We start from the raw sequence: 427,366 nt of genomic DNA, 5'->3' as shown, positions 1-427,366 counted from the left end.
TAACAGATGTTTGGTGAGGATACAGAGAAAAGGGAATTCTTATACACTGTTGGTGGGAATATAAACTAGTACAGCCACTGTAGAAAACAGTATAGAATTTTCTCAGAAAACCAAAATAGAATTACCATTAGACCCAGCCATCCCACTCTTGGAATCTACCCAAATGAAAAGAACTCACTATATCTAAGGGATACCTGCACTTGCACGTTTATTGCAGCACTATTCACAATAGCAAAACTATGGAATTAATGTAAGTGTCCATCAAAAAAAGAATGAGTAAAGAAAGTATGGTGTGTGTGTATATATATATATACATATATATATACACATATATATACACATATATATGCATATATACATATATATGCATATATATGTATGTATATATGTATGTGTGTATATATACATATACACACACAATGGAATATTGTTTAGCCATAATAAAGAATGAAATCATGTCATGTGCAGCAGGATAGATGGAACTGGGGGTTATTATGTTACGTGAAATAAGCCAGGCACAAAAAGACAGATAAGACATTTTTTCACTCCTATGTAGGAGCTAAAAAATTTGATCACATGGAGGTAGGGAGTGAAAAGATAGACAACAGAGACCAGGAAGGGTGATTTGGCAGGGGGGTGAAGAGAAGTGGGTTAAAGGGTACAAACATATAGTAAAGTAGAAAGAATAAATTCAGTGTTTGATAGCACAGCAGGATGACTATAGCTAACAAAAATATATTGCACTTGGGTGATGGACATCCTTGATACTCTGACTTGATCAGTATGCATTATATACATGTAACAAAATTTCACATGTATCCCATAAGTTTGTACCAAGAAAAACACTGAATTGCCACTGTATTAATAGATCAGCATAGAAAGAAAGAAATAGTGTTGGGACAATTGGATACCCACATAGAGAAACCTAAAGTTAGGTCTCTCTTTACACCATACACAAACACCATGTCTAAGTGGAGTTAAGACTTAAATATGAAAGGCAAAGATATAATACTTTTAGAAGATAAATTAGGACAATATATTTATGATATTCTAATGTAAAGAAGGAATTCTTTAAGCAAGATATAAAAACCTAAACCATAAAATAAAAATGGGAAAATCTAATTCTGTTAGATGTCTGCTATTGAAAGACATTATCTAGAGAATAAAAAGAGAAATCAAAAAGATGAAGACAATATTTCAACAGATATACAAACAACTAGTATCCAGAGTATATTAAAAATTCCTATAATTCTATAAGAAAAAACATGCATTCCAATAGAAAAATGATCAAAAGTAGGCATTTAATGAAAGAGGGTTCAACTTCATTAGTGCTCATCTTTTCTAGTAATCAGGGAAATACATAGTAAAATTATAATTTCATGCCTACTGAATAGGCAAAAATTTAATTATGAGAAATCCAAATGTTAGCAAGGATGTGGAGTAATGAGATCTCTAACTCATTGTTAGCGGGAATATAATCTGGTGTAAGCATTTTCAAAAACACTTTGGCATTACCTAGTAAAATTAATACATGCCTATCTGAAATCCATCCCTTATCCCTCCAAGTATGTAGCTTAAAGAAATCGCATATGTGTGTTAAAAATCATGTATAAGAATGCTCTAGCAGTATTATGCATAACAGCTATGATTGGTAACTCTTCAAATGTCCATGAAAAGTAGAATAGGTAAATTTGGTATATTTATATAATGGAATATTACACAGCAGAAAAAAGGTACAAATGACTACAACATGTATCAACATGGATGACTCTCAAAAACATGGATGAATGATGATCAACAGAAATAAACTACTAAAACTCAGGCAGTATGCTTTCATTTATATTAAGAACAAAAACTAGCCAAACTAAGTATTAAATTCTAAGAGATACAGGCATACTTAGTAAACTGTAAAGAAAAGCAGGGGTATGATTAATACAAAATTCAGATGCTGTTTCTCTTGCAGGGAGGAGAGGGCACTATAATTTGAGAGAGGTACACAGAGGTCTTTAAGGTACTGGTAATGTTCTGTTTCTTATCCTGGGTAATTGCTGCACATTTCATTATTTTTTTTAATACTCTCCAGATAACATTTATTCATTTTTATATATGATATATTCCCCCAATTAAATGAAAAGTCAGCTTTGTAATATTGTGGCCAAGACTGAATGACACAAGACATATAAAGTGCCAAGCATCTAAGAAGTGCTCAATATGAAGTGTCTAAATTTAAAAAATAGAATAAAATAATGTTTACCTCAGACCAGTACTAGAGTTGGGACAGGAGGGCACAGAGGGGTGGGCTGGAGACACCAAGACATATTCTCATGGGGCCCCACATGGGATACAGAGACTCAGACATTGGCTGGAGTTCATCCAACTCTTGAGGAATCTGCCAAGTGAAGCAAGCAGATGCATTCCAGAGGATGGCATGTTTACAACCTCTTGGCCTGACACCGCTGCCATAAAGGCAGCCAGCCCAAATCCCTTTCTTCTTAGGTACTAATGAGCCCGAGGACATTATATTCTTCATGGGAGAAAATACTGTTTTTTAAAAGAAGATGAACTGCTTCACTGTGTCCCCTCCCCATCCATCAGCCCTGCAGAAACTTAGCAGGAAGTGATGCGGCCACTAGGCATAGCTCATTCACCTCACCCCTGCCCACGGGTCTCAAACACACTGGCTGAAAGCCATGCCTCACTGGTGGCTCTCAAGGTCTCTTAACAAACCTTAACTGAGCACCTGATAAGTGCAGGACATTTTGCTAGACACATGACGTTATGGGTTGAATTGTGTCCCCCCAAAAGTTGTTGAGGTCCTAATCCCCAGTACCTGTGAATGTGACCGTATTTGGAAAGATCTTTGCAGATGACCACAGTAAGACGAGGTCGTTAGGGTGAGCCCTAATATAAATGGTGTACCTATAAAAATGGAAAGTTTGGACACAGAGACAAGCACATGGGGAGAATGCCACAGGAAGATTAGAGGTATGGTGCCACAAGTCAAAGAACTTGCAGAAGGTAAGAGACAGCCTGCTACAGATGGAATGTTTGTATCACCACAAAATTCATATGCTGAAATCCTAACTCCCAATGTGATGGTATTAGGAGGTGGGGCCTTTGGGAGGTATTAGATCATGAGGGCAAAGCCATCACAAATGGGATCTGAGCCCTTATAAAAGGGATCTCAGAGAGCTCCCTCACCCCTTTTGCCATGTAAGGACACAGGAAGAAAATGAGCATCTGTGAAACAGAAAGTGAGCCCTCACTGGCCACCAAATTTGTGAGCACCTTGGTCTTAGATTTCCCTGCCTCCAAAACTGTGAGAAACACATTTCTGCTGTTCATAAACCACTCAGCCTATAGCATTTTGTTATAGCAGCCTGAGTGGACTAAGACAGAAACCTGAGACAGATCCTCCCATCATACCTTCAGAGGGAGTGTGGCCCTGCTCACACCTTGATCTGAGACTTCCTGAACTGAGAGACCATAAATTTCTGTTGCTTAAGACACCCAGTTTGTGGCACTTTATTTTGGCAACCCTCAGAAACTGATACAAATGGGCAAAGACACAGAAAAAATACGACTTCCTGCCCCCAAGGAGCTTACTGTTTCCTAAGGCCTGGAAAGAAACAGCTGTATGTCAAACAGAATGAAATAAGTAAAATAACAAAAAGTAAAGGAAGCACTCTGGCTGTGCAGGCTAGAGAATTCATAATTCTCACTATAGAGTATAATATGACACTTTACAATTATTGATTTTTCTTTCACATATTCATTTATTCACAGGGGACTGTAGAATGTATTGGTTAAGTGGTTAAGAATACATTGGCTTTGAAGTCAAATAAATCCAAGTTCAAATTTTAGCTCAGTTGGTTTCTAGTCATGTGATACCAGGAATGTTATATATTTTCATTAGGGCTCATTTTCTCCATTTATAAGATGAGGATAATCATTCCTATCTTGCGGAATCATTATATGCATTAAGTAACATAATGTGTTGGAATATATAGTCATATATATACATATATAGCTTAATACAGTTCATAACACATAATAAGTATTCCATAAATGGAGCTGCTGCTGCCAGGAGCAGCAGCATCACTATTCATCCAATACAAGGTGATTGTGTCTGCCTTTGAGCCAGATGCCGTGCTCAGGATACAAAAACAAGGCAATGGGCCAGGTTCAATGGCTCACACCTGTAATCCCAGGAGTTTGGGAGGCCGAGGTGTGCAGATCACTTGAGGTCAGGAGTTGGAGACCAGCCTGGCCAACATGGCAAAACCCATCTCTACTAAGAATATAAAATATTAGCTGGACATGGTGGCACACGCCTGTAATCCCAGCTACTCAGGAGGCTGAGGCAGGAGAATCTCTTGAACCCGGGAGGTGGAGGTTGCAGTGAGCTGAGATCATGCCACTGCACTCCAGGCTGGGTGACAGAGTGAGACTCCATCTCAAAACAAAATAAAAAACAAACAAACCATCAAAAAAACAAGGCAATGGTTTTTGCCTCCACAGAGCTTACAGTCTAGTTCCTTCCTGTACTGAAGACAGATGTGGAAGCTAACCATTATTTTAAAAATAGAATACATACAGAGAGAAGTGTCAACCTAGTTGGAGGTTTCACATCTTGAGTGAAGGATTAGGGTAGATGCAGAGAAGAGGTGATGCTTGAGATGAGTTTTGAAGGCTGAGTAAGAGTTTGTTGAGGAAAGGGCCATTCCAAGGAGCAGGAAGGAGTATGAACAAGGGAACAGAAGCCAGAGAGTGTGGGCAACACTTGCAGAGGGCAAATAATTTGGTGCAGCAGAAGCACAGGATCGTGAGAGAGGAGAGGATCCTGGAAAGATGGGCCAGGGTCACATTGTAAGAAGCTTTATATGCCAATTTGAGTAAGTTTGACTTCATCTATTGGCAATGAAGAGCTTTTAAGGGACTTTTGTTTTACAATAATGTGTGGTAAGGAAGGGAGTGACATGGTAAGATTTGCTTTTGGACATACTGCTCTAGCATTGGTGTGGAGGGGAGAAAAGAGGCAGAGGAACCAGATAGGAGGTGGTCACCACATTAGTCAAGATGACAAACTATAAAGACTAGAACTGAGTCAGTGGTGGGGGCATGGGTGGACTTGGTAAATAGAAGATAGTGTCAGTTGACATCTGTGATGCTTTGTAACTGCTGGGTATTTCTTGAACACCCTTTCTATCATTAGGGAATTTCCCAATTACAGTCCGTCCTCCTCAAGGAAGAAGTGAGAAACTCATTTTCTCACCCCTGGCAGGAGGGTGCAAGTGTGTGACCTGAGCTCTGCCCATCAGACACCATCAGGACTTTGATTTGGAAGAGAAGGATGTGAAGAAGATATTGCATGGAATTCATTCTGAACAAGGATGGTAGTGAGACACTACCATCCTTGTGAGTGTGAGTTTTGAGGCACAATAGTCTTAGCAGTCACTTTTCACCCCAGAGTTGGCATGCAGTCTGTGGCAGCAGCAGGATTTCTGCTGGATAGCCTGGCAGGGTGACTTCGGCATTGTTCCTCTCTGGAAAGTATCCAAGTCAGGCCCTTGGACTTTCCTGAAGATTCTACATGCTACCTAATAAATTAATACATTTCTTTTTTTTTCTTAAGTTAGCTAGAATGACTTTTGTTTTCTGCAACTTAGAACATGATCTGATACAAGTAGAAATGATGGCATTTGGAGATAAACTGGGAGTAAGGAAGAGGGTGAAATTTAGAACATCCATATCTTTCTCAGGTACCTAGGTGCATGATAGCGCTGCTAAGTAAGCTTGGGAATGAGTGGGAAAGAGCAGCTTAGGAGAGAGAATGGGAGCAGCTTAGGGGAGAGCGTGGGAAAACTCAGTTTTCGAAATACTGAGTTTGAATTTCTTTGGGAACATATGAGTCAAAGGTGGTGAAAAATACGAACCTTGATATCTGCAAGGAGGGCTAAAATCAGATTTTGGACTTGTCAGAATATATTTACCTATTAATTAACATTAATTGAGTACTTATAATGGTCCAGACACTGAGGAAACAACAGTAAGACAAGATCCCTGCTTACATAAAACTTACGATCTAATGGGATAAATCAGAAATAAGTAAACAATTTAAAAGAATGATCTGGAGAGTGATAAGTGCTACCAAACAAACAAGCGGAGCCGAATAAAGAGATAAAGGGTGATGGTTAAAACAGCTGTTTTAGAAAGAGTGTCCATGGGAATCCCTCTCTGAGGAGGTGACATTTAAACAGAATTAGGGAGTGAGCCCTGCCAAGTTTTGAGGACATGGGAAAACATTCTAAGCAAAGGGAACAGCAAATGCAAAGAGAAAAATAAGCTGAGGGTGTTTAAGGAAGAGCAAGAAGGCTAATGTGGCCAGAGTGGAGTAAGAGGATAGTGGTAGAAGATAATCTTGGAGAAGTGGGCAGGGACCGGATGACACAGAGTCTATATAGTTGATTAGCATGAGAAATTTTCATTTCATTCTAAGTGTCGTAAGAAGCCATAAGGGGGCTCTGAGCAGGAACAGAAATGAGGTGACTTATTCTTTTAACTCTCACAGCTGCCTTGTGGTGTCTTTGGGGGTCGCAAGAGTGGAAGAAGGTAGATCAGTCAGGAAGCTAGTACCTTAATCTGGGCAGAAGATGATGGTGGCTTAGACTCAGAAGGTGATGAAAACAGTGGTGTGGTGAGAAATCATTGAATGCCAAATATCTTTAGAAGGTGCAACCAACAGGATTGCCAATGGAATTACTGTGAGTGTTAGAAAGAGAGAAATCTAGGATGACTCCCAAGTTTTGGCCTAAGAACTAGGTGACCAGTGGTGTGATTTAATGAGGTGGGTGAGGGCAGGACTGGGGCTTGGTAGTGGAAATCAAATATTTTGGCTTGAATATTAATTGAAAATGACTATGAGACACCAAAATTGAAAAGCTAGGACTAGAGTTATCAATTTGGAAATCATTAATTCAGAAACAGTATTCAGACACAGAACCAGGTGAGGTCACTGGAGGACAGGATGGGAACACCTGTCCACAGGACTGGATGAAGTCTCCAGACAGTAAATGTGGATAGAGAAGAAGACTTAGGACTGAGACTTTTGGTCATGCCCATGGGTAGCATTTGAATAGATGAGAGGGAACTAATTTCTATTAATGAATAAAAGAATACCAAGTCTCCTGGTATTCTTTTACTCATTGATAAAAACTAGCTCTTTCTGTGGAGACTGTGGTGTTTCACGAGTCAAAAAAAAAAAGTAGTTTCAAAACAGAAGGAGTAACCAATCATTTCTTTTTTTTTTTTGAGGCGGAATCTCACTCTGTCACCCAGGCTGGAGTGCAGTGGTGCGATCTCAGCTCACTGCAACCTCTACCCTCCGAGTTCAAGCGATTCTCCTGCCTCAGCCTCCCAAGTAGCTGGATTACAGGTGCCTGCCACTGCACCAGGTTAATTTTTTGTATTTTTAGTAGAGATGGGGTTTTACCATCTTGGCCAGGCTGATCTTGAACTCCTGACCTCGTGATCCACCTGCCTCGGCCTGCCAAAGTGCTAGGAGTACAGGCATGAGCCACCGCGCCCAGCCAGGAGTAACCAATCATTTCTTATCTTGCTAAGAGATTGAGTAAAGAAAGATTCTAAGAACTGACCACTGGAACGTGGAGGTTGCTGCTGGGACCTTGACAAGTGCAGTTTAGATGGCGTGGTAGGGATGACAGACTAATTAGAGTGGTTTCAAGAATGAGTAGAGCCGGGTGTGGTGGCTCGCTCCTGTAATCCCAGCACTTTGGGAGGCCAAGGCGGGTGGATCACGAGGTCAGGAGTTCAAGACCAGCCTGGCCAACATGGTGAAACCCCATCTCTACTCAAAATACAAAAATTAGCCAGGTGTGGTCGTGGGCACCTGTAATCCCAGCTACTCGGGAGGCTGAACCAAGACAGTGGCTTGAACCCGGGAAGTGGAGGTTGCAGTGAGCTGAGATCATGCCACTGCACTCCAGCCTGGGCAACGGAGCGAGACTCCATCTCAAAAAAAAAAGTGAGTAGAAAGTATAAGAGTGGGGTTGGTGAGAACAGAGCTTTAACAAGAGGCAGTGCAATGGGTGGAGACAAATGGTGAAGGCAGTATCTGAAATAGGGAGCACAGTTGAGATTGCCCAGAGAAAATGTGTAGATTGCAATGAGAAGAGAGTTGGAGATAGAACCTTAGGAAACATCAAGAAATGGAGACAATTTCCTCAGAAGATAGATTGAGATAGGAGAAGCAGGAAAGTACCACGGCCCAGAAACCAAGAGAGGAGAGGTTGTAAGGAGGAGGTGGTGAGCAAAGTCATACGTTGCAGGTAGCCCAGATAAAAAGGACTTCTGGAGTTAGCTGTTAAGAAGTTCTTGGTGATCTTAACAGAGGTAATTTCAATGGTGGCAAAGGTAGAGGCCAGGGTGTGTTCTATGGGGAAGGAACAGAGGTGAGGAAAGGAAAGAATAAACTCAGGCCACTATTTGAGAAGGAAGAAGAGAAAACTGCTATAAGGAGCCACAGTTGAGGTAAATTTTATTTTTCAGGAAGAGGTATTTCAGCATAAACATATGTGAGAGGAAGGAGCAGATGGAAGTGCAGGAGTAAAGGGTGATGGTGGATGGAAGAGGGAGGGTTTAGAGCACAGGCTGGAGGACTCACCCTGAAGGAGGGACAACCCTTTCAAGGTAAGAGGAAGGAGGCAAAGGTGGAAAGAGATGCACATAATGGTCCAAGAGGCAGGAAGTGCTTACTTGATGGCCTCTATGTTCTCCCTGAAGTAGGAGGCAAGATTCAGTGATGGTGGTGGGTGCTGGGGTGGGGGATGGCAGTGGGGATGGGGTGGGGGTAATAAGAAGGATGTGGAAAAGAGAGCTGCAAGGGTGCTACCTCAGTGTGTTCACAAATACCATTATCTACCTAACGTTTTGGTGTTTGTCTCTCTGTCCCAGCAAACCTCCCAATTCCGTCTCCCTCCCTTTTCCTTCCCCCATAAATCCCTTCTCAAATCCCACCTGCAGCTGTGGGGAAGCTTCCTGTCATGGGTGAGTTATGGAAGAAACCTTTATCTTTCCTCTCTGGCACAAGTTTTTCCCCAGGAGGCCTGTACTGAGCCCATCACAAGCAAAACTTAGAAAATAGAAAAAGCAGAAAACCAAGGCAAGACATTTTAAAGACAAGTACATTGCAATGAATTATAAATTTAAAAATTATAAGTTGAATGGTTGCTGAGCATTGTGGCACACACCTGTAATCCCAGCTATTCAGGAGGCTGAGGCACGAGAATCGCTTGAACCCGGGAGGTGAAGGTTGCAGTGAGCCGAGATTGTGCCACTGCACTCCAGCCTGGGCAACAGGGCGAGACTCTGTCTCAAAAATGAAATAAAATAAAAATGATAAGTTGAATGAGTACTTAATAGATATGTGCTACCTATTTTAGTATTGAAACTTCTGTGAGGCAGCAGTTGTTTTCGTTTTGTGTCTCCTTAGAAGGTAGTTTAGAGAAGTGACCTTGGAACTCCACTTCTTGGGCCCAGATTAGAGATAAGTAATCTTGGGCTAGCTACTAAATCTCTCAGTGCCTTAGTGTCCTCATCTGTGAAATGGGAATTGTAACAGCACTGCCCTCTTAGGACTATTGTGGAGATTAAATGACTGAATGTGTGTAAAGCCCTTAGAATGGTGCTTGTGTTGAAAGCAGTCAATAACTGATAGCTGTTAGAGTTACAAGTTCTGTAAGAGTGCAGGCACATTTTGGACCCCACAAAGGAAATGCTCAAGAGACTAAAATACTCTTTTAAAATGTTGTAGGGAGAGTAGAATATCGTATTGTGGTGAAAGTGGGGTGCTGGATCTAGCACCTAATCTTGGATTCTTTTTTTATTCTATGAAAAAGTCCCTCTGCTGCATGGGAGTGCAACGTGTTGACCTAAGGACAAAGTGTGAGGCTGGTGAACAGGGAACTTCTCAGTTCCCATTCAGTGCCATCTCTTTTCTTGAGAGGTTTATTCTTGTTGCAGATGCCCCGTGTTCTGCTATGCTTCCTGCTATCTGAGTTCCCTCTGCCCCTCCACTCCTATTTGGAGAAGTCCTTATGCCACATAACACACACCTCCCCGTCAACTTGAAAAATAACCTATCCTGATTCCCAATTCTTCAGGTGAGAGTCTCCATCAGCTAGCTGACTAGGAGGACTAATCTAGCATACTTCTTTCCAGGCAACATTTGCTTTTAACAGAGGCCACTATGAAGAGGTAGCAGGGCTCAGTGGTTATGGGCACACTAAGCAAGAGGGGACTGCCGCCCACACTGTAGAGAGCAGTGGGATTTGGACAGTTACAGGTCCCCATGGCCCATCCTGCTTGGAGTCCTTTGGAGGGTTCTTCTAGAAGGGATTATGTCTATCTAGACTCTAAACCCTAGAAAATAGGAAATGACATTTGTCCACCTCACAGGAGTGCATCATGCTTGTTGATAGCGTTGGACTCTAATTTCTCTGGAGAGATGGAATCAACTCTTTAAGTCTGGGAATAAGAATAGCAAAACATCTTTGAAGCTATTTTTGAATGTTGTGCTGTTATTCTGCGGTAGGCCTCATATCCCTAGTGGTCAATGTGTGTGATTTGCAAAAAAAAAAACATATCATAGAGCCTAGCCATCATAGAGCCTCTCAGCACTTCACAGTGTCATCTCCAGGTGCTTCCTTCCACTCTCTCTCTGTCCTTCATTTACTGAGACTGTGAGGAGGGTGGTCCTTTTCTAAGTGTAACTGGGAGGAGGGGTTCTCACAAGGGGAAATCTGCACACTCTTCCTGGGTCTTTGTATAAGTAAGAGAGCAGCCAATAAAAAGTTCACGTCCTCTGCCTAAAGAGACGTGACAGCCAAATACAACACACCATTCCTGCCTGGATCCTGAATGGGGAGGAAAGAAAAGAATTGTAGGAGATATTTTGAGACAATTGAAGAAAGTTGAATATGGATTGTATATTACATCAGTGCTACCTGGAGTGTGCGTTGTGGCCCAGCAGTGGTGGCAGTGTCACCTGGGAGCTTGTTGGAACTGAAGAATTTCAGTCCCATCCAAGTGATTTATCCGCACATTGAAGATTGAGAAATATTATATCAGACAATATTACTGTGTCGATGTTACATTTCTGGTATGTGAGAATGGTATGGCAGGAGAATGTCCTTGTGTGATGAATGGGTGTGTGTGTGTGTGTATACACATACGCCTTCCAAGTGGGAGAATTCAGTCTGCAATCCACACCACCCTGAAGGTGAGGCCTTCAAGGGAACTGGATTCAAGACTCTTGGGTAGCACCATGGATTGTCCTGTGGAAACCATTAGAATCTTCTAGGCTGGATATACCAGGATGGAGATGTGTACTACGTTAGGAAGAAGAAAAATGCTGGAGGTAGACAAACCCCCAAGGGATGAGGCCCTTGAGTCCTGAAGGTATCTAGGGATTCATTCCCACTATGGGACAGCAAGTCAACAGGTTAGGAGTTCGGGTGTGTTCCCTAAACTCGGTGGGGATTTTTTTCCCCCTTGTTGGATGACACAGTTTAAAATTCCTTTCTTCATATGCTATAATTCCCTTTGGTTCTCTCCAGCCCTTTATCAAGGTCAGACACACCCCTACAACTTTGTGTGTTGTTGACAAGAGAAAAGTGAGACCTGCCCTGTGTTCACAGCCCTCTGTGGAGCCCTTTGCAGGGGTAGCAGCATCACTCCAAGGGGTGGAGGTCACTGGGCTGCAGGCTGCATTTGCCAGGAGTTGAGTTATTGCCAGCTCCTGCCCCTTTAAGTGTCTCTGTCTCCTGGGCAGATATGAGCACTGTATTCAGAATTACTAATCTTTTCTGGGACCTTTTCTCTAAATTCCAAATCACATAAGGGGAAGTGGTGAGGATGAACCTTCCCCAAACCCCACATTTCTGTAGCTCTAGAGGATATTGACTCATGGTGGAGCATTTATTTCAAATAGAAAACAGCACAAACCAAAAGACTTGAGGAAGTACCTCCTCCCACTCTTGTTTCCAAATTCCATTCAGGTTTGGAACTTTTTGAACAATTTTTATTTTGAAACATGAAAAGGTGGAAGAATCCAGCCTCTTTCTGCTAAGAGTAGACATAAAGATAAGCATCTCTCCTCAAAGGTACAGGATTATGTTACCCTTCTGGAATCCTGGTAGCCAATTCAAGTTGTTTTTGAAGCACAATGCTACCCATGAGGCCCAAACCAAAAGAACCAGACATTCCAGATTGACTCAAATAATTCCATTTTTTAAATGTAATGTTCTGGCACCTCTGTGATGACCATATTTGTTCCAGTTTTCATCACACCCTGTGATATTGAATGGCAAGACCAAGAACAAAATGCTTCTTTGAATAACTCCGCTGCCTTCCTACCTTGAGGCTGTCAGGTATGGGATACAGTTTGTTGGGAATTAAAGGAAAACAAAATTTCCACTCAAGAATTGAATTCTTTCAACAAATATAAAGAGAGGAAAAATTGTTTTGTGGTTTATTGTGGGGAAGAGAACTCTTAGAAAAAACAATAGGAGGAAATTCTCAATAGAAACTATGGATCTTTGATGAACTTTTCATTTCTGCATGATTAGAGAATTATTAACAGCCAAAACAAAACCTATTTTCTTCTTACTGTGTCTTATCCAAGTATTTAGTAGGGAGAAAAATGACATTAGCGACTATTGAGCCATTTGATTCCCAAACACATAGTAACTTGGCTTTGAAGGCAAGTCACAATGCTTCTAGGAAACCCCAAGATGGGAAGATTAAACTCTTTTCATTCTCTTTGAACTATTTGGAAACATTCACAGCTTGGAGCTGGGATGTCCATTCTATTGTCCACGGAGTTAGCTGTGTTGTCTCTGACTCCACAAAACACGAGTTTCTAACTGAACTGGGAGAGAGTTCTCCTGTACTGTGTCTAGTCTGTGTAGGCCAGACTTTATCAGTTTTTGGTACTCTGTGATAATTACCCTTGCCAAACACACTTGTCAGAATTATTCCCTAAAACACACTTGATTAATGGGCTTATCAATACCATTATATCTTGAATAATGCATATTAGTCCCAGATGACTATCTTTTCAGTTAAAAAATGAATTTAAACAAAGTGTAAATGTAAACATATTTCCAACTCAGAGTTCCATTTCAACCACTGAAGCACATCCTAGCACTAAGTCCTTTATTATTTTTGACGTTTATGACTTTGTGTTTGTTGGAAACAAGTTTTCAGGTGGCTATATCTGTTTTTTTATATTTATGACTCTTTTGTACTTATTGGAAATAAACAAGTTCTCAGTCTTCTATCTGTAAAATAAAACAAGAACTGCTTCACAAGAATCTTAGGATAATTAAATAAGATGATAGACATAAAGTAGTGGTCATATAGTAAGTGTTCTATAAATATTATGACTTAATTCCTTTAGCTCTATGGTAGACATACAGAGATTTGGGGAGATGATTTAAGTATATTAATTTTTATCTTTTTTTTTTGAGATAGAAGTTTTCTCTTGTTGCCCAGGCTGGAGTGCAGTGGTGTGATCTCGACTCACTGCAACCTCTGCCTCCCAGATTCAAGCGATTCTCCTGCCTAAGTCTCCCTAGTAGCTGGGATTACAGGCATGCTCCACCACACCTGACTAATTTTTTTGTATTTTTAGTAGAGACGGGGTTTCACCATGTTGGCCAGGCTGGTCTCGAACTCCTGACCTCAGGTGATCCACCTGCCTCAGCCTCCCAAAGTGCTGGGATTACAGGCGTGAGCCACCGCACCCGGCCTCTATTTTGTAATTAATATATTTACTTTTCATTGTAAAACAAGGGATTTCTATAGCAATTCAGAGCTTAATTTTTGTCTGTTAGCTAACTTACAAAATTTAAGCCTTTCGCGATTTGCTTTCAAGGCCCTCTGCCCTTTGGGTCCTATTGTACACAACCCTTTTCATGCTCCCAATTCATCAGTCCCTGTCCTGTCCTTTCACACATTCCACAGTTTCTTGTATCATGTTTCCCCTATCTAAAAAACTTCTTTTCCATTTCCCTTTATTATAATCTCATTCTTCCTTTAAGGTCCAGTTCAATCATTCTTTTCTTCTACAAAGACACTTCTGATTTCCTTGGTCCAAAAATAATGTCTCCCTCATAGTCATTCTTATGAAATTGAGTATTTTTAAACAATTTCAAATTTAGAAGAGGGCAACATTTACAGAAAACTTGCAAAGATTGCACAGAGATTTCCCACGTACTCCTCAACAAGTTTCCCCCAATGTTCACATCTTATATTACTATGGTCTATTTGTCCCAACTAAGAATCTAATATTGGTATACACACTGAACGCTTGTAACTTACGTTGTAGCTGACTATTAACTGTAAAATCCTTGAAATCAGGCTGTGTGGCCCTTAGTTTACTCATTCTGTAATATGTACAAAGTCTTTGCTTACCATTGAGCACCAAGTGGGAACTAAAACAATGTTTGTTGAATGAAAGAACAATCACTCCCATTGCTTTAACTGTCTACCTCAACATAATCTCTGTTTAAGTGTTTTGTGTAAGTGGAACATAAATACAGAAAAATGTGACTATAAATGTAAAGCTCAGTGATTTTTCACAATCTGAACATACTCATGTAATTATCACCTGGATTTCAAATAGAACATTTCCTGCATCACAGAAGCCCCTCCATGTGCTCCTTCCAGTAACAACCACCCTCCATCTTGACTTCTTATGTTGCCTTTAGTTTTATTTCAGTAATGGGACACAGTGTCATGGTTCATGCTTATAATGTGACCCAGTTTTATACTGTTATCATGTCTGTGCAAAGTGGCTTGAATCTATTAAAAAATTCATGGCTTGATTAAAGGAAGTATAACGCAGTAGATTTTCCAATAGCCAAACAATGTCCATTGTCTTTGTAGTTTATATAGTTTCTGCATTAAAGCCTAGCTTACGGTTGGGTGTACCCACTTTGGACCGAAAGACAATTCCATTTCTGACAACATCATTGAGCCCAGTGTAGGAAGTAGGACATAAACCATTTTCATTTCTGTTCCCTTAGAAACACATGGAACAAAATAAAGTTTGCCAAATGGAAATATACAAAACCACTGGGGAAATAAATGTTATTTTTAACCTTCTAAGAGACTATCACAAATAACTGGGAGGAGAGTGGAAAGAATTCAAAAAGCAGATGACCTTTTAACAGGCAGAACATAGCAGGGTCAGCAAGTGTCTAGAGAATGTTGTGACTTGGAGAAGGGATGCTGGGAGCCCAAGCCTGGAGGAACTGATCTCACCGGTTATGATGAGAATGGAGCTAGCTTCTTCCCAATCCTATGTGAACTGGATGGCTAGAAGGGAACCTTCCTCCAGTAATGGAAACAGTGAGAATCCTTGGGTACTAAACAAAGGAGTAGATTTGGAGATCTAGGAGCTAGTGGGTTTGTGGCTGGCAGCCAGGTCTGGAGTGTTGCTTTCAGGATGCCGGGTTTTCTCTACTCTTTGAGCAAATCTCACCCTATGGAGACACAGTCACCTGCATTCTAGGTGGAGACCACAGAGGTGAGGAAGTGGGTTAGAGGGAGGATGACAGCCATACCGTCAGTAGAGGGAGCTGTTCTGGGAAGGAGACAGGGAGACAGGAACCTCTTCCGCCTTAAGAGGGAAAAGAAAGCCACCACAGCCATTCTCACCCTTTTGAAGTTAAATCACTGCTTCACTGCCAGTTCTCAGGTGGCTCAAGAATGGACGGCTACTTTGCAAAGCACGTGCCAATTACACAAAATTGCCTACTTTGTCATGCGAATTTAAACCAAGCAGAGAATGCCTCTTGATCAATCTGGCTTTTCTTACAGATACTCAGCATGGAGAAAACTGGCTTGGTTGGAGACAGAGTTTGTGTCACACTTTTTCTCATAAAGGGAAAGTTGCTCCAGACCAAGCAACAAGGGAGATGTCAAAAGCTGGCTGTTCCAGCTTCTCCCTTGAGTTACAGATCGTCACACAACTCTGAGCACAGGAAGGACCTACAGTGTTCTTAGAAGCAGTAGAGTTGCATGCCCTTTACTAACCAGGCTAACCAATGCAAGAGTGTGTAAGACCTTCTAGGCAAAAGGCCCTGGGAGGCTGAGTTTATTCTCAAACCACCAGCCTTTCTCCCACCATCACGTTCAGTTACCAAAACATACTTACTTTTTTTTTCCTGTAACCTCATTTTAGAAGTGAACAGCTTTCAGTTAAAGTGATTTGCAGGGGATAAATAGAAGTAGGCTCATGCCAGACCTCACAGAGAAGTTCTAGATGGGCCCAGCATGGTGGCTCATGCCTGTAATCCCGGCACTTTTGGAGGTTGAGGCGGGCAGCTTGCCTGGGGTCAGCAGGAGTTCAAGACCAGCCTGGGCAACATGGTGAAACCCCATCTCTACAAGAAGCATAAAAAAATTAGCCGGGCGTGGTGGTGTGTGCCTGTAGTCCAAGGTACTTGGGGGCTGAGGCGGGAGGATTTCTTGAGCATAGGAGGTCAAGGCTACAGTGAGCCCAGATCGCCACTGCATTCCAGCCTGGGTGACAGAGCAAGACCCCATCTTAAAAAAGAGAGAGGGAGAAGATCTGGATGGTTCATGTCCTCTGCTTATCCTGGATATCTAGAATCTTACGGAAACCTTATATTACCCTTTCATGAAGTGGGAAAAGGACTTTAGAGAAGGGGGACAGATTAGAAGGCAGAAAATGCACTAAATAGTGTGACTCTCTCTTCATTTAGGCCCAGTTCTTTCTCCTGTACTTCTCTAGTTTTTTAGTAAAAGAAACAAGGAGACTGGAGCTTGGACTAACAGAATTAGCATGTTCAACATCAGTGTTCCAAAAATCATCAGCCATTTATCTTCATGGGGAGTTTTTCCTTTAGGCGCCAGCTGACTTTCTTTTCTTTGGCCCCTCTTTCTCATTCTGCCTTCTGCCACCAGCCTCCATCTCCACTGCAAAACTCTCCACGTCCCATTCAGGTCAGGGCCTTCCTTCACAGGCACAAAAGCTCATCCTGCAAATAATCAGCTTCTGCCCAGGTTCTCTATCATTAGCAATATAGAAAAGAGCAGAAGCTTTCAAGTTTTGCTCACAATTTGACATATATTTGATCAAATTTTTAGTTTGGGCTTGTATGCTCCACCAACCATCAAACCCTGGCAAATGTAAGTAAGGGTGAAGGGATGGTCTACCTCATACACTAGTAAAAACTGAGAACATCTTAGATGCTCATAAACGGAAATAGTGTTTAAGTACTTGATGATACCTCTACTAAAGGAGTAGATCTTTATGATCTTTAAAGCAATGTTTGAAAAAAGCACAAAAAAGTTTCTGCCACAATATAAGTGAAAAAGGTAGGCTACAAAATGATATAACATGACTAAATGACGTTAAAAACCTGAAGATCTGCTGCAAAGAAAGGGGGTTGTGGGGGGAGACAGGAAGGAAATGCATCAACGTTAACAGAGGTTGAGTCTAGAGGGTGGGGCTTTGGGTGATTACTTTTTTCTTCGTAATTTTCCACCCTTTAAAAGAGCATGTCCTACTTTTATAATTACGGAAAAAAGAAAGAAAACCTTGAGCTTTTGCATTTAACCAGTCCGCAAAAGCAATAAACAAGACGCGCTGTGGCCAGGGAACCCAGCGTTCGAGGGGCCGGCAGCGCGATCTGGCTGTCGCCTGTGGGCGGGGCGCAGTCCCCGGGACAGCCTCCCGGACCCGGGCCCCCAGGCTGCCCGCAACCCTCAAAAAGGAGCCTGTTTTATCTCTGAGCAGAGATGACGTCACCCTAAGGAAACCAGAAAGTGCTGATTAATCATGAAGTCAGAACTAATCCCTGAAAAGAAGTCGGGTAGGGGCGAGGCGCGAGAGTGCCCCAGACGAGATTGCAACCTCAGACGCCGCGACCGGGCTGGGGTCTCGCCCGTCACGCCCAGCCGGGACGCCGGTGCGCCCCGCCCCCACCTCGCGTCTCCCCGCTTCCCGCTTCCAGCTTCCCCCGCGTACTCCCAGCCTCCCGCCTCCCGCCGCCACTAGGTTTCTCCGGCCAGCGGCCTGGGTGGCGCATGCGCAGCGGCGGGATGGCCGGGCCCGCTCCAGACCCTGGCAGTCCACAAGCTCCCAGTCGCCTGCCGTGGTCCCTCCCCGACAGGTTCTTATTGTACCGCGCAGTGGTCGCGCACCGACTAGCTGTGCTTTTAAAGATGATTATCACTATGGCGGTGAGACAGTAGTTTGGCCGAGACCTGTTCCAGTACCCGAGCCAAAAAGGGTGAAGTAGATCCAGGACCGTCACTGGAAGCCACTTCGAGAGAGAGGCCATGCTTCTTAAAGTATGGGTTTCACAGCCGCCAGTTTTTTGGAGGTCTATAGTCACATGTTATTCACAATCTTATTTTTATTACAGTCGGTTAAAAAGGATTTCATCCATTGCTAGAACACTGCAATCCTCAGCTTCGGGGGTAACCAGAAGGCTCTCTGCGCCCGCTGCTGGGAGGTGGCGGGGCCCCGGGTCCAGAGCCAGGCTGGAGGCGGGCGCGCCCCACCGCCCCTGTGATGAGAGACAGCAGGAAAACTGGGCGTCCGGCAGCCCTGGGGCAGAACAGGTTGCTTGTCCCTGGGGAGCCCTCTAAGGGATAAAGGACCTTGGATGCGATCAGTCTTTCTTTGCGGAAAGCCCTCACACCTGTCCTGAGAGATAATTTGCATAAAAGCTGTTTGTGCCCTGGAGGAGAAAAGAAAGTGATTAAAAGAAGGTGGGGAGAGGGGTGGTCTGAGATGTCAGTAAGGATATTGGGCTGTGAAATACGTTGGTCTTATAAGTGGCTCTGCAATATCTTCTAAGAAGAATCCTCTGTGAGGCCAGCCTCTTGTTTTTAGGCTGGTCAAGCAGAAAAGAAGAATGGAAGCCCATTCACTGAGAAGCCACTGGGCCCCCAGGGACACCTCCATCTTGCCTTCACAGCATTTGCTCTTGCAACAGGTTCTTAGATTAATTTGGCCTCGTGGTCAGTCTTGAAGCAGCTCCCACATGTGCCCTGGCAGCTCAGCGCCCAGCTGTCCCGTCCTGTGTTTGTCTAGTTGATTAGGCAAGTGTTAACCAGTGAACCACAGAGGCCCATGGTCCAGTGGGCAGGGTGTAAGAAAGTACCTGGAACACAGAGATGGACGGAGATAGAGCTGGAGTTTGGGCCAGGTGGGCAGCACCGGCACCTCTCAACAATACCTACAAACATATTGCTCTGCTCATTTGTTTTAATCACATCAAGGCTTGTCACAATCTTTCTGTTTTCTTTTCCCTTAGAAAACAAACGTCTCACTAGGGTTGCTTCATGAAGTTCACCAGTACAGTAAGTGCTACAGCACGTTAGATTGCCTTGGCAGGGAGAAGGGCCTTTTATCTGCTTTGGATCACTGTTGGAGTCTCAGGCCTTTAAATCTTTTGAACTCACATCCATTGTTCCACACTAGCTGCTACTGATTCTACAACCCCTGTTCTCGCTTGATTATATTTCTTTGGATGAAATATGATATCTTTAATGTTTTTTGGGATCAAGGGTCTGAGTGTGGGGAGAAGAGGCTCCTAAGCCACAATCAGCAGCTTGATTCCCTATCACCTGTTTGGAGCTCATGGTAACCAGAGTCAACAACTAACAGGATTTAGGAGAAACAGCAGCAGGTTTATGTAGCTCAGAAAGATAGTCCAGTTCCAAGACATGGGAGGAATAGATAGGGATATTTGGTAGCTGCTCAAATCAGAGCTTCTCAAACTGGCATTCATCATCAGAATTACCCAGGAAACTTTAAAAAATATCGAGTCCCAGAGTTGGGAGTGGGACAGACATCTGTGTTTTTCGAAGTTTTTGAGTGATTCTAACATCAGCCAGAGCAGGGCCTCTGGCTTATGGCTTGGACCACCTCAAATCAGCAGCAGCACCCAGCTTAGGTGACGCAGCATACGTGGGGTTGGGGTTGCTTTTAGAACTGTAGAAGACTGATCCCTGGGGAGCCCTCTGAGGGATCAAGCTAAGAGCTTCCCAGGTTTCAGAGATACGTTTGGCCCAGTCTTCTAAAATTCTAGCCCTGCTATTGGAGATAGCCTTAATACCGGGGACTCAGAGCAGAAGGGATCTGGGAAGAGGACAGAAGCATCTAACCTCCTGAGTAACCAGTAGGAAAAAGCTTAGCAGGTACCTAAAACACAGAGAGAGGGTTTTGGGCTCTGGTCCAAGAACCACCAGTGGCGAGAGTAACAGGAGGATCCAAGATGGCTGCACAGCTCTGCTGAGCATATATCCATTTGGTTACCTGCTCAGCCAGCAAAGACGAGATGTAAGGTAAAGCTTATAGGAGTCTGGAACCCAATATTAGACAAGGATTCTATACTACTCAAGCTTTGGCTGAAGGAGGAAATAATATTAATAATAGACATTACTAAACTAATGCTGTCGTGGTTAGCATTTATTGATCATTGTGCTAATCATTTTATACTTTAAACTCAGAAAGTTTAGGTATATCCTCTAAGGACTCCCAGCTAGTTGGTGGCAGGGACAGAACTTGAACAAAAGGTTAGAGTGTGAGCTCTTTTGATGTCTGATTTCCCATTTCACAGGCCTGTTTACTTCCAGAAGGGAGTTGAACACAAGTTGAAGAGTTGGAGTGGTGGCGGTGAGAGCAGCTCAGGGAGTAAATGATAGTAATGCTAAAAAATGCAAAGTGCAATTAATTTTAAAACTCACATCTTACATATTTACATTGTTGTTTCAATGTAGTTGCTCATAGTCTGAGATCTTAATAGGTCCATGCCATCTTAATGTCAACCTGAGGATTAGGTAGGAACATAGCAAACAAGGCAGTGGACCTAGGGGTTGATTAGGTTCTAAATCATATTTTAATAAACAACTGTTCATACTTTTCCAGAATCATTTAAAGGGAAACCAGAGTAATCTTGTTAGTACAACCCTCACATTTTAGCAATGTCCTTAAAGTGCTCACCAACTCAGTTTGAGGAGATTGGCAATGACTTGGAAATCATGTCATCCTTGTAATACAGACTTGAGAGTCCAGTGAGGAAAGAGTGAAGGAAATGACAAAGCACCCTTTGGAGGATGACGACAGAAATGTACGCATGAAAATAATCACACCTCAGGGATCTCCGAGGGCCTGCACGCACTACCGATTACTCACCCGTTGTAAGGTCTCCCAGCATTAATCCATCTTGGCAGTAGGAAGAACATTACCAAATGACTACATTGCCTGCTGGCTTCTTCCAGTCTCCTGGCTGGAAAAGCAAATGAGTGAATATTCACTCTGGAAGATGGAATTGTTTCCTGTATAGAGTCTACTTCATGGAGGTTCTTCAGGCAAGTAAACCAGGATATGAAATATTTTTTGTGCACCACATTCTAACAACTTCTGGAGCATCTAAATCCTGTCTTGGAAGCAGTTTCCTTAGGGTTTAACCAGGCATTAAACCAAGGTCAATGACAACCAAGGCCAATGACAACCAAGGCCATTTTCTAGTTGTACAGTAATTCTAGGGGAAAAACTACTTGGTTTTTGAAGGTGCTTTAATGTTTTTAGGTCAATATTTACTTCACTTCCTGCATATAAGGTGGTTGAAGAAAAAGTGCACTTATAAAAAAACAAAATAAAAACAAACCCCCCTCCCCTCCCCATAAGTTTTACTTACCAACAGTAAGAAAAATAGAGGATTAAAGACAAAAAGAGCTGGCATTCATATGTTGGAAGACTTTTTTGAGTGTCACAGATTTTTAAATAGCTGTCTTTTTTTTAGGTGGTTCTTGATGGGATTGTCTGGAGGGAAAAAAGGCCCTGTTATTAAACAAGGCTCAGGAGACATCGAGTGTTTTGGATAGTTAAAGGGAGTAGGGGGTGAGCTACCATGCGCAAGAGAGGTGAGTGTACCATTCCAGCACACTACTAACCCTTGTTAGCATAGAGATTTTCTTTGGAGAAAGACGCTAAATACATTACCCACATTATGCATGAAGAGAGGGTTTACCCAGGAGCTTAAGGCAGGTCATGGACCATATTAGAATGTCATCCAGGAACCCAATGATGCCACAGCCCCGTAAGTCATGAAGACCTCATTCTACAACCTGGAACCATTACCAACCTATAGAAGAGACACTAGCTACTCGTCTAGCCCACAGGGCTGGGAAGAATGTCTGTTCCTCATTTTACTGGGTGGCCGTTGGATTGCAGGATTGGTGAAGAACCATCTTCCCCACAGTGCTTCAGAAAGTTGGGAGCCAGAAGCAGAGGGCTGTAGTTCAGCGATTGTGTGACCAGGGGGTCCTTGCTCCCAGAGCTCCCAAGATGGTGGCGGGCTGCTTGCAAAATGGCCACGGGCCGCTTCCAAACTGGCCGCAGGCCGCTTCCAAGATGGTGGCAAGCCTTGTGTTCTCTGACCTGGGGTTCTTGGGCTCACGGATTCCAAGGAATGGAATCTCGGGCCATGCGGTGAGTATTACAGCTCTATTAGAAGCCATGGGTCACGGAAGAGAACTGTGGAACCAAGTGACTAGTGTTCAGCTCCATTAGGGCGAACCCAGGCACTTAGCTGTGCAGGAATAAGGGCAAGCCTTTAGCCTGATCAGGAGCGGCAATGGGTACCTCACTGGATCAGGAGCACAGCGGACTCCCTGCTGGATCTGGACGGATGGAAGTCAGTGGCGGGTCTGCAGTGGCCGGAAACGGCAGTGGTGGATGGCGAGCGAAAGCTCAGCTCCAGCCCTAACAAACACGGACTGGAAGAGAGTGCAGTTGCAAGATTTAATAGAGTGAAAGCAGAGCTCCCATACAAAGGGAGGGACCCAAAGAGGGTAGCCGTTGCTGGCTCGAATGCCTGGGTTTATATCCTGATCATTGTCCCTCCTGCTGTGCTCTCAGGCAACAGATGATTGGCTATTTCTTTACCTCCTGTTTTTGCCTAATTAGCTTTTTAGTGAGCTCTCCTTACTACCTGATTGGTCGGGTGTGAGCTAAGTTGCAAGCCCCGTGTTTAAAGGTGGATGTGGTCACCTTCCCAGCTAGGCTTAGGGATTCTTAGTTGGCCTAGAAAATCCAGCTAGCCCTGTCTCTCAATTGCAGTGAGGACTCTTTAGTTCCTATGGAGTCTGACTTCTAGGTCTTTTTTAGGAACAAGCCATGGGCCTCTGCAGATGACATGGAACAACATATGGCTCAAGTCACAGATTATGTCACTAAGTCTGGAGGGCTGTGCCCTAAGTTTTTACAGGAAGGCAAGTATTTGACTGGAATCTTCACTGTGGGAAACAGTTAAGTGGTACAAGTTAAGGCATGTGGAAAAGACAGCATCTGAAGCTTCCACTATGCTAAACCTGTTAGCTATGAGGACCATTTTATCTCAGGGAGGACTGACCAGATTCCTCAGAACTGAAGTCTAAGAATGGAGTCCACAGAAAACAGGTGCAGGACAAGAATTGCTGGTAGGAAAGGGAGGAAGAGAATCAGGATTAAGAGAAGGCAAATAATTCCAAGAAGGTAGACTTGGATTTGGCAGGAAGAACAGCATGAGTGGTTTTCGTGAGAGCCGTTTAACAGAATTTCAGTACGAGTCTAAGGAGCATTTGGGCTGGCTAGCAAATGCAGAAGACTGACAGTGAAGGCGGAGGGAGGAAGAGCTGTACAGGTAAGCACTGCATAAGGGTGCCATGTCTAAAAAACATAATTCACATCACAAACAACATAGCTTTGATATTTAGTATGACGATTTTTTTCTTGCAGATTTAGTAGTGTTTCTTTTTAACAAAGTAAGTATATTATCACAATTTTCTGACATATGGAAGTAAAATGCCTTGGGGACCGGCTACCGTTTTCCAATTCATGCAAAGACAGCCTACGGACTAGCAATACTCCTGATGCGAAAAAGCTCAAAAGCCTCAAAAGGCATTCTATGATTCTACTAAAGTAGTAGAATCAATGAAATTTGTGAAAGAAGAATCTTCTGTTTATTTCTTACCCTGATCAATATAATGGTTCAGATGAGATATTGAAGGTTAATATTTTTATGTGGGGGATAAGAAAGAGATCAGTGGAAGTGAATCTTTCTGTTTTAACCTGTATCAGAACACAGGTACTGATGTTGTATATGTTCTGAAAATTCCTAAGGGTTTTCTTTTGCAATCCTATCTGGTCCTAACTCCCTCCCACTAGGCATGAGACCATTTCCTGTGGTTGCTAGATGTGATTTGAAGGTAGCAGGAGAATGGATAAGTGGGAAAGAATTACTACTCAAGTCAAAACCACTTGGCTTACATATAAAATTCTTGATGTGTTTCAAAAGCATCATTCAAAGCAAGTTGATAAATTAGACTTTTAATTGTGACATCGTAGGTAATGAAGAGTCTCTAGTAAAATTCTCCAAATTTCTTATTTTCTTTCCTATATCTTTGGGAAAAAGAAGTTTAGGAAAATGAGTCAGGTTTAAGGCAAATGGAACTATAGTACCAGAAAAAAATCCACTAATCTTTCTTGTAGGTATAGTTTGTGCTGCCAAAAAAGAAGCAGTTATATGATTATAGATAGAGAACAAATACTCTAATCTTGATGCTTTGATAGGGGACATTTCACTGATTAGCTTTTCGAATAACTAGTTGCTGTCTACTAAGTTTGAGATCTTTACTATAAAATAATTGCTATTGGAAGGCTATATTTAAATACCTGGAGAAATCACTCATTGTTTCAGTGATGTGAAATTTTTTTATTTTCTGTCTTATAAATAAGTGACTGACTTAAACTTGGAGCACTAGAAAGACTTACCAAGATCATTAATTGCATTTTCCCATCATGTAAACATTATGTTCAGGAAGGGGTGTAGTAGGAAGTTCTGGGAATTGGGAACAGACAAGCTGTCCTACTTGTCTTCTTGGCTTCTCTGATTGTATAGGTGTATTTGATGTTATGCAGTTTCTGTGAAAAATTTTGCATATCAAAGAATATGGTAAATTTACATAGGGGCTCATTATATAAAGAAATACCTAAGAGAATATGAGTCTTTGATTAAAAAAAAAAGCCTATTTTGCCATTTAAGATTCTCATGTCCATTTGATGTTTTTCATTCTTTCAGTTTTCTGCTCTAGGGCAGTGTCTAAGTCTGATTTCTGATTTTCAGAAAATAGGCATCAGAATTAGTTGAGTAAGCTTATTCAAAAAGAAACAAACGCAACAGATTCCTGGACCCCTACCCAGATCAACGGACTTGTCATTTCTGAGGCCTGGGAAACTCATTTTGACAAGATTCCTGCCCCTCCACTTCCTGCAGGGTGATTCTGAAGCACATTAATACATTTACGATTTCACATTCTGTGTTGTCGGGAGCAGGATGGAGATAGATTCTCAGTGCAGTACCAATCCATGAACAAAGAGAGATTAGTCTCTATTGAAGGTTCTTTCTCTGTTGAAATAAACAAAGGAGTAGTTTGAGAAAATCTGGGTGTATTTATAAAGGGCACACAACTGGCTGTGTGGGCTGATAGGCCTGGGGCTAAAAATATTTGAAACTGCAAAATTGCAAAACCGTCAAGTGTATGGATATTGAGAATTTTAAAAAATAAGATGGAGTATACTCTATCATGTAACTATTACAGTTTAAATCCTAATAAAGTGGAATTTGTGACTACAAGATCAACTTGATTCTTATCAAATACGATATTTGGAATTTTAAAAAGTTCTGTGAAATATCTAAACCAAGACTTGTACCTTCTAAAGTTTCATAAATTAGAGATTTAAAAAGTATCATAAATTCTTGAATTCAGCCTTTTATTCCTGCCTGTTAATAGGCTTCTCTAATGCTAATCTGTCAGGTAACAGGTGGTGTGCAATTTCTCATAATCTCATTTTATCTAATTTACTTATACATCTTAGTTTTTTAAGACTTTACATCTTAGTTTTTAAGACTTTTCACTGAAATTGTTTCTACCTGATAATCCTAATCTAGCATTCTTGATCACTTCATGAAACTGGGCTTAAAGGGAATTCAATTTAGGTAGCATTAAAATAATTAAGGAACCTGAATATGAGGGTTGTGTTGTGGTCTCTGAGTTCCCTCTGGCTGTAGGCCTGGCTGTAGCCCTTGGATGTGAGGCTGTGGGGAGGGGTCCTTTGGTTCATTACTGTGATGAGGCTGACAGCGGCTGCTTTCCCAGGCCTCAGAGTTTCCAGCCTTGGGGTGATGTGCAGTTTCACTCCCTTGTCTAGCCCATCATGACTTCCTGTTCTTTTTCTGTAATGTTTTTCAGATCTGCTTCTTCCTGTTGCCTTCCCAGGCCTGGGTCTGGTCCAGGCTTTAATTACCTCACACACACACCTGCACTCTTCTAATATCCTTTTTCCTGTCTACAACTTTTCCTTTCAGCATTTTTTCCCCCTCTTTACACAGAATTATCTTCCTTAAGCATCATTTCCATCACCCTCCTCTTCCAGCAGCTACCAATTTCATCAAATCCAATCTCCAGGTCCTCTCCTCCAAATCCCGCCTCTCTGCTTGGGCCTTCTATCTCCTCTACAGCTGGACTCTGCTTCAGCCAAGCAAACGGCCTGACACTATGTCTATACAATGCTATAACATCTGGTTAATCCAGTCAATTCTGTCAAATCTTCAGTTAATCATCTGGATGTTTTGTCTACAAGATGCCAAACATCTGGATTGACTGAAGAAATTCACTGCATTGATGAAAGTTTTTTTTTTTTTTTAAACTGAATTGACCAGATGTTTTGGCATCATGTAGACACATTGCTGTCTCCGACATTTGTCTTAATAACTTGTCTGCACAACCTTCTCCCCACCTGGAACATGACCTGTCTCCTCAATGCCATGTTTTCCCTTTCTTTCAAATTATGTTCAGAATTCTGTCTGCCACAAAGCAGTTCTAGATTAATCCCACTAAACCCATCTCTTGCTTCATTCTGGCATTCACTTAGTTTCTACATGTATAATACTTTTCAACTGAAATCGCTATGTTTTGTCTTTTTATTCTTGGGCATTGTCCTCCTCCTCAACCCCATTAGATCCTGAACTCCAGAGGTGAATCCAAGGTATATAATGAAAACAGTTGGGCTTGTGTAGTGAGAGGCTCTGCAGTCCAGTGACAAAGGGCAGAAACTCTGGAAGTTAGTCTTGTTTTGTACATCAGCTCCTCTGCTTACCATGTGACTTGGACAAATTATTTAACTTCTGTAAGCCTCAAGTCTCTTCCTCATTTGTGATATGGAAACGGTAATAGAGCCTACTTCATAGAGTTGTTTATAGGGATTAAATGAGTTGATAAAGTGCTTAGACAAGAGTCTGGCATCAAGTAAATATCCATTAAACGTTAGCACTTACCACTACAGGGGCTTTACCTTTGTAAAAGCTTGGTTTTCTTGTCTATTCTTTCTTTTGACTGTAACAACACCTTGACAGGTAGGTAAGGCAGCTGTGACTGTTCCCATCTGAGACAGGAGGAAACAGATGTCAAGAGGTTGTATCATTTGCCTATTAAATCAGTTGCAGGTCTGAAGCCTTACAGCCTTGCTTTCTATACGTCACATGCTGGCCCTCAATTCTTTGTAATCTCAGGACTTACAGCCCATCTGTGACAAAGTGTCTTATGTTAAATGAGAAAAAGACTGTGGTGGTATTTCCCTAAAGTTACATTTATTCAATTGTTAGAGCAGTCCCTGAAGTGAGGTTGTATCCTTCCTTCATTTTTAGTGTAAACGTGTCCTATCATTATGAAATGATGGTGACATTAAACTATAATATATGTAATAACCCTACATTGGATCCTGAGGGGTTTAGTCATTAATCCAACAAATATTTATTAAGTGTCTACTATTTGCTAGGCAGGGTTCTGGGCACTGGAACAACAGTGAACAAAACTGACAGAAATCCTTTCCTTCATGGAGGTCATTCTAGGGCAGGAGAGGGATGATAAAGAATAAATTAACCTCTTTAAGGCTCAGTTTCCTCATCTATACAATTGATAGCAAGAGTCCCTACTTCATGGGGTTGTTTGTAAGAATTAAGCAAATAAGGCAAAGTACGTGGGAGTTAATAGCCCTATTGAATACAACTAAACAGGGAGATTGAGAGACTGAGCGTGTGGGAGGGGTGGCTGGAATTTTAAAGTAGAGTGATTATTGTAGGCCTCATTGAGAAGGTGCCATTTGAGTAAAGACTTGAAGGAACTGAGGGAGTTGGCCATGTGGACATCCTAGGGGCAGTATTCTGGGTGGAGGGAACAGCCATTGCAGAGGCCCTGAGATGGAACACACCTAGCTTACTTGATGAACAGCAGGAAGGATAGTGTGGCTGGTGCAGAATAAGTGATGGAGAAGGTAGTAAGAGAGAAAGTCAGAGAGACTGAGAGGAAGAGGTGGTAACTGCAAAGAGCCTTAGGCCTTTGTAAGGACCTAGGCTTTTACTGTGAATTAAATGGGGAATCATTGAAGGGTTTTGAACAGATAAGTATAACAACATGACTTGTTTTATAAAGTGTAACTGGCTTCTATGTTAATAATAAATTATAGGAAAAAAAGGGTGAAAGTTTATTATAGCAGTCCACATGACAGTTGATGGTCCCTTTGACTAGGGTGGTAGCAGTGGGAAGTAGCAAATAATGGTAAAATTCTGGAAATATTTTGAAGGTGGAGTCAACAGAATATCATAACAGACTGAATGTGTGAGATAAAGACTGGAATCCAAGCTATTTGGCCTGAGTAACTGGAAATTGCATTATGGGCAATGCAATTATCACGTTGCCCATAATGGAGATGGGAAAATTACAGAGGAAGCAGGTTTGGTGGAGGCAGGGCTGGGAAGTGTAGATGACAGTTACATTTTGGACATGGTAGGTTTGATGGACATTATGGAATTTCACTCTGAAATGGATCTAGTCCTCACATAATATCATGTATAACTTTTCCAGATTAATTTAAAAATCACTTGTTGAATTCTTTTGTTCCTTGGGAAATAGTATCCCATTCTTAATTAGTCTATTCACTTACGCCAATAATATGGTATTGTTACAAAGTTTTGTAATAGAAATAAAATGGTCATATTCCTCTTATTCTAAATAAAATATTTCCTTAAAATTGCAAATTAAAAAATAATACACACCACACAAAAAGAAGGAAACCTTCTAATTGTAAGTTTACTCACAGCTGTTGAGAATGAACCATACAACATATACTTTAGTCATTTATTTTCCATACATGGTATGCTTCATTTCAAATATATTCTTTTTTTTTTTTTTTTTGAGACGGAGTCTTGCTCTGTCGCCCAGGCTGGAGTGCAGTGGCGCGATCTCGGCTCACTGCAAGCTCCACCTCCCGGGTTCACACCATTCTCCTGCCTCAGTCTCCCGAGTAACTGGGACTACAGGTGCCTGCCACCATGCCCGGCTAATTTTTTGTATTTTTAGTAGAGATGGGGCTTCACTGCGTTAGCCAGGATGGTCTGGATCTCCTGACCTCGTGATCCGCCCGCCTCGGCCTCCCAAAGTGCTGGGATTACAGGCATGAGCCACTGTGCCTGGCCTTTTTAATTAATTAAATAATTAATTTATTTATTTTTATTTTTTTTGAAACAGATTCTCGCTCTGTTGCCCAGGCTGGAGTGCAGTGGCATGATCTTGGCTCGCGGCAACCTCCGCCTCCCATGTTCAAGGGATTCTCCTGCCTCAGCCTCCTGAGTACCTAGGACTACAGGTGCGTGCCACCAGGCCCGGCTCCTTTTTTTTTTTTTTTTTTTTGAGACAAGAGTTTCGTTCTTGTTGCCCAGGCTGGAGTGCAATGGCATGATCTCAGCTCACCACAACCTCTGCCTCCTGGGTTCAAGCCATTCTCCTGCCTCAGCCTCCCGAATAGTTGAGATTACAGGCATGTGCCACCACGCCCGGCTAATTTTATATTTTTAGTAGAGATGGGGTCTCTCCATGTTGGCCAGGCTGTTCTCGAACTCCTGACCTCAGGTGATCCACCCATCTTGGCCTCCCAAAGTGCTGGGATTACAGATGTGAGCCACTGCACCTGGCTCATTTTTGTATTTTTAGTAGAGAGAGGGTTTCACCATGTTGGCCAGGCTGGTCTCGAACTCCTGACCTCAGGTGATCCTTCTGCCTCAGTCTCCCAAAGTGTTGGGATTACAGGCATGAGCCACCGCTTCTGGCCTCAAATATATTCTTATTAAAGTGTTTGAATATCATAATAAATCTCTAGAGTAAATTCAGAAAATAAATAGGAAAGTCACTTGAGTGTCCTGCTTTTAAAATTATCCTGATTACTTTTAAAAAGTGCCATAACTTTAGCAATGACTATCATTTTTGGCATCATGAGAATGAGAAAATAATAATTTCCTAAAAGACCAAGAACAGCTTCTTTCTGACTGGTGCTGTGAAGAAAGCCTCCAGAAGATGTTTAACATGAATTAGCACCATGATCTAATCTTAAGGAAATAATTCCCAGCAGATGTGGAAAAGAGAGGGACCAGACTCCTGTCTGCATTTCATTTAGAAGCCAGTCATCTTTCCTTTTCAGGTAGGATTTCTCACCCCCAACCCAAAATACAGTTTAAAATAAATTAAATAATGAATTTATACATTATTACTTACCTGGAATAATTCAAAGAACTATAATTACATTTCTTTCCTTTCCCCACCCAACGCTGTTTTTCCCCCCTGTAAGATTTGGTTGCATCTTGAATTGGACATATGACTAATTGGGGCAAAAAACACAAGAAGCAGGGGAAAAATAAATGTGAGGCAAGTGGTTTTGGAAAACTCCATCAAGAGAGAATCTAAAGATATAAACTGCCATAAAAATGTGGGGTACAGGTATTGCTAGAACTTAGAGGACGGTGTGAAGTAATTACATAAAATAGAAATATGCATGAAGACTGTGATCCTGGCAAAGGGTTCAAACCTTTGTGTAAGTTCTTTAGGGCCAATGCAAGAGTCACTGTATAAGCTTTTAGCTAGAATAAAACAGAATGGGAAAAATAACCAGTTTACTGGAGCTACTTTTGGTGGCTTGAAATCAGCCACGGTGAGAGGACTTATGTTGTGGAAATCAGTAAATGCTGCAAATGAGGGCTCTTCTTTCTTTTATTAAGGAAAGCTGGTTTACCAGCCTACCAATGAAAACAACTTTCACAGGGATTTCCACAGGGAATAATGAAACTCTTAGCACCTGTGACAAAGATCATCCCCTACGGCTTTGGTAGTGGTGGTAGTGATTTTAGGGAATGAGTAAATGTTTATTTCTACAAACACAGGACTTCTAAAGCCCATCCTAGTAAGATTTGGTGTTTCATTATTTCTCTCAGAATTCAAATTTCATCAAGGCTTTATTAGAAAGGATTTCTCTACAGTATGGTTCCTGTTTCACTTGTCTTCAGTAAAAGCTAAAAGAAGAAAGGAGATAAAATATACTTGGGACAGTTAAACTTCCTGCTTTCTAGTAAGCAGAAATGATACCACCTGATAAACTGTTCAGAGTTATTGGAACAGAGACAAAGCCATAGAGAACCTAGACCTGCTTTTGTGTGTGTGTGTGTGAGAATGACAGTGTTAAAGAATGTAACCTCTCTTAACTTCTCTACACCCATTACAGACAAATTGCTTATACTGATACAACCCTCAATGGTAACTCACTTCACACCTCCATTTTCTTTCTTGTTATCACCAAGATTAAACAGCATGTTTGGGCATTATTTTGCATGTATCTAACCTTTTCCATACAGGCCACAGTGCTACAACAGAACAGGTTTATGTACCTCACACGTCAGATCTTATCAAGGAACTTGGTAGTGACAGCTTGATAAGGACATCATAGCTGATTGAACTTGTGCTAAAAACAGCAGCAAACCACTCATCTCCTCACACTTTTTAATGACCTTGTTCTGTGGTAGCCCCATTTTTAGATGCAGCAGATGCATTACTGTGTGGCCTCAGAGGATACAGAGTGCTGAGGGCATGTGTATTGTTACACCATTTAGTATTCACCTATGGCTTTGATGGTGGTGGTAGTGATTTTGGGGAATAAATGAATAAATGTTTCTTTCTACAAACCCAGGACTTCTAATAGTAAGATTTGGTGTTTCATTATTTCCCTTGGAATTCAAATTTCATCAAGCCTTGCATTTTGTATTATATCATTAAAAATTCTAGAGAGATCTGCATTTGCCTCAATTACCTACTGAGAATGGAGAGGTCTAGGGTTAAACTTTCACCTTGCCAATGACTTCGACCATGAGAAAAACTGATTTGTCATAAAATGAGAAAAAAATTTGCTGGGAGTTGCTTTTCTCTTTGCTCTCCAGAACGTGCAGCATTGTCACAGACAATGAATAAGAATGCTAACTCATATAGCAAGGGAGAAATGTAAAAAACAAAACAAACAAACAAAAAACCAATGCTAACATACTTCCTTGTCTTAGGATAACATCCCTAGGGTAAGACACATAAAATAAAAATCCCAAATATGAAATTAAAATTAAAAGACTAATTTTCTAACATGTTTTTTGAATTTTTTTTTTTGTTTTGGGAATTCATTTGGCTTCCACACATTCCTGTGACATTTGCAAAAGGTTTACTGTGAACACATTTCATACAATATTGAACAGGTAATTCAACTACATTTTTAAGCTTTTTAAAAATTGTTATTGCTCTTATTCAGTTAAGTTTATGGTGAATTTTATTATCATGTTGAAGTTCTTCTGATAAAATTCTAATCTCTGTAGAATTTCAGATCTTTCTGCTCCTTGTGGTTAAAACAGGATGAGAAACATTCAACCAAACTGGTTTTAATTTTGTCATTCAGTTATCTTTTTAAACCTGCAAATAGTATTCTCTAATGTGTGCCCTGGAGGTCTGTGGTTTCCTCTGTTCCAGGATAACACTGCACTGGTTAAGGTGGACACAATCCAGGAGGAATGGTAGAGAAACCACAGGGTACTTCAACACAGACAGATTTAGTGGTAATATGTTTCAGAATAACCAACAGAGACTTTGTGAGTTTGGAAGATGAAATTCTGTTTTATCTGAAATAAAACCAATATTATAACCTTTATGGTGAGGGGAAGATGGGACACACTTCCAAGCACTGGCTTATTTTGGGGTGGCTTTGAGTCTGACCACTCTGCATTTGAGTGGGTTGACATTTTCTCAGAACACCTCAATCATAGCCCTCTCCTCCTCTTTGAAGCTCTCTCCTTCTTCCTGAAGCAAATAGAAAGGGTTCTTGTTAGTACTGGGGGTTCTTCTGTCTTCTCACCTCAGGTTCCAGATATAATCATAAAAAAATTGTGAAATATTTCAGATATTCCAAAATGTACAGAAAATGAGAACTGAGTATCTACCATCCAGCACTTAAAAAATAAAACATTACAAACACAAGTGAGCTCCCTGTGAATTCCTTCTCAGAGGCAAACACTATTTCCACATGTGTTTTTAAACTTTTCTACATATGTGTACATTCATAAACAATATATCATAATGAATTGTGTCTTAATTTTTATATAGGCGGTTTCCTTTTTTTCCACATTATTTTAAAGATCTGCTACTACATATAGCTCTGGTTTACTGATTTTCACCTCTGTAAAGTATTCCATAGTATGACTATTCAACAACTTATTTATCCATTCTTTGATTGATGCTTTAGTTTATAACTTAGTACTCCTTTCCTTGAGCAATATGTGAGAATTTCTTTAGGATTCCTAGGACCTAGAATTAGAATTTTTGGGTTATTGGATATACACATTTTTAACTTCACTAGATATTGCCAATATCAAAAGAGGTGGAACCACCAGGAGTGAGGCCCATCCATCTGTTTAACGAGCCCTCAGGGTTCAAAGTTTCAGATTCAGTAGTCTGAAAGAGAGGTGGTAGTGGTGGGTGGCATGGCCGAGAAGTTACATTTCTGACATGTTCTGAAGTGATGCTACTGCTGTAGTGTTGCATCTGGGATTACATTTTGAGAACCAGTGCTCTATGCTCTAGAGAAAGCCTATCAGATTACATTCTGAAAGAGAGAGCTGATGAGACATGATCTGAAAAGAAGTAGCTGGTGAGATTTTATCAGGTTAGTGGAATTAGCCCGTGATATAATTTTAGCATTCAGACTGTAATATATAATATAGATAATATACAGTAAATAACCAGTATGGGCCAGTCGCAATGGCTCATGCCTGTAATCCCAGCACTTTGGGAGGCAGAGGCAGGTGGATCACCTGAGGCTGGGAGTTTGAGACCAGCCTGGCCAACATGGAGAAACCCCGCCTTTACTAAAAATACAAAATTAGCCGGGCATGGTGGCACATGCCTGTAATCCCAGCTACTTGGGAGGCTGAGGCAGAAGAATTGCTTGAACCCAGGAGGCGGAGGTTGTGGTAAGCTGAGATTGTGCCATTGCACTCCAGCCTGGGCAACAAAAGCGAAACTCTGTCTCAAAAAAAAAAAAAAACAAAAAACAAAAAACAAGTATGAATGATTGTCATCAAAAGCTAAATTCTTAATGAGTTTTTATTGTCAGAATGAGACCTCTGCATGTGCTCTTGGTATCGCTGTGCTGAGAAGGGCAGAGGAGTGGGCAGGGGGCCAGATGTCAGGCTGGGCATGCAGTGAGCCTGGCTGATGTTACTTAGAGTGTTAAAGTATCTTGACTGTGCCCATAAAACCCAGGCACTGGCCTGCATGGAGGTGTGAATGTTCACTTGGGGGTTCCTCAAGACTGAAGGCATGAGGATATTGAGTTGTGCTGGCTTGGATATTTTGAAATATTTATATGCAAAAAACCCCATCCATATTTATATTCTATATTTTATTTATAATATTTTATTATATTCTGAAGTTAGTGAAAGGGAGGTTTCCCACAAATATTCTTTCTGTAGGAACTTCTTATAAAAAAATCTTGAAAAGGAAGCCTTCATATATTTTAGGGTAAAAGGACACAAACAGGCTTGCAGTCTGCAATGGTTAACATGTAATGTGGAAGGAAAGTTATTTTATTTCAGATTTAGCAATATAAAAGGTCAGCTAGGAAAAAACACATGTACCAGTAACCAAAAGCATTTGCTTACATCATTCCACAATTTGCAAAACAAGATAATTGTTTTTCAAAACCAGACAACAGGTTCAAAAATACTTCTTTTCACACCCCTAAGTGATGCTGTTGGGAACAATGGCTGTTACAAGGCCATTGTAGGCACATTTCCAGCAAGTTCTGGTTATCATTATTCTCATTTTATCTTCTTTCTTTTTTCTCTCTCATCAGCTTTTTGCTTTCTTCCCTCCTTCTTTTATTCACTGGATTCCGAGGATCATAGATTTCAAATGTATCTGAGTCTTGCATGCTTGCATCTTTCACTTTTCTGCTTTTATCCTCAAACTGAAGTACATGTGACATCCTAAATAGGGAGAGAGATGGTTCAGTGATTTCTTGCATGGGAACTTACAGTAGAAATTCTATACTCTACTATCATCGACATAATGAAACATAAGCATACAGAACACCAAGATGGGTTTGTTGTTTACTGGTGCTTACACCACATGGAAACCAACTTCTCAGAAAACCCTTAAATTTGAAAAACATGTCTGGAGTTTGTTCTGCTGGTTTGTATTTCTAGTAGAGAGTCTCTTTGCCTCAGTCTTCACTTGAGGTTTCTCCCCTGTTGGGAGGTTAAAAGAGTTCTATACAGAAGTGTTCCTCAAAGTAAACTCAGAGGACACTGTCTGCTTCCTTTAAAGAACACATTCCTTTAGCCAGAGTGAGTCAGGTTGCAGAGCAAAACTCAAGACAATAAGCCAGCCCTATCTGATTTTTAAAAATTTCAACAGTTACATGGGTCAAGAGTTGGGAATACATTAAGGTAATTTAAAAATGATGTTCAAATGGTGTTATGACTCTCTTTCCTGGGGAATTTGCTGGTTTAAAAAATATTTTCTTCATACAAAAGGAAACTAAACTTTTGACATAACTCTATGGACTAATTTCCTTCTACTGTTGATTACAACGAATCTAACGAATCCTGCTTTCTTACTTCATCAAAAGCTTACTGGTCTTAAGGTATCAGCATATGCTGGAATCCTGAGAAGTCATAAGCTAGCTATCTTTAGGATCAGCGAAATATGTTGGTAATTAGCTGTGCCCCATATGAGGTGCCAGGAATAAACAGGGAAGTCCAAAGAGCAGACTTCAGAACAGTTGAATGAATTTAGAAAGAGAAAAGTTCAATTTTTTTTTTTGAGATGGAGTCTCACTCTGTTGCCCAGGCTGGAGTGCAGTGGCGCGATCTCGGCTCACTGCAACCTTCACCTCCCGGGTTCAAGCGATTCTCCTGCCTCGGCCTCCCAAGTAGCTGGGACTACAGAGATTTGCCACCACGCCTGGCTAATTTTTTGTATTTTTAGCAGAGACGGGGTTTCACCATGCTGGCCAGGCTGGTCTCAAACTTCTGACCTCGTGATCTGCCCGCCTCGGCCTCCCAAAGTGCTGGGATTACAGGTGTGAGCCACCGTGCCCGGCGAAAAGTTCAATTTTCATACAAATAAAACTCTTAAGTCTTTTCCTACCAGTTATATCCTATACACACTTTTCTTCATCACAGCAGATAGGGTTAAACTGTAGGATTAATACTTCTTATATGCCTGTTGTAACTTTCAGATGAAACCCAAATATGATGCTAATATCTTTTCCCCCATATAAGCAGAGATCTGGGTAGTAGGTAGGCAGTAGTGAAGATCCCTCACTCTTTTCTCTCTACAGCAGCACAAATGATGAGTGAAATTTACTTGTGTGGCAAACTCACATGGGTATACCTAGATTTTGAAGAATCCTAAAAAGATTTTAGGAGGGAAATAAAATGTCACAATTTTAGTGATACCATCATTACTAAGGGTTCAGTAGCTGCTGCTCACCAGGGCTGGCGAGTTGAGACTTATGTACCGTTTCTACCTTCTTTTGTCCCACCTGAGAAAGCTTACTGGAAAGCAATAAGTAGAAATGATATATATGGATGATCTAGAATCTACTTTAATTTACTGAATAAGTCACATTCACATTTTTATACTTCATTATTATTATTATTATTATTTTTGAGATGAGATCTTGCTATGTTGCCCCAGATGGTCTCGAACTCCTGGGATCAAGTGAACACCTTGCCTCAGCCTCCCAAGGAGCTGAGATTACAAGCGCATGCCACCATGCTTAGAACTATATTATTAATGATACATAATTTGTATCAAATTTCATAACTGATCTTAATACCTGAATATGCTATTTCACATGTGGAGTTGCTGACTTTTTACACTTCCATTCCTTTAGTAGACACCCTTAATTAGAAAATGTATTGTACAATAGTTGCAAAATCTAATTTTCTTGTGCGTTCAATTTCCTACAGCGTTTAGGTATTAGCTTCTGAAAGTAAGACAATCTCTAACTCCCAGAAAAAGGCTGACTGTTCGACAGCCATGGTATTAAGTAAACCACTAGAACCAGTTGGAAGAATAATTAAACCAGATTTATGCAGTTAATGATATCTCACCAAGGTCTAAATAATCAGTGACAACTCACTTCAGTAAATACACCTCTGAAAGCCAATTAACCAGTGATAGCCACATGCTTTTGAAAGTTGGCCTGTCGGCTGCAGACTGGCTCCAGTGAATATGCTTCTGAAAGCCAGCCAGTCAACAATAGTTTCTTTCAAATAATGGGGCTTCTGAGGGTGATAGCTGCCCCTAAACAATTCCTGACCCCAAAACACTATGTAAGATTTGCAGCCTGCTTTGCTTGGAGACACTGTGCCTAAAAGCACAGCTCCTCTTTACTTAAGTAATAAATTAAGCCTTTTTTTCTCCAGTCATTGAGAGGTAGCCTTTTTCTTCAACACTTCTTACAATCTTTGCTGCATCCCCCACAAAATGCACCCTTTAAAATTGTAATATTACCACTGATGAGAAGTAAGTGCAGAAGAATGGTAGGACTGTCCTGTTAAAGGTACTTTACCACACATCGGGGGCATCTAGACCCCTCTACTGCACTTCAGTACATGCTTAGCAGCAGCGTTCCAAGTGCTTACGGGCTGGCTGTGTTGATGTCTAAGCCAACACCAGTGTAGCTGGAATCATACGCCCTTTAAAACACTTTCATCAATACTCCTGGATTGATATGAGAAAACAAACTTACTGTCTTATTAATACCTCTTCATATACATATTCTTCTATTTAAAAAATTATCCTTTTCTCTGCCCAGAAATACAGATGGTTTTCTGTAATATCCATTTCTAGTAGGGATTCTCCATGTTTCAAAAATGACTTGATCAGAATTTGTCAATTAAGAATATAAAAAGGCACCTTTTTCCTTTCTATGCCATGAGAGAATCTTGCAACTATTGGATTTAGTCGGCTCTGGTATAAAAAATGAACTCTAGACACATGAATAACAGCATAAAGTCCACAAGAAGAAACAGATTTCCTTACAAATTTGAAAAAAAGCAGAGAGCCGTGAGTTAAAGGAGCTGTCTTTTTCAACTGTTTGTTTCATACACCACTGCACTAAGCAAGTCCAACATTTTGATTAATAACAAACCTAAACCCAGAGGAAAGAAAGGGCTATCAGCTTACAAACTACTTCAGCTTTAATATCATAATACTTAGCATGGCTAGTTACTTGGCAATAATATTTAACCTTTAATAGAAATACAAGCATAATCAAAATGCTTCATCCATTTATCTTTCAACATGCTTTGGTCACTTCATTGTGAAAAGCAAAACAAAACAGTTATTATGATTTTCAGCATAATAAATTCCTGACCTACTTGCCTCTATAAATCACAGACTGTACGAATTGAAAGCATGCCCGCACTTTACAGTCTCCTATGAGGATACACAATAAGATTTAGAATACGGACTCAATTTGAGTACAGGGGGTCTGATAGTTTACAATCATGTATGTCCCAATAACTCAATACTATCCACTCTGCGGCTCTTTATGGAATTGGCCCAAAAAAAGTAGTGAATTTTTTTGGAATTAATTACACACTGATCATTTACATATGAAAATTGTAGAGCTTGTTCACTTGAAGGCAAAGACAAAAATTTAGGTTTGATTAATAAAAAATTTCACATAGGCTCAGATTCTCAAATAACATTGACTTTATAGTGTGTTACAATATTATATATAGTGTATATATAAAATCTATGGTTATATATAATATATAGCTATATATTATACATATGGTATATAGTATATATAGTATATATACAGTATATACACTATATATAACTGATCTCTATGGTATATATTATATATATCATATATAATATGTAATCTATTATATATTGTAGTATATAGTATATATTATATATATAGTATGTTAAAATATGGAAGTTTACTATTTTCAGAGAGGTTGTGTTTGACAGGAAAGTGGTTTTTTTGTTATTGTTTTTGGTGTTTTTTTGGTATGGGGCTGTGTAAAATTACAAACAGAAGTAAACAACTGATTTTTCAAAAAGGACTAGACCTTGACTGACTTCACTAACTTCTTATCCAGTTTTTAAAGTTCTCCCACAATTGTGAAATAGACTAAGATACAATAGCTATTTGTATCAATGGGAAATATCAAGAGAGGAACTGATTCTCAGACACACAATAAGTAGTCTAATATAGAATTCCAACATTAGCAATTCATTTCCGATTTAAATGAATTTAAATTACTTATATAATATAAACAGCTATCTTTTTCATTGGGAAGTCTACAAACCTCTTCTTCCCACATCCAAGCCACCCTAACTTAGGAACTTATCACCCAACCCTACGATTGTTGCAGGTGTCCTAATTGTTGTACATCTGTACTATTTCCTTCCCAGATCCAAAGCTTAAAAAATAATATTTCTTCCACATTTCTTTTATAGCATTCTTTTGATCAGAAACTACTGGTTATCATATTAGACTGAAATAAATACCTCAGTCTACCCTTAAAAGTCCTCCAACAACTGGTGCTTCCTATCTCACCAACCTTATTTCATTTCTTTCATCAATTCTCCCCATTTTGTAATTGCCTGTTTACTTGATTGTGAACAGACTCAGTTGTTTGAGACAGTTTGAGTCTTGTTCACTGTTGCATTCCCGGTGCCAAACATGGTGATTTGTGTTGGGAATAAGGCCTTCAGACCCTTTGTACTGGTCAGGCCTGTTGGCTGGTACTAGAAGGCTTGCTAAGCTAAGAGTCAACTTCCTTTTGTGGGTAGAGACTGTCTTATATTTTGATGATAAACTCCCTAAAACATCTACCAGATTCTGCAGAAAGTCTCAGGCTCAGCATAAGTCTCTTTTCATTTCTCACAGCTCACCAAATACTGATAGTTGCTTTTCCACTCACTCATACTAGTGATTGCTAGTTTTTATTTCCTCAAAAGACTGCAGTGGGAACATGCCTTATGTTCTTATCCATCTCATATAGCACCTGATGTAGAACTAGAGAGAAGGGCCCCTTTTTTTATTTTTTATTTGTTTAAAGCAATGTTTCTCAAAGCATATTTCTAGAGCCCCTGCATCCGATGCAGGTTGCATGTTAAAATCACCAAGTAGCTTTAAAAACTATCAGTGCCAGGCTTCCAACTCCAAAGGTATTGATTTAATTGTTCTGGGATGGGGTCCCAGCATCAGTAACTTAAAAAAAATGTTCCTAGTTATTTTTAAATGCAGTCAAAGTAAAGGGCACAGAAATAAAGCTTAAGAGCTTTTATGCTTTCAGATTGATTGATTTCATTAGCCCTTTGTCCTTGCCCCTTCAGAGATGGAGAACAGCTGGTTCCTAATGACAAACTACTCAAAGAAACTCAAGTAGCCTCTGAGTCTATTATTTGAACTGAATAATCTCAAGTGCATTATTTATTTCTGATATATGTGATTTGAGGAAAAGGCAATGAGCTAGACTCAATTATTCATTCAAAAAACATCTGGGGGCTTTTAATGCATGCTGCCAACGCTGGACACTGGTAAAACAAAGCCAAATATGACCCAGGCCCTACTTCCATGAAGTAAACAATCTGTAAGAACATACAGACAGACACCACGATGTGGTAAACGCAGAGTTTGGAATTGCCTGCAAACTGTGAGACAACAAAAATAGCACTCGCTGATGCAGCACTCTACAAAAAGCTTTCCCATGTTGTCTGGTAGCATCTTTACAATAACTGAATGTGGTGGGGGGCAGGAAAAATATTATTATCACCCCTGTTTCATAGGCAGTCTCTGAGACTGAGGGTCGAGAAACTTGTAGCTGATAACTTCTTGACCAGATACTTTCTTCTATGTCTTCAGAGGTAACAAAACTTTCATCCTGTAAAGATGGATTTAACTTTGGGAATACATCAAAAGTCAATTCAGTGCTAGGTCTAGTAAGGAAGATAAGAAATCAGATAGAGTAGTGCTTATTTTGGAGTACAAAATTTAAAAAATGCAACCATAAAAAGACATGAATCCAGGTTGGACATTAAAGAAATTTCAAAAGAGAAATTCCAGAAATGTCTTGAGCAATGTGGGAGCATCTTTGGGAAAAGGCACAACTCTTTTAGGTGAATGCTTACTTACAAAAAAGAAAAAGCATTAATTCCCCCTATAAATTTTTATCTCCTTATTGCCTTTAATCAGTGCTATCTGAAATCTCAGTTCCAGTTTCTTCTAGTTCTTCCTAAAATAGGGATGCTAAGCAGGGACACCTCATTCAGCTGGAAGTCCAAAAGGAGCAGAACCAAGGGCCCACAGCCTGCCTCTGCAAGGGTGGATATCTGGCAATCTCCTCTCAGCCATCGAATTACTAAGGACTACCTTGTGGTCCATAATACTCAGGTCTTTTATATTTTTCAAAAATGCAAATGTAGCCATGAAAACTCTTCTGTTTTAAATGCTTTGGTGGCTCTCCATTGTCTACACAAGGAAACCCAAAATTCCCAATGTGGCTTCTATAATCTGGCTTTTGCTTCCCTCTCCAGCCTGTTACATCTCCTTCTCCCATCACATCTATGCTCCAGACATCCCAGTTCTTTGAAGTTTCCTGAACAAACGCCTGCACTCTCCTTCTTCCTCGCTGCCTCTATATACACTATACACTTCTGTCTCTCAGTTAGCTGAGTGTTATCTCCATCTTAGAAATGGTTCCTGATTCCTTTCCTGATCTGACCTGCTGTTTCTCCCCCAGGGTTAAGACCCTCTTCTGGTCTTGCAGAGAATCTTGAATATCTCTCTGGTTTAGTCTTCCTCATACTACAGTGTAACTGCTGTCTCCCTTACTAGGCTGCAGGTGCTCTTGAAGGTGGCGGCTCTGCTTTTTTGTTGAGATGGGGTTTTGCTATGTTGCCCAGGCTGGAATGCAGTGGCTATTCAAGTAATCATAGCACACTATAGCCCTGAACTGCTGGGCTCAAGTGATCCTCCTGCCTCTGCCTCCCAAGCAGCTGGGACTATAGACATGTGCCACCACACCTGGCTCTATGGTGGCTCTGTTATTCGCCTTTGTACCAATTGGCCTTTGTACTAGCCAGCAATGCTTGCCAAGAAGAATGCCCTCAATAAATGTGTGCTGAATAAATAAATGTTTCTGAGTAGCCAGCCACCTCCAAAACCTTTGACTAGAGTTCTGGTTTTGTTCACCTTGCTCCTTGATAGTATTAATACATAATTCCAAATCATTGAGCAATTATGTTTATAAACTCTTACATGATAATGCCAGAGAAAAGGGTAATAAGTTACTCGAACAGCTGAAACAAGGTATTTCTACTACTACTAACTTTATGATATGAAAATCCAACACTTATCTTTCTCAAATGGACCAGTTAAACTGCTTGAAGATTGACATCTGTCTAGTGTATGATTAGCCTTTGAGGTGGGAGAAAGTACATATATTGTCCTCGGACAGCCTTCCCCATGTGGGTTAAAAGACCTTGCCATTCTTTATGAAATTTTGCCATACACAAAATTTGTCTCTGTACTGTGTTAGTGTACTGTGTTGACAGCTTCTAATTTCTCTGTTAAGTTAGAATTCTAAGAAACCTAACAAAATAGCTCCTAGTTATTACTAAGATTGTCATTCTATGGGACTGTGGATTACAAACTTTAATGAATCTGATTTAAGTTTTTTAGGGGTAGGGTTGAAAGGAGACTTGTATTTAAAAAGCAAAACCAGCCTTTTTATTTTTAAAGAAAAATCTCAGCAAGACCAAACAATTTTCAAGTTTTGCCCACATCTGATCCTTTGAAAGGACCTGCTCTGTATCATAGGTGGGCTGCAGCATACTTTTGTCCACATCACTTCTCTGGGACGCCCTTCCGCCTCCTTCCCACTGGTGTATGTCCCTGTTTTTTTCAAAGCCCAGTTTAATTCCCATTTCCTCCTAAAATTCTTTTCTGACTGCCCTGGGCCTCAGGATTTGTTCCTGCCTTTGAATTTCTTTAACACCTTCTATGAAACCTCTGTGGTATGCACTCAGAAGCCCTGAGTTTGATTTGAGTTACATTCAGTCACTATTACTGGAGAAAGTCACATTGCTTCTCAGGCCTCTGTTTCCTCACCTGTGGAGAGGGGTGGTAATGTGCAACCTATTTACCTCACGTGGCCTGAGGATCAAACATCATGGATTTGAAAGGGCTCTGCAAATGGCAAAGTGCAATCCAAACATTTATTATCATTTTAACTTATTTTGTACTTTGTGTCTTAGTTAGCTTGGGCTGCCATAACAAAATACCATGGCCTGAGTGGCTTAAACAATAGCAATTTATTTTCTCACAGACAGAAGTCCCAGATCAAGGTGCCATCAGTCAGTGTCTGGTGAGGGCTCTCTCCTTGGATTGCAAATGCCTGCCTTCTCACTGTGTCCTTACATGAGCTTTCCTCAGTATGTGCCAGAGAGAGAGAGTTTTAGTTTCTTCCTTCCTTATGAGGACACTAATCACAACACAGGGATGCAGGGAGAGCGGGGGCACCCTCATGACCTCATTTAAACCTAAGCATTTCCTTCCAAAGGCCCCACCTCCAAATACCATCATATTGGCAGTTAGAGCTTCAACATATGAGTTTTAGGGAGATACAATTCAGTCCATAATAGTGTGTCTATGTGTTGCATATAAACTGTGCTTATTTGAATATTTACATTTTTATAATACTCTATTATACTGCTACTGTGGTTTGAATATGGTTTCTTTGGCTCTGCCAAGTCTCATGTTGAAGTTTGATACCCAGTGTTGGAAGTGGGGCCTGGTGAGAAGTGTTTGGGTCATGGGGGTGGATCCCTCATGAATGATTTGGTGCTGATCTTGTGGTAATGAATGAGCTCTCACTCTATTAGTTGCTATGACAGTTTCCTTGAGTACTGGTTGTTAAAAAGAACCTGGCACCTTCCCTTTCACTCTCACTCCCCTGTCATGATGTGATCTGCCCATGCCACCTCCCCTTTGCCTTCTACCATGAGTGGAAGCAGCCTGAGGCCCTCACCAGAAGCAGATCCTGGTGCCATCCTTCTTGTATAGCCTGCAGAGCTGTGAGCCAAATAAGCCTCATTTTTTTTTTAAATAAATTACCCAGCATCAGGCATTCCTTTATGGAAATATAAATGGGCATAGACAACTACATACCCCTTTCAAAGTGTTTTGTGTACATCATCATACACATATAACTTATTTGATCCCAACTCACTTTGGAGGTTTATACGTATATTTCTAAATATGTCCTATCTACACTAGACTTAAGCCATTTGGAGGGCAGACACTATTTATAGAATCAAAGAATTATAGAAATGTTATTTTATTTTTATAACTTTCATAGCTTCAGCAATATACATTCACTGTTTTTGTTTTTCTTTTTGCAAAGTAGGACAATCCTAAGAGGCAAGAAGAAAAAGTAAACAAAAATTACCATAACTCATCAAGAACTACTGTAATACATAGGCACATCACTTCCTACATTGAGACCATGTAAATATCCACCTATATTTTCTTCTAGCACTTTCTTCTTTTTTCATTTGTTAATCTTTAATCAGTTCAGAAGTTTGTTTTAGTATAGTGGGTCGGATAAAGTTCTAATTTAATTATTTTCCCCAAATGGCTACCTCACTGTCCCAACTTCATTTCTTAAATAATCCACCCTGTACGGTACACTGCTGCTTTAATTATTGTAACTCTGTTGTATACTTAGGCATCTATCTGACTGGGAAAGATCATGATCCTGTTACTCATTTTTAAACATATGTCTCAAAATTTGTGTATTTTTTAATAGACTATTTTTAGAACAGTTCAGATTTACACAAAATTGAGCAAATAGTACAGAGAGTTCTTGTACCCTCAAACTACTCTGGTGTATTACTAACATCTTACATTAGTATGGTACACTTGTTATATTCAATGAAGCAATACTGATAGGTTGTTATTAAGTAAAGTCCAAAATTTATTTAGATTTCTTTAGTGTTATGGACCAAATTGTGTTCCTGCAAAATTCATACATTGAATACATTCATACATATACATACAAATATACTATGTGACCATATTTGAAGATAGGGCCTTTAAGCAGGCAATTAAGATTAAATAAGGTCATAAGGGTGGGACAGCAATCCAATAGGACTTGTATCTTTATAAGAAAATGATGAGGCTGGGCACGGTGGCTCACGCCTGTAATCCCAGCACTTTGGGAGGCCGAGGCGGGCGGATCACGAGGTCAGGAGATTGAGACCATCCTGGCTAACACGGTGAAACCCCGTCCCTACTAAAAATACAAAAAAATTATCCGGGCATGGTGGCTGGCGCCTGTAGTCCCAGCTACATGGGAGGCTGAGGCAGGAGAATGGCGTGAATCCGGGAGGCGAAGCTTGCAGTGAGGGGAGATTGTGCCACTGCACTCCAGCCTGGGGGACAGAGCGAGACTCCATCTCAAAAAAAAAAAAAAAAAAAGAAAATGATGAGACATGAGGAGCACATGAGCACAGAAGAAAGACCATGTGAGGATACAGCAAGAAGATGGCTGTCTGCAAGCCTGGAAAAGAGACCTCACCAGAAACCAATCCTGCTAGCATCTTGATCTTGGACTTCCAACCAACAGAACTGTGAGAAAATAAATGTTGTTTAAGCTACCCAGTCTGTGAGATCTTGTTTATAGCAACCCAAGTAGAGCAATATCCTTAGCTTTTACTTGATATCCTTTTTCTGTTCCTGAATCCCATTCAGGATACCATATTACATTTAGTTGTCATGCCTCCTTAGCCTACTCTTGGCTGTGGCAAGTTTTCAGAATTTCTCTGTTTTTGATCACCTTGACAGTTTTGAGGAATACTGGTCAGATGTCACAGGGCTGCAATTCAACATTTTTCTCATGATAAGACTGGGCTTATGGGTTATTGGGAGAAAGGCCTTAGATGTAAAATGCCATTAGCATCACATCGTTTCAAGGGTACATACTAGCAACATGATTTATGACTGTTAATGTTGACCTTGATCACTTCACTGAGGTAGTGCTTGTCAGGTTTCTACACTGCAAAATTACTCCTTTCTTTCTTTTCTTTCTTTCTTTCTTTCTTTCTTTCTTTCTTTCTTTCTTTCTTTCTTTCTTTCTTTCTTTCTGTCTTTTTAAATAAACGTGTATTTTAGGTTTGGGGGTATATGTGAAGGTTTGTAACATAGGTAACGTGTCATGGGGGTTTATTGTACATGTTATTTCATCATCCATGTATTAAGCCCAATACCTAACAGTTATCTTTTCTGCTTGAAGTTACTCTTTTATTTCTTGCTTTCCATGATGTACACTTTGAAAGGAAGTCACCATGCGTAATCCATACCTAAGGAGTGAGAAATTATGTTTCCCTACTCTTTTTATTAGAACATTTTGTGGCTATATTTGTTTGCATGTTTCTCTCCCTCCTTCTACTGGTATTTTTATTTGAATTATATTAGGTTTATAAAATAATTTTTAGGTAATTTGGTTTTTGTCAAAAATTAAGTATTCTAGAAACATAGTATATCAATGTACTCCTTTAATAGGTTGCAGTTTTCTTAATTTTACATAAAGATTTTAATAAATCTTTATAAAGGCTATTGCCAGGTAATTTATATTTGGTGAGTTAGAATCTTAAAAATTATGTTTTCATAATTTCAAAAATTATGTGGTTGTTTCAGAGCAACTATGACTTTTTGTGTACTTATTTTGTATCTGGTCACAATACTGACCTCTCAGAACTTTTGGTAGATAGCCTTGGATTCTTTAAATATGCAAGTAACTTAGCTTCCTGTATTCCATTTTACAAATGTGCAACTAAAGGTCTCAGAATTAGTTGCCAAGCTGAAGCCAGATTCCTAGTTCACTGGAAAACTTGGAAGCCTAAATATGACTAATACTTTTACAGGTACTTTTGCAGCTATTGAAAAACAAAGAACAAAATAGTGTCTGGATAATTGTTGACTATGCTAACAAACATTTGGCACTTATTATAATGTTAAGAAATCACAAGCAACACAAAAATCACAAAGCTTTAGATTCATTTCAAATGAGTTAATTAAAACAAGCTATATAAAGAATGATGACATTACTAACACTAAATATCAAAACCAGTTTTTCTCCTATGACTCTCGGTTTGCTTTGGCTACTGTTTAAAATATAAATGGCTGTTTTGTTTTAAATTTTTGATATTTTCCTAGGATTTCTAGAGTATGTTTTAAAATATTACTTGGATGCTTTTATTTCTATATTTTATAACTATCAAATGTAATTTTTAGGAAAAGCCTTATGAATATTTAATTTTAGGGCTTTTCTCTATTACTGATTACAAGTAACTTAGGGTTCTCTTTTCATAATTGTTCACAGATTCTTTAGGAATTAAGAAACTACAGGGTTTAGAGAGGTTTACTTCACCCACTACCAGTGCTAGTGTGTGTTGTCCAGGGAAGAGGGGATCAGACTGCCTCATCTACTGCTGTTAGTGCCTATACTTGTTGTCTGGGGGCCTGAGGACAGGCCTGCCCCATCTGTCACCACCAGTGGTATCTGCACACATTATCTGGGGTCTGGGGACTGACCTGCCCTGCCCATTGCTATGGGCACTCATATGTACCATCCAGGGGCCTGAGGTTAAGCATGCTGTGTCTGCCATTGCCAATGCCCACAGGTGTCATGTGGGACCTGAGGACAAGTCTGCCCTGCTACTGCCACAGGTGTATGTGCATGAGCATGCCATCCTGGGGCCCAGGGATCAACCTTCCTCACTGCCACCGTCAGTGCCTGCAAGTACCATCTGGAGGTGTGGGGATTAATCTGCCCCACCCATAGCCACTGCCATGGGTGCCTAAATGTGCCATCTGGGAGCCTGGGTACCATTTTGCCACTCCTGCTGCTTCTGGTGCTGGTGCATGCCAGCTAGGAACTTGAGGACAGGCCTGCCCTGCCTGCTACTGCCAGTACTGGTACCCATGGATCAACCCACCTGGTGTGCCTATACCCAAAGAAGCCTCACCACAGCCTACACTAACAAGTGCGGCCTAATCACTGAGGAACTCAACAGACAACACTGAAGCTGACTAGCTGATTACAGGCTAAGAAGTCTATACTACTGCACCCACCCAGAAGCAAAGCTGAAGCACCCTACCCAACCAACAGTGTGTGTGTGTGTGTGTGTGTGTGTATGTATATATATATATATATATATATATATATATATATATATATATATGAAAAAGTCTTTCCCTCTGAAGGCCAATCCATAAAAATGAAAGAAGCAATTGGTAGACCAGCTGTGCACATATAAAAGTAAGGACACAAGAAACATGAAAAAGCAAGAAACACAACATCCTCAAAGGAACACAATAATTCTCCAGTAACAGATAACAAATAAAGGAAAAATTGTGACATGACTAAAAGAATTTAAAATAAAGATATTTAACAAACTAAGTGAGATACAAGAGAACAGAGATAAACAATACAAAGAAATCAGAAAACAAATTCATGATCTGAATGAAAAATTCAACGAGATAGATATCATATAAAAGTATCAAACAGAAAGTCTAAAACTGAAGAATTCAATCAATGAAACAAAAAAACTGAGAGCTTCAACAATAGACTAGATTTAGCAGAAGAAAGAATTTCTGAATTTGAAAACATGGCTTTTGAATACCAAATCAGACCACCCCCCCACCAAAAAAAAAAAAAAAAAAAAGCCTATACAACATATGGGACACCATGAGGTGCCCAAATACTAGAATTCTGGGAATTTCAGAAGAAGAAGAGATGGGCAAAAGCATAGAAAACATATTTAACAAGTAATAGCTGAGCAGAAAAACTCATAAGTCTTACAAGAGGCATAGGAAGGAAGGAAGGAAGCTCAAGGAGTGCGACATACATTCAACCCTAAAAGCCACATTATAATCAAACTGTCAAAAGTGAAAGACAAGGCCAGGCATGTTGGCTCATGCCTGAAATCCCGGCACTTTGGGAGGCCGAGGCAGGCAGATCACTTGAGACCAGGAATTCAAGACCAGCCTGGCCAACATGGTAAAACCTTGTCACTACTAAAAATACAAAAATTAGCTGAGTGTGGTGGTGGGTGCCTGTAACCCCAGCTACTTGGGAGGCTGAAGTACGAGAATCGCTTGAGCTGGGGAGGCAGTGGTTGCAGTGAGCCAAGATCATGCCACTGCATTCCAGCCTGGGCAACAGAGTGAGATTCTGTCTCCAAAAAAAAAAAAAAAGTCAAATAAAAATAGAGAACTTTATAAACACCAAGAGCAAAGCATCAAGTCACATATAAGAAAATACATATCAGACTATCAGCAGATTTCTCAGCAGCAACGTTACAGGCAGGGAAAGACTGGGATGATACAGTCAAAATGCTAAAAGAAAACAGATACTGCTAGTCAAGAATAGTGTACCCAGCAAGGCTATATTTCAAAAATGAAGAAGAAATAAAGTCTTTTCCAGACAAACAAAAATTGAGGGATTTCCCCACTAGACCACAACTGCAAGAAATGCTTAAGGGACTCGTATACCTGAAAACAAAAGGACAATATCTACCATCATGAAAACATATGAAAGTATAAAACTCATTGTAGAGAAGATGCACAAATGAGAAAGAGAAAGGAGTCTAACATTACCACTACAGAAGATCATAAAACTGCAACAAAAAATAGGAGAAGAAGAAAGGGAAGGGAAATGGCAATAATAAAAAACGAAGAGAGGAGGAAAGGATATACAAAACAACTATAAAACAATGAACAAATGACAGGAATAAATCCTAACCTATCAATAATAATCTCAAATGTAAACACATTAAATTCGCTGCTTAAAAGGCAAAGCCAGACTGAATAGATTTAAAAATGACCCAGCAATATGCTGCCTATAACGAACTCACTTCACCTGTAAAGACACGTATAGACTGAAAATGAAGGGATGGAAAAAGATTTTTCACACAAACAGAAACCAAACAGTGAGCAGAAATAGCTATACTTATCTCAGATAAAACAGATTCCAAGTCAAAAATTGTAAGAGACAACAAAGGTCATTATAGAAAGATAATGGGATCAAATCAGCAAGAGGATATAACGTTCTAAACATATTTGTACCCAACATTCGAGCACCCAGACATATAAAGCAAGTATTATTAGATCTAAAGGGAAAGATAGACTCCAGTAAAATAATAGTTGGAGACTTCAACAACCCACTGTTAGCATTGGAGAGATCATCTAGACAGAAAATGAATACGGAATCATTGCATTTAAACTGCACCTTAGGCCAAATGAACCCAGCAGACATTTACAGCACATTTCATCCAACAGCTGAAGATACACATTCTCCTCATCAGCACATGGAATCTTCTCCAGAATAGACCATAGTTGAAGCCACAAAACAAGCCTCAATAAATTAAAAAAAAATCAAAATCATATCACCTATCTTCTTAGACCATAATGGAATAAAACTAGAAATCAATAACAAAAGAAACATTGGAAACTGTACAAATGCATGGAAATTAAACAACATGCTCCCAAATGACCACTGAATCAATGAAGAAATTAAGGAGAAAATAAACTTGTTTAAACAAATGAAAATGGAAATACAACAAACCCAAACTTATGGAATACAGGAAAAGCAGTGCTAGGAAGGAAGCTTATAGCAATAATCACCAACATCAAAAAAGTAGAACGATTTATGCACCTCAAGGAATTAAAAAGCAAAAACAAACCAAACCCTAAATTAGTAGAAAAAAGGAATTAATAAAGATTAGACAGAATTAAACACAACAGAGACTACAAACAATACAAGTAATCTTCAAAATGAAAAGTTGGTTTTTTTGAAAAGATAAACAAAATAGATAAATTGTTAGCAAGACTAACAAAGAAAAACAGAAAAATGCCCAAAATAAATAAAATGAGAAAGAAGGAGACATTATAATTAATACAGCAGAAATAGAAAGGATCTTTAGAGGCTACTGTGAACTATATGCTAGCAAATTGGAAACCTACAGAAAATATGAATAAATTCTTAGACACATACAACCTCTGGAGATTGAACTAGGAATAAACAGAAAACCTGAGCAGACCAGTAAAAAGCAATGGAATTGAATCAGTAATAAGAAATTTCCCAACAAAGAAAAGCTCAAGCTTTACTGCTGAATTCTACCAAAATTATAAAGAACACACACTATTTTTTTTTTTGTCAAGCTATTCCAAAAAATTGAAGATAAAAGAATTCTTCCTAATTCATTCTATGAGACCATCACTACCCGGTAACCAAAACCAGACAAGGACATAACAAGAAAAAGAAAACTACAGGCCACTATCAGTGATGAACATAGATACAAAAATTCATAACAAAATACTAGCAAAGCATATCCAACAACGCATCAAAAAGATAATACACACCATGATCAAGTGGGATTCATCCCAGGGATGCAGTTATGGTTCAACATACACAAATCAATAAATGTAATACATCACATTAACAGAATGAAGAACCAAAATTGTATGATTGTCTTGATCGATGCAAGAAAAGCACTGCTAAAATTAAACACATTTTTATGATTAAAAACTCTCAAAAAATTAGGCACGGAAGGAGCATACCTCAATATAATAAAGGCCATTTGTGACAAGCTCACAGCTGACATCATACTGAATGGGGAAAAGGTGAAAGCCTTTCCTCTAAGAACTGGAACAAGACAAGGATGCCCACTTTTACCACTCTTATTCAACATGGTACTGGAAGTCCTAGTCAGAGCAATCAGGCAAGATAAAGAAATACAATGCATCCAAATCAGAAAAGAAGTCAAATTGTCTCTCTTTGCAGATGACATCAACTTATATGTAGAAAAACCTGAAGACTCCACAAAACACTTTTAGAGCTGGAAAGCGAATTGAGTAAAATTGCAGGACAAAAGCCCAACATACAAAAATCAGTAGTGTTTCTGTAGAGCAATGACAAACTATCTGAAAAAGAAATCAAGAAAGTAATCTCATTCACAGTAGCGACACACACACACACACCAAACTAGGAATAAATTTAACCAAGGTGGACCTCTACAAAGAAAACTACAAAACACTGATGAAAGAAACTGAAGAGAATACAAACAAATGAAAAGACATCCTCTGCTTATGGATCAAAAGAATTAATGTTGTTAATATGACCATACTATTCAAAACAATCTACAGAGTCAATGCAATCCCTATTAAAATACCAATGACATTCTTCATACAAATAGAAAAAAAATCCTACAATTTGTATGGAATTACAAAAGACACCAAATAGCCATAGCAATACCGAGCACAAAGAACAAAGCTGGAGGTATCACACTCTCCGACTTCCAAATATACTACAAAGTTATAGTGACCAAAAGAGCATGGTGTTGTTATAAAAATAGACACACAGACCAATGGAACAGAATAGAGAACCCAGAAATAAATGCACATATGTACAGCCAACTGACTTTCAACAAAGGTGCCAAGAACATACTTTGGGAAAAAGACACCCTCTTCAATAAATGATGCTGAGAAAACTGGATATCCATATACAGAAGAATAAAACTAGACCTCCATCTCTCATCATATACAAAAATCAACTCAAAATGAATTAAAGACTTAAATATAAGACCTGAAACTATAAAACTATAAAAAGAGAACACATGGGAAACATTTCAGGGCATTGGTCCAGGCAAAAATTTTATGGTTAACACCTCAGGCAATGAAACAAAAACAGACAAATGAGACTTAATTAAATTAAAAAGCTTCTGCCTAGCAAATGAAATGACCAACAGAGTAAAGAGACAACCTGTTGAATGTAGAAAATATTTATGAACTATTCACCCAGCAAGGTACTGATATCCAGAATATAAAAGGAGCTTACACAGCTTAAAAGCAAAAAACCAAAATCCTGTTAAAAAGTAGGCAAAGGATCTGAATAGACATCTCTGAAAGGAAGATATACAAATGGCCAACAGGTATGTAGAAAAATGTTCACTATCCCTAATCATTAGGGACCTGCGAATCAAAGCCACAGTGAGATCTCATCTCACCCCAATTAGAATGGTCATTATGAAAGAGACAGCAAATAACGAATGCTGGTGAGGATGCAGAGAAAGGTAACTCTTATACACTGTTGGTGTGAACGTAAATTAGTATAGCCACCATGGAAAACAGTATGGAGGTTTCTCAGAAAGGTAAAAATAGAGCTACCATATGACCCAGCATTTCCACTACTGAGTATCTATCCAAAGGAAAGAAATCATTATATCGAAAGGACTTCTGCACCCACATGTTCATTGCAGCACTATTTACAATAGCTAAGAAACAAAATCAACTTAAGTGTCCATCAGTGGATGAATGGATAAAGAAAACGTGGTACATATACACAATGGAATACCATTTGGCCATAAAAAAAGAATGAAATCCTGTCATTTTTAGCAACACAGATAGAACTAAGGCCATGATGTTAAGTGAAATAAGCCAGGCAGAGAAGGATGAAATACTGCATATTCTCACTCACATGTGGGAGCTAGAAATGTTGATCTCATGGAAGTATACAGTAGAATGATGGTTACCAGGGGCTGGGAAGGGTGGTGTGGAGAGGATAAAGAGAGGTTGGTTAATGGATACAAACATACCGTTAGAAGAGTAAGTTCTAGTGTTTGATAGCACAGTAGGGTGACTATGGTTAAAAATTTATTGTATATTTTAAAATAGCTAGAAGAGTTCAAAAGTTCCCAACATAAAGGAATGATAAATGTTTGAGGTGATCATTACACATTGTATCCACCTATCAAAATATCACATGTACACCACAAATATGTGCAATTATTATTTATCAACAAAAAAGGGAGGGGGAGAAATAAATTAAAAAGTGTTTATGTACAAGCATATCTGAAAAAATAAGTCTGAATCTTTTTTCAACATGAAGTAGATAGTAGAGATCACAGTAACTCATATGAAGAGACACAGACAGACAAAATGTGAATGAGCTCAGAGATCAAACTATGTAAAAAAAAAAAGTTCTGGAAAATAAGGCCACTGGAACTCTTCATGTTTAGCAGAGCAGGGATGACTTTGAGTAATAGAAAAGGCCAAAGGAGAGAAAGAGATCAATGGAGAAAAGCAAAAGATGAAAGAAGATTCAGAATAGGAAACAGAAATAGTTAAAGGAAGCAGAGAAAAATGCAGATACAAATGGTAAAAAAACAAAAAACTCAAAAGAGAAATTAAAAATCAACAGTAAGAGAAAAATAAGAACAAAAAATTTTAAAATACTTGAACAAAAAAATAAGAATAGAAAAATAGAGCATTAGGAAAATCAAGCAAAAAGGAAAATGGAAACTGACTTTTGAAAAAAGAAAACGAAGATGAAAACCAGTGGCTTTTCTTTCACTGTTCACCACTATCATGGAAAAATCTCCTGTTTCTGAACTTTAAAGGAATGTTATATTGCCCCCTCAGTTTGGAGTTTTGAAAGGCTAACTCTAAAACACGTCTTTTGTATCCCTTAGTTAAAAAAGAAATCCTCATAGTGTCTTCTGTAAATATTTAGTATTGTTGGAGTAAATATGAAAGACGTAGGTTTCAAAATATCTTTAGCAACAGGGGAATGCACAGTTTCTCAGCTTTCTTGCCTATCTAACATTGTGCTTAACACTCAGCAGGACACAGGTGGAAAGATTTAAGAGCCTTTCCAGAACAAATCTGTAATATGCATTCTTACACCTGCCCTGGGGTTTCAGCAACTGCTCAGCCAATAACATTTAACCTACAGCCAGTAGACTAACAGAACAACTGTCTTCCATAGGGAAGATGAGATTCCCTATCAAAAAGGCCTGGTAAGCAGCTGGGGTACATGGCTGTCTCCCTATCTCTCTCAAAACAGATCCACAAACAAAGCAAACTTCCCCAACATGACAGAAACTTATTTCAGGGCAAACCATATGAAAGCGCAGGGTTAAGACAGAAGAGCTGTCTTCATCCTGAAGAAAAAGGAAGAAAAAGAGGTGACTTCAGGAACTGGACAGGGAGTTTAGAATTCAAATAATCATAATTCCAGGGTCAGCAACTCTGACAACGACCTATTTATAAAGGACCACGTTGGTCTTTTGCAGCATTATTTATAGTTCTGTATAAAATGAACACTAACCAGAGAACCTGGTCTATAATCATATTCCTTCTTGCTTCATTTTATCACAACCTTAGAACTTGGCTAAGAGAGAGGAATGGAATAAAAATATTTACATTACACTGAGCTTATAATTCTATGTTCTCCAAAGTGATGATATCCTTTTGCTTTATATTTAAATTCTATTTACAATGAATGTTCCTTTATCTGTGTCCCCTCCCCTACTTTTTCTTAGTACTAGCCTCAAGGAAAAAGCCTACAGTTCATTAATGAGGCATTATTGTCCACTGAAAAAATATCAAAACTCAAAAATTTTTTTATCTCAGAATGGTAAGAATTATGATAGAAACCAACCTTAAGTTAATCACTGAGAGTTATTATGAGTTAATTTAAGAAAAGGTCATAAAACAGTCAAATATTATAGAAATGGTATATATTGTAATCATCTGATCTTGATAGATCTACTGACAGTGGTCAAATATAGATAAATTAATTCTTAAAAATAATAATGACTACACTGAAGATGAAAACAAGAACACATTTATTGAGCACGGATTGTTCCAGACACCATACTAAACCCTTTAAAAATAGTATTTCATTTAATCCACAAACTGACCTACCAAAAAGGTACTATTATTATCCCCAGTTTACACTTTAGGGCACAGAGTTAGAAAGGTTATGTAATTTGCCCAAGATCCCACAGCTAGTAAGTTTCCAAGTTGGGATTCAAATTCAGGTCTGACTCCAAATCCCATATTCATAACCACTCTACTATTTATATTCCTATGAAAAATTAGGGGTAAATGTGGCAGGAACTTCTTGTTCAAGTTAAACAAACTTTTAAATAACTTTCTGAATTTTAATTCTTCAAATAATACAGAGGATATAATATTAGGGATATAAATTTGACATTTTCTACAATTTAAAGGGGACTTAGACAGTTTTTGACTAAGCGTGAATTAAGTCCTGAAGTCATTTGTTTGGCCTTATTACTACAGTTTAAAACAACAACAACACCAACAATCACATTGCCTTATCTGAAAATAGGAAAAATAAGTAGCCTAGCTAACTTAGAGAAACTGTTACTTAGGTGGGAGAACCTCTGAAAGCGACGATTTCTATGTAGAATGCCATAAAAATACTGATGCACTATGTTTCCCCATATAAACTAGGAATGATTTTTTTTCTAGCAGAAAATGTGATATTACATATAAGCAATACAAAATCACAAACAAGAGAGAATGTCTTCAAAAACAAATGGAATCAAACTATTGAGCCAAGCATGATTGGCTATGTCTGAACACTATCACTTCTAGTTATGACATCTTGACCAAATTACTTAACCTTTCTGTGCCTTAGACTTTTCCCCAGTATAATTTGGGCACTAGACTTTTCCCCAGTATAATTTGGGCACAACAACACTTTCTAGCTTATAGGTTTAAAGGAGATTGGTGCTTTGTAAATGCTCAGTAAGAGTTTCTTACTTTAACTTTTATTTCTACTAAAAAAACCTCAGCTCAACGTTTTACTTATTGTGATCAATTGCATTATCTGTACGCAAATAATAAAACATTACTATTACATTTAACTTGATTACCTGAATGAATACCAGAAAGTAGAAGGGATATTCATAAATCAAAATGGCAGGTATTTGAAAGATTATTAACATATGTTTTTGGAGGGGGATTTTGCGAGTTGCATTTATATGTGGGTATCCTAGATGTCCTGGGGATACATACCAGGTAAAAGAGAAGAAAGTAAGATGGTATACCTTCTGCAACTTTGTCAATTCTTTGTGCTTTTGCTCAGTGTACCAGGGAGATGGAAAAAATTCTAATCAAATGTCTCATAAAAACATTTATATGCCCATACCAGAAAATGGCAATCAAGCATGCTAGATTTCACTCCTTTTTATTCCTCATGCTATTTATTTTCCACATGTGATCTTTTCCATTACTTTGAAGGGTTTGTCTAAAAACTAATTATTTCCTTCTTGGCACTGGGGCTGCAATTCAGGTAGCGGCCACCTGTTAAATAATTAGGCCTTTTTATTGACTCCATAGCTATAGTCTAAGCTTTTTCCAGGTGTGGTAACTAAAAGAAAATAAGAATGTAGCACATCATCTACCACTTAAACTTTCAAAGTAAAAATATAAGTGTAGAACAGTAAAGGTTCAACCTGCCTTAAAAGATACTAAACAGTATTACATTGCTACAACAATTAAGCAGTGAGGTACTGGCACAAGAATAGACAAAGAAATCAATGTAAAATAATAAAACTCACTCAAAATATACATAAGGCCTTACTCTGATAAAGAACACATTTAATATCCATGGGGAAACACGGTATTATTCAGTTGTGGTGGCTAACAATTTAGAAAAAAAAACATGATAACAATGACCTAATATAATAAAGCAAATCAATTCCAGGTGGATTTTTGATGTAAATTAAAAATAAAAAGCATGAAAATACTACTGAAAGATATAACTAGGTATTTATATAATCTTGGGATTATGAAGATCTTAAGAATGACACCAGGTAGAAATCGTGAAGGAAAAGATCAGCAAATTTAGCAATGCAAATATTTAAAACTCCATGTTAACAAAACAAAGTCACCATAAACAAATTGTAAGGCAATGACAAACTGGTAAAAATATTTTAAACAAAAAATAATATTCTTCATAGGCCAGGCGCCGTGGCTCATACCTGTAATCCTAGCACTTTGGGAGGCTGACGTGGGCGGATCGCTCGAGGCCAGGAGTTTGAGACCAGCCTGGCCAACATGGTGAAACCCTGTCTCTACTAAAAATACAAAAATTAGCTGGGTGTGGTGGTGCTCGCCTGTAGTCCCAACTACTCGGGAGGCTGAGGCAGGAGAATTGCTTGAAACTGGCAGTAAACTCTGGGTGACAGAGTGAGACTCTGTCTCAAAAAAAAAAAAAAAAAATTTCAGAGCTTTTGTAAATAAAAAAGATATACACATAAGAGTAGACAATTAACAACCGTGACCACAACCATGAAATATAAATGGCCAGTTAGCACACTGAAAAAGTTCAACTACCAGCAAACAAATAAATAGAAATTAATACAAGGTAGAAATTGGCAATGATTACTATATATCTGTTATTTATGACACATTATAGTATGTACACACATAATTCTAGGGTAAGGAGAAACTAGCAATTTCATACATTGCTGGTACAGGTATAAATGATTCAACTTCATACAGTGCAACCTAGTAATAATTTTATCAAAGTCATTCCTGAGCTGATAGAAATCAGAAAGTGGTTGTGGGGAGGGGACTAGCTAGAAAGGGGAATGGGGGGAATGTTCTGGGGTGATGTAAATGTTTTACACATTGTTTTGATGGTGTTTATATTGGTGTATAAAATTGTCAAAAATTCATCAAAGTGAACAGATAACAACTGTGTGCTGTCTTATATGTAAATTATGTCTCAATTTTAAAAAAGTTTTTTTAAAAGCCTACCTGATGCAGGAAATAACAATGAATTTACAAAATATCAACTAAAAATTTATTCACTGATGAAAGGCTTATAATTAAAAATGGGATGAATTTCTTCACAAAGATCCATGTTAAATTATGCAATATCCTCTTGATAGAATATTATATAACCATCAAAAGAGATGTTACAAAAGAATATTTAATAATGTGAAAAATGTTGACAGTATACTGAAAAGAGAAAGGGAGAAAAAGGAGGTATGGCATGATTCTGTTCTTGGGAAAAGCATCTATATATTAATGTATGAGAGGGTAGACAAAAACAATGATGATAATCTGACTACCAGTGATTTTTTCTTTCTTTAAAATGTTTTATATGTTGAACAATACATATAAACACAAATTAGGTATTTGAAAAATTCACTATGATAATTATTATTAATTTCATTTAATAACTTCTTAAAAGAAAATGACATTGTTTAAAACTACCTTTAAAGAAATACAGACAACTATGTAGAAATTATGCATCTTCTTTCACAAAGCTTCACCTGAAATCCTACTACTGGGGTTTTTGTATCCTGCTTTTCAGATATGGTTACAGTATCAGAATGCTTATTTGTAGTTTCTTGGTTGCCAGTGTATAAGGGCAACTGTCTTTGCACTGGCTTCGTTGCCATATGTAACAACTATGGTGAATTGGCTTTTTAACTACATTATGCTAATCCCAAGGAACTTTGCTCCTTAAACTTTCTTTCCAATAGAAATAAATAACTTATGAATGCATAGCTTTTCTCTGTTCCAAGATGCTCTTGTCAGCTTAAAAAAAAAAAGAAATAAAAAGATTCTGGAGAGAGTCCAGAATCCATGACTATATATTCCCAACATAGAAAAGGTAATCTTGTCCACTCTCCTCCTCTTTCTCTATGAATGCTAAATTTATAGTAGCTAAGTCTGCCAGCCTCCGCATTTTGTAATCTGGATTCAGCTAAAGAACTTCTTTTTTTTTAAACAGGGCTACACTTTTCTCCTTTTCTTAACAGCTTATAAAACAGAACCTTCTAGTACCACTAGCAAATTTATTGAATATGTCTACATTCCTTCTAGGTCATAGATAACATAACTGAAGTAAATTAACATTTGCCTTTTTTTCAAATATTACTTAGAGGTTATTAGATCAAGAGAACTGTATAACTAATGTTTTGACAATTTAATTTAGAATGCTTAGTTTGTGCTGCTTGAGTAACATGTCAAGCCTTACCAATACTACCCTAGTACCATGCACCCCCACTTCCCTCTCTCACACCTACTATTTCCTGAGCACTCTCTAAGGGTCAGGCACTATACTGAGTGCTTTCCATGAATTATCTCATTTAATTCTAATAATAACTCTGAGGTAGATATTGTTATTTCTACTCTACAGGTGAAGAAATTGAGGCTTAGAAGTTAGGCTGCTTGCTTAGGTCACTGAGCAGGGATTTGAACCCAGGCATTCTGATTAGACAGCCCACTGTATAATTAGGTAATAATTCAATGTGTGGAATTACAGAGTAGGTTTTGGTTTCAGAACTCTCAGTGGAGCAAAAGAATGATTATTTTCGAGTAATTGTACCTCCATGGAATGTACCTCCATGATGGTACACTTCTTTAAAAAAGTGTAGAAAGTGGCAGGGTGCAGTGGCTCACGCCTGTAATCCCAGCACTTTGGGAGGCTGAGGCAGGTGGATCATGAGGTCAGGAGATCGAGACCATCCTGGCTAATATGGTGAAACCCTGTCTCTATTAAAAAAAAAAAAAAAATTAGCCAGGCGTGGTGGCGGGCGCCTGTAGTCCCAGCTACGTGGGAGGCTGAGGCAGAAGAATGGCGTGAACCCAGGAGGCGGAGCTTGCAGTGAACCGAGATAGCGCCACTGCACTGCAGCCTGGGCAACAGAGCGATACTCTGTCTCAAGAAAAAAAAAAAAAGTGTAGAAAGTATTCCAAAGATGAGAATGGGTGATATATGCTGTAACTAGCTCCAGAAGATGAATATTGTTATTTAGAATCAAAGGCCTCTGAAAGTCAAGTTAATTTTTTTCTTCCTTGTCCTAGTGATTAGTACTTCGGGTTAGAATCACTGCTGGTAGAAGCTGGTATTCTGGAAACAGCATAGGCTCACTGGTGTGACAAACAATCTCACCATTTATTGCCATAGGATCTTGGGCAGATAACCTAATTTTTTTGAACTACAGAGTTCCTCATTTATCACATGGAAATAGTGCTAATTATCTGAAGGATCTGTGAGAAACAAATCTGCGACAGCTAGTCCCTAAGTTATGAGCCCTATGAGGCTCTTTTGAAGGTAAAATGAGATGAGGTAGGATAAAGGTCCTAGCAGTGTCTGAAATATAGCACATACAAATATTTGCTTAAAAAATGACTTGGTGGGATCTAGAGTCACCTTCATCTCCTACTACCCGTAGAAGAGTTAGAGTGAAAAAGCACGAAAAGGATATATACTTACTTTAGTCAAGCATAAGTGGTTCCTAGTATGTCGGTTATTCTGTATAATTTTATTAACTAATCTGACTAACTGATAATTGGCCCAAATACCCTTAACAAGTGGTTTTAAAATAAATGAAGGGACCTCACATTAAGGTAATTCTTCGGAAATGCCAAAATAAAAAAACTTATGAAATATAAATACAATTTGGGGCAGAGCAAATTTGTTCATTTAAAACCTTTAATTGGTTTCCGTTGGTTTTTATTTTGTTTTAAGTATTATTTATTGTTTTTTAGAGACAGGGTCTCTGTTGCCCAGCCTAGAGTGCAGTGGCATGATCATAGCTCACTGTAACCTCAAACTCCTGGGCTCAAGTGATCCTCCGACCTCAGCTTCCTGAGTAGCTAGGATTATAGATGCACACCACCACACCTAGCTAATTTTAAATCTGTTTTGTAGAGATGGTGTGTTGCTATGTTGCCCAGGCTGGTTTCAAACTCCTGGGCTCAAGTGGTCCTCCCATCTCAGCCTCTCAAAGTGCTGGGATTACAGGCGTGAGCCACAGCTCCCAGCCTCCATTTGTTTTAATGTAGTGAATTGACCTAAAGACTCCAACTTGAGTTAAACAAACAATAGCAGAATTCAGAAACCTCTTTTTGGTCAGGTAAATATCTAACATGTATTGAAGGGACATTGGAGAGTACTATCCCCAAAAGCCCTGCATTCCTATCTCTGGCAGGTTACTACCCACTACCTCCTGTGGTATTTGAACCTGAAGTTTCCTCTTAGGTAACAAAAGGATAACAATCCCAAGTTACACAGGAAGGATTAAACCACATCAGCAGAGTTGAGAATCCTAAGTGAATGCAAGGTTTCTTGCCAATGACTGTGAAAGCAGTTCATAATTTACGCCCAATATCTGTTTCTAAGCAGAAACCTTCTTCCTTACAATGATATCTTATCTCACTTGGGATATTATACTGTAATAAATCAATGGGAATGAGTGTCATGTCTAACTTTACTCCACATCCCACACCTCACACATTATTTCCATTAAAAACATTTATTAAATAAATAAGGAATAGTTTTCAAAATATGCAAACTGAGTTAATCTGACCTATATGAATAAACTGAGCCCATAAATACTGTGCTATAGCATTAATGCCATTGAAAGATTTTAATATCACTAGATAAGTATTCATAGAAAGCTTAAGGATTAATAATTACTTGCCATGGGCTCTACATGTTTAAATGACATCTTAGGGAAAAAGAAGCATGTTGTCTAGAGTTATTAATTGATAAAGTAGGGTAAGGGTTGTATGACAGCAGCAGTTTAATGAGTACAAAAGGCTCAGTATCTGGACTGTAAGAAAACAGATAATACAATTTCCTATACTGGAAATTAGAGAAAAGTTTCTGAATTAAGGATGACATCTAAACAAATAAAAACTCGGCCGGGCGCGGTGGCTCACGCCTGTAATCCCAGCACTTTGGGAGGCCGAGGCGGGCAGATCACGAGGTCAGGAGATCGAGACCATCCCGGCTAAAACGGTGAAACCCCGTCTCTACTAAAAATACAAAAAAATTAGCCGGGCGTAGTGGCGGGCGCCTGTAGTCCCAGCTACTTGGGAGGCTGAGGAAGGAGAATGGCGTGAACCCGGGAGGCGGAGCTTGCAGTGAGCCGAGATCCCGCCACTGCACTCCAGCCTGGGTGATAGAGCGAGACTCCGTCTCAAAAAAAAAAAAAAAACAAAAAAAAAAAAAACAAAAAAAAAACAAATAAAAACTCTAGAGCTCTGATAAAGGCTACATAAAGCATAATGACAGTAACTAGTGAAAATATTACTCTCCAAAAGTTGATGAATGAATATTTGTCTTGCAGTTGATCATTCAGTTGAAATTCTTGGCAAGAAGAACAAGAGGGAGTACTTTATAACTAGTGAATAGAAAACAGATAGACTTCCTTAGAGATTATTTAGCAACAAGCTTTTAGAGTAAAATACACTCTCCTTTTGACTCCATGAACTACCAGTATTGCTTTTTTTTTTTCTCAGATTAACTGAGCCAAATACCTTTTATTAGCTTGATTTAAGCATCAGGTACTAGCCTATTATGCACCATCTGTCAGCTGGGGATCTCTGTACCCCTCCACACCCCACAGAAATCTAAATCTCTCCAAAGAATTTCTGCTAATTGTCAGCATGTCTCATGATCATCAGGCCTCCTTTGCCTCTTGTGCTCTAGCTTCCTCTGGCCTACACCATGCAAAAATAATTTGAATCTCTGCCATCCTGAGTCTCCAACCAAACAGCACCCACAAGAGCACAACTTTACTGAAGGCTGTTAAGAGATCCTGGAGATAGGTCATGTCAACCACTGCACCTCTCAATACCAATCCCTCCCTTTCTTCTTATCTCAAGATAGCAGTTTGGTGATCACCTTTTGTGATTTGAGGATGTTCCTAAGGTACTGTTTTTCAACTTCTCTCTGGTGAACCATATCAAGGCACAGTGCTTTTCCCAAGAAATACATTATTCTCTCTAATAGCAATTCATTGCCAACTATTAAGAAATCTTTTTTTAAAGAAAAAAATTTGCTCATGCTGAGAATTATTCAGTACCATCTAAATGTTTGTTTTTTAAAAAAGGATCTTAACAGAACCTGAAAGAAATGAGATAGCCTACTACATGAGACAATTTGGCATAAGCCAGTTTGAGACAACTCACTAGTTATACAGAAATCTTAAAAGAGGAAAAGCAGAACAGTACATATGTGAGAATCTCCAAAGGGGTTTGGAAAAATGGTAGTATTGATAAACAACTCTGAGAAGCTGTGGCCCCAAGAGAATGGGATAAAACCCTGCTGCTTTTCCCCCTTTCTTTTCTATCCCAGCATGGCTCTGAATGAGGGCACAGTTGCAAAAAGTGCATGGTAGAACAGTGTAACTAAAGATCCAACGTTCTGGCTGGAGGAAGAAAAGGGGAGGCCCACGACAATAGAAGGTATTGAGGAGACTGTAAAGGGAAAAGGGAATCCATAAAGTCAGTGCATGTGTCAATCCAATGCTAAACTGCATATCAAAGACTCTGAGAACTTAACTAAAAGATAGTCTAGGCTTGGCGTGGTGGTTCATGCCTGTAATCTCAGCACTTTGGAAGGATGAGGTGGGTGGATCATCTGAGGTACGGAGTTCGAGACCAGCCTGACCAACATGGAGAAACCCCGTCTCTACTAAAAAATACAAAATTAGCCACATGCGGTGGCGCATGCCTATAATTCCAGCTACTCAGGAGCCTGAGGCAAGAGAGTCTCTTGAACCCGGGAGGTGGGGGTTGCAGTGAGCCAAGATTGCACCATTGCACTACAGCCTGGGCAACAAGAGTAAAACCCCGTCTCAAAAAAAAAAAAAAAAAATAGTCTAACAGCCAGGTCCCACGCTGGACAGCGGGTGGCGTATACATGGGACAGATACAAATAGCAATGCAAATGCATTGAGAACAAGACTAAGATTGAAACCAAATCCCACAGAAGGGTGATCAGAACTTGTGGCCTGAACCCAAATGGGTTGTCTGCTATAACATAACATTTTTCATAGGATTTAAATAAGACCCAGAGACTCATAATATTCAAAATGTTTAGGATACAATAAAAAAAAATTACTTGGCATAAGAGAATCATACAAATCTTAACTTGCACGGGAAAAGACAATCAACAGATGCTAATACTGAGATAACAGGCACTGGAATTATTTGACACAGACTTTTAAACAGTTATTGTAAAAAAGCTGAAAGAAGGGCAAACACTGTTGAAATAAATGAGAAGACAGAAAGCTTCAACATAAAAATAAATACAAATAAAAGTTTTAGAACTGAAAAATACAATAATCAAAATTTAAAACCCACTGCAAGGGCTCAGTAGCAGAATGGAGGTGACAGAGAACACCAAAGGTCTAAAATTCATGTCACTAGAGTCCTAGAATAGAGAAGAAGGAATGTGTTGAGGATAAAATAATTTAAGAAATAATGTCTAAAAACCTCCCAAATTTGGTGAAAGACACAAACCTACAGATTCAAGAAGCATAGCCAACATCACACATAGTAAACCCAAAGGAATCTATACCTACTCATGCAAATCAAACTTGCAAGAACAAAAGATGAAAAAATCGTAGAGAAAAATAATGCATTATTTATAAGGAAACAACAATTTGAATAAGTAAAGATTTTCCAAAAGAAACCATGCAGAACAGAATTTGGTGGAACAAACATCTTTAAAGTGATGCAAGAAATGAACTGTTGACCCATAATTCTGTATTCAGTGAAAATATCCCTCAGAAATGCAGGTTAAATAATGACATTCTAAAGTGAAGGAAAACTAAAATAATCTGTGGCCAGTAGATCTGCTCTAAAATCATCATTCAAGGAAGTTCTTTAGCTAGAAGAGAAATAATACCAGAAGGAAACCTGAAATATCATGAATAAAGAAAGAGTAACATGAATGGTAAATATCTGGGTAAATATAACAGAGTCTTCTCCTGTTGAGTTCCTTAAAATGTGTTTGACAGCTGAGAGCAAAAATTATTAACATTTTTCTGAGGGGATTCTCAATATATGTAGATGTAATACACAAATTGGCTAGAATACAAAGGGAAGAGGTAAAAGGACCTACATACATGTAAGAATTCTATATTCGTCTTGAAATGATAAAATATTAACTCTAAATAAACTATGAAAAGTTTAAAAAGTATATTGTAATTCCTATATCAATCAGTGAAACAAAACACTATTCAGATACTGTCAAAAACACAATAGATAAATTAAATGGAAATGCTAAAAAATGCTCAAATAATCCAAAATAATGCAAAAAAGAGGAAACTGATATGTAACTAACCTGCACATTGTGCACCTGTACCCTAAAACTTAAAGTATAATAATAAAAAAATAAAAAATAAAAATAAACAAAACAAAACAAAACAAAACAGAGGAAACTGAAGAATAAAAAAGGGAGGGCACTTCTGGTTTCACTTCTAACATGTAAAGAGCTTGAAAGTCATCAATTCATCCTTGCAACAAGAAAAAAGCTAAACAAACTGGAAAAAAATGATTTTTTTTAGATGTATTACAGAGTTGAGGTCATAGGGTAAAGTGCCATCCCCAAATCTGGAAATACAGGCAACTACAGAGAATCATTTTCCAGATCAGCTTACCTGGAACAAATGCTACTGGAGCCATAAACTGGTAGGAATGCTTAAGTGGTAATTTTAATGAACTGCAGGAAGCTGAGTGTGGATTAGCATGACAGTAAGAAACTCCTGGGGGCCCAGTCCGGGGGGGGCTCTGATAAAACAAAAAGCATCAGGTCTAGATGGGTTCACTGATGAATTTTACTGAACATTTAAGAAAGAAATTATACCAGTTCTTTGCAATCTCTTCTAGAAGACAGAAGCAAAGGGAACACTTTCTAACTTGCTCTATGAAGTCAGCATTATCCTAATACAAAAACCAAACAAAGGGATTAGAAGAAGAGAAAACCACAAACCAATATCTTTCAAGAGCATAGATTCAAATATCCTCAACAAAATATCAGAAAATCAAATTCAACAATGTATAAAAAGAATTATATACCATGACCAAGTGGGATTTATCCCAGGTACACAAAGCTGGTTCAACACACTGGTAAGGATGTGAAATAATAGAAGTTCTTATTTGTTGCTGGTGGGAATGTAAAATGGTAGAGACACTTTGGAAGACAGTTTGGCAGTTTCTTACAAAACTAAATGTATCCTTACAATCCAGTGTTTGCTTTTTGATATCTACTCAAATGAGTTGAAAACTTATGTTTTCATGTTCCACATGGCTGGGGAGGCCTCAGGAAACTTACAATCATGTTGGAAGGGGAGGCAAACACGTCCTTCTTTATTGTGGTGGCAGGAGAGAGAAATGCAAGCAGAAGAAATGTCAGCCACTTATAAAACCATCAGATCTCCTGAGACTCACTCATTATCATGAGAACAGCATGGGGGAAACCATCCCAATGATCCAATCACCTCCACCTGGTCCTGCCCTTGATTATGGGGATTACAATTCAAGGTGAGATTTGGGTGGGAACACAGAGCCAAACCATACACTGGTAAAAGACATCTATGAAAAGCCCATACTTAATGGTGAAAGACTGAAGGCTTTTCCCCAAAGACTGGGAACAAAGGAAGAATGTCTACTCACGCCACTCCTATTTGTCTTCATACTGGAAGTCTTAGCCAGAGCAGTAGAGCAAAAATAAATAAATGAATAAATACATGTCATACAGAGTAGAAAGAAAGAAATAAAACTGCCTGTATATAAAACAAAAAGCAACAAAAAAATCCAAAAACCTAGAACTAGTAAGTGAGTTTCACAATGTTGCAGGTACCAGGCCAACAAACAAAAACCAATCATATTTCTGTATAACAATGACAAACAATTGCAAACCAAAATAAAAAAATACTATTTATAACAGCTCCACAAACAAGGAAATGGTTTTAAATCCAAAAACACATGTGTAGGGTACTGCTAACAACTATAAAATGCTGATGAAACAAATCAAAGGAGACCTAAATAAATGGAGAGACATAATCATGTTTATGGATTGGAAAACTCAACATAGTAAAGATGTCAATTCTCCTCAGACTGATCAATAAACGTAATGAAATTCAAATAAAAATCTCAGCAGAATTTTTTTGTAGAAATAGACAAACTGATTCTAAAACTTTTATGGAAAGGGCAAAAGAACTAGAATAGCCAAAGCAATTTTGAAAAAAACAAGAAGAGAGTTGGAAGAATCATTTCAAAATTTACCATAAATCTGTTGTAATCAAGAAAATGTGGTAATGGTGAAAGGATAAAGACACAGATTGATGCAACAGAATAGAGAGTCCAAGAAAAGACCCATATTAATATAGCCAACTGTGTTTGACAAAATTGCAAAGTCAGTTCAAAGTCTTTTTAACAAATGGTACTGGAATAATTGGACATCCATATGAAGAAAATGAACCTTAACCTAAACTTCATACCTTATACAAAAATTTATTCAAAATGGATAATAGATCTAATTGTAAAATGTAAAACTATAAAATGTTTAAAAGAAAACTTAGGAAAAAATCTGTGTGACTTTAGGTTGGGCAAAGAATTCTTAGACATAACACTAAAAGCATAACCTGTAAAAGGAAATAAATCAATCAACTGGACTTAATCAATATTAAATATTTTTACTCCGTGAAAAATATTATTGGAGAAAAATCACATATCTGATAAAAAACTTGCAAATAACATATCCCAAAAAAGACTTGGATGTAGATTATACAGAGAACTCTTGAAACTCAACAGTAAGAAAACAAATCCAATTCCCAAATAGGCAAAAGACTTGAACAGACATTTCATCCAAAAGAAAATACAGAAGGCAAGCAAGTACGGGACAGATTAAAAATTACTACTGGATTGCTCATTGTAACAAGTGAAATGATTGAAAGACATTTAAAGAAGTTAATTATACCTTCTTTCCATGCCCATTTGTACCTGTTATCCTCCCACCTGCATCTCCAGCTAACCAGTGGTAACAGTATGGTACATAGCCAACCATTGTTTTCCATGGGACAGATCTTGATGCACATAACATCAACAAATATTTTTTGAAAGCCCATTATGAACCAGGCACTGGATACGGTACTATGAGGACCAAAAAGCAGATAAATTATTTAACTTCACTGTGCCTCAGTTCTTTCATGTGTAAATAAAGATAATAAATAATACCTACCCCATAGAGTCAAGTGCATGTGAAGCACTTAGAATCAGTAGGACATTATTTTGTGAATTGAAGAGGCTAGGCACAAATATAAGAATGAAAACAACTAAAGGCCAGGTGTGGTAGCTCATGCCTGTAATCCCAGCACTTTGGGAGGCTGAGGCGGGCAGATCACCTCAGGTCAGGAGTTCGAGACCAGTCTGACCAACATGGTGAAACCCCATCTCTACTAAAAATACAAAAAATTAGCCGGGCGTGGTGGTGCGCACCTGTGGTCCCAGCTACTCGGGAGGCTGAGGCACAAGAATCACTTGAACCTGGGGAGGCACAGGTTGCAGTGAGCCAAGATCTTGTCAGTGGACTCCAGCCTGGGCAACAAGAGCAAAACTCTGTAACAACAACAACAACAACAAAAGTAAAAGAATATATTTAAATACTACTTTGTGTGAGAAAAAATTTAGAAAAGTAAACAAGAACATAAAACCAAATGCCATGTCACAGACCACTTCAAAACAGTTAAGGACCAGAAAAGGGTTGATGAGGAAACAATTAGTACTCTGTTGTACCAGGCCTAGGCCAGTGACAACGGGTACATTTATTTCAGAAAGTACCATGTTGCTTCTACTTGAGAACAAGGATCACAAACTGGGACCTGGAAAAAAGCTTCCCAGGACCTATAGATTGGGTCATAATCTGTGATTAAAAAAGGACCATCATTACACACTCAATGACCAGAGATGACTTGTCCCAGCGGTTCTCAAAGTGTGACTCGGGGACCCCTGTGTGTCTGCAAGGTCAAATTTCTTTTTGTATGAATACTAAGACACTTGTTTGTCTATTTCATTCTTATCCCCTCATGAGTGTACAGTGGAATTTTTCAGAGAATACATGAAGTGTGAGATAAAACAGAGTAAAGCAGATATGCTCCTATCATGCCAGATTTCAGAGATTTACAAAAAAATGTAAAACAATGCCACTCATATCACTAAATTTTTTGTTTTGCAGGCATAATTTTTTTAAATTAAAGTATGTTGTTTATAACATATTATTAATAGATATATTCCATATAAACAAAAGCTCTTTGGAGTTCTCAGGAATTTTTAGCAGTGTAAAGCAGTGGCCCCCAACCTTTTTTGGCACCAGGAACCAGTTTTGTGGAAGACAGTCTTTCCATGAATGGGAGTGAGGGGCTGTTGATTTCAGGATGAAACTGTTCTGTTTCAGACCATCAGTCATTAGAGTCTCATAATGAGCATGCAACCTAGATCCCTCGCAGGTGTAGTTCACAACAGGGTTTGCGCTCCTATGAGAATCTAATGCCGCCGTTGATGTGACAGGAGGTGGAGCTCAGGCAGTAAAGCTCGCTTGCCTGCTGCTTACTGCCTGCTGGGCGGCTCAGTTCCTAACAGGCCATGGACCAGTACCAGTCTGCAGTCTGGGGGTTGGGGACCCCTGGTGTAAAGGGCCCAGAGACAATAATTTGAGTTCCACTGCCTAATACTAAAGGGTGAAGTTGGCTAAGTTCATTTAGCTAACTTGGGCCTTCATTATTTTCACAGTCTCCACCCTTAGAGCTGTATTTGTGTTCATCTATACTAAACTGTGCTTGACAATGTCCTGTTGGAATGAAGGGGAAAATAATTGAAACACTCTCCCAACACTTTGGGAGGCCGAAGCGGGAAGATCATTTGAGGCCAGGAGTTCGAGATCAGCCTGGGCAACATAGTGAGATGCTATCTTAAAAAAAAAAAAAATTAGCCGAGTATGGTGGTGTATGCCTGTGGTCTTAGCTACTTGGGAGGCTGAGGTGGAGGATCACTTGAGCCTGGAACTTTGAGGCTGGAGTGAGCTTTGACTGCACCAGTGCACTCCAGCCCGGGCAACAGAGTGAGACTCTGTCTCAAAAAAACAAAAATTCATTTGTTGTCATTTCACCCTTCATTCAATACATGATTAAACTATATACACAAATTACAGTATGTATTACATATAAAAGGTATTGAAAGCTTTGCTAGTATAAGCAATGAGATGAAGCTATGTTCTTTCATGGTATCTTATAATGAGGTCTGACTGGGTCTAAAAGTCAATAATCTCTTTTTTACATCTGTATTATTAAGATTTCACTGTTTTGGATACAGACAGCTGGTAGTTGTTGCTTCTGCACTATGCTAACTCCAAAGGAAAGCTTTAAAACTTCTTTAAGCCAAACCTTGGTTCTCAGAACTTCAATCTCTAGCAGATGCAAACTGTCTGACTGATGGCTAAAATTGACTTTTAACATTAGCCAAAGTGCAATAATAAAACTGAAAAAAATCCATATCCAGAAGTTTTAACCCATAGGGTTATCGTAGAAGGAGAATTTTTCAGAACCAAGAACAAGACTACTTGGAGATAAGGCTCCTAAGAAGAGGAGCTAAGTTGAAACTTGTATAGTTTTATGAAAAACAGAAGCAAACCACACTGTTTTTATTTTTAAAAAATTTAAGAAGGCAAAGCATTTCTTCTAAAACATTAATCTCTTTCACTAAAGCTCTTTAAGGATTCTTAATTAATTCTTGAGATTCTAATAGCCCTAAAGACAAGTATTTACTTTGGAGTACAAATTAGAATGACATTTTGTGAAAGCCATTTGAAAATATTTAGCAGAAGTCAACATGTGTACTTACTGAGAAAGCAATTCTAGTTTTAGAAATTTATCCTAAGAAAATGGGCAATGACATAGAAACAAGGATGTTACAGCATTGTTTAAATATCCAACAACATGGTCAAATAAATTTGTGGTTCATCATATAGTGGAATATGATGGTCATAATACAAAAGATAAAAATTACATCATAAAATTATACATGATAAGGAAAAGTAGTCACTGCATATTGCTGAGAAAAAAAGCAAGTTATAAAGCTGTAGTACTATATGATCTAATTTCTGTTTAAAATATGTATGTGCATAGAAATACCTGGACAGATATAAATTAACATGTATAAAAATATACTTTTACATATTTGATGTAAATAGCATAAATATATAAATTGATATGTATAAATTAACAGTATTTATCTTTGAGTTTGGGATCATAGGTAATTCTCATTTACCTTTTTTGAGTGTGTCTGCATTCTGATTTTTCCACAGTGAACATTTTTTTGTTTTTTTTTGAGACGGAGTTTTGCTCTGTCAACCAGGTTGGAGTGCAGTGGCATGAGCTCGGCTCACTGCAACCTCCACCTTTCAGGTTCAAGCGATTCTCGTGCCTCAGCCTCCTGAGTAGCTGGGACCACAGGCACCCGCCACCATGCTCGGCAAATTTTTGTACTTTTAGTAGAGATGGGGTTTCGCCATGTTGGCCAGGCTGGTCTCAAACTCTTGACCTCAAGTGATCCACCTGCCTTGGCCTCCCAAAGTGCTGAGATTACAGGCATAAGCCAGCATGCCTGGCCACAATGAACATCTTTTAGTTATATAATAATCAGTAAAATATTTACTTGAGGCAACCATGCAATTGTTGGTATTTTTTCAAATTTTTATAATACTAAATACCGTATGTACTATGGAAGAAAGTGACGGAGGGGAGAGAAAGAAGAAGAGAAAGAGGAAGAAGGCAGACAGACCATTATACTGTTTATTATTTTATCTTGTATATGTGCTGTAATGTTTCAAGTTAATCTTAGAATTAACAATCTGGAAAGAAATTTTCAATGAAACATAGTAGTGAAGAGTTAATGTGCATAAGATCGAAGCCTATTCACATAGATTTAATCTTTCTCCTCTCCTTAGAAATGCCAATTTTGTTGTGTAAGGAGCAGGTGGCTATCTTTCTTGTAACTTTTTTGGGAGCTCACCAAGCTTCATCTAACCAAACCCAATTTGGCATATGGACTTCATCCATATGGTCATATGAATCCCTGGGCAAATTCCTCCTGCCATGTGTCTAATCGGTTTCATAAAATCCATGCTCAAAGAAGGGTCTACAGCTATATGAGTCTGTATACTGTGGGACTAAGGAATATAGTGACAAAGAGACCACTCTACCTGCTAAACTGGAATCTGGTACCATCACTATCACTAAATATTGGCAGTGTATATCTGAACAAAGGAGGAATCCTAGTAATTCTGAGTGAAAAATTTCTATCATGCATTTCAGTTTAGATCTACTAATAACACTTCTTTAAATGCCTTGTTAGTGAAATCTGGGAATAATTTTCAAACACCATACGCACTGTTTACAATTGAATCATATTTCTTTTCTTTCTCTCCCTCTCTCTTTTTTTTTTTTTTTTTTTTACATAAAAAGTATAATGCTGCTGAATGGTACCCAAATGTCTGTTGTATACCATGCCAATACAGCAGCTCAGCCAAAAATGCGAATAGAATAATTTGCCAAGTAAAAGAAAACATAACAAATTGGTAATGGTTTCTATCTTGACAGAAAATGAAAATGATCCCTCAATGTGTGGCCACTCATGTGGACACATAAAAATGTCTTAGAAGCAATCATTTTACCTCAGATAACAGACCCTGACAGTGTAGTACAGCACAATGGCTGACTTTCACTTCTTAGAAAAGCGGCAACCGTGACCTACAAAATAGTCTGGGAACCATGTAATTTATGCATAACACACATGCACATGCCATGCACTCATAATATTTGTTATAAATCATTCTGAATATAAGATTCCTTTCCTGAGAAGAATATACTTTATGAGAGAGGATCTAAATCACCAGAGACTTGAGAAAGCTATACTGAACAGAAATGATGTTGTTGCTTATCAGGTTACAAAATCCAAGGTCTAAATTGCAATAAAAAGGCATTACATAAGGGCCCTATATATGCTATCTGATTCTGCATAGTGCCTTGAACATGGAAGGTATTTTTGTTAGATGTTAGATAAAACAAATACCAAAAACATTCTGGAGGTTCATAGTGTACAGCTCTGACTTTCTCCTTAGAAGACTGCAATTGAAAGCAGATATGAACGCCCTGAAGACCTGCTAATGGTTCCTTTAACTTGTTCCCCACTTCTTCACCATTTATTTTTTTCTCCCAATGGAGAATTAGCCAACATCATTGGCCAGTGATTTTTTTCCCCATGTCCAGTGAAGTTTCCCCGTTTTAAACTTTCTAATGAGAATGTTAGACAGAAAATTGATTGTATAATCAAATAACATGAAAAACAGGAATGGCACTTTTAAAAATACATCATTGGTATCTGAAGCTAATGAGGAATTCAAAATGAGAGAATACTGAACCAAGGGGCTAGGAAGAACCTTGGAAGTTAAATGGTCTTGCCAAGTTGAAAGTAAATTTGAATCCTGTGGGTTATGAGCTTCAAATAAAACTTCTGGGGTTTGAATTTGTTGGTGACTTTCCTGTTCAATAAAAAAGGACTTAAATGGCTTATAAAAAGGTTAAAAAAACTTATTGGGCATCAAACTGCTCTTACAAAACACCATCTTGATGAGTTAAGTGTAAATGAATCAGAAACACACGGGTCATATTTCCTTCAAAAATGCATATGGATTCAAAAATAAAGGGAAGAGGACTTGGCAAAACATTTTTTGTGTGGTGGCTGAACCCAAAACATTTGAAAGAGATTTTGAGACATTCAAGGAATCCCCCCCACCGCCAAAAAAAAAAAAAAAACCCAAAAACCCAAAACAAAACTAAACTAAACCTGTCCAGTCATATAAAACAAAAAGTTCTATACAATGTGCATTTAACTATGGGTCAATCAACATTCACTGAGCCTTCGCCTTTGGCACCAAACTATGGAAGGAGACAGCTTCTGCCTTCAAGCAACTTATTTGTATAAACAAATCTATATAAGTAATAGAAACCTATTAAAAGATATCTAGGATCTTACAAAAACTGGCATCGTAACCCACATCATATGAAAACTATAAATTAATTGAGAAATAGACAAGTGCTTTCAGGGTCCTAGGTTAGGTAGGATTCATTCCATTCAAATCATCATGCCCTCAGCCCTTTTGATTAAAGTTATATACAGTTGCAGAGTCTTACGTGTTTGAATGTTTTCTTAATAAGTGTTTTTATGTCTTTTTAAATGTGTTTTCCAGCCCTCCTTCCTCCACCCTCTAGATTTGTGAGTGCTCAACAAATCTTGCTGACTGGTTTCCTGAAGGATGGGAGTGTTGAACAGAGTTTTGAAACAGGGGAGATGCTGTTTGGCAGAGAGAACCGAGGCTATGATTCTGGGTTGGGGTAATGGCACATGTGATGGTTCAGAGGCTCCAGAGGGTGAGTCATGTGTAGGGGGTGATACATTGGCTTGCTTGCAGCAATGTGGCTGAGCCAGGGTGTAGTGGGAGGTGGAGGCAGTTAGGTGTGGGGAGGCTTAATACACTGCATGTGAAGTCAACTTGAGGACAGAGGGGTGTGATAAAGAAAAACACAATTTTTATTCCTTTTTTTTTTTGCCAGTATAGGATAAAGTTCTAAGCAAAGGATATGTATATGTCATTACTTTATTTATCAGTCTCTTAAAAAGCTGAAAAATATCCAAAGATAAAAATAAAATTAACTATGTATGAGTTGCTAGGATCCTGTAGATCATAACTTTGAAGAGGAAGTTAGTCGGATTATGAAATAGATTACTGAGTTCTAAAAGGTTTGTGGGAAAATGTGAGAAATTATTGATTTATTATCTTCTAAGGTTGTTTTCGAGTTGTTTAATGTGAGTCTCATCTTTTCCACAATATTAGAAAGTTACTTAGAACTGGGATAGTGTCATATATTTCTTGTGCATTTTTTACTGACTAGCACAATGCCGGACACATCAAGTGCTCAATAAATGCTTGTTTCTTCAGTGCTTGGTGTGTTTATTTATTTTACTTTATATTGAACTGAAATAAAGTCAAAAGTTGCCGAGGTCCTATAATGGTGATGGTAAACTCTGAAAACAAAAGGATGATATAGTGGAAATGCCCCAGTAGTGTCTCTGCTCTGAGACTATTTGTTCATGGTTAATATACAGAAATCAAAGCCCTTACCATCCTTCATCATCTTCTACTTCTGTTTCAGGAATGTCATTTTCAGGCGTTTCAGCAATTGCTTGAGTGAGTTTAGATTTAAACTGGTTCAGCAGTGCAAGGGTCTGAAATAACAATTAGACTGCTAAGTTTTCTGATAAAGATAAATATAATTTTAAAAGAGATGCTTAAGTTTGGTAGAAAAGGAAATATCCTACTTGGATGTAAAACAAAATGTTTGATTTTGAACAAAAAGAACAAAACTACCTTTAGGCTGCAATAATGACATTAATAAACCTTGACATCATTCTGTTTGGATTTGCACTGACATTTCCCCTCAGAGATAGGTGACTATTTTCTGATTTGGGAAACAAAAGTTTGCTTACATAGAAGACAGAAGACCCAACTTTTGAAAATACATGTTTGGCCTGGTGCATTGGTTCATGTCCCAGCACTCTGGGAGGCCAAAGTGGGAGGATCTTTTGAGCCCAAGAGTTCAAGACCTCAAGACCAGCAGGGGTAATGTAGTGAGACTCTATCACTACAAAAAGAAAAGAAAAAAAGTCAGATGTGGTGGTGTGCATCTGTAGTCCCAGCTACTATGAAGCCTGAGGCAGGAGGATCCCTTGAGCCTAGGAGTTTTAGGCTGTAGTGACCTATGATTGTGCCACTGCACTCCAGCATGGGTAACAGAGTGAGACTGTCTCTAAATAAATAAATAAATAAAATAAAATAAAATAAAAAATGTATGCTCATTTATAGTTGAGTTTAGTGTCTATAAGAAAGAAAGGTAATTCACTAAGTTATGTGAAATCAAAAATAAAAAAATAGTATTGTTTATTTCACAAATTTCCAAAAATATAAAAATATCAATATAGGGAAGGTAGAATGAACATATTAACTGTTGGAAAATGAGTAAATTGGAATGTCTTTAGAAAGCTGTTGATACATACTGGTAACTTTAAGATGATCATTCCCCCTGACTGAGTAATTCCTATCCTGGGACGATAGAAAAATAAGGTGAAACAGAGAAAATGGCTTACGCACAAGATGTGCACTGCAGCATTACTCATACAAATGGAAAAATGAAAACCTGTTAAATGTCTATCAATAAGAAACTAGATAAATTTAGTAAAAAGCAATAAATATGCTATTTAAAAATTTTATTTTTATTTTTTATTTTTATTTTTTTGAGACAGAGTCTCGCTGTGAGGCCCAGGCTGGAGTGCAATGGCGCGATCTTGGCTCACTGCAACCTCCGCCTCCCAGGTTCAAGCGATTCTCCTGCCCCAGACTCCTGAGTAGCTGGGACCACAGGCACGTGCCACCATGCCCAGCTAATTTTTTTTGTATTTTTAGCAGAGATGGGGTTTCATTATATTGGCCAGGCCGGTCTCCAATTCCTGACCTCAAGTGTTCCACACGCCTTGGCCTCCCAAAGTGTTGGGATTACAGGTGTGAGCCACCATGCCTGGCCTAAATATGCTATTGTTATTAAAAATTATATACATGAAACATTGCATTCTATTGTTAAGTGAAAGATGAATACAAATATTGTGTTAAGTATATATTTTTTAAAAGTGTGTGTGTGTAGGGGGAACATGACTGTGAATTCTTGTTTGGCTCCTATGCTCTCTGTGGGCAGGAAGAAGCAAGTGGCTATAATTTTGTAATCACACCATCTCCTAGGTCTTAACAGTCTACTCCAGAATTTGAGCAGACAACAGAAGCTAGAAAAAGGTTTTTCTATTCAACATATTTACAGAGTCCATCATTATGAAATGGGATAAAATACTACCTGTCCGAGAAATCAAGGGCCTAATCAAGATTTTGGTATGTTGAATTCAATACTGAAATCCTCACATTTCATAAGGAAAAAGATGTGTGACAGTTCAACATGTGAATAACTGGTATATTAGAGAGTCACAATACATTCCTAAGCTCCAGAATTTATCTAGAGAGTATCAATAAGATCACAGTTCATGAAAAAGTTAAGTAGGTCTGGGCAATCTAGAACTCAAGCTTAATAAAGACAAATGGTGTCAAAATAACTGCAAGAAAAAGGTGGTTGGTTATTGCTTTAAAAATGATAGTAAAAAGCATCTTCTACTTTTCTGCAAAATTTAATGCCCACATATTCAACAGCTAAAAATACACACATTATCATAGCTACTGAATGAGATGAGTTTTGGGGAAAATTTATAAGTTCCTATAGAATGTCATCATAGGCATTCTGAGGGCTGCAGAGTATGTTAGCATTTAGCTGTTTTATCTGTTTTTAGAGTAGAGGTTATAGAATTAAGCTATTCAAACAATGTTAACAGATAAAGTATCCCTTGTTTTTAAACCTTACTCATTAAAAATAGTCCATTGTTTATTCATTCTTATTGTATTTGCTTATTAATAAGAAAACAGATTACTGTAAAAATATTGAAAAATAGAAGTAAAATAACTATTATCCTACCACTCAGAATAACCGCTGTTAATATTTTGGTAAATATACTTCCAGGTAGTATGTGTGTGTGTATGTATGTGTTTATATATCTGTATCTATATCTATCTATATCTACTATTGCATAAATATATCTCTCCACATGCTTATCTCCATATCTATCTATTTAATCTATATGATATGGTCTGGCTGTGTCCCTACCCAAATCTCAACTTGAATTGTATCTCCCAGAATTCCCATGTGTTATGGGAGGGACCCAGTGGGAGGTAATTGAATCATGGGGGCTGGTCTTTACCATGCTATTCTCGTGATAGCGAATAAGTCTCACAAGATCTGATGGGTTTATCAGGGGTTTCCACTTTTTCTTCTTCCTCATTCTCTCTTGCCACCACCATGTAAGAACTGCCTTTCACCCTCTGCCATGATTGTGAGACCTCCTCAGCCAGGTGGAACTATAAGTCAAATTAAACCTCCTTTTTTTCCCCAGTTTTGGGTATGTTTTTATCAGCAGTGTGAAAATGGACTAATACACTATAGCTTAAAAGTAAACCCTATCATTTTTTTTTTTAAGAGATAGAGTCTCACTCTGTCACCCAGGCTGGAGTGCAATGGTACAATCATGGCTCACTACAGCGTCGACCTACTGGGCTCAAGCGATCCTCATGCCTTAGCCTCCCAAGTAGCTGGGACCACAGATGCACACCACCTTGCCAAACTATTTTTTTTTTTTTTTCTGTAGAGATGGGGGTCTCCCTAGGCTGCCTAGGCTGGTTTCAAACTCCTGGGCTCAAGAGATCCTCCCATCTTGGCCTCCCAAAGTCCTGGGATTACAAGAGTGACTCACCATGCCTGGCCCTAACTAATTTTTAATGATGGATGTTTGCATACTTGGAAATGTCTTTTTTAAAAGCACAAAGAAAAATGAAAACAAAAAAGACTTCTAAATGGAATGAAATTTTAAAATTTCCTAGAAAATTATACTAGACCTGGATCTTTCTCCCTGAGTTACAAGTGGCAAGGCAGTTTGTTTTTAAGCCAATTAATGAGCTACTGGCATTTGCTCAAAGAGGGGAGACTGTGGCAAACAAAAAACATCCTCTTGGCTATTTTTAGCTTCTTCTATATTTAAGATTAGACTTTCTCCTGCTTTATTATAAAGGCTAGAGAAGACACTGGGCAGAAAAAAATCACAAAAATAATGGGACACATTTGTTATAGTGTGAAGAAGATAGGATCTGCATGGAGGCATTTTGATTGGCATCTGCAGGGGAATTATTCAGTTATGGCTTTTCCTGAAAGAACGAATGGCCAACTACTTCCAGGAATGCTCTTTCAGCACAGCGAGAGCCTTCCCAGAATGTAGAAGCTATGCTGAAGGAGCCCAATCTTGGCATACTCTGTTTATGCATATCTAACACAAGAGTCTCCCAACTGGGCCCTGTGCCTCTGGTCCTGTCCTGTATCCAGTCTAATCTCCATATTGCAGCCCAGTTAGAGAGATCTTCCTAAAATGAAAGTGAGATCATATCACTTCCTTCTGTCAATGGTTCCCCATGGCCTTTAGGATAAATTCTAAACTCCTTAACATGGTTTAAAAATACCTTGTACGAACTTACTTTTGCTTACCTCTTCAGCCTCATCTTTCTCCTTCTCTTAGTTTATGTTACAATCATATTTAATATCTTTTAGTTCTTTGCAAAGAGGTTGAAGACTTTTCATGTACGCACTGTTCCTTTTGTCTAGCCATGCTCTGCCTCTACCTGGCTGTCTCCTACACAACCTTTGAAGTTCAGCTGACAAATCATTTCCTTAGGAAGGCCTTCCCAGATTCTTAAGCCATGTAAGGCCCCTCTGTTATTCATCTACATGGCTTCCTGTACCTACCCTTTCATAATGCTCACCCCCTTTCACTGGTATTACTTGTTTAGCTCTTTTCCCTGATAGATCAGAGAGAGCAGGGATGTGTTCATGTGTTGACTGCCAAATACAGTGATTAGTACATGGCAGGTTCTTAATAATTATTTGCTACAAGGGAATGGGGGGAGGGGGAAGGAATGAATGAATGAGTCATCCTTAGTATCTCTGGTAGTATAGTCACTATGGTTGCTATTTAGAAGACTTTGTGATTTCATGAAAACAAGTTAATAATGTACTTTTTCTTAATGAAATTAAGAAATTATCCAGACAGGTTTGGGCTTTTTAATTTACTTTTACTTTGCCCGTTTTATTTATACAACTAAAATGGTGTGTCCATATATATATATATAAGGCAGTTTGTTTATATCCATATATATTAATATATATGTCTATCTATATAAACATATATATGGCAGCACCAAAAATAAATGATTTCAGTCTGCCCTCTAACTTTTCAACATGAAGGGCTGCTTAAGAGATTTGTTTTATCAAGTGTCAAGTACTGCATGGCACATAGTGCTGACTCCCAAATTGTTGAGCTAGCTTCCTATCTCTTTTCATTCTTGATTTCTGACAACTAACTTCTTAATATTACTACCTAAAGATTCAGGAATTACTTGTACTAATGAATAGAAGTCAGCTAGCAGACCAAATGACTTATTTCCAGACAGTGTACAATTTCAAGCTAGGCTGGCTAGTCAGCATGCGAGATGTCGGGCTGGAAGAGACTCTCTCATCATTTATAATCACCACTTCTTCATTTCATAATATTCACTACACAGAGGTTCCACCTGGGTTTCTGAGGATACATGGCTTTATGAGGTTCCTGTGCTTACTATGGGAGTACCAGGTTGAAACGTGGAAGTTCCAGGCTTTTTCACCACCAATGTCTGGAAAGAACTCCAGAGTTTGAATCTTTATGTGAGTGGCCAATGTCCACCCTATATAAATATATTCTTTTTTATTTTTAAGAGGTAGTGCTTCTCCTGATATATAATCAAATTAGGCTCCATTTAGAAACACTTAAAAACAATAAAAAGACAATAAGTTCTGTATGGATTTGGGTTTTTGAAGTTACCTGATCTTCCCGGGAAGTTCCCTTCTTTGACTGTTGCTTCCTCAAAGCTTCATACTTTTGCTTTTCTCTTCTGTATTCGGCAACAGCACCATCTGGAGGGGCTTCTTCCTCTAAAGAATAGTAGAATATTTTTAGAATAAGCAGTAAAATAGCTCTGTGGATTCATAGCAATGTTTATGCTCCTGTTGCTGAAGAGGAGGTTGGCACTTGGGCTTGCTTTTTCACCATTTAATTTCAAAAGAAAACCTGTAAGCCCCACCAGCTCTGTAACTACTTCCTAAATTAGAATGTGACTGATGCTAATTTATGAGTTGATATACATATATTTACTATACACTGCACTATTGTAATTGTTCTTCTCACATGTCCTTATTTAAGTTGATTATAAAATCATCTATCTCACTTCTAAAATAATTAAGGTTTTCCTAAAATTCAGCAATACCATTTTACATTTTTTCCTTGCCTTAGAAGATATAACCTTCCAAATATTGGTTGATATTCCAATTACCTGCCACTTTTGTTCCCCAGTTATAACAATAACAACCTTCAATTTAATGGCATCATAGAAAATAAATATGTCTAACAAATAAGTCAAAACAGTTAGCAAAAGCAGACAAAAATAATCTTTACTGAATTAGAAATTAGAAAACAAATCTATAGGTTTGAACCTGCAATAATTCTATGTGAAGATTAGTTAACATCTTGGTTCATAAAACACAGTTTTGCCTCAAAAACAAACAAGCCAACAAACCCAACTAGTAACATTTTATAATACCTCACATGTGTAAATATCAATGAAATTTGTGACTAAAACACACACACACACACACACACACACACACACACACACACACTCCCTCTCTCTCTCTCTCTTCTCTTTGGCTGGAAGACAAACGATAAGCCAGATGTAATCAAGAATGCTAGTAATCTGTCTACCAAAGCTTTAGTCTGTTAGTTGTCTCTTTGTTATCTAGCTTGAGGAACATCATGAATATGCAATCTATTAACAATCAGCCATTTTGTTCAAGAGATTTTCTGGTCAAAAAAAAAATTTGAACTAAGAAACAAGTTATCTTTTTGTGGTTACCTAATATGATTTTGGTAGAACTTGGAAGGAGAGTCCTGGTTTCAAAACTGACAGCTGCAAACATTAAAAACTGAGCACATTAAGGAAAAATGAACCATTAAATACAGAAATAATATCTAAGGCACACATGCCTAGTAAAGACTAGTATAAAGAGTATGCCATCACGACTGGTATACATGAAGTGATTCTTATAGTAGGTTTAAAAATTACTTTCGGCCGGGCGTGGTGGCTCACGCCTGTAATCCCAGCACTTTCGGAGGCCGAGGTGGGCGGATCACGAGGTCAGAAGATCGAGACCATCCTGGCTAGCACGGTGAAACCCCATCTCTACTAAAAATACAAAAAATTAGCCGGGCGTGGTGGCGGGCGCCTGTAGTCCCAGCTACTGGAGAGGCTGAGGCAGGAGAATGGCGTGAACCCGGGAGGCGGAGCTTGCAGTGAGCCGAGATCGCGCCACTGCACTCCAGCCTGGGCGACAGAGCGAGACTCTGTCTCAAAAAAAAAAAAAAAAAAATTACTTTCATATTTTTCTACTGAATTACATCTTTGAATACCTCTCTTCTTCTTATCCTACAGTAGTTAGATTTGCATTGTCCTGGGATAAAGAGCAAGCACTTTAAGATGACTTAGGATCCCTACATGAGGCAGTTAATGCTTTGCTTTCCAGTTACGTCTCTCAAGAGACAACTCCTTTGCCGTATCCACCTTCATGTGCTTTCACTTGGCTGATAACTAGTATTCTTAAACCCTGCTCTCTTGACCAACCATCCGCCTTTGCACATGCTTTTCTTCCTTCAGGGATACTGCAAATACTTCATCTCTCCGTTCTTGTTAATTCTCCTTGCTTAATTCCGGCTCCTCCTTTAGGTCTCAGCTTGGTTGGCACTTCAGTGAGCCTTTTCTGATTCCGTTCTTGAAGTCTGGTTTAGATGTCTCTCCTTTGAGCTTCCAAAGCACCCTTTAGCACTTATCACACTTTATGGCGATTTCCTGTTTACTCTTCTTTAAACTCACTAGACATTAACTCCTTGAGGACAAATCATATTTGTCCTCATTTTTTTTTCTTATTTCATTTCATGTCCTCATTTCATTTTCTTAAGTGTATCTTTCAAAGATACACTTAGGACAGTGCTTGGCAAGTGATTCAATAAATAGTCAAATAAATGAAGTAATAATGTAATTGAAGAAGGGGAAAATAAGAAGGTGTAGGGTAATTTGCCCTCTTCCCCTCGCCAGCCTCAGTTATAGTTAGCATTTGCCATGCACCTGGAATCTCCTGTTCCATTGCATTTAGGGAGTCAATAATTATTTTCTGCCATTTCCTAGGGCAGAAGTTTGTAAAATTCTAAGGAAAATTGTGATGGGTATCAGTAGAACTGTTTAATGTTTTTATGGTTAAAAAAATGCAAAAGAGAAAGGACAAGTTCTTTGCTTACATTTTCAGCTAAAAAAGATTGAAAACCTTTATGTGTGGTAAGAATTTTGCAATAAATGGAAAAGATATAGATGAATTCTGCTATCTCATGTCATAGGTAAGTTAAGCTTACAACTTTCAAAACAGATTCAGCATTGCTTATTTTAATGTTTCACACGCATCTTCTTGAACACGGTCCCTTTTAGCAAGGACCAACCACTTAATTTCACTTATTAGGAATGTGAAGGAAGTAGGAAAATGTTTAAAAAGTGCTATAAAGAAGCCTTACAAATCAATTTTAAAAAGTCAAGGATAGGTACATTTAAGTATATAATAAAGCATGGAAATTCTGTAGCTATGTTGTTTATAATACTAAATGGCCTTTTAATAACTTAGAAATAGCAGTCACCTCATTAAGGAAACTAAATGCATGAAATGATAGAATTTTTAAAAACAGCTGTATTGAGGTAGGCATTACATATAGTAAAACTCACTAATTTTGTATATAAAATGTGATGACTTTTGGTATTGTATAGAGCATATAACTTCCACTGCAATCAAGATCTAGAAAAGTTCCACATACCCTACAAAGTGTCCAAATGTCTGTTACAGTCAGTTTTCTTTTTCTGGCAATGAGGCATCAGCGATCTGCTTTCTGGCACCACATTTTTGCCATTACTAGAAACTCATACAAATGGGATCATACAGTATGTAGTTTTTTATGTCTGGCTTATTTTGGTGAGCAACTATTGTTGAGATTCATCCATGTTCCTTTGCATAACTGAATAGTATTTCATAGCATGGATATACTCTAACTTGTTTATTCTGAGTTGCTTACCGTTTTTGGCTACTACAAATAATGCCTCTTTAAACATTTACACACACAAGTTTGTTTGCAAACATATATTTTCATTTCTTGGGGGTAAATACCTAGGAGTGGGATTGCTGAGTCAAGTGATAAGTGTATGTTTAATTTTATATGATACTGCCATACTGTTTTACAAATGGTCGCACCATTTTGGCTGCATCATTCCACTCGCAATATAGGAGAGGTTGAGTTGCTCCATATCTCCAAATATATCGGTATTGTCATTTAACTGAATATTTTAGAGAGCGTGAAATAGTATTTTGTGGTTTCTAGTGTTACTTTTCTGATGACAAGTGATATTACATTTTTTATGTGCTTGTTGGCCATTTATGTATCTTCTTTTCAAATCTTTTGTCTATTAATTTTTTTTGTCTTATTAATGAGTTGTAATAGTTTTCTTATATATTCTGGATACAAGTCCTTTGTCAAATATATATTTTGTAAATGATTTATCTCAGTCTGATTTCCCTTTTCATTTTCTTAAGTATATCTTTCAAAGAGCAAAAGTTAAAATTCGATGAACAGCATTTTATCAATATTTAAATTTCATATCACACTTTTTGTGTCTTATCTAAAAAATCCTTATTTTCCTCATGGTCTCAAAAGTTTTTTTCTAATGCTTTCTCTTAGTAATATAAAATTTTAGCTTTTCTGTTAAGATATATAATTTATTTCAAGTTGATTTTTATATATGGCGTAAGGTAAGGGTTGAGATTTTTTTTCTATACAGACATCAAGTGTTCCAATATTATATGTTAAAAAGGCTTTCTTACCTCCAGTGAATGACCTTGGCACCTTTCTTGAAAATCAATTGACCACATATGTATATCTATTTCTATACACTCTCTTCTGTTCCATTAATCTATGTCTCTGCTTGTGCCAGTAGTATACTGTCTTGATTACTGCAGGTTTATAGTAAGTCTTGAATCAGTTAGTGTAAGCCCTCTAACTTTGTCTTCTTTTTCACAACTATTTTGGTGATTTTTGTTCCTTTGCCTTTCCATATAAATTTTAAAATCAGCTTGACAATTTCTTCAAATAAGTCAGGTAGGATTTTGACAGTAGCTGCATTGAATGTATAAATTAATTTGGGGAGAACTGCAATCTTAACAATAGTGAATCTATCAAAGTTTTACTGACTTAACCTGCCATGTTGAGGTCTATAATACATCCTTTTGGTTCCAACCATCATGTACAGTCATGGTGCTGGTGTGAGATAGGAGTGAGGAGTGGCTATTTACTATCATCTTTGTGACTATCTCAGGATTAGTATTTCAGAAACAGGAATGTTTTGAAACAAATATGGGTAATTGTAAAAATGACTGGCTGATATACTAGAAGCAATAACATGAAATAGCAAATAGAAATAAGCAGTTTTCATAGAATGGAGAGCAAAAAGCAGTACCTCTCTTCCACCAAAATGTCATGGGAATGTAAAAAAAAAGAAGATATGTGCAATGTAATTAATTCTCACATCAAGACTCACTGAACAAACCAATGAACAACTTCCAATCCAGAAAGGTTAGTTGGACAAAAAGTATTTTTAAAACAAACAAAAATTTTTATTATGGAAAAATTTCAACACAAATATAGAGAGAATGGTATAATGAAGCCTCTTTAGTCATCACCTATTATCAATAGCATCAACTTATGGACAATCTTATTTAACTCACAAGATATTCTTAAGACATTAAAACTAGCACTCAGACAGTAACCTAAAGCACATGCATTTCCTCTAGTAGGTAAAAAAGAAAGAATATGTGCTCTCAGTTTCCAGTATAGGAGATGCCAGTGAGCATGGCATCTTTAGAGCATAGACTTTGGGTGAGACTGATCTGAATCCTGGTTCCACAATTTACTATATGAGTGAGATAGGGATACACTATGTCATCTTTTTGTGCCTCAGTTTCTTCAGCTATAAACTGGGGATGATAATATCTACCTCACTTGCTGTTGTGAGGATTAAATAAAATACTGTCTGACATGTGGCAAACACCTAACAAACTATTATTACTATCTCATTCAGATTAAATTATGAAAGTATCAAAATATACACTCACACTGACTGTACAATTATGTGCTAACTCTATATGTTTTTCTTTGTTTTAAGTGATAAGCTTTCAAAGGATATCACAGACTCTTGCACAAGTCAAGCTTGTTTTTCTTTCTCTTTCCCTCTCCATACAAATACATTTCTTTCATATAAGGGAATTTCTTACATTGATGGAGGGAAAAGGGAAACTATTTTTTTTTTTGCTAGATTATGAAGCTATACACATTCTAAAAGTGGTTATAAGGATTTTCCAGTTGAGATGCTCTTAGACATGTTAGCATTTTTATTTTACTTCCTCCTGCATTTCTCACATTTTAACCTATATTGAAAAGCTAATTAAGACAACTTTAATGTATGTATCAATTTATTTCATTAGTATTTATGAAACCAAACACTCTTTTTATATTTTCTAGCCATGATAATGAAAACACAGGCACGTAGTTCAAATCCTCCTGAATGTATTTGCCCTGATAATATCTTAATATTGTAGCATTAGTCATTCTTCTTAATGTATAGTCATAACCAGCTTCATAAATGTTTTGTATAAGGCAATTAGTGGTAGTGATGGCAAGCATCTAAAGAATGAATAAAATTCACCCGTAAATTGTAGGATCTGTTTGAAAATATCTGTTTGGTGATAGGATCTACATTTAAAATGACAAAGAAAAGACTTAATATTCTCTAACTGAAGTAAAAAATCGATTGCAAAACCAGTTTTGCTTTGAAAAATGCTAAGGAAATAGTTGGGTAAAATTTTATGGCTTTTCATTATGATTTAAATGATCCCAGATCAAATAAGTAAGGTAACTCTTGTTTCACAAGGCTTCAAACATATTTCAATACTATTTCCATCTACCCCTGTTTATTATATTCCATTCTTAATGAAGCTCCAGTTAAACAATTTTCAGCAGATGGACTGAGAATGAAACCAAACTCTAGAATGTTGTCTATGCCTCAATTGCTAACTCAACTGTCATCTGACAAAGTCTTGGACTGTAATCTTATCCTTACTGCAGCTTTTGGTTTCCAAAGGGGGAAAGTGTATAAAAACTTGACTTTTTGTCCTCTGATTATGGGTGAGACCTTTTTGACTTCAACACAGCCAACTGTGTTGGATTTTGTAATAGAAGTTAAGAACTCAAAAACTTGGTGCTTCAGGGCAGAATGGGTAAATCACAGGGTGTTCCCTATCATTATACAGCTGTAAATGCTCCCATACTGCTTTAAATAAAGAATGCTCTAAAGAGAGCGACAGCTTCTAAAGTTGTTGAGAAGTTATGTTTTTTATTTATTTATTTTTTGAGACAGAGTTTTGCTTTTGTTGCCCAGGCTGGAGTGCAATGGCGCGATCTTGGCTCACTGCAACCTCCACTTCCCGGGTTCAAGTGATTCAGGAGTTGTTTTTTATCTGCAACTATCTTTGAGTTTTACTACTTGGATGTATTTTGAAGCTTTTAATTTGATTGTGGTTGTTAATCATTTAATACCAATTTGATTTTTTTTAAAGATATACTCAACAGAGCTAAGAAAAAATTCCACTGACTACCAACTATAGGTGGACTAACAAGAGTTGAGAAACAATTGAATTACACAAATTTGATATTAGGTCAGGGTAGATAGTTGGGCAACAAATATTATTTTAAGGGTTGTCTATTAATCTGCCTAATTCAGTGGTACACGATCTTACCACTGAAACATGTAGTATTTTAGCTTGGGCTAATTTTACCTTGTGATAATTTTCTCACAAACAGCTATAAAATTAAAGCAGATGTTCCCTAAAGTGCTGATGAAGGGCAACTTAATGCTTCTTTGTGTCTGTATGCCTGCATGTAGAATTAGTTGATCTGATAAAACTTCAAATTAAAATTCCATGTACTACTAAATTATTTTCTTTCAATGAAATAAAAGGGACAGACTGTATCTCATGGAAATGACATTTCATTCTAAAATTTTAAGATTTTCTAAAGTTAAATTCCATAAAATTAACTTAAAAATCTCAAGTAATAGAATACTTAGAATTTCCCAAAAGCAATTTCCCTGTCTAAATAAATACTCAAAACTGCCTCAGGGTAAATGGGATTTCCTCTCAGACATATCATTTTGCTAATGAATTCCATCAATTCCATCCATAAGATAAAATGCCAAGATATGGCTGAAGGTGTTCACATAAATTCCAGGTGGAAAAGATTGATTTGGTAATTTTTTCTGTCCATCTACCAATGACAATTAAGAACTTAAAAAAGTAAATCACCTTTGCATCACAAATTACAATAATAAAATTGAGCTCAGAAAGACTGATCCAATCCAGCCAACTGTTTGAGGTCAGAAAAGCTGGCCACTAATAGGTTTATAATGTAGACATATTACAGTCATTTATCAAAATGGAAAACATGTCAGGTAAATATAGAAACCCAGTCAAATTCATAGTGTTGTCAATTTTTTTTCCAGAAAGTCATAAATCTAAATAATCAAGTTCAGAAAAGACAAGGCAGTCATACCACCTCCTGTTATACCCACTGGCTGCTCCAGTTCTTGGTCTTTGGAGATTTTTAATTACCTGACTTAAGGATATCTTTCCCCTCCTCATGTTTTCATTTCTAGCCCAAACAAATAGGCAGACAGTTTGAGAATAGCTGTGACGTCTGCTGATGTTTCATTATATTCATCTGTGATACCATGATTAAGCCTGTTAAGATTCCACCTGGACTGCATGGAAACTGTAACTCAAACACTTTACAGGGTACACACAGCCAAATGCAATGACATTTGCCACAAAAACCCAACTATTTGAAAAAACTGGTCTTCTATTTCCTAACTTGGTGTATCATATTAGTATAAAGTACTTCTATTTACAGTATGATCAACTATGAATGGTCATAGTACGTTCATGTTTCATAATTTAATCATCAGCATACTCTGAGTAATTTCCTTAGCTCTGTATTTCAGTTCACTAATTCTCTGTTCAGTTGTATCTAATCAATATTTAAGCCATAAACTGGGTCATTGAATTTAATAACTATATTTTCTATTTCTAAATATTCCATATGGCTCTTTTACAAATCACCTACTCTTTTTTATTGCCTTAATTTTTTATTATGATTTTTATTTCTTTAAAAAAATCTCTTTACTGGCCAGGCATGGTGGCTCATGCCTGTAATCTGAGCACTTTGGGAGGCGGAGGCGGGCTGATTGTCTGAGCTCAGGAGTTTGAAACCAGCCTGGGCAACATGGCAAAACCTTATCTCTACTAAAAATACAAAAAAAAATTAGCTGGGTGTGGTGGTGGCGGGCGCCTGTAATCCCAGCTACTCAGGAGGCTGAGGCAGGAGAATTGCTTGAACTCAGGAGGTGGAGGCTGTAGTGAGCCAAGACTGTGCCTGCACTCCAGCCTGGGCAACAGAGAGAGACTCTGTCTCACAAAATAGAAACTCTTTATTTAAAACAAAGTTATTATGTTCTATCACTCAGATTGTTCTTGGGGATTGTTCTGTTCTGTCTTCTGACCCTCTCTCTAGGGTGGTCATTTATTTATGTGTTTTCTAATCTTTTATTGTGAGTTTATTTTCAGCTAGGACTGCATCTCCATCACACTCCATAGGAATCCTAGGCACCAAGATTGTTCAAGTATTCCTATAGAGAGGTTTTGCATTGGTTTCTACCAGACAATCAAGGGGTTCCATTGGTCCAGAGCCATTTTTTCCCATTATTTTCTTGACTTAGGAATCCTATACCATATAAATAGCATACATTCAGACTTTATATTTATGCCTGGTAGAGGTTTAGAGTTTTGGCTTTTTCATAAGAGTCTTTCATTTTTTCTGCCACATAGAGTTCTGAAAAATGGCAAGCTTCTTTGTGGCATTCCTGACCAGGTAGACAGATTTTTAGTTCCTACCTCTCTAACCCAAGGCCATATCTTCCATCCAAATGTGAGATTAAAACCCTATCTTCTAGATATTAGAGCCTCCATTTGGGTCCAAAATCCACTTGGGCCACTGTAGTGTTGGCTTACTCAATGTCTGGTTATGCCTTCCTTTTGTTTCTGGTACTTATGATTTTCCTTTTCTTTCTTTCTTACCTTCTTTTCTCTCTTCCTCAAGCCTAGCTAAGTATTTAAATTGGGCTGGATCATATTTTATCCAGCATTTCTATAGATTTGTAGGAGAAGAAAGTTTTGTGTTAGCTCAGTCCATGTTGCCAGAACAGGAAGTAGCACATCTATTTCTCATGTGCTTGAATCCTCCTGAATAAACAAAAATTCAATAAGTGACTAGATGATTTTAGTGAAGTAAAACTGGCTAATAAAATACACAAGACATTTAAAATAATTCTGTTTTTCTAATACAGAGTGCTCTACTTTTACTTTTCTTATAAATCTCAATGTACACTGGATGATTCATAAACAATAATGATGCATTATAATGACTATTCATCATTACCTGAAATTTCTATGAAATACATGCTAAACAGATAGTAATGAAGGATGGAATTAAAAAAGAATATCTACTAAGAACTTATTATATGTCAAGCACTATGCTAGGGTGTTTTGATTATCTATGAGGAAAGTATCAATAAACCTATTTTACAAGTGAGGAAACAGGATATGACCAAAATTAGAATATAGTAAAGCTTGGATATGAGCTGAGGTATGTATGATACAAAGGTCCACACTGTGTCCTACTGTCTTCAATTAAAACTTCAATTCATAATTACACAGTGTCTTCTGTGTGCCTCTTATGCTAAGAGATGCTTTGAAAGAAATGTAAAACATATGATACAGGCTTTTCATTCCAGAAATTAAAGGGTAAAATGAACTTAACATACATGAAAAATATCACTTACAATGTAAGTATCAAAATGTGGATTCACGGATATAATACAAGCATCTTGGGGACTTAAAGATTACCTATGCTATGGCGTTAAAATAAAATTAAAAAAATATATTAGTTATGTATGAGATAAAAATAGGAGATATATATATATATATGAAAGGGCTTGGGAAGGAAATGTCCAACATCACTATAACCATCAGTTTACTAGAGCACAAGAGCTAGGAAGTAGCTTGAGGATCTTCTAATCTAACTTCCTGTTGATAGATGAAGCAACTAAGGACCAGGTAAGTGACATTACTTAGCTAGTGTCTCATGTGAGTTATCAGCAGAGCCTGGGCTAAAACTTGTATTCCAACTCTTAGTTTGTAAGACTGCAAGTTAAGTACTGCACATTTGTTCCTGCATGTTATAAAGTATGTCCCTTATCCTTTCCCTAGGAGCTAGTCAGAAACTTAATCTTCAATCCACTTGAGTCTCTTCATTGGCTACCTACCTAATGAACCAATGTTATCTATCCACAGCTTTCACTGTATAGATTAAAAGAGCTTATACTTATACCCTCTGTTGTCTCAGGACCAGAGTCAAGGAGCTATCAGCTCTAAGTAGCTGCAAATTCATTCATTTAAAAAAAAAAAACAGTGTATTGAGCTGGGTGTAGTGGTGCAGGCGTGTAGTCACAGCTACTCAGGAGGCTGAGGTGGGAGGATCACTTGGGCCTAGGAGTTCAAAGCCAGCCTGAACAACATAGCGAGACAATCTCTTAAAAAAAAAGAAGTGTACTGAGTGGCTATTCTGTGACAGCAACTGTTAATAAGCCTGCTTATAAATGATTTTAAATGTCTCTGGATTTACTATTTCAAGAAAATTTTTGCTAACTAAATAAAGGTGATGTGGTAATAACAGTAAACATCATTTGATTAACAAAATAGACTTGATGGATATAAAAAATGTTAATGCTACTAATGTCTAGTTGTACCTCATACTTTCTGGAAAATACAAAGTCAATTTGTATTTTTTTTTAATATACCAGATCTTAAATTAATTCAAGGAAAAGTATCAGACTTGAAAATAGCTAACACGATGGCTAACATTTAACATTTCAATTACTTACTATATGCCAGACACTGGTAACTGAGTTACTTGTTTAATCTTCTAACTAACAATTCTGTCAGGAAAATATGTTATGAACTTCATTTTGCCAATGAGAAAACGAAAGCAGGAAAAGGTTAAATAATTTATCACATGGATTATAAGCCTGGGGATATAAACCTATGTAGTCTGGCTCTAAAGTACAAGCGCTTAACCAGTTTGGTTGTTTCTTCTTCATGTTTGAGAAAAAAAAAAAAATCCCTAGGAAAACAATTCCAATCTGACACAAAAATGCATCAGGTAACCAACTGGGTATATCCCGATGAAATAAAATCCTTCAAAAAAAGGCCCTAAACTCCCCCAGACCATAATATATGGTTTAATGGATAATGAGGGGAAAAAAAAGACCAAACAGTGGGTTTACTCAGTTAAGTTCTACCTAGGAAGAATCCCTTATGGCTTTTTCTCGATTCTCCTTAATTAATCAAATTTTCCCCTCATTTGAACCTTCAAAACACTTCGTGGCTCCCAAGCACACCGTATCATAACTGCTTCTTTGTTTATATTGCCCTCCAGGCTGTAAACTCACATGGCAAGAACTGTGGCCTAGCATATGCCTTGCATATAGTATGTGCTAAATAAATAGTAGCTGAATGGACAAATAAACAGATAGATCATTTTTAGGTCCTGAATTACAACAGTGTCTACAGTCACCTTACTGCTTTTACTGAATGGAAAAGTTCCTGGAGGGACTTGTAGGGCCTTAGGGCCCTTAGCATACAAATACTTTTTCAATAGATGGTTGCCTAATTAAGTTGAGGTATAAGGGATTAGATAATTCCTGACACTTGTTAAATAAAGGTGAGAGGAGTTCATGAAGTCAGCTTTAAGGCAGTTACCCCTGATTAGGGCCACTGGGCACTAAGCTTTCTGGGTAAGAGTTGCAGCCATTCATTGTGGTTTTACCATCTCTCCTGAGGAGCTACTGGTGATAAACTACATATTCTCCCTCTCCCAGTCAGAATGCCTTTTCTTTTGCTTTATTAAGAAAATCCATCGTGGAAATTATAATGGGAATATTCTGTGACAATAAAATGAGAGCCTATAGGCAATATATTCTATACTATCATTTTTTCATTATTACAACCCATAATATTTATTTAGTGACCAGAGACTAAAGCCTTACTAACTTTGTTTTAAAGATACTTGAAAGTTGTTAAGGTGATATATTCAAATAGTGAATAAGAAGAAAACTTGTCCAATGGAGCTGCCAAAATAAAAACCTATTCATAATAAAAAATAATTTAATGGGGGGGTCTCTATACATGTGTATTTTACAGAAACTAGACAGAAGGATGCTAAAGTTTATTTTTTCTATACTATGGACTACAATAAAAAAACTACCATTTATTCATTCTGTTTCACCAGTTTTCATTTTCAGCATATTTTTATGCTACAAATTGAACAATACTGGCTCCATCTGGTGGTCAATAAGCCTCCTAAAGGTTCATGAAAATTAGTTAAAAGTGGTTAAATAATTTAGGGGTTATCTGAAATATACTTGAACATTAAAGTATGCCTCAACACTGAACACTGATTATGTGTAATTCAGTCTAATTTACATGGAAGTGTTATTTTTTTCTTCTATAGTTTATCCTAGCTTCATTGCTTCATGTTATGAGGGGCTTAAAATAATTCTCAAAATAAAATAATACAGAACGTTTTCCTCTGTGTTTTTCCATTAGAGAATTTGAGAAATGTGCAGGTTACAAATTGTCTCATGGAATAAATAATACAGTTAAAATTTATGCAGTTTTTCAGATTGGATTCTGTTTTAAAATATAAACTTGAAAATACTCACTGATTTTCGACTGTATTTTCCATTAGAGAAGGGTAGCTTGTGAATATATGAGTTCATATCTAGGAGTTTTATATATTTACATGCTACTGAATGCTTAATCTTGATTTTTAAATTCTGCATAAAAGGAATATGTCTAGAATCACAACATAAAATTTGAGTACTGTGAAGTTCTTAGGTATCAGCAACCTGCTCATTTTACAGATAAAAAAACTGAGGTTTGGAGAAGTTCAATGATTGTGCTAAACTGGGAGTATGAGAAAACAGGTTTTACGAGAAGCCAGTGTCTCGTTTCTACACACACTACCATATACACTTTCTCTTTGTAGCACGTTCTCACTGCACATATGCTTCATAACAAACTAGTAATCACATTGGGGTTATATACATTTACAGCATAGTGTGACATTTATAAAATGGAATGTATCCTTAATATAGTTTTAACTCTCTAAATTAGGAATTTTTAAAATTTTTACTTTTGCTATTTTCCCTTAAGATGTCGGAAATTAAAAAAAAAACCTGTTTTAAAGCCCTACTCCTATCAAAATACAAAATTTTATCTTGTCTTTTCAGGAGTAAAGGGCTTTGTTGAGTTTATAATTCAAATAGCAGTTATGTTGGTAATAAATTATAGTCATGACAGCATATAATTTAGGATACCACAAAGTATTATACTAAAAATCAATTCAAATAAATTTAAGTAATCTTACCTAACATGTTAAGGGATAGAGAGAACTTAGATCAGTAAAGACAGGTTCTGAACACAAAACATTAAAACTGGTCTTAATTGTCTTATTTTTACTAATAATTTTTCTTATACTGCTCCTTGAGGAGCAGGGTTAACCCATGGGCAGTGTGCCCAGAGTCTCCCTAATAACGTTTTTTATTAAACAGTGGGTCTACTACATAAACTTATCAGGGAGCCTGTCAGATAGACTACTTGATAAGCAGCTTTTTACAGATGTTTCTGTATTCTTAGTAATGATCACAAGACACAACTGCAATATATAAATGATTATTGAGAATTGTTGAGGGGCATATGTGCTTTTCTTTTGGGGGCTCCAGCTTTCTACCTATCAGCTGTAGTTTGTTGTTCCTGTTTAAATTTGCTCATTCTCCCTCACGCAAACCTCTGGACTAGCACACAGGTTGATTGATGTTGCCCCCCAGGTACCTCAAGAGAGCACACTTTGTGCTTCTGCAGATGGTGTGATCCGCAATTCTTGTAGCTCGATGGCCATTTTGAAAACATTTCCATGTTGCCCTGCCATTCTGGATGTGGAAACTACAAATTATGTACCCCGTGTTGTAGCAGTAAGAAAAAAAAAATTCTTCAAGATAAAAAGAATTTATGAAGCCAATGAGAAAGGAGACTCAAGAAGTACTACCTAAAATTGCCCAAGGCGAATTAAGCATTGCAGAATATCTGTGTTTCTAACAGTACTTAAAGGAGGGTTCTATTGTTTTGTAACATAAGGTAATTTTCTCCAAGTAGTTATAAGAATTTACAAATCTGTTCAAAACAGTCCTTAAAATACTTGCATGTGTGGTATTGCAGAGTATTCTTTAGATTTCCTATGTGATTGAGGAAACTGAAGCAATAAAGTAGCTTCTAAAATATAAGTATGACCACTTCTGCCAGCACCATCACCATTTTTTTAGGATCTAGCATGTCTAAGACACAATGTTAAGATACTGTGCATGCTTTATTACTTAATTCTGTAACAACAGAAGGGGTATTATTATCCCTATTTCATGCATGAGGAAACAGAGGTTTAGATAGGTTATCTCTTACCCCAGTTTATATGGCTAATAAATGATGAAGCAAGGATTTGAATCCAAGGCTGTCAGACTTCAAAGCTCATCCTTTTTCTACTCTATTTAGTGCAAACAGTTATGGTGGTAGGTGGTACTATTATGCGTAGGAGTGAGGGAAACCAATGACAGTTTTCCAGGTTAGGAGCTTATATACTGGACAAAGGGTAAGACATACACTATTACTGTGTAGTGGTACAAATAACATGAGAGGTTCTGATATTTAGGAAATTCATGCAGAGAAGGGAGAGGGAAAGCTGGGTAGAGGAAGTGGCAGCATAAGTGGGCATTAAAGGAGAAATAAGATTTGGCAATAGCAGGTAAACGAGAAATAATAACCAAGACATAACAACCAAAGGAAATACAGGGCAGGATGCACAGGAGGCAGAGAAAAATTATTCTTTGAAAATGAAGAATGTATAAATAAGATGGGGAATAAAGAAAATAAGACAAAACTCTGATCATGAAAGTCTCTGAATGCCAAATAAAGAAATTTGAACTTTATTTTGGTAAGCAATGAGCAGCCACATTTTATATCTTGTTGGTCCTATACTGCCAAAAATAATTCATAGGTGTTTGTGAGCCTCTTATAAAAATTTTTATTTCTAATATTCCTATACCTAATTATTGATTATTTGTGAGCCTTTTATAAAGTTAAATGTGTTGAACCATTCTAGATTGTTATGTTGTTTGGACTCGTGTCTAAGAATTTTTTAAGGGTTATTTTCTATCATAGTACTAGCTTTAGTTAGTTGATAAAATGGCAGTAAAATTTCAAGTTTCCTGATGCCCACACACCTCTTATCAGTGAACAAAGCATTCCTTAGTAGTTTAGTGACTGCAAGTGCAAAGGTGAGACAGGGAGAGAGAGGGACTGACTCCCCAAGATCTTGGGATTTTTTTTCCTAATAATTTTAATAAGGAACTTTGGAAAATATCCTGGTAAAATTATTTTTCTGTATCTATGAGAATATTTTAATTGAAATATGAAAATATGTACAACTATTTGAAAGCACCATATCCAGTTGTTTCTGACTGTGTTTCACTCTTGACTTTTTTTTTCATTTTTATTTTTTACCTGCCTAGACCAACCAGACCAGATTAATGTCAGATTAATGACATCTCTGACAAATTAAGTTTTGAGATGGAGTGAAGGTAGGGGAAAAGCTCATCCAACTATGCTCCATTTGAAGTCTACTTGTGTCCAAATGGGCTTTCTGGAACCTGAGGTCGGATGGTGAGTTGAATGGGGGTCGCCCTGCTCAATTTTAGTGGTAATGCTGTGAATTGTAGGCTAGCAATCAGACTGCTGATTCTGGCATACAGCTAACAGGTCATATTGCTTGTGGCTTGTTTTATTTTTTGAGGAAACAGCACTTTGCAGTTTTACAGTGGAAAAAATATTGGATAAAATCTCAAATCTACCATTTAAGTTAGGGTGAGTACTAAATATCTTTAATACTTTGGTTTCTTCATTTGCAAAGTAGAAACTATAATATTTGTTTAATCTACTTCTCAGGACTGTTACAGAACTAAATGTAATGAAGCATGTGACATGACTTTGTAAAGTGTTGATGTTATATAAATGAGGTATTATTATTATTTGGCAGTGAATACAAGGCACTATATTTTATGTCTGTAAGGTACTTTATAGTTATGACTGCCTTCAGCTGATTAAGTATCATTTGAAGAAGCAGGGAGTAGATATCATATTTTTCATTTTATTAACATAGATTGTTTGAATAAGAAATATTTCTCTATATTAAATCCTATTTCCAAAGTACCAATAAAACTCATAATTGAGAGAAACATAGAAAATTATTTTGTGAATTATCAAAACTTAGTTTATATTTTCTATAAATTTGGATGTTCAAATGTAGCACTGCTTATCATGGGGCTTACCTATAATTCTGAATTTGATTAAAGAATAAACAGTATTTGTTGGCCTAATGATGGAAAATGCTTTGCTACTCCTATCTTCTACCTATAACTAACATACATACATATATATATATATATGCATATAGAAAGCACTATATATATAGTGCTTGTGGCTTGTGGTTTGTGGCTTGTGGCTATATATTTAGTGCTTTCTATATGCATATATATATATGTTATAGGTAGAAGCACTATATATATATATATAGTGCTTTCTATATGCCAGGCAGCCTGCTAAGTGCTTTAGGCAATAATTCACTTAAATATAATAGGGGGCTGTGCACGGTGGCTCATTCCTGTAATCCCAGAATTTGGGGAGGCTAAGGTGGGAGGCTCCTTTGAGCCCAGGAGTTCCGAGTCCAGGCTGGGCAACATAGCGAGATCCCATGTCTTTAAAAAAATTTTAGCCTGGCATAGTGGCATATACCTGTAGTCCTAGCTACTTGGGAGGATGAGTCGGGAGGATCGCCTGAGCCCAGGAGTACCAGGCTGCAGTGAGCCATGATTGTGCTACTGCACTCTAGCCTGGGTGACAGAGCAAGACCCTGTCTCAAAAAACAAACAAAGGAACAATAAATCAGGGAAGTAGTTGTCACTGGAAAGACCAGGATATTACACTTGGAGACCTATGCTTTTGGTAAAAGCTGAAAACTGTAGAAAATGATGTGATCACTAGATGTCTGTGAACTCTGACTGAGAAGGGCACCGAAGTTAGACACAGGAATGTGAATTCCTCGAAGGCAGAGACTTTTCTGTCTTATTTACTATTTTATGTCCAGAGCCTAGAATAGTGCCTACACTATCTCACATTTGATAAATATCATTTAAATGAAAGATTAACTTTTGTTTTAAAAAAAAAGGAAAGGAATTTTTTAGTGGAAAATGTATTCCTTGAGAAAATAACTGAAAGAGTGAGTGGGAAGATGGCAAGGACAAAGCAGAGTTGGCTGAGTAACTGGCTTTCCTTGTCCCAAGCCTTGAAAAACTGTGATCATCAAGTGCCATGTTAGGCTTAATGTCTGTGAGCATTTCTAATGAGATCTAGAAAGCCAAAGGAATGATCAAGAAACAACAGAAATATAATGCTCATCAAGGCAACTTGTTAAATAAAAGTCCCTGAACTCTGTATTACAAAAACACATTTGCTGGGGGAAAGAAAAAAAATAAACACTTAAAAAGTGCCTTTGTTTTGAAATGGCATTAATTAATCCTTTATTGTAGAAGGATTATTTGGGTTTGTCTGATTAAGTTCCATAAAGTGAATTAGTCACTAAAGCAATCTTACACTTTCTTCTCGGTGAGGTGAAAAATTTCTCACCCTCTTATTTTGGATTAGAACATAATTACAGACACGTTCTCACTGATTAAATTTTTTCTTTGGCTTAGTCACTAAACAAAGCCAACATATTGAGTGAACTGGGTTCAGTATTCTGAGTTAGTAGCTTCACATTCTATTCCAAGCTCTGTCACTCACTCGGGTGAAGGTTTGAGTCTGTCTCAAATGCTTTGTCTCTACTTTCTGATATAGAAAACACACTGTTAACTACTATGGCCTTCAAGGTATGTAGTGAATTAGTGTAATATACTGTTAAATTGGCCAGAATAATAACAGTGTGAATAAGAGAAAAACAAGCAAGCCAACATTGAGAAATATTTCTGAGAAACTTAAGGTTACTGGATTCTTTCTTAATAGTCTGCCAAGCATTTTCACAAGATACATACCACAGACTGGCAAAATCTTCAGCAATAATATAGTAAATGTTGCAACACTCTTCTATTCAACCATAACCAAATGGGTGAGAATAAACATAATTATTCTTCTATAAATGCCTCACATGGCAACTTGGCAAAGCATGGAATAAAGTACAAGGGACTTCTCCATGGGTTTTGTAGAATGGAAAGTACAAAAAACGTATTTTTGATGTTGTTTTCTATAGCAGACTAAAGTCAGTCTCCTGAAGTCTCAAATAATAATGCAACTAAGATGTTCAGAAATAAGCTAGAAGAGTGGACAAAAATAAAATTAATACTGCTAATTCTTGGTTGAGACTATCTGAAAGGAGCACAAACTGTAAGCTTGCTTCTAAAGGGAAAGTGTAGTAATAGAGTGTCTAGTATCCACTGCCAAATAGTATTAACAAAACCATAGGCTTAAATAGTATAAAAATTTTTTATTTAATATTATTTCTCAGGCATTCCAAGAGTATATAGATGTTGTCAATAAACCTTAAATTACTATAGTGAGGGAGAGGATAAAAATGACGGGATGAAAGATTCCATACCCCTCTCCAGGTTCTAGACACACAATTTGCAAGATAAGAAAAGGCCCCATGCTTTCTCTTAAATCTGTGCTTTTGTTCATGTTGTATACTATCTAGAACACCTTCATTCACCTAACTTACTTGTCTGAACCAGTAACCTCAAAAATTTGTATATGTAAAGGGTTTCTAGTGCACAAAATGGCCCACTAAGAAGTGAAAAGAAAATGTCAGAATGCTATTTATATTTTACTGTATCTTTTAAACTACAGTTGGCCCTCTGTATCCATGGACTCTGTATCCATAGATTCAACCAACTGTAGATCAAAATTATTTGGAAAAAAATGTTTCTGTATTAAACATGTGCAGACTTTTTTCTTGTCATTATTTCCTAAATAATACAGTATAACAACTATTTACATATCATTTACATTACATTAGGTATTATAAAGTAATCTAGAGTTGATTTAAAGTATATGGAAGGATGCACTTGGGTTATATGCAAATACTCTGCCATTTTATATCAAGGACTGGAGCATCTTAGGATTTTGTGTCTGCAGGAGGTCCTGGAACCAATCCTCCATGGATACTGAGGGACAACTGTATTCTTTTTTTTGGTATATGTTATATATAGTACACAACATATTCATTCAGTAGTACCTACATATGAGTCATAAATACATTTTATAAACACATATTTGGAAGTGCATCAACTGAAAAATTAATAAGATGTGATATAGACATAAAATGGAATGTCATTTGGGCATAAAAAGGAACAAAGTATTTGATACATTCTACAACATGGATGGACCTTGGAAACATTGTGCTAAGTGAAAAGATGTCAGTTGCAAAAGATTACATATTATATGATCCATTTATATGCAATGTCCAGAACAGAGAAATCTATATATGAAGAAAGTAGATTAGTGGTTGCACAGGGGAAGTGGGGGCTGAGGCTGTAACAGGTGATAGCTAAAGGGTAAGGGTTTCTTTTTGAGATCATGAAAATGTTCTCCAATAAAACAGACTGTGCAGATATCTATGAATAAACTAAAAACCATTGAACTGTATACTTTCAATAGGCACATGAATGGCACATGAACTTTGAAAACTGTTTTCAAAACATTTATCTGATAAAGGACTTGTAGCTAGAATATATAATCTAGAATATATTCCTCTTTCAAGGAAATAAGACAACAAACAATCCAATTAAAATAATATGATTAAAATAACAAAAGACAACCTGATTTAAGCACATGAAAAGATGTTCAACATCATTGATCATTAGGGAAATGCATATTAAAACCACATTGAAATACCATTATACATTCCTTAGAATGGCTGAAATTAAACACCGATAATACCATTAATTGACAAGGATTTGATGCAACTAGAACTCTTCTACATTGCCAGAGGGAGTGCAAAGTGATATAGCCACTTTGGAAGACAGGTTGGCAGTTTCTTATGAACTACCATATGACCCAGAAATCACACTGTTAGGTATTTATCCAAAATAAATTAGTGCTATAACAGCTTTATTCATAATACTTAAAAAAACAAAAGTAACATAAGTATTCATCAACTGATGGATGGATAAACATATTATGGTATACACATACAGTGGAATACAACTCATCAACAAATAAGGAAAAAAACCTGATACAATAGATGAATTTCAAGAGCATTATGCTAAGTAAAAGAAGCCAGACACACATTGTATGACACCATTCACATGAAATTCTGAAAATAGGAAAACTATAGTGTGAGAAAGCAGATTAATGGTTGCCAGGGCTGGGTCTATGACTAGAGGGGATTAACTGCAAAGGGATTTATGGGAACTTTTGAGGGACAATAGAAATGTCCTATGTCCTGATTGTGCTGGTGGTTATATAACTGTACACTTTTGTCAAATCTCATTGAATTGCCTACTTAAAATTGGTGAACTTTATTGTATGTAAAGTATACCTCAATAAAGCTGATTTTAAAAGATACCACACCTTGCCTTATTCTCCATAATGTAAAATAGCAAAATAATTCAAATGGTTATAATGGTATTGGTTTTAATCTCTTATTCCTCTGAAATCCGTATTTGGTAACTTTTCAATTTTACATAGTTATTTTGGTTTTTATTTTCCTTGCCTTCCTTGTAGAGTATTTTACGTATAACAAGCATCAAATGTTTCCTGAATTAACAACTTAATGAATTAATACTTCATGATAAAATTCTAGTATAATAAAATTTATGTTAAGTTTAGTTTTTCAATGAGGCAGAAAAGGATTGGAAAAAAAACACTTATATGTGTACATTAGACAGATACCATATATTACTATTAGTTACAATTTATATAATAGTTTAGTATCATTGTGATTTGTTCTGGACCAGCAATATCCAACACAAATATAATGTAAGGCATAAGTAGAATTTTAAATTTCTAGTAGTTACATTAAAAACCTAAAAGAAAACAAATGAAATTAATTATAAGTTTAAAATTTAATTCAACATATAAAGATATTATTTCACTATGTAATCAATATAAAGTTATTACTAAACTAGTTTATATTTTTTGGTATTGTCTTCAAGATCTGGTATTCATTTATAGCACAACTCAGTTTAAACTGGTCACATTTCAATTCAGCTAAGAATTACCTGGGGAGCTTCAAAAAGTACCGATGCCTGGGTTTCAGCCCCTGGGCTTTGGAATTTTTAGGTGATTCTAATGTGCAGAAAAGTTTGAGAAACACTGGTCCAATGATGAAAGAGTATCAGGACAGGAATCTTAGAGAAATGATCTTAAACAACTACTTGAATATTGAGGTAATATTCATTAGATAGAAAAGGCATTCCAGGAAAAGGGAGCCATGACAGTAAAAGCCAAGGTGTGAAATAAATTTGTATGTAGAAAAATCTAGTCTTCATGGAACATGGGATCCATAGTGAAAGATGAGCTTAGTGTGGCAGGCAAATTATAGCCCATATAGGGCCTTGCATACCACGCAAAGGACTTTACGCTACAGGAAATGAGATGCCATTAAAGAACTTTATGAAGGGGATTGACACATGATCGTGTTTGTGTTTCAGAAAAGCCACACACAGAATGTATTGGCAGGATTTGAGATTAGCAACAGAGATTGTTGGCAGCATGTTAGCAGGTTGTTAAAATAGCCCAACAAAAAAACTGTGACTAAAATGGTCATGGTAGGACATTAAAGCTCAGACTAGAAACTTGTAGGGAGAGGGATGGAGTTTGCAAGAGAAATATACAAAGAACAGATTTGTTTTGAGGATATTTCAGTATTTTGCTATCTAAATCTAATTCATTTCACTTTGAAAAATACACAAACACTAAGCTCCCATTAACACATGATAAATGTTGTTTGTCTCTAAAAATACCTCTAGATATTTTTATTTGCAAAGTAAAATAACAATTTCCCTGAGGTAATAATTTCTCCATTTCCCAAGGTTCCTAAAAAAAAAATCATATCTAAAAAGTCTAAATAAAGTTAAAGCTCTTCCATAAAGTACCTTAAGCTCTTAAGTGAGATTTAAAAAGTCTTCCCAAACAGTATGCCCTTAGACACATCTACATTTAAGTCAGTGGTTTTCAAAGTTAAACTATTTTCTGATCCTATTTCATCAAAATTATCTACTATTCATGATTTCTGCTTCTACTATGGAATCAAGGTTCTGTAGACTATTATTAAACTCATGTTACAGAGATGAAGCATGAATATTCTATCCTCTCCCCTCTAGTCACACTCATTTCTACATTTTACCTCCCTCAATGAGGAAGAGTCTCTTGATGATACTAGTTCTCACTACTCTGAATGTCTCTGAATCTTACAGTTCATCTGCACACTCAATTTTAGCATTTGAAACACAAATGCTGCCTGTTAACTATGAATACTGCTAAATTATGATTATTAATTATTAACACTGTTTGACTATTAATTACAAAATATTTGTTTCTCATGAATGAGTCCTGTTCTACCAAGTAGAAACTAGCTCTTTTAGATCTAGAGGTAAGTGTCTAATGGATTTCTTCTTGGTCTAGCATGGTGCAATATATTAGACATTTATTGTAACCCAATGGCTTTTGAACTGTTGACTGGAAATATGTAGAAAAAATTTTTTTCATCTAAGCTCTACATATATATACGGTTAGTACATCTACTAGATAAAACTGTATATATAAGGTTGAGCCATAAAAAATTGATGATATTATATTGGCTTTTACCTACAAAAATGGCAATTTCATATTGTTAACCAAATACAAAAAAATTTGAAATATCATAAAACAATATTTAAAACCATTATTACATGTGATATACTCTGATTTTTTCTAGTCGATGCCATCCCATTAAATAAAAAGTGCTGACTGAGATACACTATTGATTTCATAACCCACCAGTGAATTACTACCTACAATTTGAAAAACCCTGTTCTAAACTCTAACCTAGAGACTAGACCTGCCTCTAGCTTAAGCCTTAAACAGGATAAAAGATTTTTAATGGCTCACAAATGGTCCAGGGCAGCAGGATAAAGATGAAGCAAGTAATCAAGATGATATAAGTGTCTGGAAATTCTCTGTGCATACCTGAGCACTTAGCAGAACTGACAAGGACCATAATAAATGCAGGGAATTAAAAGATTGGAGCTTTTGATTAAATCTTTTCTGATTTGACACAACTAAACTGATCACATAACACAGAAGGTGATTCAGTGTGGTTGACTGATAATGCCCAAAATGAACATCTATCCTTTGGAACAAAATGATATATAAGGCTCTCCCTAAAGTCCTTTCTTATATTCCCTGCTCCCCAAAAACATGTAATGCCAGATTTCTTTCTACAAAGAGGGGAGGCCCATAGGAAATATTTCTGTCTGATACTTCTTTTCTCTCTTTCTAGAAGATCACCATTATGCTGAATGAGCTGAAATTAAGCATGCCATATAACATTTTGTAAAAGTGAAGCTTATCCAATTCTGTTAATAACTAGTGAAATGGTACAGATAATAACAGATTGTGGACATACTGCTTATATTCTGATTAGACTTTTAGCTTATTAAAATGATGTTTACATAAAGATCTTATACAGAAGCTTAATTATTAACCATTTTGTCAATGAAAACCAGAAAACATACACTCTCATCCAAAGGACTCAACTATTATCAGACAGATGCTGATATATGCATGGGCAAGTATCACCACCAGCACTAAGGTACAGCCAAGTTAGACTAGACTGCAGGCAGGCTAACACAGGAGCAATAAGAATGCTATTAGCCTGCTCATTGGTGCTTGAATAGTGTGTATGCATACCAGCCCCCTCATCTTTTATGTTAGTAACAGCTTTATCTGATGGAACAGTGTTGACAGAACTTGAACTGGTGCCAACCCTACTGATGAGAAACAAGGTGGAACAGTTGCTGGCTGGAGGGAATGTTTCCTTTTTAGGAAGCAGCAGTAAGACGATACATGGAAATATGGTTGGAATAGACTATAGCAGGTTGCTGATACAAGAAATGTTTTAGTTTTCAAAAAACAAAGGATCAAAGAAAGCCAAATAAATGGCCAATAGATACAAGAAGGTGCTCAGAGACAGATGAGAAATGCAAGTCTAAAGGAAATAATAACTGGTCACATAGACCTATGTACTAGGCTGAGCTGAGCTCTGGTTGGTGTTAAGATGCTGTTTGGCTCTTTTTCATCAGGCAGATTAACCATTAGAAGAACAGTAATGACAAAAATGTTAAGTCCTCATCAGCTGCAAGGATTGACTACTTACCTTGCCAATCAAAAATCACCTTTAACCTAGGATGCCAATATAAAAAGCACATGGAAAAGAAATTGTCTAATTACAGGAAAGAAGTAAAACTTGACAGGTAATTTTCTATAACTGGAAAAGCTAATACGGGTAAATGGAAACAGTAGTTTCATTAATAAACATCTCAACATAGATGTATTCATTCTTAAGGCCCAGATGAATAACTCATCTGCCTTCATCTGCTCCATCTTCTAGTTCCATTTAGAACATGAAGGTAGCCAGTCTTTTTGTCACTGAACAGTGAATCTGAATGCCCATCACACTATTCTCCAAGTTTTGTGAATATGCACATCTATTTTATCCACAATGCAATGATAAGTGATGTCCCTGGTATCTACCAAAGGTGCCACAAAATCTAGAAATGCATTTTGAAATGTCAAAGAGAATAAATTGCATTCAATATAGTTTTAGTGCTAGATATATTATTTGCTATATGCATTACATAATGTGTACACATTTGTGGTATATGTCTCTGTATATGTACATAGCTAATATACTAGCATCTTAGCTCACCTGGCTACTTTAAAGAATTCCTTCTAGGTAAAAGAGTTTACAAATATCTTTTTCTATCACCTAACAAAATGCTAACAATCATGCCTCCTCACTTTACTCAATTGATTAAAAATTACAAATCTAATTAGCATTTTGAGTAATTTGACTGCTTTTGGCTTAAACAGTTGCTGGAGGAGATAACTTCTGGTTGGGAAAAGATGGGAATGATGTGGGCAAAATGTGGAGAAATCTGATAGCAAAGCAACATATTCTCTATTCTGCTCTATTAAAAGAATATACTGGCAGTAAATAAGATATCAATAACAAACTTATCAATTATTATGAAAGTTGGTTGATTCAAGATATAGAAAAAACCCAGAATCTTAAATATGCAGCAAGTTTCTTTTTCATTCAAATGACAGGTTAAAAAACCCCACTAACGTCAATTCATAATCACTTTTCTGAAGGTAGGTTTCGTCTCTAAGCTCACATGAAGGATTATACAGTATTCTACAAAATATCATACTTCATATTGACTGTTACCATTATGGAAAGAGGACTACAGTTGCTGTCAGGCAATCTAGGTCCTATCAGCTCTGTTAGTGCTCTTGGGGAAACATCAATTACTTCTCTGAGTCACAACTTCTTTGTGCAAAATACCTGTTATCCTACCTTTCTCATGGGCTCTTGTCAGAGAGAAATGAGAGGAAAAGGCAGGGGAAAAAATAAGTTTTTCACAAGTATGAACTTAGACACAGTAGACTGCCCAAGTAATAATTCTTCTATCTTCTTTTTTGTTAACAAAAGGAGAAGTGGTTTAGGCAACTTAATGCTCAGTATCAAAGGATGTATTATAAATGTTTTAAGCCTTTTAGAGTTCATCTTTCATTGGTTCACTTATTCAGCCTCCAATTTTATTTTGGAGAATGTCAAACACTGTTATAGGTGTTAGGAAAGCAACAATAAAGAAAACGGACAAAAATTTTACTGGGGAAGGCAGAAAACAAACAACAAATTAATAAGACATATAGTATATTACAAGGTAGTAACACAAGGAACAAAGTGGAGAAGAACAATTTGGGAGTGTCAGGTAGAAGTGGTCAAAGAAAGTCTCATTGAGAAGGTGACATTTGGGAAAATACCTGAGAGGTAAGGGAATGAGCCATGTGAACATCTGGAGGAACCACAGTCCAGAAAAGGTAACAGCATGAGCAATGGCCCTGAGGCAGGGAACATGCCAAATGTGTACTCAGATAAGCAAAGGGGCTACTGTGCCTAGAACAGCATGAATGAGAGAGAAGTATAAGGAGATGAGATCAGAGAGGTAAACAGAAGGGGAGAGAGTACAGATTTTATAGAGTCTACTAGACAAACATAGAGGCTTTAACTTTTAAGAAATCCATTGGTGGGTTTAAAAAAAAGAGTGACAAGATCTGCCATATTTTTAAGGGACCATCCTGGATACTATGTTGAGAATAGACTTTCAGAGGTCACTTGTAGAAACAAAGAGATCAATTATGAAACGACTGCACTAATCTACACGGGAGATGATTGTGGCTGACCAGGTACTACCAGTGGAAATTGTTGGCCTACAGATCCTGGATTTGCTGATCAATTTGATGGGGTAGAAAAGAAAGGGGAACAAAAAACGATTCCAAAATTAACTGAGACAGGGATGATTTCAGGAGGAGCAGGTTTGAAATATAAGATCAATAGCTTAATCTGGGACATGTTAAGTTTCAGATGCATGTTAAACACTTTGGAAATTATTAGCAATAGATGATATGTAAATCCATGAGATTTAAAGATGTTTTCAAATAAATTTAGTATAAGAGAGAAAAAACTAGAGGCCAAGTAAACAATAATTCAAGGAGGAGGGAGTGACCAACAGTGTAAAATCTGGTAATAGGTCACTTAAGAGGGCTAAGCAGTTGTGTGTGAACGGAAGTCTAACTGGAGTAAATTTAAGAGTAAACAGGAAAAGGGGAATTGGAGATGACAAGCATGTATATTTCTTTAAGGAGTTTTTTTCTAGAAAAGGAAGCAGAGCTAAAGGACAGTAGTTAGAGGGGGATGTGGAGACAAGATATACTTTTTTTTTTTAATGAAGAAATTACTGCATGCTTTCATAATGATGAAAGAGCATGAAAATCCAGTAAGAACAGAAATTTGATAATACAGGACAGAAAGAAAAGAACTGTTGGAGTAATGTCCGCAAGTAGGTGATGGGGGCGTGCGGCAGGATCCAAGGCACAAGTGGAGGAGTTGACCTAAGACTACAAACAGCTCATCCTTAGTTATAGGTGGGCAGGCAAGCACATGGCACAGATGCAGGTGAGTTGGTAGTTATGGTAACGGTTTTCTTCTTGTTGCTCAGACTTAAGAAATTCCACTCTTTGCCAGCCAGTGTTTGGTCCAGATCACATGTTTGAGGGTTCTGGGAAAGATTTTCTTTCCTATGAAAAGAAAGGCCCAAAAGGAGAAAGCCCTTTTGCTTCTAATTTTTCCTTCCTGTTTTGGATGCTTTTCTATGAAGATGTGATGCTTAGAATTGGTGCAGACATCTTATGACCATGAGAAGAAATCTACGATGTGCTAGGAACTTTGCAATATAGGTAGAATGTAAGGTTCATGGGGCAGAGGTATTTATATTCTTACCTGATGTATCCAAAATGTCCAAAAGTGTGCCTGGCACATAGTAGACATTGAATAAGTATTTGTAGAATAAATGAACTACCACCAAGATGTGCCATGTTTGTCAGAAACTCATAGTGGTATATACCAGCATGTAAATAGATTATTATACTTTCATGTTGTAAATGGCAAGATAAGGGTAGTACAGAACGCTAAGGGGCTGAGGCAGATTTAGCTACCCTTGCCTTTGAAATGCAAGGAACTTCACTGCATACTGTATAAAAAGCAGCATGCCATTGTTGGAATGTTTTTAAAATGCTTTGTTCCCTTTTAGTATTTTCTGATAATTTCTTTAATTCCTTCATAAAAATAAATGGAAAACAAATATATGTTATAAATCCTTATATCTTTCCTTAGTAACACACACAGGGCCGTGATCTGAAATAACATTTGTTTTATTCGTTAACTTCATTTTTTCCCTTGTCTCCATCTTTTTTTTCACCTAGGAGTATAATCATACTGATGAAACATTTTACCACTGCTATCACCAGTTTTTATTGAAAAGCATACCTGATGCCCTGTTTTAAACATTTAAGACTTTCAATGTCTGCTTTTTTCTTTAGGAGAGTTATATTTCTATGTTCCATGCCAGCATTCTCCCCTCTCCCCATTCATTTTAGCAGATATCATTATCTTTTTCTTCTGGAATCATTTTTGTATACCTGAGTACAATGAGCCTCTTCACCACACAACAGAAGATAAAGTATTTACAATTTTATTATACAGGCACACATGTGGCATTATATGCACAGGCATAAAATTAAAGCTGAAGTGTCTAAAGTCCGGAGTAAAGCCATATTTATGCTGCTCAAGGCAAGAAAAATTATTTAGTCTACAGTAACGAGTAAGTAGCAGCAGAACAAATATTTGGTTGACTGTGGAAAGCCAATGTTTTCCTTACTCGTTACAAGCAAAAAAGCTAAAAACAGGCTGACCAAGCACATTCTGACAGAAAATAACACATGTATTCATCAATCTTTTGGTGCGTATAAAACTGTGATTCCTAATTTATGGATTTATATGCAGAGGGGGTACATCCAGGTTTGCCTTAAATATATTATACATATATATGTGTGTTTTCATATTGGCCATTTATTTTAAAGAGATCTATTGCAATGTTTTTCTTTTATCTTTTTTTTTTTTTTTTTTTTTTAAAGAGATAGGGTCTTGCTCTGTCACCCACGCTTGAGTGCAGTGGCATGATTATAATCATAATTCCCTGTAGCCTTGAACTCCTGGGTTCAAGTGATGCTCTCACCTCAGCCTCCTGAGTAGCTACAACTACAGGTGCATACCACCATGCCCGGCTATTTTGTTATTTTTATTTTTGTAGAGACGGGGGTCTTACTATGTTGCCTGGGCTGGTCTCGAACTCCTGACCTCAAGCATACTCCTGTCTCAGCCTCCTAAAATATTGGGATTATAGGCATGAACCATTGCACCCAGGCAATATTTTTCTTTATTAGTATAAAATAAAGCACTTCCTGCACTCAAAAATGCTTTAATCTCATATAATATATTCAACATGTAACATTTATTAACAAATTATTTATCTACTCATGTAAATAACTGCTTTGATAATCTGCAAAATAGTTATAATTTGCTGACTGCCTGTCATGCCAAGAAGTCTATAATTGGTGATTTTTGTACATTATTTAATATAATAAATTTATTTATTTATTATTACTCTCATCTTACAGATAAGGAAACTGAGGCTCAGAAATGACCTGCCCAAGATTTCTCAGCCTCCAAATTGGAGCAAGTAATGAAGCCCATATCTATCTGATATAGCAGGATTCTCTGAAATCATACTCCTGATAGTGTGGCAGAGGGGCAAAAACACCTCACAAGTGTAAGATTTTACATTTAGCAATTTAACGTCCAATCTCATTTAAAAAATGAAAGTGTAAAAAATATGATTTCTATACTTCTATACACATATGTTCAGAAAATAAAAAGGAATGGAAGTATATTCTGTGGTGGCTATTGTTAGGTGAGAATAAAGGTGATTTTATTTTCTTCTTTTTGTTTTATGATAAATTTTTTCTGTAATAAATGTTTTATATTTTCTGTAATAAATGTTTTATATTTCTGTAATAAATATGTTTCTGTAATAAATATGTAGATAAATTTTTAAATAATATATTTGCCTGAATAAAAAAAGTAGCAAAGAAGCAAGTATTCTCACTATTGGAGAACAAAGTTAAATATGGAAAGGGGCAAAGACTAAAATGTGCCCTGCAGTATGGTACTGTACTTAGACTACCAGTATATCTTTTAGCTGTTTACTGAGAGAGCCTAGAAGCAATAGGATTGAGCAATCTAGCACCCAGATCTTGATTTTCTAAATATGATTTTCCTCTTAAAGAAACCAGAGCTCCTTAGGAAAAAGGGTGATTTCTGGGCTTGGGAAATAAACTATAATATAAACCTAGAACAGCTTGTTAAATCAGAAAACAAGGAAGTGCTCAAATAATAGGAACATATCAAAATAACATGGGCCAGATCACTTGAGGTCAAGAGTTCAAGACCAGCCTGGCCAACATGGTGAAACCCCATCTCTACAAAAATACAAAAATTAGCCAGGCATGGTGGCACATGCCTGTAGTCCCAGCTACTTGGGAGGCTGAGGCAGGAGAATCGCTTGAACTCAGGAGGCAGAGGGTGCAGTGAGCCAAGATCGTGCCATTCCACTCCAGCCGGGGCGACAAAGTAAGACTGTCTCAAAAAAAAAAAAAAAAAAAAAAAAGAAAGAAAGAAAGAAAAAGCCAGCTTCAAGGAGCTCCCACTGGCCAAGTAAAAATGAAATAAAATAATTTATTTTGAGCATCAAAAGAAATAATGGTAAAAGCAGACTGTGACTCATAAAATAAGATTCCAAGAGTTTATATTGACATAATAAATAAATGGAGAACAAAGGAAAGCCCTTTTTTAGAGTGGAATGCAAAACTATAAATATAAAAGAAATGATGGAAGTAGAAAATCACTGGTGAATACTAAAACTAAGGTGCAGGTGGTAGCTGGCAAGATGGCTGAATAGGAACAGCTCTGGTCTGCAGCTCCCAGCAAGATCAATGCAGAAGGCGGGTGATTTCTGCATTTCCAACTGAGGTAACTGGTTCATCTCATTGGGACTGGTTAGACAGTGGGTGCAGCCCACGGAGGGTGAGCCGAAACAGGGTGGGGCGCTGCCTCACCGGGAAGTGCAAGGAGTCAGAGAACTCCCTCCCCCAGCCAAGGGAAGCCCTGAGGGACTGTGCCGTGAGGAACGGTGCCCTCCAGCCCAGATACTAAGCTTTTCCCACAGTCTTCGCAACCCAAAGACCAGGGGATTCCCTCTGGAGCCTACACCACCAGGGCCCTGGGTTTCAAGCACAAGACTGGGTAGCTGTTTGGGCAGACACAGAGCTGCAGGAGGTTTTTTTTCATACCCCAGTGGCACCTGGAATGCCAGTGAGACAGAACTGTTCACATGCCTGGAAAAGGGGCTGAAGTCAGGGAGATAAGTGGTCTAGCTCAGTGGATCCCACCCCCACAGAGCCCAGCAAGCTACGATTTACCGGCTTGAAATTCTCGCTGCCAGCACAGTAGTCTGAAGTTGACCTGGGACACCCCAGCTTGGTGGGGGAAGGGACGTGTACCATTACTGAGGCTTGAGTAGGCGGTTTTCCCCTCACAGTGTAAACAAAGCCGACCAGAAGTTAGTACTGGGCGGAGCCCAGTGCAGCTTGGCAAAGCCGCTGTAGCCAGACTGCCTCTCCAGATTCCTCCTCTCTGGGCAAGGCATCTCTGAAAGAAAGGCAGCGGTCCCATTCAGGGGATTATAGATAAAACTCCCATCTCCCTGGGACAGAGCACCTGAGGGAAAAAGCGGCTGTGGGTGCTGCTTCAGCAGACTTAAATGTTTCTGCCTGCTGGCTCTAAAGAGAGCAGCGATCTCCCAGCACAGCACTCGAGCTCTGCTAAGGGACAGACTGCCTCCTCAAGTGGGTCCCTAACACCTGTGCCTCCTGACTTGAAGGCACCTCCCAGCAGGGGTCATCAGAAACCTCATACAGGAGAGCTCCAGCTGGCATCTGGCGGGTTCCCCTCTGGGATGAAGCTTCCAGAAGAAGGAACAGGCAGCAATCTTTGCTGTTCTGCAGCCTCCACTGGTAATAACTAGGCAAACAGGATCTGGAGTGGACCTCCAACAAATTCGTGCAGACCTGCAGCAGAGGGGCCTAACTGTCAGAAGGAAAACTAACAAACAGAAAGGAATAGCATCAATATCAATATTAACAAAAAGGACGCCGACAAGACAACCCCATCTGAAGGTCACCAACATCAAAGACCAAAGGTAGGTAAATCCAGGAAGATGAGGAAAAACCAGCACAAAAAGGTTGAAAATTCCAAAAATCAGAACACCTCTTCTCCTCCAAAGGATCACAACTTCTCGCCAGCAAGGGAACAAAACTGGATGGAGAATGAGTTTGATGAATTGACAGAAGTAGGCTTCAGAAGGCGGGTAATAACAAACTCCTTTGAGCTAAAGGAGCATGTTCTAAACCAATGCAAGGAAGCTAAGAACTTCACAAAAAGGTTAGAAGAATTGCTAACTAGAATAAACAGTGTAGAGAAGACATTAAATGACCTGATGGAGCTGAAAAACACATCACGAGAACTTCATGAAGCATACACAAGTATCAATAGCAGAACCGATCAAGCGTAAGAAAGGATATCAGAGATTAAAAATCAACTTAATGAAATAAAGCGTGAAGACAAGATTAGAGAAAAAAGAATGCAAAGGAACGAACAAAGCCTCCAAGAAATATGGGACTATGTGAAAAGATCAAACCTATGTTTGACTGGTGTACCTGAAAGTGATGGGGAGAATGGAACCAAGCTGGAAAACACTCTTCAGGATATTATCCAGGAGAACTTCCCCAACCTAGCAAGGCAGGCCAACATTCAAATTCAGGAAATACAGAGAACACCACAAAGATACTCCTTGAGAAGAACAACCCCAAGACATATAATTGTCAGATTCACCAAGGATGAAATGAAGGAAAAAATGTTAAGGGCAGCCAGGGAGAAAGGTCAGGTTACCCACAATGGGAAGCCCATCAGACTAACAGTGGATTTCTCTGCAGAAACCCTACAAGCCAGAAGAGAGTGGGGGCCAATATTCAACATTCTTAAGGAAAAGAATTTTCAACCCAGAATTTCATATCCAGCCAAACTAAGCTTCATAAGTGAAGGAGAAAGAAAATGCTTTACAGACAAGCAAATGCTGAGAGATTCTGTCACCAACAGGCCTGCCTTACAAGAGCTCCTGAAGGAAGCACTAAACATGGAAAGGAAAAACCGGTATCAGCCACTGCAAAAACATGCCAAATTATAAAGACCATCGACACTATGAAGATACCGCATCAACTAATGGGCAAAATAACCAGCTAGCATCATAATGACAGGATCAAATTCACACATAACAATATTAACCTTAAATGTAAATGGGCTAAATGCCCCAATTAAAAGACACAGATGGGCAAATTGGATAAAGAGTCAAGACCCATTGGTGTGCTGTATTCAGGAGACCCATCTCATGTGCAAAGACACACATAGGCTCAAAATAAAGGGATGGAGGAATATTTACAAAGCAAATGGAAAGCAAAAAAAAAAAAAAAAAAAGCAGAGATTGCAATCCCAGTCTCTGATAAAACAGACTTTAAACTAACAAAGATCAAAAAAGACAAAGAAGGGCATTATATAATGGTAAAGGGATCAATGCAATAAGAACAGCTAACTATCCTAAATATACATGCAACCAATACAGGAGCACCCAGATTTGTAAAGCAAGTTCTTAGAGACCTACAAAGAGATTTAGACTCCCACATAATAATAGTGGAAGACTTTAACACCTCACTGTCAATATTAGACAGATCAACAAGATAGAAAATTAACAAGGATATTCAGGATTTGAACTCAGCTCTGGACCAAGCAGACCTAATAGAAATCTACAGAATCCTCCACCCCAAATCAACAGAATATACATTCTTCTCAGCACCACATCACACTTATTCTAAAATTTACCATATAACTGGAACTAAAATGCTCCTCAGCAAATGCAAAAGAACAGGAATCATAACAGTCTCTCAGAGCACAGTGCAATCAAATTAGAACTCCAGATTAAGAAAGTCACTCAAAACCACACAACTACATGGAAACTGAACAATCTGCTCCTGAATGACTACTGGGTAAATAACAAAATTAAGGTGGAAATAAATAAGTTCTTTGAAACCAATGAAAACAAAGACACAATGAACCAGAATCTCTGGGACACAGCTAAAGCAGTGTTTAGAGGGAAATTTATAGCAGTAAATACCCACAGGAGAAAGCTGGAAAGATCTAAAATCGACACCATAACATTACAATAAAAGAACTAGAGAAGCAAGAGCAAACAAATTCAAAAGCTAGCAGAAGACAAGAAATAACTAAGATCAGAGTAGAACTGAAAGAGATAGAGACACAAAAAACCCTTCAAAAAATCAATGAATCCAGGAGCTGGATTTTTTTGAAAATATCAACAAAATAGACCACTAGCCAGACTAATAAAGAAGAAAAAAGAGAAGAATCAAATAGACACAATAAAAAATGATAAAGGGGATATCGTTACTGGTTGCACAGAAATACAAACTACCATCAGAGAATAATATAAATACCTCTATGCAAATAAACTAGAAAATCTAGAAGAAATAGATAAATTCCTGGACACATACACCCTCCAAAGACTAAACCAGAAAGAAGTCAAATCCCTGAATAGACCAATAACAAGTTCTGAATTTAAGGCAGTAATTAATAGCGTACCAACCAAAAAAAGGCCAGGACCAGAAGGATTCACAGCCGAATTCTACCAGAGCTACAAAGACGAGGTGGTACCATTCCTTCTGAAACTATTCCACAAAATAGAAAAAGAAGGACTCCTCCCTAACTCATTTTATCAGGCCAGCATCATCCTGATACCAAAACCTGCAGAGACACAACAGAAAAAGAAAATTTCAGGCCAATATCCCTGATGAACATTGATGTGAAAATCCTCAATAAGATACTGGCAAACCAAATCCAGCAGCACATCAAAAAGCTTATCCACCACGATCAAGTCAGCTAAATCCCTGGGATGCATGGCTGGTTCAACATAGGCGAATCAATAAACGTAATCCATCACATAAACAGAACCAATGACAAAAACCACATGATTATCTCAATAGATGCAGAAAAGGCCTTCGATAAAATTCAATAGCCCTTCATGCTAAAAACTCTCAGTAGACTAGGTATTGATGGAACGTATCTCAAAATAATAACAGCTACTTACAACAAACACACAGCTAATATCATACTGACTGGGCAAAAGCTGGAAGCATTCCCTTTGAAAACCAGCACAAGACAAGGATGCCCTCTCTCATCATTCCTATTCAACATAATATTGGAAGTTCTGGCCAGGGCAATCAGGCAAGAGAAATAAATAAAGGGTATTCAAATAGGAAGAGAGGAAGTCAAATTGTCCCTGTTTGTAGATGACATGATTGTATATTTAGAAAACCACATCATCTCAGCCCAAAATCTCCTTAAGCTGATAAGCAACTTCAGGAAAGTCTCAGGATACAAAATAAATGTGCAAAAATCACAAGTATTACTATACATCAATAATAGACAAACAGAGAGCCAAATCATGAGTGAACTCCCATTCACAATTGCTACAAAGAGAATAAAATACCTAGGAATACAACTCACAAGGGATGTGAAGGACCTCTTGAAGGAGGACTATAAGCCACTGCTCAAGGAAGTAAGAGAGGACACAAACGCAAAAACATTCCATGCTCATGGATAGGAAGAATCAGTATCATGAAAATGGCCATACTGCCCAAAGTAATTTATAGATTCAATGCTATCCCCATCAAGCTACCATTGATTTGCTTCACAGAAATAGAAAAAACTACCTTAAATTTCATATGGGACCAAAGAAGAGGCTGTATAGCCAAGACAATCCTAAGCAAAAAGAACAAAGCTGGAGCCATCATGCTACCTGACTTCAAACTATACTACAAGGCTACAGTAACCAACACAGCATGGTACTGGTACCAAAACAGACATACAGACCAATGGAATAGGACAGAGGCCTCAGAAATAATGTCACACATCTACAACCATCTGATTTTTGATAAACCTGATGAAAACAAGCAATGGGGAAAGGATTCCCTATTTAATAAATGGTGTTGGGAAAACTGGCTAGCCATAAGCAGGAAACTGAAACTGGACCCCTTCCTTACATCTTACACAAGAATTAACTCAAGATGGATTAAAGACTTAAACGTAAAACCTAGGACCATAAAACCCTAGAAGAAAACCTAGGCATTACCATTCAGGACATAGGCATGGGCAAAGACTTCATGACTAAAACATGAAAAGCAATGGCAACGAAAGCCAAAATTGACAAATCAGATCTAATTAAACTAAAGAGCTTCTGCACAGCAAAAGAAACTACCATCAGAGTGAACAGGCAACCTACAGAATGGGAGAGAATTTTTGCAATCTATCCATTTGACAATGGGCTAATATCCAGAATCTACAAGGAACTTAAATAAATCTACAAGAAAAAACCAAATGACCTCATCAAAAAGTGGGAAAAGGATATGAACAGATACTTCTCAAAAGAAGACATTTATGCAGACAACAAACATATGAAAAAAAGCTCATCATCACTGGTCATTAGAGAAATGCAAATCAAAACCACAGTGAGACACTATCTCACGCCAGTTAGAATGGTGATGATTAAAAAGTCAGGAAACAACAGATGCTGGAGAGGATGTGGAGAATTACGAATGCTTTTACACTGTTGGTGGGAGTGTAGATTAGTTCAACCATTGTGGAAGACAGTGTGGTGATTCCTGAAGGATCTAGAACCAGAAATACCATTTGACCCAGCAATCCCATTACTGGGTATATACCCAACAGATTATAAATCATTCTACTATAAAGACATATGCACACCTATGTTTACTGCAGCACTATTCACAATAGCAAAGACTTGGAACCAACCCAAACGCTCATCAATGATAGACTGGATAAAGAAAATGTGGCACATATACACCATGGAATACTATGCAGCCATAGAAAAGGATGAACTCATGTCCTTTGCAGGGACATGGATGAAGCTGGAAACCATAATTCTCAGCAAACTAACACAGGAACAGAAAACCAAACACCACATGTTCTCACTCATAAGTGGGAGTTGAACAATGAGAACACATGGACACAGGGAAGGGAACATCACACACCAGGGTCTGTTGGGAAGTGGGGTTCTAGGGGAGAAATAGCATTAGGAGAAATGCCTAATGTAGACGATGGGTTGATAGGTGCAGCAAACGATGGTGGCACATGTATACCTATGTAACAAACCTGCACGTTCTGCACATGTATCCCAGAACTTAAAGTATAATACAAACAAAACAAAACAAAACAAAAAAACTAAGGGTGAAAGCTTGATAAGGAATGATATATTTACATAATCTCAAAACATCTCTCTATAACTATACTTTCTGCATTATCTTGGATTGAATCCTGGAATGGGAAAAAATAACAGCTATGAAGGACATTATTAGAATAAAAGACAAAATTTGGACTTTGTAAATTACTTAACAGTGTCAATCAATGTTTATATAAGAGAAAGTCCTTCTTTAGGAAATATACACATAGGTATTTAGGGTAAAGACCTGGTATCACTAAGGTACCTTCAAATAGTTCAAGAGAAAAATGTATGCATGTGGCTAGGCGTGGTGGCTCACGCCTGTAATCCCAGCACTTTGGGAGGCAGAGGTGGGTGGATTATGAGGTCAGGAGTTTGAGACCAGCCTGGCCAATATGGTGAAACCCCATCTGTACTAAAAATACAAAAATTAGCCAGGCATGGTGGTGCATGCCTGTAGTCCCAGCTACTCAGGAGGCTGAGGCAGAAGAATAGCTTGAACCTGGGAGGTGGAGGTTGCAGCGAGCCGAGATCGCGCCACTGTACTCCAGCCTGGGTGACAGCGAGACTCCGTCTCAAAAAAAAAAAAAAAAAGAGAAAGAAAAATGTATGTACATATGTATACAAACATACAGAGAGCAATGCAATGTGCAAATATTAAAAAATGTAAATGACTGGCAAATCGAGGTAAAAGATATATGAGTTCATTGTACTGTTTTCTGCAAGTTTAAAACTTTTTTCAAAACTAAAAGTAACTATCTCTTCTGGATTGAATAGTGTGGAAAGTCAGTTTCTCTAAACCTTAAGAAATGGGATTTAATTCTATTAAATATATATCATGATCAGCTAATTTATAAGACCCTATGCCAGCTCCTACAGATCAACTAGAGCAGCAATTCTCAGAGTGTGTTACCCAGACTGGATCTGCAGTATCAGCACCATCTGAAAATGTAAGAGTTGAAAAATCTTCCATTTTACCCAAGATCTATCTGTGTTCCACTGATAGAATACAGGCAGTAATAGAGGATAAGATGGTCAACAACTTGAAAGCAAGATTATGGAGAAAAATCATAGATGATTAGATAATTTTACACTTAATTTAATATACAATAAGACAGTTCTAAAGGTTTGTGAAAAGAGGAATAATAAAATAACTATATTAAGAAGATCACTTAAGTAGCAGTGTATAGATGAATCACTTCTGGGAGATTTCAGAGAAAAAGATCAGTTTAGGTTTTTTATTATACTGTCAAAAAAGGATGTGATACAAACCTGGAACTAGAATAGGACAGATGAGAGATTCTACAATGGGTGAGTAAATAAGACTTGCCAATTGGCTGAATATAGCAATACTGACAGAGTAAAGAATTGGGAATGGCAGATTGGGGAAGAGGTGAAGAAGAGACAAGAACAATGAAAGGTTATAAAGCCTGGATGGTTGATTGAACTGTTTGGATCCAGAGGAATTCATGAAAACCTCCTATAGCTGGGCATTTTAAAGACCAAGGATCCCAGCCCTATAATCCTGTAAAAGCATGTTCTTCTAAACAATGTCAAGTAAGGAAGTGGTGATTTCAGCCTTATGATTCTATAAACCATGTTCCTCTAAACAGTGCCATGTAAGGAAGTGGTTTTCAGACTTTTAGATTTTAGAGGTCTGTAAACATCCCAAACAAAATTTAATGGATGAGTTGCTTTTTAATTTTACAAGTTAAGAATTAAAAAAAAAAAGTCCTATTGGCCATTGAGATTATAAATTGGTAATAACCACTTTGGAAAACAAAATGGCAATATCTGGAGGAGTTGAAGGTGTGCATACACTCTACAGGTTTGTTACATCTGTTGAATCAGGGCTCTGACATTTTCTACCTGTGGGATTTTGGACAAATTATTTAACCACCCTAAGAACAAGAATAATCTCAGTTTCTTCAACAGTAAAATGTTAATAATAATAGTGTTTACTTATTGTTTTAAAGATTAAATAAATTAATACATATAAATCACTTAGGAGAGTTAGTAAACATTATGTATCATAATCACGATAACTACCCACACCCAGCTATTCCAGTTAAAGACGTACCCTAAAGAAACTCTTGTTTGTGTACACAGAAGTGTACAAGGATGCTTTCTGCAAAATGTTTAAAATAGGAAATATATAAAAGGAACCTAATGTCCATGAACAGGAGAAAAGCTGGAATATGCATTCAATGACTACTATAAATCATTTAAAATAAATATGTACTACACATAAAAACATTGACAAATGTCAAAAGCATAATGATAAAAAAACAAGGTGTAATTGGATACATACCATTTGATACCACTTTTATAGAGTGGCATAGTAGCAATATTATTATTTTTAGTGGCTATATACACATGCAATAAAGGATTAAAAACATGTACAGGAAGGAAACATACTTCTGAGTCGTGAGTAGTTTTGGGAAGGGGGAGAAATAAAATTGGAAAGTATACAGGGGACTTAAGCTATATTTGTAAAGTTTAGATTTACTTTAAAAAATGTAAAAAAAATTAAGATTAGTTGGGTAAAAAAATGGGTTAAGTCCCTTTACCTTTCTGTATGTTTAAAATATTTTATAAGATAAAAAAGAAAAATGTAAAAAAAAGAGTTTATCAATTTAAATAAGTTTTAAAAACTAATTTTAATATTTCTATTTTGAAATAATTTTAAACTTACAGAAAAGTTAAAGAATAATATTAAAAACTCATATCTTTCTACCTAAATTCACCAGTTCTTAACATTTTGCCACATGTTTTATTATTCTCTCTCCCAGTGCATAAATATATATTAATTTTTTTCTCAATCATTTGAGACTAGGTTGCATATATTATGGCCCTTTACTCCTTAATACTTTAGTTTGTGTTTCATAAGAACAAGAATAATCTCTTAAGTAACTATAGTATTTCAAATTCAGGTATATCAAGTTCAGAAAATTTCATAGTGATGCAATACTTTACTACACCATCCATATTTCATTGTGTCAAGTTCCCCAACCATGTCCTTTTTAGTATTATTTTTTCCTTTGTTCCAGGATCCAGTCCAGGAGCATGTATTGCCATTTAGTTTTGATGTCTCTGTAGACTCCTAAGCCTTTCTTTTTATTTCACAACATGGACATTATTGAAGAATACAAGACAGTTGTTTTTCTAATAAAATATTCCTTAATTTGGTTTGTCTCATGCTGTCTCATGATTAGAGTCAGGTTATGCAGCCCTAGGCAGAACACACAAGTGATTGTATGTTCTTCTCAGGGTACTGTTAAGAGACATATGGTGTCCATACGCTTCTCATTGTGGATGTTAATTCTGATCAGTCAGTCAAGGTGTTTTACGGTTTCTCTATTACAGATCAGTGTGCAACTAATAAGCAATTAGTGGGGAGACAGTTTGTGATCATGCCAATATACTGTTCTTCATCCAGCATTCCCTCTAGATTTAGTATCTATTGATCATTTTTGCCCAAACTAATCTTTACTATGACAATGGTGATTTTCCAATTCCACCACTCTCTTCACATTTATTGTTTGTTATCTTACTGTAAGGAGACTTTCCTTCTCTTCTAAGTATTCATTCATTCATTCAGATCCTCATGGATTCATGAATTCCTATTTTTCTACCCAATAGTTCAAATTTTTTTTATTGGTTTCAATGATTGTTTTTTGCACTTTTTATCAAGATAAAATTCACGTAACATGAAACTCACCATTTTAAAGGGTGTAATTCAATGATTTTTAGTATAATCACAATGTTGTAAAACCGTCACCACTATAATTCCAGAAAATTTCCACCACCCCTTAAAAAAAAACACTACCTGTTAGCAAAAATACCATTAGCAATCAGTCCCACTTCTCATTTTTCTGCATTCCCTGGCAAATACTTACTTTCCTTCTTTCTCTACAAATTTGGATCTGCCTATTTTGGACATTCCATATAAATGGAATCATATAATTCATGGTCTTTTGTATTCTGGCTTCTTTCATGTAGAGTAATGTTTTTAAGCTTCATCCATGTTGTAGCATGAATCAGTACTTTATTCCTTTTCATGGCTGAATAATATTTCACTGTACGAATACATCACAGTTTGTTTAGGCTGTTTTGTCTGGGTTGTTTCCCTTTTTTGTTTATTGTGAATAATGCTGCTGTGAATATTTGTGTACAAGTTTTTTTTTTTTTAAACACTTGCTTTCAATTCTCTTGGTATATATCTAGGAGTGTAACTGCTGGGTCATATGATAATTTTATGTTGAAGTTTTTGAGGAACTGTTAAACTTTTTTTCCAAAGCAGTTGTACCATTTTACAATACCATCAGTAATGTATGAGCTTTCCAATTTCTCCACGTCCTTGCCCATACTTGTTGGTTCCTCCGTTACCTTAAAAAAAAATTATAGTCATCCTACTGGGTGTGAAATAATATCTCATTATGGTTTTGATTCGCATTTCCCTGATCGCTAATGATGCTGAGCATTTTTCATGTGCTTATTGTCCATTTGCATATCTTTTTCAGAGAAATGTCTATTCAAATGCTTTGCCAATTTAAAAATTGCATTATCTTTTTATTCTTGAGTTGTGTGTTCTCAATTATCTGAAACCCAAGTAATTCCAGATTTAACAGTGGAGGAGAGGCCCTTTCAAGATGGCTTCTAGGTTGTCTTGATGTGCCACCATCATTTTCAGGAGCACTCTTCCGCCCTCTCCCCACCCCCCTTTCTTTTTTTGTAGAACAGGTGGTCTGGTCTTGGGAATCAGTCATTTCTTCAAATTACCCTGGTTCCTTTCAGAGGGAAATGGTGTTAGAAACCAAGATCTGGGTGCTAAATGTACTCATTGCCACTGATTCTTTGCTTTTAAGTCCCTTCAGCAGTCAGAGGTAGGATATGCCTAAGAAATCATTAAGTTCATTCAAACCCAATCCATCCACATATACCAATCCATTCCCAAAAGTTTTTCCTCATCTTCCCTCATTCCACATTTTTATCTCCTTTCTTCTATAATGAGAACCTTGGCTCCCTACAACATCAACACATGTATTATTAACTAACTAAACTTTACCATATACATAAAATAGTTTTATAATTAGTATGTCTATAGTACTACAAAAAAAAAAAAGACAAAGCCTACTGAGAAAAGTTCAAGATTTGTTTACTGTTCTTTCCACATCCCTTGTGGAATAACATAATCAAATTTTTTCTTTTACCTCCCAGCAGTGTAACATTACTTATTTGAAACAAACTTGGATTTATTTGTTTCTACTTACATTCAGTTTTAGTTTCTCTTTCCTTTCCATGCTTGTTAATTTCTAAAATATTTAGAACAGGAATACATTTTTAAAAGACAAAACTACAAAAAAAGATAAACTCAGGTATCATTGCCTCCCTATCACTTCTACCTCTTCTCTATGCTGCTATTCCTTATAAAAATAAGCAACTTAATTATTTTCTGGCTTATCATTCCCATGGTTTTTCTGCAAACGTGTGTGTGTGTGTGTGTGTCACACTTTGTTGTGCACTTGGCTTTTTTCCCACTTACTTACAAAGAATAAAAAAATTAAGATCCTGAAAAGGCATTTTCTCAGATCACTAAGGAAGTGGTTAAATTATGACTTTTCCCCTAAGTTTATTTGAAGTCTTTAGCCTGCAACACAGAGATTGCTAAAAGAAGAAGAAAACTTTTTGACAATTAAAACCAAGCAGACTTGTCATTATCTAACATTATATTGTATACTTAAGTGAGTTTTCAACTGTTTATTTCTGCTATTGAAGAGTAAAAAAATGTATTTCAGAGAAGCAACTGAGATCCCTACATTGTAAGCTTAAAGAGTCAATGGTGATAAGAAAAAGAATCAAGTTCCTTAAGGGAATATGCAGACTGAGGAAACACAGTGAATGTGGGTGACTGTTGACTTTTTTTTTTTTTTTGAGAAGGAGTTTCACTCTTATCACCCAGGCTGAAGTGCAATGGCGCGATCTCAGCTCACTGCAACCTTGGCCTCCCGTGTTCAACTGATTATCCTGCTTCAGCCTCCCAAGTAGCTGGAATTACAGGTGCCTGCCACCATGCCTGGCTAAATTTTGTATTTTTAGTAAAAATGGGGTTTTACCATGTTGTCCAGGCTGGTCTCGAACTCCTGACCTCAGGTGATCCACCTGCCTCCGCCTCCCAAAGTGCTGGGATTACAGGCATGAGCCACCGTGCCCGGCTGACTGCTGACTTTTAAAAGAACAATTTCATTAAGGTTGAGAAGTTAATAATCTAGAAATCCAAAGAAATGATTAGGAGTTGTGGACAATGATTTGGGACTACTCTTCAGCAGTAGGTTTAATAGTGGAAGGCAGAGTTTGCAAGGGAGCACACAGACACAAGGATAAAAAAATTCTTTGAGGTCAGGGAAGAAATGAGCAGGGGTGAGGCAGAGGGGAAAAAGCAAGAGGATACAGACAGACTTTTGCAAAAGAAGGAGAAGGGAAAGTTCCTGAAGATGTGGAAAGTGGGGTGGGTGATTAGCCTTAAGAAGAACTAGGCACCCTGCCCTGAGACAAAAGACAGGCTGGAGAAATGTGTGGGGAAACAGAAGTTTGGTGGTAGAGAAGAGTAAAGCTGAAGAAGCTCATGTTATATGGCCTTTTCAGAAAAGTAAGGATGAGGCAATCTGTGAAGAAGAGGGGCAGGAGGCAGGGCTGGCACTGGAGAAGTAAGGCATGGAAAATGCCTGGCACAGAGAGGCCATCTGGAGAATGAACAATATAAACGTCACCATCTATAGTGGAATTTATTCAGCTTTGAGAGTTTAGTAATGTAATGTATACTTATCTAAGTTAAAATTGGTGATGTAAATAATAGTAAACTCTTGATTTTTCCCTATTTTAGTAGAATACTTGCCAGATTTACTAAATGATGTAACTGTTCTGAAACTGTTGGAATCCTATTATTGAACTAAAATTTTTCAGCTTTCCCATAAAGTCACAAATAATAATACATCAACCTCAACTAAAACCTGAATTTTAAAAAAATATAGCACATGGTAAATCTGGATTAGAAATATGTACATTTGTGATGATATATACACATTCTATTAAATGCATTATTTTAAACTAGTGATGATAATAACTATTTAAAGAATTCTATTCACTTTTGCAACCACCTAATAGAACAAACTGAATTGAAGTTTAATTTTCCATAAATATTGCTATTACATAGTAAAACTCACCATTGTTTAGGAACAGTTTTTAGGAATGCTTCTTGATTTTCAGGGCAAACTAAAGGAACCCACCTGCTCATAGTAGGAAAGTTAAAGAAGCTGAAATAGCACTGTCTGGGAAGAAAGTAGTATTTTTTTTTCTCTTTATTTGAAGTCTGCCCCAATAATGTGTTTTCCAACACTAATCTTACAACACAGAGATTTTAAAAACACATAAACCAACAAACATACATTCTGGCAACTAAAAACTAGAATTGCCATTATTTAACATTACATTTTTTATTTACGTCTTCATTGACTGAATTCATTCCAAGCCTGCTGGAAGGAGAATAGATACTTTCTCGTGCCTTGAAAAATGCGTAGAATATAATATAGTAAGCATTCAATAAATATGGATTAATTAACAGAAAGTCAAATACAAAATCCTAATGTACAGCAAGCAAGCCTGGGCAAAATAGGTCTTACTGATATGACTGAAATCTGTATTGTGGATTACTGAAAATTGGCTATATGTTTGGCTTACTAGATCAGTATTAAATATCTAAGATATATGAGAGTCAAGAATTTATAAAATTCCTTATTAAAGTAAGGTTAAAATTTTGTCTTGAGTAAAATATAGGGGTTTAAAATTTCATAAATAATGTGTATTTAGTTGAAATTAGGTTTAATTCAATGAAATACTTATTGTGAGCCTTCAGAGTTTATGATACAGATTGATGCAGAAGATTAATACAAGGCAGAATGTGGTAAGTAGCAAAGAAAGTTCACTGGGATAGCCAGAAAAATGTCTTTTAAAATGTATGTCTGATGCTGGGAGCTAGAACTGAAGATTGGTGAATCATCTTTCAAAAGAATCAGCAACCATATCTTTTGTGGGATTTTGGATAGGATCTAAGGTAGTTTAAGAAAGATTCATGAGGTGAAGGTGTTTGAGATGGTACATGAAGGACAAAAATCCCATAAGCAAAAATAGTAGAAGGTGCTCAGGCCAATGGAATCACAAAAGCAACATGACACACATAAGAAAGGGTGGGAGTATAGTCAAGGACCCATCAGAATAGATTGGGGAGAATATGGAATCTGTCTGGGGAAGTAATGGAGGAAAAGACTTGAAATACAGATTTTACTGCAGAACTTGAGGACTTTGTATACATGTAAAAACTGATTTAATCCTTCTGAAAATCATGTAAAGTTGGTATTACCATTGTGATGAACACACCTCTCCCTTTATCCCTAATTCCACGTGACTCTAGTCGTGCTGCCTCTATCTTTGGCTTGATAAATGGCACGTGACTCAGCACTGGCCAATAAGAGCCTTTAATTTCCCAGCTATAGTAATTGATTCAGAAATAGGCACATGATAGAATAATCAACAATGAGATGCTAAGAGATTTTTGTTGAGACCTCTAGGACTAAGGCGAACATTCTTCTCTACTGGATTAGAATCTGGGAAGACATGAGGAGTTGCTTTGACTATTCAAACCCATGAAAGGGAAAGCATGACTCAGAATGGAACAAATAAGGCTGGGTATGTGGAGGTTTGGGTGAAGATGTGTAAAAGCAGAATCAAGTGATGCAGACAAAAAGAGGAAATTCAGGTCTACTTGACATCATTTTAGCCTCTGACAAAGGTGTGCCTGAAATCAGTTCTACCTGTAGCCCCAGTGTAATCTTTTCAGCATAAGCCTGATTAGCCATTTGAAACTGTAAGATTCTTAACTGACAGAATATCATTCCCATTTACAAATAAAGAAACTAAAGGTTAGGAAAAATATAATTTGTCCAAGATCACATATGTTTTAAATAACAGATTTATTGCTTTAACTCATATTAGATGACTTCAAGCCCATGTTGCTAACTACACATTTCTTTATTTTGTGAATTTTCGTGTGTGTGTGTGTGTGTGTGTGTGTGTGTGTCTAAGAAAGACAGAGAGGGAAAGAGTACATCAAAATAACTTTGGTTAGTTTCTTTCGGTATATAAAAATAATAACTACCACTCATTAGCACTATGCTAAATGCTTTACATAAAATTTCTATATATGCCAATCATTAACAGCTTGTCCATACTCACTTCTAATGGAATCTTTCTTGTCCATAACTGCTGTTCCCTCTATTAGCCTCAGAAGCTGGCCAAGGGTGGCACATGAGCCATGTGTGCTCACCAGGGACTATAACGTGGTAGCCAGTCAAAATATGAGCTAGGCCAATTGGATTCCTTTCTTGGAAATATGAACTAGTTGGTGGTAGCAAAAGGATGTGCACATTTAGATTTGGGGTGATAATTTGACACCAGGAGCTACACAGAATTCTATAGGAGGATAAAAGAAGACTGCCGTTAGAAGGAAGAGGCTGCTGCAGATATACAGAAAGAATCAGAGATGCAAACAGAGACGTAGATTACATAGCTTTGCAAGGAGTTCAGTCTCAGATTCTGATCACATTTTATATTTCTACTCTTTGGTTTCTGTCTTTTGGTATTCATGAGATTCCAATGCATGCTTAGAAGAATCTCCCCTTTACATAAGCTAGCTTGAAGGGTTCTTGCACCATGAAATCAATAAAGTACAGACTAGAACAATATATCATTTTAGTGAAATATGATAGCAACCCATGAGGTAGTTATTTTCAAGATAAAGAAATAGGTTCAGAGAGTTCAAGTAAATATCCCAAGGAAACAACTAGAATGAGATGAAGCTGGGAGTAAAACCTAGGTTGATGTATCTTAACTCCACATGTATAAGACTAACTGGAATAGGGATATACCAGAGACAAGGAAACCAATTAGGAATTAATTACAGTATTTTAGGAAGAGATGGTGAGTGATGCAGTTAGAGCAATGGATGAGTTAACAGAAGTGAAGAAGTGGGTAAAAAGTGTATAAGATTGTCTATAAGGGTAGGGATGAGGGATAGCAAAAAAGTGAAAGAAGCCAAAGATGACACTAAAAAAATTTAATTTGGCTGATTGGAAAAAGAGTGGTACAACTAGTAATAGTAGTAGGGATTCAGGTCTGGGAATTATTATTATGAAGAAGAAAATACAGTTAATTTGGGTCGCTACTGGTTTTAAGGAAACTTTAAAAAGAGAGCTGAAAATGTTAGCTTGAAGCTAGAGTTAGAAAAATGAAATTGGGAAATATTTGTAAAGAAGTGACCTCACGGAAGTCTTTTCAAAACTCAGTAAATCAATATATAGCATGAATACAGATTTTAAAAAATTCAGATGTCAACTGGGAGAAATAGAACAAAGACGGCCGACTAGATACAGCCAGGAAAAACCTCTCCCATTGAGACAGACCAGAATATTGAGTAAACTAGCATAGTCCACACAGACCCTCTGACAGATGCACCGAGAGAGGTTAGAGAGATGACTCAGACACCAGGACTGAAGAGGGAGGAAGCTGGAAACCCCACATGAGGTTGCTGAGTGCTGAGATGCATCTCAAGCCCTTAATGGCTCCTAAGGAAGGGGTGGCTGTGATCTGTGTAAGCTGTTGGACCTGGAGGGAGCCCGACTGTCTTTCCCAGTCCTGCTGAGACAGGTCTGATCTGTACATCCTGTTGTCCAGTGGCCCCTCTCAGAGTCTGGTCTTGGCCATGTCTGAATGCAGCACAGCCTCAGATATCCTGCCAGAGTGCTTTCGCCAGTGACTACCACAATAGTGCTTTTACTGGAGTCCCCCACTGCCCCACCTCAGCACTTTTGCTGACAGCGTCCTGCTGGAAAGTGTTCACCTCTGACCTGCCACTGCCCCTTTGAAGTACATTTGCACCCCTGCTGCAGCACCTCCTACCTGTGGCACCTCCATCAGAGCACTTATGCACACAGCACCCTCAACAGAGTACTGTTGCCAGCAGCCTGAGAACATCTGGCACCAACAGCCCAACTGGGGCTTAACCTTGAGAGATGAGAGGGCAAAGCCATGGACCCAGTCCCAGCCACCCAGGGTTAGAGCACGCAGCCCAGGAGTGTGAAGCTGAGCCCGCGCCCTCCAAAAGCATCCAGAAACGAAGTCATTTAACTTTCCTAACTTGCACCACAGTCAAACCCTCAAGGACAATGAAGATCATAAAAATAAAAAGCTCTATCCAAAGGAAAACAACTTCAAAGGATAAAGGAACATCAGCCCCCACAGATGAGAAAGAACCAGTGCAAGAACTCTGGGAACTCTAACAGTCAGAGTGTTTTCTTATCTCCAAACAATCACACTAGCTCCCCAGCAATGGTTTTGAACCAGATTGAAATGGCTGAAATGTCAGACAGAATTAAGAATCTGAATGGCAAGGAAGCTCATTGAGACACAAGAGAAGATTGAAACCCAATCCAAGGAAAACAGTAAACTGATACGAGAGTTGAAAGATGAAATAACCATTTAAAGAAAGAACCAAACTGAACTTCTGGATATGAAAAATTCACTACAGGAATTTCAAAATACAACAGAAGCATTAACAAAATAGACCAAGCTGAGGAAAGAATCTCAGAGGTTGAAGACTGCTCCTTTGAAGCCACACAGGCAGACAAAAATAAAGAAAAAAGAATGTAAAAAATGAACAAAACCTCTGATAAATATGGGATTATGTAAAAACACCAAACCTATAATTCATTGACATTCCTGAAAGAGAATAAGAGAGGGTAAGTAATATGGAAAACATATTTGAGGATATAGTCCATGAAAATGTTTCCAATCTCACTAGAGAGATTGACATTCAAATTCAAGAAATTCAGAGAACCCCAGTGAGAAGCTATGTAAGACACAGTCATGAGATTCTCTAACTCAATGTGAAAGAAAAAATCTTAAAGACAATTAGAAAGAGCAGGTCACTTACAAAGGAAACCTCATCAGGCTAACACCTTTCAGCAGAAACCTTACAGGCCAGAAGTGACTGGGGGCCTATTTTCAACATCATAAAATAAAAGAAGTTCCAACCAAGAATTTCATATTCTGCCAAACTAAGCTTCATAAGCGAAGGAGAAATGAAATCCTTTTCAGACAAGCAAATGCTAAGGGACTTTGTTACCATTAGACCTGCCTTACAAGAGGTCCCAAAGGGAGTGCTACATATGGAAACAAAAGAATTCTACTTGCCACCACAAAAACACACTTAGGCATGTAACCCACTGACACTATAAAGCAACTATACAATCAAGTCTACATAACACACAGGTAACAACATGATGAGAGGATCAAATCCTCAAATATCAATATTGACCCTGAATGTAAATGGTCTAAATGCCTCACTCAAAAGGCACAGATTGGCAAGATGGATAAAGAAGCAAGACCCAACTGTCTGCTGCCTTCAAGAGACCTATCTCAAGTAGGATTACCCATAAGCTCAAAGTAAAAAGAGAAGGATCTACCAGGCAAATGGAAGACAAAAAAGAGAAGGGGTTATTCTGTACTTAAACTCGACGCTTAACCAACTGGTCTTAATAGAGATCTACAGAACACTCCACCCAACAAGACCAGAATATACATTCTTCTCATCTGCACATGGGAGCTACACTAAGACTGACCGCAAGCTAGGCCATGAAGCAAGTCTCAACAAATTAAAAAAAAATCAAAACCATACTAACTACACTCTCAGATCACAGAGCAATAAAAAAGAAATAGATACCAAGATGTATCAAAACCATACACTTACATGGAAATTAAACAACTTGCTCTTGACTGACTTTTGGGTAAAGAATAAGACTGAGGCAGAAATAAAAAATTATTTGAAACTAATGAAAATAGAGACACAACATACCAGAATCTCTGGAACACAGAGCAGTGTAGGGAGGAAATGTATAGCACTAAACAGCTACAACAAGAAGTTAGAAAGATCTCAAATTCATAACGTAACATTGTACCTAGAGAAACAAGAGCAAACCAACCCCAAAGCCTAGCAGAAGAATAACCAAAATCAGAGCTGAATTGAATAAAATCAAGGTGCAAAAATCCATAAAAAAGATCAATAAAATTAAAAGTTGGTTCTTCAAAAGATTAAACAAAATTGATAGACCCCTAGGTAGATTAACAAAGAAAAAAAAGAGAGAAGATCCAAATAAACACAATCATATATGACAAAAATGACATTAAAACTGACCCCACAGAAATACAAAAAATCCTTGGAAACTATTAGAGACACCTCTATGGACACAAACTGGAAATCTTAGAAGAAATGGATAAATTCCTGAAAACACACAGCCTTCTCAGATTGATCAGGAAAAAACTAAAAGCTTGAATGGATCAATAACAATTTCTGAAACTGAATTAGTAAAACAAGCCTACCAACCAAAAAATCCCTGGTCTAGATGGATTCACAGCTGAATTCTACCAGACCTAAAAGAAGAGCTAGTACCTTTTCCAAAAATTGAGGGACGGGGATTCCTCCCTAACTCATTCTATGAAGCCAGCATCATTCGGATACCAAAGCCTAGCAGAGACACAATGAAAAGAGAAAACTTCAGGACAATATCCCTGATAAACATGGATGTAAAAATCCTCAACAAAATACTAGCAAACCAAATCCAGCAGCACATCAAAAAGTTAATTCACCACAATCAAGTAGGCTTTATCCCTGGAATGTAAGGTTGGTTCAATATACGTAAGCCAATAAATGACGGGTGGGTGTGGTGGCTCACACCTGTAATCCCAGCACTTTGGGAGGCCGTGGCAGAAGGATTACCTGAGGTCAGGAGTTTGAGACCAGCCTGGCCAACATGGTGAAACCCTGTCTCTACAAAAAAAAGTACAAAAATTAGCTGGGCATGATGGCGGGTGCCTGTAATCCCAGCTACTCGGAAGGCTGAGGTGGAAGAATCACTTGAACCTGAGAGAAGAAAAGGGAATGCATAGAATACTGTTGATGGGAATATAAATTAGTTCGGCCACTGTGGAAAGCATTGTGGAGATTTCTCAAAGAACTTAAAACAGAACTACAATTTGACCCAGCAATCCCACTATTGGGTAAATATCCAAAAGAAAATCAATGTGTCTACCAAAAAGACAAATGCACATTCAGGATACAAAACAAACACACAAAAATCAGTAGCATTTCTATACATTGATAACAACCAAGCTCAGAGCCAAAGCAAGAACAGACAAGGACATGGAATCAACCAAGGTGCCCATTAATGGTGGACTGTATTTAGAAAGTGTGGTACATAGACACCAAAGAATACTATGCAGCCATAAAAAGAATGAGATCATGTCCTTTGCAGCAACATGGATGGCACTGGAGACTATTATCCTAAGGTAACTAACACAGCAACAGAAAACCATATACTGCATGTTCCCACTTATAAGTGGAAGATAGACACTGAATACACATGGCCACAAAGACGAGAACAATAGATACTGGAGACTGCTGGAGGTGGGGAGTAGGATGAGGGTGTAGGTTGGAAGGCTACCTATAGGGTACTATGCTCACTACCTTGGGATGGGATCATGTGTACACCAAGCCTCAATGACACCCAATTTACCCATGTAACAAACCTGCACTTGCACCCTCTGAACCTAAAATAAAAGTAGAAAAGAAAAAAATTTCAGTAATACACAAGTACAAAGTTAAGAAGTAAACACTATGTCTAATACTAAAAGAAACTGCTTTAGATTTCTAATTTTTCTCTGGCCAGTATTTATGGTGACAAATTTACTGGGCCCAAATGACAAAACGAAGCAACAAAATTATTTATTAATTTTATATAGGCAGCATATACGTGTGTACACATACATATAGAAACACAAAGAAAGCATTTATATCTTTAGAGATTATAATGTTTTAAATTGTACAGCAAAAATATATGGAAATCACATAATAAAAAATGACTTGTATTTATGCCCTGCATTTCTCCATGGAACTTAAAATTATTTAACAGACATTATCTCATTGTTTTAAGAACTGCTATGAAACAACATGACATTTATATAACACCATTCATTTTCAATAATCTTGAAGGGTTTTATAAACTCCGGAAGAATGGCTTTGCTCATGTTCAATGTGGAATCACTGAGGGATGGACGTGGAGGTGGGTGGGTAGAGAATTGGACAGGACTCTGGTAGATGTTCCATAGAACATAGCAGTAACATACAACCATTTAAGAAAGTGAGAGATACTATTATATTAAACAGAAAAAATGAAGAAAAAAGAGCAGAGAAGATCCAAGCTAAGATTGCATTACATTTGTTAAAACTGAGAAAAACAGTAAAGACCAACTGGTCTTATTTTAATTTTTGTATCTTAGAATAATATAGATACTTTCTAGATTAAAAAGAATTTAAGCATCATCTGCTAAATTAAGAACTCCATTTTCTTTTTTTCCCTTTTTGAATATATATACAACAGTTGTATATATTTTGGTGTACAACATCATGTTTTGAAATATATATTGGATGGCTGAATCAAGCTAATTAACACATACATTACCTCACATACCTGACACAGTTTTTTTTTATTTGTGGCAAGAATACTTAAAACCTACTCTCAGCAATATTCGAGGATATAATACATTGTTATTAACCATAGTCACCATTTTGTATAATAGAGCTCTTCAACTTACTCCTCTCTAACTGAAATTTTGAATCCTTTGACCACATCTTCCCAATCTGCCTTCCTGCCTAGCCCTTGGTAACCACAATTCTACTCTCTGAAGAACTCCATTTCCTACAGTGCTTTTTGTATGGGTAGTGGTCTATACTCCAACCATCAATAACATCTTGGATCTAAATTATTATTGATTTAATATATTTTTGGGGGGTGTCTATATTTTTTGAAGACACTTCCTCTCTTTCCTTCCCTGTTTGGACTGAAACTCAGATGCTAAAAAACAAATATTCACCTGAAAAATTTTTTTTTCAAGTTTTGTTTTGTTTTGAATTTATCGGGTATATTAATCAGGATTCTCCAGATATACAACCAATGTGTGTGTGTGTGTATGTTTGTGTGTGTGTGTGTATGTATCTCTCTCTATATATAAAAGAGGTTAATGGAGCCCGAGAAGTTTCAAGGTCTGCAGTCAGCAAGCTGGAGACCAGGAGCGCCAGTGATGTAGTTCCAGTTTGAGTTCAAAGGCCTGAGACCCAGGAGAGCTGATAGTGTAAGTTCCAGTCTGAAAGCCAGCAGGCTTCAGACCCAACAAGAGTCAATATTTTGGTTGAGTCTGAGAAGGAAGAAACAAATGTCCCAGTTCAAAGAAGATAGGCAGATGGAGTTCCTCCTTATTTGCAGGAGGATCAGCCTTTTTGTTCTATTCAGGCCCTCAATTGATTGGATGAGGGCCACCCACATTAGGAAGGGTAATCTGCTCTACTCAGTCTACCAATTCAAATGCCAATTTTATCACCAAACACCTTCACAGACACACAGAGAATAATGTCTTACCAAATACCTGGGCACCCCATCGCCCAGTGAAGCTGACATATAGAATTAACCAACACATCAGACAAAAGGGCCTCTGTTCCTTCCTTGGAAAAACTAACATAATTCAATTTTCCTGAAGCAGTTGAGAGCAATGGAATAATATATAAAAAGAAGATACTGCCAGATTCCCTACTTGGACAAGGAAATATGCCAACTAATGCCAGAGGCTCTAGTGCCTCACTTTGTCTCCACTAGTCACAATATGTATGCAGAGGCCTACCGAAGATGGATGGCACCTTGGATAAGAACACGTGTAGAAGTAGTGAAAATGCAGGGGAAGAGCTGGACATCACAAAATACTGCAAAATTAATCTCCCAGCCCATCATATAGTTATTAGAGAACACAGTCAGTTTTGTAGAGGAATGAGAACACAAGCCTTATAGGTACATGGGGACTTTGACTATCTCTTTAGCCAGCTCAGGGTAAAAAGGGTGACAACATCCCTATTAATCCTTCAAAAATACCACCTGAGGTCCTGAACCCAAAGATCACCTTGCAACAAAGAGCTACTAGTCAGTACAAGTCGTCTACTACCACTGCTACTACTACTACTACTACTACTACTACTACTACTACTACTACTAATACTACTACTGCCACCAAAAGTTACCACATATTTCAGAGGTTACATACTTTACATACTGTAACCTCGCAATAAACAAATGAACATGCCAATTTTACAGATGAAGAAAGTGAGGCTAAGAGAGGCCAAGTGTTATAGGTATGTTTTTGTTTGCCAAGTGTGTTTTTGACTCCTTCTTCTGATAACAGGTTCTGCCCCTGATGACAGAGTGACCCATGATCAATCAGCAATTAATATCTGTCTCTGGGGAGCTGGGTGTTCAAACAGGCTGGAAAGAAGCTAAGTGAGCTGTCTGATGATAGAACCCAGAACTAGTAGAAGAGTTTCTGCACTGAAGGCTCTGTGGTTGCCCCTGGTCTTTCGGCCCCTCCTAAAGTGTAACTATTTAGTGCTTAGTTCCATTTTGTGTGTTACCTAAGTATCCCATCCTATGGCTTAAATTGTACTTCATTATGGCCACGAAACATGAATACCTAGATACATTGTATAATTTATCCAAGATCACATAGGCCTAAATTGGAAAAGTTGACTCAAACCTAGGTTTTTCTGACTTTAAAGGCTGTACTCTTGACCATGATACTCCATTGGCTTTTGAAAACTGGTATTCTGTAATGCTACCTGCCACCAAAAGAAAGTAAAACATTCTCTTGATTTTATATCTTGGATTCTTTTGCAAAATTTTGGAAGATAGTTAAGCAAATATGGAAAATCTTGTAAAATTAGTCTATAAAATGTAATTTCATTGTTGAACGGGAAAATCTTTAGTGGGCATATTAAACTTGGGTTATTTGGATGTTGTATAAAAGGAACAGCCAAAGGTATAAGAAAATGGTACTTGAGCTTTGCTCTTTCTCAATCAGTGAGATGAAATGAGAACAAAACCTTTAAAAACCTTCCAGAGTAGCAGATGAACAAAGTGAAAAGAGCACAGGCTTTCTGTTACAGGTAAATACAATAGAAAGAACAAAACATTCAGATTCTTCCAGCTCCACAATTATATTACATAATCAAATCACTCTCTCCATGATACAGGTTTTCTTATTTGTAAAATGGAAAAATAGTATGTATTTTTATAGGGTTTTTGGGTAAGAATTAAAGTAAATAATACGTGTAAAGCTTCTACTATAAAGCTTGGCATATAGTAAGCATTTATGAAATGGTAGTTGCTATTTTTGGAGCTGTCATTAAACTGAGTCATGTGATGATGCTTACAGGGCCAACCAGAGAAGGCTGCTGAGAGGACCCTGGGAGTAAGACATAGTTGGGAACCAAAAGGATAAAAGTATCTAATGCATAAGAATGTTTAGTTATTTATTAGCATCTCTTGCCTGTCTGTGTGTGTTTAATCTTGTATGCATTGCTGAAATGTAACAGAGATACTGGAAAGTACACAAGTTAAAAAAGTATAGCTCAATGATTTGTCACAAAGTGAACACTCAGATCAGGCAAATCTGTTGTTTGCCAACTTTGCAGAAGCATCCCTGTTGCATGTCCCATTTGTTAACCTCTCTCTTCCCTATAAAAGTAACCATTATCTTTCCCTACGGGATAATCACAAACATTATTTTCTATATAATTTTATCACTTAAGCATGTGCTACTAAACAGCACTACCTAATTTTTGCTACTGTAAATATACAAGCCCATACTACCACTTCCAAAAAGTATTTGAACACCAAGTCAGTGAGTTCTTGAACAAACAAGGAGGGGATAGAGGAAAAAAACAAACTTTCTTCTGAAAACAAAAACAAACTACATTAATGTTTTTCAGATATGTGCCTAGTAATACTAAATAAACAAACACAAAACCCAAACCCAAAACACACTACTACTTAATTTTGTTTGTTTTCTTGTGCATATTATATAAAATGAAATCACATCATTTATATTCTTTGGTGTCTAGCTGCTTTTGCTCAACTTTATGTTTGTAAGATTTATCTACATTGTTGTGTGCAGCTATAGTTCTTTCATTTTCACTTGTATATAGTATCCCACTGGATGAATATACCACAATTTTTACCACTCTGTTGATGATAGATATTTGTGCTATTTCTTGTTTCTCACTATTAAAAATAATAATACTGAACACTCCTGTACATGTGCACATATGTCTGATAACTAGGTATGTAACGGTAGAATCAGTGAATCATGGACTGTGTGTATTTTTAACTGTGGCAGAAAATGTCTACTGTTTTCTAAAGTGGTTGCATCAATTTACACTCCCGACACCAGAGGATAAGAGTTCCAATGCTCCACATTCTCAGTAACAATTGCTACTGTTAATCTTTTTAGCTATTCTGAAGAATGTGTGGTTTGGCTCTAATTTGCATTTTCCTGAATACTCATGAAGTTGGACAAATTTTCTTATGATTAGTGGACACTAGATATTTTCCTTTGTGAAGCGCCTCGTGAAGTCTCTTGCCCGTTTTTCTTTGGGTTATTTATTTCTCTTATGATTAATAATCACTCTTTAGATATCCTGGCTATGCTGTATATTTCCTTTCCCATTTTGTGGCTTGCCTCTTCACTTATGTCAGGTATCTTGCTGAACAGAGGTTCTTAATTTTAATAGAGTAAAAGTTCAGCAAATGTTTCCTTTACGATTACTTCTTCTTATATCTTAATCCTTCAATCGCTACATGAAGGTCATAATGACATTCTCCTAAAATATTTTCTAGAAGTTTTATTGCTTTGTCATTCACATGTAGATCAACAGTCTATCTGGAATTAGTTTTTATGTCTGGTGTGAGTTAAAAGTCAAGTATTTTTCTTTCCTCAAATTAATTATCCTCTAATTCCAGCACCATCATGGAAAACATTCTCCTTTTTCCTTGCTTTTCAGCACTATCTTTTATGTGTGTGGGTCTGTTTCAGGCTCTCTATTCTATATCACGTGTCTATTTGTCAGTCATCATATCAATCCCACACTGTCTTATAACAAGTCTTGATATTAGATAGATAAAATAGTCTATCTCATTTTTGACTTTTGTTTTTTCCTCAATCTTGACTGTCTTTGCTGCTTACATTTCCCTATAAACTTTACAATAAGCTTATCAGGTTCTATAGAACCTGTTAGATTTTGATTGAAATTGCATTTAAAATATAGAACAGTTTAGGGGAAATATCTTTACAGTACTGAATCTACCCAATCCATAAACATGATATGTCCCTCCATTTTATAGATAATCTTTAATATTATTCAATAAGGCTTAAAAGTGTTCTGTGTCTTGTATGTCTGTATATTAATTCCATGGTATTTGACATTTTTATGGTACTGTAGATAGAATTTCTTTCAAAATTTCATTTTCTAAATCTTTGTTATTTCCATATAGAAAATACAACTGAATTATGTATACTGAATTTATACTCAGCTATCAGGTATACTCACATTAATTTTATAATTTTTCTGTAGATTCTTTTGGATTTTGTATGTACATAATTGTACCTGAGCAAGAAAACAGTTTCTTCCTTTTCAAATCTTTTGTTTCTAATTCTTGCCTTATTACACTGGCTGGGATCTCCAGTAAATCATTATGAATATAATAATGTTGAATAAAAGAGGTTATAGTGTGTGTTATTTGATAGTTCCTACCACACCATTAAGTATAATACTTGCTGTAGGTTTTTTGTAGGGCATACTACTGTCCTATTTCTAGTGTGCTAGAACATTTTATTAAAATCATGAATGCATACTGAATTTTGTTAAATGTTTTCTCTCCTATCAAAATGATGAAATGATTTTTCCTTTGGTTCTATTAATGTGATAAATTACATTGATCTATTTTGATTGCTAAGCCAAAACTGCATTCCTAGAATAAATTCAAATTTGTCAGGATGTATGATGTATTATTAAAATATTGCCTCATTTAATATGAAAGTATTTTGCTTTTAATTTAAGGAGGGCAGTCTATAATTTTCTCATATATCTTTACCAGGTTTTATTATCAAGATTATGTTGGCTTCATAAACCGAATAACAAATTGCTCTTCTGCTCTTTTCCTATTCTCTGGATGAGTTTCTGTAAGACTGGTGTTATTTGGGAGTTTTAAATTATGAATTTGAGCTCTCCAACAGCAAAATTCAGAATCCTATTTCTTCTTAGATTAGTCTTGGTAAATGAAGTACTTCTAAGGAGCAGAAGGTTGTTTATAATAGCATTTTGAGAGCATTTTTATGTTGGTGGGTCCTGTAATTAAATCCTTTTTAAAACTCATGATGATTATCTGCACATTGTTTTTTCTTACTCAAACTCATTAAGAGTTTATCAATATGATTAGTCCTTAAAAGAACCAGTTTTTGGCTTGGTCTTTCCTACACTACATGCATTTTTTTTTCTACTGCACTAAGTTTTGTTTTTATTATTTATTAGTTCCTTCTTTCTTTAGGTTTAACTTCCTGTTCTGTATAAAAAAAATTTCTTAAAAGGTCTACTCAATCTTGCCTTTGAACACCTTGTAAAAAGTAAGCATATTTATTTTAAAGTCTGTTTCTGATAATGTCAATATCTGGAGTCCCTTTAGGACTCTTTCTATTTGTTGTTTCTGCTGGGTTTTGGTCAACTAATTTTGTCCCTTTGTGCACCTGGCTATTTTTTATTGTGTGTTGGGCCCACATTTGCCAAAGTGCAGAAAAAGTGATGCTTAGGATATTATTTTCTCCCAGGGAGGATTTTCACATGGCTTCTACCAGTGCCTAAAGGCACTGGCAATCCAGAACCACCTTAATTCAATTTCAGGTACTGAGATTATTTGAAGCTATATACCTATACAGGTCTGTCTACTTTCTTTCTTTCTTTCTTTTTTTTTTTTTTTTTTGAGACAGAGTCTCGCTCTGTTGCCTAGGTTGGAGTGCAGTGGCACGATCTCGGCTCACTGCAAGATCTGCCTCCTGGGTTCACGCCATTCTCCTGCCTCAGCCTCCCAAGTAGCTGGGACTGCAGGTGCCCGCCATCACGGTTGGCTAATTTTTTGTATTTTTAGTAGAGATGGGGTTTCACCATGTTAGCCAGGATGGTCTCCATCTCCTGACCTTGTGATCCGCCCACCTCGGCCTCCCAAAGTGCTGGGATTACAGGCTTGAGCCACCGTGCCCAGCCGGTCTGTCTACTTTCAGTTAACCTTTACTACTAGAGAAAAGCCTTGAGATAGCCAGACCCAAAGTGAGATATATTTACAAACATCCCCTTAGCAGACCCTGGACTTCAGTCCCTATTCCCTCTTCTCAACAAGAGACTGTTAAAAACACCACAGTACCTTTTAGACTCACCACTATACCCTCTAAATTCAGCAGATTTTCCCAGGGAAAGGGTTGCCCCAAACTCTGATCCTCCATTCTCCACTGGCCCTTAGCCTTGAAATTCTTCACTTTTCTTATCAGTTCTCTAAAGTCTTATAGAGATTTATTTTTTAAAGGATTTTAAATATTTATCCAGCTCTTCTAGTTATTGAGTCCAAATTATGTGGTCTGCCTTTCCTGAAAGCACAAGACTCCTCACACTGCCTCAGCCTTTCATGATTAAACCATATGCCTTAGTTAATCCTCCACTCTATACTAATATTTCTATTTATTTGTAAAATAGTAAAATATTTTACTCTGTGACTACAGGTTAGAGGTGCTATGGGTGCACTGGACAGCAATCTACAGTCCAAGCAGGTCAAATGAGAAAACTGAAGAACAAGAGAGAGATAAAATGGAATGATTGTTAACACGGAGGGAGGAAAGGGCAGGCAGCTGAGAATCAATCCTCAAGTTTGCAGATCAGAGAGACGTCCAAAGTGTTAACAGAATTTCAGTGCTGTCTGTTCCAAGATGGCCGAATAGGAACAGCTCTGGTCTGCATCTCCCAGCATGATCGATGCAGAAGACGGGTGATTTCTGCATTTCCAACTGAGGTATGTGGTTCATCTCACTGGGACTGGTTGGACAATGGGTGCAGCCCACGGAGGGCAAGCTGAAGCAGGGTGGGCCATTGTCTCACCTGGGAAGCACAAAGGGTAGGGGGATTTCCTTTTCTTAGTTAAGGGAAGCTGTGACAGACTGTACCTGGAAAAATGGGACACTCCTGCCCAAATACTGCACTTTTCCAAAGGTCTTAGCAAATGGCACACCAGGAGATTATATCCTGTGCCTGGCTCGGCTGGTCCCATGCCCACAGAGCCTTGCTCACTGCTAGTGCGGCAGTCTGAGACTGACCTGCGAGGCAGCAGCCTGGCAGGGGTAGGAGTGTCCACCATTGCTAAGGCTTGAGTAGGTAAACAAAGCAGCTGGAGAAGCTTGAACTGGGTGGAGCCCACCGCAGCTCAGCAAGGCCTGCTGCCTCTGTAGACTCCACCTCTGGGGGCAGGGCATAGATGAACTAAAGGCAGCAGAAACTTCTGCAGTCTTAAACATCCCTGTCTGACAGCTCTGAAGAGAGCAGTGGTTGTCCCAGCATGGTGTTTGAGCTCTGAGAATGGACAGACTGCCTCCTTAAGTGGGTCCCTGACCTCTGTGTAGCCTAACTGAGAGACACCTCCCAGTAGGGGCCGACTGACACCTCATACAGGCAGGTGCCCCTCTGGGACGAAGCTTCCAGAGGAAGGATCAGGCAGCAATATTTGCTGTGCTGCAATATTTGCTGTTCTGCAGCCTCCGCTGGTGATACCCAGGCAAACAGGGTCTGGAGTGGACCTCCAGCAAACTCCAACAGACCTGCAGCTGAGGGACCTGACTCTTAGAAGGAAAACTAACAAACAGAAAGGAATAGCATCAACGTCAATAAAAAGGACATCCACACCAAAATCCCATCTGTAGGTCACCAACATCAAAGATCAAAGGTAGATAAAACCACAAAGATGGGAAAAACCAGAGCAGAAAAGCTGAAAATTCTAAAAACCAGAGTGCCTCTTATCCTCCAAAGGATCACAGCTCCTTGCCAGCAATGGAACAAAGCTGGATGGAGAATGATTTTGATGAGCTGACAGAAGTAGGCTTCAGAAGGTCGGTAATAACAAACTTCTCTGAGCTAAAGCAGGATGGTCGAACCCATTGCAAGGAAGCTAAAAACCTTGAAAAAAGATTGGATGAATGGCTAACTAGAATAAACAGCACAGAGAAGACCTTAAATGCCCTGAAGGAGCTGGCACGAGAACTACGTGACACATGCACAAACCTCAATTGCCAATTCGATCAAGTGGAAGAAAGGTTATCAGTGACTGAAGATCAAATTAATGAAATAAAGTGAGAAGACAAGATTACAGAAAAAAAAGTAAAAAGAAACGAACAAAGCCTCCAAGAAATATGGGACTATGTGAAAAGACCATGCTGTACGTTTGATTGGTGTACCTGAAAGTGACGGGAGAATGGATCCAAGTTGGAAAACACTCTTCAGCATATTATTCAGGAGAACTTCCCCAATCTAGCAAGGCAGGCCAACATTCAAATTCAGGAAATACAGAGAACACCACAAAGATACTCCTTGAGAAGAACAACCCCAAGACACATAATCGTCAGATTCACCAAGGTTGAAATGAAGGAAAAAATGTTAAGGGCAGCCAGAGAGAAAGGTTGGGTTACCTACAAAGGGAAGCCCATCAGACTGACAGTGGAAACTGTCAGTCTCAGTTTCCACTGAAACCTCTCAGCAGAGGTTTCCACTGAAATCTCTCAGCAGAAACGCTACAAGCCAGAAGAGTGGGGGCCAATATTCAATATTCTTAAAGAAAAGAATTTTCAAAACAGAATTTCATATCCAGCCAAACTAAACTTCATAAGTGAAGGAGAAATAAAATCCTTTATAGACAAGCAAATGCTGAGAGATTTTGTCACCACCAGGCCTGCCCTACAAGAGTTCCTGAAGGAAGCACTAAATATGGAAAGGAACAACCGGTACCAGCCACTGCAAAAACATGCCAAATTGTAAAGACCATCGATGCTAGAAAGAAACTGCATCAACTAATGGGCAAAATAATGAGCTAACATCATAAGGACAGGATGAAATTCACACATAACAATATTAACCTTAAATGTAAATGGGCTAAATGCCCCAATTAAAAGACACAGACTGGCAAATTGGATAAAGAGTCAAGACCCATCAGTGTGCTCTATTTAGGAGACCCATCTCACGTGCAGAGACGCACATAGGCTCAAAATAAAGGGATGGAGGAAGATCTACCAAGCAAATGGAAAACAAAAAAAAGCAGGGGTTGCAATCCTGGTCTCTGATAAAACAGACTTTAAACCAACAAAGATCAAAAGAGACAAAGAAGGCCATTACATAGTGGTAAAGGGATCAATTCAATAAGAGGAGCTAACTATCCTAAATATATATGCAGCCAAAACAGGAGGACCCAGATTCATAAAGCAAGTCCTTAGAAACCTACAAAGAGACTTAGACTCCCACACAATAATAATGGGAGACTAACAACCCACTGTCAATATTAGACAGATCAACGAGACAGAAGGTTAACAATGCTATCCAGGACTTGAACTCAGCTCTGCACCAAGTGGACCTAATAGATATCTACAGAACTCTTCAGCCCAATTCAACAGAATATACATTCTTCTCAACATTACGTTGCACTTATTCCAAAATTGACCACATAGTTGGAAGTAAAGCACTCCTCAGCAAATGTAAAAGAACAGAAATCACAACAAACTGTCTCTCAGACCACAGTGCAATCAAATTAGAACTCAGGATTAAGAAACTCACTCAAAACCACACAACTACATGGAAACTAAACAACCTGCTCCTGAGTGAATCCTGGGTAAATAACGAAATGAAGGCAGAAATAAAGATGTTCTTTGAAACCAATGAGAACAAAGACGCAATGTACCAGAATCTCTGGGACATATTTAAAGCATGTGTAGAGGGAAATTTATAGCACTAAATGCCCACAAGAGAAAGCAGGAAAGATCTAAAATCGACACCTTAACATCACAATTAAAAGAACTAGAGAAGCAAGAGCAAACAAATTCAAAAGCTAGCAGAAGACAAGAAATAATTAAGATCAGAGCAGAACTGAAGGAGATGGAGACACAAAAAACCCTTCAAAAAATCAATGAATCCAGGAGCTGGGACATATTTCAAAATAATAAGAGCTATCTATGACAAACCCACAGCCAGTATACTGAATGGGCAAAAACTGGAAGCATTCCCTTTGAAAACTGGCACAAGATAGGGATGCCCTCTCTCACCACTCCTATTTAACATAGTGTTGGAAGTTCTGGCCAGGGCAATCAGGCAGGAGAAAGAAATAAAGGGTATTCAATTAGGAAAAGAGGAAGTCAAAATGACTCTCTTTGCAGATGACATGATTGTGTATTTGGAAAACCCCAGTGTCTCAGCCCACAATCTCCTTAAGCTGATAAGCAACTTCAGCAAAGTCTCAGGATACAAAGTCAATGTGCAAAAATCACAAGCATTCCTATATGCCAATAACAGACAGAGAGCCAAATCATGAGTGAACTCCCATTCACAATTGTTACAAAGAGAATAAAATACACAGGAATCCAACTTACAAGGGATGTGAAGGACCTCTTCAAGGAGAACTATAAACCGCTGCTCAATGAAATAAAAGAGGATACAAACAAATGGAAGAACATTCCATGCTCATGAATAGGAAGAATCAATATCGTGAAAATGGCCATACTGCCCAAGGTAATTTATAGATTCAATGCCATCCCCATCAAGCTACCAATGACTTTCTTCAAAGAATTGGAAAAAACTACTTTAAAGTTCATATGGGACCAAAAAAGAGCCCGCATCGCCAAGTCAATCCTAAGCCAAAAGAACAAAGCTGGAGCCATCATGCTACCTTACTTCAAACTATACTACAAGGCTACAGTAACCAAAACAGCATGGTACTGGTACCAAAACAGATATACAGAACAATAGAACAGAACACAGGCCTCAGAAATAACACCACACATCTACAACCATCTGATCTTTGACAAACCTGACAAAAACACAAAATGGGGAAAGGATTCCCTATTTAATAAATGGCGCTGGGAAAACTGGCTGAATATAGAAAGCTGAAACTGGATCTCTTCCTTACACCTTATACAAAAATTAATTCAAGATGAATTAAAGACTTAAATGTTAGACCTAAAACCATAAAAACCCTAGAAGAAAACCTAGGCAATACCATTCAGGACATAGGCGTGGGTAATGACTTCATGACTAAAACACCAAAAGCAATGGCAACAAAAGCCAAAATAGACAAATGAGATCTAATTAAACTAAAGAGCTTCTGCACAGCAAAAGAAACTACTATCAGAGTGAATACGCAACCTACAGAATGGGAGAAAATTTTTGCAATCTATCCATTTGACAAAGGGCTAATATCCAGAATCTACAAAGAACTTAAACAAATTTGCAAGAGAAAAACAAACAACTCCATCAAAAAGTGGGCAAAGGATATGAACAGACACTTCTCAAAAGAAGACATTTGTGCAGCCAACAGACACGTGAAAAAATGTTCATCATCACTGGTCATCAGAGAAATGCAAATCAAAACTGCCAAGAGATACCATCTCACAGCAGTTAGAATGGCAATCGTTAAAAGGTCAGGAAAAAACAGATATTGGAAAGGATGTGGAGAAATAGGAATACTTTTACACTGTTGGTGGGAGTTCAACCATTGTGGAAGACAATGTGGCTATTCCTCAAGGATCTAGAACTAGAAATACCATTTGACCCACTGATTCCATTACTGGGCATATACCCATAGGATTATAAATCATGCTACTATAAAGACACATGCACACGTATGTTTATTGCAGCACTACTCATAATAACAAAGACTTCGAACCCACCTAAATGTCTATCAATGATAGACTGGATTAAGAAAATGTGGCACATATACAACATGGAATACTACGCAGCCATAAAAAAAGGATGAGTTCATGTCCTTTGCAGGGACATGGATGAAGCTGGAAACCATCATTCTTAGCAAACTATCACAAGGACAGAAAACCAAACACCGCATGTTCTCACTCATAGGTGGGAATTGAACAATGAGAACACTTGGACACAGGGCGGGGAACATCACACACCGGGGCCTGTCATGGGGTGGGAGACAGGGGGAGGCACAGCATTAGGAGAAATATCTAACATAAATGACAAGTTAATGGGTGCAGCAAACCAACATGGCACATATATACCTATGTAAGAAACCTGCATGTTGTGCACATGTACCCTAGAACTTAAAGTGTAATAATAATATAAAGAATTTCAGTGCTACATCTAGACCAATGTTCTTTAGACTTTTCATCATGTATCTTAATTTGTAAAAAAATTTTGAGCATTCACCCTCAAAAATTTGTATATTTATTCAAATTTACATAAATTATGGGCATTACTAGTCTTTATTTCTTTTGTTCTTTTCATTCAGTCTTTTATTTTCAGATTAAAAGATAAACAGAAATAGAAGTTCAGACGCTTTCTCCCTTTACTGTAATGGGTCATCTCTGTGCCATTTTGGAGACCACTGTTCTAAAAGACAGAAAGTAAAGAAACTGGCCCTGCATGGACCAGAAGCCAGAAAAGTGGGGCAGGAGGAGGTTGAAAGACTTGATCTAATGGTAAGTAACATGTTCCTATTAAGGGCATCTTAGCTTGAGTGTGGAGAAGGTAGTAATCATGAAGCCTGGCCAGGAAAGAAAAGATATGCATTCATTAGGTGTTTTTTTTTTTTTTTTTTTTTTTTGAGATGTAGTGTGGCTCTGTCGCCCAGGCTGGAGTGCAGTGGTGCAATCTCGGCTCACTGCAACCTCTGCATCACAGGTTCAAGCAATTATCCTGCCTCAGCCTCCTGAGTAGCTGGGACTACAGGCATGCACCACCATGCCCGGCTAACTTTTGTATTTTTAGTAGAGATGGGGTTTCACCATGTTGGCCAGGCTGGCCTCAAACTCCTGACCTCAGGTGATCCACCTGCCTTGGCCTCCCAAAGTGCTGGGATTACAGGCATGAGCCACTGTGCCTGGCCCATATTTATTAGCAGTTTAAAGGGCATACAGAGCTGTTCTAGTATCTCGAGGTTGCATATAGGTAGGTCTTACAATTAAATTCCTATGAGCTGAAAGATATCTTAGGAAGTCATCTATTCCAATCCTTATCTGAGTCATGGTTGCATTCAGTGTGTTTATCAGTCCGTTTTGGAACTCTGGGTTGCTATCTGTGGTAGTTAAAGTATGTCTACAGTTTCTTTGAAGGGATTCAAAAGATGAAGACTAACTCTCCTTCCCTTGAATGTGGGCTAGACTTAGTGACATGTGTCACTTTACAGAATAGTTAATAGCAGGCATTGTAGCTTTCTCATGCCTCTTCTCCCCACCATACCAAAGGAATCACTTGTTCTGGGGAACCCAGATACCATATCATAAGGATATGAAAGCAGCACTATGGAGAGGTGCATATGGTAAGGAACCGAGGCTTCCTGTCAGCCATGAGAATGAGTCATCTTAGTAGATTCTCTACTTAAATCAAGTCTTCAGATTTATATAGCCTTGGTCAACATTTTGCCTACAGCCTCATAAGTTGCAAAACTTCTCAGCTAAGTTGTTCCGAATTCCTGATCCATAGAAACTATGAAAAACTTAATGTTTTTTTAAGCCTGTTAATTTTGGAGTCACTTGTTATGCAGCAATAGGTAACTAATACAGAATTTTGGTATCCAGGTGTGGGGTGCTGACCTAAAGAAAAACCTAAAATATGTAAATGGTTTGAAACCTTGTAGTGGGCAGAAGCTGGAAGGATTTGGAAGAATTTGTTAATGAAAACTTGGAGAGTCTTAAACTGTTTGTAGAAGCATGGTGGTCTTTGAGGAGACTGCTCATGAAGGCTTAAAGCAAAGTGAATGCACAAGGATGTTCACTGTATAGCATTATTCATAATAGCCAAGAGGTGGAAAAAACTCACATGTCCTTCAAGTGATGAAGTAGATAAACAAAATGTGTTATATGCATACAATGGAATATTATTTGGTGATAAAGGAACTAAGTGCTGATACTTGATACAATGTGGATAAACTCTGAAAACATTAAGGCAGGTAAAAGAAGTCAGTCACAAAAAAATTAATGCACGATATTAATAATGGGTGAAACTGTGAGGGGCGTCAGAAAGGACGGTATGTGGGAACTCTATGCTTAATTTTTCTATAGGTCTAAACTCCTCTAAAAGTCTATCAATTTCTTTTTTTATTTTTATTTTTTATTTTATTTTAAGTTCTAGGGTACATGTGCAGAACATGCAGGTTTGTTACATAGATATACATGTGGCCATTGTGGTTTCCTGCACCTATCAATACATCATCTAGGTTTTAAGCCCCGTATGCATTAGGTAGTTGTCCTAATGCTCTCCCTCCCCTTGCCCCGATCCCCCAACAGGCCCCTGTGTGTGATGTTCCCCTCCCTGTGTCCATGTGTTCTCATTGTTCAACTCCCACTTATGAGTGAGAACATGTAGCGTTTGGTTTTCTGTTCCTGTGTTAGTTTGCTGAGAATGATGGTTTCCAGCTTCATCCATGTCCTTGCAAAGGACATGAACTGATTATTTTTTTATGGCTGCATAGTATTCCATGGTGTATATGTGCCACATTTACTTTATCCAGTGTGTCACTGATGGGCATTTGGGTTGGTTGCAAGTCTTTGCTATTGTAAATAGTGCTGCAATAAACATACGTGTGCATGTGTCTTTATAGTAGAATGATTTATAATCCTTTGGGTATATACCCCGTAATGGGATTGCTGGGTCAAATGGTATTTCCGGTTCTAGATCCTTGAGGAATTGCCACACTGTCTTTCACAATGGCTGAACTAATTTACACTCCCACCAACAGTGTAAAAGTGTTCCTATTTCTCCACATCCTCACCATCATTTGTTGTTTCCTGACTAAGTCTATCAATTACGAAAGACAATACCATTTATGGTAGCATAAAAATGTAAAATACTTATGAAGAAATCTGACAAATATATACAAGACCTCTACATTGAAAACTACAAAACAGTGCTCAGGGAAATTAAAGATGACCTTAATAAATGGAAAGATGTAACACACTCATGGGTGGTACTACCCAATAGTAGTAAGATGTCAATTTTCTTCAAATTGATTTATATATTCAATGCAATCCCAATCAAAATTCTAGCAGGCTTTTTTTTCGTAGAAATTGATTAGTTGATCCTAAAATTCACATGGACATGCATATGACGTAGAACAGACAAAACAACTTTGAAAAATGTGGGAGGACTTACACTTGACTTCAAGACTTATAAAACCATAGTGATCAAGATACTAGTATTCCTGTAAACATAGATAAATAGATGAATGGGACAGAATAGACCCATATATAATATATAGAATAAACCCATGTATATATGGGCAATTCATTTTCAACAAAAGTTGAAGGGCAATTCAGTAGGGAAAGGATTGTCTTTTCAACAAATGGTCTAGAACAAACAGCCATCAATATGGAAATATGTGTACTTCGATCCATACTTTGCACTACAGTCATGCCCTATTTAACAATGTTTCAGTAACTAATGGACTGCAAACACAAAGGTGGTGTCATAAGATTAATTATAATGGAGCTGAAAAATTCCTATCACCTGGTGACACTGTAGCCATGATAATTTCGTAGAGCAACACATTACTCATGCATTTGTAGTTATGCTGGTGTAAACAAATCTACACTGCCAGTTTTATAAAAGTATAGCACATACAATTATGTACAGTACATAATACTTGATAATAACAATAAATGACTATATGTTTATTATCCTATATTTTTATTGTTATTTTAGAGTGTACTCCTACCTATAAAAAGAAAATTTTAATTGTAAAATAGCCTCAGACAGGTCCGTATGGAGGTATTCCAGAAGAAGGCATTGTTATCATAGGAGATGACAGCTTCATACATGTTATTGCCCCTGAAGACCCATCAGTGGAACAAGATGTGGAAGTGGAAGACAGTTATATTGATGATCTTGACCCTGTGTTGGCTTAGGCTTTTGTGTGATTTTGTCTTCTTTTTAAGTAAAAAACTTCAAAAGGAAAAAGAAGAATTTAAAAGTAGAAAAAAGCTTATAGAATAAAGATATAAAGAAAATATTTTTGAATATTTTTGTACAGTTGTATAATGTATTTGTGTTTTAAGCTACGTGTGATTACAAAACAGTCAAGTTAAAAATTAAAAAGTTCATAAAGTAAAAAAGTTACAGTAAGCCGAAGTTGTTATTAAAGAGAGAAAAAAATTTAAATACATTCAGTGCAGCCTAAATGCACAGTATTTATAAATCCTACAGCAGTGTAATGTCCTAGGCCTTCATATTAACTCACCACTCACTCCCTGACTCACTTAGAGTGACTTCCAGTCCTGTGAGCTCCATTCATGATAAGTGCCTATACAGGTATACCACTTTTTATCTTTTATACCTTTTTTTTTTTTTTTTGAGATGGAGTCTCGCTCTGTCACCCAGGCTGGAGTGTAGTGGTGCCATCTCGGCTCACTGCAAGTTCCACCTCCCGGGTTCACGCCATTCTGCCTCAGCTTCCCAAGTAGCTGGGACTACAGGCACCTGCCACCACACCCGGCTAATTTTTTGTATTTTTAGTAGAGACGGGGTTTCACTGTGTTAGCCAGGATGGTCTCCATCTCTTTTATACCGTATTTTTACTGTACCTTTTCTATGTTTAGATATGTTTAAATACACAAATACTTACCTGTGTATTACAATCGCCTGCAATGTTCAGTACAGTAATATGCTATACAGGATTATAGCCTAGGAACAATAGCCTATACCAGGGGTATCCAATCTTTTGGCTTCCCTGGGTCACGCTGGAAGAATTGTCTTGGGCCATACATAAAATATGCTAACACTAATGATAGCTGATGAGCTAAAAAAAAAAAATCACAAAAAAGTCTCATAATGTTTTAAGAAGGTTTATGAATTTGTGTTGGGGCACATTCAGAGCTGTCCTGGGCCACATGTGGCCCACTGGCCACAGATTGGACAAGCTTGGGCCACACCATATAGCCTAGGTGTATAGTAAACTATACTATCTAGTTTTGAGTAAGCTTTGTGTAAGAACACTCACATGGTGTTTACACAACGATAAAATCACCTAGCAACACATTTCGCAGACTGTATCCCCATTGTTAAGGGATATGTGACTGTATATATAAACATTAAGTCAAAGTGAATCAAATCTTAATGTAAAATCTTAAAACTACAAAATTTCTAAAAAAAAAACACATAGAAGATCTTTTTGAGTTTGAGTCAGGCAAAGATTTCTTAGAACCAATAACTAGATTCAAAAATGAACAAAGTTAATAAGTTAGACTTTCCCAAAATTTAAGTTTTGTTTTTTGAAAGACACCATTAAGAGGACAAAAAATATAAGCCACCGTTTGAGAGAAATATTTACAAATCATATATCTGATAAAGGATTTGTATCCAAAGAATATAAAGAAGTCTAAAAATTCAATAGTAAATAACAAACAACACAATAAAAAATGGATAAAAAGAGTTGAATATATACTGCACCAAAGAATATATACGGATGACAAATAAGCACATGAAACAATGCTCAACATCATTATTAATTAAATGTAAATCAAAACCACAAAGTAACACTGCAAACTATTAGAATGGCTAAAATTAGAAAGTGACCACACGAAGTGTTAACAAGGATATGGAGTTAACAGGATAGTTTATGCACTACTTGTAGGATGTACAATGGCACAACCAGTTTGGAAAACAGTTTGGCAGTTTTCAAAAAGTTGAACATACACCTATCACATGACTTAGCCATTCCACTTCCAGACATTTGCTCAAGCAAAATAATAGCATATGGTTATAAAATACTTGTGGTATATCTATATAATGGAATACTACTTAGCAATAAAAGGAACAAACTACTGATATATACAACATGGATAAATCTGAAAATGCATATGTTGATTGAAAGAAGTCAGACAAAAAAGTACATAGAGAATATGATTTCATTTAAATAAGATTTAGAAAATACAACTATTTTATAGTGATAGAAGACTTTAGTGGTTGCCAGGGGATCAGAGAGGGGGTTAACAAGGGGCATGAGAACATGTTGGGCCTTGAAGGACATGTTCATTATCTAGATTGTGGTGATGTTTTCACAGGTATAGACATACGTCAAAACATGTCAAACAGTTCACTTTAAATTATTCTTCAATAAAGCTATTACAAATGTTTTCGTTTCTGTTCAAAAGTTTTGTTTGTGGATTCTGTCTTTTGACTGGGCCCTTTCTGGTACATACCACCAAATTACATTGTCCTGTTTCATAATATGTTCATAGCTCTTATCTGAAACTTTGCCCATTATTTAAATGTGCATCTGTGCTCTTCGTGTTGTCATAGATTCATACTCAAAAAATTGTCTTTTTCATTGTTATTCTTTTTTTCCTTAGTTTACAAATAATGTGATTATTCACTTAAGCAAAAGCCAGTTTCATTCATTACTTCAGCAAATGTTTGTTGAATGCTTATTATTTTGCCCATTACTATGCAAAGTATTAGGCATATAGAGATGAATCTATGGCTCCTGCTCTGCCAGGCACCTTTCCAACTACTGTTATACTTATTGCCCTTCATTTTGCAGTGGAATTTTATTCATCTCTCAAAACATAGCTCAGATACTTGGTCAAGCTTTTCCTGACCCAATGGACTACCGCCTATTTGGTTCTTCCTAGGATTTTGTTCATATTATATAACAGAATCTAGTAATTTTCTCCCTGAATTCAGTCATCCCTTTTACCTTTTAGTAAAGGAATCAACCCCATATATCTCCCATCCTTGATATTTAGTTAGCCAGCCACTTGGACACTCAACTGGAGACTTTATTTCTCAGCCTTTTTTACAGCTAGGTATGGCCATGTGATTTCAGTATAATATGATAAGAGTGAAAGTGCTTTTGTGCAACTTTTGGGTCATCTCCTCAAAGATGAAGTCACCAGTCTGGTACTTGCTCTTTCCTCTTCCCCGTTGCTGGAATATAGGCATGGAGGTGGGTCGGGTTGAATCATGCAGACAATGATAACACCTCAGAAGATGCCAAAAAGACAAAAATGAAAAAAACTTGGGTCCTTAAATACCTGCTGGTCCTGAAGTGCTCACCCTGAATTGTTCTGCATGAGAGAAATAATCCTCAATCTTATTTAAACATGGCATTTTTTGAGTCTTTATCCATCTGCTTGCCTCTCTCTCCCTCTTTCTTTTTTAACAGCAACTTCTTTTGTAGCTAATAAAACTAGCACTATCAATAGAAATTTCACTAATGACACTCCTTGTACGTAGCAACTAGATCTTGCTTTCTCTGCATTAGAAGGACATCTGGGAAAAAACAAGTGACAAATGTCTGATACAACAAAGTCAAATCAATTTTCTGGCTATCTACTATGTGCAAGTTTTAAGAAGTTATACTTCTGGTCATTTTAACTATTGTAACCCAGTTCTAAAAACTGTTTTCTATTTTACTGATTTCTGCTCTTTATTCCTTTCTTCCTTCTACTTCATTGGGCTAATTTTGCCTGCGTTTTGTATTTTTTTTTTAAGGCTTCTTTACGTGGGGAACTTCTATAGTAATTTCCTGAAATACTAGCATCTAATGCAATAACTGCTTATAAGTACTGCTATGGCTGCATTAACATACTTGGAAATCAGTAACTCTAATTCCTAACAACTGCATTGTGTCAGAAGATGTAGTCTGAAAACAATCCTCTGAAAATTTTCTTTCTTTATGGTCCATTATGTGGCCACTTTCTATAAATGTTTCAAGAGAGCTAGAAAATAATATGTATTCTGAAGCAATATTCCCTTTTGTACATTATATCAAACTTGTTAATTGTGTGGTTCAAATGTTCTACATTCTTATTAAATTTTTACATGTTTGTTTAATCAGTTACTGAGAGAATGTATTAAAATCTCTCACTATAATGGAATTGCTTACTTATTCTAGGTCTATCAGTTTTTGCTTCATAGATTTTGAGTTTATGTTATTAGGTCTATGCAAGTTAGGGATTATTACATTTTCCTGGTAAACTGAAGTTTCTGTGTTATGTGGAGATTCTAGGCCTAGTAATACATTTTGCCTTAACGATTTGATTGTCCAATTTTTTTTATTATTATACTTTAAGTTCTAGGGTACATGTGCACAATGTGCAGGTTTGTTACATAGGTAACAAACTATGTATGTGCCATGTTGGTTTGCTGCACCCATCAACTTGTCATTTACATTAGGTATTTCTCCTAATGCTATCCCTCCCCTTATCCCCCATCTCTGACCGACCCTGGTGTGTGATGTTCCCTGTTCTCTGCCCTGTGTCCATGTGTTCTCATTGTCCAACTCCCACCTATGAGTGAGAACATGCGGTGTTTGGTTTTCTGTCCTTGTGACAGTTTGCTAAGAATGATGGTTTCCAGCTTCATCCATGTCCCTGCAAAGGACATGAACTCATCCTTTTTTATAGCTGCATAGTATTCCATGGTGTATATGTGCCACATTTTCTTAATCCATTCTATCATTGACGGACATTTGGGTAGGTTCCAAGTCTTTGCTATTGTGAGTAGTGCTGCAATAAACATACGTGTGCATGTGTCTTTATAGTAGCATGATTTATAATCTTTCGGGTATATGCCCAGTAATGGGATCAGTGGGTCAAATGGTATTTCTACTTCTAGATTCTCACTCTGTCACCTAGGCTGGAGCAATCTTGGCTCATTGCAACCTCTGCCTCCCGGGTTCTAGCAATTCTCCTCAGCTTCCCCAGTAGCTAGGATTACAGGTGCACACTGCCACACCTGGCTAATTTTTTTGTATTTTAGTAGAAATGAGTTATCACTGTGTTTCCGAGGCTGGTATTGAACTCCTGAGCTGAGGCAATCCACCCACCTCAGCCTCCCAAAGTGCTAGGATTACAGGTATGAGCCACCGTGCGCGGCTTGATTGTCCAATATTTTGAAGATGTTTCTCACATAAGTTGCATTGAATTTCTTTTTTGGCCCAGTTTGACAAACGTAGTTTTTTAGGCGAAGTATTAGACTTTTTGTGTTATTTCAATACAACTATTGATACAGCTGCATTTTATTTCTCCTATCTCTCATGCCATCTTTTTTCTTTTTTTTAAAAAATATCCTGCCAGTCCATGTTTATTTTTCTTTCCTTTCTTATCCCCTTTGGGTTGATTTTTTTTTTTCCTAATTCCATCTTTTTCTCTACTGGTTTGGAAGTTAAGACCCTTCCTTATCCTGTTAGTAGTTTCCCTAAAAATTTTAAAATGTATAATTAATGTCTTAAAAACCACAGTTTATCTTGTGTCTTTACCTTCTTCCCAAACAATAAAAGGGCCGTAGAATGCTTTTCCGAGCACCCTTTACCTGCTCACCAAAGTTATATACTATGTTGTTATGTATTTTTAATTTTACCTTTATTATTCAACATAAGACATTATCATTGTTTTATTCCTTCAATATTTATTTAGATTTATTCATATATTTACCACTTTCCATGTTCCTAACTCTTTGTATTATAGGTCTTACATCTGGGCTCACCTAACTTTTGCCATAAGTATATCCTTTAGAATTTCCTTTGGTGAAGGTCCACAGGTAGCAATGTTTTTCAGCTTTTGTTTGTCTGAAGGACACTTCCCTCAGTCCATTGAAAATAAGATTCTGCCTTATGTCCTCACCTGTTGCTGTTGAGAAATCAGCTCTTGCTTTTTTAATGGTAATATCTTTTCCGACTGCTTTTAAGATCTCTTTGTGTTGAATGCTCTGATGTATTATCATAATGCATCTAGGACTGAATTTATTTTTCTTTATCCTCTTTTAGTTTTGGGGAGACTTCATTCTGTAAAATCGATCTTTTCATTAGTTATATAAAACACTCAGTATCATCTCTCTAAATATTGCCTCTATTTGCCCTTTGGTCTCCTCCTAGAATTTGATTAAACATTTATTAGATCTTCCAGGTTTCCAATCTGTTTTTGGGCTGAGTTCTACATGATTTTTTAATGCTATCTTTCAAGTCACTAATGTTCATTTTAGCTGTGGCAAATTGCTATAAAATATATCAAGTTTTTAATGTTAACTATTATATTTTTCATTTCTATATCTTCTTTGTTTTTAAATCACGTGTTCTTTATATTTTCAAGCCTATCATTTCTTGAAATATATTACACACACTTACTTAACATTTAGTGTCTGAATAAAATCTGAACTTTTTGTGGATCTCATTCTGTTGTCTGATGTTTCTACTAGCTTTTGGTCAGGATGTCTGAATTCAGTGCATATGTGTCTTCTGAGCTGTTCTTTTTCTTTTTATACTTTCCTTGAGGACTGGGATGAAAGTAGGATTCTCCAGGAAAAATTTATGTTTGTTTGTATCAGGCTTCTACAGGCACTTAAGATCAAGGGCCATTTCCAACTAAATTCTTTTATTGTTTGTTATTCCACACAAAATTGTTCATAATTGTCAAAACTTGAAAGTGACCATGATGTCCCTCAAATTTTTTCTTATATGAATTTTCTGTGTTCTGGTCCTTTTTTTTTTTCTGTTAGGTTGTTGGTCTTTTATTACAGATTTAAAGCAGTTTTTCACATATCATATGCTATAGATGCTGTTCATATTTTTCTCTGATGCATAAGGAGACTGTTACATTGTATAGGGTGTTCACATATTATCTGTGAACACATATTGCTCATATTTTTCTCCAAGACTATCATTGCAACTAAATTCTTGGCTGGAAGATTTGGAGACCACTCAGGCAGTGTGAATTTAGACTCCTAACTGATGGGAGGGCTGCCTTGTTGCTAGAGTTCCCAAGAGATGCTCTTGCTCCCAAATATTTTGTGCCATGATTCAAGATAGGTAATTTCCCTTGTAGCCCACTGATGGAAATGAGGTGACCCTGCTTATTTCTAATTATTCCTGCCACTAAGGATGTGTTCCTTTGGGCCCTCAACTACACAGAATAGTCTTGTTAGACCCTCGCTACCTTGGGAAAACCTTAAGTTTTACATAATCTTCCATGAACTTTGTGAGATTTCAAAAAGCAATGTTCCAGTTCACTCAATTTAACAAATGTCCTTAGGGTTAAAGCCTGACCTAGTGCTCCACTAACTTATCTTAGTTCATACCTTTACTTATTCCCTGGTTTAAGTATTCCTTGCATTTTTGCAAGTCATAGGAACATATCAAAAGATATTTTTGTATTATATCCAACATTTTTCGTTGTTTTTAGTGAGGGGATCAGTTTGGACTCCTAGGCTGCCATAGTGACAGAAATTGATGTGTTCCATTACATAATAATCTTTTGTCATTCATTCCCAAATCACATGTGTAATCTTTAAAAAGGTGTAGATTTATGATAATAATGTGCTCTCCAAAAGACTCTAAGTTTGCCTAGGGGGGTTTTAGAAACAATTAGTCTAGCCAAAACCAAAGTAGATTTTAATAAATACCAATTAAAACTTTATATAGACTACATCCACTCAAGGTTGGATCACATTGAAAAACAAGTAGTATAAAGGGCACTGGACACAAATCTAAGGGTCCTGAGTTCTAGTTCTATTACTTTGCTCTGTAATATTGGGTAAGCACCTTAACTGGCAAGCTCTAGGTTTCCTTTATATATAAAATGGAGGGGCCAGGCGCGGTGGCTCACATCTATAATCCCAGCACTTTGGGAGGCTAAGGCGGGTGGATCACGAGGTCTGGAGTTCGAGACCAGCCTGGTCAACATGGTGAAACCCCGTCTCTACTAAAAATACAAAAAATAGCTGGGTATGGTGGCGGGCTCCTGTAATTCCAGCTACTCGGGAGGCTGAGGTAGGAGAATCGTTTGAACCTGGGAGGAGGAAGTTGCAGTGAGTGGAGATCGTGCCACTGCACTCAAGCCTCAGCAACAGGGCGAGATTCCATCTAGGAAAAAAAAAAAAAAAAGGAGGGATTGGCCCAGATGATCCCTTCAGGACTGTGATTATTGCACAGAAGTAACAAATATAAATAGAGCACACGCAAGATCAGAGTTTCTAATGAGTAAGACGTTCGTTAAGGCTAGCTTACTTTCACATTTTAACATACTGCAGCATAATGTTTTAAACAAACTTACATTCTGGCGTGGCCATAGTCTTCTTTAAAAAACCTAAAATATTTTTGTATATCAAAATAGGTTCTCAATGATTTCTCAGTATTTGGGCATCTTGTTAGTTTTCTGAGAACTTCAGTATTCCTTTTGTTCTTTCTGGCATTGTTTAATGTAGCTATTAATATAATTTAGGGATTATCTGAGTTTTGTGTGAAAAAATACTAATACTCAAAAGCTGCAACTGTACCATCTGCCTGGAGTTTATGTGCAGAATTTGAAAATATAATCATTAAAAACTATCAGCTATTGCATTAATCATTTTTTAAAAATCAACCTGATACCATGCAGATTAAACTGTACAAAGTAAGGTTTAATGCAACATATTCACAGGTTTACACTATAAAGTTGTGAAAAGAATATCTTTCCCAAATTTGATTAAGTGCTGCAAGATGTTGAAGAAACTCAGCACTCGAATGAATTATATGTTTGATGTCATTTTTGGCAAAACCTCAGAAAATGTCACATAAAAGGAAAACATCTTACTTAAAATAAGGTCTTGACAGCAGTCTGGAAAAGTTAACAACTCCATTCCCAAATGGGAACACTGGTTATAATCAAACTTTTAATGATGATATTAGTTCCTCTCTGGAGACAATCTAAATATCCAAACAAAACAAAACAATAAAACACGTGTGTGTGCGCATGCACACGTGCATATGTGCGCACACACATACACATACCCTTCACCTCTTCTACTTTCCAAGAGTGGACAAATTTGTAATTATTTCAATGTAGGCTCCAAATACCTAACCTGAATGTAATCTTTCCTTGCAGAATTTTTAGTGGCCAGCTGAGAAAGAGGTAACAGACTACAACATGAGCTCAGGATTTATTTTAATGACTTTTTAAATGATTTTTTTTTTTTTTAAAGAACGAGAGATAAAGAATTCTCATCAGCAATGGAAATGTAGTCCCTGGCTATCATTGCTCCCACATAGTCTAAACCCCAGAGCTGAAATAGTGGGAATTTTTCATGTCTCAACTGCATTTGTACGGTCTTTACATCCATCATCCTCTATATCTCACGTTGTGTGATGTAAGATAATTAAGAAGACATACTCCTAAAGCAAGTTGCCCCCTTAAGAATTCTTGGTCAATTTCAATATAAACATTCTTTTAAAAAGGAATATTATAAACAAAATTATAACAAAATGACATTATGGGGAAAAAAACACGTGTGTTTATAGCATGAAAAGAAACAAATCCAGAAAAAATAAATATCACAAAGTTAACTGGTTATCTTTGGCGAAGTATTATGGGGTAATCTTTCTTTTTAACCTTTATGCCTTTCTACATTTCTGATATTTTTGCAAAGAATAAATGTTACTTTTATAATGTAAGAAATACAGCTTTTTTTTTTAAATAAAGAGACAGTAATGACCCCCAACTAATATTTACCTGTATGAATTAAGCAATCTATTTTTACTGGGTCAGGAATGACACAGATATTAGTAATAGGAGGACAAATTGCAGTTACTAAAAATATAGCTAAAGGCTCTTGTCAAATTCTCAACATTGAAATTACAACCACCAGGCCAGAAAGAAAGGTTATTAGAAAACTGTGTTAAGACAGCAAAGGGATGCAGAGAGATATCCTAAATACATTGGTTCTTAATAAGAGTAGCAACAGAGCTGGGAGTGGTGGCTCATGCCTGTAATCCCAGCACTTCGGGAGGCTGAGGCAGCCGGATCACCTAAGGTCAGGAGTTCAACACCAGCCTGGCCAACAGGGCAAAACCCCGTCTCTACTAAAAATAAAAAAGTCAGCCAGGTGTGGCGGTGCGTGCCTGTAATTCCAGCTACTCAGGAGGCTGAGGCAAGAGAATTGCTTGAACCCGGGAGGTGGAGGTTGCAGTGAGCTGAGATCGCACCACTGCACTCCAACCTGGGAGACAGAGAGAGACTCTGTAACAACAACAACAACAACAACAACAACAACAACAACAACAACAAAGTATCCCAAGCAACACTAGGAGGTCTGCAAGATGACCCAGAATTTAAGACATAAAAATATGTGAATTGGTTAGAATTTATTTTTTATTGCTCATAAAAATTAAATATGCCTATAATGTAGGGTTCACAAAGTAAAGCTCAACAAGATTCGCTAATTATGACTTGGAAGAAAGTTTGAGATAGATTGTCTAAAAAAGAAGAAAGTACTTTATGGACTCTTAAAGATGATCATCTCTTACTTTACCAAAAGATTAAATTCTTCATGTAATTGTGAGGGTATGTACATCTTCATATTTGCTACAGACCTTTAAAAATCTTTACTATTTAAGAAATTATATTATTGAAAGATATCTTGTTTAAAATATTGCATGGTTTCTAGCACTTAAAGGTAGTAAGGGGTTCAAGAAAATTTCAGTTGAGAGGCCGACTGCCCTAGCTACAGAATAAAGCTCTATTTTTCCAGGACTTTCAGGAAATGAGGTATTCCACACAACTGAATAGTCTAGATAAGAGAACTTTATCTTTAATTGATTAAAATGATTAATTTTTTTAACTAATTAGGTTGGAATCATTGCCCATTCTCTATCTTATTAAAGAATAATAAATACAATTTAAACTTCTCTTAATGAATCAGGCCCATTACAATAGGTAGGGATAACTTTATCTTTTAAAGATATACACATTCAGAGTAAAGTATGTTTAACAAGTATTTCCATAATATTTGACTCTTATGTTCTTGTGTTTCCTGACCTAGTGTCAGCTGGTTGGCGATCACCTCTTGCTGCTACCAAAATGAATGAATGTCTCTAGCCATGCTTTTCTCTCACACTTAAAAAAAATTTGTTGTTAGCCCAATAAAATACTGGGCTAGAAAGGTCCACAGGTCAGTGCCTTTTCTGGCTTCTCTTTTGCTTGTTTATTTATTTATTAAATTATTGAGATATACTTCACTTTCCATAAAATTCACCCTTTTAGAGTATACGCTCCCTCACTTTTATACTTTAATTGGTTTTTAGCTTAGAAAACCAGATAATCAATTTATTAGTGGCTATGCCCAAAGTAAGAAGAACTAGAAAATGATGGCTGGCCTGAGATGCATCCAATGAGTCAAGTGCAAATATACTTTCACTTTATGTAAATAAAGTAAAAATTAGCACATAGATTAAGAGTAGACTACGAAGAAAAATAGGTCTGATACTTCTGGGTTCCAAGAAAAAAAAAATAACTCAACAGTACCTAAAGAAAGTTAACTGCTTTGGAAAAGAGAACCAGTTTGCTCAATAAGAAAATTTTACATGGTATTAAGTAGAACACAGAGCTAACACTCAAAGAGGGTTTTTGTTTCTTATACCAACTAAGACCAAGCTAGTTTAATACTATATATTACCCAGATGAAAAGTACTCAAAAACTATATACTTTCACAACCTATCAAGCCTGAGGGACTCTAGTCTGATTTGATCCAGTATTAAAAAGATAGTCTGAAGAAATGTGAAATAACCCAGTGCAACTTGAGAGGTACTAGGCACCTCAGGGATATGTTTCATGAAAAGGCTTTAAAATTTTTTCTTGATTTACAAGCTCAGCCTGACCCTTCTCCTCTAATTTCTGGCACCAGTCATAGAGCAGGAATTGTCTGCTTAGAACTTTGAAAGAGGACCTAACACCTTATCTCTTTAAAGCTGATTAGAGAATATGTCCAAACCTGTCATCTCTATGTGACTATGTTCAGTTTGGTACTGGTTTTGATATGAAACTTAAAGAAATCTGGAAAAGACTTAGAGACATGATTTAATGAAAAGGATTATATAGTTTATTAAAGAACCTGACAGAGCCAAGACAGGAAACCAACTCTATCTCCAATTAACCATCAATCTTATTCAAAATTTATTATCCTCCCACCCCCCACAACAACCTTATGCACAGGCCTTGATGATTTACAATGGGACTAAAGACACTCCAAGGCTGTAAACAGGATTGTCCTGCAGTACATCTCTTTTGACATTGCTGGTATCTATAGTAAAACACCACATTTTTTGTTTACCTAAATTAGGGTGTTAGAGCCTACTGCAAATTCTATATTCAATCCCAAAGTGCTGGGATTACAGGCGTGAGCCACCGCGCCCGGCCTCAATTTGCTTTTATGATTGTTAACCATGTGAAAATATTTTTATGCCATAATTAGAAAGAGAATTATATTAGTAAGTATTTTTCTGTTAACTTTCCTTATATCATATAGAAATAACTGGATTTTCTCTAAATCCAAATGACTGTTAAAATTAGCTTCACCCAAAATTGGGTCATTTGATTGATATTGTATTTTCTCATCTCAAAATGTGCCATTTTATTTATTTACTTTTCGTTGTTTTATTTTGAAATTATTTTAGACTTACACAGAAGTTGCAAAAATAATACAGTTACCATATAACTTTAATGTTAAGGCCTTCCGTGACCATAGATTAGTGATCAAAACCATGCCAATAATGTTGGAACAATACTATTAACTAACTATAGACCTTATCAGAATTTCACCATTTTCCACACTAATATCCTTTTTTTTTGTTCTATGATTCTATCTAGGATTGAACTGCATTTATTTGCCATGTCTCCTTAGTCTCTTTTGATCTATGACAATTCATCAATCATTCCTTGTCTTTCATGACCTTGACACTTTGAAGAGTTTTGGTTAGATACTTTGTAGAATGTCTCTCAATTTGAGTTTGATGTTTTCTAATTGAATTATGATTATTTATTTTTGGGAAGATTACCACAGAAGTAGTATTCCTTCTCAGTGCATTATATCAGGAGTAACACAATGTCTTCTGTCTTATTGTTGGTGATATTACCTCGATCCCTTGGTTAAAATGGTGTCTGCTGAGTTGCTGTACTATAAAGTTACTCTTTTTACCTTTGAGTTTTATAAATATTTAGGGGAAAATACTTTGACACTATACAAATATTCTGTTTCTCTTCAAGTTTCTCTCTACTAACTTTAGCATCTATTGGTAGATGGTAGATCTTGCTTATTGGCAACAGTTATTTACTGTGGTGTTCTAATAGTGCCTTTCTAGTTCTCTGATTTCTATTTTAATTACTTGGAATTCTGTAAGAAAGAACTTTCTCTTCTGTTATTTACATCCTTACTTCAGTATGAGCTGTGAATATTTATATTATTTATAAATTATTTATAAGTATGCCAATATATTTATAAATATATTTTATATAATATGTTGACATGTATGTTATAATAATAAATAATAATATATGCTATTTGTATATTTATATTTAAATGTAAATTATATAGTGTTATAATCCCAAAATATACATTATTTATATATGTTGACATTTATAAAGTTATAATAATAAATAATATATGTTATTTATATATTTATATATAAACAAATTATTTATATACTTTATATTATTTATTATACTATATATAGTTAATTATATTAACTATATTATATATAATTATATTAACTATATTATATATTTAGTTAATTATATGAAACTATTATTATTTATTTTTTTCAAATTTTTCCAGCTTTGGCCATTGGTAGCTCTTTCAGGTTAGCTTGTGTGCCCTTTTAGCTTGTCCCCATCCTTTGAGCACTTTCTTACTTTCTGGTACCACAAGATACTTCCGGCTGATCTTGTATTTTCAGTTCTCCAGACCTGCAATCAACCACTTCTTTGAGGAGCTGTGGTTACTCTAATCGGAGTACTGTTTTTAGAAAGCAAGAGCTGGGCACTAAGTAGACCATTTGATTTTGATTCTAATATTGTTAGAGTGCTATTAGGAGCAATATTTTATTATGTTTTATTATCAGTATTTTGTTAGAGTGCTTAGCAAAATTCTTTCTTAGAACCATCTATGATGTACATTATGGATTACCTTTTTCTTAGAATTGTATTTCCTTTAAAGTTACTGTGATCTTTTAAAATTGGCAAGTATTGCTGTTATAATGGTAGAAAATTGACTATGAATTTATTATGAAAAATGTGTGATTTTAGTAAATACCACATTATATTTGAAATTCTTCTTTCCTCATGATTAAAAATGATACCATGAGCTTTCTCACTACATAGCATTATGGAAACATAGTAAAATTTTAGGAATCCTTGAATGTGTGTCAGAACATTCTGACACTGCTGAGGCAGGCAGATCACCTGAGGTCAGGAGTTCGAGACCAGCCTGATCAACATGGTGAAACCCTGTCTCTACTAAAAATACAAAAAATCAGACAGGTGTGGTGGTGCATGCTTGCAGTTTCAGCTACTTGGGAGGCTGAGGTACGAGAATCACTTGAACCCGAAGGCGGGGGTTGCAGTGAGCCAAGATCGCGCCACCACACTCCAGCCTGGGTGACAGAGTGAGACTCCATCTCAAAAAATAAGTAAATAAATAAATAAATAAAAGCAGATTGAAATGAGCTCTGTTAAGAATCTTCTCTTTTGCATTAAGAAATCAGTCTTTAAGACTAATGTCTTTACCTACCTATTTATTATTTCAAAGGGAGACAAATAAATAAACTTAGCACTGCTTATGTCTAATATAGGCCTTACCTGTATGGCACTATTATAGTATACCTATTGCATTTCTTTCACTCCTACTAGATCGTAACTATAAGTCACAGTGTTACACTCCTAATCCAGCATAGTGTTTAAGACATGAGGGTACTAATAATTATTAGCTCAAAAGCAAATAAAATATTTAAGTTTTATATTTTATTCTTTCTAGTTGAAAGATCTTTCTAGTTGAAATTATTTTCATATATTTAAAATACTTTTAATTATAAGAAACAGTCTTCTAAGAAAATTACTTATAAACCTAAAAATAAAATAATCCTGACTGTACCTGTTTCAAATCTCATTAATGCTAAGATACTGTTTCTATTCTGGGTTACATTTTGCCTTCATGATCTAGTCACAAATAAGTTTATCCCTTCTTCTAAATTGTTTATTATTTGTGCCATTATACTTCAGTTAATTTTTAAATAATGTTTCATTCAAATATATACTTCAATGACTTTCAAATCTTCATGAAGTATGTATAATATCTGCCTTTATGAAAATAGTCATTGGGGATTTTGTACAAATAATCTTAGAATTGAGAACTACGCCCTTTAAATAGTTATCTGGTATTACTCATGCTACTTAAAATAAACAATAATAATACCTATGGCCAAACATTGTGCCACTGTATTAGAATGTGTAGTCTTTAAGGCTAGATGCTACATCTTATTTGTTAATATACTTCCAGTGACTGTTAATAGAATCTAGTAGGTAAAACACTTCAAGCTTTCAAAAGCATAAAAATATAGAATATATATGTACAAGCAAATGTGTACATGTATGTACTTAGTATCAAATGTATCAAACTTAGTATACATTATAAGAGGCAATTGAATAAAATTTCTGATCATATTCACTGAATGGACAATACAATTTATCACTGTAAAAAGAAAACAGATGTGGGTTCCAAGCTGTTATTTTAGAAACTGAACATTACATGCTTTATAGCTGAAACAATTTTAAACTAAATTAAAGATCATCAATGAAAAAGCTTTTTTTTTGAAGCTTAATAAAAATCGTAGTGAAACAAAGAAGCTAGTTAACCTGTATAAACAGCAAGATGTTATTTTGATCAGCTTTATCAATACTTTAGACTTTCTATGTCTTAACATAAGAGTAAAAACAAAAAACAAACAAAAAACAAAATTAGGTATTTAATACTATTCAAACCAACACACAAATGTTTACCTAAGTCCCAACCACAGGGCTCAAACACTTTTTAAAAATGTTTTAAAGAATATGCAATATATATATAAACATTCCACCCTTGTGCACTTTTAATCTAGTTAGATGCTATGGCAACCTTTAAGTTTTGCTAGATTTCAAGTATTCTGTTAGTTTTCATGAAGGTTACTTAAGAACAATAGTTACAATCCCATTTGCACTGAATTTACTTCTTAGACAAATTTCCTGGGTGGAAATTTATTTTCCTGGCTAACTGTTCAAAGAAAGTATTAAAAACACACACACACACACACACACACACACACACACACACACCCTAACTCAAGAGGGAGGGAAAGAAAGAGGGAAGAAAAAATGAGAAGGAAAGGAGAAGGGAAGGGATGAATACGGGAGCGGGCAGGGAGGAGCTAAGAAAACAGAGAAGGAGGAGTATCAAGTGAAAAAATAAGCGTGATAAATGCCCTTACCTTCACTTCTTTTTTCTGCTTGTTTTGCTGCATTTTCTACTTTTTTTTGTTTTGCTGCTAAGAGTTCCCGTTTTAATTGTCTTGCTTCTTTTCTGAGCTCTTCACTATAAAGCAAAAAGAGTTATATAAGTATATAATATATTGAGAGTAAAAGTTGTTTAGCAAAAACAGAATCATTGGTATACTACATCTAAGAAAAATAAAGTGAATAATGTAATTCATTCATTTTGTTTCTGTGTATGTATACTTGTGCTATAGAAATACACTTAAAGGATTTTAAGAGTTCTAATTTTTTCATAATAACAATACGAATTACTATAAAATATACCCCCTATCAAATATGTGATAAATGACCCATTATCTTCCTAATTCACTAACAAATTTAACATTCTAGTTTCAGTTTAATAATTTACGGAGATACTGGATCAAAACAAAATTTTTAATATAAATATTACTCATTAAGCATGGACATACACAAAAAATTTGGCTTCAAAAATGGTTGAATTCCTGAACTGGTACCAGTGACTACCATTTATTAAGTAATTATTACACGGTAGGTGTCACGCTACAAACTTTTAACTCATTTGATTTTTAAACCCAAGTTTTTAACTCATTTAATACTACAGTTTGGCATATACATTTCCTTTTAATTTCCTGGTAGTTAAATCTACCAGGGTGAGGTCTGATGATTAATATAATCATGTGTTAAAGACAAACTTAGAAGTAAATGTTGACTTCACTACAAAGCACTAGCTAAGTGACTTGCTTCTCCATGCCAGTTTTAGGGCAGGAGATTCAAATTCATGCCTTGCAAAGAATTATTAACTACTCATTATCATAAACCCTTAGGGTTACTTGTAACTGGTCAAGACTGTGCATATATTATCTATGAAAGTCAAGTACCCACGGTATTTTCAACAAAATCTAGAGTGAATCATGGAAATTCAAAGGCTATAAACCCAAGTAGGCACTCCACTCTGAAAATGTTTATCAAAGATATTAAAGCCAAGGTTTAGTGGAATCTGAAGTCTAGATAATTACATATGTGATTGAACCTTTAGTGCTTCTTTCCTTATCCCAAATCCTATACCTTTTTACCACTGCCATGTATTAGTTACCAAACTGCTGGGTCTTACGATGTGTGTAACTCAGTTCTTTTTATCTTTTTTTCCACACCAGACACACACAGCCACATTTTGCATCTGCCTGGCCTCCAAGATCCTGAATTCTGAAAGTTCCCTCAGTGATCAAAATCCACTACCTTTTTAACTTTTTCAGCCTTTCATTTCTACTAAGCTTGCACATATTCCCATAATAATGAAAGCCAATTCCTTAACTGTAGTTCATGGTCCATCAGCCCCATTCTAGCCCTAATTGGCTATCTATTCAAACTGGATGCTATGACCAGTCATTTCACTGATGACCTCATCAGCACTCATAAGTTCCTTGTTTGTCCTGTGGATACATCATAATCACCTGGAAGAACTTGCTAGCAACATGTTGGGGGAGACAAACCTCCAGGGAATATAATAACTTTAGATGTGGAATGTTGCCTGGAAATTTGCCCTTGTAACGAGATCCCCAGATGATTCCAGTATGTACTCAGGTTTGGGATACAATGCTCTAGGATCTTATTATAGAAATTATCTTCTCTCTTTTACAATTTCAAACACTCCCACCTCACTGATCCTTTTATTCAGCAAACAAAAATGCTCAAATTTCTCTGGACTTGGCTCAAATCAAGTGATTATTATCTTCACAAATGGACTCCATTCTTGAAAGAATAGTTTACCTATACAGTCTGCTTTATTAACCTCTAACTTCTTAATCTCTTGCAATCTATCCCTCTTACAGTCTACTGAAACTGCTTCTATATCAACCAAATTCAATGGCCTTTTCTCATTTCTCCTCTTCCTTTTTGGCCTCTATCATTCAATGATGTTAATTATTCCTTCCTTCTCCTTTCTTCTTAGAATTCTATCCCAGTCAGGCTTATATACCATTTTAGCATTTTGAATCTCCAATTCTTCTCCTGGTTACTCTTTTTCTTCCCATATTATAATTGTTGACATTTTTCTCATCTCTATACTTTGTACACTGGCATTTTAATCTAATCTCATAACATCAACTATCACTCCTATATAGGTTATTTCCAAATGTAGATGTTTTGCCTTAATGGTCCTGCATTTGTACCTATCTTCTACAAATTTCTGCGTAGATTAACTCAGAAATTTAATACTGATATGGTATGGCTGTATCCCCACCCAAATCTCATTTTGAATTGTAGTTCCCATAATCCCCATGTGTTGTGGGAGGGACCTCATGGAAAGTGATTGGATCATGGTGGCAGTTTCTCCCATGCTATTCTCATGATAGTGAGTGAGTTCTCATGAGATCTGATGGTTTTATAAGCATTTGGTATTTCCACTGCTGGCACTCATTCTCTCTCCTGTCACCCTGTGAAGAGATGTCTTCCACCATGATTGTAAGTTTCCTGAGGCCTCCCCAGTCATGCAGAACTGTGAGTCAATTAAACCTCTTTTCTTTATAAATTACCCCAGTCTTGGGTATGTCTTTATTAGCAGCATGAGAACAGACTAATACACATACAATTTTAAGTTTCCTAGTAGACAGATTTAAAAACTAAAAGGAGCCGGGTGTGGTGGCTCACGCCTGTAATCCCAGCACTTTGGGAGGCCAAGGCAGGTGGATCACGAGGTCAGGAGATCGAGACCATCCTGGCTAACATGGTGAAACTCCGTCTCTACTAAAAAAAATACAAAACATTGGCCAGGCGGGGTGGCGGGCACCTGTACTCCCAGCTATTCGGGAGGCTGAGGCAGGAAAATGGTGCAAACCCGAGAGGCGGAGCCTGCAGTGAGCCAAGATCGCACCACTGCACTCCAGCCTGGGCGACAGAGCGAGACTCCGTCTCAAAACAACAACAACAACAACAACAACTAAAAGGAAACATTAATTTTTACATACTTAATATATCCAAAATATTACCAATTTAACATAAAACCAATATAGAGAATATTAATGTGATATTCAACACTCTCTTTTGTACTAAGTCTTCAAAATACAGTGTGCATTTTACACTTATAGCAAATCTCAATTGAGACTAGCCTCATTTCAAGGACTCAACTCTAGAGAAACAGCAGGCTGGACATCTCAACATAATTACAAATTCTTTATGTCCAAACCTGAAATCGTCTCCTTCTTGCCCAAATTTGTTCCTTCTCCTGAAGTCTCTATTTGATCATGGAACCATAATCTTTTGAATGACCAGACTTTAAATTTCCCTTGGACTCTTCTCCCTTTCCTTTCATTGAATCAGTGTTGAAGTACATCATTTTCTAATCTCTCTCACATATAACAGCTCCTCTTGACTTTAACCATCAATGCCTAGTTTAGGCTGTCATTATGTGTTCTCAGGTAAGTACAATTATTTCCTATTTCTTAAAGCTATATGAACACAACTGTAGATATCCCATATTTACTTGGCATGACATAAAAATGGAACTGGGTAGCCGCTGCACAGGGAACAGCAAACACATCTTCCATTTACTCCATCAAACATTCCTATCTTTTTATTATGCTACTTTGTATAGCTTTCAATTTGGTAAGTAATTCAGTCATTTAGATGATGTTTTCCGAACACTAAGGTCTTTGAGGTAGAGATTATTTTGAGAGTTGAAGAGGAAATGGTGCATTTCTAGGGTAGACAAACTAGTTATGAGAATAATTTGAAGTACACAAAGAATGAGGCAAAGAAAGTATAGACTGTTTACGATACTATTGTAGAGGGAGTAGAACATAGCTATTATAAGACTTAACTTTGGATTCAGAAAGTATTGATTTAAAAGCCAACTCTATCACTTATTAGCCAGGTGACCTGAGAATAGTTACTTAACTTCTCTGAGACTCAGTTTATTCAACTATAAATTAGGGGTAAGTTATGTAAAATATTGAGCACACAAGACATGTTCAACAAACAGTAGCTATTATGATTTAGGTCCTCTATTTAAAATAGCACCACTGTTAAGAGCTGTCTGTCATATGGGCATAGTTCTTTATTATTTATTATAAATGAATGTTATTTCTACTATATACAGCAAACAACTCTGTTCATCATTTTAAGAGGGCAATGAATGCACAATGCTTGCTTCTAAAAATCTATCCTTAAATAGTCAAAGATTTAGACACACTATATTAATGTAGTCATATCATATACAAACTGAGCAATGATGAATAAAAACTCAAAAATGACAAGGTGAGACAGAGAAGGGTAGGTCTATACAGATTATTAAAAATTGCTTCATTATGCTAAATGTTTCAAGTGATTGAAGATTTACAATGTTGTCAAAATCTTTGAGACCATTCAAGCAACACCATTTGTTAGTACTGTGGAATCCATAACTCTTGAAACGAAGTGCAAGTTTTTAAACCAATTTTTAGATCACAGTCTAAATTTAGGATTCCCAATCTTACATTCTTTGGAATATCATCCTATCCACTGGCATCAGAATATATTTAAATATGTTCAAATGAGAATTAAAATTGTAAGCTTGGAGTATATGTCACCATATACTGCCAAACTATGGGCTTACTTTAGAGTCCAGAAAGCATTGTCTTGGCCTCCTCAAAGCCTAGTCTCTGCTTAAATGGTAAAAAAAAAAAAAAAAAAAATGGCTTTTATAAACTGTTACTAACTCTAAGCCACTTATTGTTTTCCTCACAGTTATATTTCATTTGAATTTTAATATGCTTTGTATGACATCAGCATTTATCCACCAGATATTTCTGTATTGAATATATTTTTTATCTAGTAAATCTGCAATAAGTTACTCCCTAATGGAAAAAAGAATTTCTTAAAAAAAAACCCAATAAAATATCAGCAGCCTAGAAATTACAGTAGCTTTATACATTTAGTATTGGCAAAGAAATTACTAATTCATTTAGCAATTTCTGGAGCACTTAATATTTATATGGTAACATTCTGGGTACTGGCACAGAAATCAAAATGATTAAGGAAGGGAACCTCACTTTGCTAGGTTCTGTAAATCAGTTACCTCCTCTATCCCTCAATAATCTTTTTAATGAGCTGTGATATAGGCATTTTATAGGTAAAAAGGCTGACGTTTATGAAGATAAAATAAACACCTTTTTAGAAGTCACATAGTGAGTAAGTGACAGAGCTAGAAATTAAAAATGTGACTATCTGAACTCCAGGTCTATGCTCTTTCCATGTTGTTTCATGGACACCTTGAGAAAATGTTCAAGGAGCCTAAATTCCAAGGAGGGATATAAGCCATGTACATCAATAATAAAAACAGTACATAATAAAAAGCAGCAACTTCCATGACAAATAAATGATTGAAGCATTTTGAAATTCAGTGAAGAAAAGAGTACTGCAGGACAAATAAGAGATGGCCTCACAGAGGAAGCATGTGAACTGTGATGTGAAAGATAAGTGATAAGTAGGAATTAGCTATTTACAGACAGAATGAAGACGCATCCAAGCAGTGTGTCTAAACCAAGAAAGAGAGGTGGAAAAACAGGGTACATGCTAAAACATGAAGGTATTTGGCTATTGTATAAAATAATTTAAAGTGGGGCAAGGTAACTAGTAATGAAAGATAGAGCTGAGAAAAGGATCTGGGGTAAAGTATAAATGCCAAGCATTTGTGAGTAAAGTGACAATATTTTCCCTCAATTTTTTCACACCTTTGGCTTTTCCATTTTTTTTTTTTGCAACCGATTTCTCAACTGTTCTTAGTGTCTTCATTTAACCCACTATCCACCCATTTTAATACCTGACTTGTAATCCACACACTCCTTAAATGGCTCTCTCAAAAGTAACTTATGACCCCCTAATCACAAATTTCAATGGCTTCTGGTTAGATTGTAACTTAGACCTTGAAAAGAATCCAACTTTGTTGAACATCTTACCCCACTTTGCCCCTCTGCTATTTCAGAAATAGTGTCATGAGTGTCTTAGGACACTTAGGATCTTATCCTACCTCTTTGATATTCTTTCTCTGCTTCCACTGGTTCTACTTTTCTACCTTCTGCTCCTCAAAATTAGATGCTTCTCAACCTTCTTTTCCTCTCTATAAATTTCATCAACACTCAGGACTGCAATTCTCTCTGTCTTAATGCACCCAACATATAAAATCAAGATTATTAGCCTATCTTTTACCTATTTCCACTTTCAAGATTAAATTGACATTTCTAACTGCCAGATGAAAAATTCCACTAGACATACCACAAATGCATCAAATTTACCATTTTAAAAGTGAGATTGATAATGTTAGCTCCTCAACGAACACCAACTAATTCCTCTCTTTTCTATTTCTGATAAAGCTACCACAATGCTGGTTGTCAAGCCCACCTTCTAGTTATCACTCGCTTACTTACTACATCTTTCCTTTTTCCTTTATAAAGTCTTTTCCTTTCTATGGTTAGTGACAGCAATCTAGTTTGGGCCATCAGGACTTCACTTGGTTAACAGTCTCCTACTTGGTCTACGTGCCTCCAGTCTGACCTTTCTTCCATTCATTTTATAACACATACCCCAAATCCTACAGTTCTACTCCCCTGATCTTCACAGCTCCTTAAATCCTATTGAATTATGCACTAATTTCTTTCTTAAGTAATTAAGTCTCTCTCATGACCTAACTTCAAACTACTTTTTTTCAACTTTATCCCCCACATATCCTCTACAGTTACTCTAAATTTCAGTCAAAACATACTAGTCATAATTACCATGGCAAACTTTGAGATTCAGTACACATACTCCTTTGTTCATGCCATTTCCACTACTTAAAATGGTGTTTTTCCCCTATTTCTGTCTACTAAAATCTTCCACATCTTTTAAGCCTTCATGGAAAAAGTGGCACTTGAGTATAGCTTTGGAAAATTGTCAACCTCATTGATCCTCAGTTTTCTCATCTATACATTGTGTCTATATTCAACATATATAATATGCAAAACTGATGCAAAGATTTAGGATTAATATGAGTAGGCACACTAACAGGTGCTTTTTTTTTTTTTTTTTTTTTTTTTTTTTTAATCTGTAACCCAGGACAGTGCTGACTACCTGGTGCTTAGAAGGCATTTATTTTTATATTCAAAATATACTACAACCAACTCATGACTGTTAAATTACATTAGCAATTTAAAGAATTAAAACTGTGAAAATTAATGATAAAATGACACTAATTATTAATGCTAAAGATATCTACTCTAATGCCAGTGATGAGTTGTTTTCTTCATTTAAAACTAATGTCAACTTATAGCATTCCAAATGATTAGACAAAGTATTTGGGTGGGGGTCTTGGGAAGAAATGTGTTTACCAAAAGACCTAGACTAAACAGCATTATTTGGCCATGAAAAGGCAATTAATTCTCCTTCTTTGCCTCAGTTTCATCATCACAGAAAAATAGTTTAAGTAAGGCAAAAAATAATGTTTCTAAAATGCATAATCAAAATTATAAGTGTAAAAAGTTATACCACGCAGATCATTTTAATTCCTTTTGATTTGGCATTTTAAAGCACATTTTGAATTAAAATTATTTCCTTGGTTTTCATTCACATCACTAAGGAAGCAGCGAGATGCTGAGTGTTGACGTCTTCATCCTAGACACAAAAAAGCTGAAGTATAGAGATGGCAAGAGATTTTTCAAAATTATCCAAGAAAATAATAGAATTATCAACATGACACTGACATCTTAATTCTTCATGCAGTTTTCACTCAACCTGCTAACCACCTAATAAGTGAAAAGTACTTTTAGACTCATACCTTACCTTTAAACTGAATATTTTATTTATTTACAATTTTTATTGATTTCTAATATGTGTACATTTTTATGGGCTACATGTGGTATTTTGTTACAGCTATAGAATACGTAATGGTAAAGTCAGGATATTAAGGGTATCTATCACCTCAAGCACTTAACATTTCTGTGTTGTGTAAATTTCAAGTCCTCCCTTCTAGCTGTTTTGAAGTATACAATCCATTATTGTTAACTATGTCAACCTACTCTGCTATTGAGGATGGAGCTTATTCTTTCTATTCAACTGTTTATACTCATTACCCAATCTCTCTTCATCCCCCCCAACACACAAACCCAGATGCCTCTGGTATCTATCATTCTGCATTCTACCTCCATGAGATCAAGGTTTTTAGCTCCTACATATGACTGAGAATATACGATATTTGTCTTTCTATGCTTGGCTTATTTCACTTAACACAGTGACCTCTTGTTCCTTCCACGTTGCTGCAAATGATAGGATTTCATCCTTTTATGGCCAAGTAATATTCCATTGTGTATGTACACCACAGTTTCTTTTTCCATTCATCCAATGATGGACTCTAAGGTCGACTCCACATCTTGGCTATTGTGAATAGTGCTGCAATAAACATGGGGGTATAGGTATCCCTTTGATATAACAATTTCCTTTTCTTTAAATAATATCCAGTAGAGGGATTTAAGCTGAATATCTTCTATACAACAGGAGATACTATAAATAAATAACTACATAAGAAAATTTTTATTACTACAATGTCAACATATTTACAATTTTTATAAGATCATTCGTTATTACTTGATTGAAGTAGTTTTTTAAAATCCTGCAATTATTTTTTAACTGTGCAGCTTTTGAACATGCGATTGAGGATTTAAAATGGAAATGTCAAGTATCTTGCATAACTGTCAGTCTAGTTTTTATTTTTTCCCAGATGCTTTTTTCATTTTCTCCAGTTTCTAGGAATGTGCCTTAGGAAAACTTCTAGTTATATCTATTATTTTTTCTTATGTCACGAGAAATATTATTTTAATATAAGGGTGATGAAGTCAAGCACTGATCTTCTCTAATATTCACATTTAAAAAATTGATGAAGATTATCAAGACCTGAGTGACATGCTGTTGGAGAGATCTTAAATCTACATAAATGGAATATGTGTTAGTTTCTTATATATGATGGTAAATGAACTTGCTTAGAGGCCTTGTTAAACAAGCTGATGGCTAAACACATGCCCATTACAGACTATTGTTTCTTGGACCACGGATGTAGCACTTGCAGTTAGTTTAAGCCTGCTATTTCCCAACATCTGATAAGAATTCATAACACATGGAAATGATTGAAAACCAAACAGTATACCCTTCATGGTCTTTAGCCTGCTGCTTTAATCACAAAGATATCCAATCTGTTTGTAGTGAAACAGCAGCTTGGCTGTTGATAAAATCATAAAATAGCTGTAATAAAAGCCCATCATATGTATTAAAATTATAGATGTTTCATACAATTTTTAGACTTACAGTATCATCAGCTGTAGCAGAGATGTAGGTTCACCATATTTCAAAAAGTGCCAAAATGTACTGTAGTTTATACACACATTTTGAAAATGTATACTTATATCATGCAAATATCTAACAAAAGTTAGTCAATAAAACTCCACTCTGTGTTCGAAGCTCTGTTCTACCTATTACTAGCAGTACCGCATTGGACAACTAAGTTAACCAATGTAAGCCTCAGTTCACTCACCTAGAAATGAAAAGAATAGTAAGGTTGTTGTAAGAAAGAACTAAGATTCTATGGAAATTATTTAGCATACTTAGCATAGTACTTGGCCCAAGATAGTACTAAACAGAAATTTGCTTCTCTTATTATTATTGCTTTCACCTCCACCACTACCACTATTCCTATTCTTGCTATTTACAGAATCTATTAATGACAAAATGAGATCTCAGTCTAACAAAAGAGATTAAAAAGGCAAGTTTTTCCATTGTTTCCATGGAGATACAGATTTCAAAAGCACAGTGATTAGTTTTTGTGTTTGGGGCACTGCTTAGATTAAATATATGCTATGCAAGTGAGAAATGTAACAGTTTTAAAAAAACTAAAAATTACAAAATTCCCATATCCTAACTCTGGTCACTAAATGCTTCAAAGTGAATTGCTTATTTTCTTTCATTATAACCTAGCTGAAAAGGTAAGGAATAAGCGAGTCAACAAAGAAATGCATACATACTTAGAAATTCTATGAGGGAGGCTAACAGAGAACCTACCTTATTTTAGTCTAAGTGATCCTGAAAGGTATCTATCAAAAGATAACATTTAATCTGAGAGCTAATGTTCTATGTGCCCTTTATAATCTGCTACACCATTACTTACGAATAAAAAGACTATATCCATATCTTTAAATATATTGTAATTTAGAAAGAAAAGGAGAAATCTAAACACACTTGTATATAGCCTTTAAACTTACAATCTTACTCCTTCCATATGAAAGATCATATGTATTTTTAATGAAAAGATTAGAAGTCTAATGTAGATGACCCCTAATCTTTGTAAGATCTCTTTCAAATCTTAGAAAATTTTATTCTTTTTTTCAAAACACACTAAACAGTGTATCTTAAACAAAATCATAAAGTGCCAATAATATCAGTAGGTGATATTGCTATTCTGTCTAAGCACCAAGTAAAAATCTCAGAATCAAATATGTTATTTCATAACAAAAACTTGGCTTAGCCAAGATTTCACAGAAGTGGAGTACATTTGCTGTGGCAGAAACCCAGTCTTTAGCCAAATGTCTATTTCACAATCCAACTTTACAAATGATATTAATTCAACATGAAAAACAAATTTGACTTCCATTTCTAGTAAGGCAGTATACTAGATAACCTGAAAACTCTCTTGTGACTCAACACATAGAAGTGCTGAATAGAGTACATTTTTAAAAACACCTTTAAATACATATGTTTAGCTCACTAGAAATCAAGGGCAATATCCAGGGTTTGGAAAATGAGGAGGGGGACTGAAAACCAGAGCAATAAGCATTGGAACTGATAGTTGAACACTCTGAGTTACTGGTCTCAGGAACCTAGAAATAGAGATTTTAACAATCACAGGCATGGTGGTGCGTGTCTGTAACTCCAGCTACTCAGGAGGCTGAGGCAGAAGAATCGCTTCAACTTGGGAGGTGAAGGTTGCAATGAACCAGGATTGTGCCACTGCACTCCATCCTGGGTGACAGGGCAAGACTGTCTAAAAAACAAACAAAAAAAAGCATCGGCTGGGCACGGTGGCTCATGCCTGTAATCCCAGCACTTTGGGAGGCTGAGGCAGGAGGATCACGAACGAGGTCAGGAGTTCGAGACCAGCCTGTCCAACATGGTGAAGCCCCATCTCTACTAAAAATACAAAAATTAGCCAGGCATGGTGGCACATGCCTGTAATCCCAGCCACTCAGGACACTGAGGCAGGAGAATAACTTGAACCCAGGAGGCAGAGGTTGCAGTGAGCTGAGATTGTGCCACTGCACTCCAGCCTGGGCAATAGAGCAAGACTCTGTCTCAAAAAAAAAAAAAAAAAAAAAAAAAGCATCAACAATAGACTAGATCAAGCAGAAGAAAGAATCTCAGAACTTGAATACAGATCTTTTGAAATAACCTGGTCAGACAAATATCAAGGAAAAAGAATTTTTAAATGAGCAAAGCCTTCATGACACTTGAGACACCATAAATTGACAAAACATGTGAATTATCACACATATTTACAGTCAACTGATTTTCAACAAAAGCACCAAGAACATACACTGGGACAAGAATACCCTCTTCCAGAAATAGTGCTGAGAAAACATGCAGAAGAATAAAACTAGACCCCTATCTCTAACCATATACAAAGATCAACTCAAGATGGATTAAAGACTTAAACATAAGACCTAAAACTATAAAACTACTAAAAGAAAACATAGAGAAAACACCTCAGGACATTGGTTTAGGGCAAAGATTTTTACATCTAAGACCTCAAAAGCACAGAACAACTAAAACAAAAATAGACAAATGGGACTATATTAAACTAAAAAGCTTCTGCAAAGCAAAGGAAATAACTAGGTGAACAGACAACCTGTTGAATGGGAGAAAATATTTGCATACTACTCACCTGACAAGGAGCTAATATCCAGAAAATACAAAGAATTCAAACAACAATAAAAAAACCCAATAATCCTATTTGAAAATGGGCAAAGGATAGGAATAGACATTTCTTAAAAGAAGATATACACTACCTTAATTTAAGAGAGAAGGGTCTATTGCTATAATACTTTGAATTTTGGTTTAGAAAAGGAACTACTATTTATCACAGAGAAGACCTATTTATATTTAATATTTTTATTAGAAGGAATGTTGTTTTGTTACTTAATTGATGTATTTTAAAAATTGAAATACTATTGTTCAATTTATTAATATGCTATATTACATTAATAGACTTCCTTTAATTGACTGACCTTTACTGTCCTTGGAAAAAAGCTTTCTTTCTTTGGCTATTTTTAAAATAATGCTTCTAAGTGAACGAAACAAAACAAAACGAAAAGCTTATGCATTCCTTTTGTACACCTTCCGTGTTCACAGAATATTTTTAGGTGTGTTGTTATTTTGGGTTTCTATTTTCTTTTCTTTCTGCTCTATTGCCTTAATTTTTTATACTGAGTAGGCATCATTTTCATGAAAAACTGAAGTCATTAGGAAAAATATTAATGAACCACATTTATCACAGTATCCAACACTGTGACTCAGTATGTTGTTGGTGCTAAATAAATATAGGCATACACTAAGGGAGAAAGAGTACAGAATACTAATCTGGGACCCATCAGAGGGAAATGTGGGGGTTTGGGAAGAGGAGAAATTTTGTTGTGAAGACAGACGTCTAAAATATAGCACACAGAATAAAAATCACTGAGATAAGAGCATCAGATAGAATGATGTCGATCAGGATTTAAAGAGGATGAGGTCATTTTTGTGAAAGCCATACTTGGTAACAGATAAGCATTATGTAAATTCTTTAAGATTTCCCATTTCCTATAGTGTTCTTGCCTTGTTAAATTTGCTTTACCGACATCAAAACACTTTCAACATTATGTAAAAAAATGAATATATGGACAAATGATTTAAATATAGTACATGGTATAGATTAAATAAGAAAAAAATGAGGTGGAAGTTTCTCTGGCATTCATCTAGACTTTCATCGGCATGTATCAAAATTATATAAAATGGCTTCTAGGATATCATAAAGCTTTACAAAGCGTTTCACAAATGAAGCTGCATATAAGTGATCCTCTTGAATTACTGAAGCTTTTCACGTTTAGGAACTTTTGGCCCTGCCTCTCTCATACAGTGCAGGTACAGACATTGAAGTGCCTCCTTCCCATGCAAGCCCATTCCACCTGGGTCCTGAACCAGTTATGCATGAGAGATCTATCATGAGCATCTATTCAAGAATAAGGCATAAAATGAGTCATTCTGTTTGAGTCACATCTATTCCTCCTAAAGCACTCCTCTCTCTTCCACTTCCCTTCTCCTCATAACTCAAAGTCATCCTTCAGATCTCAGCTTCCATGCCATATTCTCTGCAAAGACTTTTCTGAACTCTCAATACTGATGCACAAGCTCCCTATATTTATCCTTACCTTAGGTCTATAATCAAGTATACCTAAATGTGGCCTTCCTGATAATAACAACACAGTATGATGTTGATGATGATACTATTGTTATGATGCATTTTTCAAATTCTAAATCCAGGCTCTTTCCTCACTGCATGGGTTGAAGTTTCCAAGTCTCCCAGGAAGTATTTTGCTTGCTTTTTCAAGACAGAAGAGCAATTAGATAAACAGTGCTTTTGCTCACCTGACCTTAAAATTTGCCTTTTCTTACTGCCTTGTCTAACTGATAGGCTTGGACTCTTTTGGTACAGATGCCTGCCCAAATCAAGTGTATCACATCTTTTTGGCCTTGGGGCTCTGTGATTTGCTTGCCTGGAAGTCCCTGCCCAAACTAGAGCCAGAACAATATTTTAAACAATATTTAAAGTGATGAGAAATTTGATCTCATCACTTCAATGCTACAGTGACCCTTAATTCTCAAAGTCCAAACTCCTTAAGACTGCAAGGTTCTTCATGGTCTCAGCTCTGCTTCATTCTCCATCTTTATCTCTTGCCTCACTTTTTGCATGCATTCCCACATCCTAAAATCCTGTTAGTTCTCAGAATGTATAATATAATCTTTAACATCTATTCCTCATGACCTAAAACACTCCTCTCTCTTCCACTTCCCTTCTGCTCATAACTCATAGTCATCCTTCAGATCATAGCTTCCATGCCATGTTCTCCATAAAGACTTTACTGGACTCTCAATACTGATGCACAAGCTCCCTATATTATCCTTACCATCAAGCTTATCATATTGTATTTTAGCAGGCTGTTTATTTTCTTTGTAATCTCCAGTAGTCCAATAAAACTGTATTCATTTCACTTTTGCAACTCCAATAATTAGCACCAAATCTGACATAAAATCAGCATTCAATACTCAATAAATACATTAAACCAAACTAAATTGTTGGTAGTGCTAATCATTCTTTGAGATTGCCTAAAGCTGCAATTTTTTGTTATTATAATATCATGGGATTTTTTTTAAAGGTATGAAAAACAATTCAGTTCTCTCAAGCACTGGCAAAATGTATCATTGCTAAATGTGTGTACCCTTCCACTCAGCAATTCTATATACTTATCATAAGAATCCCAAAGTGCTCAAGCTCCTTGTCAAGCACAAAAGAAGAATGTAATGGGTGTTCATGACAACACTGTTTATAAATATAATAAAAGCAAATAATTATTCAGTTTATATAAAATTGTATGTTTGTGAATATATGTGTACATGCCACCAAACAAAAACAAAGATTTGCAAGGTGGTTTACCAAAATGAAAACAATGGCTAGCTCTGTAGAATGCAATATCACATGACTTAATGATTTAATAAACTATTAATTCTGGTTATAAAGAAAAATTTATTTCTGTTTAGAAAAAAAGAAGTTTCTTTTTTGAGGGGAATATTTCAAATAATTTTCCTTGAACAAATTTGGTAGACATTATGATTCATCATTCTTTCTGTGCTCATTTCTAAAATTAAAAGAAATCATCATTGTAAAGTTAAATTTAATCAAATAAAAATACTCCAGTGTTCAAGACACTTAATGGATCATGTATTTTTTTTTTTTTTTTTAACCAATTTAAGAATCCACTTGTTAAAACATTTTGATTTCTACCATGATCTCATGCAAAATCTCAAATATTTTGGAGTGACTATATTACGTTAAGAACAAAAAGTGTGACATATTTGAATGCTTATGCAACACAGATTTTTTATTTTTGCAGAATAAATTTTACCACAGGGTGTATTTCAATTTGTACTAAGTAACACATCTATAACTACAATGACAGCATTGAGACTTTTAAAAAGGTTTCTTAATATTTCCATGGCAATTTTATTAACCATGATGAGGAATAAACTGGCTGTATGAATTTAATAAAACTGCAAGTCCAAATCACTCAAAAACATTTTGCTCAAATTTGATATCACCTCCCAAAATTCAACATTTTGGGAACTACACTGATATATGCTTCTGTTCTGGGAATTATTCAGCTCTTGCATATGGCCACTATGCCACTACAAGGGTGTTTTTGGGGAATTAATACCTTTTCACTCTCATTTTTTAGTTTTTTTTCCCCATCCTAAGAGCCATGGGGGCAGGGGATAGGCAGAGGCAAGGAATCAGTAAGGAGAGAAAAGGGAAGTTTTTGTATTTTTCCAACTGTAACAAGAAAGCTCCTACTTTAAGGGGAAAAAAAAATCCCAAACTGAGTTTTCTTTCCTCTCTAGCCATCTAGACACATAAAACACATAATATGGTATAAAAGCTTTTTGGATACAATAGACACAAAGCCACAGCAGGGGTCATCATCTGTGTTTCTTGACTTTTGTAAAAACTCTCACCTATTATAGTGGCTTAAAGATTTGCTCTACATGAATCTGCACATTCTCTGCCTCTGAAACCCTAATTGGCATTTAGCTGAAAATAAGCTTTATCCTCAGAGTCACTAGTGACTGGATGCAAGAGCTGACTCATTCCTAGGTCACTGCTGTAGAAAAGGTCAGTTTTTCTTTTCCATAAGGCTTCATAGACTTAACTTCTCTGTGGGTTTCCTACTCTGTTACCACCTGGCAGACAAACAGGACCAGAAAACTTGCTTGAACTGTGCTAGACCGACCCTTCAAGAAAATAAGGACAAGATGTGAGCCAGGAAAAGCACTTTGGAAACTGCTTGCACCTAATAAAAACATATTTTTAATTTAGCTAATATAAAATCCAAAGTAGTTCAGCCCAAATAGAAAAGATGCTTTATTTATATTTATGTGGGTTCTTAACTTAGGTTTGATTCATGCTTCATGCATGAAAACTACCATTTTATAGAATACGGTGAACAGCTGGCCTACATATACCTCTACTGTTCTTCATTAAACCAAAATGAGATACATGGCAAGTTTCAGTATTTGCCCTTAATTTTATGAATAAACCAAAATTTTCTTTTATGAAGTAAATTTATTAAAAATTGTAATTGATAAAGTAATTAATTAGAATTTCACATGGCTTTCTTTTCCTCTATTCCAAAAATGTTCCAAGTCCTGTTCCAAGTATGTGTACATACACATATACCTTCTCATTGAATCCTCACATCAAATTCTAAAGGGATGTTATTTTTACAAGTGGGAAATTGAAGAGAGGCAATGGTGTGGAAATTTGACAGAGGGAAGGGTATATGCAAAGATGATAAGGTAAGAAACAGCAAGGCAATGAGGCAACGCTTCAGCTTACGTGAAACATGCTATACGACAACTAGAACTACAAAAAATACACCTGAGGAAACAAAAATTGATATATTTCACACTCAATACAAAAAAAAAGTTTTATTGGCTATATGAACTTGAAGACCACTTAAGAAAATAGGGTCAGGTTGAAAGCAGTTTCAATGGAATATAGTTTAAGCAGTAATTCCAAAACGTTAGCTGATATCAGAATCACCTGAAGGCTTGTTAAAACACAGATTGCTGGTCTTTACTCCCAGAGTTTCTGATTCTGTGGGTTTGGGGTGGGGCCTACACCTTGAGAAACAGAATGCTGCTTTGGGGACAACACTCTGAGAACCAATAGAACAAGAACAATGTTACGTATGTAAGTCTGAGACTTTATTAATATTTTCTTAGCTTTGAAAACAAACTTAGGAGATAAACAGAATTAGTTACTTTACATTTGATCAAACTTCAATATTTATCATTGGAAACACTAAAAACTTAAGAGGCGACTAGGAAATACTTAAGAAAGTTTTGCTTTCAGGTAAATTCAATAATAAACAAACTCAGGTATTTTCCAGGGGCCAGAGGAACACAGGTGCCCCTTTATAAGCTAAATGTTCTTTCATTGTTGCAGTTAGCATAGAGTTTTCAGAACGACTTTTCTTATATGTGGGTTAGATGGGGATGGTATATTCTGGGTGAAGAATGTAGTCTTCTAGAATCTTGGCAATTTCTTGATGAATTTTCAATGTATTGCTATTAGCTTTGTGGCTGATACTCCACTCTGATTTTACATTTATTCAGAATCTGCAGCACAATACTATTGTAGTTCAAAAGGAAATAAATCTGGTATGTGATATGTCAGTATCTAAAGCTAATATAAACAACAACAACAACAACAACAGCCCCCCCCCCAAACACAACAAAGATTGACAACAAATGGGTTCTGGATTTATCTCTTGAAGTTGTATTCCCCTTCTTCCTTTGAGGAGCCTTCCTAGCTCTGGGAAAGAAGATGTTAGTGTTAGAGATAAGCCCTAATGTTGTGAATTAAAAGTAACCTCCAACCCTCACTATGCTTAGGTACCCTAGGTGGGGTCTGCTATGTCTTTCAGTGGACTATGGCTCAGACTTCACACATGAGGTCAGGTCTTCTTAAAAAGTGCTGGAATATCATGGCTGATATTACTTTCTCATGTTCCATCAATTTGCAAGGCAATTCCTTATAACTCACAGGAGGCTTGTCCTAATGCCTAACAAGGCTTTCTTTGCCAGGACCTCTGACTTACTCTACAAACTTAGACTCACTGCAGTCTTACCGCATGGTTCAGATTCTGATTGGCTCCGTTATGCTAGTTGTTAGGAATAAGTTAACAAAGAAGCACTGACGGCTTTATTAGGAGATCTCAACATCTACTTGAAAAGTGTGTCGATAAAATAGAAACTTATTCTTGTTAAAGTAAAAATTCACACTGTAATATCTATCATAAAACTTTACAATATATCAATATACAGTAAAACCAACAATAATATAATAATACCAAAAGCAAGCATCAGTTATATCCTCCTATTTCTAAGTCCTGCAAGGGAAGATCATAAGCTTTGCAACCAGAATATGGGTTAAAGTCCTGGCTCAACACCGCACTAGCTGTGTGACATTGGAAAAATTTATACAAAACTTCCTGAGGTTGCTTTCTTATATGTGAAAAGGAGGAATATCCACAATGGTGTTGGGAGTTTGAACAAATCTTGATTCTCTTTTCTTTTGAACATTCTTAAAACTAACCCAAATTGCTTCCCTTTTTGCTAGGAGCTGCTAAATTATATATATCCATAATCCTCAGGTGTGTGAAATGTTTATACATATTCACGTAGAAAATGTCAAAGCAAAAGTGTCATACATTTTTCCTACATTCCTCCTCATACCTTGTAGTGAGTGATCAAAGGTGTGGGCTCTAATCTATAGAACACTTTATCTGATGAGAACAGAATATACATTCTTCTCAAATGCATATGAAACGGTCTCAAGATTGACAATATTCTAACACATAAAATGGGCCTCAATATATTTAAAGCATTGAAATCATATGATGTTCTCCAACCACATGGAATGAAATTAGAAGTCAATAATAGAGAGAAATTTGGGAAATTCACAAATACGTGGAAATTAACAACATATTCCTAAACAACCAATGGATCAAAGAAGAACTCACGGGGAAATCAAGGTACTCTGAGTTGAATGAAATGACAGCCCAACATACTAAAACTTACAGGATGCAGCTAAAACATACTTAGAGGGAAATTTATACCTGTAAGTAAATGCCTATGTTAAAAAAGAAGAAGGATTTTAAATCAATAACATAACCTTCTACCCTAAAAAACTAGAGAAGTACAGTGTACTGCTTTGTCACATCTTAAGCCTTAGGTAAAACATAAGTCATCAATACAGTTATTCTTATAGCCTAGTACTTTCCTGGTATTTTTTTCCTGCTAGGTACTATATGCCATATTTAGAAAAGAATCAACCAGTGATCTCTCTTGTCAATTACCAATTGGGAACTGTACTTCTGGGAGTCCTACAAGTTAATGTGATGATTTGGGGAGAAAAATCACCAGCTTTGGTTTCTGAATCATACGTTCAAATCATATCAGCAAAGTATGTGTACACATATAATCTAACTGGAGTCTCAGAGAGTGGGCAGGTCATGGGCTTATCATCTGCTTTATAGATATGAAAACCAAGCCTCTAATTAAAAAATCTCCTTGACAGACGGGTTCTCAAGTTCCAGTGACTTGTAAAATCTCTGTTATGTACATTTGTAATTATTTTAACTAAGGCTTTCTAATATGCTTTGGTTAAAATGACTTATTCTGAGTTCTAAACATTTTAAAACCAGATTCATTTTCTTGTAAGGCACACCATATGACAGATGTGGCTGGAAGACTTCAAAATAAGCAGAGCCATTAAAAGATGATTCAAGATGTACTGTTATTTTAACATTAATATTTCAAGAAGATAATGTTTATATATATGACTAGACAGATTCATCACATCCTGAAAAATATGCCCAACGTGACTCTTCTTTGCTCATTTGTTGGCTGTTAGAGCCCAGAATAATTACCAGTAATGCGTAGCTTTATGAATAAAACTTTAACATTATAAAGTAAAAAATCGAGAGATTTAGCCCTTAAACCAAAAATTAAACCATCTTCCCTCTAAAAATAAGGCAAATTTACTCTCAAGTTTATCCCAATAACAAAATTAACCAATGATTCAATCATTTAAATTCCCCTATTTGACATCACCGTTTCCAATCACATCCATTCCCAAAGTCCTACTTTATGTCATACCAATCTATATAAATTAGGCAAAATTATGTCAAATCCTATGCTATATCATGAATATCCTTTCTTTCCCTTTATATATTTATACCACAGAACACTTATAGGTGAATACTAACTAACTTCTACTATGGAACTTCAAAATAATTCTTCCAAAACTGAACACACAATTCTTAGAAAAAGACTGAGAAGTGGGCCATTTGGGCTCACTCCACTAGTTATTTGTGTGAGTTTGATGAAATCACAGTCTTTCTGAGGTTATTTATTCCCTGAATATTTAACAACCAAGGGCCACATCCTGTCTCACTGTAAATGTTAATGTAGTCTATTCAGCCAAACAAAGTAATACTTTTCTATGTTTGCTGTTACCCCAAGTTTTTTTTTTTTTAATGCCCTTAGCATGTTGCACTGTATTTTGTACCAGATACACAGTTGATGCATAATAAATATTTGTGGAATAACTATTTCAAAAATAATCTTAAACATTTTTCTCTTTGATCAACATTTCAATTATATAGGAGGCATACATTTTTGAGATCTACTGCACAACATGATGACCATGGTTAATAATAATGCATTGTATATGTCAAAATTGCTGAGAGTAAATTTCAAATGTTCTCACCATAAAACAAGGATATGAGGTGATGGATATGTTAATTAGCTTGATTTAATCATACCACAATATATACATATATTAAAACCTCACATTGTACCCCATAAGTATACACAATTATTATTTGTCACTTAAAATTTTTCTAAAAATGTATTTCTTAGTGACGAAATGCATTGTGAACCAAGGATTAGGATTAATCCACAATACCTGAGACCTACTAAAAACAACTTAAGTAAAAATACTACTTATCCTAATTCGGAAATTTATAACAAATAACACTAATTATGCCATAAAACATATTAACATATGGGTAGGTGACATCTGGGAAATTAACTTTTCAGGCTCTAAAGGAAGATATTAGAAAATATAAATTCAGAGGCTCTAATACTGTAGTGGGAGCATTTGTTGTTTGGGCCAAGCAGCACCCAAATAGCCTCTGTATTTTAAAAGAATCCCAAGGTAGTTTGAAGGCAAAACTGCCACCCACTTCAGAAACCCATGACCTGGAAAGATCTTATCTTATTCACTTGCCAGCCAGGGCATGCATAGATGACCTTGGCAGAGCCAAGGAGGTGCTCTTGCCCAGGACTCTAAATCTTGAAATATTGGAAAAGTAAAAGAGGCCGAAGTTGAGATGATTTGACTTTCAAAAAGAATAATGGCTATCATTTATGTAATCATATTGAAAATATAAAAATCCACGAGGCATAAATAATACTCATAAAAGATAAAGCCAGATATACAAATAAGAAAACCTCATTTGCCACCCTTAGAGGTGACTATCGCAATTGTTATTATAAAAAATTGGTAATAAAAAAATAAGAATTATGCAGGCTTTTCTACAGGAAGCATATCTCAAAATAATCAAAGCCTCAGTTGATGAGTGAAAGCTTTTCTTTATAGATGAATGCAAGATAATAAATATAAATGGAACGACAGAAAATAATTATTTTGCAACTCCTACTGAAGTAACTGATTCAGGACAAGAATCACCAATGGATGGCAAAATTTTTACATAAAGGATTGATGGGAAACTATATATTCATGTGATATCAAAGTATTACTTCATAGAATATCTGCTAAGAAAAGCATAACTCTAAATTAGAGAAGGGCTGAATGCAGTGTCTCATGCCTGTAACCCCAGCACTCTTGGAGGCCAAAGTGGGAGGATCACTTGAAGCCAGGAGTTTGAGACCAGCCTGGGCAACATAGTGAGGAGTGGCAAAAAATTTAAAAAGTAGCAAGGCATGATGGTGCGTTCCCATAGTCATAGCTACTCGGGAGGCTGACGTGGAAGGATCACTTGAGCCCAGGAGTTCAAGAATCCAGTGAGCTATGATCACACCACTGCATTCCGGCTTGGGAAACAGAGTGATATCCTGTTGTAAAGAAGAACAAGAGGAGGGGAGAGGAGGAGAGGGGATGGGAAGAGCACAGGGAAAGGGAGGGTGTAGGGGAGAGGAAAGGTGGGGAGGGCAGAGTAGGGGAGAACAGAGGAGGAGAGAAAAGAAACAAAATACCTGAATGTATTTTATTAGTCTTGAGTAAAAGAGAGGTAAGTAGACATCATACAAACCCTTAATTTAACACTGTAAGCAGTGTCGCCCATCACAGTATCACCCATCCCAAGAATGTTTAATCTGAACCAAGCTTTTAAATCTAACTTATAGGTAGCAGAAAATACAGATGATAGAGGAACAAGTTACATGATGCTACATAGAAAAAAATCTAACAAGTCCAGAACGTGAGTCATTCTATACAGGACAACTAGCCCAACTTTATCAAGTCAAAGGTATGAGAAAAATTAAAAGGGTAGGAGATACTGAATATTTTTGTCCTTCCCATATTCATATGTTGAAACTTAATTCCCAGTGTGATGGTATTTGGAGGTGGGGACTTTGGAAGGTGAGTAGGTCCTGAGGGTGAAGCCCTCACAAATGGGTTTAATGCTCTTATAAAAAATCCCAGAAAGGTTTCTTATCCTGTCCACCACATGAGGACACAATGAGAAGATGGCCATCTATGAACCAGGAAATAGGCCCTCACGAGACACCAAATCTGCTAATGCCTTGATCTTGGACTTCTCAGCCTCAAGAACTGAGAGAAAGAAATTTCTCTTTTCTTGTTTATAAGCCACCCAGTTGATGGTATTTTGTTAAAGTAGCTTGAATGGTCTAAAGCAAAACTCAAGAGACTAAAAAAAATTCAACATGTAAACCTTGACTGGATCTGGACATATACAGACAAGCTATAAAAAACATTTTGCAAACACCTGGGAAAATTTGAATATGGGCTGGGTATTAGATGATTATTAGGGAATTATTAATTCATTACATATATGAATTTTAGTATGGTTATATAAGTTTTTCCATTTTAAGGTATTCATATTCATATTTTTAGTGGTAAAACATGACTTCTGTAATTTATTTCTGTGTTGAAGTATTTTAATGCAAATACAGCAAACTATCAATCATTGTTTAATCCAAGTGATAAGTATATGAGTGTTTTCTTCTAGGGTTTTGTTTGTTTTTGAGGAAGGGTATATTATATTTACTTCCTGATATGCCTAAATTATTTTTAATAAGATAAAAGATTATTTGCGCTGGCCATAGTAGCATGGAGTCCATAAATATGCAGTGTGGCTGTGTCAGCAACTGCAGAGGCAGATTCCTAGTAGTTACATTGTCAGGTAGGCAGTGCCTTGCATCCTGACTCAGCCTGGCTCTTTGGCCTTCCCGTACATTCCGTGGGTTTGCTGATATCATTTTGATATATTCATTTGTGACTTAAATTAGCAGAAAGGATTCTGTTATATGGCACCAACAACATGAAGCAATATACTATTTACATAAACCTACTTGATATCTAGCGCTCTGTGCTCTGCACACAAAACTTTCCCCTAAAATGGATTTTTAAATCCTCATACCAAGATGCACAGGATAAATACATGTATCTATGTAACATTAGAAGAATGACATTGTATTAAAATCGTTATCATATTTAGTCTTTAAATAGCATGATATTGAACATTTCTTTGGAAAGTAATGAGAATGATAGTTTAGTAACCTATATTCCTATAGCAATGCAACTATTACATGGAAGTATAATGTAAGGCAGCACAATGGCAGTTGAGACCTGGTATTATGTTGCTGTTAATGGAAGCACATAGAAGGACCTCAGTTCTAGGATATCCATTAGAAACAGTACTTACTCAAGTCTCTTCATTGTTTTAACTTTATTCATATATTAAAGGTTAATGTGGCAAAATGTAACAATTCACATAAATAGAAAAAGCATATATAAAAATGTCCTTGATTTTTAAATCAATCACTAAGTACAGAGTACCTGATATGAACACAGAAGTGTGCTAAGCATGTTTAGTCAACTGTTTTGGTACATTGGTGGTTTCCAGTGAACCATCACTTACACATAAGTATAAGTGTACAAGTGATTCATACCCTTGTATAGTCTCTTCCCACATTGACTCTAGGCCTGACCATGAGATACCTGCTAAGAAAAAACATAACTCTATAATAGAGAAGATTGGTTTTATATATATATATATCTGATTTGGCCACACAAAAAAATTCTGATGCAAGAAGAGGCTTGATCCTTATTAGTATGGTGGTGAGTGAAAAAAAAAAATAAGAAGAGGCTTGATAACTGCTAGGACATTAGAGTTGATACTTTAGGAATATGTCTTCTTAGAAACCGAGACCACCATGTTGTGAAAAAACCAAAGGTAGCACATGGAAAAGCCACACATGGAGAACTAAGCATTTGGTCCAACAGGCAGAGTCAAGGCTTGAGACATATGACCCTACGGGTTGAAACATCCACGGAGTATTCTAGGCAGCTCCTAACCATTTGAGGAGCCCCAACTAAGGTCCCAGATATTGCAGAACATTATGAACCATCCAATTTGTACCTTATCCAAATCTCTGACCTAAAAAAATTATGAGCTGCTTGTTTTAGTTACTGAGTTTGAGGTCATTTTTACACAGCAATAGATAACTGAAACGGGATTATACTATAATGTATAGTTATTTGTATGATGATAACATACCAAGAGCACTCACAGTTTATCAACTAATTATATATTTTGATGAAATTCATTAATATTTCAAACTCTGCAGATAAAGAGTTGGACCAAAGTACTTAAAGTTATGAAGAAATACAAGTGTTTACAGTATAACTTTAAAACACAGTTATATATGCAAAATACTCATTCAAAAATTTTATAAGAAATTTTAAGCCAGAAAGACTGATGTTATATCAACAGCATTAAAAAGTAGAGCTGATCCTAATGAGTTACTTATGTTGACTAGGTACCCATCATAAAACATGGTCAAAACAGCCAAAAGTAAAACTGAAAATCTAACCAGAAAATCTGGAGTCTGACCTGGCATTTCAGCTTTATCCTGATATCTATCACACAATGGTGGTATGATTAGAAATCAAACCAAGGGCAGTTCATAGGGTAACACAGGCACTTAGCCCCAACAGTCGGGGTAGACAAAAGCTTTGTTTAGACAGATAGAGATGTTTTGTGTTTTGTTTACTATAAATGCTAATAATTTTTGCATTTTATTCATATTGAGGTTTTCAATATATTTAAAAATCTAGTATCATATTAAATATTGTAATTCTTCCATTAATTTTAATTCATTTAAATATCAGCAAATAAATAACATTATTAAATTGTAAGGACTTGTTAAGGTTAAGAATGTAATGGTGGGTAAGAATGGCATAGCAGTTAAATGCATGGTTATCTGAAGTGAAACTCCAGGGCTGGAATTTTGGCTCTGGCACTTTTTAGCTTGTGACTGTGACTCCTCAATTTAAAAATGGGCCTAACCATAGTAACTACCTTGTAGGGTTGTTGTGAAGGTTTAGAGTTAACATATTAGAGTGTATACAAGGATGGGCCAAATAAACACTTGTTACTATTGTTATATTTTAACTTTGTCAACAATAAAATGTTGATACTACTATTTCAAAAGAGCAATCACATTTTAAACTTTCATGTTCTCTGGAAATGGTCTAAGAATGAAAAAAATGAACATACAGGATTCAGTACAGCCCCTGAGACATAATAAGCACTCATAATAATAGAATCCTAATAGGAAAGAATAGGAGAGGATCTTAAGAAATCATCTGATTCTGCTTCTAGAATGCTGCTGCACACACAGTACCTTCCTTAGACAAACCTTGATATAAATGATCTCTTTAGTTTTTAGTAATATGCTGAAAACACTCTACCATTCCTGATATATCTACTTTTATCACTATAGTCATACTTGCCATTCTACTATCAATTCTTATACTGTGTTTGCCTAGCTTTGGTATCAGGGTAATACTTGCCTTACAGATTGAATTTAGAAGTGTTTCTTCTTCTCCAATATTTTGGAATTCTAATCAGGTTTTGCTGCTTTGAAACATTTTTAAAACTTTTTTTCCTTTGAGATATAATTTATAGTGTAATCAGCTGTATCTCGAGTGTATATAGTTCAACAAGATTTGACAGATGGATACACCTGTCTAACCCAACCTCCTAGAATGTTTTTTTGTCATCTCATAAAGTTCCTTTGTACCACTTTCCACATAATCTCTAACATCCCTCCTCCCTGCCACTGCCACCACCCCCTCCCACAACCACTGTTCTGCTTTCTATCATCATAGATTAGTTGCTACTTCTAACAATTCAAATAAATAGAATCATGCACTATGTTCTTTTTAATGTCAGGCTTCTTCACTCAACACAAAGTATTTTTGAGATTCACAGAAATTACTGTAGTGTCAGTAGTTTGTATCTTTTTATTACTAACTAGTACTCCATAAACATTTCCAATACATTCCATAAACATTTCCAATAATTGTTTACTTATTATCCTATTAAAGTAAATTTGGGTTGCTTCCAGTGTTTGGCTATTATGAACTGCTATGATGCACATGTGCAGATCTTTTTGTGAACAAATGTTTTCATATCTTCGATAAAAACTTGGGTATCATAAATATCTGGGCATGATGGGTCATAAAGAATATGTATGTGTTTAACTTTATAAAGACTGTCAAATTGCTTGTCACATTTTCACTCCAACCAGTGACTTGTGTTTGACAGTCCTGGTTCCCTACATCCTTGCTAACATCTGGTTTTTTCATTTTTTTTTTAAATGTCAATCTAGTGAGTGTTATCTCATAGTGGTTTAATTTGTATTGCCCTGAATATGATTTGAATATTTTCTCTGTGTTTATTGGCCCCAATTTGTCTTCTCATGAATGTCTGGTCAAGTATTTTGTTCACTTAAAACATTGTCTTATTTTTGAATGGTAAGATTCTAGATACAAATCTTTTATCAAATATATGTGTTGTCAATATTTTCTCTGAATCTGTGGCTTCCTATTATTATTATTATTATTATTATTATTATTATTTTGAGATGGAGTCTCACTCTGTCACCCAGGCTGGAGTGCAGTGGGGCGATCTTGGCTCACTGCAAGCTCCGCCTCCCGGGTTCATGCCATTCTCCTGCCTCAGCCTCCCGAGTAGCTGGGACTACAGGCGTCCGCCACCACGCCCTGCTAATTTTTTTTTGTATTTTTAGTAGAGACGGGGTTTCACCGTGTTAGCCAGGATGGTCTCGATCTCCTGACCTCGTGATCCGCCCGCCTCGGCCCCACAAAGTGCTGGGATTACAGGCATGAGCCACCACGCCCGGCCGGCTTCCTATTCATTTTTTTTTTTTTTTTTTTTTTTTTTTGAGACGGAGTCTCGCTCTGTCGCCCAGGCTGGAGTGCAGTGGCGCGATCTCGGCTCACTGCAAGCTCCGCCTCCCGGGTTCACGCCATTCTCCTGCCTCAGCCTCCCGAGTAGCTGGGACTACAGGCGCCCGCTACCACGCCCGGCTAATTTTTTTGTATTTTTAGTAGAGACGGGGTTTCACCGTGTTAGCCAGGATGGTCTCGATCTCCTGACCTCGTGATCCGCCCGCCTCGGCCTCCCAAAGTGCTGGGATTACAAGCGTGAGCCACCGCGCCCGGCCCCTATTCATTTTTAAAAGTGTCTTTTAATACACAGAAATTTTAAACTTTGTTGAAGTTCCTGCTATTCCCTTAAAGTGCAACTGATACTGAAATAATATAAAACACAATCACAATTCTAATAACCATTTATTAAATCCAGAAGAAAACATGAGGCCAACGATGAGTTTTTAACAGGAGACTTGGATCTGTCCCTGACTTCTGATCTGATCTTCCACTATTCTGATATATATGACCTGACTAAATGGCTTTCCATTTTTAGGTTGCTTTTTCCTGGCCTCTTGTAGTTTAATAAGGCTACCTTATTTATACAAATATATTGAGTATAATCTTGAACTCTTTTTTCAGTGTCAACAAATTAGACATTATGTTGAATAGGTGCCTACTCGATATGCCCTCCAGGTTACCAAAAACTACAAACAGGATCTTTGAGGGTGTGATTCTTGAATTACTTAACAGCAGATCTTTTTCAGGAGTCCACTTTTTTATGCTTTGTATTGCTAAATTTGTTAAACCTGGTAGACATCACACAGCTATCCTGACTGAGCATCTTCTGCCTGCACAGAGACATCTGTCTTTGTCTTCTTTTAGACAGTGATAGAACATCAGTCAGTGAGTAAAACTGGTGAAAAAGGAAGTAGGGTCTTTATTAGGCAGTGATGAATAAATTGAATACTGAAATTTAAACTAATAATAAATGGTGCTGCCTAGACTTTATTCTTTAAAACAACATATTGCCCAGCTGTTAACTTATTCAAACCTTAAATCAAGCATGAGCTTATAACATCTCCAATATGGTACCTTTTCAGGGAGAATGGGCTAGAAGATGCAGTAAACCTACACGTTTCTCTTTGTTACTAAAATACTACTATTCTTTATTGCTTTTATACATTTAAAGATTTTCAACAGCATAACTTATATTTTCACCTGGGTTAATTACATAAGCTAGCAACATCTGGTCCATCACAAAGTGTTACTGTATGAAGATCATTTACCGAAATAGTAAAATTTAATGCAGAATTGATTTTCAGAGTTATAAAAAAATGGAATTTATTATAGAAATGGCTGTGTGTAGACAACTAAGTTAGTCAATTTCTACTGCTTCCAAATATTCTTCCAAATGCTTACCTTTAACTTAATTTCAACCTCTTTAAACTGCCACCTACTTAATATAATCTTTTCTTCCAATAAACATGGTATCCCTGAATGATCCAAGTCCCTAAATTATTTGTGAAATTATGTTTACAAAGAGAGCAATAAGTCACAAATTTCTTATTCCAAAATGTCACCACTAAAAAATAAAAACAAAAAAACTTGTTGAAAGGCTAAACTATTATAAGTTTAGATTAAAATTTGGGAACTACACACATACACACACACACACACACATACACACACACATACACTAAGTTTCTTAAAGACAAATACAGAAGTGGAATAACAACTCTCAAAATATAAATACAGAAAATTGTTTTCAGGGAATTTAATAAAACTGACTCCATCAGTTTTACAGTAAATTACAGTATAATATTTCTCCTAACTAGGGAAACTATTCACATTTGAAATATAGTCTACTAAAGCTTCAATTAAAATATAAGTGTATTACCATTTAAAAAAAGTATTTTAAAAAACAATTGTCCATAAGTATTGATATTGATATTAGGTGCTAGTGATAAAATTGGCCCATGAAAAGACATCTATTTGCTTTTTCAAAAGAAAATGAGTTATCTGCTTTAAAATATAATTAATATTGGAGTTTGTAGTCATCTTAAAAACTCCACAAAATCTGCATCCAAAAAGAATGATCTGTAAGCTTTTGGACTAATGAGGATGGATGGTGATGCTAATAACACTCCCCTTAAGCCAATCTTCTTCCTGATAGCTGAATTTATGTTTGACTTGTTCATATTATGGATTTCTTATGAACAGCCATTTTCTTTCTCTGTTTATCTCTTGGAGGCCTAAAACAGGAAAGAATTTCTTTCTCTAAAAGCAAGTATGAGGGGAAATGTCCAAATAAAAAAGGTTATTCCCATGTATTTGATCTGGTAGTTATTCATACCTCCACACCCTCAACTGTCTTTTTTTCTTTTAAATAAAAAAAGGAGAACCTGAAGAGTTTTTCTGTAGAAATTTTCTTGTACTCAACAAAACGTTATTGTGAAATGGTCATGATGGGCATTATTTAAGTAGGAATAGTATTACCAGATTATCCCCAACTCCTCTTTGTGTAGGCTTGCTTGGGTAGTTATTCAACAAACATTTACTTCTGTAAGTTTAAAAGACGTTCTACTTGTTCCTCATGGCACTTAGTTTTGATTCATAGGTAAAGGACAACTATACCTTACACATTTCTTATATTGCTCTCAAAGAAGCAATAAATTAACTGAAATCTCTTTATTTTAAACATAGAACTCACTGAATCTTGCTCTACATCAACATTATCTATATAATGGGAAGTAGCTACAAAGCACCTGGCTGTTTATTATGCTGACATGTTCAGAGAAAGACATGTTTTCTAGTTGCAAACACTAGTCTCTGAGAATGCTGATTTCACTCACTGCAAATAAAATACTACTGAAAACACTCTTCTGAATAATTACTTGGAGATGAAAACTTCCTGCTCTTTTCTTATTTATTCCCAAATCACTTTTTTTTCAAATATGACAACAACATCTCTTTTTCAACAGGTCTAGAATTGCTAATTGTTAGACCATTAATATTGAGGTTACCAAGCATTTATTAAAGATAGCAAAAGTTTAAACATGACCACATTCACTGTAAACTTGGCTCTCAGCACCAGTGATCTCATATCAGCCTGTAGGCATTGCAGGGGAGGAAGCAAAAAGAGAAAAAGTAAACAACACAATTCTAGACATACTAAACTAGATTTTTTTTTGACGATAAATCTTTCAAAAAAGAACTTCAAAACCCTTAATTCCAGGGTATACTAAATAGTCTTCTTACAGAGGAATTAGCATGTCTATCTTTCCCAAGTGTTATTAAAAAAAAATTCCTAGAATCAAGGAGAGAAGCAGATTACTAAAGCCATGATGGCTTATGACCCTAAGCTAGGACAGTGATGGGTATTTATGAGAATAACACATAAAAATCAACATCCATGCTGAAAACTGAAATATAGTAACAGCCGTAAGAAGAGCTATTTCTAAGATGTGTCTTTATTTCATCCTGAAGCACAGAACATAGACTGTATTAATAATCTCTATCCAAGATCAACTTTATAAAGCAAACATTATGAAAACCAAAAGTTTCAGTCCATCTCAATCATAAGCTTTTATTCAGTAGCTGTTATGTATAGTTTTTTGCACAGGGCACTGAAGTCAGAATTATGTCAATATTTCTCACACCTCTTAAAATGGTCACTATTTTAAAAAGCAGAAATAACAAGTGGTGGTAAGGATGTAGAGAAATTGGAACCCTTATGCATTGATGGTGGGAATGCAAAACGATGCAGTTGCTATGAAAAACAGTATAGCACTTCCTCAAAATATTTAAAGCAGAATGGCCACATGGCCCAGCAATCCCAAGTCTAGGTATATATTCAAAAGAATTGAAGATTTTTGCACACACACGTTGATAGCAGCATTATCCACAACAGCCAAGAGGTGGAAGCAACCTAAATGTCCATCAGCGGATGAAGGAATAAAGAAAATTTGGTATATACATAAAACGGAATGTTATCCAGCCTTAAAAAGGAAACTGATACATAGTATGACCTGCATAAACTTTGAGAAGATTACGCTAAGTAAAATAAGCCAGTCACAGAAAAGACTGCATGATTCCACTTACATGAAGTGTCTAGAGTAACTGAATTAATAGAAACAGAAAGTAGAATGGTGGCTGTCAGAGGCTGAGGGCACAGGGAAATGAGGCGTTATTTAATAGGTACAGAGTTTCAGTTTTGCCAGAGGAAAAAGTTTCGGAGTTTGGTTGCACAACAATGTGAATATACCTAACATGACTTAACTTAAAAACCGTTGATATAGTTTGGATGTTTGTCTCCTCCAACTCTCATGTTGAAATGTCATCCCCAGTTTTGAAGGTTGGCCCTGGTGGGAGGTGTTTGGGTCATGGGGGCAGATCCTTCCTGAATGGTTTGTTGCTGTCCTCCTGACAATGAGTGAGTTCTCACGAGATCTGGTTGTTTAAAACATGCTGGCTCCCCATCACCTTCCACCATAATTGTAAGCTTCCTGAGGACTTCACCCGAAGCCAAGCAGATGTTGATATCATGCTTACAGCCTACAGAACTGTAAGCAAATTAAACCTCTTTTCCTTAGACATTACTTACCCTCAAATATTTCTTTATAGCAACATAAGAATGGACTAATATAATGGTTAAGATGGTAAATTTTATGTTATATGTATATTACCATAATTAAAAATAAAAATTTCAAAAAATTTGCATTCTATGAAGGGGGGACAAGAAGATTATGTCAATGCTTTGCATATGATAGTGCTCAATAAATATGAAGAGAATTAAATTCTTGGTCATCTGTTGAAATAGGGTCGAGAAGTTTTGCAATGCTCCCTCAGGCAGAAACAGAGGTTCATGATTCAAGTCAAAAGAAGCAATAAAGTTAATTTATTATATACCCACAAATAAAACTGTCCATGTTTCAGCTTTCTGATATCACAGATTTATTCCATTTTGGACCTGGTCTACCTGTTAGAAAGTTTTTCCATATTGTTGAGCCCAAATCTGCCGCCTAGTCACTTTGACTCACCAATCCTGATTCTGTCCTTAGGAACCCTAGAGAGAATAGAAATAACCAAGTCCTTCTTTCATGTGAATACTTTTCAATGTAAGGAGTTAGGGGAGAATGCCATAATACCATAGTCTGTAGTTTCTTTGTCAGCAAGTTCATTGAATCAATGCCCTAAAGGATAGGGAATGGGACCCATACAATTCTAAGTCATTTTCTCTTAAAAGAATTCAAAATGTTGTAATTAGAAGTTTTCAAAGGAACAGTAATTTATTTCAAATTATTTATGTTTGGGTTTGCTTTTATTTGAAAATGAAAATATGAAAAGCCCTTAATTTAATTAAAAAAAAAAAAAGGTGGCCGGGAGCAGTGGCTCACGCCTGTAATTCCAGCACTTTGGGAGGCCGAGGCAAACAGATCACCTGAGGTCAGGAGTTCAAGACCAACCTGACCAACATGGTGAAACCCTATCTCTCCTAAAGATACAAAAATTAGCTGGGGCATGGTGGCAGGTGCCTGTAATCCCAGCTACTCCAGAGGCTAAGGCAGGAGAATCACTTGAACTTGGGAGGTGGAGGTTGCAGTGTGCCGAGATCACGCCGCTGCACTCCAGCCTCTGCAACAGAGACAGACTGTCTCAAAAAAAAAAAAAGGTTTTCGTCCTTTAAGCATCTGACTCTGAAAACACTGTTTGGCTCTTTTGTCCCTCCCTGAAGTAGATCTTAGATATCTAATAAATGCTGTCAGCAAAAATGCTTTGGGCTGAAGAATATGATAGAGGCATACTATTTTATTAGTAGCCATTTATTTCATTTTCATTTATGCTGGAGATTTTAGCCATTCAGTATGTATACAACCTAAAGTTATTAAAACATTTTTAGTCACTGTGATCTTTTGGTTTATTTGTGCACATAAAAACATGACCAAATACGAGGCATTAGTTAGTAGCAGATACAAAATTACTGAAGCACTCTAACCAGTTACTTATGTTTCCCTCTCTAAGAACATTTCTGTGTTTTAATACTAGTAGAAGATTATTATCTACTAGTAGTAGAAAGAGAAGTAATTCAGGTAACAATATCATGCTCTCCAAATTATACTGAAAGGCTATGTCATACACTGAAATAGTTGTTTATAAACTTTTCTGAAAATCTGGTTTCAAGAACTTAATTGAAACTGTTATTAGTTTCTAAAAGAGTTAGAATTCTCACCTTTAAAAGACAAAAGAAAACGAGTGAGATAAATTCAATATAGTTAACTTTCCAACAAAGTATCAAATAAATGAGCATTCTGCATACTTCCTTGCACTTAGTAAGTATTCAATACATCTTGAATTAAAATGAGTAAAGATTTTTACTTGGTATTGCTTAGCTAGCATCTAAATTAAATCATATAGCTAAGTTTGATGCCTTTCAAACATTTTCTAGTATTTTTTAAAATTGTAAATTGATAATTTATAATTGTATAAATTTTTGGAGTACAAAGTGATGTTATGATTTATGAATACAATGTGGAAAAATTAAATCAAGCTAGTTAACATCCATCACTTCAAATACTTAACATACTTCTGTGGTGAGAACATTAGATACTCATTTTCTTAGCCATTTTGAGATGTATAATACTCCATTGTTAACTACATTAACGATGCTGTGCAATAGAACTAAAAAACAAACCAACAACATATCACTCCTGTATGATTTTGAACCCTGTGAGCATCGTCTCCCTATTCCTCCCACCCCTCCAGCTTCTCTTACCACCATTCTACTGTGCTTCTATGAGTTTAACTGTTTGAGTCCACATATAAGTGAGAACACAGGGTATTTGTCTTTCTGTGCCTGGCTTACTTCACTTAGCATAATGTTCTCCAGTTCCATCGATGTTGCCAGTGACAGAATTTCCTTCTTTTGCAAAGCTGAAAAGTATTCCGTTGTGCATACACAATACACCACATTTTCCTTACATATTCATTTGTTTATGGACACTTAAGTTGAGTCCGTAACTTGGCGACTGTGAATAGTGCTGCAATGAACATGTAGTGTAGACATCTCTTCAACAAATGAATTTCAAATCGTTTAGGTGAATATCTAAAAGTGGTATTTCTGATTCATATAATGCTAATGTTAGATTTTTGAGGAATCATCATACAGTTTTCATAATGGCTGTACTAATTTACATTCCCACCAACAGTGTACAAGGGTTCCCTTTTCTCCACATCCTTGCCAACACTTTACTTTTTTTTGATAGCCATTCTGACAGGTGTGAGGTGATATCTCATCATGGTTTTAATTTGCATTTACCTAATCATTAGTGATGTTGAACATTTTTTCATGTATCTGTTGGCCATTTGTGTCTTTTTTTGAGAAATGTCTTTTCAGGTCCCGTCCCCAGGTTTTAATTTTTTTGTTTTGTTTTCTTGCTATTAAGTTGTTTGAGCTCCTTATATATTTTAGACATTAACCCTTTATTAGACGTCTGGCTTGCAAATATTTTTTTCCCGATTGTAGTTTGACTCTGCACACTGTTAATTGTTTCCTTTGCTGTGTGGAAGCTTTTCAGTGGATGTAATCCCACTTATCTATTTTTGCGTTTGTTACCTCTTGTCAAATCCAAAATATCATTAACTGTACTAATATGTCATTTTCCCCCTATGTTTTCTTCTGTCAGATTTACAGTTTCTGGTCTTAAGATTAAGCCTACTTATTTAGTGTTGATTTTTGTATATGGGCCCAATATCATTATTCTCCATGTGGATATCCAGTTTTCCCAAAACCACTTATTGATGAGACTATCCTTTTCCCAATGCAGGTTTTTGGCCCTTTGTCAAAAATCAATTGATCATACATGCATGGGTTTGTTTCTGAGTTTTCTATTATGCCCTTCAATTGGTTGACGGGTCTTTTTTTTTGGCCAGTACCAAGCTGTTTTAATTACTACAACTTTGTAGTATAGGTAGTATAGTTTAAAATCAGGTAGTATGATACCTCCAGCTTAGCTCTCTCTGCTCATAATTGCCTTGGCTATTTAAGGGATTTTTGTGTGTGTGTTTGTATGTAGTTTCATATGAATTTTAAGATTATTTTTTCTATTTCTAAGAAAAGTAACATTGGACTTTTCATAGTGATTGCATTAAATCCATAGATCACCATATTGGTCCATTCTCACACTGCTATAAAGAACTACCTGAGACTGAGTTATTTTATAAAGAAAAGAGGTTTAATTGACTCACAGTTCCAGATGGCTGGGAAGGCCTCAGGAAACTGACAATCATGGCAGAAGGCAAAGGAAAAGGAAGCACCTTCTTCACCAGGTGACAGGAGAGAGAGAGAGAGAGAACTGCCACACACTTTTAAACTATCAGATCTCATGAGAACTCACTATCACGAGAACAGCATGGGCAAAACCTCCCCCATGATCCTATCACCCCCCCACCAGGTCCCTCCCTTGACATGGGGGAATTACAATTTGAGACGAGATTTGGGTGGGGACATGCAGCCAAACCATATCAATGACTTTGGGTAGTGTATTAGTGTGTTCTCCCATTGGAGGTGCTGCATACTTTTAAACAACTAGATCTTGTGAGAACTCTTTCACGAGAACAGCACTAGAGGGATGGTGCTAACCCATTCATGAGAAACCACCCCCATGATCTAATCACCTCCCACCAGGTCCCAACTCCAATACTGAGGATTACAATTCAACATGAGATTTGAACAGGGACACAGATCCAAACCATATCAATTAGTATGTACATTTTAACAACATTAATTCTTCCAATACAAGAACATGTGATATCTTTCCATTTCTTTGTCTTCTTTAATTTCTTTTTACAGTTTTCAGTGTACAGGTCTTTCACCTTCATAGTTAAATTTATTCCTAATTTCTTATCTTTTTTTTTTTTTTGGTAGCTATTGGAAATAGGAGTGTTCTTTTGATTTCTTTTTCAGATAGTTCATTGTTAGTGTACAGAAGTGCTACTGCTCTTTGTGTTGATTTTGTATCCTGCAACTTTATTAGTTCAAATAGCTCTTTGGTGGAGTCTGTAGAGTTTTCTACATATAACATTGTGTTGTCAGCAAACATTCACAATGTTACTTCTTCCTTTCCTATTTGTGTGCCTTTTATTTCTTTCTCTTGGCTGTCTGCTCTGGAAAGGAATTCTAGTGCTATCTGAATAGAAGTGGTGAGAATGGGCATCCTTACCTTGTTTCAGATTTTAAGAGAAAAAGCTTTCAGCTTTTTCACCATTGAGTATATTATTAGCTGTAGGCTTCTCTTACATGGTTTTTATTGTGTTGAGGCACATTCCTTCTATACCTAATTTGGTGACTTTTTATAATAAAAGAATGTTGAATTTTATCAAATGCTTTTCCTGCATCTAGTGACATGATCACATGGTTTTTATACTTCATTTTGTTAATGTGATGTACCACATTTATTGATTTGTGTATGTTGAGTCTTTTGTGTATCTCAGGGATAAATCCCATTTGATCATGGTAGAGAATCCTTTTAATGTATAATTGAATTTGGTTTTCCAGTATTTTCTTGAGGATTTTTGCATCTATGCTCATCACGAATATTGACTTGTAATTTGCTTTTCTGGTAACATCACTGTCTGGCTTTGGTATCACAGCAATGCTGGACTCATAAAAAGGGTTTGAAAGTATTCCCTCCTCTTTGGTTTTCTGGAAGAGTTTGAGAAGGATTGATATCAGTTCTTTAAATGTTTACTATAATTCAGCTGTGAAACTACCATGGCTGTGCTTTCCTTTGGTGGGAGATCTTAAGAATTACTAATTCAATCTGCTTACTCATTATTGGTCTGTTCAGCTTCTTGGTAGGTGGTATATGTCTAGGAATTTATCCATTTCTCCTAGGTTGTCCTATATGTTGGTGCATAATTGTTTATAATAGTCTCTTATGATCTTTGGTATTTCCATGGTATCAGTTCTACTGTCTTCTCTTTTAATTTCTGATTTTATTTATTTTACCCTTCTCTCCTTTTCTCTTAAGTTAGCTAAAATCTGTCAATTTTATTTTTTCAAAAATCAACCCTTAATTTTGTTAATGTTTTGTATTATTTTTCTAGTCTCTATTTCTTTATCCCTGCTCTGATCTTTATTGTATTTTTTCTCTCCTAGCTTTAGGCTTAGTTTGTTCTTTTTCCTATTTCCTTGAGTTGTAACATTAAGTTGTTTGAGATCTTTCTCTCTTTTTTGATATTTTTTTTTTGCTATAAACATTCCTCATAGAACTGCTTTTGCTGTATCCCGTAAGTCTTAGTATGTTGTATTTACATTTTCATTTTTCCCAATATATTTTTAAATTTCCCATTTAATTTCTTCATTGACCCATTTGTTTTTAGAAACATGTTGTGCAATTTCCATGTATTTTTAAATTTTTCCAAAATTCTTCCTGTTATTGATTTCTACCTTCATATCATTGTGGTCAGAAAATATACTTAATATAATTTGAATCATCTTAAATTTGCTGGGGCTTATTTTGTTATCTAAGCTGAAGAATGTTCTGTGTGTCCTCAAGGAAAATTTGTATTCTGTTGCTGTTGAACGGAATGTTTTAATATATGTCTGTGAGGTCCCTTTGGTCAAAAGTATTGTTACAGTCCAGTGTTTCCTTATTAATTTTCTGGATTGCTAATCTGTCCATTTTTGAAAGTGAGGTATAGAAGTCCCCTGTTGTTATTGTGCTGCAATCTATTTCTCCCTTCAGATCTTTTTATCTTTGTTTTATATATTTAGATGCTCCAATGTTAGATGCAAACATATTTATAATTGTTGTATCCTTTTGGTAAATTGACCCCTTCATCATTGTGTAATGTCCTTTGTCTCATTTTATGGGTTTTGACTTAAAATCAACTTTGTCTTATGTATGTATAGCTACCCCTACTCTCTTTTGGTTTGAATTTGCATGGAATATCTATCTATCCCTTCAGCTTCCATCTATGTGTATCCTTAAAAGTGAGATGTATCTTTGTATACAGTATATAGCTAAGTCTTGTTTTTTAATCCATTCAGTAACTGTCTTTTTATTAGAGCATTTAATCCATTTATAAGCAAGGTAATTATTGATATGTAGGATGTACTATTGCCATTTCCTTTTTCTTTTTTTTTTTTTTTTTTGAGATGGAGTCTTATTCTGTCACCCAGACTGGAGTGCAGTGGTGTGATCCTGGCTCACTGCAACCTCCACCTCCTGGATTCAAGCGATTCTCCTGTCTCAGCCTACCGAGTAGCTGGGATTACAGGTGCATGCCACCACGCTCAGCTAATTTTTGTATTTTTAGTAGAGATAGGGTCTCACCATATTGGCCAGGCTGGTCTCAAACTCCTGACCTCAAGTGATCCGCCTGCCTCGGCCTCCCAAAGTGCTGGGATTACAAGCATGAGCCACTGTGCCCGGCCTATTGCCATTTTCTTAGTTTTTTTCTGGATGTTTGGTAAATAATTTTTTTTGTCTTCCTCCCTTGCTGTCTTCCTTTGTGATTTGATGGTTTTCTATAGTGGTATGCTTTGAATCCTTTCTATTTTTGCTTTATATTTCCACTAAAGATTTTTGCTTTGTGATTACCATGAGGTTTACACAGAACATCTTATAAACAATCAAGTATAAACTGATAACAGCTTATAAACAATCAAGTATAAGCTGATAACAACTTAACTTTGCATACAACAATTAACTTTGCATACAACAATTCTATACTTTTTCATACCCCCTCAACATTATGTTTTTAATGGCAGAATTTACATCATTTTTAATGTGTATACCTTGATAATTTATTTTAGCTATAGCTGCTATTAATATTTTTGTTTTTTGACTCATGTACTAGGGATGAAATTGCCTTATGCACCATTATTACAGTCCTACAGTTTTCTGAATATGGCACTATTTTACATATACCATTGAGTTTTGCAATTCATATGTTTCATGAAACTGAGGGAGAAAGTATTATTTCCTTCTCAATTATGAAAGATAGCTTTGCTGGGTTAAGTATTCTTGATTGGTAGTTTTTGTGTTTGTTTTCCTCCGGCATTTCAATTATATTATGCCACTCTCTCCTGGCCTACTGGGTTTCTGCTGGGAAATCTGCTGATAGTCATATTGTCTCCTTTGTATGTGATGTGTTTATTATCTCTTGCTGTTCTCAAAATGTTTTGTCTTTGATTTTTGACAGCTAGATTATTGTATGCCTTGGTGTACTCCTCTGTGTGTTGAATTTGATTGAAATTTCTGTGCTTCTTGTACCTGGATATTCACATCTATTCCCAGATTAGGGGATTTTTCAGTCATTCTTTCCTTAAATAGGCTTTGTGACCCTTTTTCTCTTTCTTCTTTTGCAAATCCTAGTATGCAAAGGTTTGAACTCTTGATGGTGTCTCATAAGTCCCATAAGCTTTCTTCATTCTTTTTCACTCTTTTGTCTTTCTGGTCCTCTAACTGGATAATATCAAATGCTGTCTTCCAGCTCATTGATTCTTTCTTCTGCTCTATCAAATCCACCAATGATGCTTTCTATTGAATTTTTCAGTTCAGTCATTGTATTCCTCAACTCTAGAATTTATATGTGTTTCTTTTATATTGTTTCTATTTCTGTCAAACTTGTTATTTTTGTTAGGTATCAGTTTCCAAATTTTATTACATTTTCTATCCATATATTCTTGTACATCACTGAACATCTTTATGAGTAGTATTCTAAATTCTTCCTCAGTCATTCCAAATATCTCCGTTTCTTTGGGGTCCATTACTGAAGCTTTATTAGTTTCTTTTGGGATTTCTTTTGTTCTTTGTAGTTCTTGTGTCCTTGTGTTATTGTCTATGCATTTGAGGAGAAAGCCCCCTCTTCTAGCCTTTACAATAGGTGTTCTTTGGCATGGATAGAGGTTCACTATTTAGTTTAGCCTGGGAAGGGCCAGCTGGTGATGATCCCAGGGAGTCAGAGCTTGTTGGGAGTTCTCTAATTTGCTGGGCAGATGCCTTTCCTCTGATGTTACATGGGGCTGCTGGATAGACTCCACTGTCTGGTGAGATCAGTGGCTGGGCTCTGCTATTAGGCAGAGTTAATGGCTAGAAACTGTGATGGCTTCTCATCAGGCCAGTTGCAAGTTGTATTCCCTGGATGGGCAATTCTGCTATTTGAGATCTGCAGTTGGGCCGGGCTGTAGGCTGGGCTCCAAGGTTAGGCAGAGTAATTTCCTGGGAGAGGAGAAATACCAGAAGCTGTACCCCTTAGAAATGCACAATTGAGGATTACCTCCCTATCAGGGTAGAGCCATGGGATTGCTTTGTGGCAGAGTTGAGTGGCTGTTTGACTGCCTGGGTCAAACAGGTCTAGGCTCTATGCTTCTCTAAGATGCGTGAAAGTGGAAATCTCCCTGCCTATGCAAAGTCACTGGAATGGCTTATTGGCTGAATGGAGCCACTGCTTGAGCACCCATGTCAAGTCAGTCTAGACCATTTAATTCTCTGAAATTCATAAAGGTGGAGAGTCTCTCTGCCTGGGTGGGGTTGTAAAGCAGGTTTTTTGGCTGAGGGTGAGGGGAGCTGCTGCTTGACTTCTCAAGTCAAACTGGTATAGACCCTTCACTTCTCCAAAATGGGAGGAAGTGGGCATCCCCCTGCATATGCAGGTCACAGAGGTGGGCTCTGAGGCTGGGTGGGAAACTAGCAGCCTAAGGACTCAAGCTAGGATGAACTTCCCATCTTCCTTCTCAAGGCAACTAGCTTAGCTTTGGGGGTCAACTATGAGGTTGGCTGGTATCTGTGACCAGGCATCACAGCTGTCAGGAACACAGAGGTACTGTCAAGATCCATGCACTGGTCAATATGACCTCTGCCTCCTTTATTTCTACCCGACTCCAGGCAGTCTAGCCATGCTGATTGCTTCGGAGTGGGTTTCATAAGAAGCATATCAGAATGCTAGGTATGCTGGATGACTGCATCCAATTCCCTTCCCCCCTGTTGAAATTCTGGGTTCAGGGAAAAAAATCTCCATCTGGTGTTGTGCTTGACTTAAGGGAAGGGGAGGGGCAGCACTGTTGGAATAAGACCGTTCTTACACTTCTAATTCAGGTTTTATTCAGTTATGAAAATCATGCAGGTATCTCAGGCTTGTTTCCAAGTGTAGCAGTTTTCAAAAGGATGCTCTAGTCTAGTCTAGCTGAACTTTGTGGGTCGGGGCTGCGGGGTGGCGGAGGGGCAGCAGTGGGAGGCAGGGCATGGAAGTGGAGCTTGAGACTTCCTCTTCTGTTATTTTGCTGATGTCACTAGGCACCAGACCCTGTACATTTTAAAAAATCATGTAGGTATTTAAATGACTATAACTATACTTCCATTTTGATTTTCCAGCACTATAAAAAATTCTGTTAATGTTTAGAAAAAGATAAGCAAGTAATTTTTAAGTGCCTGTGAACTTCTCCAGATTAAAATCTACCAATTCATTTCACTTGTTTGCCTAGAAAATAAGGTTTTTCTCTTCTGTTATAATTCTTCCTACTAGATATAGATATGTCAAAACATTTACATAATATTATATTTTAATTGGGTGGAGGATAAAAAGTGGACTGATTTCTGGATACTGCTAATCTCTCCTGGGAGTTATGTCATTAGTGGAATTTGTTTGAGACTAAACCTACAAATAAAATGCATTAACACTTCAAAAAACTGTCTCAATGTGAGTTAATTAGAATTGAGATGTTAATATCAATACTCCCACATATGTGCAGCAAATCCTTGATTCTATTCTCTCTTTCCGAGAAAGTGGCTATCTTTAACTTTTTCTATTGTTGTGAATCTGGAAGTCAAAGAAAGGCTCTCTTGAGTTTCCTGATAACATATGGTAGTGGGCTTTTCAGAGTCACAAAATAAATGAAAACAGTAGAGGTATTAAAATCTTAGAAAATCTCAGAGTTCTTGCTGAACAAATAAAGCTAATGTCTGGCAAAAATACTTACTATCTTCCTTTGTACTGAGATATACAACTGACAACCAGTGGACTGAGGCTTTTCAAGAAATATCATTTTAGAAAAACACAGATAAATCAAAAAATCCTTACACAAAACCTTGAAAGAGTAAACCTTGTAACATTAACATTAATGGAGATTGATTATTCTTACATAAATGATTCCTTTTAAGGTGAAACATTACAAAGGACTTGAAGACTGAGATTTAGGGTTTATTGGCAAAAGAATCTTGAGAAACAATTAGAACTTGAAAAAGGCCGGGTAGGGTGGCTCACGCCTGTAATCCCAGCACTTTGAGAGGGTGAGGGTGGGCGGATTGCTTGAGTCAGGAGTTTGAGACCAGCTTGGGCAACATGGCGAAACCCCATCTCCACCTAAAATACAAAAAATAAGCCGGGCATGGTGGTGTGCACCTGCAGTCCCTGCTACTTAGGAGGCTGAAGTGGGAGGAATTGCTTGAGCCTGGGAAGCGGAGGCTGCAGTGGGTCAAGATCATGCCACTGCACTCCAGCCTGGGTGACAGGGCAAGATCCTATCTAATTAAAAAAAAAAATAGGCTGGGAGCAGTGGCTCACGCCTGTAATCTCAGCACTTTAGGAGGCTGAGGAGAGTGGATCACGAGGTCAGGAGATCGAGACCATCCTGGCTAACATGGTGAAATCTCGTCTCTACTAAAAATACAAAAAATTAGCCAGCATGGTGGCGGGTGCCTGCAGTCTCAGCTACTCAGGAGGCTGAGGCAGGAGAATCGCTTGAACCCAGGAGGCAGAGGTTGTAGTGAGCTGAGACCACGCCACTGCACTCCAGCCTGGGTGACAGAGTGAGACTCTGTCTCATAAATAAATAAAAATAAAATAAAACATCAATGTAGGAAAGGCCAGATTGAAGCCTACAAGTAGGGAATTCAGTTATATTACACTATTGTAAACCAGGGGTAAGCAAACTTTCTGTATAGGACCCGATAGTACTAAATAAATATTTTAGGGTTTGTAGGCCACATGGTCTCAATCACAACTACTCAAATCTGTCATCGTAGCATAAAAGCAGCAATAGACAAAATGTAAAAGAATGGCTATATTCTATTAAAACATTTCAAAAATAGATGGCAGGCTGTATTAGGTCTGTAGTCTGCAGTTTGTCAACTACTATTTTAAGTCAAAAGTAAATACCTAAACTTGGCTGGGCGTGGTGGCTCATGCCTGTAATCCCAGCACTTTGGGAGGCCAAGGTGAGCGGATAACCTGAGGTTGGGAGTTCGAGACCAGCCTGACCAACATGGAGAAACCCCATCTCTACTAAAAAAGAATACAAAAATTAGCTGGGCATGGTGGCACAGGTCTGTAATCCCAGCTACTCAGGAGGCTGAGGCAGGAGAATCGCCTGAATCCAGGAGGCGGAGGTTGCAGTGAGCCGCGATTGTGCCATTGCACTCTAGCCTGGGCAACAAGAGCAAAACTCCACCTCAAAAAACAAAAACAAAAACACAAAACAAAGAAAACCTAAACTTGGCAAATACAGAGGTAACAAAGATATAAAAAAAGACTCTTAAATATTTATGTGGAAGATCTGATAGGTTTTGGTGACTGACTAGATGTAGTGATAGATATTACAGAAATAAGACTTCAGGATGACTTTCAAATTTCTAGCTTGGTAACTAGGTGGGTAAGGGTATATTCACTGAGAGAGGGAATCTAGAACAGTGCTATGTTTTAAATGTCCCCTCCAAAACTCATGTTGAAATTCAAGTGCCATTGTGATGGTATTAAGTGGTGGGATCTTTACGAGGTGATTAGGCCATGAGCAATCTGCCCTCATGAGTAGATTAATGCCATTATCATGTGAATAGGTTCATCATTATGGGTGTGAGCTCCTGAAACAAGATGTTTGGACTTATTTCCTCCCTCTGTCTTGCACCCTCACTTGTCTTTCAGTCTTCCATCTTCCTCCTCCTACCATGGGCTAACAAAGCACAAAGGCTCTCGTCAGATGCCAGCACCATGGTCTTGGACTTCCCAGCCTCCAGAGCTATAAAGCCAAACAAACTTCTGTTGCTTATAATGACCCATTCTTTCATATTCTGTTATAGCAGCAGAAAATGGACAAAGATAGACAGGGTATAAATTTGGTAAGAATGATTACAATTTCTGTGTTGGAAATGTTGAATTTGAAGTCCCTGTGGGACACCTAATTGAGATAGCTATAGCATGCTTTTCTACCTTCACAATGTGTCAGTCCCCACATCCTGTCAATTCTCCCTTACAAAGCTCTCAAATTTCTTTGGTATCCAGTCCCCTTACCCCTGGCCTAGCCATTCCCAATGCCTTGATTAGCCCCTTATGATCCGGCCTCAAAACTGATTTCCAGACTTCAAGCCTCAGGGCCTTCTAATCCACTGTTCATATTTAGGCCAAAGAAACCATTCTAAAATATGAATCTGATCATGCCCCTTCCATGCTGAAAATTCTTCAGTAGCTCCCCAACAAAATACAAGTTCTTTTATGATTTGACTACTGTCTACTTACTGTAAACTAACAGTAACAAACAATAGCATTAATAGCTATCTTTTGCATTTATGTGGTACATACTGTTACCTTCAGCTGAAAAAAACCTGCCTCATAGAAAGACTTGTAAAATTATGCCAAAATATTAAGAGTTCTATGCAGATAGAAAAAAAGTTTTTTTTCCATTTTTACCTGCCTCTGTTTTCTAAAATGTCCTTAATAAGTATATATATATATATATATATATATATATATATATATTTTTTTTTTTTTTTTTTTTTTTTTTTTTTTTTAATGAAAAAGGATAAAAACACACAAAGGCCAACAACAATCAACCCTCTTTTCTGCCAACTCCTTCTGCTCAGTCCTTGGGAAAGTTTCATCTTCCCATCCCTTGAGGACATTGCTTGGGTGCAGCAGTAATTCCTCTACTGTCTGGCTCCTGCTGTTGGTCTTCGTCATCTCAGCTTCTGCAGTGCTCACTTCTCTACTTGGCACACTAAGCCACTTTTTCCCACCACACTGACTACTTGGCTCCTAATTCCCAGCCACAGACTCAGAGATTTAGCTCTGGAGAGGGCAAGCCTGAAGGGCTATGTCCCTGGCAGGGAGCCTATATGCACTAGTTTCCTCCAAAGAGAGCCCCTAGAGACTAGATCTAAGGGGGTTTATAATTTACAGTCTTCTGGCCACATATGACCCTGAAGTTACAATGTCCCTTTATAGGATGTGTCAGGAGTCCTCTTTGGCTGCTTCCTCTTTGGTCACTCAATCAGTTCCCATGTCAAGTTGCCACTTCTTTTTTCACAACCAACTTTTCCCCATCTTTTCTGTGTTTTTTTCAAGAGCTTTAATCTCCCCCTTAGATAAGTGCCACAGATTCCTAACTGATCTTTTTGCTTCTAGTCTTCCCCCACTGTAATCTATCTCATTAAGATAGTACTCAAAAATATTAAATAGATCCCAAAAGAAAGCCGAAATAGTCTGCTTCAAGATCTCTACATTCCAGCCCAACACTTCTATTCCCAGTATTTTCCTGTGGAGATAGTTAGGCCTTTTACAGTGCCCTGCCCTCATCAGGCCCTGTGCTTTCTCGTTTCCAAGTACTTTCTCAAGTCCCCTCCAAAAATAAATTACTTCCTACCTGCTTCATCCTGCTACATTTATGGCCTAGCTTAAATGCTACCTATTCCATTAAGCTTTCCTTGTTCACAAAAGTCAACTATTCTTGCCTTAAATTCCTTAACACTGCTTGTATCATATATAACTACTCACAAGCTTCTAACCCTGCACCCATTACATACTTCTGTATACTATAGCCTTTCAAACTCTCATCTTCTTCATTCTTGAATGCTTCACACGGCCATCACAATTCAAAATCCAGTAGATGAATACTGAATGAATGTTTCTTCTCAACAAATATTTTAAGAGTCAAGACTTTGTCCTCATATATCTAAATTCTGTGCACCTCACACATTTAAAGCCCTCAATGAATACAAGTACTTCACTTATTTACTCATTCAATAAACATTTCCTGAGCACCTAGTATATGCCAGACAGAAGTTAGGAATTCACAAAAAGGATTCCATTAAAGTTCTGAAAATGGCCCCACCTTCCATTGTTTTTTGAAAGATATTCTTTTCTCATCAAAAAGAGATAGACCAAACAGCTTCTCACTTCCTGTTAGGTCAAATTTTTATAGTATGACTGATTATTTTCATAGTATGACTGATTATTTTTCATAAATCCCCTAAGCAGATATGACAGATATGGCTACATTCAAACCTGAGTATAAAAATCATTCTAAATCCAAACATAAGTGATTTTACAAATTTGGTGAATTTTGTTTGCCATACTTCTCTGTCCTTTTCTCTAACATAAAATAATCAAGAGCTTACTGGGTTACTCTAAAATTCAAAGTTATAAATTTCAGCTTTAATACCTATGGGGAAATGGGCTTTCCGGAGCACTTGTAAGTTTGTGGCAGAGAACACCTGGGTATTAGCTCTGCTTTCTCCCTCTGGATGAGAACATGTCCTTGCTGACACTGAGTTCACTTCAACAACCAGGAAACTCTGGTAATTATAAACATTCCCTTAAAAGGAAGCCCACAGATTATTAGTTCATGTTCCCTGGAATAGTGATGAAAATGCAATAGCCCACAGATTGTTAGCTCTTATAGAATAGTGACTTAAAAAGGGCAGTGACATAGTAAGAAATGAACTTTCCTGGTTCAGGAACCCTATCTGTATATTGTATATACATAATCTATATGTATATTGTTATTAGCAGCTGTTTATCTCTATTGAGGGCCTTTGTGATGAAGAGAAATTATGCTGATATATTGCATCTGTTTCAACTCTGACTTTACTTCTAAAAACATCGGATCTTTGGTTAACTAAATTGGAAACATAAAGCTAAAAGCACACATGTGAATGTACATATGTATGTGTATATGTTCTCCTCCTGTCAATCCATAACCTACCCAAAATGCTGTACAAGATTTAGAGGAAAACTAAGATAGTAAAAGCAATCTAATGACTTTGATCAAATAAGTAATGCTAATTCCTAAGGAATAAATCAACTATATGACCAACACTAATTGTAGAGAATGCTTATTTGATTAGTTGAAAAGTCACTAAGGAGCTGAACTTCTGCACAGGATAAATGTAGACATCTAAAAATCTCTAGGAAAAATGTAGTATTAACTAAGGTGCTTTTTGAGGGACACTTCAACTTTTTAGGTATGACATCCAAAAGACTGAAAAGGTTAAAACGTCTTCTGAAGGAAATACTATGAAAAGTTTTCAACTTCAAAAATACTTTGAAAGTAAAGAGGTTTCTATGATCGGCGACAACTATTTCATATTTTGTAGTTTGAAAATGTTCAGCAAAATTACATAGCTTAACTAAGTTGTAAACCTCTAAATAAGAGAGACCCCCGTGAGGTGAGGTTTGGCTTTTTTTTTAATGTCAAAATGGAAAATACAGTGGTAAAATGGTAAAATGAATTTCTTTAACCCTGAACTTGCTTCATATTCTTGCTAAGACAAAGTCATTTTGCTATTTAAAAGAGATAAGACTAATGCTAGATATTAAACCCAGTAACTTTATTGAAATATTTTCTGGTTTCTTCACAAAAAAAAAAAGAGAATGAGTTTTGAATCTTCTCATGAGTTTTGGAACCAAATTTGACACTTTAGTAGCCAAAGTAAGCAATGGAGTCACATTAAAAACTTAACTGTCTACAAAAGGTCTGCTTATTTAAAAGTTAATTAAAACTATGCAGGCTATTGAAGAGCTTAACATCTTCAACTCCTAATCTCAACAACCAAAAATGTAGTTACATATGATAAAGATTACAAGAATGCCATTTTACACCAAAGGTGTTAGAACTCCTTCTTGAAACAAAAGACCCTCTGATATATCTACTTTTGTGCAAAAAAATAAATTCTTAAACCTAATAGCTGAACTCATTCCAAAAATGCAGAGAGAGCCTCATTTTCTGAGGGTTTCTCATTTGTACCTGGAAAAGACTTGAGCTTGAATGACTTGTGAACCGCAATTACGCACACCCACAAATGTCTTACTGCAGACATGAGTATTTGTTTGTAACATTTGGTGGGTATGAAGTGGCAAGCACGAAAGCCATCCTTTTGAAACTTTTCCTGGTGTATGGAAAATCTTAGTTTCTCATTTATGTAAACCAGTCCTGTAACTCAGATAAATACAACTCTTTGGAACAGAAATATTACCACGTCCTTGCTTTCCTCAGCTAAACTTAGAGCACTCAATGATGGGCACATTTTCTGGGTTCCACCTTCTGCAAACAAATTTAAAAGTACTGAAAAGTAACCAAGGCTTTACATCACAGAGTAACAGATTTGGGAAAGAAGGCTGGAGAAATGTTACAAACAGTACTGTTACTCTGTTGGGTGATTTAAACAGTAAGATTTATTGTCTCCTTCCAGTCTAAATTCTAAACCATGGATTTTGTCAAAGGTTCATACTAACTCACATCAAATTAGGCTTGATGTGAATGAGCCAACTCATTCCTAACCACATACTAAAAGTAGGAAAATGATTTGCCTTTTTGTTTTGTTTTGTTTTGTTTTAAGGTCACATGCCTGGGACTTCTGCAAACAGTAGTATTATTAAAGGGAAATCTCCATGCAGTTCCAAGAATGATAAAAACATCTCCACAGAGGAGATATTTCTGATTAACAATTGAATGAAAGTAAAAACAGTAAAGTGAAATTTAAAAATAGAACATACCACATAATGCTTTGCAAAGTAACAGGCAATCAGTGCTATTTGTGCCTGACTGCCTTGAGATTAACTTTTCTCTTTCCTGTCCATTGTCTTCTAGAGCCACAAATGAACATTAGGTTACCTCAAAGGTGTAACATTTCTAAGCACTTTGAGGAAAAAGAGGGGCTTCAGCAATATTTAAATTTAATTGTAAACTATTTGCTTAAGGTTCACTAAATTATACCATTATTATCTATAAATGTGAAAAGAATATACTCTCATCTGAGTGGGTGGCTTAAATGTAACTTTACTTATTTGAATATAATATTCAAATACTTGCTAAACTGATAGTGGGATATAATTTATAAACTACTTTATTGCTTCATTAAATATTTTCTTCTTGGGTTAGGTAATTTAATGTCTAATCATTTTATCACCAAAATTAAACTTATAGTTTTTAAATCTTTGTTTCAGTTTGATTGCTCACATTTCAGCAGTCCCAAGGATTATGATAGGCTCACAAAGAAACAAGAGATATAGAAGCAACACATATCATGACAAGACTCAAGTCCTTTTCCTTAGGCAAAAATACAGTGGTTTTCTTCATAAAAAATATAAAACATGAAGATATAAAACAAAAGTCATCAGAAAAGTCTAATCAATTTTGCTAGAGCCTATAATGACTTAGATGTTCAGGAGAAAAAAATACATTGTTAAAAGAGACTGAGGTTCCACACAATGAACAAATATCAAAATGATATTTAAGTTATACCAAAAACTTGACCATCAGTTCGTGGCAAATTATTCCTTCTAATAGAAATGAATCTACATTACCTATATTTAGCAAGATCACATCATAGAGAAATATAGAGCTATTTCCACTGCTAATTTACATAATGGAAAGTGGAAAAGTTTGCTGTTTCCACATGCCAAGCCAAAATATATAATTATCTTTGCCAAACATTCAGCAATCTACAGGGTTTGCATGCATAAGACATCCATAGCCAGGATTACATTTGCTTTATGGACATCCATGTAAAGGGAAATAGGAACACTGACTTAGTCTATAATCCTTTATAAAATGTGATTTGGACTTTTACTTTACACAGAAATATTTATTTATTCAGTAAATTTTTGAAAACTAAAATTTCTAATTCTGATATTAGAACAACTCTCTAAAGACATTATGTTAATGCACAGTGAATAATTTTTGTGGAAATCATCTATTGTTAGAAAACTTTCTTCAGTCTATTATGTGCCTGAAATGATAGCTTTTTATTCACAAAAATAAATAAAATTACCCTTATAAATGTAAAACCCGTAAGAAAAAATATTTTTTATAAAATTATCCATTTCTGTTTTGTTAATTTGGATTTTAAAAGATGTGTTTCTATACTACCAAGAGGTTTCTATACTATGTAAGAGGTTTCTATACTATGCAATCTCCAGAAACCTTCAGTTGTTTTGGCGGTAGGACCCAGGGACACTCCCAGAATTGCAAACTCTTTTCCTGTTCTACAACTGAATCCAAGGACAATCTTTAGAAACAATTCTTGCTTCACCAAATATAAAGCTTGCTTTTGGAGATGGCTCAGGGGAAAGGATTAAGAGCTTAGGTGTACACAGCCTGAAGAAACAGGATAGTATAAGCATTTGAATGGGAAACTTTTGGATCCTAGGTATAGAATACACATGTGTCCTTGGAGTTTACAAAGAAACACTCTAGTTTCAACAGAAACAAACAGCAGAAAGACAAGGAAGGGCAGATATCAGTAAAAATACAGTTAAGATAAATGCTTGGAAATCGCTCCACTTTCTTTTTGAATGTGTCACTGTACTGAGCATTACCTTTTGGCCAAACTAACAAGAGTGATTATCATCTACTTTAACTTAGAGTGAAAGGTGTTTCATAGGACTCCAAAAACTAAATTATAAACATGAGGTTAAAACAAAATATGAGGTTATTCCAGATCTCTTGGAGGGACCTAGAAAATTACATCAAAGTTCCCTTAGTTTAAAAAAGAAAGAAAAAGTTATCTTTGTGTTTATGATACATAAAAGAATACTAAGGTAGTATGAGGAGACTTAATATCAGAGCTTTACAGAGGAGTTCACTGAAAGTTCAAATCAGAAAAGAGCAGAGTTATGCAGCTGGTTACAAAAATCACAGAAAAAAGTTGTACTTGTTACCTTATTACGCAAACAGATATGATTCAATAAAGCCTGAAAGTTTTTTTTCTTAATTTGGTTTTACTTTCTTTAGAATGTATTTGAATATTCATGATATAATGTGATTTCTTTAAAAAAAAAAAGCGAGGGGCATGACAACTTTTGAGATTGCTTCCATAAAACAATTCACAGCTGATTTTTCCTCCATCTCATGTTTAGTGATACTATACATATTATTTTTGGTAATTCTCATTTACTATTCTAACAGAACAATTTCATCCAGTGTTATTAATGATCAATATAATAAAGTTTCCTGTTGGCCCCAAAAGTATGGTTAGGTACTTTTACTTTCAATCAGAAGTTCCGGCAAATGTTCAAGAAAGACAGGAGCAATTAAGAGCTTATATGTTCTGAATAAATGATGGGTCTAACTTAAGGAAAGAATAATTTTGATTATATTCAGACACTCAACATTCTCCTACATTGTGTGGCAAAAATGGTAACTAGCTTCAGCACAAAGTTCTGGGTGAAGGTCACAGGAAAAAGAAAATCAAAACTATTTGAGTATGTCCCTGAGTTACCAACTTCCAAATAAATCTAGGTTGCAAAGAATACATAAACTGAAAATAAAAGCCTACATAGAACAATACAAGTGGTTGTTTAACTTCTAAGATTAACCAAGTTGTGCCATCACTTAACACTGAAGTGCAAAACAATCTAACAACCTCTTTATACCACACCAAATACCTCTCAAGGACATTTAAATTGCTGAAGGAATAATCTCAAAAGCATGCATTGGTCAATAAGAGAATCCAGTTATATACAGATGGTGGCATTTATTCCTCCATCGCTGATATCAAAGAAATTCAAAGTGGGTGCTTTACAACCTAAAATAGTATAAACAAAATACAGAAAGAACTGTATCTGAGGATCTTTAGAACTAAACTATGTGTCATTTATCTGTTCTGGTTTAAGCATGAGCTGATTTGAAAGCAGTGAGATGAACCTGAATGGAGTTTTCAAATATCCAGAACCAATGGAATACATACATAAATCTGTGTGGGGGGGTATGTGTGTATAATACAAAATAATTTGGAAATACGTGGGCTTACCATCTACCAGTTACTGTTCTAAGAGCTTTACATATTTTAAATCATGTAACTTCACACAAATCCTATAATGTAATACTATTATAAGTTCACTTTACAAACGAGAAAACTCAGGTTACAACTTGCTCTAGATCTCTAGATTTCATAGCTCGGCAGAGCCAGATTTGTTTGGTCCTAGAGTCTGTGCTCTATGCTCTTAAGCCACTATATAAGCAGTTCATAAGTATGGTTTGTGGACCCTGGGAAACTCTGAAATCATTTCAAGAGCGTCTATGAGGTAAATAGTATTTTAATAATATTAAATGTGATTTGCTCTTTCACTGTTTTGACATTTGTACTGAGGGTACAACTGCTGCATGAGTCAAAGCGGTGTAGCAAAGTCTAAAAGTCATTGTATTTGTCTCTGCTCACAGTAGTTTTTAAAAAATGCCAGTTTCATTTAATATCCTTGATGAAGCAGTAAAAAAAATATTAATTTTATGAAGTTCCAACTTGAATACAGTATTTTGTGTTATGGAACAGAAGTATGCACAAAGCACTTCTACTGCAGACATAAGTATGATAGTTGTTTTGAAGAAAAACACTTGTGCGAATATATGAATTGTGAGCTAAAACTGGTTTTCTTTATGGTATACTCGATATTTGAAAGAAAAACTGACAAACTTTGTTATTCTAATCTGGAAACAAAGTGAACTTCTCATTTAAAAAAAAAAGACAAACTATTAGTAGACAATAATAAAATTTGAGCTTTCAAGCAAAAGTTGGAATTTTAGAAAACTCAAAACCACTACCTTGGAATTACCGAAACACTGAAAGATGTTTTTGAAAATAAGGGATGACATTAACAAATGTGATTTTTTGGATATTACAGAACAAGATGTATCAACATTTGGAAGATCTGCATAACTTGATGGATCAATGCTTTCCACATGACTAATGCACAATATTACAAAATCACACATGGGTAAAAGATTCATTTAAAGTGCAAAATAAACCAATGGATTTTAATGTACAAGAGACTAGGAAGGGTTTATTTATTTGGTTTTAGATTTTACATTGCATGCAACTTATAAGAAATTACTACTTGTTGAGTTTTGGTTAAGTATTAAAAAAAGAATAACCACAAATATATGTGCTATTAAATAGTCCTCCTTTCTCACATTATATATCTATGTAAAGCCAGATTTGCCTTCTACAGCTTGACCAAGACAACATAGTACATACAACAGAGTGAATAAAGAGGCAGATATAGGAATCCAGCTGCCTTCTATTAAACCAGTTATTAGTTATAAAAATGTAAAATAAAACCACTCAATTTTTTTTGGCAAAATGGTTATTTTTTTCTAAAATGTATGTTTTTTATGTGAAGATTTAATGGAGTTTATTATTAGTTTTCCTTTCCAACTTTTATTTTAGGTTCAAGGGGTACATGAGCAGGTTTGTTACATGAGTCAATTGTGTGTCACAGGGGTTTGGTGTATAGATAATTTTGTCACCCAGGTAATCAACATAAAACCTTATAGGTAATTTTTCAAATGTTTTTTAAAATTTCTGTTTTAATTTCTAATAAAGTAAATATCTATATCTATATCCATATCTATCTATGTGTCTGTCTATCTATCTATCTATCTATCTATCTATCTATCTATCTCAAATAAATAAAAGCTTTTTGGAGTCCTCAATAATTTTTAAGATTGTAAAGGGTCCTGAGGCCAAAAACTTTAAGAAATGCTGAATAAAACTACACTCTCTTCTACAAGTGTGAGTGAGTGTGTATATATACACATGGTGGTGGGGGGAGGGGAGGAAAGTAGGGATTTTCAACTTCCCTAAGGGGAAGAAAATGTACTAACCAGCAAACATGAAAATTACCTTAGCAATTATAATTCTATAATTCAAGAAATTGTCATACAACATTTTGAAAAATGGCATTTTCACTAAGCAGAAAATAGAAATAATAAGCTAGAAAACTATCACAGGTTTGATGAGGAGTAAACCTGTTTGAGCACTACTGAATGTCTGAAGTACACAAAATCAAATGTGTGGCTCAAAAATAAACCATATTTGTAATGTAAGGCAATTACTGATACAAGCATAACATAATATAATAGACAACATATTCAAATCCTTGAAGAACCAGCTGAGACATATCATTTTTAAATGTGCCCTAATCACACATCAGATGCTCAATAAATGTATAGCAAGACTTAGAACCAACCCAAATGTCCATCAATGATAGACTGGACTAAGAAAATGTGGCACATATACAACATGGAATACTATGCAGCCATAAAAAAGGATGAGTTCATGTGTCTGTTGGCTGCATAAATGTCTTCCTTTGAGAAGTGTCTGTTCATATCCTTTGCCCACTTTTTGATGGGGTTGTTTGATTTTTTCTTGTAAATTTGTTTAAGTTCTTTGTAGATTCTGGATATTAGCCCTTTGTCAGATGGGTAGATTGTAAAAATTTTCTCCCATTCTGTAGGTGGCCTGTTCACTCTGATGGTAGTTTCTTTTGCTGTGCAGAAGCTCTTTAGTTTAATTAGATCCCATTTGTCAATTTTGGCTTTTGTTGCCATTGCTTTCAGTGTTTTAGTCATGAAGTCCTTGCCCATGCCTGTCATGAATGGGGTTGTCTAGGTTTTCTTCTAGGGTTTTTATGGTTTTAGGTCTAACATTTAAGTCTTTAATCCATCTTGAATTAATTTTTCTATAAGGTGTAAAGAAAGAATCCAGTTTCAGCTTTCCACATATGGCTAGCCAGTTTTCCCAGCACCATTTATTAAATAGGGAATCCTTTCCCCATTTCTTGTTTTTGTCAGGTTTGTCAAACTATCGCAAGGATAGAAAACCAAATACTGCATGTTCTCACTCATAGGTGGGACTTGAACAATGAGAATACTTGGACACACGGTAGGGAACATCACACACAGGGGCCTGTCATGGGGGGCCGGGGGAGGGATAGCATTAGGAGATATACCTAATGTAAATGACGAGTTAACGGGTGCAGCACACCAACATGGCACATGTATACATATGTAACAAACCTGCACGTTGTGCACATGTATCCTAGAACTTAAAGTATAATTAAAAAAAAAAAGAATGGAAAAGAAAAGAAAAAAAAATGGCATAGCGAAAAAAAAAAAAAAGATGAGTTCATGTTCTTTGCAGGGACATGGATGAAGCTGGAAACCACCATTCTCAGCAAACTAACACAAGAACAGAAAACCAAACACAGCATGTTCTCACTTTTAAGTGGGAGTTGAACAATGATAACACATGGACACAGGGAGGGGAACATCACACAATGGGGCCTGTAGAGGGGTGGGAGGCTAGGGGAGGGATAGCATTAGAAGAAATACCTAATGTAGGTGACGGGTTGATGGGTGCAGCAAACCACCATGACACGTGTATACCTATGTAACAAACCTGCATGTTCTGTACATGTATCCCAGAACTTATAGTAAAAAAAAAAAAAAAAAAAAGTGAATAAAAGTATTAAAGTGATTTTCCTTCCTCAGGAAGTTCTCAGCATTGAAGTTATTGTCAGCATATATTCAGCAATTAAGTATATGAGGCCTTCTGTGTAGTTCTAACGGTATTCCATGTATTTTACATATATACACACATTTGTATATGTATACAAATGTAAGTTACATATTTCTTTCTCGATACCTGTTTTTTTACTAGTAGAGTTCTAACAGATCCCAAATTAAATTTTTCAAATTGGGGAAAAATTAACATCAATTATAGCCTGTTTCTGGAGGGAAATTTTACCTATTCTAAATAACATACAAATAAAATTACAAACATGATCCATTCATAAGTTGAGTCAGTACTGACATTAAGCCATTAATTCTAAAATTGGAAATTGACTGAATTTCCTGGACCTAACAAATAATCTCACAAGAAAAAGAATAAAACACATGAGTCATAAAAGGTAGAAGTTAGGCTTGTTTTTAGAAAATTCAAATCATGAAAAATCATTTTATAAGAAATGACATTAGCAATCTAACTATCCTGTTATAATACAATCTGGTTCAAATAAATACAGAAATTTTAAAAATCACATTTTCATTTTGTACATTGATATTATCATTTGCATGATCACAGATTCAACATTCACTCATTCCATTAAATAAATGGTTGAATATTTACCATATACCTCATACCACAGATGGCTGTGATCAGCTTCTCTAGGTGGCTTCCTGCCCTTTTGCTTGCATGTACTCTTTTGATTAACTATTTTATGGGTAGAGGGAAATAATGTGAATATAGTAACTGTTTCTGAATTTGATGTGTTGTTGTAAACTGGTGAGTGGCCTGGGAACTTTCAGAGGATAGTACAGGTAAAACTAAGCCAGATTTACATTCAGACTCAGATGACCTAGGTTGTCAATAACAAAATAATCTTGAACAAGTCACTTATCTTCTATTCATAAAAGCTTTATCTGTAAAATAAGGAAACTGGGTACTATTCTCTGAATGTTTACAATCTGTCTTGGGCCTCTTTTATAAGGGCATTAATCCTACTTATAAAAGAGGCCCAAGAGAGGTCTCAAGCCCCCTCTGCCATTTGAGGATGCAGCAAAAGACAGCTGCCTATGAACAAGGAAGTGAGCACTCACTAGACATTAAATCTGCCAGTGCCTGAATCTTGGACTTCCCAGCCTCCAGAACTGTGAGAAAAAAAAAATTCAGTTATTTATAAGCCAGCCGGACTATGGTATTTTGTTATAGGAGTCCAAACGGACTAAGACACTGGGAGACAGTTAATATGGTTCTTTCAACTTTAAACTTCCATAATTCTATTTAGGTGCTGTAAACATTTGGCATAGGAAGATTAAGTGGGACAGAGGATTAAGTACTACTTAATAGGAAAACAATGGTAGTATAAATGACTCATCCTAGCTACTTTAAAAATGCCTAATACATTTTTCTTAAATTAAAAATGTCACATAGTAAAATGAACGCATTCAGAAAGAATCACCTGAAAAATTCTGAAAATTATTAGAGAATACATAGTCCCCCTGCCTTATCCAAGAGGGATACATTCCAAGACTCCCAGTGGATAAAACTGCGGAAAGCACGCATAGTATAAAACCCCATATATACTATGTTTCTCAATTTGATACCAAGATGGCTACTACTAAGTGACTACCAGGCAGCTAGCATATAAAGCATGGATACATTGCACAAAGGAACGATTCTTATCTTGGGCAGCACAAAGCAGGATGGTGTAAGATTTCATCACACTACTCAGAACAGCATGCAATTTAAAACTTATGAATTATATATTTCTGGAATTTTCCATTTAATATTTCTGGACTGTGGGCAATCAAAACTATGGAAAGCAAAACCATGGATATAGGTCGACTACTGTGTCCTCAATAAGTATGTAGTATCTTGAAAACAGAAAAAGAGAATATGATATAATATAATTTAAATAGCTACAATTTATTAAATGCCTACTAATTCATATTAGCATTACAACAATCTGGTAAAATAGCTGTTTTTATTTCTGTTTTAAAATAAGGAAACTGAGGATCAGAGATTAAATAAGTCAGGCAAAGATACTAAGTTAAAAAGTGGTACAGCTGGTATTCCAACCTGGATGTGTTTAACTCCAAAGCAATACTCCTTCCTCTATAAAAATGTAGTATTCCTGATTCCTACAAACAAGTCCTTTTTTTATAGTCAAGTTTCAATTGCTAATGGTAATGGGAAAAGAAACAACATGGAAAAATAAAACTCATGCAAACGTGGTATAAAAGCTTATGACATGGGATAAATTCCAGTACGATGAGTTCTGAGGCTAGGTAAGATACTGGGTCAGATGGTTCTAGGTACCTTCCAAATCTCAAATGTGAATAATATTCTCAATTCATTGAAACTTAAACAGATTATCTACTCCATTTTCCTACTCATTAGAGAAGTTTACAATTTTGTGTTAAATGAATTGTAAATTAAATACAAATATCAAGTATGTTATTTAGAGGATTGGGGGAATCTTCTAAGGAAAGGATGCGAAGACCTGCTATGTTAACTTTCTATTTTCTTTCAATGCGCTTGTTTAAAAGAAAAACACATTGAAAATTCAAAAGGCAATTTTAACCTAGGTTACTACAATTTGCTTAAAAGTGGGAAAAAATTGTTCCAGAGAAGAATATGCTGATTTGCTTTTTCATTTCCATTTACTTTTTCTTTTCTTAGGGTGAGACAACAAAATTGCCACACACATATACACACAATGCTCTGAAGAAAATTAAGGAGGACACGTCCAAGAAAATTTACCAACTAAAAATTTATCTTGGATAATGAAAAGGAAACTAAGATTTCTAAGTATTATACAGGATAAAACTGAAAGCAGAAGACATGAAACTAACAGTTGTATTACATTGTGATATTAGCAAAAAAAAAAAACAAAAAAACACCAAAGTTAAAAATTACTACTAACTTATTAACCAAAATAATTAGTGAACTATAAAGTCAGAACTTACTACTTGTCATTTAGTTTCTCAAGAATGCAATCCTGTCAAAAAAACTGATTGATCAAGGAAATTTGCAAGTTTCTAGGTATAATCTAAACATTAACATGCAAGTCTAAAGTGCCATCAAAAATATTGGGGGCATTTAGAGGACATTCCAAACAACCACAGCAGAATACACATTCTTTTCAAGTGTACATGGAACATACACCAAGATTCACTATATGATGGGACAAAAAACAAGTCTCAATAAATGTCAAATAACTGAAATCATACAGAATATGTCCTCTGACCACAATGAAATTAATGTAGACATCAGTAACAAAAAAATATTTGAGAAATTCCCAAATATTTAGAAATTAAACAGCATACTTCTAAATAACCCACAGGTCAAAGAAAAAGTCACAAGGGAAATTAAGAAACATTTTGAGCTGAATGAAAATGAGAACACAATTTTGTCAGTCCAGGTTCAACCAGAGAAACAGAACCAGTAGAAGACAGATAAATAGATAATTGATGGATGGATAGATAGATAGATAGATAGATAGATAGATAGATAGATTTATTACAAAGAATTAGCTTATACAATTGTGGGAGCTGCCTAGGCAGATCTGAAACCTGTAGAGCAAGCAAGCCATCAGGAAGGGCGTGCTGGAACTTTTGGGCATGAACTGAAGCTACTATTCACAGACGAAATTTATTCTTTTTCAGGGAAGTCTGAGCTCTGCTCTTTGGACTTTCAAATGATTGAACCAGGTCCCCAGATTATCTGTGATAATCTGCTTTACCTAAGTCACTGATTGTAGACGTTAATCACAACTACAAAATAACTTCATACCAACACCTAGATTAGTTTTTGATGGAATAACTGGAGTCCATCGCCCCACCAAGCTGACTTACAAAACCAACCATCCTAACAACATATCAAAATTGGTGAGATGCAGACAAAGCAGTGCTGAGAGGGAAATTTCAAGTTTTAAATGCATATATCAGAAAAGAAGAGGGGTTCAGAATCAATCATCTAAACTTCCATCTTTAAAAGCTAAAAAACAAAACCCCAAAACAGACAAGAAGAAAAAGGGGAAGAGCAGAAGGAGCAAATTAAATAAGTAGAAAAAAGGAAGTTGGAGAACTACATGATTTCAAGCCATACTAATACAGATCATGTAAACATATATCTCAAGGACTTTTAATAACATAGGAAACTTGCCAATTTGGTAAATTGTTAGTTCCAACCTCTCCCTGCTTACCACGTTCCAGATATAACTTTCACAGAAGTTGAGACCTAGATGCACCCTTAAAGGTAGCAGGTAGTTCAATTCTTTCATTTTTAAGAAAAGAACACCCAGTGTCAAATAGTTGGGGAAGAGACATGCAAAACTATAAGCATGGTTTCCAAACTCCCTCCCACAGCTCTTTCCATTGCAACATACGGTCTCCAAGTTGCCTTATATGTTACTAAAAATTTGACACACCTGATTTACTGTGCTGTAGCTTTTGGGAAAACATGCCATTATACCTACTTGCTCATTTTCTTTTACTTCTTAAATGTATCCACAGGCTACCTTGAGAGGCACCTTTCTGTGAATTAGAAAAGAACACTTACTGGCCGGGTGCGGTGGCTCATGTCTGTAATCCTAGCACTTTGGGAGGCCGAGGCGGGTGGATCATGAGGTCAGGAGATCGAGACCATCCTGGCTAATCGGGTAAAACCCCGCCTCTACTAAAAATAGAAAAAATTAGCTAGGCATGGTGGTACGTGCCTGTAGTCCCAGCTACTAGGGAGGCTGAGGCAGGAGAATCTCTTGAACCTGGGAGGCGGAGGTTGCAGTGAGCCGAGGTCGCACCACTGCACTCCAGCCTGGGCGACGGAGTGAGACTCCATCTCAAAAAAAAAAAAAAAAAAAAAAGAGAAAAGAAAGGAACACTTCCCCTGGGGGGTGCCTTCTAGAGGAAAAAAAAAAAAAACCCACAAAACTTTTCTAGACTGAAGGATTAGAAGAAGGTACCCTTAGGACTGACATACCCTCACACCAGTGCAGAAGGCTTGGTGAGTAGAGCCCCAGCTAGATTTCAGCCCATACTCACATTCCATAACTAAGCTTCCCTTTTCAGGTCACAATATGCACAACCATCTTTAGTAGTCCACTTACTAATCATTCACCATCTTGCTGAATGCAGAAAATCAAGTAATGTTAGTCCATAAAAATATTCCATTCATAAATGAATAACATACAGAAAAAAATCTTCTAAAACAATATCTTAAAACTCTTAAGCTATATCTTAAAACTCTTGGCATAACAAAGTTCTAATATTGTAAATACTCTAGTAAAATAATAATATTAAAAGAGGAAGACTTTATTACCAATGCTTTCTTTTAAAGAGTGACATTTTATGTTTGTTTTCTTTAGTAAGATTTGAAGTGTTTCTATAAGTGCTATATTTAAAAAACACATAGATGGAAAAAATAAAGCAAGATGTTTTCCTAAGCAATAAATGTCATTGGGTTTTCAGCAAGGACATTTATGTTTCTAAAATAAAACACTTGCATTCACTAGCTAGATAAAGTTAGAACTTTATCTTTTAAATTTGTTTCCTTCAGTGAACATATCTATAATCACATTGGTAGACACGTTATTTTTGTTCTATGAGGTTGTCATAAAGTTTTTATTATAAACAGGATGTTCTCAAATATAATGCTTTCATTTTTTATAAACATTCAAAATTAAACAAAAGAAATAAAAATAATTAACAATTTTTATAAAATACAATTAGCAAATATTATCTTAAAAGAGACCATTCCTTTCACTAGCAAAATTACTCTTATATCCTACTTACTCCAGTTTGAGTTCCGGCTGGTTGGCAGCATAAACCTGCCTTAAAACGCACCTTCAGGAAAATTCTATTTAACTTCACTTGACTTAACATTTTACAGAGATTCCCTATGTATTTAGAGTGCTCAGTCTGTTTATACTATTTGGTACTTTTTAATGTATTACTTTCTTAATTTCATGTGCTCATGTTTTACAGAGCATGAGTTAGGCAGTAATTGCATCTGATGCCAAGTCATTCTCTGTATCCAACAGAGGGATGTAGGAGGTGGGAAAACCAGGATGCTTATGAAGGATAATAGCTACTAATTTTGTAGGTAGGCTTGTCTTGTTTCCCTATCCCTATAGACTGGCTTCATCAATTCTACTTCATTGGAACTACACCCTTTAAATACAGTCGCTTAAAAGATAATACTCTGGTTGCCATATAGGCTTAATAACTATTGTCAATTACCTGACAAATTAATTTTTAATTTTACTTTGAAATACGCCATGGTTGGAAGAGAGTATCAGACAGTGAGCTGCTCTATGGTTGTTAAATGACAGAACTGGACTGTGTGGTATCAATGGTACTTTCAACTTTATAATCACAGGCCATCAATGGCATTACGTTTTAAAAGTGGTCTCATGTACACATTTCATTTGACCTTATCAAAACACCACTGAAATAGGAAGGGCAGGTATTGATTGCATTTTACTGATGAGGAAGCAGGAGATTCAGAAAAATTGGTTTACTCAGATCTCATTTCTAGCAAACAATGCTGGCATCAGAACCTAAATATTCATAGATCACAGTTGTCATTAAATTTGAGTAACATTTGTTATTCAAATAAATTCTAGCCTAGTGCTAGAAATAAAATTTGTTTTAATCGTGCTATGTAAATTCATTCTTCTCACTAAACCATTACCTCATTTACTGTAGTGATTTGATATTCATTTTCAAATTGTAAAAAGTAAAATAATAATCTAAAATAGTAATCTTAACAAACCTTCCTACTCATATTACTCTTTTCCAAAAATGCAGAAATTCAATATTAATCCAGCCTTGAATCCTTCAAATTGATTTACTCTAGTTTTAAAAAAATTAATCTATTAATATGTTTATCTGTACACTTGAAATAACACACAAATAAAGCAAAATGAGTTGTATTTACAGTTTATTATACAGGAAGGTAAATCATTATCTGGTTCCAACCTATCTTTTCCAGCTTTATTTCCAACTATATTCTCTCCTCTGGTCACAATAGATTATTCCTCAAATACACCCTGTACTTTTCTCAGTTTCCTCTTCTGGAAATTCCCTTCCCCACCCATTTCCTCTTATTCAAACTCTACCCCTTCTTCAAGGCCTAAAATTAATGCTACTTGCATACATGCAGACTTCCTAATCCATAAATTCAAAATTAATCTCTCCATGTTCCATGAAGCTACTGTACTTTCTCTAATCTTGTGTTTTATATAGATTTCTTTGTATACACACAGCTAACTATCTGGCTCAGCTGAGAGCTTTATGCCACTTGGATATTGTAGATGTCTGAAAAACTGTTTGATGGATGCAAATTACCTATCAAACAGAACACTGCTTCAAGGTTTTCATCATGTCATGTCTGTCTCCTCAATCTCTAACCTTGGCTCCTCCCAGTTTATTTTCCATGTTATTATTATACAATGGTGATCTCCCAAAAACAAACCCTAATCATGTAACTTTCCAACTTTAAATCTTTGTATTGTTTTCTACCATCTAAAGGACAGAGTCCATTTCCAAATACGCCATACAAGGCCCGTCATGACCTGGCCCCAGTCTATTTTTCTAACACTTTCTACCAATTCCGGCAGACATGCAACCATGTGTACAAAAGTTCCTGCAGTTATCAGGATATCAAACTCTCACCTATCCCCTTGCACCTACTTTCTATATCCTTGGTACACCATTCTAATATCCCATTCCTTAACCCTCATCTCAACGGAGGTATAATATGGCAGTTAAGTCAAGGATATCTGTGTTTAAATCCTATATTGCCAAGTTCTGGGAGAGTAATCCTGAATAAGTTAAACTTTTAAAAACACAATTAGGGAAAGGTGGGAAAGCTCTCTAACTTCACCATTCTTCCCCTACTCTTTTTGCAATACCACTCTGATCCTATGGTAAAGAGAGCAGCTTCAGGATTTTCTGCAAAACAAAAAACTAAGGGTTAGTACTAGAATGTAAGCTCTATGTTCCCTGCAGTAGAAGATTAAAACAGGTAAGTTTTAAAAACAAATATGCCTTAAACTTTCTTTTCCTCTAGTTCCTTATTCACTATATGCTGAAGTGTGAAGTAACAATACATAGAAAATGTTAAATCCTTTTTGGCTTAATAGTCCATCTCAGCAAGGATATTAACATATTTTCACGTTTATTTGCCTCATCTATTATCTTTGGGGAAATATCTGTTAAGCTCTTGTGACCATTTAAAAAATTACTTTGTTGGCCGGGCATGGTGGCTCATGCGGTCAAGACATTGAGACCATCCTGGCCAACGTGGTGAAACCCCGTCTCTACTAAAAATACAAAAATTAGCTGGGTGTGGTGGCACGTGCCTGTAATCCCAGCTACTTGGGAGGCTGAGGCAGGAGAATCACTTGAACCATGGAGTTGGAGGTTGCAGTGAGCCAAGATTGCTCCACTGTACTCCAGCCTGGCGACAGAGTGAGACTCTCTCAAAAAAAAAAAAAAAAAAATTGCTTTGTTTTCTTATAGTTGAATTTTAAGAGTTCTTTATATATTCTGGATACAAGTCTTTTATCAGATATATGGTTTGCAAATATTGTTTTCCCAGTCTGTGGCTTGTTTTTTAATCTCCTTAAAAGCATCTATCACAGAACCAAAGGTTTGTTTTTTTTTTGATAAAGTTTACTTCATCATTTTTGTCCACAGATCATGCTTTTTGTGTTTAAAAACTCACTGTCAAACCCCAAGTTCATACAGATTTTCTCTTTTTCTTCTAGAAGTGTAATAGTTTTATGTTTTGGTCTATGATCCATTTTGAGTAAATTTTTATATAAAATATAAGGTATGTATCAAGATTTATTTATTTGCACATAGATCTCCAATTATTCCAGTACCATTTGTTGAAAGGACTATCATTTTTCAATCCAATTATCTTTGTACCTTTGTCAAAAAAATCAGATGACTATATTTGTGTAGGTCTGCTTGTGGACTCTGTATTCTGTCCCACTGATCTATCTCTCTATCTTTTAACCATCTTTTCTTTTTTTTTCCTTCTTTAAGATTTAATAGGTATGTCACACTCTAGATATTGGTTCACATATACTTAAGTGGCTCTTCTAGTTCAAGGTATCATACTCTGTAAAAGGATTTCTTTTTGTTCTAAGAATTAGAATGAAAATATAACAACAACAACAACAACAAAAAGTTAAACAGAACTTGAGTGATGTGAAGCAGATAAAGACTGTTGTACAATAGCACAATATACTAAGGCCAGGTCACTGCTCTGGCTGAAAACTGGGAGTTGTTTCACCTTAAAGAGCCCAGATGAAGTGTGCCCTTTGGCATAGTATATTTCCATGTCAGATTTACAGCTTTGTAAGGTTTTATTTGTTTCCATTTTGTTTATACCCGGTTTAGGTGCCAGGTGTTCATCTAAAGTAATCTTGAGCAGTTACAGTATTTAAAAAAAAGAACAGTTCAAATAAATACACAGCATCAACTTTCAAACACTCTTAAAATATTAGTTAAAACTTTTGAAAGAATAAACTGAAAATTTTCTCATATATGTCTTTGTTGGAATAAACACTATTTATCAGTTTTATGAAAATTATTTAGTAGGGGTTTTTATACATATTAATAGCAAAAAGCTCTGAATGACCTTAAACTGCATGAATTAAGGTAATTCAAACATTCTCCCAAACTATGACCATAATACCAAAGACTGAAAGCAGTGATGCTGCAATTTAACCATCCTTAGGTTGTAATTCCTTTCTAAAGGCAAGAGTCCTAAGTTGTCAGTTTGTGTTGCAGGCCATGCTTAAGTACTATAATAGGTGTTTTGTCCCCGTATTAGTCCATTCTCACGCTACTAATAAAGATATAACCAAGACTGGATAATTTATAAAGGAAAGAGGTTTAACTGACTCACAGTTTCACATGGCTGGGGAGGCCTCATGATCATGGCAGAAGACAAAGGAAGAGCAAAGTCACATCTTACATGGTGACAGGCAAAGACAGCGTGTACAGGGGAACTCCCCTTTATAAAACCATCAGATCTAGTGTGACTTATTCACTATCATGAGAACAGCACGAGGAAAGACCCAGCCTCATGATTAATTACCTCCCACTGGGTCCCTCCTACAACATGTGGGAATTAAGGGAGCTACAATTCAAGAGGAGATTTGGGTGGGGACATAGCCAAACCATATCAGTCACCCTTTTTTAACTTTATTTTAGGTTCGGGGGTACACACGAAGGTTTCTTACCTAGGTAAATACATGTCAGAGGGGTTTCTTGTATATATTACTTCATCACCCAGGTATTATTAAGTCCAGTATGATGTCCCTTTTGTCCCACTGAAAATTATTATAGTTCACTGACACAATTTAGAAATAAAGCTAGTTTGGCTAACAAAAGGAAACCTCTCACTTTGTCTCCTTAAAGTCAAGTGACCATTGTCTTCTGCAAACATCCGAACCTAGCATTAAAAAGACAAAATAATCTAGATCCCAACTTGCTTTTTAACTTTATTTGCCTTTATTCACCTATGCTCCCAACATATACGAAAAAGCTAAGCAACATGTGTATTTTCATTACTAATTAATTGACCATAAAACCTAGGAGCAAATATCTTTAAATAGCTACTAAAAGGTAAGCACATTTTGTTCTATAATTATTTTCATACTATACAGCACAGGCTAAAACAATAAAAGGAACAAAACATAATTTTTAAAACTTCACTAAAATACTAAGAAATCCTACCTGAGAATGAGTATAAAGCCAAACAATAAGGCTGTTGAATAACTGCAATGTTATCCTGGTCTTTGATTTCTGGGCTATTCTCCAGTACCATCAGGATTAGATAACCTCACCTTCTATCACACTAAATGTATTTCCACAGGTCAGCTACATATATCATTTTTTATAGGTGACTAGACATGTACATACATACTTCACCCAAAACTTACTCTTACCAAACAGCAGCAGGATATAAAATACAAGGTCCCATAACACCCTAGTCTTTGTCCCAGGCCTATGTAATATTTATCTGGATGCTTTGGAGCCAAGCCAAAGGCTTTTCGTTTTAACTTCATTAAACAAAGCCTGTCTTTAAAATATTTCAAGTTACTGTCAATATTGTGAGCAAAAAAAGCATATCCGGAAATTCTATTAATTTGTAATGACTAATAAAACTAAAGTAAACGCTTATCTAAAAGGAAGAAGAAATTGGCAGGAAGTCATTATATAACTTTCAAAGCTAAGAAAACATTCTTTTTTCAATAGAATCAAGAAAATCAAATATACAGTAAGGACAAATCTAACTTCCTATCTATTGAGTACATACATACCTTTGATCTAATGAATTTCCAGAACAAATTGAAAATACAGATTAAAAAGAAGTGATTCAGCAACTTAAACTCATATGCCAATTAACATCTGCCTTTGACCTTAAGAAAAGTACTTTTCAGAAAGAGCAGAAACCCACCAATTATCATATAATTTTTAGACTTTTAAAATAAGATAACTGTAAAGAAGTAGGTAAATCAACACCATAAATGTTAAAATGAAAAGCAGGCTAAGTTCACAACATAAAATTAGGAATTAGAAAAAGCAGTAACATGTATTAAGGGTCTCTAAAAGAAATGTGAGTACACAAAAAATAAATCAAATGTGAAATTACATTTAAAGATATAACAAGGCACTGATGTGCTTCAAAATAAAAATGGAAATCCTACTGAAGGCTTAACACTCACATAGGTGCATTTAAATGGTAAAAACAATTAAATCAATATATATGCACACACATAAATTAAATAACTGAGACTCATGGTATAGCTATATCTAAATAATAAAGAGTAAGGAGGGAGGAGAGATCAAATATCACTAACATATCAAAACTAGCAAAAAGCTAGGAAATAATCATAATGAATTCTGTGAGACTTCAAAGTAGGTCATTACTGAATGGTTTATATTGTGTCTGCTGTTATAAGACAATTACACATAAAGGCCAAGATTCAGTAAAACTAACAAAATTAAACAAATCCACTCATTTAGAAGATTAATGTTGATAAACACTACAGTGGTTGTTAGTTCTTAAAAAGTTGTAGAACTTTGTAGAAAAAAATGATTTCTAAATTATATACTAAACCTACTGAGGTTTTGTTGTTGTTGTTGTTGTTTTAGAGGAGTAGATCCTAACATATGTATTTTATGAAAGTCAAGCAAATTTTATAAATTTGTCTTTAGGTCACTTGAATAAGTACCCCTGGTAGAATAGAGGCAAATTGTTTTAAATAGTATAGTCTGAAAAGGCCTCTCTGTTAAGATGATATTTGAGCAAGGGACTGAACAAAAAGAATGAATGGCTACTAAGAATAACTCAGAGAAGAAAGTTTCATGCTGAGGTAACTAGAAGTGCAGAGGCCTGAAAGAGGAGTGACCTTGGTATGAGAAGAATATGCTTGGTGCAAAGTGAGCAAAAAGAGTAAAGTGGGTAATAGCACGGCCAAAACATATGAGAAAGTAAAAGGATATGAGGACCAGGACACAGAGTGAAGGGGTTGCCCTTGCCAGAAGAAAATAGATTCAGATGCAGATAGGTAGATTTGGTGGTGGGAAAAGGAACAAGTTCTCTCTCACTGCTTCTGTTTCTTAATGAAATACAAGGTGATCAGCCAAAAGTGAGAAGAGGGGTAGAGATGCTGGGTGTTGCAAAGTGATATGACTCTCTTCCAGGAAAAACAAGAAAATCAACTACAAAAACTATTAGAAATAATGATGCAGCCATTCGTTTCCTCCCTGCTGTATTCCCATCTTAGAGAACCTGCTCTATTCACAGGCCTGAAAAAAAGCTGCCTTGTATCATTTTGGGTTCTACCACACATAAGAGAAATTTCAAATAATGTGACTGAATCAACCTGAAAGGTAGTTTATCTCATATAGGAAATGTCCAGAGGTAGGCATTTCAAGCTGCAACAATGGTTCCACGAAGTCTTCAAGGACGCATGCTCCTCTCTATTCTACCGTCCTTAGCTCAAGTCATCAAATCTGTGTGCCAGGCTGACAGGAAGAGGCAGGTACGAAAGAGGGCTAGCTTCTTTCTTCCTTCCTTTAAAAAAGACGGCCTGAATGTCTGACACATTTCTGTTTCACCTCTTTAGCCAAAATTTGGTCATACGACCATACTTAACAATGAAGGAGACTGATGAATGTGTTTCAGTTAAGCAGCCATGACTCCAGTTAAACACTGGCATTCTGGTAAGAGGGAAGGAAGGATAGATGTTGGAGGAGCTACCCATCCTTGCCACATCTGCATACTTCGTGGCTTTCCATTTCCTCTATCAATGGCATAATTGAGTGGACACCTGACCTGGGCCACGCCAATAAGATTCTCTCTCCCAAATATTCAGATTTTGGACACAGAAATCCAGTCAATTTACTTCTGAAGAACTCAACTGCAACAAGTAGCAGACTAGAGCTCTATGGAGAAAACAGGTATGTGAGGATAATGGAACAAATGAATAAAAGAAAAGTATAAGAGAAAAGCTGCAAAAAAAGAGAGAAAATGTAACTTCCTGACAACTTGCTTTCTTGAAAAGACTGTATGCAATTCTTTTATCTGGATTCTATACAACTCCCCTATTCCTTCATACAGAAATTCCTTTACTTGAGCTAATTTGAGTGGGTTTCTATTCCTTATAACCAAAGGATTCTTAAGATATCTAATAAGAAAGTTACAATTTAATGTTGTATGTATATGAAGTGTTATTCATCTGTGAAATTATGGAAGATATCCACTGTATTCTTCTCCACCCTTGGGTGTAAAGACTGATAAGATAAAATTTCCTTTAGAATTTTGTACTTCTAGAAGTCTGAAATAACTAGGAATTGATATATAGTTTTTTTAAAAATTCAGGTAATGGTAATTATATAATTTTTATTATATTTGCCATTTTCTTCCTCCAGGCTGCCAGGAATATGATGATCAAACTTACTACATAGTCATAGATGTAGACAGCAATTTCTGTTTAAATCGTAGAGACTGTAGTAGATTGCATTATCTTTTCCAACAGTTCACTGCTCCTCCCTATGAAAGGTTTATACTTCATCCTATTGACATCAGGCTTAACGATATAACTTGCTTTGGCCAGTGAAATAAAGTGGCATATGCCAATTCGAAGCAGACGCTTTAAGAGCCAGCATATCATTCCTTCATCACTCTTTTCCTCCTGCCATGAGAGTAGCACATTTCAGAGAGGAGCTGTTCCTTCATCCCAGGCCTAGAATGAAGATGATGTGGAGCAGATCCACAGCTGCCCATCAGGATGTAGCCAGAGCAAGAAAACAAATATTAGCTGAGATTTTTAAGCCACTGAGATTTGGGTGCATAACCTAATATAGCTGACTAATAAAGAAAGCAATTGAATAAGAAACAATTCAGGATATACGTTTATGTGTAGCAAAACAGAGGTATATCAGAAAGGACCAACAGGGCAAAAATATCTGAGGAGAGGAGTAGGAATATCCAGTGTTCCTATCTCAATGCTTATTACTACTACTTCTTAGCCAGTCTTCCAAGCCAGAAAACTAGGAGTCATCTGGAATATACCTTTGGTATATTTGAAATATACCTTCAGGTCTCCTACATCCAATCTGTTACCATGTCTTAATAAATCTACCTCCTTAATATCTCTCAAATCCATCCCCACAGATACTACACCTTAGTTAGGCCCTTATTACTTCTCCCTGGACTAGTGTAATAATCTAATTCGTCTTTCTGCTTCAGTCTCCTTCTAATCCATCCCCTATGCTTACAAAGAGTTATATTATAATATATGTGAAATAATGTCACATCTTTGCTAGAAACATTTCATGTCAGTCTTTCTTTAGCTGGACACACATGACTTGGCTCTGGCCAACCCCTCTCTAGGCTCTGTAGAGGTGTCATACCATTGCAGGTTCAAGTACTGGTGTCGCTGCTTTCTAGCTATGGGACATAATGCAAGTCACTTAACCTCTTAAAGTACAGTTTTTACATTTGTAAAAGAAGGATCATAAAACAAAGTATATCTTATACCTTTGCTGTGGAAGTTATATTAGGGAAATAAGTTGATTTAGCAAAGTGTCTGACCCCAAGGTAGAATAATAATAAATATCTGTGGAATAACAGAACAATTTCCTAGCCAGAACACCTATGAACCCTTCACAGCCCTTATTCATTTGTATAGGTTAGGTATTGTTTTCAAGTTGCTTATTAGAAACTAAGCAACTTGAAAGGAGACTGATACTTACTAATTTCAGTATTTTGGGCCCCAGTGCAGTACCTAGTTCAAAGGAAGAACTAAATGACTGTGCAAAACCGAAGTGGTATCCAAAGGGTAGTAAAGCCCCTGAACAGTTGCAGGGGTGTCCAATCTTTAGGCTTCCCTGGGCCACACTGGAAGAAGAAGAGTTGTCTTGGGGCACACATAAAATACCCTAACACTAATAATAGTTGATGACCTAAAAAAAAAAAAAATCGCAAAAAAAATCTCATAATGTTTTAAGAAAGTTTGCCAAGAAAGCCCAGGATGGGCTGCATTCAAAGCCATCCTGGACTGCATGTGACCCATGGGCCACGGGTTGGACAAGCTTGAGTTAGAGGAAAAGGGGAGTAAAAGAAGAGCTAGAGATAGCAAAAATAAAATCACTAATTATAATTTTCCCTCAGGCTCTTGCATAACTTCATGTACTTCCAACTTTGTGTAAAACAAAGAAGAACTTTACTTCTTCAGTGGCCCTTCTCTTCCCAAACTATACTTTCCAATTTAATTTACAGGGAATTCACAGTATATGGCCTAAAAAGGCCAGAAAGCAGTGAATATTTCACAATTTTTCAACATGACTATATTTGTTCCGGGGTAGAGACCAATGCTGAATAACTTAAAGAATGTTTTTCTGCACATAATGTCAAATCTATGTTTCAAATGCACAATTCTATTCCCTATAAACTGATGCAGTGAGATCAATGGATTCTAACTCTCAAGGATAATATAAATCAATACATTCTAAAGAGATGCAAATACCTCTTTTCTATTTTGACAAGAGAAGCTTCTCCCACATGTGCATTTCACTGCTTCCTGTCTGCCATACAAAATCTAATTGTAAAAACAGTAGGGTTGTCATATTTCTGATATACATAGCTGAAGTTCAAGGATTTTTTTTGTTTGTTTGTTTTGAAGGTGATTCCTTGGATACGGATTAACTGGTTCTCAATGAACTGAATAGGCACTTTAAAAGTGGTATTTTTATTTCAAGTGGCCCAAGAAACAGTTTAGTCCAGAATATCCAAAAATTATTGCTATTAATGTCCAAACAGAAGAAAAATGGAAGCTTGCCAGAAATGCTAAATATAGTATGGTTTCTATTACAATTAATACTATTCCAAAATTTTAACCATAACTGGTAAAGGCAATTAAAACAAACCACCTAGTCTACATTGAGAGATTATGCAACATTATTTAAATAATTGAATATAATGTTAAAGTGTTATTCCTTTTAAATAGTAGCTCCAAAAAATGACTTATTTTATTAGCATCAGAGTCATACATATGAAATTGCTGATATTTGACTGTTTTTGATTTGCAAAAATGGCAATTTTTGTTCAACCCTTTTAAATCTGGTATTTTGATCTTTTCCTGAAATATATACTGCCTACTTAACATCCATAGCACTTTGTATGCACGTCTAGCAGAGCGCTTGTCATACTGAATTGTAATTAATTGTTGACAATTCTTATTCTTACACTATATTGTGAACATTTCCAGATAGAAACCATATCTCCTTTATTTTCATGTTCCTGGAGCCTACCACTTCCTGGCACGCACCAGTTCTTACACAGTGGCTGGGAACACGAATAACATATATTTGAGAATAGAATGATTGGTTAGGAAAAAATATACAAAAATAAAAATCAAGTTCTAGTAAAAATTAGCATGTAAATTTCATTAAACCTGAGACTGGTCCAAAGCTTAATATTTGCTGTTAAACAGAAAGATTTCCTGAAAATACAACATTTGGATTACTACTACTCCATACCAAAGCAAAAAAACAACTGCAAATTTTCTTTATTCAGAGACCAACTACCCAGTATATAGATCTTGGATTTCTATTTCTCTTCCTTTCTTTTACTGTCTGCTTCAGTCCAACACGTTGGGACAAAAGAGAATGAAAGGAAGCAGAAATGTTCTAGTCCTAGTTAATTTCACTCTTTGCTTATAAATCTTCTGTGAGATGAAGAGAGGCACATCCTAGAGATGATAATTTCAATGGTTTGAATTGGGTTGTTATAATATCTGTGGGTTTCAATGTTTGTTACTAACCTGTTTTTTTTAATTTGTACTATCATTTAAAAATGTATACTATCCTTTAAATTTTTGAAATTTAAATATTGAACTATCTTTTTAAATTTCCTAAAGCAAACAATGTTTATTTACTAAGGATAACTCTGTACTTCCTAAATCTAACCATAAAGTAAGAGAATCCAGACACAAAGTACAGTAAGAGTCAAAAATTATCTAAGTACGAGAAGAAGCTTATTAATTTTTCTGAGAAGTCTAGAAATTCTGGGGAAAAAATATCCAAAGTTCCATAAGAATTCCTAATCATATATTTCAAACCCAACAAAAGAAGATCTGAAACACTAACAGCTAATTTAGGTGTTCATCCAGACCTTAGAAGGTATGAAAACATGACTCTATTATCCCATGCTCCACAATTTAGAGCTTAATCAATTCATAAGATCTTTATTTTCAACTTCAATATTCATATCTAAATTCCTGATGCTATCATTATAGTTATATATCTCATATTCAGTCAACCTAACAGAACTCCTGAGCAAAACACAAATTCCAGTTAACTTTATCAAATAAGATCATTTTTTCTTAAAAATGGAACAGTGCTGCAGTCAACTAAACATGGCATATAAGTAGAACATGGCTGATAAAGTTAGAACCTGTTCAAACACTAAGACTGATGCCCTTCTAGTTAACCGTAAAGATTATCATGAAATTTTTAATGATTGTGATTTTAAGGTATATGTTAAGATTTCTTTCATTTATATTTCAATTTGATGTAATTAATTTAGAATCACAATAAAAATTTAGAATCACAATAAAATTATAGATGATAGAAATTGCACAATAAAAGATAGCATTACTATAATGCTGTAATCATCCTAACAAACCACTGATTTTTTACTATCTGGTCCACTTATTACAGCTGATTTTATTGTTTAGTCATTTATTATGTATCAATATACAGATGCTAAAAACAAGCAGGAAAGACAACACAATCTGATTTACATGATCAACTTGCAGTAGCTGAGCTCCACCTACAGGCAAAAAAGGATTCTTTACAATAAGCTTTAAAATAGGACTTTCCAAAACAAGCTGCAAACTACCCCAGTTTTCATCAACCTTGGCTGGATATTAGACTTACATGGAGTGTTTTTAAAAATTTCTTATGGCTGAATACCAAAATTTATGAACAGCTTGTTCAGGAATGGGATGATTCAAATGTACAAACAAGGTTGAGAGATACTGATTTTATTCCTTATCAGCCACATTTTAAAAAAACATTAGAAACACCCAAATATCTTATTTTCTTTCTCTAAAATTACTTGATTCTCACTTTCTTGACCCTTTTATCTTTCTTAAGATTAAAATCAAGTGCAGCTGAGATAAATGTCTTAACCCTGTTGAACTGCAAAAGTTCTGTGAAAGACCTGAGGTAACCCTACAAAATATCATCCACTTTTACATTATTCTATACCTCAGAAATAATCAAGGAGGTATGTGTTTGGGAGTAGAATTCTTAACACTGAATGCATATTAGAATATCTACAGAGCTTTGATAAAGTATATTGCCCCAAATTAATGTATGCTCTTAGATGTGAGAAAAGTAAATAGCATTAAAAAAATACTTAGAGGAGTAAATTTAACCAAGAAGCTAAAAGATCTGTCTGCTGAAAACTATGTAACATTGAAAGAAATTGAAGAAGGCACAAATAAATGGAAAGATATCCCATTCTGGATTCATGGATTGCAAGAATTAATATTAAAATGTCCATACTACCCAGAGTGATCTACAGATTCCAGGCAATTTCTATCAAAATTACAATGTCATTTTTCACAGAAATAGAAAAAAAAATCCTAAAATTAGTATGGAACCAGAAAAGACCCCAAATAGCCTAAGCAATCTTGACCAAAAAGAACAAAGTGGGAGGCATCACGCTCTCTGATTTTAAAATGTATTATAAAGCTATTTTAATCAAAACAGCATGGTATTTGCATAAAAACAGACACCTCAACCAATGAAACAGGATAGGAAGTATAGAAATAAACTCAGGTATTTACAGTCAATTGATTTTCAACAAAGGTGTCAAGAACACACAATATATAAAGAAAAGTCTCTTCAATAAATGTTGGGAAAACTGGATATTCACCTGCAGAAGAGTGAAATTGGACCTTTATCTCAAACTATAAGCAAAACTCAACTCCAAATGGATAAAAGACTTACGGATAAGGCCTGAAACTGTAAAGCTACTAGAAAAAAAAAAGAGGCGGGAATAGCCTGATGACACTGGACTCAGCAATGATTTCTTGGATAGGACTCCCAAAACACAGTCAACAAAAGTAAAAATAGACAAGTAGGATTGCATCAAACTAAAAAAGTTCTGCGCAGCAAAGGAAATGAATAGAGTGAAGAGACAACCCATGGATTGGGAGAAAATATTCGCAAATCATACATCTGATAAGGGGCTAATATACAAAATATATAAGGAACTCAAACAACTCAACAGCAATAAAACAAATAACCCAACTAAAAAATAGGCAAAATACCTAAACAGACATTTCTCAAAGTTTGCTTAGACTAGAAGAATAAGTTTTGTGGCCTGGCACAGTAGCTCACGCCTATAATCCCAGCACTTTGGGAGGCAGAGGCGGGTGGATCACGAGGTCAGGAGATCGAGACCATTCTTGCTAACACAGTGAAACCCTGTCTCTACTGAAAATACAAAAAATTAGCCTGGCGTGGTGGCACGCTCCTGTAGTCCCAGCTACTTAGGAGTCTGAGGCAGGAGAAACGCTTGAACCCATGAGGCAGAGGTTGCAGTGAGCTGAGGTTGTGCCACTACACTCCAGCCTGGGCAACAGAGCGAGACTGCGTCTCAAAAACAAAAAAAAAGAATAAGCTTTGTAATGCATGCTTACCACAGTTAATGTACTTCAAAATTGCTAAAAGAATACATTTTTAATGTTTTCACCACACACAAAAAAGGTAAGTTGCTGAAGTGGATAAATACGTTAATTAGCCTGATCGAATCTTTCTACCATGAATACATACAGCAAAACATCACATAGTAACCTATAAATATATACAATTACTATTTGTCAATTAAAAATAATATTGTTTTAAAGGTTAGAAAAGTGGTTACTATTAGGAGATGAGGGGGAAGTAACTAGAATGGGGCAAGAGGTGAATTTATGGGTAATGGCAATTTTTTGTTTCTTGATCTGGGTGATGGGTATATGGATATATTTAGTTTGTAAAAATTCAGCTAGCTGTATACTTATGTGCACTATGAAATATAGTTAATAGACACATTGTTTGTATATTATACTTAAATTAAAAGTTTAAAAGTTAAAGAAGGATCTTCCCAGACTTTACCTCAGACCAGACAATTCTGAATCTGTGGGTGAGGGGCCTACGAATTAGTATTTTTCAAAGCCTCCTCCGTGAGCCTAATGTGCGGTTAGGAGTGAAAACCACTCCTATAATGGAACATAATTAATTAAATATTTTATTTATCCACTCATTCCACAAAGTTTAATGACCAGTTACTATATGCTTAAGATATTAGCCGCCTCTGAGGATATAAAGATAAATAAGACATAGTCTCTAAAGAGCTTAGTTTAGGCAGAGGAGAGGCGAATCAATAAATCCCTATTGAAAATACAAGCAAGCTACTTACAAGATCCAGAGGAGAAAGTGATTTGCCAAAGAAGAATTTATTCATTTTTTGTTCATGTATTTACAAAAATATTTGGGTACCTACGCTGTTTGAACATGGAGATACAAATGTAAATGGATATGATCACTACCTTCAAGAAAGTTACAGTATAAGGATACACAAAGAAGAAAAAATGTATATGTAACCTAATATTACAGGAGTGTGAAAAGGGTGCACATAGGTTTGCACTAAGGAGTCAGGGAATATAGTACCAACTTGCTGACAACTTGCTGACCTTGGAACTAACATGATACAAACTTGAACTCATCCAGGAGCAGTAGGGATAAAAATTAATATTCTACAGGACTGCTTCTCAAACTAATGCACACAAAAATCACCTGGGGATCTTGTTAGAATGCAGATTCTAATTAAAAATGTGTAGGACAGGGCCTGAGACTCGGTATTTCTAACAAGTTCCCAAGTGATACTAATGCTACTGCTTCACAGATCACACTTTAAATAGTAAGGTTCTTGAGAGAGATTAGTCTCAAGAGAAAAGAGACAAAAATCTCCAGAGCAGGAAGACCAAGAAAAAAAAATGGAAAGTAGCCAGTCGATTATCAACTAGATGGCCTTAGTGGAAGTAGTTTCAGTGGAGTGGTAGGTGAGAAGCTAGATGATATGTATTTAGAAATAAATAGGAAGGAGGTAGGGACAGGAAATAAAATGGAATGGTTTTGTTAGTTTTTACTCTCGAAGCGGGGAAGAGAAAGAAATACGGGTTGAAGAAATTTACTCTCATTTCATAAAAAAACAAGCAGCCAGGTGATCCGTTGAGTGAGTTTGAAGTGTGAAGTAAACATTGTGGCGAGTGAGTAATAAGGAAGCACTGGAGACACAGCTGAGGCTGGAATCTAGAAATCCATAATAATACCAGCTTGTATATGCCTGTGTGATTCTGCTGAGCTGTATCCAGTAGTCAAGATACAGGCATAGAGAAGGTGGGCTGGAAAGAAAGTGGGATTGGTACATTTTAAAAAGGGAAGAGACAAGGGATTAGAAATCCTAGGAAGTCAGAATAGATATAAGGGTGCCGATTCTCTAAGGAGAGAAACTAGGAAGCGTTTTGGATTTGTATTTCCCCTGAGCTCTTTTTTCAAATGAACAACTAGAGACATTGTTGAGAACACATTACTAGGAGAAGATCCTACTATATGTAAACTTGTTGAAAATTATTCTGTTAAATATCATTCCCCAGTTTAAATATTAAGCACTCAATAAATACATGTGTAGGTTTAACATCCAAAAGTGATAACCAGCTTTAACAGATTCCAGATGTTTCCTTACCAATAGAAGCAATACCACACGTTTTCAGTAAAATTATACTTTGAACGGCTCATTGCTTAAAGGGCTGGTGGGCTAGTCTAGTTTCTGATCCTACTGCTTAAATGGAAGAATGACCAAAGGATAATAGAGTACTTCAAGCACACCCTGATGAAAACTCATGTATCAAGAGTACACATTTTTGAATAGATAATGATATCACACTGACATCCTATCTGGCTGGCAGCTATACCCATTATAACTCAAACTGAGCAGTGACTTTCCTTTAAATATAATTATCCCTTTTACCACGTTGTAGTTTTTCAGTACATTTGGAGCTTTCCTGTGTTGTTTTATTTTTTAACCATAAAGTTAACTTCAGAGACTCGCTGGTATAAATAACCAAAAGTACTAATGATTTGGAAATTTATTAAAATTTATTTTTATTTTTTTAGAGACAGGGTCTTGCTCTGTTGCCCATACAGGATCATAGCTCACTGCAGCCTAGAGCTCCTAGGCTCAAGCAATCCTCCCACCTCAGCCTGCTGAGCAGCTGGGATTACAGGCATGAGCCACCATGCCAGGGTCTGATTTTGGCAACTTTATGAACTGAAAAAAATACGTGGTCATGAGACAATCATGGAAATTTCTACACTAGAGGAAAAAACTGTTTCTTCCTTTTGAAATTCTGTACTTTCTCCTCTATCCTGACCTTATTTTTCTTTTGTTTCTCTTTGTAGGTAGGACAGATAGGATGAAGGAGGGAGAGTAGAGAATGTGAATAATGAAAATGTGGGGGAACAGAACAGTTATAAATAAATGTGTGCTGTCTGCACCATTTACAAAGGCACACTTTGCCAATTATTTTACCTAAAAGAATCCAACAATGTCCACAATACTCATGTTTACCTAAAATATTCAAGCCACCTTTGGAGACTTCTTATTTAATTTACTTTTCTAAGTAGAAAAGTATTTAACGTACTTTTTAAATTTATTTAATTTTCTTAGTAGACTTGCAATGCACTTGAATATAACTTTTTCCTCTACAGTGAATATACAAATTATGTGATTTTAATTTTGCAAATTATACTGATTTATAAAAAGAGAAAAATTGTTTACATAAGTAAGTGGATATATATGTTCCTATGTAAGAAATTACCATAAAAACTAAGCTTTAAATGTCTGTTAAGTCATCCAGTCTATGGTATTTTGTATAATAGCCCAAAACACTCCTCTATCAATCCATTCTCCATACTAAATACAATCTCAATATATCATTTGCCTGTAAAAACTTCAGTGGCTCTCCAGTATTCTCATGATAGATCAGATTCCTAAATCTAGCTATCAATGCCATGTTTGGTCATCAGGCCCATACTACAGCCAAGGAAATCTTTTAAGAATAACCCTTAATTGTAAGAGTGAACACAATTTTGGAAAATGCAAACTTTGACTTTTCTTAATATTAGGTAAACAATTTTTTAAAGACACTTATGAAAGGTACATTAAAAATGAACTTTAGTTCTTATACAAAATTTAGCATTGCTAAATTATAGTTTATATTATAGGGTATATAAGTATTTGAAATTGATTAAAGCCTACAAGACTGAGTTGGGAGTTTAAGGAACACTTAAATCTAACATAAATAAATATTTGGTTGGCTCATCTATTAAAATTTTTAAATATATTTTTGTTACATTATAAACCTAACCTTTAAAAAAATTCATAATTTTTTAAAATCAGAAAACACATGCCTTGAATGAGAGGAATAAAACATTATGTATCCATAATTATATTCATGATTTAACTAAAAGTTACAGTGTGAATGAGAGGTTTTTCAACTCTATGAATCTAGAAGCATGCATATGATCACTAAAATCTTTAGTCTATATTAGCTACTATGTATGGTATATATAATATAATCTAGTATGTAAAATTATTCAACAGTGATTACTTGAGTGTCAGGTGAATATTGCTGGAAAAAAGACATTTAAGATGACTCCTAAGTACCATTTCTAAATGTTAAAAGCTATGCTTTTAGTGGAAATTTCTGGGAATCATTTTTATTTGATTACATAAAGAAAAAATTGAGGGAGCTATGCAATGATAGCGTGGAAATCCTTTTTAAGTTTTTCTACATGTGGTTGAGAAACATGATAGGGAAAAAGAATGTTATTTAAATGTAGTTACATTCATATTATCCCCAAATAGTATTTGAAGAAAACAAATACTATTGTTTTTTAAAGCAATATTATTTAAAATGTATACTATAAAGTTGAAATAGAATCACAAAAGAGATAATTTTTCAATTAAGTTGAATTTCAGGAGAATAAAATGTTGAGTCATAAATCCAACAAACTTTCATCACCAGACAGTAAACTTTTCACCATTTGCTGAAATTTATTTTATGATACTACTGAGCTTAGGATAGGTATATGGTATTTGGTAAATCAGACTTGAAAAGATATTTAAGAATGTTTTCAGGCTCACTCATTTTCTTCATCAGTTTTGACAAATTTTGCTTACCGAAATTATTTGAGGATGTCTCTTTTCTTTCTATACAATTACTCTACTGCTCTCATTGGTATTTAACAAATGCATTCTTCCACATCTAGCTAATACATTATTACCCTATATATATGAAAGTATAGAGCCTTTCTAAAAAAGGATCAGAGAGAAATAAAATGGAATTGAACTCATAGGATCATTGTTATGTTTACTTTAAGCTTGGTGTATTTTATTTTAGGCCTGCTAATGGGCCAATTTGTACAACTGTTATGTTTATCAAACATTATGAAAATAGTATTTTAAAAATTAGCTGAAGAGAGGATTCAATCTGAATTAAAGTGAAATATAAAAAGACAAAAACTCTGATATCTAGCACAGTAACTGACTCACCTGCGGCTGACTGATTTCTTCTCCACTTCTCCTTCTCCAGCTGATTTAACATTCGCACTTGTGTCCTTTTTTAATTTTTTGGCAATTCTTTCTCTCATCAGGTTCTTTTCATCACCATCAATATATTCATCATGCTCTGCACTTTCATCTTCTCCATCCTGTAGAAATGGAAAATGAGTATTTGCCAGGTGCTCAATTTCCCCTTTCATTTCTAGAGATCTATTGCATCCACTGAATCTCCTTATTGCATTCTAAACTAGGTTTTTTTTTTTATTTTGTTTTCTTTTGTTTTGAATTATAAGCCCTTGAAGAATCTGCTACAGGTGGGAATAGCCCTGGGTTCTGCTCTAAGCCAACTATGTAATTATGGGATACCCCAGGAAAGGCTGTTCGCTCAACTCATGCCCAGCTCCTTTGTGCAGCAGACTTCTCCCTCTGTGTCACTCGGGCTATTCTGTCTATATTCCTATTCTTATCTCAGTGGGAAATGTGGCTTTTGAAGGCAGTTGGCCAGCATACTGACCTCAACAGGGATCAATTCAAGTAGAAGAGGTGTAGTGCAGAAGCTGAGATTTCTATAATCCAAGTCACAGCAATCACTTCTCTTGTGAAAACCCTCTAGTGGGTCCCCAACTCACTCAAGGCCCTATGCAATCTAAACCTCCCTGACATAATCTCCTACAACTCCAGCCCACCAACACTAGCCAACTTTGGAGTTGTTGTTCTCTCCAGCCTGAAACAAATACTCTATTCCAGATATCTCTTCATTGCTTGCTCTTTCATCTCCTTCAGATCTTTGCTCAAATGTTACCCTCTTGGTGATGAGATTAACCTATTAAAATGGTAGAACCACACACTTACCTCCAGTACTCTTTCATCTTCCCTGGCTTATTTTCCAAAGTACTTATCACCTATCTGATACACCATATATTTTAATTATTTGCATGTGTATTGTCTGTCATCCAATTACAGCAAACACTCCATGAGAGCTAAAATTCTGGCCTGTTTTGCTTACTGCTGTATCTTCAACTCCTAGAATAGTGCCCAGCATTGACAGATGGAGGAACAAAGGGAAGAAAGAGGGGAGAGAAGAAGGAAGAAATAACCCCAAGTGGATCATTTTTCTTTTGTGATTCTTTCTTTGATCTGGTGAGTCGTAGTGAAGCAGGATTCTTAATTTGAGACTTGTGGACCCCTAAAGCACTGGTCCTCAAAGTCTGGTCCTTAGATGGTATTACATAGTTGTTTATTAACACCTAAAATTCTAGCCCTCATTGCAGACTTATTGAACCAAAATCTCTGGGGTAGGAATTACGAATGTTTTCAACAAGATGTTTAAGTAATTCTTAAGCACTAAAAGGTGACAACCACCAACCTAGGCCTTCCATGCTCAGGCCTCAGGAGATCTAAAAAAAATTCCCTGCAAATTCATATAATTTTGGTTGTGAATGTAGTACATTTTCCTGGGAAAGGATTCACAGTTTTAGTCACTCACCCATGATATTAAGAGCAAATCTATACTTTTACTTTCTATCCTATACATTGATCCTAACTTCTAGACCCATATTATGTTACACAGATGTCTCCAAATTACCTCAATCTTGAAATGTATAAAATTAAGCTCATTATTTTTCATCCTTTTCTCCACCTCAACCCTATGCTTTCTTTTGCACCCATCTAACAAGTTGCTCAAACCAGAAACCTTGTGGTTGTCTTGGACTACTCCTCCCTCACCTCATAGTGTAGAATCAGTCACCTCCTAGACCTCTTTCAAATCTACCTCTTTCCCATCTCACAGCTGTGGTCTTATATCAAGCTCTCCTCCTACAATAGCTTCCCAGTATCAGTCTGTTTCCTCTAATTTGTCCTCTATAATATCGCCAATAGTGATCTTCCTGAAATGCAAAATTGATCATAGCATCCTTCTTTTTAACAAACACCTTTCAACTGTTCCTCACTTCCTTTTAGGAAAAAACTCAAACCCCTCACCATGGCCTATGAAGCTCTGTAATGAAGCTCTGGCCTGTCACCACACCCTGTTCACGCTGGCCTGCTTGCAGCTCTTAGAACACACCAAACTCTCCTGCTTCGGACCATTTTGTATATGCAGTTCCCCTTACCTTCAATACTCTTCTTCCTTGCTCTTCACAAGACAGACTCCTTGAAACTTTAAATTTCCGTTTGTATTTCCTAAATAAGGTATGATCTCTCCTTATTTCCATGCTTTAGCATATGCTATTCTCTGAGCTAGAGGGACCTCACCCCCTTCATCACTTTCTTTTCTGACTTAGCTAACTCCTAACTCTCATATAAGACATAAATAGCATCATCTCTTCCAGGAAGCTTTTCTTGACAAGGTCAGATATTCATCCTCTCTCTATCTACTACTGATAGCCATAGAGAGCCTTCTCTTTTGACTGTGATAATAGATAAATCTGTGTTCATGCATGGAAAGTTATGTACTTCCTAGTAAATTATACAATGCACAGATTAATGGGTTTTTATATAAAAAGTGGCATATGTATAATTTGAAAAACTTGACTCTTATGTATTAAAGGAAAATCTTCCTTCTGTTTTGTTAGCTTTGTTAGCCACTACAACTAATAAAGATCACTACACTCTTGAATGAGAATCTTTTGAAATGTGTATATAAAAAGGAGACACTACTATAAATTACTGATCCAAGCATTTCCCATATATCATGTAGGATGCCCACACACCAATATTTAAACTTTTAATACAATAAATTTATAACATCTGAAGTTTGAGTATTAACGTAATGTTATGTGAGGGGGAGAAAAAAACAGACTAGAAATTCATATATAAGATTCTAATGTTGTAGAGAGATATACACACACACACACGCACACCCCTAGAGTAAGGAAATAGTCTAACACCTAAATAATTTCTGTTTTTCATATTTTTCCAAAATTTGACATATATAACTATAAAAGTAATATACGTTACTTTTTAAGAACAAAATTAAGTTTTTGTAAAAATTTTGTACTTTCTATGAATTGTTCAAACTATATTAATACCAAAATAAATACTTACATCAACTAAATCTGGTGCATCACCTTTTTCACTATAAAAAAAATAAGCAAAACAAATTTTAGTTTCAAGGTAAAACTAACACAATTATTTTGTAACCCAAAAATCTAGAATAGTTTGCTGGGAATAACATTCCAAAAATGTATTTCAACATAGGAATTTAAGAAAGGCATTATAGAACAGATGGAAACATTCTTTAGAGTCATTTTTTATAAGTGGAATAAGTATGATTCATTAGCAAATATATGCGTTCACTAGAATTTGAAAGGAAAAAAGCAAACAACAACCGACAGTGTTATTTTTATGATCAATGGTCTGCAAAAAACAATTTCTTTTATTGGCTTGAAATATTCTGACTAAAAAAACCCCCAAATCCTTCAAATAGAAGGGTATTAAGAAAAGATTGTCTTAAAACAGGAGTTTCGAAAATGAGCTAAACTGAGTACAACAGCATTGTAGTGCCCCTTGAGATACTGGCCCAGTTTATCTTGTGCTATTACATCTAACACCAAGACGTTTTCCCTTCTCAAAGAGAAGCAACAAAGGTAGCAAGACAACTTTCTGTTAACTCCTCAAAGTATGTGAGAATTTATAGTCAGTGGACTGGCCCCCAAACTGGTAACTTCTTCACAAAAACCTTTAACTGTAATTTGTTCATTCATGATACAATTAAGGCAAAAATGCTTCAAGGAAAAGGTAGCAAAACAACCTTGAATTAAGCATTACACTGTTAAAGCAAACAGTTTCTAGTCCTAACATGTAATGGTAAAACAATTTTAAATGTAATTCATTCAACAGAGGTAGAGAGCAAGTGCGAAAGTGACTAGAGCGTTTGTTTCTCTCTATCAAGCTTGAAGTTCTCTATCTCTGTTATCAAAATGCTTTATTTTTTTGGCTGGCTTAAAAATTTTTGACTTATGAGGACTGACTGTTTACTCACAGAAGAAGCAAGAAAATTATCTGAGCCAGAAAATTAAGAACTTAGGATCATACCAACAATGGACTAACCTTTCTACAACTGGAACAGAACTGAGATGTGGATCATCCTTAAGCAAGTCATGACTACTTTTGCTTTTGCCCTTCATGCTCTGCAAAGAATGTACAATATAATCATGAGGGGGGAAATAAACAGTATTCCTAAATAACAAGTTAACAAATTTACATAAAACCTAGCAATGATATAATATGGTTAGCAAAAGATGTATTCCTGAAAAGTTTAATACAAACTAAAGTTTTATAAGTAAGAATCTTACTCTTCTATTGACTGAAAATAGTATTTTAGAAACACCTTTTCTTTCAAAAAATGATATATCATTTAAAAGAAGTCTGTTGAATTACCAACTTGAAGCACTAAATTCTCATAATAATTTGCATACTATGAAACTAGTTAATTTTTATGACCCCTATAACTTAGAAGCTACATCACAAGAGTATTGAAATAAATGCATGCTATTATTCTTCAAATATGCCACCTATACTGCACAGAATCACTTTTTAAAATGTTACTCAAGCAAAAGATAAGTGCATCCCCGAGGAACTACTTACCAACAACAACAAAAAAAGATATAGAAGAGCCTCTTGAGCATGAGAATATTTATCAGTGACCAAATATTTATTAAATGCTTTAATTTCAAAGTTCATGTTTTCAAAAAATGTACATTTTAGAAGGGAAACAAGATATAAAAAGGTTTAAGAAGTAGCATTATAAAACAACAACTACTGCTGCTATTAAGTATATATATATATATTTTGAGATGGAGTCTCACTCTGTCACCAGGCTGGAGTGCAGTGGTGTGATCTCAGCTCACTGCAATCTCCGCTTCCGGGGTTCAAGCGATCCTCCTGCCTCAGCCTCCCAAGTAGCTGGGATTACAGGTATGCGCCACCACGCCCAGCTAATATTTGTATTTTTAGTAGAGACAGGGTTTCACCATGTTGGCCAGGATGGTCTTGATCTCCTGACCTCATGATCTGCCCGCCTCAGCCTCCCAAAGTGCTGGGATTACAGGCATGAGCCACTGTGCCTGGCCAAGTATTAAGTATATTCTTTGTGCTAGGCACTGTGCTTCAAATAGCATTGCTAACCCTCTCTTCTTCTCTTCCCAAATTAAAGTATATGAGGTGGGAATTATTAGCCCCATTTTACAGATGGTTAAAGAGATTAAGTAATTTACTAAAGGTCACAAAACTAGTCAGTGGTAGAGGATCTAGGGTTTAAATCCAGGTCTGTCTGACAATAGTACCCATATATCGAAAATCTAAATGTATCCATTTTTCTTTTCCTCTAGGCCCCTATGGGCCCAGAATACCGGCCTGGTTTCAGAGCTGCAATCTCCTATTCTACAGATTTCCCTACTGCAGGGTGGGACACCTCAAACTTACACCCTGTATCTTGAGGGGGGAAGATGCTCACCACCCCAACTCCCAACTAATCATATAAAAATGAATAGTTAAGAGATTAGAGTTGACAGAAAGAATAATTTCTGCTTTGAAAAATTTTGAAGAAAATTTTATGTGGGAAAATTTATTACAAAGTATGTTAACTAAAATGTTTAAATGACATTTAAACAGACACAGACACAGAGAGATGAAAACACTTCTTTTCCTTAAGCTCCCTTCACCACTTTTAATTTGAAAAACAGGCTCTTAAATAGATTTTAATTTCTGTATTAATATGGAGCTCTCTATAGAGTTAATCAATTAAAACATGCTTATAGTGCAATTTCATAATACAAAATTTTCTCCAACAGTTAATCTAAATATGCTATTATTTGTAGTTTTAAAAAGTCATAGAATCTGAATTATGCAATTAATCTATATATCTAATTTCATAAACTTACTTAAACTAAGGAGTGATGAAAAAGCAAAATGTCATCTAATTACTGGATAATGTTTGTCTGACTATGAAAAACGGGGGAAAATATTCACAAAACAGAAGGTGGTATAGTAGAAAGAAGACAGGACAAGAAGAAAGATGGTGGTTGGACCAAATGAGTTTCAAAATGTAGTATTCCACAATTCCATGGGGTTTAGTCTAAAACATGTACCATTTGTTGAAACACAGTGATCTCATGAGACCTCAGAAACATTGCCTACAAAATGGGAATAATCATCATAGCAGCCTTGCCTATTTCACATAAGAGAATTAAATGAGATTATCTGCAAAAGTGTACAGTGAACATCAAATAACTTAAACAAGAATAAAAGCCTGAACATCTTTTGTTCATGCTTTCCTTCCTTAAAATTCCTTCCTCCTGCATCTCTGGCCGTCAGATTATTTTCATCTACCTTCAGAAATAGTCCTATATTAATTCTCCCCACCTGGTTCCCTTATAAAGTCACAATCATAAACATCACAGTCAGAATTGGCCCCAGATCCTCTGTTCTAGCCTTTTGGTCCACTGATCAGAAAATGACTTACACTAATAAATAGCAAAAGCAAGATTAGAATTCAGATCTCTAAGTAAGCTCTTGGTCCATTAATGAGCTATACTATTTCACTTCCTTGTGAATGTTAGTTTACAATTGTTAATTTCATTGTTAATATATTTTTAAAATGGGTTCTTGTATTGTATTCTTGAAAACCACTAAGAGCGATTTTAAGTTTTCTCCTCACAAGAAATGATAAGCATGTGAGGTAATTCATATGTTAATTAGCTCCATTTAGCTAATTTAAAAAGTAATTAATTTTTTTAAAAAGGTTCTTGTTTATCTTCCAAAACTTACTTTAAATAGCTGGAAGGAAAAAGAAAAACCTTGTTTTACACTAATTTAAAATAAGACTTGACAATAGGAGGAACCTGTGTTTAATTTTAATAATCATTACCATTTCAAATTTTAACTAACTTTTAAAATTAAATTAGTATAGAAATATATGAAAAGCCAAATTGTTAGGCCTCTCTTCCCACTACAGTAGACTCTGAATCCTGCAGGGAGAGAAAGCAAATTGGAGATGAACTGAAGAAATTAGGAGACAATCCTTAAGAGAGTGAAAATGAATTCAGACATTTTTCCCTTTAATGCCTATTCTTTCTTAATGACCTACTTTAAGGTTCTTATTTATACCGTCAAGTAACAGTGAATTTAAAGGAAGAACAAACACCAAATATATTTTTAAATGTTTTAAAAATTGCTTAAAATAAGTTGACTAATTAAAAGGTTTAGCTGATGAATGAAATACTAAATATATTTAGTGAATTCAGTGTTAGGGGCTTCACAGAAAATTCAAAACTATCTGCAAACAAATGTAAAAATGAAAATCAGAGGGACACAGAAAAATTATGTTATCTGGAACTTCATATCCAAGAACAAAGAGGCAGCAAAACAGTAGGGACTAAATAGAATACAGGTAGAAGGGGGCAGAGGGAGAGAGGAGAAGGGGTGGGGGAAGTGACGGGGGAGACAGGGAGAGAAAGAGAAGAAAGGAAGGAAGGGAGGGAGTCAGAAAGAGAGGAAAGAAGGAAGGAAGGAGGAAAGAAGGGAGGGAGGGAGGGAAGAAGGAAGGAAGGAAGAAGGAAAAGGAGGGAGGGAGGGAGGGAAGAAGGAAGGAAGGAAGAAGGAAAAGGAGGGAGGGAGGGAGGGAGGGAGGGAGGAGGAAGGGACACAGGAGCAACATTGACCAAGAAACTGGAAGGTCTGGGGCTCAATCTCTAACTCTGTGTGGATAATTTTATGAGTCAACTTGGCTAGGCAATGGTACCCAAATGTTTAGTCAAACACCAGTCTAGATGTTGCTATGAAAATATTTTTTTAGATATGATTAGTATTTAAATTAGTAGGCTTTGAGAAAGCAGATTACACTCCATAATGTGGGTGGGCCCCATCTAATCAGTTGAAGGCCTTAAGAGCAAAAACTGAGGTTTCCCAAGGAAGAAACAATTCTGCCTCAAGACTGTCACAAAGAAACCCTGCCTGAGTTTCCAGCCTGTGTATTTTGAATTTATCAACTATTCCCTGAGTCTCCAGCATGCTGGCCTACTCTACATATTTTGGAATTGCCAGCTCCCACAATTGCAAGAGCCAATTCCTATAAATAAAGAGATAAAGTGACAGATTAATAGATAAATGGATCTATTTTATTCTTTCTCTCTCACATCCTATTGGCTGCTTCTGTTTCTCTGTAGAACCCTAACTAATACACTAAGAGACCTTCAGCACAGAACCAGAAAAACTTATTAGTTAAAAAAGATATTTTAGAGGCCACAATCTATTCTCCCAGGCAATGCAGGAAATCTCCTTGACATCACTGCTGACTGGTCAACCATGTCTCAACACCTCAAATGAGCTTATTAATACACACACACACACACACACACACACACACACACACACACGCACAATTTCTTTTTAAATGGCTTCTATTATTAGGAAATTCTCTGATTGGAGAGAAAAAAAATCTATGTATATTTTCCAACCATCCAACCAACCCTACTTCTACCTTCTAGAACTACAAAGAAGGCCTGTTGTTAGGCATACTATATAAAGTTAGTTTAGACATTCATTAGACAGAATAATGGCCCCCTAAGATGTCCATGTCCTAATCCCTCAGAACCTATGAACATATCACCTTACATGGCAAAAGAGACTTTGCATATAAATGAAAGATTTTGAGGTGGGGACATTATCCTGGATTATCAAGATGGGTCCAAATGTAATTACAAGAGTCCTTACAAGTGAAAGAGGGAAGCAATAGAGTCAATTTTAGAGTAATGCAGCATGGGAAAGACTTCACCAGTTATTGCTGGCTTTGAAGATAGAAGAAGGGGCACACCAAAGAATACAGGCAGTCTCTAGAGGTTGAAAAAGGCAAGGGAATAGATTCTCCCCAGAGACTCCAGAAAGAAGTCCCTGCAAATGCCTTGATATTTAGCCCAGTGAAACCTATTGCAGACTTCTGACCTCCAGAAATATAAGACACTAAATTTGTTTTGCTTAAAGTGGCTTAATGCCACTAAGTTTATGGCAATTTGTTAAAACAGTAATACGAAATTAATAAAATATGTTAACACCTTTGTAAAATTAGCTAAGTCTAAACAACTAGAAAGATAAGCAAATTAAAGTTGAATACAATTTGATAAGGCAGAAACATTTTACAAATTACACTGTTTAACATTTCTGACCTCCTCTTTGCAAACAGCCTAGCAGCATTCTCCATGCCATGGCCGCCTCCCAACTTTTTTGGGAAAGTTTAATTTCATAAAATAAACTAGAATAGGACAAAACATCCTTACTTTAGTCTCAAAAGTGGCGAAACGGTCTACCAAGATAACTTTTTCTGAGTGAGGAAAAAGCCCTTCTATAACTCTGGATTTGAAGTAAAAATGTTACTACGTCTTGTAGGAAAGAAATGCTCTGTGTATCACTGTGAATGTGGCACAATTTGATCACTGAATAAAAATCTAGCTATTGAGATACTTTTAAAATGGGCCTGTTGTTTAACTTACCTCATAAAAACTAGTTATCTTGATTGTAAGCTTTAACTTGAAAAATATTTCCTGACATTTATATTTCAGTTACATGTAAAGATTCCTGAATAAATTTTAAACCAATACAGACATTCAAATAAAAGCATTGTTTAAGAAAGCAATATGAAGGGAGCAATATTCCAGATAAAAATATTTCAAATATTTGAAGTCTAGGATCATATTTTCACTTAGTTTTATTTCTCTAAAGTATTATTATATCCAGTTCCTCATTGCATTCCCTATGTTAGGTGGTTTTTGGCATCATTCCCGTCTTCCCCACCATTTCCCTTCCTCTGGATGCATCTAGTTTGTCAAGATCTTCCTTAAGTACGTTCACAACTGGATAAAATGCTGCAAGTATGATCTAAACAATGCAGAGGATGTTAAAATCCTTATTCCAGAGATCTTATTCTTAGTAATTCAACTAGGACTCACAGGCTATTATGTCATACCTATTCAGCTGATTTTATTGAACTCAAGTACAGAATTTACATGTACTCCTATTACATTTCAAATTACTAGTTCAAATTGGCATGAGTTGACAACAAAGCACCCTTTGGTCAGAAGTATTCAATTAGCTATAAATCTATCTGACTGTACTATCTCCCAGATCACATTTCTTCTTGTTGTCTACAAGAATATCATGAGAGAGTCTCACAATTTGCTTTTCTGAACTCAAGATACGATTATTATGGCATCTCCCTATCATGCAATCCTATCAAAAAGGAAATGAAGTCAGTCTGGCAAGTCACTTAACCAGAGGCTCAGTTTCCTCATCTATAAAGAAAAGAAGTTGGACAAAATCCCTTTGAGCTATAAAATTCTATGATTCTAAGAGATTTTATCAGGTAGTAGAAAGATACTGAAATAAATAATGAAGGAAAGCTAACCCATGTGGGAGAGGCACCTTGTCATGAATAAGTGAGTGGGGTGAAGGGGTGTCTGTAATCCCACACTGATAATCCATAAACCAGAGAGGACTCTAATCTTATTTCTCCTTTCACATAAAGTAAAGCCTCAATTCAGACTTTACCAATTATTAACTTGTGATCGGGCAGAAAGGTTCTGGAATAAAGATTAATACTGTGCAGTCACTGAAAAAAGAAACTTGATAAACAAATGAAGAATGAAACAATTATTTTTAAGCCCTTTAGAAATATTTAATTTCATGCAACCACTGAAACTGCAAATTATTCTTAGTCATTAGAACAGACACTTATTTGGCTTTGGCTCCAGTCATTTCATACACTTAAAAATAGTAAAGCTAAATTTTGAAGAAATATATTCTATTAGCCACAGTTTTCCAACATTCAAGCTAGTCTTCCCTCTTCTTACCAAGGTATTTGAACAGTGCTGGTAGTGTAAAAAACTGTATATAAGCAAAATAAACAAAAATACACTTCTACTTGGATTCTCTCCAGAATTTATCTCATGTACTTAAAAACAATTTCCCTTTCTCTAAGCCAGTAAATTTCAACAGTATTGTTCTTGTTACTCTATTTTCTCCAACTAAACTTACCTACTTGTCCATTACATAAAGCAGACAAAAAAGTTAAATTCTGTAGATTTTAACTTTTTTGATTCTGCAGTGTGCCAAGATCCAATCGCATGTGAAGAATGGGTTGTTGGTGGGTAATAATGAGGCTGGGCTGCACAAGCCACTATCTAGGACTCAATGGGAGTGCTCATGAAGGCCACTAGGCCAATTGTGTCAAGATTGTGGCTTCCTACCCAAAAAGGCTGAGCTGATAATGAAATTTCTCACCAGCCCTCTAGATTGGGCATAAGGGCATAAGATTCTACATAATGGTTATGATCATATTAAAGAAATTTTACATTCTTTAGTTATCTGAGATTAAAATACCAGTTATAATGTATAGTATATTTTAAGGCACTTGGCTTTCAAAGACATTTTTCAGTATTGTATAATAAATCAAAATTAAAACTATATCCTTACTCACAACAGTAAGTGGGACATACTATTTTCTTGTTCAGAAAGGAAAATTGAGGCTCAGAGAGACTAAGTTATCAAAGCTCACAGGGTGTCAGGGGAAATTAAAGTTTTAATATGAATTTGTATGATCCCAAATCCATGTTATTTCTATTCTAGCACACTGCCACTCAAAGATGACACAGACTCTATGTACAACAAGCTCACAGCCCAGGACTCTACACAATTAATAAGTTATAAAGTAAAGGGTATAATGTTGGACTTTGGACTAGTGTACAATGCAAACACAGTCATATGCTTCTTCTGTAATAAAGCAAAAAAGATGTGTTTAAAAGGCAAATGTACAGTATTACAAGAAAGGCAAAGGTTGGGTAAGAAAAAAAAGATTTTTAAAAGCTGGAAAAGACATTTAGAAAAGATGGCATTTCAGGTGTTGAAAACAAATATGACTTGGATATCCAGAGGTGTGATGGGACATTTCAGGTGGGAAAAAGAACATCAAGAAAGGCACAAAAAATGGAAACAATAAGGCATACATATAGAGCAGCAAATCATTCATATCTGCTAAAGCAGTGTTTCCTACATTTCCTTGGTATGAATTCCTCTGGAATTCATTAAAAGTACAGCTTCCCAGGCCCCTCGCTTGGAAATTCTAATTTAGTGGGTCTCAGATAAGGCCTAGGATTCTTAATTTTTAAAAAATATGTCAAGTGATTTTTATCACCAGGAAAGTTTAACAAGTACTAGTCGAAAGAGCAGAGTTGGTGAAGGACAGTCATGAAAGCAGAATCTTGAAATAATAGGACAAGAAATTTGGCCTTATTTCTATAGTAAAGAGACAGTAAAAATAACATTTTAAGCTTCAGGAAGGCTGCTCTGGTAGTGGAAGGAAAAGAAGAGAGGGGAGATGGGAAACTGGTCTATAGACTACCACACCAGTCCAGTCTAGAGATAATGAAGGCTGAACAAGGGTAGTAGCAACAATAAATTAAAAGGAAAAAACAGATTTGAGATACATCTTGGATAAAAAATTGCCAGGACAGTGCAATGAAAAAATATATGAAAAATCACAATGGAATCTAAAGACCTTCTTTGGAAGATATTGACACTAGGGAATACAAAGTCACAAAATAAGAAGTTTGAGAAGAAAAAGATAGTGAGTTAAGACTTCCCCAGGGCTTGATAAACTAATGTCCAATAAGCAGCTGGAGAAAAGAAGAGTAAACCAGCCTAGAGATATAGACGTGAGAGTCAGATACAAGCATTTGATGATAACTTAATTACAAAGCACCCCCTACGAAAGAGCCAGATGAGAAAACTATGATGACACAATACTAGGATAATAATATTCATTTGATAATGAACGGTATTTGGGTTGTAATTTTCTTGGCAGAGAGAAAAGATTTTACTCAGTCCTTCTAAAAGTATTTAAAGTGTTTTTCAGGTTTAAGAAAGAAAAAAAAAAAGACAGCACTATCTGTGCTGCTATCCTTGTACATTTCAATCTGAAACGCAAATTGCTTTTGGAGTATAAGTTCACAATATTCAGTATAATGTAAACATACCATTTTTCTATTTTGTACAGTAGAAAGCAGCAGAAGGAAGATAATCTTTGAACATTTAACACATGCTGCTGTTACAAATAGAAAAAATTCAAACTAATTTCCTAGTCAAGTCTATCTCAAAGCAATTGTGAACAAAACTTACTTTAGACTAGAAATTTAACTTCAACAAAAAACTGACAGAAAAACTTTCTCCTGCCCTTGCTCTCCAAGGCTGCTCAACCTAACTATCCAGGACCCTGTGGGATTTAGGGAAGGACAACGGGCCAACTGCCTTCCCCAGCTGCCTTCTACCCCAGAATGCTACGCTACCAGTGAAATTTCTCACCAACCTTTGAGACGTCTTGGGCTTGAAGGAGACAGCTTCTACAGCATTCATAATCATATGAGAGACTTAACTAGCTAAAAAAACCCTCAGTTCAAAATTCTGATTCTACCACCTCTTAATTGCATGATCATGGATGAGTTATTTAACCCTCTCTGAGTTTCACTTTCTTTATTCTACAAAATAAGAAAAATAATATCTATATTGCATGGTTGTTATAGGGATTACATAAAATAAATAGTATAGTTAGCAGATAAGAAGATAAATTATTGTAATGCAGTAGGATAAATGTTTTGATGGGCATAGACAGATTATCATGGAAAGAAGTACCTAGCTTAGCCTGGATGGGAGTTCAGTGGCAGGGGGAGGTAGAAGTAGTAGAAGGTGATAGTAGACCTAAATCTTAAAGGAAAAACACTTTAAGGAGAGAGCATACTCCTGGCAAAAGGAAAAACAGGGGTGGGGGAACTGTGAGGAAAGTATGGGTATGCAAGGAAACTTGACATCTTTAGAAAACATCAATGAAAAGGAACCCTGGCAATTTCTAGATCTAACATTCATGGTTTTGTCCATTCACAAACATAACCACAGAATCATGACACATAGTAAATCATTTTGATGAGGCATAAATTTGAATCATAAACAATGCAAGACTAGTGCACTGACATCTAAAGAAGATGACTCTTCAGATATTGAGGTGACAGAGTGATTGGTGACGTTAAGGAATTGGGAAATGAAGTTTTTGTAAAAAAATGAATTTAGTTTTGACATCTAGAGACCTTTCCTAAAGCAACTCTGAACAAGGGATAAGAGCCCAGGAGAAATATTTGGCCTTATCTCCTAGAGTTTAGAATGTTGGTGTACAGGTAAATGGAAATTGAATCCATGGCATCAAATACATCACTCAAGGATACAATAAAAAGCAACAAAAAGTTATGACCAAAATATTTCATATACACACCATTTTAATTACATTTTAATGCAAGGGGTATTAAGTAGAGTGCTTACTAGGCGTCCAACATTAGCCTGCAAAACCGTGCTCACTAATAAGGGAACATATGGCTAAAGAAGTAAAAACAAGAATAATAATAATATGCTTTTAATTCAATGTTATTGTTAGAGTTGGTAAGAAATAGATAATTATGTTAAGCAAGTAAGGCTTATAGGTTATAAAGTTTTAATTACAACAATAAAGACTATAAACCTAATCCTTTAGTTCTCAGTATTCACTAATTTTCAAAAAAGAAAGGCATATCAGAACCTTTAGGAGTAGAAACCCTTGAAGACAGTTTTCTTGTAGTATACACACCAGAATTACTGCTCTAAACAATGGCATGACACCGTGTTTCAGTAATGCGTATTATGATGCAAGCAATATTGAAGAAAACCACATGTAAAGGCCTACAGGAAGGACTAGCAGAATAAAAAGGCCAGGAGGCACTGCATAATTCAAGGACATGGATTTAATAGTTACAAAGACCTGCGTTCAGTTCCCATCTGTAGCTACTTATTGGTTATGTTACTTTGAGCAAATTATAAACTATAGCTGAATGTATTCATGAGTAAAATGAGGATGATAATAATATCACCCATCTCAAAGGGCTGTAATGAGAATTAATGAAATAAACAAAATATATATAAATAACATTAAAATGAATATAAGAGTTTTGGTCTGTGACTGTTTATATCAGTAATGATAATAATCATTATCATCTAACATACTACCTGAAAAAATAGCAGTTAGGATCTGAATCATAAAGTCCAACCATTCAAAAAACTGCAAGTCTAGTTCAAACTGATTTTTTTAAAATGCCAACATTAAAAATAAATAGGATAATCTCAAAAGTTGCAAATATTACTGACCACAAATCAATTTACAAATTCAATGAACACTTACTGAGCCTGCCCCATGTAAAACATGCTGTGCCAGATATAGCAGGAGATACAATAGTGAGTAAGATATAGACCCCAATCTCTTTTGTAAGTTAGAACAAAGGGCAAATTAGAGATTACCTGACTAACTCGATTTACTTCCTCCTCTTCTTCCTCAGCTTCCTCTCCAAATGAAAGTAAACTAAAATTTCTAGTCCAAAAAAAAGAAAGAAAAAAAAAAAGAAAGAGAAAGTCAAATCAAACTTATAAATACCTTATTTTCAGAGCAAGAGAACAGAATTTACAAGAAGAAATACATTCTGACTGTTCTAAAAAAGACCATATTACTCAGTATTCAGCAGAAGTATTCTAACGATCTGTATTTTCAGTATGATGTTAAAGCTTTTGCCTCACAGCACCAATGTTTCCTATATTATACTAACTTTTAATGACCAAAAATCCCTTCTGAGCATTACCATTAAATTTACTGAGTAAAGCATGACAGAAATAATTAAGCTTTTTTATATTTATCAAAACTGGTAGCAAAATGGGGGTTTCTGAAAAATAATAAGTATATATCCCTGAGTGCTACAAATGGGAAGCAATTAATCTAGTATTTGGCAAAATATTTTTTAATATTTTAAAATTAATATGTATACAAAATTGTCAGACAAAAAAATATGAGCAATGAACAACTAAAATAGCCCACAAGGAGAAAAAACTAGGTTTGTCTCCTCTGATTCATCAAACAAAAGTAATCTCAAGTAAGATAAACAAGTTACTAAAACTGTCTCTCAAATAGAAAAATTAAAGATGTGGCAGTGAAACAGATTTTTTTTTTTCCCAAAGCCTAGAAGCAAGCAACGACCAACATATCATCCCCAATATATTTGCTGGAAACAAAAACAAAGCAAAACACACCAAAAAAAGACTTTAGAGTTTATTGTTAAGATAAATCATAGTGATGACGCACTGCATATGAATACAGTGACAGTGACCTTTCATCCAGAGATAGATTAATCAAAATAAGCTGATCAAAGAATTTTTAAAAATCAAATAAATAATTCCAATAAGCAGTTATTTTGCCACAAGGAATTAACTGCTTATTAAAGTGTCTGGCTCATATCTGACACTTTATAAAACAATTTAACTTTGTATTTGTAGGATATCAAGGAAAAAGACTAATAGGTATTGAATGCCTATACTACTGGGTGTTTTAACATACCTCTTCTCATTTAATCCTCATAACAACCAGGAGTTGAACTTATTCTAATCTCCATTTTATAGGAAGAGGTAACTGAAGCTTAGAAAGTTTAATCAACTTTGCCTTTTATTAACTAGGTTTGGCAGGATTATATCTAGAATTGATCAAATCTAACAATTATACTTACAATAAAATCTCTAATAAGGATCCTACGATTCAGTAAAAGAGTACGTTGAAATCTAACTCTGCAGTATATACAGACAGTATTAATAATGTAGAATATTGTCCAAAATACTGAAATTTATTTTTTCATTCCTATTTTTTGGAAAATTATCTTCTGGAAATAAACCAGAATACTGAATGAAACAGCTTTATATTTTAAAATATTTATAATAATATTATTTTTAATAGCAACATAAAAGGAGTAAAAAGTTAAATACAAGTTAAATTGCATAATGCAATCATGCAGTCATTAAAAATATTCTTTATACTTTACTTTCTATTTATACTGAGTGAGCACATATTAATTTTAAAATAAGCAACAAACAAGTTTCTCAACAACTCATTTATATAAATAATTGTTACAGGGATCATAAAATATGTATCTATTTATTAACACAGATTTCATGTGAACAACTGAGATGACATGTTTGTAGCTTAAGTTTAAGATATACTGCACCTGAATACAAGAGTTGCTCATTTAGGAAAACAAACAAACAAACAAACAAACAAAACCACTAATATGGTTTGGCTCTGTGTCCCCACCCAAATCTCATCTCGAGTAATTCCCACAATCCCCATGTGTTTTATGGGAGGGACCCTAGTGGGAGGTGACTGGATTATAGGGTGGTGTCCCCAAAGCTGTTCTCATGATACTGAGTGAGTTCTCATAAGATCTGATGGTTTTATAAGTGTTTGACAGTTCCTCCTTCCCACTCGCTCTCTCCCCTGCTGCCTTGTGAAGAAGGTGACTGCTTCGCCTTCCTCCACGATTGAAGCTTCCTGAGGCCTCCCTAGCCATGTGAAATTGTGAGTCAATTAAACCTGTTTCCTTTATGAATTACCCTGTCTCAGGTATATCTTTATAGCAGTGTGAAAACGGACTAATACAACCACACACTCATAATTCCAATATCTCTCAGTCTCAGGCATGTCTTTATAGCAGTGTAAAAATGAACTAATACAACCACACACTCATAATTCCAATATCTCTCTGGTTCAAACTGGCCTCTCCTTTGCTAGTAAACAATTACTATAAAAGGAAATATAGTAAACTAAATGAATGAGTGTCATTTTTCAAGCTGAAGAAAAATCTCTCCACTATGATTACTTTGTGCCTTTGGGTTTCAATTTCTTTACTTCCTCCTCTGGTTTCTCTTTTTTCAGCCTTTTAATTTCCCTTGGAATGATGTCATCAAAAGGATTAAACAAAACCTATGAAAAAAAATATTTCGAAAACATTATTCCATTTTTAACATTTCACAAAAAATCAAACCCCGTATGTAATTCCAGTGGTATAGTGTCTATATTTTTCCCCACATAAACATTATTAGTATAGTGATATATATTTACTACACAACATGCTTCCACTTACACGGCCTCACTGGATTCTCTCAATAATCCTATGTGCTATTAAGTAAGGGATATTTTATCCCCATTTTACAAAAGGGAAAAATATTTAAGAAAATGTAAATGATACACAGTAAACAAGATCAACTCAGATGCTTTGATTCCAAATCAAGTATTCTTGCTTCCTCAATGAAGGGTCATTCTTTTTTTTTTTTTTTTTTTTTGAGATGGAGTCTTGCTCTGTCGCCCAGGCTGGAGTGCAGTGGCGTGATCTTGGCTCACTGCAACCTCTGCCTCCCAGGTTCAAGTGATTATCCTGCCTCAGCCTCCTGAGTAGCTGGGACTACAGGCGTATGCCACCATGCCCAGCTATTTTTTTTGTATTTTTAGTAGACACAGGGTTTCACTGTGTTAGTCAGGATGGTCTCCATCTCCTGACCTCATGATCCACCCACCTCAGCATCCCAAAGTGCTGAGATTACAGGTGTGAGCCACCGTGCCCAGCAGATTACTCTTAAATTACCTATGAAGTCACTACTTTGGGCTAAATAAACCTAATTCCTTTAACTTTCCATTATGAGGTAAGCTTTTCAGTCATTGGATTATCAGATAAAGTTTCATCTTTGAATTAAAATCTTTAATTAAAAAAATTCTTAACTAGAAACGGTGCCCAAATAAATTAGAGATAAAATTTGAGTTGTGATGTTAACATAGTATAAAGCCTTAATCCAATAGTTTAAAAATACTAAGAATCAATTCCTCTTAAACGACAATGTAAGTGCTGTATCTCGTAATAATCATGCTCCTACCTCACAGCTTTTTATTTTGTGTGGATTATGTGGTCTTTCGTCATCATCAATGTCTACTTCTGACAGTCGCAACATGTTATATACTGTATCCCCTGTAACCTATCAAATTAAAAATATAATGTAATTGAAAATTATTGCACTCATCCTTTGAATTAAGAGAAAACCTTTGAAAACATCTTTCAAATAATTAAAAGAAAATTTCATGTGATTACATAAAAATATATGCATTTAATAATGCAAATAAAGCAACTTTATCTTAAAGGAGAAAAGCATGGATGGAGTTCAATCCCCCAATAAGTTTTTTGGAAATTTCCAATATATATTTAATGTAAGTTTTTATTAATAATATAATGCCAAATAATCTCCTACTGAATGACAACTTTTCATTCAAACATCATAAACAAATTTAAACTTTGGAATAGGATAAAATAAGCAAATAACAATAACAATGTGGTAAATGCTTTAGAGACATTATCTCATTTAATCCTCACAAACAACCTAAAAGTAGGAACTAATATTATCCTTCTACAGATAAGAAAAATGAGGATCAAAGAAGGTATAAAACCAACAGTGATGGCCTTTCTAACTTCTAACTATGCTACACATTGTCTCTGATGTGTTAGTTATATAACCCAATTGTAAAAACTGATGCAGAATGGCAACTTAAATCTCATTTTATTACACACTCTTATTTTTAAGGAATAAATGGAGGGAATCTATAAACATCAGACAGGCTGTGCTGGAGTGGCTCAAAAGAATGTGCCAATGCATATTTCCTAACCCACTGTTATTAATAAGTATTAACCAACAACATTGCAACATATAGTTTTAGTGTGATTCCTTTCATTCAGTGTTTTTCAAGAGTTTTAAAACAACACCAGCTTTCCAATTGTACTGAATTTGTTTTTTTCCCTTTCATCACCACAAAAATCCAGTTTTGCCCAGTATATGGGGAAACCATTCTTACTGAACCAGCAGAGGGCGCTGATGCACTAGTGATGTCCGATATGCCTAAGACTTAAAACATATAGAAACATATTTATGAGAATGGAGAAGAGTGAGAGAAGAAAACCTTCAGAATCCCTTTTTAAAGGGAATTGTTAAAAATTCTATAGAAAGGACGTTCCCTAATATGACATTAAATGTGAGCAGGATTAAATAGGTACTATTCAAAGTAATATTTACAGTAAGAAGTTTCAATGTCAACACAAATTCCACTTTAAACTTAAGAAAATCCATCATTAAGAAAATAAACTGTAAACTACTAAATATTATTACCTAAATGTCCTTCCAAAAGTGTAAAATCAATATTGGCTAAGTGGCACATTTTAGCTCATACCATTACTATGATTTTAAAGAAGGAATACACTAAAGTCACAACTAATGACTGAATTGAAAGATCCAAAAAGAACTTAGATGCTCCCTCATAGTGCACTATATTAGGAATATATTCCATCATTTTTGAAAATAATAAACATATCCTATGGAATGTTTTTACAAAGGTAGCTCTTAGATAAGTTAATCATATGTATCTTAGAAGTCTAAGGAATAACATAAAACCAAAAACTGAACCACAGGTTTAAAATCACTGGACACTAACCTTTCCAAAGATGGTATGCTTATTGTTAAGTTCATCTGCTCGACCCAGTGTGAAGAAAAACTGGCTGCCATTATCATGAGAACCAGCATTTGCCATGGCAACCAGTCCTCTCCGATTAAAACGCAACCGTGAATGAAATTCATCCTGAAATGTAAAAAGATTTAGTGAATGTCCTCAGTTATAAGACCCTTCATATGCAGTTATTCAACTTGACCTGCAAGGTCCCATACAACTTCTAATAAAAAATGCAGACATTTTACTTAATTGATTTTCAAGTATTTACTATTCTTTCAATGTTATTAAACTTGAATTCACTAGACTGTATCTTCTAAATATACTCAGACAGAAATATACCCTATTTTGTAGAAAGCTGCTTAGTTACATCTAAAGGAAGAGTACCCAAGGGGGAATGGATTTCTAAGTCATTTCCCTATTCTCATCCCAAAGTCAGCTATGCTTTTGAAATCTTCTATTATTTCTCCCAGAAAACTACCTTTGAGCCATTGCAGAGTATTCAATTATTACTCCTTCCCATCTCATTCTAAATGTCATTAAACAATTGCTTTGTTCTTGTTTTTTAATTCAAATAATCTACTATGATTGTGTTATGTAATTTTACCATGTCTTTTTAAAGTCCTAAGTTGAATCTTCTCTGAAATGGCACTGATTCTATTTGCCAGTTTTCAAAAGAGCAGGAACAAGCCTTTCTAAGGTGGTTTTCTCACCATGACAGGGCTACTTAACAAATATATTAGTCTCTTAGTTAACAGAATTTCCATCCAGCCTGATACAGAACTCATTTATAAATGTAGTCATGTTATATCATAAATGCTTTTCACAAAGGAAGATATTTTTCCTTAATAAATAATTCTCAAGAGATCTGAACTCAATGGATCATAACTCTGTATACTGTATTCAAAATGACCTAATTGAAAAATGTAACAAGATAACTGTATTACCTGAAAATAATGAAGCAAAAATCTCAAATTAGGAAGGAATTGTCAAAAACAGCTATTCTGTCACACCAAATAAAAGAATAAAAGAATGCTTCCGACTAGACGGAGTATCTAAAATCATGAGAAGTCTTACCATGGTAAAATATAAAATAGTCTAAAAGTGACATCTGAGACTTTTAAAATAACTATTCCACATTTCTAAGGCCATTATCATCTGGAAATTAAAGCTAACAGTTCAAGTATTTTCTTCAAGAATCACACAATGACTCATTAAAAGATGAAAGGAAAATGCAATCTATTCCCTTAATATAAAAACGAATTTTTCAAAAACTCCCATATTTTAAGAGATACCAATATTTACTCATTCAAAGAACATGATATTGGTGCCATCAAATTAATAACAAACACAACTTTTAGCTTTTACTTGAACCTGCTGTTGTTATTATCTTCACTATGACATTAACTCCTTTTCTTCTTAGATCTATGTTGGCAGTTAAGAAATCACTGACCTGTTCTTGATTAATGCATCTTTTACAGACAATTTATTTATTTATTTATTTATTTATTTATTTATTTGAGACGGAGTCTCGCTCTGTCGCCCAGGCTGGAGTGCATTGGTGCGATCTCCGCTCACTGCAACCTCCACCTCCCAGGTTCAGGCAATTCTCCTGCCTCAGCCTCCTGAGTAGCTGGGAATACAGGCGTGTGCCACCATGCCTGGCTAATTTTTGTAATTTTAGTAGAGATGAGGTTTCACCATGTTGGCCAGGCTGGTCTCAAACTCCCGACCTCAAGTGATCCGCCCCCCTCGGCTTCCCAAAGTGCTGGAATTACAGGCATGAGCTACTGCACCCAGCCTGATGTTTATATACTAATGTGAAACGTTTTTTCCTCTTGTGGAACACAATCATTTTCGATTAAGCAATCCAAACTGACTTGGAAATAATAATAACAACAAAAATAATAATAAAAATAATAATTCAGTCTTACTTTGAATGGCGCTCCATAGATAGACTCTCCACCACTCCCTGTGCCAGTAGGATCTCCGCCTTGGACTATGAAACCAGGCACAACTCTATGAAAAATGGTATTGTCATAATAAGCTGAAAAAAAAATAAAAATAATTTATCAATGTCTAAAATTAATCATCTCTACAGTTACCAAAATTAATACAGCTAGAGTCAAAAGATTTATTTTCCAGAATGTTAAATACGCTCCCCAGCCAAAACCTTTTGTATCCTCCTTCTTATAAAATAGTTACTTCTCAGAACAGCACACATTTCTACAGAAACCATCACTGTTGACTTCTTGTTTTTATTTCTAGGATTCTCTCAAACTCTGGACTGGTCTTCAAAACAGAAATTAGAGAGTTCTGATAGGGAGGAGAAGCAATATTGTGCCCCAGGGGACATTTGTCAATTTCTGAAAATATTTTTGGTTATCACAAATGGGGGATACTACTGGCATCCAGTGAGTAGGGGGCAGGGATACTGCTAAACACCCTATACTGCAAAAGACAGTTCCCACAACAGAGAATTACCAGCCCAAAATGTCAACTGTATGGAGACTGAGAAACCCTGGCAAAGATAAATACCTTATTTCCCACTGCTTCCTCTTTTCCTCACAGGAAATTAATTTATTAACACACAAACTCATAATATATCAAAATTACTTATTAGTTATAGGTCTAGAACCATCAATACACCCTCCTCAAGAAACTTTGAATAAATAAAACAAATAACACAATACATACTTGAGTCCAATTAGCTCAGTTTGCTAAATGATTGAAATAAATTATTAATATTTATATGTAATTCAAAAATATACAATTGGAGTATATAATTTAGAACTCATAAATATACAGGAGAGACTGTATATGACCTCCTATACTATATATTATCTGGAACCTAAAATCATTAGGATACTTCATAGAAGAAAAGGAAGTTAACTTGGGAATGGCAGAAGCATGGCATCTCAGTGAGGCAAAGTATAAGCGACAAATTGAGTGGGAAGCAGGAATTAGAATTTGCCTGAATAAGAGAATTTACATTAAGAAGTAGCAATAATGACCAACATGCATAACAAAAGATGCTCAATATTATTAGTCATTAGAGAAATGCAAATCAAAACCACAATCAGATACTACTTCACACCCACTAGAATGGCTAACATCAAAAACCTTAAAAGAATAAGTGTTGGTAAGGATGTGATGAAACTGGAACCCTTTTACATTGCTGGTGGGAATATAAAATAGTGTAAAAAGTTAAACACAGAATTAGCATGTAATCCAGCAATTATGATTCCGGTGTGTGTGTGTGTGTGTGCGCGCGTGTGCGCGTGTGTATACAAGTGATATATATGTTTATATATTAATATATAATTTATAAGTGTAAATATATATAGTTCACATAAATAATATATAATATATAAGTAATTATAGTTATAAGTAATTTTGATATATATTGTTTGATATATAAATTATATATAATATATATATCACTGTGCACATGATCAGATTTGCTTTTACAAAACATCATATATTTATATATATTGTTTCTATATATATCCAAAAGAATCGATTGTTTATATATATATCCAAAATATATATATTTGTATATACATCCAAAAGAGTTGAAAACAAGTACTCAAATACACACAAATGTTCATAGCAGCACTATTCACAAGAGCCAACAGGTGTAAACAATTCAAATGTCTATCAATGGATGAATGGATAAATAAAATGTGATATATACATATGATGGAATATGACTGTCACAAAAAGGAATGAAATACTCATACATGCTACAAAATGGATGAACTTCAAAAACATGCTAAGTGAAAGAACCCAAACACAAAGTCACATATTGTCTGACTCCATTTATAAGAAATATCTAGAATAGGTAAATCTGCAGAGATGGAAAATAGATTGGTGGTTGCTGGGGGCTGTGGGTGGAGGAGGGGTATATTAGTCCATTCTCACACTGCTATGAAGAAATACCCAAGACTGGATAATTCATAAAGGAAAGAGGTTTAATTGACAGTCCCACATTGCTGGGGAGGCCTCAGGAAACTTACAATCATGGCGGATGGCAAAGGAGAAGCAGGCACTTTCTTCAGGCAGCAGGATGGAGTGAGCGCAAGCAGGGGAAATGCCAGATGCTTATAAAACCATCAGATCTCATGAGACTCACTCATTATCACAAGAACAGTAAGGGAGAAAATGCCCCTATGATCCAATCACTTCCACCTGGTCCTGCCCTAGACATGTGGGGATTATGGGGTTTACAATTCAAGGTGAGATTTGGGTGGGGACACAGAGCCAAACCATATCAAGGGGAGAATAGAGAATGACTGGGTTAATGGATACAGAGTTTTCTTTTGGGGTAATAAAGTGTTTTAGAACTACATAGAGGTGCCGGCTGCACATTATAGTGAATATACTAAATGATGTTGAACTGTACACTTTAAAATGGTTAGTTCTATTTTATATAAACTTCACCACAGTTTTTTCAAAAAATCCGTTAGGTGGAAGGAAAGAAATTTTACATCACTGAAATTAGTTCTGTACTTACATTAGGTAAGCACAAGAGGAAAACATATGTAGTATGAAGTACTGAATAAACAAAAGCTATTATTTTTGTTGTTGTAAAAACAAACAAAAAGCAAATAGCAACAAAGCAGGTTGTGGTTGAGCCAATCATCGAGTTAGGCAGTCATGATTCAATCACATGCTGAGGGTTACAAAGCAGAAAGATGGAAAAAGCACAGTTCCCTAAAGATTTCACTGAGCTTCCCTAAAGATTTCACCAGATTTCTTGACATACAGGAGGATAAATGTCTTTATTATTTAAATCATTTTGAGTTGGGTCTTCTATTACCTGCAACTGAATACAACCTGAATATAACTCATTCAATGAAAAATATTTATCAAGTATCTACTGTGGGCCAGGCATTTTACTGATACAGTTACTGACATAATTTATAAAGTTCCTATTTTAGTGTCTTGGAGACACCCTCATAATTATTTATATTTGCAAAGTATAACTGGATATACAATGCATATTTTAAAAATTATAATCTGTATTCTAACAACTGTATTTAGTACACAGTACATAAGAAGTAGAAAGGAAGACCAGCTGATTTTTGCTTAGTCCCTTCTCCCATTGCAGGGCAGTTGGGCTGCATTTACAAGAGCTCCCTAGTGCAGACAAATTCCCTCTGGTTACAAATAGATACTATAAAAACCAAAAGGTCTTAAAGTATCTCTCCTATATTCCTAGGTAACCATTTCATCAGTTACACTAACACTGTATGTAGCAGTCAGGAGTTTGAGTCTTGCCTTTTGCTAGCTATACAGTCTTAAACTCCATTTTCTCATAAATCTAATAACATAAATTAAGGCACAGTGTCAATCTGAAGATTAAATAATATGAAAGCAAACTACACATTTTCAAGTTCAACACAAATGTGAGGTCAAACTAATATCTTCACTCAAATGCTACAAATTCATATTCAAATTTGAATATAAAATATACCCCAGTATATATCATATAATGAATATTCATCTAGACCCATAATAAGCAGCCAACCAATACTTTTTGAGCACTGTGCACATGATCAGATTTGCATTTTCAAAATGTCACTCTTACCCAGTGTGAATATATTAGAAAGAGACATGACTGGAGAGAGAGGGGGAGTGAGAGAGAGAGAGAGAAAGAAAGCAAGAGACAGCGCAAGTGCATGCGACAGAGAGCCAGTGAGAGAATGCAAGCAAGCAACTACTATCCTGAGGTCATTACATAACTATGGCTTATCTTGAGATACACAGATTCAAGAACTACTTATGAAGCAAGATCCATAAAACCCAGATATATGTTACCTGTGACGGAAAAAGGACATGAAAGAGGTCTTTATTACTTGTGTTTTCAAATTTTAGAATTTCACCATTTTCTTTCTTTTTCCTATTTCCCATTAAGTATTTCAGTGATGCTGGCTTTTTATTTTAAGATTTTCTTTATGATTTTCCTAGTTATATTCCTGTTGAATGCATGAAATTATTATACTATATATAAATGAGTAAAAATTTTCTATACTCTCTACACTATAACTTTGTATTCTAACATAGCTGGAATTTCCAATGTCCACAAATCTTCCATATCTACTATTTCTACTTCTTTGTAATTTATTAGTAATCACTATTGAACTATGCATTTATAGTTGTATTTATAGTTTATAATACTGTATATTTTGCTGCTTGCAATGTTTATTTGATTTTCTTAAATTTTTATGCATCATCACAAGTGTTTTGAAAAAGCTTTATTATTTCATTATGCACGTTCATAATATCCTCCTGAATGTTCTCCACTATTGAAAAAAGATACCTAAATGTATCTTAAATATGAAACAAAGTTCCTATTTGATTGCTGTCATTCTAGTATTTGTCACATGGTTTCTATTTCTGGCTACAATAATCTATGGGCATTATCATATATTTTGACTAATTATATTTCTTGCCCAAGTTCATAGAGGAATTTATACTTGCACTTTAAAGTAGTTATACGTTTCTTCTTCTAGAATCCTGTTTTGTGTTTAACTATGTAAATGTTATCATTAATAACTTTTTATCTAACACTCATCTTGCGACCAGTCTGCACTATCTGGTATTTTTTTAAACAAATATTTTAGTTTTGTAAAGAAATTTCTTTTAACTTATAGCATATTTATGCTTATATTTGTCACTCTAAAGAATTAGTAAACTATTATTAAAGAATAAAAGATAAGCAATGAAGTGTGGACCATGATGAGACAAGAATGATGTGAAATAAAGGTGAAGAGATTAGTAGTCACACAATGTATTAAACATTTTGATTTTCTTATCCACTTCTCCCTCTGCTCCCCACTTGTCTATAAAACAAACATAAAATTATACTCCTTCCTCACACTGGAGGAACTAATGAAATTATCAAAGCTAATAAGCTTCCCTTTCATTCCTTTATATCTTTTTTGCTCTATTTTTTAATTGATAAGTTTTTAAAAGTTCCACTCATTTTAAATGTCCACCTAACTATGCTGCAAAGACCAAAAATCTAAGATTAAGTCTGTATAATGTAGATCCTTTGGTTTTTTAAAGGCTATAAACCATCCTTTGGCTATGAACATCATTTTAGTTGAGGGCCATATCTGAGACTGCGCTCTTACTTGTTCATGTTTTATTCATTTGCTTTTAAATTCTGGAAACCATGCTTTAAAAAAATAAATATGAGTGTTTCAAGATCTAGAAACATTATGACTCGTCTAAATCATAGAAGCAAAGAACTAAAATGGGGTTTTCTGGATTATATTTTTGAAACCTTGACTTAACTTATTTAGGAGTATCCTTGTTTAAATCAGTCTTCTTAGGCTTCATGTTAGCCTTTCCAATAATAATTCTATCTCTATTCAATTAAGAGGATTGGTGAATTTGATTAAGATAATTGTTGTGGTTATTTTTAAAATTATTTTTCTATTCTTTCTTCTTTCTCCTTGCATTATTATAAATAGGGGAATAATTGTTGTAATAATTGAGTTTTATCATCACCCAACTTAAGAACCTCATTTCTTCTTCACTGTCACATTGTATCCAGATGTTTTCTGCTTCTTCCATTCACCTGGTCATGGATTGCAATTTACCATTCATTCTTTCTAATGTTTTTGTAATTTTACTCTCCTTCTGTAAAACTTGAGCTTTTGAATCTTCAAAACTTCTTACCAGAAACAAGTCTGACTTTTTCATGTCTCCTGTGTTTCTCAACTTGGTTAACAGATATTTGAGGCCTCTCTGACTGAACTACCTACCTGACTCTATTTCCTTCCTGCCTGCCACAGCAATTATTAATAATGGTCTTTGCAGATGTCCTTTCATTCTCTCTCTCTCTCTCTCTCTCTCTCTCTCTCTCTCTCTCTCTCTCTCTCTCTCGCTCCACTCCTCCCCACCTCTCTCTTTTGGAGAGGGGGTGGTATCTGGGTATTTTTCATTTCTTAAATCTTCACCTGATAATTACGTCTATTTAGAGAGATCTCATCATACCATACTACTGGATTCTCTTTCACACCTTGCTTCTGACCCAAAATGTTGTTTTCTGATACCTTGAATAAAACTGTCTCTAAAAATCAAATATAACTTAGAAGAACAATGATTTGCCACCGCTGGAGATATTCCAAACCATATGTAATGTATTCTAGAAGCCAACAAAAAGCTCTAAAAATGGAAGGTTTACTTCCCTAAGAGAATACTCTGCAGGGAAAAACACTTCAGTGGATGTATAATTCTGCAGCATTTTAAAAAAAGAAAAATAGTTACTTTATGACTCAAATCTAAAAAAACTAGAGACATTGATAATAATATCACTGGATGCTAGCTGGAAGGCTGTGTGGAGAAACTAGAATTTTGAACAGACATTTAAAAATGGGTAGACTTAAACAGTAAAAAAAGGGAAGAAAAAGCATACCAAAAGAAGGGGAACTAGTATGAGGACATGTATGAAAGTGGAAACGGAAAGGAAATGCTTAGGAAATAATGTCCAACTAAAACCATGTGGTTAGTGCAATGAGCTAGAAAGTTGGATAGCTAGGAAGCCAAGCTGCCTGAGGATTCAAATACCATATAAACAAGGAAGAGAGAAAAGAAATTAAGGATGAAAGACAGGAAGGGGAGCAGGCAAGAGGCAATTACAGTCATACAGGTGAAAGGCAGACTGGGGAAGAAATTGGTAAATTTGGTTTTACACTGGTTTTGTTATAGCTAACAGTGGAAGGCTCCAGTTGAAAAGTCCACTAGGCAATTAGATATGTAAATTAGTACTAGGAAGAGAAGAAATGACTGAAGTTCTTAATGTGGTAGTCATTTGGACTGAAGTAACAACTAGAGAGTGATGACAATAGAGAACTAGAGGCAATCTTAGGGAATACCCAAATTTAGAGAATGAAAGGAAGAAGCGTAAGATAGCAAAGAAGACCAAAGAGGATCACAGTATTATTTGTTGAGATAAACTGCTCTGTTGAAAGTATTCAAATTTATTTGGGATAACATTTATCTCTTATCTCTACTTCCGGACACCCAGCTCAATACCATATCCTCATAGCAACACCTGTCATTCATGACCACTATTTAACACTAGTCTTCAATGTTGTGAAGCAGACACTGCAGTTTATTTTTAAATTAACAAGAATTTCTCCAGTAGAATAAAAGTCAACATACCTTCCAAACAAAGTTGGATAAAATTTCTGCAAGCTTTAGGAGCTTCTTTGGACCACAACTCTATGTCAATATCTCCAGCTGTAGTTTTCAATAAAACCTGTAGAAAGAATATTACATTTTATTAAATTATTATTTTGCTTAATAATCAGTTGAATAACTATTTGACTTGTAGCAATCACTAGTGAGTTTTCAATTTTAAAAGAAATATTAAAAATTGTGTTTGGCTTTTGTTGATATACTCAACAAAATGTCAAATATTCACTACAACTCATTGTACATTTAGATCTTTCAAAATACCATTTCAGAAAAAGTTTGGGATTTAAGAAAACAATAGCATATATCTTTTTTAATCACAGAAAAAAACTTCATTCATTTAGAAAACGGTAATATCTAAAGTGAGTTCACTTGAGGCTAGGAGTTCAAGAACAGCTTCGGCAACACAGACAGACCCTGTCTCTAAGAAAATTTGTTTTAATTAGCCAGGCATGGTGGTGTTCCATGCTATTTGGGAGGCCGAGTTGAGAGGATCACTTGAGCCTGGGAATCTGAAGTAATAGTGAGCTATGATCATGCCACTATATTCCAGCCTGGATGACAGAGCAAGACCCTGTCTCAAAATAAAATAAAACATGACAAAACCCCAATAATGCAAATTTGTTATAATTGAGTTTCCCATTGCATCAATTCCAATAAAACTGTGTAGCAAATTAAGAAATTAAAGAATAATGAACCCATTAAATTGTGACATTATAGGACAATTTTATAATTACCCTTTTTAATTACCTTTTACTCTCTCTGCTCATTTAACATCATGCTATTCCTAATTTACAAAGGAACATTCTTAATCTAATTCTGGCTTGTGATTTACTAAAATACTATGTCTTAAAATCACCTTCTATAGTAAATAGAATCCCGTGATAGCCTTTCCACCAGCTCATAACAGCAGATACTCCTTGGTAGAACCAGAAACTTTGCAACTAGAACCCCTCCCTGCTGGGCCCACAGGAAACAGTTTATAACTGTCTTATTTATAACCACAAATAACCAAAAAGAATGTTAGGCTCTAAATTTGAACATTGTGGCATAGCTGGAAACCAATTTCTCCAGTATTACTTCTTCTTTTTTCTCCCCTAGTATACCAAAGTAGATCAGTGTCAATAATTTGTGACCATCACAATCTTTTAGAATGCTCTTTCAAGTAAAGAGTATGCAATATAACTGTTCAAAAACATGAGGCTGTTTCTCATAGGTCAGTATCATCAATGCTAAGTCACATTTCACCACCCTAAAAAGAAACCCTGTACTCATTAGCAGTCACTCCCTATTTACCCCTACTCCTACTCTCTGGCAGCCACTAATCTACTTTCTGTCTGTGTAGATTTGCCTATTAAACATTTCATATAAACAGAATCATACAATATGTGGCCTTTTGTGTCTGGCTTCTTTTACTTAGCATAATGTTGCTTTCAAATTATATAGGGGTCTTTCAGTTCTACACATCTAGTTTTTAAATGTCTTGAAAATCACAATGACTTTATACTCTTACTGGTAAATATTTCAAGACACAATATATATTTAAGGCAAAGTTCACCATTGAAAACAATAAATAGAAATCCATATTTCCAATGGTCTTCATAATAATTTCTGATTTTTTTGACAGACTTCCCATGCTGAGGTATCAGCTCTATCATGTTCTTATGATTTGCTTGTTTATATTATTAATAATATCTTCAATAAGAAATTTGTGATGGCTGGTTTAGTTAATCTAAATACTATGGTCTATAAATCTATTTGGCTAGTCGTTATGAAAAATTACACCACAATGCCAAAAAAGTGCCTTTTTTTTTTTTTGAGACAGAGTCTCACCCCGTTGCGCAGGCTGGAGTGCAACGGCACGATCTCGGCTCACTGCAACCTCTGCTTCCCGGGTTCAAGCAATTCTCCTGCCTCAGCCTCCCGAGTAGCTGGGACTACAGGCACCCACCGCCACACCCAGCTAATTTTTTGTATCTTTAGTAGAGACGGGGTTTCACCATGTTGGCCAGGCTGGTCTCGAGCTCCTGATCTCATGATCCGCCCGCCTCAGCCTCCCAAAGTGCTGGGATTACAGGCATGAGCCACTGCGCCTGGACTTTTTTTTTTTTTTTTTTTTTTTTTTTTTTTGAGACAGAGTCTCACTGTCTCCCAGACCCGAGTGCAGTGGTGTGATCTCAGTTCACTGCAACCTCCACTTCCTTGGTTCAAGCAATTCCCCTGCCTTAGCCTCCTGAGTAGCTGGGATTACAGGCTCACAACATCATGCCCGGCTACTTTTTTTGCATTTTTTTTAGTAGAGACAGGGTTTCACCCTGTTGGCCAGATTGGTCTTGAACTCCTGACCTCAGGCAATCTGCCATAGTCTCCCAAAGTGCTGGGATTATAGGCATGAGCCACTGCACCCAGTCATCATCTTTTTATATATATTAAATAATGAATTTAAACAAAGGAAAAAAATACAAATATATATAGATTTTCTCCCCACAGCTCATGGATGGTTTTGCACACCCACTGAAGTATGCACTCACTGGTTTAGAAACCACTGCTCTAATGAACACACTAATTACATCATCCCTCCCTCCACAGGCTCTGGAATCAGGATGCCCAAATTCAAATACTGGCCCTTCCATTTACTAGCTTTGTTACCTTGCGCACACTATCTGACATCTCTGTCACTTAATTTCCTAATCTAAAAACGGGATAATAATATCTTTTAGGATTTCTGTGAGGACAAAATGAGCTGTAATACATAGACTGCTTAGAAAAGTAAATGACAAATAATAAGTGCTCAAAAAATGATAGTCATTATTACGTGGTTTTTTGGCCACAGGCAACTTACACCTAGTAAAAAGAATGCATATATAATCGGGCCACTTTGCTCACCAGGGTTTCTTAATCTTTTCATTAATAAGCTACTGAATTAATAAAGAAGGTATATGGCTCCTTCCTCCTCTGGCCATACATTCTCTTTGGTCATCACTACTTTGTAGGCCTCCTTGGCTCTTTCTCTTAAAATTCCCAATTAATACCTTGATAATATCATGTTTCTTATAAACATATATGCAAATATACTTATAAAGCCATTTTGATTTTCAAGATATTTAAAAACTAAGTGTGTACAACAGGAAGACAGACCCCTATCATTTGAAAGCAACATTACACTAAGTGAAGAAGCCAGACACAATTTAGAATAAGTGATCATAATATGTGGAAATTTCATCTTCAGGGAATTACCTCTTATGCTTAAAAACTTTCTGTCAAGTACTACATTTCTTTGCCTCATCTTCAGGGGCTAGGGTTACAGCAAAACACAGAACATTTATGGACAACCAGGGACCAAGCACTGGTATCATGTATCAATTACTTCCCAAGCTGATACTAAGTTCTTTGAAGGGAGGAATTTTGTCCCATTTACTCTGAATGTCTCTGTACGCTTTCAGCACCTAATGTACCATTAGATAGTAAAGGCAATAAACATTCGTTGAACAGACTTATTACATGTGCTTCAAATTCTTCACAGACCAAATTTTTGTCCACACTCTTAACCTTACAGAACTTAGAAGCTTTAATATCTTTGATGAGCCTTATGCTGGAAAAAGTCCCAAGCTGTTTTTGGATGAAAACTTGGGCCCTTATGTTATCATTCAGCCTATTTCTGTTCAGAAGATAGTATTTATCACATTTTGTAATTAAACATTTATTTGCATGATTATTCAGTCAATGTATACTTCACTCAACTAACTCATGACAACTGAGTCAATGCTGTGTTTTCTTTCCATTGTCTCCCTAAAACCTAGCATAGAGCCTGGCAATTGATTTGCTCAATCATTATTTGTTGAATGAATAATCTATTCAGGAATGTATCCTTGTTAAAGCTTTTCATCTATATGACCATGTCAAATCTTGCTTTAGAATAAAGCAATTAAGTCTGTCCTTGACCAGCAGTATAACCTCAAACTCACTGATGCTTAATACTTCTCAAAAACTAAGAAAAATATAGTATTAATTCATCCATCCATTCATTTATTCAATACCTATCTGAACTCCTTCTATCATGTATCAAGTACTGTTCCAGATGCTTGTCTCTGCCCTTATGTTCCTTACATTCTATAGGGGGAAGGTAGGAGGAAGGATACAGTAATACTAAATAATTAATAAATACCATGAAAAAAACTAAAAAGGTTAAGGGGGCCAGAGACTGCTGGGATGCAAGGCATGATTGAAGTTTGCTATTTCATAGAAAGTAGATAAGAAAGGGCTCTTTGCTAAGGTCAACACTTGATTAGACAGAGGAACAGCAAGTGTGAAGGCCCTGTCTGGCAGGATGGTAAATCTATTCAATCTCTACCAGTGTTTATTAACTGGGGGTGATATTGCCCTCAAGAAACATTTGGAAATAGGAGGAGGTAGGTATTTTGGGTTTTCACATTGATATTAAATAAGATAGGTGAGGGGTGGGATGGACATACTAATCTACAATGCCCAGGAGAAGTTCAAACAAAGAATTGAAAGAATTGGTCTGCCCATAAAATATCCATTACATTTTTGCTGGGAATTACAGCATTTTTGGTTTCACTTTTAAATTGCTCTCATTACATTATCAAATGTCAATGAATAAAAGACTGTATAAATTATTTATGATGCAATCATGTAACAAACAGGATGGTATGTTGTGTAAATTTAGCTTATCTTAATTCAACTATATACTTCCAATCTCATTTTCTCCAATATGCTGATTCATCAAATTTCATATGTGATATAAGCTAGGTCTCAATTTAAGAATTCAGGTGACACTTATTCCACAACAGACTCTTCTGCCTTGTACAGCATACAAACATCTTGGATGGGAATTGGCATACATTAGCCATCAAATCAATCAGAGAAACCTTTCCCCATTCTAATGTGGTAATAGTCCCCATTTCCCACTTTCTCTGACTGACAGTCATCTCAGGTTTTAAAACCAGCTCAAAAGATATCTTTTCCATGAGGCTTTTCCTAACTTCCCCAGTTGTTCACTACTCAGTACCGCCATAGCAACCTGGTCTCTTCTCCACAAGCACGCTTATCAGACATACAGGCTTTTGTTTACCTGTCTGTCTCACAAACTAAACTATAAGCTTTTCCGGGAAAACAACTACCTTACCCATCCATCTTTGTATCTCCGGCGCCTAGTACAGTGCCCAGTGCCTCGCAGGCGTTCAATTAATGATTGTAGAAGAAATGGAGAATGAATGACCTTAGTTAAGCAAAGAATATATCAAACTCAAAAATGTCTGTTTAAAAACCTAAGACCCCAGAAATCGGCTGCATGAGTTGGGTTAAAGCATTAAATAGGACCGGAATGCTGGTAGGTAGAGAAATCTCCACTTGACTTCTTCAAGTACATCCTGAAAAGTACCAACATCAGTGTTTCGATGCAACATTGTCCACATGCAGGAGTAAAGACAACACTTCTCGTGGTCTCTTCCTACCACGAGATCCTGAAACCCACTCCCCACCCCAAATCCGGGAAATCTCACTTTGGGGATCCCAGGACCCCAAGTTCCCTAGATGAGGCTCTCACCTTCCCATTCGTGGGAGGCTCCTGGATGTAGATGTTGCTCATCTTGGTCAGTACAAAGGACTCTGCTCCTTACGGGGGATGAGAGCGGCCGGCCGGCCACTAAAGCTGTCCGCCTACGAGTACACTCTTCCTTAAGTCCAGTGGTGCAGGAAAGCTTCAGTTTGTCAATATCACGCAAGACAGGGACACCAAACACTACCCCTGCCCAAAGGAGCCCCTCACGGACGCCGCCATGTTGTTACCGGACCCGAGCACCGCTAACCCTGAGAAGGGTTATTCCAATGTACTCCAGGGAACGAGAAAAGTCCGTAAAGTTACCATAGCTTAATGTTATTTATGTTATTTGTATTACAATATTAGAAGGGACACTTCATAAGTGTTGGCGGTGTTTACACTACTCTCGTGTGCAGATCAAACTAACTCCCCCTCCAAAACTATCAGTAATGGTTCGGACCATGTGTCTTCTGCAATATGACTCGTCCGGAAACTGCATCCGCATCTACTGGTTCTGCCGTCGCTAGAGGCGTACAGGCCCTTCCCGACCGTAGCGAGGGTGCTGCTGCGCTGGGGGAAGGAAAACGCCGCTTTGACTGTGCCTTGTTCTCACAGCTGGCGGGAAGCAAGCGCCTTTTCGAAAGCCAGAGGCTCGAGTTACCCCTCTTACCACCGTCATGGCAGTCCCAGGTAAGGAGCAATTACAGGGCCTCTGCGTCCGAGCTCCGAAGGGAGCGCAAGGGAGGGTAGGGTAGGGTGCGGCGTGTACGGAGCAGCGCCCATGGGGATTTAGGCGGAGGCCTTAAAATTCACAGGTTTGTTTTGTTTACATGAAAAAGTTTACACTCCAAACATAAACTCTGAAGGAAAGAAAATAACTATCTTCCCCCCAGGAGCCAAGCCCCAGCTGCTTGGGATTACAGGGAAAGTGTATTGTGGAAGGGAGGGAGGAGGGAGAGACTGTAACTGTAGGCCTAAGGGGGCAAGCGGCCGAGAAAAACTACCTTAACTGTGGTATGGCTTAAAACTAAAACTTGAAGTGGGAACACTTGGCCGACCCAGGTAACCGGAGGCATCGTTTGTCTTAGAAGTCGCTAGGACCCACCGGGTGTGCGGGTTCTACTCCTAGCTCTTCCTGTTGTATGTAGCTGCTCCGTGGCCATAGATTGGTCGCTTTGTGCTTCTGGGCCTCAGTTTCCTTATAAAAAGAAGGAGCTTTGTTGAATTATATATAAGATTTCTTCTAACTCTCAAATTCTATGTCCAGAAGTTACTGACCTAAAAACGGTGAACTCTGCAGAATAATTACTTAAAAGATTTTCTCGTCCTCAACTACCAGCTTACTTGGAAGTTCTAGTAGCGGAAAGCATCTCCTCAAACCAGCTTTGCCACTGCAGAACACTGATTGCAGGAGACATTTTCAGAAATACACACTTCTCCACCCCACCTCCCAACTTGGAAATTCCCAGCGCACTTTAGTAATAGAAAAGATTCTATTCTATTAGAATAGAATACTATGAATTGCTATAGAATTACTATGAACTATAGAATTACTATGGTTCAGAACCCTAACTTTGTTTAAACCTGCACTTCCCAGTATTATTTGACCAGGTTCTTTATTCTGTGGCAGCCTTTTTGAACCTCCTTCTACAGATAGCTGTTATTGGAACACTGTGCTTTTGTACTAACTGAAGTTTGCGGAGGAGTACATCTGGAGCTGTGAGAGAGGAAATGTACACTCTTTATTAAGCCTACTGTGTGCCAGGCACTGGTACTGGGCATTGGAAATACAGTGGTGAGCAAGGTAGACATGGTTACGCTTCACACAGAACTTAGAATTTAGCAGTGAAGAGAGAGAAATTTACAGAAAGTGGGACAAGTGCCATGGCAAGGAAAATACAAGACCTTAGCACAAAGTAAGGGCACCAAACACATACAGGATGGGCAGAAGGACTTTCCAAAGGAGGTAGCACTTAGGAGGAGATCTGAATTGTAGGAGGGGTGGCTTGAAGGGAGAGGAGACTGCAGTCGGAGGAACTGGATACGTAAAGGAAGAGGAAATATGTGAAAAGAGGAAATGAAAGATGTTTTCTATGGATGGAACTCAAATACAGATGGGAGATAAGTGAGAAATTAAGTACAGAGGTAGTAGCTGTAGCTAATATTGACTAATATTTATGTGTCAAATATGTCAGAATGAAAGATGTTTTCTGTGGATAGAACTCAAATACAAATGGGAGGTAAGTGAGAAATTAAGTAGATAGTAACTGTAGCTAATATTGACTAATATTTATAAGTCAAATATGTCAGATACTATATCAAACATTGTATTCTATCTCATTTAATATTCACAACTGCACTGTGAAATGAGTATTAATATTCCCATTTTACAGATGAGGACACTGAGGGACAAAGAAATCAAGTAATTTGCCTATTATGAGACAGCTGGAAAGCAAGAAGTCAGTCTGGTTCCTCTAGACTGTGTACTTCATTCATTTTGCCATCGTATAGGATAACTTACAAGGTAGTTTCCAGCTCTTTAAGGACCTGTAGGCCATGACAAGAGGTTTGGCATTATCCTACAGATGGCAGGAAGCCATTTAAGGATTTTAAAGCAGATTCACATTTTGGAAAGATAATTCTGGCTAGAAAGTAGATTGGAGACAAAGTTTACCAGTTAGGAGTAATTCTGGTGAGTTATAATGATGTGTGGCTGAGATGTGGTCTCAATAGGTAAGGAGAGAAGTGGATAAATTGAAGATACATTTTTGGTGGTAGAGTCACTAGGAGTTGGTGATTGATTCAGTGTGGGTAGGTAAAAGAGGAAATGAGGTTTACCTGGGTTTTACTGTTAAGCAATTGGGTGGGGCTGTTTACTGACATGACAACACCTCACAAGGGGCAGGGGTTAAGGGGATGATGATGACATCCAGTCTGGGGCTTGTTGTGTTGAGGTTAGTCAGACATAGGAATGCAAATAGTTAATAGTAAGAGATATAATTTGTAGCTTAGGAAAGAAGTCAGAGTCAAAGACAATGATTTGGGTGTTACCCACACACATAATAGGAGGTAAGGCTATGGGAGTGGAGCACTCTGCTTAGATGGTGTGTAGAATGTGAAGGGAAGGTCTGTGGCTGAAGCCTGGTCAACATCTAAGAGGCCAGCAGCGAAAGATAAACCTACACAGTAGATTGCCTAGGCATCCTGATAGGCCGAGTCAGCTCTAGTGATCTTTATACCACACAGCTGCACCCAAAGTTGACCTGTTATCACTGCTCATTTCATTACTTGAGCAAGCCTTTTGGGCACCTGTGTGATATGGGCACACTGGAGGACACAGTGTCATAGTCTGTGCCCTCATAAAACTTTAAGCAGTACATGAAAATGTGCTACTTAAGAAAGGGGACAAAAGTGATTTTTTAAGGCCTCATTAAAATTCTCTTAAACTTAGACCAGTGTTATAGATATGTTAACCTTCTTTCAATTCAAAATAGTGCTTCAAAGTATAATAATGTTAAATTGTGCCATTAAGCTAGATGGCAAGCTATAAACTGTTTAAACCCAGCAATAATTGAGATAATAGGTGTGACAGTGCTGTAAAAGTACAATGCAAGTGTCATTAGAAAATACAGATACAGAAAATCGTAAGATAATTTCTTAGATGATCGATCCAGACAGGGTATTAAAGGAAAATAGGGCTAATCTAAACTTTTCAAGGTTATCATCAAGGAGGACAAGTATTATGTTAGGCTCTTTAATTTTAGGTTTAATGGATTCAGTTTGGCATTTCTTGGGGTGGTCCTGCTAGTGATTATGACAAGGTATGATTATAAAGTAACAAGGCTGCTTTCTGCAAACCACACATAAAAATCAGCCTTGTCTGTTTTATGATCATGTGCTTCACCCGTGTTTCCATAGCATTGTGTATAAGCGTATACCATTATGTAGGTAATGCAATGAAATGTAGGCATTTAGGAAAATCTTACTCTTAGTTGTTATTATAGAAATAATATTTGATCACAGGTTTCAGTGAAATTTACTTTCTTTGAAAAAACTGCTTTTCCCATTCACAGTTGTTGAAATTACCTCCAACATTCATGTCAGTGATTCACCACTCTCCATGAAGAGCTGAACTGGCACAAGTGGCAACGTATGTTACTGATGTAATTGGCACAAAACTGTTTTCTTATTATCTCCTTCACTGAAGCCCTATAGCCAAGGTAGGGAATTTTTCTGTGGCCAAGCTAACATTTCAGTCTGGCACATCACAGTGAATAAGATTTTTAAAACACATTATGATAGTATCTTAGTAATAGAAGAATTCTCAATTACATCCAATTTTTCTTTATTCCTAAACTAGACTATAGGTAATTTGTTTTCTCTCTAGTCTATATTGCACATTGCTGCTAAAATAATTTTCCTGAATCATATATCTGATCCTATCATTGGTGGGAGGCATGAACTTAGTTCTTGACCCCTATCTGTGAATTTTGTAGTTCTCTTCAAGCCACTTAACCTTTTGGAGGTTCAGTTTTTGTGTCTCCATAATGGAGTTGAAGGCTAAGGTTTCTTAAGCTTCTAAAGTGTTAAAAATGCCAAGTCTCCCCATCTCTCTCTGCGAGAATGCAGTGCACACTCCCAAGCATGACCAAATCACTCTTTCTACTCTTTCCTTCCACCACTCCCCTCATGCATTCTACAATCCTGCAAAAATCTGACTTGGCCAATTATTCTGTGAACCTCTCAAGTGCTTTCCTACCTACGAGCCTTTGTTATTACCTCCTATATTGCCTGTAACTACCTATGGGAAGCTTTCCTGATCTCTTGGCTGAAACTCTTCCCTGCCACTTCTTCATGCTTATTAAATAGAGCTCTGTGTCTTTTATGGAACCTGGCACATTCTATCATGGATTACAGCTGTGGTTGCATTACCATAGATAAACTAGTATAGTGTCGCTTCCCATGGGCTGCATGCAGCTCAGGACGACTGAATGCAGCCCAACACAGACTCGTAAACTTTCTTAAAACATTATGAGTTTTTTTGTGATTTTTTTTTTAAAGCTCATCAGCTATTATTAGTGTTAGTGTATTTCAGTGTATTCTATAGTTTATGCCCTCATAAAACTTTAAGCAATACATGAAAATACTACTTAAGAAAGGGGACAAAAGTGATTTTTAAGCCCTTATTAAAATTCTCTTAAACTCACACCACTGTTATGTTAACCTTCTTTCAATTCAAAATAATGCTTCAAAGTATAATAATGTTAAATTGTGCCATTAAGTTGGATGGCAAGGTATAGATAAACTGTTTAAACCCAGCAAAAATTGAGATAATAGGTGTGACAGTGCTGTAAAAGTACAGTGCAAGTGTGGCCCAAAACAGTGTGGCCCAGCAAAGCCAGAAGATTGGATATCCCTGTAGGGGCTTGATTCATCCCTATGGCTTCTCTAACATCGAGTTCAAAGTTATACCCATCATAGGTAAATAATGAATAATTAGAGGGTTGATTACTATAACTGCTGCTGAGCAGAAATAGTACTAAACAGATTAAGCTAATACAGTCTTCATTCTGTTTCATTAGGTAATTAAATTTCTGTCTCTTCTTAAACAAATTTCTCTGTCTCTTCTATTTTTTTTTTCTTTTTTTGGGGGAGGGGGTGACGGAGTCTCGCTCTGTCGCCCAGGCTGGAGTGCAGTGGCACTGTCTCGGCTCACTGCAGCCTCCGCCTCCCGGGTTCAAGTGATTCTTCTGCCTCAGCCTCCCAAGTAACTGGGACTACAGGCACATGCCACTATACCCGGGTAATTTTTTGTATTTTTAGTAGAGGCAGGTTTCACCATGTTAGCCAGGATGGTCTAGATCTCCTGACCCTGTGACCCGCCTGCCTCAGCCTCCCAAAGTTCTGGGATTACAGGCATGAGCCACCGCGCCCAGCCTCTCTGTCTCTTCTTACACCTTTTTTCTTCACGGATTAATTGTACTTTGTGAGGCATGTAGACTAAAGAGTTTTATACATTTCATATCAGTATAAATCTCATATCAGTAAACAGCTCTTTGATTGGTTTGCTAGTTCTCCTTTTGGAGTCAAATGATTATGAAGCCTTTTTTTAATTTTTATTTGTTTATATATATATTTATTTGGAGACAGAGTCTCGCTCTGTCACCCAGGCTGGAGTGCAGTGATGCAATTTCAGCTCACTGCAACCTCCGCCTCCTGGGTTCAAGTGATTCTCATGCCTCAGCCTCCTGAGCAGCTGAGATTGCAGGCATCCACCACCACGCCTGGCTAATTTTTGGAATTTTAGTAGAGATGGAGTTTCACCATATTGCCCAGGTTGGTCTTGAACTCCTGGCCTCAAGTGATCCACCCACCTCAGCCTCCCAAAGTGCTGAGATTACAGGTGTGAGCCACCACACCTGGCCTATGAAGGCATTTTTAATGGACTATTAAGACATCTGCTATTTCAGAATACTTGCATTGAGAAACTCATTTAGCCTATTTTTTAAATTATCTTATTAATTAACGAAGTATTAATGTTTTAGTAAAAAATGACTAATTTCTACTGCTTTGTCTACTTTGACTTTAGTACAGTATTTGGGGTCCCAAAGAAAGGAGTGTGTCTATGAATTTTTAATATAAATGGTAGAAAAATAAAATACTTGGAATTTTACTTTGCATCAACTTAAGCAGAACATATATATTATATAAATAGATATTACCACTTATAAAATATGGCTGCAGTTTGAATTTTAAAAGCAGAAGTAATTGAAATTGTCTTTATAGGTTCCCCGATTGTAACTAAAACCATAATGGAGTAACCAAATATAAAACTTGTTACTAAACAAAATTAATCTAATTGACTCTAATCCAATTAAAAATGAAAAGAATGGGTCCTGTGACAGAAGTAATTGCAATTTCTAATTACTTAGTACTAAAAAACTTAGTTACTTAAGCTGTATATGTTTAAATTTAAGCGATTCTAGGAAATATTTTAATGTAATGAAAATGTCAGGCTTCCCTAAATTCCAAAATAGACAATAGGAAAAATATATTAAGTTCTAAGCATCACTGTTAAAATTCCCAGTGACTAAGTTGTTGCCTTTGGAAAGATAGGTGATGTAAAATTTCAAGGAAATAAATTTAAATCGAATATGACATTCCTTTGCGGACCACTGACCAACCTGAAGCAAGTGTTGAGGACTCGCCATCTTTCTCTCAATTTTTCTCAGTCCTTTTATTTTTGTCCCTTCTTTTTGGTTTTCTCAATATTTTCTGTTTCTTCGTTGTCTACTGTTAACTTTAAAATTTTTTTTCTTTTGTGCTAACTGCTAAGACATAATTTACATGTTTTAAAAACAGCACAGATCACAAATGTTTGGCTTGAAGAATTTTGACAAATAAATTGAGTGTGTGTGTATACGCACACGCGTATTTCTTAGCTGGCAACTGGGGTCTAGAGAAGTTGCCAGTTTCCAACTTCTGAAGTATAGTCATGCACCACAAAATGATGTTTTGGTCAATAACTGACTGCATATACAATGGTGGTCCCATAAGATTATAATACTCTTATTTTTACTGTACCTTTTCAATGTTTAGGTATGTTTAGATACACAAGTACTCACCATTGTGTTACAACTGCTTGTAGTATCAATACAGTGACATACGGTACAAGTTTGTAGCTTAGGAGCAGTAGGCTATACCATATAGCCTAGGTGTATAGCAGGCTATATCACCCAGATTTATGTACACCATGATGTTGCCACAAGGACAAAATTTCTGTGTTGTGCCTAACAACACATTTCTCAGAATGTATCCCTGTCATTAAATGAAACATGACTGTATTTTCTTAAGCTTATAACCTCAAATCAATAAGTATTTGTTGAGCACCTCTTAGCAACTCTCCATCATGGTAAGCACTGAGTTGGATTCAAAATTATATGGCTACTTTAAGTTACTGGAAGAAAAAGGACCAGCCCAATTACCTGATTCCTCCCACTATCACCCAAGTTGTTTAACAGAATACTAGATTCAGAGTAAGCCCTTAATATTTAGCAAGTATAAGAATGAAGACTCTGACATCATGAATTAATAAAATTTTATTGAAAGTCTGCAATGTAACCTCTCTGAAGAATTTACAAATGCAATAATTGCCTTTTGTCAGATAATGTTTACTTGACAGTTACTTTTCTTAGTGTTACAGTTTTGTTTGTTTGAGGGAGATTTTCCAGATTGGTTTTTGAAAGGGTAATTTAATCACCTTTCACATTTTAAAACTGCCAAAAGGTATATAGTGACATGTCTCTTACTCAAGTCCTTCTCTGTCTGGACTTAGTTTTCTTTCTTCAAGTAACCAATCTATATCCTTACAGAGGTATGTCTAATATCTTCTGTAAGAATTAAAGAAAGAGGTAAGAAACATGAAAAGATGGCTCGCCAGTCAGGACAGATTTATTTAGAGAAAACAAACGTGAGAGGTGCCTTCTGGCCAAGTTAGGTCAGAGGCACACTCACTTACAAACTAAGAGTTTTTAAAGATTCAGGGTGGGAGAGTTTATCAGAGGCTTGGACTGCTTCTCTGACTCTTTGTTGTGCTTATCTGGGAGGGAGAGTTGTGTGTCTGTTCCCATACATCTTTCTGCAGCTGCAGGCCTATCAGTCTGCATGTAGCTTTTCTATCCTAGTGCACCTGAAGGGAAAGGAATGTGCTTATTAAGGCCCACTATTTTACTGGGGCCCATTGTATGAGGGTGAAGTTTGGCAGTTGCTCAAGAGACTTTCCCCCCACCTCCCTTTGTGCCCAGCTGTCTTATCTGTATGTTATTGTCTGTTCTTTCTGGCTGCTTACAATTAGAAGAGAAGTAATTTCCTTGAAATGCATGAGGCTAGAAAGGGAGCTGGAATTTAAAGTGGTGGTGTTTGTCCCAGATGACAGTGCTCCTGCTCTATCATCTTCTTTTTTTTATACGAATGGCAGCATGCCATAAACACTGTTCTGCACCTTGCTTTTTTTCTTTTTACAGTATATCTTAGCGATCATGACATCATTAAATAAAAACCATCCCCATTATTTCATACCGTAATTGATTTAGCCAGTTCCGTATTGATATTTAAATTATTTCTACTCTGTCCCTATTAAAAACAATGCTATAGTGAATAACATTGTACATAAGTCAGTATGCATTTGTGCACATAAATTGGGAGAACTAATTCCCAAATGTGAGATTGTTGTGTCAGAGAGGTATGTACACTTGTAATTCTGACAGGTTTTGTCAGCCTGCTTTCCATAAGAGATAGTACTAATTTATGCTCCTGCCAGCAATGTATGAGAGTATGCCCCCCTACACTTCCTTCAACCTTTCAATCTTTGCGATTCTGATAAGTGAAAATGGAATCCCAGTATAGTTTTTAGTGTACATTTTACCTGTTTTAAGTAAGACTGAGCATATCTCCACATGTTTGAGAGTCATTTCTATTTCCGTTTCTGTGAACATCCTTTGCCCATTTTTTTCCTGTTGGTTACTGATCTTTTTCTTAATGATTTGCTGAGATATATACATAGGGATAATTGCTCTTTTTTGGTCCTATGAGGCGCAAATATTTTTTCCTCAAGTTTCCACGTGTCTTTTGAGTTTGCTTTTGGTGGTTTTTGCCATTCAGTTTTTTTCCAATGTCAAATTTATAAGTTTTTATATAATGCCTTTTGGATTGCAGGTCATGATTAGAAAGGAAAATTTTGAGGTGGGCACACTGTATTACTCTGAACAGCCTTAGCAAACTTCAAAAAGGAATGGAGCCAAGAACTGCACGGGAGCCCAAGGCAGGGAAGTAGGTAACTTAGCTGAGTAAGGACCTCACAATATAGCTCTACTATAGTCACTTTGACATGGATTTTGAGTACCGTTATATCAGCCAGGGTTCTTATTCCAAACGATAGAAACTGACTAGTTAACTTAAGCAGAAAAGGAAAGATATCAGCTAGCTCAGTGAATCTAAGCAAAGCCTGCATAATAAGGGTCAGAAAATAGAAATGACCCAGGGAACCCATATCCAAGATCCTGCACAAGCCCAAACCTGGTTAGGGCTGCTACTGCCAGTGACATCAGTGCCCCTGGAAACTGGATCCTGACAGCAGAATGAATTAACTTTCCCCACTTTATTGTGTCACTTGCCTCAGATCTATTAAGTCAGTTGCCTCAGATTCAAACTCTTGGGTAGAAGCATTCAGTTGCCCAGACAATCACGAAAATTAAAGACTAATGAAGCTGAAATAATAATTTAACCAAAGACTGGTGAGGAACTAGCTGATGTAAAGTACTTTATTTAGAGTTCTGGTTATATTTCCCTGTCATGTAAAAGTTTCAACTTTAGTAAAGATGATGATCTGCCAAGAAAAAGTTTCATAGTTTGTTTACTCTAAAACTGTGGGATACTTGAGTGATGAATTTATCAGTGCCTTTTGTCATGAGTTCAATTCTAATACATGCAGAGATAAGATTATTTCAGATCTATTACAACATTTTTATTCTGTTGTAGTAATAGTAATGATGCATTTAGCATAATTTTATTCAGTATTTTTTTAGCATCTACAGTTTCTATGGAAACAGATTTAACGCTGACCCCAATTCTCTGAGCTTTTCTCAACATGCAGTTGTTTTCAAAATGAAAGACCCTCAGATTATATTATTCATTTGATTTTATTCCAGTCAAATTCTGCTACAACATATTTGTTTTTAACTATGACAGGGTTTACAGGGAAACAATGGGATTAGAGTACAATGCTCAAAAGCTTCAATGACATATTAAAAAAAGATAGGAACCAACATGGTGAAACCCCGTCTCTACTAAAAATACAAAAATTAGCCGGGTGTGGTGGCAGGCACCTGCAATCCCACCTACTCAGGAGGCTGAGGCAGGAGAATCACTTAAACCTGGGAGGCAGAGGTTGCAGTTTGCTGAGATCACTCCACTGCACTCCAGCTTGGGTGATAGAGCAAGACTCAGTCTCAAAAAAAGAAGGGCCAGGAGCAGTGGCTCACACCTGTAATCCCAGCACTTTGGGAGGCCAAGGCAGGTGGATTACGAGGTCAGGAGATCGAGACCATCCTGGCTAACATGGTGAAACCCCATCTGTACTAAAAAAAAATACAAAAAATTAGCCTGGCGTGGTGGCGGGCGCCTGTAGTCCCAGCTACTCAGGAGGAGGCTGAGGCAGGAGAATGGTGTGAACCCAGAAGGCCAAGCTTGCAGTGAGCTGAGATCACGCCACTGCACTCCAGCCTGGGCGACAGAGGCAGACTCCGTCTCAAAAAAAAAAAAAAAAAAAAAAAAAAGATAGGAACCTAATAGAAACAGTAGCACAGTTTTACACGTTAATTGGTTAAAAAAATGCATAAATACTACAATAAGTATGACATTTTACCTCTTAAAAGACCTGGAGTTTGCTGTGCAAGTGAGCTTCAGAAGAGTTGCAGTTTGTGAGTTGTGAAGTGACCGTAAAAGGGCAATAAGAAATCCATGAAAAGTTGTAACACCAGATGTTGATGGATGTTCACAACATTTGCGGTGAACTGAGGTCACTAGAAATGTTTTGAGATGTATGTGCTTGTGTATTTTGTATACTCCTGTGTGGTTCAGATCAGCTGGATGCAATGTTCTGCATTTACTTAGTGTTTTATGTGGATGAAAATCACATTATGCTCAAATTTTTCCCCAATGTATCAATTACATTAGAACAATACTTGCATTTTTAAAACAAGTATTGTAGTAGAACAGACTGTACTTTTACTAGAATAATTAGAGACAGAGTCTCCCTCTGTCACCTAGGCTGGAGTGCAGTGGCGCAGTCATAGCTCACTGTAACCGTGAATTCCTGGGCTTGAGCGATCCTCCTACCTCAGCCTCCCAGGTAGCTAAGACTAAAAGCACATGCCAGGACCAGCTAATTAAAACAAAGAATTTGTAGAGATGTGGTCTCACTATGTTGCCCAGGCTGGCCCCAAATTCCTGGCCTCAAGGAATCTTCTCAAACTGCTGGGATTACAGGCGTACGCCATGATGCCCCACCTCAATAATGTATACTTTAAAATAATATTAAAATTTAAGGGGAAAATAACTAATGTTTTAACTTCATAACACCAAAGAAATAGTTTTAAAATTATATTTGTTTTTAAATTAGCACTGTTTTATGTTTGGACTGTATATATTTAAATATATTATTTAGTTAGGATTATATCTCCATTTCAAGGGTTTGGGAATTATATGCCCTTTACCAGGAAAATGGAATAATACCTGTAATCCCAGCACTTTGGGAAGCTAAGGCAGGCGGATCATGAGGTCAGGAGATCGAGACCATCCTGGCTAACATGGTGAAACCCCATCTCTACTAAAAATACAAAAAATTAGCTGGGCGTGGTGGTGGGTGCCTGTAGTCCCAGCTACTCAGGAGGCTGAGGCAGGAGAATGGCGTGAACCTGGGAGGCAGAGCTGGCAGTGAGCCGAGATACGCACCACTGCACTCCAGCATGGGTGACAGAGTGAGACTCTCTCTTAAAAAAAAAAGGAAAAGGAAAAAAGAAGAAAATGGAATAATACTATACTGGGGCTTTCATTGGTTGATTGAAGCCACTATTGGAGGATAAAATTAGTTTTAACTATATGTGCATACAATGGAATATTATTCAGCCATAAAAGGGAATAAAATTCTAATACATGCTATAATATGGATGAACTTTGAAAACATTCTGCTAAGTAAAATAATCCAGGCCCAAAAGACAAATATTGTATGATTTCCCTATATATGAAGTACCTAGAATAGACAAACTCATAGAGACAGAAAGTAGAATAGAGACTACTAGGGGCTAGAGGGAAGAGGGAATAGTCAGTTTTTTAATGAATGCAGTTAGTATTTGGGATGATGAAAGAGTTTTTGAAATGAATAGTGATGATGGTTGTACAATATTGTGAATGTACTTAATACACCTAAATTGTATACTTTAAAATGGTTAAGATGGTAAATTGTATGTTATTTATATTTTATCACAATAAAAAGAAATCAGTTTTAATTTGTCTCTGGTATCTATATCTTTAGCATTGCCTGCATGTACTACTAATTATACAGGATTACTGTATTTGTAAATATTTATCAGAACTGGGTGAATATATGACTAGTTTGTTTTCTCTTGTCAAAATTTGAGTGTTGAATTTAGATATTTCTTATAATACCTAGCAATTATAGTAAATGTTCTGGAATTTCACCAATTCCTATAAGAAATTAGATATTTTTTCCTTCTAATGGAAAACAGGAGAATATTTGTTAACCTTAATGTATGTATGTGTGTGTATATATATACATATATATATAAATTATTTTACATTTGAGGGACAGGCCAGAGTACCCTGGAATTTCTTCCTCAATGCTATAGAATTCTTGGAATATTTAAACTCTTAACTGTTTACTAGATTTTTTTTTTTACTTTCTTTTATTTTTCAACTTTTATTTTAGACAGAGTGGATACATGTGCAAGTTTGTTACCTGAACATATTGCATAATGGTGAGGTTTGGGGTACAAATCCCATCACTAAGGTACTGAGCATAGTACCCAACAGTTTTTCAACCCTTGTCCTCCCTCCTCTCCCAATGGTCCCCAGTATCTGTTATTGTCATCTTTATGTCCATGAGTACCCAATGTTTCAGCTCCCACTTATAAATGAGAACATGTGGTATTTGGTTTTCTGTTCCTGTGTTAATTCACTTAGGATAATGGCCTCCACCTGCATCCATGTTGCTGCAAAGGATGTAATTTCGTTCTTTTTTATGGCTTCATAGTATTCCATAGTGTATATGTAGTGCATTTTCTTTAATCCACCATTGATGGGCACCTCAGTTGATTCCATGTCTTTGCTGTTGTAAATAATGCTGCAATGAAGATGTGAGTGCATGTTTCTTTTTGGTAAAATGATTTTTTTTTTTTTTGGATATATACCCAGTAATGGAATTGCTGGGTCGAATGATAGTGCTGTTTTAAGTTCTTTAAGAAATCTCCAAACTGCTTTCCACAGTGGCTGAACTAATTTACATTCCCACCAACAGTCTATAAGCATTACCATTTCTCCACAGCCTCACCAATATCTGTTGTTTTTTGACTTTTTAATAATAGCTATTCTGACTGGTGTGAGTTGGTATCTCACTGTGGTTTTGATTTGCATTTCTCTGATGATTAGTGATGTGGAGCTTTTTTTTATGTTTGTTAGCCATATGTGTTTGTCTTATTTTATTATATTGAATTAGAAAAAAATGTTATTGATGTATTTGTCAAATAATTTGAGTAAATTGGCCTTTCTGTTGATTTATAAGAGTCATATAATTGAGTAGGTCATTAAGCTGGGTCAGAGATGATTTTTTGTTGTTGCTGTTTCTTAAAGAAATAAATTCTACTGGGTGCGGTGGCTCTTACCTACAATCCCAGCACCTTGAGAGGCCAGAGGAGGATCGCTTGAGGCCAGAAGTTTGAGATCGCCTGGGCAACAAAGCACAACCTCATCTCTGCAAAAAAATTTAAAAGTTAGCCAGGTGTGGTGGCACATGCCTGTAGTCTCAGCTGCTTGGGAGGCTAAGGTAGGAGGATCGCCTGAGCCAGGAGCTGGAGGCTGTAGTGAGCTGTGATCATGTCAGTGTACTCTAGCCTTGGTGACAGAGTGACACCTTGTCTCAACAACAAAAAAAAAGAAATTCTATAACAAATGGTTTTTCTTAGCTTTTTTCATACAATAAAGTTTTTAAGTTTTCGCATATTTATTTACTTCCTAAAATTCTATCCAATTGTATTTCAGGTTGCAACAAGGACAGTGTCAGAGCAGGCTGTAAAAAATGTGGCTACCGTAAGTATTCTAAAAGATGACATGCTTTGCATTATTCATACTGGAATCATGGCCTCTTTGGGCAATATAATGTAGCACCCTGATTTCAGGGGCCCAGTTGCATAGTCCTTTAGCCCTAAGCTAACATCTAGTTACAGAAATTCCTCTGTTAGCACTAAATATTCACTTTTCTTCCCTGCTTTAGACCCAGTAACAGGTAGCTATGTATCTGATGACTACCAAAAGTAGCATGAAGATACAGGTGGTTAGTAGTAGATTAAGGAGTTTGGAGAAAGTATATTTTTTAAAAACTATATACATACTTATTCTTTTCCCCCTTTCCACATACTAGGAGAAAAAGTGAAGGCAATGCAAACTATTTATGAAGATTTTTTGTGTTTATTACATTTACTTTAAAGATTCAATTGGTCTCAGAATTTCTGCTCATGGGCGAAAACTTGATTTAAACAATTATTAATCTCCATTATGATTAAGTGAGTGAAAAGGTAAACTTAAGCATGTGTAATTATAAATATAAATTTGTAATTTTATACTGTAAGTAAATATTCTTTAGTTAAATATAGTAATGCCTAAAGCTTTAGTAACAGCTATAGCAACAACATTTGCTATTTTCTAAGTTGTTTGCAGACCGTGTGAATTAGCCTGGATTGTTAATACATTCCAATTCATTGAAGAGTTATTAAGTTTTACCAACTAAGAATGATTTGACAAAAAGATGTTCATGCAAGAACATGTGATAAGAGAGTACTCGGCATAAATCTCCATCAGAAGGGCACATTAAAAGAATGCTGAGAGAACAAGTCGCATACTTCCAAGCAAAGCTAAAACTGGCTCAAGGGAAGCTTGCTCAAGTAGCAAAATTGCATATATAACTATATATATCACTCACATAAATGAAAACTGAAGAATGTACTTGCACGCAAGAAATGAGTGCAATGAAATCTTTTCTATTTTTAAATTTGTTTATATTTCTACTTGTTTGCTTTCTTTCAAGCATTGCTAACTTTGTTTACTTTCTTTTAATCATTGCTGACTTACCTGCCTCATTTCTTTATTCAAGAATTAAGAACCTACAAATGCTTCATTTACTTCAAAATCTGGAATGGATTTCCCAGTCTGTCTACTAATATCAGTCTCTATACTTGGACTTCTTTTAACCTAACACTTTGAGGAAAGCAATTAAATTCATTTTCTGGAAATAAAATATTTGTTGATGTAGTCTCCTCATTGTTATTTTATTTAAGACAACAATGGAAGTATCTGCAGTAATTAGAATTCTTTAGGAGAAGCCAAGTCAGCAAATCGTTTTGTCAATATTTCCGTATTTAGTTATTTTTGCTTTATTATTTAGATCTTTGATTTTAGTGATTTAGTTGTTAAACAATTTCTGATTTGTCTCCTGTGGAAAAATTTAGTCATATTTCCCTTCTGTGTTAAATTTACATCTCCACAGCTATTAAAGATGAAGGTCTTCTCAATTTACAAGTCTTTCTAATAGAAATTTCATTTACAAATTAGCTTATCTTTTATTTGGGGGCCAGAATTTTTGTATTGCTTGTATAAAGGTAAGAGAAAGGTCAAGAAGATGATTTGAAATACTTTTAATTCCCAAAAATATGGGTATTTTTCAATTGTTTACAAAAGAATATTCTCTCTCTTTTGTTGCAAAAATAGTTGTTCAGATTGTACAATTTAAAGAATTTCAATACTTGATAGAAAAAGAGCTTATTTCTCAGTATATTTCAATAGTGAATATATTGTTTTTTAAAGTTTTGAGTTAAGTTTGAATATATTATTAAATAACATGGGTCTCTCTTTCTGTGGCAGAATTTCCTTAGCAAAATTAACTTAAAAGAAATTCACAGGCCAGGCATGGTGGCTCACGCCTGTAATCCCAGCACTTTGGGAGGCCAAGGTGGGTGGATCACGAGGTCAGGAGATCGAGACCATCCTAGGTAACCCGATGAAACCCCGTCTCTACTAAAAATACAAAAAATTAGCCGGACGTGGTGGCGGGCGCCTGTAGTCCCAGCTACTTGGGAGGCTGAGACAGGAGAATGGCGTGAACCCGGGAGGTGGAGTTTGCAGTGAGCCGAGATTGCGCCACTGCACTCCAGCCTGGGCGATGGAGCGAGACTCCATCTAAAAAAAAAAAAAAAAAAAAAAAACACACAAAAAAAATTCACAGAAAAAGAGTTATTTTGATAATGAGTTTTTATTAGAATTTATTTTTAAGTTGGTAACTTCGGAATATTTAAAAACAGCAAGGACACTAGGCCTTGGGATTATTTATGGGATAAATGTCTCAAATAATCATGATAGTTTTCAGAAAGTATGATTAAAAGATTAGTATAGTAGACCCAGTGGTTGATCACAGCAGCAGGAAATAAAAACAAATATGTAAATACCTTTAACATTTTACATAAATATAAATTTGTCACTTTTTTATTGCCTGTTTATATGTCTGTTTATTGGTGTTCAGTCTTGTGTGTGTAAACCACATCTGAAATGCATTTTCTATTTTTTATAGTTTGCTTCTTCAAAGGTAGGCAAGAAGTTAAGATACTTGTAAAGAAATTTATCATTAATTCTCAACCACAGGTGGTACTGCCTCCCTAGAAATCTGTAGAAGTGTTTTTTATTGTCAGCAACAGGATGGAGGGTGCAGCACTATGACGCTTACTATGTAGAGCCCAAAGATTATAAACGTCCTACAATGGTAGGACAGTCCTGGACAGTGAAGAACATTCTGGCCCCAAATGCCAATGGCATTCCCTTTGAGAAGCAGGTACCTTGTCCCATTATTTTAGATTATTTTTTTCCTTTTACAGTCTTATTGCCATTGCTGAATTTGTCAATTGCTTTTTAAAAGCAACTTAATTACATCTTTCTAAAGGTACAGCTTTTGTTTCCTAGAAACAACCAAGCTTTTTTTCTCCACATTTATATTTTGTTGACCTATATGATATTTAATTAAACATATTTTAGAATAATAACAGACTCCTCATAGAGTACAATATCAGATGGTGGAGTAAAATAATATAGGCATAAACCGAGGGAAAAGTGACCGGGAAAATATGGCAGAAGAAACAAGAGCATGTAGCATCACATTAGCCAAAGGATGTGGGGGAAATTGTCAGGTGCAACAGATAAGAGTTATAAGAAATGAACTGAAAAATGTTCTTTGGGTTTGGCAGGTAGGATGCTTTGCTTCCCTTAGCAAGATCAGTTTAAGTAGATTTGTAGGTCATGAAACAAAGTGTGTAGATTCAGGCCTGAGTGGTGGGGGATGAAATAGAGAAAGCCAATGTAGTCTCCATTTTCAAGAAATTTCCATGAGAGAGGTACAAAACATTGAGTAATTTCTGGAAGAAACTGGGATAAATGGAGAGGGTTTTTTTCTTTTTTCTTTTTTAAGGTATAAAATGTTGGTATAGACTGAGGGAAACATTAGAGGACATATTACAAATACTGGAGGATAAGGAAAGATTAAGCAAGTTCCTCTAAGAGGTATGACAAGGATACCTCTGAAGTTTGGAAGAAACTAGATGAGAATAGATATAGATGTTTTCAGGTGGTGATAGAAAGTAGGAGATCCAGCCTGGTAATCTCAATTTTGTTTGTAAATTAGAAGACAGGATTGCCTCCTTAGGTAGGGAGTTTGAGTAGGACAGGACAGTGAGTGATGAATGTTTTGAGACAGGTACCAGTTTGAGAAAGTCATTGAGGGAAGTAGGAGAGGAAGTTGACTAAGGACAAATAAAAAATGCTAATATGCATGAACAGGTGGTTGTTACACTCAAGCATTGCCTGACTACTCTGTGAGGTGGTGGGGGAGTGGTGGGTAACAACCCAGAGAAATAGTAACTTTGAGTCAGATTCATTTGTCTGCAATGAGGATGAACAAGGGTATATAAAAGAGTCAGACTTGTAAAAGGTTGTTCATATTGTCAGTAATAAGAGATTTGAGACTGGGAGAAAATGAAGGCATTAAGGGAATGAAGATCATAATGAGAATCAAAAACAGATCTATGCATGAGTGTAAATGAATGAAAAAGCTAGAAGGATGAAAGACACAGTCAGAGTTTAATATTGGAGTTTAAAATTTCAGAGATAAAACAGTTGCAGATGATAACAAGGACCATAGTGTGACCATGGAATCTAGAATGTCAGGGAACCCAGAAAAGCTATCCAACAACCTAGGCTGTCCATTCAATCTCGTGGCAGGGCTTGGGGTAAAGAGTTAGAGTATGAGCCACATTCAAAAAATTTCAATGAATGGGGCTGTTAACCTGCAGCAGGGAGCTGAGTGGACAGTTAAGGATTACTACTTGGAAACAATATTGAGAAGCCTGGAGAATACTAATAATACTGAGGTAAAGGATAATTAACTATAGAGAAATGCCCTCAAGGAAGAGCCAAATATCCCTTAAGTGTGGTGGCAACACTATGTGAGCGCATAGGACAGTTACATGTTTAAGAATCTATCGAAAAAGACTAGGAAAGGGGCAATGATCAGCTAGGTCAGTGGGGAAATAAAAGATAAATATGAGGATAAGACTTCCAAGGAAGTTGGCCAGGTGCAGTGGCTCATGCCTGTAATCCTAGCACTTTGGGAGGCTGAGACAGGCAGATTGCTTGAGCCCAGGAATTTGAAACCAGCCTGGGCAACATGGCGAAACCTCATCTCTACAAAAAACAAACAAAAAAACTAGCCAGGCACGGTGGCGTGCACCTGTTGTTTCAGCTACTTTGGAGGCTAAGGTAGGAGGTTGGCTTGAGCCCAGGATGCAGAGGTTGTAGTGAGCTAAGATTGTGCCACTGCACTCCTGCCTGGGTAACAGAGCCAGACCCTCTCTCAAAGGAAAAAAAAAAAAGACTTCAAGAAAGAATATATGACTACAGAAGAGGCCGGCATTTTTAGGGGTGGAACCAAAATGTTAGGGATGTGGAAGCTTGGTGGAATGAACTGGGTTTAGGAATTTAAAAGCTTATAAAATAGCTTGTGTGTTCTCAAATCTGAGGATTTTAGGTAGAGCTAAAGCCTGGTTAAATTAGTAGCTGTTAGCATAGTCTATATATTCTGTAAGCCCAGAAGTAGACATTTGGGTACCCTATTTATAAAACAAGAGGGTTTTTGTGTGTGTGTATAGATTGACAGATTTTTATCTGTACAGTCAAAATGAAACATGAAACTGGAGGGTTTTTATTATTATTATTATTATTATTATTATTATTATTATTATTATTATTATGTGGCATAGCTACTCCTGGAAGGAGGAAAGGGGAGAATATACTTGTCCTTGTATTAGTAAAATAAATGGTCATAACCTGGTACCGTGTATTAAATACCTATTTAGTGCTAGTCTCTGTACTAACTGCATGAAAGATATTATTTTATTCTTAAAATAACTCTGAAATAGGTTTCATGATCTCCAGTTTTATTAACATTCAAGACAAGTGGTTCTGGCACCCGATTACTTAGGTACAAACCTCTGCTGGCACTTACTAGCTATGTGACATTAGGCAAATTGCTTGATCACTGTGTTTCAGTTTCCTGTCTGTAAAGTGGGATCATTGTAGTACCTAATCCCATAGAGTTGTGTAAATTAAATGAATTCATGCAAGTGTTTGGATCAATGACTGGCTTCAGTAAATCCTCAATACTTGTTATTTTTGTTATTGTTCCAAATCAGAAAACTGAGGCCCAGGGTTACTGTGTTAGTCAGTGGGAAAACTGAGATATGAACTCTGGTTATCTGTAAGATTTAATACTATGCCATGCTCCTTTTCATTTGCTTTTTTAAAAAATTGTGTTAAAATATATATAACACAAAATTTGCCATTATAACCATTTTTTAAATATACAATTCAGTGGCAGTAAATACATTCACAATGTTGTAAAGCCATCGTTACTATTTATTGCAAAACTTTTTCATTGCCCCAAATCTGTAACCATTAACCAGTAACTCTCCACTCCCTCCTTTCCCCAGCCCTTATTAACCTATCCCTGTGAATTTGCCTATTCTAGATATTTCATATAAGTAGAATCATACATATTTGTCCTTTTGTGTCTGACTTATTTCCCTTAGCATAATGTTTTCATAGTTCATCCATGTTGTAGCATGTATTATAACATCATTCGTTTTAATGGCTGGATTATTTCTCTATATGTATATACCACATTTTGTTTATCCATTCCACTGTGGATAGACACTTGATTGTTTCCACATTTTAGCTATTATGACAAGTGCTGCAATGAATGTTGATGTACGAGTATCTGTTTGAGTCCCTGTTTTCAATTCTTTGGGGTATGTACATAGGAGCAGAATTACTATGTTGATTTTTTTGAAAAACTGCCAAACTGGTTTTCTTTTTTTTTGAGGTGGAGTCTCGCTCTGTCACCCAGGCTGGAGTGCAGTGGCGCCATCTCGGCTCACTGCAACCTAACCTCTGCCTCCCAGATTCAAGCAATTCTCTTGCTTCAGCCTCCCAAGTAGCTGGGACTACAGGTGTGTGCCACCATGCCCGGCTACTTTTTTATATTTTTAGTATAGACGAGGTTACACCGTGCTAGCCAGGATGGTCTCAATCTCCTGACCTCGTGATCCACCCACCTCTACCTCCCAAAGTGCTGGGATTACAGGCGTGAGCCACCGCGCCCGGCCGAAAAACTGCCAAACTGGTTTTCGTAACAGCTATACCATTTTACATTCCCACTAGAAATATACAAGGGCTCTAATTTCTCTACCTTTTTGCCAACACTCGTATTTTCCCTTTTAAAAAATAGCCATTTATGATCATAAGAAATGTATATTTGGTCATTGTCCCTGGTTCTTGACACAGAGCTTCTAAAACTCTTGGAATTTCCTGAGTGATACGGGTGATAGGAGCATCTTTTATTATTCATAGCATGCCCCTTTCAACCATGCCTGAGTTTATACTAATAAGGCGATTCTTGGGAGGCTCCTAGATAATTTCAGGATGGAGGCCATTTGCCAGAGGAACAATCCATGTGATTAGAAAGTTGGAGCTTTCAGCCCCACTTCCAGACCTCTAGAAAGGGGAGAAGGATGAGGAGCTAGAGATTGAATTTAATCACCAGTGGTCAGTGATTGAATCAATCACGCCTATCTAATGGGGCCTTCATAAAAACCCCTAAACTACAGGGTACAGAGAGCTGCTGGGTTTGTGAACACACAGAAGTGCCACGATTGTGGCACACAGAGAGCACATGGAAGCTCTATGCCCCTTCTTTTCCCTATGCCCCTTCTTTGCCCTACGCATCTCCTCCATTTGGCTGTTCTGAGTTCCGTGCTATATAATAAACAGGTAATAGTAAGTAAACTGTTTTGCTGAGTTCTGTGAGCCTTTCTAGCAAATTTTCGAATTTGAGAATGGGGTTATGGGAACCCCCTGACCTTATAAAGCTGGCTGGTCAGAAGTATGGGTGGCCTAGACTCGCTATAGGCATCAGAAATGGGAATAGTCTTGTGGGTCTGAGCCCTTAACTTGTGCTAACCCTGGGTAGTAACAGAATTGAATTGAATTGTTGAACACCCAGTTAGTGTCCAGAAAGTTGGAGAACTGGCTGTTGGTGTGGAAAAAACCCACACATTTGATGTCAGAAGCGTTGTGAGTAGAAACAATTCAGATCATCCTCATAGGTATGAAGTGGTACCTCATTGTGGTTTTGATTTGCATTTCTTTAATGACTAATGATGTTAAGTATCTTTTCATGTGCTTATTCACCATTTGTATTTCTTCTATAGACAAATGTCTATTCAAGGCCTTTGCTCATTTTTTAACTAGGTTGTGTTTTTGTTGAGTTATAGTTGTTCTTTATGTATTCTGGATATTAAGCTCTACCAGATAGATGATTTGCAAATATATTCTCCCTTTTCACTTTCCTGATAATTTTGCACAAAAGTTTTTAATTCTGACGACCATTTTATCAATTTTTTTCTTTTGTTGCTTGTGCTTTTGGTGTTAGATCTAAGAATCCATTGCCAAATCCAAGGTAATGAACATTTACTCCTATGCTTTCTTCTAAGAGCTTTATGGTTTTATATTTTATTTTATTTGACCCATTTTTAGTTAATTTTTACATATAGTCTGAGGTGAGGGGTCCAACTACATTCTTTCCCATGTGGAAAAGTTGTCTCTGTACCATCTGTTGAAAAGACAATTCTTTCCACACTGGATGGACTTTCACTCTTGCTAAAACTCAGTTCGCTATGTATATGTGGGTTTATTTCTGGACTTTCAATTCTATTCCATTGGTCTGTGTGTCTATTCTTATGCCAGTACCAACTGCTTTGATTGCTATAGATTTATAATAAATTTTAAAATCCAGAAGGGTGAATCCTCCACCTTTTTTTTTCTTCTACATTGTTTGCTGTAAGAACATTTAGATTGCTAGCCATAAGAACTGTAATTTGCAACACAGTTATTACCTAGGCTTCACTAACTTATTCCCCAATAGAAAAAAAAATCAGTAAGAAACTTTATTTGTAGTTTTGCAATTAATTTGTCTTATCACCTTAGGGTCGCTTTGCTTGAAGCAAAGCTAAAATGGATGTGGGGCAGAGACTGCTACCAGTATGGTCATTATTTAAGCATTTTATTTATTTTTAATATTCATTTCAATGAGAGGATGAGAGGTATTTGGGTACAAAGCTAGCTTAAGTACTGTAAAGATTGAGCATCAGGAGTTTTTTTTTTTTTTGAGGCAGTTTTACTCTGCTGCCCAGGCTGGAGTGCAGTGGCACAATCTCAGCTCACTGCAACCTCCACCTCCCAGGTTCAAGCAATTCTTGTGCCTTAACCTCCTGAGTAGCTGGAATTACAGGCATGCACCACCATGCCGTTAATTTTTGTATTTTTAGTAGAGACAGGATTTCGCCATGTTGGCCAAGCTGGTCTTGAACTCTTGGACTCAAGTGATCCACCTGCCTCAGCCTCCCTAAGTGCTGGTATTACAGGCATGAGCCACCATGCCCAGCCTGTATCATCAGGAGTTCTGATCAAAGAGGCAAGCCAAACCAACCTAGAAAGCCCACCATTCTGCTCCAAACATGTAACAATGCAGGAGGAAAAAAGTGTTATGTCAACAGCAACCACAACAACAAAAAAACCCAACTCAAAAGAATGAAAGGGAAATCCCCAGGTGCTAGACAAGAAAATGAGCTCAAAGTCAGAGCAGGGAATCTTACTGAAAACAGTGGATCCACAGGCCTACTGGGTAGGTGTTTAAGAGCTGTGGAGTGACACTTTCAAGCCCTGGGGATGGCAGTATGGCAAGGGTGGAGCCCCTCAAGTAAAGTCAGACTCCTTAAAAAGGCTGTGAAGCAGGGATTAGAAAAAATTTCACTCACTGAAAGAAGCAAGAATGCGTATAGTGTGTTTGAGTTCCCATAAGATAATTAGAAGAAAACAAATAAGAATTGGCAACCTCAGCCTATACCTTGTAAGTATATGTAAGTATGAGGAGTGAATTTACACGGCTTCCTGTGAAGCAGGAACTATTTTTCCCATGCTAAGAAATTAATGTTAAAAATTGTGCTGATATCAAATCAAATTTAAAAAATTAAGTCCAACTACGTGTTGTGATTAATAAAACTACACATAAAACTAAAAACTACACAGAAATTTTCAAAATAAAGGGACAAGGAAAAAACACATATTTGATTGAACATTGCTGATATTCCACTATTTTACCTACAAAAATGGCAATTTCATATTACCCAACGAATAATAAACAAAAGAGCACTAGTGGAACTGTTAGCGGTGGTGGGTATCCTAGTTACCGGTGGCGAATCCGTCCAGGTCTGCAGCAACCTCTATTCTTGCCACCTCAGAAGAAAGAATTCTACTGAGGGTCATGAGACAGAAGAAGAGACTGAGGCAAGTTTCAGAGCAGGAGTAGACATTTATTAAAAAGCTTTAAAGCAGGAACGAAAGAAAGGAAAATATACTTGGAAGAGGCCCAGACAGGCACCTTGAGGTTAAGTGCCCCAATTAACATTGAACCTAGCATTTTACATGCTGGCTTACTTCCAGCGTCTTGCACCCCTTTCCCTTCATTGTTCTCTTATGCATGGTGCCCTACCTGCGCTTGGGAGGTGAGCATGCACAGTGTGTTTACTGGAGTTGTACACATGTTCACCTGAGGCTTTTTCTTCCCTTTTCTGGTGGAATGCCCCCAGAAGGTCATACTCCTTCATTTTTGCCTCTTAATGCACATGCTTGTGTCCACTTGCCCGGTTCCTGAGATCTTATTGGAAGCTGCTGATTATCAATTTCAGGTATTTTTATCTGTTCAGAAACTGCTTCTCCCTGGCACTGGCTGTGACCAATTATCATTTTAGAGAGACAGTGTGACAGCTGCTGGACCATCACTTGATGGTTGCCTGATGTTCCTTTGTGAGTGGGGGAGCCCTCTCCTGCTCCACTCATGCCTGACTAGCTACCTACTATAACAGAACCATTATAATTTCAGACTTTTGAGGCAAAAGCACTACTGGTGATAAGTGGAAACTCACGAACAATAAACTAAAAAGATAAAGTAATGATCTTCAAAGCATTTACTAATGTCTCAAAATATATAGCAAAATCTGTGTTACAAGGAGAAATTGACAAATCTACCCTAGAGAAAACCTGGTGCATGCCCACAGAGATGTCTACAGCTGCTCATTTCAACATTATTTATAATAGCAATTATTGACAAATCAATACTTGTATAATTTTAAGTACTTCTATCAGAAGTTATTAGACAAAAAAATTAAGATGGAGAAGAGTTGAACAAGCAAACAGATATAGAACCCTTTTCAACAAATAACAATATATGGTTGTGTTGTTTAACAACAGGGATACATTCTGAGAAGTGTGTCATTAGGCAATTTCATCTTTGTGTGGAAATTATAGAGTGTACTTTCACAAACTTGGATGTATAGTCTACTACACACCTAGGCTACATGGTATAGCCTATTGTTGCTAGGCTATGAACCTGTATAGCATGTTACTGTACTGAATAGTGTAGGCAGTTGTAACACAGTAGTAAGTATTTGTGTGTCTAAACATATCTAAACATTGACAAGGAACAGTATTATTATCTTATGGGACCTGTGTTGTCTATGTGGTCCATCATTGACCTAAACACCATTATGCAGTATATGACTGTGTTTTCAAAATACATAACAAATCTTTCCTAAATTTACTACATCCTAGGCCACAAAAGAAGTCTCATCAAATACCAAAGAACTAATATCATACAGATCCCATTCTCTGATAACAGTGTAGTAAATTTAGAGATTGACAATAAACACAAAGCCTGAAAACTCCATATGTTTGGAAGCTAAAAAGAGTGCTTCTGAATGATTCATTTGTTAGGAAATCACAGTGAGGAAAACTTGTTCCAATAATATGGCAGACTAGACTAAGAAACAACTAAGAAACTTGTATAAAATGTGCAATACATATTTTAGATACATTAATATACTAGAAAAAAATAAAGAACTAAGAATATTCAAAGGCCAACAACCAAAGGAAAGGAGAAGTTCCAGGAATTAAGCCTTGAGGATATTTGATGAACCCTAGGCTCTTGAACTTCTATTTTTTATGGGCTGGCAGGATGTGGGGGATAAAAATAAGGCCCAGGGCCCTGCCCAAGCCAAATTGGAACTCTATTTAGAGAGTCTCTGGTATAAACCTAGGACTCCCAAAGGACTTCACCCACAAAATAAGAGACAACTGGAAACAACCCCTAGCATAGATTTGTAGTGAATCATTAGTGGATCGTGAAATGAATTATTTGATCACCATTAGCCTTGGTTGTTTTGAACATTGAATATAGAAATCTTTCAATTAACTTTTGTTTCAGTTTTTGTGTGTTAGGGTGTATTTATCCATGAATGTGTGTATGAGTGCACTTGTTTGCATTATTTTTTACTGTTCTCGGTTGTTAAGAAAACTTGAAAGCTGCTACCCTAAAGAAAACCTAGTACATGTGCACAAAGAGACATGTACAACTGCCCATTTAAACACTTTTTATAATAGCAAACTACTGGAAGCAACCTACGTTTCTATCAATAGTACAGCAAATAAATATAATTTTCATACAGTAGAACATTATCGATTAGATAAAATGAGCAAATTACACCTGTTATGTTAACATAGATAAATCACAAAATATTGGGTGGCAGGAAAAAATTGCAGGTATAGGTATAATTGAGTTTATTTTTTTAAGAATACATATCACAATATGTTGTTTGGGAATGATAGAGACCAACTTCAGTGCAGTTGCTTCAGAGGACAAAAAAAAAAAAATGGAATGAGATTGAGAAAGTGTTCCAAAAGTTGATACAAGCTCTCCAGCTGTGTGTGTGTGTGCGCACAGGCATGCGAGTGAGCTTTTTCCTTAAATGAATTGAAAGTGAGCATGACAAAATGTTAACATTTGGATGATAGGTATTTAGGTATTGGTTATATTATTTTCTTTACTTTTATAGTGTTTGTAATATTTGACTTTCTAAAACATATACATAAGTAGATAACTGTTGTAGTTTTCTTATAGGGTAGAGTCTTTAGGGAAATGATGCAAGAATTAAATGTTTAGGTATTCTTTAGTAAAGCACATTCAGTTATATTAATGCTTGTATATTATTATGCCAACTTTAATTAGATGAAAGGTATATAATTGCATGAGTACATTTGTCAAACTGGGAAAGAAAAGGTATGGGAAAGGAATATAATATAAAATCCCAAGTATGATGGTATTTTTTATTTACTTAGTTTAGTTAAAGATATTACTGTATTTTTAGAAAGGGAAATAGAATAACTCAATACTTTGAAATCCATAAGAAGTGGCCCCCAAAAATGCTTATTGAATAAGGAGTTCTGAGGAAGAAAGGAAAAAGTTCTTTCTGAGTATTGCATTCATGGAAAAGTATAGGGAAAATAACCAAACTACTACCAACTGAATAAAAGTTAAAGCTTTCTACATTATATTATTGAAATTGTAACTTACTGGTTACCGTGAGGCAGCAAAACATACAAAAATACATAATGTATCTATAGTTTTATCACTCACATTTTTTTTGTTTGTTTCACTTAGCTGGTCACCTGACTTTTGAATGCCGCAATTTTCTCCGAGTAGACCCTAAAAGGGACATAGTTTTGGATGTCAGCAGTACAAGTAGTGAAGATAGCGATGAAGAGAATGAAGAACTGAATAAATTGCAGGCATTACAGGAAAAAAGTAAGCAATATTTTTTTCCATTCTTTAGAAATGTTTGTAAATGTTCTGTCATATTATATCATGCTTTCCATTATACTTACTAAGATCTCTTTTATAGTTTATGTAAGAGCTACTGCATAGGAAATAGGTTTTAAATATTGTAAGTTATTTGCCTAAGATTGAACAGCTAAGCAATTACAGATCCAGGAGGCAAGTCTATTTCTGACACACAGCTTATGTTTTTTGTTGTTGTTTTTCCCCCATCACATTAGGATATGTGTCAAATGGCTGAAAAAGTGTGATTTAAGATTTGGTTTCTAGTCCTATTTGGCAATTTGTTTTAGCACATGACTTTCACCAAGTGACTTAACCATCCTGAGGCTCAGCTGCCTTGTGGGATAACACAAAATGTTGGATTGTCAAATGATGCTCATGCAGATCAGTGATCTTAGCCAGTATCAAGCTTCACTAATAATTTCAAGTATACAAGTGATCGTGAGGCATAGGCAAAGCAGAGAGTTCTGGGCATGCCAATACAGCTCCCCAGGTATTTCCTTTCTACTTCATAACCCACTGTGATCAATATTAACATAAGAAGTTTCTTTATTACTTATACCAAAGAAAGTTGATTTGGTCATGAAACATACTCATTTTATGCTTGGATAGTTACATTTTCCAGGGAGCTATGCCCCATAAATCTATAGATTCCAGGTTTGTTTACCATAAGCAATCTCAGTTACATCCTACTAAAAGGATGTAAATGATAATTATATAAATAGGGGTTCTATGGCTAACAGATATCATTTATTTTTTTTCCAGGAGATCTATTGTTAGTGTGTTTCAGAGAGATTTCTCCAGGTCACTCTCTGTCTTTCCTGGACACATCCTCCTCTCTCCCTAGAGAGAGAGTGGATAGCGGACCTGTTATTTAACCCTTTCTTTCCCACGTTGTGTATAAAATAGCTCATCCTTGCAGTGGGGTTTTTAGGGATTAAACGTGATGCCATAAATTAAACTACTTTGTAAACTACAAAATGCACTATGGTAAATATCACTCTGAAATAAAATATAACTTATTTGAATATAATCTTAGACAAGGAATGAGAGAGTTACAAATTTTAAATTCATTTTAGTTTAGATTGTCGATGAACATTAAACAGTAAACTTTGTTTTTAATATCAAGCTTTCCATATTATGTCCAGTTAAGGTAAGTGAAGAAGTCAAATGTAAGGTGCTAGAACAAGCTGAAAAGGAAAAAGAGGGAGAGAATCCCAAAGAGGGCAAACAAGAGTCATATCATATATGAGTATATACAGCTTCAGGGTAAAGACAGTTGATTGAATACACACACTTTTGTTCTCTACTGAAATACCACTAAAATGCCAGAAGTAGAAAAAAATTTAAAGACGTAAACTCACAAGGGCAAAGAAACTGAGTTAGGAGGGAATAGCAGTAAAATTTTGGAAACTGAAAAGCAGAAGAGTGATAACTGATTACACTCTTGAAAAAGCTAAATTCTTCAGCAGTGTGGAAAGCTGTGAAGTAACCCGACATATATTCTAGAATCCCCTAAAGACATGATAATTAGTATCCTTGGGTACCTCTGGCTGAATATAAGGCTAAAAACAGGAGGATTGGTTTGAAGTCTCCACGAGTTAGACCCTCAGTTCCCTTCCCCTATGAAGTCAGATGACTTCCCTTCATCACCCCAGCAGACTACTGGAGGTTTATTTTCTAGAGAGGGTAAAACATAGGTTCTTTAGACTGGGACACACTAACCATAGCTGAAAGCAGGGAGGAAGTTAAAGGCTGAGAACTTTCTTCACCTATTTGGTTCCCAGACATATATCACAATTAGTCTAGGAAATACTTCACTCAAATGAGTCCCAGAAAGAAAATTTCGAAGAACTGAAGGACATTAGTTTTACAGTTGAAAAGGTGTCACAAGTACCAAACACAGAGCTAAAAATAGACCCACACAAAGGCACACCATTATAAAACTTCATATCACAGGGAACAAGGAAAATATAATCCAGGCTTCCAGGATCAGGGATTAAACAGGTCATCTGTCAAAGATCAGGAGTCAGAATAGCTTTCCACTTCTCTAAAGCAGTCCTGAAAGCTAATAGATGTGGGGAATGCCTTCACATTTTGGAAGGGAAATTATATCCAAGTCAGAATAATATTTTCAACCAAATTATTAGCCAAGCGTGAAAATAGAATAAAGTTGTTTTCAGATATCTTCATTTTAGGTTGATTTTTATATATGGCATGAGGTGAGGGTACAGTTTTATTCTTTTGTATGTGGATATACACTTGACCCAAGACCATTTGCTGAAGACATCCTTTTCCCATTGTGTGTTCTTAACACCCCTCATGGTCAGTTCATCATATATGCATGGGTTTATTCCTGGACTTCCTATTCTGTTACATTGGTCTATGTGTCTGTCTTTATGTCAGTACAATACTATTTTAATTACTATAGCTGTGTAATATATTTTGAAATCAAGGAATGTGATGCCTACAGCTTTGTTCTTCTTAAGATTGCTTTGGCTGTATGGGGTCTTTTGTGGTTCCGTATACATTTTTGGATTATGTTTTATATATCTGTCAAAAGAGCCATTGGGATTTTGGTAGGGATTCCATTGAATTCATAGATTGCTTTAGATAATGTAGGCATTTTAACAATATTCTTTCAATCCATGAGCACATATATTGTCAAATGCTCTTTCTGCATCTATTGAAATATTCATTTGATTTTTAGCCTTCCTTTCTTAATGTGATGTTTCACATTTATGGATTTGCATATATTGAGCCATCCTTGTGTCCCATGGATGAATCCCACTTGATCATAGTGTATGATCCTTTTAATGTGCTGCTAAGTTTGGTTTGCTAGAATTTTGCTGAAGATTGTTGCATATATGTTCATCAGGTGTATTGGTCTGTAATTTTATTTTCTTAAGGTACCTTTGTCTGGCTTTGGTATCAGGGTGATACCAGCCTTGTAAAATAAGTTTGGAAGTGATCTCTTCTCTCCAGTTCTTTAGAAGTGCTTTGGAAGAATTGGCTTAATTGCTCTTTAAATGTTTGGTTGACTTCACCAGCAAAGCCATCTAGTCCTGGGCTTTTCTCTGCTGGGAGGATTACTGACCCAGTGTCTTTACTTGTTACTGGTCTGTTCCTATTTTCGATTTCTTCATGATTCACTCCTGATACATTTTATGTTTCAAGGAGTGTATTCTTGTAAGTTACCCAATTTGTTGACATATAAATGTTCCTTGTATTCTCTTATATAGTTATATATTTATATAACACCCCTTTATATTTCTGTGACATCACTTATACTCTCTTTTTTCAGTTCTAATTTTGGCCCTGTCTTTTTTCTGAGTTAGTCTAGTTAAAGATATGTCAGTTTTATCTTTTTATTAAAAAGCTCTTAGTTTCTTTGGGCTTTTCTGTTGTTTTTCTAGTCTCTATTTCATTTATTGTGTTTTTTTTTTCTAGTTTCTTAAAGGTATAATGTTTGGTTGTGTTTTTTTGAGATCCTTCTTTTCTTTTTTTTTTTTTTTTGACAGTATGAACCACTTCACTTGGCCCTCTTCTTTCTTAATAAAATCATTTATCATATAAATTTCCCTTTTAGTACTGCTTTTGCAGAATCCCATAAATTGTGGTGTGTTGTAATTTCATTTATCTCAAGTTTTTTTTAATTTCTCTTTTGATTTCTTCTTTGACCCAATGGTTGGTCAGGTGTGTGTGGTTTAATTTCTACATATATGTGAATTTTCCAGTTTTTCTTTCATTACTGATTTACATTTTCATACCATTGTGGTCAGAAAAGATACTCAATATGATTCCAATCTTCTTAAATTTGTGAAGACTTATTTTGTCACCTAACATGCTCTGTTCTGGAGAATGTTCTGTGTGCTTGAGAAGAATGTATTCTGCTGGTGTTGGACAGCATATTCTGTATATTTTGTTTTTATTAGAACCAATTTCTCTATAAAACCTAGTAAGTAAACTCCTAATCCATCATTGCTAAGTAGAAGAGGAAATTATTCCCATAGCTACTGTTTTATTTCCTTAGTTCCTCATAACTTTTTGGGGGCATGTTTGCAGTAGTTATTCTGAAATTACTATAACTCCAAAAAAAAAAAAAAAAGAAGAGAGACAACTACTAAAAGGAAAGCTAAAGTGACAATTTTAATGTCAGACCAAGTAGATTTCAAAGCAAAGAATACCAGGAATGAAGAGGTTTTTTTTCCTAATGATAAAAGGGTCATTTGGTCAAGAGAATATAAAAATTCTAAGTGTTGGCCTGGCATGATGGCTCACACCTATAATCCCAGCATTTTGGGAGGCCGAGGTAGGCGGATCACCTAAGGTCAGGAGTTCAAGACCAGCCTGGTCAACATGGCAAAACCCCATCTCTACTAAAAATACAAAAAAGTAGCTGGGCATGGTGGCGCATGCCTGTAACATCAGCTACTCGGGAGGCTCAGGCAGGAGAATCACTTGAACCCGGGAGGCAGAGGTTGCAGTGAGCCGAGATCATGCCACTGCATTCCAGCCTGAGCAACAGAGTGAAACTCCATCTCAAAAAAAAAAAAAAATTCTAAGTGTTTATGCACCTACTAACAAATATCTGAAACAAATCCTGGTATAACCGTAAATAAAAATTCTTATGGATAGACAAATTTGCAATTATAGCCAGCGATCTCAACACCTTTCTCATTAACTAATGGCACAAGTAGACAGTAAATCTGTGAGGACATGGAAGACTTGAGTAACACTATCAACCAACTTGACCTATTTAACCTTTATGTAACACCTCACCCAACAACAGCAAAATACACATTTTTTTTTTAAGTGTACCTATCAAGATAGACCTGATTCTGGGCCATAGCAGAAAGCTACTTAGAAAATGCCCAAATGTTTATAATTTAATGTAATTGTAAATAGTCTATTGGGTCAACAAAAAAAGAGCAAAAGAAAATTAGAAGGTAATTTTAACTGAATGAAAATAAAAACACATTTGTGGTATGCCTCCAAAGAAGTACTTAGAGACAAACTTATAGTACTAATTACCTGTATTAGAAAAAAAGAAGAAATGTCTCAAATCTATGACTTCAACTTCCACCTTAACAAACTAGAAGAAAGAACAAATTAAACCCACAGTAAGCAGAAGAAAGAGAATAATAAAGATCAGAGGTGAATCAATGAAATGGAAAACAAAACTATAGAAAATCAATAAAACCAAAAACTGGTTATTTGAGAAGGTCCATAAACTGAAAAATCACTATCCAAACTAATGAGATTTTAAAAAGAGAGAGAAAAAGCATATATTACTGATATCAGAAATGAGAGAATCGATAACACTACAGATCATGTGGACATAAAAGGGAGAAGATAAAGTTTTAAAGAACTTTATGCCAATAAATTGGATAACTTAGATAAAATGGACAAATTACTTGAAAGATACAAACCAGCAGAAGTTTGAAGAAGAAATCTAAAATATGAAGAGTACCCCCGCATCTCTTAAGTTAAATGTTTAGTTTAAAAACTTTCAGCAAACTTCATGCCCAATGGCTTCTCTTATGAGAAAACATTTAAAGGAGAAATAATACAATTTGTATGTAAAATCTTTTTAAAAATTGAAGGGAGGAGAGTATTTCTCAACTCAATTTATAAGACCAGCATTACCCTTATAACAAAACCAGATTAAGATATTACAAGAAAAGAAAGTTAGAGACTTATTAATACAGATGTAAAAATTCTTAAGAGAATTTTAGCAAATTGAATCCAGCAGTATATAAAAAGTATAATATGACTAAGTTGGTTTTATTTCAGGAATACATTTGTTTTATATTCAGAAGTCAGTGTAATTCATGGTATTTAAGAGACTAAAAAAAAAACATTGTCACAATATTTTAAGAAAAATTATTCAGCAAGTCCATCATATACTTCTGATAAAAAATTCTGAGCCAATTAGAAATAGAAGAGAACTTCATTAACTTCATACAAAATCTATAAAAAACCAAAATGTTACATCATACTTAATGATAAAAGACTGAAGGCCTTCCATAACATAAGAAACAAGGCAAATATGTCCACTCATACCACTTCTACTCAACATTCTGCTGGAGATTCTAGCGAGTGCAATAAGGTATGAAAAATAAAGGCATCCAGATTTCAGGAAAGAGTTTAAAACTGTCTTTTTTTGCAGATGAAATGATCATCTATGTAGAAGTATCTACAGAATCTTTCAAAAAAGCTTCTAGAACTAATAACTGAGTTTAGCAAAGTTGCAAGAGTCTACAAGATCAGTTAGCAGAAATCAATTGTATTTCTGTACACTGGCAATGAACAATCAAGTTAAAATTTTACAGATATCTTTTATGGTAGCATAAAGAATGAAATACTAAGAATATAAATCTGACAAGGTATGCAAGACTGAAACATATTTTACAAAATATTGTTGAGGGACATTAAAGAAATAAGTAAAGATACGCTATATTCATTGAGTGGAAGTTTCAATTTTAAAAGAAATGTAACTTCTCCCCAAGCAGATCTATTAAAAAAAAAGGAATCACAATCAAAATTCCAGCAGGCCATTTGAGAAACCGACAAGCCAAGCAAGACCTTATCTCTAAAAATAAAAATAAAAAAAATTGACAAGCCAATTCTAAAGTACTTGTGGAAATGTAAAGAACCTAGAAAAGCCAAAACACTTTCAAAAGGATTAGTAAAATTAAAAAACTAACACAACCTCATTTCAAGATTTATTGTAAAGCCACAGGTAATCATGAAAGTGTAGTATCGATGTAAAGATAGATCAATGGAACAGAATAGACCCATACATATGTGACAATTGATTTTTTAATCGAAATTTTTATTTTGAGAATATTGTAGATTAACATGTAGCTGTAAGAAATCACATAGAGACCCTTTTGTCCCTTACCTGGTTTCCCTCAATGGTAACATCTTCGAAAACTACAGTTTCAAAGCAGGATAATGTCTTTGATACAGTCTACACAGAACATTTCCATCACCACAACGACCATTCATACTGTCTTTTGATACCTACATCCACTTTTCTCTTGCCCTCACCACGTTCCTAAGCCCTATAAACCAAAACTTTGCTCTCTATTTTTATAATATTGTCATTTCAATAATGTTTTGTAAATAGAATCTTACAGTATGTAACCCTTCTGATGAGCTTTTTTCACTAATTATAATTCTCTACAGACTGACTAATTCGTTATTTTTTATTTCTGAATAGTAGTGTATGTTATGGATATACTACTGTTTGTTTAAGTATTAAGTATTTATCCACTGGATTGTCAGTTTGGGGTTATTATTAATAAAACTGCTATAAACAGGATTTGGGTGAACGTAAGTCTTTATTTCTATGAGACATATGCCCCACAGTAAAATTGCTGGGTTGTTATGGTAGTTGTATATTTTGTTTCCTAATAAACTGTCAAACTCTACAGTGGCTATACCATTTTACGTCCCTACGAGAAGCGTGTGAGTGACTAGCATTTGGTGTTGTCACCAGCATTTTTGTGCTTAGCATTCTAACATGTGTAGTTATAGCCCATTGTTGCTTTATTTACATTTTCCTAATGGCTAATGATGTTATACATCTTTTCATTACTGTTGAATGTTGAGTTCTGAACATACATATATGTGTGTGTGTATATATATGTGGGTACATGTGTATATTTTGTATGTTCTTTATACATGTTGATATTCTTTATACCATTCTAGACACTAGTCCTTTGTCAGATACCTGTTTTGAAAATAGTTACTCCCAGTATGGCATTTGTCTTTTTTATCCTCTTACCAGGTCTTTCACAAAGCAGTAGTTTTTAATTTTGATGAAGTCCAATTGATCAGTTTTCCTTTTATAGACTGTGCTTTTGGTGTCAAATATAAGAACCTTTGCCTATGCATAGATCTGAAAAATGCTCTTTTTTTTTTCTAAAAGTTTTGTGGTTTTAATTTTACATTTAAGTCCATGATAAATTTTGAGTTGATTTTTATGTAAGCAGTGAGGCTTGATCTATTTTGCCTATGGGTGTTCAGTTGTTCCAACACCATTTCTTAAAAAGTGTCTTTCCTGCATTAAATTGCTTTGCTTTTTTTTTTTTTTCCCCAAAAAATCAGTTGGTTCTATTTGTGTGTGCTTGTTTCTGGATTCTCTGTGCTGTTTCATTGATTAATGTGTCTTTGCCTCCACTAATACCACATAGTCTTTATTCATATAGCTATAAAATAAGTCTTGAATGGGGATACTAATTCTTCCCACTTTATTCTTCATCAAAATTGTTCAAGCTATTTTAGTTCCTTTTCATTTCCGTAAAAATTTTAAACTTATGACTATATTTACAGAAAGCTTTGCTAGGATTTTGAATAGGAATTGCATTAAATGTGTATATCAGTTTGGGGAGAATGGACGTCATTACTTTGTTGAGTCTTCTGATCCATTAACATGGTATGTCTCTTTATTTAGAACTTCTTGGATTTCTTTCATCAGCACTGTGTAGTTTTCAGCATATAAGTCCTATACATCTTTTATATACTTTTTTGGAAAATTATAAATGATACTGTATCTTTAATTTTGTTCTCTGCATGTTCGTTGCTAATAAAAATAAATTGATTTTTGTATGTTTATTTTTTCTTCTTGCTGAGCTGATTCTGGATTTTTGTAGACTCCTTGGGAATATCTGTGTAAATTGTCAGGTCATTTGCAAATACGAACCTGAGCTGATAGAGTGTTTTGTTATTTCCAAGTATTTCATGTAATTGAAATAGGTGAGCTTCAAAAATCATTTATTCATTCTGCTTGAATAGTATAGAATCTCTCCCAGCATTTCATCACTTGCATTGTTTTAGTACTTCTCTCATAATGGAGAGAAGTTTTTCAGGACAAATGGCATTGACCAGTTTTCTAAAAAGCTGTTGGCATAACTGACAAAATCGTGGATACTAGAAATAGAGATAAGTAGCCTATAGCACTGATTTGTACAATTTCTGAGTCTCCAGATGTACATTGTCATTGGATGTGACTTTTTAAAAAATGCCTTATTTCCCCCATCCTGTTTTCTTCACTTTGCCTTTAATCATTTTTTCCAACTTAGTATGCCAACCATTGACACCTTAGCTGATAGCATGCAAGAAAGAGGTGGCCAGCACCACAACCAGAAAGGAAGAGAGAGAACTGAGAGCTGGAAGGCATTAAAAATAGTTCTTGGAATTTCAAGACTGCTTTCCTTCTTAATACATTTTATCTTTGGTCTGGCCATTATTTTTTTCCTTAATTACATTTTTAGTTCTCTAAACTACATACTTCTCACTGATTGTCTTTAATAACTCACATTTTTTATATGTTCAAGACATCATCAACATATTGTCTTAGCAAAATGCCCTTTTGAGGCTCCTGTCATTTGGCTTTCCTGCTTCTTCCCATTTTTATTGTCGTCCTATATCTAGTTCAGGCCATTCCTCACAATTATTTTAAGATTCCTGTCCTCTTTTTTTTTTTTTTTTTGAGACAAGGGCCCACTCTGTTGTCTAGGCTGGAGTTCAGTAATGCAATCATGGCTTCTGGAATCACTGCAGCCTCAAACTCCTGGGCCCAAGCAGTCCTCCGCCTCAGCCTCCAGTGTAGCTGAGACTACAGGCATGTGCCACCATGCCTGGCTAATTTTTTTTTTCTTTTATAAAGACATGATGTCACTATGTTGACCAGGCTGGTTTCGAACTCTGAGTCTTATGCGATCCTCCAGCCTCAAACTCTCAATTGTCTTATTTTTCATCTCAAGTCCTCTCATTGTTCTTAGAGACATTCTTAGATGACCTGTGAATGACCTGACAACACCCTAACTCATCTTCTCCACCTTATCATTGAAAATGATCTTTTCTGTCTCTTCACCTTAGCCACACATTTCCATGATTGCACCCTGGACCTTGTTCTCAGCCTCCAAAATTAATGGCATACACTGTACGCTTTTTACTCCAAGTTCTTATCTTTCCAGTTTATTTAATGTAAAGACCCTCAGGCTATTGACCCACCACTTTCATTCAGTTAGTCTTCCCCTTATCTAGCTTAGATTCCATCATAGTTATCACCATTATTCTTTTGCAAATATCTGTAACTGCCTTACTCCTTTCTTTATCTTTTACCCTTATCTAGCAAAACCCCAAATATGGATGAACCTCTTTGCCTTCTCTATGCTGATCCCCTTACAGCAGTGCAAAGGTGAAGAGGCAGACTGGTGTTTCTATAAATTCATGATCCCTAATCTCAGCTTGCATTTATTTTTGCAAGTTCACTCCACATACTTATTTTATACCTTTCCCACTTCTCCCTTCCTCCTTCGGCTAATGACTCCCTCTTTCATTGACAAAATAGAAGACACCAAATGAGAGCATCTTAGCTTCCAATTACTGAATCCACAAATTTGCATATATATATATCCATCTTTCTTTTCTTTCCTTCAGTTAAAATGGAAGGACTGTCCTTCCTTTCGAAGGCATGTCCTACCATAATTGCTATGAATTCTTTTCTTCAAGAATTTTATTCCTTCAGTTATCCCCTCTCTGCGTCATCATTTCAATCAGCATCAATTTTTTTTCGTTTTTCCCATTGTTCTTCCCTAGATCCTTTGCATCCCTGTAGCTAACATTCCATTTCTCTGCTGCTTTCTAGCTAAACTTCTCATCAAAGTTATTTATTCTTACTTTCTCTACCTTTTTATTTCCATTTGTTTTTCAGTCCACTTGTCAAGGTCTTTAAATACTTTTTGCCAAATTTATTTGGCGTTTTTATATCCACATTCTACTTGGCCTTTAGGTACTATTTGATAGGTAGCCCCTCTCTTCAACATTCCTACTTCTTGGTTCTGGTATTCTTCCAACCCCGTGGCCCTTCTTTGTCAGTCTTTTTGACAGCTCTTCTTCTTGCTCTTCTCAGCCCGTAAATGTTGGAGTTCCTCAAGATGCAGATAATCTTCCTGGGCTTTACTCCCTGTATTTTTTTCTCATCATTCTCTTACTAAATGATTTTATTTATTCCCCATAGTTTTAAATACTATCTATAAGCTGATCAGTGTGTGTGTCCAGACTAATCTCTAAACTTCAGAATCACATACCAAACTACCTACTTCAGTTACCTACTTGGATGTCAAACAGGTCTTTTAGATCTCAAATGTCTAAAATTGAAATCTTTACTTCCCACCCACAATTGTCCTTCAGGCTCCTACCCACTTCCCACCAATCCACATTTTAATCAGTGGCACTGCTAAAAACCTGGTGGTCATCCTTGATTCCTTTCGTTCCATCATCCTTCGCACACACATATCACCTCAGGACACCATCTCTGGCCTGCACTACTCCAGTTACTTTATTATTCCCCTGCCTTTTCCCCTTAGCCCTTTCCAATTCATTTACCTTGTAAGTCTGCCGATCACACAGTCCGTCTCACTTAGAATGTAAAATCCTTACTGTTGCCTTCATGGTCTTGAATAAGCAAGTTCCTGCTTACCTCTCTGGCCTCTCATTTCATGGTATTCTACATGTATTTATGATATTGTTCATCTGTTCTCATTCATGTTCATTCTTATTCATAGTTGCCCCTCCCCTTCTATCCGCAACAACCTCTTCTTAGTTTCTAGAACGCACCAAACTCTTTTTGCCTTGGAGCTTTGGCACTAATTTCCTCTTCCTGACATGCACTACCCTTGCTGTTCACTTAGAATGCTATCTTTGCCTGTTAATTTTCTTTCTCACCACTTAACTATAAGTTCCCTGTGGGCAAGGATCATGCACAGCAAAGACCCAGTACATAGCACAGTACTTGACACATAAGCATTTAGTAAATATTTGTTGAATAAATGAAAGCGTGGTCAATAAAAATCTCCTAGGATTTTATGAGACAAACTGATGTCTATTCTTTACCTTGCCAAATAACCCCAAGGCTTCCTCCCGAGTAGCTGGGAGTACAGGCTCCTGCCGCCACGCCTGGCTAATTTTTTGTATTTTTAGTAGAAATGGGGTTTCACCATGTTGTCCAGCCTAGTCTCGAATTTCTGACCTCATGATCCACCCGCCTCGCCTCCCAAAGTGCTGGGATTACAGGCATGAGCCACCGCGCCCAGCCTGCTTTTTCTTTAAATATACACAAGTTCTGTCACCCAGAAATACTTCTTATATGTACAAAGATTTCCATTGCTTATTGTTTCTAACAATGAAAGTAGAAATTGATAAAATATGGTTAATGGGAACACTTCTGTGTTTAATAATGATATATATTTAATGACAAAGATAAATATCTGCTATGTTAAGTGAAAAAAAAGCTGCAAAATATATGTGACAGTACATTTTTCAAAGGCAAAAAATACTTGGAACTTATATGCAACTATGTGTGTATGAGTAAATGTGTGTGTATTTGGTTTTATATAAAGAATGCCTACAAGAATACACACCAAATAGTGTATTTAAAAAACAAGTTAGAGAATAATACATATTGCATGATCCTAATTTTGTTGCAAAATAAAATTTTAAAACTGTGCACTGTTGTAGTGTTCTGCTTTTTAAGGGCCAAACAATACCCATCAAACCACTGGCCTTGATTTCCTATGGGAATTAGAGGTGGGGTACTTGCATTTTTTTACTTGATGGACTTAGTATTTGAAATGTTTATAAAAAACATTTAATACTTTTATGAGTTTTTTAATGGATAAAGATAATTAAGAAAGGGGAAAATTATTACAAAAATTATCCTAACCAGTGAAATTCACCAACAGCTAAAATTTTAACATATATACATGCCATATTAATATATAGAATCATATATTAACCAGATTTTTTTCTTCTCACCTCTCCCCCACAGGAATAAATGAAGAAGAGGAAAAGAAGAAAGAAAAAAGCAAAGAAAAAATCAAATTGAAAAAAAAAAGGAAAAGGTATTTTTTGAACAACATTTTAAAAAACAAAGCAGGCCTATGAGTTTAGGATGGATTATAAAATTTTATTTTTTGTGTATAATAGTTAATTTAATATTTTTTCTTCAACAACTAAGCTTTTCATTGAGCTTAAGTTTAAACTCTTAATATATATTTTGTCTTCATATACATGAAATTGACTAAAATATTTGTATTCTTGTAATATTACCATGGCTAATAAATTAACTTATTAATAGAATTTAATAGAACTTGTCATGCTGTCCAGGTGCGATGGCTCATGCCTATAATCCCAGCACTTTGAGAGGTCAAGGCAGGAGAATGGCTTGAGCCCAGAAGTTTGAGACAGGCTTGGGCAACATAGGGAGACCTCATCTCTGCAAAAAGTAAAAGAAAAATTATCCAAGTGTGGTGGCATGTACCTGTGTTCCCAGCTATGTGGAAGGCTGAGGTGAGAGGATTGCTTGAGCCCAGGAGACATGATCACACCACTGTACTCCAGCCTGGGCAACACAGCAAGACCCTATCTGCCCCCCGCCCACCAAAAAAAAAAAAATATATATATATATATATATATATGTAATTATATGCACATACACACACCTTTGTATTTATATGTATTTAGCCTGACAGTTTCATATATATATATATATATGGTGGCTGATGAGGGTTGTGAAAGACCTGAAGGAATTTTTAGCATCACAACTTCCTTCCAGTCTTCGGCCACCTGTGCATTTTTACTATTAACTCTTTTAAAAACTAACTGGTTAAAGAAGTTATTGAAAGTAGTAAGTGGCCACTTCTCTTGTTAATGCGTGCAGTTTCATTCATACTAGCATAAATTTGCACATACAGGCATTTTTTAAAAGCACTTAACCATAATTATTTCTAGTTTAGACCCAGTTCTCATACAGAATAGGTTGTAGAAACCAGGGGCTGCCACTTTGTAGTTTTTATAGAGCATTTAATACATGTATTTTAATATTTCAGGTATCTTATAAATTGGAAAAGTAGCCCACTTTCAAGCGTTAGGAGTTAACTAATAATCTTTAATATAAAAACAAATAGGAATTTAGAGCTCAGGGTTTTCTGTTAATGTATTATTAAATCATTTATTCTAGCACAGGAAGATGGATTGCTCACAGGAAATGATATCTGATAGTCTTCCAAATTCTAATACAGATAGTTCCCAATTTATGTGGTTTGATATGATCTTTCAACTTTATGATGGTGCAGTAGAAATGTACTTCAAGTACCCATACAACCATTCTATTTTTCACTTTCAGGACAGTATTCAATAAATTACATGAGATATTCAATGCTTTATTATAAAATAGGCTTTGTGTTAGATGATTTTGCCCAACTAGAGGCTAATGTAAGTGTTCTGAGCATATTTAAGGGCAGCCACGTTAAGCTATGATGTTCAGTAGGTTAGCTGTATTTTGTGTATTTTCAGCTTCAGATAGATTTATCAAGGCGTAACTCCATCATAAGTTGAAGTACATCTGTATATTTCTTTTTTTTTTTTTTTTTTGAGACAGAGTCTCGCTCTGTTGCCCAGGCTGGAGTCCAGTGGCACAGTCTCAGCTCACTTCAAGCTCCGCCTCCCGGGTTCACTCCATTCTCCTGCCTCAGCCTCCCCAGTAGCTGGGACTACAGGTGCCCACCACCATGCCCGACTAATTTTTTTGTATTTTTAGTACAGACAGGGTTTCACCGTGTTAGCCAGGATGGTCTCAATCTCCTGACCTTGTGATCCGCCTGCCTCAGCCTCCCAAATATTTTTTATAGTAACAGATTATTTATTTGGGCCTCTTTACCTTGAGCATCACAAACCTGAAATTAAATTAACTTTTCTGTGCACACTTAGCAGAGATAGTGCCCCCTGAAAGTGTTGCTATGCCACAGCCTGAAATTTTGCCTTAAAAAGGAGACTTCAGGCCAGGCACGGTGGCTCACTCCTATAATCCCAGCACTTTGGGAGGCTAAGGTGGGTCGATCACCTGAGGTCTGGAGTTTGAGACCAGCCTGGCCAACACAGTGAAACCCCATCTCTACTAAAAATACAAAAAAAATTAGCTGGTGGATTACAGGTGGGTACCTGTAATCCCAGCTACTTGGGAGGCTGAGGCAGGAGAATTGCTTGAACTCGGGGGAGCGGAGGTTGCAGTGAGCCGAGATCACGCCATTGCACTCCAGCCTGGGCAACAAGAGTGAAACTCTGTCTCAGAAAAAAAAAAAAAAAAAAGAAACAAACAAAAAAAAAAACTTCAGGACCAAAAAGCTAAAGAAAAAAGTGCAGGCAGGGAAGAAGCTTTAGTCAGAATCCAGAGGTCAAGTCAAACAGGGTCTTTAAAAGAGGAAAATAGACAAGATTTGAGAATAACAACTGAAGAGGCAAGGGTGCAGGAGAATACATGAGAAAATAAGCTTTAACAGATGATTGGAAGTCTAAGTAAGTAGACAAACAAGGAGGAAAAAGGAACACAACATTACAAAAATAAGGGAAAACTCGGAGTCACTAAAGGAGGAAGGCAGTCAAGGAATTCACACACTATACAGACACAAAATAGCCTTGGAGCCCTGTAGTCTCCTGAATTTACATTGGCACCTCCTTTATATCCGTCTCAGATTTTCTTAGTTTGAGTTTTAACTCCTAATATTTAGATCACTAAACTAACTCTTTAGATACCTTTGTTTACATTTTAAATTAACTCAGTTTCTGTCTTGTCACTCATATTTTGAGTTTGAGTATAGGTAGAATGTTGCACATCTCTTTAAGTAAGATCTTAAAAGATAGGGTTTTCTGTTTTTTTCTTTTTCTTTTCCTTTTTTTTATGAATATTAGAGGAAGGAATTGAACCAATTTTTTCAATTTAGTATTAGAGTAATATTTTTCAAAAGCACAATGATAACCCATCCTTTTTCATTTATATATAGCATAAAAGCATCCTTTTGTAACTAATGAAAATTATTTTGTAATGCAAGTATTCATCTGTATCACTCTCCGTCTAGAGGGATCAAGTACTTGAAAAATCAGAAGAATTACCAAAAGTGCTTTTATTTTGCTAACTTTCAGCTTTCATTCATTCATATGAACGTACAATTATAGCCCTTTAAAATAGAGAATTGCAACTTTTGAGACACTTTTAAGAAAATATGCGAAGTTATTGTATACACAAGTGAATATAATAAGGCTTGGTGAATGCCCCTTTGTTTGCCTTTTAGGATTTTGAATGATATGACTGCATGAAAAACCAAAAATCACAGAAAAATAATTTCATCCTTATTGACTTTAAAACTCATTACATTAGTATTGAGTGGAATAGATACTAGTTTTGTTGGTTTCTGTGACCAAGCAGCAAAAATTCTAAATTCATCGTTTTAAGGGAATGCAAATATATGAAGCATTTTTTAAGTTTATGTTTATACTCCCTACCTTACTCCAAGAAGAATTTAAGGCAGTTCAAATCCCACTTAAATTTATCTATCAGTCATAAATGCAATTCTCAGTCAGTATGTATTATTATCCATAGGTCTTACTCATCCAGTTCCACTGAAGAGGACACTTCAAAACAAAAGAAACAAAAATATCAGAAGAAAGAAAAGAAAAAAGAAAAAAAGAGTAAATCAAAAAAAGGGAAACATCACAAAAAGGAAAAAAAGAAGAGAAAAAAGGAAAAGCATTCTTCTACACCTAATAGTTCTGAATTCTCCAGAAAGTAACTGAGACTTTGGCTTAAGCCGTTAAATTTAAAAATTTGTTTTTAAAACGTGTTTGCCCTTCCTTGGAATTTGCTATATATTATGCTTTGCAATAAATCACAGCCTTTTCCATATAGACATTTTTCGTATTTGGGACCATTATCCCTCTGGCAATATATTTTTAATGTGCTGTAACTGTAAAGTATTAAATCAGTCTTGTTACTTGATAGCCATGCCCCAAGTATAGCTATTTGTGTATACTAAACACATCATTTTTGGTATTTGTGTCTCTGTGTGTTTGGCTAGTGTTACTACTTCATAAGTTCATTGTAAAATGGCTTTACTGCCATCAACATGGGTCATCTACCTAGCAGTTAATGAGTATTGCTGGATCAGGTGTCCACCTTCCAATGATGAAGCAAGGTAAGGGGTAATGTTTTGCTCTTGACACAGAGAAATTTAATAGCTTTATGTACTAAAATATAATATCTTTTAAAGATAGTGAAATTCTTCAGTTTTTTAAATCTCTAGGGATTTTTTTTCAATGTTGTAGAAGATGCAGCTGCTTAATGGTCTTGACTAGGACTTTTTAAATGAATGGTGTCTGCAGGTAGATGATCATGAAAATATCTCTAACAAAGTTTTACTCTTCTATGAAATGCAGAATTTCTAGTACCTGCCTCCTTTGTTTTTGTAATAATTAAAATACTTCTTGTATAAAGAGATTAGTTCAGCCTGTTAGTAAGTCTGCAGAGATGATGCTGAGTTGGTTGTGATTTTTAGAATAGACTCCTGGGTTGTTTTACAAATGTGCCATATTGGCATGTCTTACAGTGATACCTCAAACACAGAAATTTTTATTTAGGAAGATAGCTAAATCTTTATTAGAACTGATTTTTATTGTATTCAGTATAAATTTTATGAAGCTTGTTTCTATGAGTACTGTGGAAAATTTTATAAATGTGAGCATATATATTTATTTTGTCTGACATAATTTGTAGTTTTAAAGCAAGTTTCACACTGAACTTAACGTTTTCATAAATGACCAGTTTGGGATGTTTCTCTCTTTTACTTTAGTGGCAAACTCAAGAGTAAAAAGTGTCAAAAAAAGAATTGAGAATTTTATTCTGTACTTTTTAAAATTTAAGAGCCAGGGAGTTGCATCATGAAAGCCTTTGTATAATAATGGAAATTTTATATGGGTAAGCATTTTCAAACACATATTAGTAGATACGTTTTTTAAATTTCTATTTTCACATTGATCAGTGTTACTTTGCTTAATACTTAGGTAGCCCTTATGTCCACTAAAGTAAATGCTTATGTTGTAGAAGCATCGAACATCAACCAATGTCATGGCACAGCACCAAAGATTGCAAATACCTCACTATGGTGCGCTTAGAAATTTTCAAATTGATAACCTATAGATACGGCTGCAGGTGAATTCATGATAGTGAAATCAGCTAAGTATACTTAACCTCACAGGCTAGAAAGGTTTACTGATTCTTGTTTCACCTGGCACCCAATGTGGATACCCTCAGTAAGACTCAGGGAGCCTTATAACTCCTCTTAACATATGCTTACCCATGCTTAAATTCTAGGGAAGCTGTATCCACAGCCCTCTGCATTGCAGCCATGAGAGCTCTCACGCTTTCAACCCTTCCATAACCTAATTTAGTCATTTGGGCCTCTCAAAAGGAAATGCTTTTGTTTAAATAGGTCAGTCAGTTACTGGGAGAAAAAATACAGAGCCAGTAGGTTTTTAGGGATTTGTTTTGCCTTTGCTGCTAGTTTTTTGAAAATATTCTTCGATTATCAAGATTTTAAAAATCGGTTTTTAATATAAAGCTTTTTTAAAAACGAGGCTGGCACAAGTGCAGTGGTGTTTCTTTACTCCCACTGCTTGACTTGACTAGCCTTGAAAAAATAACAGTAAAATAAAATATTAAAAAATAATTAGAAAATGCTACAAAGGCAATGACCTTATTCCATTGAGTAAGATAGTTAAAAATGATAGTAATTGTAGTGAAATAGTTAATTACTTGTAAGTTTTATTACTGTTAATTGTAGAGATTATAAATTGGCTCATTAGGTTTCTGAATGGTGACACAATAATGACTGAGAAGAGCAAAAGTCAGTCCTCGTTAACTAATGTAGTATGCAAATTAAAATATTTTAATGATCAGTAATTTTCCCCCCAGAAATGATGTTGGCATTTCTAAGTAAATTTCCCATAATTTTAGCATAGTTTATGAAATTGAATAAAAATTTATTTTCACTGAAGTAATTTTCTTCTAATATGATATTATTATTGAGATTGGATGCAAATCTCATGAATATGTTTTAGAAGAAAATTAATGAAATTCCCTCCCAGGCAGTATGTACCAGAAGGAAAACTGAATTTAGCAGTAAAACAGTCCTGGTCATTCTAACTACCTGTATGATCTTGAACAAAGTCACTTAGTTTCCCTGGGCCTTGGTGTCTTTCGTCTATAAAATATTGTACCAGATTATCTCTGAAATCACTTCAAGGTTTAATATATATAATTATCAATATTTTAAAATTCAAGCAATATTCACTTTAGAAATTATTATAACATTCTATAATAGTAAAGGTTGAATTTATTAATATAATAAACACGTTCAACTTCTTCAAGCAGATAATTGATATTTGGTTCATATTCTTACAACCTAATGCATGTCATTTTCACCAAATGCAGGCAGAATTTATATTTAGGTTTGCATCTGGAACTAGATTATCTGGCACTTTATGGCCATTATTTTTGGGTTGATGGACCTTCTCACCACACAATTTCCCCCTTTTTTTTTTTTGCATATCATATGTTGGTTGATATTTCTCAGAGGTATCCCTATTTCTTCATACTTAATATACATCTCCATTTACATCTTTGACTCTCTGAGGTCAAAACAACAATAAATGAGAAGTAAAACAACTATATGTGTTTGTATTTACAACTGTATCTAAAATTATATAACCCTAGTTTACCTTCAGAGTAAACTAGGCTGAAGAGTTGTTAATAATGTTGATAAAAATGCCATTGAATCCTTTCTTCAACAAATATTTATTGAGTACCTAACGTGGCAAACGCTGTGCTAAGTACTGGGGATACAGAGATAAGTAAGACACATTTGCCTCCCTGAAGGACTTCACAGTGTAGTTGGTAGGAGAAACACCAGAGCATACACCGTTATATAATTAGTGCAGTAATTGACATGAACATGAGTTTATAGAAACTCGGGGTTACCTAAAGTAGTCTGGATAAATTAGAAGAGGCTACCTAGAGAAAGTAGTGACTGAATTGCAATTTGATTAAGGATAAGAATGAGGGTTATGGCAGTTCCTGACAGAGTGGGTACTGTGAACAAACACCAGAGGTAGAACAAGCTGTGTTATGTGTTTGTCAAGAATTACAAGCAATCTGGTGTTGCTGGTGTATCATAGGCGAGGCAGGAAGTGGTAAGAATTGAGACTACCATTTTAAGTTCTTAGGAACAGGAGGAAGGAGTCGTGTGTTCCGTGTTTGGGAGCTTGAACTGTAATGTGTAAGCAATGAGACACCATTAAAGAGTTTCAAGGGGGGCCGGGCACAGTGGCTCACGCCTGTAATCCCAGCACTTTGGGAGGCTGAGGCGGGCGGATCACCTGAGGTCAGGAGTTCAAGACCAGCCTGGCCAACTTGGCGAAACCCTGTCTCTACTAAAAATAGAAAAATTAGCCGGACGTGGTGACAGGCACCTGTATTCCCAGCTACTCTGGAGTCTGGGGCAGGAGAATCGCTCAAACCCAGGAGGTGGAAGTTGCAGTAAGCTGAGATCACACCACTGTACTCCAGCCTGGGCGACAGAGCGAGACTCTATCTCAAAAAAAAAAAAAGATTTTAAGGAAGGAAATGACTTTTATTAGGGTTTGGTTTTATCAATTTCATAATCCGATTAATCCCACCATTTTTAAAAGATGAAATTGCTTTCATTAGAAGGCTACATAAAATATAATTTGATTATTTTAGGCTCTATTATTAGACTCACATTTCTTTCTACAGTCTCATTATTATTTCCAAAAATTACACAGTAACCTAAATCATCTAAAAACACATAAAGCTACTGTATTCTTTATTAGATCCATCCCCAGAGTTATATGTACATGTACATACTTTGAGATGTGTTTTGTTCTTAATTGTATTTTAGGTTATTTTTGACTGACTTAAATTCTATCACTATTTTAATATTTGTTAGGTCCGAATAAACCATTTAGAATATTTTTCAGTGTACAAAATGTGCTGTAATTTAATAAGGCCCCTTGCTTTTAAAATTTGGCTTAACCTGTGAAGCACAACTGCTTCAGAGTTACAGAGAAACATACCAGTTGGTCCACTGGATGAGCCCTGTGGTTCTACCTCAGGTAACCTAGTGATAAGCTAGCTCAGCAGGGAGTGCTTCAAGGACTCCAGCTGATCCTAGTGCTGAGACCAAAACTTCCTGGACATTGGGTGCCCAAGAACAGTAGGTTTCTTATACCAGTGTGACAATAATCCCAGTTGCGAAGGCCAGTCTTCTGATCTCAGTATCTCCTCCCAACTCCTCTAAAAATAGGTAGAGTGGCAGAGAATTGGGGTGCCTCTTCTATAGCACAACCCATGATGCATCCAGTCATGCCTGACCCCACTATGCCTTTCCCACAAATTGGGAGGAGTTGGGGCAGTGAGCATTTTGCTAGCTCTGTCTGTTTCTTGCTTCTTGTGCCATTTATAGTCCTTGGCCATGAGCAACAAAAGTAGAATGGTGCCAGTGCCTTAACTAAATTTTTCTCAACCTAGATTTTCACCTGAGACAATATGGTAATATTATTAAATTACTGTAAAGATAGCAAATTTTCTGGGATACTTTAAAATCAAAGTTGTATCAAAGATCAAGAAGCACCCATAAAAGCTTTATAAACTTTCACAAAAAATAAGTGAAAATTCTTTGTTTTTATGGCCGTGTAAAATGTCATTTTTATAATGGAAATGTCTTAATTTTCAAACTTAACATATACTTTAAGCAATTTTAGTATTTAAACCTTTGCAAAATTGTATTTTTGAATGTGAAGTTCAACTTTGGCAGTAGGTTGTTGCAATAGTGATCTGGCACTATGGTGCCAGTATAGCCACATAGGGTTATTTAAATTAATTAAATAAATGAAAAATTTTATTTTTTCAGTTGCATTAGCCACATCTTAAGTGTTCAGTAGCCACATGTGACTGGTGGCTACCATATTAGTGCAGATATAGAAAGAACATTTCCATCATCACAGAAACTTCTCTTAATTCTGGTCTAGAAGATAACCTTAGTACTTGGTAGAAATTTTGACAGGCTAATGACGAAAAGTTTGTAACCCTGAGCTTTGCATGCCCAAGAAAAATAAGGTATTCTTTTTTATATATCAGACCAGAGAAGCTGTATTCAGCACATTTTGAAATGCTAGTTTTTGGCTATGGCCATACCACCCTAAATGTGCCAGATCTTGTCTGAAATGCTAGTTTCTGACTACAAAAACTACAGGACATAGTAGATATGCTCAGTAGAGCTGCTTAAAATAATTCCCTTTTTTTTTCTGTTGAATTCTGTTACAAAACCAGGTCTGTGTTATAATAGAAAACACACTTATGAATAAAAATCTTTAAAAATTATAATTTGCAGAAATTAGTTTTATTTCTAGATTTCTAGGTGGTATTAATGTGATAGCATTAGGTGGGACCAGAGAACTCATTTGTTTTGTAGCTTTCATTATACAGATTATTTAGGAAATATATCAGCAAAGGATTTTTTGTTATGCTTATCTCTTGAAACAAAATATTTATTGTACAGATTATACATTGTGATTTTTTTGTTACTGAGTATATTGTTTGTGCCCAGAAAAATCTAAAAAGATGTGGGTTGACTTCTAAGAGATTTAAGAACAAGTCACCTCTAGTTTTTAAGACAGTTCCCTTGATATTTACCTATCCAGTACCATCTCATAAGAATAACTGCCTGTAAGTATCAGAAAGTTGAGAAATGCTGGTAATGTGACATAAACTTCTCACTGTTCTTCACTGAGATAGGACTGCTTATCTTGTTATTGATAAATTATTTAATTTCTCCTGAATAATTAGCATAATCTCATGTGATACAGAAACATCTTAATTAGCAAATAAATTTATACAAAGGAAAACCAATAAAACCTTAATGTGCGTTTAATAAAGTAACTGAATGATCAAAAATGCAGCTGTGTCTTGCTTTGTGAGTGACGAATTTTTGAAAAGCAATATTACAAACCGTTTCAAGTGCACGCTTTATTTTTATTGTCCCATCTCTCCAGTAAGCATTTAAAACACAGAATTTTTAGTTAATAAGCAATGTGGATTTGTGTTGCATCCATTGTTTTTTCTTGAATTATATCATCAGCTTCATAGTATGTTTCATTTGTTGCATTTGATGCTGCATTTGAATTGAGGGCTTTGGTTTTTCCATTTGACTTGCCTGCAGATACACAAAACAAAATAATTATTTGAAATTATGACATCGTTTCACTTATAAAAATTTGCACTTAAAAATAATTTTTGTAGCAATATTGAAAATATGATGTCCTGAAAATGCTATGTGTATGAGTGAGAATTGAGTTATTTTGAAGTGGTTTTTGAGTATTTCCTTATGAAAGTCAAATAAGGGAAATAATTCAGTAATAAAAAAATTTATTTCCATGCTTACCTTTTTTCCTCCATGCTTCCATGAGGAAAATAACTACACATCTGATAAGAAGGTAACAATTTCTGAGTGACTTAACAAAAGTGTGACTGTCCCTCTCCTATGCATAAACTACACTAAAGCCAATCATAGTAACTTGCCCAACCTTAAGGCTTTGCCATTATAACTGATTTAGATGTGGTTTATTAAAAGGACACAGTAGTGCCACAATCCCATTCACTCACTCCATATAAATATGAGTCCAAAATGAGCAAAGGTGAAGGAATATGGATCTTTGCTGATCAGAAGTTAGTCTAAACAAACATAGCAAAGAAATGGATTATTCAATGAACAGTGTTAGGAAAAGTTGAATGATTGTAGAAATAATTAATGTATCATTTCACCAATAGAAAATAACATAAATACGTAAAGAACAGTGGAAGAAATCACAGACATTACTAATGACCTCAGTGTTGCTAAATGCACAGTCCAGTTCATTCTCATCTTCTTTGATTTCTTAGCAGCAGTTGATCCAGTTATTTCCTTGGCTTCCAGGACACCATTCTTTTTTACTCCCTGCTACTTCACCATTACTAATTACCTCCATGTTGCTAAATCCACAGTCCAGTGGCCAAAAACCTCTGGTCCTTGATGCCTCTCTTTTCTCTCACCCTACATGCAATCCATCAGAAATCCTTGTTGACTATACTTTTAAAATACATTCAGAATCAGACCACTTCTCACCATCTTCACTGCTACCACTATTCTGTTTTCAGCACAACATTCAAAGAGCTATTCTTTAAAAAATAAGTTGAATCATGCCCTCTGCCGAGAACCCTCCATTCACCCAAGTCTTATACAGTGGCCTACATGATTTCATACACACACCATTAACCTCTGACTTCATTTTTTTCTACTTCATTCTTTGGTTCACTCCAACCTCTTTGATTAAACATTTCAGGCATGTTCCAGCCCTTAGGACTTTTGCACTGATTATTCACTCTGTCTACTATGCTCTTCTTCCAGATAATCTGCACAATAACTCACTTTTTTCCAAGTCCTTCCTCAAAAGTCATCTTCTCAATAAGACCTACCCAAAACATTACTTAAAATTGCAGCCTCCATATCCCCATCACCAACCCCTTCTGTCCTCCATTTCTCCCCCCAAAGCACTTATTAACTAATATAATTTACCTATTTATCATGCTTATCAGTTATTGTCTATCTCCTCTCACTAAAATTTAAGTACCACATTCCAAGAAACTTTTGACTATTTTGTTCATTAATGATGTGTCTATAAAAATGCCTTGCACATAGTTGTTCAATAAATATTAGTTGAGTGTATTAATAAAGGATAAGACAGAAAACTTTAAAACTGAGTAGCAAAAGACAAGATTGAAAACCAACTAGCAAAAAATATTTAGAGCAAATAATGCATGCCTAATATGTAAAGATCTTACATATCAACATGTAGGACATTAACACCTTTTAGTGAGTGAAGAAAGTGACCGAAAAGATAAAATGGCTAATAAACATGAAAAAGTTTTAATCTTGCTAGTCAGAAGGAAATGTAAATTTGGAAGGTGAGAAACTGTTTCTCATCTCTCAATTAGGTGAGGGTAAAAAGTAATTTTTCTTGGTCAACGGTGTAGCATGATGGGAGTGTAAATTGGTGCATACTTAAAAGTGTCAAATGTTCCTACCCTGTAATTCCGCTTTAACAAGAAATTCCCAAGGAAACCATCAACGATGAGATCTAAAACTTACAGACATCTTCTTCACTGGTTATTTTAAATACCAAGAAATGAAAGTACCTTAAATTTCCAATGATAGAATTGCTAAATATCATGCCTGAGATATCATGCAGCCATTTAACTTAAAAAAAATGGTTTCTAATAAATGTTTAATTACATGGAATGTGCTTAGAATACGATGTCAAATGAGAAGAATGTAAAACTATCAGCAATACAATGATAGTTAATACTTACATAGCACTTACACATAACACTATCAGCCTGTCTGCTAAAGCACTTTAGGATCACACATAAACTTGGTTAGGCTGATGATCTGGTTCTGCTTTCCTCTTCTGGCTCAGTTCACCCCATTACCTTCCTTTTCTTTGGTGGTTCAGAGACCCACAAGTCCTGTTTTCCCCAAACTTTCCCTGGTGTCTCCCTCTCTGCCCCAAGCCTCTTCCAGCTGCCTAGTGTCTCTAATTCTCCAGCCTCCTTTGCTTGAAGAATTCTCCTTCAGGTTTTAGAAAATCTGCCACAAACCTCCCTAAGGGGAAGTCCATTAGTCAAGACTCCTTCCATTAGAAGTAGCTACTGTACATCCTCTTCTTTTCACCATATAGCATGTCTTCTGGATATGAGTTTTTAATTTTTTTTTTTTGGTGAATCTAAACCTTGCCTTTAAGTATGCTAATACTTCCTGGCTTTGCATATTAATTGCTTTCTATAACTAAACTGCTTTTTGTAAGTAAAAATATATATTAAAGATACCTTTCTATAAGTAAAATGCTTTCTAGTATCAATCAGGACATCCCTCACTCTGGGACGACTTCATGGTTCAACACTCAAAGGACAATATTATTTACAAGTTTTGAAAGATGTCGGTGGGGGGAGCCAAGATGGCCGAATAGTAACAGCTCCGGTCTACAGCTCCCAGCGTGAGCGACGCAGAAGACGGGTGATTTCTGCATTTCCATCTGAGGTACCGGGTTCATCTCACTAGGGAGTGCCAGACAGTGGGCGCAGGCCAGTGGGTGCACGCACCGTGCACGAGCTGAAGCAGGGCGAGGCATTGCCTCACCTGGGAAGCGCAAGGGGTCAGAGAGTTCCCTTTCTGAGTCAAAGAAAGGGGTGACGGACACACCTGGAAAATCGGGTCACTCCCACCCGAATATTGCGCTTTTCAGACCGGCTTAAAAAAACAGCGCACCACGAGACTATATCCCACACCTGGCTCAGAGGGTCCTACGCCCACGGAATCTCGCTGATTGCTAGCACAGCAGTCTGAGATCAAACTGCAAGGCGGCAGCCAGGCTGGGGGAGGGGCGCCCACCATTGCCCAGGCTTGCTTAGGTAAACAAAGCAGCCGGGAAGCTCGAACTGGGTGGAGCCCACCACAGCTCAAGGAGGCCTGCCTGCCTCTGTAGGCTCCACCTCTGGGGGCAGGGCACAGACAAACAAAAAGACAGTAGTAACCTCTGCAGACTTAAATGTCCCTGTCTGACAGCTTTGAAGAGAGCAGTGGTTCTCCCAGCACGCAGCTGGAGATCTGAGAACAGGCAGACTGCCTCCTCAAGTGGGTCCCTGACCCCTGACCCCCGAGCAACCTAACTGGGAGGCACCCCCCAGCAGGGGCACACTGACACCTCACACTGCAGGGTATTCCAACAGACCTGCAGCTGAGGGTCCTGTCTGTTAGAAGGAAAACTAACAAACAGAAAGGACATCCACACCGAAAACCCATCTGTACATCACCATCATCAAAGACCAAAAGTAGATAAAACCACAAAGATGGGGAAAAAACAGAACAGAAAAACTGGAAACTCTAAAACACAGAGCACCTCTCCTCCTCCAAAGGAACGCAGTTCCTCACCAGCAATGGAACAAAGCTGGATGGAGAATGATTTTGACGAGCTGAGAGAAGAAGGCTTCAGACGATCAAATTACTCTGAGCTATGGGAGGACATTCAAACCAAAGGCAAAGAAGTTGAAAACTTTGAAAAAAATTTAGAAGAATGTATAACTAGAATAACCAATACAGAGAAGTGCTTAAAGGAGCTGATGGAGCTGAAAACCAAGGCTCGAGAACTACGTGAAGAATGCAGAAGCCTCAGGAGCCAATGCGATCAACTGGAAGAAAGGGTATCAGCAATGGAAGATGAAATGAATGAAATGAAGCGAGAAGGGAAGTTTAGAGAAAAAAGAATAAAAAGAAATGAGCAAAGCCTCCAAGAAATATGGGACTATGTGAAAAGACCAAATCTGCGTCTGATTGGTGTACCTGAAAGTGATGGGGAGAATGGAACCAAGTTGGAAAACACTCTGCAGGATATTATCCAGGAGAACTTCCCCAATCTAGCAAGGCAGGCCAACGTTCAGATTCAGGATATACAGAGAATGCCACAAAGATACTCCTTGAGAAGAGCAACTCCAAGACACATAATTGTCAGATTCACCAAAGTTGAAATGAAGGAAAAAATGTTAAGGGCAGCCAGAGAGAAAGGTCGGGTTACCCTCAAAGGGAAGCCCATCAGACTAACAGCGGATCTCTTGACAGAAACCCTACAAGCCAGAAGAGAGTGGGGGCCAATATTCAACATTCTTAAAGAAAAGAATTTTCAACCCAGAATTTCATATCCAGCCAAACTAAGCTTCATAAGTGAAGGAGAAATAAAATACTTTACAGACAAGCAAATGCTGAGAGATTTTTTCACCACCAGGCCTGCCCTAAAAGAGCTCCTGAAGGAAGCACTAAACATGGAAAGGAACAACCGGTACCAGCCGCTGCAAAATCATGCCAAAATGTAAAGACCATCGAGACTAGGAAGAAACTGCATCAACTAACGAGCAAAATCACCAGCTAACATCATAATGACAGGATCAAATTCACACATAACAATATTAACTTTAAATGTAAATGGACTAAATTCTCCAATTAAAAGACATAGACTGGCAAGTTGCATAAAGAGTCAAGACCCATCAGTGTGCTGTATTCAGGAAACCCATCTCACATGCAGAGACACACATAGGCTCAAAATAAAAGGATGGAGGAAGATCTACCAAGCAAATGGAAAACAAAAAAAGGCAGGGGTTGCAATCCTAGTCTCTGATAAAACAGACTTCAAACCAACAAAGATCAAAAGAGACAAAGAAGGCCATTACATAATGGTAAAGGGATCAATTCAACAAGAGGAGCTAATTATCCTAAATATATATGCACCCAATACAGGAGCACCCAGATTCATAAAGCAAGTCCTGAGTGACCTACAAAGAGATTTAGACTCCCACACATTAATAATGGGAGACTTTAACACCCCACTGTCAACATTAGACAGATCAACGAGACAGAAAGTCAACAAGGATACCCAGGAATTGAACTCAGCTCTGCACCAAGTGGACCTAATAGACATCTACAGAACTCTCCACCCCAAATCAACAGAATATACATTTTTTTCAGCACCACACCACACCTATTCCAAAATTGACCACATAGTTGGAAGTAAAACTCTCCTCAGCAAATGTAAAAGAACAGAAATTATAACAAACTGTCTCTCAGACCACAGTGCAATCAAACTAGAACTCAGGATTAATAATCTCACTCAAAGCCGCTCAACTACATGGAAACTGAACAACATGCTCCTGAATGACTACTGGGTACATAACGAAATGAAGGCAGAAATAAAGATGTTCTTTGAAACCAACAAGAACAAAGACACAACATACCAGAATCTCTGGGACACATTCAAAGCAGTGTGTAGAGGGAAATTTATAGCACTAAATGCCCACAAGAGAAAGCAGGAAAGATCCAAAATTGACACCCTAACATCACAATTAAAAGAACTAGAAAAGCAAGAGCAAACACATTCAAAAGCTAGCAGAAGGCAAGAAATAACTAAAATCAGAGCAGAACTGAAGGAAATAGAGACACAAAAAACCCTTCAAAAAATCAATGAATCCAGGAGCTGGTTTTTTGAAAGGATCAACAAAATTGATAGACCGCTAGCAAGACTAATAAAGAAAAAAAGAGAGAAGAATCAAATAGACACAATAAAAAATGATAAAGGGGATATCACCACTGATCCCACAGAAATACAAACTACCATCAGAGAATACTACAAACACCTCTACACAAATAAACTAGAAAATCTAGAAGAAATGGATACATTCCTCGACACATACACTCTCCCAAGACTAAACCAGGAAGAAGTTGAATCTCTGAATAGACCAATAACAGGAGCTGAAATTGTGGCAATAATCAATAGTTTACCAACCAAAAAGAGTCCAGGACCAGATGGATTCACAGCCGAATTCTACCAGAGGTACAAGGAGGAACTGGTACCATTCCTTCTGAAACTATTCCAATCAATAGAAAAAGAGGGAATCCTCCCTAACTCATTTTATGAGGCCAGCATCATTCTGATACCAAAGCCGGGCAGAGACACAACCAAAAAAGAGAATTTTAGACCAATATCCTTGATGAACATTGATGCAAAAATCCTCAATAAAATACTGGCAAACCGAATCCAGCAGCACATCAAAAAGCTTATCCACCATGATCAAGTGGGTTTGATCCCTGGGATGCAAGGCTGGTTCAATATACGCAAATCAATAAATGTAATCCAGCATATAAACAGAACCAAAGACAAAAACCACATGATTATCTCAATACATGCAGAAAAAGCCTTTGACAAAATTCAACAACCCTTCATGCTAAAAACTCTCAATAAATTAGGTATTGATGGGACGTATTTCAAAATAATAAGAGCTATCTATGACAAACCCACAGCCAATATCATACTGAATGGGCAAAAACTGGAAGCATTCCCTTTGAAAACTGGCACAAGACAGGGATGCCCTCTCTCACCGCTCCTATTCAACATAGTGTTGGAAGTTCTGGCCAGGGCAATCAGGCAGGAGAAGGAAATAAAAGGTATTCAATTAGGAAAAGAGGAAGTCAAATTGTCCCTGTTTGCAGACAACATGATTGTTTATCTAGAAAACCCCATCGTCTCAGCCCAAAATCTCCTTAAGCTGATAAGCAACTTCAGCAAAGTCTCAGGATACAAAATCAATGTACAAAAATCACAAGCATTCTTATACACCAACAACAGACAAACAGAGAGCCAAATCATGAGTGAACTCCCATTCACAATTGCTTCAAAGAGAATAAAATACCTAGGAATCCAACTTACAAGGGATGTGAAGGACCTCTTTGAGGAGAACTACAAACCACTGCTCAAGGAAATAAAAGAGGATACAAACAAATGGAAGAACATTCCATGCTCATGGGTAGGAAGAATCAATATCGTGAAAATGGCCATACTGCCCAAGGTAATTTACAGATTCAATGCCATCTCCATCAAGCTACCAATGACTTTCTGCACAGAATTGGAAAAAACTACTTTAAAGTTCATATGGAACCAAAAAAGAGCCCGCATCGCCAAGTCAATCCTAAGCCAAAAGAACAAAGCTGGAGGCATCACACTACCTGACTTCAAACTATACTACAAGGCTACAGTAACCAAAACAGCATGGTACTGGTACCAAAACAGAGATATAGATCAATGGAACAGAACAGAGCCCTCAGAAATAACGCCGCATACCTACAATTATCTGATCTTTGACAAACCTGAGAAAAACAAGCAATGGGGAAAGGATTCCCTATTTAATAAATGGTGCTGGGAAAACTGGCTAGCCATATGTAGAAAGCTGAAACTGGATCCCTTCCTTACACCTTATACAAAAATCAATTCAAGATGGATTAAAGATTTAAACGTTAGACCTAAAACCATAAAAACCCTAGAAGAAAACCTAGGCATTACCATTCAGGACATAGGCGTGGGCAAGGACTTCATGTCCAAAACACCAAAAGCAATGGCAACAAAAGCCAAAATTGACAAATGGGATCTCATTAAACTAAAGAGCTTCTGCACAGCAAAAGAAACTACCATCAGAGTGAACAGGCAACCTACAATATGGGAGAAAATTTTCGCAACCTACTCATCTGACAAAGGGCTAATATCCAGAATCTACAATGAACTCAAACAAATTTACAAGAAAAAAAACAACCCCATCAAAAAGTGGGCGAAGGACATGAACAGACACTTCTCAAAAGAAGACATTTATGCAGCCAAAAAACACATGAAAAAAATGCTCATCATCACTGGCCATCAGAGAAATGCAAATCAAAACCACTATGAGATACCATCTCACACCAGTTAGAATGGCAATCATTAAAAAGTCAGGAAACAACAGGTGCTGGAGAGGATGTGGAGAAATAGGAACACTTTTACACTGTTGGTGGGACTGTAAACTAGTTCAACCATTGTGGAAGTCACTGTGGCGATTCCTCAGGGATCTAGAACTAGAAATACCATTTGACCCAGCCATCCCATTACTAGGTATATACCCAAATGACTATAAATCATGCTGCTATAAAGACACATGCACACGTATGTTTATTGCGGCATTATTCACAATAGCAAAGACTTGGAACCAACCCAAATGTCCAACAATGATAGACTGGATTAAGAAAATGTGGCACATATACACCATGGAATACTATGCAGCCATAAAAAATGATGAGTTCATGTCCTTTGTAGGGAAATGGATGAGACTGGAAACCATCATTCTCAGTAAACTATCGCAAGAACAAAAAACCAAACACCACATATTCTCACTCATAGGTGGGAATTGAACAATGAGATCACATGGACACAGGAAGGGGAATATCACACTCTGGTGACTGTGGTGGGGTGGGGGGAGGGGGGAGGGATAGCATTGGGAGATATACCTAATGCTAGATGACGAGTTAGTGGGTGCAGTGCACCAGCATGGCACATGTATACATATGTAACTAACCCGCACAATGTGCACATGTACCCTAAAACTTAAAGTATAATATTAAAAAAAAAAAAAAGAAAGATGTCTCACTGCAGCTTCCATATCTTACCCATAAGACTGAAACATGCATGGTATTGATCTCTAGGCTAATATTAGAAGCACTGAAATTTAAAATCCAGGGCCTAGAGTGGCACAATAATGACTTTATTTCAATTACTTCTCTTCTGAACTATTTTTGGTAGTAAAATAAGTTACTTAATATTCTACTTGTAAACATGCAATCAGTATAATTTGATTCTTAAAAGCTAATTTGTTGTAGGCACAGCATTTACTAGCCTGGAAAATAGCCTTTGCCCAATCAGCAAGCAAAGATATTTAAAATAAATATAGTAGAGAAAGATGGCATGAAAAATTTAAGAAATAAAAAAAGTATTGACTTTGCAAAGTAAACATTTTCTAAAAATTAGATTCAAATTTAACAAATAATATACAAGGTTTATGGAAATTATATCTTATTGTCAAGATGATTAAAAAATCAGGCATTGTATGGATTGTTTTTAAGATTTTGAAAGATAGGTTTAATTGGCCTCATGCTGTCTTTATTAGGGCTTATTATTCAGGAAATTAAGTCTTTTCTCTCAAAGAATAAAGGTTTTCACCTGTTTTTGAAATCTTTATGTTATCCCTTTGGTTAAATGAATGACTTATTTTGCAATGACCTGTGATCTTATTTCATGATATCAAGTGTTTTAAACTTTTTATATTTGACACACTTTCTAAAGTCAAATTCTAACTTGGGTCCTCATTAATTTTTTGCTATTAGTCCCCAGAAGTGCAAAAGAGACATATTTGGCTTATTGGTATAGAAATCATACAGGAAGCATTGTCAAATATGAAATGGTGTTTGGTATTCTTTGGGCTATATCTGTATAAAGGTTATTGGTATGTGTTCCCAAATTATGGGAAACTCCTATAATTTTAATATGACTTAGTGTATGTTATTAATAATTATAATTATTATGTAAAACTGTTGTATGCCACAGAAGTAAAAAATTGCTAGTAAAATGTGGTTTTAATAATGGCTGTCCTAAGACTTCTCTTGTTTTGATCCTCTTCAAAAGGTGGTTTATAATCAGCTGTAGGACTTTGATAGGTGCTCTTGAATGCAGGTTTTTTAATAACTTTGGAAATTGTGACATTAGAATACAGGAAAAAACTTTCAGGACTCTCAGAGAGCTGAAATGTTCACGAATATCAAACAGGACCAGAGTTAAGTGCATGGACTGAGTTAAAAGAAGACTGAAGTAATCTTTTTGACTTTTTGCTTAAAATGTTGCTGATCTTTTGTTTTGTTTTTCAGAGTGAAGAAAACTTCTTTTAAGCTATTTACAGCTTTTAACAATTGAGTAAAGTATACTCCTGTAAACAAAATTTGGAGCATATTTCTCTCTGCCTGATTTCTCCAGAATTTGGAAACTATTTGTGAGTTTTCTTAACTTATGGCAATATAGTTATTTGTGTAAGTGCAATAAGAATGTTTTCTTTTGCAACAGGACACAATTGGAGAAACTGGTTGTTTTACCAAGGCTTTGAATAGAATAGCATGCTTTCCTTTAAGGAATCAAGCTTAACCCATACAGCCAATAAAAGCCCTTTGGGGAAAACTGGCCTCATACCATGTCCTCACGGTCCCCGTAGAGGGCTCCTAACCTGTGGTAAGTAAAGAATGTCACATTCTAACAGGCCCAGGAGGCCCAAGTTATCCTGGGACCTCAAGAGGAGAGGAAATTACACAACTCATAGGTATTTGAGGATACAAACTTATGGCTGGGCTCAGCTAAAAATAAATAAATAAATAAATAAAAAGTCTTATCTGAGATTCCTTGAGTTTCATCAAAGCCAATTTTAAAAGCCTATTTGAAAAATAATTATCCTTGCTGCCCTATATACAAATAATCAGGCCAAGCATAAGACTAAAGCTTATTTTTGCAAACAAATTGGTCCTATTATGATTTGTTTTTAATAAAAATGGAAGACTGGAGAAAGAAAAACTATGTTTCAAAATGAGCTATAGTACACCTGTTATTAGATTCTAGTCTTGCCTAATGTTTTTCAATTTTTATTATTTTCTACAGTTTGGACTGAATTATAAAGTTTTTCCAGGCTACAAGTCTCCAAAATAATGTTTTTAATTTAATTTTTATTCTTTCTTTTATCTTTTTTCCCCTATTTTTCCTACGTTGAAATCACTGAAAACTAAGCTGTGCTTTCTTTAAAGCCCTGCAAACTGAAGCTAGACAACTTAAGCTTTAGAAGAAAATAACAGCAACCTATTTACATACATAAGCCACTTCAAAGTAATATGGCCTATATTGATTTACCAGGATTGTTCTGTTTTTGTTTGTTTTCTCTCTTCCTCCCCCTATTTTCTCTTTGATAGGACATGAGACTTCACAACCTGCTAAAAATGAGCTTTCCTCATAATGTGGGACCTACCCATCTAGGAATTAATCATACTAGCCATGAGAGATCAGACAAAACCTGAGACCAGACTCATTTTTCTTCTAAAATGCTTTCTCCAAAAGATTTTAAAAAGAAAAGGGTGGAAATGTGAAAGGAAAATAAATAAATCTTGGGACTTCAAAATCACTAAGCTAAAGAGAAAAGTCAACCTGGGAACTGCTTAAGGCAAACCTGCCTCCCATTCTATTTCAAAGTCATCCCTCTGAGGCTCAGCTGAGACAAATGCATATCTGATTGCTTCCTCTCCCCCTACTGTTTATGTAAAAATGCAGATTCACTGAGCCAGACTAAATTGTGTATTTAGTGGAAGGCTGATCAAGGACTCAAAAGAATGCAACCTTTTGTCTCTTATCTACTTCTAACCTGGTGTTGTCTCACCTTACCAGACCAAACCAATGCACATCTTACACATTTTGTTTGTGTGTTTAAGACGCAGTCTTGCTCTGTCACCAGGCTGGAGTACAGTGGTGCAATCTCGGCTCACTGTAACCTCTACCTCCTGGGTTCAAGAAATTCTCCTGCCTTGCCTCCCAAGTAGCTGGGACTACAGGCATGCACCAACATGCTCAGCTAATTTTTTTAATTTTTTGGTAGAGATGGAGTTTCACTGTGTTGCCCAGGCTGGCCTTGAAATCCTGGGCTCAAGTGATCTGCCCGCATCTGCCTCCCAAAGTGCTGGGATTACAGGTGTGAGCCACTGCACCCAGCCCATCTTACACATATTAACTGATGTCTCATGTCTCCTTAAAATACATAAAAGCAGACTGTATCCCCACCCACCTTGGGCACATGTCTCAGGACTTCCTGAGGCTGTGTCAGGGATACGTCGTTAACCTTGGCAAAATAAACCTAAATTGACAGAGACCTGTCTCAGATATTTTGGATTCACATTATATAATATTTGAAAATCAAATTAAGGTGTTTGTAGGTTATTTTTCACTTGTTTAATATTATTTTTACTCTTTAGTATCATAGCAGGTAAAGATAAAAGATCAAAGATTTAAGCTATAAATTAGTTTTGTATTATCTGGGTGACATTTGTATCTTATATAAGCACCGATTTAAGTATCTAAAATTTTAATTTTTTTTGAATTCCTGGAAATCTAAAAAGTGTAGTGTTAAAGTCCCTCATGTTTCCAAAGCTTTTTACATACTTAAATTCATAGTAGTTTAATCAGACGTTCAAGGTGTTTTGTCATAACCAATTTGGGGTTTTTGGGTTTTTTAATGGGAAATAAACTAAGGAAGTTGTTTCCTAACTTAGTCATTCCGGGGTTCTCTCTAAGTCATCCCCATTCTGATGCTCTTGTTTCCATTATATATTTCTCTGGCAACAACTGAAGGAATTTATCTAACTTGTTTACTCCCCTCTGAGATTAAAAGGCTTGCAAAATACATTACAGTAGTATAGATTTTTATTAATTTATGACTTGTAAAGACCTTTATTCCCCAGCCTCAACTCATTATTTACTTGGCTATTGGATCTTTCTAACCAGTGTTAAGTACAAAGATTTTTTTTGATTGGCTTCTAAAGCCAAAGCAATTCCCCTAACAAAACCAAATTGCTACGTGAACAAGAAAAGATGTGTTATAAACACCATAACACCTCTAGCGTTCTCTCTTCCTGCAGGTTAGACAAATCCAAAAGTGCTTTCAAGGTATATCCCTCTGGTAACTTAGAGTAATTGGACATATTGGGAAATAACTGCACTTAGTGGAGCTATAGTGATAATACAGTCCAGCTAACTGCAACTCTGGGATAATTTTAAAAGAGAAAGATGAAAATATCTCAGCAACCTCAGCTTTTCTGTTTTTTTTTTAATAAATAGAAACTAGTTTCTTAACCAACAAAATAGGGATTGTTACCTGTGCCTCTTTTCTGTCACAGGTAACAACATGGATTCAATTTAAATAAATCTGTAATATCATTGCAGAGATTTGTTACACATAAAAATTTTTTCTTATTTAATTTATTTTTCTCATTAGTGAAGTGGGAATTGCCAAGATTCGACATCACAGTTCTTTCCTAGGTTAATTGTCAGCTGCTCTTCCTGCTGCCTGCTACTTATTTCCATTCTTTGTTTTTGTTGTTCTAGTCATTGTATGTAAATTTCAACCTTTCTTTAATCCTATACTTCCTAGACTGGCATTAAATTAAAGCTTTGGCCTTTGCCAAAATTTAAATCCAATTCATCGAATGAAATCTTTCTACCTATCCTCATCACAGGTAGGCCAACATAATTTTTCTGATAACAGTTAAATTTTATATTTATTTTCAAACCCTTTCCTCGGGGACTTATGATTCTTCTGTGAACGCTGCTCTTGCCTGCCATTTCAAAATATCAAAAGAATGTTGGGGACTTCTGCAGGTCTTTATCTTGTGGCTATCAGGCAGAACTGTAATTAAGCCTTTCTACTATCATCTGCGAATGTCCTCCTAGCTTCTGTGTTACCATTCTGAAGTTCTTCAGCAGCTTCCACGTACTAACCTAGCTGAGTCACCTTATTATTTAGTAGAAAATCTACACATCCCACTCATCCTGCAGTTCCTTCTTGTGGAAACAAGCAATCTCAAGTTTTTACCCTAAAAGTGTTTTTTTTATTTGTAAGAGGATGTTTTCTCTTCAAATTTAATATGATGATGCACAGGACTGGGTGTGAGCTAAACGGTGAAGTGAGCAAAACTTATTGACCTCTCCCTTTTCAATGCCCTGCCTTCCCCTCAAGTATATAAAGAGATCTCACATAAGCACAGTCAAAAAATTTATCATGAAAGTTAGAATCTTGGACTTGCCCTTTTGCTGTAGTCACTCATTAATGAGTGGAGGCAGTTGTAGTCAGAAATTATTTTCCTACCCTATTTTTTCCAGAATTCACCTTTTTCTTTCTTTTCTGTATTGTTAAATTCTTCCAACCATTGATGATCAACAACATCTTACAAAGGAAGTTAGCAGATATTATATATCCTTGAAATAAATAATTTTCAATGAGATACTGGCTTCTATTTTGCTTATTGGTTTGAACATGACTGAGGATTGCCTGACTCTGTGCCTTGAGGAGGACTCAGAAATGCTATTATAACGTCAAAAACTGCAATTACTTTTGTACCAACCTAATAAATGTAGCAGTAGCTCTATTGAGCAATTTGATTTTCTACATTGTAGGAACAAAAGCAGTTGTATAAAATTCTAGGCTCATTATTTTAAATAAAAACGTCTTTCTATTTAAAGGGACACAGGTGGCCTTTTATGCCATTGAGTTCCAATTACCCTATCTTCTGCTGAGATCTCAATGAATTCCTTTAAAATCTTTCTGAAATAAACACTGATATTACTATTAATAAATAATTTGGCAGCCTAATTCATAAAAGCTTTGAGCAAATGTTTCTGAAAGGACGTTAAGGCTATTTAGAAAAGTAGTTCCCAACTTCTTTATAAATTTAGTACAAAACCCATCAAAATACCATTTGTCTTTTTAAGATTGGACAGAGTGATTTGAAAGTTTATTTGGAAACTTGAATGCTACTAGACTAGCCAAGAAACTTTGAAAAAGAAGCATGACAGGAGAGGGGAGATGGAGTCTTGTTTAATCAGATATTAAAATAAACTGTATAGCTACAGTAATTCTTAAAGTATATTATTAGCTTAAAATAAACAAATGGATCAATTTAACAAAACACAGAGTCCAAAACAGACCACAATATATATAAGAATTTAGTTTATGACTAGTGACATTTTAAATTGTCAAGAGAAAAACGGATTAGCCAATAAATATTTGACAACTGACTCATTATTTGGAAAATAAAAAAGACAGATCTCTACCTCACATTTTATACCAAAATTAAAGCTCCAGGAGTATTAAAGATTTAAGTATAAGAAAAATGCATTAGAAGAAAATATCGACAACTACATAATTACCTAATACATTTATTTATAGGTATGCAAATATATAAATATAGGTAACTATATTATATTAGGTAATTATATAGCTAGGTAATTATATAATTAGATAACCATAGGTAACTATAACTAATTACTAATACTTCGAACTATATTAGAAAATATAGTTAAAAATTAACTATATTAGGGCCAGGTGCGGTGGCTCACGCCTGTAATCCCAGCACTTTGGGAGGCCAAGGCAGGCTGATCACCTGAGTTCAGGAGTTCGAGACCAGCCTGACCAACATAGAGAAACCCCATCTCTACTAAAAATACAAAATTAGCCTGGCGTGGTGGCTCATGCCTGTAATTCCAGCTACTCAGGAGGCTGAGGCAGAAGAACCGCTTGAACCCGGGAGGCGGAGGTTGCGGTGAACCAAGATCATACCATTGCACTCCAGCCTGGCCGACAAGAGCAAAACTCCATCTCAAAAAAAAAAATTAACTATATTAGAAATCAGAAATTAACTATACTAGAAAATATAAACTATACTGGAAAATACAGTTACCTATATTTTCTTCTAATGCATTTATTTTTTATACTTGAATCTTTTATCTTTATATCTTTTGGTGAGGGGAAAACTTTCTAAGTGTGAAACCAAAAGGAGAAACCACAAAAAAAGAAACTTCTACAGTTGAAAATTAGTCACATACAAGATTTATTTGTTTGTTTCTCTGTATTTCCTAATTTTCCTATAATGAACTGATAATGAACTATAATGAATTGAAAGGAAGATTTTCTTTTGGGGGAGCAAGGATATCTTCTAAGACGAATATAGCAGACCATGCTGAGCCAGCCCAAATCCTGTTTTGCTTACAGGCAGAATAAATGTTTGCATTATCTTTAAATTTGCTTTCCTTCTCAGTATTTCATATATAATTTATGCTTTTCTCCTAGATAACTGTGCCTTACTGCTAATTTACTTACCCTTTTTCATTTATATCATCTGCCTTTACAAAAGAGAACATCAAATACAGGCTTGTTGTTTATTATACCTATACAACTGTATTATTTTATTTGTGCCAAGCAGCTCTACTAATATTTGCCCTTCTAATTTTTATCAAAAATTCTGCTTCTAAGAACCCTTCTCTTTGCTCCTTCCCCCAGCCCCTTCTAAAACTCCAGAATATCAATAGATATTCAAAGCCCCAGGATAAATATGCTTTATCTTCCTGGAGCATCAATTTTACTCAGATATGAGAGGGAGAAGATGCTATTATTAGAGTAAAGCAAGTCATTATATTATGCAGTCAAATTGAAAATTCTCATAATTTTAAAAATAAATTGGAACTTCAGATAATTTAAAGCTCATTAGGCTTAAAGCAGGCCTTTCTACTCTAGCCCTTAGAATTCTGGAGACACAGGCTCCTTTCTCTCACATAGTTGGCCCTCCATATCCATGGGTTCTGCATCTGTAGATTCAACCAACCATGGATCAAAAATATTTGGGAAAAAAAAGCATCTGTAATGAACATGTACAGACTTTTTTTCTTGTAATTACTCCCTAAACAACACAGAATAAGAACTACTTACAGAGCATTTACATTGTACTACATATTAACCTAGAGATGATTTAAAGCAGGGGTCCCCAACCCCTGGGCCATGGACCAGTGCTAATCTGTGGCCTGTTAGGAACCAGGCTGCACAGCAGGAGGTGAGCAAAGGGCAAGCAAGCATTACTGCTTCCGCTCCACCTCCTGTCAAATCAACACTGGCATTAGACTCTCAAAGGAGCATGAACCCTATTGTGAACTGCGCATGTGAGGGATCTAGGTTGTGCTTTCCTTACGAGAATCTAATGTCTGATGATCTGAGGTGGAGCAGTTTCACCCCAAAACCATCCCTCCCACCCCCGACCTGCAAAATTATCTTCTATGGAACTGGTCCCTGGTGTTAAAAACAGATGGAGACTACTGATTCATGGCATATAAAAGGGCCAGGCACAGTGGCTCATGCCTATAATCCCAGCACTTTGGTAGGCTGACACAGGTGGATCATTTGAGGTCATGAGTTTGAGACCAGCCTGACCAACATGGTGAAACCTCACCTTTACTGAAAATACAAAAAACTTAGCCAGGCATGGTGACCACTGCCTGTAGTCTCAGCTACTCGGGAGGCTGAGGTGGGAGAATGGCTTGAAACAGGGAGGCAGAGGTTGCAGTGAGCCAAGATTGCGCCACCATACTCCAGCCTGGGCAACAGAGCGAGACTCTGTCTCTAAATAAATAAACAAATAAATAAAATGGAAGGATATGTGTAGTTACATGCAAATACTATGCCAGTTTATATCAGAGACTTGAACATCTGAGGACTTTGGTATCCACAGGGGGTCTTCGAACCAATCTCAATGAATACTGAGGGACAACTGTATACATTTAAGGATTCTCTGGTGGAAAAGTTTGAGAAGCAGGGCTCTAAGACACCCCTTTAATTGCTCCTTGATTAGCCATTAATTCCTCCCCAACCTGTGGAATGAGCCCTCACCCTCAGAGTGTAGACTCAGAAGGGTGCCTTTCACACAGCCATCTTTTTCTTTGTACGTCCTGTACAGAACAATTTACAAGCAATGGTATTCTTTTAAACATTGGCATTTGAAGCATGCATAACCCGAAACACAAAAGTTTAAAAAGAAGAAGGTGGTTATGGAACACAACTTAAAGACCAATCAATTGCTTTAGCAATAGGTCCTCTGTACAGAATGAGCCCTAGGGGTAGTCCAATTAGAGTCTACAATCACTACCAGAGACTTGCTTTTTTCAAGATCCATTCCAAACGTTGGAGCCTTAAATTGTAATGAAATTCAGTAGAATAAAGATATACTATGGAAAATCTTGGCAAAATAGTCTAATATTAGACTAGTTTAGACTCTTGTCATTTATAGAGGGAAAAAAGTTCAGTGTCCTAAGTCAATTTAGTATGTACACAAGAACACATTTCCCTTTAGGCCATTCAGATTTCCTATAATGAAAACAGTTTCAACTGTAAAAATTAACCTAAAATATTGAGAGGCTGACCCATGAGAAAGGAAATGGCTAACTGGTGAAACCAATTTTCCTCTGATGTAATATTTACTTGCTTGATTTTGTTATTTAAATATTCTATTATATTCCTAACCTTCAAGACATTCCTTAAATGCAATAAAGCCACAGACTTGCTTTCTCAATAGCTAGAACACTGGCATCCATTGCTAGGTAGTAGAATCATTGGAACGGAACATGCATATTTAACGAAGGGTACAGCAATGTTTAAATATCACATCAAAGGCTCACTTTCAAATACAAACAATTTTCTCTTCCCATTCTAGTGACATTTGAACTATTTTTATTTTGGGCTCTCCACTATATCTAATTTGGTTAAAATCAATGCAAGAGACCAAAATCACCTCATTTGAAAGCAGCAGGAAGTCACTGATCACGTAAAATCTTGCCTTACCAATAGCATGCATTTGGGAAAGGTGTACTGAATTGATTTGTCAATTTGACAAAATATATTTATGAGAGGGGCAGAATGAGGATATTTCTTTGCAAGTAAGCAGCCTCATCTAACTATAATGGACCTCCTTCACTCAATAGTGACAAGAACACAAAACTTGAATCAACAAACCAACTAATTCTGTTGCTATGTTCTAAAGTCAATATGAAATAAAATTTTGGAGCAGTATCTAAGCTAAATCTGGAAAAATAACCAATTTTTATTTAGCACAGTGCGTTGTATAGAGAAGGCAATCAATGAATGTTTTATGACTGTGACAGTGACAATATTTTGCCAATGTTTCTCAAAATATGCTCCTTTGATCACACACATGCAGTGCTACCCCATTCAATTCATTCATGGAATATTTGCTATGTATTCTAGGCACTGGGGATACAGTAGAGAGCAAACAAGACAAAAACTCCTACTTTTCTGGAACTTAGTTTCTAGTTGGAGTGGACAAAAGATAGACAACAGGTAAGTAAAGGATATAATATGTTAATGGTAAGTGCCTAAGATAAATTCAAAGCAGGAAGAGGGTATTAAATGTTGAAAGGGAGTTAAAAATACAGATAGGGTAACCAGGGGAGAGCTCCTGGGAAGGTAACTTTTGAGTAAAGATGGAAAGTGATAATGTAAGTCATGCAGATATCTGAGGGAAAAGCATCCTAGACAATAGTGGAAGCATGTGCAAAGACCCTGAGTCAGGAAGTTCAAGGAACAGCAAAGGGGCCAATGATGCTGGGCATGTGAAGATAAGAAATAAAAGGGCAGATCACAAAAGTCCCCACAGGTCATGATGAAGACTGTTTTCTCTATTGAAAGAGATAGGAAGCGATTAGTGTTTTCAGCAGAGGAGTGACATGACCTGACTTGTGTTTTAACAGGTCTGCTCTGGCTGCTCTGGAGAGCAGACAGCAGGGGAACAAGGACAGAAGCAGAAAGAGGAGCTACTTGTTTTAAAATGCAGAGCCTGGAACTTGTGTTTTTAACAAGCTCTCTACATGATTCTTAGGCACAAATTTATGAACTGCAACTTTACCTAAGCAATTGAGATAAAAATTGATTTTACAATCTGATTATTTGATAATCACTAATCAACTTCCAGTGGAGAAACTGGGCCTAAGTCATTTGTACTAAATTCAGCTAACAACCTGTCATTTTGGCCATGCAATCTCCAAACAGAACTTCAGGAAGAGAACTTTCAAGGAATCTTGGCCCCCTTGTTCTGTGACACAGGATACCCTCTGAGAGATCTCCTCTACAGAGAAGGAAATGAGAGCTAATGCAATCACACAGTGGTGATGTATTTGATAAGGTCACAGAACAGGTACCCCATAATATGAGAAGTTTTAGGATGCAGCTAAAATAGAGCATATGGGTGGGGACTTTTCTCAATTTTTTTAACACAAAGATTTTCATTTTATTTTTACATGGAAGCAAGTAAGCACTTGTGTGTCATTCTAAATACATACATAAATCCTAAATTTATATTCTAAGTTTATATATTCTATATATAAATTCTTGATAAATTCCATTTATATCTATAATGTATATTCTAGATTTGTTTATATGTGTATCTCACAATAAAATTTATAATTAGTACTTTTTAATACACTATAGAAATTCATATTCACAACAGTTTTAACAATTCTTTGCAATTGAGTTTTATAATGGTAACAACTAGCATTTGTATAACACTTGATGTTTGAGAAATAATAGGACCTAGTTCCACAAACCATAAACATTTATTTCTACTTTATAGTCACACTACACACATATAAATCCCAATATTTTAACTAGTTTGCAATCTGGTCAATACATCTTCTACTTATTTTTTCTATTTCTTTTATATGCCTCAATTATTTTATATGCCCTTCTGAACTCTGTACACAGTAGACACACAGATAAATTCTTAACTGACCACTGACTAGCCAATATAGAGTCATGCAAATATTTGGTTCAGATAATAAGTTATCAAATACTTGGTTCCTCTATTTATTTGATATGGGGTGACCCACCCCCAATATTTCAACATAGGTTCTTTCTATTTTCCCTAAGTGTCAGCTGGCTGAGAAATAAAGAGAAAGAGTACAAAGAGAGGAATTTTACAGCTGGGCCTCCAGGGGTGACATCACATATCAGTAGGATGGTGATGCCCACCTGAGCCGCAAAACCAGCAGGTTTTTACTAAGGACTTTAAAAGGGGAGGGGGTATACGAATAGGGAGTAGGTCACAAAGATCACAAGCGTCAAAGGGCAAAAAGGAGAACAAAGATCACATGCTTCTGAAGCCAACAAAGATCATAAGGCAAAGAGCAAAGCAAAGATCACAAGGCAAAGGGCGAAATCAAAAACTCCTGATAAGGGTCTACTTTCAGCAGTGCACGTATTGTCTTGATAAACGTCTTAAACAACAGAAAACAGGGTTCGAGAGCAGAGAACCGGTCTGACCTCAAATTCACCAGGGTGGGGTTTTTTCCTCACCCTAATAAGCCTGAGGGTACTGCAGGAGACCAGGGCGTATTTCAGTCCTTATCTCAACCACATAAGACAGACACTCCCAGACCGGCTGTTTATAGACCTCCCCCCAGGAATGCATTCCTTTCCCAGGGTCTTAATTATTAATATTCCTTGCCAGGAAAAGAATTCAGTGAGATCTTCCCTACTTGCAGGTCCATTTATAGGCTCTCTGCAAGAAGAAAAATATGGCTCTATTCTGCCCAACCCCGCAGGCAGTCAGACCTTATGTTTGTCTTCCCTTGTTCTCTGAAAAATCACTGTTATTCTGTTCTTTTTCAAGGTGCACTGATTTCATATTGTTCAAACACACATGTTTTACAATCAATTTGTACAGTTTAACACAATAGTGGTCCTGAGGTGACATACATTCTCAGCTTACGAAGATAACAGGATTAAGAGATTATGGTAAAGACAGGCATAAGAAATTATAAAAGTATTAATTTGGGGAACTTATAAATGTCCATATTAAAATGAAATCTTCACAATTTATGTTCAGAGGTTGCAGTAAAGACAGGCATAAGAAATTATAAAAGTATTAATTTTGGGAACTGATCTATGTCCATATTAAAATGAAATCTTCACAATTTATGTTCCTCTGCTGTGGCTCCAGCCGGTCCCTCTGTTCAGGGTCCCTGACTTCCTGCAACAATTTGACTTCTTTGACTCCATCCAAAATCAAAATTTTAAAAATTTCAAGAGGATAAACTTTAATAACTGGAAGGAACATAAATATATTTAAAGCAGATTTACTGAACCAATGATTTAATTTTCATGAGAATAATTACATCCTGCTGCTATTTTTCCTTCAGCACAATTTCCCTAAGGTATTTCATCATTAACGGCCTGATTCAATGTGAATTTTTAGTGAGACACATAGTGAACTGAATTTTTAAAAAGCATTCATTGTTAACAGTATTATCACCCAGGTACAAGTTATTCTTTTGGATAGAGTTCAGGTAATTGGTAACAAATAATAGATACTGATTACCTTCTTGAGTGGAAGAAGCCTCTAAGTGTTGAAGCTTAAGGCCAGTGTCTAATCTTTGAGGTTTCGTATACAGAAATAAATAGCAAAGGACACAGACACTGATGACAAAGGCGAGTAAAACAAGGGCAGCAATTCCTAGTCCAATCAAGGCACCAATGCTGAGGAAAACAGAAAAAAAATATGTGTCACACAAAGTGGTTCACACTGGTTCAACTAAAGAGAAGGCATAAATATATTGTTAATTCTTGTTTTCAGTTATTCATAACCAAATTGTATTTTAGCATAAAAAGGAACTGATTGAAATCTACAGTTCACCTTTATCCACCACCAAATTCTTATATTTTCTCTGCAGGATTTTCGAGGCCCTTTTAAATTTACACATTACTTTTTTTTTTTTTTTGAGATGGTGTCTCACTCTGAAGCCCATGGTAGAGTGCAATGGCACAATCTTGGATCACTGCAACCTCCGCCTCCAGAGCTCAAGTGATTCTCGTGCCTCAGCCTCCCGAGTAGCTGGGACTACAGGTGCACGCCATCATGCCCAGTTAATTTTTTGTATTTTAGTAGAAACGGGGTTTCACCATGTTGCCCAGGATGGTCTCGAACTCCTGAGCTCAGGCGATCCACCCGCCTCGGCCTCCCAAAGTGCTGGGATTACAGACGTGAGCCACCGCTCCCGGCCGGCCTGTACGTTACTATTAATATGGAAGACCACGTGTTCATATTATAGGTTAAAGGTCACATGATTCTCTAGGGATAATTCTAAAACATCTCCATCAAATAAATCTCTATTATTAATATACTTTAGAAGGAAAGATTGGGTTCACCAACAAATGATGAATAGAAAAATATTTGTTTCTGCAAAAGCACTAAAGACATATGTGAAATGCCATTTGTTGATTTACAAAGCCAAAACTATTATAAAAAAGGAGAAAGCAATTTGAATTAAAGGAAAATCGTATTTGTGAAATTCATATCAAGTTCATGTTCAGTTTGACTTTTCCTTTCTAAAAGGGCATAATGTCAATGGCTTCTAGCATTAAGGAAGAAGCCCGTGTATTTTTCTCTAAAAATAAATGTGTATCTGATTGTATTTGCTCCACCCTAAATTTGTAATGATTCCGTCTGATGCAGTTACCTCTAAGTCTAATCATTTGAGAAATACAGTTTTCATAAGCCTGTGAACTTAATACCACTAAATGGGAAAAGAGCTTGGGAAAAAAAGCATTATCTTGAAAGACTAATATGCTAACATGTACTTCTTGAACCACATTTTGTTCTAATTAAAATCTACCAATAGATTTTAACCTATAAATAGATTTTAATCAATTCTACTCAAAAACAGATACTTCTGTCAACTTTCATGGTAGTGTTGTACACACTTATTTAAAGCATTTGAGAACTTAGCTTGTAGAAAATGTTCAATAAATGTAAATAAATAATAATTGACTGCCAATTGATCTACCTGTATTTGGAACATACGTCATTGAAAAGTAATGATCTTTTTCTTCATTATCTTCCTGGCTTGCCTTTAGGCTTCTGCTCTTTCTCTGGGATTAGGACACTGACAAGTTTGACCTGTACCAAAAGGGAGGGAAGGGAGAATTTGACCAGGGATGCCAGGAGCATTGTTGCTTTGGGAGGAAGGAGAACAGAACTGAAAGTGAAGAGCTAAGCTCACTCCACTTGTCCTTGATTTCAGGAGGTAGAGCACCCCTGCAAAGAAGAGATTGCCTCCTGAAGCACACACTTGAAGTCGACTTCCAGAGATTCTTGTGCTTGGTTTATTGTCAACCCAGTTCCACTAGCCCTGTAGATGAGTGAAGGCTGGGGAATTTTATGGCTAGAGTCACTGTAGAGTGACTCACTGTAGAGTTATATTTCAACTTGGGGTTTGCTCTCATCTAAAAGGTAGACTCCCTATATTTGGCGACTCCTCTTTTGTACTTGTTTGCACCAAACCTAACTTTTGTGCATTTTAAGTGTCAGGGAAGGTTAGGATCACTTCACCATACACAGACACATGGGAATGTAATCCACTCAGTTAATATTATCTGGTGCACAGAGCAGATAAGAGGCTAGACATCTGGAAAGATTCTTCAAACAAGAACCTGATTAAAAAATCTTCAAGGTAAAAATGTAATTTAGTCTATTTGAAAGCAAAATTGTTAGTTTAATTAACTTCCACATACATAGTGTGGGCTTTCAATCTACAAATTATAAAACCAGACCATTCAATTTGAAAGAAAAACAAAAACAAAGCATGCCATCCATGCTTTCTGTTAAAAAAGAATGTTCTTCATAATACTGACAAACAGTTTCAATGTCACCGTTCACTTTATAGAAATGTTGCTTTATGGCTGGGCGCGGTGGCTCACGCCTGTAATCCTAGCACTTTGGGAGGCTGAGGCGGGCGAATCACGAGGTCAGGAGATTGAGACCATCCTGGCTAACATGGTGAAACCCCGTCTCTACTAAAAATACAAAAAATTAGCCAGGCATGGTGGCAGGCGCCTGTAGTCCCAGCTACTCGGGAGGCTGAGGCAGGAGAATGGCGTGAACCCGGAAGGCGAAGGTTGCAGTGAGCCGAGATTGCGCCACTGCACTCCAGCCTGGGCGACAGAGTGAGACCCCGTTTCAAAAAAAAAAAAGGAGAAGAAATGTTGCTTTATGCATGCAAAACTCTAGGTATTAACTCTCAGAAAAGATGGAGCTCCAGGAGACTCCTAAAATATTCATTTCAATAAATACTTATTAAATAGCCACTCGTGCATGGCCCTGTCCAATAGACCTTATTTCCCTAAGTCCTGGAGAAGGTTACCAAGGAAAATCCTAAGAACATAGGGAGTCATAGGAGGAGAAAAGATGGGAAGGGGCCAGACACAGGAAAGGAAGAATTATCCTTTCCTCAGCACCCTATGGCAGTTGTTTTACAAGCTTTGAGAGAGGGTCTGAAGCTGCTGTCACATTAATGTGGCAATTCTCCTACTTAGGAAGTTCACTTACCTTGTGATAGCCACAGCTGTGCCTTTCTCCTGCCACTATAGAATCTCAAAACAAGGGCTAGTGACTCTTCCCAGTTGGACTATTTTAAATTAGGAGTGGAGAGCAAAGAATAGGGGGCAAATGAAGCTCTAATAAATTTACCTCCCTATTGTGTTCTCAGAGCTCAATAACTCACAGGAACCCCAGGTTTAACACTGCCAAATGACAACATCAGTTGAAGTGATTTTTCTATTTCCTGGGAATGGAGCTGCACTGTCCATTTTGTCAGTACTGAATGAAGACCCCAGCAAGCTGTTCACTCTTTTGTGCCCTCATACATCTTAGGAAGGTTTTATGTCCTCTATTGCTTGTCACTTTGGAACTATTCAAGGATCTGAGAATCTCAGGCACATTTTCCAGTTGAGTTTGACTGAGGAATTGCCAGTCCCTGTTGGAGGTGCTTCTGCCATTAGTAACGCCTCCAATGACCCAGAGATAGATTACTCTGTTATTTTCCAAAAGGCCAGATAATAAACCAGTGCAATATAGATTTCTTCCCCATGTAATCTACTAAGGATAAGCTATCATTATTTTCTGACATTTTGCCCCTGTCCAGCAAAATACAATTTTGTCAGTTAAACTTACTGGAAGGTAGGCACTCCTTTTGAGACTTTTTGATGCTTGCAATATAGAAAAATATGTTAATATTTTATTGCTTCAAGAAGTAACATTTAGTCATTTGCTATAGACTTGGCATGTGTGTTAAATTCTGGGTCATGTAGGAGACTGGGAGACATAATCACAATACTTTACCTCTTACTAGCAGACTCCATCTCCTCCAACCCCATAAACTAATGAATATGTACAAAACAATTTAAGGTGGGAGCTCGTTCCTTGATTGTTGAACCCCATTCATTCTTCAAGCAAAATGAAAAATCAAGTTTAAAGTTTGCAGCCCTTCAGAGTGGAAGTGGGAAAAGCAATTCATAATGAAAATGTCTACATCAATACTAGTTGGAATAAGTAAAATAAAATTGCCACTATGGGAAAAAGAAACAAGAAAGACCTCACCTTAGAAAGTCTCTTCACATTCCAGCAATAGCCACATGGCTCGGGTTTCAAGAAAGGGGGTGTCCTGTTCTACAGAGTGTGTGTATAATCATAGCAACCAAAAGCTGTACCTTTCTTGGTGTCGCTTCAATTCTCTCCAGGGTAGGGGTCAGATCCTCCAAAAAGTGCAAGTCGTAAAGCCCAGTTGCTTGCACAGGCCCTCAGGAACACACACACACACACACACACACACACTTTTAAAAATATACATGTATTTTAAAGAACACAGCCAATTCCTTCACACCCCTCAAAGAGTCTTAAAATACTCTGGTCCTTGTTAATGCAGTAAGAAGAGCCCCATAGGAGCCTCCTTTCTCTTCAAATACACCAGATAAACCAAAAAGAGGATTTTAAACCTTCCCCTTGGGTTATCTTCCTGTCCTCGCGCTCCACCAGTAGGGCTATCAGCCTGGGACTGGTCCCGGCGAGGGGAGAGCAGTCGGCTCCCGGGAGGCGGGCGGGGAACTCAGCGGGGCCAGCCAGGCGGGCCCCAAGTGCGCCCTGGGCGCAAAGCCCGCGCTCCTCCAGCGTGCGCCTCGCCTCCTGTCCTGGCTCCCGGGGGAGCTCCGAGCCGGGGCGAGATTTCTCTCCCTGCCCTCACCCGCCCTCAGAGGCTCCGCGTCCTTCCGTAGGGACCTAACCTAGGGCGGATAGCGGGGACGCGGGGGAACCTCCCTGGCCCTGGCGTGGCTCCGCTTGTCGCCTCCCTAGCCCCGGGCTCGGCCAGCCGCCGCACGCGCGGGCTCTCAGCCCACCTGAGGCTCCACATGTAGCTGTGCTTGTAGGGGAAGTAGCTGCCCGGCTCGCTGCAGCAGTACTTGAGGTCGGCGAAGCCGCAGCAATACTGGAGCGCTGCCCCCTCGCCGCGCCGGGGGCACTGGAAGGGCTCCACGAAGCTCTGGTTGAGGCTGTAGTAGCCGGAGCACAGTCGGCTGGCCTCGCTCATCGCGGGCAGGGGCCGGGAGAGGCTCGCGAGGGCCCCGGTCTGCTCTCGGATCGCACCCGTCCAGCACCTCCAGAGCCCGCGGACCCCTCTGCCCGGACTCGGCTCTTCCGATCTGGGCTCTGGCTGCCTGGGCGCTCAGCCTTCGCGCGCCACCTCTGATTTCTCTCCTCCCCTTGTCCACATGGTGTCTGGGCGCCTTACTCTCGCCTCTCCCTCTCGCTGCTGAGCGGTCGCTCCTTTTATCCGCCCATCTCGGCGCCGACTCTCCTCCACTTTCCCTCACTTCATCAGCAGCCTGGAGACCTTAGCTGTCCCCACTCGATGCCAGAAAGAGCTTTCTCCAGAGGGAAAAAAGAAGAGGTGGGACATGTTTTCAGTGCAGGCAGATGCTGCCTAAGTTGCAGTTTTCCTGTCTAGGGACAGGGCAGGTGGATTCTGGGCAAACAGACTGGGTCTGGTGGAGACTTAACTGCCCGGCCATTGACTCAAGGAGTGGAGGAGAGGACCAGATAAAAGGCAGCTGAACACCAGAGAGGCGGAGTTGGTGTTCTCTTTCTTTGAGAAGTAAATGTGAAACATTAAGATCTGCCCATTTAAAAATAAAAAACAAGAAACAAAGTCTCCTGTAACAACTGGCCATGGTGCAGTTGCATTCGGTGTTCAGCTGAAAAATCCAGAAAGTTTAAGAAACGCAAGACATGAAGGTAAAGAAAGTGAGAACTTTCTAGAGAGGGAGGCAGCCAGAGGAAAAAAAAAAGGCAAAGGAAATAGGGAGAAAGAGACCTTCAGTCAGTTTTGATGTGCTGTAGGAACTTCTTTTGTCTCCTTTTTGTTTGATATTCCCATTTTCTTGATTGGTTTGTTCACAAAGCCTTTTTAAAATAACGATGATAATGCATGCTTATTGTGATAAGCCAAACAATGCTTGGGTGTATAAACAAAAAGGTAATAATAGTCTTACGATGGGAGAGGAGGCGATTATAACATTCATAAAATGTACAAGATAGAGCATTGTTTCTCCCTCTTCATTTCTGCTTCCTTCCCTTGGCCAGGGGCTTGATTGGATCCCAGACGTCGAATTTTACCTTGTTGGGTACTGGATGTTTTTGCATTCCTATAAATACTCTTGAGCTTTGTACTGGGATGCAGGAAACAGTTTGAGTCTTTCGGGTTTGTTTTTAATATTTGTTAGGCTGGACTAGATTAGCCTTTAGGACTGAATTTTTCCCCACTACTGAGGCAATACCCTTCGAATTATTCTACCCAAAACTTGTGAATTATAGGGCTTACCATTGTGACTGGTGGGAACACATAAAACACAGAAAAATCCAGAGACAGGCATGACCACAGAGGCCAAATTTCACCAAGCTTGGAGTATCTTGAGGCCTCTGAAGTTCAAACCAACAAAGGAGCCTTTTACCATATGAAGCTTAAGGGCAGTGTTAAGACTGCGGCTTTAACCAGTTAGGAAATTGCTTGACCTTGCCTGCTGTGTAGTCCCCTGTGACTTAGTCCCCAGTTATCTTCCTCCAGGCAGGAGGAGTTCTGATAGGGAGTAGGGTGGGGCTGATCCCGCACCAAAAGATAGCCATCGATTACATCTTTTATTTTCTCTTCTTCTTGTGTCACAAAGGTGATACTCCCCTTTAGAGAATATTCTGGAAATAAGGAGACATTTTTGGTTGTCATGATGACACTGTCCTGGCATTGAGGGATGTGGGTCAGGGATGCTAGACATCCTGACCCCCTGCAACATGTACAGGAAAATGAAGAACTGTATGTGACTTTCAAATGTTCTACAGGACATTCATGTAGATGAAAAACCTACTTACAATTGTCTGTACTTAGAACCTATCCTTGTGTTCCAAATAAATACAGTGTTTTTGTTGAATTTTCCAGGAATACAGCTACCACGTAAAATGAGGGAAGATTGTTATTTGTTTTGTTTGGAACTCTACCAAGACTTTTTCACAAAAAATTATGTGCCAATGGTTATGTTGCTTAAGGGTTTGTATTTGTGTTGCCAACACCGCACACTGTGGCAGCCTGCATTTGTACCGTCACACCACAGTGATTTATAGCTATTGCATGCAGAGTATTGATGTAAGCATTATGTCTTTTGGTACAGTTGTGCTTGAGCATTTACATATGGAAATACTGTATATATTTTATGGTAAATTACACTCCTTTTATGTATTCTTTATATTATAATAAAAGCATTATATATAATTAGTGTATTTGTTTGCAAGGTCCACCATAATAAAGTACCGCAGACCAGGTGGCTTAACAACAGAAATGTATTATCTCACAGTTCTGGAGTCTGGAAGTCTGAGATCAAGATGTCAGCAGGATTGGTTTCTTCTGAGAGTCATAAGGAGAAGGATCTGTCCTGGGATTGTCTCCTTAACAGGCCTCGATTGCTGTCTTCTCACTATGCCTCCACGTCACCTTCTCACCGTACTTGTCTCTGTCTAAATTTCCTCTTCTTCTAAGGACACCCTAGAACTGGATTAGGGCCCACTCTAGTGACCTAATTTTATTTTAGTTACCTCTTTAAAGGCTCTGTCTCCAAATATGGTCACATTCTGAGGTATTAGTGGTTAGGACTTCAATATATGAATTCCTAGAAGGACACAGTTCAGCCTATAACAATTAGGTATGTAGACACATCCTATTTCAAGATAGCAAAGGGAAAGTTATAGGAAGATTTCTTATAAAATGGGGACACTGAGTCTGATAGGGCTGAGAACTGCGGGTATGACTCCTCACAGGACAATGGTAAGTGGTGTCTTATAGGTAAGTGCTGCCCCTTACTTCAAATTTCCAGCCCAGTAGGGTTTACCGAGAATTGGCGTGACAGAACAAGCAGAGAGAGACTAGGGACAAGAAATATTGGCTACTGGGTAAAAGAAAGATAAGGGTTCAAACAAAGCTGACTTTGGCTATAGAAATAATGAAGAGGCCAGATGAGTGCTTTGCTTAAAAGCTTTCAATGTATCTTTATTTCCAAAGTTTCTATAACCAGTGCCACTCTACCTTTCCAACTTTACTTTTCTCTTGTTTAACATCTTCCGCTGCTCTGGTGAATCAATCTTCTTCTTGCCCCCGAAATATCTTAATGTATGTTTTTCTATGCAAGAAATGTCATATCTTTCTTCTTTATCTCAAAATCTTGTCCAGTTTTCAAAGCCGAGCTATGGGATTTTCTCACCCCATATCTCCCGGAAACCAATAGAATTGAGCAATTGGTAGGTAGAGTAGAATCTGAAAAGATGCACACGAAGAGGCCACGAGGAAGCAGGGGTCACGAGAAAGCTGAAATTATAGCTTACAGGTTATAAGGCAGCACAATAGACGAACAAACGTATAGAAAACCAAAAAGAGTAAAATAATTTCTTGGCAGTAAAAGGAGGGTTAGAAGCAGAGTTGCTGAGTGAGCATAATGGTGCTAGTGGAGGCAGGGGTGGGGTGGGGTGTTGATGAATTCTCGCTGCTGAAAGGGTTAATAAATTCTGTCCCTAGAGCTGTGCTGTATCTTTCAGATACCAGGCACCATGATACCTAGATATTCATGGATTCCTATGAGTGTGTCCCATGGTGGGATGGAAGTCCTCCCTTATATATTCCACATTGCAGTTCTCACTCACTCTGGGAACACAGACCTAAGATCATAGAACCTCAAAAGCATACATCCCTCTATTACTTCCAAATTACTTCATCCCTATGAAGGACATTTGTTGCTTTATACAAGCTCCCATTTCTCCCTCCTCCTTTCCAAGGTTACCCATATGTTAGTTTCTCCACACAGACTCTGAGTTTCAGAGGTAGCTAAACCAACCCCAATGCCAGAGATGGCTGGTTGCAATCCTTGGTTTAAGGGTTAAACATATGACCTAAGCATCTTGAATCAGTGTGGGCTTCAAATTCTTGCCAAAAATACTAGGCCAGAATCTCCTGCTGGATGTGGAGGAAAGCACAGGCCTGAATGCAGCCAGGAGTCAGCCATGCAACAACTATGGTGAGAGGTGGCCTCAGGATGAAGAGGACACTGCAGATGGCAGAGCTGAAAGGCAGAAAGGAAAGAGGCCCTTTTCCAACACTGAGCCACTGGATCAGCCAACTCCCTGAGCTTTTCATAATATGAGCCAATTAATTGCCTTGATTGTTTCAACTTCTTTGAATCGGGTTTTCTGTGACTTATGACTGAAAGATCCTAACAAACTCTGCCCTTTGACATTACTTCATGGGGCAGCTACAGGAAGAAGAGAAATGTTACACCATTTAAGCCAATTGGCGAGTATCTGGCTTTTTGGCCATGGTGATTTAGAAGGTTAGAGCAGGCAGTACTGTGCAAAGGCCGATAATTCCTGGGCTTCTGAAGCCCGGTTTGGAAGCTTCAGTGAAGAGTCCAGCAGCTAAAGTTCCACTGGGAGGCTTCCACTGCAAATAATTACAGCGACGGCAATGTCTTTAATACATCATACATTAGATTAAAAGCCAGGTGGCTAATTTGTATACCTGGCACACAGAAGTCAGCAACAGCAGCACTATCAGACAGCAGGCTGTAAAGTGTCAGTAATATGCACAGGTGGCAGTGGGGGATGCCTGCCAACCCCAAATACACTAGGGGAGATTGTAAACATCGTTTAGGAGGTTATCCAGTCTTATTGTCCTTATTCCCATGTGTGGCCTTACAGTGCTCCCTCATTCCCAGAGAAAAGCAGAGTAGCTCTCTGTTCTTTCACCCCAGAGATGCAACCACCTACAGACAAAACGAATACTAATGGTTACCGTTGATTAATCACTCTCCACATGCCAGGCACTGTTGTGTGCATTTCACACCTATTGTCTCACTTAATCCTCATAACACCCTTTAAGGTAGGAACTATTTATATCTCCTTTTCAGAGATGAGGAAACTGAGGCATGGAGAGGTTAAGGCCACAGAGCCAGTAAGGTCCCATGGAGAGTAAGGGGCACAGTAGGAGTTTAACCCCTGCTATGTGGCTTGCGTTTCTTAACTCCAACACTACATTGTCAACTTCTGTCCCATACTCCCTTTTCCTCTCCTGGACCCCTCTGATGATTTGTGAGAGGATATTCGTCTTTATACTTTTAAAATGTATATTTTATATGTGTATATACTTTTCATGTGTATTTTATGCCTATAAATTTACATCTAAACTTTTCATATTTATATTAGCATTGTTATCAAAAGTTAAAAAATTCCCCACAGTGCAGGGTGCAGTGGCATGTGCCTGCAGTCCCAGCTACTTGGGAGGCTGAGGCAGGAGGATTTCTTGAGCCTAGGAGTTCAAGTCCAGCCTGGTCAACATAGTGAGATCCTGTCTCTTAAAAAAGAAAAAGCCCCCAGCATCCCCTCGCCTAAGAGGATGGACTCGCTGGGATCCACCCCGAGACTGTCAGCACTGGCTACTTCTATGAGGGCCTTTAGCCAAGAGTAGGCATCTCTCCTGAAGAAGCTGCAGGGCAGAAGTAGCAGCCATGCTTAGAACTCACAATCTGATTTATCTGATGAAGGAGGAGGTGTCTGATTTCATCGGAAACCTGAACAAACCTGGCAAACTTTCTGGCCTGTGACTAAGATAAAAAGGATCATGGCTCATGGCTCAGTGGACATGGCTGACTTACACCCTTCTCCTTTGGGATGAATGTCACCCTGTCAAGATGTTGAAGGAGTTCGTGTCCCAACACGAACAATATGATTGAACTAGTACAGAATTGGGAGATGGGGTCCCTAGCCAGCGACTATGAAGACAAACAGCAATTCATCAGGAAGTGGTTGTTGTCACCAATAAGTGATACAAACACTCCTTAGAAAGCACGTCACTCCATGAAATACTTGTGATCTGAGCTGAGAGACGATCCCTTCGTAGCTCTTCCAAAGGTAAGGGTGTCAACAGAGGACCAGCTCTTGATATAGGTTACTGTATCATAACATAGCCTAGAGACTGTTTTCTGACTCTCCCCTTTTCTTACAACTCTCAGGATGTGGGGAGAGTGAAGAGGGTCTCTCCCTCATTTGAAGAGGCAATTTGATTAGAGTTGCATTGGTCTATATGTTATTTCTAATCTCTGAGAGGATTTATCTTAAGTATAGTAACCTACACTTAATAATTATTAACCTACTTTTAATAGTCACTGTTTAATCCACCTTTCCCCTTCCAAGAGAAAGGAAAAGGCTACCAATTCATTTAGAATTTACTGTGAATCAGGTATGTCATAAAGAGTAATTCACCATTCCCCCTTCTCCCAGATTAAAGTGGAAACTGTTTTTTGTGATCTTGTGGTCTAGTATAAGGATGGGAGAGCCACTGTTTGGATGGAGGCTGTTAAGTACGATAGAATGGGTGTTTCAGGGTTAGGCAGGTTCTAAAGAGTGGCAGAAATAGGGTAGTGCTAAGATTTGAATGTGCCCCCAAAAAGCATGTGTTGGAAATTTAATGGAATTATAACAGTATTAAGAGGCAGGAATTTTAAGAGGTGATTAGGCCACAAGGGCTCTGCCCTCATGAATAATAGATTAACACCATTATCGAGGGAGAGGCTTTGTTATTGCAGGAGTGGGTTTTTTACAAAAGGACAAGCTTGTCCCCCTTTTCTCTCTCTTTCACCTTCCATCATATGATGAACCAGCAAAAAGGCCCTTAGATCTTGGACTTCTCAGCCTCCATAACTGTGAGAAATAAACTTCTGTTCTTTATAAATTACCTAGTCTTAGGTATTCTGTTATAGCAGCACAAAACAGGCTAAGACAGGTAGGCTAACACCCAGCTCTTTAGCTTTGGTTTATAGAACCAGCAATTCCCAAGGGCAAAATTTATAGTCAGTCTACCAAGGTTCTGTTTGATATGTAAGGTCAGAAAAACTAGTCTAAATTAATATTTACTCAGAGATTCTGCCCATCTTTGCTAGATTATGTGGGTCTCAGAATCAAATGAGGATGGACTCTGCTGGTTTGAAAGTTTGAATGTGTAGGGGAGTGATGCTTCTACCAGGAGAAATGATCATGTTTTCTATACACTGGGACCTGAGACTGCCTCTTGGCCATCTCAGATTCCTCGCCCCTCCTACACAACATTCTTTCCTTGTTTTCCTCCTGGAACAAAGTTTCTTCCTTCCTTCCCTTTCTTTCTCTTTCTTTCTTTCTTTTCTTTCTTTCTTTCTTTCTTTCTTTCTTTCTTTCTTTCTTTCTTTCTTTCTTTCTTTTCTTTCTCTCTCTCTTTCTCTCTCTCTCTTTCTTTCTTCTTTCCTTTCTTTCTCTCTCTTTCTCTCTCTCTCCCTTCCCTCCCTCCCTCTCCCTCCCTCCCTCTCTCTCTCTCTTTCTTTCTTTCTCTCTCTCTCTCTTTCTTTCTTTCTTCTTTCTTTTCTTTCTTTTGACAGAGTTTCGCTCTTGTTGCCCAGCCTGGAGGGCAATGGCACGATCTCGGGTCACTGCAACCTCTGCTTCCCGGGTTCAAGCAATTCTCCTGCCTCAGCCTCCAGAGTAGCTAGGATTACAGGCATAAGCCACCACACTCGGCTATTTTTGTATTTTTTACTAGAGACGGGGTTTCTCCATGTTGGTCAGGCTGGTCTTGAATTCCTGACCTCAGGTGATCCGCCCCCCTCGGTCTCCCAAAGTGTTGGGATTACGGGCGTGAGCCACCGCACCTGGCCAACCTTCCATGTTCTTAACTTTGGTTGTAAACTCAAGTGCTGCTACCAATATTCCAATGTGCAAAGGGATCTCACAGCTCTGGCATAAGCTGGACCACTGCATTAGTATTGGCAGAGGCGTTGACAGCAACAGGTCTGTGGAGGTGGCGCTAATGTCCTTGGTGGAAGCACAGGACCATGATGACAACATAGGTGGAGCTAGTGAGCTCCAAGGCTTTCAGGGGCAGTAGAGATCTCTAAGCTGATGGAAGCTAAGAGGGCTTATTTATCTGTAAAAATTAGCAGTTCCCCTGATTTCACCTAAGAATGCATGCAGGTAATTGGGAAGATGAAAAGTGACTGAAGCGCTGAAATAGTAGGTAGAGCTGAAGCCAAAAAAATGCTTTTAATTACTGTTTACATGACCTTTAGTGACTTCCAAGTTGGAGAGGAAGAATTTTTTTTTTTTAAACTATATCCATGTAAGACTTTTGGTAAGAGAGTTTATCTAGCAAAAAATTGTTACCAAGTTCTATGCTGGGTTTATTTTATAAATTTTTGAAAATTTAACCATATCTTCCCATATTTTACTAGTAAAAATAATCTAAGAATGCTTAGATTTCTTACTTAGAAAAAACAAATATTTAAGCATGTAGTATATCACTTACGTTAGCTATGTTACAGCAATATAACCAATATGAATTTATGTGCTTAGGTGAAAAACAAAACATATTTAATCATTTTTTAAAATCAAATGAACTCTGATGCCAAACACCAATCTAACTGGTAGGAAATTCAATCTTAGTCACATGTTGGGAGAGCTTTACCTCTTCCCCTGTTAGTGCAAATGTCCTGGAGAGATTATGCAATTTTAAACAATTTGCGGGAACAGTCTTATGCCCAGGTGCAGGCCTAAGAGGTTGCATTTTTGTAGGTAATTAAAAACAATAATAATGCTAATTTAAAAATCACTCTGCCTTTTTATTATCACTGTGTCCTGGCTATTTCAAACAATGTCAGTGAAAAATACTCCATCACGAAAAAGAAAGTTGTGGGTCTAAAGTCTAAACAATTTCTATGAATATGGTTGAGATTTAACAATATGTATGTAAGCTACAAATTAGCACTTTTCATTACTTATGCTTTAATAAATATTTCATTCTACAGGGACTTTAAATAGAAGAATCTTCTGTTATTCAGTTGTTTCGCCCCACTTCACCACTGCCATAGATCAGTCTTACACATTTGGTTAGTGACAAATTTCTAAAGCTTCGGAATCATTGACGTGAATCTCTATGGTGTTACATATTCCTGCATTTAAACATTAGGTTCAAAAGAAGCAATGATAACACAGTGATTGTACAGATGAATAAAGAGAGCTTCAGTTATTTCAATTCTCCCTTTCCATATGGTAACTTGGAATTTTTATTTGTGTTTAAAATTTAAAACAGTGAATCCAAGTGCATACTGCTTCTATGTGAAATATTCTAGATCAATTTGCATAAACTCTTTTAAATTGAAATTTTATATCCTTAATTGTTAATTGTTTTAAAACTAGGGAGTGAATCAAGGAAGTAATTATTATGTGATTATTCTAAACATAATTTTATCTTATACAGGTAAGGGTGTCAAAAAAAAAAAGATTGATTCCTACTGTCAAATGCACTGGCTATGCCCCTGCTCTGGTGTTCAATTAATTATAGGGGCCTCAGCTCCTGGCAGCAGGGTCTGTTTAAAGGTGGCAGGTCTGGGCAGCAATCACTGGGACAGCTTCCGCAGCTCCTGAGTGTTCACACACTACCCATAAATAAAATAGCCACTCTTTAATGCTTGATTTAAAAAAAGCCTTGATGGATAAGTCTGCTTTTTTCCCAGGTTTTGGAAAACAAAATTCTCATAACACAGTTCTTGGACAAGGAAAGTTCAACTTTCTTTTGATGTGTATATCATTAGAAGGAGATGGGTCAGGATTGGGACAGGGAGGAGTAATATCTCTTACTGTTTTGTGTTGAGACTATAGAAACATGAGATGTAATGTGATGGTTAATTTTACATGTCACCTTGACTGAGTTCAGGGACACCCAGATAGCTGGTAAAACATTTCTGGGTGTGTCTGTGAGGGTGTTTCAATAAGAGATTAGCATTTGAATCTCTTCCAGTGCTGTAGACTGAGTAAAGATTGCCCCCACCAGCGTGCGTGAGCATCATTCAGCATCCCTTGAAGACCCAGATAGAACAAAATGGCAGAAGAAGGGCGAATTTGCTTTCTGCTTGAGTTGGGACATCCATCTTCTCCTCCCCTTGAACATTATGCTCCTGGTTCTTGGGCCTTCGGACTCAAACTGGGAATTATACCAGCGGCCTCCCTGGTTCTTAGGCCTTTGGGCTTATAGACTGGAGCTACACCACCCGCTTCCCTGGGCCTCCAGGTGGCAATAGTGGGACTTCTCAGCCTCCACAATCACAGGAGCCCATCCCTCATAGCGAATCTCTTTCTCTTTCTCTCTCTCTCTATAGATTCTATTGGTTCTGTTTTTCTGGGGAACCCTGACTAATACACACACTAATACACCTTGACTCACCCTGACTAAAAAGTTTTATCTTGGGTTATCTTGCCACATTAGTCAACAGTATTGTGGAATTGTATTTAAATACTAATTCTTGTGAGTACTATCAATTTAGAGAAGTAAAAATGATTGCATTTGTCGTACCCTTAAATCCCACAAGCTTAGAAATATTATACGCCACTTGAGTCAACTGAGTTTGTTAATTACAGTCTGGCTTTATTTTTGTGGGATATAACAGTATTCATCCTTGATTATATTATTGTTCTGTGGTCTTATCAGTATAATGTGTTATTGTATATAATGTGGGCGATAGGGTTTTTTTGAAGGTGACAAAAATATTACATTTTTGTGAGACAGAATGCAGCAATTAAACCATGAAGTATTAACTAATCACCGAATTGTGCATAATGTGAAGTGAGGTGCCTCACTCACCCCACATATCCAGATTTGACATAACAAGCTCCCCTAAGAACATCCTGGGCCATGTTAACTTGCTGCCCCTTTATCTTACCAATCACATTGACAGTTCAGGTGTGAGGCTTCTCAACAGTGTCTTTTCTATCTCCCCATCTCTACCAGCTGGACTGTCCACCCCTCAGTTCCTGGAAGCGGTAACAGAAGGCAGCTCGCTCCTAACCCTTCCATTCCTACCCCAGCTATAATTAACTCTTTGCATTCCAACAGTGCCTTTCTAATTCCACTAACACTGATAGAAACGACAGAAGTTCCTGTCCAATTGCTGAAGCTTGGGAGATTGATCCTGGGACTGCTACTGAAAACTCAAATTCCATTTCTTCACAGAACCAATTTTTGTCAGAGTTGAAATAAAGCTTGAGCATGGTACCTCTAATACGTTTTGGATCCAACGGGCTTTTTGTAGGCTGACGGGAAAGCCCAACTAAAATGTATAACATTAACTCTGAAATGTATGCTCCTGTAGACTTGGATATTGTCTGGAATCAATCTTGCTGGGAAATAAAGCCCATTTATAAATTAGAAGTCCTCTGATAATTCACATTGTCTGAACTATGCACTCTAGCCCACACCAGAAGCACCAGTGGGGCCTCCATGTTGAGAACAAAGGGTCAAAATAAGAACATTAGTGCAGGAAATAAATAGCTAGTGCCATCATATCTCAGGATGTGTCGAAGAGGCATGGGCACTGGAATTTGGGTGTATGTGGGGAAAGGATTGCAGGTGGAAGGGGAAGTGAGGTCTGGAGTCCAGGTATTTATTAGACCCTCCTAGTCAGGCAAGGTAGAAACTGTGTGAGATGCAGAAAAGAGCCAGGAAATGGTCACTGTCAGTCACAGACCACGGCAAATATAGGAAGCCCCAACATATATGGGGACTCAATGGTGGAGCAGTTAGGGCAGAGGATAGCTGGAAGACACAGTTGTAAAACTCGAAGCATATGTTGAAGGCTGGGTTTAAGGTTAGGGGCTCTAAGAAGGATCTCAAGAATTAAACAAGATTTCAATGAGGACCAATGAGAAGCTGAGTCCTAGAAAATAAAATGTGTTGGTGGGGGGAAGGAGAATGTACTGGGGGAAAGAGATGCTTATTGAGGCACAAGGAACCCCATTGTCATAACATGGAATCAGGGGAAGGAGTGATGGTGAGCTGCAAACTAAGGACTGGGAGAGAAGCCAGGTGCTGATCCTGAATCTCCACATTCTGGGCCCACTTTGCACCTGCATGTTGAATCAGTGCCCTGAGGACAAGGAATGATTGGTGGGTCTTCTTTATTCCTAGTACACTGCCAAGACCCAAGCACAAGACATCCTGCTTGCCTTTCTGTTGCTTAGCAACGGCCACCTCCTTGATTACCCGAGTTGTCATAGTTTTTCTGTAGCTATCTACTCTGACACCCAGTACATTGGCCTACAAAGAACAAGGCAAAAGCCTGGTCATTCAGCCCAATACAAGATGACTTGCAGTGATAAGCCAGTACACACTAGTATGGGCAGTTCTCAGTACAGGGAGCAACAAGACCGATTTCATGCTGAACCCAAACGTCGAGTACCAGACAGGGAAGGGAAGGAAATTCCACCGATTCTGTAAACCCCAGAATTATGGGGGAGAGAAAGAAACAGAGAGAGAATAAAATAAATAAAATGTCAGGTAATGATATTTTAAATAGAATATGTGTTTCAAATGTATATTAAAGTAAAATTTCTTCATCAATCACTCTTTTTCTAGGAAAATTATTTAGTTATGTCAAACACAAAGAAAAACAGGTAGCTTGCCCCTCAAAAAGCCTAAAACTTCTAGATTAAAATGGTCATAGATGTTTCTCAAGAATTACAGTAATTAAATGTTAACATTTAAAAGGGTTGGGAAATTCTGTACTCTGCAAGGTAGAACAAGGACTAAGTCATCAATCAGATGACATGATGCCAAAAATAGTTTGGGAAAGTCAAGAGTAGAGATCTAAACGTTCTCTCTATTCCCGCCTGAAAGATCATCAGCTGGAAAATACTCTACCTGCAGTGATTAAGTCCAAATTTGTGGCACAGTGCTTAGAAGAAGAGCAGCAAGTTAAAAGTCTACGTGTCTGTCCATTAAAGCCCTTACACTGCGTATTCACCAGCCACAGCCCGCTGGAAAACACACCTGTGCATTTATCTTCTTTGAAATCTGGGATGGCAAATCTTCTTTTATTGTTGGGCATCACTGTCACTCCCACCCAGATCAACAAATGTTCTCATGCAAGTACAAAATGTACATAGTTCTTTTGGTCTCCGTGGGTTTAATAGAAATTATTTTTATTGAAACAGGTAAATTGTTACCATTTCGCTCATAATCTATTTATTAAATGAGGTATACCTGAAAAAAGGAAACCTTTCAGGTCACATTATGGCTAGTACCAGCAAAAGCTGCAGCTGCGGAAAGGGACGTGAGAAAGGGCGGGGGTGGGGGGGCGGGGGGAAAGGGAAGAAAGGCCGGACGGTGGAAAGTGGTGAGGAACCAGGAGCTGAATGAGAAGGAGAGGCTGCCCAGAAGCAAGAGGGCCAGTGCTGGTTATCTGACTCTCCTCACATCCTCTAGGTGATCCAGGCGTGTCTGTTTCAGACAATCATTGTCATTACCACCCCTTGAGGTTTTTATTTCCTTCTTGTAGTATAAATTATTGCCTGACTTCGGGCCGGGCGCGGTGGCTCAAGCCTGTAATTCCAGCACTTTGGGAGGCCGAGGGGGGCGGATCACGAGGTCAGGAGATCAAGACCATCCTGGCTAACACGGTGAAACCCCATCTCCACTAAAAATACAAAAAATTAGCCGGGCGTGGTGGCGGGCGCCTGTAGTCCCAGCCACTCGGGAGGCTGAGGCAGGAGAATGGCGTGGACCCGGGAGGCGGAGCTTGCAGTGAGCGGAGATCGCGCCACTGCACTCCAGCCTGGGCGACTGAGCAGGACTCCGTCTCAAAAAAAAAAAAAGAAAAGAAAAAAAGAAAGAAAGAAAGTACTGCCTGAGTTCTTTTTTAAACTTCAGAGTTTATTTTCTCAAGAAATTGTATGTTCCCACTCTCCACTTCCCCTCTCCCTGCTGAGGAATCATCTAAAGACATTCTCAAGCTTGTCCAAGCCACCTTATTTTGTTGTTGTTGTTGCAGTTCTGTTGTTTTGTTTTAGGCTTTTAGCAGCCTGAAGCCATGGTTTTTAGTTTCTGTCTCCAGTGATGAAAGGAAAAGAGGGATGAGGAAGGGGCTTTACCAGCCCAATCACAAATAGAAACTAGGAACCTATGACTATATTCTCTCCCTTGGACACCTAACCGGTTTACTTAACAATATTTGCAGGATTAGCTGGATGCAGTGTCGCATGCCTGTAGCCCCACCTACTCTAGAGGCTGAGGTGGAGGGCTTTTTGCAGGGGTTCGAGTCTGGGCTGGGCAATATAAGGAGAACCCCCCCCCCCACCACCCTGCATCTGAAAGAGAGAAAGAAAGAAAGAAAAGAAAGAGGAAAGGAAGAAAGAGAGAGAGAAAGAAAGAGGAAGAAGAAAGAAAGAAAGAAAGAAAGAAAGAAAGAAAGAGAGAAAGCATTCGAAAGATTAGTCAATTTACATAGTTATCTGCCCCAAAGTCTTTGCTGTCTGCCTTTGAAACTATAATTTAGAAAACAAACCAAACAATGCTAATTAAAATACTATATCCGGATTTTTTTTCTTTTACATTAGTTTTTATTCCTTATCTAAGTAAAACATATTAAAAATTAAAATAGCCCTAAAAGGCTTACAATGAAAAACAGTAATCTTTTAACCAGTTTCCTCCTTAACAGGTCCCACCCACCATCCTAATACCGTCCCTGTTCCTGGAATCAGCCACTTACAACTGGTTTAGCTGTTAATTTTGATACTTTCCTCAATATTTTAAAACAATATACTCATACTTGCGATTTATTTTTGCACAGCTTCAGATGATTATTTAATTTGTAAATATTGTACAAATTTTAGTGACTTAAATACTATATATAGCCAAATAGAAAATTGCATTAATGATTGCTAGGGCTTGTGACATAGGATCAGCGTATCGGGCTCCTTTTGCTTGCTGAGGCCCTAGACTTGACAGTGGCCTGGAATCAACAGGAGTGAGGGTTTACTTGCAAGCCAGCACTATCCTTGGGCAACATTCTCTCTTCCTGAGGTCTTCTGGACTCTAGTCTGTGGGGTACGCCATGGTGCAGGCTGCTCAGCTGGGCCTCAGAAACCCTTCTCCAGGAGTCAGTCTTGAGCTACTGATCAAAGTCTCCTGGCCGGGCACGGTGGATCATGCCTGTAATCCCAGCACTTTGGGAAGTCTAGGCAGGTAGATCACAAGGTCAGGAAATCGAGACCATCCTGGCCAACATCGTGAAACCCCATCTCTACTAAAAATACAAAAATTAGCCGGGCGTGGCAGGGTGCGCCTGAGTTCCAGCTACTCAGGAGGCTGAGGCAGGAGAATCACTTGAACCCGGGAGGTGGAGGTGGAGGTTGCAGTGAGCCGAGATCGCACCACGCCACTGCACTCCAGCGTGGGCAACAGAGCGAGACTCTGTCTCACAAAAAAAAAAAAAAAGTCTCCCCTGACCTGCAGCATACCTGTCACCTCATTGACCTGGCTGAGGTACGGGTACGGGTACACAGGAACAGGTGTCTTTCCCAGCAGTGGGCTCAGAAAATCCTCCACATCCTTCAGCAGCGCCCAGATGTCCCCCTCCACCTTTGGGGTCACAGTCATCTGAAAGTTGCCATGTGTGATGTCCTTATAGACAAGGATTTTGTGCATCTGAGGGCACTGCACCAAGTAGGGCAGATTGGGTGGGGTTGGGGGTTTCTCTGGGAGGTTGCCAGCCATTGGGGTGGGATAATGTTCATGCCTTGGGGACTTTGGGATCCTAGTGAAGAGTAACAGTCACTCTGCAAACGTGTTCATCCACAGGCTTCACAAAGCTCGGATAATCCAGAGCTGCCAGGGTCTGGCTCAGTAGTCATAGCCCACAGCCCTGGTGGATGTTGGTTCTCCAGCCCTGCAGCATGTCCCGGAACATGGTAGTTGCCCCTTACCTAGCTTATTCCGCTGTCTATTTATTTATCAATTTAGATGTTAGCTATTGACTTACTTATGTTGTAGGTGATTTAGCTTTGTAAAAAATATTCCTCCACCCTTTCTTCCTATCACTATAGTTATATCACCTTATTCAGTCTGCCTTTACATTATAATAATTATTAATTATATTATACTTAATAATAATTAATTGTTATATTTGTTCACCACTGAGGCAAGTCATCAAATGTATGCCTCCTTTCTTGTATAGTGTTTTGTTCTCTTTGAAGTTCTTTTGTTCCCCATGGTACATGTCCCCAAGTTGTGTGTGTGAATATTGTGTTGTGTGTGTGTGTGTGTGTGTGTGTGTGTGTATTTTGGTCTCTTTTATATTAACAGTTTCCTTAAATGTCTGGTGATCTTTGACTCTGTTCATGTTGAAATGTGAAGTACCAAAAATATGAATTGAAGCTCTGTGAGTTGTGTTGGGCTTGCCCTATTTGTATTGGGAAACCACTAAATGTCATATGTGGAAGTCTTTGTTTCTGGGATACTCAATTTTTCCAGAAAAGAATCATCTAATTTCCTGCTCATACATGCCTGCATGTGGGAATCAGTGAGTGCGTGTGTCTGTGTGTGTGTGATCCTGGCTGTTGGCATTTGGAAGAGCGGGTTAGGTGAAGGAGATTCTGGATCTCACGATTTGATGTGCAGATTGTCACTTATTTTTAATTTTCAGTTTTTGGATCTGTGTCTCCCCTCCAGGTCAAAGGTAACTGAGTCCTGTCCACAGACTTTCAACCAAGCCCCTGTTTGAGCTTCAGCCTTTGCCAAGGTCTGTGTACTCCAGGTTTGTGTACTTCCAGTGAGTGCTGGTGGTCTGAGAGGAAAGTGTCTCTCTTACTTCTGGTTGGTACCCATTGGTTCCCAATCCTCCATGCACTACCTGTTGAAATTATTGTCTTAAAGGGGAGTCCTATATAAAGAATTAATCATGAATTAAATACACAATCCAGAAACCATTGAAATGTAGACATTAAATGGATAAATTGTATGGTATGTGAATTATAGCTTAATGAAGCTGTTTGAAAAATGATGCTTACATCAAAAAACTGTGGAAAACAAGTAAAAAAAAAGTTGTTTTTTTCTTTTCTTTTTTTTTTTTGGATGGAGTTTCACTCGTTGCCCAGGCTGGAGTGCAATGGCGCGATCTTGGCTCATTGCAACCTTTGCCTCCCGGGTTCAAGTGATTCTCCTGCCTCAGCCTTCCAAGTAGCTGGGATTACAGGTGCCTGCCACCACGCCTGGCTAATTTTTGTATTTTTAGTAGAGGCGGGGTTTCACCATGTTGGCCAGGCTGGTCTCAAAGCCTCCCAAAGTGCTGGGATTACAAGCATGAGCCACCGCGCCCGGCCAATAATTGTTTTTTAATGTACTAAATTGGGAGACTCTGTATGTGTGTATATAAAATATGTGTGTATAAAATAATTTAAATTTCCTTGTCATATTGCAGATCAAAAAAGAAAATAGTAAAAGGATTACAGTAGAACAGACAACTTAGGAGCAACAAATAAATAATATAAATGCTGGAAACTTTCAAATTTGAACTTCGTAATTGAGATGTAAAAATGTATGAAAATCTGAGAAAGAATATGACATATACGGTAATTAAAACCATTTTCTATTAAAGTTCCATTTTCTACAAAAATTACTCTCATAGGAATCATTCCCAAAGAAATTAAGGATCAAAACAAAAGACCCAACATATGCAAAAATAAAAAGGCAACTACTATAATGAGTTGTACTGGTGGCCTACATACACAACAGAAATAAAAGACACTGACACATTCTAATTTCTGATTAAACTGTGGCTTTAAACAACTATAGAAAACACATTGTAATAAGAAACTATGCACACAAAAATGTAATAAGATATGAAACCTTGGATGCAATATAATAAAAATTTCAAGCTGCAAAGCATGTCTGAAAAAGTCTCTCATAAATATATGATTAAAATAAAGTTTAGAAAAGTATTCTATCTCTTTCCAAAGAAAATCAGAAAACCATTCACAGGGAAATAGTTTTTTAAATCCTCAAAAACATTCACTAGGAGAACAGAAGGATCAAAAAAGATAAGTAGCAAAAGGATACTAAAATAATAAGGCAATACATCTTAAAGGACAAAAGCATAGGATTTATATACAAAGTGATAATTTCAATGCATATAGTATACGTTAATGACTCATTTGATGTTAAAGACTAATTGTTGGTAATGAAGATACAGTTAATCTTACAATTTTAATAATAGGTGGAGGTCTCTGATTTTTCTCACCTTTGCCCTTTAAGAGATGATGGCTCTGCCTCTCTTCATATTACCTTAAGTATATCATCTTAAAGCAAGCCAGATCCTGTTTTCCAACCAAAAGTACTCATTGTTCTTTTAGTTGGGGAAATGCTAGAGAGCTGTATGAGTTTCCTGTGGCTGCTATAACAAATACCACAAACTGGGTGGCTTAACACTGTATAAATTTATTCTCTCACAGTAGTTCTAGAGGCCAGAAAGCCAAATTCAAGGTGTCAGCAGGGCCACATACCCCCTGAAGGTTTAGGTGACAATCAGTCATTTGCTTTTCTAGATTCAGGTGCCCATAGGTGTAGAATAATACCTAAAATTAAGGCCCAATTTTCTGCAGTGTCTTGACATCTATCTGATAGAATTAAGAGAGACTTGAATGGCCTAACTGCGACCTCCTTTCCCCATTCTGCTACTGCAGATCGGATTGTCTAAACAGATAGCCCACCTTATGAAAGGGATCAGGCACAGTGCCTACTTATCCTTGAGTAGTGGGTTTCAGTTCTCTGCCAGCCCATCGAATTATTCAAATAAGCCAGTCATCTCCCCACAGGAACCATGATGTACTTCATCCTCTTGACACTACAGAGCCTGCCTCCCACTGCCTCTGGTTGTTCATTCTGTTACCACGTGCAATCCCCATGTGACCCTGCATGGCCTGTGGTATCCTCTTCCCCAGGCTGTGAATATATGTGACAAATAAACTGCTGTTGATCTCATCTCTCCAGTGACGGGTGTCATGTCTTCAGCCACCCCAATAATCTTGGGGTGGAGATCCCTCCCTCACCAATGGGGTAAATAGGAGATAGTTAAAACAACAGGCATTCCTTAACTTGTCCAACATCACATCAATTTCTGCCTCTGTGGTCACACTGCCTCCTCCTTTTCTGTCTGTCCTTTCCTATTCTGTCTGTTTCAAATTTCCCTCTGCCTTTCTCTTATAAAGACATTTTTTCGTTGGATTTAGGGCCTACCTGGCTAATCCAGAATGACCTCCTGATCTTAAGATTCTTTTCCAACACTTTTGGAGGCCGCAGCAGGAGGATGACTTGAGCCCAGGAGTTTGAGACCAGCCTGGGCAACATGATTAATTTAAAAAAGTAGCTGAACGTGGCAGCATGCCTGTAGTCCCAGCTACTCAGGAGGCTGAGGTAGGAGGATCACTTGAGTGTAGGAGTTCATTACAGAGGGGTATGATTGCACTCCAGCCTGAGTGTCAGAATGAGACCCTGTCACACACACAAAAAAGATTTTTAATTACATCTGAAAAGATGCTTTTTCCAATTAAGATAACATTACAGGTTCTGGGGATTAGGATGTGAACATACCTTTTGTGGGCCATCATTCAGTCCACTACAAGAGCCCAGGCAAAAAATATGATGTCCCCTCTTTCTTCTTACATTTTGCTCTGGTTATTTTTTAAGCTCATCGTTAAGAAACATGTTATGATGATTTCCATAAAACTTTCTGAAGCTGATATTAAAATTTGATGCTTTCTGAAATAAAATGTACATTATGTGAGTCCCTCATGTTTACTAACAAAAACAGGTTTCAAGTAAAAAGCTAAACATAATCAAATTTTAAGGCTTGCCTAGAACACTGTAATGAGAAAAATTCTGAGTGCATTCCAGCCAACAGGAAAAAATACTATGATTGATTAGCAATGCCTGCCTCAGGTGAAGCAGGGAGCATGGCAGAACACACCATGAATTTGCAATCCCCAAATTTTAATGACCTCAAGCCATAGTCTTGCAAAGCAATTCCTAGGTAAATTTCAGGTTGGCTATAAATTAAGCCATTCTTGTCCCTAAGAATAATTATTGTATCAGTCAAGGTTTGAACAGAAAGCAGAACCACTAAGAGATATATTTAAGAAGGAAGATTGTTTAGGAATTTGACCTTACACACTTGTGGGAGCTATTTGAACAGTTTATGGGAGATTGTTTCTTTTGCCTCTAGAGCTACAGCCTGAATTCAGCAGGGCAGGCAGTGAGCAAGGGCAGAAAAACATGAAGTGGGGGAAGCAGGAACAAACTAGAACCTGAGAGAATAAGCGAAACCTATGAGGACACACTGAAACCTGCATGTGTCTCTCACTGATGGCAAGCCTCCAACTGTGATGATAGGATTGTCCTGCAGGAAAAGTTGGTGCTTGGAACAGTTAACTTTATGTGTCACCTTGATTGGGTTACTGGGTGCCCAGATTTTTGGTTAAACATTATTTCTGGGTGTGTCTGTGTGGGTGTTTCTGGATGAGATTAGTGTTTGAATCAGTAGATTAAGTAAATCTAATTGCCCTCCCCAATGTGAGTGGGCATTATTCAATCTGTTGAGAGCCTGAAGAGAAGCAAAGGGTGAAGGAAGGGAGAATTTTCACTCTCAGCCTGAATGCTTGACCTTGAACATTGATCTTCTCTTTCCCTCAGACTAGAACTCCCATCATTGGTTCTTCTGGTTCTCAGGCCTTCAGACTTGAACTGGAAGTATAGCTCTGTGTCTTTCCCATGGCTCCAGCTTGCAGACAGCAGATCATAGGATTTAGTCGTCATAATTGCATGAGCCAGTTCCTCATAATAATCTATCTATCTATCTATCTATCTATCTATCTATCTATCTATCTATCTATCTGTCTATCTATCTAATCATCTATCATCTATCTATTCTATTGGTTGTGTTTCTCTGGAGAACCCTGACTAATACAGTACCCTTAAGCAAGGAGCTAAACATGTACCTGGCTCAGTATCTAAAGAAGTTGATGGAAGAGATCCAGTGGATCTGGGGAGAGCTGCAGGACCAGTTATTGCCTTGCCATTAGGATGAGCCATCAGATCATAGTATGTGTGAGCTGCAACGGTGCTTCATGCCTTGCTTTGACCTGAGCATAAAAAGAATGCGGTTGCTACTCTACTTCCCTTTTCTAAATCTCATGCAAAACATTTTTGGTAGCCCACACTAGCTTGGATCTATGTAGGAAAGGGAATTCTTAGAAATGTTGTTCCAGCTTAACTAAGTTGGCTCAATACAAATTCATCACAAACATAACCACCATGAATTATAACATTGGCAGGATTGTCTCATGTTTGTTGGTGAAGCAGAATGTTTTCTTACCTTTTCTTATGTGTTATCTTTGTTTCCTTCTTCCCACATGTGGCAGCCAGATAGGTGCACTGTTTGGTTCATCCTTTAAGAAAAATTGCCATTCAGCTGTGAGAAGGACAGTCAAATGACAGTTTCTAACTGCAGCATCTTTGAGATCTACTGCAACTTTTAAGTAGAGACCACTTTCTTCCGAGGCAACCCCCATCCAATGACTGAGGACAGAAGTTACTAGGGCCTGGTCTTTTCTACCCAGCTGAGACTTGGTGATGGTGTTTGTTTACCAGAGCTGTGTATTAGTCTGTTCTCACACACTAATAAAGACATGTCAGAGACTGGGTAATTTATAAAGGGAAGAGGTTTAATTGACTCATAGTTCTGCAGGGCTGGGGAGGCCTCAGGAAACTTACAATCATGGCAGAAGAGGAAGCAAACATGTCCTTCTTCACAGGGCAGCAACAAGGAGAAGTGCTGAGCAAAAGGGGGGAAAGCCCCTTATAAAACCATCGCTATCTTGAGAACAGCATGAGAGTAACTGCCCCCGTGATTAAATTACCTCCCACTGGGTCCCTCCCATGACACGTGGGGATTATGGGAATTACAAATCAAGATGAGATTTGGGTGGGGACACAGCCAAATTATATCAGGCTGCCATAATAAATACCACAGGCTGCCAGGCTGTTGGCATAATTCCCTCTTCTTTTGGAGACGCCAATCTTTTTCTCTTAAAGCTTTCAGCTGATGGGATGCAGCTCACCTACATTATGAAGAACAATCTGCTTTACTCTCAAAGTCTGCTGATTTAAGTGTTAATCTCATTTTAAAAATACATTCACAGAAATATCTAGAAAAATGTTTAACCAAATACCTAGATACGATAGGCTAACTAAGTTGACACATAAAATCAATTATCACAGTGATATTTGCTTCAGAGCTCCTCATGGGATTGGCTGAGACTGTCATATTTGCATAGCAGTCTGGGGGTCTCCCTGAACAGTTTTGGTTCAGGGTTTGGCCTAAATTGAACATTGAAAAAGAAGCTGGAGTCTGCAAGGTAAATAAGGTTGGGAGAAATCATTCTAGTCAAAAACAAAACAAAACAAAACACACACACACACACAAAACAAAAAAACAAAAAAAAATCTCTATTTTTCCTGGCATGGAGTCTGACAGGAAATGGAAAGTAACTTGGTAAAAGAGATCAGATAATAAAATACTTCGCAAATTACCTAATATGCCAGCTTTTTTGGCTTTTACAGAAACTAGTTAATGATAGCAGTGCTAAATACTATTAAAAGCTCTATAGTTGCATGTTTAACTTATACACCTTGTATAGGAATTATATCTTCTATTGCTTTTATTGCTGTTTTGATTGCTAAGAACATTACATTTTTTGTTTTTTAAAGAAAACTAACTTTCTTACAAGAATGACTTTCACCCAAGGCAATTCCCACAAGAAACTGCCAATAGGGAAAAGAAGGATAGTAGCATGAAGCAGGGAGAAGATTATCAGAGGTAGTTAATTATATGAACTTTATAGTGTACACATGATCCTCAGTACAGAAAGGGGACACACTAAGACCTCCTATACATAATGGAATATTGAGTGTTATTCAGAAAAATCTCATGTTTGTGGTTCAATTTTTATAGTCTATGAACCTGAGGAGTATGTTTCTAAAAAGAGAAAATAGTATATAGCATACCACATTGATACACTGTCAGTCTCTGAACTTCAGCTCCCTCCTTCTTTTCTCCCTTCCTTCATTCCATAAGCATTTACCAAGTACTAACAATGTGCCAGGCACAGCCTGTAGCCCAGAATAGGAAAGGGAGAAATAAAGGAATGAATAAGAAAACATGAAGAGGTATTCCTCTTTTAGTTATACAAGTGACTAAACCTGAAGGAATATAGAAATCTATAGAAAATCTGGTCTACAATTCTAAAACAAATATAACTATCAATGAAATGGTAATGTATATATATAAGTTTGCTAACTGAAAAGTAACTCTTAAAGATTTGGAATCTTCATGTACACACTTTCTGGAGAATTTAACGAGTTTTACATATACAGAAATAAAATTTCAAGGAAAGTTCATATGTGATATATTCTAGCTAAATTGTCAGAATGTGGACAGTTGTCTTAGTGCTGACATCATCATTGTCGCTTTGTCTTTAGTAATCATCATTCTTTTATCCCGTATGAAATAGATATTGTTGCTTCATTAAATGAGTACAAATAAAATTTATTCCGGATATGTCCAACTATGAGGCAGAATAATGTCATTCTTAGTCATTTAACTCAGGTTCATCAATAGATAGATAGATATGTTGTTTTTGTTTTTTCTTTAGATTCAAGTATCACTTTGTAATAATAGCATTTCATTTAGTAAGTCACAAAATTGTCAACGAGGCTCGCCAACTTAATTATTCATGTGGGATAGTATTTATGACTACATAACAAATATTTATTATCTCACAGTTTCTATGGGTCAGGAATCTGGGCAAGGCTTGGCTGTGTGCCTCTGATTCAGGGGTCCCTCAAAAGGCTGCAGTCAAGTTCTTGGTCAGGGCTGCAGTCAGATCAAGGCTATGTTGGGCTTCCAAATTTACTCACAAGGCTGTTAGCTGATGACATTAGTTATTTGCCACCTCAGCCTGTCACATCATGGCAAACTTTTCTTTCTTTGCAAATTTCTTGCTTTCCCCAGAGTGAGAAGATTGAGAGAGAAAGACAGAAAATAACAGTCTTTTTGTAACCTAATTCTCAGGAGTGATATCCCGTCACTTTTGCCATCTTCTATTTATTAGAAGGGGGTTGTTAGGCCCAGTCCACACTCACGGAGAGATTGCATGGGCTGTAAATACCTGGAGGCTGGCCTCATGGGGGGCACTTTACAGGCTGCCTACCAAGTATCATAAAGCCAGTTTGCTTTACTTTTTATGTTTTCGAATGGTAAGGTCAGAATGCATTATTTCATGATTGTGATAATGGCTTTTTAAATTGGGTCTTATGTTCCAACAGCACTGATAAACATTTCTGCATGAGCCCTAGCCCTGGGAATGTGGGTTGTTAGCTTTTAGAGATAGGGGATGGTGAATCATGCTATTTCTCACAGTTTGTCCTTCCCTTCCTACTCTTGTCATGTTCACTGTGGGAAAAGTATATGATGCCATCTCCCTAACTTTAGGTTTGGTCATGTGACTTGCTTTGACCAATGGGACTTGGGGGGAAGGAACAGTCTTCCAGTTTTGAGCAGAAGTTTTAAAAGGCATGCTGTGTTCCCACTTATCCCCTTGTATCCCTGCCTTTCAGCATGAAAAACACAGAATGAGAGACACAGAGCACAGATCTCAACCAGAGCCAAGCCTAAGCCAGATATGTCACATTTATGCTGCATATCTCAAGGCAGAAATATCTATTTATTGTTGTAAGCCTCGGAGGTTTGGAGGAATGCTTCACTGCTGCAGCAAAAGTTGACTGGTGAAAATGGAGACAGCAGGTATGATAGAGAAAGTGAACCTCCCAAAGAGTGTCTACTACTTCCACTGTTCTGTTTCTAGATCCCACCGAGACTGATTAAAGCCCAGTCCCCATAGGTATTTGTATTGGATGATGCTGTGTTTCAAGAGGTTCAGTCCCCACAGCTTGCTGTATAACTTTGGCACAATCCTCAGGGCCCTCAGTAAAGACTTATAAACTGTAAAAATATACATATTTTTAAATCAGTGATTTCAAGGTATCGTGTTTAAAACTGGGCAAATGTTCAGTTTTCTCAAATTTTAGATATTATATTTTGCCGCTCTTAAAAACTTTTCTATTTGGTTTGTTTTGTGATCTAGATATTGTCATTGAATCCAAATAGTGAAAGAGGAAACTTTTAAAATGAAATAATATGCATGCTGGCTATTATTAACTCAGCAGGGTAGCTGTTTACATAGTCAAGTAATTGTGCTATATCCTTGAACACAGAGGGAAAGACATGAAAGGGATTGGGTAAACAACATGTTGCCTCTAAAGATCTCTGGGAACACTGGTGTAAATCAAGCAATTATAGTCCCTATCTGAAAAACAAACGTTGAAGAGATTAGGAGACACTCATTCTTGTGGTTAATTTTTAAAACATTTTTTGTTTCATTTGTTTGTTTCTTGACTCCTTGCCTGCATAAGTGAAGAAAAGCCAAGGGGTGCAAAATTGTTTAGTACCAGATCAGAAATCATCTTGAATAGCGTGTAGGGTTATCCAGTTATATCTTGCATGCGCGTATGTGTATGTGTAGTCTAAACCTGCATTATCCAGAGTGATTGCCAGGGCTTCCAAATTCATTTATTGATAGCTCAGCTTTCTGTTCTGTAACCTAATAGTCTAATAGCTATATAATATATAATTCAGGGACCAAAAAAGGTGATATATTCAAAATTACATTAGGAAAAATAATTGTTCACCTGATAAATTAAAACCTTAGGTTAGATTATCATTGAATCATGTAACAGATCAATTTCCACATAATTTTCTAAAGTTGTGATGCTCTGTGAATCTGCCCTCCCCTAATGACTTCAATTATTTCCTGTAAAATGTTTTATTTTAGTATTAAAAGAATAATTTGGACCAATACAGTTAATTTAATCTTCCATTCCTTTCCCTGTTCCTTCTCTGCCCCTTCTATTTCCTTTCTGCCCCACTGTTATCATCCTACTTACAATCTAGTGCCTGAACTACAGCATAGGTTTCCAGCCAGCCTTGCCTTTCTCAGGCTCATTTCCCTTCAGTTCATTTCCTAGTGAGATACCACATCACCCCAAGAACTTCAAAATGAGGACACTCTTGCCCAATATAAAAAAGTCATGCTCACACTTCATGAGTAGGAACAGAGACAGACATCATGGGTTAAAAGCAGGATTGCTCCAAGGCCTGCGGGAAGCCTCTCCTCTGGAACCTCTTAGAATACATTAAATTATCCAAAGAAAGACGAAATATGGAACAAGGTCGTGTCAAACTGACAAGGGCTGGTCATCTCTAGAGGTTCAAAAGGGAGAGTTCCAGAGGCCATTGATTAATGGCCCTTCCAAGACTTATCTTCGGACCAATTCAAAATGATAGTTCTGTGGGGAGCTCTTGAAAACTACCTAGCTCATAACAATACCTGATCTCTACCTGAAGAGATTCTGATTTAATTCACCTGGGGTGGCACCTAGCGTTGGTATTTTTAAAATACTCTCCAGGAGATTCTAATCCAGGCTGAGAATCTCTGGTAAACTCTAAATTCCTATTGTAAAACAGGCCAGCAGGCTATCTCAGTTCCAGGTCTGCCAGTAATTCCAAAGCCAAGGAACAATTCATCCTCATTCCATGTTGACTGGGCAATCCCCTGATTTCCCTGAGCCTGGCTATAGAAAGAGTTTACATCCATGAGAGAAACTAAGCTTGAGTCCTTATGATGGTTCTCTTGTACATTCTAAAAGAGCTTCTTGTCACGATTTTCCATTCTATTCCTAGAAAGAATACGTTATTAACAGAATTTCCAGTTTATGTGACAGTGATGTTTCTCACAGTAAATAAGTAAATTGGAATTTCTGTGTTTATTTTGATCTCCTGTGAGTTTCAGTTGTCATTTTTTTGCCTTTCACTCCTTAATGGAAACAAGGTCTTTGCCAGGAGCCTTCAAAGTAGAAAATTCAGAAAGTAGAAGATTCAGTGACTTTCCTTAGAGATTCTGCTGTACTACTGTCATCTGCTCCCAGTGTCTGTACCTTGCAACTAAATGAAATCTTTCTTTTTTTTTTTTGAGACAGAGTCTTGCTCTGTCAGCCAGGCTGGAGTGCAGTGGCACAATCCCAGCTCACTGCAACCTCTGCCTCCCAGGTTCAAATGATTCTCCTGCCTCAGCCTCCTAAGTAGTTGGGATTACAGGCACTAGCCACCACATCCGGCTAATTTTTGTATTTTTAGTAGAGACAGAGTTTCACCATGTTGGCCAGGCTGGCCACGAACTCCTGACCTCAAGTGATCCGCCCACGTTGGCCTCCCAAAGTGCTGGGATTACAGGCGTGAATCATCGTGCCCAGCCTAAATGAAATCCTTCTAAAGTGAAGTTCAGATCACATTACAATTCTTCACAAAAACTTCCAGGACTTCCTTACTACCTTCTGTTTCAATCTGCCTTTCCTCTCTCAGTGCTTCCATTAAGAACTCAACTTTATGCCACAGGCAAACTGATGCATATAAACTTCATTTTCCTGCCTCTTAATTTTAAGTTTAAACTGGTCCCTTCATTGTTCACCTCCACCACCTCTAGCCTAGAACCTGGCACACAGTAGATGGTAAGTTTGTATTTGCCAGCTGGATGTTGAATGAATTCAATTTCAATTCAATGAATTTTATTAAGCTCCTGTAATGTGCCAGGCACTGTTCTAGATGCTTGAGAGAACAGTGAATAAAGAAGAAAAAGATCCCTTCCCTTATGGAGTTCAGATTCTAGCAGAGAGAGACAGGTGATAAAGATGATAAATCAATGGTATAGGATGTTAGAAAGTCATATGTGCTGTAGAAAAATGAAAAAGAAAAGCAGGAAACCTGAAGTGCACAATTTGCAGTATTAAATAAGGTGGTCAGGGTGAGTCCCATTGCAATGGTGGTATTTGAGCAAAGACTTGAAGGAGCTGAGGGAGTCAGTCATGTGGACATCTGGAAGGAGAGTGTTCCATGTGGAGGAACAGCCAGTGCAAAGCCCTGAGATAAGAGCATTCCTCGTGTTTGGGAGAAATAGCAGCAGACAGAGTGCCTACAGCAGAGTGGGCGAGGAAGAGAATAATAGGAGGGGAGGTCATATCATCTGGGGCCATTCTGGATGTTTGTAAGGACTTTGGCTTTTATATGGAGTGAAAAGGGAAGTAATTTCAGGACTCTGAAAGAAAAATGACAAGATCTGACTTATGTTTTAAAAGAATTACTCTGGCAGCTTGGTTGATACTAGAGTCCAAAGGAGAGGGTCAAAGGTATAAGTACAGAAAACAGTTAAAAGGTAGGGGAATCTGACAGGACCAATGTATGTGGACCAGAGTGGTAGCAGAGGAGATGCTGAGAAGTAGTCAAATTTTGCTTTTTTTTTTTTTTGAGATGGAGTCTTGCTCTGTCATGCAGACTGGAGTGCAGTGGTGTGATCTGATGGTTCACTGCAACCTCTGCCTCCTGAGTTCTAGAGATTCTCCTGCCTACAGGCGTGTGCCTCCACACCTGGCTAGTTTTTGTATTTTTAGTAGAGACGGGGTTTCACCATGTTAGCCAGGCTGGTCTCAAACTCCTGACCTCAGGCAATCCGCCTGCCTCGGCCTCCCAGAGTGCTGGGATTACAGGCATGAGCCACCACTCCTGGTCAAATTTTGCATTTTTAAAAGAGCCAATAAAATTTTCTGACAGATTGCATATAGGATGTGAGAGAAAGAGGGGAACCACAGGTGACTCCAAGGTTTTTATCATGAGCACGTGGAACAGAAGAGTTGATATAAACTGAGAAGGGAAAGTTGTGCATTGATGGTTTTGGGGGAAGTGGGAATCAGGAGTTCAGTTTTGGACATGTTGATTAAAAGATATTTATTAGACATTCAAGTGGTGATGTGAAGAACCCAGTTGGACATATGAATTTTAAGTTCAGAAAAGAGGTCTGAGTTGGAGATAAATTTGGGAGTCATCAAAAAAAGCATGAACATAGTATTTAGAGTAATAAACCTAGATGAGATCATCAAGGGGATAAGGAAAGAAGAGGACCAATGACCAAGTTCTGGGACACTCTCACATAAAGAAATCTAAGAGAAGAGAATGAACCAATAAAGGATATAAAAACAGACCAGAATGAGAGAGGAGGAAACCCAAGAGACTGCATTGCCCTGGAAGCCAGAGGAAGACAGTATTTCAAGGGAGAATGATAGATTGTGACAAAAGCTGCTAATAGGTCAGATAAGGACTGAGAACTGGCCATTAGATTTAGTAACTGGTCATTAGTGAGCTTTATGGAAACGGTTTTGGAGGACTGGTGGTGGTAAGAGCCTATTTAGAGTAAAGAGAAAATGGAAGGAGATGAATTTGAGAATGAATGAATGCATGAAGACCCATGACCTTTATCTCATTCTACCTTTTGTTATTATGTTTTCATTTTATCTCTTTTTCTAGATTATAAACCCCTTGAAAAAAGAAAGAAGCTGTGTCTATGACAACTACATAGCTGCTACGGAACCTGGCACAGTGCTAGCACACAGCAGGGGATCAATAAATGTTGCTTGACTGACTAACAAAAAAGTGAACATTAAATGAAGACAGTCAGGTGAAATTAAATTCCTCCTTATCCTTTTGGTGTTCGTTCTTATTCTTTATAATTCTATTCTCCCCACCCAGGCTCCCAGGTACTCTGAATCCTCTTGCTACCTTTTCTCTGCTCCAGCCTTTCCCTTCCCCTCTTCCTATCTCACTTCCCCTCTTCCTATCTCACCTCCCCTCTTCCTATCTCACCTGCTTGACAGTTTACCCACATGAGCCTATTCCTTCAGGAAGGTGATGGGAGTAAGAACAGAACAGCTAATCTTGTAAAAGAACTCCAACTCAGGAAACCATCATTTGATGACAACTTCTATTGAGTAACATCCACCTTAGAGAGGTACCTATTCTGATGCTGGGTAGTAAAGGCCAGTAGAAGCCAGATCTCACAATACAGTGAAAAGAATTTGAAATATGAAAGTGTGTTGTTTTCCTTCATTGAATCTGAATTACATCCAACAGTGAATATTAATCCACTGTTTCTAATAGAATAAGAAAACAGTCTAAAATAAATGAAAGTACCACAGAGCTGTTCTTAATTGCCTTCTCATAGTATTAGCTTTTAAAGTTGTAAAATAGTATTATTTTTTTTTCAAATGAAGCATGGACTTGTCTGTCTAATTATTTAATGTATTTTCTTCAAATTAGTTTCTGTAATGGGTTAATTTTAGGCTGTCATATATTCTTAAGTTAATTTTGGAGTATAGGATTCGAATTGTTAAATTTTATTCATTCATTTATTTAAGAAATATGTATATATGTTAGACACTGTGGTCTTAAACATAATAACAAAAATACATTTAAAGCAAAGAACAGATAAGGTCACTTTGTTGCCTATTGGGATAGATAGGTTAAAACTACATTTCCTCTTATTTCTTTTCTAACCTCTCCTTTGCAATTAAGAATTTTAACTATGATACTCAAACATTTATACAAATATATTTTAGTAATTTAGCTCTCAAATAGGAGCAACATGTTATTTCAAATGAGAACATTAAGGTACAAAGAAGGAAACTGACTTAGTTTATGTTATTTGACAACCAATGTGCAGGCAACAGAATTATCCAGGCATAAAGTCTGAAAGCAGCTTGATAAATACTTTCCACCAGGATGAAGGCAAGATCTGTATAAATTCAATCAAGCAAATTATTTCCACAGGGAGAATGCACACAGGAAGGGTACTGGGAACATTTTTGTCATCCAGGTATCTTATTTTTCCAGACAATTAGCAAAAAAAGGACAACATAATTTTTTTCTCTTGTTCTACAAAGGCTGCCCAGAAGCCAAAGATAAGCATTTGGGGTGACTGACAGGTTTCAGTAAGGAGAATGGAGCTATGATCTGTAAACAATATGGTCATCAAAGAATAAGAGTGTATACATTATATATTTGTTAATTTTGAATCAAAGGTAACTGGAAAAAAATGAAGAAGTGAATCATAGGTACTGAGTTTATTCAGGAAACAAAAGGATAATCAGCTCAGCAAAGTATAATAGTCACTGTTCAGCTCATCCCCGAAACTCCATGTGGTCCAGGCTAAGCGGCACCAGCTGTAGCAATTCAAGCTCGCTCTTGTATTATTCAGGCAATTTTGCAATAAGATAAAGAGTTAAAATAAGCTAGCCTTTTCCATTTCCCTTTGTACCCCTTCCCCCACAATCAAGCTATCAGAACAGCAAAATAAAACCAAAACAGTCTCTATAAGAACACTTTATGAGTTTCCTCTCTGTCATTATTCTCTTTTGGCTGAGCAATCTTTTTTTTTTTTTTTTTTTTTTTTTTTTTTTATTGACAACAGAGTATTTATCTTCCTTGCAATTCCTGTATTCATGGTCTTATGCCATCCACTGTGGTAATAATTTAGCTGGATAAAAGGTACAAACAAGGTCCCTTTGGAAAGCCAGTTTGTAATTTTTGTGTTTTAAGCTTTATCCTCATCCCCTAAATTCATTTCAGATAGATTAAAAATTGACTAATAGAATACTAAAGCTTAGAATTCAGAATAAAATATAATTTAACAGCTTGCAGACTATGAAAAGATATTTTTATAAATTACAAGCTTAGGAACAATAGACAAAATAATAATGTAATGTACTGACAGATTTGAATGCCTACAAATAATAACATTTGCACATAGAAACAAAAAAGAGTTAAAGTCTCTATTTTATAGAGAGCTCCTGGAGGAGAATCCTTTCACCGCGGCATCACCAGATCTTTTATTATTGTTCTTATCGTATATAAAGACCTTTTCTAATGCACTTTACAAGAAAATCCTCAGTACCAACCAAAATAAGTGAATAAATTTTAAATCAAAATAAATTACAGAAGATCAAATAAATGAGAAAAAAATGTTAAACTTTAAATAGCTAATGGGCAAATGCCATAGTCAATTCTCATGAGCAAAAAGCCAATTACTTAGTAAACATGGGAAAATACTTCAATCTCATTAGAGAACAAAGAAAGGCAAATTAACCAGTGAGGTGCACTTTTTCTTTCTACTGAATTAGTAAAATATATGATTATACAAATGGCTGGCAAGAATACAAAATAGTGGATATTATGGTACATTCTAGTGACTGTACAAATTACTTCAATATTTTTGAACCCTATGATGGCACTATGGACAGAAAAGCTAGAAAAATGTCCTGTGTCTGCTTTCTGCCAAGATGACAGACTAGCCTGGGTTGTAGACTCCTACCCTAACTGCAATGCTGAAGTAACTGTAAATGTTACAGGGAGGTATGGATTCCAGAAACCAGTCCCAATAAGCATCAGCGAAAAATCTCTGGGAAGATTAAATCTGTCCTAAACATTATGAGGGGTTGGTTGGTGCAGCCTGGTGTGGAGAGCGGCTGTCTTTGGCGAAGAGAGGATAGGTAGAAGAAAGTTTTATAAATTCTGCAATTGTCTCTGTTTTGGTTTGTCTTCGAACAATCATTGTCTGCCCTTTCACCTCTGACATTAGAGCCCTGAAGGCAAAATCAGAGAAGCATTAAAGTCTTGCTGGGGAAGGGTGTTCATGAAAACAGACCAGTGTCAGTCTTTCAGTCTTACTCTTTGAAACCCTTAGGCCTAGGATTTCAACCTAGTCTATTCCAAATGCTACTCTTCCCTAAGGGTCAAAGGGAAAGACTGGGAGTAGCAGCAAGAGATTAGCAGTGGTTCTTTTGTGTCCGAGGCTCTGCATCCTTGACTCATCTTCTCTATTATCCTTAAACACACCTGGACTGACATAGACTTTGGGTGTTCTCTGGTGCATATTACTGGAGAGAATAGCTGATACCTTCAGGGGAACATAAGCTCAAAGGCCAAAATAACTAACAGCTAAATAATTCGACTGTCTCAAAAAAAAAAAAAAAATCCTGTAAACTGAACAATAGTTATCATCTGAGTTAGAAATATTAAAACAGAAATCTTGAGAATTTAATATAGTATGGGATAGATACAGAGATAGATTGCTAAGGAGCAAGATACTGAAGTAAAAAATCAGAAGAACTCTTCCAGAAAGCAACAAGAAATGATAAAAAATAAAACAGAAAAGGAGACTGAGCCGTTTAGAAGGGCAGGGCCAACATTCAGAAAATGGGAGACCCCAAAGGAGAAAACAATAAAGATGAAGAGGAGAAATATTTAAGAAATAATTTTGGATAAAGCTTTTAAAAAGATGAAAGACTTCAGATGGAAAAGAGAAATAAAGAAATACCCAGAGATGATAATGAAGTTTAAGAATATCAAAGACAAAAACTATAAAAGCAAAGAATAGATCAACAGAAAGGAATAAAAATAACACATCAGATTTTTAAAATAAGCAACATGAGATAAAAAATGGCAATAAAGTAATATTTTTATGACAGTAAAAAAATTTCAAAACTAGAATGTTAAATTCAGCCAAATAGTCAATCAAATTTGAAAATATAAGAAAAATATTCTCATGTTGTACAGCCTCAGAAGGTATACCACAAAAAAGTTTTTACTGAAAACTCTTGTGAAGAAAGCAAAAAGTCTAGAATCTAGGGCAAGAGATATGGGATGCGTGGGTGGTCAGATAACTTATTAAGGCCTATTTTTTATTTTTAAAAACCAGAACTAAAGAAATTTTAAAAATCATATTCATAATAAAGAAAAATTAAAAATCTAGATATTAACAACATGATAAATGGGCTATGAGGTGGGAAGTACTACAAGCACATGAGAGTGTGTGGGCTGGGCGTGGTGGCTCACGCCTGTAATCCCAGCACTTTGGGAGGCTGAGGTGGGCAGATCACAAGGTCAGGAGATCAAGACCATCCTGGCCAACATGGTGAAACCCCGTCTCAACTAAAATACAAAAAATTAGCCGGGCATGGTGGTGTGCACCAGTAGTCTCAGCTACTCAAGGGGCTGAGGCAGAAGAATCGCTTGAATGAGGGAGGCAGAGATGGCAGTGAGCCAAGGTCGTGCCACTGCACTCTAGCCTGGCGACAGAGCGAGACTCCGTCTCTAAATAAATAAATAAATAAAAAATTAAAAAGAGTGTGTCAAATTAGTTTTCTTGTTGGGATTAATTTATAAACACTGATAAGCTTAAGAAATCAACAGACGTAAATAAGCCTGAGTATGGGTATTAAGTTAAAGACAACACCAAATGAAAAAAATATAATGTATAGCTGTTAGATGAAGAAAAATCATTTAGACAGTTGAATGGAAAACAACAAAGGAAAAAAAGAAACAAAAATAAGATGTCCTTGTCTTTGGCCGGGTGCAGTGGCTATGCCTTTAATACCAGCACTTTGGGAGGCCGAGGTGGGTGGATCACATGAGGTCAGTAGTTCAAGACCAGCCTGGCTAACATGGTGAAACCCCATCTCTACTAAACATACAAAAATTAGCCAGGCATGGTGGCGAGCACCTGTAATCCCAGACACTTGGGAGGCTGAGGCAGAAGAATCACTTGAACCCAGGAGGCGGACGTTGCAGTGAGCCGAGATCATGACATTGCACTCCAGCCTGGGCAATAGAGCGAGACTCCATCTCAAAAACAAACAAACAAAAAACAAACAAACAAAAAAACAATATCCGTGTCTTCATCCCTGGAACCTGTGACAATGTTAGGTTATATTGAAAATGGGATTTAAACTCATAGATAGAATTAAGGTTGCTAATCAGCTGACTTTAATAGAGACATTATCCTGGATTATTCCAGTGAGCCCAGTATAATTCTAGAGGTCCTATTAAGTAGAAGAGGGAGGCAGAAGAGAGAGTCAGACAAAGAGATGTGGTAATGGAAGCAGGGTCAGAGAGATACTACATTGCTGACTTTGAAGGTAGAGGGAGGGGGCCATGTGTCAAGGAATGTGGGTGGCCTCCAGAAGCTAGAAAAAAGAGGAAATAGTTTCTTCCTTGCTATGAATCTGTCCCTCCAAGATTTATAGGTTGGAACTTAAACCCCAAGGTGATGATATTAAGAAGTCAAGGAATGTGGGTGGCCTCCAGAAGCTGGAAAAAGAAAAAAGGGAATGGTTTCTTCGTTGCTATAACTCTGTCCCTGCAAAATTTATAGGTTGGAACTTAAATCCCAAGGTGATGGTATTAAGAAGTCAAGGAATGTAGGTGGCCTCCAGAAGCTGGAAAGAGAAAAAAGGGAATGGTTTCTTCCTTGCTATAACTCTGTCCCTGCAAAATTTATAGGTTGGAACTTAAATCCCAAGGTGATGGTATTAAGAAGTGGGGACTTTGGAAGGTGATTAGGCCTTGAGTGAGGACTCTGCTTTCATGAATGAGATTAATGCTGTTATAAAAGAGGCTTCAGAGAGATGCTTATCCCTTCCATCTCTTCTGCCACATGAAGATACTGCATTTGTACCTTTTTTCTTGTCTGCCATGTGAGGTCGCAGCATTTATACCCTTCAGAAGATACAAGATGCCATCTTGGCAACAGAGAGTGAGCCTGTACTATATACTGAATCTACTGATACTCTGATCTCGGACTTTCCAGCCTCCAGAACTGTGAGGAATAAATTTCTATTACTTACAAATTACTCAGTCTGTGGTATTTTGTTATAGTAGCAGGAACAGACTAAGACACTTCCCTAGAGCCTTCAAAAGGAATGTAGCCCTGCTGACACCTTGATTTTAGCACAGTGGCAGCTGTGTTAGGCTTCTGACCTACAGAACTGGACATCATAAATTTGAGTTGTTTGAAGCTACTGTTTGCAGTAATTTGTTATAACAGCAATAGAAAACAAACACAGAAGGGAAGTACAATCCTACTATGTATCTGGATGGAGGAAGAAGTGGAAATATTTGGTGAATAGCACTAATGACTATCACAGAAGGGAAAAGAATATTTGCACGGAATAATTATTTACACAGGATGATCACTTACCTAGAAAAAAAACACAGAATCAATAAACTCTCTGAACAAACAGAAGCATTCAGCAAGTTTGTTGGATACAAGAGCAGCATTAAAAAAATCATAGTCCATAAGAAACTAGAAACTAGACACCATTAACAAGAATTAACTTATGTATGAATATGCAAGACTGCAAACGAGAATTAATTTATGCATGAATATACAAGATCTCTTTGGGGCAAATCTTAAATCTCTAATAAATGACATAGAAGATAGTCTAAGTGAAGAAAGAAATATAAAATAGCTCCCCCAAATTGTCTATATTGTATTCACTGGAACTTGTGAATGTGTTACCTTACATGGTAAAATGGACTTTGCACATTTAAGTTAATGTTTAGCAATCGAATTCTCAGATTCCTGAAAAGGCGTAAAAATTGGGAATTCAAGGTATCTTTGAAGGCAGCATTGCTGAGCTGAGTGGGCTGAAGAATATAGGTTTAAAGTCTTACGGTCATACAATTTAGCCCCAGATCACCTTCCCAACTCTGCACAGCTCACTGCCTCTTCCCACACTGCATCACATATATATTTCTGTGCAACAAACACCCCAAAGCTGCATGGTAAAACAGCAGTGATTTATTATTTTTCACAATCCTATATGTTGGCTGAGTGTTTCTTTTATTGTTCTCATCTGACACTACTCTTGAGGCTGCATTCAGTTAGGGATGATTGAAGGATGGCTGGGCCTCTTTCTCTATGTGGTTTCAGGGCCTATTTCTGCATGTGCTCACTCATCATTCAGTAATCAGCTTGGACTTTTCATATAATCATATGACCTGGGTTCCAAGACAGCAAACTCATCCATACAGAGGTATGATTCACTGAAGGCCATTAATGTAACAATCTATCATGCTTATTGCCTTTGTCCATTTTTGCATTGCTACAAATATCTGAGGCAGGATAATTTATAAGGAAAAGAGGTTTAATTGGCTCACAATTCTTCAGGCTGTACAAGCATGGTTTCAGCATCTGCTTCTGGTAAGAGCCCCAGGAAGCTTACAATCATGGAAGAAGGTGAAGGGAGGGCAGGCAATGTCATATGGTGGGGGGATTAGGAGGAAGGTGCCACACATTTTTAAACAACCAGATTTTGCATGAACTCAACTCATTCATCACCAAGGGGATGGTGCTAAGCCATTCATGAAGGATCTGTCCCCATGATTCAAACACATCCCCCTAGGCCCTACCTCCAACACTAGACTTGGTATCTGAGGTCTGTGGATACAAATGAGGGTGGACATTAATACAAACTAAATGGTTAGACTTTCAGCTGCCTTATCCCCAAGGTTCTAGCATGCTGGCAGCCAGAATTATTCCCACAAAGTATAAGTTTGGAGTATTCTTCTCTGCAAGAAACACATCAGCCTTAGGAAAAAGGTTCAATTAGTGATAGTTGGGAGAGGACTACTGAAATAGATAGGGTTCACCAGAACTCTCCAAGGGGAGTCTGGCCAGTTAATAAGCTCTCCTACCAATACAGAGCTGCTAAACAGCTTTTTTTTTTTTTTTTTTTTTTTTTTTTTTTTTTTTTTTTTGACAGGGGCTTACTCTGTCACCCAGCCTGGAGTGCAGTGACACAATCAGCTCACTGCAGCCTCAACCTCCCAGGATGAAGCAATCCTCCCACCTCAGCCTCCCAAGGAGCTGGGACTATAGGTATGTATCACCGTACTCAGCTAATTTTTGTATTTTTGGTAGAGAGAGTGATATGGTTTGGCTGTGTCCCCACCCAAATCTCATCTTGAATTGTAGCTCCCACTATTCCCACATGTCATGGGAGGAACCCAGTGGGAGGTGATTGAATTATGGGGGTGGGTCTTTCCTGCACTGTTCTCATGGTAGTGAATGAGTCTCACGATATCTGATGGTTCTAAAAATGGGAACTTCCCTGCACAAGCTCTCTCTTTGCCTTCTGCCATCCATGTAAGATGTGACTTGCTCCTCCTTGCCTTTCACCTTACACCATGATTATGAGGCCTCCCCAGCCACGTGGAACTGTAAGTCCAATAAACTTCCTTCTTTTGTAAATTGCTCAGTCTCAGGTATGTTTTTAACAGCAATTTGAAAATGGACTAATACAGAGGGGTTCTTACTATGTTGACCAGGCTGGTCTCAAACTTCTGGCCCCAAGTGATCCTCCTACCTCAGCTTCCCAAAGTGCTGAGATTACAGGCAAAATCCACCATAATCAGCTTTTTAATGCCTTACTTTTAAGTATGAATAGACAGCCAAGGATTGCTACATACTTTTAGTAGCTGCATTCTATTTCATTGCCTGGATGTGTCATAGTTTATACAACTGGTTCTTTATTATTGGAAATTTAGATTGCTTTTCTACTTTACTATTATAAGTGATGCTGGAAGAAATATTATTCTACATATATCTTTGTATACATGTCTGATTTTTTTGTATACATGTCTGAAAAGTGGAATTTTTGTGTCAAAAAGTAGGCATTTTAAATAGGTTTTTGAAGCATATTATCAAATGGGCATGTTATCTTAATGCAGTTTATCAATCTATTGCTGTGTAACAAATTATCTTAAATCATAGTAGCTTAAAATGATAGTAAAAATTTATTATACTTATCTTTCTATGGGTCAGAATTTCAGAAATAGCTTACGGGGGGTTCTAGCTTAGGATTTCTTATGAGGCTGTGGTTAGATGTTGTGCTGGGCTATGCTATTGTCATTTGAAGACTGGGAGAGGGAGTCAGGTGAAAGCTATTCTTTTTATAAGTTGGCTTCAGATGTCACATAGCATCACTTTTCTATTTGTTAGAAATGAGTCACTAAAATTGGTCCCCATTTGGAGGAGTGGCAAATAATTTGTTGACATATTTTAAAACCATCATGCTCAGGAAAATTAATTGTTTTAAGTACTGAAGGATTTTTACTCTTAAAATAATAAACATACATTTATATTTCAATTTACTGATAAAAAATCCATATTTACAAATACCTCATGTGGGCTGAGCATGGTGGTTCATGCCTGTAATCCCAGTGCTTTGGGAGAATGAGGTGAGAGGATCACTTGAGGCCAGGAGTTTGAGACCAGCTTGGGCAATATAGTGAGATCTCACCTCTACAAAGAATTTAAAAAATGCTTTATAAGATTGTGTTAGTCCATTTGTGTTGCTAATATAAAGGAATACCTGAAACTGGATAATTTATGACAAAAAGAGGTTTATTTGGCTCACAATTCTGTAAGCTGTACAGGAAGCATGGCACCAGCATTTACTTCTGGTGAGGGCTTCAGAAAGCTTATACTCACAGCAGAAGATGAACGGTAGCCAGCATATCACATGCTGAGAGTGTGAGCAAGAGAGAGAGAAGGAGGTGCCAGGCTCTTTTAAACATCCAGCTCTCCTTGTGAATTAACAGAGTGAGAACTCACTCATTATCAAGGGGATGGTGCTAAGCCATTCATGAGGGATCTGCCCCATGGACACACATCTCCCAGTAGGCCACACCTCCAACATTGGGGAATCACATTTCAACATAAAATTTGGAAAGGACACACATGTAAACCATATCATTCTTCCTCTGGATGCCCAAATTTCATGTCCCTCTGACATTGCAACATCATCCCTTCTCAATAGTCCCCCAAAGTCTTAATTCGTTTCAGCATTAACTCAAAACTCCAAAATCTCACCTGAGGCTCGAGGCACATTCCTATGAGCCCATAAGATCAGATCAGAAACAAACTATTTACTTTGAAGATACAATAGTGGCATAGGCACTGGGTAAACATTCCCATCCCAAAATGGAGAAATTTGCCAAAAGAAAGGAACAACTGACCCCATGCAAATCTGAAACCAGGAGGGTAGTTATTAAATCTCACAGCTCCAAAAAAAATCTCCTTTGAGTCCATGCCCCTCATCCAGGGCATACTAGTGCAAGGGATGGGCTCTCAAGGCCTTGGACAACTCCACCCCTATGGCTTTGCAGGGTGTGGCCCACATGGTTGCTTTCACAAGTTTGAGTTGAGTGGCTATGGCTTTTTCAGGCTTAGGATGTCTGATGGTTAATACTGAGTGTCAACTTGATTGGATTGAAGGATGCAAAGTATTGTTCCTGGGTGTGTCTGTGAGGGTATTGCCAAAGGAGATTAACATTTGAGTTGGTGGACTGGGAGAGGCAGGCCCACCCTCAATCTGGGTGGGCACCATCTAATCAGCTGCCAGCAGGGCTAGAATAAAGCAGGGAGAAGTTGGAAAGAGCAGACAAGTAGAGTCTTCCAGCCTCATCTTTCTCCCGTGCTGGATGCTTCCTGCTCTTGAACATCAGACTCCAAGTTCTTCAGCTTTTGGACTCTTGGACTGATGCCAGTGATTTGCCAGGGGCTCTTGGGCCTTTGGCCATAGACTGAAGGCTACAGTGTTAGCTTCTCTACTTTTGAGGTTTTGGGACTTGGACTGGCTTCCTTGCTCTTCAGCTTGCAGACAGCCTACTGTGGGACTTCACCTTGTGATTGTGTGAGTCAACACTCCTTCAATAAACTCTCCTTCATATATACACCTATCCTATTAGTTCCGTCCCTCTAGAGAACCCTGACTAATTCAGGGTGCAAACTGCCGGTGGCCTTACCATTCTTACATCCCAGAATGGAAAGGGTGGTGGCTCCCTTCTCACAGCTCCACTAGGGAGTTCTCTGCTGGAGATTCTGTATGGGGGCTCCAACCCCACATTTCCCCTTGGCACTTCCCTAGTAGAGTCTCTCTGAGAGGCTCCATCCCTGTGTCAGGCTTCTCCCTGGGCACCAGGCTTTCCCATACATTCTTTGAAATCTAGTTGGAAGCTGATAAGCATCTTTTACTCTTGCATTTGGTGAACCTGCAAGCTTAACACTATGTGGAAGCTCCCAAGGCTTATGGCTTGTGCCCTGTGGTGTAGCAGTGTGAGCTGTACGTGGGGCCCTTTGAACTGAGGCTGGAGCCAGAGCTGTCAGGATGCAGGGAGCAGTGTCCTGAGGTCTAGCAGGGCAGAAGTGTCCTGGGCCTGGACCATGACACCATTCTTTCCTCTCAGGCGTCTAGGCCTGTAATGGGAGGGGATGCTTTGAATAATCCTAAAATGCCTTTGAGGCCTTTTCCCATTGTCTTGATTATTAGCATTTGTCTTCCTTTTAGTCATGCTACTCTCTCTAGCTAGTGATTACTCCACAGCCTGCTTGTATTCCTTTCCTGAAAATGCTTTTTCCCTCTTTGCCACATGGCTAGACTGCCATGGAGATTTTCGCTCGAAGTTACATTTAAAAATGCTTATCTCTATTATTTTACCAAATTTCTTATTTTTTAAAATTTCAAAACTATAGAAAAGTTGAAAGAATAATACAATGAATACTCTGCATACCCTTTGTCTGGTTCATCAATTGTTAATACTTTGCTACATTGGTTTTATCTCACTGTCTCTGTGTGTTTGTATATATGTATGGTTTCTTCCTGAACCATAAGAAAATAAATTCAAACATTAAGATATGCATACCTAAATACTTCAGTATGAATCACCTGATAACGAAGTATCATCCCACAATAGGCACAATTCCTAGAAAGTTGATAATAATGCCATAATGTCATCTAATATCTATTTTATATTCCCCAATGTTTCCAACAATGACTTTTATTTAAAAATTCAGGATTAGTCAAGGATTACACATTTCATTTGTTTGGTATGTTCCTCATTGTTTTTAACCCAGAAGAGTCCTTCTGGGTTTTTTTCACTTTTTTTGTGACTTTTTTGATGACTTATTGAAGAAATTAAGCTAGCTGATTTATAGAAGACTACTCATGGTGTAATTAAACTTGTTATCTTCTCTGTATTTCTTATAAGCTTTAAGTTAGATCTAGAGTCTTGATCAATCTCAGGTAAACATTTTGGGTAAAATATTTCCATATTTCATAATGCATCACATCAAGATGCATATAATGTTAGGTTGCCTCATTATTGATAATAATGTTTGAATAATAATACTAATACATTTGATCACTTGATTTGGGGCTGCCTGTCAGACATTTCCATTTTTATTAGTAAGCGATCTATGAGGTCATATTTTGGGATTGAGTTTTCACAGTGTCTTTTCACGCTGTGGTTTTAGAACCCATTGAGGATTCTTGTTCTCAGCCAATTATAACATTAGGAATTGAGTTACAAAATGGTGATTTTTTTTCCTTCTATTATTTAACCTATATTTATTAGCTGCATTAAAAAATAAAGATGAGCTTTTTTCTCTCAAGTATAACTATAGACTTTTAGAAGTTATAATCAATTATTGTCATTATTCTCTTTGATGCTCAAATTAAATTTAGTGCATACATTATAATTAATGCCAAATCTGGCCAGCGCAAGTCTCTATAAGCCAGCTTTTATCTCCCTTTGATATAACCTAATCAGTTCTGAGGACTGCTTTGCTTTGTGAGAAGATGCCCTGGTTCCCCTTAAACATTCTCTGCTGCTGCCCTGGAGTCAGCCATTTTCCAAGGTGTGTTATTACTTTAATGAGGAATGGTATTTAGAAACCCATCTGGGCATGGGTGAATCCTTAATGATGAAATTTCAGGCATTGCTGTTGGCTTTTTGCAAGAGGCCTTTTGGAGTAGTCATGCCCTTCCGAAAGCTTCTGTAATCATGCTACATATAATGCTGAACATTGTTCCTCAAAGGCATGAGACTAGCCTATGAGCCAGATACCATCTTGGAGCTTCAGAGAGCTGGATGAAACTGAGAAGGGCTGATTAGAGCAGAATCTACCATCTTAGTTTCAACCTATATGTCCTAAAACAAAATTATTTATGGAGAAAATTATGGTCTCTGCCCGCCCCCAGCTTTCTTACCCCACCTAGGTTATTGAACATAGTCCAAAGCTAAAACTTCTTCCAGGTGTCCTCCTTATTGTCTGGTTTACTCCACCCTTAGAATTAGTATAGTCATCTAAGAACGGATCCTAGAAGAATTAAGTAGTAGGCTTATTTGTTCAAGGGCCTTATTAGTCTACAGGCCTCAGGCTATACCCTTGGCCTTATAAACTCTCCCTTGGCCTTAACAGGATGAACATGGAATATCCAGTTACTAGAAGTGAACATGTATGGTTTGTGTAAACTCTACATGCCAATGTATGGATACATTTATGGATCCACCATACGCAATTTAATTTTCTGGTTTAAAGTTTCTTGTTCTAGCTCTGCAGAGCAGACAGCAGGTGACAGGACCCCTGCCATTCTGTACAGAGTTTACTGGTCACCCAATCAGGATTTGAACCAAAGGATCTAGAAATAAGTCTTTAGAGTTTAATGTAGAATTGGGTCTGATAGCTATGTGTAAGTGAGAAAGTAAAGAAAGATGGCTGAGAGATTATGGCAATAGGACTAGGCTGTAAAAAGACTGGGGTGAAGGATACCATACCATTACTAAGAACTATTTCACCTCTCAGGGTCATTCCCTGTCTTTGGAGTCTGTGAAGCATCTGTATCCTTGAAATTAACTTCTTTCATTCATAGAATTAGTTTGATTGTTCTTTGCAACTGGCAAATCTTGGCTTCAATACTATACAGTATAATGGTGCATATTGCTTCTTTCATTCTTTTTTGTTATAGAGAATCGTTGTGTTTTGGGTTATATTATCTGCAATTATCAGATGAATAGAACATTTTCAAATATTTGCTTAGGGGAAAACTGCATATAAAATATTAAATGAACACTACATCTACTTCTTTTGCAAGAGCAGTCAATTGTTTTGTGGATCTGTGCCTCTTTAGCTAAGACTTGATTTAATCTGTCAATAAGCAATCCAATCAACAGAAGCCTAGCAATGCTCTGATCATATGTCAGTCTCACACATGTATCTAGTTATATTAACCTCTCTCTAGATCCAGCTGTGGTTGTACCTATTGTGGAATCAAACAATACTCATAAGTTGAGAATGGTAAATGTTTTTGGATAGTGAGTCATAATAAAGTAAAAATGTGAAATATAAAAATACCAAGGGAGTAGAAATTTTAATTTGGGGTATGGAAAGAAAAATGCAGAAAATGACTTTGGCTGAATGTAGTTTGGTGTTGGTGTATGTTTGACCTCTTCCTGAGTCTGGCCAGCTCCAAAGCTGCCTGTCAGCTCCAGACCTGGGCACTGAGACAGTAGGTTCTGTTGTGAGGTGTTGGGCACTGTAGTAGATGTTACTGTTGCTCCTTACCCATTCTCTTCATTAGGCTGCATCAGGCCCTCCTCCTGCTGCTTTGCATGTTAGTTGGTAACAGCTCACAGGTGTACCCTTCTCCTGAGAATTGCCCCATGCCAACAAGAGCCACTTCACCTGGACTTGCTTGAGAAGTTACAACCTCCCCTCAGGGTTCCTCCCAGTCAACGTCTGACTGACACGTGAGTACAACAGTCTGGCCCTCTTGTCTCCAGTTAAGATAACTCTGTGGTGTTACTGTTGTCCAGAGTTCCCCGTGGGGTCAGACAAAAGCTAGATTTAGACAAAAACCACACCTTTGACTGTTTTTTTTCCCTGCCCCCATGCTTCTTTCCTCATTCCTCTGCAGATTTCACCTGAGGATATTCAATAAGGCACTTGCTCAGTAGTTCCCATCTCAGCTCTCTTTCTAGGGGACCCAAGTTAACTAATCTAATATTTAATTTGACTAAGCAAAGATGGTCTTTTGCTTTGTTACTCTCTGTAGCTTTGCTAGCACGTCAGTGGAGGAATAACTATCTGAGCTGATCCTTTCATATTCAACTATAGGTGTGCTCTGTGAGGAGTCCTCTCCATTTCATCATGTTTACCTTTGAGCACCTGGCACTGGAGTTGTCTTAGGGAGGAAAATGTTTTTGTTTAGGGAAATACCTTGCTGAGTTGCTTGAGAGTTGAAAGAGAGACCCTAAGGCCATGTGCTTAAAGAGGATGATGAAACAAAAGATGGATATACTGATCTGCATAATAATAAACAAAGATTTTATACTGGGGTTAATCAGGAAGATTAGAGGGTTTGGGGAGGAGAAGGAGAGGGAAGTCTGGCAATAAGATAGAGGGACAAGAATTTCCAGTGGTGTGATGTCCAGAAGACACTTAAGACCAAAGACATCTAATACTCATTTTGAGTTGTGTTGTTACGAAGAAAACTCCCTCTGACTCTAGATGGTTCAGTATAAACTTAATTTGGCAGAACATCCTAGTGGGGTGGGAATGGGGGAAATTAAGAGTCAGGGTAGTAAAAACACCAGTCCCATACTCACTCCTTTGCTGACACCCACAGGGGTTAGCAACATCCCTTCAAGGGAGCAGCAGGCCTTGTGTCCTGGTAGCAGCTAGCAGTAAAGTGAATGATGGCCCACGGGGTTGCTAACAGAGGCAGAGAGAAGCAGCTGTGGTGTGAAACTAACTCAGGACAGGCAAGAGCCAAACCCTCCTTTCCCCCAAATAAACTAGAAGAATACCACTTAGAAGCAGGGAGAGAAGGGCTGACATGTGTATTCCACAAACACACACACACACACACACACACTCAAGTTGGTACTAACTATTGTGACCTTACAGTCTTTAATAAAATTCTGGCAAAATGGCACACAAAGCATTAAAATTTGTAACATGGTTATATAACCTTTATTTGGCTTTCTTTCTTTCTTTTTTTTTTTTTTTTTTTCCAGAATAGACAACATTAGAGCCTATTAGTGTTGGCCTTGGGAAGATTAAGTGCTTTTGGAAAGTGTACCCTGTTATAAACAAAAGACAAGCACAATCTGGTAACTAAAAATGTTTTCCTAAGAGGACAGAGATGTACTTTTTCTTCCTCCCTCAGTCCTATTGATTTTTAAATGTCTGATCTCAAATATTCACCTTCATGAAGCATCTACTAACCTTTTCCAAATCAGCACAATCTCTTCCTTCTTTGAGCTCTGTATAAGTTATTATTTAAAGAGCTTATAAGTTAATATTAAATTTTGCTATGTTTCATAGTGTTATATCCAATCAGGACTCATCTCGGGAAATATAAATTAAGACAGAGACATTTGGCAGAATTTCAAGAGACTGGCCACATGGAATTCTTTTTGTTTTTTTGAGACGGAGTCTCGCTCTGTCACCCAGGCTGGAGTGCAGTGGCGCGATCTCGGCTCACAGCAAGCTCCGCCTCCTGGGTTCACACCATTCTCCTGCCTCAGCCTCACGAGTAGCTGGGACTACAGGCGCCCGCCACTACGCCTGGCTAATTTTTTGTATTTTTAGTAGAGACGAGGTTTCACCATGTTAGCCAGGATGGTCTCGATTTCCTGACTTCGCGATCCGCCCGCCTCGGCCTCCCAAAGTGCTGAGATTACAGGTGTGAGCCACTGCGCCCGGCCGGAATTCTTTATCCTAAGGAAGTCAACCCACATGCCAGGCCAAATGTAATTCAGAGAAAGGTTTTCATAATGATTTTATAAGTGCCAAAAATACAATAGCTAATACTAAAATAGCATGTACTATATGCAAGTTCTCTGTTCACCTTAATTCATCTAATTTTCTTTGTGATCCTATGAAATAAGGACTGCTATTATCCTCATTGTACAGATGGCATAGCTGAGGCAGAGAGATGCTAAACAGCTTGCTTAAAGAAGTAGCAGAGTCAAGATTTGAACCCAAGCAGTTGGCCTGGCTCCAAAATCCATGCTCTTAACTGGTAAGTCTTCACTGCCTACCATATAATTTTAAAAAATCTTGGTTTACAAATTCCACTCTTCTCCTGCCAAAATACCATAACCTCTCACATGACAAAGCTAACGAGGGTAGACAAAAAAAGAATAGAGTCAGGAAAGTTTTTTCCTTTCCCTCTATCCTGGGATGTCTCTAAGTCTGTAAATTCTTGAATGTCTGGTATTTCCTGCTTTTTAAGATAACATTTAGGCATTCATTAATACTAAAGGATCTAGGACTCTGCTATACATCTTATTGGCACATATCAACTATCAAACATCTTGAAATACATATATTTCAAGATATAGCTGTGGAATGAGTCCCAGGTCCAGAACTATGTTTATTAAGGTAATTATTCTAACCCAATTATGACAGAGGGTAAGGCAGATATATTCTCATTCACTTTCCTTTGAAAACTTCCTTTAGTAAAAAAATGGGGAAAAAAGCTAATTTAAAGACTGTCTGCCCTTCGTGAGTTTACCAGTCATCCTATTTTAATATTTTTCATTTCTCTTTGATGAGTATAAGTATGATGAATATATAATTATTTGTATTTCTTCCCGTTTTCCTTACTGGACTGAACAACTAAAGGGCAAGAGTGTATCATATCATAATTCCACATTACTTTGCACAATGCCGTGTCCCTTAAAGATGTATTGAATTTGGTTGATTAAAGACATTAGGTAGATGTTGCATCTGTCAAGGTTTGAGCAGAAAGTAGAACAAAAATTAATAATAAGAATCAAAAGGAAATAGAAAAAATGTAAAGAAAGGACTGTGTACAGAGATGTGGGTTTAGGTAGGATGATGAAACATACACAGATGTTATGGGCTGAATGTTTGTGTCACTCTAAATTTCCTGTTGAAATCCTAACTCCCAATATGATGATATTAGGAGATGAGGCCTTTGGTAGGTGGTTAGGTCACGAAAGCAGAGCCCTTGTGAATGGTATCAGTGACCTTATAAAAGAGACACCTTGTCTCCTTTCGCCACCTAAGGATACAAGATGGCAGTCTGCAACCCAGAAGAGGCCCCTCACCAGGAACCGACCATGGTGGCACCTGTATCTCAGACTTCTGGCCTCCAGAACTGTGAGAAAAAACATTTCTGTTTATTGAGTCACCCATTTTATGGTACTTTGATATAGTAGCCTGAAAGGACTAGGACAAGGGACTAGTAGGCACAGGAAGCTGTTACCTTCCCTGGATATGAAGGGAAAAGGAGAGGGTGTGGCTACTGGAATCTGGTGAGAGCTATAGCTATAGGAAAAAGGCTGCCTAGCAAAAGTTGTGAACTTGGGTCAGGGAACACAGCCACTGTGGAACTGTTACCTACCTAGAGAGAGAAAGAGAAAGAGAGCTGGTGGAACAGTCACCTGGACCTCTTTCTCTTCCTGTAGTTAGGTCTCCTGGAAGAGCCTCCCAACAGACAGAGTAGAAACAGTTGAAGAGGAATCTGGAAGGGCACATGGAGAACATGCAGCAGAAGGTATATAACAAGGTTCATGCATTCGTTCAACAGCAATCGGTCACTTAATATGTGCAAAGCACCAGACTCTGTCATGTGGGAGAAACAAAGATGAAAATGGCACTATTCCTGTGGCAAGTGGTTATTTACATTTCGGAAAGGATTCCTAATGGATTGCAGTGAAAGAAAAGGTTTCAGTTTTTTAAGTGTTCCTAAAAGTATGTGCACATGTTTAAAATGGACTTGTAATGGAAAGCAATAGTTTGCTATTGTTATTATTATTATTATTATTATTATTTTGAGACAGAGTCTTACTCTGTTGACCACACTGCAGCGCTGTGGCAGCGATCTTGGCTCACTACAACCTCCATCTCCTGGATTGAAGCGATTCTCCTGCCTCAGCCTCCCAAGTAGCTGGGACTACAGGCTGCGCCACTATGCCCGGCTAATTTTTTATTTTTTGGTAGAGATAAGGTTTCACCATGTTGACCAGGCTGGTCTCAAACTCCTGACCTCAAGTGATCCACTGGCTTCTGCCTCTCAAAATGCTGGGATTACAGGTGTGAGTGACCACGCCTGGCCTAATTTGCTGTTCTATCCTACTCACCACCAGTCTTTCTTCTTAGAGGTTGAATTTGCTTAGTTCTGATGATAATCTCCAAATCTCTAAAAATATGCTTACACTTAAATTTTGGTTGGGCACCTGTAGACACTATTAACTTCCTTTCATGGATTTTTCTCTGGAACACAGCTTCAGAGAAAAGGCCTTCATTTAATAACAGCAGCAGATCCCCCTCCTATGTAGATATAGTTCTCTACCCAGTCACCCCAATTTGAGGTCACTATCAACTGAGAAACTGCACCCAGGCTTGCAGAGCCTCCAATCAGCTCTTAGTATCTCATACTTTTGCTAAAATTTAATTTTAATTTTTTCATAGCAATAGATGAATCGTTTCAAAAATCAGTTAGTATTACAATGCTTATAATGAAAAAAACAAGTCCTTGTTCCCTGTACTATTCCATTTTCATTTTCCTTTAGACAAAGGTACTATTTTCAAATCTGTTAGCTATTTCTTCTAATATTTGTCGCTATATATATATATATATATATATATATATATTTTTTTTTTTTTTTTTTTTTTTTTGGGATGGAGTCTCACTCTGTCCCCCAGGCTGGAGTGCAGTGATGCAATCTTGGCTCACTGCAAGCTCCACCTCCCAGGTTCATGCCATTCTCCTGCCTAGGCCTCCTGAGTAGCTGGGACTACAGGTGCCTGTCACCATGCCCAGCTAATTTTTTGTATTTTTAGTAGAGATGGGGTTTCACTGTGTTAGCCACGATGGTCTTGATCTCCTGACCTCATGATCTGCCCGCCTCGGCCTCCCAAAGTGCTGGGATTACAGGTGTGAGCCACTGTGCCCGGCCTGTCACTATGGTTTTAAATATATACTGCTAACATTTAGATACCTACACATCAAAAATATTCATAGCAGTATATAGATAGCATTATGTTTACAAAATGCTTTTGTTTTTGTTTACAAGAATTTTCTTTACAAAATTCTTTATTTTGTAAAAGAAAATAAAATTCTTTATTTTTCTTTTTTCTTAGCCTTTATTTCTTCTGCCTTTTCATTCCAATATCTTCACACCTCTAGCTGACATTTCCAAACGAAAATTCAATACTTTAAGGATTAACCAATCATAGTAGAGCAAAAGGAATGTATCATAATGCCCACAAGCATTTAATACTTGTACTCTGGAGATATACATAAACTACATTAACAAATTTATGTTGTTTGTTTTAGGAAATTTTAAGAAACTATTGATTTAAAGATAGACTTGTATATGAACATTTCATCAAAAGTTATTTTGTTTTCAGATTCCTATTTATTAGTTTATATGCTTTTTCGTTCTTCTCCAATATTGTATTCACTCTTTTTTTGATACAGGGTCTCACTCTGTTATCCAGGCTAAAGTGCAGTGGTGCGATCACAGCTCACTGCAGCCTCAACCTCCCAGGCTCAAGCCATCCTCCCTCTTCAGCTTCCTGAGTAGCTGGAACCACAGGTGCCTGCCACCACACCAGGCTAATTATATTTTTGTAGAAATGAGGTCTCACTACATTGCCCAGACTGGTCTCAAACTTCTGGGCTCAAGCGCTTCTCCCACCTCAGCCTCCCAAAGTGCTAGGATTATAGGCGTAAGCTATTGCACCTGGCCATATTCATTCTTTAAAAACACCCAATATTCAATTTATGACCTACTGTGACATGAAGATTATTTCTTTATTTTCTGCCTTTGCATTTTCTAAGTTTTTCTTCTTTTTAATTGAAATAAAAAATGTTATAGAATATATTTAGGATCCAAATGAGATATAAGTCTACGGGTATGTCTCTTTATCTCATTTGGATCTTAAATGTATTCTATAACACTTCATTTATTTTTTTCCCGGAAATATCTATATACTCTAGGTCTGTGTGTTCAACAAATTTGTAAGAAGAATATTATGTTCCAAAGTTGTTTTTAAAGAACCAATTCAGTTCCATTTCTGAATACCATATTTCCCTGTCATTACAAAAATCCTTTTGAAAGCATTCTTTCTACTAAATGATTTGGTATGGTGTCTATTTTGAGCATATGAGCAAGCACAATTATTTCTAAATCAGAGCAAAGCTACAGCTGAAAATTCCTTTAAATTCTGTAAGCCTTTAGTAGAGTTCATATGGATGTCCTCATCACAGAACAAAGACAAGGCACTTCAATTCAAGAAGCTTATGGAGTGGCACATACATAGTATAGGTAAATATAAGACAGATGGTATCGAGAGCCAGAATGTGTGATACAGGCAAGCAGTGCTTATAGGGTTTCAAAAAAAGAAAAAATGGAGATATCAATGTGGGCTGAAGTCATTGAGGGGAGGTTCCATTGGGGAGCCTTGAGCAGGGAGAGTAATCAGGAGAGGACACTGAGAACAAGAGACAGTACTGTGGCGGGGTGAATGGGGCAGGGTAGGGGAGTTGGGGAGAGTTGGTATTCTGGGAGATCAGGAAGACACAGACTTGCATACATTGAGTTGGAGCAAAGAGAGCTAGAATCGAACCAATTAGGCAGGGATACTGTGAAGTATGGCATTGGGGGTAATTTTGATTATAAGGGTGTCTTACTACAGATGCTCCTGGGGACACACAAGCCTCATCTTTTGGTATGTTGGCCTTAGAAAAAATGTTGCACGCTGTGCACCAGCAAAGTTTAGCCAGGACAAAGAATTCTGTATTTTGTGGAAATACAGAGTGGTTTGAAGTAGAGACAACTGAGTGTCTCAAAGATAGCACAGGGCAGGCAAGCTCCAGGCAAAAAAGACTTGTAGTTTTTCTGTGAATTTTCACAGGGTCAGCCCAGGTTGCTTCAGGGTTATTTGTATCATTCATCCCCCCTTGCCTCACCTGCCTCCCAACCCCATTTTCCCCCTTTCCTCTGTTGCATTCTGGTCATGCGAGAAGATTTAGAAAAGACTAGAACTGTATTTGGAGAGCCACTCACACCAGATTTGTGACTAGTCATGCACAATTCATTAGATTTTATGTTTATACCATAATGGTGAAGCTGCAGATGCTGATATGAAAGCAATATAAATATATTTTAAAGTGCTTTCAGATAGTGCAAACTTTGAGTTGCTAAGACCATACAGAGTAAAAATAAACATCATGGGAGTGAGGATTCTCTGTATTTTCTTCCCTGTAGGCTGAAACAGATCAATTTACTAAAAAGCAGTTTATCAAAAGATTTGTTTGCTGGAAAACCAATTTGCAGAGCACCAGTTTGCCAAATAGTGATTTATGGACTAGCAATTAGCTGATTGAGTAATTTATTAAAGGACCTATTTGCTGAATTATCAATAGAGTAAAAACTTTTTCTATAAACTATTACAGCAGAATGGCATATTAACTTATTCTATCAATAAAAGTGCAAAGAAAATGTGGTTGACAATTAATCTAATTTTTCTTATATGCATCCCCTCCCTGACTCCTACTCTCTTGGGTAGTGTGGGCCAGGAGAACTGCAAGTAAGGATTTATCATTCTATTCTGATTTCAATGGTTTCCTTTTAGTCTCTGACTTTCCAGTAAGTGTTTCATCGTTCACAGTTCTTCGCCCAATGCCTTGTCCCTGGCAAAGGTGGCTCTTGGGGTCCTGGTCTTATGTTCTTGAGGCAATGGCGGGAAGGAGAGGGGACTGTGATCTGTGAGTGGATCTTTGTGCTCCCTGGCTTCTGCCAAAATAATGGCCCCCTTCCATCTTGTCACTGCTCCTCCTGCTGGCTCCCATTGCTGAAGTTTACTGACGAAGCAGGCAACCTTGTGGTCTAGTTTCTCTTTGTCTTGTCTTCTCTGAGGTATTGTCCATTGATTCAGACCCACCTCAGCGGTCAGGGATATGGCGTTTCCCCCTGACATCTGGCTGTGAACTCCCATTTGGTTCTCACTCTGGGTAGTTGCCCTGTAGACATGGCTCGCACTGTAGGATGAGCCCAAGAAACCTATCAGTCAGCAGCATTAACCCCTTTGTGTCCTACCACATGCCACACGGAGCGACAGCAACTTTCCATATCCCCGGGAGCTCGGGAAGACTTAGCAATGCCCCAATGCCATGTGACCTTATAACCCTTCCAGGTTTACTCTGAAGTGGCTGGAGCTGCTGAGAGGGCCATTCATATGATTGTGCCCCCCTGGAATTGTGTGATGCAGGGGGGTAGCTCTGTAAAGTCTGCAGCTTTCTCTTCAGACTGTCTAGCTTGCTCTTCTTTGATAGCCTAGAAGTCAGAAGTCAGACAACAAATACTGGAAGTCTTGCTTTCTGTATTTCTGTCCTCTTCTCTTCTCCATAATCTCCTAGTGTCTGAAAGAGGCCAAATTGTCACTTCCCCCTGGCTTGTTAGAACTTCTCCTCCATTCTATCCTTTCCTGAAGGGTATTCTCACTCCTCTCCATCCTTCTCTGGGGGCTATAATGACAGAATGGCTCTCAGCCTGAGAACTTAATTTACTGGAGAGAAGAAAGGAAAAAAAACCCCACCCTATCAGCTTGATATTTTCAAAACTTCATTTTCATGACATTTTCTCCCTAGTCCCCTCCCTCCACACAGTTGGATACGTGGGGCTCACTGCCTGTGGAGGGAGCAGACTTTACAGCAAGACTTGAGGTTACACAGAGGGAAGTGCCCCGGTGGGGCCACGTCAGGAGAGAGGAACACGAGGAAGCCGCAAAAAATCATCAGCCATTGACTCCAGTTGCTGATGTGGCAGTGTGACATGAGGCAAGGAACGCGTTGGTAAGAGAGCCACAGGCCATGTCACGTCTGACACCCATCTCCTCACAGGATTTATGTGGGGATGCCATCTTTGTGAGGAGGCTGGGGAGGAACATCTGAGGGGCAGCATGTCGCTGAAAGGGCCATTTGTACTGAAAAGAAATGGTTGAAACTGAAGAGATTAAGATATGTCAGGGTGGGTGAAGATTAGAAAAATAAGAAAGCTACATTTACTTTTCACATTTGAAAGTAGTTTGAGTGAACTTGTACAATGACTTTAAAAGTTTATAGCCATTCACTTTTCATAGATGCTACCCCATGTTCAGTGTACTTTTTGGAATAACAATTTATTGGTTATTTAATTTCTGGCATTGTGCAATTTAATTTCTGGCATTGAATAACAATTTAATTTCTGGCATTGTACAGGTCACAAATATCAAAGATTTTTTGTGACCTGTACAAATATCAAAGCACTTTTTGGAATAACAATTTATTGGTTATTTAATTTCTGGCATTGTGCAATTTAATTTCTGACATTGAATAACAATTTAATTTCTAGCATTGTACAGGTCACAAGTATCAAAGATTTTTTTTCTTTTAAGGAGGGCATTGGCGTCTTTATCCCAAAGTATTTTCCGTTCAGTCTTTTGGCTTTCCTAATGCGCTTAATGACTTTGCTTTCTGGAGTGGGACAGAAGGCAGCAGAATCACAATGATGTCCAGGGAATTGTGTCTGGGGTGGTTTTCCCACATTTGTGTACATACCATCTACTTTGTGTGTGAGCACATTCACACATACACTCTCCTGTCTACCTCAACTCTGAGATCCCACTTTATTTTTAGGTTCTTAGGGGCATGTTAATCTTCACATATCCAAGAGAGTTTAAAGGGTGAAGCAAGGAAAGACTGACCATTTGTGTATATATATTCAATGTTGATGAAGTGCTTACGTATCTGAAATATGAAAGAGCTTGGTTTTGCCTTACGCCATGTTAAGGTAGAGGCAAGCAGAGAAAGGTTCTTCTCTTCTGTGCACAATATCTTTCAGTTCCTGTACTTTGCTGTCCCCTTTCAAAAAGTCGTCTCTGAATACTAAAACTTCATGGAAGTTTGAACCACGCTGACACTAGATGAGAAAATGATACCAAAATGGCTGAACTATTGAGTCTGGCATCAACAAGAGTGAGTCCAAAGATTGTGTCTTACCTAGGAAACAGCAGAAAAGATTTTTTTTCCTGAGCAAAACACAAAGCTGAATTAGAATTTAACAAAAATTTATTGGCTAGTATTAAGTGTAAGGTGGTGTGCTGGGCACCAGTTGGAGGAGTTTTCACAGTGCTGTTGGACAATCAACAGGTAACCAATGGACAGGTGACTCAGGAAGCTCATCACCAACTGTCCAGGTTTGCTTGGGACTGAGGGTGTTCCCAGGACGTGTGGCTTTCAGAGCTAAAACTGGCAAAGTCGTTGCCAAACCAGGATAAGTTGGTCACCCTACTTATCAGACAACCTCAGCTCCAAATTCTATGATTTTAACCCCAAACCTCTACTGGATCACAATAACCTGTGATATTTAAAGTGTTATTGGACCTGTAGATACTTGCTTTTTGCTAAGCAGATAAGAATTTTTTGCAGGAAAGAATTCTGGTCTTTGGAAAACTGGTTATGCTGCTTACTGGAGCACATGAACTCATAATGTTTTATGTATGTCATTCATAATTAATCTTTGGACTTTATTACATAAAATGAAAATAATCATCACACTCATTTTTTGTGAGGATTCAGTGAAATAATGGGAGAGATGGTGTTTTTCATACTTTAAAGTACAATGCAGATGTGAGATGCTATTATTTCAGACATGCTCCTGTAGCAATAATAGAATAATACAAAACAAAAAATTCATTTTTTTCAATCTCTTATGATAAAGTTTCCCCCTCAACATGTTTTATAATTTAGCAGAATTAAAAATATGTGAAGATACGGTGAAGCACAAGGTATTATTGTACTGCCATCTTGAGGGCATATTGTGAACTACACTTGTATACTTTAAATTGTTTTTCAAAAGCAGTGGTGTTATGTTTTAAATGTATCAGCAACAGTAATTAAGACCATTGGCATAGAGTCTGAAGGCCTCATTAAAAAGCTACTAGTCAATCAGTCATAAGGAATCACATCAAAAATGACTAGCACCAGTCACAGAGCTATGTTTATGAATGAGGCTGGTCTTCTGGAGTGATTAACTGTTAAGACTGGAAGGGACATTATAAGTCAGTTCTTGCAGATGACTTCCTGTCTGCTTCCTGCGCTCACTTGGGGATTTAGCAACAGGAAGAGTAACAGATTTAGGCCTGAGAGATGCCCAGGAAGAGGGAATAGGCAATCTCTGGCACAAAAGAGAGACCGCAGACATCCGGGCTCAACACACATGTATGTATCATCTATGTATCTATATGTGAATGAATGAATGAACAAATGAAACTCTTGTGTCAGGGTCTTTTTTTTGACTCCAGGCTGTCTCTGAGTTCAAGGTAGAAATCAGAGAATCATGCTTATAGCCTCCCATTCTGGGAATATGAGTGCTGGCCAGTGTCCTTCTACCTAATGAGATGGGAAAGTAACCTTCAGAAGACTGGAATTGGAGGAATCTCCTTTTAAATCATTCTCTGGCTTCCTTGGGCTCCATAAGCTGTGCTTCCTAAGGAATCTAAGCAGTATCAAATAAGAGAATCAAAGGATTCAAAGGATTCAATACTGAGTTGGGAGAATGTTTGTTGGGAGGAGGAGAGGACAGGAGAGGAGACAAAAGTCAAGAGTTGTGCTTTTGTTTAGCTAACTCAATCCCTTGTGTCACACATTAGAACTTTACAAAGATTCTTTGCTTGGCCAAACTTTAGTCAGGCTTCTGAGCTTCTTCCTAGGCCCATCTGTGTACTTCCTTGTAAAAATCCAGGTGTAGCAAAGAACTTGCTATGTCAGTTTAGCAATAACCCTTCATCCTTGACCTCTGATCATCCTTGATCATTCTCCACCATCTTCTGGATGATGTCTGATCAGCCTGGCTGGTCTTCAGCAAGAATCCTGTTAGATTGGTTTAGCCAGAATCCCTCCTACCCCTGATGCTTCCTCTCAGTAATTTTCCATCCTCTGACCCCCACCTTGCTCCCTGGCTATAAATTCCCACTTGCCCATGGTGTTTTCAGAGTTGAGCCCAGTCTCTCTCCCACACTGCAAGATCCCATTGCAGTGGTCCCTGTACCTACCATGATGGTCCTGAATAAAGTCTATACCATATTTTGACAAGTATCGTTTAATATATATTTTTAACAGGCTTCAGAAGATGTGGCTGCCTTTCCCCCCAACTCTCATGTTCTACTCAATCTGTGCAGAGTCCTTTTTTCACTGCCACCCTTCTAAGACATACCAGCTTGCCTTTCAGGATAAAGGTTCTCAGATCCATTTCCTTCTTGTGTGGAGTTGTTGCACTTTGACCTGATGTGCCATGTCTAGAGTGGACAAGTGACTCCTGAATATCTTCTTCAGAAATATTATTTCTCTGAGCTTCAAGTCAGTGACTAGTAAAATAAAATGACAAAAATAGAAATATTATTTCTCACATCCACTACAATTTTGTCAGCCAAAATGACTAATAATATCAATTATTGGTGAAGATGTGGAGCACCCGGCATGCTCTGACATTGCTGTTGGAGTATAAAATAGACAACTGTGGAAAATTATTTCCAATGAAATTAAATATATACCTATTCTATAACATGGAAATTTCAGATTATATTCTACTTCTAGATAGATATCGAGAAGAAATGAGTACATATGTCCACAAAAAGAACATTCACAGCAACCTTATTCATAAAAGCAAAAACCTGGAAACATACAAATATCCATCAACTGGACAATGGATAAACAACTGTGGTCTATTTATACAATGCAGTCTCAATAGTAACAAAAGGACAAACTACTGGTGCATGAAACAATGTAGATTATTCTCAAAAACCTTACGCAGAAGAAGTCAGACACAAGAGTTCATATTGTATGGTGCCATTGACACGAAGTTAAAGAACAAGCACAATTAATCTGTGGGCACAGAAATCACGATATTGTTTAACTTTTGTAGGGGAATGTTGACTTTATAGGGTTACGAGGAGAACTTCATAGAATGAGATCGAAGTTTTTATATATTGGCCGGGTACAGTGGCTCATGCCTGTAATCTCAGCATTTTGGGAGGCTGAGGCGGGCAGATCACTTGAGGTCAGGAGTTTGAGACCAGTCTGGCCAACATGGCAAAACTTCATCTCTACTAAAAATACAAAAATTAGCCTGGCCTATGATGCATGCCTGTAATCCCAGCTATTCGGGAAGCTGAGGCATGAGAACTGCTTGAACTCGGGAGGCAGAGGTTGTAGTGAGCCGAGATCGTGCCACTGTACTCCAGCCTAGGTGACAGTGAGACTCTCTCTCTCTCTCTCTCTCTCAAAAAAAAAAAAAGTTTTTATATCTTGATTTAGTGGTGATCACATGTTGGTGTATAGAAATTGCAAAATTGTTAAGCAATAAGATTTGTACATTTTGTACTTCATGTAAATTATGGCTCAGTAAGGTACTGTTAAAATCTCCTTTCCTTTCCTTCAACTCTTCTACCAATTAGAATTCCATTTAGGTTTACTAGCTCCTCTTTTTAGATCATACTGATAGGGTTAGGTCAGCCTGGAGTAGTTTGAGGAAGCAGGCGGGAGGTAGGAAATTTCCAAAGGCAGCCGCCTCCACTTTGTAACTTCAGTCAGGAGTCAAGTGGTGGCAACTGCTTCAAATGTCACAAAAGAACATCTCCACCTACTCCTTCTGTACCCGGATGGATGTGGCTAGAGAAGAAACACAGCTGTGCTAATTTAGTCTCATATTACATTTTTCCCCAGAAGTCTCAAGTGGGCCCTCTGCAAATCCTTGCAATTGTATTATATTTCATGAGTAAATTTACTTTCCTACTTCCAAAAATTATTTCATGCCCTAACTCTCTCTCTTCAAATCAACAGCACCCTCTCAGCTCTGACTTTGTTTCTTATTTCATTGAGAAAATAGAAGCAATCAGAGGAGAACTGCCTCATTCTTCCATCACCAAGTAGATCAGACTACCTGTATTTGTATTCACACAACCTGACTTCACTCCCATTTCAATGCATCAGTGATTATCAACACGAGCTATATGTAGAATTTTTAAAATGCTGATGCCAAAATCCCACTTCTAGAGATTCTGAATTAATTAATCTACTGTGGGACATCTATTTTTTTCTTTCAAAAAAAATCTCAAGGGATTTTAATATACTGGTGGCATTTAGAAACAGGAATTTAAAATTCCTGTTTGAGTCCCTACCTAAGGGCAAGTCCTCTACTTATAAAGTGGATCCTACACTCTCTCTCACCTTCTCAAAACTTCATTCCTTCAACGAGCTCCCCTCCTTCCTACATGATCAATATTTCTCTCCTGGCTAGATAAGTCCCATCAGCATACAAATATACTCTATTGTCTTAATAATCCTTCTTTCTTGGCTCCACCTTTTTCTCCAGCTGCTCCCCCTTACACCAAAACTCCTTCCAGTAGTTGTCTAATAGTGGCTATCTACATCCCATAACCTCCAATTTTCCCATTAACTTACATTTGTCTCTGTCATTCAACATTAAAATCATCAGCAACCTACATGTTGGCAAACTCAATGACTTCTTTTTTTTTCTTTTAGAGACGGAGTCTTGCTCTGTTGTCCAGGCTGGAGTGCAGTGGTGTGATCTTGGCTTACTGCAACCTCTGCCTCCTGGGCTCAAGCAATTCTCCTGCCTCAGCCTCCAGAGTAGCTGGGATTATGGGCGTGTGCCACCACACCCGGCTAATTTTTGTATTTTTAGTAGAGATGGGTTTTCGCCATGTTGGCCAAGCTGGTCTTGAACTCCCAACCTCATGTGATCCACCAGCCTTGGCCCCCAAAAGTGCTGGGATTACAGGTGTGAACCACTGCGCCCGGCCCCAGTGACTTCATTTTAAGCTTTGACTTATTTCACTTTTCAGCAACATTTAGCACAGTTGATTTTTCTTGAACGCCCTTTCACTAGGCTAGAGCATCACTATCATCTTTCTTTCTTATGAGTGCTTCTTCTCAGACTTCTTTGCTAGCCCCTCTTTTCCCCAAGCTTTAAACCCCAGGTGATGCTCTGGCTCAGGGCCTGCCGCTAATCTTCTCCAGCCACATTGTTTCTCAGGGGATTCTCATCCATTTCCATGTGTGGGTAGTTCACACAGATGTTTCTTGAACTCTCATCTCTTTTCTAAGAGCGAAGCTCATATCTCCTTGCCTCTCTAACATCTCAATTTGGGTTTCACATAGGCACACAAGTTCTCATTTCTCCACAACCATGCCATCCCACAACTTGCAACCTGCAAGTTTTCCACATCTTAGTAAATGGCATCTGAGTCACTGAGATCAAACTTTTTTAGTAGCATCCTTTGTTCCTTTTTTCCATCACTTTATATCCAGCTCACAAACAAGTTTAGATTACTTTCTATTACCACTTCTCCTCATATCCCATTGTTACCAGTCTCATCCATGCCATCATCCTCTCTTATCTCGGCTATTTTAACACTGTCTTAACTCTGCTTCCACTTTTGCTCTACAGTCTGCTCCCACACAGCAGCCAATAAATCTTTAAAATATAAATCAGATCATGCTACACCTAAGCTCCCCCGTGCCCTCTCCTAAGGGCTTCCCATAACACTTGGAATCAAATCCACACTCCTTAACATGACCTACAAAGTCTCACATTTGCTACCATTCCTACCAGTCTCCTTTTCATTCACTCTGCTTCAGCCACATGGATTTATGTGTATCCCCCATAAGGCCAAGCTTGTTTCTCCCTCGGTCATTGTTTCTTCCTCAGTCATTACATCTTTTGTCCCTCTTCCTAAAAAGTTCTTTCTAGACATCTTCATATGTCTGGCTCTTTCACATTGTCCTGGATTCTGCCTCCATGTTGTCTCCTCAAGAAGCCTTCTCTAATCACCCACTGCAGAGTAGAGGGAAGAATATTTATTTATATTGTTTACTGCTGTCTTCCCTAGGACTTGACACAAAGGCAGCTCTTAGTGAACAGCTGTTTAATGAATGAATGTTTTGTGCTGCCTTTAGCATGAGAGCCTTGGTATCCACCCTAGGATATAAGACACAAGGTGGCTGTGTATCTGTAGGAAACAGACAAGTGGTGTGAAGAGAGTTTAATTTAAAAAAAATGTAAAAAGTGTGGACAGGATATAAGGAAACCACAAGAGATAGTGTGGCCCTCCAAGAATATTAACAATGGGATGCCTTTACAACTCTTAGGGAGCAGAACCTAGAGAGAGGGTTGCATGGGGAGGACCATCTGCCAAGAGTCGAGACATTCGATCACTGCATGTAGTCAGCCCACTGTGACCCTGCAGGGAGACAGTCAGTGTGACACATGTCCTGATTTCATTGTCTTTCTCCTCCCTCCTCCCTCCTGTCAGGCTCCCCTTTGACAGACACATTTGGAAGCCAAAGGGCAAGGGAGCCCACTGATGGAATTCACATGGCTAATCCTCCTGGGGCACAGAGCAAGTTGGAGAAGATTAGAGATAGAGCTGGTGGAGCAGAAGAATATCTAACACTCATGCCTGGAGTTGGAAAGTAGCTTGTTTCCCCCCAGTAGACAGGTTGACTAAGTATTTAAACGGCTGCTTATTGTTAGGAACACATTATTCTTTTTAGAGTTTGTCTGCCCCTTGCATGGTGAGCTGCTCGAAAGCAGGCATCTCTCAGTCATGGATCATATGCACAAAGTATAGTTGACCCATGGTATCTGAGGGTTCCACATCCATGAAGTCAACCAACTGTGGCTTAAAAATATTCAGAAGGAAACAATAAAAAATACAAATACAATAATAAAAATAACAGATAAAACAATATAGTATAACAACTATTTACATAACATTTACATTGTGTTAGGTATTATAAGTAATCTAGGGTTGATTTAAAATATATGGGAAGATTGCACAGGTTATTTGCAAATACTATACTACAGCATTTTATGTAAGGGACTTAAGCATCTGCAGGCTTAGTATCTGTGGGGGTGGTGGGGGTTGGTGGTGGCGCAGGGAACCAATCCCTGGTGGATGCCAAGGGATGACTGTATGTGGTGAAGCTATCCAAATATCCTTTAGAATGGTAATACTTTTCCAAACAGTTCATGAAGTTCTCTTATCTGTGGTTCTTTAAGTTTGTATAGAATTTTACTACTTATGGAGGTTTCATAATAGCTTGGAAGATCAGTAGGACGAATGTTATTATCTCTGCAGGGCTGATAAAGAAACTATGGACAGGGGTCCGTGACTCCGTGCTACACGATGGGTGTAGCTGGAGGTGAAACCCAGAACTTTTGACTTAGAGTCTAATGCTCTGTACTATAGAATGCAGCCTTCTTTAGGGAGTCATTTCTGAGGGCTATTCCCACCCCTTCATCCTGATAGGTGTATATAATTATTTCATTGTGGTTTTAGTTTGCATTTCCTTAATATGCTCATTAGGCATCTGTAGATCCTCTTTGCTGAAATAGTTTTTCAATCTTTTGCCTATAATTTTTATCAGTTTGTTTGTTTTCTTTTTATTGAGATTCAAGCACTTTTTATATATTCTGGATATCAATGTTTCATCAGGTATGTATTTTACAAACATTTTCTCCCAGTCTGTGGCTAACTTTTACTTTTTTAAAGTTAATACCTTTAAAAAGAAGTGTTTAATCCATTGTATCTTTCTCTTTTTTTTTTTTTCAGGGTCTCACTCTGTTGCCCAGGCTGGAGTGCAGTGGCATGATCTCAGCTTACTGCAACCTCCACCTCCTGGGCTCAAGTAGTTCTCTTGCCTCAGCCTCCTGAGTAGCTGGGATTACAGGTATGTGCCACCATGCCTGGCTAATTTTTTGTATTTTTAGTAAAGATGGGGCTTCACCATGTTGGCCGGGCTGGTCTTGAACTCCTGACCTCAAGTGATCCATCTGCCTCGGCCTCCCAAAGTGTTGGTATTACAGGCATGAGCCACCACACCCAGCTTAATCCATTGTATCAATGTTTCTTTTTTGATTTGTGTTTTTTGTGTGTATCTAAGAAATCTTTGTCTAATTCATTATAAATATCTTTCTATATTTTTTTCTTAGAAGTTTTTGTAGCTTTAGATTTTACATTTGTGTTGCAAGTTTTGAGTTAATTTTTTAGTGTGATGCAAGGTATTGGTCAAGATTCATTTTTTGCATATGGATGATCAATTGTTCCAGCACCAGTTGTTGAAAAAACCAAACTTTCCATTAAGTTGCCTTGGCACCTTGGTAGAAAATCACTTAATGCCATGTATGTGTGTGTCTATGACTGGATTCTCTATTCTGTTGCATTGATCTGTGTGACTATCCTTTTGCCAATATTACCCTGTTTTTATTATTGTAGTAGCTGTATATTATGTCTTGATTCCGGTAATACGGTTCTCCAATTTTGTTCTTTTTCAAATAGTTTTGGCTATTCCAGTTTCTTTTCTTTTCCATATGAATTTGGAATTAGGTTTGTCAATTTCTACAAAACATCCTGCTAGGATTTTGGATGCTTTGGGTAATATAGACATTTTAACAATATTGATTCTTCTGATCCATAAACATGGAATATCTTTCCATTTTTGTGTGTGTCCTCTTCAACTTCTTTCATTAATGTTTTATAGTTTTCGTTGTAGAGATCTTTCACTTCTTTGGCTAAGTTTATTCCTAGGTATTTTATTTTATTTGTAGCTGTTGTAAATGGGATTACATTCTTGATTTCTTTTTCAGATTGTTTGCTGTTGGTATATAGAAATGCTACTGATTTTTGTATGTTAATATTGTATCCTGCAACTTTACTGAATTTGTTTATCAATTCTAATAGTTTTTTGGTGGAGTCTTTAGGTTTTTCCAAATACAAGATTATATCATCTGCAAACAAGAAGAATTTGACTTTTTCTGTTTTAATTGGTTGCCCTTTATTTCTTTCTCTTGTCTGACTGTTTTAGCTAGTACTTCCAGTACTACATGGATGACAGTTACGAAAGTGGGCATCCTTGTTGTGTTCCATATCTTAGAAGGACTTTCAGTTTTTCCTCATTTAGTAAGGTACTAACTGTGGGTCTATTATATTGTGTTGCAGACCCTGTGGGTCTGCTTTTATTGTGTTGAGGTATGTTCCTTGTATACCCAGGTTTTTTATTTTGTCTTTACTTTTTTATCATGGCACATTGTTGAATTGTATTGAATGCTTTCTCAGTATCAATTGAAATAATCATATGGCTGATCATTTCAATTCTGTTGATGATATGATATAATCACATTGATTGACTTGCATATATTGAACCATCCTTGCATCCCTGAGATAAATCCAGCTTGATCATGATGAATTATCTTTAATTTATCTTTGATTAATTTGATCAGTTTTTATAGTTTTCAGGATATAGATCTTAATGCATATTTTGTTGAATTTTATCTAAGTATTTCAATTTTTGGTGCTGTTTCAAATGATACTTTTTAAAATTTCAGTTTCTAATTGTTCATTTCTAGTATGTAGACGTATACTTGATTTAAAAAACATTGACCTTGTATCCTATGACCTTGCTAAATTTACTTATTAGAGGTAGTACCTTTTTGTAAATTCTTTGGGATCTTTCACATAGACAATTATATCATTTGTAAGTAGAGAAGTTTAATTCTTCCTTTTCAACCTGTTTGCTTGTAATTTCCTTTCTTGCTTTATTTCACTAGCTAGGAGCACCAATACATTAAAAAGTATATGTAATAGCTTTATTGAGAGAATTCACATACTATATGATTTATCAATTCAGTGGTTTTTAGTATATTCACAGAGTTGTGCAACCATCACCATAATCCATTTTATAACATTTTCATCACTCT

At 37.0% G+C, this 427,366-nt stretch overlaps 3 protein-coding genes, 2 long non-coding RNA genes and 1 pseudogene across 11 annotated transcripts, besides 27 other annotated features; 3 read left to right on the top strand and 3 right to left on the bottom strand.

Moving 5' to 3' along the window:
* Positions 3,111-3,250: an enhancer, noted in NCBI's record as "active region_22603". NCBI's record gives its function as "activates an Ori minimal core promoter by ATAC-STARR-seq in GM12878 lymphoblastoid cells {active_cell/tissue: GM12878}" and the evidence as "EXISTENCE:reporter gene assay evidence [ECO:0000049][PMID:35858748]".
* Positions 9,374-9,483: an enhancer, noted in NCBI's record as "active region_22602". NCBI's record gives its function as "activates an Ori minimal core promoter by ATAC-STARR-seq in GM12878 lymphoblastoid cells {active_cell/tissue: GM12878}" and the evidence as "EXISTENCE:reporter gene assay evidence [ECO:0000049][PMID:35858748]".
* Positions 9,964-10,103: an enhancer, noted in NCBI's record as "active region_22601". NCBI's record gives its function as "activates an Ori minimal core promoter by ATAC-STARR-seq in GM12878 lymphoblastoid cells {active_cell/tissue: GM12878}" and the evidence as "EXISTENCE:reporter gene assay evidence [ECO:0000049][PMID:35858748]".
* Positions 15,510-15,804: an enhancer, noted in NCBI's record as "tiled region #13369; HepG2 Activating non-DNase unmatched - State 12:CtcfO, and K562 Activating DNase matched - State 12:CtcfO". NCBI's record gives its function as "activates a minimal TATA promoter and a strong SV40 promoter by Sharpr-MPRA in HepG2 and K562 cells {active_cell/tissue: HepG2 | K562}" and the evidence as "EXISTENCE:reporter gene assay evidence [ECO:0000049][PMID:27701403]".
* Positions 17,636-18,152: an enhancer, noted in NCBI's record as "H3K27ac-H3K4me1 hESC enhancer chr5:64331341-64331857 (GRCh37/hg19 assembly coordinates)". NCBI's record gives its function as "activates a minimal SCP1, AML or CMV promoter by ChIP-STARR-seq in naive and primed H9 embryonic stem cells {active_cell/tissue: H9 hESC(naive and primed)}" and the evidence as "EXISTENCE:reporter gene assay evidence [ECO:0000049][PMID:30033119]".
* Positions 18,026-18,075: a silencer, noted in NCBI's record as "silent region_16054". NCBI's record gives its function as "represses an Ori minimal core promoter by ATAC-STARR-seq in GM12878 lymphoblastoid cells {active_cell/tissue: GM12878}" and the evidence as "EXISTENCE:reporter gene assay evidence [ECO:0000049][PMID:35858748]".
* Positions 20,834-22,033: an enhancer, noted in NCBI's record as "BRD4-independent group 4 enhancer chr5:64327460-64328659 (GRCh37/hg19 assembly coordinates)". NCBI's record gives its function as "activates an origin of replication core promoter dependent on BRD2, P300/CBP, MED14 and CDK7 cofactors, and independent of BRD4, by STARR-seq in HCT116 cells {active_cell/tissue: HCT116}" and the evidence as "EXISTENCE:reporter gene assay evidence [ECO:0000049][PMID:35650434]".
* CWC27 (CWC27 spliceosome associated cyclophilin) lies at positions 34,903-284,748 on the bottom strand. 5 transcript variants are annotated; one of them, NM_005869.4, is made up of 14 exons: positions 284,478-284,736; positions 278,879-278,975; positions 271,633-271,745; positions 269,687-269,830; positions 268,087-268,185; positions 267,039-267,142; positions 264,646-264,715; positions 253,339-253,418; positions 252,334-252,364; positions 249,280-249,437; positions 168,120-168,223; positions 81,854-81,963; positions 76,428-76,531; positions 34,916-35,507 (listed from the first exon to the last, which is right to left on the bottom strand). In NM_005869.4, exons 1-14 carry the CDS (start codon positions 284,517-284,519, stop codon positions 35,345-35,347), a joined length of 1,419 nt encoding a protein of 472 aa, NP_005860.2. In that variant the 5' UTR covers positions 284,520-284,736; the 3' UTR covers positions 34,916-35,344. The 5 variants fall into 5 exon arrangements, with proteins under 5 accessions (NP_001284573.1, NP_005860.2, NP_001351407.1 ...); NM_001297644.1 differs by lacking the exon at positions 76,428-76,531 and having other exon boundaries at positions 34,903-35,507; positions 284,478-284,748; NM_001364478.1 differs by lacking the exons at positions 34,916-35,507; positions 76,428-76,531; positions 81,854-81,963 and adding an exon at positions 159,222-159,715.
* Positions 75,437-75,637: a silencer, noted in NCBI's record as "peak5267 fragment used in MPRA reporter construct". NCBI's record gives its function as "represses an SCP1 promoter by STARR-seq MPRAs in K562 erythroleukemia cells {active_cell/tissue: K562}" and the evidence as "EXISTENCE:reporter gene assay evidence [ECO:0000049][PMID:32103011]".
* Positions 112,784-113,326: an enhancer, noted in NCBI's record as "H3K27ac-H3K4me1 hESC enhancer chr5:64236167-64236709 (GRCh37/hg19 assembly coordinates)". NCBI's record gives its function as "activates a minimal SCP1, AML or CMV promoter by ChIP-STARR-seq in naive H9 embryonic stem cells {active_cell/tissue: H9 hESC(naive)}" and the evidence as "EXISTENCE:reporter gene assay evidence [ECO:0000049][PMID:30033119]".
* Positions 113,327-113,870: an enhancer, noted in NCBI's record as "H3K27ac-H3K4me1 hESC enhancer chr5:64235623-64236166 (GRCh37/hg19 assembly coordinates)". NCBI's record gives its function as "activates a minimal SCP1, AML or CMV promoter by ChIP-STARR-seq in naive and primed H9 embryonic stem cells {active_cell/tissue: H9 hESC(naive and primed)}" and the evidence as "EXISTENCE:reporter gene assay evidence [ECO:0000049][PMID:30033119]".
* Positions 219,018-219,218: a silencer, noted in NCBI's record as "peak5266 fragment used in MPRA reporter construct". NCBI's record gives its function as "represses an SCP1 promoter by STARR-seq MPRAs in K562 erythroleukemia cells {active_cell/tissue: K562}" and the evidence as "EXISTENCE:reporter gene assay evidence [ECO:0000049][PMID:32103011]".
* Positions 284,240-284,964: an enhancer, noted in NCBI's record as "H3K27ac hESC enhancer chr5:64064529-64065253 (GRCh37/hg19 assembly coordinates)". NCBI's record gives its function as "activates a minimal SCP1, AML or CMV promoter by ChIP-STARR-seq in naive and primed H9 embryonic stem cells {active_cell/tissue: H9 hESC(naive and primed)}" and the evidence as "EXISTENCE:reporter gene assay evidence [ECO:0000049][PMID:30033119]".
* Positions 284,240-285,691: a biological region, named in NCBI's record as "MED14-independent group 3 enhancer GRCh37_chr5:64063900-64065099".
* Positions 284,394-285,593: an enhancer, noted in NCBI's record as "MED14-independent group 3 enhancer chr5:64063900-64065099 (GRCh37/hg19 assembly coordinates)". NCBI's record gives its function as "activates an origin of replication core promoter dependent on BRD2, BRD4, P300/CBP and CDK7 cofactors, and independent of MED14, by STARR-seq in HCT116 cells {active_cell/tissue: HCT116}" and the evidence as "EXISTENCE:reporter gene assay evidence [ECO:0000049][PMID:35650434]".
* Positions 284,683-285,002: an enhancer, noted in NCBI's record as "active region_22600". NCBI's record gives its function as "activates an Ori minimal core promoter by ATAC-STARR-seq in GM12878 lymphoblastoid cells {active_cell/tissue: GM12878}" and the evidence as "EXISTENCE:reporter gene assay evidence [ECO:0000049][PMID:35858748]".
* Positions 284,930-285,224: a silencer, noted in NCBI's record as "tiled region #1989; HepG2 Repressive DNase matched - State 1:Tss". NCBI's record gives its function as "represses a minimal TATA promoter and a strong SV40 promoter by Sharpr-MPRA in HepG2 cells {active_cell/tissue: HepG2}" and the evidence as "EXISTENCE:reporter gene assay evidence [ECO:0000049][PMID:27701403]".
* Positions 284,965-285,691: an enhancer, noted in NCBI's record as "H3K27ac hESC enhancer chr5:64063802-64064528 (GRCh37/hg19 assembly coordinates)". NCBI's record gives its function as "activates a minimal SCP1, AML or CMV promoter by ChIP-STARR-seq in primed H9 embryonic stem cells {active_cell/tissue: H9 hESC(primed)}" and the evidence as "EXISTENCE:reporter gene assay evidence [ECO:0000049][PMID:30033119]".
* SREK1IP1 (SREK1 interacting protein 1) lies at positions 284,975-335,518 on the top strand. Its single transcript, NM_173829.4, has 5 exons — positions 284,975-285,161; positions 299,304-299,351; positions 312,466-312,609; positions 325,487-325,559; positions 329,093-335,518. The coding sequence occupies exons 1-5, from the start codon at positions 285,149-285,151 to the stop codon at positions 329,280-329,282; spliced, it is 468 nt and encodes a 155-aa protein (NP_776190.1). The 5' UTR covers positions 284,975-285,148; the 3' UTR covers positions 329,283-335,518.
* Positions 285,153-285,242: an enhancer, noted in NCBI's record as "active region_22599". NCBI's record gives its function as "activates an Ori minimal core promoter by ATAC-STARR-seq in GM12878 lymphoblastoid cells {active_cell/tissue: GM12878}" and the evidence as "EXISTENCE:reporter gene assay evidence [ECO:0000049][PMID:35858748]".
* LOC124900985 (uncharacterized) lies at positions 285,170-298,927 on the top strand. Of its 3 annotated transcripts, XR_007058787.1 has the most exons (4): positions 285,170-286,711; positions 288,545-288,691; positions 294,186-294,299; positions 298,896-298,927. It is a non-coding gene; the product is annotated as an uncharacterized LOC124900985 (long non-coding RNA). The 3 variants fall into 3 exon arrangements; XR_007058788.1 differs by lacking the exon at positions 294,186-294,299 and having other exon boundaries at positions 298,896-298,922; XR_007058786.1 differs by lacking the exon at positions 298,896-298,927 and having other exon boundaries at positions 294,186-297,535.
* Positions 287,287-287,426: a silencer, noted in NCBI's record as "silent region_16053". NCBI's record gives its function as "represses an Ori minimal core promoter by ATAC-STARR-seq in GM12878 lymphoblastoid cells {active_cell/tissue: GM12878}" and the evidence as "EXISTENCE:reporter gene assay evidence [ECO:0000049][PMID:35858748]".
* Positions 335,476-363,163, bottom strand: SHISAL2B (shisa like 2B). The gene is made up of 3 exons (NM_001164442.2): positions 362,852-363,163; positions 358,002-358,159; positions 335,476-335,777 (listed from the first exon to the last, which is right to left on the bottom strand). The coding sequence occupies exons 1-3, from the start codon at positions 363,040-363,042 to the stop codon at positions 335,644-335,646; spliced, it is 483 nt and encodes a 160-aa protein (NP_001157914.1). The 5' UTR covers positions 363,043-363,163; the 3' UTR covers positions 335,476-335,643.
* Positions 338,295-338,898: an enhancer, noted in NCBI's record as "OCT4-NANOG-H3K27ac-H3K4me1 hESC enhancer chr5:64010595-64011198 (GRCh37/hg19 assembly coordinates)". NCBI's record gives its function as "activates a minimal SCP1, AML or CMV promoter by ChIP-STARR-seq in naive H9 embryonic stem cells {active_cell/tissue: H9 hESC(naive)}" and the evidence as "EXISTENCE:reporter gene assay evidence [ECO:0000049][PMID:30033119]".
* Positions 346,687-347,458: an enhancer, noted in NCBI's record as "OCT4-NANOG-H3K27ac hESC enhancer chr5:64002035-64002806 (GRCh37/hg19 assembly coordinates)". NCBI's record gives its function as "activates a minimal SCP1, AML or CMV promoter by ChIP-STARR-seq in primed H9 embryonic stem cells {active_cell/tissue: H9 hESC(primed)}" and the evidence as "EXISTENCE:reporter gene assay evidence [ECO:0000049][PMID:30033119]".
* Positions 347,459-348,232: an enhancer, noted in NCBI's record as "OCT4-NANOG-H3K27ac hESC enhancer chr5:64001261-64002034 (GRCh37/hg19 assembly coordinates)". NCBI's record gives its function as "activates a minimal SCP1, AML or CMV promoter by ChIP-STARR-seq in primed H9 embryonic stem cells {active_cell/tissue: H9 hESC(primed)}" and the evidence as "EXISTENCE:reporter gene assay evidence [ECO:0000049][PMID:30033119]".
* Positions 362,692-363,192: an enhancer, noted in NCBI's record as "H3K27ac hESC enhancer chr5:63986301-63986801 (GRCh37/hg19 assembly coordinates)". NCBI's record gives its function as "activates a minimal SCP1, AML or CMV promoter by ChIP-STARR-seq in primed H9 embryonic stem cells {active_cell/tissue: H9 hESC(primed)}" and the evidence as "EXISTENCE:reporter gene assay evidence [ECO:0000049][PMID:30033119]".
* Positions 364,251-364,752: an enhancer, noted in NCBI's record as "NANOG hESC enhancer chr5:63984741-63985242 (GRCh37/hg19 assembly coordinates)". NCBI's record gives its function as "activates a minimal SCP1, AML or CMV promoter by ChIP-STARR-seq in primed H9 embryonic stem cells {active_cell/tissue: H9 hESC(primed)}" and the evidence as "EXISTENCE:reporter gene assay evidence [ECO:0000049][PMID:30033119]".
* Positions 364,450-364,744: a silencer, noted in NCBI's record as "tiled region #12830; HepG2 Repressive non-DNase unmatched - State 21:Repr". NCBI's record gives its function as "represses a minimal TATA promoter and a strong SV40 promoter by Sharpr-MPRA in HepG2 cells {active_cell/tissue: HepG2}" and the evidence as "EXISTENCE:reporter gene assay evidence [ECO:0000049][PMID:27701403]".
* Positions 364,450-364,744: an enhancer, noted in NCBI's record as "tiled region #12830; K562 Activating DNase matched - State 8:EnhW". NCBI's record gives its function as "activates a minimal TATA promoter and a strong SV40 promoter by Sharpr-MPRA in K562 cells {active_cell/tissue: K562}" and the evidence as "EXISTENCE:reporter gene assay evidence [ECO:0000049][PMID:27701403]".
* MRPL49P1 (mitochondrial ribosomal protein L49 pseudogene 1) lies at positions 378,276-378,812 on the bottom strand (annotated as a pseudogene).
* On the top strand, positions 387,537-392,589 carry LOC124900984 (uncharacterized). Its single transcript, XR_007058785.1, has 2 exons — positions 387,537-387,745; positions 392,411-392,589. It is a non-coding gene; the product is annotated as an uncharacterized LOC124900984 (long non-coding RNA).
* Positions 416,167-416,336: an enhancer, noted in NCBI's record as "active region_22598". NCBI's record gives its function as "activates an Ori minimal core promoter by ATAC-STARR-seq in GM12878 lymphoblastoid cells {active_cell/tissue: GM12878}" and the evidence as "EXISTENCE:reporter gene assay evidence [ECO:0000049][PMID:35858748]".

Source organism: Homo sapiens, chromosome 5 (assembly GCF_000001405.40).
Source record: "Homo sapiens chromosome 5, GRCh38.p14 Primary Assembly".
Classification (NCBI taxonomy): Eukaryota; Metazoa; Chordata; class Mammalia; order Primates; family Hominidae; genus Homo; species Homo sapiens.
This window is presented reverse-complemented; position numbering and strand designations above follow the sequence as displayed.

What these genes read in the sequence shown, in the direction of transcription:
- CWC27 (NM_005869.4), bottom strand. Translation starts at nt 284,519, where the DNA reads ATGAGCAACATCTACATCCAGGAGCCTCCCACGAATGGGAAG. An exon ending in TATCCAACTTTGTTTGGAAG is followed by an intron (nt 271,746 to 278,878) that starts GTATGTTGACTT and finishes TTTTTTTTTCAG; the next exon opens with CTTATTATGACAATACCATT. An exon ending in AAGAAATCAGTCAGCCGCAG is followed by an intron (nt 168,224 to 249,279) that starts GTGAGTCAGTTA and finishes TTTGCTTTATAG; the next exon opens with TGAAGAGCTCAGAAAAGAAG.
- SHISAL2B (NM_001164442.2), bottom strand. Translation starts at nt 363,042, where the DNA reads ATGAGCGAGGCCAGCCGACTGTGCTCCGGCTACTACAGCCTCAACCAG. An exon ending in AGCTACATGTGGAGCCTCAG is followed by an intron (nt 358,160 to 362,851) that starts GTGGGCTGAGAG and finishes TGTTTTCCTCAG; the next exon opens with CATTGGTGCCTTGATTGGAC. An exon ending in GGCTTCTTCCACTCAAGAAG is followed by an intron (nt 335,778 to 358,001) that starts GTAATCAGTATC and finishes GTGTATCTGCAG; the next exon opens with GCAAGTCAAATGGAAAAACC.
- SREK1IP1 (NM_173829.4), top strand. An exon ending in CTGTAAAAAATGTGGCTACC is followed by an intron (nt 299,352 to 312,465) that starts GTAAGTATTCTA and finishes TGTTTCACTTAG; the next exon opens with CTGGTCACCTGACTTTTGAA. An exon ending in GCAGGCATTACAGGAAAAAA is followed by an intron (nt 312,610 to 325,486) that starts GTAAGCAATATT and finishes TCTCCCCCACAG; the next exon opens with GAATAAATGAAGAAGAGGAA.